Source organism: Hyla sarda, chromosome 2, assembly GCF_029499605.1.
Source record: "Hyla sarda isolate aHylSar1 chromosome 2, aHylSar1.hap1, whole genome shotgun sequence".
In the NCBI taxonomy this organism is placed as follows: Eukaryota; Metazoa; Chordata; class Amphibia; order Anura; family Hylidae; genus Hyla; species Hyla sarda.
Genome location: NC_079190.1, coordinates 143,339,511 through 143,916,226, shown reverse-complemented (window position 1 = coordinate 143,916,226; position 576,716 = coordinate 143,339,511). Strand labels below are relative to the sequence as shown.

General features: G+C 41.9%; 3 protein-coding genes across 14 annotated transcripts; 1 reads left to right on the top strand and 2 right to left on the bottom strand.

Annotated features, from left to right (window-relative positions):
- Positions 1–208,096: 208,096 nt before the first annotated feature.
- LMO7 (LIM domain 7) lies at positions 208,097–447,744 on the bottom strand. 11 transcript variants are annotated; one of them, XM_056555527.1, is made up of 32 exons: positions 447,668–447,744; positions 370,981–371,055; positions 348,131–348,201; positions 346,411–346,480; positions 310,626–310,732; positions 278,519–278,549; positions 276,395–276,508; positions 273,709–273,901; positions 269,964–270,216; positions 263,440–263,468; positions 260,785–260,903; positions 259,679–259,821; positions 258,140–258,797; positions 250,069–250,260; positions 247,472–247,586; positions 247,061–247,222; positions 244,638–244,819; positions 239,338–239,395; positions 230,658–230,714; positions 230,493–230,534; positions 227,946–227,971; positions 227,254–227,358; positions 226,002–226,088; positions 223,536–224,065; positions 222,947–223,006; positions 220,844–220,893; positions 220,322–220,423; positions 218,111–218,303; positions 217,485–217,733; positions 214,203–214,311; positions 211,476–211,578; positions 208,097–208,411 (listed from the first exon to the last, which is right to left on the bottom strand). In XM_056555527.1, exons 2-32 carry the CDS (start codon positions 371,047–371,049, stop codon positions 208,392–208,394), a joined length of 4,299 nt encoding a protein of 1,432 aa, XP_056411502.1. In that variant the 5' UTR covers positions 371,050–371,055; positions 447,668–447,744; the 3' UTR covers positions 208,097–208,391. The 11 variants fall into 11 exon arrangements, with proteins under 11 accessions (XP_056411502.1, XP_056411501.1, XP_056411497.1 ...); XM_056555526.1 differs by lacking the exon at positions 447,668–447,744 and adding an exon at positions 389,768–389,944; XM_056555522.1 differs by lacking the exon at positions 447,668–447,744 and adding an exon at positions 389,640–389,690.
- Positions 447,745–474,727: 26,983 nt separating this feature from the next.
- UCHL3 (ubiquitin C-terminal hydrolase L3) lies at positions 474,728–544,214 on the bottom strand. Of its 2 annotated transcripts, XM_056555534.1 has the most exons (10): positions 544,092–544,214; positions 543,797–543,965; positions 543,713–543,724; positions 523,393–523,521; positions 520,890–521,046; positions 518,127–518,212; positions 509,751–509,798; positions 483,218–483,293; positions 482,631–482,689; positions 474,728–475,061 (listed from the first exon to the last, which is right to left on the bottom strand). In XM_056555534.1, exons 2-10 carry the CDS (start codon positions 543,836–543,838, stop codon positions 474,978–474,980), a joined length of 693 nt encoding a protein of 230 aa, XP_056411509.1. In that variant the 5' UTR covers positions 543,839–543,965; positions 544,092–544,214; the 3' UTR covers positions 474,728–474,977. The 2 variants fall into 2 exon arrangements, with proteins under 2 accessions (XP_056411509.1, XP_056411510.1); XM_056555535.1 differs by lacking the exon at positions 543,713–543,724.
- An 85-nt stretch (positions 544,215–544,299) lies between these two features.
- On the top strand, positions 544,300–562,429 carry COMMD6 (COMM domain containing 6). Its single transcript, XM_056555536.1, has 7 exons — positions 544,300–544,483; positions 546,464–546,522; positions 549,094–549,159; positions 551,842–551,918; positions 555,857–556,022; positions 558,687–558,839; positions 561,906–562,429. The coding sequence occupies exons 1-7, from the start codon at positions 544,447–544,449 to the stop codon at positions 561,954–561,956; spliced, it is 609 nt and encodes a 202-aa protein (XP_056411511.1). The 5' UTR covers positions 544,300–544,446; the 3' UTR covers positions 561,957–562,429.
- The last annotated feature ends 14,287 nt before the right edge of the window (positions 562,430–576,716 follow it).

Below are 576,716 nucleotides of genomic sequence, written 5' to 3'. Positions count from 1 at the left end.
ATAAAATCAGAGACCTGACTGCAGTGTGTATAGAATTTTCACCCAGGACCGCAATTCTGGGAGATGTTACGAGAATAAAAACTAGTGGAGAAATGAAAAAAAAAAAGATGCTTGAGAATGTTGTTTTATGCCCGTTTGTTATTAGTCAAAAATTGGATATCCCCTACCTGTCCCAGTAGTATTGAATGGTTTGGTAGTATGCGGAGAATGGAAGAATATATTTTGTGGGGAATTTTGTGTCGTTGTATTAGGGTACAGGGTGTTAGGGGGTCGGATTACTAGAGGGGCATAGTAAGGGAAATCTTTGATAAAATACTGCTGGTTTCGACCCCCTGTCACCCTGCTACCTATGTTGATGGTAGATTGTGGGTGAGGGAGGGGGGGATTGGGGTTTTTAATGTAACAATGTAGATGTAGATGGATATAAGCTGACTCACTAAGAACTGTGACACTGTAAAGTTTGTATTATAAATGTTTTGTAATTTCAATAAATTCACAAAAAAAAATGTTGCTGAGAAGCCTTAGATCCCTGTGCATGTTGTAGATGTGCGACCATGTCTGTTTTTTTTCTCTATTTGAATAAATAATTTGTACTTTTTAGCCATTATGTCCACTTAGTAATAGCTTTATTCAAACTTTTTTCCTCTAGGGTAATATTGGGAAGCTTGTATTAGAGAGCTGCAAGACTTTTCACACTGTTTACCTATTTGCACATTGTGTTTCAGGGACACATACCACCTTCAACCTGCAGAAGTGTGACTTACCTGTGTCCAACACTTTTCAAGTATAGTATATAAATTATGAATTAAGTATATACTTTGTGTAAACCAATGTAAGTAAGCAATACTTAATGTATCAGAGCAAGCCTCTTGATGGGTTCCCAGGTATGAAGGAAATAATTTTGATATACTAGGTACTGCATATACTCTGCTGAATGACCACTCAGCTGTAGGAAGTTGTGAAGCAGGGTAATCACCCTTAATCATCAACCTTTGTGGTTAACTATGTATTAGACACATTTCTCTTGTGAATAACTTACATTAACTGTATATTGTACTGATCTGTCAATCACTTCAATATAAGCTTTAATTATATAGCACTTTCAATGCCTTGTTAGAACTGGAAGAAATTAAATATTTCTTGTATTCTCCTGTCCCAATAGAAAATAACTGCAAGAAAATTATGTTGTTATGAAGTAGTTCTGAGCACTCAAAAAATGATTCTCCAGCAAATGTGAATCAAAAGGTTTAATCAGTTTTATAAGACCATGAATGTAACTGGTAGAAACATTCCACAGATTTGAATTGAAATATTCAGTGTAGACAAACATACAGCAGCTATTCATAGATCAGCACTCAATTATCTCCAATCCACAATCAAACCCTCCTATCTTCTCTGTCATTTCCTTGCTCCTTGCACTTAGACACTTTTCAGCTCTTAAGGATGAGCCCTTTGTCGATTGGTTCCTTTGTGACATTTCTCAGCTTGTTTCAACCAGGCACAGAAAAAGCAAGCATTATTTATTGAAATATGTGTTTAAGTATTAAAGACCTTTAAATAATGAAAAGCTGTAAACTCACATAAAAATATAGGAAGGTTTATTAAATTCTCCATTGATCTTAAATCATGTTTACAATAAAAATATTAAATAGAATGAGAATTAAATCATATATTACAGATTCTTTGCACTCCAATATATTACTGTCAGGTTAATCTAGGACATAGAACACAGGAAAGAGAAAATAAGGATTAATCTTATCATTCATTTGGGTTCTATTACCCAACCATTATGACTAGAGATGAGCAAATTTTTGAAAAATTTGATTCGGCTGATTCGCCGAATTTTTGGAAAGAATTTGATTTGACCCGAATACATTTGCGGCAAATCAATATAATAAAGTGTGTGTGTGTGTGTGTGTGTGTGTGTGTTTAACTTTTTTCAAATTTTTTTTCTTTAGTTTTAAATTTTTTTTAGGTAATACTACTATGCCCAGCATGGAACAGACTGTTCCATTATGGGAGTAGTAGTACCTGTACTAATAGTCAGATCGCCCTGGGTGTCACTTTTGACACCCGTTGCGATCCTCTTGTATAATGTACGGAAGCAGGTGGCTGGCCACTCTTCTACGTGATAATTACAATGACATCATCTTTCCATCTGCCTCCACAAATTACAATTTGAAGTATCTTTCATTTGTGATAGAAGACCTCTGTACATTTATGGATTTTTGGTAAATTAAGGAAATTTACCAAAAATCCATAAATGTACAGAGGTCTTCTATCAGAAATGAAAGATACTTCAAATTGTAATTTGTGGAGGCAGATGGAAAGATGATGTCATTGTAATTATACAGTATGAACTGGTTTGAATTGACAAATTACTGAAAAACTCTTCTTGCAATTCCAATGTCTCTGCTCTGTATATGAAAAATCTTATCTTTTTTTAAGTAGGGGATGATGGGAGTTGCAATTCCTGAATTCCAGTACAGTGGTTGCAGTGGGACCGGCAGGGAGTCTATGGCCATCCTGTGGCCGTATGAATGGAAGAAATAAAGTTTTGAAATATACAGTAGCTGTTCTAATTAGAGCAAATGAAGGTTAATCTAATAATATATATTATTTATTTATTTTTGCTCACATAGCAGACAGATGAATGAAGAACAGGAAATAGGAGGGAAAGACCTTAATTGAATAATAAAACCACAGCCAATTAAGGTTAAACCACTTGACCTACATTCCTTTGATGCTCTACTACCTATTTGACCTTAATTGAATGTGGAATGTCCAGCGCTGGGTGTGTACTTAAAAGCTTGCTTTATTTCTTGACATGGAGTCACAAGTACAGGTAAAGGAACGTCTTTACCTGCACTTGTGACTCCATGTCAAGAAATAAAACGAGCTTTTAAAGAGGCACTGTCATTGTTAAAAACTTTTCATATATTGCAGGACTCATTATAATATGACATTTCACAATATACACCTGTTAAAAAAATAATTACATTTTCTCCTGAAATTCAAGCTCAAAATAGCCACCACTAGGGGTCACCTGTCTTTTAGCCAGACAGACTAGTCTAGATTTTACAGCATTCTGGATACCTGCCGTAAAGCATACCGGTATCCAGTATAAGAGATTTCTATTGAGTGTATGCAAAACTACAGATAAAGGATGTGTGGATATGCTGGGAGCTGTAGTTCCAAAACAGCTGGAAGTAACACTGCTCTAACACAGATATTTACAAACGTTGCAGCTTCAGTTGTTACTAAACTGCAACTCCCAGCATGCTGAAATAGTCAAAGCTTTCTTGGACTCCTGAATGACAAAGAAGTTGATCAGACTTTCAGGAGTCTGTGAAAGATGAATGACACACATAGTGACAGCTATGCTGATTAGCATCCAGCTTTACTAGGAGAAGATAAAACAGATAAAACATGTATTCAAAAAAATGCTGTACTTTTATCTAAAAAATCCTTGCACTAATTTTGTAAAGATCTTTTCTTATATTTATACATTTTATCCTGTTATGAATTCACCATAATGTCTTCTGATTACTGCAGGCAAGCTCCAAGTATCTTTCTCTGTGTAACATGACACAGCATAAAACCAGAGAGGAAAGGGTTACAGAGTAGAGAGTACTGATTGGCTAACTGCACAGGCTTGCTCTTGTGAGGGAGACAGACTGATACGTCTCCCCCCCCCCCCCCCCCCAGCCTGCACAATGAAAAAGTAACTCACCAGCAGATAAATTCTTATATCTCTGGATAGATATATACATAAAAGATACATAAAAATTATATGCACATGATCAGGATTGGGTCCTGAGTAACATATCACTTTTTTTTTTTTTTTTGCACTATGACAGGTACGCTTTAAGTGCACACTCAGCGCTGGACATTCTCTTCTTTTGGATCATTGCCGTGAAGCCGGGGCGGGACCGGCGGGTCCGATTGCGCAGGTGGATTGCATTGGTTGTTGGTCAGAAGCGTACAGCTTCCTTTGTTTGCATTAATTGAATGTGGTCTCATTATTCAATTAACCTTAATTGGCTCTAATTTGAGCAGCTAATGTATTAAACTTTATTTCTTCCATTCATGCGGCCCCAGGATGGCCATAGACTCCCTGCCAGTCCCACTGCAACCACTGTACTGGAATTCAGGAATTACAACTCCTTTCATCCCCTACATAAAAAATAAAAACATTTTCACATACAGAGCAGAGACATTGGAATTGCAAGATGAGTTTTCAGTAATTTGTCAATTAAAACCAGCTCAAACTGTATAATTACAATGACATTGTCTTTCCCAATTACATTAAATACATACATACATTATTGTCCCGGCCATCTGCCTTTGCAAATAACAATTTGAAGTATCTTTAATTTCAGATAATTTAAAATCAGAAGAAAAAATTATGGATTTTTGGTAAATTTAGAAAATTGTCACCCTTTTTTCCCCCTACTGTTTTATACATGTTACTGATGTCCCTGTCCTAAGCTTGTCTCTGACCCCTGAACAGGTGTAAGAAGTGACACCTGTTGCGTCGGTCTATTAATTCAGGTATTACAGCTCCCAGCACGAAGCAGAGTGTGCTTCATGTTAGGAGTAGTAGTACTTGCAGTAAAGGAAGGATCACAGCGAGTGTCACTCCAGACGCCTGCTGTGATCCTCCTGTATAGATGTGGGTGACCGGCCGCTCTTCTCTGGTGCCCTGCACTGCCATATATATACCTATTATTCATATTTCCCGCAGAGAGTTGTGATTGGCTGGAACTATCTGGCCAATCACAGCTCTCTACGGGAAATATTAATCTGTGATGTGAAGAACTTTACATCGTGGAACATAGTGCAGGATCGCGTAGAAGAGCGGCCGTGCCACTGCTTCTATACATTATATGGGAGGATCGAAATTGGTGTCAGAAGGGACACCCGGGGTGATCTGTCTATTAGTACAGGCACTACTACTCCCATAATGGAACAGTCTGTTCCATGCTGGAAGTAGTAGTACTGCCTAAAAAAATTTTTAAAATAAAGGAAAAAAAGTGAAAAAAGTAAAAAAATAAAATAAAACACACACACACTTTATTAAACACATTATTAAAAAAAACATTACTAATAAAAATTTTAACAAAATTAATTCTAAAAATATATTATTTTTACATTTAAATGGCCCCTTTTAACATTTTTATTATTGTCGGCTACATTTTTAGGTCCCTGTACGCCTAGATAAATTGGTCCCTGTTTTAAAATGAATAAAAATTTTGTTACAGAAAATAAAATGTTTTTAAATTCGTTTTTTTACTGCAAAAACTCAGGGGAATCCTAGCCTTAGAGTAATAACAAAATGGAGTGAATGAAGAAATTCATTATTTCAAAATGAGTGGAAATTCGGATTCGGTCCGAATCGAATTTTTCATGAAATTCGGAATGAATTCGGATTCGTCCGATTTGATTCGCTCATCTCTAATTGTGACACTTTAGCACTGTAGGGAAAGAAAAAGAGTAAGTAAAATGGAATTACTGGCAAGGTATGTCCCATCTAAAGACTATAACAATAATGTCTAAGGACTGGGGTAGGTAGTTGCATTGCAAATATAATCTAGAGATGCTAATGCTGTCTTTGCTACGTCTTTGCTACACATGAGGGCATAGTCCATAGGCTATGATCACAAGGTGGAATGTCGGCAGGAAAAATCTCAGAGCGTCGGTAGGACTGCTTGGAAATGTGCCATCTCATAGACAGCAATGTCTATTCTTTCTGCAGAAGCTGGAATCGGAATTTCCCAACCTTTTTTGGCTCAGGGCACCCCTCAAAAAAAACAAACTACAAAAAAAATTTGCGGGGCACCTCTACCAATGAATATTCGATGCACAACAAAAAAAAATGGCTAAAAAGAAGCAATACACATCACCTACATATTTGTTAGCTGTGTAGATTACAATGCTGCTATATGCAAGACTCACAGGTGATGTCTTCGCTGATCTGAGTCGTTCACTTTTCTTTTTCTTCTCCATCTTGCCCAGGCTGTCATGATGGTGTCTTCTAGTCACAACTCTTCACAACAGAACCTTAAAAAAAAAAAACATATTAGGCTCCGTACTTTTCCGGAATCATCCTATCTTTTTTCTCACAAATACCTTCAATCTCACACACACACTGCCTCCAGCAGCCTCACAAACACAAATACCTCCAGTGCCTCCAGCAGCCTCACACACACACAAATACCTCCAGTGCCTCCAGCAGCCTCACACAGACAGTGCTTCCAACAGCCTCACACACACACACAGTGCCTCAAGCAGCCTCACACATGCACATAATGCCCCTGGCAGCCTCACACACACCATGCCCCCAGAAGCCTCACACACACACACCGTGGCTCCAGCAGCCTCACACATGCACACACACAGTGCCCCCAGCAGCCTCACATACACAGTGCCTCCAGCAGCCTCACACACATAGTGCCTCCAGCAGCCTCACACATGCACACAGTGCCTCCAACAGCCTCACACACACACACATAGTGCCTTCAGCAGCGTCACACACAAAGCCCCCAGCAGCCTCACACACACAGTGCCTCAAGCAGCCTCACACACACAATGCCCCCAGTATCCTCAAACACACAAACAATGCCTCCAGCAGCCCCACACATTCACACAGTGCCTCCAGCAGCCTCACACACACACACACAATGCCCCCAGCAGCCTTAAACACACACACACACAATGCCCCCAGCAGCCTCACACACAGTGCCTCCAGCAGCCTCACACATGCACACAGTGCCTCCAGCAGCCTCACACACACACACACACACACAATGGCCCCAGCAGCCTCACACACACAGTGCCTCCAACAGCCTCACACACACAGTGCCTCCAACAGCCTCACACATGCACACAGTGCCTCCAGCAGCCTCACACACACAATGCCCCCAGAAGCCTCACACACAGTGCCTCCAGCAGCCTCACACACAATGCCCCCAGCAGCCTCACACACACAGTGCCTCCAACAGCCTCACACATGCACACAGTGCCTCCAGGAGCCTCAAACATGCACACAGTGCTTCCAGCAGCCTCACACACAATACCTCCAGCCTCCCCCAAATGCCTCCAATATCTCTCCCACACCTACACACACATAATACTTCCAGCCCCCTCTCTCCAGCCTCTCCCACACACAAATACCTCCAACCTCTCAAATGCCTCCAGCCTTTCCCCCACCCCATTGCCTCCAGCCTCTCACCCACCCCTATTGCCTACAGACACCCACCCACCACTATTTCTTCCAGACCCCCAGCCTCCCACACAAATGCCTCTAACCACCCACCCACATAGTTTCCAGCCTTCTGCCTCCCAGTGCCATTGCCTTCCTTCCCCACACCATTGCTTCCATTCACCCCCAATCCACCCTGTCACTGCTTTCATTCACCCCCCCAGGCACCCACTGCTTCCATGCACCCCACAGCCACCCATCCACCCCTGCCAGTGCTTCAATTCACCCCAACGCTCCCGCTTCCATTTACCCCCCTACTTACATTCAAACCCCTTCACCCCCTTCCCTTGTGCCTGTTTTCATAAAAAATCCTGCTTCCATTAAACCCCCTTGCCCCTGCTTCCATTCAACCCCCTTGCCCCTGCTTCAATTCAACCCCCATGCTTCCATTCAAACCCCCCGCTTTCATTCAAACCCCCCTGCTTTCATTCAAATCCCCCTGCTTCTGCCCCTGCTTTAATTTATCTCCCTGCTTCTGCCACTGCTTTCATTCAAACCCCCCTGCTTCTGCCCCTGCTTTCATTCAACCCCCCTGCTTCTGCCCCTGCTTTCATTCAAACCCCCTGCTTTTATTCAAAACCCCCCTGCTTCTGCCCCACTTTCATTCAACCCCATGCTTCTGCCCCTGCTTTCATTCAACTTCTGCCCCTGCTTTCATTCAACCCCGCCCCTGCTTCTCCCCTGCTTTCATTTAACACCCCCCCCCGCTTTCATTCAAACCCTCCTGCTTTCATTCAAACCCCCCTTTTGCCTCTGCTTTCATTCAAACCCTCCTTCCGCCCCTGCTTTCATTCAAACCCCCCTTCCACCCCTGCTTTCATTCAAACCCCCCTTCTGCCCCTGATTTCATTCAAACCCCCCCTTCTGCCCCTGCTTTTATTCAAACCCCCCTTCTGCCCCTGTTTTAATTTAAACCCACCTTCTGTCCCTGCTTTCATTCAAAACCCCCTTCTGCCCCTGTTTTCATTCAGACCCCTCCCCCAGTTCTGCCCCTGCTTTTTTATCAGCCCCTGCTTTCATTCAAACCCCCTCCCTGCTTCTGCCTCTGCTTTCAAACACCCCCTCCCCCCTGCTTCTGTCCCTGCCCCTGCTTACATTCAATCCCCTTCTCTTGTGCCGTTTCAGGAAAAATCTCTGCTCCCCAACCCATCACCTGTGAGCTGGACTGTGTGCTGTAAGGAACACGGGAAGCCGGGGAAGCGCGGTTGCTGCAGTGACGTGGATGCTTCACCGCCCGGCGTCCCGATGCAGAATCCACCAGGAGGGAAAATCAAATACATTTTTTTTAAAGTTTCTTCTCCGGAGCCCGCGGCACCCCAGGCACTTCCAAATGGCACCACAGTGTGCCAGGCACCCGGTTGGGAATCACTGGTGTAGCAGGATCTCATTGAAATCAATATGCATGCAGAATTCTTTTGTGTGGACATAGCCTAATACTTGACAATGGTGCATCCTAGAGCAGTTACCAGTGTATGAAGCAGACTGGGGACTCAAGCCAACTCCACACCCAGCAGCACTCGGCTGCTCTCATCAGGCAAGGGCCGCCACTATAAGCCTGCTCAAAGCGATCTCAGGTGCTGGCTATGTTAACAGTTAGATGCTCCCTTTGTGTTGTGCTATGATATGGAGAACATAGGCATCTCTTTGCTGTCCTATTGCATAGATAATTTTTTTGTGTAGGATCTGGCTTTGCCAGACATTGTGACTTGCATCTCTCTTGGCCTTTTTAAACAACACTTGGCACCTTTTTTTTTATCACTTTTTATGGGTAAAAATATGAGCCTCTCCCCCACTATATTGCACCATAATCAGTAGATCAATTCTGTTTTTCATGTTGGGAGTTTTTACCTATCTTGGTCTTCTGTTAGACAGTTTACCTGTATAGCAGATTATCTTTGCATTACAGTACAATTAGTTTCACAAAAATCAGGCCTTCTTATGGCTCTGTAGATAAAAGTTTAGGGCTCTTAGAAGACAAGGAGAGAAAAAAATATGCAAAAACAAAAATAGGCTCTGTCATTAAGGGGTTCATTCATTTTGGTATAATACTTTTTGAGGTTCTGTTCTTTTTTTTCTTTTTTGTAGATGAATAAAGGTATTACAATCTTCATGGATTTCTGAATCGTTCTCTTGACAAAAAGACAGTAGAGTTTGTGTTTCCTCTCAGTTTTGAAATTCACATAAAAACAACAGCAACATTTTTTTGTTCTCTCCTATGAAAATCTGAGACCACCCTGAGAAGATGGAGAAAAGTTTTAAAACAATAATTGTCATCCGTAATTCCTAAATATGGTTCTCATGGAGAGGCCCTAAAACTTCGCTTAGCAAATACAGGTGAACCTGAAAAAATTTGAATATCGTGCAAAAGTCCATTGCATTTCATTAATGCAATTTAAAAGAAAAGGAAGCATGAAGTGCTCCAAAATCTCCTGGCAGATGGATGCGCTAACCCTGGACCTAATGAAGCACAGTGGACCAACACCAGCATATGACATGGCTCCCCAAATCATAGTAATTGGGGGGGCGGGCTTTGGTGTTTTCATGAGCTGTAAGCCATATCATCACAATTATTACATTAACTTGAATTATCTTGCTTTGCATGTAATGAGTCTCTCTCATGTAGTAGTTTCACATTTTAAGTTGAATTACTGAAATAAATGAACTTTGCACGATATTCAAATTTTTCGAGTTTCACCTGTATAATAGTAATTAAATAAGACACTTTAACAGAAATGTATTTTAGCTTTTTATTTCTCAATAATTTATTTATTTATTTTTTATTATATTATTATGGGTACTGCCATCTTGCCTGAGCTGTTAGCTTTAATCCCTTAAGGATGCAGTGTTTTTCTGTTTTTGCATTTTCATTTTTTCCTGATCACCTTCTAAAAATCATAACGCTTAAAATTTTGCACCTAAAATTCCATATTTTGGCTTATTTTTTGTGCCACCAATTCTACTTTGTAAAGACATCAGTCATTTTACCCAAAAATCTATGACGAAGAGGAAAGAAAATTCATTGTGCGACAAAATTGACTGATTGGGCTTCCGTTTCTATGCAGTGCATTTTTGGGTAAAAACTTTTTTTGCAGTGTTATAGCCCCCCCCCCCCTAGAGGCTATTACACTGAACATACCGATCTCATACACAGATCATTGCCGTGCATTGACATGGCAAAGATCAGTGTTATCGGTGGTCGATTACTCAAGCCTGGACTTCAGGCTTGGAGCAATCAATCGCCGATCGGATGCGACAGAGGCAGGTAAGGGGATCTAAACTCGCATTCTAGCTGATCGGGACATCGCGATTTCACCACGATGCTCCCGATCAGCCAGACTGAGCTGCCGTGAAGCTTTTACTTTCATTTTAGACACAGCGATCAACTTTGAATGCCGCATCTAAAGGGTTAATAGCGTTTGGCACAATGATTGGTGCCCCATGCTATTAGCCCGGGGTCTCGGCTGTCATTAGCCACTGGGACCGACCCGGTATGTCATGGGGTCATGGCGTGACCCCGCGTTATATACCGGGATCAGGTGCAGGGCATACAGGTACGCCCTGTATCCTTAAGCGGTTAAAGGAGAAATGCAGCACAAAACTTTTACGTTTCCCCGTGTCCGGGCTGCAAAAAAAAAACTTTAACTCACCTTCCTACGTTCCCCCGTTGCGCAGGTATCGGCGTCCTGTTCCTCCAGTGCTGCTCGGCTCCCTACTTCTTAGGCTCGGAACATCACACTGTGGTTAGCATATCGCCGGCCACAGCAATGTCCCGCCTCAGGTGGTGACAGGCTGAGCGCACTGTCATGTAAGGAGCTGCTGGGGTTATCCAGGAATAGAAAAACACAGCTAATTTCTTTCCAGAACAGCTTCCTGGCTGTCTCCAGGTTGGGTGTGGTTTTATAACTTGGCTCCATTCACTTCAATGGAACTGAGTTGCAGAAACACACCCAACCTGGAGACAGACGGGGAGCTGTTTTTGAAAGAAAGCAGGTCAGTTTTTCTATTCGGGTGTTAGAAAAAGCAGGTCGTTTTTTCTAACACCCCTTTAACAGCATTAAAAGATATGCTTTACAGCAAGTCGCATAGACATAGGCATGATAGACTAAATTTGACCCTACTAATTCACAGTATGAAAGAATAGAATCTTTGCAAACAAGTAGAAATTACAAAATTTCAAATCACCCAAAGTGCACCTTCTTCGGACGTGCTCCACACTCTCCAGGCTATAGGTAAATTTCAGCCCATGTCCGGGCTTCCGTCAGCGCATAGACCTTCCTCTCACGAAGGGGAACAGGCTGGAGCTTGCGTCGATACCTTACAACGTTTCAGAGGACACGCCCCCTTTCTCAAGTATCCCTAGCATGCTCACCACCACCACGTTACATAGGTATGTCAATCTCGCGAGACTTTATCTCTACAAACGAGAGCCAAAGATTAAAATCATATATTAAAAAAATGACATCAGTAAAACATCAGACAGCATACAAGATGACTTCTCACAGGTAAACTCCATAATTACATAATTCATTAAGACCATTCGGATACAGTGAATTGAGTGTCTCGATCCAATAGACTTCGCGTTGTAGCAATCTTTTCTTTATTTCACTTTCACTTTTACCTTTTAGATGTTGCTAACCTCTGACAACTGTATTTGCATCCTTCTCCTTGGCCCACAAGCTTAAAGAAGGGAGGGATCAGGGACCTCTGGAAGTACCGATATTTGCATATTTTTCGCATAAAGTTCGCATTCACATATTTGCCTTCTTTGGACCACAAGCTGAAAGCAGGGAGGGATGATCATTGTGATGTGTACTGTGAAAAAAGAATATTCGTCATAGCGAATATAATTCGCGGTATTCAAAATATTTGCAAAATCTTGAAGAGCCGATATTCACGCAAAAAAATCGCTATTCAAATATTCGCGCTCAACACTACTTCTAACAGAAGGCTCAAATGTAGTGTGAACACAGCCTTAGTGAAACCCAGTGAGAGTTTTGTGGTTGTTTTGTCTAAAATTACAAATATGCATTAAATATGAAGTGTATGTTACAGAAGTATTCAGCAATGCTTGCATATACAGTATATTTATTTGTGCTGACTACCTTATTTATCACAAAATGTAATCTTCTTTATGGGCAATCTGCAAGACCTTGTCAGGGGGCTTCTATGTGTAAGCTGAGGAATTTGAAATAAACGTAATTGATTTTATTTCATGGACAAAGATTATGTTTTGCTGATCAAGGCTAAAGAATCCTTGTTTTATCTATTTTGTCCTGAAGACATTTTCACTTGAGAACCACAGCAATGAAATTTTAACCATCGTAAAAATGTACACTAAAGATAATAGAAAGAAGTAGTAGTGATAAAATACAGTCAGGCACTCAGTATGGGGACACAGACAATTGAGCGCACCTAGTTTTAAAGTGATCTTTTCATACGGTGTACAAAAAATGCTATTTTTTTAATTACTTTATTTGATTGTAGTCCCTACAGCAAAAGAAAATAAAAATGTAATTAAGTACTGTGCTCAACTGATAGGAAGGGTTAACGGGGATCACTATATTTTCTTGCTATATTTTCCCAAATACCTGTTGTATGTTGCTACCAGGTTTCAGAAAGCATAGATCTCATCCAGGGAAAGCTGGATGAAATATAGGAAATCCAGAAAGTGTTAAAATCTCTGTCTGAATATAGCAAGCTGGTAAGGACATTGGTAAGTCCTCTTATCAGGCCAGGATTTGTATGAAGGGCAGGTTTGGCAGTGGGGCCTTTCATCCCCTTCCTGCACCACTCCAGGGTTTCAGACTAATCCATGACATCACAGGTGTTGAAGACAGCTCATCATTAAGCCTAGGTGAAAGTAAGTCTGCAAGTGAAACTGTGAGGAACCTGCACCACTGATTAGAGTTTTAATCAGGAGGTTTGTAGCCTCAAAAGAGGACATTATAACCTATTTGAGTAACATATTTGTTGACTGTTGTTTTGAGTGGCTGGTAGTAAGCCATATGTATAGAGAGTAAAGTTTTATATCTTAAGTTAGTACTAGACAAGCATTTATGTGTGAGTCTGAAGGTTGTATTTATTATATTGCTGGACAAAAAAATACAGGAAAAACCCTGTTCAAACATTACTTCAGTGTCCCTGTCTCTGACTGCTATTTTGCTGCTATTTGACTGGTTCTACAGAGTTAATCTCCCACATAAAAATTAGTTGCCTGCTTTGGTTCTTCTTGTGTCTCTCTTTAATAGCTCATACATTGAGCTCACCAGTGTCCAAAATGTAAGTCAATAATAGAAGCAAATCCAGCAGACTTCTGAGACACTTGTGATGATGCACATCAAGCTTTTATACCCAGTAAACAATAGGGAATGTGGTCTAGTGCCCATGTGTACCAAGCACTAGATGTGATAATTAAAAGAAAATTAAAACTAAAAAGAGGAAATCATCAAACAGTCAGAATTAAAAGTGGTGACCCAAATATAACATTTACCCTTCCACACAAAATAGCTGCTTATGGAAACTCTCAATTTGTAGTCCAAAGAAATGTCAATTTGAGTGAAGGAGGCCACAAATGAAGGTTTATTAGTAGAGATGAGTAGAACTCGAATTCATTTAGAAATTTGCTAAAAGGTTTGGCTACAACTCGAACTTCGGGTGGTTTTCCTTTGGCAGAACCTGCTATAGTAACATGAGCCACTTAGCAGAAAGGAGAAGGAGGAATGGTATCCCATAATGCTTTTGAAACAGCTTTCCTAGCCAATCAGGAGGCAGTATGGGGGTGATGTCAAAGCCACTATAAAAGCCTAAGCTCATAGCTTCAGCGGCCATTTAGAGATATTAGGAGTTAGGTTTGTGAGGGACACTTAGCAGTGCACAATTTTAACAGCTTGTAAAAAGCCACTGATTTTTTCAATTCCCAGGCACAAAACCTATTGCTGTTCCCAAAAAAAGGATATTTGGACCACTAATTTTTATAGCGCCCTTGGTTCTAAGGCACTGTACATATGACACAGGCTAAATACATAGCACAAACACAAGTACAATAAATGTGAGACAGAGTAAATAGCAGACTGACAGGGAGAGGGTCCTACCTGCAAAGCCTTACAATCTACAAGGAGGGAGGGAAGTAAAACAGTAGCTGAGGGAGACAGTTGTTTGTGTATGAGAAGTTAGGAAAGTAGCCATTCATAGTGGGGTGGCAGCAGGTTTATTGTAGGTCAAAGGCTTGCTTGTAGAGATGAGTCTAGCGAGCTATATAGTTGGTTAGGGTAGCGAGTTCCAGTGTACGGGGGAAGATTGGTAGATGTCTTAGAGACAGTTGTATGAGATGCGAATGAGGAGACAGCACTAGTGGAGGTCTTGAGAGGATCGGAGATTATGTGAGGGGCTGTATAGGGAGATCAGTTTAAAAATGTACCAAGGGGATAGTTCGTGGAAGGCCTTGTATGTCATGGTAAACAGTTTAAACTGAATTCAGGGCAAATAGTAGTCAGTAAAGGGATTGGCAGAGGGAGAGGCAGATTACACAAATACAATCTGGTTGATTTTACAGTGTTATTCAGAGTTTTAGACCTATTAGTGTTATTGACACGTTTTATGGCTATTGGTGAAGTACAGGATCGAAGAGATCTAGTTGGGTCAGAACTGAAAACTTTTCAGCAAACCAACAAAAGTGACCTTTTAAAAAGTTCACCTATCTCTGATCACTAAAAGGTGATGGTATCATTGTACAAATCTACAATTAACAGGGACCTTCATAAACACATAAGAAACATCAAATCTTACTTTCTACAAAACATATAAAAATCCTTCCACCTCTGAAACAAGATTATTTATACAGATATCTGAACAAAGCATAAATGAGGATAAATCTGAATCAGACAACTCCACCTTGAATGGAACCAATTTTTACATATGTGAACTATACCTTTAAAGGGGTACTCTGCCCTTAGACATCTTATCTCCTATCCTAAGCATAGGAGATAAGATGTCTGACTGCAGGAGGTCTGGCCATAGACATGAATGGAGGGAGCGTGACATGGCATCACGAGCATGGCCGCCCGAAGCAGGCATTCTGAGTAAAAATGTTCAGAGCGCCGTGGTCCTGGCCCGGGGATCCCAGGGATCCCAGCAACCGAACTCCCTGTGATCCCCTTAGGATAGGGGATAAGATGTATCGGGGCAGAGCACGCCTTTAAGGGAGTTGTCATAGTTTGCAAATGGATTCATCTTGTTTAGATTATAACAATATAAAATTACTCATCTAATATATTAATACCAACCAGCAGCCATCATTATCTTTTTCTGCCATTACTGGAAAGGATTAAGAAGATTTAAAACAACATAAAAAAAGAGCCAACTACTATCTATTATGTGCTTATGGCTAGGTTCACACAATGGGGAAAAAAAACACAGTAACATTTTAATTAAAATTAGCTATAAAAACTGATGCATTGTTTATCTTATAATGTGTTCCCTTAAAAGCTATGAAAAGGCGACCATCTTTGCACACATTGTATAAAAACACAACAGTACTTGCAACATTGGCAACTTTCATCTAAAACATTATTCATTTAAAAAGAATATCATTTTTACCTATTTATGGAAGTTTTTTTTTTTTTTTACAGTGTGATAACCAAGCCTAAAACTAATAGATTCTCATTTAACACAGTTTTTTTTTCTTCTAAGAGCCGAGGAACATGCTTTCGAATCACCCAAAGTGCAAGAAAAAGTGCAAAACATGTTACACTAAAAAAAAGTGCACAAAGGATGTGGTCTATCGCAAGCCCTTCTCCTACAGGAGAACCTTACCCTTCGCCTCCAGACCAAAATTTACCTGCAAGGTTCCAGGTTCTATGTCCCTTTTCTCAGAAGCTACTAAGGGACTACAAATGCTCCCGGCATCCCCCTTGGTGTTAGCTAAGGTATCTGCCCGCAGAGCAGTAAACGGTAGGTGCCCTGCCCATGCAGGGGTACCCAGGGTTTTTGCAGGGAGGTGCGGAACCTGATGTCCACACACACACCTCCACCAGACCGCCAGGAGGGATACTCAGAAGGGCTACCGCATGCTGACAAATCCTGTGGACACACGACATGCAAGAAGTGACACAGTGAACAAAAATAAATAAATAAGTGAATGTGTGCAGGTTTATTGCCCGGACATTTTACACAGTTTGCATTAAAAAATTATCTTGAGAACTCTATATGGAACCATCCTTGTGTAAGACTATAATGATGTATACAGTAGCAGCCTTACTTAACCTCCTGAGCGGTATTCCCGAGCGTGACTCGGGGTTAATTCTCCCTGCCAGGATCGGTAACCCCGAGTCACGCTCGGGGTAGAATTGCAGAGTTCCCGGCCGGGCTGCACGATATATCGCAAAAGCAATGCGAAATAGCGATGCGGCCCCCGGGAAAACATGCAATTATCTGCTCGGGTCGGCTCCCGTTGCGGGGGCCGGCCAGAGCAGGTAAAAAAAAATACTAAAAGTCAGTGTTTCCCTACCAGGGGGCCTCCAGCTGTTGCAAAACTACAACTCTCAGCATGCCCGAACAGCCAAAGGCTGTCCGGGCATGCTGGGAGTGGTAGTTTCACAACAGCTGGAGGCACCCTGTGAGAAAAACACTGAGCTAAATGTAAAAGGAAAAAGTAGTAAAATAAAAAAAACTTTTGCTCACCTAGTCCCGGTCCCTGAAGATGTCGTTCCCCTCCGTGCGCTCTGGTCCCTGCTCTATTCATCTTACAGGACCTTTCACTTTTCAGCCAATCACAGGCCACAGTGGTGTAAAGCCTGTGATTGGCTGAAGGGGAAAGGGCTTGTTCTGCAGCAAATACACTAGGTTTGAAATCTGCAGGCAAACCCAGTGTATGCTGCTGCAGGACAAGAATGTGACAAGGGGGGGGGGGGAGAATGTGACAAAGGGGGGAATGTGACAGAGGGGGGGATGTGACAAGGGGGGGGAATGTGACATGAAGGGGGGGGGAATGTGACAGGGGGGAATGTGACAAGGGGGGGGAATGTGACAAGGGGGGGGGAATGTGACATGAAGGGGGGGGGGAATGTGACATGAAGGGGGGGGAATTTGACAAGGGGGGGAATGTGACATGAAGGGGGGGATGTGACAGGGGGAGGGGAATGTAACATGAAGGGGGAGAATGTGACAAGGGGGGAATGTGACAAGGGGGGGAATGTGACAAGGGAGTGGGAATGTGACAAGGGAGGGGGAATGTGACAAGGGAGGGGGAATGTGACAAGGGGGGGGAATGTGACAAGGGAGGGGGAATGTGACAAGGGGGGGAATGTGACAAGGGGGGGAATGTGACAGGGGGATGTGACAAGGGAGAGGGGGAATGTGACAAGGGAGAGGGAATGTGACAAGGGAGGGGGAATGTGTCGGGGGAGATGTGAAATGGGCGGGGGGGGGGAGATGTGAAATTCAGTGCAAAAAATTGTACCGCTTTTGGTACAAATTTCCAGAAAGAATCATACCGCTAGGGAGGTTAAAAGAATTAGAGAGGGAGATAGAGAGAGAGAATAACAATGTTTTCTGTCTTCTAAAATAGTTCAATATTTGTGCATTGGTAGTATGTGGTATTGTAGCTTAGCTGCATGTCAAACTACAATAAAAGATTTCTAGACACTTTAAAGCCCAATATTTTAATATCACATATAACTAGCTACACCCTGTTCCAAATTCTTGTGCAAATGATATTGTTCTCATTTATCTAAATAATTGATGTAAATAACCGTCAGCATAATTCTCATGTTATCCACTATTAAGAGTACAATTCAAATTTTATTGAACAAACCTCCTAATGATAACAGTATTTTTTTAACCCCTTAACTTCTTAAGGATGCAGGGCGTACCTGTACGCCCAGCGCCCGGTATTTAAAACGGGGTCACGCCGGGACCCCACATCATACCGGGTCGGTCCTGGCTGCTAATGATAGCCAGGACCCTGGGCTAATAGCGCACAACACAGATCGTTGTGCCGCACGCTATTAACCCTTCAGACTTGGCGATCAAAGTTGATCGCCGCGTCCAAAACAAAAGTAAAAGCTTCCCAGCAGCTCAGTCAGGCTGATCGGGACTATAGCAATAAAACATTCTTTAAAAGTTAATAAAGGTCATTTAACCCCTTCTCTAATAAAAGTTTGAATCACCCCCCTTTTCCCATAAAAAAAAACTGTGTAAATAAAAGTAAACACATGTGGTATGCGTCAATGTCCGAACTATAAAAATATATAATTAATTAAACCGCATAGTCAATGGTGTACGCGCAAAAAAAATCCAAAGTCCAAAATAGCGTATTTTTGGTCACTTTTTATATCATGAAAAAATGAATAAAAAAGGATCAAAAAGTCCGATCAATACAAAAGTAGTACCGATAAAATCTTCAGAACACGACACAAAAAAAAGAGCCCTCATACTGGCCCGTATCCGGTAAAATAAAAAAGTCAGAAGAGGGGTTAGAAGAGGAGAATTTTTAGCGTATAAATTTTCCTGCATGTAGTTATGATTTTTTTCAGAAGTACGACAAAATCAAACCTATATAAGTAGGGTATCATTTTAACCATATGGACCTACAGAATAAAGATAAGGTGTAATTTTTACCAAAAAAATGCAATGTGGAAGCCCCAAAAGTTACAAAATTTAATTTTTTCCTCAATTTTGTCGCACAATTAATTTTTTTTTCCATTCCACCGTGGATTTTTTTGGTAAAATGACTAATGTCACTGCAAAGTAGAATTGGTGGTGCAAGAAATAAGCCATCATGTTGAATTTTATGTGCAAAATTGAAAGCGTCATGATTTTTAGAAGGTGATGAGGAAAAAATGAAAATGCAAAAACGGAAAAATGCTGAGTCCTTAAGGGTTTTTGCATTTTTGTTTTTTCCTCCTTACCTTTTAAAAATCATAACCCTTTCAATTTTCCACCTAAAAATCCATATAATGGCTTACATTTTGTGCCACCAATTCCACTTCACAGTGACATTATCGTCATTGTACCCAAAAATCCATGGCAAAGAGAAAAAAATTATTATTGTGCAACAAAATTGAAGAAAAAACTAAATTTTCGGGGCTTTAGTTTCTACGCAATGCATTTTTTCTGCAAAAATGACACCTTATCATTATTCTGTAGGTCCGTTCGGTTAAAATTATATTTGATTTTGTCGTACTTCTGGAAAAAATCATAACTACATGCAGGAAAATGAATTAGTCTAAAAATTTCCTTTTCTGACCCCTATAACTTTTTTATTGCACACACTGATTTCCTACACTGATCACTGCCATGCATTAACATGGCACTGATCAGTGTTATTGCCGCTCGAATGCTTGTGCCTGGATCTCAGGCACGGAGCAGTCATTCGGCGATCGTACATGCAGGAGGCAGGTAGGGATCCTCCTGGTGTCCTGCAAGCTGTTCAGGATGCCATGATTTCACAGCGTCGGTCCTGAACAGCCTGACTGAGCTGCCAGGGTGCATTCGGTTTCAATGAATTGGCACTCAACTTTGATAGCCGCATCTGAAAGGTTTATGCCAGGCATCACCGCGATGGCCGCCGGGACCGACCCAAAATGGCACGTGACCCCGCGTTATATCGCAAGAGCTGGCGCAGGACGTAAATATACATCCTGCGTCATTAAGAAGTTAAACATAAAAAACTTACAATGCACTGTTCCAAATTATTACGCACAGTAAGTTTCAAAACACTTTATAGGTTGTAAAGAACTGAAAATTATCATTTGTTGTGTTTGCAGAATATTTACTGATATCAAAAGCTATTTCAATCAAACTTTTAACAACATTTTAACTTTTTAAACATTTTAACAGGTCCAGTTCCATTTTATGGTATTTGATAGCAGCTTCACAAGTGTTGCATCCATTGAACTTTGAATTTTTGGACAGTTTCAGCTTTAATTTGTTTGCAAGATGTCAGAATAGCCTCCCAGAGCTGCTGTTTGGATGTAAACTGCCTTCCACCCTCATAGATCTGTTGCTTGAGGATGCTCCAAAGGGTCTCAATAGAATTGAGGTCAAGGGAGGATGGAGGCCACAACATGACTTTCTCTCATTTTATCCTACAGCAGCTATTGATGCAGAGGCATTCTTTGCAACATGATATGATTTTATTACGGAAAGCATAGTTCTTCCTTCTCTACCAGGGAAGAAAGTGGTCAGTTAGAAACTCCACATACTTTAAAGAGGTCATCTTTACACCTTCGAGGACCCTAAAGGGGCCGACCAGCTCTCTTCTCATGATTCTGGCCCAAAACATGACTCCACCACTGGAGTTCTGGAAGCAACTATATACAAGGCTTTAACCCCTTAAGGACATGTGCTGTAAATGTATGGCGCTGCATAGCACCTCTTAGCGCCCAGCGGCGTACATTTATTGCGCGGCTGTGATACAAGCACAGCCATGGACCTGCCGGTAAAGGTGGATATCAGCGATCACACTGATATCTGCCATTAACCCCTGAGGTGCCATGATCAATACAGATCACGGCACCTGCGGCAGTGCGGCACTTATAATGGCTGATCTGATCACCCTCGGCACTGCCACAGGGATTAGATCAGCCAAGATGGTGGATGGAGGTCCCCTCACCTGCCTCTGTCCGTCTCCCAGGGTCTTTTGCACTGATCTGCCTTAGCACTGAACAGTTTAGCAATCTAATGATTGCTATAAATAGTCCCCTATGGGGGACTAAAAAAATGTAAAATAAATGTAAAAAAAAAGTTTTAAAAAAAATTTGAAAAATCCCTCAGCCCAATAAAGTTTTTAATCACCCTTTTTCCCCATATTAACATAAAAGCGTTAAAAAAATTATAAATAAACATATTTGATATCCTTGCGTGCATAACTGTCCAAACTATAAAAATATAATGTTAATGATCTCCTACGGCGAACGGCGTAACCTTAAAAAAAAAAAGTTAAAAATTTCAGCTTTTTTGTCACATCAAACTGCAAATAAATTTAATAAAAAGGCGATCAAAAGTCACATATACGTAAATCTGGTACCAAAACAAACTACAGATCTTGATGCAAAAAAGCCCTCACAAATCCCTGAGTACAGTAAAATAAGAAAGTTAGAGGTGGTCAAAATAGGGCAATTTTAAACATACTGATTTTGTTAAAAAAAAGTTTGAGATTTTTTAAAAGCAGTACAATAATAGAAAAGTATGTAACCATGGGTATCATTTTAATCGTATTTAGAGAATAATGAAAACATGCATTTTTTTTACCGTAAGGTGTACAGCGAGAAAACGAAGCCCACCCAAATTAGCAAAATTATGATTTTCGGGTTTTTTGGGTTTACCATACATTTTAGGGTCAAATGAGTGATGTCATTACAAAGCATTTGATACTGTCCCTCATAGACGTCTGACAGGTAAGTTAAGGTCTTTGGGTTTGGAAATTTTAGTTTGTAACTGGATTGAACACTGGCTCATGGATCGTACCCAGAGAGTGGTGGTCAATGATTCGTACTCTGATTGGTCCCCGGTTATTAGTGGTGTACCCCAAGGTTCAGTACTGGGCCCGCTGTTGTTTAATTTATTTATCAATGATATAGAGGATGGTATTAACAGCTCTGTTTCTATCTTTGCAGATGACACCAAGCTTTGTAGCATGGTACAGTCTATAGAGGATGTGCATAAGTTACAAGATGACTTGGATAGACTAAGTGTCTGGGCATCCACTTGGCAAATGAGGTTCAATGTGGATAAATGTAAAGTTATGCATCTGGGTACTAATAACCTGCATGCATCGTATGTCTTAGGGGGGATTAAACTGTCAGAGTCAATGGTAGAGAAGGATCTGGGTGTACTTGTAGATCACAGACTACAGAATAGCATGCAATGTCAGGCTGCTGCTTCCAAAGCCGGCAGGATATTGTCATGTATCAAAAGAGGCATGGACTCAAGGGACAGGGACATAATACTCCCCCTTTATAAAGCATTGGTACGGCCTCACCTGGAATATGCTGTTCAGTTTTGGGCACCTGTCCATAAAAGGGACACTGCGGAGTTGGAAAGGGTGCAGAGACGCGCGACTAAACTAATATGGGGCATGGATCATCTTAGCTATGAGTAGCGATTAAAGGAGTTACAATTGTTTAGTCTTGAGAAGAGACGTTTAAGGGGGAATATGATAAACGTATATAAGTATATTAATGGCCCATACAAAAAATATGGAGAAAAAATGTTCCAGGTTAAACCCCCCCAAAGGACGAGGGGGCACTCCCTCCGTCTGGAGAAGAAAAAGTTTAGTCTAAAGGGGCGACACGCCTTCTTTACCGTGAGGACTGTGAATTTATGGAACGGTCTACCTCAGGAACTGGTCACAGCAGGAACAATTAACAGCTTTAAAACAGGATTAGATACATTCCTGGAACAAAATAACATTAATGCTTATGAAGAAATATAAAATCCCATCCCTTCCCCAATATCGCGCCACACCCCTACCCCTTAATTCCCTGGTTGAACTTGATGGACATATGTCTTTTTTCAACCGTACTAACTATGTAACTATGTAAAGTACAACTGGTCACGCAAAAACAAGCCCTCATATGGGTCTGGGATTGGACTCAGTTATGAATTTTAGAATGCGGAAGAGAAAAAAACAAAAAGGCAAAAAAAAATTGGCTGCATCCTTAAGGTGAAAATGGTTGTCTTTTATGAAATGTTTTCCGACCATAAAATATTATAGGCCAAAAGAGCATTGATAACGTGTTTTTTTCAAGTTACCATCCTTCAAATGAATACCTGATTTAAATATTCGGCACTGTATAAAGTTTTATTTTATTTTCCTGGCATTAGTTTTACAACATACTGACATTTTCAGGTTTTTGATGATGGAACATTTAAATTGGTTGCAAGACCCTGGAGGACTCTACACCTTGATGTCCATGGGGCTCCAGAGGCACCAGCAGCTTCATCAGATAATCCGATGCTTGATCCGATGCATGGATCTGGCAGACATCTTCCTCAATGTACCTTTATCTGCACGTAAACGTCTGTGCTCTGAATCAGCCACAGACCCCTAATAGTGCGATGATCATGCTTAAGTTTTCATGCAATTTCTAATGTTTTCAACCCTCTTACAAGGCATTGAACTATTTCACTCTTTTCAGCAGCAGCGAGATCCTTTTTCTTCCCCATATTGCTTGAAAATGGTGCTCTGCTTAATAATGTGGGACACCCACCTTAGGTAGTTTTTCCTTAAATTGGGCTTGCCTGGCAATCTAATTATCACAGGTGTCCGAGATTGTTTTCAGTGATGAAAAGAGCCCTAAGACACAATGCCATCAATGAGTTAAACTGAAAAAGAAAATATTTAATCTTTGTGACACAAATAGAATTTGCATAATTATTTGGAATGGGGTGAATAAACCAGTGAAAAGGAGTAGATATAAAAATCTCCGAATACATTAAAAGGTTAAATAGTATGATACCACAGTACATTTTATTAAAACATAAAAATAATCAACTATATACAAGGCTTTAAGGAGAAAATGTTGTCGTTTCTGAAATGTTTTCAGACCATAAAATATTATATGCCAAAAGAGCATTGATGAAGTGTTTTATTCAAGTGAACATCCTTCAGATGAATATTTTATTTAAATATTCGGCACTGTATAAAGTTTTATCTTATTTTCCTGGCATTAGTTTTACAACAAGCTGACATTTTCAGGCTTTTGATGATGGAACATTTAAATCCGCAATCAGATATCGTCACAATAGGCTGTAATGGCTCCAAGTGAAGGGGTTCTCTGTAGTCTTTTTTTTTTTTTTTGCTATGGCATCATAAATAACAAATGCAAAAATTGAGATTTATGCAGTAACCAGAAGTAATTCCAATCACTTGTGGTTTACATAGAAGACGATCACTGCAGCTTTTCGTGGTAGTGAATAAAGGGAATTTTTTTTATTCCATCAGACTGTATTTAGCAAAGTTTCAGCTGCTTCCCACAGCCATTTTCAAGCACTCTATAGTGATATGTCAAAGGCATTTATATTAATCATACATTTATTACCAATTCATATAATTAAGAATAATGTATTCCTAATTCACTTTTTTGCATAGACAGCAATTGCATGTTTAATGTATTCAAATAATTTATTCTTAATACAGTGTATTTGCATAAACAGCACACATGTTTAATGGCCTAAAAAAATATTTAGGAAAAAACTAATGAAACAGTAAAACATATACTGTCAGAAACAAAAACTTTTTATATGTTCTAAATCTTGGCAAAACATTAAAAAGCACCTGTCACTAAACAAAACTTTTAATATATTGTTCCTTATGCTGGAGAACTCTCACTTTATCCTGCTGGGAGCTCACACAATGGGGGAGATTTATCAAAACCTGTGCAAAGGAAAAGTTGCCCGGTTGCCCAAAGCAACCAATCAGATCGCTTCTTTCATTTTGCAGAGGCCTTGTTAAAAATGAAAGAAGTGATCTGATTGGTTGCTATGGGCAACTGGGCAACCTTTCCTCTAGACAGGTTTTGATAAATCTCCCCCAATGTGAGCAAGGGGAAAAATATGATAAAGAGCTTTTTAACCCCTTAACGACGCAGGACATATATTTACGTCCTGCGCCGGCTCCCGCAATATGTAGCGGGATCGCGCCGCGATCCCGCATCATATCGCGTCGGTCCCGGCGCTCATCAACGGCCGGGACCCGCGGCTAATACCACACATCGCCGATCGCGGCGATGTGCGGTATTAACCCTTTAGAAGCGGCGGCTTTGACCGCCGCTTCGAAAGTGAAAGTGACCCGGCTGCTCAGTCGGGCTGTTCGGTACCGTCGCGGTGAAATCGCAGCATCCCGAACAGCTTGCAGGACACGGGGAGGGCCCATACCTGCCTCCTCGGTGTCCGATCGGCGAATGACTGCTCCGTGCCTGAGATCCAGGCAGGAGCAGTCAAGCGCCGATAACACTGATCACAGGCGTGTTAATACACGCCTGTGATCTGTGTAAAAGATCGGTGTGTGCAGTGTTATAGGTCTCTATGGGACCTATAACACTGCAAAAAAAAAGTTAAAAAAAGTGTTAATAAAGGTCATTTAACCCCTTCCCTAATAAAAGTTTGAATCACCCCCCTTTTCCCATAAAAAAAATAAAAGTGTAAAAAAAAAATTTTTGGTCACTTTTTATACCATTAAAAAATGAATAAAAAGTGATCAAAAAGTCCGATCAAAACAAAAATCATACCGATAAAAACTTCAGATCACGGCGCAAAAAATTAGTCCTCATACCGCCCTGTACGTGGAAAAATAAAAAAGTTATAGGGGTCAGAAGATTACATTTTTAAACGTATAAATTTTCCTGCATGTAGTTATGATTTTTTCCAGAAGTACGACAATATCCAACCTATATAAGTAGGGTATTATTTTAATCGTATGAACCTAAAGAATAATGATAAGGTGTCATTTTTAACGAAATATGTTACATAAAGTTACAAAATGGCGTTTTTTCTTCGATTTTGTCGCACAATGATTTTTTTTTCCGTTTCGCCATGCATTTTTGGGTAAAATGACTAATGTCACTGCAAAGTAGAATTGGTGACGCAAAAAATAAGCCATAATATGGATTTTTAGGTGGAAAATTTAAAGGGTTATGATTTTTAAAAGGTAAGGAGGAAAAAATGAAAGTGCAAAAACTGAAAAACCCTGAGTCCTTAAGGGGTTAAAGCTCAATTTTTTTTAAGGGCAGGAGAGGTGTTAGGAGTAGTTAGGAAATATAAACTTAGTTAGTTTAGAAAATATGGTTTGATGACAGGTACTCTTTAACCTTTCTAATATACTACATAAGAAAATTTTAATTTATTTAAATAGATGGTCCTCATACCATCCAGAACATAATCCTGTCCCACTGCAGTACCATCTTTGTATCATCTTTGTCCAAGCTAAAGCACAGGCTGGGACAAAGTCCAGGAAGAGTGGGGGGGGGGGCTAGCACTTCTTTGTGATCACTCCTGTCCTATCAGACTACAGCATGAAAACAGAGATGATGGGTTACAGAGCAGATTGGATAAAGAGATCCAGCACGGGACAGCAGACTAAGGGAGGAAGTGAATGAGGGTGGACTTAGTGCTTGACTCAGACACACTCTTTCCTGAGCAGTGAATGTCAGAATGAGTAAGCAGCTAAACAGAGGGATTGTGAGCCAAGAATCTGCATGACCTGAACATATATAAGCATTATTTTTCCCTGTGACATGACAATGAATGTATTCATTAATGTCAGTAGTCCCATGCTCATATTTATGGGATTCATTGCAGAAATATCGTATTTATCGGGGTATACCACGCACCGGCCTATAACACGCACCCTCATTTTACCAAGGATATTTGGGTAAAAAAAGTTTTTTATCCAAATATCCATAGTAAAATGAGGGTGCGTGTGTGCGCATGTATACCCCGATACACCCCCAGGAAAGGCAGGGGGAGAGAGGCCGTCGCTGTCCGCTTCTCTCCCCCTGCCTTTCCTGGGGTCTAGAGCGCTGCTGCCGGCCCTTCTCTCCCCCTGGCTATCAGCGCCGCTGCCCGTTCTGTCCCCCTGACTATCGGCGCCGGCGTCGATAGCCAGGGGGAGAGAAGCGGCGCCGACAGCCAGGGGGAGAGAAGGGGCAGTGGCACCCATTGCCGGCGTCGCTGCCCCGTTGCCTCCCCCCATCCCTGGTGGCATAATTACCTGGGTCGGGTCCGCGCTGCTGCATAGCAACAACGCCGGGGACGCACGCCGGAGGCCTGCAGCAGCGCGGACCCAGGTAATTATGCCACCGGGGATGGGGGGAGGCAACGGGGCAGCGGCGCCGGCAATGGGTGCCGCTGCCTTTTCTCTCCCCCTGGCTGTCGGCGCCGCTTCTCTAGTCAGGGGGACAGAACGGGCAGCGGCGCCGATAGCCAGGGGGAGAGAAGGGCCGGCAGCAGCGCTCTAGACCCCAGGAAAGGCAGGGGGAGAGAAGCGGGCAGCGACGGCCTCTCTCCCCCTGCCTTTCCTGGGGATGTATCGGCGTATAACCCGCACATAGACTTTAGGCAAAAAATTTTAGCCTAAAAAGTGCGTGTTATACGCCGATAAATACGGTAGCTGGCATGGCTCAGGCTCACTGTTCACATCGGGTACTGCATGCGGGAAACAGGCGCTGCCTCCTATAATCCTATCACCCACCCAATATACCTGCATTAGTGTATTATGCTGCCATTGAGCAATTTAGAAAAATCTGACACATATGCATCTGTATTAATTATAATGTACCACAGCTTCTGGAAGGTAGGGAATGAGATGGAATAATAATATATTGGAAAACGCTCAGTTCTATGATCAGAACACTACAGCTGCTCCGTTGGTGGCTATAAAACGTAGTTTAAAACAAAGAGAACAAAATATTAGTTGGGTCATCAGTTTAGGCATACAGAAAATTGCTTACACCAGGTCAGAGGTTAAGTCAGGATAATTACCTAGTACTCATTTTTGCTGTTGTCTTAAATTCAGCATTGAGTCCATGGGGTCTCATGGTACCAAGTCTGAAAATCCACTTGCGTTCACATTTTTTCAATATTGTGATGCGGTCTCCACCCCTTTTAAGTGGCGGAATATGATCCAAGATCATAAACTTCAGATCTCTTTCCTTGTGGTTGGCTTCTGAAAAGTGCTTCAAAACTGGAAGGTCCAGTCTATTTTGCGTATTGTGTGGCGTTGCTGGTTGAGACGAGTCTTGAGGTCAAGGCTTGTCTCCCCAACATATAGCTTCATGCACGGACACCATAGTAAGTATACAACAAAATCTGAATTGCAGTTGAGGTATAACCTGTTCTCGTATTTTCCCTTGGTCTGCAGATGTGTAAATTTAGAGCCCTTTACCATGCAGTCACAGTTCACACAGTTATGACATGGAAAGCAGCCCTTGCTTTTAGTGGTTTAATACTTCTGTTGTACTTTAGGTAGGTCAGAGATATCAGTCTTTACTATTTTATCATTGAGATTGGGTGCCCTGCGGAATTACATCAGGGGAGGGTCCCTGAATTCCTCCACTTGGGCATGACAATCTCTTACTAAGTGCCAGTGTTTGCATATGACAGTAGAAATCTGGTTAGAAAACTCATGATATGTTGAGATGAAGGGAATGCATTTCCTCTTTGGTGTGTCATGTAAGGTTTGTGCGTCTTGACTGGCTGAAGATTGTTTTTGCAGTCTCTAGTTTCTAATACAAGTCTTGTGACCGTAAATTCCTTTCTCTAGGTAGCGTCTCTCGATGAAGTCCAAGGTCATTTTTGTAAGGGCCCTCAATAGTTTAGTATCACTGTCTGTGATATGCTCTGTCTTCAGCATCTTACTGTACAGAAGTGATCTTACCATGGCTCTTGGATGTCTAATGTCAAATCTCAGTAAAGTATTGCTGTCTGTGGGTTTATAGTATAGGTAGGTGGTAAGTCTTTCCCCACTTATTCCCACAGTCATGTCAAGAAATTTCACAGATGTAGTAGAAGATGTCAGAGTAAATTGTATGCCTGCCTCCATATTGTTGAGGAACTCGTGAAATTCTCTAAGCTCCTAATACGTTCCTGCCCATAGTAGGAAAATATCATCAATGTATCGCCACCACTTCAGCACATGGCGTAAGTGACACAATACATTAATGAATTCCTCCTCAAGGTGTGCCATGTAAATGTTAACGTATGTCAGCACCACATTGCTGCCCATCGCAGTCCCTCTCATTTGCATATAGTAAACTTCATTGAAGAGGAAGTAATTACATTCCAAAACAATTTTGAGCAGAGAGACAATTAAATACATTTTTTCTGGGGTAAAGCTAGACAAAATTAGAGCATTCTCCAGAGCTTGTATACCCCTCCTGTGGTTGAAGTATACAAACTGACTACATCTAGAAGCTGTAGGGTTCTGAACATAGAACTGAGCGTTATCCAATTTATTATTATTCCATCTCATTCCCTACCATCCAGAAGCTGTGGTTCATTATAATTAATGCAGATGCATATGTTTCAGATTTGTCTAAATTGCTCAGTGGGAGCAGAATACACTAATGCAGGCATAGTGGGTAGGTAATAGGATTATAGGAGGCAGCACTTGTCGATTTAACAGATGTCCGTCCACCTTGTTTGCCCGCATGCAGTACCTGATATTTATTTATTGGGTGCATGCATGTGAAAACCCGAAGCCCGCTTGACTGGGAACAGTGAGCCAGAGCCATGCTAGCTATTTCTGCAACAAATATGAGCACATGACTATTGACATCATGCATACATTCATCTCTTCAGATACGGTAATCTTGACATTCAAGTATGGGATGCCTTCCCACAATGAAGATGAAGCACATTCCACACTCCTTTACTACGCATGCACTATGAAGAATACTTTCCTCCCGAACACCAGTACTTTCAAATTGACTGAACAGCAGCGGCAAATCATGTGTCTGATAGGCGGATTTGGCGCAGCTGCGCACCTGCTGGTAATCCACGCTCAGTACAGTAACACACTTGTAAACAGCTTGCTTTGTTGGGTAAGTGCATCCTCTAATGTACAATATGTAAATATTCATGAAACAAAATGTTTTTAAGCATACCGGCACCTGTGAACACAGATACTGGGAAACACACCATTATGTGTAATAAAGCACAAGAATCACGAGACACGGATATGAAGTATCAATCACTATATGCAGTAATGCCTTAAGGAAAATATTGAACATGATTTTATTAGGTCTGTAATCTAACGTGATATTCACTGTATGTTAATGATGCAATTATGTAATTAACTGGTGGTCACATATAAAGCTGTACTGTGGGTCAGTCAGTTGAGCTTGAAAATGGCGACGAGAGAAACGTTGCTTCTTTGTAACACTGGAATGATGCAATAAATCTTCACCATTTTTTGCACTATTTTTGTGTGCTGCTGGTATCTTGGGTTTATACTTTTCAGACTATATACCTGCACCAAAGTCTTTTTGGTCTCTTTGCCTTGAGATTTAGTATGCAAATGTGTTTTTTTGAGCTGCTAAGAACACTAACTTTTTAGGGGGGATTTATGCCAATGCTATATGTGAGAACATAGCTATAGGTTAGGATTACACACAACTTTTGTTGTTGTTTTTTAGCCAGAAACATCATCACAAAAAATGCAGTTTTTGTGATATTTGTGCCTACAAATAGGTGTTTTTTTTTTCTTTGCCATTATAATCCACTGTGTTTTTCTCATTACATGCCATGGGGTTCTCTCATCAAAAAATTGCCAATATTAAAGACACATTGCATTTTTGCTGGTGTTCTACAAGTATAGTAAATAGCAGGAATGTTCTTTAAAGAAATAAAAATATTACATGTTTACATATTTTGTAACTCTTTCAGGGTGCTGTGGCATCTTTGTATACATCAATATTCAGTTACAAACCAGACAGAACGATAACCGTTATTAAAGAATTTGTGGAAATGTCTATATGGAGCAGCCCATGTAAAATGTGATGATTTATAGTGACTGCCAGCTTGGGCCTGCCCATGTGCAAGGGGTAAATGTAATTATTTTGCCTCCAAACTATATTATAAGGCTGTAGTATTTAACATTTAAAATATTTAACATGTTATCTCTATTAATTTAAACTTCAAAGTGTTCTATTCAGTTACTTATTCCACATTGGTACTGATTAAATATAGAAAATCAGTAGGGAAAAACATCTCGCATATCTACACCCACACTACAATTTAACATAGATTATATTCCAGCATCAACTTATTAGCACCAAGAGCAATATTTTCCTGGCATAAAATATCATATTGCAATTAATGGTTTGGGAAACAACAAAGCAATTTCTGTCTTCAAAACTGTAATATTAACACATTCTAAAACTTTGGGTATTTTCTAAATTTTATCAGTCTTTTACATACTAGGTTTTTAATTTGCATTTAATTAATTTACATAAAGGATTACTATACTTGATTGTAAGCCATTCAGAATGGAATCATAACAGTCTACAGGAATGACAGACACTACATTGCCTGTTATGATTCACTGACCCGAACATGAATGTTATCAAGAACTTATTATTCTATACTAAATACTATTACTATTTATTTTATAGAATTTTTTTACTAATTGCAAAACTCGTGCAACAACCGAGAACATAAGAGCATTTTGAATGTACTGAGTGCCTATACCAAGGGTAGGCAAACTTTTGGTAGTGCTGTAAAATTTTGACTTTGCAAAGATGGCTATATGAGTTTGGCTTATTATGGGTGTGGATTATTGTGTAGGTGTCACTTGTCACAGGGTAGGGTTTATTGTTTCCTGAATTATCGCTACATATTGTCCTCACTGTACGGATTTAACAGTTGCGACAATGCAGAGAGAGGGAAATGATCCGGACATCCATTAAAGTTTTTGTTAAGCATGAAAACCCAGTTCAGTTCAGACTAGACCTGCATGATGCACACCCCAAAATCAAGCCCCAGTATCACCATGCTGCATAATACAGACCCAAGTATAGCTCCCCTCCAAGCATAATACAGACATAATACAATTGCATCAAGTGATTCACCGGTTGAATCAATTACAAATGTCTTCTTTGAGTCGTTTACGTTTGCTTTTCTTCTCTATCTAGTCTAGACCTTCATGTAAACTTCTCCTGGGCCAAAACTCATCCCCACAAAATCTGATGGACACACATTTTAGGTTCTGTTCTTCAGTACCATCTCCACCTCTATACAAACTCACCTCAATACAGATACAGCCCGTATACAGCCCCCATATAGATATAGCCCCTAGATAGCAGTAGGCCCAATAGAGATACAGCCCCTATAGCATTTGAATCGAGCATTAGAAGTGCAAAACCAAAAGTCAGCATTATCTCAATAACATAATGAGCAAGCTGTGGAGTATAATATGAGTCAGATATGCCTGATTAATAACAATGATTTTGTTTACTCTGTTGTTTATGAATAGAATTACTTTAAAGGGGTCTGTTTTATTTTATTTTTTTTAAAGTGCTTAAGTTGGGCTGAAAATTAATAAAAAGCAGTACTCAGCTGCTGCCATCCTCCTTCACTGCAATGGTGGTCTCCACTGCTCAGCATTTTATTGGCTCCCCCCAACAAAAGGAGGTGCTTGCTCAGCCAATCACTGCTTGTGATAGGCCACCTTTAGGGCCAGTGATTGGCATATCCTTAGTCAGGCATAGGAAATAGGCATCATCAGAATGACAGCCAAATGCAACAAAATGAGTACTGTTTATTTTACTTTTTCAGCCCACCTTGGCCGATATTAAACATTAAAAAAACATTGCTGGGCAAAACCCTTCAAGAAGGTATTTTAATAAATCAGCAATTAAGTCATCAATGAACATTGAAATTTGTGTCTTTTATCTGTCTGCTATTATTCATGGATTATTAATCATTTTGTCACATATAGCACTGACCATTGGTAACTGATTAAAATCTTTGCAATCATTAAGATTAAAAGATGAATTTAGAAATTTAAACCAAAGATTTTGCATAGCGGGTGCTACCAATGATAAAATGTAAATTTCCCAGACCCAGGCCCAGCAGCGGCATCAGTAAACCATATATTGCGTGAATGACACAGCCTGTAGTTGGCTGATGCACGAGTACACAGCTTCACAATCCCCCCCAAAAAACACAACAATTGTAGAATTTTATGAAGAAGACTTTTGGATAGAGGGGGCTACCTATGAGAAAATTTGAAATTCCCAGACCCAGGCCCAGCAGCGCCATCAGTAAACCATATATTGCCTGAATGACACAGCCTGGAGTTGGCTGATGCATGAGTACACACAAGGGCTTCACAATCCCCCCCCCCCAAAAAAAAAGAAAAACAATTGTAGAAATTTATGAAGAAGACTTTTGGATAGAGGGGGCTACCTATGAGAAAATTTGAAATTCCCAGACCCAGGCCCAGCAGCATCATTAGTAAATCATATATTGCCTGAACGACACAGCCTGGAGTTGGCTGATGCACGAGTACACAGCAGGGCTTCACAATCCCCCCCCCCCCCCCCCCAAAAAAAAAACACAACAATTTTAGAAATTTTGGAAAAAGATTTTGGATAGCGGGTGCTACCTATGAGAAAATTTGAAATTCCCAGACCCAGGCCCAGCAGCGGCACCAGTAAACCATACATTGCCTGAATGACACAGCCTGGAGTTGGCTGATGCATGAGTACACACCAGGGCTTCACAATCCCCCCCCAAAAAACACAACAATTGTAGAAATTTATGAAGAAGACTTTTGGATAGCGGGTGCTACCTATGAGAAAATATGAAATTCCCAGACCCAGGCCCAGCAGCGCCATCAGTAAACCATATATTGCCTGAATGACACAGCCTGGAGTTGGCTGATGCATGAGTACACACCAGGGCTTCACAATCCCCCCCAAAAAACACAACAATTGTAGAAATTTATGAAGAAGACTTTTGGATAGCGGGTGCTACCTATGAGAAAATTTGAAATTCCCAGACCCAGGCCCAGAAGCGCCATCAGTAAACCATATATTGCCTGAATGAAAAAGCCTGGAGTTGGCTGATGCATGACTAGACTATTGAAATGTCTGATTTTTTACTTTGAAATTTAAATCAAAGTTTGAGTGTCCCGGACCCCAGTATGTGGGTACAAAGGACCAAATACAACAAGCCCCACAGGGCTCAGGTGGCCGTGAGATGTAGGCGCAACGTCTCCATTGCCCTGACTGGCCTTTTTTTTTTTAACCTTTGTTTAAGAACAAGCGCATATCCAAGAGTCCAGAACACTATATAATGCAGGACGGTGGGACACCAAAAGACAATTTTCTCTAAGGTAATGTTTTTTGAAATAAAGAAGTAGAGTTCATCCATCACCATATTATTCATGAAAATTTTAATTAAAAAATCACACACAACAAGCGTTCAATGGTGTAATGGTTATTATTCTGGAAAATTCAAGTTTATTACTGAGAAAATTATCAGAAAACTTCGAAAAAACAATACCCAAGAGGGTTTAATAACCCCATACATTGCCCCAAAAATGTTGAAATTTTAATTAAGCATGTATGTATCTATTTAAAAAATCATAAAATTAAGGCCCAAGCCCAGAAGCATCATGAAGGCAAGTAGATCCTGAAAGACACAGGATGAGTCAGGAGCAGGCATTGGCAGTACCCAAGAAGGTTTCATAACCCCTTACATTTAAAGATCAATGTTGAAATTTGCATTAAGCTTGTATTTAGCTACTGCTAAACATCCCAAAATTTAAGGCCCAAGGCCAGAAGCGTCAGTGAGGCAAGTAGTTCCTGAAAGACACAGGATGAGTCAGGAGCAGCCATTGGCAGTACCCAAGATGGTTTCAAAACCCCTTACATTTAAAGATCAATTTTGAAATTTGCATTAAGCTTGTATTTAGCTACTGCTAAACATCCAAAAATTAAAAGCCCAAGGCCAGAAGCGTCAGTGAGGCAAGTAGTTCCTGAAAGACACAGGATGAGTGAGGAGCAGGCATTCGCAGTACCCAAGACGGTTTCATAACCCTAATTGATAACCCAAGAGGGTTTCATAACCATAATTGGGAAGTGTTGGTGTAGCAGCATGGTCAATCTGCTCTGAGGCATCTGGCATTGGTGGCTGGAAATCCTGGTTGATCCATCCCTGATTCATCTTGACAAACGTCAGTCTCTCCACATTTTTTGTGGACAGACGAGTTCGCCTTGGGGTGACTATGGCCCTGGCCGCACTAAACACCTGCTCTGATGGCACACTACTGGCCAGACAGGACAGCTTTTCCAGGGCAAACTCTGCTAGTTGCGGCCATAAATCAAGTTTGGCTGCCCAGAAGTCCAACGGATCTTCAATGTTAGTTGGCATGGCCATGTCAAGGTATGCCAGCACCTGCTGGTTCAGGTCCTGCTCCATGTCTACCTGCTGCTGATGAGTTGCTTCACTATGCGGGTGAAGAAAGCTACTCTTCAGCGACTGTAGACTCAGGCTGCTGCTGATGGAGCTGATACTGCTCCTGCCACCCCTCCCCTCCCCAGCAGCCACGGCAGTGGAAGATGAGCGCAGAGGGCCCCCCAAGTCAGACCTGCGAGTGGATGGACCATGTCGCCGATAGGCATCGGCCAACCGACTACGTAGGATCTCTCTGTAGTAGGTCAGTTTGTCCTCCCTATCAGTGGTGTAAGAAAGGCCCCCATTCTGGGACGGTAGTGAGGGTCCAATAAGGTGGAGATCCAGAAGTCATCCCGCTGACCAATTTTGACAAGCAACTGAGCATGCATTGTGCCATTTGCGCCAGTGACTCGGAGGGACTACCTGCCTCCATCTCCGCTGCATAATGCCACGGTGTGTCTGGGTCCTCTGTCTTGCCTTCCTCATAACCCTCTAGCTCCTCTGGCTGCTCCTGCCCCTCATCCTCCTCCTCCAGTTCAGCCCCCACAGGGCTCATGAAGCCTTGAGATGTAGGCGCAACGTCTCCAGTGCCGTGACCAGCCATTGTTTCAATCATTTGTTGTAGGAAATGTAGGAGTGGAATTACGTCGTTCATGGCGTAATCCAGGCGACTTACAAATAATATGGCTTCCTCAAAGGGACTCAGCAAACGGCAGGTGTCACGTATGAGCTGCCACTGGTTCACATTGAAGTTACACAGGGGAGTACTCAAATCTGCTTGGATCATCAAGAAATCGGTGATGGCTTTTCTTTGTTCGTATAGTCTGTCCAACATATGGAGGGTGGAATTCCAACGTGTGGCAAGGTCACAAATAAGACTATGTTGTGGGATACCGTTCTGATGCTGCAATTCAAGAAGGGTGTGCTTTGCGGTGTACGAGTGGCTGAAGTGCTTGCACAGTTTCCTTGCCATTGTCATCGGGTGAAGAGTTGAGGAAGTGCTTGACAACCAGATTCAACATGTGTGCCATGCAGGGCCCATACTCGGATTTCTTTATGAATGAATTTTAGCAGTTCCTCCCCTGTGTGACTCCGTTCGCCAAGGCAAACCATCTGAAAAGCAGCGTGACACCACCGTGCCCTACACAAATGTTATGATGAAGGGCCACCGAGATTTCTACGTGCAGTGGAGGAGGAGCACATGGTGGAGGCTGAGGAGGCAGAGTCGCACACTGTCACAGGACCAACTGCCTGAGAGCGAGAGTGTGGAGGAGGAAGCAGTGTAACCTGTCCAAGTTGCTGTTGTGGCTGTGCAGGAACCACATTTACCCATTGGGCCGTAAAAGACAATTATTGTCCCTGCCTGTAATTACAGCTCCCCACGTCGGTGCTGCCGTGCACTTTTGAACACACCGACAGGCTCAAGGACTGGCCCACCTTCTCTTCTACAAACTTATGCAAGGCTGGTACAGCTTTCTTCGCAAAGAAATGACAGCTTGGGACTCTCCACCTCGGCTCGGCACAAGTCATCAATTCTCTGAAAAGGTGCAGAGTCCACCACTTGAAAAGGGAGGGACTGCAGCACCAGCACCTTGGACAGGAGCACATGCCACTTCTGCGCTGTTGGATGAGTGGGCGCATACTGTTGTCTCTTGGACATGGCTTCGCGGAAGGATTGTTGGCGGAATGGCTGACTAAAAGCGGGAGAAGGAGGGTTTGACACACAGCTCCCTTCGGCTGAGGTGGTGGAGCCTTGGCTGGATGAATGAGGGAGCGGATGGCCACTGGGTGATGCATCAGGCTGGACCACTACATCGGAGCCACGGTTCTCCCAGGCCGCTTTATGGTGGCAAAGCATCTGTTGACGCAGGGTAGTGGTGTCGACATTGGGACCCTGGCCACGCTTCAACTTCTGCCGACATATCTTGCATGTGGCTACGTGAAACTCCCACGGATGCCTAATGAAAAACTGCCCCACCGCCGAGTAGCTGATTTTCCCACCTACAGTCTGCACTAATTGACTGCTACTGGCGCAGTCTCCAGGAACCCCTTTCCACTACCTCCCGGAAAGGTAGGCTGCAGCGAAGCAGGTGGTCTCCCCCGGGCACGTTTGGTTCCTGAATTTCCACTTCTGCCACCACGCTGACTGTCAACCATGCTACCGCCTTGCTGCCTCAAGGGCAACCTGCAACTCTCTTCTCCTGATGATGATGGAACCCCTTCTGCACCCAGCTCCCAATTGCGATCGGCTTCATCATCATCAACAGGTGTGTGCACGTCACTGATGTCCTCCTCAGGTTCCCCAACAGTGTCTGCTTCAGGACCCTGAACCCTTGCGACACCGCCTCCCACGTCACTCTCCGCATCACTACTCGACCGCCTAGCGGAGCAAGCGGCGCATGCCTCCTCCCCTTCTTGGCTGGGCAGTAGCTGCTGACTGTCCTCTATTAGATCGTCCTCAGTGAATAGTGGAGCTGAACCCACAGCATAAGATACTTCTCTAAGAGAGGAAACAGCATAGGACAAAGGCAATGAGAGGACAGGGACTGCTCCTGGGCCATGCCAATGAAGCGTTGTGTCTAAGGAACCCACCAACTGTTGACTGGGGGTGTCAGATGTCACTGATGATGTGGATGAGTGTGTTAACCAATCAATGACGGCAGATGGGTTGCTGGTCGAGACACGACCACTGGCTGATAACGGGAGCTCAGGCCTCTCGCTGCGACTCCTGCTGCCACTCGCCCCTAGTCTACTGCCAACTCTGCCTGAAGTATTTAGTCCTCTGCCACTCCTCTGTGCATGTCCTGGCACTTCTCTGCCTGACTCTGCCTGACAAGTGCGTATATGAGGTTATTACAATACGCTACACTACTCTTTAAATAGTATTTGTCTAGAACAGCAGCAGCTGATTACTTATGGCTGTCCTTTCACAGTATGTAGGCCCTTGACAGATTAACAGGTACAAAATGGTACAATACTTGGATGCACGTATGCGATATGCACTGATGAGGGCAGAAATATGCGCAACTATACGCAGAAAAAAATCTGTATTTTTGTAAAACACCAGCCAGTGAATACTATTGTTTGGACTTTCACAGTATGTAGGCCCTTGACAGATTAACAGGTACAAAATGGTACAATACTTGGATGTGCGTATGCGGTATGCAATGATGAGGGCAGAAATATGCGCAACAATTTCGCAGAAAAAATCAGAATTTTTGTAAAACACCAGACGGTGAATACTATTGTTTGGACTTTCACAATATGTAGGCCCTTGACAGATTAGCAGGTACTAAATGGTACAATACTTGGATGTTCCTATGCTGTATGCACTGATGAGGGCAGAAATATGTGCAATATGCAGAAAAAATCTGTATTTTTGTAAAACACCAGCCGCTGAGTACTATTGTTTAGACTTTCACAGTATGTAGGCCCTTGACTGATTAAAAGGTACAAAATGGTACAATACTTGGATGTAAGTATGCAGTATGCACTGATGAGGGCAAAAATATGCGCAACTATACGCAGAAATAAATCTGTATTTTTGTAAAACACCAGCCGGCGAGTACTATTGTTTGGACTTTCACAGTATGTAGGCCCTTGACAGATTAACAGGAAGAAAATGGTACAATACTTGGATGTGCGTATGCGGTATGCACTGATGAGGGCAGAAATATGCGCAACAATGCACAGTACAAAATCTGCATTTTTGTAAAACACCAGCCGGTGAATACTATTGTTTGGCCTTTCACAGTATGTAGGCCCTTGACAGATTAACAGGTACAAAATGGTACAATACTTGGATGTTCCTATGCTGTATGCACTGATGAGGGCAGAAATATGTGCAACTATACACAGAAAAAAATATGTATTTTTGAAAAACACCAGTCGGTGAATACTATTGTTTGGACTTTCACAGTATGTAGGCCCTTGACATATTAACAGGTACAAAATGGTACACTACTTGGATGTACGAATGCGGTATGCACTGATGAGGGCAGAAATATGCGCTACAATACGCAGTAGAAATCTGTATTTTTGTAAAACACCAGCTGGTGAATACTATTGTTTGGACTTTCACAGTATGTAGGCCCTTGACAGATTAAAAGGTACAAAATGGTACACTACTTGGATGTATGTATGGGGTATGCACTGATGAGGGCAGAAATATGCGCAACAATACGCAGAAAAAATCTGTATTTTTGAAAAACACCAGCAGGTGATTACTTTTGCCAGGAGTCAGGACTTTCCCTGTATCTAGACTTGTTACAGATACAGAATAGTAGAATGCTTTGATGTAGGCATGTGTTATGCACATATGAGGGCAGACAAATGCACTACAGTCTGCTGGAAAATAACGTATTTGTGAACAGCAGCAGGACCCAACAATGCAGCACCACAAAAAAAAACAGGGATTAAATCCTAAATTGCACTCTGTCACACAATTCTGAGCAGCAGATGATTTGTGGAGCTGAAAAAAAAACACTGAATTGCGCTGAAACATGAGGAGATAAGATGGTTCAAAAAGTTCAGGCAGCTTGTTGATCTGTATGAGGCAGCAAACAGCTATCTGCCCCTCTCTGATGCAATGCTTAATAACTTGAATAGGAGGTTTAGATATCAAAGATCCTTCTCAGTGAGAACACCAAAGCACTGCACTCCTGTCTTTCCCCAATGGTGATGTGACTAGCAGTTGCAGTGGTATGCTGGGGTATAAGCAATTCACACACACGCAGTCCCGTCCTCTCTATCTCTGAGTGCATGGATTAAATGAAGAGAGGCAAGATGGCTGCCGATTATATAGGGCTGTGACATCCCAGGGGTCAATTAATGCTGATAGGCTGCATCTCACATGTGATTCAGGGTCATCCCTTCTACCTTCATTCCCGCCGCAGTTTCCCGCCCTCCCATAATCCCCTGCCACATGTATTGACAAGTGGATCCGCCATTTTAGGTCTCCAATAGCCTGGAACACTGTAAAATGGAGTTTAATGAAGCGATTTGAGCGATCGAATCGCGGCAATATTCGTATTCGTTGCAAATAGAATTTTTCATGAAATTCGTAATGAATTTGGGTTTGTCAGCTTCGATTCGCTCATCTCTAAATATATCTTCCAAATTGACCACGACAAAGATGTATAAGAGGTCACGAAAGATATCATTAACAAACTCCTGGAAGACTGCCAGAGCATTATATAGTCCGAATGGCATCACCAGATACTCAAAATGTCCTTCCCGAGTATTAAATGCAGTCTTCCATTTGTCACCTTCTCTTATGCGAATCAGGTTATAGGCACCTCGAAGGTCTAGTTTGGAGAAGATCCTCACCCCACGGAGACGGTCAAATAACTCCGAGATCAAGTGAAGAGGGTAGCAGTTCTTGACAGTGATTTTATTCAGTCTGCGATAGTCAATGCAGGGTCACAGAGAACCGTCTTTTTTCTCTACAAAGAAGAATCCAGCTCCGGCAGGGGAAGATGACTTCCTGATAAAGCCTTTTTGAAGATTTTCTTGAATATATTTAGACATGGCCTGAGATTCAGGAATAGACAGAGGGTAAATTCTTCCCAAGGAGGAGTGGTCCCGGGCAATAAGTTTATAGGACAATCATAGGGACGATGAGGTGGCAATACTTCAGCTTGTTTCTTACTTGAGACGTCAACATATTCTTGAAGAAACTAAGGCAAACCAGGCAGAGGAGTAGAAGGAGGCACCCACTTAGACGGACGAGTATGAATGCAGTGACTGTTCCAATAAGGTCCCAAATGTAGAACTTCTCCAGTTTTCCAATCCAGCTGTGGGGCATGGAGTTGTAACCAAGGAAGGCCATGCAGGAGAGGAGAGGTAGTGAGGAAGTACAAGGACAAGTTCTCCTTATGCAAGACTCTGACCTGCATTGATATCGGTTCTGTGCGGTATAGCACGGTACAGTCCAGATTTTCTCCGTTAACCGTAGAGATGTACAAGGGCTTCAAAACGCGAGACGCAGGCAGATGATACCTATGTACTATGGAGGCATCAATAAAATTTCCAGCGGAACCAGAATCCAGGAAGGCAAAAACGGAAATAATATATCTTTGGAGGGTAGAGAAAGCTGGACCGAAAAATTCAAGCGTGGAGAGGTGGTGTTCACACCTAGGGAGGCCTCTCCCACAAACCCTAGGTGGGAGCGTTTCCCTGTGACTGTGGATGTACAGGACAATCTTTGAGGAAATTATCTGCACTGGCGCAGTTGACATAGATTCTCAGCTTGTCGCCGAGTTCTTTCCTGCAGAGTCAGGCGAGACCGATCCACCTGCATAGCCTCCACTGTGGGAGGCAATGTAGAGGGTTGTGGTGGTTGCTGGAAGACTGGTGCCAGACGAGGAAAGCACCAAGTTCTTGCAGACTCCCTTTCTTGACGTTGTTCCTCACGTTGCTCAGAGAAATGGATATCAATCCGGCAATTCCCGGGCAGCTAGGACATCCTTAATATGGCTAGAGAGTCCTCTTTTGATAGAGGCGCAAAGAGCTTCATTATTCCAGGATAATTCTGAAGGCAGGGTACGGAATCGGATGGCATATTTGCCCATCGAGGAATTACCCTGAGAAAGGCTCAGCAAGGCCGTTTCAGCAGAAGAAGCTTGTGCAGGTTCTTCAAAAACACTTCCGAATTTCATCAGGAAAGCCTGAAGACTGGCTGTGGGTGGGTCACTGCGATCCAATAACGGAGTTGCCCAGGCCAGAGCCCTTCCAGTTAACAGACTGACAACAAAGGCCACCTTCGCTCGTTCCGTAGGGAACTGTTCTGCCATAAGCTCTATGTGCATGGATCATCCACGGCAGGACTTGTAATCCCCTTCATACTTCTCTGGAAGAGACAAACGGAGCTTGTATCCCGTGGTGACTGCTGGAGCGGGAGGCATTACCGTAGCAGGAGGAGGCTGTGGCTGCTGCGGTTGTTGCTTGGCAGTAAGCAGCTGCTGCATCATGGCGGATAACTGGTTTAACTACTGCACCTGCTGGGCCAACTGCTGCGACTGAAGAGCCACTATGGTGGCGAGATCCGGATTCTCGACATCTGCATGGACCCAAAAACAGGCTAGCCTGGCCACTACCTGGCTTATCAATTGTACAGTTGTATGTATCTTCTACCTTCCTTTCACCGTTCCCAATATGATGGCACAGTCTGATATATAAGTTGTGTATGTGAAATATAACTTATTAGTATTTCTGTCAAGGACTGTAGTTAGGTAGACAGTCTGACTCACTACAGTTCTCGCCAGAAATCCTCTGTGCTGCTGTGCTAATTCTGTAATAAATCTAAGAGGCCTCAGCCTCACCCAAGCAAGACGCAAAAAAGGTAAAGTGTGTGGCTTATAAATGGACTAGTTGCTATTTTGTACCTGCCTTACACCGCTCACTATATGATGTCACAGTCAGAGATATGAGTTATATACAGTATCTGAATGTGCCATCATGTAGTGAGCGGTGAAAGGCAGGTACTCAGGTGGAAAACTTTTTTTTTTTTTAAATCAACTGGTGCCAGAAAGTTAAACAGATATGTAAATTATTCAAACAGTGAGATAGGAAGGGGGGTAGAGCACACAAAAGGCAAACTACACCTGTCCTAGATGTCAGCACGGCCTCAGCAAACCAACTCTATGTCTCCTGCGGGGTGCACATACACAAAGTATGAAGTATCAATAGTAGCAAACAACAGAGCACATACGTGCATTCACCGCTCAGTGGAGATCGTTGCGTGTAGAAGTCCGGTAACGGGAAGCTGGATCACAGCATCAGCGCAGGTAGAATGGCACTCAGAGGCTACGCCGGCAGTTTCGCACGTAAGTGCGTGCTTCTTCCGGCCTCACACACTTGAGGCAGGAAGAAGCAGGCATGTACATGCAAAACTGCTGGCGTAGCCTCTGAGCGCCATTCTACCTGCTCTGATGCTGTGATCCAGCTTCCCGATACCGGACTTCTACACACAATGGTCTCCACTGAGCGGTGAGTGCACGTACGTGCTCTGTTGTTTGCTAGATATCTAAATTATTTCTATTAAAATTTTATAATCCTTCCAGTACTTATTAGCAGCTATTTACTACAGAACAAATTATTTTCTATTTGGGATTTCTTTTCTGTCAACACCACAGTGCTCTCTGCTGACACATCTGTCCATTTTAGGAACTGTCCAGAGCAGGAGAAAATCCCCATAGCAAACATATGCTGCTCTGGATATTTCCCAAAAGGAAAAGAGGTGTCAGCAGAGAGCACTTTGGTCGTGAAAGAAAAGAAATCCCAAACAGAAGAGACTTTCTTCTGTAGTATACAGCAGCTAATAGGTACTGGAAAGATGTACGTATGTGGTATGCACTGATGAGTGCAGAAATATGCGCAACAATATGCAGAAAAAAAATCTGTATTTTTCTAAAACACCAGCCAGTGAATACTATTGTTTGGACTTTGACAGTATGTAGCCCCTTGACAGATTAACAGGTGCAAAATGGTACAATACTTGGATGAACCTATGCGATATGCACTGATGAGGGCAGTAATATGCGCAACTATACGCAGAAAAAAACTCATTTTTTTTCTTGTTTTTTTTAAACACCAGCCGGTGAATACTATTGTCTGGACTTTGACAGTATGTAGCCCCTTCACAGATTAACAGGTACAAGATGGTACACTACTTGGATGTACGAATGCGGTATGCACTGATGAGGGCAAAAATATGCGCAACAATACACAGAAAAAAATCAGTATTTTTGTAAAACACCAGCCGGTGAGTACTATTGTTTGGACTTTCACAGTATGTAGGCCCTTGACAGATTAACAGGTACAAAATGGTACACTACTTGGATGTACATATGCGGTATGCACTGATGAGGGCAGTAATATGCGCAACTATACGCAGAAAAAAAAATTATTTTTTTTTAAACACCAGCCGTTCAATACTATTGTTTATACTTTGACAGTATGTAGTCCCTTGACAGATTAACAGTTGCAAAATGGTACAATACTTGGATGTACCTATGCGTTATGCACTGATGAGGGCAATAATATGCGCAACTATACGCAGAAAAAAATAAGTATTTTTTAAAAACACCAGCAGGTGATTACTTTTGCCAGGAGTCAGGACTTTCCCTGTATCTAGACTTGTTACAGATACAGAATAGTAGACTGCTTTGATGTAGGCATCTGTTATGCACATATGAGGGCAGACAAATGCACTACAGTCCGCTGAAAAATAACGTATTTGTGAAGAGCAGCAGGACCCAACAGTGCAGCACCACAAAAAAAATACAGGGATTAAACCCTAAATTGCACTCTGTCACACAATTCTGAGCAGCAGATGATTTGTCAAGCAAAAAAAACACTGAATTGCGCTGAAAAATGAGGAGATAAGGTTGATAAAGTTCAGGCAGCTTGGAGCTCTGTATGAGGCAGCTGACAGCTATCTGCCCCTCTCTGCTGCAATGCTCAATAACGTGAATTAGCTATCAATGATCCTTCTCAGAGTAACAGCACAGCACTCTGCACTCCTGCCTTTCCCTAATGCTGATGTGACTAGCAGTTGCAGTGTAACGCTGTGGTATGAGCTATTCACACACACGCAGTCCCGTCCTCTCCATCTGAGTGCATAGATTAAATGAAGAGAGGCAAGATGGCCGCCGATTATATAGGGGCTGTGACATCACAGGGGTCAGTGAACACTGATAGGCTGCATCTCACATGTGATTCAGGGTCATCCCGCCTACCTTCATTCCCGCCGCTGTTTCCCGCCCTCCCATAATCCCCTGCCCCATGTACTCACATGTGGATTCGCCATTTTAGGTCTCCAATATCCTGGAACGCTGTAAAATTACGTTTAATGAAGCGATTTACACGATCGAATCGCGGCGATATTCGCATTCGTTGCAAATCGAATATTTCATGAAATTCGTAACGAATTCGGGTTCGTCAGCTTCGATTCGCTTATCTCTAATCATTTTCATGCTGTCTGAACCACAAGTCATTTGGTCAGTCCCAGCTGTTTCCCCCCCCCCCCCCCCCCACCAGCATTGACTGATAGATCTCTTCCTGTTTAGGTATAGGGAGAGATCTCTTAACCTCTTCAGGACACACGGCGTATGGATACGCCCTGCATTTCGAGTCCTTAAGGACCGAGGGTCCGGTCCCACCGCTAGCCGGTTGGGGACCAGAGCCGGATGCCTGCTGAAATAATTCAGCAGGCACCCCGGCACATCGCCCAAGGGGGTCCCGAGACCCCCTATGTCGGCGATCGGAGAAAATCGCATGTCAATTCAGACATGCGATTTTCTCCAATTCCGGGCTGATCGGGTCTCTGGTGACCGGATCACCCGGAAAATAGGGCTGATCGGAGCTGTCAGCAACAGCCCCGATCAGCCTAAGGGATAGGAGTGAGGTCGCAAAGCTGCGATCTCCTCCTATCCCCTGTCATCAGTCAGAACGGAGTTTTGACCAATGGCAGCGCAGGACAGGGGGTTGCCATGGCAACCCCCGTTCTGCCCGCCCCTGGATGTCGAGGGGATCTGGGAAGAAGATGGAGGCCGTAACTGCAGGAGAAGATTATACCCAAACGGACAACTATGACCTGGGAGAGAAAATTTGTAGCTATGCAGTATATAAGTGACCAAGCACTATCGGTTGACCCAGGTACTAGTATTGGCTATAAGTGTGTGAACTCCAAACAGAGATAGCAAATAACAAGAAAGAGAAAATGGAGTCACTTATAAAACATATATCATTTTATTAATTCCATAGAATGTAAGTACATAAAAAATATTGATTAAAAGTGCTATTTTTCAAAGAGGAATGAGGCTAAAACGTGGTGTCACCGGCTCTGCAGTAAAAGCTGGGGTATATATAGTGTATATATTACTGGGTCCACCACAATGAGATAGAAATGGTAAAATAATCTTGCACACAAATTTGCACAAAGTGTTTAGCAGCATGTAAGAAACATGTATACAAATCTCACAGTGAGAGAAAAAATATTGCATGCCAAATAAAGTGCAGTGTGCATGTAAACAAACATAACATTGCAGGAATACAAATCAGTATAACAATATACCAGAGTACAGCAGCAATCAGCAGAGACCGGGACAGCACCACTCCAACGTACGTTTCGGTACGCAACCTTCGTCTGGGAGTGGCTCTATCCCAGTCCGACTGTCTATTTATATCCAAGAACACCAATCAGATTGTATTGTAAGACTGATAGTACAATCCTCACCTGTGGCTGTTACGATGCACGCGAACGCCGGCCCCGCCGCCGCCCGGAAACCGGAAGGAGCCGCGTCACATGACACGGCACTGCAAAAAATCACATGACCGTGCAATGACGTAGACGCGACTCACCCGGAACCCCGGCAGCGCAGAGACGGCGCACGCGCACCAGCGACAGGAGCGGTGTCTGTGATCAGCAGAACACTGATAGATTAAGCATATCCATACATATTTACAATAACATAACATAATATAAAATACGAGATTGCAATGAATGATAAAGAGTATACCAGGTGCCATATAATAAATTTAGATTTGAATTGAAATAGAAAGTGAATGCATAAATGGTATGTGGTTCAGTGTGTGTGTATAAGGAAGATAAGTATAGTGACCTATATGTAGGGAGTATATATAATTTATATAGGGCAATAAAGGAGATCTCCTAGGGTCAAGTGGGATTCTATATGGAATGAGGATATCTGAGTGTAATAAAAATTGTGTGCGAGCCAGGGGAAAGTGAAATGTAAAAAAGTGACAGGAAAAAAGTGTGGTGGAATAGGGAATAATATAAAAATGTAAAATTCTGTGAAGAATTGGGAAAAGAAAGATAATGAGTGAAGTAGAGTGATGAAAAGTATGAAAATATATGAAGATATAATATTGGAAGTAAAAAAAACATGAAAATAAATAACATGATAATATTTACTAAAAAGAGAAGCAGGAATGTGAAGCGTGAAAAAATGACAAATTAAAAATGCATACGTGAAAAAAGTGAAGAGGGAGGGGGGAGAAAAGATGGTGAAAAAAAACTAATTTGTGCCAGTGAAGTAACAGGTGTATATAGTACACATAATCCCCATATACCTCACCTGACCAAAGTATGTAAACCCGTATACTGTACCCAGCCCATACATTATAAAAAGATAAACTAATAGAAATAAATAAGCCAAAATTTATAAGACACCGACCCATATCCAAACATAAGGAGGAAAGAAATTAACATACTGGAATGGCATCTATGAATCCCAAGTCCAAAATCTTGAGTATGTAGACATCAATATAGAGAGCAATCTCCTATTTACATCTGTATCCTTTTAAATCGGAATTTTTGTAAAACACCAGCCGGTGAGTACTATTGTTTGGACTTTCACAGTATGTAGGCCCTTGACAGATTAACAGGTACAAAATGGTACACTACTTGGATGTACATATGAGGTATGCACTGATGAGGGCAGTAATATGCGCAACTATACGCAGAAAAAACTCAGTTGTTTTTAAAAACACCAGCCGGTTAATACTATTGTTTGGACTTTGACAGTATGTAGCCCCTTGACAGATTAACAGGTACAAAATGGTACAATACTTGGATGTACGTATGCGGTATGTACTGATGAGGGCAGTAATATGCGCAACTATATGCAGAAAAAATAAGTATTTTTTAAAAACACCAGCAGGTGATTACTTTTGCCAGGAGTCAGGACTTTCCCTGTATCTAGACTTGTTACCGATACAGAATAGTAGACTGCTTTGATGTAGGCATCTGTTATGCACATATGAGGGCAGACAAATGCACTACAGTCCGCTGAAAAATAATGTATTTGTGAACAGCAGCAGGACCCAACAGTGCAGCACCACAAAAAATATACAGGGATTAAACCCTAAATTGCACTCTGTCACACAATTCTGAGCAGCAGATGATTTGTCAAGCAAAAAAAACACTGAATTGCGCTGAAAAATGAGGAGATAAGATGGTTGATAAAGTTCAGGCAGCTTGGAGCTCTGTATGAGGCAGCTGACAGCTATCTGCCCCTCTCTGCTGCAATGCTCAATAATGTGAATAGGAGGTTTAGCAATCAATGATCCTTCTCAGTGTAACAGCACATCACTCTGCACTCCTGCCTTTCCCTAATGCTGATGTGAGTAGCAGTTGCAGTGTAACGCTGTGGTATAAGCTATTCACACACACGCAGTCCCGTCCTCTCCATCTGAGTGCATAGATGAAATGAAGAGAGGCAAGATGGCCACCGATTATATAGGGGCTGTGACATCACAGGGGTCAGTAAACACTGATAGGCTGCATCTCACATGTGATTCAGGGTCATCCCGCCTACCTTCATTCCCGCCGCCTTTTCCCGCCCTCCCATAATCCCCTGCCCCATGTACTCACATGTGGATTCGCCATTTTAGGTCTCCAATAGCCTGGAACGCTGTAAAATGAAGTTTAATGAAGGATTCACATGATCGAATCGCGGCGATATTCGCATTCGTTGCAAATCGAATATTTCATGAAATTGGTAACGAATACGGGTTCGTCAGCTTCGATTCGCTCATTTTCATGCTGTCTGAACCACAAGTCATTTGGTCAGTCCCAGCTGTCCCCCGCCCCCCCCCCCCCCCCCCCCACCAGCATTGACTGATAGATCTCTTCCTGTTTAGGTATAGGGAGAGATCTCTTAACCTCTTCAGGACACAGGGCGTTTGGATACGCCCTGCATTCCGAGTCCTTAAGGACCGAGGGCGTATCCATACACCCGTGGGAAATCCGGTCCCACCGCTAGCCGGTTGGTGACCGGAGCCGGATGCCCACCGCTAGCCGGTTGGGGACCGGAGCCGGATGCCTGCTGAAATAATTCAGCAGGCACCCCGACACATCGCCCAAGGGGGTCCTGAGACCCCCCATGTCGGCGATCAGAGAAAATCGCATGTCAATTCAGACATGCGATTTTCTCCAATTCCGGGCTGATCGGGTCTCTGGTGACCCGATCACCCGGAAAATAGGGCTGATCTGAGCTGTCAGCAACAGCCCCGATCAGCCTAAGGGATAGGAGTGAGGTCACAAAGCTGCGATCTCCTCCTATCCCCTGTCATCAGTCAGAACGGAATTCTGACCAATGGCAGCGCAGGACAGGGGGTTGACATGGCAACCCCCGTTCTGCCCGCCCCTGGATGTCGAGGGGATCTGGGAAGAAGATGGATGCCGTACCTGCAGGAGAAGATGCCTGGGGACCTGGGATCTTCACTGGAGCCTGCTGGATCAGGTAGGGAATCGACAGTGGGGGGGGGGGGGGGGGAATTGAAAGTGAAAGTAAAACGATCTTTACTGTGGCAAACACTAGGAAGGCCAAACTGCAACTCCCAGCATGCCCAGACAGCCAAAGGCTGTCTGGGCATGCTGGGAGTTGTAGTTTTGCAACATCTGGAGGGTCACAGTTTGGAGACAACTGTTAGAGTGGTGCCCAAACAGTAGCCCTCCAGATGTTGCCAAACTACAACTCTCAGCATGCCTCGACTGCCCAGGCATGCTGGGAGTTGTAGTTCTGTAACATCTGTCCCTTCAGATTTAGCAATTTTCATGAAATTTTTTAAAATTGCTGCTCTACTTTGAAGCCCTCTAATTTTTTCAAAAAGCAAAAATATGTCCATTTTATGATGCCAACATAAAGTGGACATATTGTATTTGTGAAGAAAAATAAAATTTATTTGGAATATCCATTTTCTTTACAAGTAGAGAGCTTTAAAGTTAGAAAAATGCAAAATGTTAAAAATTTTCACGAAATTTTGGGATTTTTCACCAAAAAAGGATGCAATTAACGCTGAAAATTTACCACCAAAATAAAGTAGAATATGTCACGAAAAAACGATCTCAGAATCAGAATATTCGGTAAAACCGTTTTTGCGTTATTAATTCGTAAAATGACGGTGGTCATAATTGCGAGAAAGGGCTCAGTCCTTAAGGTGAAAAAGGGCTGCATCCTTAAGGGGTTAAGCAAGGCCAGCATGGCAGGCAAAAGCCACAGGGACCGCCACAATGCCTCATGGTTCAGGCAGCATAAAAGTGATGACAGGTTTCCTTTAAAGAATATGTAATATTATAAATTGTTTTTAAATATCATAAACCATAAAGCCAGGTAATTGATATAGATTTTAAGTAAACATCTTGCTGAACACATGCAAGACAATACATTATCTTGTTGATTCCCTAAATAGAAAATGGTATATAATGTAATTACTTTAGAGTATGTATATGCAATAAGTGAGATATAATAGGCTCCAGGAAAGAAAAATAATCTTACAAGGCAAAAGTACAGTAAATGTTTACTCCCTATAACCAGCCAAGTTAAGTACAAGTCATTCTTCATCAAGCCAACTTATTTCCTTACTGTCCAGTGGTAATAATATTATGTGCTTGCTTATGTAGTTCCGGCAGTAATGGCTGTAGTTTAATTTATAAAACTGCATTTTGAAAATAAACAAAGTAAGAATGTGCAATAGTTGTATTCATTTCTGTTTCACCTTATGAAGACAATGGCCACATTTGCTAATATTGCATAATTTGTTTTATATTACTGCTTTAAATTAGTCTGTAAACATGGTTTGATTCAACCCACCGAGGCAATAATTCTAAAAACTCACTCATTAGTTCAAGAAAGAACAGAGTAAGGACTCATGCACAGTTATACTTGTGCATTGTGGAGGAAAAAGGAAACGGCCAAACTGTACTTTTCTTCAATTTCATCCCACAATTATTTTTTTTACGTTTTGCCGTAGATCTTTGGATAAAATAAATAAAAAAATATAGCCATCATATGGATTTTTAAGTGCAAAATTGAAAGGAGGAGGAAAAAAGGAAAGTGCAAAAACGGAAAAACCTGTGGTCCCTAAGTGGTTAATGAACACCTTGATATTAGGGGACAGTAAAATATCTGCCAACAAAGTGAAAGAAATCCAGTCCTCTTGCTTTGTGAGCAGTCATACAGCAGCTCAGAAACCAGCTCTTTATATAATCTCTAAGGTTAAAAGAAATCAAATAAACTGGATCTCAACTATAAATATTTTATATAAAAGAGTAGCAAAAGGCATTGTATATAGAACTCCACTTTAAATATCTAGTTTCATACAGTACATTGCATCAATTGTACTAAAATGAATACAATCCACTTTCTGCATAACCTTAAATAACTATCACTCTCATTTTCTTACACATATGAAAATAAGCTTTATCATATGCTCATAAAAACCCGATGGGTGAAGACAGAATTTACATAGTAATTGTCTACTGGAGGCAACTCAGAAGAGTAGTCAAATCACATTGTCAGGCTTGTGGCATTCTGGTCACAACTCTTCTCAGTTAGAAGAATAAGATTAACCTTGAATGGAAGAATACTTTAGGGCCAATATACAGTATAAGGGTACATTAATTATTCATTGTGCATTATCACTTCAATATTCGGCCACTTTACTATTGTATTGCATCATTTATATTACTATTTATCGGCAATTGAATAATAAAGGAGTATTGTGCATGACAGTAAAACTGTTAAATGTTTATTCTAAAGAGACTAAAAAGCTTTTTTTATTCTACATAGAATGTATTTATATTAGTTATACTGCACTCTGTAAAGAGATTTCCTTTGTGTGAGCCTAACCCTAAACATGATACATGCTTTTAGCTGGTGCTCAACAATTAAAGTGTTACTATCATTTGATAAAACTCCCCGGCTGTCAAACTAATCCGACCTTTTCACTATATAAGTCTATGCAGCAAAAAGGTCACATCTGGCAGCTGGACGGGGAGTCGAGCCCAATGCGCATCTTTTTCCCAGCTCATAATAAGTATCATAGCGGGTCTCAGGAGTGAGATCCGGTACAATCAAAACTTTTGCCTTGACATCGGGGCAACATGTCAAAAGTATTTTTTAAATGATAGAAATGCTTTACAGGAAACCTAACAAACCAACAAATATATTTAAAGTTCCCTTTAGTGAGCATTAAAAACATAAAAATTACCTGCATTATTGTTCTCTCTATACACACAAATGTAATGTAAAACTATTCAAGACAAGCAGAATGTACATATTGAAGTAAATGTTAATCATACATCCAAGCTTTTCATGACAAAAGTTCACCTGACAGAAAATCAGTCTCAAAGTAGAACAGCCCCAGGCTTTGGGACTGTAACTTTAGGCAATGATATCTCTAATCAGAAGATAGACAAAAAAGAAGGTGTAGAAGCACTCTTGGCAAAAAATATACTCTGCATATAGCCACGTGGTGGATGGAGGACACTAAGAACACTAAGAACCAAGCGTGCTGCTGCAACCTTTTTGTTTTTTGCATACTTTGCACTTTCTACAGCAGTGTGCACCCATGTATTATGTTGTTGTGCTGGCTATTTATTTTTTTTTTTGCTATGCAAGTTAGGGGGAGTGTCACCCTCTCTACCCGTGCACCTCTCTCTGTTCACAGAAGGTTTTTAAATTCATAGTGGATCCTGCATGTCACCCAGTCAAAGGCCATATGACCAGCAGAGGTGAGTGGAATGAGAGTGTTAGGCTCCCATCCGATATGAGGCTAGATCCGCGTGATGGATGAGGGACATGTTTTGATTAGAGATGAGTGAATTTCTGAAAAATACGATTTGGGTGATTATCCAAATTTTCGAAAAAATCTGTATTAAAATGGCTATTTCTGGCTTACAGAGAGCCTCAATAGGGGTGTAGAACACTTTGCCTTGCTGTAACACACATAGGGTGTTGCTGGGTTAGTGAAATAATACCGTTATTCAGTATGACATGCAGATTAGCAGAGCGGCACAATGACAGAGCCTGGAAGTGGAATCAGTATGAGGAGACCATATAGTGGCTAAATGACACAGCGTGGAGGTGGCGGCAGCATGAGGAGACCATATTGTGCCTGAATGACACAGGGTGGAGGTGGCGTCAGCGTGAGGAGACCATTTAGTGGCTGAATGACCCAGCCTGGAGGTGGCGGCAGCATGAGGAGACCATACAGTGGCTGAATGACCCAGCCTGGAGGTGGCAACAGCCTAACAAGACCATAGGGCCTCACAATTGAAAAGATTAAAGATATTTTTTAACATATAAATTGAAGATTTCAATTAGATGAACCTAAAAAGCTGGCAGTAAAGAGACACACCTGGCAGTAAAGAGACACAGCTTGGTGGTGGCAGAAGCATGAGGAGACCATGTAGTGGCTGAATGACCCAGCTTGGAGGTGGCGGCAGCAGGTACAGACCATATAGTGGCTGAATGACACAGCCTGGAGTTGGTGTCAGCATGAGGACACAATAAAGTGGCTGAATGACAAAGCCTGGAGTTGGCGGCAGCATGAGGAGACCATTTAGTGATTCAATGACACGGCGTGGAGGTGGCAGTAGCATGAAGAGATCATATAGTGGTGAATGACCCAGCCTGGAGGTGGTAACAGCCTGACAAGAACAAATTTTTTGTGGACAGACGAGTTCTCCTTGGGGTTACTTTGCCCCCCCCCCCCACCCCCCCCCCCCCCACACTAAACACCCACTCTGATGGCACACTACTGGCCAGACAGGACAGCTATTCCAGGGCAAAATCTGCTAGCTGCAGCCATAAATCAAATTTGGCTGCCCAGAAGTCCAGTGGATCTTCAAGGTGTGTTGGCATGGTCTTGTCAAGGTATGCCACCACCTGCTGGTTCAGGTCCTGCTCCAGGTCTACCTGCTGCTGATGAGTTGCTTCACTATGCAGGTGAGGAAAGCTACTCATCAGCGACTGTAGACTCAGGCTGCTGCTGATGGAGATGATACTGCTCCTGCCACCCCACCCCTCCCCAGCAGTGATGACAGTGGAAGGAGAGTGCAGAGGGCCCCCCAAGTCAGACCTGTGAGAGGATAGATGATGGCGCAGATAGGCATCGGCTAACTGACTACGTAGGATGTCTCTGTAGTAGGTCAGTTTGTCCTCCCTCTCAGTGGGTGTAAAAAAAGGCCCCCATTTTATACCGGTGGCAAGGGTCCAATAAGGTGGAGAGCCAGAAGTCATCCCACTGCCGAATGGTGACAATTCGGCAGTCACTACGCAAGCAAGTGAGCATACATTGTGCCATTTGTGCAAGTAACTCGGAAGGACTCCGTGCTTCCTTCTCCATGTCATACTGCCACGGTGTGTCTGGGTCCTCTGTCTCACCTTCCTCATAATGCTCTCTCTCTTCTGGTTGCTCCTGCTACTCCTCTCCTGTCAGATGACTAGCAAGACCGCCCATCTCGCAAAACCTAAACTGTGCTCCACTGTGCCCCTCCCCCTCCTCCTCCTCCAGTTCAGCCCCCACAAGGCTCATGTGGCGTGAAATGTAGGCACCACCTCTCCAGTGCCCTTACAAGCCATTGTTTCCAACACGTGTTGTAGGAAATGAGGCAGCTGCAGCTCAAGGAGGGTGTGCTTTGCGATGTACGAGTGGCTGAACTGCATGCAAAGTTTCCTTCCCATTATTATGATGTCTTACAGATAGGAGGAACACTTCAGGAACCGCTTGACAACAAGATTGAACACGTGTGCCATGCAGGGCGCATGCCTCAGGCTTCCTTGTCGCAGGGCAGGCAAGATGTTCTTCCCATTGTCGGTCACCATGGTTCCCATTGCCAGTTTTCATGGAGAAAGCCATGATATGATTTCTTCTTGAATTACTTTTAGCAGTTCCTCCCCTGTGTGACTCCGTTCACCAAGCACAAACCATGTGAAGCACAGCGTGACACTGCCGTGCCCTGCACACATGGTATGCTGGAGGGGCACTGAGACTTGTCCGTGCAGTGAAGGTCACAGTGGAGGATGAGGAGGTGGAGTCGCACACTGTCAGAGGACCAACGGCCTGAGAGCATGGAGGAGGAAGTGGCGTGACCTTTCCAAGTTGCTGTTGTGGCTGCCATAAAGGTCCCTGACCATAGTTACAGATCCACACGTCGACGCTGCCATGCACTTTGGTACACACCGACAGGCTAAAGGACTGGCCCATCTGCTGTTCAACAAAATTGTGCAGGGCTGGTTCTGCCTTCTCCACAAAGAAATTACGTTTGGGACTCGGCTCGGCACAAGCCATCTGTTGTCTCAAAGGTGCAGAGTTCACCACTTGAAAAGGTAGGGACTGCAGCACCAGCAACTTGATCATCATCATCATCTAGTTGTATCTGCACGTCACTGATTTCCTCCTCAGGTTACTCAACAGTGTCTGTTCAGGAGCCTGAATGCTCACCACACCACCTCCCATGGCACTCTCCTCATCACTACTTGCCCGCCTAGCAGAGGAAGCGGTGGATGTCTCCTCCATTTCTTGGCTGGGCAGTAGCTGCTGACTGTCCTCTAGTAGATTGTTCTCACTTAATAGTGGAGCTGAATCCACAGCATAAGATACTTCTGTGGGGGACGGAACAGCATAGGACAGAGGCAATGGGAGGACAGGGACTGCTCCCGGGCCATGCCAACTGAGGATTGTGTCGGAGGAACCCACCGACTGTTAACTGGGGGTGTCAGATGTACTTGTGATGAAGTGGATGACCGTGTTAACCAATCGATGACAGCAGATGGGTTGCTGGTCGAGACACGACCGCTCGCTGATAACGGGAGCACAGGCCTCTTGCTGCGACTCCTGCTGCCACTCGCCACTAGTCTTCTGCAACCTCTGCCTGATGAATTTAGGCCTCTGCCACTCCTCTGTGCATATCCTGGCACTTCTCTGCCTGACATACTTAGTGCGTATATGAGGGGAGTACAATACGCTCCACTACTATTAAAACAGTATTTGTCTACAACACCAGCAGGTGTGTACTTTTGGATGGCCTTTCATGGTATCTAGGCCCTTAAGACTTTAACAGGAACAAAATGGTACACCATTTAGATGTATGTATGCGGTATGCACTTATGAGGGGAGGACAATGCGATCGGGTATGCTTAAAACAGTATTTGTCTACAACAGCAGCAGGTGTGTACTTTTGGCTGGCCTTTCACAGTATCCAGACCCTTAAGACTTTAACAGGAACAAAATGGTACACCACTTAGATGTACGTAGGTGGTATGCATATATCAGGGGAGGATAATGCGCTCCAGTACGCTTAAAAACAGTATTTGTCTACAACACCAGCAGGTGTGTACTTTTGGCTGACCTTTCACAGTATCTAGGCCCTTAAGACTTTAACAGGAACAAAATGGTACGCCACTTAGATGTACATATGTGGTATGCATATATCAGGGGACAGGGGAGGACAGATCGACCCCCTCCCCCCCCCCCCCCACAGTGCGATCACAGGGGGACAATCCACTTCTGAGGAAGCCGGAGGGCTTACCTCTCTTTCTTTATAGGCTGCTGCACTGTGAATGATAAAACCTGGCAGGACCAGGCTTTATCAATCCAGCACAGAGCACACAGATCAATGTGGTTCTATGTAACCACATTGATCTGTATGAGGAATCAAATGATTCCTCCTAAAAGTCCCCTAAGGGAACAAAAAGTGTAAAAAAAAAAAGTTTAAAAACACCCACATTAACCCCTTCCTTATTAAAAGTTTAAGTCACCTCCCATTTCCCAAATTCCATATCAAAAATATATAAACATAATAAAAATAAATATGTGTGGTATCGCCACGTGCACAGATGTCTGAACTTTAAATATATATAGTTAATTAAACCACACGGCCAATGGCATACACATAAAAAAAATCAAAAATCAAATTTTTTTATTTTTGTTCACTTTGCATACCCTAAAAAAAGGTATAAAAAGTGATCAAAAAGTCCCATCAAAACAATCATGGTACCGATATAAACTTCAGATCATGCCACAAAAAATGAGTCCTCATACCACCCTGTATACATAAAAATAAAAAAAAGTAATAGGAGTCAGAAGAGGACAATTTTTAACTTTTGGTGCATGTAGTTATAATTTTTTTTAAAGTAGTAAAATAAAAAAAAAACTATATATATTGGGTATCACTGTAACCGTATGGACCTACAGAATAAATATATGATGTAATTTTTACTGAAAAGTGCACTGCGTAGAATTGGAAGCCCCCAACATTTAGAACATGGCCTTTTTTTTACGATTTTGCCCCACAAATGTTTTTTCTGGGTTCGCCGTAAATTTTGTGGTGAAATGATTGATGTCATTACAAAGTAAAATTGTTGGCGTAAAAAAATAAGCCCTCATATGAGTCTGTAGGTACAAAATTGAAAGCGTTATGATTTTTAGAAGGTGATGAGAAAAAAATCAAAGTGGAAAAACGTAAAAACCCGTGGTCCTTAAGGGGTTAATAGAGGACAATGCGCTTTTAGTGCTCTGCTCACCCTGACTGGCTGGCTACTATTAGCTTTTCAGTTGTTGTACACACCAGTGCTGCAGCACACAGTTGCTGTGTACTACACCCAATTTCTCAATCTCACTCCCTTCCCTATCAGTGCTTCTAGGCTGGATTTGGGCTTGAGGTGAATCGCTGCTGTAAAAAAGCTTTTCTGTGCAACCCACTGCTCTCTGTCCCTCTCTCTCTGCAATAGAACAATGATGTGACTGTCCGCAAGATGGCTGCCGATTATATAGGGCTGTTACATCACAGGGGTGGCTGGCAGCTGAAAGGCTGCATGCTGCATTTGATTCAGGGTCATCTCGACAACCCATGTTCCCACCTTCCCAGGATTTCTTGCCCCATGTCCTCACATGTGGATCTGCCATTTTAGATGCCCAGAATGCACTAAATGAAGTTTAATGAAGCGATCGAATCGCGGCGATATTCGCATTTGTTGCAAATCGAATTTCTCCCGAAATTCGTAAGGAATTCAGATTTGTCAGATTCGATTAGCTCATTCCTAGTTTTAATCAAAATGTGCGCTCTATTTTTTGACCAAGAGTGCTGCTGAAACCTTTTTCATTTTCTTCTTTTTTGAATACTGGTACTTTGTATTTGCCACAGCAGCAGTTGTGCTGGCTATTTTATTTATTTTTTTTCTAACCAGAAGATGCTACCATATTTCCAATTCATATTGTACACTAAAGAGTAAGGCCCAGATTTATCAAACTGTGTAAGAGAAAAAATTTTAGTGATTTTCCCTCAGCATCCAATCACAACTCAGCTAACAAGCTCTGGTAAAGTGAAAGCTAAGCTGCGATTGGTTCTTGTGGGAAAATTGCTAAATTTTTTCTCTCACATAGTTTTATAAATCTGGGCATAAGAGTTTTCCGTTAAGCCAATGTGAAAAAGAACATACCTGCTCAAAACACACAGGTGTTTGGATATTTTTGTTATTATGGATCACTTATTATTTAATAAATTAATAGATTTTTAAGGATTTGGTGCTTACCAACTTTTGTTTGTTTGTTTGAATGACCATTAAAGGGGTACTCCGGTGGGAGAAAAACATTTTCATATCAACTGGTGGCAGAAGGTTAAACAGATTTGTAAATTACTTCTATAAAAAAAATTTTTTAGCATTCCAGCACTTATCAGCTGCTGTATGCTGCAGAGGAAGTTGAGTTTTTTGTTGTTGTTCTTTTCAATCTGACCACAGTGCTCTCTGCTGACACCTTTGTCCTTGTCAGGAACTGTCCGGAGCAGGAGATTTGCTCCTACTCTGGACAGTTCCTGACATGGACAGAGGTGTCAGCAGAGAGTACTGTGATCAGACTGAAAAGAACAACTCAACTTCCTCTGAAGCATACAGCAACTAATAAGTACTGGAAGGATTAAGCTTTTTTTAATAGACGTAATTTGTAAATCTGTTTAACTTTCTAAAGCCAGTTGATATGAAAAAAAAAAAATGTTTTCCACCGGAGTACCCCTTCAAGTTGTGGTCAACAATGGATTCTGGGGGGGATTTATAAAACCTTATGCAAAGCAACAGTGGAGTAGTTGCCCGTAGCAACCAAGCAGATTTCCGCTTAGATTTTTAAAAAGGCCATTGAAACATGACAACTGGAATTTGATGTACTTTAAAAAGTACAGATACACACCAGAAACTGCCCACAGTGTCCTTTTCAATAGTGATTGCAAGAGGAAGTATACAATATGCAACTTACTAAGGCCGGGTTCACACTACGTTTTGTAACTACGGTTCCTGTATATGGCTGGGAGGAGGGGGGCGGGGCTTAATCGCGGCGCACGCGCTCAGCCGTATAGGGGAACCGTATTTAATGCATGTCTATGAGCCAACCGGAGTGAACCGCAGCCTCCGGACGGCTGCTTTTTCGGCTGTATGCGGTTTCCCGACCGCAGGCAAAAACGTGGTTGACCGTGTTTTTGCCTACGGTCAAAACCGCGTAAGGCCGAAAAAGCAGCCACGATTAAGCCCCGCCCCCCTCCTCCCAGCCGTATATGGGAACCGTAGTTACAAAACGTAGTGTGAACCCAGCCTAATAGACATTGTACAGTATGTACTGCTTACCAGCAGCCACTGAATGAATGCTAAATTCAATGCATTCAGAAAGTCTTCAGATCCTTTCAAGTTTTTGTTATATTGTAAACTGCAAAAATAAAAAATAAAAACATAATGTGAATATGAAAACAGAATGTTAGAAATTTTTGCTAATTTATTAACAAGGAAAAGCTAAAATTTTGCATAGACAAAAGTATTCATACTCTTCTCTATGACACTTGGAATTTTGCTCTGGTGACCTCCAATTTCTCTTTATCATCTTGTGAATGTTATTACATTTTGACTGGAGTCAACTTTGGTAAATTCAGTTGATTGGACAGGATTTTGAAAGACACAGCCTGTCTATATAAAGCATATCAGAGCTAAAGCCATGCCATGAGAGAAAAAGGACTGCCTGTAGAGCTCAGAGACAGGATTATGTAAATGCAATGAAAATTCCCAGTGGCCTGCTAAATTCTTAAATGGAAGAAATTTGGAACAAGTAGGATTCTCCCTAAGGGTGCGTTCCCACAGGGCGTATACGCAGCGTATTTGACGCTGCGCAAATTTTACGGCAGCAGCAGGAAATACGCTGCGTATCCCTTGCTCACTATACACACAGGGCTTTCAGACGGCAGCCCTATGTGTGTAGTGAGTTTTGGAGGCGGGGCCGTGTGCCGGCGTGTCTGTGACGCGCGGCCCCTCCTCCAAAACTCACTGCACACATAGAGCTGCCCCCGGAAAGCCTTGTGTGTATAGAGAGCGAGGAATACGCAGCGTATTTCCCGCTGCTGCCATAAATTTTGCGCTGTGTATACGCCCTGTGGGAACGCACCCTAAAGCTAATTATTCCACCAAACTAAATCTGGCTAAGCTCCAATTATTGTGCTTGCAGATGGAAGAAACTTACAGAAGGTCAACAATCAGTGCAGCACTCCGCCAATTTGGGATTTATGACAGAGTGGCCAGAAAGAAGCCTCTTCTAAGACACATGAAAGCCGCCTGGAGTTTGCAAAAAAAAGAACCTTCAGAGAGCCTCCAGCTGCCATGGCATCCGATATGCACCCTGCAGGGGCGCCGATTGGAGCTCTGACATGGTGGGCACCTGCCAGACAACCTTAAAATGCTGTGACCACTCTGCATTACTGCATTTAGGAGGAGTAAATCATCATCAACAGCATGATCGCTAATGTTGATCATGTCAAGTGGGAAGGTTTTTATTTATTTATTATTTTTTTAAGTTATTATCCAATCATACTGACTTAATAAAAAAAATAATATGTCAGTTTCACTTCAGGCTAAATTGCATAAAAACTAACCCTCTTAGAAGTTAGACATTTTTTGTCAATTTCACCCCACAAATTACTGACCTCCCATTTCCCTCAATATGACAAGAGCAGGGAGAATCACAACAATACATTCATAACATACTAATTAATATTTTAATAAAAATAAGCAAACCCACCCCAACCCTACAGCTAAATGGTAGGTAAGTGAGTGGATGCTCATTTTGCACCTGAGCAATCTCCACCCTATAACATTGTGGCTTGTCTGTATTCTGATGGGAATTGCCCTTGTTTTGGTAAAAAATTACCTTTTTTTATATTTCTATGTAGTATTGTTTATATTTGGAGACTTGGTGGCACCTATCATATAAGTAATGCATTGATGTTGTCCAACAGAAGATTTCGTGCATTGTGCCTGCGAAATCTCTCCTAGTCTAATTTTAGAGTAAAGAAGCAGCAGCCATGATATTAAATTAGTAATATTAATGCATTTACATAGCAGCAGATCTCTGTCTTGTTTCCATCACAATGCTGGTGCTCTGTAATTAGATCCCAGAAAATTACTCCGATACTGTACATTGATCAAACAGTGAACCAAAATAACTTCACCATGACTGGATGGGGTGAGGTGACTATGATGTTCTTAAAAAGCATTACTAGCATCCAGCCCAGAGAAATGCCCCCCCCCCCCCCAAGCATTGTCATGAACTTTTGAGATATGTCACAAATATCAGTAGAGCTATTCAATCATAAAGACAATAAAAAGAAAATGCAAATAAAATAAGAATACTGTATATACAGTTTTTACTTTGTAAACTAACATATGCATAATGCTAAAGCTACACAGTGATTTTAGCCAAAACAGGGCCAAAAAATCCCTCTGTGTGGACTACGATGCATTGCAGCTTAAGTAAATGAATGGGGTCTCGCTGTGGACTAACAAGTGGCTGCTACTGTGACCCAACAGTTTCAAGAAATCCACCAAAGAAGAAAGATTTCTTACAACTCCCAGGTCACAAAGCGGACTGTGCAGCATAATCCCATTTACAGCTCCCATTTAATATTCAGTTTGGAAACTCCGTAGTGTGAACCTAGTCTAATAATTAGAACATGTCTGTACAAATATGGAGATACAAAATAAATATCTTTTTTTTATTTTATTTTTTACATTTTAGTACTTTTATGCAATAATAGCCCGTTGTATGGGGGGGGGGTTATTTTTTTGTTGCTGATATCTACGGCAGGTAACTTTCCCATGTGGCTGTATTTTTGCAAGACAAGTTGTAGATTGTATTGATATAATACAATAAATTTTTATACATTTTCTTTAGGTGGGAAAGCATTCTTTACCTTTTATTAACTGGGCAGTAAAAATAACAAAATAACTTTATTTTACAGTTCATTGCAATTACAGAGGTACCAAATATCTTATGGTAAATACTTAAGGCAGTAAAGGAAAGACAGGATGGCACTGCTGAACATCACAAATCAGAGCAGAAAAATCTAGAGCAAACAAGGTGACTAATGGGGAGTAATAGTACCGGGGAATAGGGGTGCACGATGTAGGATTAAAGAAATCCACAATGAAATCCAATATACGAGAGATTCGCATCTGCACTCTAGGGACGAAAAGAATCTTTTATATACTGGATCTTATACCTGTCAGCAAATAAACTTTTCTAAACTAACTCAGGCCAACTACTCCTAACACCCCTCCCACCCTTAAAAAAAAAATTCAGACCTTTAAAAAGCTGTGAATCTTACCTTTCTTTTTGCTCACATAGTGCAATCTCCCATCAGAAGAAAGTGGGCGTTTCCCAGCAGGCATGACATCACTGAAGCCTGCTGGGGGACCACTTCTGCCCTCACATCATTGCAGCGCTGTGATGAATAGAAGACCTCAGGCTCGGTGCAGCTTTCAGTGAGGCTCTTTGCAGTTTTCAGTGAGGCTCTGTGCAGCTGTCAATCAAGCTCAGTGCACAAGCACTTCCTGAGTTTGGTCTCCTGCCAGGCCGGGAGGAGACCAAACTGTATTCATTGTGGCAGGAAACAGAACAGAGCCACCTAGTGTCCGTTTTTTTTAATTATATTTTAAACATATTTATGTTGATAGTCACATGAAGAAGGAAAATATGTCCGCACTCACCATGCAGTTCCAACGTGTTTGCTTTATTAAAATCTTCATAATTCCATATAAAAAAGCATATATCAAAAACACCCAAGTGCAGGGAGGGGGGGAGCTGCTCCAGGCAAGGAGACTGGGAGCGGCTGTCTGGAACATTTTTATGTTGATAATTTAAAAGTAAGTGAATGGGAAAGTGTCTGCAAATTACACAAGGAATGCTATATTAAAAGTTTTATTTGGTGACAGGTATTCTTTAAACAATAAGGTAATAAGGTCTTGTCCACACTGTGGACATTCAGCTGGTCGAATTCCACTGGGAAAATCAGCATTCAGCAGTCTTAGCCATGCCCCGTTCCCTCCATCACAACACCACCCCAATCCCCCCTCCCCCACCATTACACTTACTGCAGAGTCCGGCAGCGGGCGTGCAGGGACAGCAGCGGCGGCGGCGACGAGGCGGCGGTGTGAGGTGGTTTTTTGCGCCCCCGTAGATCCATGCGTCCGCTCCTCCCCCCGTGGCAGAGGACGTAAATCTCCACGGCAGGTCCAATCACAGCGGCGGAGGCGGCGGCGATGTGCGGGAGGAGTGGCCTCCCAGCCTGTGGCCGGGGAGCCAATGCGCTCACTCCCTGCCTGTCTGATTGACAGGCAGGGAGCGAGCGCAGGCTGAATGAAAAAGGACCGATGCCCAGCCGCATCGGTCCTTTTTCAGGCGTGACGTCAGGCCAGGCTGCAGCCGGCCACTAGGAAGGAGACCCCTAGTGGCCGGTTTTCAAATGTAAATTAAACTATTTTAATTAAAAAAAAAATAATAAAAGTATATTACAGATATGTTGTAGTACATAAGTTCTACAACATAGTGACCCCACTCAATATAGATGCCTTAGTGCTGCCACTCAGTGCTGATGCCCCCTTATACCTTCGGTGATAATGCCACCAGTGCATCCCACTCAGTAATAATGCCCAGTTTTTTCCTCCAAATTGGCACCCTTAGGCTATGTTCACATGGGGCAATGTCCGCACGGAAACTCTTTTTAGTGCCGACATTCCCCTGACAGCGGAGCTCCAGCAGACCATGCCAGCGCTAGGACCTCTCACAGGCACCAATGCCTTTCCATGCGTACTCTGCATGTGAGAAGCGCAGTAGAATCCCATTGATACCAATGGGACTTCAGTTCGGAAATTTACTCAGAGATTCCATTATGTGATCATAGCTTTAGTGTGCCCTACTCAGTACTAATGATGACAACCTTAGTGCCCCCACTTAGTACTAATAGTGCCCTTGATGCCCTCTATTTCATAATAATGCCCCCTTAGTAATGGTGCACCCTTATTGCCCCCACTGATGCCCCACATATTGCCCTCATTCAGTAACAATGCCTCTTCTTGTATTTCCTACTCATGTATTGTGCCCAAATGTAAAAAGGAAAAAACTGAATATACCTCATCTATCCCCATTCCCACAAGGGCCTGCAATCCGTCAGAAGCCACAGCAGCTAACACAGGGATCCTGTTACAGTGCTGTTACAGTACTTATAGGATACTAACCTTTGAGAGTGAATGGTGGAGCAAGTAAATGAAAGCTCTTAGATGTGCAATTGTATTTAAGTACATCTGCATCTGGCTGAAGTAGGTGGTTGAGTGGAAATCTGGGGCACAGGGTAGATCATTTGGGACTTGTGGCCAAGATGAGCAGTGCTTGTTACACTACTGACAAAAACAAATAAAAAATAAATAAACAAAGGTGCTCATATCCTTAACCTCTTGGGGACTCAGGGCGTACGTATACTTCCTGGTCCCGCTCCCGCGGGGTCACCCGCGTCATATCGGGTCAGTCTTGGCATCTAATGGTAGCCGAGACTCGAGGCTAATAGTGCACGTCACCAATCGCGGTGATGCGTCTAGTTGGTCACTTTTTATACCATAAAAAATGTATTCAAATCGATCAAAAAGTCTGATCAAAACAAAAATTACACTGATAAAAACTTCAGATCACGAAGCAAAAAATGAGCCCTCATACCGCCCCCTTGGCAGAAAACTAAAAAAGTTATAGGGGTCAGAAGATGACAATTTTAAACATATCAACTTTCCTGCATGTAGTTATGATTTTTTTTCAGAAGTAATACAAAACCTATATAAGTAGGGTATCATTTTAATCGCTTGGACCTTCAGAATAAGGATAAGGTGTCATTTTTACCCCAAAAATTACTGCGTAGAAACAGAATCCCCCAAAAGTTACAAAATGGCGTTTTTTCTTCAACTTCTTTACACAATGATTTTTTGTTGGTTGCGCTGTATATTTTTGGGTATAATGATTACAAAGAAGAATTGGTGGCACAAAAAATAAGCCACTATTTGGGTCTGTAGGGGCAAAATTGAAAGGGTTATGATTTTTAAAAGTCGATTTTTAAAAGTTGAGGAGTGCCCAGGGGGTTAAAATGTAACTATTTATTATGACTTTTAAAGTTTCATAAAGTATTAGCGTTTTCTACAAAGTTACTTTAGGCCAAGTAGAATTTTCATAACAAACTACAGTATATTTTCATATCTGAATACATTTTGATGGATGGATTAGTTCCTATCATTTTAGATTTGTCCATCAAGTATATTGCACTAAATGACATTTCTGTCATACTTTGAAGATGTTTACTTTGATGATTTATTGTTTAATAACGCAGTGTTCTTCTTATGATAATTTGTGATAGATTTTGATACCTGATGTGTTTTTTTTCCTATCTCTCTTGCAAGGTTACATCCATCTCTAATATTTTATGGACTAAAGTATTTCAAAGTGTAACTACATGATCCCATCAAAGGAAAGCAGGAAAACCTTTACCAAAACAACTCAGCAGTGTGAATAAAGCCAAACTGTAGAAAAAGGCAGATGTTAGTAAATGCAAAATAAAATAAATAAAGGGATCTATGATTTATTTTATCCACATGGACAGGAGTAGGGTAAACAGGTAAAGGGATAGTCCAGGATTAGAAAAAAAGGGTGTCACAGACATGGACAAGAGTTGTGTTGTTTGTGGGGAATTTACTTATTAGTCTATCTGGTTACTGTAGGAGACTATGCAGCATAAATAACATGGTACCCCTATGAGTTAATACACTTATGTTGATCCTAAATATCTATATTGTCTTTATATTTTACTAATTTTTGACAGTAAAAACACTTTTTACATTTAAAAACCTCATCATTTTTTATGAATGTAGCTATGACACTAGCACAAGTGTCCTCCTTTTCCCTTTATGATACAATCTGTTTTGGCGTTAAAGGGGTACTCCACTGCCCCAGCGTTCAGAACATTTAGTTCTGAAAGCTGGGTGCGGGCTGCGGAGTAGTGATGTCATGGACACGCCCCCTCAATGCAAGTCTATGGGAGGGGGCGTACGCCCCCTCCCATACACTTGCATTGAGGGGGCATGGCCGTGATGTCACAACCCTGCAGCCCGCACCCAGCTTTTGTAACTAAATGTTCTGGATGCTGGGGCAGTGGAGTACCCCTTTAATGACACCTTTTTACAAATCTGACGTGTCTATTTAAGTAGTAATAACTTTGAATTGTTTTTACGGTATAAAGCAATTCAGAGATTGTTTTTATGTGACATATTGTACTTTATATTAGTTGTATATTTTTGTTGATACATGTAGCAGTTTTAGTGAAATATTGTGATAAATTGGAAAATGAAATCTTTTTTAGATTTGAAATTCTTTACATGGCATTTTTTACATTCACTGTTTGGTAAAAATTATGTCATCATTCTTCTGTGGTTTGGTATGATTATGGTAATATGGTAATTTTTTTGTGTTGCCATGTTCTGACAACCATATTTTATTTTTTTTTGTTTTTTATCCAACCGCATTGAGCAAAGGCTTATTTTTTGAAGATTGAGCTGTACTTTTTATTGGTACCATTTTTGTGATACATGTTATCTTTTGATTCTTTTCATTCCACTTTTTGGAGACAAGAGGACCAAAATTACCAATTGTTTTTTCTGTTGTTTTTTTTTTACGTAGTTTACTGTATGGGATAAATAACATTTTTTTTATTATTATTATTATTTTTTTTACAGTTTTTATGAATGTGGCAATACCTATTATGTATAGGTTTCTTTTGTTTTTGTTTTTAATGATGATATAGGGCTTTATTGAGAAAGGGGCATTTACTTTTTTACTATTTTTATTGAAAAATTAATATTTTTATGCTTTTTACATCTGATTGCTGTTATACTATACTGTAGTACATATGTGTTGCAGCATAGTATATTTGCCAGTGTACACTGATAGTTTGCATATGAAAGCTAGACTGTGGCTGGACCTCACAGTAGAACCCTGCATTGGGATTGGGACCCAACCAAAAACCTGCGGACAGTCAGGAGGCTGCTGCGGGCAGGCGCAGGCGGTTAGGCACTATGCCTGCGGCTCCCCCAAATCCCGCAAAATCCCATAGCAACCTCAGGGACTGAGTGGCAGCCACACCCTCAGAGTACATTCACTAATCACTCACCAGGGTGGGGCTGCTGCTCCTCCTTACTGTCTCCTCCTCAGCCGCCAACGTAGTTGCCATTTCATCTGTCCCGGTGCCATTCCTTCCCACGCTCCGCATGCCTGCCCAGGAGGATTTTTAAATGAATGCGACCCACCACCATCCTCCACCTTCATTTTTTGCCACTGCCACCCCTGCTGCTGCTCGGGCCCCTATGGTATGTAAACATGCGATCTATACACAGCACACACTCGATCCGTGCAATGTAAAGTATAGGACAGTGGTCTACAACCTGCGGACCTCCAGATGTTGCAAAACTACAACACCCAGCATGCCCGGACAGCCGTTGACTGTCCGGGCATGCTGAATGTTGTAGTTTGGCAACCTCTGGAGGTCCGCAGGTTGTAGACCACTGTTAGAGGAAGTTGTACTCGCCTGTCCCCGCCGCTCCAAACCGTCACCGCTGCCTGGGATGTCATCGTCCATCGCTGTCGCCGCGTCCCCGAGGTGTCCCCGACGCTCCGGCAAGGCATCTGCTTCCCCGGCTCTCCGTCGCCGCCATCACGTCTCTATTGGACGGGACGGCGTGCGCAGCGACGTGATGACGATGATGAAGAGCGCCGACGATGCAGGGGATCCCGAAGAGGACGCGCCGGAGCCCCGAGGACAGATAAGGGACATCACCGGAGCTCACGGGGCACCGTAAACGGCTATCCGGTGGCAGCTGAAGCAGTCAGCGCTGCCGGATAGCCGTTTATGCGATGGCCCCGACATAAAAAAGCATCGTATGTTGATGCTGCCTTCAACATGCGATGGCCTCTGAGAGGCCATCGCATGTTGAAATTATCGTATGTCGGGGCCATTGTAGGTCGAGGGGTCACTGTACTTTTACTTCTCATATCTCTATTGCTGCTCAATCCACTTCTGGCTTTGGCTCAAAAACTGCAGTGTCAGTTTAAAAAATAAATAAATAAAACTGTAGCATGTGACAGTAGCCCTTATCAGTTTTAATGTACAACCCTGTGAATCATTTATGTTATAATTAAATAGTGTATTACGACATCTGCCAATATTACCATAGCAACACAGATTTGACTGTAATATGAATATCCCTATAACTGGAGCTGTAGAGCTTTCCTAAGACACAAACCGGCACATAGGAAGGTTTAATATAGATATAGAAATGAAAGGTTACTAAAATAGACAGCTACTTCTGTTGTTACAATGTGACTTTATTTTCTTGACAGTCATTTTCAGTGGAGCAGTTATTTTAGTAACATGGTTATTGCAGTCATTGCTGTAGACACTGGCCATCATTGTTTTAAAGGGTACTTCTTTTCAGGGGAAAGTTAATAAAACATGTTAATGTTATGCAAATGCATCTTTTAACATATAATACACTATAGATTGTGGACTTGAATGGACTACATTTTTGCATTAGGTCTAGAACAGATGGCATATTAAAGTATGTTTCTAGGACATGTTATCTCTTTTGGCAGACATATGGAATAGGTTTAAGAATAATAAAAAGATCCAAAAATTGATATAACAATTACATATAGACATTATAAAGAACAAATAAAACAATGTAAGTTCCTTAGACCATTCAAACTTTTAGCATATTCTACTTAACAGTTGTCACAGACACTCCATGGCCTCAGCGTCACACAGTCATATAGCATGAAATGTTTCTGCAACGGTCACAATGAGTTCCACGTAAGATACAAAGTTTTTTTTTAGTGAGGAGAAGCATCTCTTTGGACAGTCCGGAGTAAAGAATACAAAAAATGGAAACAGCACAAGCACCTGTATAGTACCCAATGAGTCTCTTGGCCGGAAAGACGCACTGTGCTCAACGTAAAAAAAAGACATAGATGCAAAAAGCAATGTGGCATTCACTGGGTTAATAATAAAAAAAACTTATGTATTTAATAAATGTCCATTAAAATGAATCCAAGGCCTGAAGATAGCAGCAGACAGAGCTCCAAAGGTGACAGCTGTTTCACAGCCTTGTTACTTGATCGATGTGTGATCAAGCAGCAAAGCTGCAAAACAGCTGTTACCGTTGGAGTTCTGAGTAGCTCTGTCTGCTGCTCTCTCCAGGCCTTGGATTCATTTTAATGGACATTTAATATAGACATACTTTTTCAATCAACCCGGTGAATACCACATTGCTTTTTTATATACAGTTTTTTTTTTATCTTCCAGAACAGTGTTTGCCTTCTGAAATGCTTGCCAAGTTTGACTGTATAGAGGTCAATGACTCTTGTGCTAACTGATAAGCAATGGCTGAAACTGATCTCCACCCAAAAACTGCTAACCAGTAAATCTACCTTCTGTTAGGCTAGGTTCAGACTACGGAATTTCTGCCTGCAATTCCGCTTTGAAATTGCAGGCGGAAATTCTGCTTGCTAAAATGCATAGTGTAGTGAATGGGTATCCATTCACAAATTCACACTTCGGAATTTGTGAAGCGGAATTTGTGAACGGAAAATCCGCTTGGAAATTTCCACCTGAAGAATGGCGTTGCTCTTTCTTCAGGCAGAAATCGGCGCGGAACACATTGCAGTCTATTGGAGACTGCAGTGTCCGCGCGGTCCTAGCGCCGACTGATTCAGTCAGTGCTGGCCACACTCGGAATCTCCGGGTGGAAATTTTCTGCTCGGAGATTCCGTAGTCTGAACCTAGCCTTATAGTAAGCTTTATATAATAATGTTACAAGTTTGTTACACGAACAACTTTCTAATCATAAATACTTTTAATTCTCAAACTTGCTGTCATAGTTTTTTTTTTGTTTGTTTTTTTTTGGCTGCAACTTGGGAATAAGTGAACTGATAAGTTAGCACTTTTTAATTTGATGGAAATTAATTTGATAAAAATAAAATCCGTCCAGTCTACAACATATAATTAGATCCTGCCAAATGCATTAATGATTTATCATTTCTTCTAAGTATAGCATTTAGTGTTAGTGATAATAAAACACAAAATATACAGTAAGGATATTAATGGAATGTTTAGCCTATTTCTAAAAAAAAAAGCTGTTAAGTCATAAACTAAAAAGAGGTATCTTTTTTGTAATGTAAACCTCGTTTCTATTTTGAATTTATTTATGGATCCATTTTATCTTTTCATAGTTTTCTTTTTTTTTCTCCCTATACTTTTTTCCTTTTCTCTGTGCTATATTTATTTTGTATAAAAAGCTCTATCTTGGTCTCATGTGCCCACAAGACATTTTTCCAGAAGGATTTTGGCTTACTCAAGTTCATTTTGGCAAAATGTAGTTTTGCTTTTTTATGTTTCTGTGTCAGCAGTGGGGTCCTCTTGGGTCTCCTGCCAGAGTGTTTCATTTAATTTAAATGTCGACGGGACGGATAGTTTGCGCTGACACTGATGCTCCCTGAGCCTGCAGGACAGCTTGAATATCTTTGGAACTTGTTTGAGGCTGCTTATCCACTATCCTGCGTTGACACCGTTCATCAATTTTTCTCTTCTGTCCACGCCCAGGGAGATTAGCTACAGTGCCATGGGTTGCAAACTTCTTGATAATGTTGTGCACTGTGGACGAAGGCAAATCTAAATCTCTGGAGATGGACTTGCAGCCTTGAGATTGTTGATATTTTTCCACAATTTTGGCTCTTAAGTCCTCAGACAGTTCTCTTCTCATCTTTCTGTTGTCCATGCTTAGTGTGGCACACACAGACACACAATGCAAAGACTAAGTGAACTTCTCTCCTTTTTATGTGCTTTCAGGTGTGATTTTTATATTGCCCACACCTGTTACTTGCCCCAGGTGAGTTTAACCCCTTAAGGACCAAGCCCATTTTCACCTTAAGGACTTGGGCATTTTTTGCGCATCTAACCACTGTCACTTTAAGCATTAATAACTCCGGGATGCTTTTACTTTTCATTCTGATTCCAAGATTTTTTTTTTTTCGTGACATATTCTACTTTATTATAGTGGTAAATTTTTGTCGATACATGCATCATTTTCTGTTGAAAAATTCAAAAATTTTATGAAAAACTTGAAAATGTAAAAATGAAAAATTTATTTTTTTACTTTGCTTATAAGGAAAATGGACATCCCAAATAAATTATATATTGATTCACATATAAAATATGTCTACTTTATGTTTGCATCATAAAGTTGACATGTTTTTATTTTTAGCTAAAACAAACAAAGAGAGATACAGCGCTCCATGGTGTATTAAAAGATAAACCTGTGGGGTATATAGAATACAAATTCACTGCTCACCTATGGAGGTTGTGCTTCCACATACACAACAATGGTGAGCGCATGTAGTGATGGTGTCCGCAGCCGACCAGTTAAGCGTGGAGATCGAGTGGATAGCTTCAAAGAGGAACACCGGTCTGTGCGTGGCACAAGTGATGCAAACAAATGGATAAAAGCAAGGTAGTTTATTCTCCCATCATGCAACGCATTTCACTGCCTGATGAAGCTGATGTTTTTACTTTTGGAAGACATCAGAGGGCTTAAAAGTTCAGCAGCAATTTTCCAATTTTTCACAAACATTTTCAAAATCAGAATTTTTCAGTGACCAGTTCAGTTTTGAAGTGGATTTGAAGCGTGATATCATAAATACCCCATAAAAGGCCCCATTATAAAAACTGCACCCCTCAAAGTATTCAAAATGAAATTCAGAAAGTGTGTTAACCATTTAGGTGTTTCACAGGAATAGCAGCAAAGTGAAGGAGAAAATTCAAAATCTTCATTTTTTACACTTGCCTGTTCTTGTAGACCCAGTTTTTTAATTTTCACAAGGGGTAAAATGAGAGAAATCTCCCAAAAATGTGTAACCCAATTTCTCTTAAGTGAGGAAATACCTCATATGTGTATGTAAAGTGCTCTGTTGGTGCACTAGAGGGCTCAGAAGGGAAGGAGTGACAATGGGATTTTGGAGAGTGAGTTTTGGTTATTGGTGAAATGATTTTGGGGGGGGGGGGCATGTCACATTTAGGAAGCCCCTAAAGCAAAAAAAAAAAAAAAAAAAACACTTGGCATACTATTTTGGAAACTGCACCCCTCAAGGAACGTAACAATGGGTACAGTGAGCCTTAACACCCCACAGGTGTTTGACGACTTTTTGTTAAAGTTGGATGTGTAAATGTTTTTTGTTTTTTTTTACTAAAATGCTGTTTTTTCTCTAAATGTTAAATTTTACAAGGGGTAATAGGAGAAAATACCCCCGAAAATTTGTAACCCCATCTCTTCTGAGTATGGAAATACCCCATGTGTGGACATAAAGTGCACTGGGGGCGATCTACAATGCTCAGAACAGAAGGAGTCACATTTGAATTTTGGAGAGTGAGTTTTGCTGAAATGGTTTTTGGGGGGCATGTCGCATTTAGGAAGCCCCTATGGTGCTAGAACAGCAAAAAAAAAAGCCCCACGTGGAATACTATTTTGGAAACTACACCCCTCAAGGAACGTAACAAGGGGTACAGTGAGCCTTAACACCTCATAGGTGTTTGACGACTTTTCATTAAAGTTGGATGTGTAAATTAATATATTTTTTTTTTACTAAAATGCTAGTTTTATCTAAAATGTTTACATTTTTACAAGGGGGTAATAGGAGATAATGCCCCCTAAAATTTGTGACCCCATCTCTTCTGAGTATTGAAATATCCCATGTGTGGACGTCAAGTGCACTGCGGGCGCACTACAATGCTTAGAAGAGAAGGAGCCATATTTGGCTTTTGGAAAGCAAATTTTGCTGAAATGGTTTTTGGGGGGCATGTCCCATTTAGGAAGCCCCTATGGTGCCAGAACAGCAAAAAAAAAACACATGGCATAGTATTTTGGAAACTACACCCCTCAAGGAATGTAACAAGGGGTACAGTGAGCCTTAACACCCCACAGGTGTTTGACGACTTTTCGTTAAAATAGGATGTGTAAAATAATTTTTTTTTTCACTAAAATGCAGTTTTTTTCCCAAATTTAAATTTTTTACAAGAGGTAATAGGAGAAAATACCCTGCAAAATTTTATATCCCATGTGTGGATGTAAAGTGCTCTGCGGGCGAACTACTGTGCTCAGAAGAGTAGGAGCGCCACTGGGCTTTTGGAGAGAGAATTTGGCTGGAATTCAAGTCGGGGGGCCATGTGCGTGTACAAAACTCCCATGTGACCTTATTTCTGAAACTACACCCCTCACATAATGTAACAATGGGTGCAGTGAGCATTTACACCCCACCGACATTTGACAGACTTTTGGAACAGTGGGCTGTGCAAAGGAAAAATTCAATTTTTCATTTTCATGGACCACTGTTCCAAAAATTTGTCAGAAACCAGTGGGGCGTAAATGCTCACTGCACCCCTTATTACATTCTGTGAGGGGTGTAGTTTCCAAAATGGGGTCACATGTGGGGGGCGTCCGCTGTTCTGGAAACATGGGGGCTTTGTAAACGCACATGGCCTTCAATTCCAGACAATTTCTCAAAAAGCCCAATGGCATATAAGTGTATATGGCATATAAGTGTATATGCAGTGGTTTTACTTTTTATTATGTGTTAGTGTAGTGTAGTGTTTTTAGGGTACATTCACACAGGCAGGGGTTCACAATGAGTTTTCCACTGAGAGTTTGTGCCGCAGTGGAAAATGTGTTGCATCTCAAACTTGCAGCGAGAAACTCACTGTAAACCTTTGTGCGTGTGAATGTATCCTGTACAAAAGCTGTTGCAAAATTTAAACTCCCAGCATGCCCTTGGCTGTCCATGCATGCTGGGGGATGTAGTTATGCAACAGCTGGAGGCACACTGGTTGCAAAACACTTAGAGTTTGTTATTTATCTCAAACTACAACTCCCAGCATGTACGGTCTGTCAATGCATGCTGGGAGTTGTAGTTTTGCAACAGCTGGAGGCACACTGGTTGCAAAACACTGAGTTAGGTAACAAACTCTGTGTTTCCCAACCAGTGTGCCTTCAGCTGTTGCAAAACTACAACTCTCAGCATGCACTGACAGCTGAAGGGCATGCTGAGCGTTGTAGTTTTGTAACAGCTGGAGGCACACTACTACAGCTCCCAGCATGCCTTTGGCTGTCCATGCATGCTGCAGGTTGTAGTTATGCAACAGCTGGAAGCACAATTTTTCATAACTACATAACTACAACTCCCAGCATGCCCAGACAGCCAAAGGGCATGCTGGGAGTTTCAGCTGTGCCTCCAGCTGTTGCAAAACTACATTTCCCAGCATGCCATTTGGCTGTGCATGCTGGGAGTTGTTGTTAGGCAACAGCAGGAAAATAGTGTTTTCCTCCTGCTGTAAGATCCCTCCCCCGAAGACCGCCAGGACCTCCACCGCTGGGGACTGCCACCAAACCGGACCCCGGGTAAGCCTCCCCACACCCCCCCGATTCCACCCAGCACACGGGTGATTGTTTGGCCGGTCCGGCGGACTAATCACGCCAATCGTGAGGTGGCACCGGTGCCACCTCACTCCTGCTGGTAAAGGTTGACCGGCGATTAGTGGCGATCGCCGACATAGGGGGGTATAAGGACCCCCAAGAGTTTGCATGGGGTGCCTGCTGAACAATTTCGGGAACTGGAATTTCCACAGGCGTACAGGTATGCCCTGGGTCCTTAAATACCAGGGAGCCAGGGCATCCCCTTATGCCCTAGGTCCTTAAGGGGTTAAATGAGCATCACATGCTTGAAACAATCTTATTTTTCCACACATTTTGAAAGGGTGCCATTAATTTTGTCCAGCCCATTTTTGGAGTTTGGTGTGACATTATGTTCAATTAGCTTTTTTGCTTTTACTGCAATCATTTTTGAGAGAAATACTTAATTTTCTTGAAAAGTTCCAGGGGTGCCAACAATTATGGTCATGACTGTATGATGGATGTGGTGTTCTATCCCAATATATAAACAGTTTTGCTCAAAATTTTGCATTCCATGTCAAAAATTGTGCAATTTAGGCTTTGATTTAGCAAAAAAAAAAAAACTTTTTTTTTCATTATTAGTGATCTGATTTATTATCATAGTTGTTTGGCTTCTTTTTATGTCAAAATGACAGTAGACTTACATGTCACAGACATACATGTTGACACACACAGGTAAAAATGGCAATTAAAGCTTTAAGGGGTTATCCGCCATTAGGTGTAGTGTTGCTCGCGAATATTCGCAATTCGAATATTATTCGCGAATATCGCATATTCGCGAATTCGCGAATTTCGCGAATATAGCGCTATATATTCGTAATTACGAATATTCGTTTTTGTTTTTTTTTCCTTCACAGTACACATCACAGTGATCATCCCTCTCTGCTTCCAGCTTGTGTGGTGTGAAGAAGGCTGTAATACTACTGTGTGAGACTGGCGTGCGAAAATTCGCATATGCGAATTTTCGTGTATGCTAATTTTGTATATGCAAATTTTCACATATGTTAATTTTCGCATACGCGAATGTTCGCATATGCGAAAATAAAACGAGTAGATAACGAATATGCGAATATTCGCGAATATATGACGAATATTCGTCCATATATTCGCGAATATTCGCGAATTCGAATATGGCCTATGCCGCTCAACACTAATTAGGTGATTTTAGTACGTACCTGGCAGACAGTAATGGACATGCTTAGGAAGGATCTGCACTTGTCTTGGAGCTAAATGGCTATGTTGTGAGATAACACTGTGGCTAGCTCTTTGTGAACTGGTATTTCCTGTTTGACTTTTTCTTTTTTTGCCTACAGATCCCATAATTCAATTTTCCTCCCTCCCACACATCAGCCACACCACCCAATGAAACATAAATGAGCTGCATCCATTGAAAAGACCTGTGGTTTTCAATCAGGGTGCCTACAGCTGTTGCATTAGTTGCAGATCCATTGAAACAGACAGGCTCCCTGTCATCAGTTGACTAGTGAGTCAGTTCTCGGCCGCATTGCAACCTGGGAAAAATCTGAGACAACAGTAATTTCTTATTCTGTTAAAAATAAATATTGGGGTGAAAATCACAGAAGAATTATGAGAAAACCGTCACACACAGGTACAGACACTATATTATGAACGACACTAACTTTACAGCCCTTGTAGCATAGTTAAAGGGGTACTCCGGTGGTTAAGATTTTTGGCTATATTGCATCTTCTTTTAATGTTCATGTTTTTTGCAATTGACATGTATTATATGTTTGTGTAGCATGTGTCTTTTTTTCTTACCTGTTTGTGGGCCTAGAAGTTCTGTGGTTCTGTGTTGGATCTCTTAATGTTGTCCACATGTTAGGATTAGGCTTTGGACAACATGTCATGGCTTTTTTTTTCTCTGTTCTTTCAGAACTGCATGAGAGATAAACCACGCCCCCTCATCTCCCCCTCCAGGTGGTCGCAGGTGTGCATGAGAGAAAGAAGCCAGAGCAGGGGGAGAGAGGACGTACACAGCTCCTCATCTCCCCTCCCCCTGCTCTGTCTTCTGAGGATGCAGGTCTGCACTGAAAGAAGACAGAGAAGATTAGAGTGTAATCTGAAGGGGAGGGTAACAAGGTGCACAGGCTGGGGATGAATAGATGGCAGTGGAATAAATTGCGGACTGGGGATGATTTCTATGTGTGAAGGAGGGGGGGTGACATCTGAATGACACATGCTGGGAGTTGTAGTCCCTGTTATGTGTGTGTATGCTAGTGTTTACAAACCAGTGTGCCTCCAGCTGTTGCAAAACTACAACTCCCAGCATGTCTGGACAGACTTTGGGCATGCTGGGAGTTGTAGTTTTGCAACAGCTGGAGGCACACTGATTGGGAAACACTGGCCTAGCCTATTCAGTATATTACAAACAAAGTGCATAGTTTCCCAACCAGGGTGTCTTCAGCTGTATCAAAACTACAACTACCAGCATGCCCGGACAGCTTTTGGCTGTCCGGGCATGCTGGTAGTAGTAGTTTTGCAACACCTTGAGGCACCCTGGTTGGGAAATACTGGTGTATGCCCTATAGAGGTGTGGTGAACTACAACCCCCAAGAGACTACAGAGGCAGCATGCTGGTGTTATAGCACAGACTGAAGACTCCTGAATGACACATGTTGGGAATTATAGTCCCTTTTGTGTGTGTATACCAGTGTATCCAAAGCAGGGTATTATATTAGTGTGCTGTGTATAAAGGGGCCGACCCAGGAAAATAGTAGTGTGGGTAAAGGGCGGAAAAAAAAAAAAGAGCCGGCCCAAACCAGCAAGGCACGTGGCATCCTGGGATTTGTAGTTTTCAGCACAGCAAGAAACAGGAAATAGAAGCAAAGATAGGAAAACAAAGTAGGGGGATAAAAAGACAACAAAAAATGGAAACAGAGTTGCCTAAACAACAAGAATAGAAATGAAACAAAACAAATAGAGTCAAAAACGGAAAAACGCGTTGACCACCGGAGTATCCCTTTAAATATTAAAAAAAATCCTGGAATACCCCTTTAATTTCCCACACCTGTGGGTTTTAAAATTGCAATTAGTTTTTGTGTATAAATAGTCAATGAGTTTGTTAGCTCTCACATGTATGCACTGAGCAGGCCCAGTGGGGAGCTAAAAACTGTTAAAAGACCCGAGTAACGCGGTGATTACATGTTATAAAGAATGTTCTAAAGATATAAAAAGATATTTTATCCAAAGCCTTGAAATGTCAGTCAGTATTGTTCAATCACTTATTAGAAGTGGAATATTCAGGGATCTTGATACCAAGCTAAGATCAGGTAGACCAAGAAAGATTTCAGCCACAATAGCCAGGAGAATTGTTCGGCATACAACCTCAGGAGAAATACGTAAATACGTAACCTCAGGAGAAATACGTAAATACGTAACCTCAGGAGAAATACAAGCTGCTCTGGAGAAATACAATGTAGTTGTTTCAAGAAGCACAATACCATGATACTTGAACAATAATGAGCTGTATGGATGAGATTCCAAAAAGTAGCCTTTACTGTACCAATGCCTCAAAAACACATTGGCTCTCATATACTATTGCAAACCCGACAAGTTTTTTCAGGTTTTGCGCCAGAACGGGTTGTGCGCCAGATTCTGGTGCACTGCGCCAGAAATTGCGCCAGAATAGAAAAAACCTGACTAACTCTCTATTTTACTGAGAACCCCAAAAAGGGTTGTGGTCTTCGGGGAAAGGGGCGTGGTCACCTAAAAGGGGCACATTTACTAAGGTTTTCAAAGAAAATGTGGTGGATTTGAGCTGAGGAAAACCCGACAGATCAGAGCATGTGTAAAAAAAAAAAAAAGCAGAATGTAGGGAAAAGTGCTAAATGTAGGAAAACCTTAGTAAATACCATGGAAAACAATTGTAACACCTTAAAGGGGTATTCCAGTGAAAAACTATTTTTTTTCTATCAACTGGCTCCAGAAAGTTAAACATGTTTGTAAATTACTTCTATTAACCCCTTAAGGACTCAGGGTTTTTCCGTTTTTGCACTTTCGTTTTTTCCCTCCTTACCTTTTAGAAATCATAACCCTTTCAATTGTGCACCTAAAAAAAAATTCCATATTATGGCTAATGTTTTGCGCCACCAATTCTACTTTGCAGTCATTAGTCATTTTACCAAACGGAAATGGAAAAAAATTAATTGTGCTACAAAATTTAAGAAAAATTTTTTTTTTTTAGCTTTTGGGGGCTTCTGTTTCAGCTTCTTTATTTTTTGGTAAAAATGACACCTTTTCTTTATTCTGTAGGTCCATACGATTAAAATGATACCCTACTTATATAGGTTTGATTTTGTCTTACTTCTGGAAAAAATCACAACTACATGCATGAAAATGAATGTTTAAAATTGTCATCTTTTGACCCCTATAACTTTTTTGTTTTTCTGCATACGGGCCGGTATGAGGGCCCATTTTTTGCGCCGTGATCTGAAGTTTTTAGAGGTACCATTTTTGTATTGATCGGACTTTTTGATAATTTTTAACAAATTTTTTTCATGATATAAAAAGTGGCCAGGCCATTTGGTGTGATTGCCAGGCTCCGCCCACCGCCCTGGACCTGGATATGATGATGGACGCCACTCTCATCTTGCACGTGCACTTGCAGCTTCTAGACGCCGTAACCGTGAGTCTCTTTCACAGGAATCTGCTCTTTTTAAAGCAGGAACCAGGCCCTGATGGGAGCTTCTGTGTTTTTTTCTTTTTTACAGGTCTTATCATGGTCGGAATGGTGATCTACTCTGTATTATGAAATTTCTATTCTAGGCTTTCTATTCTTTCTTTTCTAGGCTCCTAAATGGCAGGTTGGCCACATCATATAGCTGGGGGCTGGGTCTGTATCGGCAGCCCTCGACGTTTTAATTAAATTATCCGGGGAAAAAAATTTCTTCTTCAGGGTACAGCACAAACTCAGCAGCTACATCAAAATTATTTATAATTGCTTCCTCCCTTGACCCTTCTGTCCTCTTCAGCCCTTCAGGCTCTCAAGCGTCAAATAACAGATACAGACCCAATTTCTATATCTTGTGTTACATAGTTTGAACCAGAAGGGAACAAAAGGGAACTAACTCAACATTATAACTACAAAAGTAAGTCACTCTTTTTCAGAAAAAAAAACAAAAAACAAACATGCACTCACTTATTACTTACATCATTGCGATACATTTTCTCTCATATCCCCCACCGATTTCTCCAGTGGACTCTATATACATCTGTCCATGCCTCCTTCCCTCACCTATGTATTGTTCGCATGCACTGCTCACCATCATAAACCACCCAAAGTCACCTCATTCCATGGTACAGTACAGAAGTCACTTCATCACTTCACCCAGCCATCTGCTCTCCCTCTTCTTTCTTCTGCTTTTAGCTACTGGGGACATTGCTCCTAACCCTGGCCCAACTTTCACGAATATTTGCTCTACACTATCTGCCTCTTGCGGAACCACTACAAACTTTAACTGCGCTCTTCTAAACTCTCGATCTGTGTGCAATAAGCTCACCCAGATTCATGACTTATTTCTCACTAATTATCTTAATCTGCTGGCTCTCACAGAAACATGGATACAACCTTCTGATACTGCTTCTCTCGCTGCTTTATCTTATGGTGACCTTCACTTTTCCCATACCCCTAGATCTGACACCAGGCATGGTGGAGGAGTTGGGGTGCTTCTAGCCCCACAATAGACTTTTCAAGTCATCCCCACATTACCCTTACTCACATTTCCCTCTTTTGAGGTCCACACCCTCAGGCTCTTCCGCCCATTGTCTCTCAGAGTGGCGGTCATCTATCGTCCTCCTGGTTCTCCCCAAATGTTCCTGGATCATTTTGCCACCTGGCTCCCTCACTTTCTTTCCTCAGAAACACCTACACTCATCATGGGTGATTTGAATATCCCCATTGATACCCCAATCACCACTTCTGCCTCTCGGCTTCCGTCTCTAACCTCCTCCTTTGCCCTTTCACAGCTTACTGACTCTCCCACACACAAGGATGGGAATACACTGCACTTGACCTTCTCTAGACTTTGCTCTGTCTCTAAATTCACTAATTCTCCTTTTAAGCTCTCTGACCACAACCTTCTCTCTTTCTCTATCAGTAACTCCTATCCTCTTCCAGACACTCAAACCTTATACACTTACAGAAACCTGCGTGCCATAAACACTAGTCAATTTATAGACATTCTACAATTTTCCCTATCACCAATCTCTTCTCTCTCCTGCCCTAATCTAGCAGCCAAACATTACCATGACACCCTAAAGTCTACCCTGGATCAAATGGCACCCTCTAAAACACGAACCTCCCGACACAGACGGCAGCAACCCTGGCACACGCTAACAACCCACTTTCTCAGGCGATGCTCTAGGTGTGTTGAACGTCTGTGGAGGAAAACTAAGACTTCTTCAGACTATCTGCACTATAAATTCATGCTTAAATCCTATTACTCCGCTTTTCATCTCACCAAACAAACATATTTTGCCTCCCTCATCTCCTCTCTGTCTAACAACCCAAAACACCTTTTTGACACGTTCAACTCTCTCCTTCGACCTAAAATACAGACCCCAATCACTGATCTCTGTGCTGAAGACCTGGCCAAATACTTCAAAACTAAAACCGATGACATTCGTGATGAAATCCTCTCCCAGTCCCCTAAAAGTTCTGATCCAATTCCCAGCCATGTCTCCTCTTCATCACTCTCAGTTTTTGAGCCTGTAACGGAGGATGAGGTTTCCAGGCTTCTCTCCGCTGCCCGCCCCACCACCAGCTCTAGTGACCCCATGCCTTCACACCTCATCCAGTCTCTCTCTCCTGCTATCAGCTGTCACCTAACTAAAATCTTTAATCTCTCCCTCTCTTTCCCTCCTCCTTAAAACACTCTATCATAACCCCACTATTGAAAAAAACCATCTCTGGACCCGTCCTGTGCAGCCAACTATCGATCCGTCTCAAATCTCCCCTTGATCTCCAAACTCCTGGAATGCTTGGTCTACTCCCGCCTTATCCGCTATCTCTCCGAGAACTCTCTCCTTGACCCCTTACAGTCTGGTTTCTGCTCCCTTCACTCCACAGAAACGGCCCTAACCAAAGTCACTAACGATCTTCTGACGGCCAAATCAAATGGCAATTTCTCTTTACGATTCTCTTGGACCTGTCTGCCACTTTTGACACTGTGGATCACCAACTCCTCCTCAGTAGTCTCCGCTCCATTGGTCTCAAGGACTCTGCTCTCGCCTGGTTTTCCTCCTATCTCTCTGGCAGCTTCTTTAGAGTCTCGTTTTCTGGCTCTACTTCTTCTCCTCTTCCCCTTGCTGTCGGGGTTCCCCAGGGATCGGTCCTGGGTCCTCTACTCTTTTCACTCTACACATCCTCCATTGGAAAAACAATCAGTAGATTTGGTTTCCAGTACCACCTCTACGCTGATGACACCCAACTCTATACCTCCTCCGCCAACATCACTCCTACAGAATACCAGTGACTGTCTCTCTGCCGTCTCAGACATCATGTCCTCTTTATATCTGAAACTAAATCTTTCTAAAACAGAACTTCTTGTCTTTTCTCCATCAACTGATACTGTACCTAACCCTGACATTTCCATCTCGGTATGTGGCACTACCATAACTCTCAGGCAGCAGGCTCGCTGTCTTGGAGTTATACTGTCTTTCACTCCCCATATTCAGTCTCTTTCACGTTCTTGTCACCTGCATCTCAAAAACATTTCAAGAATCCGCCCGTTTCTCACTACTGAAACTGCTAAAACTCTCATTATTGCTTTGATTCACTCCCGCCTTGACTACTGTAACTCTTTACTAATAGGCCTTCCTTTCTCCAAACTCTCTCCTCTCCAGTCCATCCTTAATGCCGCAGCCAGACTCATCTTCCTCTCCAGCCGCTACACCGACGCCTCCTCCCTGTGCCAGTCACTACAGTGGTTACCAATTCAGTCCAGAATACAGTACAAAATCCTCAGTCTCACACACAAAGCTCTCCACAATGCTGCACCTCCCTACATCTCCTCTCTCATCTCTGTCTACCATCCTACACGTTCTCTCCGATCTGCTAATGACTTCACACTAACATCTTCTATAATCCGAACTTCTCACTCCTGTCTCCAAGACTTCACTCGTGCTGCACCGGTGCTATCCCTCAATCCCTCAGACTCAACAACAACATCCATAGTTTCAAATGTGGCCTAAAAACACATCTCTTCAGACAGGCCTATTACAGTCTCTAATTGGCCTCAACATATTCCCAACATATCCTCAACATATCCCCAACATATCCCCAACATATCTTCAACATATCCACAACATATCCCCAACATATCCTCAACATATCCTCAACATATCCTCAACATATCCCCAACATATCCCCAACATATCCCCAACATATCCTCAATATATCCCCACACCTCTTGTTTGAATAGTTATTGTGTAATTTTATGTCTGATACTTGTCTTTGTTTGTACCCCATAATTGTAAGCGCTGCGGAATCTGTAGGCGCTGTATAAATAAAAATAAATAATAATAGTACGTTCTTAAAAATGTTAATGTGTGTAGCTACATTTTACTTAATAGATAAACATGAATCCATTATATAGGAAGAGATAAAATCATTGGGGGAAATTTATCAAAACCTGTGTAGAGGAAGAGTGGTGCAGTGGCCCAAAGCCCCTACTCAAATTGCCGCTTTCATTTTTCAGAGGCATTTTTACGAATGAAAGAAGCAATCTGGTTGCTATGGGCCACTGCATTACTCTTCATCTATACAGCTTTTGAAAATCTCCCCCAATAATTTTACCGCTGAGTACAGCACCTTTTTTTTATCTCTTCCTGCATAATGGATTATTGTTTATTTACTATGTAATTTCTTAACATTTCTAAGAACTTTATTCTGTTCAAAAAGTCTGGGACATAAAAACAGCAGCTAAGAAGCAAAGGTCTTTTCTTGGTACACACACATCACTCCGTCTATACAGTGAATGTGCCTGTTACAGACCAGTGGTAGTTCCTATAAAATTTCTTGTTTGTTTAGATAAAGAATAATAAGTCATTTTCTAATCCTTCACATTTATGTCATTAAGTCACATTTTCTTCTTTTATGCATGCAATGAGAAATTGAAATAATAATTCTCTGATATTTAAGCTCTTGAAATTAGCACATTTATAATTTTAATAATTAACTCATAATTATCCCATTATTAAAGTTAGAATTTATTTTAGAATTTATTTAGAATGTGGCTCACGCTTGTATCATGGTTTCTGTTTTTGATTAAGAGATGTATTATTATTATCCTATGATTACGGTCTGTTATATTTTCACAATGTCTTAGGCATACTTCATATACATCTGAGAATCTTTTTTTGTTTTTTTATTTTTTTGGTTGGATCCAGAAATGGTAAAGGTAGACATATTCTAAAACTGATCCTCTGCTTTCCTAAAGGGAACAGTTTTGGCATCATTTGAAGTCACAACACCAAGTGTCTTCCTGCACCGGACAATAGAATACTACATGCAATATTTTTCTCTCTAGCTTTTAAGTCTGGACTGGTGTAAATAATGAACAAAATTGTCTTCAGTTCTGTCCAGCACAGGCAGTAAAGACAACTGACATACTAAAACCTAACCTTATAAGATTTTATTCCACTAGAATAGTGCAGTTTGCTATGTTATTCTAATTGTTTAAAGGGCCATGCGCTTCACTAGCTTTAAGGTTGCGTTCACACGCTAGTAACTAGTAGCGGGTTTCCCGTTGCGGGAACCCCACTGTGAGTTACGCTACCATTCATTTGAATGGGTCCACAGACAGTCCGCTAATCTGACACTATTGCGGACTGTCTGTGGACCCATTTAAATCAATGGTTGTGAACGCACCTTAAGACTTCCATTTATAACAAAAGCCATGACTGTACCAGGTCTGTTCTTTGAAAGACCCAACCTCTCACCAATGGGCCTTATTAACTTTTATTTAGTCCATCGTGATTCCATTTAGATTCTGGTATTTTGACAGCAAGAATAAAGTTACAGACTGCATTGTGAATGCCATTAGAGATATAGTAATGTGCAATGTTCACTACTAATGTAAACACAGTTTTTGATGACATTTAGAAACATGATCTAAAATTGCAACATTTAAATGAGCATCTTTGAATGATGGCATAATAAAGCATAAAACAGATTAATGTTTAGAAATATATTTTGTGTATGTGATCATAGGAGTTATCCATCAGTCAGTCTAGCAAAGGAATTCGCCCAAAATACAGACGTAACAGTCAGACTTGGTGCTTTAACACATCTAGTAATGTGCTATGACTGTAAACTATGTAACATGGATTGTATTTTAAAATTAAATGAACAAAATCACCCATGGTTTCTTGTTGTTTGCATTTATATTCTGCGCAGTAATAGAATACATTCTATTAGTTGAGGCCTTACTGTCTGTATAAAAGAATATATCTGTAGAATTGTGTTACTTTATATCATCTTTGCAGACTGAATCACTTTTAACAGGATGGATGACTGTAGAGGGCAGTTTTCCCCAGGCCATTCTACTGCACAGAAATTCTGAAAATATTTGTTACTGAAAATAACATCTGTGCGGCAGGTTACTGAATGTCACTAACCTTTAGAAACATAAGTCATATTCTTCATAGTTGATGCAAGAAGTAATCACAACTGTAAAGACCTGCAGCTGTATACAGCCTAGATATATGACCAGCTAGTACTACTGCCTTACTAATGATGTTTTCCTGTAAACATGTTCAATAAAAAATACTACAAGTTTCTGCTGCGGGGATCCGATCATCCATAATGGCGGACTGCGGTCCCCTTACCTGCCTTCATCCGCCTCCAGGGGTCTTCTGCTCTGGTCTTAGATCGAGCAGACCAGTGCAGAACATAGCCGATAATACTGATCGGTGCTATGCCCTATGTATAACACTGAACAGTATTAGCAATCAAATAATTGCTATAAATAGTCCCCTATGGGAACAAAAAAGTGTAAAAAATTTAAAGTACCCTTCCCCATTAAAAATGTAAATTGTCAATTTTTCCCATTTTCCCCCAAAAAAGTGTAAAACAAAATATTAATAAACATATTTGGAATTGCCGCATACGTAAATGTCTGAACTATCAAAATATCATGTTAATGATTCTGTATGGTGAACGCTGTCACATCATATTCCCAAAAAATTTTTATAAAAAATGTATTAAAAGTTTAATATATGCAAATGTGGTATCAATAAAAAGTAAAGATCACAGTGCAAAAAAATCCACTGTTTATACAGAAAAATGAAAAAATTATAGGTTGTCAAAGTAGAGGGATTTTAAATGTACTAATTTGGTAAAAAATTTGGAGATTTTTCTTAAGCGGTACAATAAGGCTAAGTTTTCACTTGTTTTCTTTTTTCTGGCAGTTTTTGGAATACTGCCACTGCAGTTTTTGAGCCAAAGCCAGAAGTGTATTCAAAAGGAATAGGACATATAAAGAAAGGACATACACTTCTCCTCCCTTATGGATCCACTTCTAACTTTGGCTTAAAAATTGCAGTGACAGTGGAAACTTAGCCTAACAGAAAAGTAAGTAATGATCATTTTAATTGTATTGAACCACAGAATAAAGAAAACATGTCATTTTACTGTAAATTGTACAGTGTGAAAACAAAACCTTCCAAAATTTGCTAAATTGCGGTTTTCTTTTCAATTTCCCCACGCAAATAGTATTTTTTTTTTTGTTGTGCCATACATTTTATGGTAAAATTAGTGATGTCATGACAAAGGACAACTGGTCGCTCAAAAAGCCCTCATACTCGTCTGTGGATGAAAATATAAAAGTAATGATTTTTAGAAGGCGAGGAGGAAAAAAAAGAAAAAAGAAAATTGTCTGTGTCCTTAAAGGGGTACTCCGGTGGAAAGCTTTTATTTTTTTTTAAATCAACTGGTGCCAAAAAGTTAAACAGATTTGTAAATTACAAACGAAGATGTGATATTCGGCACTGCTCCTACTGGCTAAGCTGGACTGTTAGACGGGCGTACGACTAGGACAAACCAATAGAGATGTGGTGGTGCTCTGACCTAATAGCAGAGTTCAAATCTTCAGTACAGTAGAGAATTAGAAAAACATTGTCACTCACCGGTCTTCTCTTTAAAAATCTTCTTTATTAATACATACTCACAACATGAAATGCAGTAAGGGAGAGGGATCCGTGCAGGGGGGGGTAAGTAGTAGGCAACAGACTCTGTTTCACTCGTTACACGAGCTTCATCCAGCCGGATCCCTCTCCCTTACTGCATTTCATGTTGTGAGTATGTATTAATAAAGAAGCTTTTTAAAGAGAAGACCAGTGAGTGCCGATGTTTTTCTAATTCTCTACTGTACTGAAGATTTGAACTTTGCTATTACGTCAGAGCACCACCACATCTCTATTGGTTTGTCCTAGTCGTACGCCCGTCTAACAGTCCAGCTTAGCCAGTAGGAGCAGTGCCGAATATCACATCTTCGTTCTGTAATTTAAAAATCTGTTTAACTTTCTGGCACCAGTTGATTTTAAAAAAAAGTTTTCCACCAGAGTACCCCTTTAAGGCCAAAATTGGTTGCTGTGTCCTTAAGGGGTTAACCTCTGCCAGCCTTCCTAATTCCATCTTAGCTAGATCCCCTGTACGGTATTCCCTCTCCAGTGTTTTTTTCCTGTCCCAACCGGTTTGCCTGGTCTTGGCTATCCTACTCTCCAACCGGCTTAAGACCTCAACTGGTACCTGGTGGAGCTTCTGCTTGACCCATTGGTGCTTCACACAAATGTCACTTGGTTTTCTGGGTCTGCTCTGAGAGCTGGTAGCTCTTAGCAGCAAAGACTAGAGAGTGACCCAAAACTAAACTGGTTGGATGGCAAAGCAAGCTAACACCTGTTGCACATTACACATCATTTTACCTTAACAGAACATAAACTTTTAGAACAGCCCTTTTAAGGTGTTTCAGAGCTGTTCTTCTTGCTATAACTGAGAACAGGACATTGCAAAATATAGTCTGCCATTTTGGAACCTATAGGCATCTGTCTATAAGCATACCCATATGTAAAAAAATCACATCTCATTCTGCTCTTGGTTTCTTGTTAATATTGTCTGTGTTACCATAGTCACACTCCGATGCCTACATAACTGCCGATTTAAATGCCTCCAATTTAAATGCCTACATAATTGCCCAAAAGCGCAAGCACCCCGGGGAGCTATTCATGCAAACTTTACCTCAGAAGTGTTTCATTCATGTTATTAGAAGGCATAAGATGGGTGATATGTTAAGTAAGACATGTAATTTTTAAATACAAAATGTAGTATTTTAATAGTGCTCCTGAGACACTTCTACTAAATCCATATTTCATGTTCCAGTTTCTCCGATTGTATTTAATTTTCCAGCTCTCGTCGGAAAAGATAAAGAGTCATGGCTCACTTCATTTTCGATTCCACACTCTACGTTTCTCCTCCAGTAACTTAATACTCATTTCTATTTTTACTTGTTTAGAGAGTACAGCTTAGCTATCGGGATAACTACAAGAAAATACCAGTGTTCCCCACAATGAGCATGTAATAAAAAACCTGAGTGAGGGAACTACAGATGTTCTGCTGTAACAACCAATGCGTAAAATCCTCTCTTCTAATTAAGTAAAAGCTAAACCTTCCGCGTGTTTGTTCTGTCTTTGGACAGGGCTTATATTTCATAGAACAGAATGAGAACAAGTTCTATTATCTGTGTTCTGTGTAAAATCATATTGTCCCACAATATGAATGTAAGGAAATTATACACAGCTGTTCCTAATATGGGAATAAATCAGTTTGTCATTTTAGAAAGCAGTGCAATTTACCCATAATACTTGCCACTTCATCTTCTAACTCAAGCATTGAGTATACATTAAATGTTTAGTTACTTCTTAGGTCTATTTACTATCATAGCTCAATGTGAAATTGGCCTAACACAATTTAGAAACACAAATTGTATTGTGAATTGCAATTATCTGTAATTGTAATACTTGCAATAACTTTTATGAAATGTTTATGATATCAAGTTTCCCCAGTGTTTGGCTCTAAAAAGTAAAAATACATTTAAAATAAAAAAATAAAAAAAAACATTTAACATTGAATTTAGGGATGAGCGAATCAAATCTGAGGAATGCAAATTCATCATGAATTCATTAAACTCCATTTATTGTGGTCCTGCCTCCAGGGCATCTAAAATGGTAAATCCACATGTGAGAACATGGGGCAAGGAATCCTAGGAAGGCGGAAACAAGGGTAGGCGGGATGACCCTGAATCACATGCAGCCTATCAGCAGCCAGTCACCCCTGTGATGTCACAGCCCTATATAATCGGCAGCCATCTTGCGGCCAGTCACTTCAGCCTTTTATTGCAGAGAAAGAGAGGGACAGACAGCGCTGTGTATGGCACAGAAAAGCATTTTTCTAGCAGTGGTTCACCTCACAGTCACATCAGCGTTCTCTTACAGAGAGGAACAGAGAGCACTGTGTTGCACAGAAAAGCTTTTTTTACAGCAGCGATTCACCTCAAGCCCAAATCAAGCCTAGAATCACTGATAGGGAAGGGAGTCAGATTGAGAGAGAAAGTGCAATTTTGGGTGTAGTACACAGCAACTGTGTGCTTCAGCACTGGTGTGTACTGCTGGTGTTGTACACAAATACTGTTTTGAGCGTACTGGAGCGCATTGTCCACCCCTCATAAGTGCTTACCACATATGTACATCTAAGTGGTTTACTGTTTTGTTCCTGTTAAAGTCTTAAGGGCCTAGATACTGTGAAAGGCCAGACAAAAGTACACACCTGCTGGTGTTGTACACAAATACTGTTTTGAGCGTACTGGAGCGCATTGTCCACCCCTCATAAGTGCATACCACATACTTACATCTCAGTGGTGTACTATTTTGTTCCTGTTAAAGTCTTAAGAGCCTATATACTGTGAAAGGCCAGGCATAAGTACACACCGGTTGGTGTTGTAGACAAATACTGTTTTAAGTGTACTGGAGCGCATTGTCCTCAGAGTTCCCCTCACTCAGGTTTATGGAATGGACGGTTGCAGAAATTTCTACGACTTAAACTGCCCCCCTTTTAAATCCACCCTTGATGACCTTGTCACATATAATACTACCACTTTTTTATAGCACTTTTATCACAGATTTTAGTGTTTTTTGAAGTTTCTGCTTTTTTGCACTTGTATGTTCTGTAATCAGGGCTGTAGCTCTGATGAAGTGAGTGAGGTGATCACCTCAGGTGCGCTGTTGCAAGGGGGCGCAAGGGGGGTCCAGCCCACATTACACTGAGGCATTGATTCCCAACCAGGGTGTCAGGACACTTAGGTGTGAAATATGGTGCTAACATTTTTTGATTTTTCTGCCCAGGCCTGTGCACCTGTGAGTTACAGGCGTGCAGGCAAGGCGGGAGGGAAGTCTATGTGCAGTGCCAGGATGGGTGATGCTGTAGCTCCAATCCTCGGGTTTCCTTCCTCTCCTGTGGAGCAGCTCTGGACTCTGGATTCTCCCTGGTCCCTCAGCAGAATTATGTGGATGGAGGGAAGGAGCAGGGGCAGCACTGAGAGAGGCCTACTTAGCTTCAGGTAGTGCACCCCCACCCTTCTTTCACTCCTCTGCACCTCTCTGTCACCCCTTGTAACCTCTCTGTTACCCCTGGACACCCCTCTGTTATCCCGTACACCCTTCTGTCACCCCTCTACAGCCTTCTGTCCCCCCTCTAAACCCTTCTGTCACCCCTGTACACTCCACGGTTACCCTGTACACCCCTCTCTCACCCCTCTACACCCCTCTATCACCCATGTACGCCCCTCTACACCCCTGTCTCCGATGTACACCCCTCTGTCACTGTGTGGGGTAATGCAGGAGGCATTGTGTGTGCTTGTTGGGGGGGGGGGCTGGAGGCATTTGAGTGAGGCTGGAAACATTGGGGGAGATTTATAAAAACCTGTGCAAAAGAAAAGTTGCCCATAGCAACCAATCAGATTTCTTATTTCATTTTGCAAAGGCCTTGTTAAAAATGAAAGAAGCAAGCTGATTGGTTCCTATGGGTAACTGGGCAACTTTTCCTCTGCACAGGTTTTGATAAATCTCTCCCCTTGTGCGTTGTGGGAAGACTTGTGGCATTGTGTTTGTAGGAGGCTGGTGGCATTTGTAGGGAAAAGGGGAGGATAATGCTGAAAAAGTGCAGAGCCTAACACTAATATGTTTGTGTTGCAGGTTCTGCCCAAGCATTTTTGCTGAAATAGATTATCATGATGTCCTGTGCCAGATGGGGAAGAAGAAAAAAGAAAATCACTCTGATCAGTGAATATGTCATTGTCAGGATCCGGACTGGCAGGAGCTAGCAGGAGCTGGAGGTGGATCCGCTGTGCCAGAGAGGAGATGACGTGGGCCGTACCAGGGAAATGGAGTCTAAGGAGTTACTGGTTTTCACCAGAGCCCTCCGCAAAGCGGCATGGTCTTGCCGCGGCAGGTAACCCCCAGGTCGTTCCACCTAGTAGCGACTCAACCTCTCTGGCTGCTGAGATGAGGCAAGGTACAAGAGGATCAGGCAGAGGCGAGGTCAGACGTAGCAAAAGGTCAGGGCAGGCGGCAACGGTTCTCAGGCGGTAGTCAATAGCAACAGGTTCAGCAACAGGCAGGGAATACACACAAACGCTTTCTCTAGGGCACTAAGGCAACAAAGATCCGTCAGGAAGCTGTGGGAGGAGATGGTACTTATAGGCAGTGCACAGGTGCAGGCCTAATTAAGTCAAAGCAGAACCTTTAACCCTAGATTAACCACTTTGGACCGGGCACCAATCACTGGAGCACTGGCCCTTTAAATTTAAGAGTCCCGGCACGCACGCGCCCTATAGAGCGGGGACGCGCACGCCGAGACCGGGTGACCGGAGCGCTGCCTGGGGACACACGCTGTGAGCGCACCGAGGTAAGCAGGGTGCCCGGAGCGCTCAGCGTAACAGTCATTAGTGAGTTACTGCAGAAAACCTGTACTGTAATCTACATAAGAAACATATTTAAAAAAATATTCAGTAAAGGTGTCCTGCTCCAAGGTGTGCCCCAAGCCAAAATGAGTCTGTTCTCGCCTCAGGAGCAAATAGAGCTAGCTACAGCTCTGTCTGTAATGCACATCATATAACAATGTTTAGCACTTATCTGATCGCTGTTATAAGAGACTTTGTTTAAAGATGTTTTATAATTTAGGAAAAGTGACTTGTAAATTTCACAATTAACCTTAAAGGGGTATTCCAGGCAAAAACTTTTTTTTAAATGTCAACTGGCTCCAGAAAGTTAAACAGATTTGTAAATTACTTCTATTAAAAAATCTTAATCCTTTCAGTACTTATGAGCTTCTGAAGTTAAGGTTGTTCTTTTCTGTCTAAGTCCTCTCTGATGACACCTGTCTCGGGAAACGCCCAGTTTACAAGCAAATCCCCATAGCAAACCTCATCTAAACTGGGCATTTCCCGAGACAGGTGTCATCAGAGAGGACATAGACAGATAGAACAACCTTAACTTCAGACGCTCATAAGTACTGAAAGGATTAAGATTTTTTAATAGAAGTAATTTACAAATCTGTTTAACTTTCTGGAGCCAGTTGATATATATAAAAAAGTTTTTGCCTGGAATACCCTTTTAATTTAACATTCTAATAGGCTATAGATAAATAAACACTTATTTAGATAAATAGAAAGCTACACAGCTGTTTGGATTGGAGTATGAATGTGGGAGATTTGTGGATAGCTTAGATAGAAAGAGTGCTGTAGAAGTGACACTAATGTGAAGAAATTCTTACAAAGACATCATAGGTGTCCATAGCCATTAAATCATTTAATTAAAGTGCTGATTTGACTTGTAAGTAAGGTTTGTGTTTATAATGTGAAAGTGTCCAAAACATTTGATCGTGTTTCATTCAGGCTTCAGACTACAGCCATAGCTATAATACCTGTAAAATTAAGTGAAGGGAACACAAATTTTTGCAGCTCAGAAAACAGCTGGGTTTGTTGCAGTATCTGGCGCTAGGACTTCTCGGAAATGTGACATGTCATAGATGCATTTCCGTGGGGACTCTGCAATAAAAAAAGACCTGGCTATTCTTTCTGCGGATGCCATCTGAATTTGTGTGCCAGGAACAGCTGGTGTGGAAATTCTGCCATGTGAAGAGTGCAGCAGAATACCAATAAAGTCAATGGGACTCTGCTGCTGCGGAATGTTTGTGCAGAATTATTTTGCGGAATTCTACACAGAGATTCCATCATGTAAACATAGCCCCAAATTGTCCATATGCAAGTCTGAAAATCAAAGAGTCAGTTTGGTTAAATGAGCAGTTTTTTGAGCCTCCAAATACTCTTTGTTACCATAGTCTTATTAATCAAAAACTGTGTAGAGGAAGACTGGTGCAGTTGCCCATAGGAACCAATCAGATTGCTTCTTCATTTTTTTTAACCCCTTGCCAGAAATGGACATTAATTAGCGTCCATTTGCAGCTCCTGAGGTATGACGCGCGCTCAGCAAGTGAGCGTTCATCATACCCGGTGGGTCCCGATTGCGATAAGCAACGAGGAGCCACGATTAATGCCGGGCATCGCCGATCGGGCTGCATCCGGCATTAACCCTTTAGATGCAATGATCAAACTTGATCGCCATGTCTAAAATGAGAGTAAACATTGCTGGTTAGCTCAGTGGTGCTGTTTGGGACCACCGCATTGATATCCCGAACAGCTTGCAGGATCCCTACCTGCCTCCTCGCTGTCCGATCACCGAATGACTGCTCTGTGCCTGAGATCTAAGCAGTAGCAGTCGAGCGGCAAGAACACTGAGCAATGCCCTGCTGTTGCATGGCAGTGATCAGTGTAGGAAATTAGTGTGTGCAATGTTATAGTCCCCTATGGGAAAATAATGTGTTAATGAATGGGATTTAACCTCTTCCCTAATAAAAGTTTGAATCACCCCCCCCCCCCTTTACCATAAAAAAAAAACTGTGTAAATAAAAATAAACATATATGGTATTGCCACGTGCTTAAATGTCCGAACTATACAAATATATCATGAATTAAACCACACGTTCAACGGCATACACCTAAAAAAAACATTCCAAAGTCCAAAATAGCAGCAGCAAAAAAGCAGGGATAAAAGTGGCTCTTCACCAGGCGCAATTACAGTGTTGAATGAAGGTGACTGCATTCTTGAATTCACATCACAAGGTTCATTAAAGCACAACAAACAATGCATTTCTTGCCTGAAAATGGCACTTCATCAGGCATTGTGCATGTACAAACAGCAAACAACTAGGTTTAAATAGATAGTCCTTACGTCCATTCAAAAGGTTACCTTAATCACGCAATTCAGGGTAGCTTGCTAAACTCCAAACAGCATATACTCAAAAATATAGCAATAGTCCCAGAACTGTTTGAGTTTATTATTAGATTCAGTACTACATTTTATATTTTACCATTGGTTATTCATTGCCAATTTTGTATTTATTATATAAATATATATATATATATATATATATATATATATATATATATTATATCATGTATATGTGATTAATCAACCTTACGTGTAATACCTTTAGGTGTTTTAACTTTTTAACCATTAGGCACATCTTATGGTCACTAATGTTTTATCTTCCAGTTTACACATAGTTTTAATTATGTCCTCTTATTATCTTAATAATTATCCCCAATATTCTAATATTTATCTCTTATACGTATATGTATTGCTACCACTAATATATACCTTATGGTTTTATTCACTCCTTTGAGACATCATAGGTTTTAATATGTTTTATTGCTGGGTACATTATTGCGGTATGTTTATACCTTAGCTCCCGGCATCTATTACTTGTTCATAATGAGCTACATTGTAGTTGTCAATGCAAAAGTATTAAACACACTGCCGATTCATTCACTTATTCATTTATTGTCTACAAAGTTGCTATGCAGAGCCAGCCTATGCCCCTACTCTATTTGGGGTGTAGCTCCGCCTTACACTAACTACGCCACTACTATGTAGCGATTCACCTATTATATAGTGCTTTGCTTAATCTGGACGTGCCCGACACTTGATACATATACTCTTGAAGTATAGGTACGGTAGCTCCTCCCTATACTAGCTACGCTACCAATATATACCGCCTTACCAATTTAATAGCGCATGATACCAACTATAGCGCTCTATTAAATCAACAGCGCTCTACTAAACAAACAGCGTAGGATACCAACTAAGGCTGTGGCAGGGTCCGTAACCATAATCCCTTCCCAGCTATTCTACCAATATATGGAACTCTGCTCCCTGCTGCCATGTTGGACTAATAATAAACTCAAACAGTCCTGGGACTATTGCTATATTTTTGAGTATATGTTGTTTGGAGTTTAGCAAGCTACCCTGAATAGCGTGATTAAGGTAACCATTTGAATGGTGTAAGGACTATCTATTTAAACCTAGTTGTTTGCTGTTTGTACATGCACAATGCCTGATGAAGTTCCTTTTTCAGGCAAGAAACACGTTGTTTGTTGTGCTTTAACCCCTTAACAACCAAGGACGTATATTTACGTCCTTGGTCGGCTCCCACGATATAACGCTGGGTCACGCGTTGACCCCGTGTCATATCGGGACGGTCCCAGCATGTAACTGAAGCTGGGACCCGGGGCTAATAGCTCGCGGCAGCGATTGCGGTGCCTCGTGCTATTAACCCTTTAGACGCGGTGTTCAAAGTTGAACGCCACGTCTAAAACGAAAGTGAAAGCTTCCCAGCTGCTCAGTGGGGCTGATGCGGAGCAGTGAAAATGCGGTGTCCCGATCAGCTGGGACACGAGCGGAGGTCCTCTTACCTTCCTCCGGCGTGTCCCTTCTGAGATGCAGGCTTGAGCAATCGACCGCCGATAACACTGATCAATGCAAAGCTATGGCTTTGCAGTGAACAGTATATAAGATCAGTGTGGGAGCTATAACACTGCAAAATAAAAGGTGTAACAAAAAGTTAATAAATGTCTTTTAACCCTTTCCCTAATAAAAGTCCAAATCACCCCCCTTTTCCCATAAAAAAAAAACATGTAAATAAAAATAAATATAAACATATGTGGTATTGCCGCGTGCTTAAATGTCCGAACTATAAAAATATATAATTAATTAAATCACAGGGTCAATGGCGTACGTGCAAAAAAATTCCAAAGTCCAACATAATGTATTTTTGGTCACTTTTTATATAATGAAAAAATGAATAAAAAGCGATCAAAACGTCCGATCAATACAAAAATGGTACCGCTAAAAACTTCAGATCATGGCGCAAAAAATTAGCCCTAATACCACCCCATACACAGTAAAATAAAAAAGTAATAGGGGTCAGAAGATGACAAAAGCTCAAGAGCACATTTTCCCCCATCTCATACAAAGACTTTGGACCGAAGCCCAAACACAGGAAGTGCAGCCTGGAGTGCTGTGGGGTGTCGAACCAACAGCATAAGGCAGTTAAGTGTGAGAAGAGCTATTATTGGATGAGGCTGGACACACCCCCTCAGCACTCCAGGCTGCACTTTCTTCGGTCCAAAGTCTTTGTATGAGATGGGGGAAAATGTGCTCTTGAGCTTTTTTAAGCACAAATAAAACATAGAAAACTTCATTTTTTTTAAAACAAAGTATATTAGAAATATTTTTTATTTACCATAAGAAGTGAAATAGCAAAAATTAGTTTTAATGAGAGTTACCGTTTAAGTGTTTTCAATGTGATTGATACAGATATACAGACATTCAAATCCTTTGAAATATATAAACATTTTTTATCAGTTTATTAAGGAAGGAAGGAATAAACAAAGCAAACAAAGTTTTTCAATGGCAGTTTCATCTATAAAGGGATTAAACACACTTCCCTTTAAAGTTATTAATTTTACTTTCTAAGAAGAAATTGTGAAATAGTTATCCTTAAAAGGGATGTTTACTTGGAAACAATCTAAAAGCTTAACTTCTCACGGTGGCTTGCTAATCCACATATCAGCCTGAAGTGACAAAACATTTCACTGGGTTTTGAAAGATTATTTTGTAGGATCAAATTCACTTTTCCACAAGGACCTTCTTTATCGGATATAAAAGGAAATATTGTTGCCAGGTAAGAAAAGAGCCATAAGTGACTTAAGAGTGAATATCACATTTACTGAAAACAGAATTGCAATGAATAAAAACCAGATGGACTAACAGCTGCTGCTTCCATTACAAAAAAAAAAAACCATAACAGACTAAAGTACATCCTATATTAAAATATAGACACATCTCACTAGCTGTTAGGATATAGTGGTTGTGCAGCGATCTGTGGTTTTGCAAAAAGCTCAGAGCAAACACATTAAAATCACCAATTTCTGGGGGGGGGGGAATCCTCAATACGGCAAGTACTGTGCCACAACCACAACATGTTCAGACCCAACTCATCATGAGAACGAGCCCGGAGAAGTACACGCTTAGTACGCTCTCTCCCAGTCCTGTGGATGGGTTTGGAATATAAGCCTATGGGGAGGTTCAGCTCTCATAGACACATAGGTCATTGCCGTCATCAGTCAGGTTCTGAACACTCAGACCAGACCGATAAATACTTTTGACATGTCCCTAGATGTGTCTCCACATGTCAAAAGTTTTTTTTGTAATTATTTTTTACAGGTATACTTTAATCTTAGGAAAAATACCTCATATATAGTATTTGCTGAAATACAGCAAGAGAAGCAGTGGTAAATTAGGGAGCAAATCAAGTATCTTAAGAATTGGTATAGGCAAAAGGGGGTTTTGTTCTTGGATAACTGGGCAGCTTCTGTTGGCTAAAGGTTGTACAGTACTCATGTGCTGTACCTGGACCACAATGTGGATATATTTGCGGGAGAAGATGGCTCGAAGGTTGGATGAGATTTGACACTTTGTATCAGGTGGATGGCAACCACACACGTAGAAGGCAAGATATAGAATGTAGAAAGAGAGAGCCAGGACTTATTAATAAATCTGAAGTAAATGTTACAACAGCTAAACAGGACATGTAAACAAAACTTTATATGCTGAACAATACTGGAAGTCTAATAACTAAAATAAACGAATGGAACTGAAATTAATAATGCCTAAGCAAAATTATGACAAAATGAAAATAACAGGGCCTACAGAAACATGTGGGAACTGATTTCCTGCACTTCTTCCACAGTAGGGACACCATTCCCATTAGCAGAATTCCTAAAGGACTAGCTATGGAGTGAAAATCTTGGATGAGTTCCCACACTATTTTTCCCCAGGATTTGACCCCTACTTAACTCCTTAAGGATGCAGGATGTACCTGTACGCCCTGCGCCTGCTCCCCTTCTATGAAGTGGGCTCAGGAGCTGACCCTGCGTCATAGCGAGTTGGTCCCGGCGGCTTTCAAACGCTAGGACTCATGTCTAATGCCTGACATTACTGATCGCAGTGATGCCCAGCATTAACCCCTTAGATGTCACAATCAAAGTTGATTGTGGCATCTAAAATGAAAGAAAAACAGTCCCGGCAGCTCAGAGGCCTGAGCTGATCAGGACCACCGCTGCAAAAAATGTGGTGTCCCAATCAGCTGAGAGGACGGCGGGAGGGCCCTTAACTGCCTCCTCACCATCCGATCGGTGATCTGATGCTCCCACCAGCCATGGCGGGCTGGAGCAGCAGAGCACCGATAACACTGACTAATGCTATGCTATGGTATAGCATTGAACAATGTATGCAATCCAAGGAGGACTAAAAAATTGTGTAAAATTTTTTTAAAAAGTTAATAAATGTGAATCAAACCCTTCCCTAGTAAAAGTTTGAATCACCCCCCCTTTCCCATTAAATTTTTTTTAAAGATATATATATATATATATATATATATATATATATATATATGCAAACATACAGAGGGGCAAAGTATTTAGTCAGCCACCAATTTTGCAAGTTCCCCCACTTAAAAAGATGAGAGAAGCCTGTAATTTTCATCATAGGTATACCTCAACTATGTGAGACATAATGAGAAAAAAAAACATAAAATCACATTGTCTGATTTTAAAGAATTTATTAACAAATTATGGTGGAAAATAAGTATTTGGTCACCTACAAACAAGCAAGATTTCTGGCTCTCACAGACCTGTAACTTCTGCCAGACGTGTCCCCCTGCTTAAGCCAGTACATGTCTGGCCCCGTCTGAAATTTGCTAGAGAGCATTTGGATGACCCAGAAGATTATTGGGAGAATGTCATATGATCAGATGTAACCAAAGTAGAACTTTTTGTTAAAAACTCAACTCGTCATGTTTGGAGGAGAAAGAATGCTGAGTTACATCCAAAGAACACCATATGCATGGGGGTGGAAACATCAAGCTTTGGGGCTCTTTTTCTGCTAAGTTACCAGGACGACTGATCCTTGTAAAGGAAAGAATGAATAGGGCCATGTATCGTGAGATTTTGAGTGAAAACCTCCTTCCATCAGCAAGGGCATTTAAGATGAAACGTGGCAGGGTCTTTCAGCATGACAATGATCACACCGCCTGGACAACGAAGTAGTGGCTTCGTAAGAAGCATTTCAAGGTCCTGGAGTGGCCTAGCCAGTCTTCAGATCTCAACCCCGTAGAAAACCTTTGGAGGGAGTTGAAAGTCTGTGTTGCCCAGCAACAGCCCCAAAACATCACTGCTCTAGAAGAGATCTGCATGGAGGAATGGGCCAAAATACCAGCAACAGTGTGTGAAAACCTTGTGATGACTTACAGGAAACATTTCAACTCTGTCATTGCCCACAAAGAGTATATAACAAATTATTGGGATGAACTTTTGTTATTGACCAATTACTCATTTTCCACCATAATTTGCAAATACATTCTTTAAAAATCAGACAATGTGATTTTATGGATTTTTTTTCTCATTATGTCACTCATAGCTGAGGTATACCTATGATGAAAATTACAGGCCGCTCTCATGTTTTTTAGTGGGAGAACTTGCACAATTGGTGGCTGACTAAATGCTTTTTTGCCCCCACTGTATATATGTAAACAAAAATAAACTTAAAAAATGTGGTATTGTTGAGTGCGTAAATGTCCAAACTATAAAAATTAAACATTAATGAAACCGCAAGGTCAAGGGCATATATATATATATATATATATATATATATATAAAGATAAAATCCTAAAAGTCCTAAATTGCATATTTTTGGTCACTTTGTATACCCTAAGAACAGTATACAAATTGTTCAAAAAGACTCATCAAAACAAAAATGGTACTGAAAAAAATATAAATCACAGCACAAAAAAAATGAGCCCTCACACATCCCCGTATACGGAAAATTAAAAAAAGTTATAGAGGTCAAAAGAGGCCAATTTTACACATACTAATTTTTGTGAAAAAGTTATAATTTTTTAACAAACGTAAAACAAAATTAAATCAATATAATGTGGTTATCATTTTAATCGTGTGGGCCTACAAAATAAAGATAAGGTGTCATTTTTACAAAACAGTGCACTGCGTAGAAACGGAAGCCACCAAAATTTACAAAATGGCATTTTTTTTTTTCAATTTTGTCCCACAAATAATATTTTTTTCTGTTTCACCATAGATTTTGTGGTCAAATCATTGATGCTATTACAAAGTACAATTGGTAGCGCATAAAACAAGCCCTCATATAGGTCTGTAAGTGGAAAGCTGAAAGTGTTATGATTTTTAGAACCCGATATAAACCAGCAGTCATGGAAATGCCTAGCATTAAACAGCAAGACAAGTTGTTCTGCCAAGAGAAGAGTTTGACTTTGACCATGACTTTGAGAATGAAGATAGTGAATTGGTTTAGTTTTTCTTTCCTCCTCACCTCCTGTATATGCCTTCACCTCAGGGGCCAGATTATGAGAGATGCAAGAGGGTTCAGAATATTAATTTCATGCTGCTTAATATCACCAGCCAGTCTGCCTTTTGCTGATTCTTACCTTTTTGGTATTTTTATTTTCACTTATAGTAGAGTGAGGTCAACTGTCCACTGTTCTGAATGATAAAAACTAAATCTGGATGTGCCAGAGAAAAATCACAGTATAACAGGTTTCCAATTTCTAGTAATAATTTTTAATATACAACAAACACAAAAATAACAAATATAAAAATGTCTATTATGAAACAAATTTCAGTATTCTATTTCACTCTGAAGTCTCAGGAATTCAAAAAGTGACTTGTTTGAAGTCATTTTTCAGTTCACCTGTTCCTTTTTCCCATGCACCAAATTTGGAAACGTGCTGTACAGACTTTTGAAAATATGGTGCATCAATGAAAAATGGATGACTGTTTACACTACTTCCATATAATTTGTGTCACCTTCATGGGCTGTCCCAAAAACAAGTGCAAATGGTTTAAAATTACAACAGAATAAAAACCCCAGTCACTTTATGACCTTGGCGAGACCAGTCCAAAATTTGCTTTTCTGTGCAAAATGGATTACATTTTAATATAAAGTGCATGCACCAAAGAAAAATAGACAAAGGCTATGATTTAAACAGTTTTTATTATGCCCCTCATTGTCCCACGTTTACTCCTGCAGCCATGTCAGTTTACTGTAATAACTGCATTAAAAAGAAAAATGTTCACAAAGTGCCACCTGCATCAAGGCTGCCATATCATGCCAGCACCAAAATACTTTTTGCAATACTTTTAGTGTGTTAAACTGCATTTGTGTGTTAAAAAGAAGCATGTCTTTTCAATAGAGGTAGATAGCAGAGAAAGCTGAAACCGTAAAACCCATTTTCGCTCAGAACTTTGCAAAAACAATGCTCGGTAAACATTAGAACTGTGCCAGGTTTGCTTTGCCCAAGCCTGGTGGCGGCACTATTACAGAAGAGATGAGGAACACATAACATTTCAGCGCATGAATACATAAGTGTTGGTTTAGAGGTAATTAGGCCATAGTGGACTGAAAAAGTCTAATGATACGACATTAAGCCGCAGTGCAAGTCTACTTTTTAAATAGTCTGTTTCATCATCTCTGCCTTTGCTGCCCCCCCACCCCCAATACTAAGCAAAAGAATAGCCACGAGGAGGCATTATATAAGGAGAATAATCAGCCTATGGAGTGTGTTGCAGGGGTGGAAACAGTGGCCAAGTATAGCATTAGTGAGACTGGAGGTGGTAGGTGTGGTGGTGATATTGTAAGGCATCATGGTGCATATGCTAACGGGGGAGCAAGGAGCCCAAGAACAGACATTAGAAGTTCATACTGAGAGGAGTGCTGGGGATGATAAGGAGTAGTTTGATCATGTTGTTTTGACAAGATGTGGGAACCAGGTTACTAAGTGGTGATATGCTCAGAGTTGGAGGATACTGGTACTGTCGGCCATGAAAAGGGGAGCAAAGGTAGGCCCATAACATCTGTCAAACATACCAGATGTAGGCCGGCTGATATGACCAGCTCAGGAGCAGTTGACTACAACTCTGCTAAATCTGTACGCTCGAGAAAAAAGACTTCCTATCCAGTACTCTGCCATGTGGAAATTCTTTTCTACCTTACCAGATTCAGAAAACAATACACAGGGCCATCTTTGCAGACAGAAGTAAGGCATAGCCTAGGTCTGCGTTTAGGAACTACGGTTCTACATACGCACATGGAGTGGCATAACAAGGCCTGGCTGCAACTATGACTAGTCCACCAATACCTGCTGTCTGCTGGTTACAACTACTACCAAACCACCACTGTCTGCTGTCCACTGCCTACAACTAGCACTAGTCCACCATTCTTGCTGTCTGCTGGCTACTACAACTACTACCATTCTACCACTGCCTGCTGTACACTGGCTAAAGCTGCCATTAGTTCACTACTGCCTGTTGTTTGCTGACTACAACTACCACTAGTTCACCATTGCCTGTTATCCGATGGCTACTACTAATTTTTTTTTTAAAGTTCTGCAAGCCGAACAAACCAAACTTTTTAAATGTTTGCTTGATAGATAGATACAAAACAGGAATTAAAAGGCAGCAGACTTTAAAGGTGAACGGGTGCTGTCCACGGTCAGGCTCTGGTCCTGAGCCCCCAACACGATATACCAAACAAATATGCGGTAGCACTCCAATTGGTGAATCAAATAAGTGGCTTTATTTCCATCAACAGGTGCGTGACATTTCGGTCACCTCAAGTAGGTCACGTGAAGTGACCAAAACGTTGCGCACCTGTTGATGAAAATAAAGCCACTTATTTGATTGACCAATTGGAGTGCTACTGCATATTTGTTTGGTAGATGATGTTCCTCTATTATCATTTCATCTGGTATCAAATCATTCTGTCTATGGGAGCTGTAATATTGTTTTTCATGTACTCAATACTTACCCCTAAAAATGATTTCCCATTGAACCAAAGAATACTATACTTCAAATGAACACAGGCATGATAACGCCTTGTGACATGAATTTAGAAACTAGAAACACTTTAGGAAATGTGATAGAAAATGTTATCCCTAGGCAGTAGAATTGAAATGGTAATACCTATTGAATCTCAAACAAAATAAGAGATGATCTAAAATTACTTGTGTGCATTGTGTACATGCAGATTTATTTTCTATGTGAATTTTACAGAAGGTGTATATCAAAATTTACTCTTTGCGTTGTATTTGAAAAAAGGAGAACACCATAATATCAGTGCAGATGTTTCCTGGCATAGGGGATTATGTAAAAATGAAATCATTGTACTGCACTTTATCATGCACACCATAAATCTGCACCAAATTAAGTTTAAACTTGGCTGAGAGTCTGCAGAGCATCAACATTGTACAAACAGCATAAAGTACTAAAATATATAAGAACATGGTGGGAGATTTATCAAAACCTGTGCAGAGGAAAAGTTGACCACTTTTCAGATCACTTTCATTTTTCAAAAGGCCTCTGAAACTTGAAAGAAATTATCTGATTGGTTGCTGTGGAAAACTGTTCAACGTTTCCTCTGCACTAGTTTTAATAAATCTCCCCCATAGTATATAGTGATAGAGTATTATTTAATCAAAGAAACAATAATCAATGCTGATCAGTAAGGGAGATATCATCTGGATTAGTGTAAAAAAAAAAAAGTGGCATTGTTAAAGTATCAATACTAATGATAATTTCACATTTCCTTACAGGGACTTTATCTGGGTTACCTTGGCAGCAGCATCTCCAGAACTGCAGGAACATTCTAATGAATGTCAAGATATCAATGATATTACGGTTAACATGACACGCTGTAATAGTTACCATGACAACCATAACATTTTAATGGATCTTGAGGCAGTAATGACATCACAAGGGTAACCATGGCAACAGCTAACGACATGGTTGCCACATGATTTGTGGCATCATAGTATTTATAAGAAATTATCACACAAATTATCTGAAGGTCAGTATGGAGGCTTTAATGATATCACATGACTAAGGTGTCTTGGACCATCCTTGGTGCAGGTTTCTCTCTTCACTTTATAGTACATATAATGCTTTTATTTCATATATAAATGTACACATATTTGAATACCAATACTTTAACCCCTTAAGAACTAAGCCCATTTTAACTTTAAGGACCAGAGCATTTTTGCACATCTGACCACTGTCACTTTAAGCATTAATAACTCTGGGAAGCTTTTACTTTTCATTCTGATTCCGAGATTGTTTTTTCATGACATATTCTACTTTATGTTACTGGTAAATTTTTGTCGATACTTGCATCTTTTCTTTTATTTTCTGAAAAATTCTGAAAAATTCCAAAATTTTAAGAAAAAATTTAAAATTTAGCATTTTTCTAACTTTGAAGCTCTCTGCCTGTAAGGAAAATAGACATACCAAATAAATGATATCTTGATTCACAAATACAATATGTCTACTTTATGTTTGCATCATAAAGTTGACATGTTTTTACTTTTGGAAGACATCAGAGGGCTTCAAAGTTCAGCATCAATTTTCCAATTTTTCACAAAAATTTCAAAATCGGAATTTTTCAGGGACCAATTCAGTTTTGAAGTGGATTTGAAGGGCCTTCATATTAGAAATAACCCACAAATGACCCCATTATAAAAACTGAACCCCTCAAAGTATTAAAAATGACATTCAGTAAGTGTGTTAACCATTTAGGTGTTTCACAGGAATAGCAGCAAAGTGAAGTAGAAAATTCAAAATCTTCATTTTTTACACTTGTATGTTCTTGTAGACTCAGTTTTTGAATTTTTACAAGGGGTAAAAGGAGAAAAAGCCCCCCAAAATTTGAAACCCAATTTCTCTCAAGTAAGGAAATATGTGTATGTCAAGGGTTTGGTGGGCACAGTAGAGGGATCAGACGGGAAGGAGCAACAATGGGATTCTGGAGAGTGAGTTTTTCTGGTTTTTGGGGGGCATGTCGCATTTAGGAAGCCCCTATGGTGCCAGGACAGCAGAACCCCCCCCCCCACATGGTATATCATTTTGGAAACTACACCCCTCAAGGCATATAACGAGGGTCCAGTGAGCCTTATCACCCCACAGTTGTTTGATGACTTTTCGGTAAAGTCGGATGTGTAAATGAAAAAAAAAATGTTTTCACTAAAGTGCAGTTTTCCCCAAATTTACAATTTTTACAAAGGGTAATGGGAGAAAATGCCCCCAAAAATTTGTAATCCCATTTCTTCTGAGTATGGAAATACCCGATGTGTGGACGTAAAATGCTCTGCAGGCGAACTACAATGCTCAGAAGAGAAGGTGTCACATTTGGCTTTTGGAAAGCAAATTTTGCTGAAATGGTTTTTGGGGGGCATGACGCATTGAGGAAGCCCCTATGGTGCCAGAACAGCAAAAAAACACATGGCATACTATTTTGGAAACTACACCCCTCAAGGAACGTAACAAGGGGTACAGTGAGCCTTAACACCTCACAGGTGTTTGATGAATTTTTGTTAAAGTTGGATGTATAAATGAAAAAAAAAAATTTTCACAAAACTGCTGGTTTTTCCCCAAATTTTACATTTTTACAAGGGGTAATAGGAGAAAATGACCCACAAAATTTGTAACTCCATTTCGTCTGAGTATGGAAATACCCCATGTATAGACGTCAAGGGCTCTGCTGGCACACTACAGTGCTCAGAAGAGGAGGACCGCCATTGAGCTTTTAGAGAGAGAATTTGTTTGGAATGGAAGTCAGGGGTCATGTGCGTTTGCAAAGCCCCCCGTGGTACCAGAACAGTTGTACCCCCGACATGTGACTGCATTTTGGAAACTACACCCCTCACAGAATTTAATAAGGGGTGCAGTGAGTATTTACACCCTACTGGCGTTTGACAGATCTTTGGAACAGTGGGCTGTGCAAATGAAAAGTTAAATTTTTCATTTTCACAGACCACTGTTCCAAAAATCTGTCAGACACCTGTGGGGCATATATGCTCACTGTACCCCTTATTACATTACATGAGGGGTGCAGTTTCCAAAATGGGGTCACATGTGGGGGGGAGATCCATTGATCTGGCACTATGGGGGCTTTGTAAACACATGTGGCCTCCAATTCCGGATAAATTTTCTCTCCAAAAGCCCAATGGCGCTCCTTCTCTTCTGAGCATTGTAGTGCTCCCGCAGAGAACTTTACATCCACATATGGGGTATGTTCTTACTCAGAAGAAATGGGGTTACAAATTTTGGGGGGCTTTTTTCCTATTTTCCTTTGTGAAAATGAAAAATTTTAGGTAACACCAGTATCTTAGTGAAAACATTTTTTTTTTCATTTTCCCATCCAACTTTAATGAAAATTCTTCAAACACCTGTGGGGTGCTAAGGCTCATTATACCCCTTGTTACATTCCATGAGAGGTGTAGTTTCCAAAATGGGGTCACATGTGGGTATTTATTTTTTTGCGTTTATGTCAGAACCGCTGTAAAATCAGCCACCCCTGTGCAAATCACCAATTTAGGCTTCAAATGTACATAATTTTCTCTCACTCCTGAGCCTTGTTCTATGCCCGCAGAGCATTTTACGCCCACATATGGGGTATTTCCGTACTCAGGAGAAATTGCGTTACAAATTTTGGGGATCTTTTTTTCCTTTAACCGCTTGTGAAAATAAAAAGTATGGGGCAACACCAGCATGTTAGTGTATTTTTTTCTTTCTTACACTAACAGGCTGGTGTAGCCCCCAACTTTCCCATTTCATACGGGGTAAAAGGAGAAAAAGACCCCCAAAATTTGTAGTGCAATTTCTCCCGAGTACGGAAATACCCCATATGTGGCCCTAAACTGTTTCCTTGAAATACGACAGGGCTGAGAGAGTGAGAGAGCGCCATGTGCATTTGAGGACTAAAATGGGGATTGCATAGGGGTGGACATAGGGGCATTATACGCCAGTGATTCCCAAACAGGGTGCCTCCAACTGTTGCTAAACTCCCAGCATGCCTGACAGTCAGTGGCTGTCCGGAAATGCTGGGAGTAGTTGTTTTGCAACAGTTGGAGGCTCAATTTTGGAAACACTGCCGTACAAAATGTTTTTCATTTTTATTGGGGGGAGGGACAGTGTAAGGGGGTGTATATGTAGTGTTTTACCCTTCATTATGTGTTAATGTAGTGTAGTGTGGTGTTTTTAGGGTACAATCGCACTGACGGGTTATGGTGAGTTTTCCGCTAGGAGTTTGCGCTGCGGTGAAAAATATGCCGCAGCTCAAGCATGAAGCAGCAAACTCACTGTAAACCCACTCATATGAATGTACCCTGTACATTCACATCGGGGGGGCAAACCTCCAGCTGTTTCAAAACTACAACTCCCAGCATATATTGACAGACCATGCATGCTGGGAGTTGTAGTTTTGCAACAGCTGGAAGCTCCGTTTTGGAAACACTGCCGTACGATACGTTTCTCATTTTTATTTTGGGGAGGACAGTTTAAGGGGGTGTATATGTAGTGTTTACCATTTATAATGTGTTAGTGTAATGTTTTTAGGGTACATTCGCACTGGCGGGTTACAGTGAGTTTCCCGCTAGGAGTTTGCGCTGCGGTGAAAAATTTGCCGCAGCTCAAATTTGAAGCAGGAAACTTACTGGATAACCACCTGTGTGAATGTACCCTGTACATTCACATGGGGGGGGGGCATACCACCAGCTGTTTCAAAACTACAATTCCCAGCACGTACTGACAGACCGTGCATGCTGGGAGTTGTCGTTTTGCAACAGCTGAAGGCACACTGGTTGGAAAACCTTCAGTTAGGTTCTGTTACCTAACTCAGTATTTTCTCAGTATTTTCCAACCAGCATGTACTGATCGCCAAAGGGCATGCTGGGAGATGTAGTTATGCAACAGCTGGAGGTACTCAACTATAGCTCCCAGCATGCTGATACAGCTGTTTGCTGTCTGGGCATGCTGGGATTTGCAGTTTTACAACATCTGGAGGGCTACAGTTTAGAGACCACTGCACAGTGATCTCCAAACTGTGGCCCTCCAGATGTTGCAAAACTACAAATCCCAGCATGCCCAGACAGCAAACAGCTGTCTGGGCATGCTGGGAGTTGTAGTCTTGAAACATCTGGAGGGCTACAGTTTAGAGACTACTGTATATTGGTCTCAAACTGTAGCCCTCCAGATGTTGCTAGGCTACTCACCGGCTTCCGTAGGATCCAGGGAGTCGCATCACCCTCTTCTTCTGCCGCCAATCACTGCCGCGTTGCTAGTAATGATTTTTAGACACTTGGGAGGGGATAATGAATCAAGACCGATATCTCACATGCCAATCTAAATTAATCTCACACAAGAGCACGGGCACACTCAATTTATGTAATGGTGTATGCCTCTACATAAATCCGAGTATATCTGTGCACCCTCACTGAAGTAAAAGGGGTACTCCGGTGCTGAAACATCTTATCCTCTATCCAAAGGATAGGGGATAAGATGCCTGATCGCGGGAGTCCCGCAGCTTGGGACCCCCGGGATCATGCACGCGGCACCCCATTTGGATTTAGATCCGGAGCGTATTCGCTACAGGTCTGTTTAAGGTCGACCGCAGGGCGGGCGGCGTGTGACGTCACGCCTCCGCCCCCGTGTGACGTCACGTTCCGCCCCTCAATGCAAGCCTACGGGAGGGGGCGTGATAGCTATCATGCCCCCTCCCGTAGGCTTGCATTGAGGGGCGGAGCGTGACGTCACACGGGGGCGGAGGCGTGACGTCACACACCGCCGGCCCTGCGGTCGCCTGTGATCAGTCCCGGAGTGAACACGCTCCAGGCACTGATTACAAATGGGGTGCCGCGTGCATGATCCCGGGGGTCCCCAGCGGCGGGACTCCCGCAATCAGGCATCTTATCCCCTATCCTTTGGATAGGGGATAAGATGTTTAAGCACCGGAGTACCCCTTTAATGCCAGCTCTTAACTGGCATAGATTTCAACTTCAAGTTCTGTCTGCTAGCAGATGTAAGTCATAGTAAATTTCCTAGTGACTACACCCCCTCCACTTAAAACCATGGCCTTCCACCACTAGCCACGTCCACTTGGTAAGTGTGGTAGAGAAGGGTAAAAAGTTGCAAACATTTTCAATAGGTGCACACTTGCTAAATGTTCCTGTTAATAATTTATAATAACAATATCATTTAATTTGATTAATGTTAAGGGTGTCCTGTCTTTTCCCTGGCAGCAGGGCAACAGGATTGCACAGTTGAATTGTAACATGTCCAATCATTTTGATCTCAGGGAGATAGACCGCCTCCAAAGGTGGCTGGCAGCAGTTTCCCTTTCTCCCCATTCAGAATACATGATCCCTCAGCTAAGCTCAGTATGTGTGCATATGGTGTGGAGCATGAGGAATAACTTTCAGGACAGCTATTTAAAGGGATACTCCAGTGAACAGTTTTTTTTTTTTTTTTCATCAACTGGTGCCAGACAGTTAAACAGATTTGTAAATCCTTTCAGTACTTATCAGCTGCTGTTAGCTGCAGAGGAAGTTCTTTTCTTTTTTTTATTTCTTTTCTGCCTGAACACAGTGCTCTCTGCTGACACCTCTGTGTCAAATGGGTCATACCAGAACACAGGTTTTATATGTCCTAGGGATTCATAGGGTTAATGAAATGGATAGTTTGGGGCAGGGGTCCCCCTTCTTAGGGCGAGTGCCCTGACGGTTCCTGTGCAAGTAGGGGAAGACTCACTACATCTCCCTGACAGAGACTTCTAGGGACAATAACCTGTGAGTTTGTAAGTCAATTATCACCATATCTACTGCCCATCACCCTTGGCTATTTATCCATTACCCAGGTAGCAGATTAGTTGTTTTAATCTGACTTCTGATCTGCTCTTGTTCCCTACTGGTGTAAAGACAGTGGATGCCTGGTTATATATACATTGTTTGTGTGTGTGGGGGGGGGGGTTCTTTTGGATTTTTATTGTCTCCATTAAAAGTTAATTGGATGCGGTAGAAATATAATTCCTTCCTTTATACTTCTCATTCCTTTAGAATGAGAAGTATAAAGGATATACTGCAATAAAAAAGACTGACACAAAAACTGTGTGTGAAGCTAACCCAAGGCTGTGTTGATACATTTCATCTTAAGCTGTAAACTGCAGAAAATACTGCATTTGGACAGAAAAATGGCTGAAAATAAGTTTCCAAAAATAATGTGTGACAGACTAAGGCTACTTCCACACTACCGTTACGCCATGTTAAGAAAGGCCGTCAAACTCTCTTTTTTTTTTTAGTTTGACAGCCGTCGGACAACAGCGGGTCCCGATAGACCCCATTATAGTCAATGGAGTCCGTTGGGCACTGCTGTTTTTCAGCGGGAGTAGCAGGAGAAAAAGACAGTGTAAGCAGTATTTCTTCTGCCACTATTCTCCCCGGCGGCCCCAACGGCCGTCACACTGCCGTGTCATAATGGTAGTATGAAAGGGGCCTAACATAGACTTTTTTTTCTGCCAATAAACTGTTTAGAAAACCATCATTTTGTTACTACACATACAGTAATATGAATAATTTAAATAGTTCCAAATAGTTCATATCTGATATTGTACAGATACTCTAAGTAAAGGAAGACCTGCTCATTAGGAATACACTTGAGTTCTCATTCTGCTTCTAGGGTTCATTTATTTCCAATAAAACAGTTCTAGCCTTGGCTCAGATATCGGAGTGCCTCTCATCACATGTTTCTCTATCAGCCTCTATCTACAGTATACTGTGCACAATCTCCTTCTAATTGGTCATTTTCTTTTGTGCTTCGATTGTGTAAAACTGTGACCCATGGGGTTAAGTTGTATTTATCTCCATGCTTTTTTATTTTTGTATTCCTTTATATATTTACTTTATACAGGTTATTTCACACACAGTATAAGATCTATTTATAAGAGGTCAAAGCAAGCAGATAGGTAGAAGCCGCAGGAAATGGTTTCGATGGCAGTAATTGCCACGCTTCATTTATGGTCAGTTAGTAACCCTGACAAATATAGATCGGAGTATAACTCATTCCCCCATGAAATTCATTAAATTGGTTTCTAGCATCGACCTCGCCAAATTACTGCAGCTAAACACAAAGTGAATCTCAAATCAAAGTGCATGTTCTTTTTCCTGAACATTTACTTCTTCATCTAACAAAATGATTAAACATTTATTTTGGTCAACTGCTAAATCCTGTTGAGAAGTTGTATAATTCATGGATATGTTAATGAGAAAGCACCTAGTACTATTGGCTGCCGTACAGTTCAATAAAAAATGATGGTACAGGTTGTTTTTGCTTCCCCTCTCATTCTGTACAATGCAAATGTAACCATTTTCTAATCTATTTCAATTTCTATAATCCTTCCTGTTATCAGCGTATGTTCACACATAGCATATGTGCTGCAGCTTTTATGCTGCAGATTTAATGCTGTATTCAATCATACGAAAAGAATTCATAGGATAAAATTCACAGTGTAAAAAATGCAGCAGAAAGTCCACAGCATTTAGGCTATGTGTGACTATACCTAAGTGGCAGGTGACCCTAAGGCTAGGTTCACACTTCGGAATTTCCTGCAATTCCGCTTTGAAATTGCAGGCAGAAATTCCGCTTACTAAAATGTATAGTATAGTTAATGGGTTTCCGTTCACAAATTCACACTTCGGAATTTGTGAAGTGGAATTTGTGAATGGAAAATCCGCTTGAAAATTTCTGCCTGAAGAATGGTGTTGCTAATTCTTCAGGGGGAAATACTCACGGAACACATTGCAGTCTATTGGAGACTGCAGTGTCCGCGCAGTCCTAGTGCTGAATGATTCAGTCGGCACTGGCCGCACTCGGAATCTCCGGGCGCAAATTTGCTGCCCAGAGATTCCGCAGTATAAACCTAGCCTAAGGGTACGTTCACACGGCAGAATTTCTGCTTGCGCAATTTCACCTCAAATTAAAGCCCATAGACTTCTATGGGACTCTGCACTCCCATACACATTTCTGAATCTCCGTTTGTGGAATTCTGCTAGCAGAATTCAGCAAGCGGAAATTCTGCCGTGTGAATAGACCCTTAGACCGGGTTCACACTTCGGATTTTGTCCAGCCGAAGATTCTGAGTGCAGCCAGCGCAGATTGAATCAGTCACCGCTAGAACTGCACATAAATTGCCACGCCGTCTACCGCGTAGATTACGTCAGAACTTTGAGCAGGTTCAGTGTTCTGGCGGAATTATTTGATGAAAATTTTCTGATGAAAATTCCACCCAGAATATTCTGCAGTGTGAATGGGTTAATGGAAAATCCATCCACCTGCATTTTATCTTCAGGCAGTGGAATTCTGGTAAGGCATAAACAGTATCTGTTTTCTTCAGATTACTTTCCAGTCACATAATAGGAGCAACTGTGACAAAAAGCATGTGTTATGTCTGGAAATAATTTGTGCAAAACCATAAGTGTATTAGAACTTTCCATAAGGGTTTATGCACATGACTATAATTTGTCTCAGTCTATATGTCTTATAGTTAGAGACAAGGTCTATGAAGAAAGCATTTTCCATAGAATAGTTTTGAGTAGCTTTCCTTGACCTCATAGGACAAGATCTGACCATATTCTGTAAATATTTATTTCATTAAAGGGGTTTTCCAGCTGTATAAAAAACCAATCTCCAGCTATATAGCAGATGCCTGGACCAATCTCCCCATGTATATTTTCATAATTTTTCTCTTTCTCCTGTGATTTTACAGCTATGCAAAGTTCTCCACTTTATGCACCTGGACGCATGATTGGATGACAGACCAATGATCTGATTGGTCCGTGAGGTTCTCCCAGGTAACTGAAAATCCAGTTGACAGCAGGAGCTGTGTCCTAAACCCTTGTATACAATACAGCTGTACATGCAAACACTCACTCGTTCAATTGCTTGTTCACACAAATAGATAATCAACCAATCACATGGCAGCAACTCAATGCATTTAGGCATGTAGAAGTGGCCAAGACAACTTGCTGAAGTTCAAACCGAGCATCAGAATGGGGAAGGGGATTTAGGTAACTTTGAACGTGGCATTTTTGTTCAAGCTGGGTATTTCAGAAACTGTCGATCTTCTGGATTTTTTTTTACACACAATCATCTCTAGAGAATTGTTCCAAAAAAGCTAAAGTATTCAGTGAGCGGCAGTTGTGTTGACATCAATGCCTTGTTGAAGTCAAATGTCAAAGGAGAATGGGCAGACTCAGAATTGGACAATGAAAGACTGGAAGAATGTTGCCTGGTCTGATGAGTCTCGATTTCGGCTGTGACTTTCAGCTGGCAAAGTCAGAATTTGGTGTAAACATTATAAAAGCTTATATCCATCCTGTCTTGTATCAATGGTTCAGGCTGCTGGTGGTGTAATGGTGACATGGACATTTTCTTGGCACACTGTGGACCCTGTAGTACCAATTGTGCATCGAATGTGACAGCCGAGTATTGTTGCTAACCATCTCCATCCCTTTATGACCACAGTTTACCTTTCCAGCAGGATAATGCACCTTCTCTAACTAGTTTCTAGAAAATAACAATGAGTTCCCTGTACTTTAACCTCTTCAGGACGCAGGGAGTATGCATATGCCCTGCATCCTTAGTCCTTTAGGATGCAGGGCGTACAGGTATGCCTGTGGGAATTTCGGTCCCTGCTGGTCCGAGATGCCTGCTGAAATAATTCAGACCGGCAATCTGTGGCGATTCCAAGTCATATTGGTCTCTGGTGACCTGGAAAATAAGAGGGATCGGGAGTGTCCAAGACACCCCCGATCCACCGGAAGGGATAGGAGTGAGGTGGCAGGGGTGCCATCCCTCCTATCCCTGCTATTGGTCAGTTAGAAGTGACCTACCAATAGCAGATCGGGGGCGGGGTCAATGTACGGTTCCCCCGCTCTGCCCACCCATGGTAGTCAAGGCAGAGCAGGAGAACAGTGATGTGAGCGGTGGCGGCAGTGGAGGTCCCTTACCTGGCGGCATCGGGTGGCGATCCTCCAGCTGCGTGGCATGTGGCAATCCGGCTGCAGAAGGTGAGTAGTTGCCTAGCAGCATCTGCAGGGTGACAGTTTGGAGACCACTATGCAGTGGTCTCTAAACTGTAGTGTAATGTCCCAGTACAGGACATGGTCCTGCACTGCAGTTAGGCCCTGCCAGGTTGAGTCCCTCGGTGACCTGGGGGCTCCCCTGCAGGGTCTCCCCTGCTGTTTCTATAATGTTATTTATCCTACCTCATGTGTAGTCAGTGTCCTAATGTATAGCTAGTTTAAAGGACCTGCGAGTTGTCGAAATGACCTGTGAAATGTCACGTTATGTAGTCACATGATGTTACCTAGAGTGCACCAGCTTAACCTATGACCCGCAGCTTGACCAATGGGCTTTAGTCCAGCCCCCCACTATATAAAGGGGCGGCCATTACAATTTCTCTCAGATTTCATCTGCTACTGAGTACAGCAAACACCAGAGATCTCAGTACTAGTGACCAGCATCTGGAAGGCCACAAAGCTACAGTCATTCCAGTAAGTCAAAAGCCTATGTCTGCTGTTACTACAAATAGTCAAGTCCTGCATATAGTCAAGCCTCAAGAAAATTGTCTGAAGTCTATTACAAGTATAACTGATCCCAGAAAGCTCTGAGGTCCTTCTGGGTTCCTGGCCACATTTCTGGGAATCTGGTCTAGCTGTGAAGATAATTCCCTCTGTCTTAACCCAGCTAAGCCTCCATTAAACCATAACTGGTTGTGGGCTCTCCTTTCCTTAACTAGCCATTGGAATAGAGGAGATACTGTTTGTGTGGTTCCGGTACCAAAAACCACTCTGGCATCACAAACACTAGGGGTTAATAACATCTTGCCCCAGGAGTTAATACCATCTGGCCCCACCACCTACAGCCCTACACCCGTGGTCCCGCCATTCATCGAGGGTCCACCACAGTAGCCCTCCAGATGTTGCAAAACTACAACTCCCAGCATGTCCAGACAGCTGTTTGCTGTTTGGGCATACTGGGATTTGTAGTTTTGCAAGATTTAGAGGGGTACAGTTTGCAGATCACTGTGCAGTGGTCTCTAAACTGTGGCCCTCTAGATCTTGCAAAACTAAAACTCTGAGCATGCCCACACAGCAGTTTGCTGTCTGGTCATGCTGGGATTTGTAGTTTTGCCACATCTGGGGGGCCACAGTTTGGAGATCACTGTGCGGTGGTCTCTAAACCTTGGCCCTCTAAATCTTGCAAAAATACAACTTCCAGCATGCACGAACAGCAAACGGCTGTCTCGGCATGCTGGGAGTGGTAGTTGCATACCTCCAGCTGTTGCATAACTACATCTCCCAGCATGCCCTTCGGCGATCAGTACATGCTGGGAGTTGTAGTTTTGCAACAGCTGGAGGCACACTGGTTGGAAAATACTGAGTTAGGTAACAGAATCTAACTGAAGGTTTTCCAACCAGTGTGCCTCCAGCTTTTGCAAAACTATAACTCCCAGCATGCACGGTCTGTCAGTGCATGCTGAGAGTGGTAGTTTTGCAACAGCTGGAGGTTTAACCACCCCCCGCCCCCCATGTGAATGTACAGGGTACATTGACCCGGGCAGGTTTACAGTTAGTTTCCTGTTTTAAGTTTGAGCTGCAGCAAATTTTCCACCGCAGCTCAAACTCCTAGCGGGAAACTCACCGTAAACCTGTCCATGTGAATGTACCCTAAAGACACTACACAAAATAAAGGGTAAAACGCTACATATACACCCCCTTACACTGTCCATCCCCTCCCCCAATAAAAATGAAAAACATATCGTACGGCAGTGTTTCCAAAACAGAGCCTCCAGCTGTTGCAAAACAACAACTCCCAGCATTTCCGGACAGCCATTGACTGTCCAGGCATGCTGGGAGTTTAGGCACCCTGTTTGGGAATCACTGGCATAGAATATTTTTGATAGCGAAGCCCATTGCAACGCTTGCATCCAAGTCCACCCCTATGCAAATCCCTAATTTAGGCCTCAAATGCCCATGGCGCTCTCTCACTTCGGAGCCCTGTCGTTTTTCAAGGAAACAGTTTAGGGCCACATATGGGGTATTTCCATACTCGGGAGCAATTGCTTTACAAATTTTGGGGGGCTTTTTCTCTTGTTACCCCATATGAAAAGGTGGGGTTTACACAATCATGCTGGTGTTGCCCCATACTTTTCATTTTCACAAGAGTTAAAAGGAAAAAAAGACCCCCAAAATTTGTAACACGATTTCTACCGAGTACGGAAATACCCCATATGTGGACGTTAAATGCTCTGCGGGCGCACAACATGGCTCAGGAGTGAGAGCGCACTGTGCACATTTGAGGCCTAAATTGGTGATTTGCACAGGGGTGGCTGATTTTACAGCGGTTCTGACATAAACGCAAAAAAATAAATACCCATGTGTTACCCCATTTTGAAAACTACACCTCACGGAACGTGACAAGGGATATAGTGAGCCTTAACACCCCACAGCTGTTTGACGAATTTTTGTTAAAGTTTTGTTAAAGTTTGTTAAAGAAATGTCACTAAAATGAAAATAGGAAAAAAGCCCCCCAGAATTTGTAACCCCACTTCTTTTGAGTAAGAACATACCCCATATGTTGATGTAAAGTGCTCTGCTTGCGCACTACAATGCTTAGAAGAGAAGGAACGCCATTGGACTTTTGGAGAGAAAATTTGTCCAGAATTGAAGGCCATGTGTCTTTGCAGAGCCCCATGGTGCCAGAACAATGCACCCCCCACACATGACCCCATTTTGGAAACAACGTCCCTCACGTAATGAAATAAGGGGTACAGTGAGCACTTACTCCCCACAGGTGTCTGACAGATTATTGGAATAGTGGTCCGTGAAAATGAAAAATGCTCACTGCACACTTAAATTCTGTGAGGGGTGTAGTTTCCAAAACGGTGTCACATGTGGGAGTTCTGCCACTGTTCTGGCACCATGGGGGCTTTGTAAGCTCACATGGCCCCCGACTTCCATTCCAAACAAATTCTCTCTCCGAAAGCCCGACGGCGCTTCTTCTCTTCTGAGCATTGTAGTTCACCAGCAAAGCACTTGACGTCCACACATGGGGTATTTCCATTACTCAGAAGAAATGGTGTTCCAAAGTTTGGGGGGGAATTTTCTCCTATTACCCCTTGTAAAAATGTGAAATTTTGGGAAAAAACAGCATTTCAGTGAGAATTTTTTTTTTTCATTTACACATCTGACTTTAATGAAAAGTCAGCAAACACCTGTGGGGTGTTTGGCTCACTGTACCTCTTGTTACGTTCCTTGAGGGGTGTAGTTTCCAAAATAGTATGCTATGTTTTTGTTTTTTTTTGCTGTTCTGGCACCATAGGGCCATTTCAGCAAAATTTCAGCAAAATTTCCTCACATTTTCGTGACAAATTGGAAAATTGCTGCTAAACTTTGAAGCCCTATAATGTCTTCCAAAAGTAAAAACATGTCAACTTTATGATGCCAACATAAAGTAGACATATTGTATATGTGAATCAATATATAATTTATTTGGAAAATCCATTTTCCTTACAAGCAGAGAGTTTCAAAGTGGAAAAAAATGCTACATTTTCCAAATTTTCATGAAATTTGGGGATTTTTCACTAAGAAAGTAATAACGAAAATGTACCACTATATTACTGTAGAATATGTCATGAAAAAAAACTAACCTCGGAATCAGAATGAATAGTAAAAGCATCCCAGAGTTATTAATATATAAAGTGACAGTGGTCAGATTTGCAAAAAAGGGCTGCGTCCTTAAGATGAAAATGAGCTGCGTCCTCAAGGAGTTAATGTACATAATTTTTTTGTACATTGTCAGAATCCTCCATAGGAGATTCTGTCATATTAAAGAGAAAGAATAACACAACATACATCACTATTTTACCATCAAACAATTAGAAATAACCTGATGGACACCCTTATAAGACAGAGAGGTCTGTCAGGTGCCTTTTCTGTTTGTAATTAAATGGATCGGGCATTCCATTATTTTAGTTTTTCTGCTCATATTATGAAGCACAATACATGGAAAGCTTAAACGTACCTGTCAAATCAAACAAAAATATTTTTTTAATATATCACTCAGTACCTAATCCTGACCATGTATATCTATTTTTATGTTTCTAGCACCTTTATTTATTTTTTATTACACTTTTAATCTAGCTCACTAGTCTGAATTCTTCTCAAAGGGAGGGGGCGTGGCCTCACTGTGCAGGTCCCACCCCCTCCCTCAGTATGCTGTCTGCTCACATCTCCCCTAGCATTAGCAAAACTACATCTCCCAGCTTGTCCTCACTGACAGTAGTGGGACACAAGCGGACAGTGGGAGGATTTTTCCTCCAGCTGTGAGCTCTGCGCTCACAGCTGTCAATCAAGGAAGTGTGTCCATGACATAGGTGATGATGCATGGACACAGCAGGACTAGCATGTGTCCAAGCAGGCGGGGCGGGGGGGGGGGGGGGAGCAGTTATTTGACTGGATTTTTCAGTATGAAATACTGAAAATTTTCTAATGAAAGCAATTGCAAAACCTATTGGTTTTGAATGCTTTACAACACATCAAAAGTTTTTGTATCTGACAGTGCCCATTTAAAGGGGTACTCCAGTGGAAAACATTTTTTTTTTCAAATCAACTGGTGGCAGAAAGTAAAACAGATTTGTAAATTACTTCTATTAAAAAATCTTAAGCCTTCCAGTACTGATCAGCTGCTGTATGCTCTACAGGAAGTTCTTTTCTTTTTTAATTTATTATCTGTCTGACCATTGTGCTCTCTGCTGACACCTCTGTCCATATCAGGAACTGTCCAGGGCAGGAACAAATCCCCATAGCAAACCTATCCTGCTCTGGACAGTTCCTGACATGGACAGAGGTGTCAGCAGAGAGCACTGTGGTCAGACAGAAAATAAATTCAATAAGAAAAAAACTTCCTCTGGACCATATAGCAGCTGAAGTACTGGAAAGATTAAGATTTTTAAATAGAAATCATTTACAAATCTGTTTAACTTTCTGGCACGAGTTGATTAAAAAATAGTTTCCATCAGAGTTTCCCTTCAACAGTAGTATGAACAGAGTCTTAGTCATGTCTATGTTCCTTAACAATTTAGATATTTGCTCCACATGTAGAAGACACCCGTTCATAATTTAGAATTACTCTTTGCCTCTCTTGCTCCTGGGTTCATCATTATAAAGGCAATGTTTATTGTTACAACATCACAAAAGAATTCTACATAGAAATAAAGACAATCCCAATGATGACATCATTTCAATAGAAAACTTCCAAGAAATGAGACATGCATCAGATTAATCTGTTTCTGTCAGGTTTTCGGGATTTTGCATTAACAAAACAGCCCAGAAACCCTAAAAGGGGGCATGTCCTTTGTTTTTTAATATATCCCGAGATATTTACTAAAGATTTTATTATAGATTTTGGAGCAAATTGTCTCATAGTGATGCAACGGACCGCATGGTGTTTGCACTTTTCTGACCAACTTTAAATTGATGTGATCCCATTAGTGACATGATTGGTGCAGCTTAGCACAAAGTGACAAACGTAGGTGAATGAGTCACGTGTACAAAAAAACACGAAATACACTAAGTGGAAATCAGAAGAAATAAATCTAGCGGTATAAGGAATTAAAACATTAATGTGTGAGGATTTTGAAAGCGGGCAATCTGAGTAGAACTGTAGGGCCTGTCTTTGACTCTCATTTTGCTGTTAAATCCCACATAAATTGTTGATATGTGCCTATGTCTTTATTTCAGCTGCTGGGATTATTATGAATTTCCAATTTCAACAACCAGACGGCTTTGAATTAGCTTTGCTACAATTATGGTCTGTTTTTCCGGCTGACCCCTCATTTAACTCTGCTTGTCAGTGAGATACATTGTAACATCCATTGCGAAATTCACTGAACTAAGCAGAAATCTCCTCTCTGGCAGATTAAAGAGGAAGGATGTTCCACTGGTTAAACCACAAAATAATTCTTTTCTGTACAGTAGATATGAATTGAGCAACACATATTCCTTTAGCTGCAAGCAATATGGAATTTCTGCCTTCCTTCCCCACACATATATAAACAATATCCTGACACCTAAATGGCACACCAGAAATATTTTGCAGTGCTGAACCGATAAAATATATTCAAATGGACACATAGGCCTAGATTTACTAAGATTGTCAAGTTTACAAAATACCTACTGTATTGTTCGCTGTATAAGACGCGCTTTTACTTCCCCAAAACTGGGGGGAAAGTTGGTGCGTCTCATATGGCGATTACACATTAAAACCCTGTCCTATCGCGGCGGTCCCTGCGGCCATCAACGGCCGGGACCCATGGCTAATACAGTACATCACCGATCGTGGTGATGCCCTGTATTAACCCTTTAGATGCGGCGATCAAAGCTGACCGCCGCGTCTGAAGCGAAAGTGACACTAACCCGGTCAGTCGGGCTGTTCAGGACCGCTGCGGTGAATTCATGGCATCCTGAAAAGCTTACAGGACACCGGGAGGGACCTTACCTGCCTCCTCGGTGTCTGCTCCGTGCCGGGATCCCCTGCATGGCCGGCGCTCTCCTTCGTTGTCATCACGTCGTCGCGCAAGCCGTCCCGTCATCCAATAGGAGCGGCGTGTGTAGCGACGTGACGGCGGCGACGGAGAGCGAGGATACCGGGCAGCAGAGACGTTCCGGAGCGATGGGGACACCCCGGGGACGCGGCGACAGCGATGGAGGGCAACATCCAGGGCAGCGGTGACGGGTCCAGAGCGGCGGGAACACGTGAGTATTACCTCCTATCCAGTGGTCTTCAATCTGTGGACCTCCAGATGTTGCAAAACTACAACTCCTGGCATGCCCGGAGTTGTAGTTTTGCAACATCTGGAGGTCCGCAGGGTTGAAGGTTCAGAATCTTTTTTTTTCAAAATTTTCAGTACTTAAAATTGGGTGCGTCTTATATGCCGGAGCGTCTTATATGGCAAAAATACGGTATGTATTTGAGTTTTACTTTCCCATTCCATCAAATTTACTAACAGTCTGCTTGTTGTTTTGTGTATTTGGATGGTTGATTAATCTCCCCCTATGTACCAAAATTTTACCAAAATATCTCCAAAATGTAATCTTATATTATTTATCTAAACACCCAGTAGAATCTAAGCAAGCCAAAGAAATTCCCTGTCTCTATGGAATGATTACTGAAACATGTGGAGTTTTTTTGTATGAGCTTTTTGAAGATTGGATTATCTTTATTATCATAGTCTGTTATTATCCTGACTGCTTCCCCTCATACTGTATGTAGATGTGATTGACTCACGACTCCATGTGTAGGTGCTCTGTATGATACATGAACATTTCATGTCAACACATGATGACTTGTCACAGAAGCACAAGCTATTTTAGAATAATACCCAGCAAGACTGCAGACAAGATGTGGGTGTTGTGTAACAATGATTTACTTCTTATTGAATCTGGTATGTTAAAATTCATACTAAAGGGCTTGCCATGTAAATATGGTTACAAGATTGAATTCATCATTAAACTTACAAGGGTATTCAAAACATCAAAAGTTCCGGGGGCAGTGTTTGTTTTTTATAAGACATTTCCATGTTGAGCATTACACACAACTGTTGAGCAATCTACCTATAGCTTGGAGAATATCTGTATTACCTTAAAGGGGTAATCCGGCCCCAAGACATCTTATCCCCTATCCAAAGGATAGGGAATAAGATGTCTGATCATGGGGGTCCCGCTGCTGGGGATCTCGCAATCTAGCATGCAGCACCCACCTTTAAATACTGCCAGAAGCGCTGGAGGTTCAAACTCTTTTGCCTCCCTACGGGGACGGATTATCCTAACGTCCCACTCCGCCCCCTTGTGACGTCACACCCAACCCCCTCAATGCAAGTCTATGGGAGTCATTGGCAATAGATAGTGTAAGGCTGCATTCACATCTCGGTTTTACACTATGGGTGCCGGATCCGGCTGTGGGAGGGGCAAACCGTGCGCTCCCGTATACTACGGTTTTAGGTCCGGTCACAAAACTGGATACGGGTCAAAAATGAGCCGACCAGAGTCACCGTTTGACTCCGGTCGGCTCATTAAAGGGAATGGAGTTTAGCGCTGGTCCGGCTGGGGTACGAGAGCACACGATTTGCCCCTCCCCCACCCGGATCCGGCACCCGTAGTGTAAAACTGAGATGTGAATGCAGCCTAAGTGAGGCATTTGTGTCACTCATCTGTTATGTCAAAGCTGGCCCATAAGCTACGTAAGTACCAGTCAGTATGTTTTGTCATAGCTGCAACAGCTATCATTAATGTATTATGTACAGATCATAAGAATAACGCACAGTATAAAGCAGATACTTGATATAAAAATTGAATATACATTTTTTTTTCTTTGGGTTTAGTATTTTTCCATATATATGTGAAAACATTTTTTTTTATCCTTTATAGTTCATTACAGCTAAACTAGTTCTTTTTCTGCTCTCCAACAGATATTGGGGGAAATTCTCAAAGAATTTTGTGCCCAAACAAATCTATTTTGCGCCAAAATTTTGGCACAAAAAGTATCGACCACATTTTCAAAGAGCTTTGTGCAGTGGTTTACACTGTTCACGTATATTGTCTGCTGTACATGATATTTTCAAAAGGGTAAGAGTCCAGTTTAGATCAAAAATTTCACACCAGCTTTTTGATAGTGTAGAAATCACAGAAATGGTTGTAGTTTTATTGTTTTTGGGTTTTATTCTTTGTATTTTTGGCGAAAAGGTCTTATTTAAGTAATTATAAATATATAAAAAGAAATTAGTATTATTGAAACATGTTATTTAAAAAAAATAATAATTTTTTTATTTTCATTTTTTTCTTGGTCACTGCACCTTGCACTCACATTTAAGCTCAGAAATGTTTTATTTATGCAGTTATCGCTTGTCTGGGCACTAGTCACCATGGAATATTTCATGAGATGTTTCCACCAGAATTTTCTGGGATGTATAATTTGGCGCAAAAATCATCAATTTTGTCACAAAAAAAATCCAGTATGGCTTCAACCCAAAAAATTTTTGGGTGCGAAAAAAAAACAAAAGTGGCGCAAAAATGAATTTTCATGTATTTTCAAAGCAGCAAAAGAGACCTTTGAAAATGTGAGGAGAAAAAAAAACGGTGTAAATAATATCGCTGGAACAGAAATTTCAATAGTTTTTGAGAATTTCCCCAATTGTGCCAAAAAAATTATTATTTTGACCTTCCATTTGACATGGGTATTTATGGTGTATTTATATCAACATCAAAAGTTGACTAACAGATCAGTGGGTGTTCAGCCGATGGGAGCCTCACTGATGCTGAGAATGAACAAAATCAGTGGCAAAATTCTCTCCCAAATGAGTGGAGTGCCATGCAAATGTGCAGCCAGTGCTCTATTCATTTGCTTTGGGACTTCCGAACATTGCAATGTATGTAGACCATTTTTGGGGGGTAATAGTTGCACCAGAATTCTGAGGAATTTGTAATAGTAAATCTGATCCAGTATGTGTGGATGGGCTTTAGGGACCGTGTGAAACATATTTTACTAATTCACAACAGATTTTCCATTTTGCCATATAGCAAGTTCATAGCCTTTGAAAATTTTGATTCACTGAGCTTGCAGAGTTTGGTTCTTGGTAAAGAAGTTCTATGCAAAAAAGCATTTAGATAGTTTTAAAGTCATTTTAAAGGAGAAGTCTCACACCTGAAATTACATAAGAATATGGGATAAGTTTTAGATCGCAGGAGGTCCGACCACTGCCCCCTTTCTGGGATCAGTACTTCTATGGCTCCAAAATGGTGGTCATAACACAGTGCATAGGGTTTTATCATTTCTTTTACACCAACCCCTATGCAGTCTCCTGATTGGCCTAGGCAGCTGTATGCAAGCAATGATTGACTAACCTGCAGTCATGTGATCTTACTGCTAACTGAAAAGTATGCTGGGCTACCCTGATGTCTTCTCAGTATTCCTACTTTCTCATCCTATGCTGAAATGGTGCCAAATGGTGATAAATCTCCCCCCATGTGTTTCTGATCCCTTCTCCATAATAGCGCCTTTGCATGACGTGTGAACGGAGCCTGGCAAAGTTCTAATGTTTGTCGAACAGCCTTTTAGTCTGTAAGACCGGATTCTACTGGCTTGGTTTGCTCATTTCTTTCTTTCTTATAGGACTTTAGTTTATTAAACCGAGGCAAAATCAGCCTAGGTATGTAGCACAAAATGAACTGTAAATGTTGCCTGGATCAGGTATTTATAGCATGTCCTGTGGAAAATGTGCATAATGGAAACTACTTTAACACACCTAACTGGCTTTTATTTATCACTTAAACTCAATTCAATAGGGACTTATTAGGGATATAGGTTGAACTTGATGGACTCTGGTCTTTTTTCAACCTTATGAACTATGTTACTATGTTATTATGTTACTTTTAGAAGTTCTCTTTTTTTTTTAGAAATGTATGCTTTATATAAAGGAAAGTACACAAAAACCTCAGAAAACCTCTGAACTGTCCTGGACTTCTTATAAGTCTGTTTTATTTATCTGTTCAGAACGCTGTAAATGATATGGTGACTATAAAACATGCTATTAATGCTTTCTTAAAATGTCTCAAGGCTTTAATAACATTCTCATTATGGTCATACAATCTCCTAAATAGAACAATATTAGTTAATGATATGTAAACTCAGCAATACTGTCTCATAACTCTTCTTACATATTCCACATCTGCCCACTGTTCTCCCATAATGACTTATTCCATACAGATCTCATGTACTTTGATGTGAGAGCTGTGGCAAATGGCTCTGTTCAAAGAGAACTCAAAATATGTTGAGAGTAAAATGCTACTGCACGACTGGTTGTCTGGGGATGTGTGAAAGATTTCCTACTTTTATAAATTCCGAATAATTATTCCTGCACAAACAAAATAGGTTTAGACAGATTAAGACAGCATGCTAGATGGTAGGCTTAGAAAAAGAATAAAGGTCAGAGTATAGCTGGGGGAGGCCATGCGCAGCAGTATTTCTCTGCAGTGATAATAGCACAAAGGCATTTCAAATAATTGTAACAACACTGGATGTGGCCCAGAGCTTGTAGTCACAGGAAGAACTTCAGCCGTTCAATTCAATTCCTCGCCATCTCTCTGCTGTCCTGGTGAAATGTATTCCATCAGCAGTTCACTGACGAAGGGCGCATGCGCCTGAAACGCGTCTGATCTGCTGGTTGCTTTTACTGCTTTTACTGTGAGTTCTAATAAAGTCTGGATTTCTATTGACCCACGCTGGATCATCTCCTCTTCTTATTTGATTCCATCAGCAGATACCTCTTGCTGGCTTTACTCTTTCTAAAAAAAACTAAACACAAACAAAACAAACAAAAAAAAATCACTTGTTCCCCAAACCTAAATTACAATGGAATAAATATATACATGAAACAGTGACCTTATCTTTTCTTTTCATACCTGTAATTTGTATAATAAGTGTTTTTACAGTTTTTACTTCTGTTTTCTTTATCTACTGTCATACATTTGGTTTCCTGCTGCTATCTTGATTAAGAGGCGTTTATAGATAAAAAAAAAAAAAAAAAAAAACAGCCAATGTTTCCCTGTATAAAATATATCACTAGATAATGGCTGAAGAGATGAAAGAGGGGGCCAGGGAATGATTATCCATTCGACAGCTGGTGATGAAGGTTATAGTTGGGAACTATTAATCTGTTCCTCTACAGAGATTAACCCCTTGACTTGGTTGTGCGGCAGGTCTAAGAAGCGAGCTCAGGAACTGAGCTCGCTTCATATCCTTTCGGCCCCGGCTGCTATCAGCAGCCAGGTCCCGTGGCTAATGCTGGACAAGATGATTGGGCCGATTAACCCTTTAGGCGTCTAAAATGCCAAAAATGCACTGCCGGCAGCTCAGCGGAGCTGATCGGAATCATGACGGGGAAATCACGATGTACCAATCACCTAAGAGCACGGCGGGAGGGCCCTTACTTGCCTCCTCTCTGTCTGATAGATTCTACAAGGCTCCAGTCAGCCTCAGCAGGCTGGAGCAATGGAGTACCGATAACACTGATCAATGCTATGCTGTGGCATAGCATTGATCAGCGTATACAATCTATTGATTGCATGTAATAGACCCCTGTGGGGACTAAAAAGTGTAAACAAAGTAAAAATAATAGTTAATAAATGTGATTTAATCCCTTCCCCAATAAAAGTTTGAATCACCTCCCTTTTCCCGTTTAAAAAAAATTATGTAAACAAAAATGAGCTACGTATACAGAAAAATGTATAGGGGCAAGAAGAGGACATTTTTAAACATGCTCATTTTCGAACTAAAAGTAATAATTCTTTAACCCCTTAAGGACGCAGGACGTAAATGTACGTCCTGGTGAGGTGGTACTTAACGCACCAGGACGTACATTTACGTCCTAAGCATAACCGCGGGCATCGGAGCGATGCCCGTGTCATGCGCGGCTGATCCCGGCTGCTGATCGCAGCCAGGGACCCGCCGGCAATGGCCGACGCCCGCGATCTCGCGGGCGTCCGCCATTAACCCCTCAGGTGCCGGGATCAATACAGATCCCGGCATCTGCGGGAGTTCGCGATTTAAATGAACGATCGGATCGACCGCAGCGCTGCTGCGGGGATCCGATCATTCATAACGCCGCACGGAGGTCCCCTCTCCTTCCTCCGTGCGGCTCCCGGCGTCTCCTGCTCTGGTCTGTGATCAGGATACATAGAACAGATCAGTATTAGCAATCATGGTATTGCTATGAATAGTCCCCTATGGGGACTATTCAAGTGTAAAAAAAAATGTAAAAAAATGTAAAAGTAAAAGTAAAAAAAAAGTGAAAAATCCCCTCCCCCAATAAAAAGGTAAAACGTCCGTTTTTTCCTATTTTACCCCCAAAAAGCGTAAAAAACATTTTTTATAGACATATTTGGTATCGCCGCATGCGTAAATGTCCGAACTATTAAAATAAAATGTTAATGATCCCGTACGGTGAACCGCGTGAACGAAAAAAAATTTAAAAAGTCCAAAATTCCTACTTTTTTAATACATTTTATTAAAAAAAAATTATAAAAAGTGTATTAAAAGTTTTTTATATGCAAATGTGGTATCAAAAAAAAGTACAGATCATGGCGCAAAAAATGAGCCCCCATACCGCCACTTATACGGAAAAATAAAAAAGTTAGAGGTCATCAAAATAAAGGGATTATAAACGTACTAATTTGGTTAAAAAGTTTGTGATTTTTTTTAAGCGCAACAATAATATAAAAGTATATAATAATGGGTATCATTTTAATCGTATTGACCCTAAGAATAAAGAACACATGTCATTTTTACCATAAATTGTACGGCGTGAAAACAAAACCTTCCAAAATTAGCAAAATTGCGTTTTTCGTTTTAATTTCCCCACAAAAATAGTGTTTTTTGGTTGCGCCATACATTTTATGATATAATGAGTGATGTCATTACAAAGGACAACTGGTCACGCAAAAAATAACCCCTCATACTAGTCTGTGGATGAAAATATAAAAGAGTTATGATTTTTAGAAGGCGAGGAGGAAAAAATTAAAACGTAAAAATTAAATTGTCTGAGTCCTTAAGGCCAAAATGGGCTGAGTCCTTAAGGGGTTAAAAGAAGTAAAACAAAACAAAACCTATATAAGTTTGGTATAATTTTAATCGTAAGGACCTACAGAATAAAGATAAGTGTCATTTTTACTGAAAAGTGCACTGTTTAGAATCGGAAGCCCCCAAATTTAACTAAATGGCGTGTTTTTTTTTGTTTGTTTTTTTTATAAATTTTGCCCCACAAATCATTTTATTTTGCCATAGATTTTGCGGTGAAATGATTGATGTCATTACAAATTACAATTGGCGGCACAAAAGCAAGCCCTCATATAGGTCTGTGGGAGGAAAATCCAAAGTGTTATGATTTTTAGAAGGTTAGGTGAAAAAACCCTGTGTCCTTAAGGGGTTAACATATCACTAAGGAGAATGAGTACAGTCTCCAATACTTAAATGTGTTTAGCCAGTATGTGTTATTTTAATGTGCTGACTGTGACAAGACCATGAGGAAAAGTGGTAGAGGGAGTTTGCATTTTACCCAGGTTCTTGTTTTACACCGTTGCGTTTTTTCTGGTGTGGAATTATGCAAACAGAATTTTTTGCAGCAGAAAATGTGCAAGGGGATTATGTTTCTGCCTATTCACTTCAATAGGCCTGCAGCAAATTCACTCGCGGATTTCCCGCTGTGGAAATTCTGCTTGCAGAATTGTGCAAATGGAATTTCCGCTGTTAAAAAGCTGGCAGCGGATTATGTATATGTAAGCATACCCTGAAGGTTTTTTGCCTACCATCTGATTGAAAGGGCATAGCTAATTGGAGTAGGAAGATCTGGGTCTTACTTATCCGCTCCAGGTGTTTGGAAGGGTTGTGATTAGTTTCCTGAACTGCTAACGTGTGTTATAGGACAACTGATGGCTCTCTGCTCCTGGAGAAAAGCTATACTGTGAGTAAAGAATGTGTTATGTTTATTAAGGGAGCTGTGCACTTGGCTCGGCTCTACATAGTGAACTGCCTTGTGTATAGTTAGTGGCCAAGGTTTTATTGTACTGTTTGTTTATTCACCTGTTTTCACCTGTTGTCTCCGATTTAAAAACCGTACTGCAACGTTTTTTTTTCTAACATAGACGTAAATGGGAAATGCACATGTATACGGTTCCATACAGGAAACCATATACGGTTATTAATTTGCACATGCGCATTTGCATCCTAAAGTCCCCACCCAACACCCCACCCATTAAAAATGGACAACATTTTCAAAAACGTATGTTGTTCTTTTTATAAAAATGGACGGAAAAACTGATTGAAAACAGTATGGCAAAAACATGATGTGAACCCAGCCAGGAGATCTCGCTCTTGTATGCTAATCCCTTAACATAATGCAGAGCTCAAGTCAGTGATGTTCAGCCTAGGGCCTGGCAGCAGGTTGTCCACTTGTCCACGCCAACACCTTCAGCTGAGCAGATGTAGTAAATCTAGCTAAAGCTCATCATCAGCTACAGTGTACTTCTAAAGAAACCTTTCCTAAAAGCTCATGAGGTTGCTAACAGGTTCTCTTAAACAGGGCTGGTGCAAGGATTTTTGCCACCATAGGCGAAAGCTAATTTTGACGCCCCTTGACCGACGCCCATTGGATCCACCCTTTGTCACACCCCACCTTACTACTGGGGTGACACACTGCAACAAACCTCCTGCTCATGTAATCACCTTACTACTGATTTAACACACTGTAACAAGACTTCTCATCAAGTAATTACGTTACTAGGGTGACAAATTAGTAACCCTCCTCCTCATGTATTCTTACTACTGGGGCAACACACTGTAACAAACCTGCTCCTCCTCATGTAATCTCCTTACTACTGGAGTGACACACTGTAACAAACCTCCTCTTTTGTAACCATCTTACTACTGGGATGACACACTGTAACAAACCTCCTCCCCATGTAATTACCTCACTACTGTGGTGACACAATGTAACAAACCTCCTCCTCATGTAATTACCTAACTACTAGGGTGGCACGGTTGTTTGGAGCGGGCGAAATTTGAAACACTCAGTACAGGGGGCGTTACTGCTGCATACCTGTGAGTGACAGTGTGAGTGCACATAGGGGGGGAGTGCTCCAGGCACATACCGAACAGAGCGGGGAGCAGCAGGAATTGCACCCCCATCAAAAGTGCACTTTAGGCAGGGGCCTACTTAGCCTAAAGGGAGAACCAGCCCTGCTCTTCAAGTATATACTTCCTGTGAATTTTCTAGTCTTTACTGAATGGATTACAAGCTACCTCACTGCCTCCAAGAAGAAGTTATTCAGTCTGCCATCTCCAAGTCAGATATCAAGTCAGAGAGCATAAGCTTCACAAGAACCTGTTTGTTTTCCCTTATATCTGCAAGATCCTCAGGTCAGGACCTGTGTTCGTGGCATCACATCTCCTTTCTTACCTGCATCCTGTGGTAGGAAACTTCAGCTCAAACTATCACGTATGGGAAGGGAAGGAGTACACTCTAATCTCGCCCGCTCCCCTATCCCTGCCTACTTACGTACCTGCCCTAACCGACAGGTCCGTAACCACGAAGACAGTCCCTTCCTGAATGCGTGAGGGGAGTAAATGTCAACACAATAAAATACAAAGAAACTGTCAATGACCGGGACCAGTGGGATACAGGCAACCTTACAAAATAAAACTAAACACACACACAAAAGTCAGAGTCAACAAACCACGTCAAAGCCAGGAGAGGACAGAAGTACCAAATCGCTAAAACCAGAGGGAAGTCGAGTAGGAAGCCAGAAGTCAAGGATGCCAGGTAATACAAAAGATACAGGGAACACACGCTAGCTACTGAAGTCAAAAGACTGTTTCACAGGCACTGACTGAGAGCCAACTGCTGGGTTAAATAGGTAGGCCACAGGTGCTCAGTCAGCTGACCAGCCAGACAGCAGGGTGTAATCCGGCAACCAAATAAACAAAGAACCTGTCAGAACTCATTAACCCTGCAGGTTCTGACACAAACTTTGTGAGTACCACATCCTTACACTATTCTTGTGTGACTTAGGGGCCAGAGACTATTAACATCAGCACACGCCTTCTTTATCACTGCTGTGGTGATTAAGAAAGAGCCTAGAACTAGAGGTTTTTCATGTCCTGGATATTGCATTGCTACTTTGTTGAATTTAAAAGGGCACTGTCATGAAATTTTTTTTTTGCTATTGCACTCCTTATGGTATATAAAAAAAATCTTTCTAATATTCTTTGTTGAAAAAAATGAAGTTTTCTATATTTTATTTGCGTTTAAAAAACCTGTCCACCTACTTGTCCAGAGCACATTTTCCCCTATCTCTTCACACAATCAGGAAAATCAGGAAATACGGTCTGGAATGCTGAGGGGGTGGCGCAGCCTTAGCCAATCAGAGCTCATCTCACACTGAATTGCTCTGGCCTGTGAGTAGCAGAGTGAGGGAGGAAGTTCTCCCTTGTGTGGCTTTAGATGATGTCATATCTGCTGGGTGATGCCCCTTCCCAGTCTGTGAATCCGATTGAGACTGACCAGAAAATTTTGAGCAATATCTAGAAAACTAAAAAATAATAAAAAAAAAATAAAGGCAGGGGGTGGTTTATCATGATAGGGGCTGTGAACTGGGAGGATTATAAAATTTAACAAGATCATGAGAGGTACGCTTTAAAGTTTTTTATTTTTTTTATTTTTATAAAAAAGCATTGGAAAACGCTCTTTTTACTACAAATCCCAGCTGGCCCCAGCATTACCATTTCCGCATTAATGATTTCTCATCCCATATCTAGGACCAAAAATATTATAAAGGAGACTTATCAAAACCTATGTAGAGGAAGAATGGTGCAAAATGGCTGCACAGCCTTGTGTTATCCATTGATCTATTGCTTCTCAGCACATCATGCAGTTGGTATACATTTTGATTAAACTGTACCCGCCTACTTGCCACTTGTTGTTGCGCCTGTGGGGTGGCATGGTCCAGAGCCAGGGGGCATTGATGGATGTTGTGACAATGGGAGTTGCTGCCAGGCACCACACCATTTAAGTTGGGGACCCACTTGATTCAGGTGGTAATGAGGTGGCAAGTAGGCTTATATAGTTTGATCAATATGTATACTAACCAGTTGTTGAGAAGCTATAGAACAAAGTATACCATCATTTTGTGCGTCATCTGCCCAGATTTACTAACCTAAACTACTTTTTCTTTATTTTGTTCTGAGACTGACAAAGCAGCTTAGATAATGTAACAGTAAATTTAAAGTCCAGTCTAGTTAATTATGTCTTTTGTGCAATGTGTCACAAATTACCCCATAATGGCTAAATTGAATGCACACCAGTAACAAGAGATGAGCAAATTTATGAAACATTTGATTCGGACGATTTGCCGAATTAAAAAAAAAAGTCGATTAAATCAGAATAAATTAAATTCTCAGCAAATTTTTATTAGTAATGTATTTTAATAATGTGTTTAACATTTTTCTTTTCTCTATTTTTTTTTTCTGTTCCATGATGGGAGTAGTAGTAAATGTGCTAATAGGCAGATCGCCCCAGGTGTCACTCCTGACACCCACTGTGATCGATTTGTATAATGTATAGATGCGGATGGCTTTCTCGCATCTAGATAGGACGATTGCATCGGGTGTCAGGAGTGACACCTGCTGTGATCTGTCCTCAACTGCAGGTACTACTGCTCCCAACATGAAGCACTCTCTGCTCCATGCTGGGAGCTGTAGCACCTGCATTAATTGACAGTTCGCAGTGGGTGTCACTTCTGACACCAGATAAGATCGTCCTGGATAATGTATAGATGCGGGCCGCCGGCCGCTCTTTTCTGGTCCAACTGTAGTATGAGTATATGCCATATGAATACCTATTATTCATATTTCCCTCAGAGAGCTGTCATTGGCTGGAACCATCTGGCCAATCACAGCTCTCTGCGGGAAATATGAATAAGTGATCAATCACTGGCCGGCCAGAGTATAGTGCAGAGATGCGAGCGCAGGAGAAAGCTGCTCCATCTCTGCAATAGAAAGGACAATCTCATCGGGTGTCAGGAATGACACCTGCTGTGATCTGTCTATTAGTACATGTACTACAGCTCTCATCATGGAACAATCTGTTCCATGCTAGGAGTAATAGTACTACCTAAAAAAAATTTAAAATAGAGAAAAAAAAGTAAAACTCACATACACACACACTTTATTAAACATAAAATTAAAATACATTACTAATAAAAAATCTAAAATTTTATTTTAAAAAATATATTATTTTTACATTTAAATGGCCCCTTTTAACATTTTCATTATTGTCAACTACATTTATAGGTCCCTGCCCGCCCACATAAATTGATTCCTGTTTAAATGTATTTATTTATTTATTTTGGAGGCTTTATAATTTTTTAAACACCCAAGAATGGAGTTTACATTTTATTCTATTCTGCCAGAGCAGAAAAAATAATTAACTGCAAAGGTCACAGGTTAAATATGTGGTTAACCACAATTAATTAACATAATAAGTAGGTCGATTGACTATGCTCTTGTGGTTTACCACATATTTAACCTGTGACCTTTGTAGATACTGTTTATTGATAATGGTTATTTCAGCACTGCACTAAAAAGAAAAAAAAAATTTTAAAAGTCTTCAATGTTTTAAAACAAAATAATTTTTTATTTAAAAGCAGTGAACAATTGTTGTGAGCAGGGCAGGGAACTGAGAGCCCCGGCCAGCCAATATTAACATGCAAAGCAGCCTGTTAAAATGAATAGAATACTGTAATATAGTATTACAGTAAAGGTTAGAATAGACAAATAATATTCTGAGACTGGGGGGTGGCGGAGGGGCGGCAACTAGTTTCACACTCTAAGGCGCTTCCTATGGCCCGTACACACACCTTAGAGCGTGAAACTTGTGGCCTCTCCGTCACACTCCCGTCTCACCTGTTCCATCCAAGCTCCCTGTGTACCTGTCCTGTCTAACGAAGCTATCATATTCTGTTAGAATAAAGCTTGAACTTTTGCATTGTGATCAGCGGTGAGTGCATTATCTTCGTCTCTTATTCATTGCTGTGGATTTCTGCAATATGTCCTAAACATAGAAACAAAACTGGAGATTTATCAATGTATTAACACCAGTTTTTGTATATCTAATTTAAAAAATCTAATGTTAAGCCTGCAGGCCACAATATGAAGCCAATGCTCCCCTTTTTGAGCATATTAATAAAACATCAATAAAACCCCACACAGGGGAAAAGTGCAAATTGGGGTGAGAAACATGATACAATATATATGTTCTGTATGCTTGAAAGACACACTGATAATAATGGCCACACAGCAAGGAAAAGCTGAATTAGTGAAGAATGTAATATATTAGCCACAGGTGTAGTCAAAACGTTCTTACAAGCTTGTGCAACTAATCCTTCAGGACCTGAGCAAGTATAAAGTGCCCAAGTGCATGAAAACATCAAAGATAAATGTGTGTGCATGGCCATTCAAAGAAGGTGCATATACAGACACAGGTGAAGCAGGTCTACACAGGAGGATTCTAAACAAGCAAAAAAAATTGTAGAGCAAATATATGTGCCAGGATTAAGGCAAATACATGGAAAATGTACTCTTCCGTTCAAGGTTTATTATTGAATTCAGTTACATGAATGGTGGGTATTTAGCTAAATTCTCTAGTAAACAGCCTTTACATAAGCCTTAATTAGGTAGATACTATTTTGTCATCCATGGAGACCTCTTATATGTAGCAGGTGTTACATGTAGCTATCTGTGCCACTGTGGTATTAAAAGAACCAAGACCAGTATGGTCTTTATACTGATCTGAATGGATCCTCAAAGATATATCGCTGTTTATTATAGAGCTCCAGTGCTTTTAACCGAAAAATTACACTGCAGGCTATGTTATTCCTGCTGTCAAAAATATCAGATCAGGGCTTTCACAACAATCTTTAGTACATATTTGACCCCTGCCACCCACAATCCCTATCATCCATACAAAGTAAATCAATTAAGCATACAATATAGACCTGGACTAGGCACCAATATCCCACAGGTTTAAATTATGAAGCACTTATAGAAGAGGGATCACCTTATATTCATATAAAAATGATTGTTTTAATTTTTTTACTACAGAGCCATATGAGAGCCTATGTTTTGTTGTATTAATTGCACTTTGTAATGGAATCTTTCATTTTACCATGTACTGCAAAGTAGAGAAAAATTATTCATGAGGTGAAAATGAAAAGAAAAATTGGTAGGGTTTCCTTTTTTATGCAACTCACTGTGCAGTAAAATGAAAATTTTATCTGTATTATTCAGATTGGTACAACGTAATGATACCCAATTTTTATAGTTTCCTTCATGTTTTGCTACTTCTTTTCTAAATTTTAAACTTAACATCTTAAGGACGAAGGGTGTACCTGTACACACCTCGTCCCACTCAAAGCGAAGTGGTCCCGACAGCCATCAGCCGCCGGGACCCGTGGCTAATACCGGACATCACTGATCCCAGTGATGCCCGGCATTCACCCCTTAGACGCCGCAATCAAAGTTGAAATAGAAATAAATCTATCCCAGCAGCTCAGCCGAGCTGATTGGGACCACCTGGTGTCCTGATCAGCTTAGAGGACAGCGGGAGGGTACCTACCTGCCTCCTCCTCGTCCGATCGTTAGCCTGAAGCTCCAGTCAGCCTCAACAGGCTGGAATAGCAGAGCACTGATAACACTGATCAATGCTATGCTATGAAATTGCATTGAACAGTGTATGTACTCCTAAGAATGCATGTAATAGACCCCTATGTGAACTATTAAATTGTGTTAAAAAAAGTAAAAATAAAAAAAAAGAACAAATTAAACAAAAATAAACCTAAACATATGTGGTACCGCCGCGTGCTTAAATGTCTGATCTATAAAAGTATAACATTAATTAAAACGCACGTTCTATGGCAGACGCGTAAAAAAAATCCACAATTGCATATTTTTTGCATACCCTAAAAAATTTTATAAAAAACAAATCAAATCAAAAAGTCCCATCACAACAAAAAATGATACCGATAAAAACTTCAGATCAGGGCGCAAAAAATTTGCCCTCATACCGCCCTGTATACGGAAAAATTTTAAAGTTAAAGGGGTCAGAAAATGACAATTTTAAACATACAAATTTTGGTGCATGTAGTTATAATTTTTTTAAGTAGTAAAATAAAATAAAACCTATAAAAATTGGGTATCTTTGTAACTGTATGGACCTACAGAATAAAGATAAGGTGTTATTTTTACCGAAAAGTGCACAGCGTGGAATCGAAAGCCCCCAAAAATTTGAAAATGGGATTTTGTTTTGTTTTTTATTTTGCCCCACAAATAGATTTTATTGTGGTTTCTCCATAGATGAAATCCGCAGTGGACTTGCTACGTGTGAACGTACCCTTATACACAAACAAATCCTTTCTGTTTGTCCTGCAGTACACACTCTTCCCAATGAATAAACATAAGACTATATGGCACTGCAAACAATTATTTTCCATCTGTCTAAACTAAAGTTATATCCCAGCGGTGATGAAGCTTATATGGGTCTTCAGATTAATTCAAATGATGCCCCCCAGGGCTGAGAGAACAGCATGAAGATTTGGTGCCAGTGGGTGACTAATCTTCTGAGATCCTGTTGTAGAGGTATCAAGCAGCTGGATCCTTGCTTGGTGTCAATTCCACAATGTGTGAGAGGCCCAAATACTTAGTGATATATTTAATGAAGAGATTCAACACACATACTCCAAATTCTACTCAGTAGGAATTAAATGGCAATAGCCAGCCTCCCAGCTAAATAATGGTACTGTATATGCCAACTCAGTGTGAGATGTGCTTTGGAAGTGAAATATACTTGCTACATAGAATTTCAAATGCTGTTATTTAACTAAAGATGTGTGAATAACCAAGAGTAACAATGTTCTAACAACATCCAGTCTAGTGGACAAGGGCCAGATAATTTGGCATGCTATGCTGAACACATGTCACACAGAGCACTAGTGAAAAATATGCTCAATGCATGCAGCTGCTACCTCTTCTCTGGATATTGATGGATTTAAGAGATGTGGCCATAACAAAATCACAGAAAAGATGTTGCATTTATGTAGCTATCAAGCAGAAATATTGCCTTTTTTGCTGTTACCACAATGTTATACACTGAATAGCCAAAACATTAAAACCACTGACAGGTGAACTGAATATCCTTGATTATCTTGTAACAATGGTACCTGACATATTAGGCAGCAAGGACCAGATTATGATGGCTACTGGTGACAACTGGGTCAATTGGTGGGTTTCGTGGACTGTTACTGGTATGCCGGGGCGGACTGACAACATTCGGGGCCCCCGGACCAAAAAAAGGCAAGGGCCCCTGCTAGGCTCTGCAGCTCGTCAATCTTCTGCCATGACCCTATTTCACCCAAATCCTAGAAAAATAAACTAAAATTTCTAAATGTAAGAAACACTTTAATGTAGATAAATTTCGATGACCAATAATACTAGTATACAAGGAGTAAAAATATACCGCCACACAATAACTGGATAATTCCGCTATACTGTACTGAATAAAACCACTATACACAGACCAGTATACTATAAAGGATCTGTATACATTATAAGTGATTATATACAGGACCATATTGTGGTAGATATCAGCTGCACACAGGATCTGTACACCATAGAAGTGATTACAGTTAATTTTGGGACTCACAATTACGTCTTTTCTGATCAGTGCTGTCCTCTTTCCCTGCCAGACTCTGCATTTTTCCAGTGCCCTCCCCTCCTCTACATAATCTTTCCATCTATAGGCCCACAAACTGTAATAATGTCCTCCTTAGTGTCCTGCACAGTAAAAGGGCAGGTAGGTAGGTAGCCAGGTAAACAGGTAACAAGGTAGGTAGATCAGGAAGCCAGATATGTAGGTAGGTGACAAGCCAGGTAGGTAGGGGGCTAGCTAGGAAGCCATGTATGAAGGCCAGGTATGTACATTGTTAGGTAGCTGGGTATGTAGGTAGTTAGATAGCCTGGTATGTAGGTAAGTAGTTAGGCATCCAGGTTTAAAGTTAGGTAGCACCCCCTTTCCCGTAGGTATAGGCAGCAGAGTTAACCCCCATTCCCTGTAGGTAAAGGCAACAGAGTTTACCCCTCCCCTTCTCTGTAGGTATAGGCAGCAGAGTTAACTCCCTTCCCCAAAGGTATAGGCAGCAGAGTTAGCCCCCCACCCTTTCCCATAGGTATAGGCAGCAGACTTAACCCCCCTTCCCCATAAGTATAGGAACAGAGTTAACCCCCTTTTCTCCTTAGGTATAGGCAGCAGAGTCCCCTACCCCCCATTCCCCGTAGGTATAGGCAGAGTTAAATCCCCCATTCCTCATAGGTATAGGCAGAGTTAAACCCCCTTTTCCCCATAAGTATAGGCACAGTTACCCCCCCCCCTTTCCCCATAGGTATAGGCAGAGTTACCCATTCCCCATAGGCAGAGTTGACCCCCTCCCCCTTTCCCCATAAGTATAGGCAGAGTTACCCCCCCTTCCTCATAGGTATAGGCAGAGTCCCCCCCCCTTTCCCCATAGGCAAAGTCAGTTACCCGCCCCCCCCCCTTTCCCCATAGGTATAGGCAGAGTTACCCATTCCCCATAGGCAGAGTTGACCCCCTCCCCCTTTCCCCATAAGTATAGGCAGAGTTACCCCCCCCCCTTTCCTCAGAGGTATAGGCAGAGTCCCCTCCTTTCCCCATAATTATAGGCAGAGTCCACCCCCCCTCTTTCCCATAAGTATAGGCAGAGTTCCGCCCCCTCTTCCCCATAGGTATAGGCAGGGTAAAAAAAAAAATTTGATGCTCACCTGATATCCCACGCAGCGATCTCCTCAGCAGCTGGGGCCCGCGTCTTCTCCGCTCCACAGTACAATCACTGATGAGTGATGTCATCGGCGCCTGTACTGCGTGCTGCATGGGGGCAGAGGTCACATTTCCTCTGTGTAAGCTGCAGATGCGTCTCCGACAGAAGGGACACCTTCTTCTGTACGTATGTGTATAGCGCATACAGGATAAGGCAGCGCTGTCTGCTGGGTATCTGGGATGAGTGTCCCAGATCCTTGTCATGCTGAGAGGCAGCGGGACCCGGAGCGCTCGCGGCGTGCCTCTGCATGCAGCGCTCCGGTCGGCACCGCTGACTGCGAGCGCTGCTCCCGTGTCTCCGGAGGGGACGCGATCCGAGGCATGGGACGTGCCTGCTCTCGGATCGCGCCCCATGTCACTCACCTTCCCTGTCCTCCTTCTCTCCTGTCCCAGCGCGCGCGGACCCACTCTCTAGGGCGCGCGCGCGCCGGCTCTCTGAAATTTAAAGAGCCAGTGCACCACTAATTGGTGCCTAGCCAAATCAGTGCAATCACCTCCTTACACTACAAAAACCCACTTCCCCTTCCTGTCCTTGCCGGATCTTGTTGCCTTGTGCCCTGAGAAAGCATTTTAGTGTGTTTCCAAACCAGTGTTTCCAGACCCCTTGCCGTTGCCCCTGACTACGAACCTTGCCGCCTGCCTTGACCTTCTGCTACGTCTGACCTTGCCTTGCCTACTCCTTGTGTACCGTGCCTGTCTCAGCTGTCAGTGAGGTTGAGTCGCTTTCGGGTGGAACGACCTGGGGGTTACCTGCCGCAGCAAGTCCATCCCGCTTCGCAGCGGGCTCTGGTGAAAACCAGTAACCCCTTAGATTCCGTTCCCCTGGTACGGCCCACGCCATCACCTCACTGACACAGAGGATCCACTACCTGTGTCATCCCTGTATACCAGTCCGGATCCTGACAATCCTCAGTAGCGCCCTTGGACGATGTCAGATCGGACCAGCCGGTCAGTCCGCCCCTGCTGGTATGTAGTATTAATAGCTATCCAAAACTCCCTGATGTGGATGACCGTGAAGACCAGATTATCTAGTCATATCCCACAGAAGAGCTACTGTAACACAAATTGTTGAAAAAGTTCATGTTGTCTGATAGAAAAATGTCAGAACACATGCATTATAGCTTGCTGTGCATATGGCTGACAACCAGTCATAGTGCCCATACTGACCTTTTCCATTACTACAGGTACCTACATTGGGTATGTGAGCATTATGTGGATAGCCAGCTGTGTGTGCATTGCATCCTGAGGAAGAGATGGCACTAGGGAAAATGGTAAGACAGAGGATGTAGAATGATGCTCTTGGCAATGTTCTGCTGAAAACTGTTGAGGAATGGATTAAGAACATGACAAGAATGACTTGGCCTTTACTTGTATTGCAAAGTTTATGCCTTGATTGGTTTCAAATCATGGTTGATCAGTGTATATTAAAAGAAAATCTTAGTCTAGGGAATATTTTAAGCTAAAATGTAAATAGATATCATACACTAGTTGTCATTCTGCTTTAAAAGTTACAAATGAAGATTTAAAATATGGTATAGCATAGAAATTTTTTTTATCTATGGCACCTTTGACTTGTTTACTTTGGTCTAAATTTGAGTTCCTATTTCCTCATCCCATTAATGGATTCACATTTTGCCATTTACATTTTGCATATTATGGTACTGTTTAGTCGTGCTGCAGTTGTTTTATTTTTTGTTTTTTCTTCACCTTCTGTTTCGTTGTGTTTCATGTTCATGAAATTCAGAATTTGGTTTTAAATAGTGATTTACTTTTGCTTGTAGAATTAGGGTATGCTTACATGGCAGAATGTTATTAGGTTGTAATACAGATCAATGCAGGACATATGTCCTGCTGTGATCTCTCAGATCTACACTCTATTGGTAGAGCCTAACAAAGGCAGTCTCTATCAATTGAAGAGTCATGGCAGACATAGAGGCCTAGCAGAGGCCTTGGGCTGCCAGGACAATGGATCTCCTCCCTGAAATCGCACTATGGGGAGGTGACCTGAACAACCAATATGTGCAGGTAAGGATGCAAAAACAGTTGCTGGATATTTTGTTTTACCTCCATCATTCGTTGGCTGCGTATCCCCTATTACATTAAGAGATGTGATTTTTTTGTTACCTGTTAAGACAATTCTAAATAATTATTTAAATTAGCTAAATAACAAGCATTTGCTCATGTGTCAGATGATCACTGGGCCAATTACACAAAGCAATATCATGGGACTACCTAACTTATAGAGAAGACTGCCTGTCTAATGGGAAGATATACCTGCCTACTGGGGGGGACATGCCTGCCTAACGGCGAAACTTCCTAGCTGTTGTGAGGGACCTACTTACCCACCCACTTTTATTGTGCAGGACAGCAATTTGCTTTATTACCATTTGAGGGCTGTGGTTACCATTTGAGGGATGTGTTTGTATAGAGGTGAAGAGTCTAAGATGTTTGTGTGGTAAATTCTGCACTATCGAGTCATGGATCATCAAGCCATTATGGTGATAAAGAGAAGACAGCTCCTGTAAGTCACTGGATGTAACTGCACTGTATCTTTACTACTAGTGTTTAGTTTGGACCTTAGTTTGGACCTTCGCCTAATAACAGACCTAGGTAGCTGAATACCCCTGCCCTAGACTGAAAGTACCAGACTTGGTGCCACAGGACTTGGCTGGACAATCAGCAGACATGTTCTGTTGCTGGCACTGTTTCATTGACCAGCCAAGTCTCTCTTACACAGTATGGACTGCACGTGATTGATCATAAGTTTCCACTTGTTTTTTTTTTCTGGCAGTTTTTGGAATACCGCCACTGCAGTTTTTGAGCCAAAGCCAGAAGTGTATTCAAAAGGAATAGGACATATAAAGGAAGGACTTATACTTATCCTCCCTTATGGATCCATTTCTGACTTTGGCTCAAAAACTGCAGTGGCAGTATTCCAAAAACTGCCGGAAAAAAAAACAAGTGGAAACTTAGCCTGATAGCTTAGGCTTCTTGCACTGCTACCTGCCCAGGTGGGGACCAATCCTGATTTTTGCTTCAACGTTTAGAATCATTCCTCAAGTTTTGTCTAATTAAAGGGGTATTTCCGGTGGAAATTTTTTTTCAAATCAACTAGTGTCAAAAAATTATACAGATTTGTAAATTACTTCTATTTAAAAATCTAAATGATTCCAGTACTTATCAGCTGCTGTATGCTCCAGGGAAAGTTTTGTTGTTCTTTCCAGTCTGATCACAGTGCTCTCTGCTGACACCTCTGTCTGTGTCAGGGACTGTCCAGTTCAGGAGAGGCTTGCTACGGGGGTGGTGGCAGCAGAGAGCATTATGGTCAGGCTGGAAAAAACGACACAACTTCCTCTGGAGCAGACAGCAACTGATAAGTACCGGAAGGCTAAAGTAAAAAAAAAAAAAAAAAAAAAGTAGAAGTAATTTACAAATCTGTATAACTTTCTGGCACCAGTTAATTATTTTTTTTTCCATTGGAGTACCCCTTTAACCCGATAACGACCATGGACGTCTATACTCGTCCAATGGCCATTACCGGGGTATGACGCGGGCTCCCGACTCGAGCCCGCGTCATACCGGCCAGCCCCCAGCTGATTCCTGTAGCTGGGGGGCGGCGTTAATAGCCGACATGCGGCGATCGCCGCTGCTGGCTATTAACCCTTTAGATCGCCGCTGTCAAAGTTGACAGCGGTGTCTAAAGGTGCCTGTATACAGTCCTTGGTGGTCCAGTGGGGTGGATCGCTCCCCTGCAGCGCGATTGCGGGGGAGCGATCCACTGCTGAGGTAGCCTGAGGGCTTACCTCTCCTCCTGTGTTGGCTCCGGCTCTCTGAATGATAAAGCCTGGCAGGACCAGGCTTTATCAATCGAGCGCAGAGCACACAGATGAATGGGATTGTATGCAATCCCATTCATCTGTATGAGGAATCAAATGATTCCTTCTAAAAGTCCCCTAAGGGGACTAAAAGTGTAAAAAAAAAAGTTTAAAAAAAGTTTAAAAACACACACATTAACCCCTTCTTTATTAAAAGTTTAAATCACCCCCCTTTTCCCAAATTCCATATTAAAAATATGTAACCATAATAAAAATAAACATATGTTGTATCGTCGCGTGTGTAAATGTCTGAACTATAAAAATATATCATTAATTAAACCGCACGGTCAATGGCGTACACGCAAAAAAATTCCAAAGTCCAAAATAGCGTATTTTTGGTCACTTTTCATACCATAAAAAAAGGAATAAAAAGCGATCAAGAAGTCCAATCAAAATAAAAATGGTATCGATTAAAACTTCAGATCATGGAGCAAAAAATGAGCCCTCAAACCGCCCTGTACGTGGAAAAATAAAAAAGTTATAGGGGTCAGAAAAGAAAAATTTTAAATGTATAAATTTTCCTGCATGTAGTTATGATTTTTTCCAGAAGTGCGACAAAATCAAACCTATATAAGTAGGGGATAATTTTAATTGTATGGACCTACAGAATAAAGATAAAGTGTAATTTTTACCGAAAAATGTACTGCCTAGAAACAGAAGCCCCCAAAATTTACAAAATGGTGTTTTTTCTTCAATTTTGTCGCACAATGATTTTTTTTTCCGTTTCGCCATAAATGTTTGTGTAAAATGACTCATGTAATTACAAAGTAGAATTGGTGGCGCAAAAAATAAGCCCTCATATGGATTTTTAGGTGCAAAATTGAAAGGGTTATGATTTTTAAAAGGTGAGGAGGAAAAAACGAGAGTGTAAAAACAGAAAAATGCTTGGTCCTTAAGGGGTTAAGCAGCAAAATAACTGCTTGCCAGGCCATGAAATAGTAACAGGTAAGATAACATAGGGCAATGACTGTAATGTTACTGGATAAGGAACAATGGTTTCTACTTGGAATTAAAGTTTGATACAAAGTGAATTTGACATAGTTGAAGAGGGATAAAGTTCCATGAGCGAGCAGCTGTCATTGAGAATGCTTTATGGAGTTATATTAGTAAAACATGGGACATTTCCTACCATCAGATAAACTCATTTGAACTGGAAAGCCTGTCAGTGGGAGAAGCTTAAGGAAAAAGGAGAACAGAAACAGACAAAAATGTTCAGTAGAATTTTAGCAGCTGTTTAAAGATAAATGTTAGCTGAACAGTTTGGCAAAGATCAGGATTTAACAGACTTACACATTTCTGACTTTTCAAAATAACATATGGCATAAAAGGTTGATAAAACAGCATTCAAAGTAAAGTGAACACGTCCATAGTACATACTCTTAGATTTTGACAATTCTTCAATATACCTCCATTGCCACTAGTGTTCTATAAGAAGAATATGTATGTATGTACAATACCGCAAAACACTTCAGCTAAATATTGGCTTAGGCTGGGTCCACACTACGTTTTGTCCCATACGGGAGCGCATACGGCAGGGGGGAGCTAAAAGCTCGCGCTCCCGTATGTGACCGTATGCGCTCCCGTATGTCATTCATTTCAATGAGCCGACCGGAGTGAAACGTTCGGTCCGGTCAGCTCATTTTTGCGCCGTATGCGCTTTTACAACCGGACCTAAAACCGTGGTTGACCACGGTTTTAGGTCCGGTTGTAAAAGCGCATACGGCGCAAAAATGAGCCGACCGGACCGAACGTTTCACTCCGGTCGGCTCATTGAAGTGAATGGCATACGGGAGCGCATACGGTCACATACGGGAGCGCGAGGTTTTAGCTCCCTCCTGCCGTATGCGCTCCCGTATGGGACAAAACGTAGTGTGGACCCAGCCTTACATGGGGAAGAATTAGGTAACAGGGGGTTGCCTGGGGTAAAAAAAAAAACATGGCCGTCTCCCCCCACAAACAACATCTCTGTTGTTCTCAGTTTGTGCTCTTGCAGCCAAGCTCTATTGAAGTGAATGGAGTAGAGTTGTAATACAACACACAACCTGAGAATGGAGGAAGCTGTTTTTAAAAGAAAGCATCTATGCTTTTCTAATCCAGAATAACTCCTTTAAATGGGTACTTTGGTGGAAAACTTTGGTGGATTTTTTTAAATCAACTGGTGCCAGAAATTTTAACAGATTTGTAAATTTCTTCTATTAAAAAAATCTTAATCCTTACAGTACTTATTAGCTGCTGAATACTACAGAGGAAATACTTTTCTTTTTGGAACACAGAGCTCTCTGGTGACATCACGAGCACAGTGCTCTCTGCTGACATCTCTGTCCATTTTAGGAACTGTCCAGAGCAGCATATGTTTGCTATGGGGATTTTCTCCTACTCTGAACAGTTCATAAAATGGACAGAGATGTCAGCAGAGAGCTCTGTGTTCCAAAAAGAAAAGAATGTCCTCTGTAGTATTCAGCAGCTAAAAAGTACTGGAAGGATTAAGATTTTTTTTTATAGAAGTAATTTACAAATATGTTTAAGGGGTACTCCTCCCCTAGACATCTTATCCCCTATCCAAAGGATAGGGGATAAGATGTCAGAGCACCGGGGTCCCGCTGCTGGGGTCCCCCCGGGATCACTGCTGCGGCACCCCGCTATCTTTACTGCACAAAAGGAGGTCGCTCTGTGCGTAATGACGGGCGATACAGGGGACGGAGCAGTGTGACATCACGGCTCCGCCCCTCGTGACATCACGGCCCGCCCCTTAATGCAAGTCTATGGCAGTGGCGCCCCCTCCCATAGACTTGTATTGAGGGGGCGGACCATGACGTCATGAGGGGTGGAGCCGTGACGTAACGATGCTCCGGCCCCTGTATTGCCCGTCATTACGCACAGAGCGAACTCGCTATGTGCAGTAATGGTAGCGCGGTGCCGCAGCGGCGATCCCGGGGTTCCCCAGCAGCGGGACCCCGGCGAACTGACATCTTATCCCCTATCCTTTGGATAGGGGATAAGATGTTTAGGGGTGGAGTACCCCTTTAACTTTCTGGCACCAATTTATCTCTAGCAGTGTTATATATATCCCTCAGATGGCACAACCTTAACACAACACTTAAATATTTGTAGAAACAAAAAGAACAAATGGGCGCTATCTGATACCGTTAACTCTACAAAAATGGTTTACATGGTGGTCTTGCATTACCTGATTACATGTCCTACTACTTGGCAGCTGTCCTCATAAGAGTTCTGGACTGTTGTACTCGTCCCGAGAGCAAGCAGTGGGTGGGACTTGAGAGACAGGTTATTGATTCTGCTCCTGCAGCCTTCCTCTGGAGGCCCCACACCCCTACCTCTGCCACCTCTACCTCCCTGTTGCCTCCGGTCCTGCACTCTGTCTGCCAAGCGAGACGACGCTACATGTCCCGTGCCCCACTGTTCCCTCCAGACGGCCCCTTAATACCCCACTTTGACAACCCTTCTTTCCCTCCGACTGCCTACGGGGGACCCTTCCTCCTACACACCAGGGATGACGGGATGACCTTCAGGGATTTCTTGGTCCCCACCTCCCTCAAACCTCTTTCGGATATATTACATGATGCTCCCCCATCCCACATACACCTGTTCCAATACCAACAACTGCGCCATTTCTACCACACTACAAGACATACATGAAATCTCCATCATCCGCTCACTAGGTTTGAGCAATTATGCATTGCCGAGCACCCTCCACCTTGCTCAATCAGTGCCCTGTATGCCCTCTTATTAGACAGAGTGACCATTAAACCCTTACCCTTCAAAGCCGGGTGGGAGAAGGACCTTGGACACCAGATCCCTGACGATGATTGGCAGAAGGCCCTTGTCAATTGTCATAGGTCATCAATCTCTAGTAAGGTGCAGAAAATTAATTATAAGATACTCACCAGATGGTACCAAGTCCCTGCCTTATTGGCGTCCTTCTACCCAGGACTGTCTGATGTTTGCTGGCGATGCCTCGCCTCCACAGGTACGATGTTACACATCAGGCTGACCTGCCCTTTGTTGTCTGGCTTCTGGTCCAATGTCTTTCATTTAATCTCTCACATTTCCTCCATACATCTCCCGTTTATCCCGGAGATTGCTCTTTTGTCCATCCTCCCTTGGGGTACACCGAAAAACACTTCTCCCCTGATCTCTTTCCTGCTCATTGCGGCAAGGACGGTGATCCCACGGCTTTGGAAATCCTCTACACCGCCCACTGTCTCCTCCTTGTTCCAAGAGGTAACTCGCATACACAGAATGGAGGAACTACTGGCTGATTCCCCCTTAAAGTTAGGGAATGACCATGAGGCCATCTGGTCTCCCTGGAGAGCGTTCCTATCCTCTCCAGAATTCGAGACATTGGGGATACTTCCCACCCACCAGGACCCCACAGCCTCAACTCCTCTCCTTCCTCCAGCTCTCCCTACATGAGACCCTACATTGCCCCTGCCCTCTGGAGTAACAACCTCACCAGCCCTGTTGTCATGACCGGTTGAGGGTCGTGAGGGGGCGGATCTCGCCATGTGGTACGGTATGTATGCGGATTCACTGCTATCCCACCTGCTTCTTCCCTTGTTATCTTTCCTTCTTTCCTCTCTTTTCCTCTGTGTTTTTCCTTCCTACGCCCTTCCTGGGACCACTCTACCTTGCTTGACCCACTCCTGCATTGACTCCCTCAGGTACACTGATTGTCTTTTCCAGACCATCCTGGAAGAGTAGGTTAATTGTATTCCCCATGCACTGTTACTTATTTGCATATTTGTTTAACAGGTGTATGACTGTTATTATACACTGACGTTCCGTGCCTTATTGAGATGTTATTTCGTTCCTACGATTTTCCTTACCATACTCCCTGTGCGGAGTTTCTTTTCTTGGTCTCTCCGGATTGTCCGGATTTTGCACTTGTTGTGTACTATACGCTTATTTGTGTTTGACATAACTCAATAAAAATGTCACTTTAAAAAAAAATGGTTTACAAAGATAGAAAGCTACTCCACTTATGATTGGGACACAACACCACTAATCACAAACAATGGTTGTTGTATCCAACAGGAGTATATCTATATAATAATTGTTCTTTTATTTCTATGTAATTTTGTTCTAATGAGTTATACAGTATGTATTGTATTATAATGACCTAAGTATAGCAGGTACAAGCAAATAACACAAGTATGGTAGTAAAGCAAGTACTGTGAATGTTAAAGGGGTTATCCAGGAAAACTACTTTTTTTATATATATCAACTGGCTCCAGAAAGTTAAACAGATTTGTAAATTACTTCTATAAATTTTTTTTTAATCCTTTCAGTACTTATGAGCTGCTGAAGTTAAGTTGTTCTTTCCTGTCTAAGTGCTCTCTGATGACACGTGTCTCGGGAACCACCCAGTTTAGAAGCAAATCCCCATAGCAAACCTCTTCTACTCTGTGCAGTTCTTGAGACAAGCAGAGATGTCAGCAGAGATGTCAGCAGAGAGCACAGTTGTCAGACAGAAAACAACAACTCAACTTCAGCAGCTGATAATTATTGAAAGGAATAAGATTTTTTAATAGAAGTAATTTACAAATCTGTTTAACTTTCTGGAGCCAGTTGATATAAAAAAAAAAGTTTTTTCCTGGAATACCCCTTTAACTATTGAGGAACATGATTACAGACCAGTAGGGGGGGGGGGGGGGACAGTGCTGTATCATCACTTTTCACATAATTTCTATACACTGAAATCACTATGTATTAGGTCTGCGCTGTGACATCACTGTTTGCACTGTCCCTATAATGCGTTTTCACTGTGATCATTATCCCTGTGCTGTGACTTTGCATTGTGCATCACTACTATGACATCACTGAGCTGTAACACTGCTACGTGGTCTATCTTGGTACTGTGACATCACTGGGCTTCATTGACAGTTCTTTTCCTATTCACAAATAGGTACCTTTAAACATTATTGCAAGCCTTAGGTTCAAACAGATAGTCATTATATGCCAAAAAAGTGCCCATTAGAATTTACTTATTTATTGAAAATTCACATTTCACTTTAATGCAGTAACAGATTGAAGTAATAATTTAACATATGGAGACTACACGGGTAGTATTTAAGGTAATGGAAATGAATGTACTAGTTTGCAAGTATATAAATAAATTCATTTTATAAATGTGGCACTCCTGTGGTAATTCTTTAACAAGACTCTATTTTTCCATGACACATGAGATTGTTTCTCCACTCATTTGTTAACAACAAAATAAAGCGTTGCTGCCATTCTCCATGCACTCGGTGGCACTGTACCCCTGCTAGGCTTCCATTGTGTGCCTGAGATTGCTGTATCTATATTTGGTTTGTTTTTCTATGTAGTTAATTGTCTTCCTTTTCTCTCTATGTTTTCTCCTCCCCACTCCCACACAGTCCTTTTGAGCAAGAGGCACACAAGGATTCTGATGGCTACAAGAAGTCTACGGAAAATACAATGAAAAACATCAAGCACAAAAATGACATTTCTATAATACGCTAAATATGGCAAAAATTCAGCATTTGTAGCAGAAACACAGACCTGTATGAACCTCTCATAAGTCGATCCTAATGCATTAGTATTCTAAAAAAATATATAGTGCTAGACACAAGTGCTATTTAATGAGCAATACAAAGTCTTCATTGGTGTGGGTACATTACTGTTAAGCTTAATACCCCATTAATGCAAATTACAAGTTACATTTCATGTATCTACGTCCTCCATATGGCATTGGATTTCCACACTAAGGTGTTCTTGTAAAGCACTATATTATCAATGTCTCCATAGGAGTCCATTAGTCCGATAGAAAGTCTTTTGGACTCTGTCTGGACAGTATTCCTCCATTCCCTAATTGCCTTACATTTTCCCTCTACTTTTAGCACACACATCAGAAAAGCTCCAGGCATACGCAATAAATGTAACCCTAGGGGTCCATTAATCCAACAGAAACCCTTTTGCCCTCCAATGTTAGAATAACTTAGAAAAACTATAAAATAACATAATATACTGTGCTATGCTACTCCATCCCACTCCGTTAAAATATTTTACCCCCAGTATACATTTTTTTTACATGATAGTAAATTTATAGCATTTTTGAAAGGCATCTAGTAAAAATATATATTATGAGCTTTTCATGATTAAGGGTACGTTCACACGCATGGGTTTTTTAGCGGGTTTTCTGCTGCGTATTTTAAAGTGGGCGGGCTCTTCTCGGCTGTCGGCAGCAGATTTTCTGCGGCGATATTTACGCTGCGGAAAATCCGCCACAGTCCCTACTGACGTCAATGGGGCTTGCGGCGGATTTTCCGCCGCAAGCCCCATTGACGTAAGTAGGGACTGTGGCGGATTTTCTGCAGCGTAAATATCGCCGCAGAAAATCTGCTGCGGACAGTCGAGAAGATCCCGCCCACTTTCAAATACGCAGCGGAAAACCCGCTAAAAAATCTGCGCGTGTGAACGCACCCATAGCCAGTAAACGTATGTTTATAGTTGCATATGTCACTTATGACAAGTTGATGAAGAAGTAAATGACATATACATTAAATGGGTTCAATCACATACTATGGGTGACCAATGTCGCTGTGAGGAAGCCATCAATACCAGTGCTTAACATATACATCAGGAACTTATCTTGGCACAAAGTGTACATGAAATGGAGTCCACATACACCATGTGAACATAGTAATATAGTTTGTAAGGCTTAAAAAAAAAGAAATGCATATATTCAGGTCAATCTATTGTCCTACGGTGATGATCCAGAGGAAGGCAGAAACAATATGGAGAAAATAATTTTCCTTATGGAAAAAATTCTGTGTAATGTTGATAGAAACTACCATATGGTCAACCATCACTGCAGCACTTCACCAATCTTAGCTTCATGCCAGAGTAGCCAGAAAAAAGCCACTTCTGCTTATCACCTGTCCAATACTATTCCTAAAGTCGGGTGGTGGCAACATCACGTTGGGGGGTGTTTTTTAGCAGCTGGGATGGAAGGTAAGGGATGAGGGAAAGCTTAATGATGCAAAGTACAGAGGCATTGTCAGAACCTATAGGGTTAAAAGGTTCTGACAGGTTCTTTGTTGTTTTTTGTTACTGGGTTACGCCCGGCTTTCTGGACTGGTCAGCTGATCTTGATTGGAGCACCTGTTCTGGCTCCATATAAGCTGGCAGTCTGCTCCCAGTCTTTGCCTGCTAAAGAGCTCAGATTGTACTCCTAGCTAGCTTTATACTGTTTTCTGTTATATCTGGCATTTTGAACCTTTGTCTCTGCTCTCTGACTCTTTCTCTAGTATTAGTGATTTTGTACTTTCACAACTCCTGGTTTTGACACGGATAGTGGACTTTGACTTATTTTGTGTGTGTTTGTTAGTTTCACTTCTGTTAGTCTGTCTGCTCCCTACTGTACCTTGACCTGTGTCTGTATTATTATATTTTATTTTGACAGTTGACTCCCCTTACTTTTCTAGGAAGGACTGTCACCGTGGTTACGGACCCATCATCTAGGGCGGGTACGTAAGTAGGCAGGGATTAGGGAGTGGGCGAGAATAGTGTGCACTCCTTCCCTGCCCAGACGTGATAGATATTCTTAATGAAAGCCTGATCCAGAGTGCTCTGAGCATCAGAGTGGGTCAAAGGTTTACCTTTCAATAAGAAACATAGCCTGAGCACACAGCCAAGTCAACACAGGAGGGGCTTTGGGACAATTATGTGAATGTCCTTGAGTGGCCCAGCCAGAATTCTGAATTAATCCCAGTCGAGCATCCCTGAAAACACTTTAAAATGGCTTTCCTTTTATCCAATGGATGTCCACATCCAACCTCACAGAGCTTGAAAGCATCTGCAGAAAAGAATGAGAGAACATCCCCCAAATCCAGGTGTGCAAACCTTGTGGCATCATAACCACAAAGAATTAAGGCTGGAATCGCTGCCAACTATGGACTGAGTAAAGAGTCAATGCAATATATTCATTTTCCTTGTCAATAAATAAGCAAAATTTTATAATACTCTTGTTCCCACTTAGTCATCATGGAATATCGAGTGCAGAATGATGGAGAAAACTTTTTTTTTTTTAAGACAAGGCCATAACATAACAAAATGTGAAAAAAGTAATAGGGTCTGAAAACTTTCCAAATGAAGGTGGTCCAAATAAATATTTGCCTCCTAAAATCTTCTGGAAGTAAAATTTATATAACTTCAAATAAGCATAATAACATATAAAACCTAATTTCTCTACTGATCTCTATAAGCAAAACATGCAAGTGGATCCTTATGTCTAGAGTTTGTAATATGGCTGTGCTCCAGAACCTAAGAAACAGAAACAAGGCTTTAAACGTGGATGGGAGATCAGAATTTAAGACAGCACGTTCTTAAGTTTTATCAATGCAAAAAAGAAAGAAAGAAAAGACTACATGTTCTTAAAGGGGTATTCTGGGAATTTTTTTTGATTATGCTACAGGCGCAGTAAAGTTGGTGTAGTTCATAATATAGTGTCTGTACCTGTCTCTAACAGCTGGTCTCATATTCTTATGTGATCGGTGCTCTGGATGTTCATTTTTAACAGCATACGAAATTACTCCTGTCTTGGGTATTTCCCAGGATGCAGTGTGGCAGAGACCTGACATCACTCGTCAGGCGATGACAGGGAGCCTGTTCTGCTTTAATGAGTGGAGCGATGACAGGGAATTAGCAACAGCTGGATGCACCCTGATTAGAAAGCACTGACCTTTTTCATTTAATCTAGCTTGTTTGTGGTTCAATGGGTGGGTGGCTGATGTGTGGGAGGTAAGAAAGTGGAATTTTGGGGTTTGTAGTAAAAAAAAAGAAAACTTCAACAGGAAATACTGAGGTTCACAAAAAGCTAGCCACAGTTTTATAGTAATCTCACAACATTGCCATTTAACCCCAAAACAAGTGCAGATCCTTCCTAAGCATGTCCATTTCTGTCTGGCAGGTAGGTGCTAAAATCACCTTATGGTGGATAACCCCTTTAAGTGTTAGCAATGCAAGATGAAGCTAGATCACACTACTCACATCAAGGAGACAGCCATATGTAGCACTGTTCACTACAAAATGGGAAAATAATTGCTGTGTTGTAATCTGTGCACAGGGATCCAGTTTGCCATGGAAGCGCAATAAACAAACCAATAACTACGGGTGCCAAGAAAGGCAAAAAAAAGACTGCACACATGGATATATAATTGTATGTAATTGTAATAACACCTATAAAACATAACTTCTCTAATTATATCTTCTTTCCAGTCTGACCACAGTTCTCTCTGCTGCCAGATAGTTCCTGACATGAACAGAGGTGGCAGCAGAGAGCACTGTGGACTGGAAAGAACTGCACAACTTTCTCTGTAGTATACAAGAGCTGACTTCTATTAAAAAATCTTTACCCTTCCAGTACTTTTTAGCAGCTGAAAGCTACAGAGGAAATTCTTTTCTTTTTGAATTTCTTTTTTGTCTTTTCCACAGTGCTCTCTGCTGAAACCTGATGCCCATATCAGGAACTGTCCAGAGCAGGAGAATATCCCCATCGCAAACCTATGTTGCTCTGGACAGTTCCTGACACAGACAGAGGTGTCAGCAGAGAGCATTGTGGGCAAGACAAAAAAGAAATTCAAAAAGAAAAGCATTTCCTCTGTAGCATACAGCTGCTAAAAAGTACTGGAAGGGTAAAGATGTTTTAATAGAAGTAATCTACAAATCTGTTTAACTTGCTGGCAGCACCGGAGCATCTGTTTAAGCAGATCCTTGCACTTCTTAATACACAATAAATACAGCAAAAGCTGCTAACAAGCAGTGGCTGTATCTTTCTCCTGGTGGGGGAGCTGTCTGTTCTGTAAAGGTTTCTCACTGGGTGTCTGTCATATAGTCCTACACCATATGTCACATTATGGGATCATGCAGTCATTCATTTAAAAGTGTAAGTGACCTGCATAGTTTTCTTTACAAATGTTTAATTAGAATAAGAATAAAACAGAAATCATCTTAAGACTAAGGAATTTAACAGAGTTATATTATGACCTTTCCCCCATTTTCATTAGATAATCCTGGAAATAAATTATATTAAGACTTGAGTCTGGAAAAATAGTAACAGATAAGATAACTGGTTACAAACAAGTGACTTATTTATTTCAGGTATTTTATTTCAGATATTTATTTCAGATACTTTAACCCCTTAAGGACTCAGGGTTTTTCCATTTTTGCACTTTTGTTTTTTTCTCCTTACCTTTTAAAAATCATAACCCTTTCAATTTTCCACCTAAAAATCCATATTATGGCTTATTTTTTGCGTCGCCAATTCTACTTTGCAGTGACATTAGTCATTTTACCCAAAAATGCACGGCGAAACGGAAAAAAATAATAATTGTGCGACAAAATCGGAAAAAAACGCCATTTTGCAACTTTTGGGGGCTTTCGTTTCTACGCAGTGCATATTTCGGTAAAAATTACACCTTATCATTATTCTGTAGGTCCATACGGTTAAAATAATACCCTACTTATATAGGTTTGATTTTGTCGCACTTCTGGAAAAAATCATAACTACATGCAGGAAAATTTATACGTTTAAAAATGTCATCTTCTGACCCCTCTAACTTTTTTATTTTTCCACGTACAGGGCGGTATGAGGACTAATTTTTTGCGGCGTGATCTGAAGTTTTTATCAGTATGATTTTTGTTTTGATCGAACTTTTTGATCACTTTGATTTCTTTTGCGCGTACGCCATTGACCGTGCGGTTTAATTAATGATATATTTTTATAGTTCGGACATTTACGCACGCGGCGATACCACATATGTTTATTTATTTATTTTTTTACACTGTTTAATTTTTTTTTATGGGAAAAGGGGGGTGATTCAAACTTTTATTAGGGAAGGGGTTAAATGACCTTTATTAACACTTTTTTTTTACTTTTTTTTTGCAGTGTTATAGGTCCCATAGGGACCTATAACACTGCACACACTGATCTCCTATGCTGATCACTGGCGTGTATTAACACGCCTGTGATCAGCATTATCGGCGCTTGACTGCTCCTGCCTGGATCTCAGGCACGGAGCAGTCATTCGTCGATCGGACACCGAGGAGGCAGGTAAGGGCCCTCCCGGTGTCCGATCAGCTGTTCGGGACGCCGCGATTTCACCGCGGCGGTCCCGAGCAGCCCGACTGAGCAGCCGGGTCACTTTCAGTTTCACTTTAGAAGCGGCGGTCAGCTTTGACCGCCGCTTCTAAACGGTTAATACCGCACATCGCCACGATCGGTGATGTGTGGTATTAGCCGCGGGTCCCGGCCGTTGATGAGCGCCGGGACCGACGCGATATGATGCAGGATCGCGGCGCGATCTCGCTTCATATCGCGGGAGCCGGCGCAGGACGTAAATATACGTCCTGCGTCATTAAGGGGTTAAAGAAAACCCCTTAAGGACCGGGGGTTTTTCCGTTTTTGCATTTTCGTTTTTTGCTCCTTGCCTTTAAAAAATCATAACTCTTTCAAATTTGCACCTAAAAATCCATATGATGGCTTATTTTTTGCGCCACCAATTCTACTTTGTAATGACGTCAGTCATTTTGCCCAAAAATCTACGGTGAAGCGGGAAAAAAAATCATTGTGCGACAAAATTGAAAAAAACCCGCTGTTTTGTAACTTTTGGGGGCTTCCTTTTCTACGTAGTACATTTTTCGGTAAAAATGACACCTTATCTTTATTCTGTAGGTCCATACGATTAAAATGATACCCTATTATATAGGTTTGATTTTGTCGGACTTCTGGAAAAAATCATAACTACATGCAGGAAAATTAATACGTTTAAAATTGTCATCTTCTGACCCCTATAACTTTTTTATTTTTCCGTGTATGGGGCGGTATGAGGGCTCATTTTTTGCGGCGTGATCTGAAGTTTTTAACGGTACCATTTTTGCATTGATGGGACTTATTGATCGCTTTTTATTCATTTTTAAATGATATAAAAAGTGACCAAAAATGCACTATTTTGGACTTTGGAATTTTTTTGCGCGCACGCCATTGACCGAGCGGTTTAATTAATTATATATTTTTATAATTCGGACATTTCCGCACGCGGTGATACCATATATGTTTATTTTTATTTTTATTTACACTGTGTTTTTTTTTTTTTTATTGGAAAAGGGGGGTGATTCAAACTTTTAATAGGGGAGGAGTTAAATGATCTTTAGTCACTTTTTTTTTTTCACTTTTTTTTTGCAGTGTTATAGGTCCCATAGGGACCTATAACACTGCACACACTGATCTTCTATGTTGATCACTGGTTTCTCATAAGAAACCAGTGATCAACGATTCTGCCGCATGACTGCTCAGGCCTGGATCTCAGGCACTGAGCAGTCATTCGGCGATCGGACAGCGAGGAGGCAGGAAGGGGCCCTCCCGCTGTCCTGTCAGCTGTTCGGGATGCCGCGATTAGCCGCGGCTATCCCGAACAGCCCGACTGAGCTAGCCGGGAACTTTCACTTTCACTTTTAGCCGCGCGGCTCAGCTCTGAGCGCGCGGCTAAAGGGTTAATAGCGCGCGGCGCCGCGATCGGCGCTGCGCGCTATTAGAGGCGGGTCCCGGCTTCACTATGACGCCGGGCCCGCCGTGATATGACGCGGGGTTACTGTGTAACCTCGCGTTATATCAGAAGAGCAGGACCAAGGACGTACCGGTACGTCCTTGGTCCTTAAGGGGTTAAAGGGGTATTCCAGGCAAAACCTTTTTATATATATATATATATATATATATATCAACTGGCTCCGGAAAGTTAAACAGATTTGTAAATTACTTCTATTAAAAAATCTTAATCCTTCTAATAGTTATAAGCTTCTGAAGTTTTCTGTCTAACTTCTCAATGATGATGGCACGTCCCGGGAGCTGTGCATGATGGAAGAATATCCCCATAGGAACTGCACAGCTCCCGGGACGTGAGTCATCAGAGAGCAGTTAGACAGAAAACAACAACTCAACTTCAGAAGCTAATAACTATTGGAAGGATTAAGATTTTTTAATAGAAGTAATTTACAAGCCAGTTGATATATAAAAAAAAAGTTTTGGCCTGGAATACCCCTTTAAGGGTACGTTCACACGTATGCAGATTTCATGCGCAGATTTGATGGACAGGATTTTTTGCTGCAGATTTCAATGTAAACTAAATGACTGAGCACAACTTCTAATCTGCAGTTACAAATCCTGAGCATCAAATCTCGCAGGATCCTGTATGTGTGAACGTACCCTAACTGTAGTGCAATGTAGACATAAAACAGAAGAATGCCTGTATTCTGATTAGAGCTCCAGACAGAGAATCAGAAAGGGTAAGAGGATTACCAGTTTAGCTTAATAAACCCAGAATCTGAATAATTTAGAAATGTATTAATTTTCACATTTATTCCTTTTATTAATGTAAAGTGATCTCTGCTCTGTATAATTTTTTACCATTAAAAAGCGGACGGAGATGGTTACGAAAGCCACAAGCAGCCGAAGTGAGGAAGTTTCACAATTTATGTAACTCTTATAGACTTTAATGGGAGTCTCGCAAGCGGCATAGCCCCAAGAGCTATGCTACTTATGTAATGTCAGCCCCAAGGCATGAGTGGGAAATCAATTAATCTATATGTATAAAACTCAATGGGGGAGATTTATCAAAACCTGTGCAGAGGAAGAGTGGTGCAGTTGCCCATAGCAACCAATCAGATTGCTTCTTTCATTTTCCACAGGCCTCTTTAGAGGCCTGTGGAAAATGAAAGAAGCAATCTGATTGGTTGCTATGGGCAACTGGACCACTGTTCCTCTGCACAGGTTTTGATAAATCTCCCCAAATGTGTGTATATATGTGTGTGTGTGTGTGTTCCAGCATCACGTCCAAACGGCTAAAGATATTAACATGAAACTTGGCACACGTCACTTATATGTCAACAACAAACATAGGATAGGTGATTTAACCCTTACTCACCCCCATTTGCCAGGGGCGGAGTTTATGTTTAAAGTCCCATACAAGTCAATGGGAAATATATGTTACTGCATAACTTTCAAATAGCTGGAGATATTTCGATAATACTTGGTCACATGTTACTTATATGTCCACTTAAAATATAGGATAGTTAATTTAACCCTTAACCCCTTAAGGACTCAGGGTTTTTCAGTTTTTGCACTTTCATTTTTTCCTCCTTACCTTTTAAAAATCATAACCCTTTCAATTTTCCACCTAAAAATCCATATTATGGCTTATTTTTTGCGACACCAATTCTACTTTGCAGTGACATTAGTCATTTTACCCAAAAATTCACGGCGAAATGGAAAAAAAATTAATTGTGCGACAAAATCGAAGAAAAAACGCCATTTTGTAACTTTTGGGGGCTTCCGTTTCTACGCAGTGCATATTTCGGTAAAAATGACACCTTATCATTATTCTGTAGGTCCATACGGTTAAAATGATACCCTACTTATATAGGTTTGATTTTGTTGTACATGCTGATCACTGGCGTGTATTAAGACGCCTGTGATCAGTGTTATCGGAGCTTGACTGCTCCTGCCTGGATCTCAGGCACGGAGCAGTCATTCATCGATCGGACACCGTGGAGGCAGGTAAGGGCCCTCCCGGTGTCCTGTAAGCTGTCCGGGATGCCGCGATTTCACCGTGGCGGTCCCAAACAGCCTGACTGACTAGCCGGGATAGTTTCACTTTCGCTTTAGAAGCGGCGGTCAGCTTTGACCGCCGCATCTAAAGGGTTAATACCGCATATTGCCGCGATCGGCGATGTGTGGTATTAGCCGCGGGTCCCGACCGTTGATGAGTGCCGGGACCAACGTGATGTGATGCGGGGTCGCAGCACGACCCCACTTCATATCGCGGGAGCCGGCGCAGGACGTAAATATACGTCCTGCATCATACCCCCATTTGTGAGGGTCGGGGTTTTTGTTTAAAGTCCCATGCAAATCAATGGGAAATGTATGTTCCCACATAACTTCCGTATGGCTGGAGATATTTCAATACCTGGTACACATATTACGGGTAGGGATAGGAGGACCGGGATAGGAGGTCGAGATAGGAGGTCGGGATAGGAGGTCGGGATAGGAGGTCGGGATAGGAGGTCGGGATAGGAGGTCGGGATAGGAGGACGGGATCGGAGGATGGGATAGGAGGACGGGATAGGAAGACAGGATAGGAGGACGGGATAGGAGGACAGGATAGGAGGTTGGGCTAGATGGACTTGATAGGAGGACGAGATAGGAGGTCGGGATAGGAGGTCAAGATAGGAGGTCGGGAAAGGAGGATGGGATAGGCGGTCGGGATCAGAGGATGGGATAGGAGGTCAGGATAAGTGGTCGTGATAGGATGTCAAAATAGGAGGTTGAGAATAGGAGGTTGAGATAGGAGGTCGAGATCGAGATAGGAGGACGGGATAGGAGGTCAGTATAGGAGGTCGGGATATGAGGTCGAGATATGATGACGGGATAGGAGGTCGGGATATGAGTACGGGATATGAGGATGAGATATGATGAAGGGATAGGAGGTCGGGGATATGAGGACAGGATATGGGGTTGGGATATTTCGATAATACTTGGTCACATGTTACTTATATGTCCACTTAAAATATAGGATAGTTAATTTAACCCTTAACTACCCCCATTTACCAGGGTCAGGATTTTTGTTTAAAGTCCCATGCAAATCAATGGGAAATGTATGTTCCCACATAACTTCCGTACGGCTGGAGATATTTCAATAATACCTGGTACACATGTTACTTATATGTCAAATAAAAATATATGGTGGTTAAATTAACCCTTAACAACACCCTTATATAAAAGAGGGGTTTTTGTTTCATGTCCCATGCAAGTATATGGGACTTCCAGTACCTTACTGCACAAGCTCCGCCCTGCATCTCCTGGTGAATGTGTCAATCCGGCTTGCAAGCCACACCCCATCTCACAAAGACACACCCACATTTTTAAGCCCCATCCCTTTTATTATCTAGCCTTTTTGGGCATTGCTCTGGCATGCAAATCACACCCAGTCCCACAAAGCCACATCCACTTCTATTTTCAGCTTACAAAATATCTTCACCACAAATCAGTCCCACCTGATTTCAGGATATGAGGATGGGACATAAGGATGGGATATGAGGTCGGGATATGAAGATGGGATGTGAGGACAGGATAGGAGGTCTGGATATGAGGACGGGAATATGAGGTCGAGATAGGAGGATGGGAAATGAGGTCGAGATAGGAGGTTGGGAAATGAGGACGGCATATGAGGATGGGATATGAGGATGGGATGTGAGGTTGAGAAATGAGGACGGAATATGAGGACGGGATAGGAGGTCATGATAGGAGGTCGGGATAGGAGGTCGAGATATGAGGATGGGATATGAGGTTGAGATAGGAGGACAGGATAGGAGGTCAGGATATGAGGACGGGATAGGAGTCAGGATCTGAGGTCAGGATAGGAGGTCGGGATAGGAGGTCGAGATATGAGGATGGGATAGAAGGATGGGATATGAGGTCAAGATATGAGGACGGGATAGGAGGTCGAGACATAATGACGGGATATGAGGACGGGATATGAGGTTGAGATATGAGGACGGGATATGAGGATGGGATAGGAGGTCAGGATATGAGGTCGGAATAGGAGGTTGAGATATGAGTACGGGATAGGAGGATTGGATATGAGGTCGAGATATGAGGACAGGATATGAGGGCGAGATATGAGGACGGGATGTGAGGACGGGATATGAGGTTGAGATATGAGGACGGGATAGGAGGTCGGAATATGAGGTCGAGATATGAGGTCGGCATATGAGGACAGGATATGAGGACAGGATATGAGGACAGGATATGAGGACAGGATATGAGGACGGGATAGGAGGTCGAGATATGAGGACGGGATATGAGGACAGGATATGAGGACGGGAAATGAGGTCGAGATATGAGGACGGGATAGGAGGTCGAGATATGATGACGGGATATGAGGACGGGGTTGAGGTTGAGGATATGAGGTTGAGATATGAGGACTGGATAGGAGGTTGGGATAGGAGATCGAGATAGGAGGTCGGGATAGGTGGTCAGGATATGAGGTGGAGATATGAGGATGAGATATGAGGATGGGATATGAGGATGGGATATGAGGATGGGATAGGAGGTCGGGATATGAGGACGGGATAGGAGGATGGGATATGAGGACGGGATAGGAGGTCGAGATATGAGGACAGGATATGAGGACAAGATATGAGGACAGGATATAAGGACGGTATACGAGGTCGGGACATGAGGTTGAGATATGATGACGGAATATGGGGTTGGGATATGAAGTCAAAAGCTTCCTCCTTTGTAGATTTTCCTCCCCAACAAGGATGAGGAAGGAAAAACTGGGCAACGCCGGGTACTCAGCTAGTATGTATTATAATTGTAATTGTGTATCATGTCTGGTAAAGTCCTGAGTGGGAATTCACTCAGATTGTGTGTCTTTGTTGTTTTGTGTATTCTAGAGTATTATTGGGGGCCTGTTCTATACCTTCAATCAGGACACAGGATACAAGATGCCTCTAGTCTAGCCATAAAACCAGGCTGAGAACTTTCTTGTGTTTATCCCTTGTTAGTTTACTGAATTGTGTTGTACACTCTGTATTTGTTTCTGTATTTTTGTACATAAAACTGTGAAACAATTTTTGTTTCAGGTTATATGTTTTATTTATTTAGCTCTGGTCTTTGATCCCTAAATATATAAGCTTACCTTTCTGAAGGAGGCTCTGGAGAAACACACCCATTAAAGGGTTACATGAGTGACTTACTGGGACTGGTAACGGGTACCCAGAGATTCTGATAGGACTGATAGGGTTTGATTGTAAAATGCAACTCCTGAAATTATGTAAACAGAGCATCCTACAGGGCTACCCAGTTTGAAGTCTATGGGAGTTACGTAAATTGTGCAACTTCACCTCTTTGGCTGCGTTTGGCTTTCCTGAACACTTCTGGCGCTGTAAAGATGTAAAGAGGCTGAAGGAGCGGAGACATCCGGAAGGAGCAATCTGGGACAATCCCTTTATTACCACTATACTAGCTCCTGTGGACAGAACATAGACTCTAACAGACTAGGATAAACTTGGAAGAAAATCTATTTAAACTTTAAAGAACCGGAGAAAAAATAGTGATTGCTAGTGTTCAGGAAAGGAAATCTGTTATCTGAGAAACCTTATCACTTCATACTCGTAACGGTGGCTTCATATCTACTGACAAAATCTAATAAGAGGATTAATCAAATATATTTTCCAATCAAGGTTTAATTTCATACCCCGACCTTCAAGGTTTAATTTCACACTCTCACCTTCAACATGTCACTTTTGTAGTATAAGCAATTTCTTTTCCAGCAACTTCAACACAACAAAATCAGCCAGTTTCTATTTTCTGTAGGCCAGAACACAAAATCCGATTTTTCATGTAAAGGTTAATTTCTTTGGTTGTGATCAAACATAAATAATACAAAATGTTCTACCTTAATGCATGAGAGTTCTTGGAAGCATTTATTTACATTACAGGTTAATTGCTTGGATCTTGCAACAGATCAATGGTGTAAGAACAAAAACCTAATTCAGACTGGCACAAGGGCGATGCTTAAACTAACATTGGCAGAATCAAAATGCATGACATTTATTCTTTAAAGGGTAAACTCATCATACAGATAATAACAGATGTGTCAAAAAGAAAGGGTAAAAGCCCAAATACAACAATTACTATGTCAAATTAGTAGCAGAAGAAACATATAGCATTTCTGAAATCCTTCCATAGACAATGTATACTGTGGTGTAAGTGTCTACTGTATACACTCACGTTCAGATTGTGTGTCATGTTTCATATAGCTAACTTTTGGAGGTAGAACAATGCTGATCTCGGCATCCACTGACAAGTAAAGATGTAGCAGTAGGGGTTATAGAGAACATTTAGACCTAGGCATCAAGGGTCAACAGACTTCAAAATAAGTGAACATTATACTGTAAGTGGGTAAGGAAAACATACAATGACATCGGATTGATATTTGCTAATGATGTGCTCTTCTGGCATAGAGAAATATCTCTATATAAAATAGATTTTTCAGTGCTTCTAATTCGATGAAAGGGCAAAAGTCACTGTATGACGGTATACATATTATAAACACTGCAGTGTATAGTACTGTATATTATAAACATAGCAATATAGTATATATAATAGACTCAAGGGAAGAGATTTATCAAAACTGGTCCAGAGGAAAAGTTGCTGAGTTGCCCTTAGCAACCAATTCATTTTTCAGAGGCCTTTTAAAAAATGAAAGAAGCGATCTGATTGGTTGCTATGGGAAACTCCGTTTCTTTTCCTCTGGACAGGTTTTGATAAATCTACCCCCATGATGTTTAACAAGGTGTTATTATTGTTATTATTTTTTTTAAATAAACAAATAATTTATTCTCAAGCTTATACTTTCCTAGAACTTTCTTCAGTGTCTTACCTTTCTTTTTCATGTTTTGTTTAGGTTGCTAGAGAAAAGACGCTATCTGTTGTACAGGCTTCTAGTGCAGGTGACACTGATGACAAAGATGGTTACCATTCCCTACTCCATACCTCTGTTTCACCACAATCCCAGTTCTTCTGTACATGCAAATGACCTGCTTGGTGCAAGGGGGGCCTTCCCGAGCTCCACGTGCTGCTGAGGGGAGGAGGCATTACCAGGAAGATGCCCTAGTAAACTAGTTGGCATCCGTCCATAGACCATTAACCTCAGGACAGGCAGAACTCTTTATGTACATTCTAGAATGTCTGTGCAGAGTGTTATAGTAGCAGCAGAGATTGTACTGCTGCTAGAGCGGAAAGCCAACCATCAGTGACAACCGGGCTCTAAAAAGACAAGGCAGGTATGACGAGACCTGGCTGCAGCAGTGTGGTTTCCTGAGCAGGTAGGTTCTGATCAGACCTCTCATCTCATAAGGAGGAAAAATAAGGAGGAGCAATGGGGGACCAAGGGGTGGGTAACTTTTTTTTTTCCACCAGCTCCAGGAATATAAAACAGTAGAATATCCCTTTAACTACTGAGCTACAGCTGCAGTTTAAAGCAGCACATTAACTTGCATGCAATCATGTGGTCTACAGCTGTCACTCAATAGTTAAAGTGTACCTGACAAAAAGTTAGCACTTGGGGTCTAAGAAGTGCACAGTCCAATAGACGTCCATCTTGATCACGTGATACAGAGCCATAACAGAACGCTCTAAGCGCGCACCTCTCCCGACTACTTCTATTTATTGGCCGGGGAATGAATGCTCAGAACAAAACTGATCAAAACATTTAATATATGTCTAAGACATATCACATGTTTGTTGTAATGACAATACCCTTTTAAAATAAATCTTGCAGTGATACAAAAAGTTGCAGTATAGTCCTTGCCTTACTAGAAAACCCCTTAGTAGAGAAAGTACAATACTCCGGTTTAACTTGTTGTCAAGGGTGTAACAATCAAAGTCGCAAGGTGTGCAACAGCAACTGGGCCCACAGGGGTAGGGGGGGCCCGACCGGGGATACATGAATATCTGGGCAAGCGCAGCTTTCTACTATATGTGCATCCTTACAGATACAGATAGAGTGGATCCCTGTTCTATCACAAAAGAGATGGTATTGTACTGTACTGTGCTGCTGGCACCAGGAGGCTACAGCACACAACGGACCAGCAGGGGAGCGAGGAGAGGTAAGTGGGTTTTTATTTCCATTTTATTTACAATGTGAGGGGTATATAGTTTTCCAGAGTGGCCTATACTGGTGCAAAGGGGCTTATGGGGGCACAGAGGGGCTTATTAGGACATAAGGATCCTATGGGGCAAAAAGGGGCCTGATGCTGGCACAAAAAGGACTTTATGTTGGCATAGAGTGGCACCAAGAGGCCTATGGTGACACAGCACTTTCCTCAGCTATTCGGGACACAGAACGCTTCAAGACACAGTTTTCTTCACTACTCCGGAGAGGAGAAGCGCAGTGCAGGACAGGTTGTCTCTGTGTGTGTGTCTGTCTATGTGTGTGTGCATGTGTGGGTGTCTGTCTGTCTGTCTGTGTGTATGCATGCATATGTGTGTGTGTGTGTGTGTGTGTGTGTGTCTGTCTGCGTGTGTGCATGTGTGGGTGTCTGTATGTGTGTGTGTGCATGTGTGGGTGTCTGTCTGTGTGCATGTGTGGGTGTCTGTCTGTCTGTCTGTGTGTATGCATGCATATGTGTGTGTGTGTGTGTGTGTCTGTCTGCGTGTGTGCATGTGTGGGTGTCTGTATGTGTGTGTGTGCATGTGTGGGTGTCTGTGTGCATGTGTGGGTGTCTGTCTGTGTGTGTGTGCGTGCATGTGTGTGTGTGTGTGTGAGCGTGTGTGTGTCTGTCTATTTGTGTGTGCATGTGTGGGTGTCTGTGTGTGTCTGTGTGTGGGTGTCTGTCTGTCTATGTGTGTGTGCATGTGTGTGTGTCTGTCTATGTGTGTGTGCATGTGTGTGTGTCTGTCTATGTGTGGGTGTCTGTGTGTGTGTGTGCATGTGTGGGTGTCTGCCTGTCTATATGTGTGTGCATGTGTGGGTGTCTGTGTGTGTGTGCATGTGTGGGTGTCTGTCTGTCTATGTGTGTATGCATGTGTGTGTGTGTGTGTGTGTGTCTGTCTCTCTATGTGTGTGTGCATGTGTGGGTGTCTGTCTGCTTGTGTGTGTGTCTGTCTGTCTGCTTGTGTGGGTGTCTGTCTGTCTATGTGTGTGCATGTGTGGGTGTCTGTCTGTCTATGTGTGTGTGCATGTGTGGGTGTCTGTCTGTCTATGTGTGTGTGCATGTGTGGGTGTCTGTCTGTGTGTGTGCACGTGTGTCTGTCTGTCTATGTGTGTGAATGTGTGTCTGTCTGTCTATGTGTGTGTGTGTGTGTGTCTGTCTGTCTATGTGTGTGTGTGTGTGTGTGTGTGTGTCTGTCTATGTGTTTCTGTCTGTCTATGTGTGTCTGTCTGTCTGTGTAAGTGTGTGTGTGTGTGTGTGTCTGTCTGTCTATGTGTGTGTGTGTGTGTGTGTGTGTGTGTGTGTGTGTCTGTCTGTCTATGTGTGTGGGTCTGTCTGTCTATGTGTGTGTGCATGTGTGTGTGTATGTCTGTCTATGTGTGGGTGTCTGTGTGTGTCTGTGTGTGAGTCTGGGGGGAGGGGGGTAATCGACTATGCTACCTAATGTGGGGAACCTGCTTCTACCTAATGTGTGGAACCTGCTACTACCTAATGTGGGGAACCAGCTGCCTACCTAATGTGAGGAACCTGCTACTACCTAATGTGGGGAACCCCCAGAAGTAGCACCCCCATCATCCGTCAGCTCATGCTATTACCACACGGGGTGCTACTGCTGGTGGAGGGTGTTGCTGGTGGATGATGAGGGGCGTATGATGAGGGCATTATATGTAATGGACGCATGCGGCCCAGCCTCACCCAGTTGCTACTGAGTTTGAGACCCCTGGTTTAGAGTATAAGAATCGCTGCTCTAGTGCAAATATATCTGACACTTAGTATAGAAATTGCTTCTTATCATCAAAATAAATATTGTAGCCCAAACATAAAAATGTCCACAAAGATGATCACAACCATTGTATTAAAATGCAGTGTTAAGCCTGCTCATTACCATCACCCAAAGCTGTTACAGGTTAAATCCATCTTTTGGCTGTAGATATTTCCAGCAGATAAATATGTAAATACATAATATGATGCATACGGTTAGACATTCAATGAGGAACTATTTTATTTTTGGCCATGAATTCATCTCGGTGAATATGCCTGCATAAAGTTTGCATCTCTTAAACAAAATAGGATATATATGGCCACTTTTGTAGAGTTGTGCTGTAACTCTGAGCTTGTGATGCAATTTTAAAATACATGTATTTGCATGAATGAGGAATTGTTCTTGCACCTCCAGTCCTCTTGTCTATGTTACATAAACACTGCCATCTAGTGGCATGCCTATGTATGGCGTTCATTATAATACATGTAATGACACATATCATTGCCTTTTGTTACATCCATAAAACAGTATATAGAATTATAATACTTTGTTAAAATACTTATTGAATTTATCTAAAATTAACAAACTGAGGATGAGAAAACAGATGTTTCTGTGGTCCCTTTCAATTTTATATAAAATCTGTTTATCAAGAGTATGAGTAAATATAAAGCATGAAATAATACAAGATCAATCCCAATGTAGGGGCAAAGCTCTAGAGCAGTGGTCTTCAACCTGCAGACCTCCAGATGTTGCAAAACTACAACTCCCAGCATGCCCGGACAGCCAACGGCTGTCCGGGCATGCTGGGAGTTGTAGTTTTGCAACATCTGGAGGTCCGCAGATTGAAAACCACTGCTCTAGAGGGTGCAGAGGTAGCAGTAGCACCTGAGCTCTGGTGCCTGAATTGGCCCAAAGTAGACACCCGTGTGCGGTGGTGTTGTTCACATGTTTAGCTTTTTCATTGCAATTATTGATTACAAAGCCATGAATTGATCTGAAAAGAGGATAGGTCTGTTCCTGGCTTTCTATTCAGAAATTTCAATTAAAAACCTGAATGTGTGAACATGCTCTTATACTTGGCACATGATAGCTGAAGGCCCTGTTGCAGATTTTACATACGCCTGTACAAAAACAAAGTAGTAAAGATGGTCCAGTGGGATAACTAATAAATTAAGCAATAAAACAAAAGTACAGAAAGAGAAGTACCGTATTTTTTGCCGTATAAGACGCACTTTTTCTTCCCCAAAACTGGGGGGAAAAAGTGGGTGCGTCTTATACGGCAAATACACCCCTATCGCGGCGGTCCCTGCGGCCATCAGCGGCCGGGACCCGTGGCTAATACAGGACATCACCGATCGCGGTGATGCCCTGTATTAACCCTTCAGACGCGGCGATCAAAGCTGACCGCCGCGTCTGAAGGGAAAGTGACACTCACCCGGCTGTTCAGTTGGGCTGTTCGGAACCGCCGCCATTTCACCGCGGCGGTCCCAAACAGCCCGACTGAATAGCCGGGTTAGTGCTTACAGGACACCGGGAGGGACCTTACCTGCCTCCTCGGTGTCTTCTCCGTTCAGGGATCCCCTGTATGGCCGACGCTCTTCTTCCTCGTCATCACGTGCGTCGGCGTGCTGACGACGTGATGACGGAGAGCGAGGATACCCGGCCGGCAGCAGAGACGTTCCGGAGCGACGGGGACACGGCGACAGCGATGGAACGACATCCAGGGCAGCGGTGACGGGTCCGGAGCGGCGGGGACACGTGAGTATTACCTCCTATGCAGTGGTCTTCAATCTGCGGACCTCCAGATGTTGCAAAACTACAACTCCCAGCATGCTGGGAGTTGTAGTTTTGCAACATCTGGAGGTCCGCAGGTTGAAGACCACTATTGGGTTCAAAATCTTTATTTTTTTTAGATTTTGCACCTATAAATTGGGTGCGTCTTATACGCCGGTGCGTCCTATAGGGCGAAAAATACGGTAAGTACTGGTGAGGAAAAATCTCTAAGGAATAATGGGTGGCATTTATCAATGATTTTACCCCTTTTGGATTTTTTTTTTTTGTGACGCATAATTTTGTGCAGTGTCACTCATTGGCCCTTATTTACTAAGAGTGTTGTGTAGGTTTCTTTGTGGGTTTTAATTCCCTACAATTTATTTTCCATGGTATTTACTAAGGTTTCCCTACATTTTCCACTTTCCCTACACTTTGCTTATTTTTTACACATGCTCTGATCTGTCGGGTTTTCCTCAGCTCCAATCCACCACATTTTATGTGGAAACCTTAGTAAATATGTTGGGTTTTTGGGAAAATGTCGGGAACACGCCCCTTTTGGGGGAACACGCCCCTTTCCCATAGCCATGCCCCTTTTTGGGGTTTTCTTGGCAAAATGGAGAGTTAGTCAGGGTTTTTTCAATTCTGGCACAAATTCTGGTGCAGACACAATTACTGATGCAATGCGACAGAATCTGGCGCACAACAAGACAAAACATGTCGGGTTTGCAATAGTAAATGAGGGCCATTGTGTCTTTTTTTGTGCATCTTTTTTGTTGGAACATTTTCAGATGTTGTCTATTGTTCGTGCACTGTGGAGCACAAAATGCAGTGGACACTAATTTATTACCTGTGCAAGGTTTATTTACGCTGTCAAACTTTGCGCATTGCCAACATTTTTAACACAAATATAGAACATCAAGGAGCACACGTACCAAAGTGTCAGAAAGCATTAACTGCTTCGTTGTACGGTCACCATAAGGCTGCGTTCACACGGCCGTTGAATCAGCCACCTGCAGACTCCTGCAGCCAGACTACTGCTGCTCTCATCATGGAACAGACTCCTTTTCCATGATGGGAGTAGTAGTTCCCTGGCTGAGGGAGTCTGCAGGCGGCTGGGGAGTTTACATTAGTGTTTGTACTACTACTACTCCCATTCTGGAACAGAGTCTGTTCCATGTCGGGGGTAGTAGTACAGGGGATAAGGGATGGATCTCATCAGGTCTCACTTCTATAACTGCTGATCACATCGGGTCTCAGAAGTGAGATCCGGTGCGATCAATCCCATATCCTCTGTACTACTACCCCCAACATGCCACAAGCAGCTGGGGGAACTACTACTCCCATCATGGAAACAAGTCTGTTCCATGATGGGAGTCAGGGCCGGATTAACGTAGGGGCGGATGGAGCTGCCGCTCCAGGCCCTTACATGAAAATAGGCCCAGTGGCCTGCACAGACGGCCCGCATAGGCCGCCCGGCACCCATGATAAATATGATAACAGAAAAAGAGGGCCGGCCCTGCACTGTCCCAGGCCGGCCCTGCTTCTTACTTACGGCCCTGGGTCACTGCAGGCCGCTGCAGCACTGTTTTCTTTTTATAAATAGTTATCCTTTGGCCCTTTATGGTGAGTGCAGGGGCCGTGGCCGCAATGCCTCTCTGGGAAGAGAGCCGAGGGATGCTCCTCCCCCTCCCCCCACACTCCTCTGTGTGCAGGCTGCAGCCCTATTGGAGCAGGCTGGTGCTTTGATTCCTGTTCCATTGCTGACTACATCACCCGCCCTCGCCGAAGGGGAACAGGATGACTTCCCCTGCCCACCGCTGTGGCCCCTCATACAACAGGTAATTGCTGTTTGGGGGGTCAGTAAGAGTTAAATGGGCAATTTCTTAATGTTTCCTGACCAGGGTGCCTCCAGCAGTTTTAAAACTACAACTCCCAGCATGCCTTTGGCTGTCCAGACATGCTGGGAGTTGTAGTTTTGCAACACTTTATCTATCTAATCTTATATCTATCTATCTATCTTCTATCTATCTCATATCTATCTATCTATCTATCTCATATCTATCTATCTATCTATCTATCTCATATCTATCTATCATCTATCTATCATCTATCTATCTCATGTATCTATCTCATATCTATCTATCTATCTATCTATCTGTCTATGTATCTATTTATCTCATGTATCTATCTATCTATCTTATATCTATCTATCTATCTATCTATCTATCTCATATCTATCTATCTATCTATCTCATATCTATCTTATTTCTATCTTATATCTCAGTGTTTCCTGACCATGGTGCCTCCAGCTGTTGCAAAACTATAACTCCCAGCATGCATTTGGCTGTCCAGGCATTCTGAAAGTTATAGTTTAGCAACAGCTGGAGGCACCTGGGTTAGGAAACACTGATCTATCTATGTATCTAATATCTATATTATATCTCAGTGTACCCAATATACCAGTGATCCAGTGTACCCAATAGACCAGTGTACCCAGTGATATAGTGTACCCAATATACCAGTGTACCCAGTGATACAGTGTACCCAATATACCAGTGTACCCAGTATACCACTGTACCCAATATACCAGTGTACCCAGTGATAGTGTACCCAATATACCAGTGTACCCAATAACCAGTGTACCCAATATACCAGTGTACCCAATATACAAGTGTACCCAATATACCAGTGTACCCAATATACCAGTGTACCCAATATACCAGTATACCCAATATACCAGTGTACCCAATATACCAGTGTACCCAATATACCAGTGTACTCTATATATACCAGTGTACCCAATATACCAGTGTACCCAGTGATACAGTGTACCCGGGGTCCGGGTATATACTGTCACTGGGATCCGGGTATATACTGTCACTGGGATCCGGGTATATACTGTCACTGGGGTCCGAGTATATACTGTCACTGGGGTCCGGGTATATACTGTCACTGGGGTCCGGGTATATACTGTCACTGGGGTCCGGGCATATACTGTCACTGGGGTCCGGGCATATACTGTCACTGGGGTCCGGGTATATACTGTCACTGGGGTCCGGGTATATACTGTCACTGGGGTCCGGGTATATACTGTCACTAGGGTCCGGGTATATACTGTCACTGGGGTCCGGGTATATACTGTCACTGGGGTCCGGGCATATACTGTCACTGGGGTCCGGGCATATACTGTCACTGGGGTCCGGGTATATACTGTCACTGGGGTCCGGGTATATACTGTCACTGGGGTCCGGGCATATACTGTCACTGGGGTCCGGGTATATACTGTCACTGGGGTCCGGGTATATACTGTCACTGGGGTCCGGGTATATTCCTCTTTCCTTCCTCATTAAACTAAAGGGCTCTTGTTTTTCTTGTCCTGTGTTTTCAAATATTTTTTTTTATAGATAATGTGGAAGTTAGTAGGCAGAAGGGGGCCTTGAGTTGTGTAAGGGGCCCCAACATTTGTGATGGCAGCCCTGGTCTTGTATATAATCACCTATATGGTATATAGACCCTGTGTACAGCTGGTAACTTTTGCTATTTGGGCACTGTGTGGGGGAATACTGGTCTGTGTATAGTGGTTTTATTCAGTACAGTATGGCAGTATTATCAATTTATATGATTTATATATTTCCTCCTTGTATACTGGTATTATTGTGTGGTGGTATATATTTCCTCCTTGTATACTGGTATTATTGTGTGATGGTATATATTTCCTCCTTGTATACTGGTATTCTTGTGTGGTGGTATATATTTCCTCCTTGTATACTGGTATTCTTGTGTGGTGGTATATATTTCCTCCTTGTATACTGGTATTCTTGGTCATGGAAAATTATCTTACCTACGGTAACTTGTTATATATTTTCTTGTCTTTTATTTTGTGTGTAGGTTGGGGCATTAGGAGGCATTTGGGTTGGATAGGGGCATTGCAGAGATGTGGCCATGGGTGGAGCCTCACAGGGGGCCCTTGCTTTATTTGGTCCGAGGGCCCTGAGTGTTGTCAGTCGGCCCCTGCCTGGGTGGTCACATGGGCTGGGTAACCCCCTGACCAGCGCGACTCATGTCACGGTATCGTAGGACTCTCCTCCCCCCTGTCAGAAAGAGGATCGTATGTGCTGCTTTCCTGCCTGGCCCATGCCAGTCAAAAAATGTTACTGTGTGACAGCGGCTGAGGTCCCGCCGTCGGTCATTGTTCTCTGCCTCTGAAGTCCCCCAAAAAGGTACCACCACCAGTCATGAACTGACTTGCCATTCAGGTACATAGAAAAGCTAGGTGACAATTTCTCACCTAGCTTTTCCATGCTCCTGAATGGCACGCCTGCTTATAAATGCTCAGTTATTATAGGCAGACATGCCATTCAGGAGCATGGAAAACTAGGTGAGAAATTGTCACCTAGCTTTTCTGTGTACCTGAATGGCAATGGTGCTTATCATAGCTCAGCTATTATAGATAGATTTACCTATAACCTTTCTGTCATATCTGTCTATTCTATGGTAAGCAGATATGCCATTCAGGAGCCCAGAAGCCCAGGACCTACAAAATAAAGCTAATGGGAGAGACTTATCAAAACCTGTGTAGAGTAGTGGTGCAGTTGCCCATAGCAACCAATCAGATCGCTTCTTTCATTTTTTTAAAAAGCCTCTGGCAAATGAAAGAAGCAATCTGATTGGTTGCTATGGGCAACTGCACCACTCTTCTTCACAGGTTTTGATAAATCTCCCCCAATGTGGAACTGTTTGCAAAAAGTGCACTGTGTAGAAAGCCCCCAAAATTTGATTTTTTTTCAAGTTTGTCCCACAAATATTTGTTTGTTTGTCATTGCAAAGTATAATTGGTGATGCAAAAAAACAAGCCCTTATATGAGTCTGTAGGTAGAAAAGTAAGAGTTATTTCTAAAGATGAGCGAATCAGAGCTGACAAACCCGAATTCATTACAAATTTCAGAAAATATATACGATTCGCAACAAATGCGAATATCGCTGCGATTCTATCGCACTAATCGCTTCATTAAACTCCATTTACTGTGGTGCAGGCTCCAGGGCATCTAAAATGGCGGATCCACATGTCAGTATATGGGGCAAGGAACGCTGAGACAAGGCGGGAAGAGAAGTAGGCGGGATGACCCTGAATCACATGCAGCATGCAGCCTATCAGCAGCCAGCCACCCCTGTGACGTCACAGCCCTATATAATCGGCAGCCATATTGCGGCCAGTCACTTCATTATATTACACTGCAGAAGGATCATAGGACGCAGAGCCTGTGTGTGTTACAGCAGAGAAAAGCGCAGTCCAGCAACGTTTAACATCCTCCTAGTAACATCAGATCTGATTGGTTGCTGTGGGCAACTCAGCAACTTTTGGACACTAACATATATTCATATATCCTGGTAATTTAATGTGCCTAATACGTGACGGATGCGCTTTATTTGTGTTAAACAAAATTGCTTTGGTTGCTTTTTCATTTTATATATTTCGAAAAAAAGGCCCATCAAAATCTTCAGCACCAGGCCCATGATCCTCTTAATCCGGCCCTGATGGGAGTAGTAGTAGTCCCTCAGTACAGTAGGAGTCCGCTGATGTCACCTCTTCTGAGCATGCTCAGAAATAATAACGGATATTATAAACCAGGTGCAAACGGATGACATTAACCCCTTAACGACAATGGAAGTAAATGTACGTTATGGTGACGTGGTACTTAGCGCACCATGATGTACATTTACGCGCCGACATGATTGCGAGCACTGGAGTGGTGCTCGCGTCATGCCCGGCAGGTCCCGGCTGCTATCAGCAGCCAGGGACCCGCCGGTAATGGCGGACATCCGCGATTGCGCGGATGTCTGCCATTAACCCCTCCGATACCGTGATCAATACAGATGACGGCATCTGTGGCAGTTCGTTACTTAGAATGGATGATCGGATCACCCGCATCGCTGCCGCGGCGATCCGATCATCCAGCATGGCGGCTGGAGGTCCCCTCACCTTGCACCGGACCTCCTCCGGGGTCTTCTGCTCTGGTCTGAGATCGAGCAGACCAGAGCAGAAGATCCCCGAGAACACTGAGAAGTGCTGTGTCCTATACATAGCACTGCACAGTATTAGCAATCAACTGATTGCAATGAATAGTCCCCTATGGGGACATAAAAGTGTAAAAAAAATATATAAATAAAAGGAAAAAAAATGTAAAATAAAAAAGTAAAAAAAAATTGAAAAATCCGCTTCCCCAATAAAAAAAGTAAAACGTCCGTTTTTCCCATTTTACCCCAAAAAAGCGTAAAAAAATATGAATACACATATTTGGTATCGCCGCATGCGTAAAAGTCTGAACTATTAAAATATATTGTAAACGTAAAAAATATAAAAAAAGTCCAAAATTGCTGCTTTTTTTGTCACATTTTATTCCAAAAATTTTTTATAAAAAATTCATAAAAAGTTAAACCTAAGCAAAAGTGGTACTGATAAAAACTAAAGATCATGGCGCAAAAAATGAGCTCTCATATCACTCCATATACAAAGCTTTCCAAAATTTGCTAAATTGCGGTGTTCTTTTCAATTTTCCCACATAAATAATAATAGTTTGGTTGTGCTGTACATTTTATGGTAAAATAAGTGATGTAATTACAAAGTACAATTAGTGACGCAAAAAACAAGCCCTTATATAGGTCTGTGGATGCAAATATAAGAGTTATGATTTTTAGAAGTGAGGAGGAAAAAATGAGGATACAAAAATAAAATTGGTCTGGTCCTTAAGGCCAAAATGGGCCTGGTCCTTAAGGGGTTAAAGGTTCATCCATTTGCCATGGACTTCAATGTTAAATTTATAATATCCTTTCTATTTCGGTATTTTTGATGGGAGAAAAAATACTGCATGCACCTTCTTTTTTCCTGTCAAAAAATAAAAAACGGAACAGGAAGCAAACATGTGCAAACGGTTGCTAGAGGATTGTAAAAAAAAATCCCATTGACATCAATGGGATTATTTTACAGCTGTTTGCAACCCGTTTAAAAATTATCAATCGGATTGCAGAATGGGCCATTGGTAATGGATGCAGACAGCCATGTGAACAAGCTCTAAGAATACAACTGTATGTGCAGGAGGGGGAAGGAGGTACGGCTGTTAGGTCTACGCCAGTGTCAGGTTAGGGACCCACTTTGACTAGGTGGCCTTGACGTGGTGAGTGGGTTTGTACTTTTTGATAAAAATGTATACTAACAACCTGTTAGTTTTTGAAATTATGCTGAGAAGCAAGTACATCAAAATACAAATGGTGGATGTGCGGCTGTGTTTCTCTTTGTGTTGTACGCTGTTAGGTCTATGTTTAATGTGTGATCATGTGTATGCACCAGAGCTGAGAGTGTGATTGTGTGTATGCAGCAGAGCTGAGTGTGTGATTGTGTATGCAGCAAAGCTAAGTGTGTAATTGTGTATGCAGCAAATCTGAGTGTTTGATTGTGTATGCAGCAGAGCTGAGTGTGCTTGTGTGTATGCAGCAGAGCTGAGTGTGTGACTATGTGTATGCAGCAGAGCTGAGTGTGTAATCATGTGTATGCAGCAGAGCTGAGTGTGTGATCAGGTGTATGTAGCAATGTTGAGTGTGTGCGTGGTCATGCTTACACATAATCACACATTCAGTTCTGCTCCATACACATGTCGCACACAAATTTCTACTACATGTATATGATCACAGCAGCAGAGCTGTGTGTGATTGTGTATGCAGCAAATCTGAGTGTGTGATTGTGTATGCAGCAGAGCTGAGTGTGATTGTGTATATGCAGCAGAGCTGAGTGTGTGACTATGTGTATGCAGCAGAGCTGAGTGTGTGATTATGTGTATGCAGCAGAGCTGAGTGTGTGATCAGGTGTATGTAGCAGAGTTGAGTATGTGCGTGGTCATGCTTACACATAATCACACATTCAGTTCTGCTCCATACACATGTAGCACACAAATTTCTACTACATGTATATGATCACACACTCAGCTACGCTAGCGGAAATTCCTCAGTGTGAACTGAGGAGCAGAATTTTCATTACATACTATGGGTTTTTCACTGCTGAATGATTTGGAGAGGAATAAGCGAGCAGAATTACTTGCGGAAATTCCTCTCCAAACCCTCAGTGGGAACATACCCTTTTACCCTACACACATGTGGCACTTATCACCACCAGGATTTGTTCAGAAGTGGTGGGTAACTCTGAAAGGACAGTATAAATTCATAGAACAATCAATGGAGCAATAAATACATAGAGCAATCAATGAAAGTATTCTGTGCAGGGTGCTGCCTCCGATACGGGGACGTGATGTCACGGTCATGCCCCTTAGTGATGTCACGCCCCTCTATTCATGTCAATGGGAGCAAGCGTGATGACCGTCATGCCCTCTCCCATAGACATGAATGGAGGGGCGTGATGTGACATCACTAGGGGGCATGGCCGTGATGTCACGTCCCTATCTCAGAGGCAGCGCCCGGCACAGAATGCCGGGGGCTGCACCGAGATCGTGGGGTCCCCAGGGGTGGAACCCTGCAATCATACATCTTATCCCCTATCCTTTGGATAGGGTATAAGATGTATAAAGCTGAAATACCCCTTTAAATCTTTCATTGTGTTCACCAAAGTAATTCCTTAGTATTAATGCTAATGAGGCTTAGATTCATGAGACAGAAACTGATTTAAGTAATGCTGAAAGCTTACAATATGACATAATTCAGACAATTGCTATCAGTTCAATTCCAATTTAACTCCCAGTATTATATTGGAGAACAGATGGTAATGAATATGTAACTGACTGACTTGACTGGAATGTTAATATTGTCCCAGAGATATATGTAAGAAAAGAAAAAACTACTTGTTACCAATAAATCTTGGCAGGAATGAGCCTTACATCAAGTTGGTGTTAAAGAAAAGTTAACTAGTAATGCTTTAAATATCACATTGTATGCCAGAGATAGGTAACCTGGTAGTCAGAGAGAACTAGTGAAAAAAAAACACAAAGTTCTGAAGATCTAAAGTAATAAAATTAAGAGTATTTTCAGGAAACTGGTAGATCCCAAACAGTATAACCACATTGTTTTAGTAATGCCACCATTTGCTCCAAATTAAAGTACAACCACAGTGCCCCTGATAATACAACAAGCAAAGTACCTTTACCATCAATGCCAGCAATATTCCCTGCTGTCCCCCAACCCACCAGTTACATGTATGACTGTGGTGGTAGCAGATCAGAGACTACTCCATTATCTTGCCTGACTTCAGTCGGAGTAGCAGCTTTGGGAAAGGGAAAAAAGTCTACAGTGTTGTTGAGGCTCAGATCACCACTGATGTTACATTGGGAAACTCCACCCCCTTTCCAGGCTCAGCATCAGTGTGATGCCATATAAGTGCATAGCACTAGTACTGACTGAACTAGCAACAATGAACTTGGCACCAGTAGCTAAATTGCCAGCCTGATGTTTGCGCACTTGTGCTATTCCAGAATATAAAGATTTGTTTGTAAAAGGATAGTTATAATATACTATTCTACTATCATTACATCACTGCTATATTATGTCATTAGGTAACCAAGGGTGTAGTTGGAAACCACAGGGCCTCGATGGAAAAAAGTTGCCCACAGATGCCCCCTAGACTGCTGTCTCTTACCTCTGCAAAGTTTGCTGCCCAGAAATTGTTGGCTACTCACTTTGTCAGTAGATCCTCATTATATATATGAAGACAATAATTATTAACACCATCACACTCTGCACCCCTGAATATAACCCTGCCACAAACTGTTCCCCTAAATATTATCCTGCCATACACTGTACCCTCTTAATGTAACCCTGCCACAAACTGTACCCTCTGAATATAACCCTGAAACATACTGTACCCCTAAATATTATTCTGCCACACACTGTACCCTCTGAATATATAACCCTAGGTAACACTATACTTACTGACTCTTAACTAATGTGCCATCCACTCACATGCCATGTGGAGCCAATGGATACAAGATTAAATGTAAATAGAAATTAGAACACGTCATGCATGTGATTGTATTTTTTCCTCCCTTCTCTTTAACAATTGAAGAATATGTAAGAAATATATAGAAACTATAGAGCTTTTATCCTACACACAAGAATTGTGACAATATCTAAATACTTTACAATACTTTAGGAATTACAAAACAATTCTTTACAATAGGAATTGAACAATGACGGCTTTTATCTTTCAGAGCTTTAATTCGGTTTTTTTATTTTTCTGTCTTTACTCTTTTATAACAAAGAAATAAGAAAAACAGCAAGTGAGGTAAATTGTTTTATTCATCAGATTGTCGTGACTTATTAACAATAGGGAGTTTTTTTCCTTTAAATTAGCTACACATATACATTATTGCGTCATGTGATGATTTCTCAACTTATCTTGGGAGTATGTCCTTCCATCCTATGTAATAAAAGAGCGTTTTCATGCTACATGCTATCTTCATTAGGTACTACTCCGGTGTGCTGCATACTTACATTGACAACATGGGTCTATTACATAAAAAGACAATATAGCCAAAACTACACAAATGCATTAAAGGGGACCTTTCATCAAAAAAAAACTTTTGATATATTATAGATTAATGCATGCAGAATAACTTTCCAGTAGCATGTTATTAAAAAATATGCTTCTTTCTATTTAATTTTCCACTTTGAAAAAATGACCACTAGAGGTCTCCCTACCAGTCCGTTTTTATAGATTTCAGACTCATGCTGGAGTCCTAAATCTCAGACTGCAGCCGGCACACAGACAAACTCCCTGACAGGGAGCAGTGCTGAGTTTGTCTATGTCCCGGCTGCAGTCTGAGATTTAGGACTTCAACATGAGCCTGAAAACTATTTTAAAAAAAAGGACTGGTAGGGAGACCTCTTGTGGTCTTTTTTCAAAGTGGAAAATTAAATAGAAAGAAGCATATTTTTTTAATAACATGCTATTGGAAAGTTATTCTGCATACATTAATCTATAATATATCTAAAGTTTTTTTGATGAAAGTTACCCTTTAATAAGTTAACCTGGTTTTCTGCTTATCAACTATTATAGTATTTGAGTTAGACAGGGTATAAAACTGTGATCAACATTTTGGAACTCACCAAACCTTGAAACAAGGGGAACAATTCCACACACATAAACACCCTCTTTGATGGGCATCCAGAACCAGTCAAGTGCTATTTCTGTTTTCAGTAAATAGTGCCACCAACATTGTATGAATGTAGGACTGCTCCCCATAGAGGAATAATTGCCTAATTTATTATGGGTTATTGAGGAAAATACTGTTATTATCAATGGTAGCTTTGTAGATAGGGGATATGGTAGCAGGGTACAGAGGCTTAAAAAATTACAAATTACATTTAATTAGTTTGAGTTGTATTCTGTGTCTTTATGCCAGGAAAATTGCAGACCTTTGCAATGGTGGAAACAATAAAGTATATTTAGTAGCATCTTACCAAGCATAGTGCCACCATACTGCTCTTCATAATAGATACAGGATTTCAGTGGTGAACTCTTTATCTGTACCACAAGAAAGATTATATCAATTTGAAGACAGTAAACAGGGTTTTAATGTATGGAATGAGTAAATATGCAACAAGAGGCCATAATAAGTGAGGAGAGACAGACACAGCTACAACAGTACCCATAAGATTCAGTGGAGGTAAAACTCATTTTTCACGTACTGCTTGGGTTTATCAGTTTTTGGTTGATTTTACAAATAATATGTTTACCAGTATTACACACAATTATGGACATTTATCAACGGGTTTAGTCAGGTTTTCTTTACTATAATTGTCGCAAAATTGTCGCAAACTGCGACTACGCGATTTTTCGTGCGACATTTTGACTGGAAAGCGAGAAAAGCAAGTTTTCCAGAAATTAACTATGTAGTAATAATTTTAAAATGGACTACGGGTAGTCAGGTATTTATTAACTGCGACAGTCGCAACTGCGCAAAAAAAAGTCGCAACAGCGTTAAAAATTGACTACATTTACTCCAGCTCAAACATGGAGCAGAAAAAGCTACTACCAAAGTAAAAAAGGAAAAATTGCTTACGTGAAAGAAAATTATCAACAGGCTGAAACCAGTTGATAAATAAGTCACACATAAGCAAAAAAAAAAGTAAGGAAAAAATTACTAAAAAAAAGAATACATAAGCAAACATTGATAAATGTCCCTCAATGTGATCTGTAGTGATAATAAAGTTAGTAATGCAAATATAGGTGGGCATGCCCTTGTTCTATACAGAGCAGATGCAGTGTACTTCAGTTTGACAGTGAATGGGAAACAGCAGCAAGTGACAAATTAGGGATAACCAAGAATAACTTGGCTACAGCATAATATTTTACCATACTTGATAATTATTAAGGGGGGCGTAAATGTATTATTACTATCAACCATTTTTTCACCCCAATCATTTAATTATGTAGATATCTGACTTACCGTATTTTTCGCCGTATAAGACGCACTTTTTCTTCCCCAAAACTGGGGGGAAAAAGTCGGTGCGTCTTATACGGCAAATACACCCCTATCGCGGCGGTCCCTGCGGCCCGCGGCTAATACAGGACATCACCGATCGCGGTGATGCCCTTTATTTACCCTTCAGACGCGGCGATCAAAGCTGACCGCCGCGTCTGAAGGGAAAGTGACACTAACCTGGCTGTTCAGTCGGGCTGTTCGGGACCGCCGCGATTTCACCGCGGCGGTCCCGAACAGCGCGACTGAATAGCCGGGTTAGTGCTTACAGGACACCGGGAGGGACCTTACCTGCCTCCTCGGTGTCTTCTCCTTTCAGGGATCCCCTGTATGGCCGGCGCTCTCCTTCCTCGTCATCACGTCGTCGCGTCGGCGTGCGTAACGATGTGATGGCGGCGACGGAGAGCGAGGATACCCGGCCAGCAGCAGAGACGTTCCGGAGCAACGGGGACACGGCGACAGCGATGGAGCGACATCCAGGGCAGCGGTAACGGGTTTGGAGCGGCGGGGACACGTGAGTATTACCTCCTATGCAGTGGTCTCCAATCTGCGGACCTCCAGATGTTGCAAAACTACAACTCCCAGCATGCCCGGACAGCCGTTGGCTGCCCGGGCATGCTGGGAGTTGTAGTTTTGCAACATCTGGAGGTCCGCAGGTTGAAGACCACTATTGGGTTCAAAATCTTTACTTTTTTAGATTTTGCACCTATAAATTGGGTGCGTCTTATACGCCGGTGCGTCCTATAGGGCGAAAAATACGGTACATGTCCAGTATGGAGGGTTTCTTCAGTAGAGGAGGGTGTGCAGGTAAAACTAACTTCTTCAATTTACATTTAGTCGTCGAACATTAGACAACAGGGATTGTATGGCAGCCATCCTAGACACCAGATTAAGCCTACTGGAAATTCTATAGTGTCTTATGGTTTGGGAGCATCTAAGGCTCTTCAAAATGGTGGTTTAGTGCTGTGGAATATTATGATTTTACATTACTTTACTGCATGGCTTGCCAAGCCTCCCGTCTAATTGTCTGCCCCCAGTTCTTGTTGCTATGTCTTCATGTACTGACTGGAAGGAATAAGTTCACAAGTACAAAGTAGAGAAAAAGCATAGATTTTTTTCCAAAGTGTCGGCAGTAGTGCCAGTTTAGGTTTATCCTTTGAAAGTGATTAATTTCCTAAAGCCTAATGCGCTATAAAACGTATCTGTCAGATACCACAAAAAAAGTTACTCAGTACTAGAGATGAGCGAGCCGAATCCAGCAAACCTGGATTCGACCCAAACTTTTGGATTTTTCCAGCTCGTCGAACACTCAAGCTTTTACTGATTCGGCTTGCGCAAGCTGGTAAATAGAGCGAAAAAACAGAAAGCATTTTTGGGGGGATGGAAAAAGGACCTGCAGGGGGTGGTGAGATTAGGTCAGTGACATCAGCATATCACATGATAACCCAAGGCTCATACCTTTTTTAAAGCTCATATCTGGAAATACCTGATCTGTATCCAGCCTGTAGTTCTGGTGCATTTCATATTGTTCCGCAAACACTTTCAGTACTTATTGTGCCGTCATCTCTGCCAGTCAAAAGGCGTGTTGAAGTTACATGTATCTAGCCTGTAGTGTTAATACAGGTCTATTGAATTTCATATTGTTCCACAAACACCATCAGTACTCATTGTGCTGTCATCTCTGCCAGTCAAAAAGTGTGTTGAAGTTACACGTATGTACCTGTAGTGTTAATACAGGTCTGTTGCATTTTATATTGTTCCGCAAACTCTGTCAGTACTCATTGTGCTGACATCTCTGCCAGTCAAAAGTGTGTTAAAGCTATATGTATGCAGCTTATAGTGTTAACAATGGTCTGCTGCACTTCATATTGTTCCTCTGACACGTTGTTGGCCTGTTAACACAGTTTTGTTGAATTTCATACTTTTCCACAAACACACCTTAAATCTTTCTAGTTGTGTACGCGCAAACACGCATCATACTAAAAAGCCTGTGCATTCCAAACACATCAGGCTTCTAAAGCGACTGTAGTTTTAAAATTTTGGTTTATTAAACTATACGTACCTTGTTGTATGATAACTATATGGAAAAAACTACCGTAGGGTAGTAAGGGGCCAAAATCAGACTCAATAACTAAACCCCAAGGCCGAAGCCCGGGGTGTAAACCCCTATTGCTTACCCCTTAAAAATTAACTTTTATTAATATTGGTTAAGATGTAGTTCCCACAACAAAACGATTAAAACTGACAACCATGTGATCCAAATATATCAGTGGATGCATCTATAGGATCAATGTCCTCTCAGGTACTAGGTAGCCCTGCAGTGGCTGCCTGTTCAAGGGATCACTCTGGTGTCGCTTAAAACATACACACAATTGCCGCCTCTACATGTTTCGCCGCCTCCGCGGCTTTCTCAAGAGGCAATGGTGGCAATGGCCATTGCCACCATTGCCTCTTGAGAAAGCCGCGGAGGCGGCGAAACATGTAGAGGCGGCAATTGTGTGTATGTTTTAAGCAACACCAGAGTGATCCCTTGAACAGGCAGCCACTGCAGGGCTACCTAGTACCTGAGAGGACATTGATCCTATAGATGCATCCACTGATATATTTGGATCACATGGTTGTCAGTTTTAATCGTTTTGTTGTGGGAACTACATCTTAACCAATATTAATAAAAGTTAATTTTTAAGGGGTAAGCAATAGGGGTTTACACCCCGGGCTTCGGCCTTGGGGTTTAGTTATTGAGTTTGTTGTATGATAAACACAGTTCAAGGCATTGAAACTTAAAGTTAACAAGTAGGTTGGTGAAAAATAACCCTAAAAAGATAAAACGATCCTTAAAAAGTATGTCTGGTCAAGGAATTGTCCATCCTAGAGGGTCTGTTTCCTCATCTCTGTCTTTGCTCCCCCCCCCACCTCCACTTCTATGTAGAAGGATAGCACTAGCCATGAGGAGTAATTGGGTCATGGTCAGCTTTTGGAGCATGTTGTGAAGGGGCTGCAGCATAGCCGAGCATAGCACTAAAGGGACTGGTGGTAGTCGTGGTAAAGATTCTGGAAGGCCTCATGGTGGATGTGGTGCAGGGGAACAAGGAGGCCACGATGACACATCAGAAGTCCGTTTAAAGAGGAGGATGTCAGCGGGCCTTTTGGTCCAAGCAGCTCAGGAGCAAGTGACAGTGATGTGCTGGATATGAGGGCTTGAGAAAAATACATTCTAGAACAGGGGCACAGTTGGGTGTTGATGTATGTAGCTATTTATGGTATCCTGTAGTGTGGAAATTCTCTGCTATGTTACCAGATGCAGGAAAGCAGGCACGGTGCCATATCTGCGAAGAGAAAGTGAGGCACAGGCCGGGTCCAAATATAGAAATTAGACCTCTACATCAGCACCTCGTATCACAAAGCCTGAGTAGAAGTATACCTAGTCCACCAATGCCTGCTCTTTGCTGGCTACAGATAACTCTACCTCACCATCGTCTGCTGTACACTGGCTACTACTAGAAACACCAATCCACCATCATCCTACTTCCATCTAGGCCTACACGTACACAACCAATCATCTATAATAAAAGGGATCATTTTTGGGATGCTTGGAGAAATCCATGCCAGCTTCTTCACTTGCTAAACCAAGAACCTGTTGCTACCCCCCAAAAAATCCATGTCGTCATCTTCACTTGCTAGACTAAGAAACTGTTGCTAATCTCAAAAAAGGAATAATTAGTGTGTGTGTGTATATTAACACTGGCAGCCATCTCCCGACAACCATGGATACTTTATGCCATCTATTTTTATGTGAATAAGCCTTAAAAATGGTTGAGCTGGAATTGTTACCATGGGTTACTGCAAGTCACCATAACTAAGCCTTAACCCCTTAAGGACCAAGCCCATTTTAACCAGGCCAATTTTACAGACCCATATAAGGGCTTGTTTTTTGCGTGACCAATTGTTTTTTGCAATGAAACCTCTCATTTTATGATAAAATGTACGACGAACCCAAAAAACTATTTTTTTTGGGAGGAAATTTAAATGAAAACTACAATTTTGCAAATTTTGGAGGGTTTCATTTTCAAACTTTACGGTAAAAATTACGTGTTCTTTATTCTGTGGGTCAATACGATTAAAATGATACCCATGGTTAGATACTTTTATATTTTTGTACCGCTTAAAAAATATCTAAAACTTTTTGTACAAAATCAGTAATCTAAAATCGCCTATTTTGACTACCTATAACTTTTTCTATTTTCCGTATATAGGACAGTAAAAAAAATTTGCACTGTCATCTGTACTTTTTATCGATAGCACATTTGCATATATAAAACCTTTAGATCATTTTTTATTAATTTTTTTTAATAAAATGGGACAAAAAAGCATTTTTTTATTTTTTTACGTTTACGCCAGTCACCGTACAGGATAATTAACATTATATTTTGATAGTTCGGACATTTACGCACGCAGCAATACTATATATGTTTAAAAAAAAAATTTACTCTTTTTGGGGGTAAAATTTGAAAAACTGCCAATTTTCAATTTTATTGGGGGAGGGGATTTTTTACTTTTTTTTTTATTAAACTTTTTTTTTTTTTTTATTAAACTTTTTTTTTTTACACTTTTTATGTCTCCATAGGGGACTATCTATAGCAATCATTTGATTGCTAATACTGTTCAGTGCTATGCATAGGACATAGCACTGATCAGTATTATCAGTGAACTGCTGCTCTGGTCTGCTCAATCTCAGACCAGAGCAGGAGACGCCGGGATACGGACGGAGGCAGGTGAGGGGACCTCTGTCCGCCATTACAGATGATCGGATCACCGCAGCAACGATGCTGTCGATCTAACCATCTATTTTAACATGTGCATTGCCGCAGATCTGAGGGGTTAATGGTGGACATCTGCGCGATCACAGATGTCGGCCATTACCAGCGCATGACCTGCTGATAGCAGCCGGAACCTGCCGTGTATGACGCGAGCACCGTTCCGATGCTCGCGGTCATACACAGAACATAAATGTACGTCCTGGTGCACGGAGTACCGCCAAACCAGGACGTACATTTACGTCCGTGGTCCTTAAGGGGTTAAAAACACTTTAAAATTACTTGAATACACTCCTAACAGTGTTAGACAAGGGTTTAAAACGGTTAGGCAGGGTTATAAATACGTTTAGGGGCTTATTTCATTGCCTGTTAGACTTGAACCGAGCCTAACCGATCACCAGTGCTGGAACCATATAGTTGAATTTTTATTTTAATAAAAAAAATTATATTCCTTTTGGAGTAGACGCTGACAACAATGATGGATGCAGGAGGGATGGAGGAGACGTCACATCTTGATGGCAGCAGTACGAATGTTCTCTATGTGGAGGAGGAGTTGGATGAGGAGGTAGTGGGACCTGAGGTGGAGGATTTGGAGATGGACTCTCTGGAAGAGAGAGGGGACAAGGACCTTACGCAAGCAGACACTGATGAGGAGGAGCATGACCAACCTTGGCAGTATGGGACAGAGGTGGAACAAACTGGGCCCTCAGAAAATCTGGCAAGGATGCCTAGGTGTATTCTTTGCTGCTTGCACAATAACAAGCATATTGTGAGCTTGAAGGGAAGAGAAGAGTACTGGATGGCCACACACTTAGACCACATCGACATAAACACAAAATGGGGGAATTTTTTGCATCTTCTGAGAAGGAGGTTAAATTGAATTCGTATAAGGAGAAGCTACACAGCCAGCTTGCCATGGCTTTCCAGCAACCGGGGGGTCCAGTCTCTGCTCTCTGCAGAGTGAATGCTCCTCTACCAGCACTACCCCAGCAAGAGGCAGGAGCAGCAGCAGCAGCAGTGGAAGCAATATCTTGATGTTTGAGCACATGATGGTGAAGTTTCAGCATGCTGTATGCTCCCCTGACATGAGTCATCAACATGTAAACCACCACATTAACAACCAGGTTGTCCACCCTCTAGTGTGGCTTTGGAGAGAGACTGTTCAGCGCAGTATGCGGCGTAGTCACCCCGAAGCGAACAAGATTGGCAGCCAGAAGTGTGGAAAAACTGACTTTTAAAACGAATCAGGCATGGATGAGTGAGGAATTTAAACCTCCTGTGCCAAATGCCACTGATTAGGCAGTACTACCACCACCCCTGCTGGATGCTAGTGACATCAGTCCACCATCTCATGCTGTAAGCTAGTGACATCTGTCCGCCATCTCATGCTGTACAAAAGTAGCATCAGTTAGCCACCAACCCACCACCTTCTTGTCACTACTTGTACGCCATCTTATGTTGTACGCTATTAACATCAAAAAAGAGAAACACAGGCGCTTCATGTGGAGTATCACCTGCAATCTAGAAAAGAAGGGGGAATGGAGTAGGCGGTCGCTTACCAACTCGGGTTGTGTACCTACATACACAACAATGGACAGCACTTTGTAAAGTTATCAGGTATCCCTTCTGCAGCCTTCCTGGTACAGCTTTGAACACAAAGCTAGACTTCAAGAGGGTTTAGGAATTTAGTGGTGCTCACCGGGACGGACACAACTCAGGTGCGACGACTTCAGGTAAAATAATTTTTATTTTAAGATGAAACGCATTTCACTGCGCAGGTACCGGTAAGCGCTGCTGAATTCTTAAACCCTCTTGAAGTCTGACTTTGTGTTCCACGCTATTAACATCAGTCAGCCACCACCTGCTGTATGTGGGATACTACTAGTAACACCAATCCATCATCACCCTACTTCCAGCCAGGCATACACGTACACTTCCAGTCATCCCCAGAAAAGGGATAATTTTCTCGGCTTTTCATACAAGAGCTATTTCTTTTTCAGTCTTCACTATTTTAGAATGCCAATTCTGTTATTACTCCCAAAAAAGGCAAATTAACACTGGCTGGCAACCAGGGATGATACTTTATGCCACTTTATTATGCTGTGAATGAGCCTAAAAAAATGGTTGAGCTGGAATAGTTACCATGGGTTATCACATGTCACCATAAATGAGCCTTAAAAACACTTTAAAGCTACACTAAAAACAGTGTTAGACAGGGGTTTAGAGCTCTTAGGCAGTATTATAAATACGTTAAGGGCTTTTTTCTTTGCCGGTTCAAGTTGAACTGAACCAAACTCACGTGTCCAGCGAACCGAACTTTCAAAAGTTCTCTCAACTCTACTCAGTACCTAACCCTGACCATGTACATCTAATTTTTATTCCTCTTACATCAGTATTTATTTTAAAAATGCCTCTTTTCATTAGCTCACAGTGCTAGAAATACTCTCAGGGAAAGGGGGGGTGTCCTTCGTGGTGGTGGTTGGAGGTGATTTGGTGTGTCTGCTCATGCAGCCTTGTCCATGAGTCATCTCCTGTGCATGAGTCATGGACAAGCCTGATGCTGCTGCAAGACTGGTTAGCATTCCAGTAAGTACGGGGACCCCTAGAAGTGGATTTTTCAGGAGCCATTTTCTTTATTAAATATTAAAAATGTTAAATTATTAAGTGACTATTAAGCTTTATAATTTCAAGTATGATAGCCTACAGTTCAAGTAATAATGTTATGCAATGTTTGTGCTATTAATTTGTATAGTTAATTTAGGAAATCTGATCTTGTTTTTATTCAACATGAACTTGTGTTAAAATAAACTGAAAAAAAAATGCGTAAATAAAACAATAGAGCGAAGATTCAATGCTACAAACTTTGAAACAATGTCTTCAGTTTTTTGCAATTGCAAATAAATCTGTACTGACAATGCCCCTTAATTGAGACTCAAGTGTAAAGCTTTTGCTTATGTTGCTCTGGTATTAAGTAGCTTTTTGTTTATCTGTATTGCAGTAGTCAGCTTATCTTGTGTTACCTTCCTAAGGTTCAACTGAAAGTGGATTTTCTTAAAGCTTTGGTTATAGAATGAATGAAACCCATTGGAACAATGCTTATAAAAGCTTGCCAGTCCTGACAGGGCCCTTATGCACTTTCTTCATTATATTGCCTTTAGAAGGACTATAGCTAACTAGATCTCACAATGCCCCCTAACAGACCATGGACTACAAATTATACACTTCTTGTGCAAGTAAAATAAGCTTAAAATCTTCATTTTTCAGTGTCTACTGTGTTGAAAAGTACCATTTATGCACATTTTTTTCAGTAAGTGGCCTATTTTAATAGTTACCTTGCAAGAAGGGTAATTATTGGGTTTCCCATAAAGTAGTAGAAGACATGTCAGGTGTAGAATTGTGGGTAAAGAAGTCAGTAATGTACTTCCTTCAAGACAAAGGCATATTGTAAAAGACTCTTATTAAGATGTAATTTCCAAGTCTATGGTTGGGAAGATTAAAGTGGAAAGAACACAGATATGAGGGCACGATCCAAGAAAGCAGTTGAACTAATACATATAGATTTAATATGAGCAAGAGGACAGTGGGAAAAGAAAAGATAAGTGATGAGATGAGGAGTGAAAAAAGATATCCTTTTCTGCAGGATAAAGAATAAAAAATGAATCACTGGATCAAAAGCAATGTTGAAGCGCTCTCCTGGAAACAGCTCTCAATCCATGAAATCCTCAACTTCCTTAAGCAAGCTTTCCATGAAGACAGTTAGGGGATATACAGTACCAAAATTGCAGAATGATTTTGTCATTATAACTTTTGTACAAGTATATAAATTAATCCATTTACTCCAAAGGATTATTATATGAGATCAGTGTAGTTTTAGATTCAGTTGAACTGCTGTGTTGGAAACCTATTTACAACCCCCAGCATCTGGTCTCATTGTAACTGTGTTTCCTGCAAGTTAGCTACTATTTTTTTTTTATATAGAAGATGAAGCTTTTCTTGTCTGGAAAAAAAAAAAAAGAGTTCCTGAATATTTAGAGATAACATCGAGATTGTGTCCATGAATCTACCAGGGTTAGAGATAGAAGAAAAAAAGGAAGTCATAGAGAAAGGAGTAGGGTAGAAGACACAGGGGAAAATGTACAGGAAAATGTGCCCTAGAAAAAAGAAAGTGGTGAAATACCAATGAGGCACAAAGCGTCCCATGTCACCACTAGGACAAGTTTGTGCAGTTGGCCTAGTAGAGCAGGAATAGGAGGCTGAAACAGCAGAGATCAGGATGAGTGGGTCAGAAAGAATACGCACTGTGGGAGGGCTTGAGGAGAGCCATAAAGACATAGAAGGAGATTAAGCATTCTTTTCAAACATATGGCTTTTATATGAAAAAAATTTTTGAACTTACTTTTGCTTACATGTGACCTATTTATCAAATAGTCGCATGACCTTGATAAATAAATCACACAAAAGCAAAACCCGGGAAACCCGCTTACAAAAGCACTTTTTTAAGCAGAAAGGTTTTCCCTTATGTTAATAGCCGAATTTCTTTATCTACCCTTTATTACAAGCAGCATTGCTAGAGAGTGACAGGGAGGGGGGCATACCGCATCAGGTGACACCCTGCCTAGCCTGCCTTGCACTGAATATCTGTACCCCGCAACAACCCATCCACCCTCCTCCGAAATTAAAAACATACTATGCCGCACCATGAATATCCGTACTCTGGAGGTTCTTTTGTTTAATTTTAAGCCCGCATTTTGTGATGTTGGGGGACGGAGTCTTGCGTCGCTACGCTGAGGCCAGAGTTTACGTCAGGAAGGAAGAAAGCGCAGCACCAACCAGCACATAAACAATAGTGAAGCCACAAAAAAGAAAAAAAAAAAAACGACTCGGTATGTTACCCACCCCAAAATGTGCATGAAGCTGTATTACTATGGATGTTTCTTTTTTTTTAAGTAAAAATTTTAATGCCACATATGGGTTATTCACGTAGTCTGTAAAAATTCTTACACCATAACTTTGTGCCTTATTCTATTTTAACACAACATTAATAAAATGTTGTGGGTACGCCAGCATGTATGTGTCCTAAAATTAACAAGGTGTGCAGTGTGTATTTTCAACCTTAAAATTTATAGAGTTATTAGTTATATAATTCTTTTTTTCTATAATTAACATTAATGTAGTAGCTTTGTTTCATGATGCAGAACAGTTGTTAAAGTGGGTGTTAATTTCCTTTTCTGCAGACGTATGCACTTTCTGTAAGCCAGGTTGGACCTGGAATACATATGCGACTTTTAAATGGAGAAGCAAGTTTTTTTCTTCATAAATAGCAACTATCACATTTGATAAATACATGACCACTGCAAAGTAAAAAAAAAAATGAAAAAAATACTACGTGAGCAGAATTCAGAAATGTGCTTTGGAATAAGCAGAAATCAAAAAGTTGCAGCACGTATGGAAAAGTCGCACGTGCGCAAGTACGTGCAACTTTTTTTACACAAAATAAATCTACTACGGAGCTTCATACTGATGTGTGGAGGGTCAAGGGGAGTAAATGATCAAAGGGTTAGTGGTAGCAAAAAAACAGCTGAGATTTCATGTGGGTAAATTTAACTGCTTAATGACACTGCAAATATTCATTTTCACGTTTATATTTTTTCCTTATCGCCTTCTTAATCTATCCTCTTATTTCCATCTAAAGGGCCATATGATGTCTTGTTTTATTTGGGACCAATTGTACTTTGTAATGACATCAGTCATTTTACTGCAGAATCTACAGTGAAGGAATAAAATTAGACTGTATGTGGGGTGAAGCAGAAAAAAAGACGTTATCTTTATTCTGTAGGTCACTGTGATTACAACGATACCCAATTTATATGTTTTCTTTTACTACTTTTGAAAAGCAAAAACTTTACGAAAATAAGTATGCTTGAAATTGGGTCTGTATGGGGCCCATTTTTGCACCATGATCTGTAGTTTTTATTGGTACCTTGTTTGTTTAGATGCGACTTTTTGATCTCTTTATTACATTTTTACTGAGCTATTTTTTATTTGGAAAATGGAAAAGGGGGATGATTTCGACTTGGAAAGGGTGAACTCGTGTGTAAAACCATTATTGTATTTTTTTTAAACACTTTATTAGTCCCCCTAAAGCACTTGTATGATCCATCATTGGATAGCTTATACAGATCAATGCAGGACATTTATCCTTCATTAATCCATCATATCTGGGCTCTATTGGAAGAGCCACAACAGTGACGGAAGGCCAGGTAAGGTCTCAGGCTGCCAGGGCATTGGATTGCCTCCCTCCACCACTATACCCCCAAGGACTATTTAACCCCTTAAATGGTCACTCATTAAAACAAATTTTTGCTATTGCACTCCTTATGTATAATATTTCTAATATACTTTATTTAAAAACATTTTTTTTTAGTTTTCTATGTTTTATTTGTGCTTAAAAAAGCTCAAGAACACATTTCCCCCCCATCTCATACACAGACTTTGGACCGAAGTCCAAACACAGAAAGTGCAAACTGGAGTGCTGAGGGGGTGTGTCCAACCAACAGCATATGGCAGTTAAGTGTGAGAGGAGCTATGATTGGATGAGGCTGGACACCCCCCTAAGCACTCCAGGCTGCAAATCTCCAAAAGGCATCAAATTACAGATTAGACATTCTTATAATATAACAAAAGTTAGATTTTATTTTCCATCATTTACACTTTCAAAATAACAGAAAACAGAAAAATGGTGTCTGCAAAAGTTTGGGCACCCTGCAGAGTTAATATCTTGTACTGCCGCCTTTGGCAAGTATCACAGCTTGTAAACGCTTTTTGTAGCCAGCCAAGAGTCTTTCGATTCTTGTTTGAGGTATCTTTGCCCATTTTTCCCTACAAAAGTCTTCCAGTTCTTTGAGATTTCTGGGCTGTCTGTCACGCACTGCTCTTTTAAGGTCTATTCATAGATTTTCAATTATGTTGAGGTCAGGAGATTGTGAAGGCCATGGCAAAAGCTTCAGTTTACGCCTCTTGATGTAATCCCCCTTTGGATTTCAAGGGGTGTTTAGGATAATTATCCATTTGTAGAAGCCATGTTCTCTTTAACTTCAGCTTTTTCACAGATGGCATCAAGTTAGCATCCAAAATTTATTTAAATTTATGAAATTATATTGAATCCATTTTTCCTTCTACTTGTGAGACGTTCCCTGTGCCACTGGCTGCAATACAACCCCAAAGCATGATTGATCCACCCCCATGCTTAACAGTTGGACAGAGGTTCTTTTTATTAAATGCTGTTCCCCTTCTTCTCCAAACGTACCTTTGCTCATTCTGGCCAAAAAGTTCAATTTTAACCTCATCGGTCCACAGAACTTGTTTTCAAAATTAATCAGGCTTGTCTATATGTTCATTTGCAAAGTTCAAACGCTGATTTTTTTTCCAAATAAAGTTTTATTGAAAATTTAACATGGTACAGAAATGAAGATGCTTATGACTTATGCATGAGTGGCACAAAAGAAAGCACATTGTTGCCAGTGTAAACAACAGGACAAGTAAAGACAGTGTATAGAGCAGAGAAATATAACAGTCAGCTTCTGAAGAGAGTCCAAAGCGACAATATACAGACTGCAGGACCTAGTATCGCACTGTAACCTAGGTAGTCTCGGTAATGCAGACTGGGTATCTCCAAGGGTAGCCACTCTACTTTATATGAACTTGTAAAACATAAACTGTATAAAACCTAAAAGGACGGGGGGAATAGAGGGGTGAGGGGAAAGAGGGAGGGGAATGGGGAGAGGTGAGGGGTGGGAAGGAGAGAAGAAAAAAAGAAGGAAAAGGAAAGAGAGAAAGGTAGGTAGAGGGAAGAGAGAAAGGCATCAGGATTAGGATAATCTGCTACCTCGAAAGCATCGTCGTCTCCATACTCCACAGCTCACCAGTATGTCCCAAGCACTGAGGAAGCAAGCCTGGATGACCGGGGTGGGGGAACAGACAGGTCAATGTCACAGGCAGGGGTCTTAGAAATATTAAGTGGCTAAGTGCATGTTGTCGTAGTCTCTGGACGCTAAGAAGGCCATCCAGGGGTTCCATATAGAGCAGTTTTTCTCCACTTGGTGTTTGCTTTCCGCCATCAACTCCTCCATTCTACACAAGTATGCCACTTCCCGTAACCAGGAGGAGACTGAGGGCAGGAGTTGGGATTTCCATAGTCGCAGTATAACGGTTCGAGCTGGCAGGAGTAGGAAGGATATCAGGTGACTGTATCCTTTGGGGACATTGTCAGGGAGAATTCAGAGCAGTAGAGTCTCTGGTGTGTTCGGGATATGCACATTAGTAATGAGTGTTATGATATCTAGGACCTGACGCCAGAAACCAGTGAGAGACAGGCATTGTGACCAAATGTGAAGCATTGTGCCCCCGTATCTCCCACATCTCCACCAATCACCCCTGAATACATTTTGGAAAGTAGCGCGGGCACTCTATACCATCTTGTCAGGATGTTGTAATTAGTCTCTTGTGCTTTGCAGGAGATTGAGGTGCGGTGACATCGGGATAGAGCTTGGCGCCAGTTGTTTGCAGGGATAGCGTGGCCCAATTCCTTCTCCCATCCCTCACAGAAGCACAGGGAGTCATTGTTCGACACCTCATATAGGAGAGAATAGAGCGTGCTGACCGCCCGGGGAGTGGGAGAGGCCGAGGAGCACAACCGTTCAAATGCCGTCAGAGGTTTGTGGAGCAAACGCTGATTTTTGTGTTGAGGAAGTAGAAGAGGTTTTCTTCTGATGACTCTTCCATGAAGACCATATTTGTACAAGTATCTCTTTATAGTGGAATAGTGTACCACAACTCCAGTGTCTGCCAGATCTTTCTGGATAAGAGCAGACAATCTCCAGACAGCAAGGCGGGATGGATAGGAGCGCTGAGACAAGGTAAAGATTTAAAATGGTTTATTTCCCATCATGCAACGCGTTTCACGGTCACCCCCTTCCTCAGGCATATGACTGTAAAAATTCTAATTCTAATTTTTTTTTTTTAAAGAAAGGCAATATGCATTTCCATCTCTGGGGGCACTGCAGAGAAAAAGGTTTCAGTTCCATCTTGGTATTACAGTAGTTGATTGTTCCTGTTTCTATCTGATTTCTATTAATGTTCTCCCCCATCACAGCTAATGTTTGCCTATTTTGGATGGCTGACTAGTACATTTGTTTTCATGGCTTCAAAATATCCGGAAATTTGACATTTCTAGGCTGGATGAATCTTTCATATCTCGGGAAGTAAAAAAGAAACAAGGAATAAAGATCACAGGAAAATGACCAAGCACTGCTGAATCTGTAAGAAACTAATCTACAACAACTACAAAATATTACTTACAGCGTCACTGTAGCATATGTATATTTCATGTAAATAGTGAAATGATTCCTTCCAAGAACAATAAGATAGCAAGTTATGTTTGTGTGAATTCATGCATTATTCATCAAGACAGTCTATACATATGAATTCCTCATCTATCAGGCTCCTTTGTAATTATTCTTTCTGTTAGACAAATAAATATGCAGTCTTTGGTGTAGACAGAAACATAACTCCAAGAATTATCTAGCCATTCTATAATCTACTGTATATCGACATTCAGAATTAATCTGCCATTTCGGCATTTGCAACTGCTGGATGCCCTTTGTTCGGTGACCGCGCGCAGTCAGCGCTCTGTTCAGACACGAGGACACAATCACAGATCACCACTCCTGCAACCAGCTCCGGAACACCCAGCGGCAAATCAGAGTCTTGGACATCTACTCGAATAGGCCGGACGCCAGCCGTGACAGCCCAGGACTCAACTGCCGAACAGGCACTTACCCATTTGTGCCAACTGCCCAGCCGTGCCAGCTTATCCTGTCCTGTTCCCTTAAGGAGCCGATGAGTGGTGCTGTGCACCGAACCTTGTCACAAGCAGCCGTTCAGACTGAGTACGATATTCTAGTGCAGCGCTATATTGCACTTATACAGTCACCTATAATAACTTTGTATCACCTACAGATGACTGAGCTGTGACAATATTGCTATACTGTACTGCCACACGAACTGTGTCAATATTGTTACACTGCAGTACTACAGCAACTCTGTATGCCGAATCTATGAATTAACTGTGATAACTTACCAGCTTACTATCACAGTATATTTTCATTTCAATGCTAACTATTCTAAACATTCTAAACATTTTTTGAACTGTGACAAATTGACTACGAAGTGCTTCCACTGTACCACTCATGAACTGTATCCACAATCAACTGAATGAATTTCATCTATATCAATTGTTTCGATATACAGCATACTCCTACATTTTCCCATTTTTTATAATTTTTGGACCCCTATACCCCATGCAAGGGCCCTGCTGGGGATTTTAGGTTGTCCTTTATTATTATATTTATTATATATATTTTAACCAATTGTTGTATTAAATAAATACCATATATTAACCTATACTGGACCAACCCTTATTTTTCTTACTTTCAAATTGTACCTTGAGGACTGGTTTTATATAAATTACATTTATATACCTCTATATATTTTAATTATAGGCCTATCTTAACCTTTAACCTCAGGTACAATCTACCACTAAGTGAGCTACACAACTCTATACATTTCTTTACAGAAGGGTTTTTATAAATGTCCCACTTTTTTTCTACTATAGTCAACATTGCTTTCCTCAAGGTTGTAATGCAATGGTTATGGCTCCATTTAACCAAGCAACACCCAAAAGGTAAAATGAGATGTAATCCAGGATTAGGCTGCATGCGTAACAAGGTCTTCTTCATCTGGCACAGGTCTTATTCTTCTAGCTCAAGCACACTTGACATCAAGCATTGGCCAGCACCAGGAAAAGACCCAGTAGGCATGGGGCAGAGAGGTGGTATGTAATACAAATTATTATTATTATTTTTTTACAGGAAAGGGGGGGGGGAGGGAGGAGCTAGTTCTACACAGAAAGGGCAACATGACAGTCTGAGCCAGATGGAAAGGAATGAGAACAACTTTATTCAGAGAAGATGTCACTTGTAAGGTCTACATGGATGGTACAGTACTATTCAGTCTTCACGTGGTGGTAATGGTGTAGCAATATTATTAGTCCCTTGTATACTGGTAATGTTGATCTTGGTATACTGAATTTGGTCAGTAACAGTATGTTGTTAATATGTATGGCAATTAAATTTTCTCCTTGTGTACTGGTGTTACTAGCAGCAGGACTATTATTTACAGGTATGCAGCATTATCACAAATAAAAAACGTTATATAAATATGGGAAGGAAAACAAGGTGAAAGCCAGCTCACCGAGCCCCAGACAGTAGAGCGCGGATCCAGGCGCTGGACAGCACCAGCCAATAGGAAAATGAAGAAGATCGGATCCAGCTCAATGCAGGTCAAATCGGGTTTAATCCATAGGACAAGGAAGGAACAAGTAACGCGTTTCAAGCACTGTAAGCGCTTTTAGTCATGACTAAGAGCGCTTACAGCGCTTGAAACGCGTTATATAAATATATCCCGTCTCTTTGTAACTATTTATGATGCCGCATACTTTACACCGCTCCCACTGAGAGGAAACCTAGAGATGAAAAGAAGACTCCATCTCAGTGGATTACTGAGACCTGCATAACAGCCTTCACCACAAAAGATTAGTATCATACAACTATCAGATTATACAAGGAAGCAAAAAAATATTGAGCCAATGGTAAGCAAACAGAAGGCCTTGTGTGTTTTTTACACAAATAATCGGCAAACACCAAATAAAAGAAAAAAGAGAGAAAGGGTGGTGGGAATGAAAGGGGTGCTTTTGGGACTTGAGTTTACTCTTAGCAGTTATGTTAATACTTATTTTCCCCTTATCAAGGCACCGGAATGGTGAGCCGTATCAGGGAACAAAGAATTTAGGGAAGAATAACAGACTGTGACACCTTAGGACAAAAGGATAGAATAGAGAGATTTATTAACACCCAACCAACCTAGAAACTCCACTAAACACATCCAGGCATCCAGGTCACTAGGAGGGATTTCTATGAAAGGAAGACCCTACTTTGGGCACAGACCCTCATGGGGACAGAGAGTAGATCTTCCTTGTTGACTGTACCTTGAAGTGAACAAAACTTTTTGATATAACTCCCCAAAGAACAGTGATCATCTGGAAGACATAAGGATTCAACAGTCATTCTCCCTAGTGAAGCTTTTGCTCACTTCACCATCTAGACATTCAGGAAGCCTTTTAGGTAAAACACTAAAAGAGGTTAGATCCTCTTCTCGCAAAGATATTGAATAAAAGGGGCATAAGGAAGGACTTTGCATGCTAGCCTGTCTATTGAATAGAGCATGCTGCCCAGTTTTCTGATGAGAGCACTTTCATGTTTACTCCTTTACTGTGAGACAGCTGGTAACAGACCCTGAAGGACTGCTAAGAGCTCTCTGTAATTTGAGGGCCTCTGACTCATATCCTGACCCCAGAAACCCTGGAAATGTAGGTTCTGAAAGTAAGCCCCACACCCACCCCTAGGGATCTAAAGGACCAAGAGGTTGTCCATTTTCCACTCAAGCCCTCAAGCTTTTACCTGCACTTCCACCAAACCATAGAATCAAACACCTAAGACAGATTTGTCTAAACCCCCTGAGAAATTGTCCTGCTCACTCAAGATGTATAACTGGAGAAGATGGGCATGGTGGCACTGCTGTAAAGGCTTCTGCGATCTGTCCAAAGAGAGGCCTGGATTTTTTTTTTTTTATTATTAAACAAGGATGGCAACAGACCCCTGTCACAAATCAGATTATCCTACCTTCTCTTCAGCTTTTGTATCTAGCAGGATTCACAAAAATACTTGCTGTGTTGGAACATTGGCAGGGGTTCTTCCCTAAGTACTTTATCCTGGATTTGGGCTTTAAGGTCACTAAACCACACTGCTTGGGAACTGTCCACAAAGGTATAAGCAATATTAGGTTTGAAGGCAGCTGAACTAGCTTCCCCACATTTTATTTTTTTAAGGGGGGAAAAAAAAAAAAACACCTTGAAACATTAATCCTTAGGGTACTCACAGGACCCACAGTTGGAATCTTTTTATCTCCAGGTTTCCTCTCCCTAGGAAAGTGTCCCTTTCTCCATGGTACCCAATTACCATGGGTAAATGAAGAAAACTTTTTTTTGCTGAAAATAATACACAGCTATAGATCACAGAAGCAGAACTCCAATTTGATCATGTAGAATGGCATTGGCTAAACCAGAAAACTCCTCAGAGTAAGTTGTATTTCTGTTCAACTGGGACTTTTAGAATGCAAATGATAACAACACAGTATCATTGTAATACTTACCAATTATACAATACAAGTTACTGACATATTTAGTGAATATATAATGAAATACTGATTTCCAATGTTTGTGTAGTGTACAGCTGTATAAACCTGTGTATACATAATCATTATTTATTACACTATTCTGAGAAGCATGTGGCACCTGTTTGTACTTACATGTAGCAATTCAATGCATATTAGGCAATCGTTTCCCTTTTAACAGCTAATCAAAAAAGGGAGTTGTCGGTAATGTATAATACATCAACTAAGCAAAAGCTGATTTCTTCTAAGATTAAAAAATTAGATAATCTAGGCATACGTCTATGAAAAGTCAAAACCATTATGTTTTGAATATTCTACTTACTGTCAAGTTTGTCAGTCATCAATAAAAATGCTAACAAATCTGCACTACATCCTTAATATAGGTCAAAACACATTTCTAAAGAGAATGATCTTAAAATGAATCCTCATAAATGAAATAGCCTGGAACATGATAGACTTAGCATGCTAAGAGATTAGTTTTGGAATACTGTTTTCTAAGCAGGTGTACTATGAAGTGTAAGCTGCCCACTCACTGTCAAAGCGCTATTTCCTTATCTAATGTTTTAGCTGCTGGTGCCAAGAAAATTCAACTGAATAGTTCTAGAACTAAGATGCATCAGACACTTATGTATAATAGTACATGTAGGTTGTATGTGTCTCTCAATGGCTGCAGTATGCAAAAATGCAGGCTAGTTTTAACAACATGGTTACATTTGAAGAGACATTAGAGAGAAGCTAGGCAGTTTACAAGGCCTTTATAGAAAGTCCAACATAAATGCTCCCTTACGCATAATTTATTACTGTAGTAATCTTTAAGGCTTGGGGGCACCTTTGAATGTACCGTAATTGTTGCTTTCTATGTTGATGCAGTGTTTTGTCAAGAGTATTATGTTTTAAAAATGCAACCGTAAAATCTCAGAAAATTTGCATAACTTTTTTTTTTTTAGATACTGTGTGTACAGACAACCACTTTCTCCTAGACCTACAAATTGTCATCAAAAATTAAAGGTCTTTATTAAAATGTTGCTTAGTTTCTCTTCTAAAGCTGCATTGTTTCACAAAGTATAGGCAGCTTGAACAGAGTGAAATCCATCAGAGGAGTGTTGGCTGCTTTCTCATCACAGGGTGTTTTCGAGCCTGTATCTCTTATCAATCTTCGCTGCTTTATGACCAAAGTAAAGTTGACTTTTGTTGTGATAAATCCGCTTAGAACATTCAAGAGACGAGGCCTGGAATCACACCCCAAAAAATTAGACTATATATGAAAACAAGAAGGCAGTAGAAGAAAAACCGAGCAATATTTTTAATAAACATCGGAGGGGGGGGGGGCAAAAAGGGATTTTTGTCTTACCGTAAAAATCCTTTTCTCAGAGGATACATTGGGGGGACACAGACCTTGGGTATATGCTGTTTTTGCTAGGAGACTTGACACTAAGGAAACCAAAAAAGTCGGCTCCTCCCAGCAGGATATACCCGCCTACAGAGCCTGAGGTAATCAGTTTAGTCCCCAAGCAGTAGGAGAGGACCGAGAGGAAGAAAACCAAGACCAGTCCAAGGTAACCAGAACAAAAAATTTACTGAACACACCCTCAGACAGGTAACCAAAACCGGAACACCAAAGAAAGGGCAGGAGCTGTGTCCCCCAATGGATCCTCCGAGAAAAGGATTTTACGGTAAGACAAAAATCCCTTTTTCTCTATCGGCTCCATTGGGGACACAGACCTGGGACGTACCAAAGCCGTCCCTAGGGTGGGCACAGAAATCAATCAAGGGGCAGGCTGAGCCACCGCCGCCTGCAACACTTTACGGCCTAGACTAGCATCCGCGGATGCAAAGGTATGAACCTGGTAGAATTTAGTAAAATTATGCAAGGACGAGCAGGTAGCTGCCCTACAGACTTGAGAGGCGGAAGCCCTGTTATGGAGAGCCCAGGAAGCTCCGAAAGAATGCATGCAGTGAGCTGAAACCCTGAAAGGAGGGGTCTTCCCCCTGCTTCCCCCTGATCCATGGTTGCCACGACCGACTCCATGCGGAATTGGGCAGGAGGAGATGCCGGTTGAGGTGCTTTAGATCCACGATGGGGCATACGGAACCCCCTTTCTTGGGGACTACAAAGAGGTTGGAATAAAAACCTTGCAAACGTTCCTTGGGAGGAACCGGGACAATGACCCCCTGAATGAGGAGAGACTGAGGCGCACCCGAAAGGCCTTTGCCAGAGAGGGAGACCATGGGGCTCAAGAAAGGAAAAAACGATCCTTTGGAAGAGAGGCAAATTCGATCCGGTAACCGTTGGATACCACATCTCTGACCCAGGAGTCCTGTACATGCGTGGTCCAGACGTCCCGGAAGAGCAACAGACGACCTCCCAGCCGAGAAAAATCTGCGGAGAGCCACTAGGTTACCCGTGGCAAAAGGCAGCAAAGCGGGCCAACTGCATGGAAGCAGAACATAGAATATCTCCAGCTTTAGAAAGCAGGAGAATTAAGTCGGTCAGTTCTTCTGAGGAAGCCCCAGAAGAAATGCCCTGACGGAGTCAGGAGACCCAGATCGTAAGGGCCTTTGAAACCCAGGCAGAGACAAAAGCAGGGAGAAGAGAAGAACCCGCAGCCTCAAAGGCAAATTTTGCCAAGGTCTCCACCCTTTTGTCTGCTGGATCCTTAAAAGAAGCCGCATCGGGCAAAGGCAGGGTAGTAGCCTTAGATAGGCGGGAGACTGTTGGGTCAACCGTAGAAGGTGAAGTCCACCGGGCAATGAGGTCCTTAGCGAAGGGATAACACGCTTGAACCTTCTTTGTTTCTTGAAACCTTTTATCAGGATGCCTCCAGGCAGACTCCAGCAAGGCTTCAAATTCAGCATGGGAGCTGAACATCTTGGGTGCTGGACGGGCACGATGAAAGGAAACTTCTGGGACAGCGTCCATAGTTCCTGGGTCCTGTAGGTGAAAGGTGTCTCTTATGGCCGAAACCAATGAGTCTACCGTGTCAGTCATGTCTGTGCGGTCCTCTGAATCAGAGGCAGAAGCAAAAAAGCCTCATCAACTAGTTCTCCAGGGGAGTGGGAACGGGTGGAGGCAGCCTTAGAAGAAGGAGGCGCACCAGATCACTGTCTCCTTCTAAGGCTGCCTCATTGGTTTCGGCCATAAGAGACATCCCTTTGAAGCCAGTCTCTCCCAGCAGTGAAACAGCAAGGAAGTCTCTGGTAACTATAAGAGGGAAGTATACAAGCGATTGTTTGAGCTGTGATTGTTTTGAGCTGTATACAAGAGTGTGAAGTATACAAGTGAGTGTGGGTATAAAAGTGAGAGGGACTTAAAATTAAGGGACTTTAAATTCAGGGAGTTTAATTGACATATTTGAGTGTTTTTTTTGTTGTTTTTATTTACTGATATTTTTGCAATCCCCAAACCTAGAATGGTCTCCGTGTTGGAAAATGCAGTCCGGTGTGCATCTTGTACAATGTATGCAATCCTGGAGCAGCAGTTCGAGGGTGAATATTGTTGTGTGAGATGTGAGCGAGATGTTGGTTTGGAAGCCCAGATCCTGGATCTAGAGGAACAACTGGCAAAATTGAGATGCATTGACAACTTGGAGATGAGTCTTCTGCTCACTGAGCAGGCACTCTCGGGGGTAGAGGTGGTGGAGGACAGTGGGACGGAGGTGCAGGACAGTCAGGCAGCTAGCTGGGTTACAGTTAGAAAGCGGGGTAGGGGAAAAAAGTGTCAGGGAGGCTAGTCCTGAACTGGCACACCCCAACAAGTTTTCCCGCTTGGCAGATGAGGGGGATGCAATTTCAGAGCTAGCAGTGCTGCAGCAGGATACTGCCTCTGACCATCAAGGGGGGTGTCTGCTCCAGTAAGGAGGGAGGGAGGAGTGCAGTGCAGGCCAGACAGGTACTAGTGATGGGGGGCTCAGTTATTAGGGGGACAGACAGGGCGATCTGTCACAAAGACCGGGATCGCCAAACAGTGTGTTGTCTACCTGGCGCTCGAGTTCGGCACATCGCGGATCGGGTTGAAAGGTTGCAGGGCGGGGCTGGAGAGGAGCCAGCAGTCATGGTACATATTGGCACCAATGACAATGTAAGAGGTAGGTGGATTGTCCCTAAAAATTATTTCAGGGACTTAGGCCGCAAGCTTAAGGCAAGGACCTCAAAGGTAGTATTTTCTGAAATACTACCAGTACCACGATCCACACCAGAGAGGCAGCAGGAGATTAGGGAGGTAAACAAGTGGCTCAGAAGCTGGTGTAAGAAGGAGGGGTTTGGGTTCATGGAGAACTGGGCCGACTTCGCTGTCGGTTCCCGGCTTTACCGTAGGGACGGGCTGCACCTCAATGGGGAGGGTGCAGCTGTGCTTGGGGAGAAGATGGCTAGAAGGGTGGAGGAGTGTTTAAACTAGGGACTTGGGGGGAAGGAACCTACAGCAAAGAGGGGGAAGATAGCGTAGATAGAGAGGTGGAAATTATTAATGTACCTGGGGGTGGAGCAGGGAGGGGTTAGAATAGTTAATAGGAATAGGCTTCATAGGAAAATAAAACATATACCCTTGAATTGGATGGAAATAAAAAGTGTATGTTCACAAATGCCAGAAGCCTAGCAAATAAAATGGGTGGGCTGAAGGCCTTGATACTGGAGGAACATATTGATATAGTTGGGGTCACTGAGACATGGCTGGACTCCTGGCATGACTGGGCTGTCAATCTACAGGGGTTTACATTGTTTCGCAAGGATAGAATGAACAGGAAAGGTGGTGGAGTCTGTCTGTATGTTAGAAGTGGTATGAAAGTCAGTGTGAACGATGCCATGGTGTGTGAAGATTCTGAGGATGTGGAATCACAGTGGGTAGAATTACAAAAGGAGGGAACTATTGAAAAAATTATATTTGGTGTAATCTACAGACCCCCTAATAGAAGGTCAGCTGTATAAACAAAGAGGGCGCTGCCCAGGCCGGTACAGTGGTAATAATGGGAGATTTTAACTATCCAGACAGAGATTGGGGTCAGGGGTTGGCTAAAACTTCAAAGGGGTGACAATTCCGAAATGTATTGCAGGATAATTTTATGGGCCAGTTTGTGGAGGACCCAACAAGAAGTGATGCCTTGTTGGATCTGATCATTTCCAACAACGCAGAGCTGGTTGGTAATGTAACTGTGCGGGAAAACCTTGGTAATAGCGACCACAATATAGTTACTTTTGATTTAAAATGTAGAAAACAAAGACAGACGGGGAAGGCAAAAAACATATAACTTTAAAAAGGCAAATTTCCCTGGGCTGAGAGCTGCACTACAGGACATATACTGGGGGGAGGTGTTCTCAAATACAGATACAGAAGGTAAATGGGAAATTTTTAAATCAACTCTAAATAACTATACAGCTAAATATAAATGATTAAAACTAAATCCTACATGGCTGACAAATGATGTTAAAAGAGCAATAAACAACAAAAAAATAGCCTTCAAAAAATACAAATCTGAGGGGTCAGCTATAACATTTAAACAGTACAAAGAGCTTAATAAAATCTGTAAAAATGTAATAAAAACTGAAAAAAATAAAAATGAGAGACAGGTGGCCAAAGAAAGCAAAACTAATCCTAAATATTTTTTTTTAGATATATATAAATGCAAAAAAACCAAGGACAGAGCATGTAGGACCCCTTAATAATAATAATGGGGAGGTCGTCACGGGCGATCAAGAGAAGGCGGAGCTACTGAATGGGTTCTTTAGTTCTGTATATACTAGGGAAGAAGGAGGAGCTGACATTGGCCAGGTCAGTGGTGGTAACACATCATGAAATGTACTGAACTGGCTTAATGTAGAGATGGTACAAGGTAAGTTAAGTAAAGTAAATGTAAGCAAATCTCCAGGACCAGATGGATTACACCCAAGAGTTCTTAGAGAGGCAAGTTCAGTAATATCTGTACCCCTGTTCATGATATTTAGAGATTCTCTGGTATTGTGCCAAGGGACTTCTTCAAGAAGGGCTCTAGGTCTTCCCCAGGAAATTATAGACTGGTAAGTTTAACGTGCATTGTGGGTAAATTGTTTGAAGGACTTATAAGGGATTACATACAGGAATGTATAGGGGATAATTGTATTATAAGTGATAGCCAGCATGGGTTTACTAAGGATAGAAGTTGTCAAACCAATCTAATTTGCTTTTAAGAAGAGGTGAGTAGAAGCCTTGACAGAGGAATGGCTGTGGATATAGTGTTTCTGGATTTTGCTAAAGCGTTTGATACTGTCCCTCATAGTCGTCTGACAGGTAATTTAAGGTCTTTGGGCTTGGAAACTTTAGTTTGTAACTGGATTGAACACTGGCTCATGGATCGTACCCAGAGAGTGGTGGTCAATGATTCGTACTCTGATTGGTCCCCGGTTATTAGTGGTGTGCCCCAAGGTTCAGTACTGGGACCTCTGTTGTTTAATTTATTTATCAATGATATAGAGGATGGCATTAACAGCTCTGTTTCTATCTTTGCAGATGACACCAAGCTTTGTAGCACGGTACAGTCTATAGAGGATGTGCATAAGTTACAAGATGACTTGGATAGACTAAGTGTCTGGGCATCCACTTGGCAAATGAGGTTCAATGCGGATAAATGTAAAGTTATGCATCTGGGTACTAATAACCTGCATGCATCTTATGTCTTAGGGGCTGTTAAACTGGCAGAGTCACTGGTAGAGAAGGATCTGGGTGTACTTGCAGATCATAGACTACAGAATAGCATGCAATGTCAGGCTGCTGCTTCAAAGGCCGGCAGGATATTGTCATGTAGAAAAAAAGGCATGGACTCGAGGGACAGGGACATAATACTCCCCCTTTATAAAGCATTGGTACAGCCTCACCTGGAATATGCTGTTCAGTTTTGGTCACCAGTCCATAAAAGGGACACTGTGTTGCTTGTGTTGCTGGAAAGGGTGCAGAGATGCGCGACTAAACTAATATGGGGCATGGAACGTCTTAGCTATGAGAAGCGATTGAGGGAGTTACAGTTGTTTAGTCTTGAGAAGAGACATTTAAGGGGGGATATGATAAACGTATATAAATATATTAATGGCCCATACAAAACATATGGAGAAAAACTGTTCAAGGTTAAGCCCCCTCAAAGGACAAGGGGGCACTCCCTCCATTTGGAGAAGAAAAGGTTTAGTCTCAAGGGGCGACACGCCTTCTTTACCATAAGAACTGTGAATTTATGGAACAGTCTACCTCAGGAACTAGTCATACCAGGAACGATTAATAAATTTAAAACAGGGTTAGATACATTCCTGGAACAAAATAACATTAATGCTTATGCAGAAATATAAAATCCCTTCCCCAATATCCCACCACACCCCTACCCTTCAATTCCCTGGTTGAACTTGATGGACGTATGTCTGTTTTCGACCATACTAACTATGTAACTATGTTCTGGGGACTCAGAATGGCGACTCGGGGAGCGTCTTCTAGAAGAGGGACGCTTGCAGGAAGACGTAGCAGAGGGACGATGCCCATGAGGGGAGCGCCTACATCTGTACAAAGACTCCGGAGAGGAGTCAGAGGAATGACCCCTATTACGCTTGTGAGAGCGTTTAAAATAGGGTGAGGGAGAGCGAGTCTCTCTTGAGGAACGGTGTAAGGAGGACCTCTCCAAGGCAGTCACCACGGAACGGGATACCTGCACCAAGTCAGATACAGACAGAGAGGGAAGACACCCATATTGGAAGGGCAGCTGAACCCACTGGGTCTGGGGGAGCATCCTGAATAGGAATACCAGGGGGGTCAGGAGGTGCAGTGGTGCAGGCAGAACAGGTGGGTTCAGCAAACCCAGGCATTTTAGAGTTGCAGCCCTTGCAAGAATAGTAGGCGACCAGTGCCCCAGGTACCTGCTTAGAGGGAGGAACAGTTCTTGGCTCGGACATGAGTAAAATAAAACAAACAGTCTTACCAGCGTCCGTGTCCCCCGCCAGGCAGCCGCTGTGAGGAGAAGTTCCTCAGAAGGAGAGAGAGAGAAGCAGGGGCAGCAGGACCAATGAGAAGAGAGGGGCAGTGTTAGACTGGGGCGCCTCCGATTGGTCCTAAGGCCCCTCTGCCTGCTCCCATATGCTGTAGTGGATCGCGCGTCTGAACTCACAGGGCGCGAACCCCGCCGAGAGACTAAAACGCTTACTGCTTACTGCCGAGAAAGTGAAAGTAAACTGTTCCCCGAACGCATCGTACGCGATGCGGCCGGAGCACAGAAGAATAGGCAGAGTGAGACGGCAGCTGTGGCTGCTGAAGAAAGGACAGAACTGCCAATGTTAAAACAGTGGCACCCAGAGAGGTGCCGAGACAGTCCTACACCACTGACCACTGACCACCGGCCCCCCAGTTCCCCAATAAAGTAATAGGGAGTCCCTGCCTAGATAGTAAGAGAGGGGGATGAGCAGATCCACCTCAGAAGTCCACACATTAGATGATAATAAAGAGGAGTGGGACTAAAACAGGGGGTCTCCAGAGGTTGCAAGTCCCCAAAACCTGTAAGAAAAAAGGGGGGGGGGGGGAGAGGAATACTCACCTTAGTCAGAAGAACTTACCTGATGAAGTCTTCAGACAGCTTTTAGTCACCTGCATCATGCCGGGCTGTAAAAAGCGAGACGAGCAGGGAAAAGTGGTGGACCCGGACCCATGAGGTACAACCCCAGGCGCTGACCGTTGGCGAGAGGGGATTGACAGTACATCCACGATGTCTGTGCCCCCTCAATCGCAAATGGGGAAACAGTGAACTCTATGTTCCCGAGTCCCCACCTGAAAAAATAAAAATAAAAGGGAATAAGAAACTAAACGTCCCTAATCTGGAAAAATACTAGTGTCCATCTCCTGCAGACACTAAGCTAAAACTGATTACCTCAGGCTCTGTAGGCGGGTATATCCTGCTGGGAGGAGACGACTTTTTTCGTTTCCTTAGTGTCAAGTCTCCTAGCAACAACAGCATATACCCGAGGTCTGTGTCCCCCAATGGAGCAGATAGAGAAATGTTTTCCCCCCCATAGAAATGAAAATAAAATATGTCCATAACTTTTAGTTTCAAGTCCCATCCACTAAGCTCAAGTTTATAAAAAGAACAAACAACTAAAATGTCTGATTTAAATGCAGCCACAATTTTATTTACAAAAGTAAATCAGAAAATATTTTAGCTACAGAAAACCTTCTGTCAGAAAATAAACGTCTTCTTAAATAATTTTAGGAAGAAAATTAGGTTAGAGAAAATGTGTGTTATGTATTCCTGCATAGATTTTAATATTTAGAAAATGGGTATCGGAAGCAATCCTGCACCTTCCCACAAAGCGGTGATACCTTATTTTGTGCTACATGTCCATATAAATACAGAATCATACATTCACATGCATTTCAATGTAATTTCACTTTGCTATTGAGAGTAAATATTGTTCAGAACAATGAAAGCAACTAAACACTTAATTTGAATGTTTGTTAAATAAACTTTCTATGGAAAATACCCTCTTTAGACACCAATGGAAAAAAGAACTCAAAAATATTTTGAAATTACATAAAAGCAGACTTTTTACATACATAATTCAGAACACTGAAAGTATAACATGCCCCTTAGCTGTGATTATCCTCTCATAAATATACCACAAAGAAATCTGGTTACGAGGTAATACAAGAATAAAAGGCAAATGCAATATTGTATCTTATATATAACATATATAAGCTGTATAAAGCACACATCCAGCTTGTGCTTCTAGATTTACATCCGTGTCAGCTCAGTCCTCCTCTGCTACTTCTAGGAGTGGTTCTTTGATGAGGAGGCCTTCACATGGTGGTGTGTCCAGCTGTGTAGCAAAAGGAAATCTAGTTAGTCCACATCTATTTGTTCACACAATATTAATGTGACCAATAACCTTTTTGTCTCTTTGGTAAAATACTACCCCAGAGTGATATGCTCTGCAGCTATTACTGCTCCACACAGGGGTCATCTCCAAGCTTTAATAAAGTTCTCAGTGTCACAGTTATCTTTTTTTATTCCCAATTTAACTGAACATAATGCTTTGAAGGACATCGATATCTAGGAGGAGTTGTCAGCAATTTTTTGTAGATTCTTGCAACCCTTTAAAACAATACTGGAGTAACTTTTCTAAGAACTCTACTTTGAGCGGTTCCTCATAAATTGACATCTGAACCTTACCATTCTCCTTGTCATGCATTTGCAGAAGGAATGTAACAATGTGGAAGTTTGAGATCGCGGGGGGTCCGATCGCTGGAGCCCCCTGCGATCTCTCTGTACGGGGGCCAGGCTCTCCGGCTAGATAGCGGGTGTCGACCCCCGCACGAAGCGGCGGCCGACACGCCCCCTCAATACATCTCTATGGCAGAGCCGGAGATTGCAGAAGGCAGCGCTTCGGCTCTGCCATAGAATTGTATTGAGGGGGCGTGTTGGCCGCCGCTTCATGCGGAGGTCGACACGCCCCCTTCCCGCGGGCTGTCGGGGCTCCATACAGGAGATCGCAGGGGGCCCCAGCGGTCGGACCCCCCGCGATCTCAAACTTATCCCCTATCCTTAGGATAGGGGATAAGTTGTTCACCACTGGACTACTCCTTTAAGGGAGAAAGGCTTCAAAATTACTAATTTTGCTTCAAGTATTTACTCAAACAGACCCATTTGGAGTGATGGCAAATCCTTTTTAAAGCAGTATTTCCATCAAAGACATTATGGGGCCAGAATTAGTGCTGTAGACATATGTGGAATAAATGGAGAAAGGTGGCTGCACATGTGTGAGGCTTCTTCCTTTCATTTCAAAGACATCCTAGACAGAGTCTATAAAGGAAAATAACCCTTTGATGTTTCATTTGATAACAAGCCCTCTCTTACAGCTCCTAAAGTTTTATCATTGCCTCAAAGGATATACTGCATATCAGAATTTGCCATGTCATAATTTTTCGCTCTACAGTGGTCCCTCAACTTACAATGGCCTCAACATACAATAGTTTCAACATACAATGGTCTTTTCCAGACCATTGTAACTTGAAACCAGACTCAAAATACAATGCTATGGATCAGCAATCCGTGTCAATACCATGAAGAACTGACCAATCAGAATGGACATTTCACTGGTAAAACCCCTGTATTCCTGAAGTGAATGAACTGACTGGTGTCGGGTAGTGCCCCCTACAGTACAGGGAGGCACTACATGTTCTGTACTACTCATTACCCGTGACAGGAATAGCTGCTCCAGGTGAGGGCGGCTCCATGTTACTTTTTTTGGGACACTGTGTATTTTGCAGCAGTACCATGTATTCATGATATGTATTTTCCACTGGTCTCATTGCAAGTATTTTTCCCCATGCACAGCAGCAAAAGGGAAGCCAGTATATCAACTGGCTCTTCCCGTAAAGCGCTTACAGCATGCTGCAGGGATTAAACTGTGAGTTTGACCATATAGCACCATAACCATACATTATGACGCCCCCCACCCCCCCATTCAAAGCAGCATGCCTGTCACCACTGCATACTGCTCTCACAGAGGACATGACACAATTGAAAGGTTCTCTCTAAGTAATTTACTTTTTGTTGTAAAAACCTTTCAGAAGTCAATGTAAATTATACTGTAATACAGAATTTAAACATTCCAATTCATACGGCTACATGGAATATAATTTTTCGCTTATATTCTAACATATTTGTAGAAATGTACTATCAATAGCTTCAGTGTGTCATGGTGCTACAATGTAATTAAACAGCACTGACAAACAGTACCTCTAGAACAATGTACCGTATTTATCGGCGTATAACACACATTTTTTAGGCTGAAATGTTTAGCCTAAAGTCTATCTGCGTGTTATACGCCGATAAGCCGCTCCAGTTCAATGATTTAAAGCGGGCGCTTTAAATCAATGAACTGCAGCGGCTTTTGCAGGTGCAGAGACCTGCCGGCTTCTCTGACCCTGCCTGTCCTGGGGTCTAGAGCCCTGCTGCTGCCGCTTCTCTCCACCTGGCTATCGTTAATGGGGCAGCGGCGCCGACAGACAGGGGGAGAGAAGGGGCATCGGCACCAATTGCCGGCGCCGCTGCCCCGTTGACTCCCCCATCCCCAGTTGTATAATTACCTGTTGCCGGGGTCGGGTCCGCGCTGCTTCAGGCCTCCAGTGTGCGTCCCCTGCATCGTTGCTATGCGCTGCGAGACACAATGACGAGTGATGTCACTCGTCATTGCGCCGCGCAGCACACAGCAACGACGCAGGGGACGCCACACCGGAGGCCTGAAGCAGCGCGGACCCCGGCAGCTTCGGCCTCTCTCCCCTGCCTTTCCTGGGGGCTTCTGCGGGGTCAGAAACAGTGTATCGGGGTATACACATGCACCCTCATTTTACCAGGAATATTTGGGTAAAAAAATTTTTTTTTACCCAAATATCCTTGGTAAAATGAGGGTGCGTGTTATAGGCTGGTGGTGGTATACCCTGATAAATACGGTATATAATCTGCACTCCTATTGTTAGATCTTACAAGAAAAAAAAGGGCCTGGATTGACGGGTCAAGGTGCTGACAAAATGGGAATGAGGAGATTAGGTGATCTGTGGTCCTTTGTGCATTTTAAGCAGTGTATGTAAAGCCTTTCCTCCAATCCAAAGTAAAAACTTGTATATTCGTATGCCAGTGATATCTTTCCTCAAATGTACACCCTCATACTTTTATATAAAGCCCTGTAATTGACTTCTGAGCAGGAATCCGCCTATCACGTATTAAAAGCAGTGGGTAGGCCGCACCACGTTCTAGGCTGCTATTAACATATTACTTTCCTGTTGTTGATTTAGCAAAAACTGAGCAATTTTAGAGCTACATGTCTTATATAGCACAAAAGTGCCTGGAGATGAAAATCAGTAAGACAATGTGACACCTACATTTAAATTTAATGTAGCAGCTGTTGCAGTACAAGTCGTTGTTGCGGATTCTGACTTCTGCTCCAGACTGGGAACCTCCAAGGTCTGTTTCACAGGCGACACACTGTTCAAAAAATACAGAGAAATAAGTAGTTTATAGAGCACAAAACATTGCTAAGCCTCTGGACGGTAAGCCAACTTACAGGATACATCCAGCAAAGCCTGAAATGATTCAATGAAGCAGCTAAGCAACCAAAATCATTAGCAGATAAGGCAGCAGAGAGGCACAGCCAACAGCTTCTCTTGTAATTTTATGTAAATGTGCTGCATGTTAGGCAGGGCACAGTATCCAGCACGATACATCAGCAGAGGAGCAGCATTTGGCACTAGGTAAGCAGATGTAGCACAGACATATTCCATGAAACTAAACCAAACACTGATAAATATTGTAAAATCGGCAGAATAAAATCATGTAAACCAGAAGCTGCACTGTTATTATTGGCTTGATTAAAATAAACTCAAAAGAGGAAGAAATATCCATATGTCTTACAGCTGCAGACTGAGATTTGCATTTAATCAGACTTGAATTCATTGCTGGCTTTGTCTATGCTAAGTGTAACACAGGGGAGACCATGTCTTCATGACAGCATTGCAAGATGATTTTTTTTGTATAATGCAGAGAAAATGAAGAATTGCTTCAGGGCAACTTTAGTCCCAATGGGGTAGAAATAAAACAAGTTTTGCATCATATTCATCTTAGCAAATGGCTGATACGTGTGACATATTGCTAAGATGCTAGTCTGGCAAGGTGTTTTGTATTCAGATATGAATGGACGTTTCTGTACTTTTCAAACACCAATATCTGTACGTTAGTTTATAGAGCAGACGGGGCCTGGTTTCTGCCTTGAGTAACAAGCCACAATACATGTCATGACAGAACTGTACATTGATGGTGATATAACTATGTCATGCAATGACCTTTTTACTTGGTCTAAAAGATAATGGATTAGGATTAATGGATTTCCAAGTTTTCATATACTCCCACTGATCCAACCAAATTACACATACTACTTATGATCCCTTGACCACACAGTGTTAATACATTTAGATGGGGAAGCCATAAAAATATCTGCAAGTTGGTATTGCTTATTTTTGTGTGACACACCTACACACTGCAGCTGGCACACTAACGTGCCAAGACACACTGTTTGGAAATCTCTGGATTAGGGTTATTATTTGAAGGCTGTAAAGGCAGCTGAAGGAAAAGTAACAACATAAAATGGTAGTACTCCACAAAGATATGCCATTGCAAATTCTTGTTTTGACATAGTAGTCATCCAATAAAGCTTTCATTTATGAAAGCTGGTAGCAGATTGGTTGCCATGATAAACTTCTCCAATTTTTGTATGCACCAGAATGAATAAACCTTACGATTGTATAAAAACAATAAGTCATTAAAAATAGTAAGGAAGAGTTATAATTGCAAATGTGCCAGAACTCTGGTGCAATATGTGCCAAAACATTGGCTTGCATGACTTGCACCATATTTATTACGTGTTTTACACACTTTTAACCTTGTTCGGCACGCAGAAAGAGGGGATGGGTTTACAGAAAAGTTGCTTTGTCTACCATGAGACTTCATGCACTAAAAATGTGCAGGAATAGTAGCAGAACATTATGAAGTTATGTACTTTTGCAGTGTAACAAGGTGTACCATCTTGCGGAAATAGGCTACTGCAATTAGGAAATTCTGCCGCCATGAAGGTGTGTATATGGTCTTCAACAATGTTTAGATCCATCCACTCCTAAATCCAAATGAGTGCCAGAACCCAAAGTCTCAAAGCAGAACCCTGCCTCCAAAGGTTATTCTTCTTCCAATAATGCTTTCTGGTGCCATCTCTTCCCCATACAAGAACAAATGTCCAGCACATCCACATGATTTAAAAGAAAATATGACTAGGCCACCTTTCATTGGTCCAGTTGTGACACTTTTATGGCCATTGTAGGCACTTCCTGGGACAGAAAGATCACCATAAGTGCTGACCAGTCTACAGCTGCATAGTCCGATAAACAGCAAGCTGCAATGCATTGTGTGCAGCACCCTTTGCTCAATGAACCTTAGTGGCCATGACCTTGTTACTGATTTTCTGCTTGTCCTTCCTTGGACTACTTTTTGTAAATCCTATCCACTTCTATATGTTGTCTTACATATATGAAACCTGTGGACAGGAGACATTGGGGGAGATTTATCAAAACCTGTGCAGAGGAAAAGTTGCTGAGTGGCCCATAGCAACCAATCAGATCATTTCTTTAATTTTTCAGAGGCCTTTTAAAAATTAAAGAAGCGATCTGATCTGGTTGTTCAGCAACTTTTCCTCTGGACAAGTTTTGATAAATCTCTCCCAATATCGTCACAAGATTACCAATGCCATTTACTTTACCCTGCAGTGGTTTTAATTTTATGGATAATCAGTGCATAGACACAAATACTCATGAACATCAAAGTTAGCATCAACTTTTCTCTTCCTAGAAGTCCTGTTATCCTAATAAATCTAAAACTGATCCGAGCTTGACAGCTATAATCTCTGAATCCAATATCCTTCATCTTGCTGGAAACGCTTATATTTATATTCAAGGCTGTTTCATGGAACAAAGTCTGACATAAAGAAATGATTAGTGTTAGTACCCGCAACCATGGCAGTTAGTAAGGTTTGTGGGGGATTTATTCAGATGTCCTCAGTGTCTCACCTTAAAACAATGTAAATGAAAACAAAGACCAAGAGACTCGATGATCATAGCCGCTCCTTTGCCCAAACTGTTATTACAGTAAGAGCACAATTTCTTCCCGCTCACTGACCTAGATACAGAATAAGAAAATAACTGAGCCCTTTTCTCAAGTCTGACAGACAGATGCTCTGGAAGGCAGAAATTCGTCAAATGGTAAATAAAATCACGCTTCCTTACAAACAACCAGCCATAAGGGCAACACACAGTACTGAAAATTTCATGAATGAAGAATTGTTCTGTTAATACATGTAAGCAGGAAAAACAAAGATTTAATTATACAATAAGAACTGACTGGATTATTAGCTTATTTCCTAAATTATATTATAAGAAAAAAAGGCAGCACAAACTCCGTGTATTAAGGGCACAATTGAGAAAACTGACAAGCAGGAATTCCTGGTATATTGCCATCCAGCGCCTCCCCAACAAAGACAAAGCTTAAAGGGGAACTCCGGTGGAAACAAGGGTAAAACAAGTGTTTTCAAATCAACTGGTGCCAGAAAGTAAAAAAGATTTGTAATTTACTTATATTTCAAAATCTTAATCCTTTCAGTAATTGTCAGCTGCTGTATACTACAGAGAAAATTGTGCAGTTCTTTCCAGTCTGACAACAGTGCTCTCTGCTAACACCTCTGACTGTGTCAGGAACTGTCCAAATTAGAAGCATATCCCCATAGAAAACCTCTCCTGCTCTGGACAGTTCCTGACACAGACAGAGGTGTCAGCAGAGAGCACTGTGGTCAGACTGAAAAGAACTTCACATATTTCTCTGTAGTATATCTGTAGTATACGGCATCTGATAAGTACTGGTAGGATTAAGCTTATTTAATAGAAGTAATTTACAAATCTGTTTAACTTTCTGGCACCAGTTGATTTGAAGAAAAAAAAAAAAATTTCCACCAGAGTTTCTCTTTAATGCAAAAACACATTAAAATTACTAGTTCAATTATAGAAATGTAAATAGTTGGCACTAACGCACCTCTGCAGTCCTGTGTGTATTGCAGCCAACACTCAACACATCACCAATCGCTCCTTATCGATGCTCATCCAATAGAATCCAATGATCCAAACATAAGTATTCTTTGTTTCTTATGTTTGGAACATTAAAATTACTGCCTTGCACTGTACTCTAATAAACTTTTAACAATCAATAAGCAAAAGCATACTTTTTAAAGGCTATGGGCACCTTTGAATGTTATTTTTTTACATAAAGGCTAGGGATGTCCCAATACCAATACTAGTATCGGTATCGGTGCCGATACCAGGTATTTGCATGGTATCGGGGACTCGTCTAATGTCCCCGATACCAAAGCCAATACCTGATGGAGTGCTCTGCTGCCCCATTCTCTGATCTGCATCACTGCCGCTGCCCCATTGTACCATCCACATCATGGAGTCTTATGGAGGAGTACGTGACACACTCCATCTCCTCCCCTGCGCCCAGCGTAACGCTACAGAGGAAGCAGAGTGATGTGTGTCACATGCTCCTCCATAAGACTCCGTGATGCGGACGGCAGAATGGGGCAGCGGCAGTGATAAGTACGGGAGAACGGTGCTGCGGAGCGGCAACAGGCACAAGTGAGCAGCTACAAGGGTGTGTCCTGCTGTCTCCAAAGGGGGTGGGGGCTGCTGTCTCCAAAGGGGGTGGGGGCTGCTGTCTCCAAAGGGGGTGGGGGCTGCTGTCTCCAAAGGGGGTGGGAGCTGCTGTCTCCAAGGGGGGGGGGGGGGGGGCTGCTGTCTCCAAAGGGGGTGGGAGCTGCTGTCTCCAAGGGGGGGGGGGGGGGGGCTGCTGTCTCCAAAGGGGGTGGGAGCTGCTGTCTCCAAGGGGGGGGGCTGCTGTCTCCAAGGGGGGGGGGGGGCCTGCTGTCTACAAGGGGGGGGGGCCTGCTGTCTCCAAGGGGGGGGGGGCCTGCTGTCTACAAGGGGGGGGGGGCCGCTGTCTACAAGGGGGGGGCTGCCGCTGTCTACAAGGGGGGGCTGCCGCTGTCTACAGGGGGGGGCCGCTGTCTACAAGGGGGGGCTGCCGCTGTCTACAGGGGGGGGCCGCTGTCTACAAGGGGGGGGCTGCTGCTGTCTACAGGGGGGGGGCTGCTGTCTACAAGGGGGGGGCTGCTGTCTACAAGGGGGGGGGCTGCTGTCTACAAGGGGGGGCTGCTGTCTACAAGGGGGGGGCTGCTGTCTACAAGGGGGGGGCTGCTGTCTACAAGGGGGGGGCTGCTGTCTACAAGGGGGGGCTGCTGTCTACAAGGGGGGGCTGCTGTCTACAAGGGGGGGCTGCTGTCTACAAGGGGGGGGCTGCTGTCTACAATGGGGGGGCTGCTGTCTACAAGGGGGGGGCTGCTGTCTACAAGGGGGGGGCTGCTGTCTACAAGGGGGGGGGCTGCTGTCTACAAGGGGGGGGGCTGCTGTCTACAAGGGGGGGGGGGCTGCAACTATCTATACTACCTACAAGGGAATACTACCTACTATTAAAAACAATCTTACAGCAAAGTCACCTGCGCTAACTTCAATTTATATGTAGATAGTGCAGGTTGCCCGATTTCTACCGCTGCTCACCATGTGAACGTCAGCGCAATTGCTCCAGAGACATTAGTCTCTCCGCCAATGCAAATTCCCTGTTCTGTCCAATGTAGAAGAGAGAAATCTTTGCTCGTACTACAGCAGCTGCCTCCATTGTACACAACAAGGAACCCACATATCAACACGGTAAGCAGCGCCAGAAACCTGGTGTCAGATTCCCTTTAAAATATAAGTACCAGTAATTGGTATAGGCGAGTACTAAAATTAAAGTATCGGTACTCTTATCCGTACTCTGTCTTAGAAAGATGGTATCGGGACATCCCTAATAAAGGCATGGTGTGCATTATATTGTAAAGTAAACTATTTTTATAATAGGTCTTTATTGCAAAATATTTCTCACTTTCTCTTCTGCAACCTGCAGAATCTCACATACAGAACAGTCTTCTCTATTTTGTGGGGGGGGGGGGGGGGGACATTTGATCTGGTCATAAGCCAGCATACAAAATGGTTCAGAAAAAAGGGGAGAGCTGAAGTAGTAATTTTGATTGATTTCAATCTGAAAGAGACTGAGCAGCCTGTGATGTTTTGTGACAACACAAAGTATGCAGTTAAAAAAAAAAAAAAAAAAAAATGTAAATTTGTAGTGAATACCTTTGGGATCATGTATATTCTGTCTAACTATAAAGTACCCAAATACTGAAATGTTTATTTGTCATTATTGCTTACTTGTTGCGCTGTTGAGCAGATGTCTGTGTTGAAGGTTGGTTCCGAGGCAAGCTAGATGAAACAACAGAAGTCTGTGAAAAGCTGGAAGATGGGTTGCGCAGGTAGGTACGGTTAGAGGTGGATACCACTTGAGAAGGTTGACTGAAGTCTTGACTAGATGATAAAGAATTATAAGATAATGACTGGTTTGCCCAGGATGTCTGTCTCCGTGAGCTTGAGCTAGAGTCTAGGTTGTCTAGCGATTCTCCTCTGTAAATAAAATGACAGTATATAGTTTAGATTTTGATGCCTTCAAGAACAAAATAAATATACTACTATCTAGGCACCTTTACATGGCTTTAAACTGCTGATATTGTTGATGGAATACATAGCCAGCCATATGCTGGCCCTTTAGTATGCTTGCAGCTAAAATGTAGTCTTATATGGTAGCCATTCAGATTTAAAACATTAGGGCTGTTGTGTCTCAAAGAGAATGATATCCATATACCCTAATATCCATATACCCCCAGAATGATATCCATATACCCTAATTAAGCATATGGATATGGTTTGTCTTCATTTGCCATGAAGACCAAACCATTCAAACAAGAAAAATATGTTAGCGCTAATTAACCAAGACAGTTTACCTTCTCATAACGTTTGGAAGAGATGAAGTGTCTTTTGTCACACTAGAGCTCCTCTGCCTAATCCAGCTGTTGTCATTATGCAGAGGTGCTTTTTTCCTCATCTCTCTGATGATCTGCTGTCTCTCCAATTCTGCAGGGCCCTCTTTCTGTGATTCACCCACTGACCATGTAGTTCCAGAATTGTTGCTGCTGTCTGTAAAAATGCAATTATTCTATTAACAAATGACAACATCAAAATAAAGCCAAATTACAGGACACAAACCAAGCTTAAATTACATTTGCCATAATAAACACCTTTCCAATCCAAAACCATGTCATTAGTGGTGTTTACGGAAGTGGCAGTTCCTTTCATCCCAATTAAAAGGCTTGGTAACAAATCATACAGGAGTTAGCAAGGCTTATTATGGACCACCCTTAGGTCATGCAGGCCTTACTCCATATTAGAAACAGCATGGCTATGGAGCAAATGCAAAAAATAATGAGCGTAATCCCAGTGCACTATAAAAAATCTGCATAAGTATCCTAGCATGATAGCAAAGGCCTGGAAAAAAAACCTGTATTTTTAAAAATTAACCCTTATACAGTTCAATGAATCATGTCTGGAAATACCACGATTGCAAGTTTACCAATTCAACACTCCCATAACTTTAGATGAAAGAGCTAGCTCCAGAAAAAGTCTGGCTACCTCTTGTTTTACATCAAGTTGTGGAAAACAAATACAACATGTGCACCAAATACAACTCGCTGACATCTTATCGGTGGCCAACTTCTCAGAATCACAGCACTACAAACTATACAATTCTTGCTTTCCCAAGTATTCAACCACCTCAATCATACTATGGCAGCAGCACAGCTTTGGCTAACATATAAAAGCTCGTCCTTTTACTGTCCCTCTTCAGATGTATCAAAACTATAAAATTCAGCGGTGCCTATAAAAAAACATTTATATGAGGAAGACACAAAATTGTGCCATCAATAAAAGCTTTGAGAACATCTCATTACAAAGTCATAGGCATAAATATGGATTGGTTCTCTGCATTATTACTGGAGAGAATCATTTGCACTATTGTTAAGAAGATGGATTTACATTCACTCAACCACAACATGATAAGTCAGATCAGACCCTAATATTAAACAATTAGGCTTTCTACACAGTTAGTAGTTCATGTTATCTTAAATGTTCTCACAATTTTGTAATGTAATACTTGACCACCGTGTTTTTACAAGTAAAGAAGTATAATCAATGCAATAAGCCAGACAGGGCAGCACTCTCAAAGCCAGCCAAAAAGTATGGGGATGCAAGCTCTGGGGGCAGAAACAGGTTTCAAAAAAAGACATGAACCAAAAAGAAAAAAGCTGCACTCCACTGGTAAAGCTTAGGGTGTATGCGTTTCACTGGGTTAATAAATAGGAAATATGTTTAACTACTGGAGTGCTGTTTTTACATTTGGATTCAAGTCAAATAATGTGTTTAACCTGTAAAATTGGCGCAGTAAATTACCACTGCAAATCGTGGTACCACCACATGGCTTTTTTAGATGCCATTTGAACCACACAATAACAGAGAACTAAGGCTTTGCAAGCGTAATGGGGGAGATTTATCAAAACCTGTTAAGAGGAAAAGTTGCTGAATTCCCCATAGCAACCAATCAGATCACTTCTTTCATTTTTCACAGGCCTTTTCAAAAATGAAAGAAGCGATCTGATTGCTTGCTATGGGGGAACTCAGCAACTTTTCCTCTGGACAGGTTTTTGATAAATCTCCCCCATTGAGAATAAGCATTTGTAATTCTAAGGTTTCCCTTTTTATAATGCATTTATAATGGTAGCTATACTTTAAAAGGGTCAAAAACTTTACAATAATTTCAGCACTCACCAGGCTGGAACAGGGATTACTGCATCATTATATACTATGTTAAGCTGTGCAACACATGTTAGAGCACATTCCTTTATTTTACATTCAGAAAACTGACCCCTATAAATGAGTAAGCACTCTTCTACGGGGACACTTCCTGAAAGGGGATGAAGTGTATATAAGAAAGCTGCATCAGTTCAATATTCCAGCCTCTGGAAAACTACTTGACAATTGTATACAACCCTTTTAAAGATCTGCATTTGGTAGGGATAAGCAGAGAGGTCAAGCAGTTGCCCACCCTGGCCTGGATAAATCTCTAAACTGAGAGACTCTTCGTTTTCCCATAACTTTCATACCTGATGGAAGTTTATTTGGTTGAGGCTTCAAAGGGTGTGTCTTGTTTTGTTCACCTTCAAACACCCAGTCAGCAAAACCATATGTCGCATTTCCAGGTCCGCCTATATATAATGTTTCATGTGAATCACTGATATTTTATGCTCATTTTTTGAAACTTTATAGCATATTAATAATACGGGGGTCACTTAACTATTCAGAATCCTAACATGTATCTTCTCTTATTAGTACAGTTCACAGGTGATGAGCATACAATTCAGTTTAGCATGTTTTCATTCGTATGCAAGAGTCAGGAGAATAATGGCAACTAGTGTAATGGGGTGACATTTCTTAGCAAATTAATTTGCCATACGCATTTGCATCAGTGTGATAGTGACGTTTGCCACAATCTACACTGAAAAACTTGACAGTACTATATAAACAACACAACATAAATACCATTTTAATACAAAGTGGTAATTAACATATAAAAATAGACATTCGATAAACTGTGGCAAAACTTTAACCAATAAGCCAACACTTACCATTTCCTTGAGCCTGATCACCAGTTAAATCTGAGGTATCCCTAATTTTGCTGTTGAGAAAAACATATGAGATAAGACCAATGCAAAACCTTACACTAAGCATTTATTTTAGGTTTGTGAATGTTCTGTGACAGTTTATGTATTTAAAAAAATTAAGCAGAATCCTTATTGTTTATTGGATAGTCCTTCAATAAAGTAAAAGAAAAAAAAGTCAGTGTCTTATCTTGACACAAATTGTTCTACTAGTTGTGAAGAGAAAGTGTTGAAATTATTGTAAATTTACAACTAATAATTGAGATGAGACAGGTTCTATTTGTGCAATTAATACAAAACCATACACATTTAAGCTATAAACTATATAATATATGGAAACTCTTCCTGCCCTGCGCAGTATGGCCCAGATTTATCAAACTGTGTGAGAGAAAAAATAGAGTGATGTTCTCCCAGCGGAGCTGGGATTGGCTGCTGGGAAAAAATCACAATTTTTTCTCTCACACAGTTTGATAAATCTGAGCCTATATGTACAGCATAGCTTGCAGACTGTTGTCACAAACTGGTGTACATCTTCAGGGATGGCAGTATCTTAGGAACTCAGAACTGTGATATCTTAAAAAAAAAAAAAAAAGTGCAAGTGCAAATAACCCCCCTCTGAAATGTGCAGAAAATGTTATGCTCTGCTGACACTACCATCAGAGCCTATGCTGACACTACCGTCAGAGCCTATGTTAGTAGTACCTAGAGATCTGACAGGAATAACATGAGCATAATGTTGCCCTTTTTTTCCCACAAGAACAACGGACACCACAAGGGGATCCATTGGTCCCCATTGCAAGTTGTTGCACAGTCGTTGTCTGCCACTACCAGCATGGTTTACTTTTTACAAAAGCCATGATGTGATGTGAACACAGAATTATTAACTTCTCAAGGATGCAGCCAATTTTGGCCTTGAGGACAAAAGCCCATTTTTCTAATCCAACTTGTCTAAATTTATGTGGTAATCATTTTGTAATGGTTTAACTTTCAAGTGTTTCTATTTTTTCCCAACACATTTATATTTTATGTTAGAATTCAAAACACTGGCAGCTACAAATTGAGACCAGAGACAATGGCAACCACTGAAGTCCTGCGACAGCATGGTAGAGCTGTCGATGGGCTATAGGTGAAGCCCCTTCCCTCTGTAAATCCTGTAGATACAACATCCTTTACAACCCGCAGCATCTGCAGGGCTGACTTCTAGGAACAGCACGTAGATTCCTCTCTAAAAATTGCAGAGGGAGACAGTTGTGTTTGACAGCTGCCTCCAGCGGCTGAGCCTGTGGGCTCAATTTCTAAGCCCATGAACGCTATGTGATGGATATATCCATCACAAAGCATTCATTATCTTTTGGCCATGATTTATATATCTGTCAGAGCAGGAAGAGGTTAAAAAAAATTCAGAAACCTGTGGCACTGATATAGCTCAACTATACATAGTCCTTTGTAAAATAAGAACAAAAAAGGTATGTCAGGAGTATTAGGAAGTTCAGGAACTTCCTCAAAAAGTTAACGGGAATGTGTCACCTAGATAGTCTTTTCTTGATAAAAGCCAGATACTTAAACATATTTTTTTGTAATCTGTTCCTATTTTTTTATTGTAATTATTTTATATAATTTTTTGTAAATTATTGTGGGGGCTGCCAACTTGCCCGCTGAGCTGATTTTTAACAGCATTTAGAGATATGCTTTACAGCCTAGGCCCCCTGAACCAGAGACAACAATAGACAACATTTGTCCCACTCACCTCTTTAGAGGTCATTCTACAGAAAGAGGGGATGCTAATTTCTGTTGTGAATGGTGGCAAATCCAGTGTTATGGTGTCACCTTTCACTGTACTACTGTATGGCAAATTATCCACACAGAGCAGGAAGTCTTAGCTTAGTTTCAGCTCTAGTGGCCAGAATGGAAACAGCAACTTTTCAGGATTATTTTAAAATATAGTAAAATGGAAAATTGGGAAAAAAGCAACACCAGAAATTCTTAACAGCTATGGTTGACATAAAAACATGATTTAAACAATAGGTCATTTTCTGAAGACATTTTTCCTGTAAGTGATCTAGAACCCACCTGCTGTATGAGCTATAATCCAATTCATCCAAAGTCCTCGATAATCTTGAATAAGATGAACTGCATAAACAAACCACGTAAAACATGTTGTATAAGAATGAATACATTAAAATGTGTATCACTGGACTTTACATTCATTTTTATCTCATGGTTATTAATGTATGGAATTTAGTTCAATAATCTATTAACCCTTAAATGAGCAGGCTATATTTGGCATACTTACCAGATCATTTTTTTAATGATTCATTAAAAAACTTGTGCTATCAAAGTAAGGTTTGCAATATTTTCCTCTGTACACAAAATTATACATAAAGAAAACGCTTCGTGTCACAGTCTTTGCTTATTTAAGTGTCCTTATCACTCCAAAAACTTACCACATGGATTTATTAATTTATTTTGATATAAAATTATGGTTACCGCTCACACATTGTATTATATATATATCTGAAAAATAAGTGTAATACAGGGTAATGAGGTCTCATTCTAAAGGTAGTTTATTATATACCCTTGTATTATAAATCTGGTTTTGTTTAAGAGAACTGATTTTCTAGTGCTTAAAAATCAGTTTCCAGGAGCTACCTATACTAACCTGATGTTAGTTCTTTGGGTTCGTTCATTTTGTAGTTTTAGCTTTTGTTCTTCCTCCTCTTGTTCTTTTTTCCTCTGCCATTCCTCTTCTCTAAGCCTCTTTTGTTCCTCCTCTTTCTGTCTTCTTTCTTCATCTTGCTTTTTTCTTTCTAATTGTTGCTGGAGTCTGTGACTCTCCTCCTCTGCCCGGCGCCTATGCTCTTCCTCCTCTGCCCGGCGCCTACGCTCTTCCTCCTCTGCCCGGCGCCTATGCTCTTCTTCCTCTGCCCGGCGCCTACGCTCTTCCTCCTCTGCCCGGCGCCTACGCTCTTCCTCCTCTGCCTGTCTACGCTGGGCTTCCAAATAATTTAATCTTTCTTCTTCTTTCTTTTTTCTTTCACGTTCTTCTTCCTGTCTCTTCTCATTCTCATGAAGACTGTCATCGCTGCTTAGTAAATCATCATACCGCTCTTTACTCAAGTATGAAGAAGGGCTGTGTGAAGTCAAGGACCTGCTAGTATGAAACTGTAGGAGTGCTGGTTCCTGTTGTAACTGTAAAATATGAATGAGTTATTTAGTGTAGAAAACCCATTTTAAAATATTCAAAGATTTCGGAGTTAAACGAGTACTCAACTGAATTTTTTTTATCTCTTCATTCTGCTCGGGCTGCAAAAATAAAAAACACTAACTCACCTTCCGTCGCTCCCCCAATGCACCGATATCGCTCTCCTGGGCCACCGGTCATATTACACAATGTAGGGCAGACACGTCAGACTGTGCTGATGTCCCGTCTCGACCAGTGATACACTGTGCACCAGTGTCACGTAACAGGCCCATGAGAGTGATATCCGTGCACTTTGGTAGCGTCGGAAGGTGTATAGTTTTTTCTGTTTTTTTTTTTTTTTTTTTTTGCAGTCCGGGCAAGATGAAGGGATATAAAAAATAAAAATCAGTGGAGAACCCCTTTAAGAATAGCTAAAGGGGATATTAAGTTTCCCTGTCAGTGTACACACTATAGAAGGGCAGATGTTACGTTCTAGTACAGCAGGGAGGTATGACCAAATATGTGTATCACAGTATTTTTGTAACTTCCATAGTATATAACAGTATTTCCCCCGCAAAATCATGTGACCCGCAAGCGCTGTTCTGCTTCTCTAAGGGCAGCATGCCCCTTACATGCCCCTTGAAGAAACAGTTGTTGATCTTTTATGATGCAGTCAGTTCATTTCTTTATTTGGATGTTGCTTGTTGGAGTGTAGGACCGCTGGTGTACTGACATGAATCAAATTTTTCTGTGATATAGGATGGGTACCCTTTCTAGTGCGGTTAGAATTTTTTCTTTTTATATGCCACACAGATATGTCAAAGGTTTTGCTCATTTAGGGTCTGGGTGTTCAGAACCCCACGATCATTAGAAAGAGATGGGAGAAGAGCGCAGCTGCGTGTTCACTCCCCGGCCCACTGTTATCTGTTTTTTGCAGGAGACAGGCCCCATAGACTTACAATTTAGCCCACCTCCTTCCGTGAAACAGATAACAGTGATACAGAACTAGGCATGGCTCGTTTTAAAGATCTATGGGGCTTTTAAAACCCAGACTTCGACCAATCAAAGCATTGGATATGCTTTCATGATACATCAAGTTTCTGTAAATCACAGAGATATTAACTGGGTCAGCAGATTTTTCTCACATGTGGTACTAAAATGCAGTTTCTATAGTATGTGTGGCTGTAGATTTTGCATTTTCTTATCAAACTATGTCTGAATTTTGCCTAATACTCTGCAGCTATTATATTTGGACAACTGAAAATAGGGAATGAATAGTCAATATTTACTTATGAGATGCCGAAAATCAGCGACAGGAAACCAGACTTTTTAAATCTAAAAAGCTTGCATATATATTTTGTTGGGGGAATATATAATTCCCTTTGCCCCACAGAAAAGCATAATTGCTCACACTTTTGCACAAATTGGGAATTTGTGCAACTTTTTGTAGAGTGACAGGGTTTGCACATAAAATATGTGCCATGTTTCCCTTTTGCACTGGTGCAAAGAATTATAAATTCCCCCTTCCCATACACACCCTTTTTATTAGTTAATTAAACTAGCCATGATCCACATATATTGCTTAATGGGGTTATCCAGCACTAAACAACCCTTGCAATCTCCAGAATGGGGCCCCCGGCTCTCCACGCTGCATGCAGTCGTAGATGACACTGGCTTCATAAGCACTGGAGATACACGAGTACAGCACTTACACCTGATTAGACACTTTTGTGCAAAAAGGACACATTGTAAAGTGCTACCTAACCCCTTTTAAGTATTTTTTTAGCTTCAATAATCCTTTCAACACAAATGTGGCAATAAATATGGGGCCAGCCAACTACAAATTCATAGACATTATTCAACCCTTTCCGTCTGTCAGCATTACAACTGGGAAACAGAAAACAAAAGAGCAAAACTAAATAGCACAGGATGCATGGGTCAAACCTGCTCAAGAGGTCTTCCCTTCTCGATTTCTTGCTGAGCTCGCTCCCACTCCTCTCTAAGTCTTTCTTGTTCCCGATTGTATTTTTCCTGGCAATACAAGACAAATACTGAAATTGAGTGAGAGCGAGAGATAGAAAGACACATACAATAATTTGTTTTCTAAGATGAAAAAATATATATTTTGAGTTGCATTAACCGATATCAGAAGAAGGATTTGTTCCATTTGAACTTAAAGGGGTACTCCGGTGGAAAACGTTTTTTTTCGTTTATCAACTGGTGCCAGAAAGTTAAATAGATTAGTAAATGACTTCTATTAAAAAATCTTAATCCTTCCAGTACTTATTAGCTGCTGAATAGCAAAGAGGAAATGATTTTCTTTTTGGAACACAGAGCTCTCTGCTGAAATCATGACCACAGTGCTCTCTGCTGACATCTCTGTCCATTTTAAGAACTGTCCAGAGCAGCATATGTTTGCTATGGGTATTTTCTCCTTCTCTGGACAGTTCTTACAATGGACAGAGATGTCAGCAGAGAGCACTGTGGTCATGATGTCAGCAGAGAGCTCTGTGTTCCAAAAAGAAAAAAATTTCCTCTGTTGTATTCAGCAGCTAATAAGGACTAGACGGATTAACATTTTTTTAATAGAAGTAATTTACAAATCTATTTAACTTTCTCGCACCAGTTGATTTAAAAAATAAAAAAACGTTTTCTACCGGAGTACCCCTTTAAAAAAAAAAAATAATACAAATAATAGTAAATAAACAGTAAAGCTTTCTGGTTGAGTATAGTACCTCTTATTTCCATATTTCCATGCAGTGGGACATTTAAATCAAATGGCATGTCTGGCAGAAACATGCAAGTTTCTATCACACACTTTTGCAAAAAGGCACAACTGATTACCTTAAAGGGATACTCCAGGGCAGTAAACTTAGCTCAGCCAATCACCGCTTCTGATGATTGCCGGAGCAGTCAGTCACTCCTGCTCGTCTCCAAGGGTGGGGGATAAGTTTACTTCCCTAGGAGTACCCCTTTAGGGGATCAGAGTGCTCCGAAGACAGGTAAGTTACCAGGCCCCAGCAGTCAGAGGACAACAGTTGAGGTCCCAGCTGTTTGGACCACCCGCAATCAGACAATTTTCCTCTATGATTTGGATAGGAGATACGTTTACTTCCCCTGAGTACCCCTTAACCATTTTTAATGTGACCATTAAACAGATTTTTTTTTTTACCAATATTCACATCTAAGTCCTTACCTGCAACATCTTTTCCTGTTCTTGATGCCATTTTTCTTGCCTCTTCCTCTCCTCTTCAGGGTCCCAAGACCATCTTGTCGAAAGACTAATGGGTGGAACTGGCATCTAGGATTAATTAAGAATACTTAACTAACAATTTCTATCAATATCAAAATATTTATCTAATTGAAGCAGTATATATGTGTATACATCCAATGTAAACTATGTAGCACAATGGGTGGGTCTTATGAAAGCTAGCACATACGAAAAGTGAACTTAGAACTTAAAGGGGTACTCTGACCCTAGATTTCTTATCCCCTATCCTAAGGATAGGGGATAAGATGTCTTATTGCGGGGGATATGGCGGAGTCACTCCGCTATCTCTGGACCAACACCCCGACTTTCTGAACGATTATGTTAAGAACACCGGCTTCGGGAGGCCATGGTCGTGGCATCATGTCCTCTCCCATTCACGTCTATGGGAGGGGGTATGAAGGCTGTGGTTACTCGCCCACAGCCTTCACGCTCCCTCCTATAGACATGAATTGAGGGGGGGGTGGCACAATGTCATGACCACTGCTGAACCCACCGTTCTGAAGTCTAACTCTCTCTAGGTACAAATTTTAATAAGCCACCCCATAGTCTCTATACTTAATGTTCATACAAGAAAATGTGCTAATATGTTTAAAGGTAATGAAAATAAGAATACTTACATCTGGTGCAGAAGAATCTGTGCTTCCTTGAAAAAAGCAAAAGAGAAGACAAGTAGGTCATAAACAAGGGTTGATTACTTAAACGGAGTACAAAAAAATCTGTGCATGAGACTCACAGTATGTTCAAGCAGTCAATACTTTTTTGTCTCCTAATCATGCAATACTCATCCCCATAAAAAAAAGTTTTAATCCTCAAAAACTTGCTATCTAAATTTATAAAAACAATTATTTTCTATGTTGTAAACTGAAGAGAGAAACCTGGTGAAAAATGTTTTTGACAAAACTAAGTCTTTATTATTAAAGAAATGGTGGTTTCTACATAATGAATCCTTGAATCTGAATGATACAACTTATACCCTGCTTCGAGGAGGTTACAACATAGCTACAGCATGGTGTTATCAAAAAATGTCCTTCTCTAAAGTTATTGCAAGTAAAAGCCTGTATCTTGCATGGATTATAAACCAGAGACCATTTTTGCTGTTAGTCTTTAGAGGACATTTGTCACAGAAGTTCCAGATCCTGTATTGATTGAGTTTGTGGGCTAATGTAAAAAAAGCAACTGTTGGCCAATAACTATTACTGCTCAGAATGATGGAAGAAGCCAATGAAGGCAGCGTTTAAAGGGGTATTTCCATCTCAACTCACTTAGTTAAACTTTAAGTGCACATCAAGTTACATAGTTTTTCAAATACACTCACTAAGCAACCTTGCCTTATTCTCCGAATATTTCTGCTTGTCTCCTCCCCTTTTTGACAGCTTGCTGTCTAGGTTACCGACCACCACTTCAATTTAGAAGCAGTGGTCAGTCTGATTATACATATCAGCCCAACCGCTGCTTCTAGAGTGAAGTGGTGATCGGAAACCAAGACAATGAGTTGTCAATAATGGTTGGAAAGAAACAAGAATATCAGGTGAAGGAGGGAAGTTTGCTAAATGAATGTTTTTGCACAATATTTAACTTGGCATGCCCTAAAAGTTTAAATATTTGAGCGGAGTTGGCAATACCACTTTATTTTACATTGTCCTCACACAAAACTGTCAACCACTGCCCTTTTGGATCTTTGTTTATCATAATCTGGTTTTTCCTCAGTTTATAGTAATAAGTAAACCATATTATTTGCAAATTTTTAGTTTTTGATTGCACTAGTCAAATCTTTCTAAACACAATTCAAAATAAGGTACTGCGGACAAAAAAAAAAAAAAAAAAAGATGACACACAAGAAAAGTAAACATGCTGGTTAGTGGAAGTGAAGGGAGGACCGACATACATTGCACAGAAAAAGCTATGGAACCTTCTTAATGGTTGTATGAGATGTGGCTTACATTTATGTGAGACATACATATGGCATCTACAAAACATTTGAAACGCACTTCTATCAGCACATGAGCAGCAGTAAAAGCATAGCTATAAAAATAGAATGTAGTACCTAAAAGGAACATGTCATGTTACAGCTATTTTTACATAGTTTTCTCTGATGCTTAAAAGGAACCAGTCATGTAGATGATGCAGTCATATTTGAGGATATCATGTTATAGAGCAGGGATAACTGAGCAGATTACTATAAATCGTTTTGTGGGAAATAAGTCAAGAGAACTTGTAATGTATTGATTTATACAAAGTGACTGTCAGCTGTCTACACACAGGCAAAAGTGTCAATCATTTAGTAGGACCACCCATTGGACCCCTTTCCTATATGAATAAGGCATAGAGATAGCTGTCAATGATTGAGTAGGACTGCTCACAGGCATCTTAAGCATAGACTAAACACAGGTTTAAGTCAATAGTTTACAGGTACTACTGAATATTTTCTCATAAAAGTATAAACGAATCAGCTCAGCTCCCCCAGGTTTAACATGCTGCATGCAGGTTGGATCACATTTTTACCATGTCTGGTTCCCTTTAAAAGTAATAGTGCTTGGTTATCCATCATCTACATCAATAAAATTGTTCTATGATTCAGAACATGGGAAAACAAATATAAAAAATATACGTAAGGCACAAAGGCTACAATACGGCTGCTCAAGCAGTTAAATATGCCAATGTTTGAGCAGAAAAAGTTTATCTTGAACTATTATTGATTTATGTCCCAATTTTCTGTGATTTTTTTTCTTTAACTATTAGGCCAGAATTCATACTAAGGTACTGGAGAGCTGTTCACTTATATTCCATTATTTACAGAGAACAGGAACAGATACCCGAACAGGAGAGACTGTATACTATCCCTTGTTATCCTCGCTAATCATGATAGGATCCATTCCTGCTCTTGACAAAACATAAGAGACAGAATCTTCTGAGTGGATCCAGCTTTTCTTTAAATATAAGTACTATTAGTTGCAGCTATAGAGTCCAGGTACTTATATGGTTCAAAAAAACATAGGCACTTGTTTAAGAATTTACAGCTTTTATAAAAAATTATATTAAAAAAAATAAAGGACATGTGTGCTGGTTCTGGGTTGTCATAAGCTTTTTCTTGTAACGTGGGTTATTCTATAGCTATTGGTGCAAACCAAATAGAGAAACTGCAACACAAAGATAACACCCATTACCACACAAGTAGACCCATGAGTTGTAAGGAAAACCAGAGGATCCTAAGGAAAAAGCAAATTGGTTATGTTGCTTTCAGCGTGTGGCAATAGAAACGTAGAACCCAACACCATGGTTAGTCCTAAAGTAACCTTTGGAAAGTCGGCAGTAGCAAAGCAGCTAGTTACCTTGCTCAAAAAACTGAGACCTCCTTTTATAGTTTCTCAAGGATATATGTTCATGTTCTAATTGAAAGATATAAAGTGAGAAACGGTTTCATAACCATTCAAAAAAAATTTTTATAAAAAGTTTTAGAACACAAAATTAAGTTTTACTGAAGATTTTGGACAAAAATGTATCAAACCTTTTGGAGAGGAACAGTGGAGTAGTTCCCCATAGCAAGCAATGAGATTACTTCTATCTTTTTGATAACAAGATCCTTTGTTCCTATGCACAAGGTTTGATAAAATCCTCATTTGAACTTATTCCTCTTTAAAAGATCTGCTGATTTACTTAAAGTTAATCCGACAGGCTGTTTATCCACAATAAACCCAATATACAGAGTTACAATGCGAGTGAACAACATTTAATGTCCTCTTGTCATTGCACTGCTATGGGCAGTGGAGGAGGGGAGACTGTGTGTCATACTCCCCTGCCTCCTCAATATTTTCCGCTCTGCCTGCCCGTCTTGAATATGCAAATGCCACTGCCAGTGCTTGAGCGTTCTGCTCTCGTAGCAGAGCAAAAACGCTTCAGTCTCGTTTTACCCAACATCCGGGTATAGCAAGGCAGTGGTGCCAGCAGGCTCTCATATCCTAGTGATGTGAGAGTAAATATGTTAGCATATTCATGACAGATGTGGGCAGAGGAATATTGAGGAGGCAAGGGAGTATAGTGAGCCAGTCCCCGCCTCCATTGTGTCATACTGTACCAATTAAAGTAAGTGGCCAGTCTCATTAGTGCTGTTCACCTGTACTTTAACCCAGCATATTGGGTTTGGTATGGGTGAACAGCTTGTCAGTTTATTTCTAATACTTGCATTACTGATTAAAAAGCACAGCATCTTTTCTTAGAAGGGCAGACAGGTCTTCCTAAAAGTTATTCCATACTAACTTTGCACTCTGGCTCTAAGATTTACAGAGGATAACATAATTTGTATAGCTATTGAGATGTACTACAGCTCCCAGTACTGTACAAACTTGTGAAAGATATAACATTACATTTGGTGCTATCTATAAAAAACTTTAGTGTTCCTACTAAAAGTGAGTACATTTGTTGACATACAGTAAATGTAAGCAATATACAAGTCACAAACTCCAGAATAATACAAGCTAAATGCATCAGCAATTTCACATTATACTGAAGCTTCAAAATGGAGATTATAAGTGTACTCAGTTTCAAACAATTCGAGTTAGCCCCATGTCATATTCATACTGCAATGAAATGTAAAATCTGAAAAATAACATGCAAAATGAGCTATCTATGCAAACTTCTTTAATAGTCAGTCGCGACATAAGTGGAGTAACCACAAAATGCCAAAATGCCAAAATGCAGGCAAGATAAAGAAAAAAAAAAAAAAAAGAAAACAAACAATACAATACTGTAACTTAGAAGCCACAATGGTATCTTTAGTCTAACACCATGGAACATGATCTGTCTGCTGATACATTATACTAATGAGATATTTAAACTAAGTAAAGGTATAAATAATTCTTAGTTTAAGACAGGTAAAGGGGTGTGCTTTTAGTTAGTTTTTATTTTTATTTTTTTCTGTGCTAGGGCATGTTTAGCTGAACTTTTACAGGAAAATGCGAACAAGGCATAGCATGTAAACATTAACATCGCCAAGAAGTGTGGCACAATGTTTAATAATGAACATTAGAAAAACTAAATAAAGTTTGCCAAAATCTATAAAAACAGTGACCTTTTCACAACAATTTTTCTGGGAAATTACAATAGAACTACAATCCAACTGTAGCTAAAAAAAAAATGTTGTTTGGACATCACAAGAGGAAGAAAATGCAATTAATGAATAAAGGGTCTAAAAATTCACTTACGTGCAGTAGAATAAGTACGGTAATGACAAAAGACCAAAAAAGAAAAAAAGATATACATTTGATTGTTATTTGTAGAGATTAACGAATTTTTGAAAAATTCGAATCAGCAAATAAAAAAATCGATTCAATACGAATAAATTCTCAGCAAATTTTTATTACTTACACATTTTAATGTGTGTGTCACACTTTTTCTCCAAATTTTTTTTTTAGGTAGTACTACTACTCCCAGCATGGAACAAACTGTTCCATGATGGGAGTAGTAGTACTTGTGCTAATAGACAGATCGCCCCGGGTGTCACTCCTGACACCCGCTGCGATTGTCTTGTATAATGTATAGATGCGGGTGGCTTTCTCGCATCTAGATAGGATGAGCTCATCGGGTGTCAGGAGTGATACGTGCTGTGATCTGTCCTTAAAGGGGTACTCCGGTGGAAAACTTTTTTTTTTTAATCAACTGCTGCCAGAAAGTTAAACAGATTTGTAAATGAATTCTATTAAAAAAATCTTAATTCTTCCAGTACTTATTAGCTGCTGTATACTACAGAGGAAATTATTTTCTTTTTGGAACACAGAGCTCTCTGCTGACATCTCTGACCATTTTAGGAACTGTCCAGAGCAGCATATGTTTGCTATGGGGATCTTCTCCTACTCTGGACAGTTCTTAAAATGGACAGGGGTGTCAGCAGAGAGCACTGTGGTCATGATGTCAGCAGAGAGCTCTGTGTTCCAAAAGAAAATAATTTCCTCTGTAGTATTCAGCAGCTAATATGTACTGGAAGGATTAAGATTTTTTAATAGAAGTAATTTACAAATCTGTTTAACTTTCTGGCACCAGTTGATTAAAAAAAAAAGTTTTCCACCGGAGTAGCCCTTTAACTGCAGGTACTACTGCTCCTGACATGGAGCACACTCTGCTCCATGCTGGGAGCTGTAGTACCTGCTTTAATAGACAGATCGCAGCGAGTGTCACTTCTGACACCCGATGCGATCGCCCTGTATAATGTACAAATGCCGGTGGCCGGCCACTCTTCTCTGGTCCCACTGTACTATGAGTATATGACGTATATATACCTAATTATATTTCCCACAGAGATCTGCGATTGGCTGGAAACATCTGGCCAATCAAATCTCTCTGCGGGAAATATGAAGTGATGTGAATTCTATGCACATCACTGGCTGGACGGAGTATAGTGCTGAGATGTGAGAGCAGGAGAAAGCCACTCCATCTCTGCAATAGATAGGACGATCGCATCAGGTGTCAGGAGTGATGCCTGCTGTGATCTGTCTATTAGTACAGGTACTACAGCTCCCATCATGGAACAGTCTGTTCCATGCTGGGAGTAGAAGTACTACCTAGAAAATGTAAAGAAAAAAGAAAAAAAAAAAAGAAAAATGACTTCTAAAAATATATATATTTTTACATTTAAATGGCCCCTTTTTACATTTTTATTATTGCCTACTACATTTTTAGGTCCCTGCCCGCCCACATAAATTGATCCCTGTTTAAAAATTAACTGACTTTTTTTTCCCGTCTTTCAATTTTCGGGAGCAGGCAGGGACCAGAAAATTCAGCACACAATATTAAAAATGGGACTAAAAAAGTAAAGTTAAAATAAACAAAATTATGATTTAGAATGAAAACTAGAAAAAAAAAAATTATGAAATGCACTCCTCATTCATTTTTTATATTGAGCACTACATTTTCTGGTCCCTGCCCGCTCCCAAAAATTGAAAAAAATAAAAAAAATTAAAAAGGTTAATGTTAATCTTTAAACAGGGATCAATTTATGTGGGCTGGCACAGACCTTAAAATGTAGCCGACAATAATAAAAATGTAGAGTGTGTGTTTTTTACTTTTTTCTTTTTTAAAAAAAATATTTTTTAGTTAGCACTACTATTCCCAGCATGGAACACACTGTTCCATGATGGGAGCAGTAGTTCCTGTACTAATAGACAGATTGCCCCGGGTGTCACTCCTGACACCCGATGCGAACGTTCATAATATAGCAGAGATTGATTGGCTCTTTACAGCGCTCGCATCTCTGCACTATACTCCAGGCCGGCCAGTGATGTGAATAGACATTCACCTCACTCATTCATATTTTCCATCCAGAGTGGGGATTGGCCAATCCCCTCTCTCAGTGGGAAATATGGATGGTGAGTGGCCGGCCGGAGTACAGAGCAGAGATGCGAGCGCAGTAGAAAGCCGCTCCGCATCTCAGGGATGAAGGACGATCACAGCGGGTGTCAGGAGTGACACCAGCTGTGATCTGTCCATAGCTGCAGGTACTACTGCTCCCAAAATGGAGCACACTCTGCTCCATGCTGGGAGCTGTAATACCTGCATTAATAGACAGATCACAGTGGGTATCACTCCTGACACCCACAGTGATCCTCCTGTATAATGTAAAGATGCGGCCGGACGCTCTTCTATTGTACCCTGCACTGACATATATACACTTATTTATATTTCCCACAGAGAGTTGTGATTGACTGGAACAGTGTATATACAGCAGTGCAGGTGACCATAGAAGAGTGCCCGGCCGCATCTATACATTATACGGGAGGATCGCAACGGGTGTCAGAAGTGACACGGGCGATCTGTCAATTAGTACAGGTACTACTACTCCCATCGTGGAACAGTGTGTTCCATGCTGGGAATAGTAGTACTACCTAAAAAATGAAAAAAAAATTAAAAACCCACACTACATTTTTATTAGGCTTCTTTCACACTATAGATTATTCATAGATCAAAACATCCATTTTCTGTATTTTATATTTAAAAAAAATGATGCATAATAACGAATGAAATAACGTGTGCTAACGGAAGAATAACGCCTGTCAAAATAACGGGCATTTTCATCTGTTAAGACCCGTTATAACATCCATCATGTACCGTTATTTTATGTCCGTTTTAACACCTCTGCCTACAGCTCTGCCTAAAGACTACTACTACTCCCATCATGGAAAAACTTGTTTCCATAATGGGAGTAATAATTCCCCGGCTGTGGGATTCTGCTGGTGGCTGGGGAGGCTACAGACTCTGTTCCATGATGGGGGTGGTAGTACAGGGGCTGAGCAATTGATCGCACCAGGTCTCACTTCTGAGACCCGATGCGATCAGAAGTTATGAAACAGGGGAGCAGGGTGCATTCTCCACTCCCCTGCGATGTATGATGCATTTTTACTTTCATTTTTAATTCCCAGCTAGGAGCCCTGAATGGCCGGTACGGAGGAGCCATTCAGGGCTCCCGGCGGGGTTTTTAAACTTACAGTGTGCCTAATTACTGTATAATCACATCATTCCCTCCATGTGTCTATATATAGATAGATATAGATATATATATATATATATATATCCCCCTGCCTGCTGCCTGGTCATCTTCTAGCGCTGTCACAGCACACAGCAGGGACAGGCCATTCCATTCCCTGCTGCTCATCTCCGTACTTGACAGATTAGCAGCGGAGAATGGAGGAACCTGTCTCCCCTGTGCGCTGCTTCATTCATTCACCGCCACCGGTTACTGACATGTCCCCGCTGCTGCCATGCTCTAAGCGCAATCAGAGCGCACAGCGGGGACATGTCAGTCTTTTCCCCACTGCTCATCTCCTTACCCGACGTGAAATGTTGGGCAGCCGTGGGGAATGAATGAATGAATGAAGCAGCGCACAGGGGGGACAGGTCAGGTACTGGCGGCGGCAGGGAATGGATAGCTATAACCGAGTACAGGGGAGACAGGTCCCTCCATTCTCCGCTGCTCCTCTGTCAGATACGGAGATGAGCAGCAGGAAATGGAATGGCATGTCCCTGTTGTGCGCTGTGACAGCGCTAGAAGATGAGAAGATATCCGGGCAGCAGGGGAGGGAGGAATCATACATATACACATGGGGGGAATAAAATGAATATACTTAAGTCCGGGGGAATGTGATTATCCAATAATTAGGCACACTAAGTTTAAAAACCCACGCTGGGAGCCCTGAATGGCTCCTCCATACCGGCCATTCAGGGCTGGCAGGGAATTTAAATGAAGGTAAAAATACATCGTACATCACAGGGGAGTAAAGCATGCCGCCCGCTCCCCTGTTTAATAACTTCTGATCGCATGGGGTTTCAGAAGTGAGACCAGGTGCGATCAATCCCTCAGCCCCTGTACTACAACTCCCATCATGGAACAGAGTCTTTTCCCTGATGGGGGGTAGTAGTACAAACACTAATGTTGCCTCCCCAGCTCCCGGCAGACTCCTGCAGCCAGGGAACTACTACTCCCATAATGGAAAGAAGTATGTTCCATGATGGGAGTAGTAGTAGTCTTGGCTGCGGGAGTCTGCAGACAGCTGAAACCAAGGGATAAAAAACTGATGCAAATGGGTGCCACTAAATGGCATCCCTTTGCATCAGTTTGCATCCGCTATTAGAATGGTCCGTTTAGGAGGCAATAACTGAGAAAATATGAACTTTAGCAATCCAAAAAAGTAATGGAGATACCCTTTAATAAAATTTCGTAGGGTACCATTAAAAAAATATATATTAAAAAAGATACAGTAGTGATGGAAAAAAATTGTATTTAACAAAAGTTATCTTTAATATAACAAAATTTTAATACATTTTTAAACATGGATCAATTTATGTGGGCAGAGCACTAAAAATGTAGCTGACAATAATAAAAATGTAGTGTGTGTGTGCTTTTCATTTATTTATTTATTTAAATTTTTTAGGTAGTATTACTACTCCCAGCATGGAACACACTGTTCCACGATGGGAGTAGTAGTACCTGTACTAATTGACAGATTGCTGTGTCACTTCTGACACCCATTGCGATCCTCCTGTATAATGTATAGATGCGGCCAGGTGCTCTTATATGGTCCCCTGCACTGCCGTACGTATACACTTATTAATTTTTCCTGCAAAGAGCTGTGATTGGCCAGATGGTTTCAGCCAATCACAACTCCCTGTGGGAAATATGAATAATTAGGTATATATACGGCATATACGCATACTACAGGGGGACCAGAGAAGAGCAGCCAGCCGCCCGCATCTATTATACATTATACAGGACAATTACAGCAGGTGTCAGAAGTGACACTCGCTGCGATCTATCTATTAATGCAGGTACTACAGCTCCCAGCATGGAGCAGTGTGCGCTCCATGTTGGGAGCAGTAGTACCTGCAGTTGATGACAGATCCCAGCAGGTGTCACTCCTGACACCTGCTGCGATCGTCCTATCTATTGCAGAGATGCGAGTGCAGGAGAAAGCCGCATCTATACATTATACAGGACGATCGCAGGGGTGTCACTAATGAAGAAATTCGGTCTGAATCAAATTTTTCATAAAATTTGGAATGAATTCGACTTAGTCAGATTCGATTCGCTCATCTCTGTTTGATGCGTGTCTCATATTGCAGAACTTAGCAGTAACTTTTATTTCCAAAAGATTTGTATTTTTTCACATAAATTGTATAGAAAGATTGTTGCTATGGTTGTGCTGGGCTGACAAATTCGTGAAACACGAGTTTACGTTATCTTATATAGGGTGAGGGGCATGAGCATTCACAGAAGTTTTTCAGGGGTAGGGCATCATTTTTATGTCGTCTGTGCTGCATCTCTTTTTGACAATGTCATGAAGTAGAGGGGCATAGTCAATATTGCATAAAGAGCAGGTATGTAAAGAGCCCTGCTATACAATTTAACATTTTTGAAGTAGACAGTTTAAAAAAAAAATGAAATTTAAACCTGCCAATTAAACCTTTTTTTCTCGTTTCTTTTATTTTTAGTGCTTTACTCAAGAGTCAGGGACTTTTATTTATTTTTTTATTTGAAATTTATTTCAAATAAAAATCAGATTTTAAATTAATCAGGATTCACTCAGAGACTGCAAGGTGGCTCAGCTGGCTGGAATGCCGATGGTGAGAGACTCAGGAAAGGGCTAGGCAGCCAATCTCACAGACATGCACATGAGGCATGACAGCAATGCTATTTTTCTTCTGACGCCATCACTCGCTAACATCACCTGTGTAGCGTGGGAGTTTGCACTGTAGGCTGTAGCCTATTCAGTTGTGTGGCAGCTCAATCATAGATAGGGACAGAAATAAAAAAAATTAACGAGCATCCGGGGTAAAAGGAGGAGGGATCAAAACCCCAAGGATGATACACAATGATGCGAGTGACCAGTGAGTTGACATGTTCATAATGAAATATGCCTGCAAAAAAGATTTATAACAAGGGAAATAGAGGGGGCATACCCCAGTGGATTTACAGGATGATGTGATGCCAGGTAAGACTAGAGCATAGTAGAACAAGAAAAAGGAAATGTAAACATGCATTTTTCTAAAGGGGGCAAGTCCCCCCCCCCCCCCCCTACCTTTACCCTCTCTGTGAAAGTCTAGGGGGATGGGAGTACACCTCCGTACTCATGGATTTAAAAAAAATAAAAATAAAAAAAAACAGCCTAGCATTTGATATCAGCCTCAACATGACCCTCTCGCAGGGATGAGAGACAAAGCACTCATGATGCTCAAGGCAAAGCTTTGAGAATGTGACCTCCCAACCAATCCTTGGTCAATCTATTACTGTAAATTGTACCTGGAGATTTACGTCATCAGCTCAGACACTGTTGTTCAAAGAGTTTTGAAGGCATAGTGTTATTTATGTATTGCATTTCTAAACGAAAACCTGGGCAGTGACTTTATACCCCCCTACACTCCATTCTTTGCCTGCCCTTCTGTCTTGATGTAGAGGTTATTTGTTATGTGAAGAATCAAATGTTGGTGCTACAGTAAGAAAACATGCAGGACTGAAAACCGTACTATTACCTTTTTGCTTAGTATCCACTTCATCTTTAATCCCATTAACTTGTTTATTCTCTGCAACCTATAAAACCAATAGAATCATTTATCTAGTTGTCAAATACACAGTACACAGAAACACATCAGACACGTCATGTTTAAATATCATCAAAACACCTAGGAATACAATGGCCAATGCAAAGTATTGCAGGAGTCCCAGATCATGAAAAACAACATTAAATGGGTGAATTAAAACATTACTGTTAGAAAAAACACACACACACTATTGAACAAAAAACTGCCACTTGGGGTTCTCCATCTCCTTCATTGTGTCATCAGACCCAGGTCTCATTGTCTGATCCGTCCTAACACCAAATATGGACAGATGTTCTGAAGGGAACAAGGGTGTTATCTCCCTGCTCTGCTCACTTCCAGCCTCACTGAACTCAGCAGTGACAGCAGAACCATGTGAGGGGGGAGGTTTGAAGTCAGACATCTGCAGCATCTACAGAGGAGGACAGCGATTGCCAGCCAAACTGAGCACCAATATAAAGGTACTACATCAATGTATTTATTTCTTTCAGCTATCGGCACAAAATGAATGGATTTCTCGTAGACTTGTACCCTATACTGTGGGCATGGTATGCTTCAGTGCAGCTTATGTGATAAGTAAGAGGGAGGTGGGATAAAAAGGAGCAAGTTGTGATGTTCAAAAAGAAAGGCCCCAAGCAAAACTGGAGGCAAAGTAATCAGTCCTATAGCGAAGATATGAATTTTTAATAAGTGACATTTCTTATTAATGTGCATAATCATTTTAGGGTTAGTAACTATACCAGCTGGAGCACTTTTGGAGATTTTACAAACAATGACAGTAACTAAGAAAAACAATGATCCACTTTGGAGTGCTGGCATTCCATGGATTGATATTTGTGGATGGGAATGGAGGACAGAGGTCTCTACGGCTTGTACCCTCTAGAAAAATGTCTGCACAGTGCCAATTTTACTCTACTTTGTAGAAATGGATAGGATACCAATACACATTTTAATAAGGTTGAAAAATTATTTATGAATGAAAGTTTAAAGGGTATACTTTGAAAATGTAAATAATTAAATCAAGTATGCTTAACAAACACAAGCATAACTTTATTTAGCCTCTATGTTTTGGACACAAGGCTTCTCAGGAGGAGACTATCTCTGTGAAGGAGATCCTTCTTCAGGGTAAATAGATGGCTGTAGATAAAAGGAACAGCCAAAGTCCATCTAAAAATCAATTACTTCCGTGTGAGCTACCATCTCTGGCCCATCTGCCAAGGAGATGGGAGGAGGCATGTAACCCAAAGCGTAGTTTGGCCACTTTTTATGGTCTTATTAGAAATTCTTCATCTTAAAGGTTGCATAATCTCATATCTAGCTCCACCTGTCTGTTCAGTGTTTAAGCCTATGGACTTCTGTAGTGCATTTAGGGGGTGTATCTAAAGACTGTGCAGAGTTAGTAGCTGTCCCAAGGGGAATGCATTGCAGTAACGAGAAGACACCATAAATGGCCTATTGTGGCTATGGAGAGGTTATTCAAAATTTTGCATTGAAGAGCTTAAAGGGGTACTCCAGGGAACTAAAACCATAGCCCATCCTTTCCCTCTCACCAACCTATTTGTCTAAACATCATTCATTAGCTATATAGAGCAGTTTCCTTCTTTCAGTTGTCACTTACATGCAGTGAGAGAAAGACATCATTATCAGATCCACCTTGTCTTTGTGAAAAGCCCTTACTAAGAGTAGCCCCCACCCTCCTGGAAGACAAACCCCACGTGATTCCTGTCTTGTCTGTCTTCACAGCCACACCTCAAACCCCCCCGCCCCCGTGTGAGGATCTTGCTGGCAGTGTCTCCTGTGAAGATTCTCAGTCACATCTCAGCACATAATGCTGCTCTTTGCCTGCTGTAGCGCTAATCTCTGACTGCTGCCGTTCAGAGCATTGCATGATTTATTGCTTGGGGGGATTAGGGGGGGGGGGGGAGGATAGTTTGAAAGAAAAAGACATACAGTGTGTGTGCTGCTGACTGTTTTACAACAACACAGCATGCACATAGATAGTAAAAGCAATTGGCTGGCAGCCATTACACAGAGCCACACTGACTGCTGGGAGTTTTAGTCTGGGCTGAAGATGAAGAATATTCACAACAAGGGCCACAGGAGCTGGCAAATTCACATGGATACAGGGGACACAGAACAGGTATTGTGGTAGCTTTGGGACATTTTTCCCCGGAGCACCCCTTTAAAGTTGTTTCTGGGTACATGAGGATGTATTGCACATCTCCCACACTGGGGACAGGGACTGGTGTGTGTGTGACGCAACAGTGCTGAAGCATCCGAAAAGAAGCCTACATTCAGGGAACACATCAGCATACAGGCAGAACGGTATAACAGTATAACATGGCTTACCTGAAACATAGAAACACAATTTACTGGTTTCTACTCCTTGTCCATTTTCCAGTGTACACTGTTATTTTGCAGAATTCAATAGTGTGACTACTTGTGCTTTGAGATTGCTCAAAACATAAAAAAATAAACAGTATACATGGATCAAACATAACAACTAGCAGACTGATTAAGTCCAATGAACTCAACAGAGCAGCCAGGTTCTTCTTATATGCAGACATAGGGGGAGATTTATCAAAACCTGTCCAGAGGAAAAGTTTCTGAGTTGCCCATAGCAACCAATCAGATCACTTTCTTTTTTTCAGAGGCCTTTTAAAAAATGAACCCCTTAAGGACCAAGCCTATTTTCACCTTAAGGACCAGGCCAATTTTATTTTTGAGTTTTCGTTTTTTCCTCCTCACCTTCAAAAATCCATAACTCTTTTATATTTCCATCTACAGACCCATATAAGGGCTTGTTTTTTGCGTGACCAATTGTAACTCTCATTTTACCATAAAATGTACGGTGAACCCAAAAAAATATTTTTTTAGGGAGGAAATTTTAATGAAAACTACAATTTTGCACATTTTGGAGGGTTTCGTTTTCACACTGTAAAATTTACGGTAAAAATGACATGTGTTCTTTATTCGGTGGGTCAATACGATTAAAATGATACCCATGGCTAGACTTTTTTTTTTTACTGCTTAAAAAAAAAAAAAAAAAAAAAATCGAACACTTTTTCTACAAAATCAGTAATCTAAAATCGCCTTATTTTGACCACCTATAACTTTTTCATTTTTCCGTATATAGGGCGGTATGAGGGCTAATTTTTTGTGCCATCATCTGTACTTTTTATCGATACCACATTTGCATATATAAAACTTTTCTATAATTTTTTATAAATTTGTTTTGGAATAAAATGTGACAAAAAAGCAGCATTTTTGGACTTTAAAAAAAAAATTAAGTTTACGCTGTTCACCGTACGGGATCATTAACATTATATTTTGATAGTTCGGACATTTACGCACGCGGTGATACCAAATATGTTTATAAAAAAAAGTTTTTTTAAGCTTTTTGGGGGGTAAAATGGAAAAAACGGACAATTCTAATTTTTATTGGGGGAGGGGATTATTCACATTTTTCAATTATTATTATTATTATTATTTTTTTTTTTTTACACTTTATGTCCCCATAGGAGACTGACTATAGCAATCATTTGATTGCTAATACTGTTCAGTGCTATGCATAGGACATAGCACTGATCAGTATTATCGGTCTCAGACCAGAGCAGGAGACGCAGGGAGAAGGATGGAGGCAGGTGAGGGGACCTCCGTCCGCCATTACAGATGATTGGATCACAGCGGCAGCACTGCGGGCGATCCGATCATCTATTTTATCATGCTCTTTGCCGCAGGCGCCATGATCTGTACTGATCATGGCATCTGAGGGGGTTAATGGCGGACATCCGCGAGATCACGGATGTTGGCCATTACCGGCCGGTCCCCGGCTGCTGATAGCAGCCAGAACCTGCCGTGTATGACACGAGCACCTCTTCGATGCTTGCAGTCACACACAGGACATAAATGTACATCCTTGTGCGGCCAAACCAGGATGTACATTTACGTCTGTGGTTGTTAAGGGGTTAAAGAAGCGATCTGACTGGTTGCTATGGGCAAATCAGCAACTTTTCCTCTGGACAGGTTTTGATTAATCTCCCCCCATATAGCCCAAACAGACTACTTTCTCACATGTGAAAGTATTCTAAGGCTTTTTTCACACTACTGTCATGTCCCTGCATTTTAACAGCCATTTATCTGCTGAAAGAGGTCATGAAAAATAGACAAAATAACTGAACATAACGGATGATAACGGATGACCAATGTCCGTTATTTTATAATTAACGGACATGTTCAACCCGTTATCAACCGTTATTTTATCCGTTATAGTCCGTTATTTTATGTCTGTTATTTTATTTCCATATTCTGAGCATGCGGAGTGCAAATAACGGATCATAATGGACGTAAAAAAAACGGGCACTAATGGATGTCAATTGTGAACATCCATCACCCATAGACTTTAATGTTAAAATTTTAACGGCAGTTATTCCACAGTTATTTTTGACAGGACAAAAATTAGTACAGGCACTGACTTTTGTGCCATCAAAAATAACATCCGTTAGTCATAACGGGACATAATTGGTGCTGCAGGATGGTCAAAAAATCCCATTGACATGAATGGGATTTTTGACGGCCGTATTAGGCACTTTTAGATGGGAGTTCATGACTGGAGTTTTTTTTAGGGTGGCAACGGTAGTGTGAAAGGGCCCTAAGTCTAACAAAATTACTACAATTAACGGGATTATATTAAAAGGGGTATTCGGGTGAATTAAACTTATAGTTGGCTTGAGGAGCTTCAATTTACCACCCAGCCAATCACTATCCACAGCAGTAACCTGCCTTAGTCCGTGATTGGCTGAACAGAGGTTCCTGTGGGCACTATGCCTTCCAGGACCAGGCAGTAAGAAAAAGCAGGGGCCAGGGTGGGTGAGAATGCTTGTTGTTGTCTTTTTTTGTTATTTGTTTAGTTTTTTTTTTTCCAGAGCACCCTGAACCCAACAATTGTACGGCTTGAATATCCCTTTAAAGAAATTGTTAAATCACTGTATGTAAACCACATGTAACTTCTACCATTTCTCCACTACAAGAAAAGTGGTGGTGGGGTTAAAAGAAAAGTGGTAGTGGGGTTAAGCGCAACTCAATAAAACTATTAATATACTCAAACTAAGCTCTACAATAAACTGCTATAAATGACAGTCTATGCGGTTTGATTTGTTACATACTGTTACATATGCTGTGTATACAAATAGTACTGGCCTTCAGGAGAAATTCTCTGTTAACATGTTACTTACATTTCTGGTGTCGGGTGGGCTGCTTCTCAGAGAAGTGTTATGAGATCTGGAGGAGCTATTGCTGATAGAGCTTGCATCAATCCATTTACTTTCAGGAGAACCTACAAGTTTGTTATCCATACTGGTCAGATTGAGGGTTTTATGGCTTTTGTACGGCAGGGAAGGTGGGTCTGTGCCCCAGTCTGATTGGTAAGTAATCAATGCAGCGATACAAAGTATGAAAGTTAATGAAAACACAAACATGGGACAAGTATACAAAGTGATGAAGCAAGCAGCAAAAGCGGTGTCACAGAGGGTTAGATCTCCGCAAAAATAAAAAAAAGACCACCTTCCCAGATATGCAGTTATACATGCAATAAGACAACATAGTGAATACTTTACTAAAACCTAAAGGCACTTTAACTATAGCTTCATTTCACATTAATAGTGATTTACCAAAACAGTAGGTTCAACCTTGGTAACAGAGTGGTTTCAGAATGTCCACCATCCCCTCCCCCCCTTCCTTCCACGAGTTAAGTAATGTGGATATTTTGCTAACAGAAGTACATACAGTGACTAAGCTTTACTGCACTGTTATTAGATTTACTATAAAAAATCATTTTCACTTTGCTATAGCCATAATTCAAAGCTGATTGCGTAATCTAATTTTCTATTACAAACTACAACCTATGTAGGTAGTAGAGAATAATGTAGTATAATGACATAGATATACCACTTAAAGGGGTAGTCCAGTGGTGAAAAACGTATCCCCTATGCTAAGGATAGGGGATAAGTTTGAGATCGCGGGGGTCCGACCGCTGGGGCCCCCTGCGATCTCTCTGTATGGGGCCCCGGCTACTCGCCCAGATAGCGGGTGTCGACCCCCGCACGAGGCGGCGGCTGACACGCCCCCTCAATACATCTCAATGGCAGAGCCGGAGATTGCCGAAGGCAGCGCTTCGGCTCTGCCATAGAGTTGTATTGAGGGGGCGTGTCGGCCGCCGCCTCGTGCGGAGGTCGACACGCCCCCTTCCCGCGGGCTGTCGGGGCTCCGTACAGGAGATCGCAGGGGGCCCCAGCGGTCGGACCCCCCGCGATCTGCAACTTATCCCCTATCCTTAGGATAGGGGATAAGTTGCTCACCACTGAGTCACCACTGGACTACTTCTTTAACATATTTTTCATATACAGTGATATATCTAGCATATAGATTCCATGTAATCTAGATACAGTTAAAGTGCCTTTAAATTACACAATACAGACAAAAACAAACAAAAAAACATCTAATTGACTGAAATTGACTATTTTACTTAATATAGGATGGACTAGGGTATGTTGACCCTAACTAAAATAAGACCATCTAAGTAGATTATGACCATTCTTACAGCTGCCCTATGTAGTAGTGGCATAGCTACAGATTCATGCTCCTGATGGCCACAATAAAGTTTGCACCATTTGACTAGTAAGAGTGCATATTCATACTCATGGATCTACTGTATGAGCACCCACCTCTGCAGTTACTGACATGCTGCTGTATATGCACACAAACACAACAGCCTGTCAGTCACTGAAGGTGGGCCGCTCCCTTATAAATACAGAGAACTCTGAGTCTGTGGTTTTCTTTTAAAATGGCATAAACGTATTTAGTCAATTCTGGCTACCAGGAGTAAGGACCAGTGATCATTGTATACATGTAGCAAAAATGTTATTTTTTTTTTATTAGCTGAACACAAGACTGAAAAATATATAAAAAGGGAATGAAGACACACCTGAAGGCGGTGTTCACATCTGCGTCAAATGCTCTATAATTAATCTCTGACAATGACTGCGCTATGACAGACAGCATAGCACAGCATCCATCAGTAACCCAATGAACCCCATTATAGTTACTGAGTCTGTAAGGTGCTGTTAGTGCGAGTCATGTAGTAGATCCAGCACTACAGTTTTTTTGGTTATTTAGCTCCTACGACACAGAAGCTTCACTAATGATCACCGTATAAATAGTGACTACTGCATACGATTATTTTCTATGGATGCTACACAGGATTCACAATCTTAAATGACTACAGATGCTCCTTAACCTAAGCTGTTTGTTTACCCTATTAAAACTCTAAAGAGACTTTTAGCATAATTCAGAGCATGCCAAGGCTTATGTGATATTACAGCCATAAAGATGTATGTTAAATCTCTATATTATTAGTTAATAGTATTAGGCTCTATTCCCACCCCAAGCATACAAACATATAGTTGTATGAATAAAGACACCCAGTACATCAATTCTGCCAGTTTTCAAAAGCCATGACAATATTTATTTATTTATTTATTTATTGCTAATACAGCTTGTAAAACACAAATGTTTGTGAATCAAAACTGGCAAAATTCTCCAGTTAGTATTGCCAAAAGCTGTTAAAGTAAAGAGGAATGATATTTTAAGTGAAACTTACCATTCTTGCCGTATCGTCTGACATCTATTGCAAGGTTTCCAGTTTCCAGAGCACTGTCCATGGCTTCTCTCCACTGACTATAGTCCATAGATGAAACCTTGATGCCGTTGACAGATAGAATTTCATCATCTACTTGCAGCTGGGAAAATTCAGCTGGGCTGCCTGCAAACAAGTATACATCATAGTGACAAAACTGCTACTCTTCTAAACTGTATGAAAAGGGGACTAAAGCCAAGGAGAAAAATAACCCTGTAAAATACATACTACTGGTAAGATAAAAAGTAACAATTTATGTAGCTTACAATACAAAAAGCCAAAAATAAAACCTACGTATGTTGTAATGTAAGTCAGAAAGTGGCACTGCTACAAATCAAAAATTAAGACAAAATATGAATAGGCCAGGTACGTTACCTGCATCAACAGACGTTACAAAAACCCCTGAGCTGTTCCAGTTTGTTTTAAACCCAAAGTCTTGGCTGCTTCCAGGCTTTTGGTTAATGCTGATTCTCATGTCGCTGTATTGGTCCTGGAAAAAAAATGCACAACCTGAGTATCTAATATCTCTGACCTCTGCCGAGAGGAAAGTCTATCCAGTCCAGCAGGTAGCTTGTACACAATACTCTCTAATTATCCTCTGTCATGCTGAATGCATCAGGGACTCTCTCAATGAGCACTGCTCAGCTAGTCATAGAATTTCTTCTACTCCCCGCAGCTTTGTTAAATACTCCCTCATCTGTACTATAGGGTCTAGCCATGTTTAAAGGGAAACTCCAGTAGAAAAAAAGTAGAAAACTAATGTTTTCAAATCAACTGGTGACTGGAAGTTAAACAGATTTGTAAATTACTTCCATTACAAAATCTTATTCCTTCCAGGACTTATCAGCTGCTGTATAAATCAGAAAATAAATTCACAGATGTCTCTATCTGACAACAGTGCTCTCTGCTGACACCCCTGTCTGTGTCAGGAACTGTCCAGATTAGAATCATATCCCCATAGAAAACATCTCCTGCTCTGGACAGTTCCTGATATGGACAGAGGTGTCAGCAGAGAGCACTGTTGTCAGAAAAGAATTTCATAAATTTCTCTGTAGTATATCTGTAGTATATCTGATAAGTACTGTAAGGATTAAGATTTTTAAATAGAAGTGATTTACAAATCTGTTAAACTTTCTTGCAACAGTTGATTTGTAAACATTTTTTCCCCTTTAATGTGTACAACAGTAAACACTGAATAACATTACTATATATCCAAGATAAACAGGAAAAATGGGGAATGGGCAGAGCACTGCTGCTTGAAATGAGGAAACTCAAAAGGCCACGGATGCACAGGAGGGTTTATTGAAATAAAATAACTGGACAACACGTTTCAGCGCTGGCTTGCGCCTTCCTCAGGTCCACAACAATTTGGGTGTTGCATGTCCTGAAGGGTTTTCCTGTGCGGTGGTAATGCCAAGATGCCACTACCGCACAGGAAAACACTTCAGGACATTCAACACCTAAATTGTTGTGGTCCTGAATAAGGCGCCAGCTAGCGCCAAAACACGTAGTCCAGTAATTTTATTTCAATAAACTGTCATGTGCACCCGTGATGGCGCTTTGAGTTTCCTCTTTTTAAGCAGTAGTGCTCTGCCTATTCCTCAATTTGCCTGTTTATCTTGGTTCTTTATTCCGTACCCGCGGGGACATGGACAGGGAATATTGAGCTGCAAACTGCGTTAACCCACTCCACCCTAAGCCTACCGTAGTGTTTTGCTTTTACCACTGCACAACCCCAACAGGTTAGTATGTCACCATAGGTGTGGTGGTGGTTATCTCTATTCGACCCTAAAATACTACACAAGAGAGTGCCCCGTTTTTTTGTTCTTTTTGATTCTGTCATTACTATATATGGGATCATTCAAACAGGAAAAATGAATATATTGTTATATAATTATACATTATATATTATACATTATATTCCATAATTATGTGCATAATTTACAAGCTAGGGAATAAAACTTGATGCTCAGGAATTATTTCACTCTAAAAGTAGGATATTTTGTGTTTAACTGGCTAAAAAAATATATACCGTAATCAAACCATGACCTATACTGCTGCAGTCTAGCAGATAAATGGACTATGGTGAAGATGTTTAAAGACAGGCATTTCATACACCAGGCTACAAGTAAGGTGAGTGAAATGTGACAAACTTATTAAAGTGCATGCCTCTTAATATATTTAATGCACCTTAGTTCGATAGAAAATGAAATAGACAATAGCCTGGGCCAGCATTGATTTGCAATACAGTTTAATATATTTTCTGCCTCCTCCCATTTAGCAACAAATATTGTATACGGTAAAGTCAACAACTGTCTCATGAAAAAATACTGGTGCAAAGCAGTTGATAAATTTCTATGTATTTAAGGTATTCACGCTAAAGTGAAAACCACTATAAGAAGTTAGTATTATTGAGAAAAGCTGCCCCCAGACATCCATTTGTATTGGGTGATCCGTTTTATTTTGATGGTGGCTGAGTGCAATCTAATGTCTTCCTGTCAAGAGAAACAAGAGTCCAGGGAGGTTGGACATTTACTTGTCTGAAACCTCCACTTTTCCAATGTTAGCATCACCAGAATTTCAGGAAATGTCATGTATATGGGAAACATTTTAGTGAATGCACTACTTGTGAGCATAAAATAAAGAAGATTCCAACTAGCCAAGATATGTTCCAATTGTAGCAAACCAAACACAGGCATGTATCTGATTCTAGCTAGGATTTTAGGTACAAGTTTAATGGAATTTAGCTGTAAAATACACAAGAGTTATAGCAAAGATCAAGAGTGATGTGGATTCTAAAATGCCTACAATCTGCTGCATTGCTCTGTAGACCTGTTGCAAGAATTTAAAACAAATCCACCATGTTAACATAGGCTTATAGACAGTTACGGAAAACACAGACATGACCGAACCTAGAGGATATCGAGGTTACAATTGTACAATACACAACTGATGCTCAATGAGCACATTACCATGGGGTTGGGAGGTGCAGCAGATTGAGCCACTGAACTCTTTTCCAATTGGACATCAAAGGTTTTAGGAGAAAAACTTCTTCCTGTGTTTATCTTCTCATCTTTTATGTTGTCAGCCTCATCCTCGCTATGAAAGGCGCTGCTTGGTTTTTCCTGGGTTGCTGAACCATTGTACTTTCGGGTATCATCCAACTAAAGAATATCACATTTTTAGAAAATCCTAAACAATCCTTTTTATCAAATCATAAAAACATAGCTGTAAAAGATGACACACACTAACTTCTAACCAAATGCCCCTCATGTTCTTGCTTGGAAAAGGTAAGCAAGATTCAAAATAATTTGTCACCAAAAAGCTGTAATGGTAACATGGTATTCCAGGCTTGCAAAAAACCTGCATGGGGCTGGGATGTCAGACAGGAACCTTTAGATAAAGTGGTTTTATATACTGTATTTTTCATTAGTTCTTAAAATGCATGTATGAAAAAAACACCTAGGCCCAGATTTATCAAACCGTGTGAGAGAAAAAAAAATAAAATAGAGAGTGATTTCCCCAGAGCAACCAATCACAAATCAGCCAACGAGCTCTGGTTAAGTGAAAGCTGAGCTGTGATTGGTTGCTGTAGGGAAATCTCTCCACTTTTTCGCTCACACAGTTTGATAAATCTGGCCCCTAGTGACTGAGAATTGGTATTAACCCCTTAAGGACTCAGGGTTTTTCCGTTTTTGCACTTTCGTTTTTTCCTCCTTACCTTTAAAAAATCATAACCCTTTCAATTTTCCACCTAAAAATCCATATTATGGCTTATTTTTTGCGTCCCCAATTCTACTTTGCAGTGACATTAGTCATTTTACCCAAAAATGCACGGCGAAACGGAAAAAAAAATCATTGTGCGACAAAATCGAAAAAAAAAACGCCATTTTGTAACTTTTGGGGGCTTCCGTTTCTACGCAGTGCATATTTCGGTAAAAATTACACCTTATTATTCTGTAGGTCCATACAGTTAAAATGATACCCTACTTATATAGGTTTGATTTTGTCGCACTTCTGGAAAAAATCATAACTACATGCAGGAAAATTTATACGTTTAAAAATGTCATCTTCTGACCCCTATAACTTTTTTATTTTTCCACGTACGGGGCGGTATGAGGACTCATTTTTTGCGCCGTGATCTGAAGTTTTTATTGGTATGATTTTTGTTTTGATCTGACTTTTTGATCACTTTTTATTCATTTTTTAATGTTCTAAAAAGTTACCAAAATACACTTTTTTGGACTTTGGAATTTTTTTGCGCGTACGCCATTGACCGTGCGGTTTAATTAATTATATATTTTTATAGTTCGGACATTTACGCACGCGGCGATACCACATATGTTTATTTTTATTTTTTTTTACACTGTTTTATTTTTCTTATGGGAAAAGGGGGGTGATTCAAACTTTTATTAGGGAAGGGGTTAAATGACCTTTATTAACACTTTTTTTTTACTTTTTTTTTGCAGTGTTATAGGTCCCATAGGGACCTATAACACTGCACACACTGATCTCTCATCCTGATCACAGGCGTGTATTAACACGCCTGTGATCAGCATTATCGATGCTTGACTGCTCCTGCCTGGATCTCAGGCACGGAGCAGTCATTCGTCGATCGGACACCGAGGAGGCAGGTAAGAGCCCTCCCGGTGTCCGATCAGCTGTTCGGGACGCCGCGATTTCACCGCGGCGGTCCCGAACAGCCCGACTGAGCAGCCGGGATACTTTCAGTTTCACTTTAGAAGCGGCGGTCAGCTTTGATCGCCGCTTCTAAAGGGTTAATACCGCACATCGCCGCGATCGGCGATGTGTGGTATTAGCCGCGGGTCCCGGCCGTTGATTAGCGCCGGGACCCACGCGATATGATGCGGGATCGCGGCGCGATCCCGCTTCATATCGCGGGAGCCGGCGCAGGACGTAAATATACGTCCTGCGTCGTTAAGGGGTTAAGGTATGTTCAAATTAAGTCAAATTCTGCAGCGAATCTGCAACAAATCCATGGAAGGTGAACATGCCTTTACATTATCTCACATTTAAAGCTTTGGTTTCAGCATTGAGAAACAACATTATTAGGACTACTACTATAACCAGCACCAAATTGCACTGTGTCCAAGTTAAATGGGACAACATGTAAGCACTCCTAAGGACAAGTGTAAGGTAACCTTCTTTGCCGTAGAAAAGCAACACACCACCAAAGGCTGGACAGTGTTAACTTGCATCTAGTACCTTACACACAAGAAAATCTCTACATGATGTTATTATGCAGTTTCTATGTGCAGGTTGCATACTGTAGTGTAAGTGCGCCCTAACACTGATTTTAAGTTTAACAAAAACACATCTACATTATTTTCGGACTGTTCTCGAAAACATTTTATTCTTTATTGCTCCCCTCCAATCTATCCTCAACTCTGGTACTCAAATAATCCACCTCTCCCCTTGCTTCTGCTCTGCCTCTCCCCTGTGCTTTTCACTGGCTACCAGGTGCCCAATGAATTAACCTGAAGACCCATCTATTCAAGCAAGCCTACGACCTTCAATAATCCTGCTGCCACTGCACAACTAGCACAACTAATGGCTACTTTACCACCTGCTCACAAGTGACCCCCCCCCCCCCCCACACACACACACACACACACACACCACCACCACCACCACCACCACCATTTCCTTCTTTTCTCCTTGTAGATCCCTCTTGGCCTCTATGCAGTCGGCAAGTTACTCTGTGTAATGCTCAATGGTCCCGTGTTAGCGTTATGTATTGTTACCTTGATCATATGTAAAGTGCCATTCTTATTAATAATGAAATGGGCACTGTCATTTGCAAAAACTTTTTTTTCTTAATTTAGATAACATTATATGTATATTTCTAATATTTCACCTGTGTGGCCTGCTATAAATGAACCAACCAGGGTGGGGCTTGTAGCTTGTTTCCTCCCTCCCATTGTACGAGTGCTTAGATTCACACTGGAGGTGACTGAGGAGCAATCTGCAAGTCGGACCTAAGGCTGTCGTAATTTGGTTCCTGGTTTTATTTATCTGGCCAGGTAGGTTAGTTAATAGGTCCCGTACCATTTGAGAAACCTTGGCGTGGTGTGTGGGCTCAAGTGTGTCCTTCATATAAGGATATACTGGCTAATGTCTCAATTTTACGTCAGTTTTGAGGGTTAGCTAATGTCATTGTTTACATTAACCACAGCAGTGAAACCACATTGTGATCCATAGGTGCAGGTCCTCCACTACAACGTAGGTGCACAACTGCACTTGGAGTTAAGCACCTTGTATCACCTTAGACCACGTCAATGTAATTGTATATTTCTAATATACATTGGTTAAAATATGTATATTTTTGAGTGAAAAAATGATCTAGTCCCTGCAACTATTGCCTATGTGTCTCTGTGCAGAGACAAAATATAGGTAGTGTGGGCGAGACAAGCAGGGCTCTGTGCACTGAGTCTAAGGGACATGTCATCCGTCTCACACAGCAGGCTGATTGACAAGCTAGGAGCCTGCACAGAGCCTTGCTTTTCCCACCAACAATTCTTGTATTTTTCTGCACAGAGATACACAGTCAATAGCTGCAGGGACAAGACAATTTTTTCATCCAAAAATATACCCATTTTTTTTAATCAATGTACAGTCATGGCCGTAAATGTTGGCACCCCTGAAATTTTTCAAGAACATGCAGTATTTCTCAAAGAAAGGGTTGCAGTAACACTTTTTGCTATACACAGGTTTATTCCCTTTATGTGTATTGGAACTAAACCAAAAAAGGGAGGAAAAAAGCAAATTGGACATAATGTCACACCAAACTTCAAAATAGGGCTGGACAAAATTATTGGCACCCTTTCAAAATTGTGGAAAAATAAGATTGTTTCAAGCATTTGATGGTCCTTTAAAAGGGTACTCCTTTGGAATTATTATTATTATTATTTTTTTTAATCTACTGGTGCCAGGAAGTTAAACAGATTTGTAAATTACATCCATTTAAAATCTTAATCCTTCCAGTACTTATTAGCTGCTGAATACTACAGAGGAAATTATTTTAGTTTTGGACAACAGTGCTCTCTGCTGAATCACGAGCACAGTGCTCTCTGCTGACATCTCTGTCCATTTTAGGAACTGTCCAGAGCAGCATATGTTTGTTATGGGGATTTTCTCCTACTCTGGACAGTTTTTAACCCCTTAAGGACTCAGGATTTTTCAGTTTTTGCACTTTCGTTTTTTCCTCCTTACCTTTTAAAAATCATAACCCTTTAAATTTTCCACCTAAAAATCCATATTATTGCTTATTTTTTGCGTTGGCAATTCTACTTTGCAGTGACATTAGTCATTTTACCCAAAAATGCACGGCGAAACGGAAAAAGAAATCATTGTGCGACAAAATCAAAGAAAAAATGCCATTTTGTAACTTTTGGGGGCTTCCGTTTCTACGCAGTGCATATTTCGGTAAAAATGACACCTTATTATTCTGTATGTCCATATGGTTAAAATGATACCCTACTTATATAGGTTTGATTTTGTCGCACTTCTGGAAAAAATCATAACTACATGCAGGAAAATGTATACGTTTAAAAAGGTCATCTTCTGACCCCTATAACTTTTTTATTTTTCCATGTACAGGGCGGTATGAAGACTCATTTTTTGCGCGGTGATCTGAAGTTTTTATCGGTATGATTTTTGTTTTGATCGGACTTTTTGATCACTTTTTATGAATTTTTTAATGGTATAAAAAATGCGCTTTTTTGACTTTGGAATTCTTTTGTGCGTACGCCATTGACCGTACGGTTTAATTAATTATATATTTTTATAGTTCGGACATTTACGCACGCGGCGATACACCACATACATTTATTTTCATTTTTTTTTTACACGGTTTTTTTTTTTTTATGGGAAAAGGGGGGTGATTCAAACTTTTATTAGGGAAGGGGTTAAATGACCTTTATTAACACTTTTTTTTGCAGTGTTATAGGTCCCATAGGGACCTATAACACTGCACACACTGATCTTTTACACAGATCACAGGCGTGTATTAACACGCCTGTGATCAGTGTTATCGGCGCTTGACTGCTCCTGCCTGGATCTCAGGCACGGAGCAGTCATTCGCCGATCGGACACCGAGGAGGCAGGCAAGGGCCCTCCCGGTGTCCTGCCAGCTGTTCAGGACGCCGCAATTTCACCGCGGCGGTCCCGAACAGCCCGACTTAGCAGCCGGGTCACTTTCACTTTCGCTTTAGAAGCGGCGGTCAGCTTTGACCGCCGCTTCTAAAGGGTTAATACCGCACATCGCCGCGATAGGCGATGTGCGGTATTAGCAGCGGGTCCCGGCCGTTGATGAGCGCCGGGACCAACGCGATATGATGCGGGATCGCGGCGCGATCCCGCTTCATATCGCGGGAGCCGGCGCAGGACGTAAATATACGTCCTGCGTCGTTAAGGGGTTAAAATGGAACAAGATGTCAGCAGAGAGCACTTTGCTCGTGATGTCTGCAGAGAGCTCTGTGTTCCAAAAAGAAAATAATTTCCTCTAGTATCCAGCAGCTAATAAGTAGTGGAAGGATTAAGATTTTTTAGACGTAATTTACAAATCTGTTCAACTTTCTGGCACCAGTAGATTAAAAAAAAAAAAAAAAAAGTTTCCCACCGGAGTACCCCTTAAGGACCCATGAAGTATGCGTATGTCCCCGCACCCTGGGCTTTAAGGACCCATGGCGTATGAGTACGTCATGGCGTTTTCCGGTCTCTGCCGCTCATCAGGCGGAGATCGGAACGGCAAGCCTGCTGAAATCCTTCCCCCCCAACCCCCCGCCCCCATGTTGGCAATCGCAGAAAATTTTCTCCTATTCCAGGCTGATCGGGTCTCTGGTGACCCGATCACCCGGAAAATTGTGATTATCGGAGCTGTCAGTGACAGCCCTAATCATCATGCAGGGTAGGTGTGAAGTCGCAATGCTGCGATCTCCTCCTATCCCCTGCCATTACTCAGAATTGATTCTGACCAATGGCAGAGTAGGACAGTGGGTTGCCATGGCAACCCCCGTTCTGGCCACCCCTGGATGTTGAGGGGATAGTGGGAAGAAGATGGAGGCCGGGTACCTTACCTGAAGATGCCTGGGAACAGCTGATCGTCGCTGGAGACTGCTGGATCCTTGCTCAGGTAGGGAAGCGACGGTGGGGGTGGGGGGAATTGAAAGTGAAAGTTAAGTGATCTTTACTGTGGCAACCACTAGGAAGGCCAAACTGCAACTCCCAGCATGCCCAGACAGCCTTCCCAGTCTGGGCATGCTGGGAGTTGTAGTTTTGCAACACCTGGAGGGTCACAGTTTGGAGACCACTGTTACAGTGGTGCCCAAACGGTAGCCCTCCAGATGTTGCCAAACTACAACTCTCAGCATGCCTAGACTTCCCAGGCATGCTGGGAGTTGTAGTTCTGTAACATCTGCCCCTTCAGATTTAGCAATTTTCATGACATTTCTGAAAATTGCTGCTCTACTTTGAAGTAATTTTTTCAAAAAGCAAAAATATGTCCATTTTATGATGCCATAAAGTGGACATATTGTATTTGTGAATAAAAATAGAGAGCTTCAAAGTTAGAAAAATACTAAGTTTTCAACATTTTCATAAAATTTTGGGATTTTTCACATAAAAGAATGCAAGTAATGCCGAAAATTTACCACCAAAATAAAGTAGAATATGTCACGAAAAAACATTCTCAGAATCAGAATGATAACTAAAAGCATCCCAGAGCTATTAATGTTTAAAGTGACAGTGGTCAGATGTTCAAAATATGGCCAAGTCCTAAGGTGTAAAATGGCTGGGTCCTTAAGGGGTTCAATTCACCTAAGGTAAGTAACAGATATGGGCAATATACAAGTCACACCTGAAAGCAGATAAAAAGGAGAGAAGTCTACTTAGTCTTTGCATGGTGTGTCTGTGTGTGCCACAATAAGCATCTAAGATCTAGATTTGCCTTTGTCCACAGTGCCCAACATCAAGAAGTTTGCAACCCATGGCACTGTAGCTAATCTCCCTGGGCGTGGACAGAAGAGAAAAAAAGATAAAACGTGTCAACACATGATAGTGCAGATGGTGGATAAGCAGCCCCAAACAAGTTCCAAAGATATTCAAGCTGTCCTGCAGGCTCAGGGAGCATCAGTGTCAGCGCGAACTATCCGTCGACATTTAAATGAAACAAAATGCTATAGAAGGAGACCCAGGAGGACCACACTGCTGACACAGAGACAGAAAAAAAGCAAGACTACATTTTGCCAAAAATTAACTTGAGTAAGCCAAAACCCTTCTGGAAAAACATCTTGTGGACAGATGAGACCAAGATAGAGCTTTTTGGTAAAGCACATCATTCTACTGAAAATGGAATGAGGCCTCCAAAGAAAACAACACAGTACCTACAGTGAAATATGGTGGAGGTTCAGTGATGTTTTTGGGTTGTTTTGCTGCCTCTGGCACTGGGTGCCTTGAATGTGAGCAAGGCATCATGAAATCTGAAGATTATCAACGGATTTTGGGTCGCATTATACAGCCCAGTGTCAGAAAGCTGGGTTTGCGTCCAAGATTTTGGGTCTTCCAGCAGGACAATGACCCCAAACATACATAAAAAAACATCCAGAAATGGATGGCAACAAAGCGCTGGAGAGTTGTGAAGAAGACAGCAATGAGTCCAGATCTAAATTCCATTGAACACCTGTGGAGAGATCCTAAAATTGCTGTTGTGAAAAGGCGCCCTTCCAATAAGAGACCTGGAGCAGATTGCAAAATTGCTTTTTTTTCCCCCTCACTTTTTTGGTTTAGTTCCAATACACACAAAGGGAATAAACATGTGCATAGTAAACATGTGTTACTGAAATCCTTTCTGTGAGAAATACTTTGTTTTCTTGAAAAATTTTAGGGGTGCCAACATTTAGGGCCATGACTGCATATTACAACTATACCTATAATTGTGTACTCTACATTCTACAAAAATGTATTGCAAATGACAGGTACACTTTAATTTATATAGACAAAGCATGCATATAAAATAGTTCTTACTGTGTATGATCTGGTAAATGAGGAGATTCCCTTTGACTGGGTACCAAATGGTCTGGGAGTAATCACTGATGACAGCCGAGAAGTATCGGTTTTTTGGAATCCTCGTGGTAATGAAGAAATCAGACCAGGTTTGCTTTCTATATTCAGTGAACTGGAGGAGAATGGTAGGTTCTGTGTACTGATGGAGTCAGTGGGCAAAGAATTCCCTTGCATGCTGTAACTCTTTACAGAATAGCTAGTAGTGCTCTTACTTTGATATGGTTTATCTAAATCAAGAGAGGGATGTTTTCCAATCGACACTTTCGTTACTGGTTCGGTCTCTGAGCTTTCAGCCTTTTGAGACTGTTGCACTGTGAAAGTAGTATCAACTTTTAGAATATTTGGCTGGGGAACAGATTCTGTTTTACCACTTGGAACGGATTCTTCCTCATCAAAATTTATCAAGTCACCATCGTCCTTTTTCTTGTAGGAAGAATTTTTTGGAGTATACGAAGAAATCTCTGTTCTTGTATATGGGACATCCACAGTGTAACTCTTTTCTAGAACTGGCTTGGATGGAATATTTGACTCCCCAAAGACATCATCATTTGATGAATGCATTCTTCTTAGGTCTGACCTTTGATGGCCATTGTTGAGGTTCTCATTTTCTCTATCCTCCCTTAAAAGCAAATAAAAAAAAGAAAAATCTTATTTCTTGTTATTACTTCCATTAAATAACTTTTGAGTTGATAAAAATCAAATGTGCAAATCCATCTCCTTAGAAAGCTGAGAAGCAGAATTAGGGGAAATGGAATTGCCATTTTAGAGCCTTTCCGCAGCTACACATTTTGGTTTTCTGTGCCTTTCTTTAACATGCATTGTGTTCCTCCACCTTAGAAATGAAAGATGTGACCTTTTAGTCACCCTTGAAAAATCTTATCAAAGGCCACACTTGAATTTTGCCATTTTGAAAATAGACCTGATTTTGTGCCAGAAGCTTATAGCCTTGGCCAAAGCTATTTATATAAAACAGCCTTGGACAAAGCACACTTAAATATGCTTATCTGTTTGGGAATGTACATTGCCCTGGAACAATATCATAAAAAAATGATGTAAATGAAGAAAAATAAATGGAGGGGGCAGTCACTTTATTCTAGACTTATTTAAAATGTATTATACGCAAAAGTATGGCTTTTTACCTCCTTCTCAACAATGGAAACATGTCATAATGGCAAGAAAAGAGAATGGAGTGGGCTCTGGAGCTAATCCTGCACCACAGATGGTGGGTGCAGTCTGTATACTATGGCTGACACATGCAGTGAGCAACTAGGATCACTCTGGAGAGAACACTGATCTCTAATGTTTTACCCCTAGGTATAGGTGCTCAGAAAGCAGGTGGCCCTAAAAAGTTATGCCTCTAAGAAGGAGAGTAAAGAAAAAAATTCTGCTTCCAAAACTCATTGCGGTGGGAATGAGTTAAAGAAAACCATTCTTTTATATTTCTTGGAAAGACAAAAAACAAACATTTAATTACCCTTGAAGAAAAAGTAACAGTCCCACCTTTCCTGACGCATTTCTCTGAATGTCTTATATGTTCTTTCAGGTCCTTCACTTGCAGTTTTTTCAAGTTCTTCTCGTTCTTCCTTTTTCTTTTGTAGATCTGATGTATAGCTTTTTCGTCGATTTTTCCACTTTGCTAAATCCTTATTAAAAATAAATAAGAGATAGACTAAGAAAAGCAAGAGAAGGGGATAACTTTTATACTATTTTTGTTCAAGCTATACAAAGTATCTGCTATAAAAGTGCCTCATCCTATGTTAAATATAAAGCTGCTATGCCTATTCCATTGTGTCTGATACAATACTTAAATAGCCCTTTCTTGGGATAGCATGGGACAAACAAACAAAGAGTAAATACTGAAGGTAATAACCAGATGGACATTAGCTATAACTATCTTTCTAGTAATACTTAGTTAAAATAGAATATAAAACAAGTGAAACTATTTTGTTAGCTATGCACAACTCAAATAAGATTGTAAGCTCTAAAAAATTCTAACCATTGATTAATACACAAAAACATACAAGGATTAGCCAAAAGGTCACACAAACAACTTTCTGTGAGAAAAGGGAAAGTTGATGTTCACTATTCATGTTCAGCTAGTACTATCTGTAGGATCTTGTCAGCAGAGCCTAGGGAATGCACATCATTATAAAGGAGACATGCCCCACTCTAAAGAGCCCTATGACTATATGTGAATTAATGCAAAACAGAAGAATGTCCAGCGAAGGTAGATGGATATGGATACTTTATTGCAAAACTTCAGCACATAGGTGACAGAGGAACAAGTGACATGTTTCGGCCCTAGCGTCGGGCCTTAGTCATACATGTATGACTAAGGCCCTATGCTAGGGCCGAAACGTGTCACTTGTTCCTCTGTCACCTATGTGCTGAAGTTTTGCAATAAAGTATCCGTATCCATCTACCTGTGCTGGACATTCTTCTGTTTTGCATCTCTTCATTGAAGGCGCTGCCCACGCCAGTCCAGGCACTGCGGGCTAGGGAGTGAGCTGGACATTCTACCTGTTTGCTTGCTATATGTAAATTAGTAACCTATCAAGCACAGATTTTCTTTAGTATACTTAACCAATAGCAATGGCTATACATACATCTTGCCACTTTTGATCTTGTTCCTGCAGCTGGCCTTTGATCTTCTGCAATTCTTCCAGACGAATTTGCCGCATATTCTGTAGTTCCTCTGCATTGCAATTTTCCAGAGATTTACTTCTGCGGAAATCAAATATGCATACACTTACACACATAAAAGTTTCAGAGAAGAACAAAAAAAAAAAAAAAAAAAAAACACCTGCTTTGCACAACCCTTAATGACATTCAAATACAACAAGGTCTTACAAAAGGTTAAACATGCATTTCAAAGCAACAGAAAAGCAAACTTAGACATGTTTTAATAGGTTTCTTAAAGAAACCATCAAAAGAAAGCAGGTATAGTAAGTAGCCTTTTTTTTAAGCTACTTTAACATATAATCTTGTATCACAAATGTGGTCTTTGGATTTAGCATAATGGAGTTAAAAACAAAATACATGCTTTAAAGAACCTCTTTGTGTTCAGCAATCTTGTTACCTACAAATGAGTACATCTGGAATGTTCTAAATAAAATTTAATATATATATTATATAATAAACACACATACACACTTACTGGACTTTTCAGGACACCAGTTTGTGACTATAGATTTGAATGAAAGATGTATCCAATATAGGATAGTGTGTTCTTACTGATCCCACTCACTCCCTACATAGCTATCACTGTAAAACAACATTACAAGGTACTTTGCAAGTTAAACATTGGAATATGTAAATTTATTGACCAGGTCAGACTGGAATGAAAGCATCCTTCAGAAAGGATGGGCCAAACTGCTACTAACCTGTATTGACCCTAAAATATCTGATTGGCGCACAGGATGTAAAGTAGATTACAGAACACATGGTTTCATACATAGCCCTATAATATCAATTCGGTGGGGGTGAGGGTATGGTTGTGCTGAAAATTTTGGAGGGTTGGGTACTTATCTGTCATTACAAAAGAATTAAAAAAATCTTAAGTCGACATTTGTGCAGTCACTCCATGTCTTAAGTTGGGTATAAGTGAGGGGAGCTGAGCACAAGATAAAACCTTAAGGGCTCTTCACTTTATTGCTAAACCAACGCTTGTGTTTACTGGAATCATGTCCTTAGGTGGGTTTCTGATTTGAGTCAATAGGAAAAAGCTAGGGTTTTTGTAAACATTTGTCACTAAGAACAGAAATTAAGTCATCTTATTAAAGGGGTACTCCAGTGGAAAACTTTTTTTTTTCTAAATTAATTGGTACCAGAAAGTTAAACAGATTTGTAAATTACTTCTATTAAAAAATATTAATTCTTACGGTACTTATTAGCTGAATACTACAGAGTAAATTATTTTCTTTTTGCAACACAGTGCTCTCTGCTGACATGACCACAGTGCTCTCTTTTAGGAACGGTCCAGAGCAGCATATGTTTGCTATGGGGATTTTCTCCTTCTCTGGACAGTTTTTAAAAAGGACAGATGTGTCAGCAGAGAGCACTGTGGTCATGATGTCAGCAGAGAGCTCTGTGTTCCAAAAAGTAAATAATTTCCTCTGTAGTATTCAAAAGCTAATAAGTACTGGAAGGAGTAAGATGTTTTAATAGAAGTAATTTACAAATCTGTTTAACTTTCTGGCACCAGTTGATTAAAAAAAAAAAAGTTTTCCACCGGAGTACCCCTTTAAGTATAAATTATTTTACTATAATATATCTGAGCATCTACATAAGGCAAGAGGGGGTGGTATATAAAAAAATGCCCATTTGATGACAATGCTCTGGAAAAAAAAAAAAAAAAAAGACTTCACAACAATCAACTGCTGCCAGGACCAATGCCAATCTACAGGGTGTTGTGTTATTTTAGCTGCTTCAGATCAATATAAATGATTGTGCTTGGATGAAACTAAGAAAACCATTCATTCACTATCTTCTCTTTCTGCCTAAAGTGCCACAGCAATGTTATTTTATTTATAGCCAACACTTTTGAAGAGGGCAAATCATTTGCTAGACATTCGAAGAATTATTAGAAAAATGCTATAAACTATACTTTATTATATGGACTGTTTATATAGAGTGCACATACAGTTGTCATTTAGTACACAGATCAGAGCAGCATTGTGTATTTACCATAAATCCACAGCTGTCCTATAAGAACATATATCAGCCGTATATACGTTATACAATTTTCTAGTTCGGTAAAAATGATAAGGAGCCAACATAGCTATACAAGAATTTTTATAGTGGGCCAAGAGCCCTGTTCCATAAGCTATCCATGTCCTATTTTTTTTTTCTTTTGTCGTCATAGGTTACAAAAGGATAATGGTTCTTACAGATGTACTCTACGTGCATTATTCATTATTACTACTTAGCTTAAGTTGAACTTCTTCAACCTGTAACACAGACACAAACTGAACACAGAGTACTTAGTCTTCCACTTCCTATTTATTTTAGCCCTCACAGCAACATTTCATTGTTACAGCCAAAACAAACAGCCAAGTAAGCTAAGCAAGGAAAACCTCTTCTGAGAAGGCATTCCATTAATATTGTCATGCACTGCACTCAAAAGCAGCATCATGCGTGTCACAAGCATTGCCCTGATAAGTTTTAACTGCTTGCTGCATATCTGAGAATTAGTAAATTACCAAAGATCTACACAAAAATGGCAACTAAGCAGATAGCAAAAGGCCTGTCATGAACTTATCCAGTTTCCATACATAGTTTTTCCCGCAGTCTGAGAAACCAGAAAGAAAGCGATTTGCATATTGTCCGTGTTACCAACACAAATCAGAACACTTTGTAGGTAGAAAACTAATTTACACAATACATAATGTTTATGTCATGAAAGTAGTTTTAGAACTACAATGAGGACACAGCAAAACAAGTCCTAATATCCACCTTTAAAAATGAAAAAAATTATAATTTTGCTCAAAAAGGTTAATACAATTTACTCCAACAAACACCATAAAAATTTAGATAGTGTCTGTCAACTAGAAAAGATGACTTGTTTGTGAAAACCTTCCTTCAAAGGCTGCCAACCAAAGTAATAAATAGAATGGGTGGACTACAATAACCAGAAATACCCAAAATAAGGGCTCTTTAGTATAGAAATAAAGATGGCAAAAGGGTGACCGAATAACTACCTATAAATATATTGACGAGCGATAAAGAAATCTTTCCCATGATTCACCACAAAACAGTCTTCTGCCAGTTTAACGGCTGCAGCTGTTTTTTCATCCTCGGCAGCTTGTTTAAATGGATTAATAAAGGCTACGTTTTATTTGAGTGGCAATGTATCTCTTCAATACATTTTTAGTTGAAGCTAGCTTGCTTTAGACTTTGTTCGCATTAGAGCCCCCCACCCCCCAATGCATTTTTTGCCCCTATGAGAGACAGTGTCCGTTTGTTCATGAATAAAATACAGTTGTTACGGTCTCTTTGGTTATTGCAGTTGTGTCCCCCACAAATTTCTCTATGCCAGTGTTATGATACTATGTCCTATGATGAAGTAGCAGTGATAAACATTTGCAGGTTATTTCTAATCATGGCTTGCATTCCAAATGCTCCATGTATGATCCTATAGTGAAGATATGAAAGCAAGATAATGCTTCCATTGTAATAATGGGTACTAAAAACCCCAGAAAATTATTTTCAGGGCTATACTGGAAATACCCCTAACAAACAAAATAATTTCTGAGCACTCTTACACACAGCACTAGTGGCCACGGCTAGTGCTTGCATTAATGATAATTGCAGGTAGGACCGGACCTTCCCCCTTTAAATAGTGGTAAGTCCAGATTCAGTGTGCAATTATCGGTGAATAGCAAGTGCTAGTGGTCGTGGCTAGCACTTGCAATTCACTATTGTCTATGGGATGCATCTGCACTTGCTACTACTTAAAGCAGCAATTTCAGCTCCTGCCTGCAATCATCGTTACCGCACACATTAGCTGTGGCCAGTAGTGCAGAATGTAAGGACGCCCTTAAAATAGGGGTCTTTAACCAGAGATTCTGCAGCTGTTACAGTTGTAGCTCAGCAAAAATCTGGATAGTCACAAGTTAAAGGAACAATGGTTTAAGCTAGTCCAATCAACATGCTTCTAATTGTGCATGCAACCAGCACACAGTCTAACCTTTCCACCATAAGCCGCTTTTTGTGCCTTATTTTGCTGGCCTCCCTTATAGACTCCCACTTTCGAAAATCTTCTTCACTGCATGGGCCAGATATGAAATGTTGTGGCTTTCCATCATGTAAACATTGAGATAAATTTACTTTTCTTGTCAGCATGTCATCTTTCTTTAATTTGTCTGAAGAATTGAGTACTCGTCCTTGTTTTGCTTGATTTAATTTGTTAGTCTCTGGTGGCTTTTTCACTAAACAAAGAAATTTTGACCTTCTATCTTCTGGAAGAGACCAAGGATCAGGGAAGGGAACTGCATTATAATTGTCTGGTGCCCCAGACACATGGACATCCTTTGGTTCAGAAAGAGCTCTTCGAACAATCATATCATCCTTCACCAAATCTGGGAGCTGGTCTGTATCTTCCTTAGACTGCAGGACAATATCTTTTTCGATTTCCAGTACCAGAGCCAATGGTGTACCAAGGTTGACCACTTGGTTGAGGTGAAAAGAGCCAGTCTTCCGTGTAAACAAGTCATCATTTTGAAGATCTGGCAATGTACATATGCCATGATCCAGAGATAAACTGTTTTGTTCACTTGAAGTCTCAAGAGAATGCATAAGTCTAGGACCGGATGTAGGGTCGATTTTTACTTTGTTTTCAGAAGAAAGCAATTCAGAAGTTATTTTCTGGAGGGCCTGGAGTATTAAAAATTGACTGAAATACCCGAAAAGTAAAAACAGAATAGTTTAGGAACGTAGACGTTTAGAGAGCTTTGACTTTTCTTCACTTCAAAACTACCTTAAAATATAATTAAAAGGAATCTCATCAGCATCATCTGCACTAACCTATTGGTATAAACTTATAATGCAGGTGATGCTGATGACAATGTTACCTACCTTGTGCTGATTTGTGCCTCCATTCCTCCTTTATCCCAAGAGCACAGTCACATCCAGCCAGAATCTTTAGAAAAAAATGCACCACATGCACCAAGCTACTTCAATTGTATAATCCGTATAAGAGGAAGGAATAACAAAGGAATGGAGACACAAATCAGCAAACCGTAAATACTATTGTCATCAGCGTCACCCACACTACAAGGCCATACCAATAGTTTAGTGCAGGTGATTTTAATTTCAGATTCCTTAAAATAAAAATTAAAAAAATTTAATAAAATTAAAACATCCATTGCATGCAAAGGTATTTAAAGAGAAAAGTATTCTTCTGTATTCTAGCAGAAAGCACTAAACACAACACAGCAGGGAATCACACAACCATGCCAATAACCTTGGCTTTTCCGATGTGTTCACTGTTTTTTCCCTCTCATCTTTGTTGCTCACACTTGTGCCCAAATCTGTAGTACTTTCCTTTCCCAGATTTAGATCATTCTTCACTTTAAGTACAAAGGCAAGATCAGATGTCCACGGACAGTCCCCTCCAGCTTGCTTACTGTACAGCCATTGTGGAAACATGAAAATAGATAATCAGCCCTCCCAATTTTTAGTGTCTACATGAAAAGAAATCTGCTTTATACTATTATATATTATATTCATGTTTATTCATGCAGAATCCTCATCAGAAAGAGTCAATGTATTCATTTTAATCTATGATTTTATTGTTTCCAGTAATAAGGGATCAGCCTATGTTTACCAACACACACAGTTTTACAACTACAACTTTAACCCCTTAAAGAAACAGCCCATTTTGGCCTTAAGGACACAGCCAATTTTATTTTTGCTTTTTCGTTTTTCCTCCTCGCCTTCTAAAATCCATAACTTTTTTATATTTCCATTCAAAGACCCATATGAGGGCTTCTTTTTTGCATGACCAGTGACATCCAATGAAATCACTTATTTTAGCCTAAAATGTATGGTAAATCCAAAATTATTTTGTGGTCCCCTGTCCTGGTGAGGTATCCCTGGATCATGTAATTATATGTGTGATCAGTGATTTTCTTTCTTTGCACGGTATTGGGCAATTGATTATTTATAGTTGACTCTTGACACACTGTAATTTTGTATTTGCCCATACAGTAGCAGGATCTGCATTCCCTTGTTTGTTGGGATACCTGCCAGGGACCATTGTTGGTCCTGCAGGGGGCCTTAGGTGTTTTGTAGGGCTATAGCCCTCCACCGGATTCATTTATATGTTTTTAAGTGGTTTTATATTTTGGTGTTGCTGCTTTGTGTATTATCAATAAAGATTTCATTATTTGTATGATTTAGTGGTGTGCGTCATCTATAGTGGTTACTTTCTTTCTTTTTGTGGTATAGTAGTTTAACCACTGGCTGCACCCGCATGTGTCTGTGGTGCCCATCTTGTCATTAGTGCATACAAACCTGAATCCCTGAAATTCATTGTACCAAGGTTTAGAACGAGTCCTGGTCCGCATAGCATTCTGTAAACGATCCTTTTGTGCAGAGGCATGTTTCAGCACTGGTGAAGGTGAGTTGACTTTTCTAGCAAAGAAATCATCCTTGATAATATTTGGAATGACTCTAGAAGACTCTTCATCTTCGTCTGAAGAAAATCTGGCATAATCTACTTGGTCTTTTAGTGCCTCTTGATATATTTTATTTGCTTCAAGTCCTTGGTTTTGGCTAATATACAAAAGGGCCAATAAATTAGCCATATCAAAACTGCAGAATTGTCAGCATGCCCTTAGTAAAACCAGTCACATAGCATTTTTTAGTTTGTCTTATCAAAAAACAAACCACTGCACACATTTCGATCAGCAGTGTTAATTTTCAAATAGGGAATGATAAAATCAGCTATGTACACATTAAAAAGCCTGCAGCACAGCACATCAGCCTCATGCCTCTGACCTGCTCTCTCCTTCTTGAGAAGTAACCGGAATAACCTCTGGGAAGGTTTTTAATTGTTTCCAAGAGTCCACTTGAGGTTGCACAGAAAGAGCAGGGGTCACAGAAACAGATTGCTTACTGTTCAGGTGAAATTTTCTTTCTGCTAAATCATCAAGCACCAAGTCTGGTAACTTCCCGTCATCCTCAGAATCTGAGCTGCTTGAAAGAATGTTTAGGAGATTAAAGCACACCGCTCAAATTGGAGACATGAACAGGCCTAAATCTGTGGAGGCTTTGTTTAAATGAAAAATATTGCAGTAAAATATGCAAAAATTCTCAGCAGACCAGAGAAGGAATTTTTAAAATTAGTTTCCCAAAGCTGGATGCAGGATGGGTCCTACTGGGTCCATTGGACCAAGGCAGCACTTTAACGGGGTGGCACTTTGCTGCCCAAGATTTTCATTTTATTTTTTTATGTGCCACTACAGAAGAAGGGGGGTCTGCCCTGGAATCCGGCTCACATGTCCTAAATCACCAAGGGAGTGAAGATTTAAACGGTTTGCGCGCGTCTTCAAGACGAACACAAAATTTAGGGTAGCATCTTTGTATGATGCTGTCTGCACTGAGAGCACCAACTGTAGGGAGCAAAGAGGTACTGATGGAGAGGAGAGTGACTTTTTCATGGAGCAGCATAGAGGGCCTAACTAATACATGGGGGCAATACACTGGGCCTAATACAATAAGAGCAGAGTATGGGGGTCTACTATATCGGGACAGTATGGAGGCCTACAAATATATGGGGGCACATAGGAGGCCAAACTACTGTATTTGGGCACAGAGGGGACCTAACTACTATACGGTGTCACAATTACCGTGTGGGGTAACACACATAGAAAGTTTGTATATAAATGGGACTTCTCGACAGGACGTACTGGAGTGAGGAGCCTAAAATGTTTGTCAGATTCTGCAGAAACACGTTTTGGCTGGAGAAGTCATGATTGTCTAGGCCAGATGGAGAAGAAAAGTTAAAGTGAACGCCTCCAATCAGAGAAGACTCCTCCTGTGAGACATTGGAAGTAACTGTAATCACTTACTGTATTTGTTCTGCAGATCCCTAGTGTACAGCTGGTATGTACCTCTATATGGTCACTGTATTTGGGAATACTGGTCTTTGTATAGTAGACTTTATTCAGTAACAATATAGCTGTATTATTCATTATTCAGTCATAATGGTAGTGGTGGTCATGGTGTGGCGGTATTTGTACCTTATTGGTAACGCACAAAACGAGCCGTATGCACCTGTGCACATATATATCATTTTTGTTTGAAAGTGCTGACCAGAATTTGTCCTTGAAACCACATGACTAGTTACATCCTTGATTGTTGCAATTTACCGTCCAGGATTTTTTTTTTTTTTGGGGGGGGGGGGGGGGGGTTAGGGGACGACGACGACATCAACTTCTATTTTTATTACCATGGTCCCTGGCTGTAAACTCCAAAAACACTTGAAGCTTGCTTCACCACCTGCTACAGATGAAATATGAAAGCAGGATGCTGAGTACCTTTCCTCTGTTTTTTGATTTGATCATGCGCAATGACATCAGATGTCAACACTTTTCTCATGGGGAGGCAGCTATTAATATTCGGCAAGCCTACTATTAATAGTTGTAATATTAATAATGTCGTGGGGCATCTGACCTGAATAGATTTCTCCTTTCTTCAGTATTCAACCTTGTTAGTGGGTTTAAAACAACCTTTTTATTACATTAAAAATATATAAACTTAATTCAGTATATTTTTTGGGAGCCCTCTCAACAAGTTGCTGTTGTACTGTTGTATACGTTTTCGGGGGGGGGGGGGGGGGGGGGTTGTGAATAACATTTAATTCTTGGAACAAGGCATCACAATGTCTTTGGTCGACCTTGGCTGGATGAAAGCATATTGCTGGCCATTATGGAAAAACGTAAGCATACTAGGCATAAATTTTAATGACACTAATAAGTTAAACATGCAGCCTTCATAAAATAAAGTGACCTACCAAAAGGTCTAAAAAGTGCACCAGGCCTCAAACTATTGCAGTTCTATAAACACCAATATGCCATGCCCATCACTAAGTACTGTTACTTAACAACCCTTCAGATGAAACCTCATGTACTGCAGAACTGCCTATATGTTACAGGGACTCGCTGTAGGGAAGTAGTAATGTTATTAAAGTTTTTAATGTAATACCAATGAATTGCTAAAAAAAAATAAAAAATAAAAATAAATTATCTTCTGGTTTTATCAACTACAAGTCAATTCCTACCTGGTAAATGTTCCATCAGATTCTGTGAAGACAGGGCTAGCCCAGCTCCTCCTGTTGTCCTCATTTCTATCCACACGCTTCTTCCTTAAAGGAGCAGGCATATAATTTACTTGTTTTGTTTTCGCTGGGAGGAACTGATTGAAGTTGGGGGTTGCCTTTGGTTCCACCACAGAAATCCTTCGGTAGGACATGTCATTCTTGTTTGAATCCTGCATCTTGTACGTATGTTCCGACTCGGTCTCACTTTCTCCACCTAAAAAATACCAGCAAAGACTAAGATAGAGTTTATATTTCTATAGCTTTTTCCACAGTACAGAATGGTGGCAGGATATATGTTTAAATTGCCCAGAAATTATTTCGTAGCAAGAGACTACAGTGATCAGGATACAGATTTGTTGGAAGTCCCATTGACATGCATGGGACTTCAGGTAATTCTAGATTCTGATCGCTGTAGTCTCGGGCTATGAAGTTGCAGAGAGATTTAAACAGGTATCTTGCTATGGGGTTTAGATTAGAGTAACACTAAGGGTAAGCAGCCAAGGGAGATCAAATTGATTACAGCTGTTTACCGCATTATTACCAGCAAAACTCTGGTATAACTTACACATACTGTGAATGGAGAGGACTGGGCAGCTTAAAGGTAAACCCTCATGCGACCCACAAGAACCCTACTTAAAATATATTTCAATTATTTCAGCCAATGATCTCACTAAGAAGGTAGGAGGCCAAGGGCTGCAGCAATTCAAGTCTCTTCCTAGTTAGACGGAAACTGAATGGTTTGTGCAGCTAAACTGCAAGTGAATGCAGCTAATAAACAGCATAGAGAATGTATATTTACATTCTAGACACAATATGCAGGCTGGTATGTGCACTAGCCAGTAAACAAATGCAACAATGTTGTCCAGGGTTTCTCTCATTGCTGTTTGCTATTCTAAATATTTGCTTTAAGACACATTTTTAGATTCATTATTTGCAAATTAAAGATGCTGAAATTTTTGAATTAAGGGAAAAAATACTAAATATAAATGTCAGAAGAACAGTATGCATATGCCAAATGCATAGCAATCTATTTTCAGTGCCTCAAAGAAACAAGGCTAGTTTGTAAAAACAACACTGCTATAGTACATATTGTTAAAGGACTAGAATACAAGATCATCTAGTTAAAAATGTTTTTGACAAATGTATATAGCACCAATGCAACGTAACAGAACCTCTACGGGCCAGTTATGTTCTATAATTCTAGTTTCATTATTTCTGCCTCATTCAGGTAAATGTCAATGCTAACCCATGGATGAGGGCCATCTTTGGACACACAGCGTCACAGCACTTTGAGAAGAAAGTCATTCTGAATCAAACGAGGAACGTCAAGAGTATACTATGTTTACGAAAACAAAACTGATCTGCACTACTGAAATTATTTCAGTAGCAACAAAGAAGTTGCACAAGTCAAAAACAACAGACTACACAACAATAGTCCGTTTCAGCCCACCCTATCCATAACTGTTGCCATAACATTGAAAGCACTGGTCTATTCATATCTTCACATACTTTTTGTCACAAAGAATATAAATTTCACAAGAAATAACATTAAGCAATGCTCTTTAACCCCTAAAAAGCGTACACCCCTGGAAAACTTTTTTTTTTTTTTAAATCAACTGGTGCCAGAAAGTTAAAGAGATTAGTAAATGACTTCTATTTAAAAATCTTAATCCTGCCAGTACTTAGCTGCTGTATGTTCCAGAGGAATTTCCTTTCTTTTTGAATTTTCTGTCTGTCTGACTGCTGACACCTCTGTCCATTTTAGGAACTGTCCGGAGCAGGATAGGTTTGCTATGGGGATTTGCTCCTACTCTGGACAGTTCCTAAAATGGACAGAGGTGTCAGCAGAGAGCACTGTGGTCAGACAGAAAGGAAATTCAAAAAGAAAAGAACTACCTCTGGAGCATACAACAGCTGATAAGTACAGGAAGGATTAAGATTTTTTTTTATTATTATTTTTTTTTTTACTAGAAGTCATTTACAAACCGGTTAACTTTCTGGCAGGAGTGGATTTAAAAAAAAAAGGTTTTCCAGGTGAGTACCCCTTTAAAAGAACACAGCCCATTTTGCCTTTGAAGAAACGATTACATTTTAATCTTTGCATTTAGTTTTTTCCTACTCGCCTTTTAAAAGCCATAACACTTATTTTTCCATCCATAGACCCATATGAGGGCTCACTTTGTGCTTGACCAATTGTACTTTTTAATGACACCTTTCTTTTTTACCATAAATGTACAGAGCAACGAAAAAATATATTATTATTGTTTTTATGCCGTGCACTCTATGGTTAACCTGACATGTTCGCATTATTTTGTGGGTCAATACAATTAAAATGATGTACATTTTTACATGCTTTATTATTGTAACTTTTTTAACAAACAAAAGTATGCCTAAAATATGCCTATTCTGATTCCTATTCCCGTTTTTGCAGCTCTAAGAGGGTTCATTTTTTTGATCCATGATTTTTTGTTTTATTGGTACCACCTTTGCTTATATGTAATTTTTTTAATCACTATTTTTTATTTTTTGAGTAAGTTATGTGATAAAAAAAAAATCTAATTTTTAAACATTTTACATAAATGTTGTTCGCTCTACGTGATCAGTAAAATTATATTTTAATAGTTTGGACAATTCTGCATGCGGCGATACTAAATATGTTTGTTTTTTTCTTTCATTTCTTTTTTTTGTAAAATGGAAACAGAAGGTGATTTAAATTTTATTGGGAGGGATGCTTATTCACAAAAAAAACAAAACTTGGCATATCACTGATCAGCGATACCAGCAATCCAATTGTACAGCCTGCCAGAAGACAGACCATACAAGTGGATCCAGGAATAGAGGTTTGGAGCAGGTTAGGGGGTCCACCATCTTAAAAAAAAATCATCATTTAAGCCCTGTGTCCTCTAGGGGTTATATTTATATATGACCACCCGATATAAATAGAATTAATCAATGTTTGACAACAGCATCTCCCCAAACTCACCACCTTTTAAAAAAAATATTTTTTACAATTAAAAAAGGAAATTCTGGCAACCAAAATGTTATACATTTGGCTAGGGGTGCTTTAAAAAATAAAAAGAAAGTGGCCACCTGCTGTTTTGATAACTTTCGAGGCCTGTTGCTTCATTTCAATAGCTTAACACGCAGTTCCTGTAGGGTCAACAGATCAGAGGAAGCAGGAGCAACAGAAAGCAGTGGGGACAAGAAGCTGTTGCAATGACGGTAAAGGAACATATAAGTACGGTTCCTTTTGTATTTTTAAAGCACAGCAAAATTTTGGATCACCAGAATAAACCATCCATAATGTTTACATGTAAAAGATTTATTGCAAACATTTTCTGTGACTTCCTCATTCATCCAAATGGGCTTTTCAAGAATCTATGGGAATAATGTGTAAATTCAGAATGTGATAGAAATCCATTTCTTTGAAAAATCTAAAATCACATTTTCTGAAACTATGTGGCCCTTTGAAATCAATTGCAAAATCCATACAGAGCCAAAAGGCAAAAAAAGGTGAAAGGATGGGTTTTTGATTAAGACAAAAAAATAAAAAAAAAATAAAAAAAAAAAGGAAAGGTGCAGTGTTCATATACAAGGTGTGAATGGAATTCTTTAAAAAGATGAAACCAAATGCCAGGAGTCAACTAGGCCTTACAACATGCTTTAAAAAAAACTAAGTCACAAAAGAGCAGAATAGGAATCTTACCCTCACTGCTTCCTTTTAGAGTTGTGTCTGAAGAAAAGCTTGTATATGACCTGGAGCCGAAGGAATCTAAGCTGTCCCAGGAATCGTCTCTTTTATGAGCAGGATACAGATTTTCTCCTTTCTCACTGTACCACAAGTCGCCACAGCCACTGTCCCTTCCACTTCTCTTCAGACTACTGGACTCTTCAAGTGCCTACAATTCAGCAATGAGAAATATGTTACCAATAAATAAGGACATACATTCACACAGAGCAACTGCCTCAATTATACTACTGACCATACATGTGCATACGGTGAACATGATACTTTCACACAACCCCCTTAATACTCAAGCTGTACTGAAAGGGAAACACCTAGAACCATTGTCTTCAGTAAAAAAAAAAAAAAAATAAAGCAGTACTAAAAGTGTAAAATAAGTATCTAACTTACATTGGTGAAGCATTTGGTATAGCTAGTGCATTGGACTTATAATCACCATAATCACCAGTGCAGTATTAATCACCATTATTAAGCACTATAATCACCATAATCACCAGTGCACCATAATCACCATGCACTATTATTTGGGCTGCACCTTAGAAGATCCAGAAAATGTGGTTAAACATAAAAGTTGATAAAGGATTTAGCAAGGAAAGCCAACTTTCTACAGGACTTTGTATGGTAATACACAATTACACAATATTAATTACAATTTTTTGCCATGATCAATATGAGCCTGAGGGAATTACATTTTGTCTCGCTCAGCCAAGGATGGTTCAGCATTACTTATAGTAATTTATAGTCTATCAAGAAGAAAACTGTACTGCACCCATAATTGACTAGCAATGCATCAGTCTTACTCAACCTATACACCTGATCATAGTAAAGATAAGCCAGGGTTTCATGATTCCAATATGCCACACGAAAAGTTCCATTGCTTAAATTCCTAAACATCTATAAAGCGCAGAAATACGGTAGTTTTTATTTTTAAGGCACCTTTAAAGGAGAGTGATTTTTCTTTCTCAAAGGGATGTGTCACCTAAAGTTATATTGACCAGAACTAGATACTAAAACATGTTTTTCTAATCAGTTCCTATTTTATGATTCTTTGTTTTCATTTTTGTACATTATGTGGCCAGTAATATTGCTGGATCTAGGGATCTATGCTCTGTTAACAGCATAATCGCACTTAGAGATGTTCTTTACAGTAGTTACATTTACCCTAGGAAACAAAAACATGGAGCTGATTTATATATGTCTGGGACAAAAACTGTCTGGTTTGCAATTGGCAACCAAACACAGCTCAGCTTCATTTTACCAGAGCTTGTTAACATATGAAAGCTGAGCACTGATTGGTTGTTTTGGGCAAAGCCAGACAAGTGTAGTCTCAGATAGATTGAAAAATCTACAAAAAAGTTTTCTGGGCATGTTCTATGACATAATTGTGCAGGAAGGGGAAGAAGGGGAGTTGAGCTTATTAAGTATTGTAAATGGCCTCTTATCTATTTACTGTCATCACATTTCATTGTAATCCTGCCTGCCATAAGGAGAACGCTTCTGAAAAGTAATCAGTACAGAACAGGAAGTGTCAGTCAATTGCTTAGTGGCCAGAATGAAAACTGGAAAATATCACGATTATTTTGTAATATAGATGGCAAAACTGAAAATTAGAAACAACATCATCAAAAGTCTTAAAATGTCAAACACTTGTCACAAGCAATTGTCAGTATACTGGAGAAAGTAAATTGGGAATATCTGAGGGGGAAAACAACAACAACCAACCAGTTATCTACTTTATCTACTTTTGATCCAATGTAATCAAAACAATTGCACAAGAACATGGGGTACTTAAATAATGAATACTTCATGTTTATTCAGTCTGATCCTCACAATTTGACTGTTTTCTCCTAATCGCCATATGTTTCAAAGTTTGTTGTTTTTTTTAAATTAAAATACCAAGCGATAATAAAATTAATACAAATATTACATTTTTTTAATTACACTTTTTTTTTTACTTGACAGGAAATGTGTTAAAATATAACCACTAAAAACATTCCCTGTGTTAAATTCTAGTCCTATGGAGTTTCTTATATGCAATAAAAATATGAACTATGGTTTAAGTAGAGTGTATGGGCAGCAGAGCACTCTAATTTCTGTTGGTGATATCAATAACTAACACATTACTGACATTTTCTTTTTTTTTTTCAAGTGTACAGCGGCCAATCAATCTCTGCTAAAAACCCTTAAATAAAGACAAGAGCTAAACTTGATAGTGTTCTCCTTCAGCAAAAACATAGGGGAAAAAAAAAACATGTCTACTTGTGAAGTATATTCCAAAGCTCCAGGCGCTGTCTACATTTAAGATGATGAAAAGAATGTAAAGTACGTCAAGAAGAATTGGACTTTGACATTGGTGAAGCAAATACAGCCGCTCCCTTCTCACCTAGCACCAGCAAGTAATAAATTCTCTGTTGTAACTTAATGATATACAGAAACTAAATGCGCTGCAAGCAAGCTCAGCCGGTTTACAAGGACATCTTTCCTTTTTATTACAGGACAAGTAAGCCATCTGAAGCATGTATTTCACTAATCATTTGGCAATTAGTAAAACCAATCATTTATCAGAGATATTGTAGGACTTTGTTTCTTACTAAAACACATAATCTGCTGTTATTTTAAGACTATTACTTTAATTGGTTATTCTCACCTTGGTCAGTGTTTGCCCTAGTAATCCTTCAAATGCCTTCAGGTTTAGTTGTGGACCATTATAATAATGCAGGCTCTGTGCTTTTCTCCCAAGCCAGTACAAAGTGATCAAAACCTAAAAAGATTAAAATAGTAGTTACTAATATTTGAGTCCATGCACAATGATCAATAAAACAGGTGAAGTAGGAGGAGGTATTGTTTTGCTTTTAAGCACTTCATGCATATTGGTGGCCTCTATGGACTAGATAACATGGAAGGAGACTACAGAAAGCAATGGAGACACATGGTCCTTATAAAACTGCCAATTAAGGGATGAGGCAGCAGAGCATACATATAAACCTGGGTGCACACCCTTTTTTGATCCATGCCCTTATTGTCAGGTTTTACTACTTCATGATGTTCTTGTAAAATTGTTGACATAACATATAACTATCTTTATATCACATGTTTAAGGCTGGGTTCAGGTATAGAAGTTGGTCAGTATTTTTAGCCAAAACCAGGAGAGGAACAAACAAAGAAAAACTCAAATGCAATTAAATTAAGTATTTTGGACCCACTTCTGGTTTTGGCTAAACTACTATTTGTAAACTTTGCCTAAAGCTACAGTTATGATAAGACTAGGGCAAGATAGTAGCACAGGATACAATGTCATCCCAAACCATAGCTATTTACATAAAATAGCACACGCTGTAATGAGTTTGCAGTAGTTTGCAGTATGGCTTCACTATGAAGCCTGGTTGGGAGTAGAGATGGAACAGTTTTTGCTTTTTCCAAAGCAGTTTTTTTTTCAGAAAAACAAAAAATGTAAGGAATATGTTATTTTATAATGATAAATAATCTGCTTAAAACATTGTACTCAAACTAAATACCATTAGACCTTCATGACAGACCTCTGAGAATCTTTTGCAAGTTCTCCAGTCTTATCTGAAGACAAGCAAATCCCGAAATACAGTTAAAAAAATGAGACTGCAATTATTAAGGAATGATTTGCATTTCTGCCTCTAGGGGCGCTGCAGGGAAAATGGTTTCAGTGTAGTTTGGTTGTGGCTGGGCTCTATCTTGTTGGTATTACAGTATTTGACTGTCTCTGTTGTTCTCTCACATCACCCATAATTGACCTTCATCTGTGATTGGGGAAAACATTAAAGGGTTACTCCGCTACCCAGCCACCGGAACATTGAGTTCCGAACGCTGTGTGCGGGCTTCTGTGTTCACGCCCATCCCCTCGTGACGTCATGCCCCGTCATGTGACGTCACATCCCGCCCCCTCTAAGCAAGTCTATGGGCCTTTCATTGAGGGGAAAGCCGGGATGTCAAGAGGGGGCGGGCGTGGAAATGAAAGCCCACACACAGTGTTTGGAACTCAATGTTCCGGACGCTGGGTAGCAGAGTAACCCTTTAATAGGGATCACATAGATAGTCTTTGCTCATTTTATGAGGCTGGCCAACTAGTAAATTGGTTTTATTTTTCTGATCCCTCAAAGAGACCAACATCAAAAAATTACTGAAAATTATTTAAAATTTATAAGACTACTTCACTCTGCATTTTTTTAAATGGGTGAAAAAAAGTTTTTTATTTTCAATGGCTTCTAAATTGGCAAAAAATTACATCTCTAGTTGGGAGACAAACTTACGATACACCTAACACAATTCAACTTTATAGAAGGAGGTTACTAAACATTATCGATATTTTGCATCAGGTCAGCAGTAACTTTCTGAATGTCATGTGGAGGAAAGAACAGACATAATACAACACTGTATGTCTGTCCTTTTGCCTACAGCAATAAAGAAAAACCCATGGGCTACTGCTTACTATGAACACCATAAGAAGTTAATGTCATCCCTTATGCCTCTTGTAGCAAAATACAAAGAGGTGAAAACATTTGGATTAGAGAAATCTGTATTTGATGTTACCTACACCCCCTTTGGGTTTTTTTTTATTTTTATATTAGAGTGGATTTGAAAGAATAAAGGTAGAGGTGTTAGAATAGTGTTCAATGATTAACTCTACAATTCAAGATAGACACTCCAACATTATGCACATCACACTGAAACTGATCATAGGTCAAGAATACTTCACCAGAGGTCAGAGAAAACAATGCATTTTTCAGACATTGATACTTACATTTTTTAATCTTCTCTCGGTTTCTTCTTGCCTAAAAACAATATATATATATAATGTTAGTCTATTACTTAAGCAATTGTACAGATGCAGCACTGATGACTTGTCACAAAAAGAACCAGCATTTGTGGATCCAGATCAGTCCAACTAAGTGCACACATTTCCATGTACAGCAATTTCCCATAAAACAACCAGAAAGGTGAACAGAGTGCGAGGAAGCAGAGGCTTTGCCACATGGGTTACATGGAGATTACTGTATAGTCATAGTGAAGCCAAATAAAGACCATTCTTGACAGGCTTCTTACCTGATCGCTCTAAACAAGTCAAACTGATTATTGTAGACCTTTTACAAGCAAACTATTAAATTGTTATGGTTCACAGATAAGGTTGGGTTAACATCGCTGTCAGAGAGGTTATAATAGGAGCCTCAGTCACAGATTTTGTCAAATATGGTGGGAAGAATAAAAATATAAAAAAAAACATGCTATGCTACTTTTTCCACCATGATGGAAAGATTATCAACTCCATTGCAGCCAATAAGTTCCCTCTGCAATGTATCTCTCATTTGACGGATCTGGTACAGTTATCATTTACGTTGCCCGGTTCCATTTTTGCCTGAAGTAAAAATGTAAAAACAAATGTAAACTTTGATTTAAGTTGGAACTCTTAAACCTAAAACGGGCAAGGTGAGATGTGGTAGGAATATATTCTGTGCTGTAGAGACTACTTGACATTATAATATGCACTGATTCTCTGCAGATTATACTAAATCTCAGCACACTATCAATATACTAGGAAACTGGTCAAATGACCAAAGAAAGGTTACAAACACAACTGTTGTATCAAGGTCCACTGGGGTCAGGTTTACTCACACAGTTTATACATTCATGTTCCAGGTTCTCTTTGTAATAGAAGCCAATAGACTGCATTTAACATGACTTTGTTTACCTCCATATAGATATTTGAAATGTGATCATTACAGCTCCTAATGTATACAATAAATTTCACAGACACCTTTGGGACTGATTGATGCCAAAACAGTGTCCATTTTGGTCATCTATTAGTATAGACTTTTTATTTATTTTTATTTTTTTAAACTTTATTGGAAAGAACATCCTGCACATATCACTACTTGCCATAGAACAATGTACAATGCACAGGAGACTTTTCTTGTTTCTAAACATGGCAGCCTGTACAGAATCCTATGGTATACAACTGCAAACATTCAATTCTACACTTAGGGCATAGGAGAGAAGATTTTCACATGTGCTGTTGGGCTCAGGTACAAACAGTAATACTACTGGTTTGAGATATACTGATTTCATTTGGTTTATCAGGCAAACATGGTAGGACATGGAGCAAATAATCATCCCAGTGGCATATAAATAAATAAAATTCTAAACTAACATTTTTTTTTGGCATTTAGATTTAGCATTAGAAGAGAGATGCAAGTGATGATAGCATCACCAATACATAAGAGAATTGTCTAGAGGCCATTTTATGAACCCTCATAATCATTCTGTCACTCATACTGGTAGCAGGTATTAAAACAACTGTGAAAATAAATGTCAGCATAAGAAAAATGTGCACCAGGCTTGAAAATGTTAGAGTAACAGCAAAAAGATCTCGTTATGCCACAAGCACTAATTATTTATTATATATATATATATTATATATATATATATATATATATATATATATATATATGTATATATATACACACACACACACACACACACACACAGTCATGGCCGTAAATGTTGGCACCCCTGAAGTTTTGAGAAAATGAAGTATTTCTCACAGAAAAGGATTGCAGTAACACATGTTTTGCTATACACATGTTTATTCCCTTTGTGTGTATTGGAACTAAACTAAAAAAGGGAGGAAAAAAATGAAAATTGGGCATAATGTCACACCAAACTCCAAAAATGGGCTGGACAAAATTATTGGCACCCTTAACTTAATATTTGATTGCACACTCTTAGGAAAAAATAACTGAAATCAGTCCCTTCCTATAACCATCAATAAGCTTCTTACACCTCTCAGCCCGAATGTTGGCCCACTCTTCCTTTGCAAACTGCTCCAGGTTTCTCTTATTGGAAGGCGCCTTTTCCCAACAGCAATTTTAAGATCTCTCCACAGGTGTCCAATGGGATTTAGATCTGGAATTATTGCTGGCCTCTTCAGAACACTCCAGAGCTTTGTTGCCATCCATTTCTGGGTGCTTTTTGACGTATGTTTGGGGTCATTGTCCTGCAGGAAAACCCAAGATCTCAGAGCAAACCCAGCTTTCTGACACTGGGCTGTACAGTGCGACCCAAAATCCGTTGGTAATCCTCAGATTTGATGATGCCTTGCACACATTCAAGGCACCCAGCTCCAGAGGCAGCAAAACAACCCCAAAACATCATTGAACCTCCACCATATTTCACTGTAGGTACAGTGTTCTTTTCTTTGTAGGCCTCATTCAGTTTTCCGTAAACAGTAGAATGATGTGCTTTACCAAGAAGCTCTACCTTGGTCTCATCTGTACAACAGACATTTTCCCAGAAGGATTTTGGCAAAATGAAGTCTTGCTTTTTAATGTTTCTGTGTTGGCAGTGGGGTCCTCCTGGGTCTCCTGCCATAACATTTCATTTCATTTAAATGTCGACGGATAGTTCGCACTGACACTGATGCTCCCTGAGCCTGCAGGACAGCTTGAATATCTTTGGAACTTGTTTGGGGCTGCTTATCCACCATCTGGACTATCCTGCATTGACATCTTTCATCAATTTTTCTCTTCCGTCCACACCCAGGGAGATTAGCTACAGTGCCATGGGTTGCAAACTTCTTGATAATGTTGCGCACTGTGGACAAAGGCAAATCTAGATCTCTGTCCTCAAGTCCTCAGACAGTTCTCCTCTTTCTGTTGTCCATGCTTAGTGTGGCCCACACTGACACAATGCAAAGACTACATGAACTTCTCTCATTTTTATCTGCTTTCAGGTGTGATTTTTATATTGCCCACACTTGTTACTTGCCCCAGGTTAGTTTAAAAGAGCATCACATGCTTGAAACAATCATATTGTTCCACAAATTTGAAAGGGTGGCAGTAATTTTGTCCAGACAATTTTTGGAGTTTAGTGAGACATTATGTCCAATTAGCTTTTTTTCTTCCTTTTTCGGTTTAGTTCAAATACACACAAAGGAAAAAGGGGGAAAAAAACATTTGTATGTGTATAGCAAAACATGTGTCACGGCAATCCTTTTTTGTGAGAAATACTTAATTTTCTTGAAAAATGTCAGGGGTGCCAACATTTACGGCATACACGTCACACACATTTACTTCTACCAAATTCATATATATACAAAATGCCAGCTTGCACCTACAAGCAAAAGTACTTGTAGGTATCAGGTGGCTTTGACTGAACTTTCACATGTAACCCTACTTTCGGTAGCTAGCAACTAGCATGCACACATGTACAGTCACTTCCATGACCTGTCATTAAATAGTGCAAATACCCATAAAAAAAAAAAAAAAAGAGACTGCCCAATAACCAGGTATGGGTACTAGTACATGTCATTTTACAAAAATAAAAAATAAAAAAAATTGAAAAGCAACCACTATTTATTCATTTATTTTTTTTACTCTTGACATGAGATCCACTGCAGACCTGAAGTTGCAGATCAGCGGATTTTACAAGGCAATTTTTATGTATTTGTGATCAGCATGTCAATAAAGTGTGCGAATACATCCTTAAATGGGATAGAAGATGGAAGCGCCTAATGGAGATATCAACATAACCTTCATATGGCTTTCAACACAAAAATAAATGGGTGCAATATGATAACATTATGAAGTCTATACAGAATCAATAAAAGGGGTTACTTGCTAAAAAGTTTCATATCCATAAGATAACAATAAACCGTAACAGTAAAAATGGTTAAGGATGGGAAAGGTTAAAGATATGAAAAAAAAATATTTTTTTTGATGGCAAACCTGGATTGTCCATTCATTGGCCATCAGTTACAGCATTGTAAGATACAGGTACATGTTTGTCCTCTGACTTGCCCTACAGAACAACTGAATATTTGCTCAAATTCATTCCCAGCAGTTATTGTCATTATTTCAGGAGTCTGCTAATGCTCAGCTTTGCTGCTACTTTGGGCGTAGCTGAGCTGTGCAGGTTGAAGAGAACTTGGTGAAGATAAGTGATTGCAATTTTATGCCCAAAGGCCAAATGAGCAAACAAGACACATGAGCTCAAGGGCTAAAGGATTATATGAGCTGGCAAAAGAAAGTGTGCTCATTTGCCCAGCTCTAGAAGAATTATTTATTGCAATTATAGGATAAGACAGGAACGCAGGTGATTCATAGAGGTTTTTCTTTTTGCGTATTGATCAATAGCTTGTTTCTGTTCTACCCTCCTCGATGCACAAGAAATGTTTGTCGACTTGAAATTAAGTCATTAGCAATTTTCATTTGAGGGAAGTAGCCGAGTGTAGTACAGTACGTATTAAAACAGCGGGGGAGGGCAAAGTGTTATGGCTTGTTCCTACTGTGTTACCATGCGACACATTCCAACCCAGGACAATGAACACAATGGCCATTATGGTGTTAGTCAATTTGAAAATGGCTATCTGTATGACACTCCCTGCATACTTCAGCACTGCATAATATGGGTCATATTGTTAACAGGAGACCAGGCCATACAGTAAAGCTTTCTTTATGAACTTGAATATTAAAAGACAAATGTATTAACAGTTTTATACATTCAAAACACTGCACAGGCTGCTTGTACAGTTCGGATTTTTGCTGGTTGCAATGTCAATAATAGTACACTACATGCAGCAGATCTCAGGCACATATTTCTAAGAGTGTCCCATTTATCTCTTGGTTGCTAAATCTTAAAATACCCAATAAGTGATATTAATGCCCATAAATGATAAATAGCTAATGAAGAATGCCCTGTATAAAATGCCGAGATCATCCAACAGATAAGCAAACACCTTTTTGCCAGCTTATCAGAATTTTTTTATGTACCCACAAATTATGGTTTGTCAGCAGCACTTCTAATTGTATAAGCAGGGATCACTGCCAACAATAATGGAATCGAACAGCTGCACAGACAATCCAGTAATGGTTCGTTCTGCTGTTTACTCAACTTTTGAGCTGCCTAATTTAATATAGTCAATGGGTGCTTGTAATGGGAAATAATCTGCCCATGTATGTTCTACAACGTACCCGAGTTTGCACCGACATGGTATTTCTGAATGGAATCAGTTGTATATCAGCGACATATCACTTACCAAATGCCGAAAATTTCCACTGCATGAAAACAGGACTGCAGAAACTATACTCTCTTGCATAGGAGGTTGCAGAAATCTGGGACAGATCTGACCTGGATAAACATAGCCTGTGGCGGGTTTCACATGGGCATTTTTAAGCATGCAGGTCCGCTTGACTACGCATTTGATGACCTGAATTGATAGATGTTTGAAGCACAAATGGTCACTTAATACACTTGTGTGAAACTTTTGACATGTCCCAGAGGCACAGGATCTTAGTGCAGAGATTGCTGCCGATCATTAGAACGAACAGCAAGATGCATGCAGTAGCTCATTTAACTTCCAGGGTTTACCTCAACTATGAGAAAAAAAAAAGTCCATACTATCACATTGTCTGATTTTGAAAGAATTTATTTGCAAATTATGGTAGAAAATAAGTATTTGGTCACCAACAAACAAGCAAGATTTTTGGTTCTAACAGACCTGTAACGATTTCTTTAACCCCTTGCTGCAGAACGCTGTTTATAAAGGGCGCTGAGGCCCGACAGGGTCATGAAGCGAGCTCAGGAGCTGAGCTCGCATCATACCCACATGGTTCTAGCTACTATCAGCAGCAAGGAGCCGTGGCTAATACCTGACATCACCATTCAGGCGTATATACGGATTTAACTCTTTAGACACGGCAATCAAAGTTGATTGCCGCATCTAAAATAAAAAAAATGCTTCCCAGCAGCTCAGTCGGGCTGATTTACCACGGTAAAACACACGAGGAAGGTCCCTACCTTCCTCCTCGGTGTCCGATCGTCGCTTGATTGCTCTGTGCCAGCGATCCAGGCTGGAGAAATGAAGAGCCGATAACAGTCATCAATGCAATGCTATGGCATAGCATTGATGAGTATATGCAACCAAAAGATTGCATGGTATAGTACCCTATAAGGGCTTTAAAAGCAGAAAAAAATTTTTTTAATAAATAGTGATAACCCCTTCCCTAATAAAAGTTTGAATCGCCCCCATTTTCCCATAAAAAAAAAATTAATAAAACGTAAACAAAAGTAAAACATATGTGGTATCGAAGCATGTGTAAACTGGTGCCAGAAAGTTAAACAGATTTGTAAATTACTTCTATTAAAAAATCTTAATCCTTCCAGTACTTTTTAGGGGCTATATACTACAGGGTGGGCAATTTATATGGCTACACCTTAATAAAATGGGAATGGTTGGTGATATTAACTTCCTGTTTATGGCACATGCTACACGATGTGCTTGGTTTTAACGTAACTATTTTTTCATGAGTTATTTACAAGTTTCTGACCACTTATAAAATGTGCTCAATGTGCTGCCCATTGTGTTTGATTGTCAATGCAACCCTCTTCTCCCACTCTTCACACACTGATAGCAACACCACAGGAGAAATGCTAGCACAGGCTTCCAGTATCCGTAGTTTCAGGTACTGCAGAATGGGCAAAACAAAAATTGGAACAGGACCCTCAGTTTACGCAGAAGATTTTGTTCAGTAATGAGGCAAACTTATGTGAATGGTGAAGTTAAACAAAACCACCGCTATTGGTCTGACACTAACCAACATTGGATAGATCCCTCCAAGACTGTTGGAACACAAAAATTGATGGCATGGTGTGGTATATGGGGTACAAAAATAGTGGAGCCATTCTTCATCAATGGAAACCTCAAGGCCACTGGATATGCGAAATTGCTACATGATGATGTGTTTCCCTCTTTATGCACTAAAGCTGGCACGTTCCTCGAGTTTTTCCAGCAAGATGGTGCACCACCACATTATGGGTGTCAGGTCCGAGCATTCCTAGATGAACAGTTTCCTGGAAAGTGGATTGGTTGTTGTGGGCCAGTTGAATGGCCCCCAAGGTCTCCCGATCTGACCCCCTTAGACTTTTATCTTTGGGGTCATCTGAAGGCAATTGTCTATGCTGTGAAGATACAAGATGTGCAGCATCTGAAACTACGGATACTGGAAGCCTGTGCTAGCATTTCTCCTGCGGTGTTGCTATCAGTGTGTGAAGAGTGGGAGAAGAGGGTTGCATTGACAAGCCAACACAATGGGCAGCACATTGAACACATTTTATAAGTGGTCAGAAACTTGTAAATAACTCATAAAAGAATAAAGTTACGTTAAAACCAAGCACATCATTGTTTTTCTTGTGAAATTCCCAATAAGTTTGCTGTGTCACATGACCCTCTTCCTATTTAAAAAACAAAAGTTTGATTAAAAAATGGCCGACTTCAAAATGGCCACCATGGTCACCACCCATCTTGAAAAGTTTCCCCCCCCTCACATATACTAATGTGCAACAAACTGGGAGTTAATATCACCAACCATTCCCATTTTATTAAAGGTGTATCCATATAAATGGCCCACCCTGTACAGAGGAAATGCTTTACTTTTTAGATTTCTCTGATGTCATGACCACAGTGCTCTCTGCTGACCTCTGCTGTCCATTTAAGGAACTGTCCAGGGCAGAATATGTTTGCACAATCTAAAGATAAAAAAGTAGTCGGCATTGCTGTGCACCTATATGGGCAGTGATGTCCCTTAGTCAGCGTGTAGCTCAGCCCAGCACAATATCTGCCTTGTGGTGCTCAATCATTAAGCAGTATCCAAATCAATGAGCAAGAAGAGGTTGATGACACTCACGATTATGCAGTAAAAAGTCTTTATTGTAGTCAGGTCATCTCACAGGTATGGCCGACGGGCGATTTCTTGCTAACAAAGCACTTTCTCAAGACCATCATGGGATGGTCTTGAGAAAGCGCTTTGTTACCGAGAAATGGCCCGTCTGCCATACCTGTGAGACGACCTGACTACAATAAAGATTTTTTACTGCATAATTGTGAGTGCCATCAACCTCTTCTTGCTCATGTTTGCTATGGGGATTTTCTCCTGCTCTGGACAGTTCCTAAAATGGACAGCAGAGGTCAGCAGAGAGCACTGTGGTCATTACATCAGAGAAATCTAAAAAGTAAAGCATTTCCTCTGTAGTATATAGCCCCTAAAATGTAGGGATCGACAGATTATAGGTTTGGCCGATAATCACGATTTTGGGCATTATCGGTAATTACCTTGCCGACATGCCGATAATGCCCCGCCCCACGACCCGCGTCGCATCCCCCCCGCACCGCACCGGCCCCATTGCCTCCCCTAGCCCCGGTTTTTTAATTACCTGTTCCCGGGGTCAACGCTACTTCTGGCTCCTGCTGCGTCCTGCGTTACGCAGTGCGCAGTGACGTCACCGCGCACAGTGACAGCTCAGGATGACGCCACCGGAGCCAGATGTAGAGTGGACCCCGGGAACAGGTAATTATAAAACCGGGGATGGGGGAGGCAATGGGGCCGGGGCGGTGGAGGGTGCAATGGGGCCGGGGCGGTGGGGGGGGGGGGGGGGGGGGGGGATGGCGCTCATAGGACTCAGGTGATAGGACTCAGGACCCCCGGACAGGCAGGGGGAGAGAAACTGGTGGTGGCGGCAGTCTATGGCACTGCAAAAGCAGCTGCAGTTTATTGATTTAAAGCGCCCGCTTTAAATCAATGATCTGCAGCGGTGTGTTGGGGGGGGGGGGGGGGGGGGGAAATAGCCGATAACTTATACCGGAATATCGGTATAACCTATTGGCTATCGGCCCTAACCTCCACAGATTATCGGTGTCGTCCCTTAAAAAACTAGATTGGTCGATCCATACTAAAATACTAAAAAGTACTGGAAGGATTAAGATTTTTTAATAGAAGTAATATACAAATCTAGAAGAAAGCAGGTAGATGCCAGCGGATAAGAAACTTCACCTTTATTTTCATCGCATTAAAAGCATGGACATGGAGAGACTTCAATAAGACAAACGAATAAAAACCTTGGAATAAGCGCCAAGCATGATGCGTTTCAGATCATGTGACCTTTCATCAGATGCATGGTGGAAAGCCGAAGGGAGAGGAATATGTCCAGTCACGCAAATGGAACAGGTGTGTGAAAACCACTATTCTGGGATTAACCCTTTGAGTTCCAAAACTTGCAAGTTCCCTTCAGCTGGGCAAAACAGGTACAAGCAAATACAGCATAAGACAAATTTCATTTTGTGATACAAATATTATATAAAACAATTTCTTTGCTCGTGTATGTGGGGAAACTAAACACAAACAAGGGAATGTAACTATAACAGCTATAAATTAACATTCAGCTTAATGGAAACTGTCATTTCTGATGAATATGTTAATTTATAGCTGTTATAGTTACATTCCCTTGTTTGTGTTTAGTTTCCCTACATACACAAGCAAAGAAATTGCTTTATATAATGATATTTGTATCACAAAATGAAATTTGTCTTATGCTGTATTTGCTTGTACTTGTGGTGCCCAGCTGAAGGGAGCTTGCAAGTTTTGGAACTCAAAGGGTTAATCCCAGAATAGTGGTTTTCACACACCTGTTCCATTTGCGTGACTGGATATATTCCTCTTCCTTCGGCTTCCCACCGTGCATCTGATGAAAGATCACATGATCTGAAACGCGTCATGCTTTGCGCTTATTCCAAGGTTTTTATTCGTTTGTCTTATTGAAGTCTCTCCATGTCCATGCTTTTAATGCGATGAAAATAAAGGTGAAGTTTCTTATCCGCTGGCATCTACCTGCTTTCTTCTAATCTTGGAGGATTATTCTGCCGTGCGGTGACCGGGTGATCTGACAATCTGTTACGTTGCTAATTTACAAATCTGTTTAACTTTCTGGCACCAGTTGATTTTAAAAAAAAAAAATTTTTAATTCCAAAGTATAAAATTGCGTATTTTTGGTCATTTTGTATGCCATTAAAAGAAAAAAAAAAAAGTATAGAAAGCTATCAAAAAGTCCCATCAAAACAAAAATGGTACCGACAAAAACTTCATACCACCCTGTATGCGGAAAAATAAAGTTATAGGGGTCAGAACACAACAATTTTACACATACCAATTTTGGTGCATGTAGTTATATATTTTTTTTTAAGTAGTAAAATAAAATACAACCTATAAATTAGGTATCCTCATAACCATATAGACATCCAGGATAAAGATCTAGTGCATTTTTCACCAAAAAGTTCACTGTATAGAATCGGAAGCCCCAAAGTGTTACAAAATGGTGTGTTTTTTTTCAATTTTGCCCCACAAATCTTATGTTTCTGGTTTCACAGTAAATTTTGTGGTAAAATTTTTGATGGCATTACAAAGTACAATTGGTGGCGCAAAAAAAAAAAAAAAAGCCCCCATATAGGTCTTTAGGTGCAAAATTGAAAGTGTTATGATATTTAGAATGTGGAGGAGGAAAAAACGAAAGTGCAGGGACTCAAATCATGCAGCGCCAGACGTGTCCCCCTGCTTAAGCCAGTACATGTCCAGGCCCATCTGAAATTTGCTAGAGAGCATTTGGATGATCCAGAAGAGTATTGGGAGAATGTCATATGGTCAGATGAACCAAAGTAGAACTTTTTGTTAAAAACTCAACTCCTCGTGCTTGGAGGAGAAAGAATGCTTAGTTGCATCCAAAGAACACCATACCTACTGTGAAGCATGGGGGTTGAAATATCATGCTTTGGGGCTGTTTTTCTGCTAAGGGACCAGGACGACTGATCTGTGTAAAGGAAAGAATGAATGGGGCCATTTATTGTGAGATTTTGAGTGAAAACCTCCTTCCATCAGCAAGTCCATTGAAGATGAAATACAGCTGAGTCTTTCAGCATGACAATGATCCAAAACACTCTGCCCGGGCAACGAAGGAGTGGCTTCATAAGAAGCATTTCAAGGTCCTGGAGTGGCCAAGCCAGTCAACAGATCTCAACCCCATAGAAAACCTTTTGAGGGAGTTGAAAGTGTGTTGCCCAGCGACAGCCCCAAAACATCACTGCTCTAGAGGAGATCTGCATGGAGGAATGGACCAAAATACCAGCAACAGTGTGCGAAAACCTTGTGAAGACTTCCAGAAAATGTTTGACCTCTGTAATTGCCAACAAAGGGTATATAACAAAGTATTGAGATGAACTTTTGTTATTGACCAAATACTTATTTCCCACCATAATTTGCAAATAAATTCTTCTTTGAAAATCAGACAAATGTGATTTTATGGATTTTTTTTCTCATTAAGTTTCTCATATTTGAGGTATACCTATGATGAAAATTACAGCCCTCTCATCTTTTTAAGAGGGAGAACTTGCACATTTGGTGGCTGACTAAATACTTTTTTGCCCAACTGTACATGTACGTTCAGGTCTGACCAATCTACTACAACTACATTATAATTTACCATCCATGGTCAATGCATCCATTGCCTTATAGTTTCTTGATCATGCTATTTTACCAGCAATATATGTCAAGATGGGCCTGATTTAATATTCTAAAAATATACTGTGTAGGTCTGCTGACTCCTCAAATATTAATATACATATATACATTATATATATATATATATATATATATATATATATATATATATATATATATATATATATATATATAGTCATGAGTAGGTGTGCGCCAACTCACTATACAGGGTCAGCGGCACCTTTTAGTAGTAGGATTTTAACATTGATTTGGAGGGATTTTTATTTTTCTGGCTGAATGAAAGTTTTTATTTTAGGAGAGGAGTTTGAGATTCTGGACTTCGAACCTGGTGTTTTGGGGTATTTTTGTTCTATGGAATGGCTTAGAGGTCTGCACAATAGGTTTACCCCTTATCAATATCGGACACACACACTGGTTTTATTTTAGTTTAGCCACATTTTTATGGTGATGTACATGGCATAAAAAGGGAGGGGGTATGGCCAAAACAATAAACTTCTTAAATGGTCTAAAGGAAACAAGAGGTCAGAGAATGTAAACATCCTAGCTTAAATCTTTCTTGGAGAAAAGAATACATTTTGCTAGGTGAGAAGAACAATGTATTTACTTTGACCTTTAGCCAAAAACACTTTCTTAGACTGTTGACTGTTATATACTCAGCATATGACAGTAATGGGAACAGATCTACAAACAGCACATACCACATACACAGTAATATTAAAACCAATGAAAGCATTCTGTATAAAAAAAAAAAAAAAAGGGAGGGTGTACACACTGTGAGATAATGTCAAAGTAAATCCAGGGATGAACAAGTCAACTTTTCTGTGTAATGCAACAAAATTTCAGTGTACTTTTTTACCATCAAAAAAAAGTTTTCCAAAGCCATTTAAGGGATTGTGCAAGATTTTGTGGGACCAGTGTATATTCTGTGATGCCCCCTAGCACAAGTTTTATATCGGGCCCTGCGGGATCCCAATCCCATTGCAGTCCCTTACCCCAGGGCACTTAAAGGGGTTCTCCGCTGCTCAGCGTTTAGAACAAACTGTTCCGAATGCTGGGGCTGGGAGCTCATGACGTCATAGCTCCACCCCCTAATGCCCCATGCCCTCAATGCATCATGCCCCTTCCCATAGACTTGCATTGAGGGGGCGGGGCATGACATGAGGGGGCGAGGCTATGATGTCACGAGTTCCCGTTGCCGACTCTAGCGTTGGGAACAGATTGTTCCAAACGCTGAGCAGCGGAGTACCCCTTTAAGCGTTTTTTTTTTTTTTCTGTTCATAATGAAAAGTCCAAAAGGACCTGAGATTTAAATGTAAGAAAAAAAAAAAACATAAAAAACAAACAAAATAAGGTGTGCCTGGAATCCTGATCAGAAGCACTATCTATCCATTTATCTTTATACTGTGGGAGTTGTTCAGATACATAGGGAAAGGAAACTTTGATTTTGACATTGTGTACTGGTTCAGACAAGCTGAGGAGATGCAATAGGATTTTCTGGATTCTTCACAGCCATGTATCCTAATTTTCCCATATATTGTTTATTTCACTTGTGATTATTGGGATAGTATATTGGCAATCCATAGTAAGCCTGTAATTTGCCCATGATTCATATCATTTCAGGTGTAGTCTTGGGTGTGACAAAACAATTTAAGGATTGTCGCGGTCTGAAACGACATGTTTGGTGATCATTCCTCACCTAATGTGTGCATGCTCTCATGTTATACACGCCACTTTACAAGGCATTACATTTTATCAGTTAATTTACTTAAACAAATCATCTACATGATCTAAAGTACACTGAATTAATGGGCCTGCTCAGCTCCATAAAGCTAATGTTTTACAAGCAATATCAGAATAAGCAGAAAAATCAGCAGACTGTATTCTCATACACAAGCCCTCAAAGACGTTCTGTTGTGAAACAAATGCACAACTCAAAGCAACCATCATTCCAGTCTGCAAAAAATATATATGGTTATCTAGCTAGTTATTCCAAGTTACATACAGGTGATAGTTCTAGCTTTATAACTTGCAAGACTACTAAAGTGTTTTGCAGCTCGTCTTCATATGCTGGAAAAAAAACAAAAAACAAGAAACAACGCAGATAGCATAGCAGTTCTAACTACCCGGTGACCTTCTAAGGGGTTTAAACCTAAGGGTCCCTTCTTATACATGCATGTGTAAACATAGGAATGTTGACTGTTCCAACTTCATGTGACTAATAAGGCTAGGTTCACATCACGTTTTTGCCATGCTGTTTTCAATCCGTTTTTCTAAAGAAAACCGTATGGCAAAAAACTGATGGAACCGTATGGGAAAAGGTAACCGTATGAGTTTTTAAACTGTATACCGTTTTTGAAAGTGGATACGGTTCCGTCCGTTTTTATAAAGAAAAAATAAGTTTTTGATAATTTTGTCCATTTTTAATGGGAGGGGTGTTGGGTGGGGACTTTAGGATGCAAATGCGCATGTGCAAAGTAAAAACCGTATACGGTTTCCCATATGGAACTGTATACATGTGCGTTTCCCATTGACGTCCATGTCAAAAAAGAACATATGCGGTTGCAGTGCGGTTTTTAAAACGGAGAAAAAAAACGTGGTAAAAAACGGATGGAACTGTATGCACTTTTAAAAACAGTATACAGTTTAGAAACGCATACAGTTTACTTTTTCCCATACTGTTCCATCCGTTTTTTTGCCATACGGTTTTCTTTAGAAAAGCTGATTGAAAACAGTATGGCAAAAACTTGATGTGAACCTAGCCTTAGATATGTCATATTATACATTAAAGGGGTACTCTGCTGGAAAAAATGTTTTTTAAATGAACTGTTGCCAAAAAGTTACAGATTTGTAAATTACTTCTGTTTAAAAATGTACTCACAGTAATTGCGGCTGCTCCCCCTGCTCCCTGAGCTAGTCAGAGAGCAGCCACAATGACTGTGAGTACACTGCTCGTGCGCGCAGCGACTCGCAGATCCAAGTTTGCCTGCTCATAGCGGCGGATTGCCGCTATGAGCAGACAGGCACAGCGGATCTGCAGCATAAAATACACTGCTAATCGTGTTAGGTGTGACCCTACCCTAAGGGTGGATTCACACATACAGTATCCTGCGCAGATTTGATGCTGTTCTCAGTATTGGTTTCCGTTCACAAATTCACACTTAGTAATTTGTGAAGCGGAATTTGTGAACGGAAAATCCGCTTAATTTCTTCAGGCCAAAATACTTGTGGAACACATTGCAGTCTATTGGAGACTGCAGTGTCCATGCGGTCCTAGCATCGACTGATTCAGTTGGCATTGGCCGCACTCGGAAACTCCGGACGGAAATTTTCTGCCCGGAGATTCCTCAGTGTGAACCTAGCCTAAATTTTTTTTTTTTTTTTTTTTTAAGACTATTGTAATATGGTTGTTTAAGAAATGTTGAATATTTATTTAAGAAAACTCTTCTACTACTTCCTACTAGGGGTCCCCATTCCTACTGGGACGTTAACCACTCCAGCAGAAGCATCAATTTTGTCCATGAGTCATAGACAAGAGAGGACTCATGGACAAAGCTGCATGAGCAGACACACCAATCACCTCCTCCTTCCCCTGAGAGGATTTTCAGCACTGTGAGCTAATGAAAAGGTATTTTTGTAACAAATAGAGGTGATAGAGGCAAAAAAAATTAGATTTACATGGTCACGACTGAGTAACATTATATATCCATCTATCTATCTAGATACACACACACACACACACACACACACACACACTACGTTAGTCAAGATGGTAATGTCCCCTTAAGTATGTCAGCTACTGCTTAATATACACACAGCTGTTTTCAGTTTCTAATACAATTTTCTAAATTGCAGCCATATAGTAAAGCAAATTTTGATTTTATATTGACATATCAAGTAACAAATACAGGATTAAAACTGAAACTAAGGATTACATCCACAGAAGTTATCAACATTGATTATTTTTCTATGAACTACACATAGAAAATGACAAGAGCTAGAGGACTAAGAACTGTAACGGTCTATACAAGTTATGTGATGTCTACCATTAATAAACACAGGACAAGTGTCCATTGGGTTGTAACAGTGGTGTCACTATATACAGAAGATGTGCTTGACGTATCTTTCCAGTAATGACAGGGTTAAAGTGTTGTGCAACACTAAACCAGTCTACCGCCCACAAGAGCAATGTAAGAGCTGGAAACAAATAGGAGTGCCACTTTAACAAAAAAATAAATAACATACCAAAGTGATGTGTGGCTATTAGGAATGCAGATCATTTCTAACCTACCTGATACTGAACCCATCAGGTTTTTTTATATGAAGTCTTCTGTTATAATGCAGGTGTTTTAGAGCCACACAACCTTTATCCCTAGATTTCATATTGTGACTAACATTTTGTTAGTTATAAAGGGAAGTTTTGTGGAATCTTTAGTCATGTGTATAATGATAAATGAACAATTATTTTATAAATGATATGTTTATGACATATAACACAAACAGGCCGGAGAGTTCCTACGCAAAGTACATGGGTCACATCGTAGCTGAACGCCACTTGTCATATAAGCTGGTATTTATAACTGCATTGATAACATATGGAATGTGTGCAGCATTGTATTCTGGAATGTCACAGGTTTGTCTTCCCCTCGGGATAGTACAGGAGGCAGCAAACATTTAACAGGCATAAAAAAAACCTGCATGGCCGGGTCTCATAATACACAGAACAGCAGAATGCTGCTATATAAAAACAACAGTATATGTACTGTGCCATGTATGACTGAACACAGACAATTTAATATACGAAGCGTCACATAGCGCTCAGCCCATCGCCGGCCGGTGACACTTCATTACACCCGGAAGTATGAAGAAGATGGACCGGAGGACCGATCAGCTGTAGTGACGCTCCGCGGGAACCCAGGAAGGTGAGAGATGGTTCATTTTCATTTATTTTGTAGCCCGGGCAGCACGGAGCAGGAATACTCTGTACTAGAGTACTCCTTTAACTGAATATTTGGTTGCACACTCTTTGGAAAAAAAAAAAAAACAACTGAAATCAGTCACTTTCTATAACCATCAATAAGCTTCTTGCACCTCTCACTTTTCCTTTGCAAACTGCTCCAGGTCTCTTATTGGAAGGCGCCTTTTCCCAAAAGAAATTTTAAGCCCTGTTCACAGGCGTTCAATGGGATTTAGACATGGACACATTGCTGGCCCCTTCAGAACTCTCCAGCGCTTTGTTGCCATCCCTTTCTGGGTGTTTTTTGACATATGTTTGGAGTCATTGGCCTGCTGGAAGACCCAAGAAGAAATTTTCCCAGAAGGATTTTGGCTTACTCAGGTTCGTTTTGGCAAAATGTAGTCTTGCTTTTTTATGTCTCTGTGTGAGCAGTGGGGTCCTCCTGGGTCTCCTGCCATAGAGTTGCATTTCATTTAAATGTTGATTGATAGTTTGCGCTGACACTGATGCTCCGAGCCTGCAGGACAGCTTGAATATCTTTAGAACTTGTTTGGGGCTGCTTATCCACCATCAGGACTATCCTGGGTTAACACCTTTCATCAATTTTTCTCTTTCATCCAAGCCCAGGAAGATTAGCTACAGTGCCATGGATTACAAACTTCTTGATAATGTTGCGCACTGTGGACAAAGGCAAATCTCGATCTCTGGAGATGGACTTGTAACCTTGAGTTGATATTTTCCACAATGATGGTTCTCAAGTCCTCAGACAGTTCTCTTCTCCTCTTTCTGTTGTCCATGCTTAGTGTGGCACACACAGACACACAATGCAAAGACTACGTGAACTTCTCTCCTGTTTATCTGCTTTCAGGTGTGATTTTTATATTGCCCACACCTGTTACTTGCCCCAGGTAAGTTTAAAGGACCATCACATGCTTGAAACAATCTTATTTATCCACAATTTTGAAAGGGTGGCAATCATTTTTAGGAGTTTTTTTTTTTTTTTGGAGTTTGGTGTGACATTATGTCCAATTAGCTTTTTTCCTCCTTTTTATGTTTAGTTCCAATACACACAAAGGGAATATACATGTATAGCAAAACATGTGTTACTGCAATCCTTTTCTTTGAGAAATACTTCAAATTTCAGGGGTGCCAAAATTTACGGCCATTACTGTATATAAATAAAACTTTTACTGTAAGAGTTTATACATAGGAAGGGTTGTCAATAACTAAGTGGGCAAAGAAATCCTGCCAACATTAGAATAGTTTTCTACTTGAAAATACCAAGTCAAATCCCCAAGCTCAGAATCTTCCTTTCAATCCTATTCAGAATCAAAGGACCAGACAGTGCTGCTATAAAAAGGAACTGTGGTCCCTTATCTGTCTATAGTATGGTTATCAGCTCCCACATTCTACAGATACAGGACTTGGTGCCCATCTGAATGTCATGCTACTCAGATGGGCGGGGATGGCATTACACACAGTGTGCAGCGTGTTTGCGCTGTACTAGGATGGGTGGGGGGTGGGGGGGTTGCATACCTGATAGCAGGGTGTATTCTGGTACGGCCAGCATGCACGAGTGGGAGGCAATCCCTCCTTCCCTATCTACAGATGCTGGTATCTCACTATTTTACAAAAAGACCGCAGGTCCTCTTTTAAAAGGGGAGTACCTAGAGGTTTACCACGTTCTGACTAAAATGCTGCAGGTTTGCTGTAGATTTGTTGCAGATTTTTCAGATGAACTGGAAACTATAGCAACTTCTATAGTTGATTTACTTTAAGAGTTAGGTAATATGTTATTGCATGTACCCTAATGCTCCATTTCAAGCTTAAGAGACTAATGAAAAATGCTGAGTACAGTACTCAGCCTCATTGACAATGAATGGAGCAGCAGAGCACATGCTCAATCCCTGCTTCAGTCAAACATCTCATTGTGGTCATGCAGTGAGGAGAAACAAGGGGCTTAGAAGCCCTCATCTAGTGATCACAGAAGTCATCCTGTAATAGATGATGAAGGTCTTTTGTGGAATACCCTCTATGAGGTAGCATTTGTGACATTTTTGGGTTGGAAAAAAAAAAAGCTACAATTGAATCTGTGTTCAATGTGGTACACATACATAAGGTTAAGAGTTTTAGAGGTTAAAATTATTTTGGAGATTATTTAGCATAAACCCTTCCACATTCAAACATACAAGTAACAAAAGCATATAGTAAATATTACATTACTGCTAAAACATACTGTTCTGAGTGATCAACTATTACCTAGGTGAGCAAATCAATAATCTGGTCATTTGATCCAGGCCTAATCCAATGTACACAATTCAGCGTATTTAGATCTCTCAGCTCACATACTTTTACTTCATATTCCCAGACAAGCGCTATTGGTATCAGTTTTCACCAATGGCCAAACAACTAACTCGAGTAGTTATTATACTTCCAGAAAACAAGAGCCAAGAGCTGCATGCGCTGCCGGGTTCCCACACCTCTTTAATGAACATTCACAGAGAGCAGGCAAAACTTCACAAGCAGTGGACGAAGATTCCTTCCTCACAAGAAAAAAAAAAAAAGAAGCGGATCCCCTGGAATCATGCCAAGCAATATTGTAGAAATCCAAATAATTAAAGTATAAAATAAACCTTGTGAATGTAATATCACCACTACCACCACAGCATAATCTTCCCGACTTTTACGAGTACATTACAAGCATATCCCACCAAAGTAATACTGGTGCCATTTTGACAGCTTGCCTTAAATTATTTTACAGGTAGTATCGATCAAGCAAATAAAAGGCTACAACTAAACCTTCACGAATATTTGTCCCAGAGCATTACAAGACCAACATTTCATCTTATCAGCAGTGAGAATACAAAGGAATCTCTAGGACTTTCTGGAGGACAATGGTATAAAGTATAAGTTGAGTCACAGCTAAGGAGTTAATTGTCAAACAGAAAAAAAGTGCATGTAATGGTATACAGTAGAGTGGTGCTACTTGACAGTCAGTCAGTCAGTGAGTCAGTCAATCTGTGCACTTTAGTAACAGGTGTTTTTTTTTCAGTGAAAAGTCTATGCTGATTGGTTGATTCTTCCAGCCAACCGCACATACCTTCAATCAGTACTGTCTGTGGCGATGTATATGGTTCAAGTTACAATGACCCAGAAAGAACCATTGTACACAATAACATTGTAACCAGAGGGATCACTGTATTCTAAAGTGCAGCAATGCTCTCTCTCTCTTGCATAACTGCTAGGCAGGGGTATGGTTATAGCTATAGAGTGCACAGAGAAAGCAGCTGCAGCCTTGGCACATAGTACAGTACTGTATATTTTTACTGTAGTAGGTGGGGGAGAAAATACTAATTCTGCCCAGGGGCATCAGGCTATATCCCTGCTGCTAAGTGTTAGGGACTGAAAACTGCCAATAAACAGAATAAATGTTGAAGAATAAAAATTAGGCAGAAACCGAATCATATTCTGAAAAATGTGCTTAAATATTTTTGGGAATCAACCTCAGAAAAGAAGCTATACTCTGCACTTTCTGAAACAATTTATTTTTGCAGTTTTAAAACAATAAACAAAGAAACCAAAAGATCCATAATAGGAGCAGCGATAGCGCTTACATAATATGTCCCCAATATGAAAACATCAGATTGAGAAACAACTAGCAGTCATTAGGAAAAAGGACAAGAGAGAGATGCCATGAATATTGCAGATGACCAGTCCAAAGGGGAGTAAATCCATATAAATGTCCTCGCCAGTTTTATTCCTGAAGACCAACCACAGTGTCATGAAGGCAGATCCCAGAGGCGCGCACCCCCCCCCCCCAAAAGTACGTTCCCTTCCCCAACGCTTGCAAAGTAGAAAAAAAAAAACCTTATGGGCTCGCAACCTCCTGTAGAGGAACACAAATGGTAGCATCTAAGAGGAGCCAGGAAAGCCACATTTTGTCCAACTTTTGGGGGCAGTGACTACAGGTAAAAAGCATCTGATAAATAGGAATATACTTATTCAACAGACTAAGTATCCTTTCAAGACATAATGACAACTTTCCTTGCACAAAATAGAAGGAAATTAGAAGCCATATTTTAAATCAAACCCAAAAGGAATACTTGTGGAAAGAGCAGGAATTCCAGCTGTTCATGCAGGAACTGAACCACCTCCTGCCAAAAGGAAGCCACCTTTGAACAGTCCTATACAACATGTAGGAATGTATCCACCTCCAATTGAAACCGAAAACATAAATTAGACAATGCAATCCCTATTATTTTAAGCCTCTCTGGGGTTTAGTATAACTGTAGTATGAACAGATACTGGATCAAGATATCCAGAGTGCTAACCACTGTTTGGTAAAACGTATGTATGTTCAACCTCCCACCAGCCTTCAGGGAAAAAAACTTCTTATGAACCCATAAATGCGCTTGCCAGAGCAGTGGCCATTTACTAATATCAATATCAAAGCCTCAAAAAGCATAAATTACCTGTGACACCAAGAAGTAATTATACCATGTTCGGGGCAGCTAAATACCCTTGGTGCTTTGAATCACAGCATACTATGGAGTTTCCAAAAAAAGAAAAAAAATTGAGATTCACAACTGTAGATAATATTGACTCTGCCCACTAGAGAAAGTGGAAGATGTACCCACGCGTTTCAGTTCTTCCCAACAGGGCATCCAGGTTAAGAGGAACATTGGCTGCTACTTTAGAAGTCACCTCCACAACTAAGTATCAGATTTGACAGACTACTTGTAGGAGGACTGCCACAGAGGTGGGAGACACAAACTGCGTGGTGAGAGGCAGCAAAGATGATTTATCCCACTTGACCCAAAGGCCAGATAAGGGAACAAAAAGGTGTCAATAAGGCTTAACAGAGACTGTAAAGTGGACCCAACATCTGACACATACACCAAGGTATCATCCACATAAAGGGGGAGACATTTTCAACCATTGGTCCCCAAGGTACACCCTAAATATTTGTTTATGCCCTTATAACCAATGTCAGGGGCTCTATAGCAACAGCACAGTCTAGTGCCTTTTACTAAAGGAAGGGAGTCAAAACGTCTACATTAGTACTTATATGAACACTAGCGGTATCAGAGTACTCAAACCCATTACTGAAACTGAGGCCCAACCCCATACTAAGAAAATTCCACATATATGTCCAATCTACCAGGCCAAATGTTTTATAAATGTATAAGAACAAAACCAGGGAGGATGTCCCTTCTGAAAGTGGCCACTCTCAGATGGAGAGTGTATAGAAATATCCTAGCTTGGCTCAGCATATAGCATGTTTGGTCAGGATAAATTATTGAACTAAACACCTGGCTTGTTAAGCGGCTAAAACCTTTACCAAGATCCTAATGTCAAAATTCAACAGGGGGATGGGCCTGTATAAATCCAACAATAGGAGGTCTTTACCCGGTTTCAATAAAACTACAATAGAGCGCCCCTAAGGGACCCCCTATATGTAGAAACCTGAAATAGGTTTAATAGTTTCAGCACTAACAAATCACAATTTGACTGGTACCACTTACCCACTAGCAGGTGCAAGTCCAAGGTAAAAGTTTGAAAAGGCAGGATTGATGACTACATAGTCAATAAAAAATTGACCATTTCTATCTCTTACACACAATAGATGAGAAGGACCTTTCTGCTCTTACCTGTATATGCTAATGATTTGCCGTTCTTATCCCTATCTTTAAGAATGGCTACTTTCCTGTTAAGCACATTTTTCCTAACCCTCTCTTTCCATAGTGAAAGGAGTTCCCTCTGTTTCTTAGCTCACTCGCTATTATGATCTGGGGAAGGATCAGTCAGTCAAAAACACCTCTTTAGCATATTGGATTGCATTTTTTAATGTGACAGCTTCCCTTTAATATAAAGGGCAAACATGAAGACAGAATTGCATGCTGTAGAAAAGTAAGCTACCATGCTGTAAATAGGTCAGGCATGTTCCTGATGGACACATACATCTGGACTATGTGCTGCAGAAACAATCCTGTGGAGTCATTTCTAAAAGTATCTCATGTCAAATCTATATTTATCCAGCTCTGCTGTTATTTGTAGCCATGCAAACATAAAGGGCATGTTCAGGATTCTGTCGGCACAGTGGCCCAAAGCATTAGCAATCTATAAATGACCCTTTTTTGATAAAAAGGTCTTTCTTGGTGCAGATCTACACCGGGAACACAATCCTTCCTCCTCCTGACAGCACTTCTGTGTGAACTATATCACTCACTGACAGAATTAACTACAAGGAAGCTCAGGAACTTGGCAGAGTTCTCACGCATGCTGAAACTTTATGTGGCTTCACTCAATGGGCTCTCTCAGAAGGTTTACTAGAAAAAGCCTATTACCATCATTATTACGAGGGGTCAGAAACAGGTTGGGATAAATTATTAAAGAGGAAAATAATTTTACTCCAATATCAACGTGTAGCAGTGAATAGCGCACACACAATCCCAACTAGAGTCTTTAAACAATGATGGGATCATAAAGGATTCAGTTGCATCTGACATGTTTATTACTTAGATGCTACAAAACTGACATGTGGTAGTGAAAACTTAACATGTAAATGACTATCTGCTCAATTACTGCAAAGCAGGTGTAAGATACCTTGTACAAAGCTTATAAAAAGTATAAGAAACATATGATAAATGTTGTTTTGGCTCTTTATTCCTCATACAACCTAATCATTTTTTGTGTTTACTTTCTGCAAGTTGGCTCTACCAGTTGTAGCTAAAAGTAGTCTTGTGTTACATGTCATACATTACCTGGTGGTAGGTCTACTTTGCAATGGCAGAAGAAGTGGATGTACTCCGTTTAGTGACCATTGTGCCACAAGGGCAGGGCACCACATAGCAGCTGTGGTTGGGAAGAAGTGTGGGCGATTATTGCACCAGCTTGCGGTTTCATCACAAATCAGTGCAGATTTAAAGAGCTCCTTCATGTCTGCACAGAGAGACCTGTAATCTTAAGGTGCACCTGTTCACCTAGAAAACTGAGCAGAAAGGAGAAAACATGCTGCAGCCGGTAATATATAATTACTGGAAATAAAGCAATTATCTAATTGCTCTTAATACGGGATGAAAAATGGTATTGTGCACTCCTAGTTTCAGAGGAAGCTTTAAGTAATGTTGGAGCATCGCTCCAGTTTGGCATAAGTATTAAAGGGAACCTCCCATCAAAAGAAACTACAGTGGTCCCTCAAGTTACAATATTAATTGGTTCCAGAACGACCATTGTATGTTGAGATCATAAAACTCTATGGAAACCTGGTAATTGGTTCTGAAGCCACCAAAATGTCATCCAAAAATAGGAAAAAGTGAGGATTAAAGAAAAATAAGTAGATAACTAATATAGATAAAGCAAATCCTTACATATAAAAGTAAGAAAGATCTGCTGGGAGCTGTAAATTACTGTCTTATTCAGTGTTTCCCAACGAGGGTGGCTTCAGCTGTTGCAAAACTACAACTCCCAGCATGCCCGGACAGCCAACGGCTGTCCGGGCATGCTGGGAGTTGTAGTTTTGCAACAGCTGGAGGCACCCTGGTTGGGAAACAATGGTTTATGTAGGGGACAGGAGCTTCTTCAGGGTCCTATACAGTACACACAATGTCCCAAATGGAGCCACCCTTACTTGGTGTCCAAAGGAGCAGCTAACCCTGGCACAGGTAAGGAGTAGTACAGAACTTGTAGTTCCTGCCTGTACTGTAGGGGGCGCTACCAGACAACCATTTAGTGCATGTACTTCAGTAATACAGGTGATTTACCAGTAAAATGTCAATTCTGATTGGTCAGTTCCTCCAGTTGTGACACGTTTCACAGATCTGAACTGTCTGTACATTGTATGTTGAGTCTGGTTTCAAGTTCCAATGGTCCAGAAAAGACCATTGTATGTTGAAACTATTGTATGTTGAGGCCATTGTAAGTTGAGGGATCACTGTATAATGTTCCAGCTGCTATCAGAAACAGGGAGATGAAGTTAAACTGCATGCTGTGACTTTTAGTCCTCGTCACAGCACTAGTGGCATTATTAATTTCCTTAAAGTTACATTTTCCTGTAAAGGCACCACACATAGCTGGAGGGTATAATACTGTAAATACTGATAAGAAAGCCCCTCTTGATGTCTCTAATAAAGGGTTACTTTATTCACAGAGAACCCCCTCTATTACAACATGCCATTACAGGATCTGTAGGAAGTGGTTGTTAGAACCAGACAAAGAAATTCTGGGAAAATACAACATTAAGTCACAAAAATATGAATAAATCTGCACCGCAATTGGTTATCACAGAGTCATGAGGAGTCTGTATGTTCTCCATGTGTCTGTGTGGGTTTAATTCAGGTGCGGTGTTTCCTCCTACACTCCAAAAACATGTTCATCGGCTTCCTATGTAGTTGGCCACAGGGTGTGTGTGTGTCTGGTTCATACAGAAGGAAATATTTTAAGCCCCAAGGGGGACAGGATTTGACACAAACATACACAAGTTGTACAATGCTAGGAAACATGTTAATACGTTATTAACAATAATGGACAATTAAGCACTGAGAAATTGTATAAGGATGAGGAACTTTTAATACAAAGCAATAGAATTCAGGCCATATCATGAGGTTACTCTATCATAAATATGTAGCCATTCCTGTAGAACATGGGGGAAAATGTACCAAACCTTCTGCAAAGGAAGAATGGAGTAGGTGCAAAAGGCAGCCTTTCAGATACCAGATTTTATTTTTCAGAGGCCTTTTTAAAAATGATAGAAGTAATCTGATTGGTTGTTATGGGGAACTACTCCACTGAACAAGGTATGTTAAATCTCCCCCTTTGGCTCCAGTGCAAAACTAAGCCTATCCTCATAACATTGCTGCTACATGAGAGCTACCTAGATATACTGAATATCCACACAGAATAAGTCCTAGTAAGCACAATAGTTGTAATAACGCAGAAGTCCATCTTATGCTCACAGGGGGACATTTATCATTGGCTTTACACCACTTTAATGTTCTAAATGTCCCTGAAAATTTGGCACAACTGCATATTTTTTTGCGCAATGTTTGGTAGAACATCTTTCAAAGTTGTTCACTGTTTGGTGCACCGTACACCCCTTTTTGTAGTGAAGCTGTATTTATTATATGCGCAAAATAAATGTAGAAGTGTTGTGCAAGTGTACGACAGCTAACAGGACATGTACAAATGTATCAGATGCCAGAGCACAAAGCTTCAACCTAGCTCTGCAGCTCACAGGTTTCTAGAATTGCGCAAGTCTGTTGACCATTTTGATAAATTTTGAGAAACTGTAAAAAATACACAAAGCGAACAGGGGTAAAATCTCTACTACCTCACACCAACATTAACAAATGTCCCCCATAGTCTTTAAAGGGTACGTTCACACAGGCAGATTTGTGGGTTTCCCGCTGCATATTTAAAAAAGGGTCGGGTTCCTTGCGGTTGTCCGCAGCAGATTTTCCGCTGCAGAATTTCCGCCGCAAGCCCCATTGAAGTCAGAAGGGTCTGCGGTGGATTTTCCGCACTGGACAATCTGCTGCAGACAGCTGAGAAGAGCCCGCCCCCTTTCAAATATGCAGCAGGAAACCCACAAATAAATCCGCCCGTGTAAACGTACCCTAAAGCAGACCTGTCTGCGGGTTTTGGTGTATAAACTAAGGCCAAGTGTTCTTGCACACTCTGCACTTTCCCTTTACATTAAGAGCCTAGACTATATAATTAGCAACACTTATCTTGCATAGTGAATGTACTATAAAGAACAGCATTGGTTTTGTGTTTTGTAAATCCAACTACAGAGAAAAAAAAAAAAAGAGAAAAAAGAAAAACCAGGACCTTATTCAGCCCTTTCCACAAATTTTTTTTTTACTAAAATAAAACTAGTACAGGGATGCAAAAAACAAAGTAAAGATTTTTCAAGTGATATTAAGCAAAAGTAAACAAAGAAAAAATGTAACCCCTTAAGGACCCAGCCCAAATATACCTTAAGGACCTGGCCATTTTTTGAACATCTGACCACTGTCACTTCAAGCATTAATAACTCTGGGATGCTTTTACCTTTCATTCTGATTCCGGTAAAATTTTGTCGATACTTGCATCATTTCTTGGTGAAAAATTCAAAAATTTGATGGAAAAAATTGAAAATTTTGCATTTTTTTTAACTTTGAAGCTCTCTGCTTATAAGGAAAATGGATATTCCAAATAAATTATACATTGATTCACATATACAATACGTCTACTTTATGTTTGCATCATAAAGTTGACATGTTTTTACTTTTGGAAGACATCAGAGGGCTTCAAAGTTCAGCAGAAATTTTCAAATTTTTCACAAAATTTTCAAAATTGGAATTTTTCAGCGACCAGTTCAGTTTTGAAGTGGATTTGAATGGCCTTCATATTGGAAATACCCCACAAATGACCCCATTATAAAAACTGCACCCTCCAAAGTATTCAAAATGACATTCAGTAAGTGTGTTAACCCTTTAGGTGTTTCACAGGAATAGCAGCAAAGGGAAGGAGAAAATTCTAAATCTTCATTTTTTACACTCTCATGTTTTTGTAGACCCAGTTTTTGCATTTTTACAAGTGGTAATAGGAGAAAAAGCCCCCAAAATTTGTAACCCAATTTCATTCGAGTAAGGAAATACCTCATATGTGTATGTCGGGCGCAGTAGAGGGCACAGAAGGGAAGGAGCGAAAACGGGATTTTGGAGAGTGAATTTTTCTGAAATGGTTTTTGGGGGCATGTCAAATTTAGAAAGCCCCTTTGGTGCCAGAACAGCAGAAAACACCACATGGCATACCATTTTGGAAACTACACCCCTCAAGGCATGTAACAAGGGGTCCAGTTAGCCTTAACACCCCACAGTTATTTGACAACTTTTCGTTAAAATCGGATGTGTAAATGGAAAAAAAAATTCACAATAAAGCGCAGTTTTACCCCGAAATTTTGCATTTTTACAAAGGGTAATAGGAGAAAATGCCATCTCTTCTGAGTATGGAAATACCGCATGTTAGGACGTAAAATGCTTTGCGGGCGAACTACAATGCTCAGAAGAGAAGGAGACACATTTGGCTTTTTGAAAGCAACTTTTGCTGAAATGGTTTTTTGGGGGCATGTCGCATTTAGGAAGCCCCTGTGGTTCCAGAACAGCAAAAAATACCCACATGGCATACTATTTTGGAAACTACACCCCTCAAGGAACGTAACAAGGGGTCCACTGAGCCTTAAGACCCCACTGGTGTTTGCCGACTTTTCGTTAAAGTTCGATGTGTAAATTAAAAAAAATTAATTTTTTTTACTAAAATACAGTTTTTCCATTCAATTTTACATTTTTACAAGGGGTAATAGGAGAAAATGACCCCCAAAATTTGTAACCCCATTTCTTCTGAGTATGGAAATACCCCATGTTAGGACGTAAAATGCTCTGCTGGCGAACTACAATGCTCAGAAGAGGAGGAGCGCCATTGAGCTTTTGGAAAGAGAATTCGTTTGGAATGGTAGTCAGGGGCCATGTGCGTTTACAAAGCCCCCCGTGGTGCCAGAACAGTGGACCCCCCCACATGTGACCCCATTTTGGAAACTACACCCCTCACAGAATTTAATAAGGGGTGCAGTGAGTATTTACACCCCACAAATCTTTGGAACAGTGGGCTGTGCAAATGAAAAATAAAATTTTTCATTTTTACGGACCACTGTTCCAAAAATCTGTCAGACACCTGTGGGGCGTAAATTCTCAATGTACCCTTTATTACATTACATGAGGGGTGTAGTTTCCAAAATGGTGTCACATGTGTTGTTGGTCTATTGTTCTGGCACTATGGGGGCTTTGTAAACACATGTGGACTTCAATTCCGGACAAATTTTCTCTACAAAATCCCAATGGCGCTCCTTCTCTTCTGAGCATTGTAGTTCGCCCACAGAGCACTTTAAATTCACATATGGGGTATGTTCTTACTCAGAAGAGATTGGGTTACAAATTTTGGGGGGGGGGCCTTTTTCCTATTTTCCCTTGTGAAAATGAAAAATTTAGGGTAACACCAGCATTTTAGTGAAAAAATAGTTTTTTAATTTTCCCATCCAACTTTAATGAAAATTCGTCAAACACCTGTGGGGTGTTCAGGCTCACTATATCCCTCGTCACGTTCCGTGAGGGGTGTAGTTTCCAAAATGGGGTCACATGTGGGTATTTTTTTTTTTGCGTTTGTCAGAACCGCTGTAAAATCAGCCACCCCTGTGCAAATCACCAATTTAGGCCTCAAATGTACATAGTGCGCTCTCACTCCAGAGCCTTGTTGTGCGTCCGCAGAGCATTTTACGCCCACATCTGGGGTATTTCCGTACTCAGGAGAAATTGCGTTCCAAATATTGGGGTCTTTTTTCCTTTTACCACTTGTGGAAATAAAAAGTATGGGGCAACACCAGCATGTTAGTGTAAAATTTTTTAATTTTTTTACACTAACAAGCTGGTGTAGCCCCCAACTTTTCCTTTTCACAGGCAGTAAAAGGAAAAAAAGACCCCAAAAATTTGTAGTGCAATTTCTCCCGAGTACGGCGATACCCCGTATGTGGCCCTAAACTGTTTCCCTGAAATAAGACAGGGCTCCGAAGTGAGAGAGCGCCATGCGCGTTTGAAATTAGGGATTGCATAGGGGTGGACATAGGGGTATTCTACACCAGTGATTCCCAAACAGGGTGCCTCCAGCTGTTGCTTAACTCCCAGCATGCCTGGACAGTCAGTGGCTGTCCAGAAATGCTGGGAGTTGTTGTTTTGCAACAGCTGGAGGCTCAGTTTTGGAAACCCTGCCGTACAAGACGTTTTTAATTTTTATTGGGGGGGGGGGGACAGTGTAACGGGTTGTATATGCAGTGTTTTACCCTTTATTATGTGTTAGTGTAGTGTAGTGTTTTTAGGGTACATTAGCACTGGCGTGTTACGGTGAATTTCCCGCTAGGAATTTGCGCTGTGGCGAAAAATTTGCCGCAGCCCAAACTTGAAGCAGGAAATTTACTGTAAATCTGTCCGTGTGAATGTACCCTGTACATTCACATGTGGGGGGGGGGGGGCAAACCTCCAGCTGTTTCAAAACTACAACTCCCAGCATGTACTGACAGACCGTGCATGCTGGGAGTTGTACTTTTGCAACAGCTGGAGGCACACTGGTTGGAAAACCTTCAGTTAGGTTCTGTTACCCAACTCAGTATTTTCCAGCCAGTGTGCCTCCAGCTGTTGCAAAACTACAACTCCCAGCATGTACTAATCACCGAAGGGCATGCCGGGAGATGTAGTTATGCAACAGCTGGAGGTACCCAACTACAACTCCCAGCATGCCGAGACAGCTGTTTGCTTTCTGGTCATGCTGGGATTTGCAGTTTTGCAACATCTGGAGAGCTACAGTTTTTAGACCAGTGCACAGTGATCTCCAAACTGTGGACCTCCAGATGTTGCAAAACTACAACTCCCAGCATGCCCAGACAACAAACAGCTATGTGGGCATACTAGGAGTTGTAGCTTTGCAAGATCTGGAGGGATATAGTTTAAAGACCCCTGTATAGTGGTCTCAAACTGCAGCCCTCCAGCTGTTGCAAAACTACATATTCCAGCATGCCCAAACAGCTGTCTGGGCATGCTGGGAGTTGTAGTTTTATATAACCAAAAAACAAAGCGACCCACAATACTAATAATATTTCAAAAAAGTATGACAATCTTTATTAGACAAAATAAGACAAACAATTAAAATGATTAAAAAGGCAGAGGATAACCTTAGGCAGGAGACAACAAGTGCCAGTGAATCTGGTATGGGTAATGTAGGTATTCAATAGAGAGCATATACAATAAAAAACTGACAAAACTGCAAACTCCTAGTATAGTACAATGTAGATATAACATCTAACATACATAAATATGAGATAGGGAGCAGCAATACAGTATTATAGACAAAATGGAAACCCAAAAATTGGAAACAAAAAATACCTAAAGAAACTACCTGTCATATACCCACAAGCCAGGAACACCAAGCACCAACACCCCAACGCACGTTTCGCGTATGGGCTTCGTCAGGGGTCGCCCTGGGTCCTTAAGTAGTTAAATTGGGATCTATGTAATCTTAATGATCCAGAGGAAAACACCATCATGTTATTTACACCACATAGTGATCACTACAAGAACAAAAACCAAAACACAATTGCAGAGTAGGAGATTTAAAAAATTTTTTTATAAAATAACTAAAGCACTTTATATGAAGTCATTAAAAGAATAAAACTAGTTCTGAATAAACTAATTGGGCCATCAAGGACATAAGAAAAAATACATTATGACTTTTTTAAATAAAACAATGAAAAATAAATAGTTTGGTCACTAAGGGGCTAAGGAAGCCGGGGTAAAGTGCTTTAAGAAACATGAGAGGTGAAAAGTTATTTTTTTAGGCATCATAACAAATGTGGAAAAGCAGCCCATGTAGTGATTTTACTAGCGAGATGCTTTTCAGCAGCCCCTTTAGTACATGGCGTATTCATTTCTGTACAGTATGTATGATCGTTTATAGTTATCGTATAACCTGCCAAAACATGCAGTTCTCATGAGAATTATAATTATAGTCTACTATACAAACAGGTAGGGCAGAAACTTTCTATTTCAAGCCCAGCGAAACATACACAGTTACAGCCTGAACACTGTTATGCTGTTTCTTGCTTTCTCAAACAACACTGAAGAATTATATAAGTACAGGTAGTCCTATGAAACCAATAAAAATCTGATGGATCTCAGAGGTAGGCGAATAGATAATATACACGTCTGTGTATCAACATAGGGCCTAGTAATTAAATGCCCTCTATTTTATAAAATATAATTATTATATATAAATATAGTACCAGCTAAACAAAACCAAAGCAAAAGAAAATAAAAATAAATAAAATGAATAAATAATAAATAGCTTTGTGTATTAGAACGTAATACAAATGTTCTATATCATATGACCCAGATTTGGTCTTAGTCATGAATTTCCTACACAAATACAATACCATACAGATATGTACCATATTAACATAGATAAAATACCTAGGAACTGACTTAATGTTGCCATCTAACATAATGTGCAAATCTATACGTATTAACATTCATTCCATGTTGTACATGCAGGGATTGAAAACTAAATTTCATTGCTTATCACTTCTTTTGTGCACCTACCTGGGGGCCTAAGAATATGGCACTAGCACACCTACTGCTTCCGATTGCTAGAGCTTTTCAAGTCACCTTCCTAAATAATTCTTAAGTACTTACATAAAGTAGTGTTGTATCCTAGGGTCTAATAAGTAAAAACCTATGCAGAGGGAACATGCAGTGCTCTTTCAAGGAAGCATGGTTATGCAAAAGCTGAGTACAGTACAGGTCAGACTAGCTCTCCTGCTTTACAACACAACAAAACAATTAGAGACAGCATTGGTAAAGCGTATTTGTTCTGCCGCTGTCAGTTTATAGCTCCCTCTCTGACAAGTTAGGCTTCAGTCAATACTCTGACACTTACACCTTACAGAAAAGACTGTGATCATTATATAGATCGGAACTTACTTGACAGTGACTCGATTTGATAAGTCCTGAAGATCCCCAGGGTGAAAAAGTTGAGCTTCCTTCAATCCAAGTTTCTCGCAGGCCCGCAAGAAGACATTAATATTATCCTGAAAAGGCAAGTAGAAAAATGATGGCTTAGCCGAGTGGTTACAAATCAAAACTGCTTTTCGAAGTTCAAAACTCCAAAGTCCACAAGAAGCAGCAGAGATAGAAAATCCAGCAAGCCTGGAAGATGTATTGGGATAATATTTCCTGAATAACCGTCTCTAATCTGTGTGGCTGAGTGACGCTGCAAAGATTACCTGCTGCAGTCAGTAATCAGAAAAGTACACTTTGATGTCAGATCTACAAACAAACGCCCTCTTTCTGTCTTTGCACGGCAAACCTCACCTCTCAGGACTTTAAAAATAACTGCAGCTAATGACATTGACCCACCCAGAAACTACAGCCAGTGCAGACATAGGAGGGTGAGGAAAAAGAGGAGGGACATGATGTTCTATAGAACACAGAATGACTGGGACACTGCACCTGGAATCTAGGTTTGGCCGCTTAACAAGATCTTGACAGAATGTGGACATACAAAGACAGAAGGTAGAAATGTCACAGCGATGATCTGGTACAGTAAAGATAAAAAATGTATGTAGAAATAAAAAGAATTCAGGAGTGGTACATTACTCATTTAGCTGCACCTGTTAGAGGCTACTTGCTTCTGCTAAGTGAAGCCAGTCCTATAAAAAGCTCAATAAGACAACAGCTGAACTACGATGTCGAGCCCTGTAAAAAAAAATCTTCAGGGTATGTTCACACAGGGAGGATACGCTGCAAACTTTCTGCACAATTTCATATGCGACAAATATGCAGCATATTACAGTATAATTGAAGTGATAAGATTTGTAGAAGACTTTTCCACACTACATTAAAAAAAAATATATATATATATATATCTATACATAAACTTCGCTGTAGTGTGGATTTTACACATGCTGAGGAAAACCGTAGATTTAGTGCAGATTTTTCCCCAGTCACTTGATTGGGAAATCCGCACCAGGTCTACAGTTGTTGCAGAAAATCCACTGTGCATCTGCCCTGTGTTAACATACCCTAAAAATGTATCTTTCTGCTTTAGTTTAATCATGGATAAATACACTCACCTTCACACTTTGTAGTCGCCAGTTATAAACACGGAAAATATTTAAGTAAATAAGAAAAATTAGAATTTTTTTTTTTTTTACTGTAGTTGTCGGGCGGCCTACACTTTATTTGATGCGTCAGTCAATATGCATGCCTCCCAACTGTCCCGGATCCGGTGGGACATTCCCACTTTTGGGGTGATGTCCCACCGATCCGGAACGGCCTCCACACATCCCAAATTTAACTGTAATTGCCTTATAATGAAGAGTCTACAGTTAAATGCGGTGCTCGTGGGAAGTTTGACAGGGTGAAGAGCCATTGGTGGTCTGAGCACGAGAAGAAAAATGAAATTGAAGGACGCTGATCACAGAAGACGTCACCTGATATAACTGTATGTAATCACTTATATGGTCTGTAGTGGTAATGATGGGGGTTATTGTCAGTCTGTCAGTATAAGAGGCCCTCCTAAACTTAGACAGACTGACAACTCTATTGCTTTTATAAGGTATTCCCATTCTGTAGGTGCAGGCGTTAAGGGCGTGGCCGTGAGTTGGGTCAGTAGCGTAGCTTGTCCCTCTTAGCAAAAGTTGGGAGGTATGCAATAGGGATCGGCCGATATTCACGATTTTGGGCGTTATCTGTATCGGCAATTACCTTGCCGATAATGCCCTGCCAACCCCCCCTCCCCCCCCCCCCTGCACCGCCCCGGCCAGAGACCAGCGCCACCCCATTGCCTCCCCCATCCCCGGTTTTATAATTACCTGTTCCCGGGGGCCGGGGGCCACGCTATTCCTGGCTCCTGCTGCGTCCTGTGTTACACTGTGCGCTGCGCAATGACGAGTGACGTCCTCAACGCGACGTCAACGTCAGTGCGCACAGTGACGGCTCAGGAGGATGCCACAGGAGCCAGATGTAGTGTGGACCCCAGGCCCTGGGATCAAGTAATTGTAAAACCGGGGATGGGGGAGGCAATGGGGCAGCGGCAGTCTCTGGCCTGGGCGGTGCGGCAGTGGGGGGGGAGGGGGTGTTCGGTGTCTGGTCTCAGGAGGACCCCCGGACAGGCAGGGGGAAGGAAGCGGGTGGCGGCGGCGGTCTCTGGCACCGCAAAAGCCGCTGCAGTTCTTTGATTTAAAGCGCCCATCAATGATCTGCAGCAGTGTCCGGGGGGGGGGGGATAATTAGCCGATAACTTATACCGGAATATCGGTATAAGTTATCGGCTATCGGCCCTAACCTCCACAGATTATAGGTATCGGTCCTAAAAAAAAAAAAAAAACGATATCGGTCGATCCCTAGTATGCAATATGGGCAACGTACAAGTTACATTTTCAAGTCAAGCATGTCACAAGTTGAAGTATCTATTACTGCAAGATCAAACAGAGCAAATCATTGCATAAAAAAAAATGTGTTTTTAAGGATATTCTAGGATACATAAACATTACATTTTAAAGTCTTGTTCTGCATAAACTTAAAATACACAGTGGAAAACCTCACACCTATATACACCATTTCCTAGAACAGTTCAAAGAATAGACTATTTAGAAGCAGCAGTGGTGCATGCAGCTTTACTAGACAAGATTCCCATGGTGTCAGGTCTCCAACATATTGATAGGTCTCCATTATATTGGTTCTGTATGAGTGTGTATGTGAGAGTGAGTGTACTTCAGATAAAATTACACTACATCTACCTGGGTAGAGGAATGTAAATACATGATGTATATAGCAATGAAGAATACTTCGTACATAACAGGCACAGTAAGTAGTCACATATGGAAAGCTGCAAACCTAACTTAAAAAGTTAACCTGACAATGGAGTTGATCCAAAAAATATAATGAAAAAACAGAAGTGGAGTATTTGCTTGACAAAACACAGACATACAGGTGCAGAAACATATGATTCAAAGATACTGCAAAGGAATGACTCCACTTATCTTTTCATAAGTGCTGACACCGAATGTAACCCATAGGCAAATAGCAGGAATACTACATGGAAGTGAGAAATGGCCCCAACCCAGCCCATTTGCTTTACAGGATGTTAAATATAGTCACTTGTCATGCTGCTTTGCCTATGCAGGGAAGCTTATCGGGATGTGACATAGGTGTTTAATACACAAGGGTCCAAAGGCTCTAGAAAGTAGCTAACTACTCTGTTACATAAAGTTTCAGGACCGTGAACCATGTTTTCAGGTAAATTCTGTAGCCAGGACAATTGAAACATGCTGTCAATATAAGTGTTCTCTCTCAGTTAAGGGTCATCATTTACCCTATAGAACTGTAGATAACTGTTGGCAACACATTATATAGGGTAAAATTAGCTTGTTCACGATATGTTAATGTCTTCAGGGCCCACATCGATACTGGAGAAATTGTGCTTGAAATCTTTTCAGTGCCGCATGCTAATGAGGTGTAAGTAGTCCCCCTGGGGTGTTCTGAATCCTCAGGTAAACACAGACCAAATCGTCCTAAGGCTAAGAAATGGGGTATAAATAACAATATTACCCAAACCCTGTATGTCCAATGAAGGATGACGGGGTATAAACCCACTAGAGGATAACATCTAGTGATTTAAATGTGTTTCTAACAGGTACTGTATTATAGGGTAAATTCTTGACAGATTTGCTTAACCCCTTAAGGACCAAGCATTTTTCTGTTTTTACACTTTCGTTTTTTCCTCCTTACCTTTTAAAAATCATAACCCTTTCAATTTTGCACCTAAAAATCCATATGAGGGCTTATTTTTTGCGCCACCAATTCTACTTTGGAATGACATGAGTCATTTTACACAAACATTTATGGCGAAACGGGAAAAAAAATCATTGTGCGACAAAATTGAAGAAAAAACACAATTTTGTAAATTTTGGGGGCTTCTGTTTCTAGGCAGTACATTTTTCGGTAAAAATTACACTTTATCTTTATTCTGTAGGTCCATACGATTAAAATGATACCCTACTTATATAGGTTTGATTTTGTCGCACTTCTGGAAAAAATCATAACTACATGCAGGAAAATTTATACATTTAAAATTTTTCTTTTCTGACCCCTATAACTTTTTTATTTTTCCACGTACAGGGCGGATTGAGGGCTCATTTTTTGCGCCATGATCTGAAGTTTTAATCGGTACCATTTTTATTTTGATTGGACTTCTTGATCGCTTTTTATTCCTTTTTTTATGGTATGAAAAGTGACCAAAAATACGCTATTTTGGACTTTAGAATTTTTTTGCGCGTACGCCATTGACCGTGCGGTTTAATTAATTATATATTTTTATAGTTCAAACATTTACGCACGCGACGATACTACATATGTTTATTTTTATTATGGTTACATATTTTTAATATGGAATTTGGGAAAAGGGGGGTGATTTAAACTTTTAATAAAGAAGGGGTTAATGTGTGTGTTTTTAAACTTTTTTTTTTTTTTTTTTTTTTTTACACTTTTAGTCCCCTTAGGGGACTTTTAGGAGGAATCATTTGATTCCTCATACAGATGAATGGGATTACATACAATTCCATTCATCTGTGTGCTCTGCGCTCGATTGATAAAGCCTGGTCCTGCCAGGCTTTATCATTCAGAGAGCCGGAGCCGACACAGGAGGAGAGGTAAACCCTCAGGCTACCTCAGCAGTGGATCGCTCCCCCGCGATCGCGCTGCGGGGGAGCGATCCACCCCACTGGACCACCAGGGACTGTATACAGGCACCTTTAGACGCCGCTGTCAACTTTGACAGCGGCGATCTAAAGGGTTAATAGCCGGCCGCGGCGATCGCCGCATGTCGGCTATTAACGCCGGCCCCCAGCTACAGGAATCAGCTGGGGGCTGGCCGGTATGACGCGGGCTCGAGTCGGGAGCCCGCGTCATACCCCGGTAACGGCCATTGGACGAGTATAGACGTCCATGGTCGTTATCGGGTTAAACTCTCTAAACTGAAAATGTCCAAGATGAGCAACCACTGACAAAAATAATTGTCTTTTCTGCCTGACTGTAGAGGAGCATCATTTGCCTGTGGAATAGGTAAGTAACTTATAGGCACTGTTGTAGCAAATACTGATCACAACTGTGAACAGATAAGTAGCATTCCTCTAGGATGTCTCTAAGCCCAGTACAGGTATCCCATTGGGTGGGACTGGGTTTGGTTAAGGTACATATGCACAGAGCAATTATGGTTTAAAAGAATGCCACACTCATGGTGCAAAACACATTTATGTACGTATGTTTTTTGCTGCCAGGGGTTTACTGTAATTGCATTTTTTGTTAAAGCCATAGCTGGTTTTGCCAGTTTTGTAACCGCACAGTATGTGCTAGAGATGAGTGAATCAAAGCTGACTAAACCCAACTTTTTAACGAATTTCATGAAATATTCGATTTGAAACGAATGCGAATATCGCCGCGAATCGCTTCATTAAACTAAATTTACTGCAGTCCAGGGCATCTAAAATGGTGTATCCACATGTCAGTACATGGTGCAAGGAACGCTGGGAAGGCAGGAAGGCAAGTAGGTGGGATGACCCTGAATCACATGCGGGATGCAGCCTATCAGCAGCCAGTCACCCCTGTGATGTCACAGCCCTATATATTTTGCGGCTCATCATATCATTCATTACACTGCATACAAAAAAGATGGACATCTGTGTGTGTGTGTGTGTGTGTGTGTGTGTGTGTGTGTGTGTGTGTGTGTGTGCGTGCGCTGGAAAAACTTTCCAGCAGTGCTTCACATCCTAGTCACATTAGCGTTCTGGTGGACAGAGAGCAGTGTTTTTTTTCACTGAAAAGGATTTTTACTGCAGCCATTAACCTCCCAGTCACTTTCCACAGCATTGTATTACAGAGAGGGGCAGAGAGCTGTCTGCTGCCTCATATTTCACCAAACTGCTGCAACTTCACAAACCTTAGCAGAGGAGGCAAGAATAATTTTTCAGTGCAATTCTGTGTCTTTGTTCCACAACAAATCATCTGCTGGTTATACTAGTCTGTAGACTGTATAATACCCAGCAGTCCATTCCTAACCGTCTTTGACAGAGCAAAATTTTGTGTTTCGTACACAGCTTTTTTGTGCTGCAGCACTGTTGTGTTCTGTTTTTTATTTTTAGCGCACTGTACTGCATTTTTCTGCCCTCATAAGTGCATACGTACATCTAAGTGGTGTACTTTTTTGTACCTGTTAATCTGTCAATCAGGCAGAGGTCGCAGCAGACTAGGGGCGAAAGGCAGCAGGAGTTGCAGCGAGAGGCCTGAGCTCCAGGTATCAGCTAGCGGTCGTGTCACGACCAGTAGCCCATCTGTCGTCATCGATTGGTTAACACTGTCATCCACTTCATCACAAGTGACATCTGATACCCCCAGTCAACAGTAGGTGGGTTCCTAAGACACAACCCTCAGTTGGCATTGCCCGGGAGCAGTCCCTGTCCTCCCATTGCTTCTGTCCTATGCTGTTCCCTCCCCTACAGAAATATCTTATGCTGTGGGTTCAGCTCCACTATTCACTGGAGGACGATATAATAGATGACAGTCAGCAGCTACTGCCCAGCCAAGAAGTGGAGGAGACATCCGCCGCTTCCTCCGCTAGGCAGGCCAATAGCGATTAGGAGAGTGACGTGGGAGGCAGTGTTGCCAGGGTTCAGGGTCCTGAAGCAGACACTGTTGAGGAACCCGAGTAGGACATCAGTGACGTGCAGACACTTGATGATGAAGTAGATCACAATTGGGAGCCGGGTCCAGAAGGGGCTTCATCATCATCAGAAGAGAGTTGCAGGTTGCCCGTGAGGCAGCAGCTGAGCCAGCAAGGTGGTAGCATGGTTGTCAGTCAGCATGGTGGCAGAAGTGGAAATTGCGGAACCAAATGTGCCTGTGGGAGACCACGTGCTTCGCGGCAGCCTACCTTCTCGGGAGGTAGAGGAACAGGCGGAGGCGACGGCAGTAGTAGTCAATTAAAGCGGACTGTTTGTGGGAAAATCAGTTACTCAGTAGCGTGGCAGTTTTTCATCAAGCATCTGGAGGAGGTTCACATAGCCACATGCAAGATGTGTCGGCAGAAGGTGAAGCATGGCCAGGGTCCCAATGTTGGCACCATGACCCTGCGTCAACTTATGCTTTACCACCATAAAGCGGCCTGGGTGACTTCGATGTAGTGGTCCAGTGGTTCTGCATCACCCAGTGATTGGTGCAGCCAGAGCTCCACCAATTCAGCGGAAGGGAGCTGTGTGTCATACCCTCCTTCTGTCGCTCCAGATGCTCCTGCTCCTCCTACTTTTAGTCAGCCATACAGCCAACAATCCATCTGCAAAGCCATGTCCAAAAGACAACAGTATGCGCCCACTCATCCAATGGTGCAGAAGCCGAATGTGCTCCTATCCAAGTTACTGGTGCTGCAGTCCCTCCTTTTTAAGCGGTGGACTCTGCACCTTTCAGAGAACGGATTGCTTGTGCCGAGCCGAGGTGGAGAGTGCCAATCCGTCATTTCTTTGTTGAAGAAGGCAGTACAAGCACTGCACAATTTTGTGGAAGAGAAGGTAGTCCAGTCCTTATGCCTGTCGGTGTGTACCAAAGTACACGGCAGCGCCAATGTCTGGAGCTGTAACTATGCTAAGGGACAATACATGTCCTTAACGGCTCACTGGGTGAATGTGGTTCCTGCACAGCTACAACACCAACTTGGACAGGTGACGCCGCTTCCTTCTCCAAGCTCTCAGGCCGTTGGTCCTGTGACAGTGTGAGACTCCGCCTCCTCATCCTCCGTGACCTCAGCCTCCACTGCCCAGACAAGTCTCAGTGGACCTTCAGCATACCATGTGTGCAAGGAATGGCAGTGTCACGCTGTTCTTCACATGGTTTGCCTTGGCGAACGGAGTCACAAAGGGGAGGAACTGCTAAAACTCCTTCGTAAAGAAATCTGTGCATGGCTTACTCCACAAAACTGGAAATTGGAATCATGGTGAATGACAACGGGAAGAACATCTTGTCTGCGCTGCGACGGGGAAAGCTGAGCCATGCGCCGTGCATGGCACACGTGTTCAATCTGGTTGTGAAGCAGTTCCTGAAGTGTTTCCCCCATTTGCAAGACATCCTAACAATGGGAAGGAAGCTTTGCACGCACTTCAGCCACTCGTACTCCACAAAGCAAACCCTCCTTGAGCTGCAGCGTCAGAACGGTATCCCCCAACAGTCTGATTTGTGACGTTGCGACACGTTGGAACTCCACCCTCCATATGTTGAACCGACTGTACGAACAGAGAAAAGCAAATCACTGATTTCTTGTTAATCCAAGCAGATAGGGGTACTCCCCTGTGTAACTTCATTGCAAACCGGTGGCAGCTCATACGTGACACCTGCCGTTTGCTCAGGCCCTTTGAGGAAGCCACATTATTAGTAAGTCACTAGGATTATGGGATGAACCAAGTCATTCCCCTGCTTCATTTCTTACAACACATGTTGGAAACGATGGCTGGTTAGGACACTGGAGACGTGGCACCTACATCTCATGGCCACATGAGCCCTGTGGTGGCTGAACTGGAGGAGGGGGAGGGGCACAGTGGAACAGAGTTTAGGTTTTGCCAAATGGGTGGTTTTTCTAGTAACCTGATAGGAGAGGAGGAGCAGGAGCACCCAGACGAGCTAGAGGGTTATGGGGAAGGCGAGACAGAAGACCCAGACACACCGTGGCAGTATTCAGTGGAGATAGAGGCAGGGAGTCCCTCCGAGTCACTTGTAGAAATGGCACAATGCATGCTTGCTTGCGTAGTGACAGCCGAATTATCCCATTCGGCCGCAGGATGACTTCTGGATCTCCACCTTATTGGACCCTCACTACCACCACAAAATAGGGGCCTTTTTTACACCCACTGAGAGGGAGGACAAAGTAACCTACTACAGAGGCATCCTATGTAGTCAGTTGGCCGATGCCTATCGGCGCCATCGTCCATCCTCTCGCAAGTCTGAATCGGGGGTGCCCCCTGCGCTCACCTTACACTGCCATGGCTGCTTGGGAGGGGTGGGGTGGCAGGAACAGTACCAGTTCCATCAGAAGAAGCCTGAGTCTACAGTCGCTGATGAATAGCTTTCTTCACCCGCATAATGACGCAACTCAGCAGCAGGTACACCTGGAGCAGGACCTGAACCAGAAAGTGGCATGCCTTGACAAGCCCACGCCAACACACCTTGAAGATCCGCTGGACTTCTGAGCAGCCAAACTTGATTTGTGGCCGCAACTAGCAGAGTTTGCCCTGGCAAAGCTGTCCAGCCCGGCCTGTAGTGTGCCATTAGAGCGGTTGTTTAGTGCAGCAGGGGCCATAGTAACCACAAGGAGAACTCGTCTGTCCACAAAAAATGTGGAGAGACTGACCTTTGTGAAGATGAATCAGGCATGGATCAGCCAGGATTTCCAACCACCAATGCCTGATGCATGAGAGTAGATTGACCATGGTGCCACACCAACACTTCACAAATATGGATAATGCCAAACAGATTTAAGGCGCTGCTCCCCAGTTACAAACATACCTCCGCATCAGACCTTTTTTCACCCACCTTCGTCACCGGGTACTGGAATTGCCACCAACAGCACCACTCTATCACTGGGTCACTTTCAGGACTCCTGATGCTGCTGCTGCCGCCAACTCCTGGATGTCTCATTCAGCCACTATATGGTCTCCTCATGCTTAAGCCACCTCCAGGCTGTGCCATTAAGCCGCTATATGTTCTCCTCATCATACTGATGCCACCTCCAGGCTCTGTCATTGTGCTGCCATGTGACATTTGACTTCTTGTTAGATTTGGTCCTGTGTACCCACACGCCGGGGCCCCGGACACTAGAACTTGGGAGTTAAAAGTTTAATTTCAAAATCCTTAATTTAAGTGTCAAATTCTTACATTTAAATAAAAAAAAAATCATAAATTTCAGTGGTCTCCTCATGCTTCAGTCAACTCCAGGCTGTGTCATTCAGCCAATATATGGTTTGCTGATGCTGCTTGGCTCTAAAAAAAAATTATGGTAGCACTAGCTGCCCTAAATCTTCAATTTAAATTTCAAAATTCATATTTTAATCTTCGGGATTGTGAAGCCCTTGTGTCTCCTCATGCTGCTTCCAGCCACTATATGGTCTCCATATATTGACTGTGTATTGTAGGAAACATGTGGGTATCCTTGAATTACTCTCCCAGCATTATTGCCATGTTGATACCAGTAATAAAAGGAATATTGCCAAGGACTAGCAGAAACCGGGAAATGTGGATACTGACCACCGGCTGTCGGAATTGATAGACTATCCCAGGTAGTAGATTTACCATTTTGAAGTTCCTCAGTTCCAGTAGGATAAGTCGTTCATTCTTTGTTGTAGTTCTTCAGTTGCAGAATTAAGTTGTATCATGTTTTCCTGTTCCTCTGATGAGCTAATGTCACTGGAACACACAATACTCATTGTCATCTAATGAAGAATCCTTTTCTTCAGAGAACGTATGTATCATTTTCTTATTTTGAATGTCAGGTGGTATTCTGACATTTTCTGATTATAAAGGAATTTTGGAATCTGGGACACAGGTAAAATAAGTATTTTTAAGCGTACTGTAGCACATTTTTCTGCACTCATAAGTGCATACCACATACCTACATCTAAGTAGTGTACTATTTTGCACCTGTTAAACTCTCTAGGGTCTATATACTGTGAAAGCACAGCCAATAGTACACACCAGCTTCTGTTCTAGACAAATACTGTTTTAAGCTAAGTGAAGCATATTGTACTCCCCTCATATACGCAATAAGTATGTCAGGCAGAGTAGTGAAATTTCAATTTCAAAATCTTAAATTTCAATTGTCTCCTGATACTTCAGCCACCTCCAGGCTGTGTCATTTAGACAATATATGGTTTACTGATGCTGCGGGGACTGGGCCTAAAAAATTTTTTGGTGGTAGCACTAGCTACCCTAAATCTTCAATTTAAATTTCTAAATTCGTCTTTTAATCTTGGGTATTGTGAAGCCCTATTGCCTCCTCATCCAGCTGCCAACTCCAGGCTGTGTCAGCCAGCCACTACATGGTCTCCTCATGCTTGCTTCAGCCACATACAAGCTTTTTCATTCAGCCACTATATGGTCTCCTCATGCTGCCAACACCTCCATGCGGTCTCCTCAGCCACTATATGGTCTCTTCATACTGATGCCACCTCCAGGCTCTGTCATTGTGCCGCTCTACGGCAGTGATTCTAAAAGCAATGCCTGTAATCTGCATGTCATACTGAATAACCGTATTAATTCACTACCCAGCATACTCCATATGAGTGTTAGCAAACAAAGCAAAGTGTTCTACACCCCTATTGAGGCTCTCTGTAGTCCAGAAATAGCGTTTTTAATATAGATTCGCTGCAAATAAATTTGGATCGAACTAAATTGTTTTGAAAAATTTGCTCATCTCTAGTATGTGCCACACATTACCATGAACAATTTAAAATGCCCAGTAGGGGCTTACTTTAACAGAGTTTAAAAGATTTAAAATTTAAATTTAACACTGAAGATTTGTTCCTTTCTGTCTTGATAATCCTGTCCCACAGTATGCCCTAGCCATGATCAAAACATTCTCAGAAAAGAACTGTTATTTGCCCATAGCAACCAAACCCAAACACAGCTCAGTTTTCGTTTTATAAAGCAACCTGAGCAATAAAAGCTAAGCTGTGATTGGTTGCTATGGGTAAATTTTTTTTATAAAAATTCCACATTATGCCCAAAAAACCTAGCTGGTATTACATAGGTCGTCCGTGCAGAGGTTTGCCCCTGCGCACATCTTGCTGTCATTCCAGTTCATTGGGACAACATTGTACAGTGCAGGTTACACTACACATGTAGCCATCTGCTGAAGTGATAAAGAGCTCTTAGTTGAAGGCTTCGGTCTCTCGACAAGTGGCGATAACTGGCATGTCAAAGAAAGAGAAGGCATCTCACAATCATAATTTGGTCAGATTTCTGAAGTTTCATGTGGATGAAAAGATTAGCTTTTTGGCATTTATACAATTAAAGCCATTCCCACATACCACAGATTGGAGCTTTGTGCTTATTTGCAGATCTTTGCGTATTCCGCAGAAAGAACAAGCAAGATTACTCTTTCGAAGGCGTAATTTCCCAATTAAAAAATTCTGTCACATGCACTGTGCAGTGGAATTCCATTGACAGCTGTACTCCATATTCTGAGCAGATTCATCCATTATTAAACATTTGTTTTCTGTATTGTATAATTAACCCCTTAAGGATTGATTGTTTTTCTGTTTTTTGCACTTTTGTTTTTTCCTCCTTACCTTTAAAAAAATCATAATTCTTTAAATTTTGCACCTAAATATCCACATGATGGCTTATTTTGTGCACCACCAATTCTACTTAGTAATGACATCATTTTTACCCAAAAATCTACGGGGAAACGTAAAAAAAAATAATTGTGCTATTAAATTGAAAAAAACGCCATTTTGTTAATTTTGGGGGCTTCCATTCCTACGCAGTACATTTTTCGGTAAAAATGACACCTCTTTATTCTGTAAGTCCATATGATTAAAATGATACCCTACTTATATAGGTTTGATTTTGTCGTACTTCTGGGAAAAATCATAAGTACATGCACGAAAATGTATACGTTCAAAATTGTCATCTTCTGACACCTATAACTTAATTTTTGCGTACGGGTACGGTACCATTTTTGTATTGATTGGACTTTTTAATCGCTTTTTATAAATTTTTTCATGATATAAAAAGTGACCAAAAATACACTTTTTTGGACTTTGGAATTTATTAATTTTTTTACACTACACGTACGCCATTGACCGTGAGGTTTATTTAGCGATATATTTTTATAATTCGGACATTTCTGCACCCGGCGATACCACATGTTTATTTTTATTTACACTTTTTTTTTTTTTTAAATGGGAAAAGGGGGTGATTCAAACTTATTAGGGGGGGGGGGGGGTATAAGGGGTTAAATGATCTTAACTTTTTTTTCCACTTTTTTGCAGCGTTATAGCCCTCTAATGGCAATAATACTGCACTAACTAATCTTTTACATCGATCTTTGTTATCACATAGGATAACATTTATCGATGATTCTGCTGCTTGACTGCTCATGCCTGGATCTCAGTCACTGAGCAATGATTCGGCGACGCAGGAGGAAGGTAAGGACCCTCCTTTTATCTGCCAGCTGTTAGGGATGCCGCCATTCCGCTGCGGCGGTTCCGAACATCCCGCTATTAGCCATGGGTCCCAGCCATTGTTAGAGGCCGGGCCCGCTATGACATGGGGCTACACCGTGACCCCATGTTATAGAAAGGGAGCGGACTCAGGGCATACAGGTATGCCCTGCGTCCATAAGGAGTTAACGGATGTATAATACCAGATGAAATAACAGGTGCCAACGGCTGAATAAAGTCCGTCAAAATAACGGCATATTCATCTGTTAAGACCCGTTCTAACATCCGTCATGTACCGTTATTTTATGGCCGTTTTAACACCTCTGCCTACCGGGACTACTACTACTCCCATCATGGAAAAGACTTGTTTCCATGATGGGGGTGGGTTGTAGTACATGAGGAATTGATCGCATCGGGTCTCACTTCTGAGACCCGATGCGATCAAAAGTTATAAAAACAGGGTAGTGGGTGGCTTGCTCCGCTCCCCTGCGATGTATGGTGTATTTTTACTTTCACTTTTAAATTCCCCGCCAGGAGTCCTGAATGGCCGCCACCGAGGAGCCATTCAGGGCTCCCAGCAGGGTTTAAAAACTACTAATTTGACCCCCAAATGTATGCCCACTGTGCATATTTATGATAATTAATTTCCCCCAGTGTACTTATCCTTATTCTCCCCCCCCCCCCCCAGTTTCCTTATTTCCCCTCCCGTTGCCTGCTCCTCATCTTCTCAGAGCAGGGAAGCAGCGGGACATGTCGGGAACCAGCAGCCCGCATGTAGGCTTCATTCATTCACCGCCGCCAGACATGTCCCCGCTGTTACCCATCTCCTAGCACAATCAGCGCTCTGCCGGGACAAGTCTTTTCTCTGCTGCTTATCTTCATTGGGTAAATTAGTAGTTTAAAAACCCTTCCGGAAGCCCTGAATGGCTCCTCGGTAGCAGCCATTCAGGACTCCTGGCAGGGAATTTAAAAGTGAAAGTAAAAATACACCATACATTGCAGGGGAGTGGAGCATGCCGCTTGCTCACCTGTTTAATAACTTCTGATCACATTGGGTCTCAGAAGAGAGACCCGGTGCGATCAATCCCTCAGCCCCTGTACATCCCCCATCGTGGAACCGAGCCTGTTCCATGATAGGGATAGTAGTACAAACCCTAACGTAGCCTCCCCAGCCACCGGCAGACTCCCACAGCTGGGGAACTACTACTCCCATCATGGAAACAAGTCTGTTCCATGATGGGAGTAGTAGTAGTCTCAGCACTGCAGGAGTCTGCTGATGTCACCTCTTCTGAGCATGTTCAGAAGTAAAAACGGATATTATAAACAGGGTGCAAACTGATGACATTAAAAGCTTATCCGTTTGCCATAGACTTCAATGTTAAAATTTTAACGGACATTATTTCACCGTTATTATTGACAGAAGAAAAATGTGCATGTGACGTTATTCATAACAGGTGATAACGGATAAGCAAAAAATCCAATAGACCTGAAAGGGATTTTGTAACGGCCTTTAATGACCGTTTTAAGTGTTTTCTAATGGAAGTTTATAGCGGAGCAAAAGTATAGTGTGAAAGCAGCCTTACAAAAAGGAAAGCAGTAAGATAGCAGGATAAGTAGGGGATTCAAGGTATCCATCTCTCACAAATTTATTAGGTCTGCAAGATTATTTTAGCCTCTCAGTATACGCACAATAGACCCCGGAAGTTGGGTCATAACGCTAGAGATTTAACACTGTTCATCATAGCCAACTGATGTTCTATTTGAGTGGCTACATTTTTTTGCGTACTAGCTTAGTATAGTTGCATTTTTGCATATAACTTTTAAGCCAACAAGGTGTATAAACACAAGAACTTACAGCTACATAGATGACTATTAGACCTACAGTCCTTTAATAGGCTTGCGTAAACCAGCCTTTAAAAAATAAAAAAAATTAAAAAAAATCTCTATTCTGCTCTTTCCTAAACATTACAGTTCACTTCCTTTAGGTGAAAGAAGCCTTAAGGGAACATCCAAACACACAATAGGAGCTTTTCTCAGCGTATTTCCAAACATAGGGGCTTGAAAGCAGTTTACAAAGAACCTTGGGTTATGTTTCCAAACTGTTTTTTGCAACACCTTTTAAAATAAACAAAAAAGTTCAAAATGTTCATCTTAAGGGTGGGGGTCACACGTACCGTTCTTTGCTGCTGCATATTTTTCTACTTATTGATTTAAATGGGTAGAAAAAATATGCAACAAAATATATGGCACATGTGACCGTATCCTTAGTATTAAAACTAGACTTGTTCACACTGAATTGCTCTGAACTCCATGGGAAAAAAAAACACGTCAGTTCACAAATAGTTAAACTTTACACCTGTATTTTTCATGGACGGCAAGGGATGACATTTTAGGCCATTTTTTGTACAAAAAAAAATGTTTTGGGGAACATATTTTGGACATAGCAACATTGTTGTGGCAGAATGCAAAAAAACTACAACTCCCTCAAAAAAAAAAAAATAAAATTCTGAAATGCAAACTACTGCTCAAAAAAATTTACTCCAAATTAAAGATAAAAAAAAACCCTGAAAAGTATGAGACTCATTTCACGTGTAACAACAGTTTTTAAGGGCTCAAAATAAAAGTATGTTCCCTCTCACCATCTTAGTAATTACAATATACCTTAACAGAAAAAAGGTGCTAAACATAAATATGCCCTGACCAAAAAAATGGGGGGGGGGGGGGGAGAGAGGGGGGCAAGGAATAATTTGAAGAATGTAAGTATGTGGCGAGATCAGAGTTCATTAAGTAACTGGCTCACTGCCACTTTAATAGCTGAGAAGTTTTCACATATTTTCTGAAACTCTTTCACAGCAAATGTCACTTTCAATGACAAGTTAAGAAAGCATTTTTGTGCGATATATGTGTTGAACCAAGGCACGGGATGACTAGCTCAAGCTGGACAGAAAAACATTCCACATAGCATTTACCTAGAAACGCTTAAAGTAGAGAAAGTGTAAACTAGCTAAAAAGGGCCTGTCAGTTCTCCTGACCTGTCTGTTTATGTAACAGTTTATATTCCCCATAAAATTATTATTTAGCATCTCTACATCTTAGAATAGTGTAATGTTATTTCTCATAGAAATGTATAATGTATAAGTTAATTGACAACTTCGAATTAACAATTCCTTATCAAAAGGGATGTGTCCCTTCACATTCTGGCACGGTCAGCAACTACTGGATTTTTATAGGGACATGCCTAGTTTCTAATTTACTCAAATTTCTAGGAGGATTAACAGAGGAACAGTACAACAAAGTGCTGAAAAAGCATGCTTCAGAATTCTTATATAAAAGTAAATACCAAAAAACTTACAAACAAGGACATGTTAGGAACAAGCAGAGCATCGTCTACTTTTACGCATTATGGGGGAGATTTATAATATTTTTTTCATACATTGCGTTTTTTGTGTATTTTAAATAAAGTTGCAAATGATATTAATGACCACTACATGTAAAGTGATTACCATTGTAAGCTAAAAAAAAAAAAAAAAAAAAAACACAAATCCTTTATATAACGTGACACTGTGGCAAGGAAAGGGTGTATTTTCCTGGCTCACCCTGTAGAAACCTAAACCTGTGGCCTAATTAATGAGGCAGCAGAGATGGGAGGTGTGCATATAAGGAAAAGAAACAGTGTAGTATGTGCTCTCCCTAGGAAACAGCAAGCTGGCTGTAGGGGAGAGACACAGGTCCTGCTGAGGAACACACAGCCTGAGCTGCGATTGGCCCAAAGAGTGGTGTGAACTGTGAGTAGAAGGTTGCAGGAGGCATTAGTTTAACTGCTTGGGGACAGAGGGCATATGGATACGCCCACACGTCCCGTCACTTAAGGACGGAGGGCGTACCTGTACGCCCTCCATATTTCCTGTCACCGCCGCTCGCCGGGCAATGATTAGACTGGGATGACTGCCGATATCTATGCATGCATCCCGAGGCATGCTGGGAGTCGTAGTTCTGCAACATCTGAAGGGCCAAATAATGCAGAACTACACGCCCAGCATCCCTGACTGTCGGGCCATGCTGGGAATTGTAGTTTTGCAACAGCTGTAGGCACACTGGTTGGGAAACACTGAGCTAGAGCCTGTTTCTTAACTCTGATTCCAACCCTTGTGCCTCCAGCTGTTGCAAAACTACAACTCCCATAATGCACTGACGTTGTAGTTTTGCAACAGCTGGAGGCACATGGGTAGGAATCACTGAGCTAGGGACTGTTTCTTAACTCAGTGATTCCCCACCAGTGTGCCTACAGCTGTTGCAAAACTACAACTCCTAGCATGTACGGTCTGTCAGTGCATTCTGGAAGTTGTAGTTTTGCCACAACTGAAGGTTTGATGTAAAAATTTACACTAACATGCTGGTGTTGCCTTCTACTTTCCATTTTCACAAGAGGTAAAAGGAGAAAAAGACCCCCAAATTCTCTAACGCAATTACTTCTGAGTACGGAAATACCCCATATGTGGACGTAAAATGCTCTGCTGACAAACTACATGGCTCAGGAGTGAGAGCGCCATGTAAATTTGAGGCCAAAATTGGCAATTTGCACAGGGGTGGCTGGTAGTAACAGCGGTTCTTACATGAACGCAAAAAAAAAAAAAAAAAACACATGTGACCCCATTTTGGAAACTACACCCCTCACGGAACGTAACAAGGTGTATAGTGAGCTTTAACACCCCACAGGTCTCTGACAAACTATCGTAACATTTTGACATGAAAATGAAAAATTAGTTTTTTCCCCTGAAATGCGGTGTTATCCCAAATTTTTCATTTTCTTTTTTTTTTCCTTTTTTTTTCAATTTTGCATGCTGGGAGTTGTAGTTTTGCAGCATCTGGAGGTCCACAGTTTATAGACAGCAGGCCCCCGCCCCCCTCCTCTTGTAAACAGCTCACCACCTGCGGTTGTCCTCGGGTGCTGCCGCTCCACTGCCCCGTTCTCCTGTCCTCATCATGGCGTCCTATGGAGGAGCATGTGACAAACACGTCACTCTGCTTCCTCCGCAGCGTTACGCTGGGCGCAGGGGAGGAGGAGTGACGTGCGTGTCACATGCTCCTCCATAGGACGCAATGATGCGATCGGGAGAACAGGAGAGCAGCACTGCAGGTGCTTATTTAAAGTTCTTCAGCCGGCCCGGTACCGTTTAATCCACGGACCGGTACCGGTCCGCGGCCTGGGGGAGGGGAACACTGCTCTAGTGCAACCACAGAGCACTTTACATCCACATACGAGTTATTTCCTTACTCGAGAGAAAATTAAAATATTTGGGGGGGCCTTTTTACCTTTTACCCCTTGTAAAAAATGGGAAAAAAAAATGAGACTACAACAACATTTTAGTGTAAAAAAAATAAAAATAAAATAAAAATGGAGATTTTGATTTTTCTCCTCCATTTTGCTGCTATTCCTGTGAAACACCTAAAGGGTTAAACTTTTTGAATGTCATTTTGAATACTTTGAGGGGTGCAGTTTTTCATAATTGGGTCCATTATAGGGAATGTCCAACATAAAGACCCTCAAATTCACTTCTAAACTTAACTGGTCCCTGAAAAATTTTGATTTAGAAATTTTCGGGTAAAATTGGAAAATTGCTGCTATACTTTGAAGCCCTCTGATGTCTTCAAAAAGTTAAAACATGTCAACTTTATGATGCAAACATAAAGTAGACATATTGTATATGTGAATCAATATTTAGTTTATTTAACATGTCCCTTTTCCTTACAAGCAGAGTGCTTCAAAGTTAGAAAAATTAAAAATTTTCAAATTTGTCCTGAAATTTTGAAAATTTTCACCAAGAAATTATGTAAGTATCGACGTAAATTTACCACTAACAAAGTAGAATACGTCACGAAAAAACAATCTCGGAAGCAAATTTATAAGTAAAAGTATCCCAGAGTTATTAATACATAAAGTGATAGTGGTCAGATTTGCAAAAAATGCTCCCGTCCTTAGGGCTATAATGGGCTCCATCCCCAAGGGGTTCACTGGCCAAGAGAAGCTCACCAGTTATTAGTCAGGGCATGCTGATCTGTTTAGTTAGTGAACAGATGGTCTAGGATTTTGTTTTGTTCCTGCTTTATGTAAATTTTTCCTGCAACCTGTCTAATAAAGCTGGCAAGGTGCCAGACTACATTAAGAACGGTTGTTTGCCAGTTTATTGAGAGGAAACGTGTCCCGCGGCGGTGTACAGGACGATCCGAGAGCTATTCCCAGTGAGGAATACTTACATTTGGTGGAAGATTCGGGCATCACGTTGCTAATGACAACGAGTTGCAGTAAAGCCATTGCTAGGAGCAACCCACCCTGCATGTTTCAAGTCGAATGAGCCCAGCTGTCGAGTACAAATGCAGGACTGAGCCTGTGGGGAAAACTTTACTAGGGGCTACGGATGGCGTCAAGCAAATGGGTCAACGTTGAAAGGTCGTTGCCAGGAGCAACCGACGTGGGCCACAACCAGTGGTTGCCAAGATGGATGTGAGGACCCGTGAGTTACTGGTGGGTGGAATCCCACTGCCTGTGGAACTGGACTGTAACCTGGCCGTTTCCATAATCCTACCAGACATCATTCCGTTTGTGAAGTCCCGACCAGAGCCTGGTAAGACTATGAAACCTGTTTTGGGACAGTGAGCCATATTATGGAGGTGTGTGCCGAGTTTACAGTAGAAATTATACTGGGCAGAGGCTTTCCATATTTTTGGCAGTTGTGGGATGACTAGAGTGCGCCAGAGAAACCACACACAAAAGGTTCCTGAGTGAAGACTGGTGTGTCTCTACTTGACCGTGTAAACTGTGCTGTAAATTGTGAACCCATGCAGTCTGATAATGTTTTTTGTGAAAAACTCATGCTTGTGTGCTCGGAAGTAAAGTGTACTGCTGCCAACTCTGACGGGACAAAAGAAAACCTGTGTGAGTTGGTAGTAGGAGGTAAAAAGATGATTGTTTTGTTAGATCCTAGGTGTATAATAAGTCTGGTAAAGGCCAGTTGCAGAAAGCCAGACCCGTTATAGTGTCTATGCAGGCCGGTACTTGGGGTTATAAAACTATTGGTCTGTATTTCCACTCCCTATGGTACTGTAGGTCACAAGGTTGCAATAGAGTCCTCCTTGGAGTATGATTTATTACTGGGGACGGATTTTCCGATTTGTGAACAGTTATGGCAAGACTGTCAGGTGACTAGAGCAGGAACACCTGATAGGCTCTCAACATTGGACATGCACCACACACCAGTTGAAAGTTACTTAGAGGCTGAGGATAGGGAGTGTCAGCAGACACTAAGTATATAACAGATAGGAGTCTGCCAGACCACTAGGGGAGCTAAAGAACAGTCCGCAAGTCAAGTCCAAGAGGTGACTGGAAAAGAAGCTACAGAGAGGTCTGTGGATAATCCAGAACTACTGAAGAGAGTACATGAGGAGCTGGGTGCTGCCCTTATTGTCACAGACAGAGTCCTGAGTTAAGGAGATGTGGTGTCTGGACCAGAGAGGGATCGTGACCAGGATGGTCAAACCACTGGGCCAGATGTTGCAGACCCAGGAGACCTAGTTGTTTCTGCCGGGCCATGGAGAGACTGTGTTGAGGTGAAAGAAAAGTATGCCAGTGAGCAGAAAGACAGTCCAGAGAAACTGTTGAGGAACTACACGTAGGCCCAAGTGGCCAAGACCCCTAAAAAGGGGGAGACTTCTCCTAAAGATGGAGAAGAGTTGGAGAAGGTTGGCTTGAAGGAAGAGACAGGCCAAGGACAGGTAACTGTCAGAGGACAAGAGAATGTCTCAAGGTCCAACAGGGAGAGTGAGGAGACCGCTGTAAGTAAGAGGTCTCGGAAAAAACGAGCTGGTCTCTGTAAGAAACGGAAGCCGATCCAGAATCTGTAAGAAACCTTAAAGATGGTTTCTGCTAAACTGGCACAAAAAAAAGAGGAAAAGGAAAAAAACGCTTGAAGACTAAGACAGAGCAGGAAGCGAAGCTTCAGCTGGAAAGAGATATGGAGCACTACAAAAGTGAGTTTGCGGCTCTGCAGGATGAACTTTCCCGCTCCCAGGGTCTTGTGACCAGCAAGGAGAGTGAATTGGAGAGTCTGGCCAAGCAGATCTCATTCCATGAAGAAGTAGTGAGTGTTCTGCATGGTGCCTATCAGGCTCTACGGAGTGATCACAAGGCTAGGCTGGTAGCCACGGAAGAGCTGGAGAAGGAGAAAGTGATAATGGCTCATAAAAGGTGCAGGGCCTGGAGGTGCAGAACGAAATGCACATTAAGTCTCACGCAGCTACCTTGGATTTGCTGGGAACGCAGCTCTCCGATTAAGAGGCTCTGCTAAAAGACAATGAGCAGTTGAGAGAACAACAGCTGTCCACGGAAGATACTGTCATAAACTTGACAGTTGCTGGACAGTGAGAAGATAAACTCGGCTAAGCTCAATGAGTAGCTGAAATATTTAAAGCTGGAAGGAGACATGAAGGTCCTAAAAGAGAGCAGAGACGAAGCTGTAGCGGAACTGGCTAAAGAGAGGCTAAAAGTGTCTCAAATGGAAACTGAGGCCAAAACCACAGCCGTCCGTGTAGAAGAAGAAAGATTGCTTGTGGGGCAAAAGCTACTGGAAACAGGGATGCTTTCTCTAAAAGTAGCGGAGTCTGAACTCCATGAGAAGAAGCTATATGAGAAGTCCTCTGAAACTGAGACTGAGGTGAAACCATGTGGGAGGTCCTCTGAAGCTGCAGAGATAAGGACATAGGTTAAGCTTCTGCCGCAGAGAACTTTTTCTGCTTCAGCATTTTCACTAACCAAACGTAACTGCAGAAGTCCTGCAAACCGGAGATACAGGCTTGATTGGCCACCAGCAAAGTTTGGGCGATGGCCATACCGGCAACAGAATAAGACAAAGGCCAGGAGCATCTGCCAGACCAAGATAAAGAACCTGGCGTTGGAGAGTGGTGACCTGAGTGGAACCTTTGGCAGGGAATATGTCAAAGGTGACCGGGAAGCCTGTGCTTGGTGGCTGGTGAGTGCGTATGAATGAGGGATGCGCCGTTGGAGTGGTACAGGTGAACGCTGCTGGAGAAGGAAGCCAAGGACCTCAGAACCTGTTGGACGGAGTTGTCCAGGAAAAAGGAAAGGCAGTTGGACTTTTCCTTTCGAATACAAGTGCTCCTTCCCGGGGGTCTGAGCAAGAGGGGGGGGGGATATGTAATACTGTGGCAAGGAAAGGGTGTATTTCCCTGGCTCACCCTGGAGAAACCTCCACCTGTGGCCTAATTAATGAGGCAGCAGAGACGGAAGGTATGCATATAAGGAAAAGAAACAGTGTAGTCTGTGCTCTCCCTAGGAAACACCAAGCTGGCTGTAGGGGAGAGACACGGGTCTTGCTGAGGAACACACAGCCCGGGCTGTGAGTGGCCCAAAGAGTGGTGTGAACTGTGAGTAGAAGGTTGCAGGAGGCATAAGTTTAACTGGTTGAGAGAAGCTCTCCAGTTATTAGTCAGGGCATGCTGATCTGCTTAGTTAGTGACCAGACGGTGTAGGATTTTGTTGTGTTCCTGCTTTATGTTTTTTTTCCTGCAACCTGTCTAATAAAGCTGGCAAGGTGCCAGACTTGCATTAAGAACTGTTTGCCGGTTTATTGAGAGGAAACGTGTCCCGTGGCGGTGTCCAGGACGATCCCAGAGCATATGCATATTATATATATATATATATATATATATATATATATATATATATATATATATATATATATATATATATATATATATATACATACACACACACACACCCACACACATATATACAGACACACACATATATACACACACACACACAAAAAATTCATAAATGTTTATGTACTTCAGCACTTGGCAACCCCACTCAATAATACTGCTCAAAGCTGATGGTGGAACATCTAGGAGGAAAGACATTTCAAAAATGGACATTGCAGCGATGTCATCTTCATGATTAAGAGGTGGGGGCCAATACTTTGGTCTATTTAGCTGTATAACAAAATAGTGAATATTTAATTATGGTCTACTAATCTCATTGTTAAGTAGCATAGACTCTAGTGTCAGTCAATTACTTAAGCTTAAGGAGCATAATCCCCTAATTAAAAACATATAAAGATTATAAAAAAAAAAAAAGGCTGATTTCAGACATCTTTAAGGCAGTGGTATTTTACTGTATGCATTTTGGCCATAATACCTAATTATTACACAGTTTTACTGTTGTAAACTTTGATCACCATGGAACTACAGATGTAGCTATGCTATGTGTGGATATCCTACTACACCAGGGATCAAGATGAATACAGTAATTGAGTAGTAATATTAAACATGGTAACTAGTTAGGATAACTTATTTCAATTTCAGGAGTATAGTTCAATATCTTAATGCACCAGGGGTCTACACCTATAAGGTTAGCAAAATGAAGCACCCATGGGAACCACTTTGAGTCCAATTTTTCCAGTGCTCATGCTTTAGTGTCTATAGATACTTTGGAAAAAGTACAGAAATGAGCTACTGAATTAGTACATGTAGACTGCAGGTTTAAAAAAAAAAAAAAAAAAAAAAAAAAAAAAATCATCACGAAAGGTTTAAGTATCTTACCATGTATAGCTTGGAAGAAAGATGAGACAAAAGGGGATGATAGAAACAAAACTTTTAACCCCTATAGGACAATGGATGCATACGTATGCCGTGGCTGCTTGGAGCTTGGACAAGCTGCGCTCGCTTGATAGACAGAGGGTCCCGGCTGCTATCAGCAGTCTGCCAGATATCAGCCATGAATCAATGAATACTGATCAATGCATCTGAAGCATTAGGAGGGCTAAGTCAGGCAGGCTCATCATACCATCCACAGCACAATTGCAGGAGGTCAAATGAGTCAAGATGGCAGCCAAAAGTCTTCTTACCTCCTCTATGCTACGCTTCCTGGATCCATTTGCATAGTCTGCCTTCTGACTGACAAATACCACTGTATAGAACTGAACAGTAATATCAATTTAATGCTTGCTATAAATAGTTGGAAAAATTGTGAAAAAAATTACTTAAAAAAAAATAAAGATCTTTAAATCACCCCCTTTTCCCATTTTACAAAAATAAATACATTTAAAACATTTGGTATGGCCGTGTGCATACATGTCCAAACTATTCGAATATAATGTTAAAGTGTACCTGTCATCAACAAAAAGGTTTTATATAATGTAGATAATACAAGTCCTATACATTATATGTATATTTGTAATATACATTGGGTAAAAAAAATTTTTTTTGTATATTTTTGTATATTTTATTTATGTATATTTTTGTCCCGGCTGTTATTGCCTTTGTGTGTCTATGAGAAGTCCAAACACAGGAAGAGATGGTGGACAAACAGGGCTCTACGCACTGAGGACAAATAGGGCTCTGTGACTTGCTACGGGCTCACACAAGAATGATTGACAAGCCAGCAGCCTGCACAGAGCCCTGCTTGTCCTACCCTCACTTCCTATATTTGGACTCCTCATAGAGACACACAGACAATAGCTGCAGGGATAGCACTTTTTTACCCAAAAATACACTTTTTTTTGCCCCTTAAGGCCCAAGGACGTACAGGTACGTCCTTGGTCCTGCTCCCGTGATCTAACACGGGGTTGCACGGTAACCCCGCATCATATCACGGCGGGCCCGGCGTCATAGTGAAGCCGGGACCTGCCGCTAATAGCGTGCAGCGCCACGCGCTATTAACCCTTTAGCCGCGCGCTCAGAGCTGAGCCGCGCGGCTAAAAGTGAAAGTAAAAGCTGCCGGTTAACTCAGTGGGCTGTTCGGGATAGCCGCGGCGAAATCGCGGCATCCCGAACAGCTTACAGGACAGCGGGAGGGCCCCTACCTGCCTCCTCGCTGTCCGATCGCCGAATGACTGTTCAGTGCCTGAGATCCAGGCATGAGCAGTCAAGCGGCAGAATCATCGATCACTGGTTTCCTATGAGAAACCAGTGATCAATGATAAAGATCAGTGTGTGCAGTGTTATAGGTCCCTATGGGAGCTATAACACTGCAAAAAAAAGTGAAAAAAAAAAAAAGTGAATAAAGATCATTTAACCCCTCCCCTATTAAAAGTTTGAATCACCCCCCCCCCTTTTCCCATAAAAAAAAAAAAAAACAGTGTAAATAAAAATAAAAACAAACATATGGTATCACCGCGTGCGGAAATGTCCGAATTATAAAAATATATCGTAAATTAAACCGCTCGGTCAATGGCGTACGCGCAAAAAAATTCCAAAGTCCAAAATAGTGCATTTTTGGTCATTTTTTATATAATTTAAAAATGAATAAAATAAGTCCTATCAATGCGGAAATGTCCGAATATATAGTTAATTAAACCTCACTGTCAATGGCGTACGCGTAAAAAAATTTCCAAAGTCCAAAATACCGTATTTTTGGTAACTTTTTACATCATGAAAAAATGAATAAAAAGCAATCAAAAAGTCCAATTAATACAAAAATGTTACCGCTAAAAACTTCAGATCCCGGCACAAAAAATTAGCCCTCATATCGCCCCATACGCAGAAAAATTAAAAAAAAAAAAGCTATAGGGGTCAGAAGATGACAATTTTAAAACGTATAAATTTTACTGCATGTAGTTATGATTTTTTCCAGAAGTACGACAAAATCAAACCTATATAAGTAGGGTATCAATTTAATGTATGGACATACGGAATAAAGAGAAGGTGTAATTTTTACCGAAAAATGGACTGTGTAGAAACGGAAGCCCCCAAAATTTACAAAATGGTGTTTTTCTTAAATTTTGTCACACACTGATTTTTTTTCTGTTTCACCGTAGATTTTTGGGTAAAATCATGTCATTACAAAGTAGAATTGGTGGCGCAAAAAAGAAGCCATCATATGGATTTTTAGGTGCAAAATTGAAAGAGTTATGATTTTTTTAAAGGCAAGAAAATGGAAAAAAAATGGTCCATAAAGGGGTTAAGCACCCCTTATCTCCCCCATCATTTCATCCCTCTTTACACCCTGTGCCACCTTATGCCAAATTATCCCCCCTTACTCCCCTGTGCCACATCATTTCCCCTTGATCCCCCCCTGAGCCATTTCATTTCTCAATTATTCCCATCTGTGTAAATGAATCACCCCCCTCTTTATGAAGTGGCACAGGGGGATAGAGGGGGAATGAAATAGCACGGGGGGGGGGGGGGGGGGTCAAGAGGAAATGATGTGGTGCAGGGAGGTAAAAAGGGGGGGGGGATGATTTGGCACAGGAAGAAAAAAGTGGCATGGGGGTGACCAGGGAAGGAAGGGGGGTGAATGAGGTGGCCGGCGGATGTACAGAAGCATGAGACCACTGTTTAAAAATTGGTCTTCTGCTTCTGTTCTGGGGCTGCTACAGGGGGGTGCAGTGGGGGTCTGGGCCCCTTGGGAGTCTGGGACCCTTACTGGGGTATTGGCTGTACCCCCTGACGGCGACCCTGTGTACAAGGTAGGGCCGGCACATGAGCCTGGTTGTCACTATTGGGAGTGTTTTGTCCCCTATTGGGTGTGTCCGCGTCCGCTATTGGGAATGTCCCCTATTCAGAGGGTGCAAATACTGTACATTAAAGCAAACTTTTTTTTTTTTATATCACTCAGTACCTAATCCTGACCATGTAAATCTATTTTTAAACCTATTGGTTTTGCATGCTTTACAACATATCAAAAGTTTTTGTATATAATATATTAGTAAATTTGAGTAGCCGTATTAGTCCAGTGATGCAGATGCAAATCAAAAAATGTTGCAGTATGTTGTAATACCTTTTTTTATTGTTAGTCCAATAGAAAAGGTATTACAAGATACTGCAACATTTTTTGATTTGCATCTGCATCACTGGACTAATACGGCTACTCAAATTTACTACATTATGGAAATACCGCATATAGCTGCCTAACAAAGAAAATCTTGAAGATCATAAGAAAGGAAGCTGCTTCACAGTGACATATACTTTTTGTTTAGTCCAATAAAAAAAAGGTATTACAAGATACTGTAACATTTTTTAATTTGCATCTACCGTATTTATCGGGGTATACCACGCACCGGCCTATAACACGCACCCTCATTTTACCAAGGATATTTGGGTAAAAAAAGTTTTTTACCCAAATATCCTTAGTAAAATGAGGGTGCGTGTGTGTGCATGTGTATACCCCAATACACCCCCAGGAAAGGCAGGGGGAGAGAGGCCGTCGCTGCCCGATTCTCTCCCCCTGCCTTTCCTGGGGTCTAGAGCCCTGCTGCCGCCGCTTCTCTCCCGCTGGCTATCGGTGCCGGCGCCCCATTGCCGGTGCCGATAGCCAGGGGGAGCGAAGCGGCGCCGGCAATGGGGCAGCGGCGCCGATAGACAGGGGGAGAGAAGGGGCAGCGGCACCCATTGCCGGCGCCGCTGCCCCGTTGCCTCCCCCATCCCCGGTTGTATAATTACCTGTTGCCGAGGTCAGGTCCGCGCAGAGTGAAGTCATTGCGCCGCGCCGTGCAGCGCATAGCAACGACGCAGGGGACGCACACCGGAGGCCTGAAGCAGCGCAGACCCGACCCCGGCAACAGGTAATTATACAACCGGGAATGGGGGAGGCAACGGGGCAGCGGCGTAGGCAATGGGTACCGCTGCCCCTTCTCTCCCCCTGTCTGTCGGCGCCGCTGCCCCATTGCCGGCACCACTTCTCTCCCCCTGGCTATTGGCGCCGGCACCGATAGTCAGGGGGAGAGAACGGGCAGCTGCACCGATAGCCAGGGGGAGAGAAGGGCCGGCAGCAGGGCTCTAGACCCCAGGACAGGCAGGGGCAGAGAAGCCGGCAGCGCTGGCGGTCTCTGCACCTGCAAAGCCGCTGCAGTTCATTGATTTAAAGCGCCCGCTTTAAACCATGGAACTGCAGCGGCTTATCGGCGTATAACACGCAGGTAGACTTTAGGCTAAAAAATTTAGCCTAAAAAGTGCGGGTTATACGCCGATAAATACGGTATCTATAAAAATTAGATTATAATAATATATACATATACACACACACACACACACACACATGTTGTATAGCATGCAAAACCAATAGGTTTTGCAATTGCTTTCATAAGAAAACTGAAACAACTGACGACAACCCCCCCCCCTCCCCTGCCTGCTTGGACACATACGAGTCCTGCTGTGTCCCGGCATCATCACCTATGTCATGGACACAGTTCCTTGATTGATAGCTGTGAGCGTCAGTGCAGAGCAGGGTTATCTGGCTTGGCTGAGCCACATCAGCCAAGCCAGATAACCCTGCTCTGCTACTGACGAGGGGCAAACACCCCGAAACAGCTGTCTGCAGATGGGTCCTCTTTTCTTCTGGAGAGAGTTCTGGCTTGGCATAAATCCCAATCAGTTCTGAAACTTCTTAACTGAAGCCTGAGCTGTTTGCAAGACACACTACCTGTGAAGGTGGTGTGATGAGCTGATTATACACATGTATATGTGTGTGTATACGTTTTCCACCGGAGTACACCTTTAAAGAGGTATTCCCATTCTGCATGTACAGTTAGTTATACACAGCAGTTGGTGAATATTGAAGGTGGCTGGGCCTGGCTGAGAGCGTGTTTAGGGACGTGGCTTCTCAATATTCATTAGGAGACATGAGGCAGCAGCATTACCAGAAGGTTAGGACAGGTGATGGTGCTGACAGATTGCCTATTTCACTACAGAAATTCCGCATAGATGTGGGAATTGTGTCGTTGCAATTACTAGACTGGAATTCCGCATCTTTCAAATCATATGCAGAATTTATGCCGAACTTCTGCATGAATACACAGAGCACGTAAAAAAAGTACCTGTATTCATTGCAAATGTAAATTTTCGCACAAACTCTGCATAAAATTGACACCAAATCCACATTTAGAAGAGAAAAAAAGCCCCAGTGAAAATTCTACTTTGTGAATGGAATGGAAATGTGACTATGGAATTCCACTAAAGTGAATAGGCTTGAAACACATGCAGAAATTCCATGCAGATTTCAATACGACAATCCATGTGGAAACTCTGCTGTGGGAACATAGCCTTATACAGACTAACATTGGACCAGGACAACATAATGCAATGTGCTTTTTTACATAGACTATCTATAAATATATAAGACTAAATCGTTTTGAAACTAAATTTTTCGCACTAGAAGCGAAAGCTTTTCATGCTAATGGTAAAGTCTATAGTCAACTACTGCTCTGTGCTAGGTGTACACTTTACAGTGTATTTCATAAGGTCAAAGAATATTGGAATTTATTACTGTAACAGCAATATCCAATCTCTTAGCAACACAAAGATAAATATGTAAAGTGTTACGCAATCTCCAGTTCTCACAGCAACCCTTATTAGGGAAAAGATACGACAGCTACGTTACATGGGTAGTACACACCCAGTACAGCTATGTTGAAGGTATCCTGCCTAGAAGTTCTCACCACACCAGTTAAATGTACCATTATATGACTAAGTTATTCAATTTCATCAAATTTAAAAAAACAAAGTGTAATGTCTTTAATAACTGGTGTTGTGGTAGCAATAGACACATTAAAAGGTTTGACAACAGAACAAGTTAGATTTCTTTTCTGATAAAGAGTAGCACTTTTGTTTTTGGTCAGTATCTGGTAGGTGCAGTCCACTGTCTGATACGAACACCTATGGAGTAAATCGGGAAGTGTTAATAGAAGCATTTACACAGCCCAATTATAAGTGAAGGGAAGCTCATTTATTGGCTCATTCATGCAGCTGTTCACTTCTATTATTGGTCAGCAGCACATCCCATGCTTACATATGAACATGTGCCGCCAAACAATCATTTTAAAGGGACATGTGATCCAAGCGATTAGATTGTAAACAAGCAATTGCTTGTTTGTTGGTTCTCTTACACAGGGCAATAATTGGCCGGCTTGGGCTATAAATCACTCCATGTAAAGGGGCCCTAAAGTCTTGGCTACTTATGATGTGTATACACTTTACAAGCGCAGGTTTCCTTTTACCATTTAAAAACCATTTGCTTTGCAGGACACTTCTTTAAAAATAATGGATTGTGTTTGTTGAAAGCACTTTTAACACTGTTGGTATAGTGTATTGCAGGCTTTAGGCTGCTTTCACACTATAGAAATGTCCGTTTTAATGGGGAACTCCGTTGGAAACATGCGATCCTCTATCCAAAGGATAGGGGATAAGATGTTAGATTGCAGGGGTCCCGCTGCCACAATCTAACATCTTATCCCCTATAAGGATAGGGGATAAAATGTTTTCAGCGAAGTACCCCTTTAAAGGCGTACTATGGTGATTTTTTTTTTTATATATCAATTGGTGCCAGAACGTTAAACAGATTTGTTAATTACTTCATTAAAAAATCTTAATCCTTCCAGTACTTATTAGCTGCTGAATACCACAGAGGAAATTCTTTTCTTTTTGGAACACAGAGCTCTCTGCTGACCTCTGTCCATTTTAGGAACTGTCCAGAGCAGCATATGTTTGCTATGGTGATTTTCTCCTATTATGGAAAGTTCTTAAAATAGACAGAGGTGTCAGCAGAGAGCACTGTGCTTGTGATTCCGCAGAGAGCTCTGTGTTCCAAATAGAAAATAACTTCTGTGATATTCAGCAGCTAATGAGTACTGGAAGGATTAAGATTTTTTTAATAGAAGTAATTTACAAATCTATTTAACTTTCTGGCACAGTTGATAAAAAAAAAAATTTTTATAAAGTTTTCCACCGGAGTACCCTTTTAAAGATCCGTTATAATGACCCGTTAATAAAACCATTAAAAACGCAGTTACAAAATCCCATTATAGTCCATGGGATTTTTACAGTACCTGTTTTAACCCGTCATAAGCAGTTATTAATAACAGAGGTTATTTTGTGAGGGGAGAAACAGTGCATGCACTCTTTCTTCCGTTCTTTCTGCCGTCACAAAATTACGTCCGTTGTTAATAACGGGCTATGACGGGTTAAAACGGATAATGTAAAAATTTCATAGACTATAATGGGATTTTGTAACGGCCGTATGAGATTTTGTAATGGCCGTTTAACGGCCAATTTTAAGGGTTTTCTTAACTGAACATTATAACGGGTTGTTAAAACGGAAGAATTTATAGTGGGACAGGGGCCTTAAGGTGTAGGCCTGGGTGAAAAGATCCAACTGAAGGACAAGTGGCTGAATAAACAGTAAGGTGAAAACATTTACCATATTAGAAAGCTGTGTGTGTACTATAAGACTGTATTTGTAGATTCCTTATAACGTTGTAAAGCTACAGTACATTTTGAAACAAGTTTAAACAAAGGCGGCTTTGGAGTATCAGTTTTCTGTCCTTTTGTGAAAAAGCCACTGATCATCAACTTTGCTTCCAACGTGAATCTAGAATAACACTTTGGCCACCTTACAAGATGAAGAGATAAAACGAACAATCTAAATTACTGATTCTTTAGAATGTTTGGCACAATCCAGAATCTACTCATGTTTTATTGCAAAATAAAGGAATAATCTTACACACAATGGGCATTAAACATGAATTATTCCTATTTAAAAAAAAAAGGGACCCACTTTTTTATATTGAGGCCAGGTTGGTATGGAAAATTAACAGTACTTACCAATCTAAACTTCTGCCACTGCTGTTATGATGGCGCTCCGGTCTTGCCACTTCCTGGTCTAGGTTTCAACATAAGGAAGTTGCTGCTTAGCAGCTGGTTTAAACAACAACAAAAAGACGTGGTCTCAAATGGCAGGAGGTGCTCAACCCCAAATGCAGTTGTGCATATATACTGGGGGGAGCAGATCCTGCCCTTGTAGTCTGTTGCTAAGGGCGATCCCCAGCATAAAATGCATACAATGGGGGATGCCTGCAACAGACTACAAGTGCCACAATAGCCTACTACACCAGATAAACGGTGTGGATATGTAACAATTCGAATACTACAATACAAGAATTTAGGCTCTGGTTTGTCCTTCATCTAAGGATATACTGGCAAATGTCTCAATTGTAACATCAGTGTTGAGGGATAGCCAATGTCATTGTATACATCTACCACAGTAGTGCACCTAAATTCTTGTATTATATTATTCTAATTGTTAAATATCCACACCGTTTATCTGGTGTAGGATGCCATTGTGGTACTTGTAGTCTGTTGCAGGCATCCTCCATTGTATGCATTTTATGCTGGGGATTGCCCTTAGCAACAGACCACAAGGGCAGGATTTGCTCCTCCCAGTATATATGCACAATTGCATTTGGGGTTGAGCACCTCCAGCCATTTGAGACCATGTCTTTGTTATTGTTTAAATCTTATACTTGGAGGTGTATAAACTCCACATTTAATGCGCTTTGATCACTATTAAGGCAGCATTAAGGTCCACCTGTGAGGCCGGCACACATATCAGCCAACCTGGGTGGGACTTGTAGTCTGTCTCCCTCCTCCCATTGTATGTGTGCTCAGCCACACTGGAGGTAATCTGGGAGAAGGCTGTAAGTTGGGCCTAATTCTGCTGTAATCGCCCACTGGCCCCTGGTTTTGCTTATCACGCACAGGTAGGTTTAGTGTGCAGGCTCAGGCGTTAGTGTGCAGGCTCAGGTATGTCATACATATAAGGATATACTGGCGAATGTCTCAATTTTAACATCAGTGTTGAGGTATAGCCAACGTCATTGTACACATTACCACAGTAGTGCACCTAAATTCTTTTATTGCTTAGCAGCTGGGCAAGGTAGGTAACTACAGAAAGTGATTGGCTAAGGGGCAGTGAAAGGGAGTGATGATTGCAGGAGGTGTGGGCAGGAAAGGAGTCTGATCAGTGGAGAAAGGTATTACATTACAAAGTTTATAATTTTATTAGGCACTGCCTTCTCCTTTGTGACATACTTTTTACAAAAGGTGCTGGAAACAATCCTCCGAGTTTTTGGTCTGTAAGGACATGAAGGCATCACTAAGGGGCCTTAAATGTGCAAAAAGATATGTCCGTCCCACACACACACCATAACAACAACAACACTATCCTGAACTGTTGATAAAAGGCCGGATGGATTCACGCTTTCATGTTGTTTACACCAAATTCTGACACTGCCACCTGAAATCAAGATTTATCAGACCAGGCCACATTCTTCCATTGCCTAATTTTGGCCAGTTTGTGCTAACTGTGTCCTCCGTTTCCTGTGCTTAGCTAACAGGAGTGGCATATGGCGTGGTCTTCAGCTGGTGTAGCCCGTCTGTTTTATGGTTCAATATGCTGTGCATTCAGAGATGGCATTCTGCATACCTTGGTTTTAATAAGTGGTTATTTGTGTTATTGTTGCTTTCTGTCATCTCGAACCAGTCTGCTTATTCTACTCTGACCTTAACACTGCATTTTCATCCACACAACTTGCAGCTCGCTGAATATTTTTTGGACCACTCTCTGTAAATCCTAAAGGTGGTTGTGTGTAAAAATCCCAGTAGATCAGCAGTTTCTGAAATACTTAGACCAGTCAGTCTGGCACCAACAACCATGCCACGTTCAAAGGCACTTGACTCCTTAAGGATGCCTCCTGTTTTTACCTTAAAGGGTAACTCCTTAAAATGAATTTTGCTATTGCACCCCTTATGGTAAATTTTAAATATTTATAATATACTTTGTTTAAAAAAAAAAAAATAAGTGTTCTACGTTTTATTTGTTTTTAAAAAAGCTCAACAGCACATTTTCCCCCATCTTATACACAGACTGGTCCAAACACAGAAAGTGCAGCCTGGAGTGCTGAGGGAAGTGTATCCTGCCTTATCCAATCATAGTTCCTCTCACACTTAAATGCAATATGCTGTTGGTTGGACACACACCCTCAGCACTACAGGCTGCACTTCCTGTGTTTGGGCTTCGGTCCATAGTCTGTGTATGAGATGGGGAAAAATGTGCTCTTGAGCTTTTTTAAGCACAAATAAAACATAGAAAACTTCATTTTTTTTTAAACAAAGTATGTTAGAAACTTTTTTTTTTACCATAAGGAGTGCAATAGCAAAAATTTGTTTTAATGAGAGTGCCAATTTAAATGTATATATATATATATATATATATATATATATATATATATATATATATATATATATATATATATATATATATATATCTATATCTATATATCTATATCTATATCTATCAACTGGCTCCAGAAAGTTAAACAGATTTGTAAATTACTTAGGCTGAGAAAGACAAGGCAGGCACCAAAGCTGGGATGTCAGGGGTTAAAGACACGGTGTGGAGCGTGAAACAGTGCAGAGGTGATGGATGCGTGTACTTCAGGGGGTGCTAATCAGAAGTTCAGACCTTGTAAATGCAATATGCAAGTGTAAAAAAGTAGATTGCACTCACCCACTAGTGAAGTTAAAACGTCTTCTTGATTGGAATATCGTTAAAACAAGCTGAAGGGAGGGGTAGAGAGATGCGGTCAGCGTGAGCCTCGGCCGGTCAGTCAGCTCACGCTGACCGCATCTCTCTACCCCTCCCTTCAGCTTGTTTTAACAATGTTCCAATAAAGAAGACGTTTTAACTTCACTAGTGGGTGAGTGCAATCTACTTTTTTTCCACTTGCAGATTTGTAAATTACTTCTATTAAAAAATCTTAATCCTTTCAGTACTTATGAGCTGCTGACGTTGAGTGCTCTCTGATGACACATGTCTCGGGAACCGACCAGTTTAGAAGCAAATCCCCATAGCAAACTTATTCTACTCTGTGCAGTTCCCGAGAAAAGCAGAGATGTCAGCAGAGAGCACTGTTGCCAGACAGAAAAACAACAACTCAATTTCAGCAGCTGATAAGTACTGAAAGGATTAAGATTTTTTTAATTGAAGTAATTTACAAATCTGTTTAACTTTCTGGAACCAGTTGATATAAGAACATTTTTTTTTCCTGGAATACCCCTTTAAGCTAGCCATACACAAGATAGCTGTCAGGCTTGATTTCCCCATGCAAGTACCATTGGCCAAGTATGCATGTATTCTGAATGAGGAGAAAAATGTCTGACAGCAGCTTATCTACCTTACATCAAAAGTAGTGGGCAGCGGGATCCAACAATGCCAGATACTTCTCTCTCAACATCTGTTTTAATCATGAGGCAATAACACAAATTACAATGTCAGCTGCTGACATCTCATATGAATCTATGAAACACACACTTTTTTGCTCCCCGGACAATTCTTTTAAAATAGTGATAATAAACTGTACAAGCATTTCTAGAGTCAGAGAATTACTGACGGATTTTTATTAGATTCTACCCAAATATTCTAAAAAAATATTTTGGTCTTATATATAGTCTGAACTTTCAGACATGTGAAAGCCCTGCTCCCGAACCCCAGGAGAAAAGTTTTCCCCCTTAAATACTTGTGTTATTTAGAGTAAACATGTCATCCTTACCTGTATGATTTTGCTATAACACTTGTAGTATTATTTTGGTAGTGTTTACTTAGCGTCAATAAACTTCAATGAATGCAATTTACATTTTTTGCATTGCAATTTTAGAATACTTACCAAGCCTGCAATAGGTGTGGACAGTCTGTTAATCTTTTTAATAATTCCAGGCTTGATCTTGTTGATTAGGCTGTATAAAATAAAAACAGAACACAAGTGAAAAAAATATATATATAAAAACACCATCCCATCAGAAATACTGTGGTTTATAGATTAAAGGGGTACTCCACAAGAAATCATTTTTCATTTAAATCTACTGGCGCCAGAAATTTAAACAGATTTGTAAATTACTTCTATAAAAAAATCTTAATCATTCTAGTATTTATAAGCTTCTGTATGCTCCACAAGAAGTTATTTTCTTTTTGAATTTCTTTTCTGTCTGACCACAGTGCTCTCTGCCGACACCTCTGTCCATGTCAGGAACTGTCCAGAGTAGGAGCAAATCCCCACAGCAAACCTGTCCTGCTCTGGACAGTTCCTGACATGGACAGAGGTGTCAGCAGAGAGCACTGTGGTCAGACAGAAAAGAAAGCCGCAAAAATTATCTAAATGAAGGCGCTACAGCGCTGGCAAGAGCTGCATCCTCTTCACTGTTTACTATACACTGCAATCTGTATAGACCTATCTGGTGTTGCACCTCAGTCTTCTATACCACAAAAAAAGGGGGAAAAAAAAGAAAATTATCTATAATAAAATCAGTTTTTACAGTTGCTGCGCAAAATTACGTGGCGCACGATAGACATTTGCGCAAATGTCAGGAAGTCCTGGATAGTGAAAGAGAATGGTGAAAATTGCACAAGTTTAGATATCAGCTGGTCACTGAAGGATATGTGCTCAAAAAAAACTTAAGCAAATAATAAATTTGACATACTAACCAGTGCATTTGTAAACCACCCAGCAACACAGATGAGGATGCCAGCTCAAACATGAAAATAGTGCAAAACTGGATGTTCACTTTGGCGCAAGTCAAAAATAAATACATTTAAAAAAACACCCCCATTATGTTTTAGGCATGTCTGAGGTACATGCTAGAAGTATTTCCCATATACAGTGATGTGTCCATGGGCCCGGATGCAACAAGTGTATGCCAAGTTCCCTTCTAGTTTACAATGAGCCAGAATTCTTTGGCATTCTTTTTTAATTTTACTGTATAGACAACTGTGCTCTACCAGGTGTCTCTATGCAGTATGATATAGTAAAACAAAAAAAAACTGATACCGAATCAATCTCTCTCAATCTCTCTCAATCTCTCTCAATCTCTCTCAATCTCTCTCAATCTCTCTCAATCTCTCTCAATCTCTCTCAATCTCTCTCAATCTCTCTCAATCTCTCTCAATCTCTCTCAATCTCTCTCAATCTCTCTCAATCTCTCTCAATCTCTCTCAATCTCTCTCAATCTCTCTCAATCTCTCTCAATCTCTCTCAATCTCTCTCAATCTCTCTCAATCTCTCTCAATCTCTCTCAATCTCTCTCAATCTCTCTCAATCTCTCTCTCAGAAGACATGCCTGAAAAAGTGAATATTCATGACATCAGTAATATCTATAGAATGCAAAAGAGTGCATTAATACTATTTTATTGGTGTGGCTCAAACATTACACTGCCATCACTCCTGCAGGGTGTGCTGGTCCAGGTACAAATTGTCTACATACTTCTTAAGGGTTTGGTGGGAAGCCTTCTTACATCTAAGTTTATTACTTGAGGTAGGAATTAAGAATATACACACCCTACTATTTTTCTTCAACAATTTTGTAACCGATGTTGAAAACTTTGATACTTACTCACTCAAGAGCACTCCATTTTCAAGAGCGGAGCGGAAATCTTGCTCCCCAAAACGTTTACCAGTTACCTCCTAAAACAAACAAACATATTAGGTATAAAGAGAAAACAAGAAAATGATATTACAGTATTTCATTTAAAAAAATCAAGTCTGGGAGGAACATATGTTTATACCCACACCGCAGACACTCGCAGCTCATTATTGTTTTGTACGACATTATTGACGCCCCTGAATATTAAAGCAGTACTCCTGTGGAAAACTTTTTTTTTTAAATGAACTGGTGCCAGAAAGTTTAACAGATTTGCAAATTACTTCTATTTAAAAATCTTAAAGAGTGCCTGTCATCAACAAAAACTTTTAATATGTTGTTCATAATCATTAATGAAGACATATTGTAATATATCTTCATTAAAAAATATTAATATTTATACCAGTTTTTTCATTCTATACTTTTGGCCACTTGGGGTCTCTCTTCTATGCCTGAAAGGGCACTGGTCCTTCCACAGGAAGTAGCACTGTGAGCTACAAGCCTGCACATGCCTCTCCTATAACAGAGGCCAGTCACCTCCCCCCTGCTCCGTGTTCTCCCTGCCCCTCACCACACGTTATCTTATACATTGTATTATCTCACTGCACTCCCTGCTCTGTGCCCCCCCCCCCTGACATTCATCTTAATTACTGCCTCTGTAAATGCTCCCACCGCCCCTGGTTCTCAGCATTGACTTTTTAGTGCAGAAAGACACAGGAGAGAGAGAGACAGAAGCTGCCGTCCCTCCCCTGTACTTAGTCTGTATGCACACTGCAGAGCAGTGTTTCCCAACCAGGGTGCCTCCAGCTGTTGCAAAACTACAACTCCCAGCAAGCCCGGACAGCTGTTTGCTGTCTGGGCATGATGGGAGTTGTAGTTTTGCAACAGCTGGAGGTGCCCTGGTTGGGAAACACTGCTGCAGAGGGAGAGCAGCATACTGGAAGACTGGCAGAAGCAGACTCCCGGCCAGGCTTCATGTGACATCATGCCTGCCGGGACCCACCTCCTTCCACCCCTCAGAAAGATAGTGCTCCTGAGCTTATGAAGAGGGATTAAAAAAAAAAAAAAAAAAAAAAAAAAAAGGTATTCCCACAGCATTTTAAACTTCAATAAACACAGGGATAGGCATAGTTAGAGTAAGGGACAGATGGGGATCAAGGAAAGTTTAGTTGATGACAGGTACTCTTTAAAGGGGCACTCCGGGCAAAAACATCTTATCCCCTATCCAAAGGATAGAGGGATAAGATGTCAATTCACGGGGGACCCGCTGCCGGGACCCCCCGCAATCTCCCTGCAGCACCCGCATTCTATGCAGAGCTGCCTCTCTAGTTTCGGAAACCTCCGGGTTTCCGGGACTGGAGACATGACGTAATGCCATGCCCCCTGCATTTATGTCTATGTGAGGGGGCATGATGGTGCAGGGAGATCGCGGGGGTCCCAGCCGCGGGTCCCCCGCGGTCAGACATCTTATTACCCCAGAATACCCTTTTAATCCTTTCAGTACTTATTAGAAGCTGTATGCTACAGAGGAAATTCTATTTATTTTTTTGTCTTGTCCACAGTGCTCTCTGCTGACACCTCAGTCCGTGTCAGGAACTTTCCAGAGCAGCATAGGTTTGCTATGGGGATTTTCTGCTGCTCTGAACAGTTCCTGATACGGGCATCAGGTTTCAGCATAGAGCACTGTGGACAACACACAAAAAAAAAATTCTAAAATAAAAGAATTTCCTCTGTAGCATAGAGCTACTAATAAGTACTGGAAGGGTTAAGGTTTTGTAATAAGTAATTTAGAAATCTGTTTAACTTTCTGGCACCAGTTGATTAAAAAAAATAAATAAATAAATAAAATGTTTTCCACCAGAGTACACCTTTAAGTCCACCATATAAAATATCTTCTGAAATAAAATATTTAGTGAAACTGCTTGGATATAAAACATGACTGATACAGAAAAGCACAAAAACACAATTTCTGCAGAATTCCACAAGCTTTGCTGAACTGAATTTCAGCGGAATTGCAGAAATTCTGTTGTGTGAACATGCCCTAAAGGGTACAAGACTCTCTTTAAAGACCTTGGAATCCCAGCCTCATCAGTTGAAAATGTTGTCAAGTTGTTTACTATTAAAAATTGCCTATCACCAAACCAAGCTTTTCATATATTGTTCCTTATGTAATTATAAGACACTTTGCTATTTACTTGCTTAAAATTCTCAACCTTTATATGGTTTTAATGTTATTGAAAAAATTACCACTAGGTGGCTCTGTTCCCTGCCGCAAGTCACATGGTTAGTTTAGTCTCTTCCCGGACTGGCAGGAGACCAAACTGAGGAAGTGAGTGCAGGGCATGGCGAGACACAGCTCTCGCAGGCTTTTGTAACATTGCACATGCTGGAGAACGCCCATTTTCTTCTGCTGGGAACTCACAATGTTACAATGATACAGAGCTTTTAAAAGCAAAAAAAAATATGTTGTTATCGGGCAGGAGGGGTGTTCGTAGTTAGGGGATACAAACAGTTAGTTTAAAAAATAAGGTTTGATGACAGGTACTCTTTAATGGAAAAAACCAAGAACCTTCAAGGACATGGCAGAAAGAGGAAAATTTATTTAAAAAAAAAAACCCTATGAAAGGTCTGCAATGTCGTATAGAAATCACGTACAAACAGGCAAAGAACTTCAAGCTGAGCTGGAGACATCTGAAATAATATTTTCATCTTGTGTAATACACTGGACAAAACAAGGATCTACAGGCAAAGTCAAAGGAGGGCCCCACTTAAAAGGTGGAGGGAGCTACTTATTGTTGCTAGAAGTTACATAGACAAACAATATTGCTTCTTGGAAAATGCTCTACGGACAGGGACACTGAGCTTTGACAATGAATACAGGTGTTTACAGATTATAGAATGAAAACTTTAAAGCACAGTTCTCCCAACACACAACAAAAAAAGGTGGAAGATTCATAATATTGTAGGGCTGCTGTGGACTGTACACATTAACCATTTTACAGAAACAATGGACTATACAGATAATTGAACAAAATGTGCTGGGAAGTATAAGGAAACTAGGTCTGAATTGCAGAAAAATGGGTCAGGATATAGACAAAGCATAGATCCAAATGTAGAAAGAAACAAATAAAAGTGAATAATATACTGTTTTTAACAGACCAGCAATGAGTCCTGATGCTAATCCAATAAAAAAAAAAAAAAAAATTGGAGAGATCTGAAATCTTGTGTTGGGGCTAGGAGCCTGCAAACATTCAAGAGCTTGAGAGAATTGCAGTGGAAGAAACAACCAGCAGACAAGTGCAAGGAACTCACAGATTGCTACATAAGTAGTTTTAAAGGGCTACTTAGGCATCTTATCCCCTATCTAAAGGATAGGGCATAAGATGTCTGATGGCGGGGGTCCCACTGCTGGTAACCCCCCGTGATCTCTCCTGCAGCACCCCTGTCATCTGGTGCATGGAGCAAAGCTTTGCTTCGTTCCTGGTCACTGGCGATGCAGGAGCCGGAGGAACGTGATGTCACAGCCACGCCCCCTCGTGATGCCCCCCCCCCCCCGCTTCACCAGTCATCAGGCACAGAGCGAAGCTTGCTCCATGCACCAGATGACAGGGGTGCTGCAGAAGAGATCGCGGGGGTTCCCAGCAGCAGAAACCCTGCGATCAGACATCTTATCCCCTATCCTTTTGTTCCCAAAAGATGTGCAATCAAGAAATAGGGAAAAGTGTCTTTAATTTTGTCCATGTCATATTATTATTATTATTATTATTATTATTTTCTTTTCAGAAATGGCTACATGTATTTTGACAAGTCAACTTGTTTGTTGAATGTATTTGGACAAGCTTGAAAAATATTCTAAAGGAAACAACGTTGGTGCACACCCACTGGCTTGGCAATAGCCAGAAGACAACTCTCACACAAAGGGTTTATAAACAGTACTCTAGGTGACTATGCAATATGTCATACTTTAAGCCTCCCGCCCACACATACAATGAAAAGCTCTCTTCAGTCTAATGACACCTCCTGATCCCTTTCTAGCCTCCAGTTCATCCACACACCACTGATGGAAAGGACCCAGCCATAAAAGGTTTCAGAGGGTAATTGCAGGTAAAATTTACACCATATGCACGTCACCCCACAGTGCCCTTTGGCAATCCCAGACAGTGTCCATGCAAAAAGAACACCATACTACTATAGCTTAGGCTAGCGTAGTCACGCCCATGCTGTACTAAGCAAATTCACCAAAGATTAATATGGGATACACTATGGACTTCTAAATGGGATCTATATAGTTCTGTCATTTGAACAGGGGAGAAAAAAAATGACAGTTCTATAAAGAGATGGATAAAGAAGAGTATCTTGATGCAATTTATTTTTAATTTTCACTCATTTTGAAGCATCTGCGAGTGCTGAACATCATAGGTGGTTTTAGGTGATTGCAAAGATTGTTGTGTATTATACAAAACTATAAACAAGTAGACATACTACAATGTTGGGTAGAACTATGCAGCCAGGCACATCACACAATTTTGCTTTTCTGTCGGATTCACAAGGAAAGAAAACTGTAAAACACATTGAATGCATATAGAGGTACAGTAGAGTCCACCAGAAGTCCTTGGGCTTTATTAGGTCCTGTTAGTGGGCTACATGGGTCACCAATATGAACTGTAATTGGCTGAGCAGAATTTCATGCATGTTGCAATTAAACCAGGATGTGCAGCTCAGCTGGGGTCGGGGACCATTGGGATGGAAGGTGAGGGATCTGGGCCGGGCAGGTGACGATAAGTTTATACAATATATGCATATATATTATATCACACACTCCTCTGTTCAAGTAAAAGGCCCTGTGATCAGCCAAAAACTAACAAATGTTCATTGACTGGTTTCTAGTATGTTTTATATAAAGTTTTTATGTGCACATTTCAAGACAAAATAAGGTGTAGATCACGATAGGATTTCATATAAAAGAACAGTAGCATCTATTCTTTAAAATCATCAAATTCATTATGCTCCAAATCTGATTTTGGCTTCAAAACTGGACAGCAAAATTGCAGCAAAACTGCGCTGTGTAGGAGCAACCTAAAGGCCCTATTGCATCGGCAAGGGAATGAGCTCCAATCTTGATGCTTAGCACTATGTGAAGGCACAAGCACCAATCATTGATATGGTAGGATGATGTACTGCCGATAATGGTAATCTAATGGTCAGCTGACTAGACCATTCATCGACTTGCACATAGTTGAATGGCACTCCTATCAGGCAGCAGTATACCCACGTAAAAGAACCATAACTTATGAACGACCACACATTAAAAAAGAAAAAAAAAGTGTAAGACAAATTTCAACTAATTTAGGTAAAAGTGAATGTAACAGGAAGAGAGTTGACTTCCTTTATTCTGTGCACATTATGTCAAAGACAAAGTGCAATTTGGTTATTAATATACTTCTTAAACACTCAGTGACAACAAATGGAGGTGGGGCACTGTGGAAGGACGGAAATGAATGTGAATTGTGAAACTATTTACATTGCCTTCTTATCTAATCCTGGAAGGCGTTGGGCTTCTTACCTTCACATGACTAAAAGCAGAAAAAGGAAAATATATTTAATCATGACATATATATTAACAGTGGAAGGTGTATGGGCATTAATATAGGTGGGAAAATATTAACTATGGCCTGTTCCATAAGACAAGGGTAGAGAATCACACCATCACCAATTCCTTACTAATAAAAACAAGCTTATGAGCTCCTTGTCCCAGGAAGAGCAAAACATAGTGAAAAGAATTGTGGAGGATCAGGCTCGGTACCATGGACACAAATAAGTCTGTAATTCACATTGTCCTGTAATCCAGTATATTAATGTCACAGATATGCTGTCTTGTTTGGTCACATTTCGCCTATGCCAACACATACTCAGTGGATCCCTTAGTGTAATACATCATTACTATTTAAATCAGGAAATTACAGTAATTTGGGGTAATTGTTAAGCATTTCTGACTATTTTCAGTCATTACTTGCAGTAAATACGTAACAAGACCAGTGAAGTTTAGTGTTCTTCATTAACACTGTCCTAAAAGGATTTCTTCAAATAAATGTCATGAAAAGTTGAAAAGAAAAAAAAAAAAGTGTACGGAACAACAGGCTTATGAATATTTAAATGTCTCATAATGTGACCTAGAACTTCTTACTGTAGATCCATTCAGACATAGGCTAACCTTTTATCTTTCCATGCTACTTTGATTGGTATAATTATTTCGCACTCAGTCTCATCACATGAATGTAGACCTTTAAAGGGGTACTCCGATGGAAAATGTATAAATTACTTCTTTAAAAAACCTTTACCCTTTCAGTACTTTTTAGCAGCTGTATGCTACAGATGAAATTATTTTCTTTTTGAATTTCTTTTTTGTCCTGTCCACAGTGCTCTCTGCTGACACCTAATGCCCGTATCAGGAACTGTCAAGAGCAGGAGAAAATCCCCATAGCAAACCTATGCTGGTAAAGATTTTTAAATAGAAGTAATTTACAAATCTGTTTAACTTTCTGGCACCAGTTGATTAAAAAAAAAAAGTTTTCCACCGGAGTACCCCTTTAAGGATCACCTGTAGCTCTTAAACCTATCTAGGTCCTACAGTTTTTATTTTATTTCCTTCTAGGAACCCCATAGAAACATTTTCTAGCTATCAGTAATATTAGATCAGGCACCAAATATAACAACGCATAGACTGTCAACTGGTTGGGTGACTAGCCCATTAACAGTCCATAGATTATAATAATGTTTATAGACACCACTGCTCTGAACGGGGTGTGAATATGAATGCTTGCCTCATTGAAAACTGAGCAGTGGTGACCGCTTAGCTGACCGTCTAAGCACACGTGGGTAAAGCCATGTGATCCTGTTAGGCTTTTCAAGTTCAATAAGCATGGAGGGCACATGCCTTTTAGAACCATTCTGCATGGAACCTGGAAGGAAACCAGGTATGTTCAAACTAAGGAAAAGGCAAGGAATATTTCCTTGCTGAAATTCTCTTTCTGCAAATTCAAAGTACTTGCAGATTCCAGTGGAATTCGGAGGTCACTGATGCAGAAGCCCCATTAAAGTCAAAGGGAGTCTGATTCAAGTCAGAATCCGCAAGGAATTTACCATGGAACCTGCTTCAAACTCCTCATGGATTTTGTTTGATTTTCTCAGTGTCAACTAGCTCTAAGAAGTTACAGAAGCACGCACCAACTTTTTTTGTCTATGCTAATAACACTCAGAGAGCCATTATGCAAAGCTAGTACACAGTTCAAAAAAATAATAAAATAAAACTGTGGTATAGCATCTGTATATATATCTATATATTAGTATTTGCTACACAATTTGAACATACAGGGGATGAAGGTATCTGTGTACAATCTTACAGACAATAACAGAATTCCACGCAAATAAGGTAGAAATAGCTCTTTACAGGAGACCTGGGGCACAACGCCTACATTTATAACAAATATATGAATGACCTTTCACATGGAGATTGATAAAGGTGAAAACAATTAGCTATAAACCCTACCAGAAACAAGAAAAAGACATTCCTGCCAACAGCAGACACCATAAAAATACCTCATGTCATAATGATGATAATAAAACAAAACTCACTGGAGAAAAAGTCAACGTCCTGCCTGAGTGTTATACAGCATTCCAGTGGCCATGACTAACTGGACTATAACAAGACAAAAGACACTTTCCTGTAAGGAGTTGTTTATTGAGGTGATGTGGAGGTTGTGCCACCTTCTGAAAGTCTATACTGAAAAGACACACATATAAATGCAGAAGAAACAACACAACAGAGGTACTACTCATCCGAAATGCCACCTCTCCTAAGGGATAATCTATTCTAAATGACTCTACATGTCGTGGACACATGAGAAGATAAGAAGTTTGATCTCATAAACCGCTCCCCTGTTATTTCTTCATGAAAGCAGATGACCTTACATTAGATGACCAGTTATCAGGCATTGATCACCCTCAGATATTAGTAGGTCACTTGCGGTCTACGTGTGAGCTGTCCATTTCTCTCATATGTAGAAAACTCTGATCATACTAGAGGTTTTGGGCCTAGCTGACCAACTAGTGACTCTACTAGACTAATAATGTGAATTAAATATAAGCAGCATGGGAAAGTGTAAAGCCTTGTCAGGTTACCATGCCCTGATAATACGACAGGATTAAGGCTCTTCAATAATCACACGGACAATTTAACAGGACTAATATTTGAAGCTGTAAAATTAAAAAGCATAATAAATGTAGACATTAAATCCTAGCTAAATCCCACATTACAGAAATCATATACCTACTTGTAACAGCATGTAACACTTGTTTGGGTGAGGTTCTGCATTAGGTTACGTCTTACTGAGAACTGTTTCCACATAAGGATAGTCCAGCAGCATTCTAGAACAGAGAACCAGTCAGCACTTTTATGTCATTGGGATGGCCCCTGGTGGCTTTCTCCTGACCCACCACAGCCTTGATGGATAGATATATATAGTATACAGGGAGGAATCTATCAATCAAGGGTTTGTGACAGTGATTCGGCAACATGAAAATGGGTTGGCCAGTGAAAAACAACTTGTTCCCTACACTCCACAGAATACATCCAGGGGTACTCTACTGGAAAACATTTTATTTATTTATTTTTTTAAATCAACTGGTGCCAGAAAGTTAAACAGATTTGTAAATTACTTCTATTAAAAAAACCTTAAACCTTCCAGTACTCATCAGCTGCTGTTCTGATCCACAGGAAGGGCTTTTTGAATTTCCTTTCTGCCTGACCACAGTGGCCTCTACTGACACCTCTGTCAATTTAAGGAACTGTCCTGAGCAGGATAGGTTTCTATGGGGATTTGCTCCTACTCTGGACAGTTCCTAAAATTTTCCAGTGGAGTACCTATATAACCCCTTAAGGACTCAGACAATTTTATTTTTACATTTGTTTTTTCCTCCTCGCCTTCTAAAAATCATAACTCTTATATTTTCAACCACAGACTAGTATGAGGGCTTGTTTTTTGCACGACCAGTTGTCTTTCGTAATTAAATCACTCACTTTACCATAAAATGTATGGCGCAACCAAAAAAATACTATTTGTGTGGGGAAATTGATAAGAATACCGCAATTTTACAAATTTTGCAAGGTTTCGTTTTCATGTTGTAAACTTTACGGTAAAATAGAACAGTTTTCTTTATTCTGTGGGTCAATACGATTAAAAAGATACCCATGATTACATACTTTTCTATTATATCGCTATAAAAAAAAAGCGCTAACTTTTTAACCAAATTTATGCGTTTAAAATCCCCCTATTTTGCTAACCTATAACTTTCATTTTTCCATATAAGTGGTGGTCTGAGGGCTCATTTTTTGCACTGTTTTTTTGATAACACATTTGCAAATTTTTTTGATACCACATTTGCATATATAAAACTTTTAATACATTTTTTATCAATTTTATTTGGAATAACAGGTTATAAAAAAGGAGCAATTTTGGACTTTTTTTTACGTTCACCGTACGGGATAATTAACATTATATTTTAATAGTTCGGATATTTACGCACGAGGCTATACCAAATATGTTTATTAAACATGTTTATGGGGGAGGGGATTTTTCAAATTTTTTTTACTTTTATTTTTACACTTTAATAGCCCCATAGGGGACTATTTATAGCAATCATTCGATTGCTAATACTGTTCGGTCATCATCTGCTCTGGTCTGCTTGATGTCAGACCAGAGTAGAAGACCCATGGAAGGCAGCGGAGGCAGGTGAGGGGACCTCAGTCTGCCGTTCTGGATAAAATACGGGTGCTGAAGGGAGATCGCGGGGGTCCCAGCGGCGGGACTCTCGCGATCAGACATCTTATCCCCTATCCTTTGGATAGGGGATAAAATGTTTTTGCCCGGAATACCCCTTTAAACTTTTGATTAGCAACATGTCTATGAGTGCAAACTTCACCCTGGCTTCTTCTCCTGATCTGCAGAGATCTGAACACACAAACCCCCACCGAACAAAACTTTGGACATGTCTTAACCACAATTCAACAGTTTTTCCAATTGACAGATCCCATTAAAGGTTCTGTAAGCTTTGAGGTGGGGCCTCTATAGACTGGGCATGTTTTTTCAGTACATCCATCACATAATTGAGATCTGGGAATTCTAAAATGTGGCTAACTCAACATTTTGTGGGAAAATCTGTAGCAAAATAAACACATTAATATACCTGCAGGAAAAGTTCACACTGATAAAAATAATAAAAAAGGAGGCTGTATAAAAGCACTGCTCTATGGCTAACACTGAGCCACCGGCAGTGAAGAGGTTGGACTAGCAAAGAAGCTCCAAATGACTTCAATGGAAGTGTTTTTTTTGGGCAAGAAGAGTAAGAATATGTGGTGTGTCTTTTTTGCCTTGGAAAGAAAATGCGACAAAATATTTCACTTTAGTCTTCCATGGTACAGTTTTTTTGTACCTTTTTTTCCTAAAATGTGCATTTTTTGTGATTTTGTGTTGCGTATTTTTAATACAAGTCATAATGCAGAATTTCTAATAAACCAACCAGCAAAAAACACATTTATGCATTTGGGAAAGTCTACCATTAATCCAAAACGGCAGAAACAAAAAAAGCATTGTTATATAGTGCTTTACATTTCCCTACCGACTCAAAGGTAACATTTAGCTGCATTTATTCTGGCATCTTTCTGGATAAACACCATGTGTGAAATCAGCCTTAAGGAAATAAGTGGAAAGTGGAAGCATAAGAGAATAATAAGTAGAATGTTAATAATGGCATGTAGTATTCTCCAGGAGCAATGTACAGCTCTGCTTGATCCTGATAAAGAACATATCATCTCCACTTATATTCCGCCTCCCTCACTAAGATGTCTGAGGCTTGACACCTTGACAGTTTCCATGATCACCTGCCTAATGGAATGCAGAAAAACTCAAGTAGGTTAGACATTTGCCTAGCAACTCCTAATAATACACCTACTACATGCATACTAAAACAAACAATGATCGGAATTAGGAACTGGTGATGATGTCATAATACAAACACTTGTCACTGTCAGGGTGGAGTGACATAACCATAGCAAGTAGACACTCCGAGCGAGTGATTGTATACTTAGTCACAGAAGAACCCTTTCAATCATGACACAGAATGTGCTGAACATTTTAAGAGAAGATAGAAAACATTGTGGTATGTCCCCATCACCTAAGGACACGATAAAAGGCTTAAAAATGTACTAATTATAGGGATGAAGACCTAATCATCTCCACAATCAAATGCAAATGTCTACACTGACAGGAGCAGCTTTACTGCCACCGCCAGCTCTGATAATATATGCTGTGCTTCCACTAAAGTGCTGGGTTCATTCCTTAACTATATAACCTCTGAACCATGAATAGATTTACCATATAGTCAACTAAACACATTCTACAACAAGATGTCACACACGTCTCAGCTGTTCAGCTTAAAGCCAGCTTGGCACCATGCTGCCAGTAGAGGGGGGGGGGGGGAGAGAATGTCAGATTTCGCTTCGTACGGTCGTCAAATTTGTACACTTAGCCTTTTAACGTAATATGATGGTAAAAAGACATTTTACAGACAGAAGCATGCAAGCTGCACAACTAAAGTACGGATAAACAAATACAAATATTCATTCACCCATTAGGAGAAATGAGTTGTCTGGCTAGAATACCAGTTTTTACATGCCCTATTAAGGAATTGTATGTTAATAGACATTAGTCCCCCCCCACCCCATTTCTACGCCCTCATCTATTGCCCAGCATAGAGAGACCATTATCCCACACATCACAACTAAATGAGAAGAAGGCCTGCATAAAGGCTCATGCTTCTGGGGAAAACCCTCTCTGCAATGAGACATGTGATGGACTATTTCACACCTGCTGTAATTCCAGAAGCGGAATAATAATGGAACTTTAGCTCCTGCATCCAGGGGGAACTCGCTGCCTATATCCCCACCGCAGTGTCAGACTAGCCTTAAGATCCTCCTTGGGTGCCAACATTTACACAGAGCTCTTTGTCACAGCGGCACCTAGACAGAGTTTGGTAGCACCAGTGCCCGTCATCTGCAGTCTGACAGGTTGTACTGTGTCAGTCCATCCAAGGGGTACTCTGGTCGAAAACTTTGTAGGTTGAAGACCGCAGGTTGAAGACCACTGGTATTGGAGGTTGTACCCATGTGTTCCCGCCGCTCAGGCCCTGGATGTCGCCGTCCATCGCTGTCTCCGCGTCCCCGTGGTGTCCCCGATGCTCCGGCAAGGCCTCTGCTTCCCCGGCATCCTCGCTCTCCGTCGCCGCCACTACGCATGCATCTCCTATAGGATGACGGGACGGCGTGCGCAACGACGTGATGACTACGATGGAGAGCACCGACGATGCAGGGGATCCCGAAGAGGACGCGCCGGAGCCCCGAGGACAGGTAAGTGATCGTCAGGGCACCGTAAACGGCTATCCGGTGGCAGCTGAAGCAGTCTGCGCTGCCGACGTGATGACTACGTGATGACTACGTGCGCTGCCGACGTGATGGACGGCGACATCCAGGGCCTGAGCGGCGGGAACACGTGGGTACAACCTCCAATACCAGTGGTCTTCAACCTGCGGTCTTCAACCTACAAAGTTTTCAACCAGAGTACCCCTTGGATGGACTGACAAAGTACAACCTGTCAGATAGCCGTTTATGCGATGGCCCCGACAAAAGCATTGTATGTTGATGCTGCCTTCAACATGCGATGGCCTCTGAGAAACTATCATATGTTGAAATGAGCGTATGTCGGGGCCATCGTAGGTCGGGGGGGGGGGGTCACTGTACTGCCATGCCAGTAATTTACAGCATTCTCTGGTATGACACGATTGTGTATGTATCAAAACACACTGTAGATAAATACATCTGATTACAAAAAGGGAAGGGATTATTGGGAATAATTTATATTAGGAAAAACCTACTAAACCCCAAAAGGCAACAGCTTCTGATCCTCAAGAACACCATGGACTAGCTACATTTTTTGCAGTGTTCACTATTCTCTTGGGACTTTGCCTCTCTGTGTACGCTGTGGAATTTCACTTGGCTTCTAAAAACTCTTCAAAACATTCCTTAACAAACAAAGACAAGTGACGTCTGGAGAGATCAGACATTTAGAACATTTAGTGACGTACAGTGCACCCTGCTGGCTTGGGTTGGAAATGATGTATATCCAAGAGCTATCAAACTTCACACATTTCCCTAAAAGAGAGGGTTGGAGTGGACTTCTCTTTGTAGTCCATCATCTCTTAACTGCACAATGTTTATATGAATTGTGTTAAGATTTCATGAAATAATAAAACCACAATTTTTCAGGCGTGCGCCTCCTAACAATAACCACACAGACAGGACAATAAAGAAGCGAGGACAAAGCAACACAATGTACAATTATCACTCCAGGGAGGTACAGTTTAGTGTTATTTCTCCTAAGCTTGAAAGGAGAAGAACGCTTTATTATTTGGTGATGAATTACACTGTAATTATTGCTTCATGTTGGTCTTGCTGCATTGTGAACCCGTGAGAAGTAAGAACTCTCATGCTTTATCGAGCAAAAAGAAAAAAGCACAAATTAGAATCTCACAATTGATCATCTAAAAATATTGTATAGAATAGAGCAGCAATGAAAGTGAACGCAATTTGAGGTTTTCACAAATGCATTTAGAGTCTTTATAGGGAAGATGCCATTCAGATACAAGAGCCTTTATACAAACATTATTATAGCTCCGTATAAAAACTACTTCAAGTTTTCTGCTTTAGAGAAGTCCTTATTATATGCTCTATGGCTTACAGTATATAGCTGTAACAATATACACTGCTCAAAAAAGGAACACTCAATGACACTTCTGTGAAATCACACTGTTCACTCAGGAAGGAACACTGATTGACAATCAATTTCACATGCTGTTGTGCAAATGGAACAGACAACCAGTGGAAGTTATAGGCAATTAGCAAGACACCCCAATAAAGGAGTGGTTCTGCAGGTGGTGACCACAGACCACTTCTCAGTTCATATGCTTCCTGGCTGATGTTTTGGTCACTTTTGAATGCTGGCGGTGCTTTCATTCTAGTGGTAGCATGAGACAGAATCTACAACCCACACAAGTGGATCAGGTAGTGCAGCTCATCCAGGATGGCACATTAATGTGAGCTGTGGCTAGAAGGTTTGCCATGTCTATCAGAGTAGTGTCCAGAGCATGGAGATGCTACCAGGAGAAAGGCCAGTAGATCAGGAGACGTGGAGGAGGCCGTAGGAGGGCAACAACCCAGCAGCAGGACCACTACCTCCACCTTTGTGCAAGTAGGAGCAGGAGGAGCACTGCCAGAGCCTTGCAAAATGACCTCCAGCAGGCCACAAATGTGCATGTGTCCACTCAAACGGTCAGAAAAAGACTCCATGAGGGTGGTAGGAGGGCCCGACGTCCACAGGTGGGGGTTGTGCTTACAGCCCAAAACCATGCAGGATGTTTGCCATTTGCCAGAGAACACCAAGATTGGCAAATTCACCACTGGCGCCCTGTGCTCTTCACAGATGAAAGCAAGTTCACACTGAGCACATGTGACAGACGTGACAGAGTCTGGGGACGCAGTGGAGAACGTTCTGCTGCCTGCAACATCCTCCAGCATGACCGGTTTGGCAATGGGTCAGTAATTGTGTGAGGTGGCATTTCTTTGTGGGGCCGCACAGCCCTCTATGTGCTTGTCAGAGGTAGCCTGACTGCCATTAGGTACTGAGATGAGATCCTCAGACCCCTTGTGAGACCATATGCTGGTGCGGCTGGCCCCGGGTTCCTCTTAATGCAAGACAATGCTAGACCTCATGTGGCTGGAGTGTGTCAGCAGTTCCTGCAAGAGGAAGGCATTGATGCTATAGACTGGCCCGCCTGTGACCCAGACCTGAATTGAGCACATCATGTCTCATTCCATCCACCAACACCACAGACTGTCCAGGAGTTGGCGGATGTTTTAGTCCAGGTCTGGGAGGACATTCCTCAGGAGACGGGCGCGCGCGCACACACACACACACACACACACACACAAAAGCCTCATTTTGACTTGTTTTAAAGGGGTACTCCCGTGAAAAAAAATGTTAATTCAACTGGTGCCAGAAAGTTAAACAGATTTGTAAATCACTTCTATTAAAAAATATTAATCCTTCCAGTACTTTTTATGGGCTGTATACTAAAAAGAAATCCAAAAGATAAATGAATTTCCTCTGCTGTCCATTTTATGAACTGTCCAGAGCAGGAGAAAATCCCCATAGCAAACATATGTTGCTCTGGACAGTTCCTAAAATGGACAGCAGAGAACACTGTGGTCATGACATCAGAGGAAATGCATTTCTCTTTTGGATTTCTCTTTAGTATACAGCCCCTAAAAAGTACTGGAAGAATTAAGATTTTTTTTATAGAAGGGATTTACAAATCTGTTTAACTTTCTGGCACCAGTTGATTTAAAAAAAAAATAATAATTTCCACGGAGTACCCCTTTAAGGACATTACAAATTTGGATAAGCCTGTAATGTGGTTTTCCACTTTGATTTTGAGTGTGACTTCATATCCAGACCTCCATGGGTTGATAAATTTGATTTCAATTGATAATTTGTGTGATTGTGTTGTCAGCACATTCAATATGTAAAAGACAAAAAGTATTTCATATGATTAGTTCATTCATTCAGATCTAGGATGTGTTATCTTAGTGCTCCTTTTTTTTTTTTTTTTTTTTTTTTTTTGAGCAGTGCATCAAGAACATATGCGCTTGGTCCAATTTGCAAAAAGCAGTTTACACCTCAGTGTAGTATGGGTCATCCTATTTTAACAAATCAAAATGAAGCAAAACAACTTATATTCACCTGCAGTACATTTTATCGCAGTACCGTATTTATCGGCATATAACACGCACTTTTTAGGCTAAAATTTTTAGCCTAAAAAGTCTGTGTGCGTGTTATACGCCGATACCCCCCCCCCAGGAAAGGCAGGGGGAGAGAGGCCGTCGCTGCCCGCTTCTCTCCCCCTGCCTTTCCTGGGGTCTAGAGCGCTGATGTCGGCCCTTTTCACCCCCTGGTTATCGGCGCCGCTGCCCGTTCTGTCCCCCTGACTATCGGTGCCGGCGCCGATAGCCAGGGGGAGAGAAGCGGCGCCGACAGCCAGGAGGAGAGAAGGGGCAGCGGCACCCATTGCCGGCGCCGCTGCCCGTTGCCTCCCCCCATCCCCGGTGGCATAATTACCTGAGTCGGGTCCGCGCTGCTCCGCTGCTCCAGACCTCCGTCGTTGCTATGCGCTGAACGGCGCGGCGCATGACGTCAGAGCGCCGCGCCGTGCATAGAAACAACGCCGGTCCCCAGCGTCGTTGCTATGCACGGCGCGGCGCTCTGACGTCATGCGCCGCGCCGTTCAGCGCATAGCAACGACGGAGGCCTGGAGCAGCGGTGCAGCGCGGACCCGACTCAGGCCTGGAGCAGCGCGGACCCGACTCAGGTAATTATGCCACCGGGGATGGGGGGAGGCAACGGGGCAGCGGCGCCGGCAATGGGTGCCGCTGCCCCTTCTCTCCCCCTGGCTGTCGGCGCCGCTTCTCTCCCCCTGGCTATCGGCGCCGGCACCGATAGTCAGGGGGACAGAACGGGCAGCGGCGCCGATAACCAGGGGGTGAAAAGGGCCGACAGCAGCGCTCTAGACCCCAGGAAAGGCAGGGGGAGAGAAGCGGGCAGCGACGGCCTCTCTCCCCCTGCCTTTCCTGGGGGTATATCGGGGTATACACGCGCACACACGCACCCTCATTTTTTCATGGATATTTGGGTAAAAAACTTTTTTTACCCAAATATCCTTGGTAAAATGAGGGTGCGTGTTATAGGCCGGTGCGTGGTATACCCCGATAAATACGGTAATTCCTGTCCCATTTATCTGAATAAGGCTACTTAAAATGTGCAGAACGTCTGCACGAAAAACACGAACAGACATTCCGCACAATTAATCCCATGGGCCCCAAGACCACTCGGATATGTACTGTCTCTTAGATGCTATGGGCAACCCCCCGGCCCCCACCCCAATGCGCTTGCTGATGGCATCTACGGTCAGAACAACGGGATAGTTTCACATAGAAAAGGATCAAGTTGGTGATATTCTGTGGGAAATCTGCAGCCTAACAGCATATAAATCTGCATCATATTGTGCAGAATTGGACCCGTTTATATAGTTGCGGATTTACAAATAAAAAAACACAATGCATGCGATTTAATAAAACAGACTAGGATAGGCAGGCTTGGACAGAAGAATATGCCATCAATAGAACTACTTGCAAATGCACTCTCTCCATAGACTGCAACGTATTTGAGACGATTCCGCAGAAGGAATGGACATGTAAATTCTTTCTGCAGGGCTGGAATCGGAAATTCTGCTGTGTCCACAGTGCAGCAGAAACCCATGAACAATAAGAATCTGCTGCAACAGAATTTCCAAGCAGAATTTTCCTGCCACATTCTGCTCAGAAATGTTGCCGTGTGAATGGGGCCTTAGAAGGACAGACTTCAAATGTGGCAGATTTATCACCGAGACTCAGGCTGATTGTTTAGTCTACAGTAACTAAGAGTTTGCTTACTTCAGGCGAAGGTAATGAAAGATTATGGTGCATTATTTTGGCACAGAGCACTAAATTTTCCAAATTTGACATGTCCCTTTAATAGTAAGCCAAGCCATCTTGTTAATGAGGCCATGACTAAGGATCATATCTGATCCGAAACGCATCAGCGGTTGTCCCACATGTGTTTTCCTGTACTATCCAATATAGAATATTCATCTTTTTCGCACCCCTGACACTGGACCCGTTTAATTTTCTGGGATTTCCGTATGGCCGGATTATGCTGATAGCTTGTCCGTGTGCAGCTGGCGGTGATCGTGAAGGAGAGAGCTGTTGGTTGCTTACTATTTGAAGCCCTCTTGTTAGACACATTTTCCTGTTTTTTTGGCGCACACACAGCATAATAAATGTGTCTAAGTCGCCGTGCACCCCAATTCTAGTGCATGTGAAGCTCAATTTCTGGAGTATTACACAAAGTAAATGTGGGCCTGTGTATTTTAAATCTACAGCAGATTTTCAGTGGATTTTGCCTGGACAAGTGTTTTGTATGGAATGCATATAAAAGGATGCCATACGCTGTGCGTCTGAAATGTGCATCCAGGAGCTCTGTGGGGGGCAGGTTTCAGATGTTGTAATGTCATTCCTGGAGGTTTTCAAGTGTGAGAACTGTAAATTATTAGCTTTCGTTCTCCAGCCATCCCACCAGACTAAAGGAAATGCAAAATATGACAACTAAACACCTGTTTCAATGATCCCAAAGGAAAACTCAGGGCTGACCTGTTTATGGATTTCTTTGCATGGAGGATCTGTTTTTCTGCTGTGATGTTACCAAAAAGGAGACATGCGAGTTAAGGGGACACACAGGCCACTTTATTAGGCACACCTTGCTAGTAGAGATGAGCGAAGTTACAGTGATTTGTCTCCTAGGACTGTATCCACCTTTTCCAGCCCAATGGAGCTCCTGAAAGCTGAACTCATTTATGCAGGACTAAAGTCAGCAACTGCCGAGCCGAGAAGTTTGTGACGAATCGAATAGCTGTAACTTCACTCATCTCTTCTTGCTAGTATCATATCGGACCCCCTATTGCTTTCATTTTTCGTGGTATACTTTTTACAAGGTGCTGGTCCATATAGACACGATGGCTTCACAGAGTTGCTGATTTGCCGACACATGATGAGAATCTCTTGTTCCACCACATCCTAAAGGCATTCTCTAGTGGATGGAGACCTGGTGACTGTGGAGGCCATTGGAGTACAGTGACCTTAATCATGTATGAGATGTGAGATTTGTGACATGGTGCATTAGCCTGTATGAAGTAGTTATATGAAGAGGTGTATACTGTGGTGGAAAGGGGCGGACATGGTCAGTAACAATAATCAGATAGGCTGTCATGTTTAAAGCATGCTCAATTGGTACTAAGGGAACTAAACTGTGCCAAGAAAATGTCCCTCACACCATTGCACCACCAACAGCCTGCCATCAGACCAGGCAATGTTCTTTCAGTCTCCCATTGTCCAATTTTTGTGAGCCTATAAAAATGTAAGCTTCAGTTTCCCGTTCTTAGCTGACATCTAATGGGCAGGGACAGAGGGCAAAGCTTTTTACACAGGGAGACCTTTTAAAAATAAGGGCTGGGAACTAAATGTGGTGCACTTAAAGCACAGACTATGAGAACGTTCACATGGGAGCACATCCGCAGTGTATTTGATGCTGCAGATGCGTTGCCGGAACACACAGGGTTACGGCACAATGAACTCTCTGCTGCTGCTGCCAAAGCTCTGTGTGTCAGTTTCTATATATACCCAAAATTGGTATTAATACAAATACAAAAGATTACGCCTCTCAATACTTTAAATTCAGGAGCACAAGGAAATTCTGTGACAAGTGGATAACCGTTAAGAGACAATTTTTTTGTCATAATTCTTGTTCTTTTGTGAATCACATAAAATAAATTTCCCAGGGTGGTGACACATGCTGGCATGTAAGGATAGGTCACCAGAAATGACCAGCACATAAATGAAGAAATGAATAATTGCACACAGAGTGTCTACCCTGCTGCCCAACCAATCTATTTAAGTGTGTCACTCAACACAATAAGGTCACATCCCATTGCTATCAAAGGTTAAAAAGTTCACTTCGAATAGGCCAGGTCTGTACTACAGGGAATTCCTATTTAGAGGTGTCTTGGCCTATTCTGCTCACATTTATACGGTGCATGACACAGCAACCAAAATAGGGTTTTGGAGTGTCAAGCTGTGCATAACTAGCTTGCTGCCTGACTGGTGAGCAGTTAAGGGGTTATAAAATAATACAGGCAAGGTTGTTAGCCCCCTCCCCCGCCTGGAAAACTTGTTGGTAACTATAGTGGTATGTCCCATGGGTGGGGGGGAGAAGGAGTGCACCAATCAGGGGTTTAATAGTTTCCCGGGCTTTCAGGGGCCCTCCCCTGGGTATTTATTGCTGTGGTGTCTCCCTTCCCCCCCCCCCCCCCCCCCCCCTCAATCTGCCCAGGACCCGGAGTTTTGCCCTCCCTCCCTCCTTTTTGTATCTCTGTTTATTGTAAGTCACAGCTTGGCGGTAAGAAGACGGTGAAAGCGGGGTCAACCCAGGGTAGACCTCCACACAGGACGGTGTGGCAGCACCTCTCGGGTTGGTAGGAAGCCAATCGGTGTCTTTGTTACAGTTAAATTGTTATTTATGTAAGTAATTTTATAAATAAAGCTGTGGCCGATCCCCACCCATAAAAAAGTTGAATTGTTGTTGTGTCAGTTATTTAATTATTTATTGTAGTAAGGGGGAGGGGTAGTCAACAGTCAAAATATTATAGCAGCTACAAAAGGACAAAGAAAATGGCCCCATGACTTAAACAATAAAATACTGTTACTACTACTAATAGCTTTATGTAAATGAGTGCCTAATCATAAAATAAGAATGAAAGTAACAAATGAAATTGCCACGATCATACTATACAGAAGTCAGGTTTCCATAACTCTTACTAAGAAATTGGGCAGTTACCTCTTCAGTCACCCTCAAGATACCTGGGATCTCAGCTGTAGGGTCCCATTTAAACAATGTTTGAGGCTTTCACAGAATAGTCAGGAAAACATTAAAGAAGTGAAGCACATTCCCTACAGATGTTATATACACAACACAAGCGGCTCCTCTTTCCCGAAAAAACTTAGACAATCTGTCGACCTTTACTAGTAGAAGAACCAGCTAGATTCCTAGTAAGCAATAAAAAAAATGATTTCTATAGGTCAAATATCAAACAGCTGCAATAAAAGTCTTTATACAGACCATTAATTACTCAGAGGTTACAGATCTGAGTTTTACAAGGCTAAAATACCGAGCAGTAGGGTAAGGTTCTTACTGGACGGTTCTTTGTTCTACTACAAAATATGCTGTCCAAGCAGCAACAAGAAACTGTTAGACATCAGAGCTTTCCAAACTTTTCATATTGGTGACACTTTTTAGAAATGCATAGTTTGAGGACACACCCCTCGCCGTACAACCAATTGTATGTATCACTTCACACATCCCATGAGGCATGACATGATACCAGTATCAGCATCACAAATGTGGCTGCTACCCCCTCTGTGCCATTTAATTACCCCCTACATCATCCCCTTTATTTCCCTGTGCCATCACTTTTCCTACATTCCCCCGTCTTTTATTACCCTCTGTGCCACTTTAATTACCCCCCATTCTTCTTGTGCCATTTCACCTACACCTCCACCTCATCCCCTGTGCCCCTTTATCACCCCTCCTTGATCACCCCCTCAGTCACTTCAGCCCTAGCCCTGCAACCTTAACCACCCCCCCAACCCCCATCGGTTACCCCATGGCCCATTTACTTCCCACCTGTTTTTCCTTACAGCTCCGGCAGGCCCAGTGGCCCCTGCTGTCATCTGACGAGTTATATCCCCCTGCTCCGCTCTTTGAGCGCAATGACAGAGGTGTTACTCGTTAGAAGTTCCAGCAGCCACTGCTGCAGGAGATGACAGTCCCTCGACACATTTGGGGACTGCTGTCACCACACTAATGTGTTGTGGCACCCAGTTTGGAAAGCCCTGGTTTAGGGAAACATGAGGTTCGCCTCTAAACATGTTTTCATTCAGGAACCCCCCCTCTATAGCCAGAATGGAGAGCTATAAACAAAGGACACTCTTTCGTTAAGATTCTGTACATCCATTACAATCATTGTGTCATAGGCTGTGTATTCAAAAAGGTTGGCCAAAAATGAACAACTCTATTAAGTATAATTATATTATTGTTGTGCATAGCCCAGATCGAAGACTAACACTTTAGAAAAGACAGTCCACATTTTCCTCCCATTGAGCACAGATGTAGGCAATCCAATTCAGTAAAATCCTACTGATAAGGGAAGCAACAATTGGAGGTTTTAAACAGCTCTTCATCCAACAAAAAACTCTAAATAGAAGAGGGTGGAAAATCATTTGCTGGTCTATCTTTTCAGTATAAGCAAAGAAAAACTAAAGAAGCAAGCCGAGTCATGTTTAAATACAATGTTTGCAGGGACTGCAGAAAACCTGGGTAAATGTTATTCACAAAACCAAATTGTATGGAAAGTCAAACAATGCAGCACCTCTGAATCCTGAATGTGTGAGATTTTAACTTTCCTATTTTTAAGTAACTGACTGAGGTCACCAAATGGGCCAGCAGGGACCTACAACAGGGATATTGAAAATAGAGAAAAGCCTCCCATAATCTCTTAGCACCCATAATAAAGCCCATCTATTGAGATGCTAGCGAATAAAACATGAAAAACAAGCTTCTGCTCAGTACATGAAACTCTCTTCTAAAAGCTGAATACCTGCTCAATGCCTTCGCTATTTAGCTGCAAATTGGATTTCCCATCTCAGCCCCATCCCACATTTCATTGTCTATAGATAAATTCTTCAGTAGCTGAGTAAACCCGCCAGACATGTAAACTTCACAGCTTTCTTTCCTTATTCAGTATAGGATCCTGGAAGTTGTTTACATTGTATGGCTGAGCCTAGAAAGCTAACAAATGCCTTCATTCCTGCGCTATGATATATGTATAGGTTAACAAGCTGTCATACAGTTGTGCTGCGTGTCTTGTTCCCTGATAGAGAGCAGCAGCATGTAACCATGCAATGTCGTGCCACGCTGGATTTAAAGCTAGTAGTTAGCATTGCTGAGTCTTACCTCAATCCATCTTTGTGCTTCAGAAAATGCTAAATCACAAGACACGTCTGTATTCTCATTCCACTCCATAGCAATCTAAGAAAAAAAAAATATTAATTTAGAAAAGAATACACACCAAGCTTTAGTTATAATGCTTGTATATTAAAGCTATGAAATATTCTTGCATACTTTGGGGTTCAATTCTCAGCATTTTTAAGCTATTGTTTACTGTAACATTATTTCTTATACAGTGCCTGAAAACATGAAATGTTACCTCTGACAGCTAGAGGATTGCTACATGTATTTAGCCCAAGCAATTCTCTCATCTAAATTTCCTGGCGTTCTAATACATTTTACCAACACTGATACTTGCAGCAAGCCTTTAGGCCCCAATACCTATTAGACAAAGTCAGTCAAACCTGTCTCCCCCTTCTCCCCATTGACAACACATCCATCCTCGGCTTGGGGCTAACAACTGTTTGTCAAACAAGCATTCAGCAGATAGCTATAGAAGGTGTATTGGCACCTCTAAGGGTTATTCCAACCAAAGACTGTCCGGGCATGCTGGGAGTTGTAGTTTTGCCACAGCTGGAGACACAATGTTTGGAAAACACTGGGAAAGGGTATGATGTGTCTGACCATTAGGGCCCCCTGCGATTTCAGGAACAGAGCCATGACTCTCCTCACTGCATGGGGCAGTGGGGTTGGCACGAGCTCCATGCACTATGGGAGCTTCAGACATTCCACAGTGCTGTATCCTATTCATTTAAATAACTCAGACATTTTAAAGTTTTGGGTTTGCGGCTGTGCGTTACATCACTGCAGAGGGGGATGAATATCCAGCCAGTGTTACAGAAGATCGGTGCACCTCGGAATAAAGAAACACCCCCCAGTGCACCCAATGCCGTGATTTACATATTTATGAGAGTAAATGTTACAGAATAATGGCACATCGGTGACAAATAATGTTATTTACAGTACTGTACCCTATTAGCCTACATCAGTATGTTAGGATGATCTAACAGGGTACTAGCATACTGCAAAGTGGTATGCCTGCAGATAAGTTTAGTATGGGGTGTATCATCCTCACCAGCATGGTGCAAACCATTTCATTTATATGGCAAAGTAAGTGAGAAAAATTGGAGGGAGGCTTACTAAATAGGTCACTCAGTCTGAATGGCAATTCTTTTCAATGCAATTTCACAATAAAGCTTATGTACATTACATTAGCAGCTATAGAATCAAAACAACTAAAAGGGTAACAAGAACGCCTTTAAAGGGTACAAACACACATTAGCCACACTGACAAGAAAGCAGTGACCCATGACCCCAATTCTCAGGACCCTAGCAACCTTCAGGCTGGCTTGTTCTGAACACTGTGGCCAAGAGCTCATAATCCTTACATTATCAGCCATTACATACATGTCATTCCTCTGGAGGGGGGGGGGGGGGGGGAGCTGTTTGACCTCCATATTACCGAATCCAAGTAATGCATGGTATACATACAAATCTATGCCAACATCGAATCCCCTTGACATACATTTTGACACATTTTGGATGTTTTCGGTATATTTTCTCTTTGTATTGCCATTTTATGCCTCTACAAGCATACTTTGTATGTCATTACTGTACTTCTAAATACTGTCAAGGTTGGAGACATTTCTCAATTTTGCAGTGTAATGCCAAGTGCCATACATCTCCTGAATACCCTGCTATACTATACTGCATGTTTTTTTATTTACCTTGTATAACTGGATGTTTAAACCACATAAGGGGTAGGCTCCAGGATATTCCTCCTGACATTCATGGAAAAATAGCCTAGAAAATGATTTACTAAGTTCACTGGTCCTGAACCAGCACGGTGTGTTAATGCAGAAGAGTCCCATACCTACAGGGCTATGCTGTAGTGCCTATACAATGGCGGGAAATGACAGTGTTGGAGAAAAGCTACAGTTCCTTTTTTTATTCTAGAAGTCTTCATCTTTGGGAGAATACCTTAGTGCTACAACATCAAATGTTCCATGCCATGGTTTAGGGGTTTTATTGTAAACGTAATCAGGGCTGGTGTTGCCACTAGGCAAACTAGGCAGCCTCCTAGGGCGCAGCCAGACAACTTCCCCATAATGTTACCGCCAGGACAGATTCTTGAAAAGGGGGTGTCAAGCGGGTGTCTCCTTCCTGGGCTCAGCTTTTAACTGTATGAGAATGTAAAATGCACACAATGAGGTAAACTACGCCATTGCTTGGCTTCTTCCAGTGTAGGCATTGTTGTATCCCGTGCTGCTGGCACCAGAAGATCAGAGAGAGAGAGAGGAGAGGAAAGGCGACCGAGGAGCTGCAGGTAGCAGTGTGACAGTTGAGAATAGTTTTTTTTTATTATTTTTTAATGTTGCCACATATGGGGACCTAACTACTATATAGGAGCATAGAGGGGCCTAACACTTGATAGACAAGTGTTTTTTTTTCAACTATACTATCCAACATTGCACACAATACCACAATGCAATTTATCATGTGTTCTAAACGTAGTAAATACCTGGTCTAATGTATTATTTAACACCAAGTGCATTTCATTGGCATATATACTTTTTATCCCCTTCAAACTTTTAGCCATGCATTTCAAATGGTGACAAGCATTGGCCTGATAGCTCTCTCCCCATATACTTGCATGTTGGGCCAAGTGTTTGCATGTTTGGAATCGGGAGAGTGGGGTAGCCGGCTTCTCCCTGAGAACAAAAATGATTGGGGAATTTTGAAATCAAACTACCTGACCCTCCACTTCCATGACATCTGCCATCATGGCAGAGTTCAGGGCTACCATATATATTAGATGGTTGGCTGACATTACTTAAGTCAGAGGGTTCAACCAACATTCATCCAAAGCATATGGCCAGCTAAATGCTTGTGTTATCAGAAAGTGGTTCTGAAGCTATATAAGGTTGTAGACCTCCAATATGGGGATACTGGTCCTTATAAAAGAGAGCTGAACTAGAAGACTGAAGAAGTTAGAAAAGTCCTCTGAAACCATACACCGCATGTCTAGCAGTTCACTAGGGGGCGCTGTATGAAGCCGTATGCCCTCCTTATTCTGCCATACAGACTCATAGCTGGGGGGAGAATGCCTCCACATGTGCCCTCTCCTAGAGAATTACCCCATTTTACTCTAGGATTCTTATGTCTGATAAGACACTAGTGATGCCTGGAAGTCAGCCCGAACCCTCCAAAGTCACCACTATGCACCTTTCAAATCTTGTGTTGCCAGAAAGGGTGCTTCATGGCTAGGGATAGCGCTGCTTCTGAACCTGCGCAGGATTTCAGGGTGCAGGGCGGTGATGTTGAAGGTGCTTAAAAGGTGTACTCCGGTGAAAAACTTTATTTTTTATTTTTTTTTTAAATCAACTGGTGCCAGAAAGTTAAACAGATTTGTAAATTACTTCTATTAAAAAATCTTAATCATTCCAGTACTTATTAGCTGCTGAATACTACAGAAGAAATTATTTTCTTTTTGGAACACAGAGCTCTCTGCTGACATGACCACAGTGCTCTCTGCTGACATCTCTGTCCATTGTAAGAACTGTCCAGTGTAGGAGAAAATCCCCATAGAAACCATATGAAGCTCTGGACAGTTCTTAAAATGGACAGAGATGTCAGCAGAGAGCACTGTGGTCGTGATGTCAGCAGAGAGTACTGTGTTCCAAAAAGAAAAGAATTTCATCCGTAGTATTCAGCAGCTAATAAGTACTGGAAGGATTAAGATTTTTTTTAAAGAAGTCCTTTACAAATCTGTTTAACTTTCTGGCACCAGTTGATTAAAAAAAAACGTTTTCCACCGGAGTACCCCTTTAATAATATACAGCTCAGGACATTTTGCAAAGCGATTATCAGCACATTGAAAGATTCAATGCAGGACATCAGAACATGGTAAGAACATTGGGGGCGATCTATCAAAACCTATACAAAGGAAAAGTTGCCCACAGCAACCAATCAGATCTCTTCTTTAATTTTGCAGAGGCCTTGTTGAAAATTAAAGAATCGAGCTGATTGGTTGCTATGGGCAACTTTTCCTTTGCACAGGTTTTGATAAATCTCCCCCATTGATATTACCTTATATATGACACGATGCCTTTAACCTCTTAAGGACCAATGACGTCCTGGGACGTCATGGCACCCTGGGCCTTAAGGACCAATGACGTCCCACGACGTCATGGCGTTTTCCGGTCCCTGCCGCTCGCCGGGCAGAGATCGGAACTGGATGCCTGCTGAAATCCTTCAGCAGGCATCCAGGGCAAACGCAGAGGGGGGCCATGTAGGCCCCCCATGTCGGCGATCGACGCAAATTGCAAGGGAAATCGCCCTTGCGATCTGCGGCGATACCGGGCTGATCGGGTCAGACAGCCAGGACCATGCTGGAGCCTAGGAGCGAGGTGGCAAGCCTGCCACCTCCTCCGATCCCCTGCGATTCTTCGGTTAGTTAACCGACCAATCGCAGGGGGCGGTTACTTCCTCCCGCCCTGCCCCTGAAATCCCGGAGAGGACGGGAGGAAGACCGGAGGACGCAGCGGGGGACGGGGGAGTGCTGGGGCCCGGCCCCGGTACTTACCTCGTCCCTGAAGACCCGGATCCCTGCGATGAAGACGGCGGCGACAGGTGAGTTGATCTTCAGCCGCGGTCGGGCCCTTTACAGCAATGCACGTCGCCGTAAAGCGACATGCATTGCTGTATTGGGACCCTGTATACTACAACTCCCAGCATGCCCAGACAGCCCTTGGCGTCTGGGCATGCTGGGAGTTGTAGTTTTGCAACATCTAGAGGTCCACAGTTTGGAGACCACTGTGCCCTTCCAGATGTTGCAAAACTACACATCCTCAGCATGCCCTTACTGTCCAGGCATGCTGGGAATTGTAGTTCTTTAACATCTGGCCCTTCAGATGTTGCAGAACTACAACTCCCAGCATGCCTGGACAGTTTTGGCATACTGGGAATTGTAGTTTTGCAACATCTGGAAGGGCACAGATTGGGAACCACTGTATTAGTGGTCTGCAAACTGTAGTCCTCCAGATGTTGCAAAACTACAACTCCAAGCATGCTGGGAGTTGTAGTTCGGCAACACCTGGCTCTAAAGATGTTGCCGAACTACTACTTCCAGCATGCCTGAGAATGCTGGGAGTTGTGGTTTTGCAACAACAGGAGGCACACTGGTTGGGAAACATTGTCTGTTTCCTAACTCAGTGTTTCCCAACCCGTGTGCCTCCAGCTGTTGCAAAACTATAACTACCAGCATGCACTGATAGACTGTGCATGCTGGGAGTTGTAGTTTTGCAACAGCTGGAGGTTCCCCCCCCCCCCCTGTGAATGTACAGGATACATTCACATGGGCAGGGGGCTTACAGCGAGTATCAGGCTGCAAGTTTGCAATGCAGCAAATTTTGCGCGGCAGGTCAAACTCGCAGCGGGAAACTCCCTGTTATCCCCCGCCCGTGTGACTGTACCCTAAAAACACTACACTACCACAAAATAAAATAAAAAGTAAAAAACCGCTACATATACACATACCCCTACACAGCCCCCCTCCCCTCCTCAATAAAAATGAAAAACGTCTGGTACGCCACTGTTTTCAAAATGGAGCCTCCAGCTGTTGCAAAACAACAACTCCCAGTATTGCCGGACAGCCGTTGACTGTCCAGGCATGCTGGGAGTTTTGCAACAGCTGGAGGCACCCTGTTTGGGAATCACTGGCGTAGAATACCCCTATGCAAATCCCTAATTCAGGCCTCAAATGCACATTGCGCTCTCACTTCGGAGCCCTGTCGTATTTCAAGGCAACAGTTTAGGGTCACATATGGGGTATCGCCGTACTCTGGAGAAATTGCCTAACAAATTTTGGGGGGATTTTTCTCCTTTCACCCCTTATGAAAAGGTGAAGTTGGGGTCTACACCAGCATGTTAGTGTAAAAAAATACATTTTTTACACTAACATGCTGGTGTTGCCCTATACTTTTCATTTTGACAAGAGGTAAAAGGGAAAAAAGCCCCCCAAAATTTGTAATGCAATTTCTCCCGACTACGGAGATACCCCATAAGTGCGACAACCAAACCCCAGGATGGGTTAGGGTGATAATTAAAAACCTTTGACCCTGGGAAGCCCAGGGTCACTGAAACCCTTATTAACTCCCCTAAACCCCTAAAATTTAACCTTTATTCATATAATGTTAAAAAGAATTTTTAAGGTGAGTGTATAACTTAAAACTACGGGCTTGTGTGTGCGCTTAATAGTATTATTTATATTCCATCCAGTTGACCACTGGTAAGTATGTTCAACCACATGTGGACTGCAGTTCCACAGTATATTGCACACACAAGCTACCGATGTTAAAACGCTGAAAAGTAGAGGGGACATTTTCAGCGTTTAAACATCGGTAGCTTGTGTGTGCAAAGGGTCAAAGGTTTTTGGTTACCCCATAAGTGGGCGCAAAGTGCTCTGGGGGCGCACAAGAAGGCCCAGAAGGGAGAGTGCGCCATTTACATTTGAGGTGATTTGCACAGGGGTGGCTGATTGTTACAGCGGTTTTGACAAACGCAAAAAAAAAAAAAAACACATGTGACCCCATTTCGGAAACTACACCCTTCACGGAATGTAATGAGGGGTGCAGTGAGAATTTACACCCCACTGGTGTCTGACAGATCTTTGGAACAGTGGGCTGTGCAAATAAAAAATTTTGTACAGCCCAACGTTCCAAAGATATGACAGACACCAGTGGGGGGTAAGTGCTCACTGCACCCCTTGTTACATTCCTCAAGGGGTCTAGTTTCCAAAATGGTATGCCATGTGGGTATTTTTTGCTGTCCTGGCACCATAGGGGCTTCCTAAATGCGACATGCCCCCGAGCAAAATTTGCTCTCAAAAAGCCAAATTATGACTCCTCTTCTGAGCATTGTAGTTCGCCCATAGTGCACTTCAGGTCAACTTATGGGGTACCTCCATACTCAGAAGAGATGGGGTTACAAATTTTGGGGGGTATTTTCTGCTATTAACCCTTGCATAAATGTGAAATTTGGGGGGAAACACATTTTAGTGAAATTTATTTTACATTTTTTTACATATGCAAAAGTCGTGAAACACCTGTCGGGTATTAAGGCTCACTTTATTTCTTGTTACGTTCCTCAAGGGGTCTATTTTCCAAAATGGTATGCCATGTGGGTTTTTTTTTTCCCTGTTCTGGCACCATAGGGGCTTCCTAAATGCAACATGCCCCCCAAAAACCATTTCAGAAAAACATACTCTCCAAAATCCCCTTGTCGCTCCTTCGCTTCTGAGCCCTCTACTGCGCCCGCCGAACCCTTTACATAGACATATGAGGTATGTGCTTACTCGAGAGAAATTGGGCTACAAATATAAGTATACATTTTCTCCTTTTACCCCTTGTAAAAATTCAAAAATTGGGTCTACAAGAACATGCGAGTGTAAAAAATGAAGATTGTGAATTTTCTCCTTCACTTTGCTGCTAATCCTGTGAAACACCTAAAGGGTTAAAACGCTGACTGAATGTCATTTTGAATACTTTGGGGGGTGCAGTTTTTATAATGGGGTCATTTATGGGGTATTTCTAAAATGAAGGCCCTTCAAATCCACTTCAAACCTGAACTGGTCCCTGAAAAATTGTGATTTTGGAAATTGTGAAAAATTGGAAAATTGCTGCTGAACTTTGAAGCCCTCTGGTGTCTTCCAAAAGTAAAAATACGTACATTTTATGATGCAAACATAAAGTGGACATATTGTATATGTAAATAAAAAATAAAAAATAAAAAATATGATTTGGAATATCCATTTTCCTTACAAGCAGAGAGCTTCAAAGTTAGAAAAATGCTAAATTTTCAATTTTTTCATCAAATTTTGGAATTTTTCACTAAGAAACGATGCAAGTATCGACAAAATTTTACCAATAACATAAAGTAGAATATGTCACGGAAAAACAATCTCGGAATCAGAATGATATATAAAAGCACTCCAGAGTTATTAATGTTTAAAGTGACAGTGGTCAGATGTTCAAAAAACGCTCTGGTCCTAAGGTGTAAAATGGCCTGGTCCTTAAGGGGTTAATGCTGTAGTTTTAGCCAAAGCCAAAAGCGGATCCAGCAGAAAGTCGAAGTTAAAAAGTTGAAGGGGGTACCCTGGATCAAAACAAACCCCCCCCCCCAAAAACATATACTTCGTTCCCCCAGGGATCCCTCTATGAAGTCTTCTGCTCCTCCGGGGAATGCTCTGGCTGCTACTCCTGAGACAGACTCATCTCAGCAGTCATGACAGCCCGCTCAACCAATCACCAGCTGCAGCAGTGTCCTGGCTTAGTTGGCTATCACTGTGTGAGTCGAATTCATCTCAGAAGTAGCAGGAGCATTCAGCAGCCGAACAGAAGACTTCACAGGGAAATCCCTGACAGATCAAGGCAATGTATGTGTTGCTGTTTTTTTTTTTTGTTTTGTCTATTTATTATTGTATAAAATCACGAAAGTAAAAAGAAATATATCTACACTCACCACTCGGCAAACTACTCGATGCTCCTCAGACTGGGACTGACAGGGTACTCCGGCTGCAGAGATGAGTGGCACTCAAACACCCGTAGCTTGCCTCTGAGTGCCACTCATCTCCCCGGTCAGTCCCAGTCTGAGGAGCATCTAGTCCTTAGCCGAGCAGTGAGTGCAGATAGATTTCTTTTTACTTTCATGATTTTGTACATTGATTCCACTTTTCACATCATATCCTAGCACCACTGTGTACTCAACATAGGATAGAGGACTTATCTACAGCTACTACCGCTCCATACCTGGTAACCAGTTAATTGCCGGATTGAGCAGTGCCGTCTCAGTATCTACTTTCTATATCTTTTTATTATTGTCATTGCGGCCAAAAATAAATAAAAATGCAGTTCCGGGCAGGTGAATTTTTCATTCATTTAGCCCTGTTCCGGACAAGCAGGGCTGGACCAACTTCCCACTTTAAAAGGGGTACTACCGTGCTGACAATTTATCCCCTGTCTAAAGGATAGGGGATAAGTTGCCTGATCATGCGGGGTCCCACCGCTGGGGACCCCCGCGATCTTCCATGCAGCACCCCGCTCTCATCAGGCCCCGGAGCGAACATCGCTCCGGGTCTGATGACTGCTGATCATGGGGTCGGAGTATCGTGATGTCACGGCTCCGCCCCCATGTGACGTCACGCTCCGCCCCCTCAATGCAGGGGGCAAGACAGCTGTCTCGCCCCTGCCATAGACTTGCATTGAGGGGGCAGAGCTGTGACGTCACGATCACCGGCCCCGTCATCAGCCCCGGAGCGGATGTTCACTCAGGGGCCTGATGAGAGCTGGGTGCAAGATCGTGGGGGTTCCCAGCGCGATCAGGCAACTTATCCCCTATCCTTTAGATAGGAGATAAGTTGTCAGCATGGTAGTACCCCTTTAATTTTATTATGCCGGAGCTGATTTCAGTAGCTGGGGCCCGCCTCTAATAGCCGGCATGTGGCCACGGCCGGCTATTAACCATTTAGATCACCGCTGTCTAAGCCGACAGCGGAGTCTAAATGGACCTTTCAACCATCCCTGGTTGTCTAGTGGGGTGGATCACGAATCCCCTATCCTCCCGCAGTGCAATTTCAGGGGGTGGTCCACTGTGAAGGTAGCTGGAGGGCTAACCTCTACCTCAATGGCTGCCGTGGATCTGTATTTCATTGAACCTGCCTGGAACAGGCTCAACCAAATGAGCACAGATCAAGGGAGTTCAATAGAACTACATTGATCTGTATGAAGAATCTAAAAAAATATATAATTAATAATAAATAATTAATAATAATAATTATATATATATATATATAATATATATATATATTAACATAATAAAAATTAACGTATTTGGTATTGGCACGTGTGCAATTGCACAAGCTTAAAACATAACATATATTCGGTACAATCAATAGCGATAACTTAAGAAAATAAAAAAAACACAGAATTGCGTGTTTTATAACATTATATCCCCAGTAAAAGTTCAAAGTGCGATCATTACAAAAATTGTACCAATACAAAGAAGATTACGGCGCAAAAAAGGAGCCCTCGTACAGCCAAGTATACGGAAAGATAAAAATGTTTTAGGGGTCAGAACATTTTTTAATTAGTAAAACATGACAAAAACTAAACAAATTTGGTATTGCTGAAATCAGGCTGACCTAAAGTATCAAAATAACATGTAAGTTTATCCAGCAGGTAATTTTTTTTTTTTTTTTTTTTGGAGCATAAATTATGGAAAAATGAAGTAGATTGTGCTCCTGTTTTAGTCTCTGGACAAGTAGTTTTTTGTTTGTTTGTTTTTTCACACCCCTGTTTTAAGTCTTCTTGTTGTATTTACTTTACCTTTTGAATCCACTTCTGGCTTTGGCTCAAAAAACTGGATGACAAAACTCCCACAAAAAGCTCTGAGTAAAACCCAGCTGAACAGATGTATTTATTGAACAATAACACCGCCTTTTTTGTCTTAACAAACATACAGTATCGCCCATAAGTGAGTCCACCCCTCACAATGTTGTAAATATTTTATATTTTTGCATGTGACAACACTGAAGAAATGAAATTCTGCTACAAAAGTAGTGAGTGCACAGCCTGTATAACTGTGTTTAAAGGGATACATCAGTGGAAATTCTTTTTAAGTTAATTGGTGCTAGAAAGTTAAAAAGATTTGTAAATTACTTCTACTTAAAAATATTAACCCTTTCAGTACTTACCAGCTGCTGTATGCTCCAGGGGAAATTGTACAGTTCTTTTCTGTCTGACCACAGTGCTCTCTTCTGACACCTCTGTCCATGTCAGGAACAATTCCCCATAGCAAACCTCTCCTGCTCTGGACCGTTCCTGGCATGGACAGAGGTGGCAGCAGAGAGCACTGTGGTCAGACAGAAAATAACTATACAATTTCATCTGCAGCATACAGCAGCTGATAAGTACTGGAAGGGTTATTTTTAAATAGAAGTAATTTACAAATCTGTTAACTCTTCTGGCACCAGTTGATTAGAAATTTTGTTTTCCACCAGAGTACCCCTTTAACCCCTTAAAGGGGTACTCCACCCTAGACATCCTATCCCCTATCCAAAGGATAGGGGATAGATGTCTGATCGCAGGAGTCCTACTGCTGGGGACCCCCGCAATCTCTCCTGCAGCCACAAACCCTAACATCACTGCACGGAGCTAAATTTGCCCCGTGCGTGATGACTCACAATACAGGGGCCAGAGTAGTCTGATGTCACAGCTCCGCCCCCTAAATGCAAGTCTATGGGAGGGGCAAGCAAACTTAGCTCCCTGAAGTGATGACTCAGGGGGCTACAAGAGAGATTCTGGGGGTCACCAGCAGTGGGACCATGCGATCAGACATCTTATCCCCTATCCTTTGAGGGGATAAGACGTCTAGGGCAGAGTAACCTTTTAAGGTAGTCCAGGGCTGAAAAACTTATCCACTATCCTAAGGATAGGGGATAAGTTTCAGATTGCGGTGGGGGTCCGATCGCTGGGGCCCCCTGGTTCTCCTGTACGGGGCCCCGGCTCGCTGGCCAGATTTGTAAATTACTTCTACTTAAAAATATTAACCCTTTCAGTACTTACCAGCTGCTGTATGCTCCAGGGGAAATTGTACAGTTCTTTTCTGTCTGACCACAGTGCTCTCTTCTGACACCTCTGTCCATGTCAGGAACAATTCCCCATAGCAAACCTCTCCTGCTCTGGACCGTTCCTGGCATGGACAGAGGTGGCAGCAGAGAGCACTGTGGTCAGACAGAAAATAACTATACAATTTCATCTGCAGCATACAGCAGCTGATAAGTACTGGAAGGGTTATTTTTAAATAGAAGTAATTTACAAATCTGTTAACTCTTCTGGCACCAGTTGATTAGAAATTTTGTTTTCCACCAGAGTACCCCTTTAACCCCTTAAAGGGGTACTCCACCCTAGACATCCTATCCCCTATCCAAAGGATAGGGGATAGATGTCTGATCGCAGGAGTCCTACTGCTGGGGACCCCCGCAATCTCTCCTGCAGCCACAAACCCTAACATCACTGCACGGAGCTAAATTTGCCCCGTGCGTGATGACTCACAATACAGGGGCCAGAGTAGTCTGATGTCACAGCTCCGCCCCCTAAATGCAAGTCTATGGGAGGGGCAAGCAAACTTAGCTCCCTGAAGTGATGACTCAGGGGGCTACAAGAGAGATTCTGGGGGTCACCAGCAGTGGGACCATGCGATCAGACATCTTATCCCCTATCCTTTGAGGGGATAAGACGTCTAGGGCAGAGTAACCTTTTAAGGTAGTCCAGGGCTGAAAAACTTATCCACTATCCTAAGGATAGGGGATAAGTTTCAGATTGCGGTGGGGGTCCGATCGCTGGGGCCCCCTGGTTCTCCTGTACGGGGCCCCGGCTCGCTGGCCAGATAGCGGATGTCGACCACCGCACGAAGGGTCGGCTGACACGCCCCCTCAATACATCGCTATGGCAGAGGTGGAGATTGCCAAAAGCAGCGCTCCGGCTCTGCCATAGAGTTGTATTGAGGGGGCATGTCAGCCGCCGCTTCAAGCGGTGGTCAACACGCCCCCTTTCTGCGGGCTGCCAGGGCCCCGTACAGGAGATCGCAGGGGGCACCCCTATAGCCTCTATCCTTAGGACAGGAGATAGGTTTTTCTGCACTGGATATCTCCTTTAAGGACAAGGACAATTTACGTTTTTGCACTTTAGTTTTTTCATCCTCACCTTCTAAAAAGTATGACACTTTCAATTGTGCACCTACAGACCTATATAAGGACTTGTTTTTTGTGTAACCAATTGTACTTTATAATGACATGACTTATTTTAGATCATAATCTGAAGAAAAAAATAATTTGTTGGGTGAAAAAAAAAATGCAGTGCACTTTTTGGTAAAAATGACACCTTATATTTATTTTGCAGGTAAATACAATTACAAGGATACCCAATTTATGTAGGTTTAATTTTATTTTACTACTTAAAGAAAAAAAAAAATTAACTACATGCACCAAAATTAGTATGTTTAAAATTGTCATCTTCTGACCCCTACAACTTTTATTTTTCTGAACACGGCGCGATCTGTAGTTTTTATTGGTCCCACTTTTGTTTTGATTGGACTTTTTGATCGCTTTCTATGGTATATGAAGTGACCAAAAATTTGCAATTTTGGACTTTTTATTTTTACGTATATGCCATCGACCATGCGGTTTAACTAACCTTATATGTTAATCATTCAGACATTTGGGGTTAATTCACTAATACTCTTTGTTAACTTTTTTTTAGTCCCCCTATCTTTCGTTTGCATACACTGTTCAATGCTATGTCATAGCATATCATTGAACAGTGTTATCGTTGTTCTGCTGCCCCAGCCTGCGAAAGCTTTCTGAAGCAGCAGAGGACCGATCGGACGCAAGGAGGCAGGTAAGGGCCCTCCCGCTGTCCATTAAGCTGATAGGGACATCGCAATTTTACCACTATTTTCTCAACTTTGATCGCGGCATCTAAAGGGTTAATGTCGGGCTTCAGCTCGATCTGCAATGCCCGTATTTACCGTGGGTCCTGACTGCTGATAGCAGTCGGGACCCACGGGGTTTGAAGCGTGCTTAGCTCGTGAGCACGCTTCAAACATCGGTAACAGGACCAGGGCGTATAGGTACACCCTCGGTCGTTAAGCACCAAAGACCAAGGGTGTATCGGTATGTTGTGTGACCACCATTATACTGCTTCAGATTTTCACAGTACATGTTTGGATATGAAAATATGATATCACAACCTTTGGATATGACAATGAGCACGTGCATTCAACTTCTTTGATTGACCATGGTGAGGCCTGTTCAAATGGAACCTGTCCTGTGAAACCGCTGTATGGTCTTTCCCACCATGCTGCCACTTAATTTCAGAGTCTTGGCAATCTTCTCATATGTTAGGCCATCTTTATGTAGAGCAAACATTCTTTTTTTTTCCAGATCCACAGAGAGTTCATGAGGTCCCATCTTAAAGTTCCAGTGACCAGTATTTGAGAGTGTGAGAGCAATAACATCAAATTTAAGACACCTGCTCCCCATTCACAACTGAGACTTTGTAATACTAAGAAGTCACATGACACCGGTAAGGGAGAATGGCTAATTGGGCTCAATTTGGACATTTCCACTCAGGGGTGTACTGACTTGTTACCAAGGTTTAGACATTAATGGCTGTGTGCTGAGTTATTTTGAGGGGACACAACATTAAACACTGTTATACAGGCTGTGCACTCACTACTTTCCATTGTAGAAGAGCGCATTTCTTCAGTGTTATCACATAAATAGATAAAATATAGGGGTATGTAAAATATAAAAAAATAAAAAAAGGAGGGGTGTACTTATGAGACACTGTATATAATGTCTCAGAGAAAAGTCGGTACATTATGACAAAGGTGACGAGCAGTAAAACTGCTTCCCCTCTGACGGACAGTGCAGTCATGGGACCTGATTAGGTCTCCAGCAATGGCTAAATAACATGTAACTTCTCAATTATAACTGGTAAATTCAATGTTCACATCAAGTTTTGGGGCTGTGTCGCCATACAACGAACATCAGAACACCTTCAGAAAGGTATACCATGACCATACCCCCAGTACACTCAGACATTAGCAGACTAAATGTGAGTCTACTAGTGACTATGGTTGTCCATTTCCAAAATCTTGTCTTCTACACCTTTGAGTCCTGCACACAACACATTTTTTCAAGAAACAGACCAAATGTAGTCACATGGGGGGAGATTTATCAAAACCTGTCCAGAGGAACGTTGCTGAGTTGCCCATAGCAACCAGATTGCTTTCATTTTGCAGAAGCGATCTGATTGGTTGCCATGGGCAACTTTTCCTCTGCACAGGTTTTGATAAATCTCCCCCTAGTAGAGTACATTTGGTATATTAAAGTCTATGGTGGTGCTGCTGGTAAGCTATGGTAAACCTTTTTGCTGATATGCCAAAGTGCTTGATTAGGACATACCCCAAAATGTGATGTAAAAGTGGTCTAAGGCTGGGTTCACACTGCAGAATTTGTGCCAGAGATCAATCCGGCGCTGCTAGGACCGAGCAGACTGCATTGCTGCCCCCATAGACTGCAAAGCTTTTGGGAGATCTGCTCAGAAATGCATTGCCATTTATGGGGACGGCAATGTAGTCCGTGCGGTCTTAGTGCCGCCGGCTCGATCTCCGGCAGAAACTCTGACCAGAAATTCCACAGTGTGAACCTAGCCTAACAAACATCAAGCAGATGTGAAAGGCCAGATACATAGAGAAGAGCTCTGTCAACCAGCAACCCCTTGAAGGGCACTGATCCATCAACAACATTCTATAGAGCAGATTGATATATACAGTGGTCCCTCAACATACGATGGTAATCCGTTCCAAATGGACCATCGTTTGTTGAAACCATCGTATGTTGAGCGATCCGTGCAATGTAAAGTATAGGACAGTGGTCTACAACCTGCGGACCTCCAGATGTTGCAAAACTACAACACCCAGCATGCCCGGACAGCCAATGGCTGTCCAGGCATACTGGGAGTTGTAGTTTTGCAACATCTAGAGGTCCGCTGGTTGAAGACCACTGGTATTGGAGGTTATACTCACGTGTCCCCGCCGCTCCGGACCGTCACCGCTGCCCTAAATGTCGCCCTTCATCGGTGTCGCCGCGTCCCCGACACTTCGACTAGGCCTCTGCTTCCCCGTCATCCTTGCTCTCCGTCGCTGCCATCACGTCGCTATGTATGCCGCTCCTATTGGATGACGGGATGGTGTACGCAGCGACGTGATGACGACGATGGAGAGCGCCGACGATGCAGGGGATCCCTAAGAGGATGCGCCGGAGCCCCGAGCACAGGTAAGTGATCGTCAGCGGACCACAAGGGGCACCGTAAATGACTGTCCAGTGGCAGCTGAAGCAGTCTGCGCTGCCGGATAGCCGTTTATGCGATGGCCCCGACATATAAAAGCATCGTATATTGATGCTGCCTTCAACATGCGATGGCCTCTGAGAGATGATCATATGTTTAAATGATCGTATGTCGGGGCCATCGTAGGTCGGGGGGGGGGGGGGTCCACTGTACTTTTGTGGGAATAGATTCTGCATAACATGTGATCTGTTCATATATTCATATAGATCTCTGCTTATGCTGGGCTTAGGAGTCAAGAGGGCAGTCCTTATCAGTGATTGACAGCTACATCAGCACGTATTGTGATAAGCCAGCCCACCTGACTCAAGCTAAAACAAACAAGTTATTTCGATAGATCATATGTTACATTTTTCCTATAAATCTGCCCGTCTCCTCGTGCTCTATATCTGTACACAGTGACAGGTCCATACAAGAGAGCAGCCAAGTACTGTATGGAAAATATAACCTAAGACTGCACAGGCAGGAAGGAGAAATACAAATATTTTGGATCACCTACTTTATACCAAAGTTCTCACAACCAACGCCAACATTTCATAGCGACCACAAAGCAAACTCCCATCTGGCAGAACACAAAGAAGCTCAAACAACGCGCTCCATACAGTACACAGCAATAGATACAGTATGTAAAACACTGGGATCCTCCAGATCCAGGGAAAAGTCCTGAATAACTGGAAGTGCCAGCTAGACGCCTGCCTCCCACCTGGAAAGATTTCCCTGCCAATGCTGGGGCTAAGCACTACAGCCAAACAGATGTAGCAGAGCTCAACCGTTCTGTTACTATTAGGATGATGTCCCCTTTTTTTTCCCCCGTTCAGGTTCCGTTGTTGCTGCTTATAAAATGATTACAAACTGTTGTTTTTTTATTTATAATCATTTCACATCCGTTTGTTCCCATCGGCGCTCATTTCCTCCCCTCCCCCACCACCCCCAGGAGAAAAGACAGTGCATGCAGTATTCTTTTTCTCCCATCAAAGAAAAAAAAATAGATACCGTAAATTTAACATTGAAGTCTATGAAAAACGGATGAGCCTTTAATGCCATTCGTTTGCATCCGTTTTTACTTCCGAGCATGCTCAGAACAAAAAAAAAAAATTTTTTTTTGGTTTATTAAAAGGGGTAGTCCAGTGGTGAACAACTTATCCCCTATCCTAAGGATAGGGGATAAGTTTGAGATCGCGGAGAGGTCCGACCGCTGGGGCCCCCTGCGATCTCTCTGTACAGGGGCCAGGCTCTCCGCCGAGATAGCGGGTGTCGACCTCCGCACAAAACGGCGGCCGACACGCCCCCTCAATACATCTCAATGGCAGAGCCGGAGATTGCCGAAGGCAGCGCTTCGGCTCTGCCATAGAGTTGTACTGAGGGGGCGTGTCGGCCGCCGCTTCGTGCGGAGGTCGACACGCCCCCTTCCCGCGGGCTGTAGGGGCTCCGTACAGGAGATCGAAGGGGGCCCCAGCGGTCGGACCCCCCGCGATCTCAAACTTATCCCCTATCCTTAGGATGGGGGATAAGTTGTTCACCACTGGACTACCCCTTTAACTGAACAATGATGGATCCAAACGGAAAACATCCATTATTGTCCGTTTTTTTTATTAAGTCCGTTTTTTTTTTTTGACGGGAGAAGAACGGGACGGGTCTAGACGGCTGTTTGAGCACAGCCTAAGGGTGCGTTCCCACCTGCCATATATACAGCAGCGGGAAATACGCTGCCTATTCCTCGCTCACTATACACACAGGGATTTCCCGCGGCAGCCCTGTGTGTGCAGTGAGTTTTGGAGGCGGAGCCGCGCGTCAGTCATGCCGGGACACGGCCCCGCCTCCAAAACTCACTACACGCGTAGGGCTGCCGCCGGAAAGCCCTTTGAGCGAGGAATACACAGTGTAATTTTGCCGCTAATTTTGTGCAGGGTCAAATACGTTGCGTATACCCCAGGTGGGAACGCACCCTTAGTATCTATATCAGTGTTTCCCAACCAGGGTGCCTCCAGCTGTAGCAAAACTACAACTACCAGCATGCCTGGACAGCCTTTGGCTGTCCGGGCATGCTGGGAGTTGTAGTTTTGCAACAGCTGGAGGCACCCTGGTTGGGAAACACTGATCTATATTAGTCCACTAACCATAAATACTACAAGAAGGAAATGTTCCACAAAACTGTAAATATCAGGCTCAGTTAGGTCTACAAGATTTCTAAACTGATCCTGAACACATGCAGTGGAGCTCACCCCAAATGGTGACACCCCCAAAGGGAATGGTCAGTAGTGCATTGGGATGGATATATGGCTTGAAGTTAACCTGCAGTCCTATGTAAAGACATACGTATAAGAAGCTTGATGATATCTTGCAGTCCTATGTAAACTCAACGTAACAGATGATGACTTATACCAGTGTTTCCCAACCATGGTGCCTCCAGCTGTTGCAAAGCTCCAACTCCCAGCATGTCCAGACAGCCTTTGGCTTTCCGGGCATGCTGGGAGTTGTAGTTTTGAAACAGCTGGAGGCACCCTGGTTGGGAAACAATTATACTAAAGTGACACTTAATCTAAACTTAGCTCTGCTAAAACTTTTCTATGTATACTTGTGTGGCATCAGACTATATTACGCCTGACAGACAGCACATTCCTAATCCTGACAGACATAACTCTGCTACATCAGTAAGAATTTGGTGAACGCTACAGACAGACGTGACACCCCACACACTCCGGGTCTGCACTCTCCATGTCCGGAGCTGGACATTATCACCCGGTACCGGGCAGCCCTCACTCCCACCGGTGCCCGGGCACCTTCTAGGCGTCTCGTGTCCGCATTGTGCCCCGGCCGCCCCTTACCTGTGCAGATGCCGTCACTCAGCGGATGCTCAGTCACACGGTGCAGTCCGAGCACAAGTAACGCGTTGTCTCCACACAAAGTTATTCTGTGTCCCAACTGCAGGTGAGCAAGGAAACCGCTCCCCTCCCCCCAGCGTCTCCCACCGGGCTCCGGCCACACCCTCCGTCCCGCTCGGCTCTAGCTCCGCCCTCTAGCGGGCTTTAACTCCAACGCCCGTTCTCAGAGAAGGAGCTGTCCTCCCCATACTTTATATGTACTATAGTAGTACAGTGACTTCTGCAGGGAAGTACTGATGAGGAGTTTGCCTTCCATTCTACTGAATTGTCTGTGTTAAGACTCTAATAGGACTCAAATATGATATCTATTTAAAAATCTTAATCCTTCCCGTACTTACCAGCTGGAGGAAGATCTTTTCTTTTTGAATTTCTTTTAAGTGTGTACAGTGCTCTCTGCTGACACCTCTGTCCATGTTGGGGCCCAGAAGCTACAAGTTATGACTTTTATTAGAGTCCTTACATATCAGAGTCCTGTCATATTAGAGACCTATCATATTAGAGACCTATCATATTAGAGACCTGTCATATTAGAGACCTATCATATTAGAGACCTATCATATTAGAGACCTATCATATTAGAGTCCTATCATATTAGAGTCCTGTCATATTAGAGACCTATCATATTAGAGACCTATCATATTAGAGTCCTGTCATATTAGAGACCTATCATATTAGAGACCTATCATATTAGAGTCCTTTCATATTAGAGTCCTGTCATATTAGAGTCCTGTCATATCAGAGACCTGTCATATTAGAGTGCTATCACATCAGAGTCCTGTCATATTAGAGACCTGTCATATTAGAGTCCTGTCATATTAGAGACCTATCATATTAGAGTCCTGTCATATTAGAGACCTATCATATTAGAGTCCTATCATATTAGAGACCTATCATATTAGAGACCTATCATATTAGAGTCCTATCATATTAGAGTCCTATCATATTAGAGACCTATCATATTAGAGTCCTATCATATTAGAGACCTATCATATTAGAGACCTGTCATATTAGAGTCCTATCATATTAGAGTCCTATCATATTAGAGACCTATCATATTAGAGACCTATCATATTAGAGTCCTATCATATTAGAGACCTATCATATTAGAGACCTATCATATTAGAGTCCTATCATATTAGAGACCTATCATATTAGAGACCTATCATATTAGAGACCTGTCATATTAGAGTCCTATCATATTAGAGTCCTATCATATTAGAGACCTATCATATTAGAGACCTATCATATTAGAGTCCTATCATATTAGAGTCCTATCATATTAGAGTCCTATCATATTAGAGACCTATCATATTAGAGTCCTGTCATATTAGAGACCTGTCATATTAGAGTCCTATCATATTAGAGACCTATCATATTAGAGACCTGTCATATTAGAGTCCTATCATATTAGAGTCCTATCATATTAGAGTCCTATCATATTAGAGACCTATCATATTAGAGTCCTATCATATTAGAGACCTATCATATTAGAGACCTATCATATTAGAGACCTATCATATTAGAGTCCTATCATGTTAGAGACCTATCATATTAGAGTCCTGTCATATTAGAGTCCTATCATATTAGAGTCCTATCATGTTAGAGACCTATCATATTAGAGTCCTGTCATATTAGAGTCCTATCATATTAGAGACCTATCATATTAGAGACCTATCATATTAGAGACCTATCATATTAGAGTCCTGTCATATTAGAGTCCTATCATATTAGAGACCTATCATATTAGAGACCTATCATATTAGAGTCCTATCATATTAGAGTCCTATCATATTAGAGTCCTGTCATATTAGAGACCTATCATATTAGAGTCCTGTCATATTAGAGACCTGTCATATTAGAGTCCTATCATATTAGAGACCTATCATATTAGAGACCTGTCATATTAGAGTCCTATCATATTAGAGTCCTATCATATTAGAGTCCTATCATATTAGAGTCCTATTATATTAGAGACCTATCATATTAGAGTCCTATCATATTAGAGACCTATCATATTAGAGTCCTATCATATTAGAGACCTGTCATATTAGAGTCCTATCATATTAGAGTCCTATCATATTAGAGACCTATCATATTAGAGTCCTATCATATTAGAGACCTATCATATTAGAGACCTATCATATTAGAGACCTATCATATTAGAGTCCTATCATGTTAGAGTCCTATCATATTAGAGACCTATCATATTAGAGACCTATCATATTAGAGACCTATCATATTAGAGTCCTGTCATATTAGAGTCCTATCATATTAGAGACCTATCATATTAGAGACCTATCATATTAGAGTCCTATCATATTAGAGTCCTATCATATTAGAGTCCTATCATATTAGAGTCCTATTATATTAGAGACCTATCATATTAGAGTCCTATCATATTAGAGACCTATCATATTAGAGTCCTATCATATTAGAGACCTGTCATATTAGAGTCCTATCATATTAGAGTCCTATCATATTAGAGACCTATCATATTAGAGTCCTATCATATTAGAGACCTATCATATTAGAGTCCTATCATATTAGAGTCCTGTCATATTAGAGACCTATCATATTAGAGTCCTATCATATTAGAGTCCTATCATATTAGAGACCTGTCATATTAGAGACCTGTCATATTAGAGAGCTATCATATTAGAGACCTGTCATATTAGAGACCTATCATATTAGAGTCCTATCATATTAGAGACCTATCATATTAGAGACCTATCATATTAGAGTCCTATCATATTAGAGTCCTATCATATTAGAGACCTATCATATTAGAGTCCTATCATATTAGAGACCTATCCTATTAGAAACCTATCATATTAGAGTCCTATCATATTAGAGACCTATCATATTAGAGACCTATCATATTAGAGACCTATCATATTAGAGTCCTATCATATTAGAGTCCTATCATATTAGAGACCTATCATATTAGAGACCTATCATATTAGAGTCCTATCATATTAGAGTCCTATCATATTAGAGTCCTATCATAATAGAGACCTATCATATTAGAGTCCTATCATATTAGAGACCTATCATATTAGAGTCCTATCATATTAGAGACCTATCATATTAGAGTCCTATCATATTAGAGTCCTGTCATATTAGAGACCTATCATATTAGAGTCCTATCATATTAGAGTCCTATCATATTAGAGACCTGTCATATTAGAGACCTGTCATATTAGAGAGCTATCATATTAGAGACCTGTCATATTAGACACCTATCATATTAGAGTCCTATCATATTAGAGACCTATCATATTAGAGACCTATCATATTAGAGTCCTATCATATTAGAGACCTATCATATTAAAGTCCTATCATATTAGAGTCCTTACATAGTTACATAGTTAGTACGGTCGAAAAAAGACATATGTCCATCAAGTTCAACCAGGGAATTAAGGGGTAGGGGTGTGGCGCGATATTGGGGAAGGGATGGGATTTTATATTTCTTCATAAGCATTAATGTTATTTTGTTCCATAAATGTATCTAATCCTGTTTTAAAGCTGTTAATTGTTCCTACTGTGACCAGTTCCTGAGGTAGACCGTTCCATAAATTCACAGTCCTCACGGTAAAGAAGGCGTGTCGCCCCTTGAGACTAAACTTTTTCTTCTCCAGACGGAGGTAGTGCCCCTTCGTCCTTTGGGGGGGGGGGGTTTAACCTGGAACAGTTTTTCTCCATATTTTTTGTATGGGCCATTAATATACTTATATACGTTTATCATATCCCCCCTTAAACGTCTCTTCTCAAGACTAAACAATTGTAACTCCTTTAATCGCTCCTCATAGCTAAGATGTTCCATGCCCCATATTAGTTTAGTCGCGCGTCTCTGCACCCTTTCCAACTCCGCAGTGTCCCTTTTATGGACAGGTGCCCAAAACTGAACAGCATATTCCAGGTGAGGCCGTACCAATGCTTTATAAAGGGGGAGTATTATGTCCCTGTCCCTTGAGTCCATGCCTCTTTTTATACATGACAATATCCTGCCGGCTTTGGAAGCAGCAGCCTGACATTGCATGCTATTCTGTAGTCTATGATCTGCAAGTACACCCAGATCCTTCTCTACCAGTGACTCTGCCAGTTTAATCCCCCCTAAGACATACGATGCATGCAGGTTATTAGTACCCAGATGCATAACTTTACATTTATCCACATTGAACCTCATTTGCCAAGTGGATGCCCAGACACTTAGTCTATCCAAGTCATCTTGTAACTTATGCACATCCTCTATAGACTGTACCGTGCTACAAAGCTTGGTGTCATCTGCAAAGATAGAAACAGAGCTGTTAATACCATCCTCTATATCATTGATAAATAAATTAAACAACAGCGGGCCCAGTACTGAACCTTGGGGTACACCACTAATTACCGGGGACCAATCAGAGTACGAATCATTGACCACCACTCTCTGGGTACGATCCATGAGCCAGTGTTCAATCCAGTTACAAACTAAAGTTTCCAAGCCCAAGGACCTTAACTTACCTGTCAGACGTCTATGAGGGACAGTATCAAACGCTTTGGCAAAATCCAGAAACACTATATCCACAGCCATTCCTCTGTCAAGGCTTCTACTCACCTCTTCATAAAAGCAAATTAGATTGGTTTTACAACTTCTATCCTTAGTAAACCCATGCTGGCTATCACTTATAATACAATTATCCCCTATGTATTCCTGTATGTAATCCCTTATAAGTCCTTCAAACAATTTACCCTATCATATTAGAGTCCTATCATATTAGAGTCCTATCATATTAGTGTCCTTACATATCAGAGTCCTATCATATTAGAGTCCTATCATATTAGAGACCTATCATATTAGAGTCCTATCATATTAGAGTCCCATCATATTAGAGACCTATCATATTAGAGTTGTTACGCCAAGCGCTCCGGGTCCCCGCTCCTCCCCGGAGCGCTCGCTACACTCTCCTCACTGCAGCGCTCCGGTCAGATCCACTGACCCGGGGCGCTGCGATACCGCCTCCAGCCGGGATGCGATTCGCGATGCGGGTAGCGCCCGCTCGCGATGCGCACCCCGGCTCCCGTACCTGACTCGCTCTCCGTCAGTCCTGTCCCGGCGCGCGCGGCCCCGCTCCCTAGGGCGCGCGCGCGCCGGGTCTTTGCGATTTAAAGGGCCACTGCGCCGCTGATTGGCGCAGTGGTTCCAATTAGTGTTATCACCTGTGCACTTCCCTATATCACCTCACTTCCCCTGCACTTCCTTGCCGGATCTTGTTGCCATCGTGCCAGTGAAAGCGTTTCCTTGTATGTTCCTAGCCTGTGTTCCAGACCTCCTGCCGTTGCCCCTGACTACGATCCTTGCTGCCTGCCCCGACCTTCTGCTACGTCCGACCTTGCTTCTGTCTACTCCCTTGTACCGCGCCTATCTTCAGCAGCCAGAGAGGTGAGCCGTTGCTAGTGGATACGACCTGGTCACTACCGCCGCAGCAAGACCATCCCGCTTTGCGGCGGGCTCTGGTGAAAACCAGTAGTGACTTAGAACCGGTCCACTAGCACGGTCCTCGCCATCCCTCTCTGGCACAGAGGATCCACCTCCTGCCAGCCGGCATCGTGACAGTAGATCCGGCCATGGATCCCGCTGAAGTTCCTCTGCCAGTTGTCGCTGACCTCACCACGGTGGTCGCCCAGCAGTCGCAACAGATAGCGCAACAAGGCCAACAGCTGTCTCAACTGACCGTTATGCTTCAGCAGTTACTACCACAGCTTCAGCAATCATCTCCTCCGCCAGCTCCTGCATCTCCTCCGCAGCGAGTGGCCGCTTCTGGTCTACGACTATCCTTGCCGGATAAATTTGATGGGGACTCTAAGTTTTGCCGTGGCTTTCTTTCCCAATGTTCCCTGCACCTGGAGATGATGTCGGACCAGTTTCCCACTGAAAGGTCTAAGGTGGCTTTCGTAGTCAGCCTTCTGTCTGGAAAAGCCCTGTCTTGGGCCACACCGCTCTGGGACCGCAATGACCCCGTCACTGCCTCTGTACACTCCTTCTTCTCGGAAATTCGAAGTGTCTTTGAGGAACCTGCCCGAGCCTCTTCTGCTGAGACTGCCCTGTTGAACCTGGTCCAGGGTAATTCTTCCGTTGGCGAGTATGCCGTACAATTCCGTACTCTTGCTTCAGAATTATCCTGGAATAATGAGGCCCTCTGCGCGACCTTTAAAAAAGGCCTATCCAGCAACATTAAAGATGTTCTGGCCGCACGAGAAATCCCTGCTAATCTACATGAACTCATTCACCTAGCCACTCGCATTGACATGCGTTTTTCCGAAAGGCGTCAGGAGCTCCGCCAGGATATGGACTCTGTTCGCACGAGGCGTTTCTTCTCCCCGGCTCCTCTCTCCTCTGGTCCCCTGCAATCTGTTCCTGTGCCTCCCGCCGTGGAGGCTATGCAGGTCGACCGGTCTCGCCTGACACCTCAAGAGAGGACACGACGCCGCATGGAGAATCTCTGCCTGTACTGTGCTAGTACCGAACACTTCCTGAAGGATTGTCCTATCCGTCCTCCCCGCCTGGAAAGACGTACGCTGACTCCGCACAAAGGTGAGACAGTCCTTGATGTCTACTCTGCTTCTCCACGTCTTACTGTGCCTGTGCGGATGTCTGCATCTGCCTTCTCCTTCTCTGCTGTGGCCTTCTTGGACTCCGGATCTGCAGGAAATTTTATTTTGGCCTCTCTCGTCAACAGGTTCAACATCCCGGTGACCAGTCTCGCCAGACCCCTCTACATCAATTGTGTAAACAATGAAAGATTGGACTGTACCATACGTTTCCGCACGGAGCCCCTTCTAATGCACGTCGGACCTCATCACGAGAGGATTGAACTTTTGGTCCTTCCCAATTGCACTTCTGAAATTCTCCTTGGACTTCCCTGGCTTCAACTTCACTCCCCAACCCTGGATTGGTCCACTGGGGAGATCAAGAGTTGGGGGCCCTCTTGTTCCAAGGACTGCCTAAAACCGGTTCCCAGTAACCCTTGCCGTGACTCTGTGGTTCCTCCCGTAACCGGTCTCCCTAAGGCCTATATGGACTTTGCGGATGTTTTTTGCAAAAAACAAGCTGAGACTCTACCTCCTCACAGGCCTTATGATTGTCCTATCGACCTCCTCCCGGGCACTACTCCACCCCGGGGCAGAATTTATCCTCTGTCCGCCCCAGAGACTCTTGCCATGTCTGAATACGTCCAGGAAAATTTAAAAAAGGGCTTTATCCGTAAATCCTCCTCTCCTGCCGGAGCCGGATTTTTCTTTGTGTCCAAAAAAGATGGCTCTCTACGCCCTTGCATTGACTACCGCGGTCTTAATAAAATCACGGTTAAGAACCGCTACCCCCTACCTCTCATCTCTGAACTCTTTGATCGCCTCCAAGGTGCCCACATCTTTACCAAACTGGACTTAAGAGGTGCTTATAATCTCATCCGCATCAGAGAGGGGGATGAATGGAAAACGGCATTTAACACCAGAGATGGACACTTTGAGTATCTGGTCATGCCCTTTGGCCTGTGCAACGCCCCTGCCGTCTTCCAAGACTTTGTTAATGAAATTTTTCGTGATCTTTTATACTCCTGTGTTGTTGTATATCTGGACGATATCCTGATTTTTTCTGCCAATCTAGAAGAACACCGCCAGCATGTCCGTATGGTTCTTCAGAGACTTCGTGACAATCAACTCTATGCCAAAATAGAGAAATGTCTGTTTGAATGCCAATCTCTTCCTTTCCTAGGATACTTGGTCTCTGGCCAGGGACTACAAATGGATCCAGACAAACTCTCTGCCGTCTTAGATTGGCCACGCCCCTCCGGACTCCGTGCTATCCAACGTTTTTTGGGGTTCGCCAATTATTACAGACAATTTATTCCACATTTTTCTACCGTTGTGGCTCCTATCGTGGCTTTAACCAAAAAAAATGCCGATCCCAAGTCTTGGCCTCCTCAAGCGGAAGACGCCTTTAAACGGCTCAAGTCTGCCTTTTCTTCGGCTCCCGTGCTCTCCAGACCTGACCCATCTAAACCCTTCCTATTGGAGGTTGATGCCTCCTCTGTGGGAGCTGGAGCTGTCCTTCTACAAAAAAATTCTTCCGGGCATGCTGTTACTTGTGGTTTTTTTTCTAGGACCTTCTCTCCGGCGGAGAGAAACTACTCCATCGGGGATCGAGAGCTTCTAGCCATTAAATTAGCACTTGAGGAATGGAGGCATCTGCTGGAGGGATCAAGATTTCCAGTTATTATTTACACCGATCACAAGAACCTCTCCTACCTCCAGTCTGCCCAACGGCTGAATCCTCGCCAGGCCAGGTGGTCTCTGTTCTTTGCCCGATTTAATTTTGAAATTCACTTTCGGCCTGCCGATAAGAACATTAGGGCCGATGCTCTCTCTCGTTCCTCGGATGCTTCTGAAGTTGAACTCTCTCCGCAACACATCATTCCTCCTGACTGCCTGATTTCCACTTCTCCAGCCTCCATCAGGCAAACTCCTCCAGGAAAGACCTTTGTTTCTCCACGCCAACGCCTCGGAATCCTCAAATGGGGCCACTCTTCCCATCTCGCAGGTCATGCGGGCATCAAGAAATCTGTGCAACTCATCTCTCGCTACTATTGGTGGCCGACTCTGGAGACGGATGTTGTGGACTTTGTGCGAGCCTGCACTATCTGTGCCCGGGATAAGACTCCTCGCCAGAAGCCCGCTGGTTTTCTTCATCCTCTGCCTGTCCCCGAACAGCCTTGGTCTCTGATTGGTATGGATTTTATTACTGACTTACCCCCATCCCATGGCAACACTGTTATTTGGGTGGTCGTTGATCGATTCTCCAAAATGGCACATTTCATCACTCTTCCTGGTCTTCCTTCAGCGCCTCAGTTGGCTAAACAATTTTTTGTACACATTTTTCGTCTTCACGGGTTGCCCACGCAGATCGTCTCGGATAGAGGCGTCCAATTCGTGTCTAAATTCTGGAGGGCTCTCTGTAAACAACTCAAGATTAAATTAAATTTTTCTTCTGCATATCATCCTCAATCCAATGGACAAGTAGAAAGAATTAACCAGGTCTTGGGTGATTATTTACGACATTTTGTATCCTCCCGCCAGGATGACTGGGCAGATCTTCTACCATGGGCCGAATTCTCGTATAACTTCAGAGTCTCTGAATCTTCCTCCAAATCCCCATTTTTCGTGGTGTACGGCCGTCACCCTCTTCCCCCCCTCCCTACCCCCTTGCCCTCTGGTCTGCCCGCTGTGGATGAAATTTCTCGTGATCTTTCCATCATATGGAGAGAGACCCAAAATTCTCTCTTACAGGCTTCATCACGCATGAAGAAGTTCGCGGATAAGAAAAGAAGAGCTCCTCCCATTTTTTCCCCTGGAGACAAGGTATGGCTCTCCGCTAAATATGTCCGCTTCCGTGTCCCTAGCTATAAGTTGGGACCACGCTATCTTGGTCCTTTCAAAATTTTGTGCCAGATTAATCCTGTCTCTTACAAACTTCTTCTTCCTCCTTCTCTTCGTATTCCTAATGCCTTTCACGTTTCTCTTCTTAAACCACTTATCATTAACCGTTTCTCTCCCAAATCTGTTCCTCCCACTCCTGTTTCCGGCTCCTCGGACATCTTCTCCGTCAAAGAGATTCTGGCATCTAAAAAGGTCAGAGGGAAAACCTTTTTTTTAGTGGATTGGGAGGGTTGTGGTCCAGAAGAGAGATCCTGGGAACCTGAGGACAACATCCTAGACAAAAGTCTGCTCCTCAGGTTCTCAGGCTCTAAGAAGAGGGGGAGACCCAAGGGGGGGGGTACTGTTACGCCAAGCGCTCCGGGTCCCCGCTCCTCCCCGGAGCGCTCGCTACACTCTCCTCACTGCAGCGCTCCGGTCAGATCCACTGACCCGGGGCGCTGCGATACCGCCTCCAGCCGGGATGCGATTCGCGATGCGGGTAGCGCCCGCTCGCGATGCGCACCCCGGCTCCCGTACCTGACTCGCTCTCCGTCAGTCCTGTCCCGGCGCGCGCGGCCCCGCTCCCTAGGGCGCGCGCGCGCCGGGTCTTTGCGATTTAAAGGGCCACTGCGCCGCTGATTGGCGCAGTGGTTCCAATTAGTGTTATCACCTGTGCACTTCCCTATATCACCTCACTTCCCCTGCACTTCCTTGCCGGATCTTGTTGCCATCGTGCCAGTGAAAGCGTTTCCTTGTATGTTCCTAGCCTGTGTTCCAGACCTCCTGCCGTTGCCCCTGACTACGATCCTTGCTGCCTGCCCCGACCTTCTGCTACGTCCGACCTTGCTTCTGTCTACTCCCTTGTACCGCGCCTATCTTCAGCAGCCAGAGAGGTGAGCCGTTGCTAGTGGATACGACCTGGTCACTACCGCCGCAGCAAGACCATCCCGCTTTGCGGCGGGCTCTGGTGAAAACCAGTAGTGACTTAGAACCGGTCCACTAGCACGGTCCTCGCCATCCCTCTCTGGCACAGAGGATCCACCTCCTGCCAGCCGGCATCGTGACAAGAGTCCTATCATATTAGAGACCTATCATATTAGAGTCCTGTCATATTAGAGACCTATCCTATTAGAGTCCTATCATATTAGAGACCTATCATATTAGAGTCCTATCATATTAGAGACCTATCATATTAGAGACCTATCATATTAGAGTCCTTACATATCAGAGTCCTATCATATTAGAGTCCTATCATATTAGAGACCTATCATATTAAAGTCCTATCATATTAGAGTCCTATCATATTAGAGACCTATCATATTAGAGTCCTATCATATTAGAGACCTATCATATAAGAGTCCTATCATATTAGAGTCCTATCATATTAGAGACCTATCATATTAGAGTCCTATCATATTAGAGTCCTATCATATTAGAGACCTATCATATTAGAGACCTATCATATTAGAGTCCTGTCATATTAGAGACCTATCATATTAGAGCCTATCATATTAGAGTCCTGTCATTGTTACGCCTAGCGCTCCGGGTCCCCGCTCCTCCCCGGAGCGCTCACGGCGTCTTTTTCCCTGCAGCGCCACGGTCTGTCCCGCTGACCGGGAGCGCTGCACTGTCATGGCCGTTGGGGATGCGATTCGCACAGCGGGACGCGCCCGCTCGCGAATCGCATCCCAGGTCACTTACCCGTCCCGGTCCCCTGCTGTCATGTGCTGGCGCGCGCGGCTCCGCTCTCTAGGGCGCGTGCGCGCCAGCTCTCTGAGACTTAAAGGGCCAGTGCACCATTGATTGGTGCCTGGCCCAATTAGCTTAATTGGTTTCCACCTGCTCCAGACTATATCTGACCTCTTCCCCTGCACTCCCTCGCCGGATCTTGTTGCCTTGTGCCAGTGAAAGCGTTTAGTGTGTCCAAAGCCTGTGTACCTGAACTTCTGCTATCCATCCTGACTACGAACCTTGCCGCCTGCCCCCGACCTTCTGCTACGTCTGACCTTGCCTCTGCCTAGTCCTTCTGTCCCACGCCTTCTCAGCAGTCAGTGAGGTTGAGCCGTTGCTAGTGGATACGACCTGGTTGCTACTGCCGCAGCAAGACCATCCCGCTTTGCGGCGGGCTCTGGTGAAAACCAGTAGCCTCTTAGAACCGGTCCACTAGCACGGTCCACGCCAATCCCTCGCTGACACAGCGGATCCACTACCCGTAAGCCGAATCGTGACAGTAGATCCGGCCATGGATCCCGCTGAGGTGCCGCTGCCAAGTCTCGCTGATCTTCCCACGGTGGTCGCTCAGCAATCGCAGCAGATTGCCCAACAAGGACAGCAGCTGTCGCAGTTGACCGCCATGTTACAGCAACTTCTGCCTCTGCTACAGCAGCAACCATCTCCTCCGCCAGCTCCTGCACCTCCTCCGCAGCGAGTGGCCGCTCCTAACCTCCGCTTGTCCCTGCCGGAAAAATTTGATGGGGACTCTAAACTCTGCCGTGGATTTTTGTCTCAGTGTTCCCTGCATATGGAGATGTTGTCGGACTTGTTTCCTTCAGAACGGTCTAAGGTGGCGTTCGTAGTAAGCCTTCTTTCAGGAAAGGCCTTGTCTTGGGCCACACCGCTCTGGGACCGCAATGATCCTGCCACAGCCACAGTCCAGGCCTTCTTCGCTGAACTCCGGAGTGTCTTCGAGGAGCCAGCCCGAGCTTCTTCTGCCGAGACTGCCCTGTTGAACCTGGTCCAGGGTAATTCTTCAGTGGGCGAGTACGCCATCCAATTTCGTACTCTTGCTTCCGAGTTATCATGGAATAACGAGGCTCTCTGCGCGACCTTTAAAAAAGGCCTATCCAGTCGCATCAAGGATGTGCTGGCCGCACGAGAGATTCCTGCCAACCTCCAAGAACTCATTCATTTGGCTACCCGCATTGACATGCGTTTTTCTGAGCGACACCAAGAGCTCCGCCAGGAAAAAGACTTAGATCTCTGGGCACCTCTCCCACAGCATCCTTTGCAGTCTTCGCCTGGGCCTCCCGCCGAGGAGGCCATGCAAGTGGATCGGTCTCGCCTGACCCAGGAAGAGAGGAATCGCCGTAGAGAAGAAAATCTCTGTCTGTACTGTGCCAGTACTGAGCATTTCTTGGTGGATTGCCCTATCCGTCCTCCACGCCTGGGAAACGCACGCACGCACCCAGCTCACGTGGGTGTGGCATCTTTTGGTTCTAAGTCTTCTTCTCCACGTCTCACGGTGCCCGTGCGGATTTCTCCTACAGCCAACTCCTCCCTCTCAGCCGTGGCCTGCTTGGACTCTGGTGCCTCCGGGAATTTTATTTTGGAGTCCTTTGTTAATAAATTCAGCATCCCGGTGACCCGTCTCGTCAAGCCGCTCTACATTTCCGCGGTCAACGGAGCCAGATTGGACTGCACCGTGCGTTACCGCACAGAACCCCTCCTGATGTCTATCGGACCCCACCATGAAAGGATTGAGTTCTTCATTCTCCCCAACTGTACCTCTGAGGTCCTCCTCGGTCTGCCATGGCTCCGGCTTCATTCCCCCACCCTTGATTGGACCACCGGGGAGATAAAGAACTGGGACTCTGCCTGCCACAGGAAGTGCCTCTCCCCCCCTCCCAGTCCCATCAGGCAAGCCTCTGTGTCCCCTCATGGCTCCCGTCCTTGTGTCTCCCTGCCCCGTGCCAAACTTCACCCTCTGCCCTCCCTCCCCATTCCAACTCCTGCTGTACTGCCTCCCGTTGAGGAAGCCCCCCATTATTTCCCGGTGTCCTCATTCCAGGGGAGGCAGTTACCGGACAAAAAAAAGGGGAGACCTAAGGGGGGGGGTACTGTTACGCCTAGCGCTCCGGGTCCCCGCTCCTCCCCGGAGCGCTCACGGCGTCTTTTTCCCTGCAGCGCCCCGGTCTGTCCCGCTGACCGGGAGCGCTGCACTGTCATGGCCGTTGGGGATGCGATTCGCACAGCGGGACGCGCCCGCTCGCGAATCGCATCCCAGGTCACTTACCCGTCCCGGTCCCCTGCTGTCATGTGCTGGCGCGCGCGGCTCCGCTCTCTAGGGCGCGCGCGCGCCAGCTCTCTGAGACTTAAAGGGCCAGTGCACCATTGATTGGTGCCTGGCCCAATTAGCTTAATTGGTTTCCACCTGCTCCAGACTATATCTGACCTCTTCCCCTGCACTCCCTCGCCGGATCTTGTTGCCTTGTGCCAGTGAAAGCGTTTAGTGTGTCCAAAGCCTGTGTACCTGAACTTCTGCTATCCATCCTGACTACGAACCTTGCCGCCTGCCCCCGACCTTCTGCTACGTCTGACCTTGCCTCTGCCTAGTCCTTCTGTCCCACGCCTTCTCAGCAGTCAGTGAGGTTGAGCCGTTGCTAGTGGATACGACCTGGTTGCTACTGCCGCAGCAAGACCATCCCGCTTTGCGGCGGGCTCTGGTGAAAACCAGTAGCCTCTTAGAACCGGTCCACTAGCACGGTCCACGCCAATCCCTCGCTGACACAGCGGATCCACTACCCGTAAGCCGAATCGTGACAGTCATATTAGAGACCTATCATATTAGAGTCCTATCATATTAGAGCCTATCATATTAGAGTCCTGTCATATTAGAGCCTATCATATCAGAGTCCTATCATATTAGAGTCCTATCATATTAGAGACCTATCATATCAGAGTCCTATCATATTAGAGTCCTATCATATTAGAGTCCTATCATATTAGAGTCCTGTCATATTAGAGTCCTGTCATATTAGAGTGCTATCACATCAGAGTCCTGTCATATTAGATTCCTTACATATTAGAGTCCTTACTTAGAGTCCTATCATATCAGAGACCTATCATATTAGAGTCCTATCATATTAGAGTCCTATCATATTAGAGTCCTATCATATTAGAGACCTATCATATTAGAGACCTATCATATTAGAGTCCTATCATATTAGAGACCTATCATATTAGAGACCTGTCATATTAGAGACCTATCATATTAGAGTCCTATCATATTAGAGTCCTATCATATTAGAGACCTATCATATTAGAGTCCTATCATATTAGAGACCTATCATATTAGAGACCTATCATATTAGAGTCCTATCATATTAGAGACCTATCATATTAGAGACCTATCATATTAGAGACCTATCATATTAGAGTCCTATCATATTAGAGTCCTATCATATTAGAGACCTATCATATTAGAGACCTATCATATTAGAGACCTATCATATTAGAGTCCTATCATATTAGAGTCCTATCATATTAGAGTCCTATCATATTAGAGTCCTATCATATTAGAGACCTATCATATTAGAGTCCTATCATATTAGAGACCTATCATATTAGAGTCCTATCATATTAGAGACCTGTCATATTAGAGTCCTATCATATTAGAGTCCTATCATATTAGAGACCTATCATATTAGAGTCCTATCATATTAGAGACCTATCATATTAGAGTCCTATCATATTAGAGTCCTGTCATATTAGAGACCTATCATATTAGAGTCCTATCATATTAGAGTCCTATCATATTAGAGACCTGTCATATTAGAGACCTGTCATATTAGAGAGCTATCATATTAGAGACCTGTCATATTAGACACCTATCATATTAGAGTCCTATCATATTAGAGACCTATCATATTAGAGACCTATCATATTAGAGTCCTATCATATTAGAGTCCTATCATATTAGAGTCCTATCATATTAGAGACCTATCATATTAGAGACCTATCATATTAGAGACCTGTCATATTAGAGTCCTATCATATTAGAGTCCTATCATATTAGAGACCTATCATATTAGAGACCTATCATATTAGAGTCCTATCATATTAGAGACCTATCATATTAGAGACCTATCATATTAGAGTCCTATCATATTAGAGTCCTATCATATTAGAGTCCTATCATATTAGAGACCTATCATATTAGAGTCCTGTCATATTAGAGACCTGTCATATTAGAGTCCTATCATATTAGAGACCTATCATATTAGAGACCTGTCATATTAGAGTCCTGTCTTATTAGAGACCTGTCATATTAGAGTCCTATCATATTAGAGTCCTATCATATTAGAGTCCTATCATATTAGAGACCTATCATATTAGAGTCCTATCATATTAGAGACCTATCATATTAGAGACCTATCATATTAGAGACCTATCATATTAGAGTCCTATCATATTAGAGTCCTATCATATTAGAGACCTATCATATTAGAGACCTATCATATTAGAGACCTATCATATTAGAGTCCTATCATATTAGAGTCCTATCATATTAGAGTCCTATTATATTAGAGACCTATCATATTAGAGTCCTATCATATTAGAGACCTATCATATTAGAGTCCTATCATATTAGAGACCTGTCATATTAGAGTCCTATCATATTAGAGTCCTAGCATATTAGAGACCTATCATATTAGAGTCCTATCATATTAGAGACCTATCATATTAGAGTCCTATCATATTAGAGTCCTGTCATATTAGAGACCTATCATATTAGAGTCCTATCATATTAGAGTCCTATCATATTAGAGACCTATCATATTAGAGACCTATCATATTAGAGTCCTTACATATCAGAGTCCTATCATATTAGAGTCCTATCATATTAGAGACCTATCATATTAAAGTCCTATCATATTAGAGTCCTTACATAGTTACATAGTTAGTACGGTCGAAAAAAGACATATGTCCATCAAGTTCAACCTGGGAATTAAGGGGTAGGGGTGTGGCGCGATATTGGGGAAGGGATGGGATTTTATATTTCTTCATAAGCATTAATGTTATTTTGTTCCATAAATGTATCTAATCCTGTTTTAAAGCTGTTAATTGTTCCTACTGTGACCAGTTCCTGAGGTAGACCGTTCCATAAATTCACAGTCCTCACGGTAAAGAAGGCGTGTCGCCCCTTGAGACTAAACTTTTTCTTCTCCAGACGGAGGGAGTGTCCCCTCGTCTTTTGGGGGGGTTTAACCTGGAACAGTTTTTCTCCATATTTTTTGTATGGGCCATTAATATACTTATATACGTTTATCATATCCCCCCTTAAACGTCTCTTCTCAAGACTAAACAATTGTAACTCCTTTAATCGCTCCTCATAGCTAAGATGTTCCATGCCCCATATTAGTTTAGTCGCGCGTCTCTGCACCCTTTCCAACTCCGCAGTGTCCCTTTTATGGACAGGTGCCCAAAACTGAACAGCATATTCCAGGTGAGGCCGTACCAATGCTTTATAAAGGGGGAGTATTATGTCCCTGTCCCTTGAGTCCATGCCTCTTTTTATACATGACAATATCCTGCCGGCTTTGGAAGCAGCAGCCTGACATTGCATGCTATTCTGTAGTCTGTGATCTACAAGTACACCCAGATCCTTCTCTACCAGTGACTCTGCCAGTTTAATCCCCCCTAAGACATACGATGCATGCAGGTTATTAGTACCCAGATGCATAACTTTACATTTATCCACATTGAACCTCATTTGCCAAGTGGATGCCCAGACACTTAGTCTATCCAAGTCATCTTGTAACCTATACACATCCTCTATAGACTGTACTGTGCTACAAAGCTTGGTGTCATCTGCAAAGATAGAAACAGAGCTGTTAATACCATCCTCTATATCATTGATAAATAAATTAAACAACAGCGGGCCCAGTACTGAACCTTGGGGTACACCACTAATTACCGGGGACCAATCAGAGTACGAATCATTGACCACCACTCTCTGGGTACGATCCATGAGCCAGTGTTCAATCCAGTTACAAACTAAAGTTTCCAAGCCCAAGGACCTTAACTTACCTGTCAGACGTCTGTGAGGGACAGTATCAAACGCTTTGGCAAAATCCAGAAACACTATATCCACAGCCATTCCTCTGTCAAGGCTTCTACTCACCTCTTCATAAAAGCAAATTAGATTGGTTTTACAACTTCTATCCTTAGTAAACCCATGCTGGCTATCACTTATAATACAATTATCCCCTATGTATTCCTGTATGTAATCCCTTATAAGTCCTTCAAACAATTTACCCACATATCAGAGTCCTATCATATTAGAGTCCTATCATATTAGAGTCCTATCATATTAGTGTCCTTACATATCAGAGTCCTATCATATTAGAGTCCTATCATATTAGAGACCTATCATATTAGAGTCCTATCATATTAGAGTCCTATCATATTAGAGACCTATCATATTAGAGTCCTATCATATTAGAGACCTATCATATTAGAGTCCTGTCATATTAGAGACCTATCATATTAGAGTCCTATCATATTAGAGACCTATCATATTAGAGTCCTATCATATTAGAGACCTATCATATTAGAGACCTATCATATTAGAGTCCTTACATATCAGAGTCCTATCATATTAGAGTCCTATCATATTAGAGACCTATCATATTAAAGTCCTATCATATTAGAGTCCTATCATATTAGAGACCTATCATATTAGAGTCCTATCATATTAGAGACCTATCATATAAGAGTCCTATCATATTAGAGTCCTATCATATTAGAGACCTATCATATTAGAGTCCTATCATATTAGAGTCCTATCATATTAGAGACCTATCATATTAGAGACCTATCATATTAGAGTCCTGTCATATTAGAGACCTATCATATTAGAGCCTATCATATTAGAGTCCTGTCATATTAGAGACCTATCATATTAGAGTCCTATCATATTAGAGCCTATCATATTAGAGTCCTGTCATATTAGAGCCTATCATATCAGAGTCCTATCATATTAGAGTCCTATCATATTAGAGACCTATCATATCAGAGTCCTATCATATTAGAGTCCTATCATATTAGAGTCCTATCATATTAGAGTCCTATCATATTAGAGTCCTGTCATATTAGAGTCCTGTCATATTAGAGTGCTATCACAACAGAGTCCTGTCATATTAGATTCCTTACATATTAGAGTCCTTACTTAGAGTCCTATCATATCAGAGACCTATCATATTAGAGTCCTATCATATTAGAGTCCTATCATATTAGAGTCCTATCATATTAGAGACCTATCATATTAGAGACCTATCATATTAGAGTCCTATCATATTAGAGACCTATCATATTAGAGACCTGTCATATTAGAGACCTATCATATTAGAGTCCTATCATATTAGAGTCCTATCATATCAGAGTCCTATCATATTAAAGTCCTATCATATTAAAGTGCTATCACATCAGAGTACTGTCATTTTAGAGTCCTTACTTATTAGAGTCCTATCATATTAGAGTCCTATCATATTAGAGTCCTATCATATTAGAGACCTATCATATTAGAGACCTATCATATTAGAGTCCTATCATATTAGAGACCTATCATATTAGAGACCTGTCATATTAGAGACCTATCATATTAGAGTCCTATCATATTAGAGTCCTATCATATCAGAGTCCTATCATATTAAAGTCCTATCATATTAAAGTGCTATCACATCAGAGTACTGTCATTTTAGAGTCCTTACTTATTAGAGTCCTATCATATTAGAGTCCTATCATATTAGAGTCCTATCATATTAGAGACCTATCATATTAGAGACCTATCATATTAGAGTCCTATCATATTAGAGACCTATCATATTAGAGACCTGTCATATTAGAGACCTATCATATTAGAGTCCTATCATATTAGAGTCCTATCATATCAGAGTCCTATCATATTAAAGTGCTATCACATCAGAGTACTGTCATTTTAGAGTCTTTACTTATTAGAGTCCTATCATATTAGAGTCCTATCATATTAGAGACCTATAATATTAAAGTCCTATCATATTAGAGTCCTGTCATATTAGAGACCTATCATATTAGAGTCCTATCATATTAGAGACCTATCATATTAGAGTCCTATCATATTAGAGTCCTATCATATTAGAGACCTGTCATATTAGAGTCCTATCATATTAGAGACCTATCATATTAGAGTCCTATCATATTAGAGACCTATCATATTAGAGACCTGTCATATTAGAGACCTATCATATTAGAGACCTATCATATTAGAGACCTATCATATTAGAGACCTATCATATTAGAGACCTATCATATTAGAGTCCTTACATATCAGAGTCCTATCATATTAGAGTCCTATCATATTAGATTCCTTACATATTAGAGTCCTATCATATCAGAGTCCTATCATATTAAAGTCCTATCATATTAAAGTGCTATCACATCAGAGTACTGTCATTTTAGAGTCCTTACTTATTAGAGTTCTATCATATTAGAGTCCTATCACATCAGAGTCCTATAATATTAAAGTCTTATCATATTAGAGTCCTTACATATCAGAGAAGTAATTTACAAATCTAAAAAAGGGAAATGGTTTCCCCCACCTCAAGGCTCGTGTTTAAATTATTACAAAAATAATGCAATAAGACCGTGCTTCAATTATTCTGTTAAGTGAAGCACGGTCTTATTGCATTATTTTTGTAATGATTTAAACACGAGCCTTGAGGTGGGGGAAACCATTTTCCTTTTATGTATTTCTAACACACCGTGGTATAGGTGTGTACCCCATTTCACCTTGGTAAGTGTATAGTTGTGAGCTGCACCTACAATTTCCTTTTTTTAATTTACAAATCTGTTTAACTTTCTGTCACCAGTTGATTTAAAAAAAAAAATTGTTTTCCACCGGAGTACCCCTTTAAGGCTCTAATATGATAGGTATGATATGACTCTAATATGATATGACTCTAATATAATAGGTCTCTAATATGATAGGACTCTAATATGATAGGACTCTAATATGATAGGACTCTAATATGATAGGACTCTAATATGATAGGTCTCTAATATGATAGGACTCTAATATGATAGGTCTCTAATATGATAGGACTCTAATATGATAGGTCTCTAATATGATAGGTCTCTAATATGATAGGACTCTAATATGATAGGACTCTAATATGATAGGACTCTAATATAATAGGACTCTAATATGATAGGACTCTAATATGATAGGACTCTGATATGTAAGGACTCTAATATGATAGGACTCTAATATGATAGGTCTCTAATATGATAGGACTCTAATATGATAGGTCTCTAATATGATAGGACTCTAATATGATAGGTCTCTAATATGATAGGTCTCTAATATGATAGGACTCTAATATGATAGGACTCTAATATGATAGGACTCTAATATAATAGGACTCTAATATGATAGGACTCTAATATGATAGGTCTCTAATATAATAGGACTCTAATATGATAGGACTCTAATATGATAGGACTCTAATATGATAGGACTCTAATATGATAGGACTTGTCACGATGCCGGCTGGCAGGTAGTGGACCCTCTGTGCCAGAGAGGGATTGGCGTGGACCGTGCTAGTGGACCGGTTCTAAGCCACTACTGGTTTTCACCAGAGCCCGCCGCAAAGCGGGATGGTCTTGCTGCGGCGGTAGTGACCAGGTCGTATCCACTAGCAACGGCTCACCTCTCTGGCTGCTGAAGATAGGCGCGGTACAAGGGAGTAGGCAGAAGCAAGGTCGGACGTAGCAGAAGGTCGGGGCAGGCAGCAAGGATCGTAGTCAGGGGCAACGGCAGAAGGTCTGGAAACACTGGCAAGGGACACACAAGGAACGCTTTCACTGGCACTAAGGCAACAAGATCCGGCAAGGGAGTGCAAGGGAAGTGAGGTAATATAGGGAGTGCACAGGTGATAACTCTAATTGGAACCACTGCGCCAATCAGCGGCGCAGTGGCCCTTTAAATCGCAGAGACCCGGCGCGCGCGCGCCCTAGGGAGCGGGGCCGCGCGCGCCGGGACAGAACAGACGGGGAGCGAGTCAGGTAGGAGAGCCGGGGTGCGCATCGCGAGCGGGCGCTACCCGCATCGCGAATCGCATCCCGGCTAGCAGCAGGATCGCAGCGCCCCGGGTCAGAGGACGTGACCGGGGCGCTGCAGCGGAGGAGGTGAAGCGAGCGCTCCGGGGAGGAGCGGGAACCCGGAGCGCTCGGCGTAACAGTACCCCCCCCCTTGGGTCTCCCCCTCTTCTTGGAGCCTGAGAACCTGAGGAGCAGACTTTTGTCAAGGATGTTGTCCTCAGGTTCCCAGGATCTCTCTTCAGGACCACAACCCTCCCAGTCTACTAAAAAAAAATTTTTTCCTCTGACCTTTTTGGCAGCCAAAATCTCCTTGACCGAGAAGACGTCCGAGGAGCCGGAAACAGGAGTGGGAGGAACAGATTTGGGAGAAAAACGGTTGAGGATGAGTGGTTTGAGAAGAGAGACGTGAAAGGCATTAGGGATACGAAGAGAAGGAGGAAGAAGAAGTTTATAAGAGACAGGATTAATTTGACACAGAATTTTGAAAGGACCAAGATAGCGTGGTCCCAACTTGTAGCTAGGGACACGGAAGCGGACATATTTAGCGGAGAGCCATACCTTGTCTCCAGGGGAAAAAACGGGGGGAGCTCTTCTTTTCTTATCCGCGAACCTTTTCATGCGTGAAGAAGCCTGTAAGAGAGAATTTTGGGTCTCTCTCCATATAATGGAAAGGTCACGAGAAATTTCATCCACAGCGGGCAGACCAGAGGGCAAGGGGGTAGGGAGGGGGGGAAGAGGGTGACGGCCGTACACCACGAAAAATGGGGATTTGGAGGAAGATTCAGAGACCCTGAAGTTATACGAGAATTCGGCCCATGGAAGGAGATCTGCCCAGTCATCCTGGCGGGAGGAAACAAAATGTCGCAAATAATCACCCAGGATCTGGTTAATTCTTTCTACTTGTCCATTGGACTGGGGATGATATGCAGAGGAAAAATTTAATTTAATCTTGAGTTGTTTACAGAGAGCTCTCCAGAATTTAGACACGAATTGGACCCCTCTATCCGAGACAATCTGCGTAGGCAACCCGTGAAGACGAAAAATGTGTACAAAAAATTGTTTAGCCAACTGAGGCGCAGAAGGAAGACCAGGAAGAGGAATGAAATGTGCCATTTTGGAGAATCGATCAACGACCACCCAAATAACGGTGTTGCCACGGGAAGGGGGTAAATCAGTAATAAAATCCATACCAATCAGAGACCAAGGCTGTTCGGGGACAGGCAGAGGATGAAGAAAACCAGCGGGCTTCTGGCGAGGAGTCTTATCCCGGGCACAGATAGTGCAGGCTCGCACAAAGTCCCCAACATCCGTCTCCAGAGTCGGCCACCAATAGAAGCGGGAGATGAGTTGCACAGATTTCTTGATGCCCGCATGACCTGCGAGATGGGAGGAGTGACCCCATTTGAGGATTCCGAGGCGTTGGCGTGGAGAAACAAAGGTCTTTCCTGGAGGAGTCTGTCTGATGGAGGCAGGAGAAGTGGAGATCAGGCAGTCAGGTGGAATGATGTGTTGCGGAGGGAGATCAACTTCTGAGGCATCCGAGGAACGAGAGAGAGCATCGGCTCTAATGTTCTTATCGGCAGGACGAAAGTGAATCTCAAAATTAAATCGGGCAAAGAACAGAGACCACCGGGCCTGGCGAGGATTCAGCCGTTGGGCCGACTGGAGGTAGGAGAGGTTCTTGTGGTCGGTGTAGATAATAACAGGAAATCTTGATCCCTCCAGCAGATGCCTCCATTCCTCAAGTGCTAATTTAATGGCTAGAAGCTCTCGATCCCCGATGGAGTAGTTCCTCTCCGCTGGAGAGAAGGTCCTAGAGAAAAAACCACAAGTGACAGCATGCCCGGAAGGATTTTTTTGTAGAAGAACAGCTCCAGCTCCTACTGAGGAGGCATCAACCTCCAATAGGAAGGGTTTGGAAGGGTCAGGTCTGGAGAGCACGGGAGCCGAAGAAAAGGCAGACTTGAGTTGTTTAAAGGAGTCTTCTGCTTGAGGAGGCCAGGACTTGGGATCAGCATTTTTCTTGGTTAAAGCCACGATAGGAGCCACAATGGTAGAAAAATGTGGAATAAATTGCCTGTAATAATTGGCGAACCCCAAAAAGCGTTGGATAGCACGGAGTCCGGAGGGGCGTGGCCAATTTAAGACGGCAGAGAGTTTGTCTGGATCCATCTGTAGTCCCTGGCCAGAGACCAAATATCCTAGAAAAGGAAGAGATTGGCATTCAAACAGACATTTCTCAATTTTGGCATAGAGTTGGTTGTCACGAAGTCTCTGAAGAACCATACGGACATGCCGGCGGTGTTCCTCTAGATTGGCAGAAAAAATTAGGATATCGTCCAGATATACCACAACACAGGAGTATAATAGATCACGAAAAATTTCATTGACAAAGTCTTGGAAGACGGCAGGGGCATTGCACAGTCCAAAGGGCATGACCAGATACTCAAAGTGTCCATCTCTGGTGTTAAATGCCGTTTTCCACTCGTCCCCCTCTCTGATGCGGATGAGGTTATAGGCGCCTCTTAAGTCCAATTTAGTGAAGATGTGGGCACCTTGGAGGCGATCAAAGAGTTCAGAGATGAGGGGTAAGGGGTAGCGGTTCTTAAGCGTGATTTTATTAAGACCGCGGTAGTCAATGCAAGGACGTAGGGAGCCATCTTTTTTGGAGACAAAGAAAAATCCGGCTCCGGCAGGAGAGGAGGATTTACGGATAAAGCCCCTTTTTAGATTCTCCTGGACGTATTCGGACATGGCAAGAGTCTCTGGGGCAGAGAGAGGATAAATTCTGCCCCGGGGTGGAGTAGTACCCGGGAGGAGGTCGATAGGGCAATCATAAGGCCTGTGAGGAGGTAGAGTCTCAGCTTGTTTTTTGCAGAAAACATCCGCGAAGTCCATATAGGCCTTAGGGAGACCGGTTACTGGAGGAACCACAGAGTTACGGCAAGGGTTACTGGGAACCGGTTTTAGACAGTTCTTGGAACAAGAGGACCCCCAACTCTTGATCTCCCCAGTGGACCAATCCAGGGTTGGGGAATGAAGTTGAAGCCAGGGAAGTCCAAGGAGAATCTCCGAGGTGCAATTGGGGAGGACCAAAAGTTCAATCCTCTCATGATGAGATCCGATGCTCATAAGAAGGGGCTCCGTGCGGAAACGTATGGTACAGTCCAATCTTTCATTATTTACACAATTGATGTAGAGGGGTCTGGCGAGACTGGTCACTGGGATGTTGAACCTGTTGACGAGAGAGGCCAAAATAAAATTTCCTGCAGAACCAGAGTCCAAGAAGGCCACTGTAGAGAAGGAGAAGGCAGAAGCAGACATCCGCACAGGCACAGTAAGACGTGGAGAAGCAGAGTAGACATCAAGGACTGTCTCACCTTTGTGCGGAGTCAGCGTACGTCTTTCCAGGCGGGGAGGACGGATAGGACAATCCCTCAGGAAGTGTTCGGTACTAGCACAGTACAGGCAGAGGTTCTCCATACGGCGTCGTGTCCTCTCTTGAGGTGTCAGGCGAGACCGGTCGACCTGCATAGCCTCCACGGCGGGAGGCACAGGAACAGATTGCAGGGGACCAGAGGAGAGAGGAGCCGAGGAGACGAAACGCCTCGTGCGAACAGAGTCCATATCTTGGCGGAGTTCCTGACGCCTTTCAGAAAAACGCATGTCAATGCGAGTGGCTAGGTGAATAAGTTCATGTAGATTAGCAGGAATTTCTCGTGCGGCCAGAACATCTTTAATGTTGCTGGATAGGCCTTTTTTGAAGGTCGCGCAGAGGGCCTCATTATTCCAGGACAATTCTGAAGCAAGTGTACGGAATTGTACGGCATACTCGCCAACGGAAGAATTACCCTGGACCAGGTTCAACAGGGCAGTCTCAGCAGAAGAGGCTCGGGCAGGTTCCTCAAAGACACTTCGGATTTCCGAGAAGAAGGAGTGTACTGAGGCAGTGACGGGGTCATTGCGGTCCCAGAGCGGTGTGGCCCATGACAGGGCTTTTCCGGACAGAAGACTGACTACGAAAGCCACCTTAGACCTTTCAGTGGGAAACAGGTCCGACATCATCTCCAGATGCAGGGAACATTGGGAAAGGAAGCCACGGCAAAACTTAGAGTCCCCATCAAACTTATCCGGCAAGGATAAGCGTATCCCAGGAGCGGCCACTCGCTGCGGAGGAGGTGCAGGAGCTGGCGGAGGAGATGACTGCTGAAGCTGTGGTAGCAACTGTTGTAGCATAACGGTCAGTTGAGACAGCTGTTGGCCTTGTTGCGCAATCTGTTGTGACTGCTGGGCGACCACCGTGGTGAGGTCAGCGACAACTGGCAGAGGAACTTCAGCGGGATCCATGGCCGGATCTACTGTCACGATGCCGGCTGGCAGGTAGTGGACCCTCTGTGCCAGAGAGGGATTGGCGTGGACCGTGCTAGTGGACCGGTTCTAAGCCACTACTGGTTTTCACCAGAGCCCGCCGCAAAGCGGGATGGTCTTGCTGCGGCGGTAGTGACCAGGTCGTATCCACTAGCAACGGCTCACCTCTCTGGCTGCTGAAGATAGGCGCGGTACAAGGGAGTAGGCAGAAGCAAGGTCGGACGTAGCAGAAGGTCGGGGCAGGCAGCAAGGATCGTAGTCAGGGGCAACGGCAGAAGGTCTGGAAACACTGGCAAGGGACACACAAGGAACGCTTTCACTGGCACTAAGGCAACAAGATCCGGCAAGGGAGTGCAAGGGAAGTGAGGTAATATAGGGAGTGCACAGGTGATAACTCTAATTGGAACCACTGCGCCAATCAGCGGCGCAGTGGCCCTTTAAATCGCAGAGACCCGGCGCGCGCGCGCCCTAGGGAGCGGGGCCGCGCGCGCCGGGACAGAACAGACGGGGAGCGAGTCAGGTAGGAGAGCCGGGGTGCGCATCGCGAGCGGGCGCTACCCGCATCGCGAATCGCATCCCGGCTAGCAGCAGGATCGCAGCGCCCCGGGTCAGAGGACGTGACCGGGGCGCTGCAGCGGAGGAGGTGAAGCGAGCGCTCCGGGGAGGAGCGGGAACCCGGAGCGCTCGGCGTAACAGGACTCTGATATAATAGGTCTCTAATATGATAGGACTCTAATATGATAGGACTCTAATATGATAGGACTCTAATATGATAGGTCTCTAATATGACAGGACTCTAATATGATAGGACTCTAATATGACAGGACTCTAATATGATAGGACTCTAATATGATAGGACTCTAATATGATAGGACTCTAATATGATAGGACTCTGATATGATAGGACTCTGATATGTAAGGACTCTAATATGATAGGTCTCTAATATGATAGGACTCTAATATGATAGGACTCTAATATGATAGGACTCTAATATGATAGGACTCTAATATGATATGACTCTAATATAATAGGTCTCTAATATGATAGGACTCTAATATGATAGGTCTCTAATATGATAGGACTCTAATATAATAGGACTCTGATATGATAGGTCTCTAATATGATAGGACTCTAATATGATAGGACTCTAATATGATAGGTCTCTAATATGATAGGACTCTGATATGATAGGACTCTGATATGTAAGGACTCTAATATGATAGGTCTCTAATATGATAGGACTCTAATATGATAGGACTCTAATATGATAGGACTCTAATATGATAGGACTCTGATATGTAAGGACTCTAATATGATAGGTCTCTAATATGATAGGACTCTAATATGATAGGACTCTAATATGATAGGACTCTAATATGATAGGACTCTAATATGATATGACTCTAATATGATAGGACTCTAATATAATAGGACTCTAATATGATAGGTCTCTAATATGATAGGACTCTAATATGATAGGTCTCTAATATGATAGGACTCTAATATGATAGGTCTCTAATATGACAGGACTCTAATATGACAGGACTCTAATATGACAGGACTCTAATATGATAGGACTCTAATATGATAGGACTCTAATATGTTATGACTCTAATATGATAGGACTCTAATATGATAGGTCTCTAATATGACAGGACCTATCATATTAGAGTCCTATCATATTAGAGACCTATCATATTAGAGACCTGTCATATTAGAGACCTATCATATTAGAGACCTATCATATTAGAGACCTATCATATTAGAGACCTATGATAGGACTCTAATATGATAGGTCTCTAATATGATAGGACTCTAATATGATAGGTCTCTAATATGACAGGACTCTAATATGACAGGACTCTAATATGATAGGACTCTAATATGATAGGACTCTAATATGATAGGACTCTAATATGTTATGACTCTAATATGATAGGACTCTAATATGATAGGACTCTAATATGACAGGACTCTAATATGACAGGACTCTAATATGATAGGACTCTAAAATGATAGGACTCTAATATGATAGGCTCTAATATGATAGGACTCTAATATGATAGGTCTCTAATATAATAGGACTCTAATATGATAGGACTCTAATATGATAGGACTCTAATATGATAGGCTCTAATATGATAGGACTCTAATATGATAGGACTCTAATATGATAGGACTCTAATATGATAGGCTCTAATATGATAGGTCTCTAATATAATAGGACTCTAATATGATAGGACTCTAATATGATAGGACTCTAATATGATAGGTCTCTAATATGATAGGTCTCTAAATTTGATATAATCTTTAACCCTTTAAGGACACAGGGCGTATCCATACGCCCATGTTTCAGAGTCCTTAAGGACTCAGGGTATATGGGTACGCCCTGCGTTCTTCCGGCCCCTGCCGCTCGCCGGGCGGGGACCGGACCGGGATGCCTGCTGATATCGTTCAGCAGACATTCCGGCATATCGCCTAGGGGGGTCCTGAGGTCCCCCCATATAGGCGATCACTGCAAATCGGCGATCAATTCAGAGCGGTGATTTGCAGCGATTCCCCTTTCTGTGGCCCCTTAGCATTAGATTAGGTAGGGACAGTTAGGGGTTAAAAAAAGTTTTTTTTTTTTTTTTTTTCCTGTACAGTCTGTAGGTGACCCCGGCCCTACAGGGTCGCCGCGGTCTGCCCCCAGCCTTTTTTAGTGCGCAGACCTTTTTTTTTTTCAGCGTACCAACTGTAGGTGTCCGCAGGTCCACAGCACCTTTAGCTGCCTGACCCTGGCCCTACAGGGTCGCTGCGGTCTGCCCCCAGCGTTTTGTTCTTTGGGGGGGCGCAGACCTTTTTTTTTTTTTTTTTTGCTAAACATGTGGCCGGGCCCCCTTAGCTATAAAAGAGTGGTCTGCCATCGTTAGCTAAAGCCCACCCACCACTGATCAGTCCCATAGTACTGATCAGCATTTTTTTTTTTGTGGGACAGGCGCTTTTTCGGTTTATAGTGGCATTTTTATTTTTTGCACCTACAGGCGGTCCGTGCCGCTAGTAGCAGGCCTGTGCTGTGCGGACAGACCGTACCTCTGTGTGCGGCCTGCCCCACCGCAGCCACTGTTTTGGGCTGAGTGGCCAGACGCCCTACTGACTTCTGCGCCCCCTGCCACCACCAAGCGCTAATCAGTGCACACACCACTGATTAGGTAAACGTTTATTTTTTTTGGGCACAGGGTTTTTTTTTGCGCTAGAAGTCTTTTTTTTTATTTTTTATAAAATTTCTTTTTCTTTTTTTAGTTTAGTTTTATTTTATATTTTTGTTCTTAGGGCGGGTTAGTTAGGTTAGGGCAGGTTAGGGAGGTAGTCTCGCACCACACCACACACATCACATACACAAATAAAGTTTTTCCCCCCACATATATACACTTCACCCCCCTTTAGAGTAGGGAAATGGCCCACATGGCATTTACAGCAGAGGAGGCATATGCCTTACTTGCCTCCAACACTCAAAGTGCCTCAGAGGATGAGGGAGACCCCACCTTCCTTATTTCCCGTCCTCCTCATCCTTTTCTGACGATGAGCCACCAAGGCGGCGGAGACGCCGCCAAGCGAGGCTGCTAACCTCTTCTCCTGATCCTGTGCCCCATGCTAGTATGAGTCCCCTTGGCGCTCAAACTATTCAAGACCCCCAGCCAAGGTGACTGGTGTCCCGTAGAGGCGAACTTGTCTGGACTTGCCAGCGGACCATGAGCCCGTGATTCCTGAGTTTGTTGGCGACTCAGGAATCAAGATTGACATCGTCGGGTTCACTGAAATTTACTTTTTTTTTTTTTCAGTGATGACTTTGTCAATCTGATGGTTGACCAGACAAACCTGTATGCACAACAGTTCGTCGCCGCAAACACGGGCTCATTTTTAGCTAGACCCAATGGATGGTATGCCGTCAATGTGGCCGAAATGAGGACCTTTTGGGGTCTCGTTCTGCATATGGGTCTAGTTAAAAAACCCAGTGTCAGTCAGGCAATACTGGAGTGGGGACGTCCTCTACCAGACACCGCTCTACGGTATGGCCATGAAACGTCCCCGTTTTGAGGCCATTCGGAAATGTTTGCACTATGCTGATAATGCGGAATGTCCCCCCCAAAGTGATCCCGCGTATGACCGCCTGTATAAAATCAGGCCGGTCATCAACCACATTGGGGCCAAATTTTGGGAGGCCTATTTCCCTGGGTGGAAGGTCGCGATTGATGAGTCTCTCATCAGCTTTAAGGGGAGACTCAGCTTCCTGCAATACATCCCAACCAAGCAGGCACGGTATGGAGTGAAGATGTATAAACTTTGCGAGAGTACCTCAGGGTACACTTGCAAGTTTATGGTGTATGAGGGAAGAGATCCCCGTATTGAACCCCCAGAATGTTCCCCCACTCTGGGTGTTAGTGGGAAAATCATTTGGGGCCTTTTGCACCCATTACTAGATGAAGGTTACTACCTTTACATGGATAGCTTTTATCTTAGTAACCCTCTCTTCACATCCCTCGCCGCCAGATCCACAGTCGCTTTTGGGACAGTCCTGAAGAACCAAAGAGGCCTTCCGCCTCATCCCCTACATGCTCCTATCCCCCAGGGTGAGTCCCGTGCCTTTTCCCATGAAAACCTGTTGCTGGTCAGGTATAAGGACAAGAGGGATGTCCTTATGCTCACCACAATTCATGGGAATGGCAGCACCCTTGTCCCTGTGCGAGGTACCGCGGGACCGATCCTCAAGCCTGATTGTATTCTGGACTACAATCAGTATATGTGGGGAGTTGATCTCTCTGATCAAGTCCTCAAGCCATATGATGCCATGCGCAAAACACGGTTTGGTTCAAAAAAGTTGCAGTGTACATGGTACAGGTTGCCATGTATAACTCTTTTGTACTGTCCCAGCACGCTGGCAACACAGGGACATTCCTGCAGTTTCAAGAGGTAGTTCTAAAGGCCCTCATCTTTGGTGACTGCCAAGGAGCGGGTCAGAGCACCTCTGGAACTGTGGGCCCCGGTTCGTCCCCGGCCAACACTTTCCAGGTGAGGTCCCCCACACTGGAAAGAAGGGACGATCCCAGAAAAAATGCAGTGTGTGTCACAGGAGGGGGATTCGGAAGGACACCAACACTCAGTGTGATACTTGCCCCTATCATCCGGGCCTCTGCATTAAAAACTGCTTCAGGGATTATCACACTTTCATGGAGCACTAAATTGTTAATACTTTTCCCTGATTATAATTCCCCAGAATTATACTCCAATGTACCAGTCCAGAGTACATTGTCTTCCAAATTTGAAAACCAAAATAAAAACCTCTTTCCCAATACCCCTGATATCTTTCCCCCCCCCCCCCCAAAAAAAAAAATAAAGCGTCATTGGACACAGAGTCAACAGCATTGGGGCTTTGCAGTTGCCTCAAATGCGCTCTCTCCCCACCTGAGTGGGGTGCTCATTTGAGGTAACAGGTTAGGGACGGCCACGCACATCACATTCCCAGAATGGTGATTCAGAGCATAGGGTTTGGGGCGGGCATCATTTTTACTTTCGGCTATACTCTGGGTCATCATTCTGGCAATTGGCATATCAGTATTAAAATAGCAATTTTCATCCCCCCCCCCCCCCCCATAGAAAACTTCATCCATTCCTGGAAAATAAATTTAGGGAACAACCGTCTCTTACAAATCTCCACTTCACCCTATACACCTTCCCTAGGAGATGTATTGTTTGTAATAGGTTCACATGTGGTTGTTCCTTTCTTGTATTTTCCTCTGAATGTATGTAACTGTTAGGTCCGTAAGAAACATCGGCCTCAAATGCGAAGAGTTCTCGCCCATGAGCTCTGTCGTATTTCCAGGCGACAATTCGGAGTCACATGTTAATTGTTCACAGAATGATGAAGCAGAGCATAGGTTGAAAATTGCAATTTTCAAAAGCTACCCTTCATCCATTCCTGGAAAATAAATTTAGGAAAAACCTGTGCGTTCAAAATGTCCTCTTTACCCCTATACCCATTCCTCAGGGTGGGTACTTTCTGTAATGGTGTCACATGTGGGTGTTTCATTTTTGTATTTTCCTCTGAATGTATGTAACCTTCAGCTACTGATATGCAATAAGCCTCAAATGCAAACTAACCTCTATGACTTCTGATCCTTGTTGTGCGCCCGCCCAGCACATTACCCCATATGTGGATGTTATTTCATAGTCAGGTGAAAAAGCCCTCCAAAATTTGTAACCCAATTTCTCTTATTACCCCTTGTGAATATGTAAAAAATTGGGTAACCCCAGCATTTTAGTGAAAAAAAATCAAATTTTTCAATTTACGGCCCACTGTTCAAAAAAACCTGTGAGGTATAAGTACTCACTGTACCCCTTGTTACCTTCCTTGGGGGGTGTAGTTTCAAAATTGTGGTCACTTGCCGGTTTGTTTTTTTTAGATTTTATGTCAGAACCTCAACCATTGCAGTGCAAATCACCACTTTAGACCTCAAATCTCATCGGTGCTGTCTCACTCCTAAGCCCTGTTTTGCACCCGCAGAGTGCTTTACCACCATATATGGGGTATATGCTTATTCTGGAGAAATTGGGCTACAAATTTTGTGGAGCTTTTTTTTCTCTTACTACTTGAGAAACTAAAAAATGCTTGATTAATACTATCATTTTAGTGTTAAAATCGAATTTTTCACTTTTATGGCCCACTGTTCAAAAAAGTACAAATTTTAACCCTTGTTACGTTCCTGGAGGAGTCTAGTTTCCAAAATGGTGTCACATGTGGGGGGTTTCTGCTGTTCTGGCATCATGGGAGGTTTGAAAATGCACATGACCCCCGACTACAATTTCAGCAAAATTCTGTCTCCAAAAGACCAATGGTGCTCCTTCTGTTCCGAGACCTGTAGTGTACCAGCAGAGCACTTAACATCCACATGTGGGGCATTTTCTTAATCAGGAGAAATTGGGCTTCAAATTTTGGGGTCCATTTTCACCTATTACCCCTTGTGAAAAAGAAAAATTTGTGGTAAAACCATCATTTTAGTGTTAAAAATAAAATTTTCCATTTTTACGTCTAACTTCAACGCAAACTCGTCAAACACATGTGAGGTGTTAAGGTTCACTATACCCCTTGTTACGTTCCTTCAGGGGTGTAGTTTCCAAAATAGTATTCCATGTGGGGGTTATTTTGCTGTTCTGGCACCATGGGGGCTTCCTAAATGCAACATGGCCCCCAAAAACCATGACAGCAAAATTTGATTTAAAAAATCCCACAGTTGCTCTTTCCCTCTTGAGCCATGTTGTGAGCCTGCAGAGCACTTTATGTCAACATATGAGGTATTTCCATACTCGAGAGAAATTGGACTACAAATTTTGGGGGGCTTTTTCACCTTATACCACTTTTAAAAATGAAAAAAATGGGGCTACAAGAACATGTTAGTGTAAAAAATGCAGATTTGGATTTTTCTCCTCCACTTTGCTGCTATTCTTGTGACACACCTTAAGGGTTAACAAACTTTCTGAATGTCATTTTTAATACTTTTAGGGGTGTAGTTTCTATAATGGGGGTCATTTATGGGGTATTTCTCACAAAAAGGCCCCTCAAATCCACTTCAAACTTAACTGGTCCCTGAAAAATTCAGATGTTCAAATTTTCGTGAAGATTTTGAAAATTGCTGCTATACTTTGAAGCCCTCTAATGTCTTCAAAAAGTAAAAACATGTCAACTTTCTGATGCCAACATAAAGTAGACATATTGTATTCGTGAATCAATATAACATTTATTTGGAATATCCATTTTCCTTACAAGCAGAGAGTTTCAAAGTTAGAAAAATGCTAAATTTTCATAAAATTTGGGGATTTTTCACCATGAAAGGATGCAAGTAACGCTGAATATTTATCACTATGTTAAAGTAGAATATGTCCTGAAAAAACAGTCTCGGAATCAGAATAAACGGTGTTATTAATGCATAAAGTGACAAAAAAAAGAGTCCTTAAGGGGTTAATATGATAGGTCTTTAATATGATAGGGCTAATATGATATGACTCTCTAATATATGATGGGTCTCTAATATAATAGGACTCTAATATCATAGGTCTTTAATATGACAGGACTCTAATATGTAAGGACTCTAATATTAAAGGTCTCTAATATGATAGGCCACCTCCGCGTGGTGGATGGGGGCATGTTTTGACCAAGAGTGCTGCTGCAACCTTCTTTTTTGTATGCACTGTATTTGCCACAGCAGCGTCCACCCATATATTAGGTAGTTGTGCTGGCTATGTTTCTTTTTGTTTTTGCTTTATAATATGATAGGACTCTAATATGATAGGACCCTGATGTGATAGGACTCTGTTCTCATGACGTCGTCTACATATTACCACCAACAGAACTTCATATTAGGGATGGACGGGACATAAGGCTTCCTACACACATGTGGGGTTTGTGGAAGTGTCTGTTGCATTATAATAAACCAAAGCCACAGCTGGATCCAGGGGGAAGAAGATGGAGAATTATATCCTCTGGCTTTTGGCCCAAAACACTGCACCAAAAACTGCATATTTGATTCCAACCTAAGGGTACATTCACACATTCAGGATCTGCTGCTTTTTCTGCTGGATATTTTCTGCAGCTGATTTCGCTACCCATTGAGGGCAAGGGCCGCAAAATTAGCAGCAGAAAATATGCAGCAGATCCTGTAAGTGGGAACATCTCCTCAGCGAGCATTCATATAGCCACAATCATGTGGAGATTTTTTGCAGTGACCTGGTTTCTCCGTCAAAAAACATCCAGGTTTTGCCATTCTGAACACATCCTATGGCCCTTTTCACACTACAGAGATTGGAAAATCCACGCCAAATCTGCTTGCAGCAGAATTCTATTTTTCTCAATGGGATTCTGCTGCTCTGTGCTCATGACAGGATTTCCGGATTCCAAGCACTGCCACATGAAAACACAGCCATGGGGAGTGAAGCACGAATGAGCACGCCTGAAGCAAACGTCCAATGTTGTTGAATGTCTGGTAAGCATGTCCGGTGTCATTACAGCACTTTCTTGCATAATGTTACTAGTTTGGCTTATTCCAGTGAATTTCACCTATAGACGCCCCACAAGAAAAAGTCCAGTTGGGTGAAACCAGGTGGCAAGCAAGACTACCAAGCTGTTCTGTCTTCCATTATGGTCACTGCCACTGTTGGACATTGGCAGTCATGTTAAAGGGGTACTCCGGGATTGAACTTAAAAAAAAAAAAATCCCACACCCAGAATGTCGGCATTAAAACAAAACAAAAAACTTACTACCCTTCCGCCACTTCCCCAACGCCTCCGGTATCTTTTTCGTGCTTCTTGTGGTCAACACTGCAATGATGTCCTGCCTCGGCAGGCAATAGGCTGAGGCAGGTCTGATGTATTGGGCCCCATCACCAGGAAGAAGAACCGGGCCCCAGGCCCAATACATCACACTGAGCCTATTGCCGACAGAGGCAGGACATCTCTGCAGCATGACAAGTTATCCACAAGAAGCAGAAACAGATCACTGTGGAGGATGAGGAGCAATACTAAACGCATTGGGGCAGCTGCAATATGTAAGTCTGGATTATTTTGTTTTATTAGGAGGTACCCTCCAAGGAAATGCTGTTTTCACCAAATTTCATTGACGTGTTCACTAGTCTTGGAGCTGATTTTTTTTCAGGCCTTCAGTGAGGGGGCACCCTATAGATAGTTAGCCCTCACAGGTAGGGTACTCTTTCCCTTTGCCCAAGTTTGTCATTCTCTTTATTCATGTTTATTGTAGTTGCTTTTTGTATTATGTATTTTAACCAGTTTATCATATGTACAGCACCCTGAAATTAATGAAACTCTACAATACATAATAATAAGAATAAGAATAATGTTCAGATGCATTGGAAAATTAACCACTCTCCTCCTGGACACCCTGTTTACAAATCAAATATTTTAGTGATATTTTATGACTAATTCTTGGAACGTTATTATCTGGGAATGATTCTGTTTGCTTTATGCTCAGACATCAGTAAACAGTTGCTATTATGCTGGACACTGGTTTGATTGGTTTCATTGTTAGCTTGGGGCTGACACAGAGAGGCTTCACCGTATACAAGGCTTTACCAATTGTCCAAGTCCTTTATCTTAACCCTGAAAAGGTGCAAATAATGTCATAGGCAAACTAAAAGTTAAAGTAAAACTGTACCTATTAGGTCCAGATTGGCCACTGATCTATTGATTTTACTGAGGTCTTGATAAATGCATTCATTGTCAATAAATATCAAGGTCTAGATAGCTGAAATAAAAATAAGACTACATGGCAATTTTGTCCACCATAGGGATCCCCCCCCCCCCCCACTAAGGATGACTGTGTTGGTCCTTGAGGCTCTTGCTGCATTGCATCTAAACAAAGTAAATGGAGTTGGGTAAGGCTACTGTCACACTGTCGCTACGAGACGGTAGTGTGACAGCTGTCAGGGGACCTGGGGAGAAAAAATACTGCTAGAGCCATCTTTTACTCCCGCTACTCCCACTATAAAACAACGGCCGCCCGATGGACCCTATTGACTATAATAGGATACATCAGGACCCGTTGTTGCCCATTGTGCCCTGTCCACATAACTGCCATTAAAGGAAAAAAGAGAGCTTAACGACCGTTCTGGACAGGGTGCAACGGCAGTGTGAAAGTAGCCTTAATTGTGAATGTTTGTGTAGAGGTCATGCCTTGATACTGCAGCTGAGCAACATGGCCACAACAAAATGCATGTTCTGTAGCTGTATAGCATTAAAATACATCTATGTATTTTGATCTTAGTAGTGTTTAGTATTTAATCCGTGACACCTGTTTTTTCTAAATCAGATTGTAAAATATTCCTTGGGAGGTGATAATATAGACCCAGTGGACAGGTTGTTGGGTGAAGTTCCTTAAAAACACAATTTGTTAGCTGGGTTGGAGAGGGTATCTATGGGCGTTAGTTTAATGTTAAAAGTATGGTCTAAAAGTAAACAAATGTGATTAATATATAAATTGTTATTAAAATACTTGGAAGGTGTTCCAGTCCTTAGGTTAAGTGAGAAAGAGATGCAGGGCTCATAACCAATAAACAATGGAAGGGGTCTTAATAATGGTCCCTAAACTTCTATCAATGAGTCTGGTAGATTATCACAAAAATTCTTGATGCACAGAGTCTACCAGACTTTGACTGAAAACTATAGGATATACGGTGGACGCTAGAAGTCCAAAATGTGGGAAGGAAACGGCCGACCTTCTACACATGTTTTGGAAATGTAATATACTAAGACGGTTATTGGAGATATCACAACACTAATTCATATATATTTTTAATTCAGTTAACTGCAAATCCAGTATGTCGTATATTGGACTGTGCAGATAGCATCCTTGCGGATAGATTTGCGGCAAAAGTGATAAAACAAACCTAGGAAATGTAATGTATTCTGTTTGGTGACAAAACAAAATTCCGAATGTACAGAAAGTTTGTGATAGAGTTCTATCAATGACTAGACTTGAGTATAGTATATACAAAAAAAGAAAACCCTTAGTTTTTGGGGGGTTTAGTTGGGCCATTTTAATATCTCAAAAGCTTGAAGTTTGAAGATAATACTCTGATTGAAATGTGAATGAGGAAATGAGTAGTTGGGCCGTCAACACTACGGACATTCCTCTGGCAGGATTCCGCTTGCAGCAAAGTTGCATTCATTTCAAGGGATTCAACTGCTTTGTGTATACTGCGGAATCCCCACAGCAGAATTCTGCTGTACTGCATTGCTGTCTGAGACAGCACACCTCCAATGTCCTACTGCCGATGATTTTGATGGCGTCTGTTGCAAGTGAACATTTATCCAGCGGAATCCTGCCTGCTAAATGTTAGCAGTGTAAACAAGACCATTTTAAATGAATTAAAAAGTCTTTCAATTTTAGGGGGAGGGTAGGAAAAATTTGATTTGTAAATATTTATAAAATGTTAGTGCTATTAAAAGGAAAAAAATCATCCTGTTCACCCACACTAAACCCAATACGCTGAGTTACAGTGTGGGTGAACAGGACACCGATGAGGGGTCAATGACTTAAATACGTACCTGTAGTCCGGAGCTGTGTCCCTCCGAAGATCCTCTTCTATCCTCGCTGAATTGCCCACAGGAGGCGGCCCCGCCGGTGTCGCACTTGCGCCTACTGAGCGCTCATGTGACCAGCGCCAATGAATATTCAAATTCACCCAGCAGGTCCGCATCCTGTGCGCGGGGATACAAGAGGATCTTCAGAGGGACACAGCTCTGGACTACAGGTACGTATTTAACTCATTGACCCCTCATCGGTCTCCTGTTCACCCACACTTTAACCCAGTCTATTGGGTTTAGTGTGGGTGCCCAGGATGACTATTTTCCTTTAACCCCTTAAGGACCGAGCCCTTTTTCACCTTAAGGACCGGAGCGTTTTTTGCAATTCTGACCACTGTCACTTTAAACATTTATAACTCTGGAATGCTTTTAGTTATCATTCTGATTCCGAGATTGTTTTTTCGTGACATATTCTACTTTAACTTAGTGGTAAAATTTTTTGGTAACTTGCATCCTTTCTTGGTGAAAAATCACCAAATTTGATGAAAAAAAATAAAATTTTGCATTTTTCTAACTTTGAAGCTCTCTGCTTGTAAGGAAAATTGATATTCAAAATATTTTTTTTTTTTGGGTTCACATATACAATATGTCTACTTTATGTTTGCATCATAAAATTTATGAGTTTTTACTTTTGGAAGACACCAGAGGGCTTCAAAGTTCAGCAGCAATTTTGAAATTTTTCACAAAATTTTCAAACTCGCTATTTTTCATGGACCAGTTCAGGTTTGAAGTGGATTTGAAGGGCCTTCATATTAGAAATACCCCATAAATGACCCCATTATAAAAACTACACCCCCCAAAGTATTCAAAATGACATTCAGTAAGTGTATTAACCCTTTAGGTGTTTCACAGGAATAGTAGCAAAGTGAAGGAGAAAATTCAAAATCTTCATTTTTTACACTCGGATGTTCTTGTAGACCCAATTTTAGAATTTTTGCAAGGGGTCAAAAGGAGAAAATTTTTACCTGTATTTGAAACCCAATTTCTCTCGAGTAAGCACATACCTCATATATCTATGCTAATTGTTCGGCGGGCGCAGTAGAGGGCTCAGAAGGGAAGGAGCGTCAAATGGTTTTTGGGGGGCATGTCACCTTTAGGAAGCCCCTATGGTGCCAGGACAGCAAAAAAAAACACATGGCATACCATTTTGGAAACTAGACCCCTCGGGGAACGTAACAAGGGGTAAAGTGAACCTTAATACCCCACAGGTGTTTCACGACTTTTGCATATGTAAAAAAAATAATTATTTTTTTACCTAAAATGCTTGGTTTCCCAAAAATTTTACATTTTTAAAAAGTGTAATAGCAGAAAATACCCCCCCCCCCAAAATTTGAAACCCAATTTCTCCCGATTCAGAAAACACCCCATATGGGGGTGAAAAGTGCTCTGCTGGAGCACTACAGGTCTCAGAAGAGAAGGAGTCACATTTGGCTTTTTGAAAGCAAATTTTGCTCTGGGGGCATGCCGTATTTAGGAAGCCCCTATGGTGTCAGAACAGCAAAAAAAAAACACATGGCATACCATTTTGGAAACTAGACCCCTCGGGGAACGTAACAAGGGGTAATGTGAAACTTAATACCCTATAGGTGTTTCATGACTTTTGCATATGTGAAAAAAAAATTTTTTTTACCTAAAATGCTTGGTTTGCCAAAATGTTTACATTTTTAAAAAGGGTAATAGCAGAAAACACCCCCCAAAATTTGAAGCCCAATTTCTCCCGATTCAGAAAACACCCCATATGGGGGTGAAAAGTGCTCTGCTGGCGCACTACAGGACTCAGAAAGAAGGAGTCACATTTGGCTTTTTGAAAGCAAATTTTGCTCTGGGGGCACGCTGCATTTAGGAAGCCCCTATGGTGCCAGAACAGCAAAAAAAAAACACATGGCATACCATTTTGGAAACTAGACCCCGCGGGGAACGTAACAAGGGGTTAAGTGGACCTTTATACCCCACAGGTGTTTCATGACTTTTGTATATGTAAAAAAAAAAATTTTTTTTTTACCTAAAATGCTTGTTTTCCCAAAAATTTTACATTTTTAAAAAGGGTAATAGCAGAAAATACCCCACAAAATTTGAAGCCCAATTTCTCCCCAGTACGGCGATACCCCATATGTGGCCCTAAACTGTTGCCTTGAAATACGACAGGGCTCCAAAGTGAGAGTGCCATGCGCATTTGAGGCCTAAATTAGGGATTGCATAGGGGTGGACATAGGGGTATTCTACGCCAGTGATTCCCAAACAGGGGGCCTCCAGCTGTTGTAAAACTCCCAGCATGCCTGGACAGTCAGTGGCTATCTGGCAATACTGGGAGTAGTTGTTTTGCAACAGCTGGAGGCTCCGTTCTGGAAACAGTGGCGTACCAGACGTTTTTCATTTTTATTGGGGAGGGGGGTTGTGTAGGGGTATGTGTATATGTAGTGGTTTTTACTTTTTATTTTGTGTTAGTGTAGTGTAGTGTTTTTAGGGTACAGTCGCACGGGCGGGGGTTCACAGTAGTTTCTCGCTGGCAGCTTGAGCTGCAGCAGAAAATTTGCCGCAGCTCAAACTTGCAGCCGGATAGTTACTGTAATCCTCCGCCCATGTGAGTGTACCCTGTACGTTCACATTGGGGGGGGGGGGGGGAACATCCAGCTGTTGCAAAACTACAACTCCCAGCATGTACGGTCTATCAGTGCATGCTGGGAGTTGTACTTTTGCAACCGCTGGAGGCTCCGTTTTGGAAACAGTGACGTACCAGACGTTTTTCATTTTTATTGGGGAGGGGAAGGGGGCTGTGTAGGGGTATGTGTATATGTAGTGTTTTTTACTTTTTATTTTATTGTGTGTTAGTGTAGTGTTTTTAGGGTACAGTCGCACGGGCGGGGGGGTTCACAGTAGTTTCTCGCTGGCAGTTTGAGCTGCGACAGAAAATTTGCCGCAGCTCAAACTTGCAGCCGGATACTTACTGTAATCCTCCGCCCATGTGAGTGTACCCTGTACGTTCACATTGGGGGGGAAACATCCAGCTGTTGCAAAGCTACAACTCCCAGCATGTACGGTCTATCAGTGCATGCTGGGAGTTGTAGTTTTGCAACAGCTGGAGACACACAGGTTGTGAAACACCGAGTTTGGTAACAAACTCAGCGTTTTGCAACCAGTGTGCCTTCAGCTGTTGCAAAAGCTACAACCCCCAGCATGTACGGACAGCGGAAGGGCATGCTGGGTCTTGTAGTTATGCAACAGCCGGAGGCATACTACATTGGCTGGGGATACTGGGGATTGTAGTTATGCAACAGCTGGAGACACACTGGTTTACTACTTAACTCAGTGTGCCTTCAGCTGTTGCAAAACTACAACTCTCAGAGGTCACCGACAGCCAACGGGCATGCTGGGAGTTGTAGTTATGCAACCACCAGATGCACCACTACAACTCCCAGCATGCACTTTAGCTGATTGTGCAAGCTGGGAGTTGTAGTTACACAACAGCTGAAGGTACACTTTTCCATAGAAAGAATGTGCCTCCAGCTGTTGCAAAACTACAAGTCCCAGCATGCCCATAAGGGCATGCTGGGAGTTGTGGTGGTCTGCCTCCTGCTGTTGCATAACTACAGCTCCCCACATGCCCTTGTTAAATGCTGGGAGCTGTTGCTAAGCAACAGCAGGAGGCTGTCACTCACCTCCAACGATCCACACTGCAGGACTGTCCCTCGCCGCCGCCGTCGCTCCTGGGGGCCCCGATCCCAACAAGGACGCCGGGGATCGGGGTCCCCAGCACCCGGGGTCTTCTGCCCGCACCCGCTCACGTCCTCCGGAAGAGGGGCGGAGCGGGTGCGGGAGTGACACCCGCAGCAGGCGCCCTGATTGGTCGGCCGGTCGACGAATCAGGGCGATCGTGAGGTGGCACCAGTGCCACCTCACTCCTGCAGGCTCTGGCTGTTCGGGGCCGTCTCTGACGGCCCCGATCAGCCAGTAATTCCGGGTCATCGGGTCACTGGAGACCCGATTGACCCGGAATCCGCCGCAGATCGCTGGACTGAATTGTCCAGCGATCTGCGGTAATCGCCGACATGGGGGGACATAATGACCCCCCTGGGCGATATGCCGGGATGCCTGCTGAACGATTTCAGCAGGCATCCGGCTCCCCTCCGGCTAGCGGTGGGGGCCGGAAATGCTCAGGGCATATCCATACGCCCTCGGTCCTTAAGGACTTGGAAACGGGGGCGTATGGATACGCCCTATGTCCTTAAGGGGTTAATGTCTTGCTGTACAACAACAAGCATGGTAACAAGTTTTGAGAGGATGTATCTCCTGTTTTGTAACTTGTACATCTGGGCATAGCAGCTCTTCCATACAGGTTTTGGGCAGGCTACTGGGTGTCTGCACCCCACCAATCAGAAAATAATGGGCAACCCAAAGGATAAGCCATCAATCACAAATTTTCATAAAGCCTACTTAAAGGGGTATTTCGTATTAAGTTATAGCATATTATTGGGGTATGGCGGTACTGGGAACCTACAGATACTAAGAATGTAAAGAACTGCACAGAACTGGGTGGCCAGGAGCACCACTGAAGAAAATAAAATGATGGCATATCCTGGCATTATGCCATGTCTTTATGAGATTGAAATACCCCTTTAAATAATATTATTACTTGAAACCCTCTTCTAAGCTGCAGCTGGGGAGAACTTACAGTGACAAAGCATTATTCAGTAAACATAAGAATGTGGTACCTAAAAACAACATGATATTAAAAGGTGGGCATTCCCTTTAAATAGCTGTATACCACCTGTGTAAAAATTGTGAGATTCTACAACATACAGGGTGGTGGTATTTTTTCTCTCGTTCACATTGTCGTTCCCACCATACTCTAGCATAGACTATACAGTAGATTCCAGGGAGGTGCTTGCCATAAAGAGGGTTATAAATAGCACTTCTGCCTGGTAGTTGTACATGTAGACACTTAGTTGACATCATGTCAGTACACATTCTCTGGTAGGGGAAATATGAGTCAAAACATCCGCTACTTGAAGACTTGGATATACGCCTTTGAAGTTATGAGAGTCCATGAGAGAAGAGAGTGTAAAGCTGTAGACAGAGCTGTTTCTGTGTGATGTTGTAGGCTATCTTCTGATTGTGTTATCTTCTGTTATGGATCATTTAGATATCTGCTGTATTATTCCAGTGAATGGTGTAATTGTTTAGTAGAAGTGCTGCTCCTTATAGATACTGCAGTCTGGAAGCATAAAGTATCCAATGACAGGAGATGGACAAACTCTTTTGAAAGAAGATCTAACAATGTTGAGAAGAATGAGGACAGGCTTCACAGTGCTTTCAGCTATGAATACAGTACAAATCACAGTCCATGTGCATTGCATGTATGCAGAGGTTGCTTTAAGGTTCACATTGATATACCAAGAAATTATGTATGTGTCACGCGCTGCGCTCCGGCCGCAAGCTTCGGCCATGAGCGCAGTGTCCCGGAGTGCCCGTCTGTCGGTGGGGCTGGGATTCGCATTGCGGGACGCGCCCGCATGCAAATCCCGGCCTGTCACTTACCTAGCTCTGCTGCCACTGTAACGCAGCTCCGCCACGCTCGACCCCGTCTACTAGGGAGTGCGGCGGAGCTCTGAAATTTAAAGGGCCAGTGCGCCCATAATTAGTCTTGCACCTGAACACCACATTATAAGTTCCTGCTCCTCCCACACCCCCCTGCCGGATCTTCACTGCCTATTGCCTGAGAGAAAGCATTCCTTATTGCCTGTTTGCCATATCCGGGTACCCAGACCTTTCTTGCTACGTTTTTGACTGCAAACCTTTGCCGCCTGCCTTGACCTTCTGTTACGTTGACTACGCCTCTGTCTCATCCTCCAGTACTTCGCCTTGCCCAATACCTGTGTGGTTGAGCCGTTTTGGGGGTAGCGACCTGGGTGCCACCTGCCGCAGCAAATCCATCCTGCCTTGAGGCGGGCTCTGGTGAAGACCAGCGGCACCTTAGACTCCGCTCCTCGATACGGTCCGAGTCATCAGCCACACAGGTAGAGGATCCACTACCTGCTCCGTGACATCCACATCCAGGTACGTGACAGCAAGATCCGGCCATGGATCCAACTGGGGTTCCTCTGCCTGATTCGGATCTTGCATCTGTCGTGGCGCTTCAGTCCCTGCAGTTGGCCCAGCAGGCACAGCAGCTAAACCAGCTATCCGCCATGATGCAGCAGCTGCTATCTGCCCAGCAGAACCCGCCACAGCCTCAGCCTCCTCCAGCTCCAGTACAGCCTCCCGCTGCTGCAGTCTCCTCCGGATCGAAACTCCATTTGTCGCTTCCTGAGAAGTTTGAGGGGGATCCCAAGTCCTGTCTGGGTTTCGTGACTCATGGCGGACCAGTTCTCCACAAAACGAGCAAAGGTAGCCTTCGTTACAGTCTCCTGTCTGGTAGGGCCTTGGCCTGGGCTACTCCATTATGGGATCATGGTGATGCCATCACTACTAACCTCCAGGCATTCCTGATGGAATTTCGCACAGTCTTTGAAGAACCTGCCCGAGCTTCCTCCGCTGAGACTGCTTTACTGAGTCTCTCCCAGGGCAACTGCTCTGTGGGCGAGTATGCCATCCGGACCCTGTCTTGGAATAATGAAGCTCTCTGCGCTACTTTCAAGAGGGGATTATCTAGCCAGATAAAGGATGTCCTCGCTGCCCGAGAATTGCCTTCTAATCTAAATGAACTGATACAACTGGCATCTCGGATTGATATCCGTTTCTCTGAGAGACGTGAGGAACAACGTCAGGAAGGAGAATCTGCACAACCTCGGCGCTTCCCTCGCTTGGCACCAGTCTTTCAGCAACCACCGCAACCTTCTACTTTGCCTCCCGCAGTGGAGGCTATGCAGGTAGATCGGTCTCGCCTGACTCCGCAGGAAAGAATTCGCTGACAAGCTGAGAATCTGTGTCTCTACTGCGCCAGTGCCGATCATTTCCTCAAAGATTGTCCTGTACGTCCACAGCCACAGGGACCTAGGGTTTGTGGGAGAGGCCTCCCTAGGTGTGAATTCCTCCTCTCCATGCTTAAATATGACGGTTCAGCTTCATCTTCCTTCTAAACTGAACTTCTCAGTTTTGGCCTTCCTGGACTCTGTCTCCGCTGGTAATTTCATTGATGCCTCTCTAGTGCACAAGTATCTCCTGCCAGTTCTACGCCTCCCCAAACCGTTGTTCATCTCCACAGTCAATGGAGAAAAACTGGACTATACCGTGCTATACCGCACAGAACCCCTGTTGATGTAGGTCGGAGTCTCACACAGAGAAAACTTGTCCTTCTACGTACTCCCACACTGTACTTCCCCTCTTTTGCTTGGTCTACCTTGGTTGCAGCTCCATGCCCCACACCTAGATTGGAAAACTGGAGAAATCCTACGCTGGGGTCCGCATTGCAACAATCATTGTATTCACGTACAGGTGACCAAGTTGGAACCATCTTCTCGTCCATTGCCCGGCTTGCCTTCCTTTCTTCTGGATTATGCAGATGTCTTCAGTGAAAAGCAAGCCGAAGTGTTACCTCCACATCGCCCCTACGTTTGTCCCATAGACCTGCTTTCCGGCACCACACCTCCCAGGGGCAGAATCTACCCATTATCTGTTCCTGAAACCCAGGCCATGTGTATTTATATCCAGGAAAATTTACAGAAGGGATTCATCAGGAAGTCCTCCTCCCCTGCCGGAGCTGGTTTCTTCTTCGTAGAAAAGAAAGACGGGTCTCTACGACCTTGCATCAACTACTGTGGCCTGAATAAAATCACTGTAAAGAACCGCTGTCCACTTCCTTTGATCACAGAGTTGTTTGACCGTCTGCGAGGGGCCAAAATCTTTTCTAAATTGGATATCCATGGGGCCTATAATTTAATCCGTATACAAGAAGGGGACGAATGGAAGACTGCATTTAATACTCGTGAAGGACATTTTGAGTATCTGGTGATGCCATTTGGACTCTGTAATTCTCCGGCGGTCTTCCAGGAGTTTGTCAATTAAATTTTTCATGATCTCCTGTACTCCTGCGTTGTTGTCTACCTAGATGGCATTCTCATCTACTTGCCCGACCCCCATACTCATCATTCTCACCTCCGCCAAGTCTTACAGCGCCTCCGAGACAATCATCTCTATGCAAAACTTGAAAAGTGTACGTTTGAGAAGACCAGCCTTCCGTTTCTGGGGTATATTGTCACCAGTCAAGGTCTGCAAATGGATCCTAACAAATTATGTGCAGTACTGGATTGGCCTCGACCATCTGGCCTGAAAGCAATTCAGCGCTTCCTCGGCTTTGCAAATTACTATTGGCAATTTATTCCGCATTATTCCACCTTGGTCGCCCCCATCGTCTCTCTAACAAAAAAAACTGCTAATCCGAAGGTCTGGACTCCAGAGGCCGAAGAGGCCTTTAAACAGTTAAAATCTACCTTTGTTTCTGCTCCTGTGTTGTCGAGACCAGATCCAGTCAAGCCATTTATTTTGGAAGTGGACGCTTCTTCTGTCGGTGCAGGTGCTATTTTGACACAAAAATCTTCCAAAGCAAAAACTGTAACCTGCGGCTTCTTCTCTAAAACCTTCTCACCTGCGGAGAGAAACTATACTATAGGAGATCGTGAGCATTTGGCTATTAAGTTGGCCTTGGAAGAATGGCGCCATCTCTTGGAGAGCTCTGTACATCCACTTACCATTTATACTGACCACAAGAACTTGCTATATCTACAGACTGCTCATTGTCTCAACCCTCGATAGGCCCGTTGATCTCTGTTTTTCTCCAGGTTTGACTTTTTTTATTCATTTCCGACCAGCAGAGAAGAATCGTCGTGCTGACGTGCTATCTAGATCCTCTGAGGTACTAGATCAAGACTCACATCCTCAGCATATTTTACCTCCCGATCGTCTCATTACTGCAGCTCCAGCAACTCTTCAGCACCTGCTTCCTGGGAAGACTTATGTTACTCCCCACCTAATACTTCGAATCTTGAAATGGGGTCATTCCTCTCTTTTGGCCGGCCATGCCGGTATACGCAAGTCCTTGCAACTAATTTCCCGTCACTATTGGTGGCCAACTCTGCGAAAAGATGTTGTTGACTTTGTCCGGTCTTGTTCGGTATGTGCCCGGGACAAGACCCCTCGTGCCAAGCCTGCTGGTCTACTACAACCTCTGCCAGTTCCTGAGTTGCCCTGGACCAACATAGCTATGGACTTCATCACCGACCTTCCATCTTCCAGCGGCAACACAGTCATCTGGGTTGTGGTTGACCGGTTTTCTAAAATGGCCCATTTTGTGCCCTTGCCAGGTTTGCCATCTGCACCGCAGCTTGCCAAGCTATTCTTCGCCCACATCTTCCTTCTCCATGGTTTACCAACCCATATTGTCTCCGACCGGGGGGTCCAATTCATCTCCAAGTTCTGGAGGGCCCTTTGTTCCAGTCTCCAAGTAAAATTGGACTTCTCCTCAGCTTACCACCCTCAATCCAATGGTCAAGTCGAAAGGGTGAATCAGATCCTGGGGGACTATCTTCGCCATTTTGTCTCCGCCCGTCAAGACGTCTGAACCGATTTACTACCCTGGGCCGAATTTTCTTATAACCACAGGAATTCTGAATCCACTGGAACGTCCACCTTCTTTGTGGTCTTCGGCCTTCATCCTCGTCCACGTCTTCCCTTATCTTCCTCTTCCTCCGGAGTACCTATGGCTGACGAACTGGTTCGGAATTTCGCCTCCATCTGGCAGAAGATTCGTCACTCCCTTCTTCTTGCTACGAATCGTATGAAGTCACAAGCGGACAGGAAAAGACGTCCTCCCGAGTTCTCTCATGGGGACAAGGTGTGGTTGTCCTCCAAGTACATCCGCTTTAAGGTACCCTCTTATAAACTAGGTCCACGTTTTCTGGGTCCTTATAAAGTCAAAATCTGACTTAATCCTGTGGCTTATTCCCTCCATCTGCCTGCCTCTCTCCGGATCCCAAATTCCTTCCATGTCTCCCTCTTAAAACTTGTCATTCACAACCGTTTTTCTCGAAAAGACATCACTCCTTCCTCCATCTCTGGTACCTCTGATGTCTTTGCTGTAAAGGAAATTCTTGACTCCAAGCTGGTCAGAGGGAAACGCTACTTCCTTGTGGATTGGGAAGGATTTGGTCCTGAGAAGAGGTCTTGGGAGCCTCAAGACAATATTCTGGACCAAGATCTTCTTAAAAGGTTTCTAAACCCTAAGAAGACGGAGAGACCAAAAGGGGGGGGGGGTACTGTCACGCGCTGCACTCTGGCCGCAAGCTTCACCTTTGCCGCCTGCCTTGACCTTCTGCTATGTTGACTATGCCTCTGTCTCATCCTCCAGTACCTCGCCTTGCCCAGTACCTGTGTGGTCGAGCCATATCGGGGGTAGCGACCTGGGTGCTGCCTGCCGCAGCAAATCCATCCTGCCTTGCGGCGGGCTCTGGTGAAGACCAGCGGCACCTTGGACTCCGCTCCTCGGTCCAAGTCATCAGCCACACAGGTAGAGGATCCACTACCTGCTCCATGACATCCGCATCCAGGTACGTGACAGTATGCTTACATTATTTATGTGTTAGGCGTGTTCACACTGATGTCACAACTTCATGATGCCGTGACAGTTCCAGCATCTGACAGCCCCATTGACTTATATTAGGATATTTAGGGTTCTATCAAGATTTATATTGTTTGATGGCAAGAATGAGAGGGCAAAATCCATTATTCATGCTATCAGGTGATGAAATGGAGGCTCATAACTGCAATGTGAAGAATCCTATTTAGAACATACAAAAGAAAAGTTGCAGTGGCACTCTGCATACACTAAGGTACATGAGCACTGTAAATAGTTTTATAGAATTACTGCTATAATAACTATAAATGTAAGTTTCATGCTCTTAGCGCACTTTTTAAACAAAATGTGTCCCCCCCACTCACCACATGGAGGTGGCCTCGTTTTGGATGGGACCCTAACATTCTATTCACTCACCTCTCCTGGGCTTATATATATTAGTACTCCAGTTGAAAACATTATTTTTTAACCCCTCAGTGTTTTTCAGTTTTTGTATTTTTTTTTCTCCTTACCTTTTAAAAATCATAACCCTTTTAATTTTCCACCTAAAAATCCAAATTATGGCTTATTTTTTGCGCCACCAATTCTACTTCGCAGTGATATTAGTCATTATACCCAAAAATCTAAGGTGAAACGGAAATAAAAATCATTGTGCGACAAAATTGTAGAAAAAACACCATTTTGTAACTTTTGGGGGCTTCCGTTTCTACGCAGTGCCTTTTTAAGTAAAAATGACACCTTATCATTATTCTGTAGGTCCATACAGTTAAAATGATATCCTACTTATATAGGTTTGATTTTGTCGTACTTCTGGAAAAAACTTATAACTACATGCAGGAAAATGTATATGTCTTCTGACCCCTCTTCTGACCCCTATAACTTTTTAAATTTTTCTGCATATGGGGATGTATGAGGGCTCATTTTTTGCACCGTGATCTGTACCATTTTTGTTTTGATGGGACTTTTTGATCGCTTTTTATAAAAAATTTTATGGTATAAAAAGTGACCAAAAATACGCTATTTTCGACTTTGGAATAATTTTTTTTTAAATGGGAAAAGGGGGGTGATTCTGACTTTTATTAGGGAAGAGGTAAAATCACATAGGGGGCTATAACATTACATACACTGATTTCTTACTCTGATCACTGCCATGCATTAACATGGCATTGATCAGTGTTATCGCTGCTCGACTGCTCCTGCCTGGATCTCAGGCATGGAGCAGTCATTCGGCGATCGGACACGCAGTAGGCAGGTAGGGATCCTCCTGGTGTCCTGCAAGCTGTTCAGGATGCTGCGATTTAACCGCGGCGGTCCCGAACAGCCCAACTGAGCTGCCGGGATGCTTTAGTTTTCACTACAGACACGGTGGTCAACTTTGATTGCCGCGTCTGAAGGGTTAATATCGGGCATTACCTCGATCGGTGATGTCCGGTATTAGCCGCGGGTCCCGGCCATTGATGGCCGCCGCGACAGACCGGATATGACACGGGGTCAACGCGTTATATCGCGGGAGCTGGCGCAGGACATAAATATATGTCCTGCATCATTAAGGAGCTTATCACCTAGTGCCAGAAAGTTAAACAGATTTTTAAATTACTTCTATTTAAAAACTTAATCCTTACAGTACTTATCAGCTGCTTATCAGCTTTGAATTTCTTTTCTGTCTGACCAGAGTACTCTCTGCTGACACATCTGTCCATGTTAGGAACTGTCCAGAGCAGGAGCAAATCCCCATAGCAAACCTAGCCTGCTCTGGACAGTTCCTGACATGGACAGAGGTGTCAGCAGAGAGCACTGTGGTCAGACAGAAAAGAAATTCAAAAAGAAAATAACTTCCTGGTAGTATACAGCAGCTGAAACGGAAATAAAAATCATTGTGCGACAAAATTGTAGAAAAAACACCATTTTGTAACTTTTGGGGGCTTCCGTTTCTACGCAGTGCCTTTTTAAGTAAAAATGACACCTTATCATTATTCTGTAGGTCCATACAGTTAAAATGATATCCTACTTATATAGGTTTGATTTTGTCGTACTTCTGGAAAAAACTTATAACTACATGCAGGAAAATGTATATGTCTTCTGACCCCTCTTCTGACCCCTATAACTTTTTAAATTTTTCTGCATATGGGGATGTATGAGGGCTCATTTTTTGCACCGTGATCTGTACCATTTTTGTTTTGATGGGACTTTTTGCTCTGGACAGTTCCTGACATGGACAGAGGTGTCAGCAGAGAGCACTGTGGTCAGACAGAAAAGAAATTCAAAAAGAAAATAACTTCCTGGTAGTATACAGCAGCTGATAAGTACTGGAAAGATTAAGATTTTTAAATAGAAGTAATTTACAAATCTGTTTAGCTTTCTGGCACTTGTTGATTAAAAAAGAATTATTCCACCGGAGTACCCCTTTAAAGCCTCTTATCTAGGTGTATGCTGGTCCAGCTACTGAATAAAATCACCATGTTAACACTAACATAGTTTGTAAGATTGAAAAAAGAAAAGAGTGCATCAAGTTCAACCTAAAACCCTATTGTGTTGATCGAGAGGAAGGCAAAAAAAAAAAAAACATGAGGCTGATGCCAATTGCACCATGATAGAGGAAAAATTCCTTCCCGATCCCAATATGACGATCGGAATAAATCCCTGGATCAACGTTCTATGCACATAAATCTATAGTAATATTCATAACCTGTAATATTATATTTTTCCATAAAAACATCCAGGCCCTACTTAAACAAGTTTATTGAGTCAGACATCACAACATTAGGTGGCAGAGAGTTCCATTGTCTCACTGCTCTTACAGTAAAGAATCCCCACCCTTTCTTTCCTCCAGACAAAGAGGATGCTCCTTGTCATGGTTACCGGCCTAGGTATAAAAATATCACTAGTAAGGTCATGTTCATTCATATATTTGTACATTGTGACCAAATTGCCCATAAAACGTATTTTCTTCAAACTAAATAATCCCTAACTTGATAACCTGTCTTGGTCCTGTAATCCTCCCATACCATTAATTATTTTTGTCGCCCTCCTCTGCACCCTCTCCAGTTCTGTAATGTTCTTCTTATACACAGGTGCCTGAAATTGGACACAATACTCCATATGTGGTCTGACTAATGACCAAAACTATGTCTTTGTCATGAGCCTCTGTGCCTCTCTTGATACATCCCATGACTTTGTTGGCCTTTGCAGCCGCTGCCTGGCACTGATCACTAAAGTTGAGTTTACTGTCCACCAGTACCCCCAAGTCCTTTTCGGTAGTAGTTTCATCTATGTCTTAAAATTCAGCAAATAATTGTACATTTTGTTTTTATGGCCTTACATTTATTGACATTAAACTTAATTTGCTGTGTCTTTGCCCAAGCCTCCAACGTACCCAGGTCCCTCTGTAATATTATGTTATCCTCCTCTGTGTGATCACCTTATCCAGTTTAGTGTCATCTGCAAATATAGAAATCCTACTCCATTAAAGGGGTATTCCAGGCCAAAAGTTTTATTTATATATCAACTGGCTCCGGAAAGTTAAACAGATTTGTAAATTACTTCTATTAAAAAATCTTAATCCTTTCAATAGTTATTAGCTTCTGAAGTTGAGTTGTTGTTTTCTGTCTAACTGCTCTCTGATGACTCACTTCCCGGGAGCTGTGCAGTTCCTATGGGCATATTCTCCCATCATGCACAGCTCCCGGGACATCATCATTGAGCAGTTAGACAGAAAACTTCAGAAGCTACTAACTATTGGAAGGATTAAGATTTTTTAATAGAAGTAATTTACAAATCTGTTTAACTTTCCGGAGCCAGTTGATATATATAAAAAAGGTTTTGCCTGGAATACCCCTTTAATACTTACTATATGCTTCCTGTCCTTGATCCAGTTGCTAACCTATTTATATATATCCTCCCCTAGTCCCGACATCCTCATTGTTACGCCGAGCGCTCCGGGTCCCCGCTCCTCCCCGGAGCGCTCGCTTCTCTCTCGCTACCGCAGCGCTCCGGGCAGCTCCACTGACCCGGTGCGCTGCGATACCGCCTCCAGCCGGGATGCGATTCGCGATGCGGGTAGCGCCCGCTCGCGATGCGCATCCCGGCTCCCGTACCTGACTCGCTCTCCGTCTGTCCTGTCCCGGCGCGCGCGGCCCCGCTCCCTAGGGCGCGCGCGCGCCGGGTCTCTGCGATTTAAAGGGCCACTGCGCCGCTGATTGGCGCAGTGGTTCCAATTAGTGTGTTCACCTGTGCACTCCCTATTTATACCTCACTTCCCCTTCACTCCCTCGCCGGATCTTGTTGCCATTGTGCCAGTGAAAGCGTTTCCTTGTGTGTTCCTAGCCTGTGTTCCAGACCTCCTGCCGTTGCCCCCGACTACGATCCTTGCTGCCTGCCCCGACCTTCTGCTACGTCCGACCTTGCTTCTGTCTACTCCCTTGTACCGCGCCTATCTTCAGCAGTCAGAGAGGTTGAGCCGTTGCTAGTGGATACGACCTGGTCACTACCGCCGCAGCAAGACCATCCCGCTTTGCGGCGGGCTCTGGTGAAAACCAGTAGTGACTTAGAACCGATCCACTAGCACGGTCCACGCCAATCCCTCTCTGGCACAGAGGATCCACTACCTGCCAGCCGGCATCGTGACACTCATTTTATGTACCTTCTATGCGGCACAGTATAAAACAGTTGTGACATCACTGATGTCACAACTTCTGGGGAGGCATGATCCAGTGACAGGTCCAAGCGGCAACTGACAGAACTCATTGACAAATATTAGGATCTTCAATGTTCTATCAAGGTTTATATTGTTTTGATGGCAAGGATGACAGTGCATGATACACTATTCTTTCTATTAAAGGTAATAGAGGCTCATAATTCCAATGTTAAGAGACTTATTCGGAGATCTGTTTTTAAAGGGGTACTCCGCTGCTCAGCGTTTGGAACAAACTGTAGCGAACGCTCGACCTGGCGCCAGGAGAGCTCGTGATGTCATAGCCATGGGAGGGGGCGTGACAACCGTCATGGCTATGACATCACCTGTATGCCCTGAGTATTTCCGGTCCCTGCTGCTTGCCGGGCAGGGACTGGAACGGGATGCCTGCTGAAATCATTCAGCAGGCACCCCGTGACATTTAGTGCCTCCAGCTGTTGCATAACTACAACACCCAGCATGTACGGACAGCCAAAGGGCATGATGGGAGTTGCAGTAGCGTGCATCCAGTTGTTGCATAACTAAAAGTCCCAGCATGCCCTTCGGCTGTAAGTGTATGCTGAGAGTTGTAGTTTTGCAACAGCTGAAGGCACACTGGTTGTGAAACACAGAGTTTGTTACCTAAATCAGTGTTTCACAACCAGTGTGCCTCCAGCTGTTGCAAACTACAACTCCCAGCATGCATTGATAGACTGCACATGCTGGGAGTTGTAGTTTTGCAACAGCTGGAGGCACACTGGTTGCGAAACACTGAGTTAAGTAACAAACTCTCAGTGTGCCTCTAGCTGTTGCATAACTACAACCCCCAGCATGAATGGGCAACCAAAGGGCATGCTGGGAGTTTTAGTAGTATGCCTCCAGCTGTTGCATAACTACAAGTCCCAGCATGCCCTTTGCCTGTCCGGGAATTCTGAGAGTTGTAGCTTTTTGCAACAGCTGAAGGCACACTGGTTGCAAAACACTGAGTTTGTTACCTAAATCAGTGTTTCGCAACCAGTGTCCCTCAAGCTGTTGCAAACTACAACTCCCAGCATGCACTGATAGACCGTTCATACCAGGAGTTGTAGTTTTGCAACAGCTGGAGGCACACTGGTTGCGAAACACTGAGTTAAGTAACAAACTCTTAGTGTTTTGCAAACAGTGTGACTCCAGCTGTTGCATAACTACAACCCCCAGCATGCACGACAGGCAAATGACATGCTGGAAGTTGTAGTTTCGCAACAGCTGGAGGTTTTCCCCCCATGGGATTGTACATTCACACGGGCGGGTTTACAGTGAGTTTCTAGTTGCAAGTTTGAGATGCAGCAAATTTTCCGCTGCAGCTCAAACTCCCAGTGGGAAACTTGCTGTAAACCCCCGCCTGTGTGAATGTACCCTAAAAACACTACACTACACCTGCACAACATAAGGGTAGAACACTACATATACCCCTGCACAGTTACCCCCCCCCCCCCCCCCCCAAATCAGAATGAAAAATGTCTGGTATGGCACTGTTTCCAAAATGGAGCCTCCAGCTGTTGCAAAACAACTCCCAGTATTGCCGGACAGCCATTTACTGTCCAGGCATGCTGGGAATTGTAATTCTTGCATCCGGGTCCGTCCCTATGCAAATTCCTAATTTAGGCCTCAAATGCGGATGGCGCTCACTCACTTCAGAGCCCTGTCGTATTTCAAGGCAAAAGTTTAGGGCCACATATGGGGTATTTCCGTACTCGGGAGAAATTGCCTAACAAATTTTGGGGGCTTTTTCTTCTGTTACCCCTTATGAAAAGGTAAAGTTGGGGTCTACACTTGCATGTTATTGTAACAAAAATTTATTTTTTACACTAACATGCTGGTGTTGCCCATACTTTTCATTTTCACAAGAGGTAAAAGGAAAAAAAGACTCCCAAAATTTGTAATGCAATTTCTTCTGAGTACGAAAATACCCCATATGTGGGCGTAAAATGCTCTGCGAGCGCACAACATGTAAATTTGATACCTAAATTAGTGATTTGCACAGGGGTGGCTGATTTTACAGCGGTTCTGACATAACCGCAAAAACAAATTAATACCCACATGTGACCCCATTTTGGAAACTACACCCCTCATGGAACGTAACAAGGGGTATAGTGAGCCTTAACACCCCACAGGTGTTTGAAGAATTTCATTATAGTTGGATGGAAAAATGAAAAAAAAAATGTCACTACATTTTTAATTTTCACAAGGGAAAATAGGAAAAAAAAGCCCCCAAAATGTGTAGACCCCACAGGTCTGACAGATTTTTGGAACAGTGGTCCGTGAAAATGAAAAATTTAATTTTTCATAAAATGGGGTCACATATGAGGGGGGGGGTCCACTGTTGTGGCACTATGGGGGCTTATAAACGCACATGGCCTTCAATTCCGGACAAATTTTCTCTCCAAAAGCCCAATGGCGCTCCTTCTCTTCTGAGCATTGTAGTTCGCCCGCAGAGCACTTTACATCCACATATGGGGTATTTCCATACTCAGAAGATGTAAAAATGTAAAATTTGGGGAAAACCAGCATTTTAGTTAAAAAATAAATTCCATCTACACATCCAACTTTTATTTTTTTTTGCTGTTCTGGCACCATGGGTGCTTCCTAAATGCGACCCCCCCCCCCCCCCCCCCCCCCAAAAATCCATTTCAGCAAAATTTGTTTTCCAAAAGCCGAATGTGACTCCTTCTCTTCTGCACATTGTAGTGTGCCAGCAGAGCACTGGATGTCCACACATTGGGTATTTCAAATGGGATTACAAATTTTTGGGGACATGTTCTTCTATTACCCCTTGTAAAAGTTAAAAATTTGGGGGAAAAAACGCAATTTAGTGAACATTTTTTTTTTTCATTTACACATCTGACTTTAACAAAAAGTTGTCAAACACCTGTGGGGTGTTAAGGCTCACTGTACCCCTTGTTACGTTCCTTGAGGGGTGTGGTTTCCAAAATAATATGGCAAGTGTTTTTTTTCTTGCTGTTCTGGCATCATGGGGGCTTCCTAAATGCGACATGCCCCCAAAAACCATTTCAGCAAAATTCACTCCAAAATCCCATTGTCGCACCTTCTCTTCTGAGCCCTCTAGTGCGCCCACAGAGCACTTTACATCTACATATGAGGTATTTCCTTCCTCATGAGAAATTGGGTTACAAATTCTTTGGGGGGGGGGAGATTTCTCTCCTTTTACCCCTTGTAAAAATTCTAAAACTGGATCTACAAGAACATGCGAGTGTAAAAAATGAAGATTTAGAATTTTCTCCTTTGCTGCTATTCCTGTGAAACACTTAAAGGGTTAACAAACTTTCTGAATGTCATTTTGAAAGCTTTGAGGGGTGCAGTTTCTATAATGGGGTCATTTATGGGGTATTTCTCACAGAAAAGCCCCTCAAATCCACTTCAAACATAACTGGCCCCTGAAAAATTCAGATTTAGAATTTTTCATGAAAATTGTAAAAATTGCTGCTATACTTTGAAGCCCTCTATTGTCTTCAAAAAGTAAAAACATGTCAACTTTATGATGCCAACATAAAGTTATACAGTAGTTATATTGTATATGTGAATCAATATATAATTTATTTGGAATGTCCATTTTCCTTAAAAGCAGAAAGTTTCAAAGTTAGAAAAATGCAAAATTTTCAAAAAATTTTCATGAAATTTTGGAATAGGGGATAAGATGCCTGATTGCGGGGGTCCCACTGCTGGGGACCGCCGTGATCTTCCACACCGCACCCCGTTAGAATCAGCCCCCTCCATAGGTTTGCATTGAGGGGGCGGAGCATGATGTCACATGGGGGCGAAGCCGTGACTTCACTATGCTCCGTCCCCGTGATCGCCAGTTATCAGACCCGGAGCGAGCACGCTCCGGGGGCTGATTCTAACAGGGTGCGGCGTGGAAGATCACGGGGGTCCCCAGCGGTGGGACCCCCGCGATCAAGCATCTTATCCCCTATCCTTTGGATAGGGGATAAGATGTCTTAGCGCCGGAGTACCCCTTTAAGGTGAAAATTGGCTGAGTCTCTAAGGGGTTAAGATAAATGCCTTTATGTAATAGACAACACCTGCTTACATTGAATTATTTTATCATTCTAGACTTTGTAGGAAAAATTAAACAAAGCTTTTTTTCTTCAAAGCAGTTGTTTTTTGTATCTTTTCTTTAAAAGTCCTGAGTAGGGCATCTGCCTGTTCATATAGAAATGCAGGGATATATTACTTTATAATTAGGCATTTACCATGACAGACCAAGCCAAATATGCATGTCAATGAGGGCAATTGGGCGAGGACGAATAATAGCTGTCAAACATCTATGGCCAGATTATCAGTCACATTAGGACACACGCACTTCTAACCATTTCTATACACTATACAACACATGTAGCCTCTCAGGGTCAAAGATATATTAATGCCAGAATCACAAATGCCCAAAAGGCAGAAGAAAACCCTCCTTATAGCCCCCAACTGAAACATAACTTTTAGTAGTGAATACAAATTAAAATATATGAAGTAAGGAAAATATATGAAGTGCACTGTTAAAAACACCTATATTGCCAGAGGGACATGAACAATGTAATGTATAAACAAATTTGATAGCTACCATAACCAGTGCGCTGAATGTAAATGTTTGTGCCACACTTGATACGAAAGCTGCAATATTTGGTACTGCAGTGCACCTGCCATCCTCTAGCAACAATGATTAAAGGAAAACTGTCACATATTTTCTCCCGCACTATCCACAGGTATTGGTGGATAGTGCGGGAAACGCTGATTAAAACGAGCCCTACCTTGGTCTGATCGGCGCCGCCGTTCGCCCGCAATTGTAGTTTTAATCTCTGTGTATATCCTGCTGTAACTGGCAAAGGCGGGGCTTCTGCGGACTAACGGACACTGACGTCAGCACCGCTCATGAATATTTATCCCTCCCTCTGGTTAGGAATGGCGAAGAGAGGGAGAACAGGAGGGATGAATATTCATGAGCGGCGCTGACGTCAGTGTCCGTTAGCCCGCAGAAGCCCCGCCTTTGCCAGTTACAGCAGGATATACACAGAGATTAAAACTACAATTGTGGGCGAACGGCGGCGCGGATCAGACCAAGGTAGGGCCCGTTTTAATCAGCGTTTCCCGCACTATCCACCAATACCTGTGGATAGTGCGGGAGAAAATATGTGACAGTTTTCCTCTAAAACACCAAATCAATCGCTTCCTGAAATGTTACGATCTGTAGAGCTTCTTCAGAGGTCTGAGCTAATGGCAACCTCTGACCAGACCTCTGAGGAAGATCTAGGGAGTGAAACATGTCAGGGTGGCGATTGATTTGGTGTCTTACCATTGCTATAGGGTGGCAGGTGCACTGCATGCACCACCTATTACAGCTTTCATATCAAGTGTGGCACCAACATTTAGATCCAGCGCACTGGTCATAGGTGCTATCACAATTTAAACATAACGGGGGAGATTTATCAAAATCTGTCCAGAGGAAAAGTTGCCTAGTTGCCCATAGCAACCAATCAGCTCGATTCTTTCATTTTTAACAAGGCCTCTGCAAAATGAAAGAAGGGATCTGATTGGTTGCTATGGGCAACTGAACAACTTTTTCTTTGCACAGGTTTTGATAAATCTCCCCCAACAGGTTTTAACATAACATTATTCATTTGCCTCTCGCATTATAGGTGTTTTTAACATTGCACTTCCTATATTTTTCTTTTATTTTAATGTGTATACACTAATAAAAGTTATGTTTTCGTTGAGGAAAGGTTTTTGTGCCCTTTGGACACTTGTGATTCTGGCTTTGTACAGCATTCACATGGATATAAAACGGGATCATCATATGCAACAAAATGTATTTAGAATATAGCTTTACTCCAGGGGTTATTCTGATCCTTTGCATATATGACAAGTTGTTACTTTGGTATTAAAGGAGAAGTCCAGTACATGCCCCCTTCATGCATCTCATGAGAGAACCGATGATGCATGAATGCTGCATTTCTGGCTATCCCATAGAGATGCATAGAGGGGGCTTGTCGGCCACAGCTTTGTGCCGTGGTTGACAGGCTTCATTCATGCAGAGAGCTGGGGCACCAGGTTGGAGATAACGGGGGGTCCTGTGGATAGGGGATGCATTTTTTTTATACTGGATAAATCCTTTTACAACATATTAACAAACATTTTTATAGAAAGACTATCCTTCAAGCAAAGATGAAAATATAGCAGATTTTATTAGACTCCTTAAAAACAGATAGAAAAAGTTGCTTAAAGCGTACTTGTCATAATGCAAAAAAAAAAAATCATGTACGTTTATGTGTCTAGGACCCACATATCCCTAACAAATATCATTTATATGTTGCTCACTTGCTTTGTCTTCTTGCCTTGAGGAGAGTGTGTCCATCTCTCTCCCTCACTGTGATGACTCATCTGCTCTGAGTCTGGGAGCAGCCTCACTGCACAGTAGTTTTTATGCATACATTTTCTATCTGCTCCTAGTAAAGCTGGATGCTAATCAACATAGCTGTGCCTATGTGTATCATTCAGCTTTCACAGACTCCTGAATGTCTGATCAGCTTCTTTGTCATTTGGAAGTCAGAGAAAACTTTGGCTGTTCAAGCATGCTGGGAGTTGTAGTTTTGCATTGTAACAGCTGGAGCTGCAGTGTTTGTAAAGCACTGTGTTAGAGCAGTGTTGCCTTTAGCTATTGCAAAACTACAAATCCCAGCATGCCCACACATCCTTTGTTTGCAGTTTTGCAAAAGCTGGAGGCATATGGCTGGAAAATACACAGCTCTAAAACACAGTTTTACAAAGATTATACCCTCAGCTGTTGCAAAACTACAACTCCCATCATGCGAGTTGTACTTTAGGAACAGATGAAGACTGTAGTGGTGCAATGGGGACCTCCTATACTGGATACCAACACACTTTACGGCCGGTATCCAGTATGCTGCAAAATACAGGGTATTCTGTCTGCATAAAGATAGATGACCCCTAGTGGTGGCTATTTTATTTTTTTGTCAATGAATTTTTAAAAAAGTAATCTTATCAGTAGTACTACAAAATATAAAGAGTTTTTCATAAAGACAGTGCCTCTTTAATAATTGAAATGCCACTTCTATGCTGGTCTGACCTGACACTGATTGGGCAACAGTTTGGAGAAGAAATCTTCCATGTGGTTCATAAATATGAAGCGTGCATTCACTAGATTAAACAACTGCTCAAGAACTGTGCCATATGGAACATATGTGAAAGATGGTGGCCAGATGCTATATAAATAGGCATTGTACAGAAGGCACCTCTGGAATCATTTATAAAAGAATGCTCTTGCTAGAATTGTTGTCAACTCAATGACTATCACTACTGTATATGTCATGTTGATGTTAATTAAATACTAATCACCAACATGTGTCCTAAAAGGGCCCATAACAAATATCCATAGAGGTTCATACCGCATTTAGCAGACATGAGCACCTAATTTGTACGGCTATATCTTTCATGAGTAAACGCTGCAGGTCATATATTATCGTTTCTTTCTCCAAAGTGCCACTTAACATAAACCCATATTCACAGAAAATAGACTCTTTATACTAAAGGTAAAATTAGAAATAAACTAAAAAAGTAATGATTCCTGGAAATAGCATACCTGGAAAGAATACAGCATTCAACACAGTGGATAGTGGCACATTTGTAAAGTAACATTCCTGTTGTAATGGCTTTAGTCTGAATTTTATCCCCATGAAAGAATTTCACTTACAGTGCACCCTTTAATTTTACATTTTCTTTTAGTTACGAGTAGTTTATTGATACAATTATAGCAATGTGCAAGACGGTTTTTCCCAAAAATGATTCCCTGCAGAACTTTGGCCTAAAGAAGACTTGTAAGGTCTTCTGAAAAATCCAACTGGAAGCTTTCCCTGTTAGTTACTTTTGATTTATCTGCTTTTTATTCTAGGCCACCCAGTTAAACACCTTTTATATTATGGCATTCCATGGGCTTATTCTATAGACCAGTGGTCTTCAACCTGCGGACCTCCAGATGTTGCAAAACTACAACTCCCAACATGCCCGGACAGCCAACGGCTGTCCGGGCATGTTGGGAGTTGTAGTTTTGCAACATCTTGAGGTCCGCAGGTTGAAGACCACTGCTATAGACTATCAAGAGGAGGGTCACCGAGTGCTCTCCCCACTGAGAATTGAGCAGTGGAGAGAGCTCAGATGACTAGGGACTCCTCAGTATACTGTGTATCAGTATTAACAGCACTGATAGCTACTGAATAAAAAGTGTATAGTGCAGGCTGGATTTTTCAGAGGACACCACAGTTCCTCTGTAAATAAAAAAAACCTTTGTTGAGGTATACTGGAGATAATACATGACCATACATGTTTGGTTGTCGACAGATCACAAGTACTCTATACATTCTAACACTTTGCCATGAGTTAACATTCTCAAGGCCTTTTCTGCAAGTATGCTTGGTATGTGAGTAAAGCCCCTCTTCTTTCACATTTTAAAGGAGTACTCCGGCGCGTGCTTTTTTCCTTTTATCCCTCCGAGCTGCAAAATAAAAGAAAACACACTTTCTCTTACCTGCCATGAGCCCCCGGAGCTCCGGTTCACTCCGGTACAGGTGTTCGGTCGCCGGGCTGTATTCTTCTTACTTCCTGTTAGCCCGGCACGTCACACGGAGCTTCAGCCTATCACCGGCCGAGGCGGGACATCGCTGCAGCCGGTGATAGGCTGAAGTTCCGTGTGACGTGCCGGGCAAACAGGAAGTAAGAAGAATACAGCCCGGCGACCGAACACCTTTACCGGAGTATACCGGAGCTCCGGGGGCTCGTTGGCAGGTAAGAGAAAGTGTGTTTTCTTTTATTTTGCAGCCCGGACGGGATAAAAGGAAAAAAGTGCGTGCCGGAGTACTCCTTTAAGGCTATATTGCCATGATATGTATACCAGCAAAAAGATGATGGATAACGTAAAGACTCCAGAGCAGGACTCCAAAGCATAGTAGACGCAAAAGCATACTCTAGTATACTAGAAGTCCCAGGAAGACAACATTCATGTAAGAAACAGACTAAATTTAGTTATTACTAGACTACATCTGATGTGTTAAAGTCTGAACACCTTTTTGTGGAAAAATCCCTCCACTTTTTCTCTCACACAGTTTGAAAATATGATATATATGATATAATGTTATATATAAAGAAGATATTTTGGTTGAGACAAGTTAGGATAGGTCAAGTCATTGAGACAACAGTAGCTCTGTGTAATGGGTTAATAAGACAAAATAGGATATCCCTGGTGACACCAGAAGCTGAATTATATAGACTTGGAACTATTTTGATGAAACAGATGGAGGCTTATAGTCCTATTATCTGAAGTTGTGCACACATTACATGTAAAAGTATGAATATATTTGTTGCATTAGTTATTTAAAAAAACATTTTAAAGTCTCAGTTGTTAATTCTCTCAGAGGTTTTCTGCTTCTCATTACTTCTGGTTAGGTGGGTTCCTTGAAAATAACCTGATCAGTGGATGAGCTGGTAGAACCCCCAACAATCAGCTATGATCAGCGACAAAACCTATTAGAAACAGGTGATACATTTCAATTGTATTGATACATCTTTGACTTTTTAATGATTATACTTAAAAATAACTTCTTTATATATAACATTATAGGCCCAGATTTTTCAAACTGTGTGAGAGAAAAAGTGGAGGGATTTTTCCACAGCAACCAATCACAGCTCAGCTAACAAGCCCTAGTAAAGTGAAAGCTAAGCTGTGATTGGTCGCTGTGGAAAGATCACTCCACTTTTTCTCTCACACATTTTGATAAATCTGGTGTATTGTCTGGCTCTGGCCGTACACGAAGAGTTAAATGACTCTAGTTGGGCTGAAGGTGCTGGGAGCTCACATGTGTCGTCTAGGTGTAGTTCTCAGTTCTGCTACCTATCAGGAAGGTGTATCCCTGATCACCTTCCTATATAAGCTAGGAGCAGTGATCAGTCCAGCGTCAGTGAAAGGCTTTATACCATAGCTGACAACTCCTCCATTCTGGTTATCTGGATGTATTTGATCTTGGTTATTCCCTTGACTAATCTCTTGCTTTGCATTCCAGTACTCTCCTATCTCCTGGTACTGACCTCGGCTAGACGACATTGATTTGACTGTGTGTGTCTTAGTGTATCTCTGTTAGTTTGTGTGCCTCCAGCTGTTCTCGACTGTTTCATACTTAATTATATTGACTAATGTTGCCCCAGCACTAAGCAGGGAGGGTTTGTCATTAGGGTTGTGGACCCGTCAAGTAGGGCAGGTACGCAGTAGGAAGGGACAGTGGCTGTGGGTGAGTTAGGGCTTTACTGTTCCCTGCCCATATGTGACACCCGGCCCATAGTGTTTATTACTATATGCACTTTATAGACTTTTAGAATGTCATTCTATTGTTCAGGTAAACATATATTGTTGGTTAGATGATGCCAGTATGGTGAAAATAGACTATAGGTACTCCCAGACATAGAAGAGTATTCTGGTTGAGAGAGGCCTGTAGTGTCCATGATAATTCATCTTCAGCAAACATTCACAAAGGAGGGCATAAGCAAGTGGTTGCTGTGGAGTGTTTAGTACACAAACAGAATCTCATAAAGTTACAGACACTGGACAAAAGCCTTGGCTACTCAGCATTCTTGTAGAGTTACTCAACCGTTTAATAGCTGAAACAAGAAATATAGGTCAACAGGTAGAGGAGCCATGAGTGCCTCTAGGGTAAACTAGATAGAGAGGATTATGTGACAATCATCAAACAAAGAGGGTTTAGTGCTAAATAAAATGAGCCACATTCTTTTTGTATGTGAAGGCTACAATAAACATATACAAGCAGAGGAGCTTGTTCAGTGAGGGCATACTTTCTCCTCATCATGGAAGATAATTATTATTGCTGAACCATAAGAACCGTCTTAAAGTGTACCTTGCCTTGGAGGCATTTTGCTTACAACAACTACAACTTTAGTAAATAATAATAATAAAAGTAACCACTTGTATAGGGCTGCAGGAAATGCTAGCAGAATGCTTGGGTGTATAAGGAGAGGTATTAGCAATAGAGAGGGAAAGGCTCATGCCGCTATCCTTTGAATAGGGCAGTGTTTCCCAACCAGGGTGCCTCCAGCTGTTGCAAAACTACAATTCCCAGGATGCCCGGACAGCCTTTGGCTGTCCGGGCATGCTGGGAGTTGTAGTTTTGCAACAGCTGGAGGCACCCTGGTTGGGAAACACTGGAATAGGGAATATGTTTTTCCCCATGATACTTCTCCTTTAACCCCTTAACGACGAGCGCCATAAATGTACGTCCTGGTGAGGTGGTACTTAAGCACCAGGACGTACATTTACGTCCTAAGCATAACCCCGAGCATCGGAGCGATGCCCGGATTATGCGCGGCAGGTCCCAGCTGCAGATCGCAGCCAGGGACCCGCCCGTAATGGCGGACATCCGCGATCCCGCGGATGTCTGCCATTAACCCCTCAGATACCGTGATCAATACAGATCATGGCATCTGTAGCATCGCGGTCACGTAAATGAATGATCGGATTGCCCGCAGCACTTCCACGGCAATCTGATCATCCAGCACGGCAGACGGAGGTCCCCTTACCTACCTCCGCTGCCTTCCCGGCGTCTTCTGCTCTGATCTGCCTTCCCGCAGACCAGAGCAGAAGATGACCGATAACCCTGATCAGTGCTGTGTCCTATACATAGCACTGAACAGCATTAGCAATCGAGTGATTTCTATAAATAGTCCCCTATGGGGACTATTAAAGTGTAAAAATAAAAGTAAAAAAAGTTAAAAAATAAAGTTAAAAAAATTTGAAAAACCCCCTCGCCCAATAAAAACATAAATTGTCCCATTTTCCCTATTTCACCCCCAAAAAGTGTTAATTTTTTTTTTAATATACATATTTGGTATCACCGCGTGCGTAAATATCTGAACTATTAAAGTAAAATGTTAATGATATAGTACGGTGAACGGCGTGAACGTAAAAATAAAAAAAAGTCCAAAATAGATGCTTTTTTATAACATTTTATTCCCCAAAAAATTTATAAAAAAATGATTAAAAATTCTATATAAGCAAATATGGTATCAATAAAAAGTAGAGATCACGGCACAAAAAATGAGCCCTCATACCGCTGCTTATACGGAAAAATTAAAAAGTTATGGGTCTTCAAAATAGCGGGATTTTAAACATACTAATTTGGTTAAAAAGTTTGCGATTTTTTTTAAGCGCAACAGTAATAGAAAAGTATGTTATCATGTGTATCATTTTAATCGTATTGACCCAAAGAATAAAGAACACACATCATTTTTACCATAAATTGTACGACGTGAAACCAAAACGTTCCAAAATTAGCAAAATTGCAATTTTCTTTTTAATTTCACCACACAAATAGTATTTTTTTGGTTGCGCCATACTTTTAATGGTAAAATGAGTGATGTCATTACAACGGACAACTGGTCACACAAAAAACAAGCCCTCATACTAGTCTGTGGATGAAAATATAAAAGAGTTATGATTTTTTTGAAGGCGAGGAGGAAAAAACTAAAACGTAAAAATGTAATTGTCTGCGTCCTTAAGGCCCAAATGGGCTGTGTCCTCAAGGGGTTAAAGGGGTACAACTGGTGCCAGAAAGTTAAACAGATTTGTAAATTAGAAAAAATATTGCCCGGACCTTCCAAGGTAGTGTCATCAAATATAGCACTGGCATATGAAATAGCTCTATATAGACATATTGATCTTATATCCTCGCAGTATTAGAATGATGCGATATATTTCTTAAGTGTCCTTTTATATAACAGTTATATATCAAGTTAGATGCTGTGTTACCGGTCCTGTGATGGAATAGATGGTTTGGCTCTGACAGCTCTCGCTGAGGCAATTAGAGTTGTTCCTGTGCCTAGGTACTGCAGTCGGCGGTCTCAGATGGTGCTGTGGCTTTAGCTCGCAGGGTCCAGATGTTTCGCGGTGGTGGTCGTCACAGGCTGGTGGCGCTGGCAGGCGCCGATGGTATATTTGCCGGGAGACCGAGCGCTGACATGCGCTTATGATGTCGGTTTCCTCACCGCTGGACTTGTAAGAAGCCGGAGACCGCACGCTGAGTAGATGGAACTCGCCTCGTGCGGCGATTAATTAATTATTAATTGTGAGCTGCACTTACACTTTTTTCTTTTCTTTAGATTTGTAAATTACTTCTATTAAAAAATATTAATCCTTCCAGTACTTATCAGCTGCTTAATACTGCAGAGGAATTCTTTTCTTTTTGGAGCACAGAGTTCTCTGCTGACATCACGAGCACAGTGCTCTCTGCTGACATCTCTGTCCATTTTAAGACCTGTCCAGAGTAGGAGAAAATCCCCATAGCAAACATATACTACTCTGGACAGTTCCTAAATTGGACAGAGATGTCAGCAGAGAGCACTGTGCTCGTGATGTCACTGTGTTCAAAAAAGCAAAGAATTTCCTCTGTAGTATTCAGCAGCTAATAAGTACTGGAAGGATTGAGATTTTCTAATAGAAGTAATTTACAAATCTGTTTAACATTTTGGCACCAGTAGATTTAAAAAAAAAAAAAAAAAGTTTTCCACCGGAGAACCCCTTATAAAATATATAGATATATATACATATACACATACACACAAAAAATATATACTAACAACCTGTTAGTTTTTGATATTGTGCTGAGAAGCAATCAGATCATCATACAAGATTGTAGATGTGCGCTATGTCTGTATTCTACTCGAATTCATATTGTGATTTCTATCCTTCTTTTTTTTTTTTTTTTTTAACATGTGCTGCACTCTTCCCCACCCCCTCGGCCCAAACCTATATAGGTGGTAATTAGCCACACTAGGGCCATTTCACTCCTAGCAGCCTCCCAGTCTGACTGGGAGAGCAAAGTAAGTGAGCCATTACACCTTGTTCACACTGGTGTGGTGCGGGGCGGCGTCCGTAGCTGCTGTGGCGCTGTGTCTGCGGGCGGGTGCGGCCCATGACTGGTTTGAGTGGCATTGGGGCCGCTCTGCCAGTGGGTCGCTCCCCCCCCCGTGGGCATCTGTGTCGCGGCGGTGGTGGTCGCCGCCCGGTGCTACGCCATTTTATGCTAGGGACGTTAGGGACCCACTCTGGATAGGTGGCCTTTTCGTGGCGAGTGGGCTTGTACTTTTTGATCAAAAATGTATACTAACAACCTGTTAGTTTTTGATATTGTGCTGAGAAGCAATCAGATCTTTATACAAGATTGTAGATGTGCGATATGTCTGTATTCTACTCGAATTAATTTACAAATCTGTTTAACATTTTGGCACCAGTTGATTTAAAAAAAAAAAAAAAAAAAAGTTTTCCACCGGAGTACCCCTTATAATTATATATATATATATATATATATATATATATATATATATATATATATAATATGTGTGTACATACACTCCAGGTAATATTGCTGGTCACTCCCCCCTAATATTACATGTATAAATAGTGGCCTTGTACCCTCCTACCAGTACCTGTAGAAGAAGGGTGGCAAAACGTGCATCAAGGTCTAAAGTAAAGGTTTCTTTCCATTAGGGTTTATTATTTGCTTAATTCTTTGTAATATAGTTTTTTTTCCTATTGTGTTTTTTGCACTTTCTAGCTTCCAGCAATAATACATTTGAATTATTCTCATAATCATATATGTAGAGATGGTCATGATGTTTTATTCAATTCAGAAAACCTTATAAGATCTGTTAAATATGCAACTTAGCTACTTGTCTCCTATTGTTCAGCAATATTTGAGATGCAACAGAGAACAAACCTTTATTTGCTAAAATATTCTGGAAGATGCCAATGACTGAAGCCAGGTTTCGCAATGTTTGAAAACAAAATGTTCTAAGTTCACATACATAAGAAGAAGCATGATGTGTGCAGTGCAGATCTCCATATGAAGGTTAAAGCAATCCTTGCCCTGTCTGTTTGGGCAGGCAGCATTCTTCACGTCTAGCTGTGTAATTCTCATCTTCTGCATACTGCCAAACCGGCAGAGATTATTTTACCAAACTGTTCTCAAAACCCTAAATCTGTAATATTTTCAACGGACATATTAAGAATTATAATAAAACTTTTATCCAACATACTGCTTATGCCCATATTGGGATTAGAAAGCAGACAAGGAATTTGCGCTCTAAAGGCATACAAGGCAAATAACTCCATGTTCAGAACATTTATTGGAAATTTGCTTAAAATAAACTAATTATCACTGCAAATAAACAGTTGTACTAAAGTTGTGATGATTCTTTTCATGCATTCATGTTTTTTTAGATATATAAAATATAACGGTACTGTGGCATACATAAATAATAGCGTCACATTATACTAAATAATACACTTTACAGCACGAAAAAATTGTGCCATATACACCCGCAACAGTTCTATAGGGGCCAAGTAATCTTACTTTACTGTGCTTGAATTAAACAGTGTTACATACAGGGGTTGGAAAAAATAATCAACACCAATTAGACATACATTTGATTAATTTAACAGACAAAAATTTTCCCCATTTTTTCTCACTTTGAGTATTGGAGAGATCATGTTGTGCTGGGAATTGAGGTGGTGTTATTTGAGTGAGCTTGTATTATTATTCTTAGTTTATACATTTTATTACCATGTACAAAAGAAAACAACTTTCTGAGGACTGCAACTAAACAAAACTAACACTTGCACATACTCACGGTTTCATGGAGCAGTTGGCAAGGAGACAGGTGTGTTTAAGGCTCAAGGATATCAAAATCCAGTGCACTCACATCCAAGAGATAGGCCGGCATTCATGATTGTAGGTGTAAGTGAAGCATTTATCATTGTAGGTGTAAGTGAAGCATTTATCATTGTAGGTGTAAGTGAAGCATTCATCATTGTAGGTGTAGGTGAAGCATTTATCATATAGGTGTAAGTGAAGCATTTATCATTGTAGGTGTAAGTGAAGCATTCATCATTGTAGGTGTAAGTGAAGCATTTATCATTGTAGGTGTAAGTGAAGCTTTTTTTCTACACCTTTTTGTGTGTGCTGGTAATGTGTAGGAGCAGCACATTTATGAAATGGTCACGGAACATGTGATACATTTTGTGCAGGTCACATTTTCTGAAATTTCTCTCTTCACATATACCAAAAAGCTAAGCTAGGTCTGGGCTGGTGTAGTTTTAGAGACTTTTCACTGGCTTTGCACCTTTTTTTGCGCCACTTCACAAAAAGGCACAGTTCATAAAACCCTTCTATATCATGTGTATTGCCAAAATCAGTTGCAACTCAAAATCAGCAGAAATGTGTAAACCGAAAGGAGCAAAAAAATAAAAAAAATAAAAGAAAAGCCGCAAATAAACCCTGTCTAAAGACAATGATAAATGTCAGTCATAGTCTTTATCCACAGTACAATAAAAGAGCAGCAGACTGGGCAACTTACAACATTGCACAGCAGGGGAGACAGAACGGTGAAGGTAGGGGGTGTGTGGAACTAACAGCCGCTTCGTACCTATCAGGTACCATATTTTTCGCCGTATAAGACGCACTTTTTCTTCCCCAAAACTGGGGGGGAAAAGTTGGTGCGTCTAATACGGCGAATACACACCTAGCGCCACGGTCCCTGCGGCCATCAACGGCCGGGACCCGCGGCTAAGACAGGACATCACCGATCACGGTGATGCCCTGTATTAACCCTTCAGACGCGGCAATCAAAGCTGACCGCCACGTCTGAAGCGAAAGTGACACTAACCCGGCTGCTCAGTCGGGCTGTTCGGGACTGCCGTGGTGAAATCGCGGCATCCCGAACAGCTTACAGGACACAGGGAGGGACCTTACCTGCCTCCTCGGTGTCTGCTCGGTGCCGGGATCCCCTGCATGGTGGCGCTCTCTTTCGACGTCATCACGTCGTCGTACACGCCATCCCGTCATCCAATAGAAGCGGGGTGTGTAACGACGTGATGACGGCGATGGAGAGCATGGATCCCGGGGAAGAAGACGTCCGGAGTGACGGGGACACCACGGGGACGCGGCCACAGCGATGGAGCGACATCCAGGGCAGCGGTGATGGGTCCGGAGCGGCGGGGACACGCGAGTATTATCTCCTAACCAGTGGTCTTCAACCTGCGGACCTCCAGATGTTGCATAACTGCAACTCCCAGCATGCCCGGACTGCCAACGGCTGTCCGAGCATGCTGGGAGTTGTAGTTTTGCAACATTTGGAGGTCCGCAGGTTGAAGATTACTGTTGGGTTCAGAATCATTTTTTCCTAGGTTTTGCACCTTTAAAATTGGGTGCATCTTATATGCCGGTGCGTCCTATAGGGCTAAAAATACGGCACTTTTTCTGACCAACACTAATAAGCTTACCTGACAGGTATGTAATGAACACATACCTTTTGCACATAATACAGATAAAATACATAGACAAATAAAAATGGCAAACAACATTTTTGTTTCTCTCTTCAACTAATACAGATTCCTCAATGAAAGCAGACAGCGGGGATTTACTCCTAAACTTGCTCTCAAGAGTGCCCCCAAAAGGCTCATTCATTTTCAAGTCTGGTGACTGGGTTACCCAGGATAGAAGCTTAAAGGGGTATTCCAGGAAAAAACTTTTTTTAATATATCAACTGGTTCCAGAAAGTTAAACAGATTTGTAAATTACTTCTATTAAAAAATCTTAATCCTTTCAGTACTTATGAGCTTCTGAAGTTAAGGTTGTTCTTTTCTGTCTAAGTAATCTCTGATGACACGTGTCTCGGGAAATGGCCAGTTTAGAAGCAAATTCCCATAGCAAACCTCTTCTAAACTGGGTGGTTCCCGAGACACGTGTCATCAGAGATTGCTTAGACAGAAAAGAACAACCTAAACTTCAGAAGCTCATAAGTACTGAAAGGATTAAAATTTTTAATAGAAGTAATTTCTGTTTAACTTTCTGGAGCCAGTTGATATATAAAAAAAAGTTTTTTCCTGGATAACCTCTTTAACTTATTTTCATGCTCCCAAACGAAGATCCAATGCACAGGGCAGTGTGGATTTGAGCGTTGTTATCCTGGAAGATTGCATCACCATCTTGAAATAAAGTATTCAGATACTTCTGAGCTGTAAGTTCACCTTCAGAATTCTGTGATATCAAACCCGAACTAGGGATGTCCCAATACACTCGGGTACTTGCCAATACTAATTACTGATACTTTATTTTTTTTTAAATGTCATGTGACAGAGTTTTTATAAGTTTCAGAAAGGGGAAAAGGAGGGTGTTTTCATTTTTCTTTTAGAGGAAGGGCTTATTTATATTTAAAAAAATATTATTTTATTTAAACTTTTTGAAAAGGGGATGATTCAAATTTTTATTAGGGAAGGGGTTAATTCACAATTATTATTATTATAATTTTTTTTTTTTTTTATATTTTTCCCCCATCATGGGAGTTGTAGTTTTGGAACAGGGTGCCTCCAGCTGTTGCTAAAATACAACTCCCATCAAAGGAGTAGAGGAGTAGTTTAGGAACAGCAAGACTCCAGCTAGTGCTTAACTGGAGGCTCGCTGTTGTTAAATTACAACCCCCATAATTTCCAGACAGCCAAAATGCTGTCTGGTAATGATGGGGGTGTAGTTTAGCAACAGCTGGAGGCTCCCTGTTTGGAAACTCTGATTTATAGACATACTCCCCAGGGGAGAGCGCCAAATGTACTAACCAATTTTTTTTCTCCTTTCAGATCCGTGTATCCTTTGGACTACTTTGGATTCAGTGGACTACGTCAATGATCTGCATTTATTTTCCTTACTATTAATAAAATGGTTAATGAGGGGAAAATATTGCACATTTTTAACACAGCTGCTACTTTAGAGCAGAAAGAACACACAGAAGAGGAGGTGGTGTTACAAAGTAGTGGTTTGAAGTCATTTATAGTTTTTTGTTTATGTGAGCCAAATTTATCAACCCCCCTGTGATAGTATGATAAATATGTCACACATAAGCAAAACCAAAGCAAAAAAAAAAAAAATGTGAATACAAGCAGAAAAAAACAGACACGGTTGCACATCCACAACATGCAAAGTGATCTAAGGCTTTTCAGCAAAATTTATTAAACTAACAGGTTAGTGTATTTAACCCCTTAAGGACATAGGGCGTACAGGTACACCAAGATGTCCTGGTAGTTAAGGACACAGGGCGTACCTGTACGCTCATGGGAATTCCGGTCCCAGCCACGTCCCGTGCGGGGACCGGACGGGGATGCCTGCTGAAATCATTTAGCAGGCATCCCGTGACATCGCCTGAGGGGCTCCTGAGACCCTCTCCCCCCATGTGGGCGATCACCACAGATCGCCGGTGAATTCAAGATGGCGATCTGTGGTGATTCCGGTCATAGAGGTCCTCTGTGACCCCATGACCAGGAATTAGAAGGTGATTGGCGGTGTACTATACACTGCCAATCAACTCCTGTTGCTGGGGGGAGGTGGCGATGACATCACCTCCCCAGATGAGCTGCTATTGGTCGGACGATCCCAATAGCAGCTGGCAGAGGAGGGGTTAATAAACCACCAAGTTCTGTCAGCGGGCAGAGCTGAGAGAAGGAGCCAGGGACCCCCCCCCCCCCCCACACCTTTGAACTCCTGCCACCTGTAGCTCAGGGTGAGTTTGTCTGTGAGGGAAAGGTAGGAGTTAAAAGTAAAAAAAAAAAAAAGGAAAACAAAAACCCCAATAGGTCCACCGCCCATTTTGCAGCGTGACCCGATCAAGGTGGTGCATTTGGCCACTTTTTTTTATAACGGTGTGTGATATTTTATCACACACAGTTAAATAAAGTTGTAAAGTTTGAACCAAACACATACACACACAGACCCCACTGTACAGTATGGCCATAGCACATCCCCAGTTCAACGTCATACGGAAATGCCTGCATTTTGATGATAATGCGGCATGTCTCCCCCGAAGTGATCCTGCCTATGACCAGCTTTACAAAGTGAGGCTGGTTATAGATCACTTTGGGGCCAAATTTAGGAGGCTTATATACCCCTTAGGGAGCTCTCTGTAGACGAGTCTCATCAGTTTTAAGGGGAGATTCATTTTCTGCCAATATATTCCCTTGAAGTGGGTGTGGTATGGCGTGAAACTCTACAAACTTTGCAAGAGTACCTCAGGGTACACTTGCAAGTTTAGAGTATATGAGGCATGGGATTCCCGTATTGAACCCCCAGAATGTCCCCCCCCCACTCTGGGTGTTGGCGGGAAATTCGTTTGGGACCTTGTGCACCCATTGCTGGATAATGGTTACCACGTGTACATGAACAACTTTTATACCAGCATCCCTTTGTTCACATCCCTCACCTCCAGATCCACGTCCGCTTGTGGGACCGTGCGGAAGAACAAGAGAGGCCTCCCTCTAAATTTTATCCAGACACCTATGCCCAAGGGTGGGTCCCGTGCCCTTACCACTGAAAACCTGTTGCTGGTCAGGTATAAGGATAAGAGGGATATCCTTATGCTGTCCACAATTCATGGTAACGGCAGCTCACCTGTCCCTTTGCGCGGTACCACAACAACGGTCCTCAAGCCTGATTGTATTCTTGGCTACAATCAGTATATGGGGGGAGTTGATCTCTCTGATCAAGTCCTCAAGCCATACATGGCCATGCGGAAAACCCGGGTATGGTACAAAAAAGTTGCGGTCTACTTGGTAAAGGTTGCCATGTACAACTCTTTTGTACTGTCCCAGTATGCTGGCAACACAGGGACATTCCTCCAGTTCCAAGAAGAAGTCCTAAGGGCCCTGATCTTTGGTGACCGGGAAAGAGCAGGCCAGACTTCACAAAAAACTGAAAATATTGGTGCCAGGATCGTCCCAGGCCAACACTTTCCAGGTAAGGTCCCCCACACTGGAAAGAAGGGACAATCCCAGGATTGCTTCAGGGAGTATCACACTTCCATGGAGTACTAAATTTTCCCTTTTCATTTTAATTTCCCATAATTTGAACCCAATGTACCAAGTCCAGAGTACATTCCAAATTTTAACACCATAAACAACTAAATTGCCCCAAAAAACTCTAAGGGGGTATTTCTTCATTTTTATGTTGCCTCAAAAGCACTCTCTCTCCACCTGAGCGGGGTGTGCATTTGAAGCAACAGGTATTGGACAGCCATACACATCACGTTCCCAGAATGAGGATTCAGAGCATAGGGTTTTGGCTATACTCTGGGATCTTTCTGGGAACATAATTGGCATATCAGTAGTAAAATTGTAATTTTCACTTCATCCATTCCTGGAAAACAAATCTAGGGGACACCCATCCGTTCCAAATGTCCAGTTCCCCCCTATACACCTTCCCCAGGGGATGTACTGTGTGGAATGGGGTCACATGTGGGTGTTCCTTTCTTTTATTTTCCGCTGAATATATATATAACCGTCAGCTACTGATATGCCATAGGTCTCAAATGCAAACATAGCTCTATGACTCTTGAGCCATGTAGTGCGCCCACACAGCAGGTTACGTCCACATATGGGATATTTCCATACTCAGAAGCAGTGGCGTTACAAAATTGTGGAATTTTCTCCTATTACCCCTTGTGCAAAAAAAAAATTTTGGATAACGCCGGCATTTTTATGAAAAAAAAAAACTATTTTGTCATTTGACAGCCCAATGTTCCAAACACTTGTGAGGTGTAAATACTCACTGTACCTTTTGTTACGTTGACTGAGGGGTGTAGTTTCCAAAATGATGGCACTGGAGGGGGGGGTCCCGCTTTTCTGGCTCCATGGTAGCTCTGTAAACGCTCAAGGCCCCTGAAAAAATTCTCCAAAAGTCGAATGGCGCTCCTGCTCTTCTGAGACCTGGGGGGAGATTTATCAAAGGATTTAGACTGTTATTTCCTGTCTAAATTTGTCGCACAGAAAGTCACAGTCTAAATATGTGCGACTTTTCTGCGACTTTTGCTGTAGAGGATTTTTAGAACATGATGCATGCAAGTCTATTTTGGATGGAAATGCATTGGAAAATGCATTGGTGCTGAATTTATCAAGTGCGACAAGTCGCATCTGCCCAAAATACGCTGAAATGTCAGACCAGCAGGTCTAAATGCAGTTTAAGCTGTAGACCCTGAAGTCTGAGCACAGAATTTATCAAGGGCTGTGAGACCTTTGATAAATTAGGAGCACAATAGACAGGAGACTACCACATACGCTGGTCTATAAGCATACCCAGAATAGACTAGATTAGTAAATGTCCCCCCTGGTGTCCACCGGCAGATCAGTTTATGTCCAAATTTGAGGTATCTCCTTACTCTGAAGAAATGTATTTACAAATTTACGGCGACATTTTCTCCTATTACCCCTTGTAAAAATGAAAAATGTGGGGTAACCCCAGCATTTTAGTGTAAAAAAAAATCAAGATTTTCCTTTTCACATCCCACTTTAATGAACATTTATCAAACACCTGTGGGGTACTAAGGCTCACTGTACCCCTTGTTATGTTCCTTGAGGGGTGTAGTATCCAAAATAGTATGCCATGTTTTTTTTTTTTTTTTTTTGCTGTTCTGGCACCATAGGGGGTTCCTAAAAGCGACATGCCCCCCAAAAACCATTTCAGCTAAATTTTGCTTTCCAAAAGCCAAATGTGACTCCTCCTCTCCTGAACATTGTAGTTCGCCCGCAGTGCACTTGACGTCCACACATAAGGTATTTCCATACTCAGAAGAGATGGGGTTACAAATTTTGGGGGGGCATTTTCTCCTACTACCCCTTGTAAAAATGTAAAATTTGGGGGAAAACCAGCATTTTAGTGGAAAAAAAATTCATTTACACATCCAACTTTAACAAAAAGTCGTCAAACACCTGTGGGGTGTTAAGGCTCACTGGACCCCTTGTTACGTTACTTGAGGGGCATAGTTTCCAAAATAGTATGCCATGTGTTTTTTTTTTTTTTGCTGTTCTGGCACCATAGGGGGTTCCTAAAAGCGACATGCCCCCCAAAAACCATTTCAGAAAAACTCACTCAAAATCCGCTTGTCACTCCTTCCCTTCTGAGCCCTCTACTGTGCCCGCCGAACACTTTACATACACATATGAGGTATTTCCTTACTCGAGAGAAATTGGGTTACAAATTTATGGTGATTTCTCTCCTTTTACCCCTTGTAAAAATTAAAAAACTGGGTATACAAGAACATGCGAGTGTAAAAAATTTAGATTTTGACTTTTCTCCTTCATTATGCGGCTATTCCTGTGAAACACCTAAAGGGTTAACACACTTTCTGATTGTCATTTTGTATACTTTGAGGGGTGCAATTTTTTATAATGGGGTAATTTATGGGGTATTTCTAATATGAAGGCCCTTCAAATCCACTTCAAAACAGAACTGGTCCCTGTAAAATTCCAATTTTGAAAATTTTGTGAAAAATTGGAAAATTGCTGCTGAACTTTGAAGCCCTCTGAAGTCTTCCAAAAGTAAAAAACATGTCAACTTTATGATGCAAACATAAAGTAGACATATTGTATATGTGAATCAATATATAATTTATTTGGGATGTCCATTTTCCTTATAAGCAGAGAGTTTCAAAGTAAAAAAAAAAGTGCAACATTTTCAAAATTTTCATCAAATTTTGGAATTTTTCACCAAGAAATTATGCAAGTATCGACAAATGTTTACCACTAACATAAAGTAGAATATGTTATGAAAAAACAATCACGGAATCAGAATGAAAAGTAAAAGCATCCCAGAGTTATTAATGATTAAAGCGAAAGTGGTCAGATTTGCAAAAACTGTTCTGTGTTTAAGGTGAAAAGGGGCTTGGTCCTAAACCCCTTAACAACGCAGGATGTAATTGTATGTCCTGGTGAAGTAGTACTTAACACACCAGGACGTACATTTACCTCCCATACATAACCTTGAGCATCGGAAAATCATGCGCGGAAGGTCCCGGATGCTGATAGCAGCCAGGGACCTGCCAGTAATGGCCGACATCCATGATCGCGTGGATGTCCGCCATTATCCCCTCAGATCACAGCATCGGCACGGGGATCCGATCATCCAAAACGGCAGATGGAGGTCCCCCCTACCTGCTCTGGTCTGAGATCGAGCAGAAGATGACTGATAACACTGATCAGTTCTATGCCCTATGCATAGCACTGAACAGTATTAGCAATCAAATGGTTGCTATAAATAGTCCCCTATGTCATGGTGCGGTGGTACTTAAAACACCATGATGTACATTTACAGTGCACTCGGTCATGTCCTATTATTAACAATTGACCGCTAAGCGGTCACTAAGACCCTATATTTCCCACCCAATATAAAACTTAACGTTTATTGAGCCAAGATTAAAATAACCTCACACAAATTGATCCATAATCCATTGATTGGCATAACACTGCATGCTATCTTAATTGAATTGAAAAGATAGATTGTGGCTGCAGTCCACAATCTATAGTGTGAGACAATTAAAAATCTAACACATTGCCAGCCCGCCCGACGTTTCGCCACAGGCTGTGGCTTTATCAAGGGCTAAGAGGCAAATGGCGTGCAAACAAGCCTTGCAGGGGTTTATATAACCTCCTGTCTCTGACATCATTGAGACATGTCACTTCCTGTATAATCATGACATCTAATTGGTCACAATCCCACGCAAACTATTGATTGATCGCTTCCTGGCCAATAGAATTTAGACCAGGATGCATCTTGCTATATCCACTTGATTGACAGCATTCTTGACCAACCAGCAGAGTCCATTCATACTTCTAAACTCCTTATTGGTGCCGGAAGTGTCCACGTATGTGCTCCATTACTCCTGCACTAACTGATAGACTCCCAAATATCCGGTACGGATTTACCCTCCACTCATAGGTCCCTCTTGTTGCACTCGGTCATGTCCATTCAATTTCGCTACACAAATAGTATTTTTTGGTTGCGCCATACATTTTAGGGTAAAATGAGTGATGTCATTACAAAGTACAACTGTTCGCTCAAAAGACAAGCCTTCATACTAGTCTGTGGATGAAAATATAAAAGAGTTATGATTTTTAGAAGACGAGGAGGAAAAAACAAAAATGCAAAAATAAAATTGGCCTGGTCCTTAAGGCCAGAATGGGCTTGGTCCTTAAGGGGTTAAAATTGCCCTATTGTGACCCCCTATAACTTTCAAATTTTTCCGTATACACGGGTTGTTGAGGGTTATTTTTGCACTGTGATCTATATTCTTTTTCGTACCACTTTTTGGTATATGTTACTTCTTAACTGCTATTTATACATTTTTTGGGGAACCTGATGTGACAAAAAGCAGCAATTCTGACTGAACTTACATTATTTTTTACATTTATCATTCACCATACGGGATAATTATTATATTTTGATAGTTCAGCATTTACGCACAGGCTGATATCAAATATGTCTATTCATATTTTTTTTTTGGAGTAAAAGAGGTAAGAGGGGAGATTTACATTTTTATTTCAAGAGGGGCTTTGACTTTTTTTTCTTTTACACTTTTTTTTTTATGTCCCCATAGGGGACTATTTATAGAAATCAATAAATTGCATATACTGAACAGTGCTATGCATAGGCATAGCACTGATCAGTATTATTTGCAATCTTCTGCTAAAAGGCAGGGGAAGAAGACCCCATGATGACGGCCAGAGGCAGGTCCCTCCGACATCTTGGATGATTGGATCCCTGTGGGATTTTCTCCCCAGATTACTTAGTTTAGTGAGGTGAACAGCTCTAGGAAGAGTCCCATTTTTTCAACTTCTTCCATTTATGAATTATGGAGGCCACTGTGCTTATTATTCTCCAATTCTGTGCCTCCATACAATATAACAAACTGTGAATAAGGGAAAGTCTAAATGAATGTAGATTTGGTGCATTGAACCCCTTGGGCAGGCTGTGCTACAAGTAAGAATACCTTTTAACACTATCATTACTTGGTGCGCATAGCTGATATGTGATGTGAACAGCTTCAAATCTCAGCCAGAATATTAGGGGTTATTTGATTTTAAGAGACTAAATAATAACATGTATGACATGGACACAAACAGTCATGTGTCTCCTGTGTCCTTTTGTGTTTAAAAAATAATGTATATGAGGAAAGTTTGTGCACACTATATATATATATATATATATAGTAAATTTGAGTAGCCGTATTAGTCCAGTGATGCAGATGCAAATCATAAAATGTTGAAATATCTTGTAATACCTTTTTTATTGGACTAACAGCATTTTGTAGAGACAAGCTTTCGGGATTCCTCCCTTTATTAAGTCCAAAGCAAATCCCTTTTTGCTTTGGACTTGATAAAGGGAGGAATCCCGAAAGCTTGTCTCTACAAAATGCTGTTAGTCCAATAAAAAAGGTATTACAAGATACTGCAACATTTTATGATTTGCATCTATATATATATATATATCTATATACACACACACACACATACATACACACACTTGTTCCATCCACGGAAATAAGTGACAACCTACAGCCCACATCACCATCTCACTGTCATATATATATTTATTTATTGAGATATTTAGGGAGAATGGTGTGTGCTGCTGTCTTGTGCTAAATGATGCCACATGCAGAGGAGCAGACTGAGAATAAATACAGCCGGAGCTGAAGCTTCACTGATTGTGTGATAGTCTGCTGTGAAATGAGAAGTTGTGCAATAGCTCTGGGTCGGGGAACTAGTTGGTGTGCTGTGGGAGGGAAGTAGGCAGGGTGGGAAGACTGTGATAAAGAGATAAAGGAAAGCAATGCTTTCTGGGAATAGTAGCAAGAGAACATAGTAGGTGAGAGGATTACATGCCCAAAAAAAAAAAAAGTTTTTTAGGGATTTAAGGCAGACAGGAAAGTCTTCCTATATACTAATGCAGATTAAAATTTTTGTTTACTTTTTTTTTTTTACCGGATGTCTAAGTACTCCTTTAATGGGTTACTCCGGCGCTAAGACATCTTATCCCCTATGCACGCTGCCACGCCCCCTCCCATAGGCTTGCATTTAGGGGGCGGAGCGTGACGTCACATAGGGCAGAGCCGTGATGTCACAATGCTCCGGCCCCGTGATCGACAGTAAACAGACCCGGAGCAAATATGCTCTGGGGATCGAGTTTAGCGGGGTGCTGCGTGCAAGATCACGGGGGTCCCCAGCGGCAGAACCACTGTGATCAGGCATCTTATTCCCTATCCTTTGGATAAGATGTCTTAGTGCCGGAGTACCCCTTTAATATCAAAAACATTTATTTTCTGGAAGCAACAGAGATTGAGGACGTTCTAAATAACCATCAGACAGCTGTATCAGAAGTGTTTTTACATGATAATTATTTCCTAGCAGTGACAAAGCATGTTCAAACAAATAAATAGATCCTCTTTAAGTGCCAAAGTCTTGTAGAGATTTTAGCCTTTGGAAGCCTAAGAAATAAGAATGTTAGCAAATTATTGCTAGATAATAGGTATAATTTTCAGCTGTTCTAATAAGGTGACAATTACTGTACTTATCCTTATTCACACAATTCAGTAATTTGGTGCACAATATTCCCTCCTTTATAATTACAATGATCAATTTTCATTCATTGGAATAAAGCCTGCCCCGATTATTTCCTTCTCAGCTTATAGTGTAACCATTATTCATAGTAGGTTGCTACAATTTTTGTGATCACATAAATTATATAATATTGACATTTAAAAAAATATGTAAAATACATATTTCACAACCCCTTGTACATTGGCACAAACTAACCCCAAGACAATGTGTCAACTCATTTGCTGCTATGAGATTTGGCAAATTGCAGGGACAAGGGTTAAAAATGTTGTGTCTTCCCCTTCACTTTAAAACACCCCTGACAAAGGTTCTGAATTTTGCAGAGGTCACAAGCCTAAATGCAGTTTCCAAAAGCAACCACTAATGACTTACAATTTTGTACACTACACATCAGAATATAATTTCTTAGAACTGTGGTCTGTCAAAACAGGTCAGGATAGGCAGGAATATATATCACACATACACACACACATACATACACACACACAGTGATCGTTGCAGCAAGGATATTAACCCCTTCGATCCCGTGATCAAAGCTGATCACGGGACCTAAAGCCGGCAACTCAATGTTGCCGGGCTGGTTGCTATGGGTAATCAGGACCATCGCGGGGCAATCGCACAGTTCATGACACCTTAATTGACGGTCGGAGAGTCCCTACCTTCCTCTGTGCCGTCGGATCTTCTTTGTGTTGCTCTAGCCTGCTTTGGCAGGCTAGAGTAACAGACAACAAATAACACTGATCAATGCTGTGTAATAGCACACCACTGATCGGTGTTAGGAATCAAAAGATTCCATGTTATAGTCCCCTATAGCGACTAAAAAAAATAAAAATAAAATTGCAAATGTGTATAACCCCCACCCCCTAGTAAAAGTTTGAATGACCCTCCTTTTACCATTTTATAAATAATGTAAAACATTAAAAATAAACATATGTGGTATCACCTGCGTAATTTTCTATATTATTAATATACGTTAATTAAACCGCATGGTAAATGGTGTAAACGTAAAAAATATATAAGTCCAGAATTGCGCATTTTTGGTCACTTCATTTAACAGAAAAAAATTCCATTAAAAGTGATCAAAAAGTCCACTAAAAGCAAAAATGGTACAGATCACGGCGCAAAAAAAATAAATTAGCCCTCATTCAGTCCTGTATGCGAAAAAAAAAAAAAAAAAAAAAAGAGGATATAGGGGTCAGAGGGGGACAATTTGAAGCCTACTAATTTTCTTACAAAAAGTTATATATATTTTTTTCACTAGCAAAATAAAACAAAACCTATATAGACGGGGTATCGCTTTAATCGTATGGACCTACAGAATAAAAAGATAAGGTGTCATGATTACAGAAAAGTGCACTACGTAGAAGTGTAACCCCCTAAAATTTGCATAATTTTCCCCAATTTTGCCCAAATATTTTTTTGTTGGCTTTACCATACATTTTGTGGTAAAATGAATTATGTCATTACAAAGTACAATAAATCCCGCAAACAAGAAGCCCTATAGATGAAAAATTGGAAGAGTTAACCTCAACAAAGCTGTATTTGACCTGACATTATCTTGCTTTGTGAATACAGCAAGGAAAAATGATGTTTTTTATATACTTTTTCTTCATCACCCTCTCTAATTTTTCCCTCAAGCATTTTTAGGGCCATTTAAAAGGCCAACACTTACAGTTTTAACCTTATTTTTTTTCCATATAAAGAAAATTTTTGGGGTTAGTTTTATTTATTATTATAATTTTTTTTTTTTTTTGCTGCTTTCATCATTTTTTTTTAACCTTAATTTGTTAAATGCATTTTTACTGCTTTTCTGTTTTAGTAGCTTGAATGCCTTCATTTTCTTATTTATTGCCCCCCTTTACATTTTTATTTAACCACATTGGGGTTTTCTCTGTTCCTGGCCCTTTTATTAACATAAAGGTATTTACCTCTGACAGTGAGAATTTAAGATAGTTTTAAAAATATACCATTAAGTGTCTGTACTCTAACCTTACCTTGCTAAAGTTTAGTGTTTTTGCTAGGTTTTTCCCAACCTGAACATTATTCATTGTCAGATGTGTTGGTTAATATTAAAGGAGTAGTCCAGTGCTGAAAAACTTATCCCCATCCTAAGGATAGGGCATAACTTTCAGATAGAAGGGGGTCCGACCGCTGAGGATCCCTTCAATCTCCTATACGGGGCCCCGGCTCTCCGGCCAGATAGCGAGTGTTGACCACTGCACGAAGCGGCAGCCGCCATGCCCCCTCAATACAGCGCTATGGCAGAGCTGGAGATTGCCGAAGGCAGCGCTTCGTCTCTACCTTAGAGTTGTATTGAGGGCCGTGTTAGCTGCCACTTCGTTCGGTGGTCAACACGCCCACTTCCCGCGGGCTGCTGGCGCCCCATACAGGAAATTGCGGGGGGCCCCAGCAGTCGGACCCCCCACGATCTGAAACTTACCCCCTATCCTTAGGATAGGAGATAAGTTTTGCAGCACTGGCTATCTCCTTTAAGTACAGTAGGGCACCTCCTGCTAATTTGGAAAACATAATTAAATCTCCCGCTGCCTCTCTGGTGTGGAACAAGTAGTATTTCAATAAATATTACCATGGATGTCCTTGCATTAAACTTACTGCCTAAGTCCCTGAAATCATTTTTAAAGGGGTATTCCGCCCCTATCCTTTGGATAGGGGATAACATGTCTGGCCCCTGGGAACCCCTGCTATTTGGGCTGTTGTGAGATGTTCCTGTATATGATAGGTGGAAGCATCAATCAAAATGTAATAAGGAATAGTATTGGACAATCTGAAAGGGAAATTTGATGATGCAATAGAGGTCACAATTATAAATCTCGGCACTTTCTGCCGAGGTGCATCACGGCCAATTCCCTCCTGATGATATTGCGGATGCAACTAAACATGTAGAGGCGGCCTGTGTGTTGTGTTTTTAAAATAAATAAATGCATGGAACATAATTGTGAACACTGCAGGTTCACTAAGATATATAACTAGCTAGTTCATGTGTCTAGTGAATGCATTCTCTATAAACCAGCATCTGATCTAGAGATTGTAAAGTGTGTGTATGCAGGTTCTTAACACATATAATAAAAGTAACATTTTTGAGGTGGGATTATAAGGAAGGGTCTTTTACACCGGCCTGAGGGTTTGGAATTTATTGTATTGGTCCATTGACCCATCTGGGGTTAATGTGTTCTAGTTTCTTAACCCCTTCCCTCTGGCGATTTTATTTTCCTCTTCGCCTTCTAAAAATCGTAACACTTAAACTACGCAGTGCAGTTTTCGGTAAAAATTGCACCTTATATTTCTTCTGTAGGTCCATACGGTCGCAAGGATACAGGTTTGATATAGGTTTGATTTTATTTTACTACTAAAAAAAAACAAAAAAAAAAACTACGTGCACCAAAATTTATACGTTGAAAAATGTCATATTCTGACCCCTATAACTTTTTTTATTTTCCCGTTTAAGGGGTGGCATGTGGACTCCGTGACCAAAAATACACTATTTTGGAATTTCTTTTATGTGTACGCCATTGACCGTGTGGTTTAATTAACAATATCATTTTTAAGATTTCACTGCGGCGGTCCCAAACAGCACCATTGAGCTAACCGGCAATGTTTACTTTCATTGTAGATGCAGCGATCAAGTTTGATCACTGAGTCGAAAGGGTTAATGCTGATCAGTAATGTCCGGCATTAGCTGTGGGTCCTGGTTACGTATAGCAACCGGGACCCACCAGGTATAATGCGCGCTCACCTGTTAATGAACGTCCATTTGCAAAAAAATAACAGGTCTGTGAGAACCAGAATTCTTACATAGTAACATAGTTCATAAGGTTGAAATAAGACCAGAGTCCATCAAGTTCAACCTATAACCCTAATGAGTCCCTACTGAGTTGATCCAGAGGAAGGCAAAAAAAATATATAAAAAATTCATAACAGAGGTAAAAATTCCTTCCCGACTTCAAATATGGCATCAGAATAAATCCCTGATTGTCAGTTACTAGTTGATCAAATACTTCTTTCATGCAATAAAAAGCAAATACATTTTTAGATAATCTTACAATGTGATTTTCTGGATATTTTTTTTTAGATTTCGTCGTCTCTTACAGTTGACGAGTACCTATGATAAATATTACAGACCTCTACATGCTTTGTAAGTAGGAAAACCTGCAAAATCGGCAGTGTATAAAATACTTGTTCCCCCCACTGTACATACACACACCCCCCTAAAAAAAAAAAAAGTATGAAAAATTATAGTATTTGTGACTCGGGTGTTGCAGTGCAGCCAGTCCTTTCCTATCTTTATTGTATTTATTTAACAGGCCTTGACTGTCTTCACTTTCGTCATGTTTATTGGTAACATCACAATGAACATGTCATGCTTTAAAAACTAGAAAGAACTGGAGACAAGCTGTAGGAGGCAGTCACCACAGTATGTCAGGATTGGTATACTTTGTCATTTTATTTATTAACATTTTCTCAGAAAGATATAAAATTTAGATTTCATCACGTGGCTTTCTTTCAAGTCTTCTCGGGCATTTTTGCATTCAAACCAGGTCCAGACTTTGTTATGCTTTAGAGAAAGCCACCACAGTAAACCTCAGTTCATCTGGATCCCGCTGCATAAACTTTCGGCAAACTTCAATGGCATCCTGAAAGGTGGGAGGAATATTTAATATCAGAGGAAATCAGTGATAAGTCATTTGACAATAACATGCATCTCACTAAAAGATCAAGAGGAATATTTTCTCTATACAAGGCAAAAATATGAAGGAAAAGGCCTATGATGGACAAATTGCTCCAGCCGGAAGGCTTTCCTTTCTTTCATGGTCTATCACTTGAGAAGGCTAGTTACATTGCTGGCAAGCGTTTATCTCTTCCCATTGTCTGAATAGATGGAATATGGATGAAGTAACTAACACAAGAAGAGCTTGCAGGAATCTAACCATCACATTTGTATTTGCTTATAATGACTAAGGGAAAGTGTTCTGTAACCACAACTGTAGAGATTGCACTACATGTGCGTGCCAGTGCTGCATTCATTCTCTATGGGGCTTCAGAACAGAGCTCAGTGCTTGGAAGCCCCATGAAGAATGAAAGGAGCGCTGGCTACACAAGCATGGGACACTTTTCATTTAGGGTTACTATTTAATGCATTCTTGTGATCAGTGGGGGTCCCAGCAGTCTGACCCCTATCGATCAGCTGGCTATCCCGGGAGCAGAGGGGGAAACTAACTTAAAGGGGTATTCCAGGATTTTTTTTTATTTGACTGTGCTACAGGTGATGTGAAGTTAGTGTTGTTCATAATATAGTGTCTGTACCTGTGTGTGACGGTTTTCTCACAATTCTTCTGTGATTTTCACCCCACTATTTCTTTTTACCAGCATACAAAATGACTTTTGTCTCAGATTTTTCCCAGGTTGCAATGTGGCCAAGACCTGACTCACTGGTCAGCTGATGACAGAGAGCCTGTCTGCTTCAATGGGTGAAGAGATTGCTTGGACGGAGAGGGATCAATCTGCAACTAATGCAACAGCTGTAGGCACCCTGATTTAAAACCATAGGTCTTTTTTTTCAATGGGTGGGGTGGCTGATGTGTGGGAGGGAGGAAAATGGCATTGTGGGATTTGTAGTCAAAAAAACATAAGTCAAACAGGAAATACAAGTTCACAAACAGCTAGCCACAGTGTTATGGTAATCTCATAACATAGCCACTTAGCCCCAAGACAAGTGCAGATCCTTCCTAAGCATGTCTATTACTGTCTGCCAGGTACATACTAAAATCACCTTATGCTGGATAACCCCTTTAAAAGGTAAAACTAACTAATATCTATTCTTCAGTTAAATGCAACATTTATATAGTTTTAAGTCCCCTTATTATGACCTTATATAGCTTTTTCATTTTTACATCTACAAAGCTTGGCAATATCTATTTTCAGTAATGGTAGCAACGGAGGCCTAGTACAGGCCAATCTGACCCCCTAAACCGATTCTAATTTTCACAGAGGAATCTAAAGGGTAAAAGGACATGTCTCATGCTCAAAAAGTCATCCCCTATCCAAAGGATAAGGGATAGGTTTTAGATCAAGTTTAGAGCCGTTCGACAATCTTCGGCTCTCCCATAGAGCTATATGTAGGAGGAGTGGTAGCCTCCACTTCGGGTGGGGGTCGTGAGGCGCTCCTGTGCTAGCCAAGCGCTCGGACCCCTTGCAAAGTAAAACTTATCCTCTATCCTTCAGATAGGGGATAAGTTTTTGAGCATGAGACTTGTCCTTTAATGCCTTAAGGACTTAGGACGTATGAGTATGTCCTAAGTCCGGTCCCTGTCTATAACGCGTCATAGCGGGATGGTCCCAGCGCCTATTCACAGCCGGGACCCGCGGCTAATAGCGCGGCAGCGATTGTTTGGCCACGCACTATTAACTCTTCCGATGTGGCGCTCAAAGCTGAGCGCCGCATCAAAAGTGAAAGTAAATGCTTCCCGGTTGCTCAGTCGGGCTGATTGGGGCCATCGCAATAAAATCGTGATGCCCCGATCAGCTACCTGGAGAGAAGAAGGTCCCTACCTTCTTCCGTCGGCGTCCCGGCTCTGATTGCTCCATGCCTGAGTTACAGGCTGGAGCAATCAACCACCGATTACACAGCATGTTGCCATGCAACGGCAAGGCAACAATCTGTGTATGCAATCAGCCATTGCAAGCTCATAAGTCCCTTTAGGAGCTATGAGCTCGCAAAAAAAAAAGTGTAAAAAAAAAAAATATTAACCCTTTCAGGTATTCCCTTCTGAATTAAAAGTTTAAATCACCCGGCATTTCCTAGTAATAAAATAAAACAGTGTAAATAAAAATAAACATATGTGGTATCACCGTGTGCTGAAATGTCCGAATTATGAAAATATACCGCTTTTAAAACCGCACGTTCAGTGTTGTATGCACAAAATAATTCCAAAGTCCAAAATAGCGCATTTTTGATAACTTTTTATACCACAAAAAAGTGAATAAAAAGTGATCAAAAAGTCTGATCAGAACAAAAATGGTACAGATAAAAACTTCAGATCACGGCGCAAAAAATGAGCCCTCATAGCGCCCTGAAAACAGAAAAATAAAAAAAAGTTATAGGGGTCAGAAAATGACAATTTTAAACATACATTTTCCTGCATGTATATATGATTTTTTTCTGAAGTAATACAAAATCAAACCTATATAAGTAGGGTATCATTTTAACCGTATGGACCTACAGAAGAAAGATAAGGTGTAATTTATACCGAAAAATGTACTGCGTAGAAACGGAAGCCCCCAAAATTTACAAAATGGCATTTCTTCTTCAAGTTTGTCGCACAATGAATTTTTTTCCCGTTTCGTCGTGGATATTTCGGTAAAATTACTAATGTCACTGTAAAGTAGAATTGGTGGCGCAAAAAATAAGCCATAATACAGATTTTTTGGTGCAAAATTGAAAGGGTTATGATTTTTTTAAAGGCAAGGAAGAAAAAACGAAAATGCAAAAACGTGACATCGCTCAGTCCTTAAGGGGTTAAACAGCCAGCAATGCCAGCTATTAATGGCAGCAGTCAGTGTGTATGCAGAGAGCTCCGCTTCCAAGCCTTCTTTATATACCCATAGCTGCATAATACCACCCATGTAAAGGATTTCGCATTAGGCAGCTAAAAAGGGCTTTATCAGCAATCTTGTCGTATCTGTTTTTGTAATAGTTGTAATCCTGGAACATTTTATTTTATTTTTTTACACTGTGTCTTGCCATTCCTCTGTTGGTCAACATACAAGTAAACTGACAACAGGACGTTACCCTTTTCCTTGGCACTGGGGTGTGTTCCATAGTGTCAGCCTGTTTAATGAATTCTAAGCATGTGCCAGAATTGTTATTTCATGTCGAATAGAAGTATTTACTAAAATGGTAATGTTATAGAACTGATGGATCATCTTTAAAAAGTAAAGCTCCTTTAGAAGTGATAGCAGTGAGATAATAAAGGCTGCATCAGAAAAGCAGAGGGCCCATGTACAGCAGCCTGCATTCAGTTAATGGACATGTCCCAGCAGCTGCAGATGACAGCTCCATTAGGGAGTAAATAGCGTCTATTTTTGGTAATCCTGCAGAACAGTGATGGGGAGTTTGTCATTTCCTGCAGAGTTTAAGATTGTTGCTGTTTGTTATTAGAACAATGATAATTATTATTATTATATCAAGGGATTAGCTTATTATGCAATTCCTTTATTCAGTCATTACACTAGAATATCTCTAGTGTGTGCCGTTTTTCTGCTCTGTGTCTTCTCTCAAGTGGGTGTGGCTTCTCAATGAGGGGCAGGGCTGTGACCTCCCCCACATGCTTAATTTACATGTGTTGGTTGCAGTTGGCCATACACAATTTTTGTTGGCAGAATGCAAGGGCCTACAAATGTCAATGGTACTGCTATGTGAGCCTGCTCTACTTGTCTACATAATTTGGATTATGTGTTCCTAAAATGAATTATTTCTGACTATTTTGTGAATGCGGAAGCACTTATGAGCTTGGCTGATCTATAATCTATGGCCCAAGCAACAAGGACCCCACCTGGTAAGACTTGGGGGTAACATCTACTGACAAAATAATATCTCCTATAGGAAGCAATATTATGATGTTCTCTCATTTATACAAGTGAGCAGCAACAATTAATTTTATACATCCTAACTCGGCATATACAGTAACTTTTTTTTCTTTATTGGAAAATGCACATAACTATATATTATCACAAATTTCCAATATAAATGTTACTTTCATAAAAGCTAACAGAAGCTGCTTTCACATGCAATTTTGAGTTGCTATGTAACCCTAGGATACAGGTGGCATCATCTAAAAGAGAACTGATCCTCCTGTAAAACACTAGCTAGAGAAATGCTGAACATTTGGAAGGGCGTACAGATCTTATCTTTCTAGTTTAGTACAACTTATTGTTATAGCTTTTCTATGAATCCCATGTGAGTTCTCGATTTTCTAGGCACACTGACAGTGCTTGTGAGTTAAAGAAACAACATCTTGTCTTCAGGGAGGAAACTGTAGCTGCTAAATAACCCAGTAGCTGATGAACGAACAGGAAACACATGAAAATGGAGGAACAGAAGTTTTTTCCTTCCTCTAAAAAACACGGTGAGCAGCAATTCTACATCACCAATATACTGGAAGTGCATTTATAGTCTGCGTGGCCGACAGTGAGAGAATTGTGCATTGAGTCATTGCTGCACAGCCCTCCCCCTTCTCCTGCACCGCACAGATTTGTGGGATCAGCGCCAGGCAAGGGGACATCATATCCAGCTTCCTATAACAAGTAAAGGTCCCATGTTCAAGCATAAAAGAAAAGGAGATTGGGGTCCTGTTCTGGTGCAGAGCAGCGTGTATATATAATGTGTGTGCAGCAGAGCAGCGTGTATATATAATGTGTGTGCAGCAGAGCAGCGTGTATATATAATGTGTGTGCAGCAGGGTTGTGTGTGTGTGTGTGTGTGTGTATATAATGGAGGGAGATATGAAAACCTGTCCAGTAGAAAAGTTGCTGAGTTGCCCATAGCAACCAATCAGATTGCTTCTTTTATTTTTCAGAGGTGTTTTCAAAAATGAAAGAAGCGATCTGATTGGTTGCGATGGGCAACTCACCAACTTTTCCTCTAGACAGGTTTTGATAAATCTCCCCCAATGTGCGGCCTGCAGTGCTACTCTCTTCTTGTTCTAGCTTTCAGTGGAGGTCTCAGCACCTAACTGATCAAAACATTTTCTCTATGACACATGAAATATGTTTTGAAATGACAGGGACACTTTAAGGCCAGCTACTCACAAGCGTAATAGACTCAGAAATGTGTGGGACCAGCCTAACTTGGATAGCTAAATTTAATACGGGTAACTAAATGCTCCACTGCAGTTTATTTTAGTGGTCAGAACATTATGACGCTAAGCTTACAGGTCCTGACTATTAACTCTCCCCACCACAAAAATTAGTGACTTTGGCCCCCACAACTTCCTTTTTTCCTGTTTTTAGTTGTCTAAACCAGGGGTGTGTCTTATAGTCTAAAAAACAAACAGTATACCTTATTTGAAACCTCTAAATTTTTATGGTCATCTGCACTGCACCAAAGCCAACAAAGACTATTCAAGGGAATGTGTTCACCAAAATCCTGAAAACATGACCTGTTGGGGGGACTTGACCGTGCTTTGGAAAGACTTAGAGACTTACTCACACCTCCAGATAGGATCTCTCTTTTTTCTCTACAGTTAATAACTTGTACCAGCTGTTCTACTTAGCCACTTTTGCCTACTCTGATCGAGTCTATCACTATATCTGACCATGCTCCTTTATTGGTAACTCCCTTCTCCCTGGCAAAAAGTAGCAGTGGATGTAAAACAAAAGGCTCTTTCATAGGTAAGACGTCTGCACGGATATTGGTATCATTTTAAAAAACTGTCAAAGCTATAATGGCTCCATCGTAACAGAAGCCATGATAATAGTGTGAACAGAGGTCTATATAAATTGCTCAAAAAAGGTAGTTATATGTGCTGACAACAAAATCACACAAACTTTTTTTGTGTTTTCATTGATGTAATGTCCTTAAAACAAGTCAAAATGAGGCTCAGTAGTGTGTGTGTGTGTGTGGCCTCCACGTGCCCGTATGACCTCCCTACAACACCTGGGCATGCTCTTGATGAGATGGCAACGTGGGCAGTCTGTGGTGCAACGTGGGCAGTCTGTGGTGCAACGTGGGCAGTCTGTGGTGCAACGTGGGCAGTCTGTGGTGCAACGTGGGCAGTCTGTGGTGCAACGTGGGCAGTCTGTGGTGCAACGTGGGCAGTCTGTGGTGCAACGTGGGCAGTCTGTGGTGCAACGTGGGCAGTCTGTGGTGCAACGTGGGCAGTCTGTGGTGCAACGTGGGCAGTCTGTGGTGCAACGTGGGCAGTCTGTGGTGCAACGTGGGCAGTCTGTGGTGCAACGTGGGCAGTCTGTGGTGCAACGTGGCGTTGGTGGATGGAGCGAGACATGATGTCCCAGATGCGCTCAATCAGATTCAGGTCTGGGGAACAGGCGTGCCAGTCCATAGCATCAATGCCTTCCTCTTGCAGAAACTGCTGACAGACTCCAGCCACATGAGGTCTAGCATAATCTTGCATTAGGAGGAACCCAGGGCCAACCGCACCAGCATATGGTCTCAAAAGGGGTTTAAGGATCTCATCTCAGTACCTAATGGCAAGCACATGGAGGGCTGTGCGACCCCCCAAAGAAATGCCACCCCACACCATTACTGACCCACCACCAAACTGGTCATGTTGGAGGAAGTTGCAGGCAGCAGAACGTTCTCCACAGTGTCTCCAGACTCTGTCACATGTGCTCAGTGTGAACCTGTTTTTATCTGTGAAGAGCACAGGGTGCCAGTGGCGAATTTGCCTATCTTGGTGTTCTTTGGCAAATGCCAAACATCCTGCACGGTGTTGGGCTGGAAGCACAACCCCACCTGTGGACGTAGGGCCCTCATGGAGTCTGTTTCTGACCGTTTTAGTGGACACATGCACATTTGTGGCCTGCTGGAGGTCATTTTGCAGGGCTCTGGCAGTGCTCCTCCTTGAACAAAGCCGGAGGTAGCGGTCCTGCTGCTAGGTTGTTGCACTCATACGGCCTCCTCCACATCTCCTGATGTACTGGCCTGTCTCCTGGTAGCGCCTCCATGCTCTGGACACTACGCTGACAGACACAGCAAACCCTCTTGCCACAGCTCGCATTGATGTGCCATCCTGGATGAGCTGCACTACCTGAGCAACTTGTCTGGGTTGTAGATTCCGTCTCATGCTACCACTAGAGTGAAAGCACTGCCCGCATTCAAAAGTGACCAAAACATCAACCAGGAAGCATAGGAACTGAGAAGTGGTCTGTGGTCACCACCTGCAGGATGACTCCTTTATTGGAGTTGTCTTGCTGATTGCCTATAATTTCCCCCTGTTGTCTGTTCCATTTGCACAACAGCATGTGAAATTGATTGTCAATCAGTGTTGCTTCCTGAGTGGACAGTGTGATTTCACAGAAGTGTGATGGATTTGGATTTACATTGTGTTAAGTGTTCCCTTTTTTATATATATATATATATATATATATATATATATATATATATATATATATATATACATACATACATATATACAAAAAAGAATTAAATAAAAAACACTTCATTTATAATATGATTCACTTACTTCTAACAACGTGTCCTCACTAGTTTTCCCATGGTTTATTGGAAAAGGCTTCCTTCCATCTGTTTGATAAATATAAAAAAAAAAAAAAAAACATCACCTAAAGCCATTTCCAGCAGTTTTTGTAGAGATTACCCTATATAGAAAGTGAGGAAATATTTCTAGGTTTTAGCATCCCAAAGCGCTCCCAGCCACCTGGAGTGGGTATCACTGCGCTGACGTTCTTGGCACCACAGATGGCTGGAAGCTCCACCTTTTAGGGAATAAGCCAGAGGGCCCTTTGTTCCTTCATTCCAAAGGCCACATCCCATAGATCATCTACTTATGGCAAGTCATTACAGGATAGGGACAAAAATGTAATGTTGCACATCAACACTCTATAGATGTAAGAATAATATCAGTAAAATGCCACCACCCCCAATATTGCATGAAAATGTTCTATATTTATAGAATTAATATGAGGAATGTTCCACCACCCCCAATGGACATGTTTATGGTGGGGCTGTAGGTATAGCTACCAATCACTCCCAAGATTACTTGAAAAGCATCCCCCCCCACTATACTGCACATTAAGGTATATAAATAATTACCAAGTTCATAGAGATGTCCTTGTAGATGGACAAAAGCAACAAAGTGTAAATCTACTTTATCATCTATACTCGGTGCCTGTGTAAAAAAAAAAAAGAAACACTTAGAGAAGGCAAACATACTGTTCACATGCATATAGGAGGACACTTCACATTTCTCATAGTACACTCCTGGAGTATATACAATAAGGCAATGACGTGGGAAGCAGGAATGCTATGACTTGTGGTTTAAGGGTGGTTCTATTTTATGATATGAATCTCGTCTCTGAAATAATATTGATTTCCTGTAGCAGAGATAACATAACTATACCATTCTCTGACCATTGTAGGATTGTTTTCCTGCTCAACTCTGTGATATTGGCCCCAGTATGGTGGTAGGGAATGGTTTAAAGGTTTTGCCAAAATTGACAAGTTACTTGTCAAACTGATGGCCTAGTAGGTTAGAAACCCATAATCCTCTTCATTGAAGTGAATGGGACACTTGAACGGCTCATCCGTTTTCAATCTGTTACCCATAGACTTCAATGTTAAATTTATAGTACCCGTTTCTATTCCATTATTTTTGACGGGAGAAAAAAATACGGCATACACTGCCTTTTCCCCTATAAAAAAAATTAAAAAAACAGGAAGCAAACGGGTGATGACATCAATGGGATTCTTTTACAGCCAATTGCCACAGGCATTGATAACAGGCATTTATTAACAGGGGCAGACGGTAATGTGAACAAGCCCTAAGAAAAGAATAGGATTTCAGATCCCCAGGCTGAATGGTAAAGTCCATTCACAATGATCTTTGTGACTACACTGGCATGACACGCTGCAGTAGCAGTGACATCTGCAGGCTAATATTAGAAGACAGTAAATGTGTTAACTGTAAGAGTAACATTTTTTAACAGCACAAAAATGTAACATTCTTTAAAGGATAACTCAGAACTGTTGAAGGGATTTCCAGATATAAAGAAAGAAAAACAACACTACACTCTACCCTTCACAGTCCTATGCACATTCTCTAGCAGGAGACTACTGGTTATTGGCTGCAGTGGTCTCCAGCTGAATGAATGGGACATGGACGGGGGCACTTCAGCCAGAGATCTTGGAGAGTGGGAGATACATGGCTAGACCAGAACAACAGTAACAGTACATACAAGTTAATTATTATTTTAATTCTCCTCGGCAATGATTTTTTGTAAGAGAAAAACCCCTTTAAAAAGGTGAAAGTTGACAACTGAACAACAAAGGAATAAACAACCATCTGATGAACAACAGTTTTGCAGACACAAAATTATACACATTTTTAGAGTATGTAACCAGGCAAAGAACGGACACTCTTTCTGAGAACATTTTAGCCCATGTGAACCATTACAGTTTTTTTTTTTTTTTAATTGGCCATGTATTGAATTACACCAGGCAAAGCACAGATGAGCTGTATGTCGCTCACACAGGGCCGAGATGCTAATGTTGTTCTAAAGACGTGTGGAGTTGCGGACTCTCGCCCCCCCCCCCCCCCCTCTCAGATTGTGCATAACTCTGGATAAAAGCAGTTATTATAATCATAAAGCCAACGATTAGACAATAAAAGGTATGCCTGCATTACATGCTGTGTATAGCTTTAGGGGGTAAATATGGATGACAGTTGCGTTTTAAGGGGTCCTAACAGGCAGCCGGTAGGTCTATTTCATACATCCCTTACACTTCAAAAGAGAAGTGTAAAGAGCTTTTCAGTTCTCATCTGGATGCAATTGCTGCTATCAGAATGGGGTTAGAAGATTCCCTTTATCCTAAATAGCAGGGATCCCATAAAATACCTCCCTATCATACATTCATTCATAAATATTTACGCTCGTACATGCAGCACAAAGTGCCACAGTTTGATGTGGCTTTTAGCTGGGTGACAAGTACAGGTGAAGCACCTATATATATACATTTTGGGTTGCACATGTTTAAATGCATGATCTGTTTGTTTCCAGACATACAGAGAAATATCTTACAAGTGACCCTGTGTATAGGCCAAAGCACATACTGTGGGAGTAAAATAGATTGCTGGAGGAGGAATTTCAAGTCAGTGGCATACAGTAATGAACAGCGTACTCCCACCATCTCTAAGGATTCTATGATACTGTTCCAAGGTCACGCTTTAGTCATTTATTTAAGATAAGAACTTGGGTTAAAAATATTAGACAACTACAGAACTGAATGGAGAAACTGCATAAGTGGAGTGCCAGTCACTCTCCCAGTGGAGCTTTTACCAAATAAATATAAGGCTCTGCCAGAGGTTGTTTGGTGTATGATATGAGTGATCAAGCAATCACATGGTCATGTCTTTTTATTCAAACATATATTATAGGGAAAAAAAAATATGAATGAATGCATACAAAGACACCGAGGACCCAACTGTAAAATTAAATTTTTTATCCACAGTCTCCTTGTTGCAGCCGCTGAAAAACCCCCTGATAACATGATGCTGCCACCACCATGATTCACAGTAGGAATGGTATTGGGAAGGTGATAAGCAGTGTCTGGTTTCCTCCAGACTTGGCACTTAGAAATGAGGCAAACAACTTCAATCTTGGATTCATAGGAGAATCTTGTTTCTTACAGTCTGAGTCTTCTTAAAGGGGAGCTCCAGCCACTCAAGGGAGTCAAAGTTGAGAGGACTGCAGGTTAGTTTAATGGGCACTGTCATTAAAATTATTTTAATTTTTTTCTTGCATATGATACAGCAGGTGAAATAAATAAGATTTGTTATTTGAAGGAGAGTGTGCACTGAGTGGAATAAAATACCATAGGAAAAGCGCTCTCCCATTGCCCTTCCATATCCAGGAGATCGGAAACCCCACGGGAGTAGATTTCCATCATCAAGGGACAAAAAGGTACCCCCTGTTATTAGGGACATTGTGTAAAATTTCCCCTACTTTCATTATAAGGGTATAATGGAATAAATTCTAACGTCAATTGTAGAGATGAGCGAACTTACAGTAAATTCGATTTGTCACGAACTTCTCGGCTCGGCAGTTGATGACTTATTCTGCATAAATTAGTTCAGCTTTCAGGTGCTCCGGTGGGCTGGAAAAGGTGGATACAGTCCTAGGAAAGAGTCTCCTAGGACTGTATCCACCTTTTCCAGCCCACGGGAGCACCTGAAAGCTGAACTAATTTATACAGGATAAGTCATCAACTGCCGAGCCGAGAAGTTCGTGACGAATCGAATTTACTGTAAGTTCGCTCATCTCTAGTCAATTGCAGCGCTGGAGTACCCCGCAATGGCCCACTAAGCAAGTGACTGAATGAAACTCTTTCTTTATAGTATAAATTTGTATATTGGTCCGGCAAAGAATAGTGTTATCTCACAATTAACCTGTCAGGTATTTTATATGTAATATAAAACTTGTGGCTCTTTTAACCACAACAGACCCCTTTTATACTCAATAATTTATTTTTTTCCCTTTTTCCCTTCTTTTCCCAGTTTGCGTCTATTCTATAAGCATTTCCTTGAGCATTTCTTCGCACCTTTTTCATAAGGTAGGTAGATATACTCATTTTTTACATCCAATTATCACTTTTTCCTATTGTATTTTGTTCTACTCAGCACGCACTCTCCTTGATTTTTATTGTGCACTTATTTTTAGTACGATGTACAGGGAAGCATACTAGAGTGCAGCAGCAGAGTAAAAACCATACTCCGCACCCTCCAGCGCTTGTGAAAAATGATTTAAGATTTGTAATTTACTTCCTGAAAAAAATAAAAAATAAAAAAAAGGATTTTAATATCACTTTCATGGCCTTATAAATCTGGCCACTAGGGGTCTCCAGACCATATTCCATCTGTTCAAAAGCACAGACTTTGGACCAAACTCTGGAAATGCGGTCTGGCCATAGGCAGTGCATAGCACTTGCTCTCCCTGTTTCATACACAGGCAGTGAGCGAGTGCTATTCACTGCCTATGGCCAGACCGCACCTCCTGAGTTTGGTCTCCTGCCAGGAGACCAAAGTCTGTGCTTTTGAGCAGATGTAATGTGGTCTGGACCAAAAGGTAGACCCCTAATGGCAATGATAAGGCCATGAAAAGTGACGAGACATTTTTTTTCCAGGGAGTAAATTGCAATTCTTATTTATTTTACCTGCTCTATCATATGCAAAAAAAAATAAAATAAATAAAAATAATTTTAATGACAGTGCCCATTTAAGGTTTAAAAATCTTAGTCCTTAAAGGACAACTGTAGTGGAACACTTATATATTACCGTGCCCGGGCCTCAAAAATAAACAAAATAAACTTATACATACCTTCCCTCCCACGAGCCCCCATTGGTCCGGCACTGGCCTCACGGTCCGGCGGCGCTGACCTCATTCCACTTCCTGGGGACGCCGCAGAACTGTCAGCCTATCACCGGCCGCAGCGATGTCCTGCCCCAGCCAGTGATAGGCTGAGCCCATTGTCATGTAAGGAGCTCTGGCTGGCTTCTTACATGACAGTGGGCTCAGCCTATCACCGGCCGGAGCAGGACATCGCTGCGGCTGGTGATACGCCGACGGCTCTGCGCCGTCCCCAGGAAGTGGAATGAGGTTAGCACCGCCAGACTGAGAGGCCTGTGCCGAACCAACGGGGGCTCGTAGGAAGGTATGTATAAGTTTATTTTTGAGGCTCGGGCACGGGAATATATGAAAAAGTGTTCCACTACAGTTGTCCTTTAAGGCCAAAAAAAAAACAAAAAAAATAAATAACACTATCCTTAGGCTATGTTCACACTACAGAAGTTCTGCAAGAATTTATAGCAAATACACTTCAATGGGATTCCACTGTCCCATTCATACACCAGAATTTCTGCCGAAGGAATTCCATTGAAGTAAATGGGCAATACATTTTTGCAGAATTTACTGCAGAATTTTCATGCAAATTCCATGCAGAAGGGAGATTTGGGTATTTTTAATGGTTGTGCAGGTGTACACGGGCTATAAAAGAGTATTTTCTTCCAAAACAGTCCCACAGTGGTCAATGGGCTGTGTGTACTATTTCAGCTTAGACCTACTTTAATGGAGATGAGCTGCAATAACAAACTCAATCCCTGGACAAGTGTATGTTTCTATAAGAAAACAGTCAAGTTCTTTAAATCCTGTACAGTACCTTTTCAAGCATTGAAGTGAGCAGATCGGGGAAATTTCTTGCTGTAAACCTCCACAATCAGCTGTTTTTGATGTTAAGAGGTTAAAGCAGACACAGAAAATGTGGTATTACAATGTCTGATCAAATGCAATGGCCATCTGGTTTGGACTTATAAAGTATGGGTTCTGAGTGGGGACCCACCCTGTATGGCATTCAAGTGCCTTCATGCTTTCTGAACACCTGTTCAGGTAATTTAGGGAGAAGCAGCATTTAGTGTGACTGCACTAAAACCTGAATGTTTAGCTTTGACTATAGATGTGCTTTAATTGCTTTAATATGTGAGAGAGACAAGAACATTTCTGAAAGACATCACTAGCAAACATAACAATTACACACAATTTTCCAGACAAAACAATCGGCGTATCAAGCATGCTAGGACTTGTGAGTGTGTGAAGTATGTGGAATAAAAGGCTTTCTTTTTATTTTGGTGAATAAAGCGAAGTTCTCATAAAATTTCTTAACATACTCAAACCAACTACAACTAACCCTGTAAATATGCAGCAAAAGTTTCAGATACTATATGAAAACACAATTTCCTTGACTAAGATTATATAAAAACAAACCTACATGGATGTGACAGCAGATCTTTCAACGACTCTTTAAAACCCTATGGCTAGCATTTATCATTGTAGGTGTAAAAGAAGAAGCATTTATCATTGTAGGTGTAAAAGAAGCATTTATCATTGTAGGTGTAAAAGAAGAAGCATTTATCATTGTAGGTGTAAAAGAAGCATTTATCATTGTAGGTGTAAGTGAAGCATTTATCATTGTAGGTGTAAGTGAAGCATCTATCATTTGTAGGTGTAAGTGAAGAATTTTTCTACACCTTTTTTTGTGTGCTGGTAATGTGTAGGAGCACCACATTTATTAAATGGTCGCAGAGTATTTGATACATTTTGTGCAGGTCACATTTTCTGAAATTTCTCTCTTCACATACACCATAAAGCTAAGCCAAGTCTTGGCTGGTGTAGTTTTAGAGACTTTTCAGGAGCAGTTCATAAAACCCTTCCATATCATGTGTATTGCCAAAATCTGTGGATTGCAACTCAAAATCAGCAGAAATGTGGAAACCAAAAGGCGCAAAAAAAAAGGCACAATAAACCCTGCCTGAGCCTTTTTTGTGCCTTTTCTAGATACAAAAAACAGTCTAAAGACAATGATAAATGTGGGCCTATGGACATTAACAATTACATGGCCCTCTTTCTGCTGCTGTAAGAGCCTTGATCAGTGAGTGTATAGACTTCAGGGTTTTCTCCTCTCTAGTGTTGTATGGTGGTATTCCTAACAATTCTCCAGTAGACATTTTTCATAGTGAAGTTAGATTTACATGTGGACATTTGACCATGGAAAACTAATCAATGACCCCGCAAATGTTTCAGCAGCTTGTTTCCCTCTGGGTCTAAAAAGACAAAAGCTATGTTCACTTACCTCAGTCCCCATGCCACCGTTACTCTCCCGATCAACATATCGCCCTGGTGACGTGTGATGTGAGGTGCTGACCCTACAGGAATTTCCCTGCTTAGCCAATCACTGACTGAGGTGGACACTATTGTGGCCACTCATTGACTGAGTGGGCAGTTCCTTTGGGGTAAGCACATCACAGGAACCAGATGTGGGGCATAGATAGTGGAGTATTGCTCGTTTATTATTTGTAAACCACCCTTAGCCTTTTAACCCCCATACCCCAGATTAACCCCTTTAAAGTGTACCTGTTTTAAGCCTTCGTGTGTACATGAAGATCAGCACAATTACTGGCCACTTTATAAAAGGTTATATTTTCATCACATTTTAAATCTGCAATTTTCAATTTTATTCTGAGCTAGTGATTGGAGCCTAACCTTTATGAAGTCTCCCATACACTGCACACACGAGATGGCTATGTACTTTTACTATACCCAAAGAAGCAGCATCAGCATGGAGGATATTTAAGTGGTACTTCAATTTAAAAACCTTAATCCTTCCAGTACTTATTAGCAGCTGAATGCCCCAGAGGAAGTAGTTCTTTCCAGTCTGACCACAGTGCTCTCTGCTGACACCTCTGTCCATGTCAGGAACTGCCCAAAGCAGAAGTGAATCGCAAATCTCTCCTGTTCCAGAAAGCCCTTGACACAGACATAGAAGGCCTCAGGAAGCACTGTGGTCAGATTGGAAATACCTATACAACTTCCTCTGGAGTATCCGGCAGCTGACAAGTACGGATAAGTACTCGAAGGCTTAAGCTTTTTAAATAGTAAAATTTAAAATCTGCTTAAATTTTCTAGCATCAGCTGATTAAAAAAAATTAAAAAATTCTTCCCTCCAGAGTACCCCTTTAAAGAGCAGTATTAAGAAGTCTAGTCATAGCCTAGAATGAGACCTAATACTTATAGTAAACTCTTGTGTATGTTTTTCAAAGTATCTGACCCCTTTTTCAAGGGGGGGATAATATAGTACTTGTTCTAGCTTTTAGGGTGAAAATTATGATAAATAAAATGAAAGAATATGTTAGACCCTTTTTTACGTCCATTACCATGTTGTATCAGTTCTGTTGTGATAGAAATGCATACTATGTTATATGTAACATGTGGTTACCAAGCCATATTTATTTTGGTTGACAATACAAACAGGGCCTTTCAATACCCAACGAATGTCAAAAAAAAAAAAAAAAAATGTACAAAGCATTAACTTTTCATTGTTACAAGGCGATTTGTCTCCCTAGTAAGGAATAAGATGTACAGTCATGGCCGTAATTGTTGGCACTCCTGAAATTCAAGATAATTAAAGGACAACTGTATCTGTAATAAACTTATACATACCTTCCTACGTGCCCCCGTTGGTACGGCACAGGCCTCAGGGTCCGGCAGTGCTGACGTCATTCCACTTCCTGGGGACAGGGACGCCGCAGAGCCGTCGGCATTTCACCGGCCGCAGCAATGTCCCGCCCCAGCCTGTGATGAGGGCTCCTTACATGACAGTGGGCTCAGCCTATCACCGGACGGGGCAGTACATCACTGCGGCCGGTAATACGCCGATGGCTCTGCAGCGTCCCCGTCCCCAGGAAGTGGAATGAGGTTAGCACTGCCAGACCGTGAGGCCTGTGCCAGACTAACGGGGGCACGTAGGAAGGTATGTATAAAGTTTATTTTGTTTATTTTTGAGGCCCGGGAATATATAAAAGTGTTCCACTACAGTTGTCCTTTAAGTATTTCTCACAAAAAATGATTGCAGTAACACATGTTTTGCTATACACATGTTTATTCGCTTTGTGTGTATTGGAACTAAACCAAAAAAGGGAGGAAAAAAGCAAATTGGACATAATGTCACACCAAACTCCAAAAATGGGCTGGACAAAATTATTGTCACCCTTAACTTAATATTTGGTTGCACACCCTCTGGAAAAAATTACTGAAATCAGTCGCGTCCTATAACCATCAGTAAGCTTCTTACACCTCTCAGCCGGGATGTTGGACCACTCTTTCGTTGCAAACTGTTCCAGGTCTCTCTTATTGGAAGGGCGCCTTTCTTGACAGCAATTTTAAGATCTCTCCACAGGTATTCAATGGGATTTAGATCTGGACTCATTGCTGGCCTCTTCAGAACTCTCCAGCACTTTGTTGCCATCCATTTCTGGGTGCTTTTTGATGTATGTTTGGGGTCATTGTCCTGCTGGAAGACCCAAGATCTCAGACGCAAACCCAGCTTTCTGACACTGGGCTGTACAGTGTAACCCAAAATCTATTGGTAATCCTCAGATTTCATGATGCCTTGCACACATTTAAGGCACCAGTGCCAGAGACAGCAAAACAACCCCAAAACATCATTGAACCTCCACCATATTTCACTGTAGGTACTGTGTTCTTTTCTTTGCAGGTCTCATTCCGTTTTCGGTAAATAGTAGAATGATGTGCTTTACCAAAAAGCTCTATCTTGGTCTCATCTGCCCACAAGACGTTTTCCCAGAAGGATTTTGGCTTATTCAAGTTCATTTTGGCAAAATGTAGTCTTGCCTTTTTATGTTCACACAGTAGAAATCGAAGGGACAGCTACTCACTTTAATCCATGGGTTCTTTTATTAAGCAAAGCAGGTGCAATTAACAAACAGGCGCAATCACAAACAGAGCGATGTTTCCCATTACACGCTTCCTCCGGCTCACTGGTTAGGACATGGTGCGGGCGCCTCTGAAATACATCAGCACAACGCCGTCACCACGGCAACCCATTTGTGATTGCACCCGTTTGTCAATTGCACCCGCTTTGCTTAATAAAAGAACCCGTGGATTCGAGTGAGTAGCTGTCTGTTCAATTTCTACCGTGTGGACATTTCGATCTACTCTTCTGTGGGACTCAGCACCACTTTCACGGACTGCTAGGTAGCAATGCAGCGTTGGGGGAATTTACATATTAGTAAGAAGTGTTAAAGTGGTAATGCCAGCTTTATTCTTCTGTGCCTTGCTTCTTTTTATGTCTCTGTGTCAGTAGTGGGGTCCTGCTGGGTCTCCTGCCATAGCATTTCATTTCATTTAAATGTCGACGGATAGTTTATGCTGACACTGATGCTCCCTGAGCCTGCAGGATAGCTTGAATATCTTAAGAACTTGTTTGGGGCTGCTTATCCACCATCCAGACTATCCTGCATTGACACCTTTCATCAAGTTTTCTCTTCCGTCCACACCCAGGGAGATTAGCTACAGTGCCATGGGTTGCAAACTTATTGATAATGTTGCGCACTGTGGACAAAGGCAAATCTAGATCTCTGGAGATGGACTTGTAACCTTGAGATTGCTGATATTTTTCCACAATGTTGGTTCTCAAGTCCTCAGACAGTTCTCTTCTCCTCTTTCTGTTGTCCATGCTTAGTGTGGTACACACATACAAACAATGCAAAGACTAAGTGAACTTCTCTCCTTTTTATCTGCTTTCAGGTGTGATTTTTATATTGCCCACACCTGTTACTTGCACCATGTGGGTTTAAAGCATCCTATGCTTGAAACAATCTTAATTTTTCCCCCAATTTTGAAAGGGAGCCAATAATTTTGTCCAGGTCCATTTTTGGAGTTTGGTGTGACATTATGTCCAATTTGCTTTTTTTCCCTCCCTTCTTTGGTTCCAATTCATACAAAGAGAATAAACATGTGTATAGCAAGACATGTGTTACTGCAATCCTTTACTGTGAGAAATACTTAATTTTCTTGAAAAATTTCAGGGGTGGTAACATTTACGGCCATGACTGTGTATTCTATGCAACTTGTTTTGGCCTGGCAATATAACCAGGGGAGCGGTGTCTATCAATGCATCAGTCTTTGCAGGCAGGATGTATTCGTTGTACTAGGTTTCTTCTAGTAATAAATCAAAGAGCACCGGAAAGCCAAGTAGTGACAAGAGCACAGCAGCTGGTATCTCAGTGTCCTCACTCTACTTGACATATACCAGCTGTACACTCACATCAGCAGAAGAAGAAAGCAGAATTCCTTTAGTTTATCTACTTGGCCCAAGGAATTGTCACTCTGGGTTCACAGACACGGATCTATTCTGGGCGCTTTCTGCGGTCGCTGCCTTTTGAAAACTAGATGCATTCTGAAACATTCAACAAAATACCAGAATAAGCACTGATGCTGCCAAGATTACAGTACAGCCAATTGGCATTCAGACCCTGAACCGGCTTCCAAACCAAAGACCCACAAGCAAACATTTAGGCATTTAAAAGGCCGTCTTTCTGCCTATGACACCTCATTATATGCTGTGTTGCAAGAAGCTGACTGCACATAATTTACTTTAATTTTGGAGCATGTCAGGGCTTTGATATACATGCAGTATACACATGTACACTTGGCAACCATCAAAGAGATGCTCCATTTGCTACTAGACTGTTCAGAAAAGAAGTTTCCTCAGGTGCGAGCGTAAGCCAACTCCATTAAAAGACACCTAAGTGAAAAGTCTGTTTAGCTTTCTGCCTTTATATATATATATAGCTCATTTAGAACACGATGGAGCAGATTTATTAAAACCTGCGTAGAAGAAGTGTGCACTTGTCCATAGCAAGGTTGCTTCTTTCATTTTAAAAGATTTCTGTGAAACATGAAAGAAGCTATCTGATTGGCTGCTATGGGTAACCTCACCACTTCCTCTACCCAGGTTTTGATAAATCTCCTCTGGACAAGTGTATTTATTAAGCCAAGAGCATTCAAACAATAGTGTCCCTGTCAAAACTGTTGACATGTCAAAAAAAATGAAAAAAAATGTATATATATATATATATATATATATATATATATATATATATATATATATATATTTTTTTTTTTTTTTTTTATGTCAGGGTTAAATTAAGGTAGGAATAGAGCACGGGTAAGCACTTCTCTTTAAGTCTTGCTTGCTGTTGCACCAGACCGACCTTATTGGAAGTCTATGGAGACAGTTTTTTGCAGAATGCTATACTTTTGTCATGTCTCTTTCACATGTCAAGAGTTTTTTTTTATTTTTTAAATAACTAACTCCTTTTGTCTCACTCCAATTCTGCAATGATGCAGACACTGACACGTGTGGAGGGCCCAAACCCTTAACTAGCAGCAAGACTGAACAATTTTTGCAGTGTGGCAGTGCGCTTTGTCCTGCTGAAAAAAGCAACTGCTATTTGTCAGCAGCAATGTTTGGGTAGGGGTATTTGCAGTGTGAATGCCAGCATCCAAGGTTTCCAAGCCAAACATTGCCTGTCTCTACCAACATGGTTTCTTCCACTGTGCAACCTGGGGCCATCTAATAAGAACACTGTACAACTGCATACAGGGCTCAGAAGCAAGTTACCAAGAGGAACACAGGGCCCAGATATGAGCTACCAAGCGAACACAGGGCCCAGCTATGAGCTACCAAGAGAACACAGGGCCCAGCTATGAGCTACCAAGAGAACACAGGGCCCAGCTATGAGCTACCAAGAGAACACAGGGCCCAGCTATGAGCTGCCAAGAGGAACACAGGGCCCAGCTATGAGCTACCAAGAGGAACACAGGGCCCAGCTATGAGCTACCAAGAGGAACACAGGGCCCAGCTATGAGCTACCAAGAGGAACACAGGGCCCAGCTATGAGCTACCAAGAGGAACACAGGGCCCAGCTATGAGCTACCAAGAGGAACACAGGGCCCAGCTATGAGCTACCAAGAGGAACACAGGGCCCAGCTATGAGCTACCAAGAGGAACACAGGGCCCAGCTATGAGCTACCAAGAGGAACACAGGGCCCAGCTATGAGCTACCAAGAGAACACAAGACCCAGCAGTGAACTACCAAGAGAACACAAGACCCAGCAGTGAACTACCAAGAGAACAAAAGACCCAGCAGTGAACTACCAAGAGAACAAAAGACCCAGCAGTGAACTACCAAGAGAACAAAAGACCCAGCAGTGAACTACCAAGTGAACAAAGCCCAGCAGTGAACTACCAAGAGAACAAAAGACCCAGCAGTGAACTACCAAGTGAACAAAGCCCAGCAGTGAACTACCAAGAGAACAAAAGACCCAGCAGTGAACTACCAAGAGAACAAAAGACCCAGCAGTGAACTACCAAGTGAACAAAGCCCAGCAGTGAACTACCAAGAGAACAAAAGACCCAGCAGTGAACTACCAAGAGACCACACAGCCCAACAGCGAGCTACCAAGAGAACAAAGGCCAGCAGCGAGCTACCAAGAGAACACAGGGCCCTCATTGTTAATTTGCTCAAATCTATGGCAAAGGATTTAGATCCCTTAAAGGGGTACTCTGCCCCTAGATATCTTATCCCCTATCCAAAAGGATAAGATGTCTGATCGCTGTGGACCCGCGTGTTCTAAGTAGCGGCACCCCGCCGTCATCACAGCACAGAGGAAAATCTGTTCTCAGGTCATGTAGGGTATTACAAATCAGCTCCATTCATTTTAATGGGACTAGGCAGCAATATCGCATACAAACTGAGGACAGGAATGGCACGGATTCTGGTAGAAACCGTTTTTTTCTTTTTTCTTCATATTGTAGGAAAACTCATAGGTAAGTTAAAGATGTTAAGCCAACTTATATCCATGAAAAACAAGAGTACTCTTGAGCTACATAGTATGTAAAGCAGCTTGATTGAAAGGGGAAATGTTTACTCTGCCAAGTATTAAAGACATGCATCAATATAGAGGGGATTACATACATTCCAACACATTATATTTTGTTCTTTAAAAACCTAAGCCTACTGCTCTAATGGAATGTACTGTGTGTGAAGTCTTTTCTGCTCTATATATCATCTGCCTCCTAACCTGACAGAGAAATAATAGTGTTTCCAAGAAAAGCAACTCCTACACATGTCCTGTTCTGTAGAAGTGTATATTCATAGCTGCACTATTTAGGATCTGCAAGTCCCCGAGTTCACAGGCTTCAAACCTCCCCCCTATGACATAAGACTCTGCAGGTGTGACAGTGCTCAAAGCATCAAGGTGGTACCTTGTTTTAATAAGAATTACGCATCATTTAACCCATACACTAGAGGAGAGAAATCCAAGCTTATTTTTCAGAGTTGACTATTATATCACTGCGACAGAGGAACAAAAGCTTCTACACACGTGAGGAGTGTGAAAAAATATTTATTTGGATAATACATCTAAATGAATGGTAGGAGTTCTGGGCATGGAAACCCCATGGTTCAAGACAAACTGTCACGCAGATACTTGTGCACCATCAAGTTAACCCATACCTTACTGCAGAGGTAATAAAAGCACAGAAGACTGATACACAGTATTATCCTATCTGGTTCCATCCTTCGATGGCCATAATCCGAGGCCTTACTTACTTGCAGCAGCTTTATGAAACCCAATTTACACATTGTGGTCGGGAGCTTGGCGGCACTGAAACGTTTTACTGTTCCTAGAACAGATCCTTTTACAAGCCCCATTACATCTACAATCAGACCCCAACAGACCACACTGTAAGGGCATGTTCACAAGACTTATACCAGTGTGTTTTTTGACACAGTAACTGCACCAATTTCTATGAGAAAAACCCTCTGCACAGTTATGGGCTGAATTTCCAATTGAATTGGCAACCCCAACCCCCCAATTGAGCGCCACGGCATATCACTGCACACAGGCTCAGACTATGTCCGTCTGCACATGCCCTAGGTAAATGGAATTTGTTGTGAGCCTGAAATTTGCCGTCAGGAGCTCTTGGACCCTGCATAGTAAGTAAAATGGTCCAACGGTGTGCAAATGCACTGATGCTACAGAATCCTGTGGGGGGCTACTTAATAGGATTTTCTGACCCGAGACCAGACCATGCCTTTATGTAGAAGACCAGGGAGAGACCATGGGAATTAATGAATTCTCAAAACTCTATTCCATGAACCAATTCCAATAGCTACACCTCTACCCCTGTAGCATTTGCATCAATACAACTGAAAATGCCCACTGTCAGCAATAATGGGGTAGACAGTTGGATTTTAAGTGTCTTGTCCTCTTGACCTGAGAACACTTATATCTGTGCCTTCATTTCCTTTAACAGACCAATGTGTGCCAAAAAGTCTTGTGACATCCCGCGGCTGGAAATGTCTCATGGTATTAATTCTCTCTTTAGTAGACATGTTTACTTTGTTACAAGTCTCCAGCTCTTTGCCACTGTGGGTCACTTGTTTTTAATTCCTTTAATAACTTGACATTTCTTGGTAAAACTCCCTCACTTCCTATAAATGCATCTTTTGTGGTGAGAGAAAATACAGAACACTTTAGAGAATAATAAGAGGCTTCAGGCAAAAGAATATCAGAAGAGTGTTCTATACAACAAGGTCTAGATTCATGATTAAAGGGGTACTCCATTGGAAAACTATTTTTTTAAATCATCTGATGACAGAAAGTTAAACAGATCTGTAAATGACTTCTATTAAAATTCTTAATCCTTCTAGTACTTCTAAGCTTTTGTATGCTCCATAGGAAGTTCTTTTCTTTTTGAATTTCCTTTCTGACTGACCACAGTGCTCTCTGCTGACATCTCTGTCCATTTTAGGAACTGTCCAGAGCAGGATAGGTTTGCTATGGGGATTTGCCCCTACTCTGGACAGTTCCTAAAATGGATAGAGGTGTCAGCAGAGAGCACTGTGGTCAGACAGAAAAGAAATTCAAAAAGAAAAGAACTTCCTGTGAAGCATACAGCAGCTTATAAGTACTAGAAGGATTAAGATTTTTAATAAAAGTCATTTACAAATCTGTTTAACTTACTGGCACCAGTTGATACATTTTCCAGGGGAGTACCCCTTTAAACTCACGAGTCAGCACAGCTTATATAGAATGCAGTTCCTGTAGTGTTGGCATCAGCTACTCCCTAAAATACAATTGAATCAGAACATCCATCTGAAAAGGGAGGAGCCAATGATAATAAAAAGGGCAAACCAAAATCTTCATGCAGCTTTCTGCAGGTCACTGTAGTGGGATATTTCCCCCCTTAAGGACATTCATTTTTACATTTTTGTTTTTTCCTCCTTGTCTTAAAAAAAGGCATAACTAATTTTTCCATCCAAAGACCCATATAACTCAAAAACTTGTTTTTTACGGGACCAATTATACTTTGTAATAACACCTTTTATTTTACCCTAAAATGTACAGCTGCATGGAAAGCTAGACTGCACATGCTCCATTAATTGTCTATGGGAGCACCGGAGATACCCAAGTGCTGTACTCCGGTATCTTTGGTGTTCCCCTTCAGCCTACTCATCCAAGCAGCAGGCAGACCTGGGGCCCTGTACTAAAGATTTTGGGAGATGCTTATCCCCTATCCTGTATCTAGGGGAGGAGTTTTTATTGGCTTTACATGAGACAATATCTACAGATAATGGTACTGTAATATATATATATGGCCACACATTCTATATATACAAGGGCAGTGGTCCTCAACCTGCTGACCTCCAGATGTTGCAAAACTACAACTCCCAGCCTGCCCGGACAGCCGATGGCTGTCCGGGCATGCTGGGAGTTGTAGTTTTGCAACATCTGGAGGTCGGCAGGTTGAAGACCACTGTACTAGGGCATTAATTTTAAGTAAAGAAACTTTTGAAAAAGAAGAGTATTCCATTTAAAAATACTTGAAATCAGTTTGTGAAAGATGTGAACAAATAACAGGACACGAGAGGTATAGAAGGAGTTCGATTTAGGTCAGAATTGGATCAAAACAATTCTACAGTTCTCAAGCCATAAGTCGTGCTCTTTATCATAAAAGATTTCCTACAAATAACTTTTGTGATGTATCTATCATACAGTGGGGATCAAAAGTTTGGGCATCCCAGGTAAAAAATTTTATTAATGTGCATAAAGAAGCCAAGGAAAGATGGAAAAATCTCCAAAAAGCATCAAATTACAGATTAGACGTTCTTATAATATGTCAACAAAAGTTGGATTTTATTTCCATCATTTACCCTTTCAAAATAACAGAAAACAAAAAAATGTCATCTGCAAAAGTTTGGGCACCCTGCAGAATTTATAGCATGCAATGCCCCCTTTGCAAAGCTGAGACCTGCCAGTGTCATGGATTGTTCTCAATCATCTGGGAAGACCAGGCGATGTCAATCTCAAAGGTTTTAAATGCCCAGACTCATCTGACCTTGCCCCAACAATCAGCACCATGGGTTCTAAGCAGTTGTCTAGAAATCTGAAACTGAAAATAGTCGACGCTCACAAAGCTGGAGAAGGCTATAAGAAGATAGCAAAACGTTTTCAGATGTCAATATCCTCTGTTCGGAATGTAAGAAATGGCAGTCATTAGGAACAGTGGAAGTTAAAGCAAGATCTGGAAGACCAAGAAAATTATCAGACAGAACAGCTTGCAGGATTGTGAGAAAAACTATTCAAAACCCACGTTTGACTGCACAATCCCTCCAGAAAGATCTGGCAGACACTGGAGTTGTGATACACTATTCCACTATAAAGAGATACTTGTACAAATATGGTCTTCATGGAAAAGTCTAAACCAACAGCAGTAACTACTGCAAGAAGCGCACACCAATATGAAAAAATATTATACTTTATTAATTATGTCATAACATATAGAAAAGAGCAAAGGCTAAAATCAGTTAAAAAACTCTATAAACTAGAGCACACAACATGGGAGAGGGACCATGAACTCCCCCTCCCTACTATCCCATCTGCAATATACAAATAATACATAAACAATTCTGACTGTGGAAACAATAGACATAAAACAATCGCTAAATAAATACTCAGTGGTCTTCCTTAATAACAATACACAATGTGCATAGGAAATGACAGGTATAAGCCACAAAAAACCAGACAGACAGACAGACAGACAGACAATCACTATGTTGATACCAGACGGGAAAAGCTCTTCTACGTCCTCACCACAAAAAAATCAGCGTTTGAACTTAGCAAATGAACATATAGACAAGCCTGATGCATTTTGGAAAAAAGTTCTGTGGCCCGATGAGGATAAAATTTAACTTTTTGGCCAGAATGAGCAAAGGTACATTTGGAGAAGAAGGGGAACAGAATTTAATGAAAAGAACCTCTGTCCAACTGTTCAGCATGGGGGTGGATCAATCATGCTTTGGGGTTGTATTGCAGCCAGTGGCACAGGGAACATCTCACGAGTAGAAGGAAAAATTGATTCAATAACATTTCAGCAAATTTTGGATGCTAACTTGATGCCATCTGTGAAAAAGCTGAAGTTAAAGAGAGAATGGCTTCTACAAATTGATAATGATCCTAAAACACACCTCGAAATCCACGGGGGATTACATCAAGAGGCGTAAACTGAAGGTTTTGCCACAGCCTTCACAATCTCCTGACCTCAACATAATTGATAATCTATGGATAAACCTTAAAAGAGCAGTGCGTGACAGACAGCCCAGAAATCTCAAAGAACTGGAAGACTTTTGTAAGGAAGAATGGGCAAAGATACCTCAAACAAGAATTGAAAGACTCTTAGCTGGCTACAAAAAGCGTTTACTGGCTGTGATACTTGCCAAAGGGGGCAGTGCATGCTATAAATTCAGCAGGGTGCCCAAATTTTGCAGACACCATTTTTTTGTTTTCTGTTATTTTGAAAGTGTAAATGATGGAAATAAAATCTAACTTTTGTTGACATATTATAAGAATGTCTAATCTGTAATTTGATGCCTTTGAGTTTTTTCCATCTTTCCTTGGCTTCTTTATGCACAATACAAATTTTTACCTGGGGTGCCCAAACTTTTGATCCCAACTGTAAAAGAATTATCTAGTCTCTAGGACCTGAGGCAGCCTAATAAATGGAGGAATGTGTTAACCTGCACCATGAGCAAAATGCATTATGTGGTTCAGTCTGAGGTTTTATTGGCTCAGCAACAACAGCATTCATAGACATAAATAGAACAAGACCCTAAATATCTCAGCTTTGTATTTTTAGTGCTAAATCAAGTGAGAATCAGTAATCCATTTGTTAATGCATTTAAAGAAAAATATGGAAAAAAATTATATATACAGTATATATATTTTTTCATACACCCCTATCTATGTGAGCGTATCTAAAGGTCTCTGTAATACTGGAAGTTGCTGAACTTTTCCTTCTACAGTAAAAAGTCCTAGCAGTAGGAATTGTAAGATTGTGCATTTACATATTACAGCTTCACAAAATACATTTCCTAAATTCCCATTCTGAAAACAGCAGGACTCCCTGCCCAGGCCATCAATGAGTGCCCCACCAGGTTATTTCTTGCCCACAGCTCAGGCATGTGAACTGTTTAGTAAAGCAGGCAGCAAACAGCATGAAGGAGACATGTGGCTTTCCATCTATGACCTGACCCTGGAATAACACTTGCATTTTTCTTCCTATGCTACGCTTGCAGACTGCTTCCTGACTGTGAGAAAGTCTAAGGAGTTCCTGCTCGTAGTTCTCAGACCAACAACAATGTGGTATTGGTTTTATGAGAAAAATCAGAGGACCTTTATCTGGACACATCCATATAGACTGCCCTGAAAAGTAAAGCTCTTGGGTGGAAGAATCACTTCCTAGTCAAGCAAGAGTAATTCCAGAGCTGAACTGTGAGAAAGCCACATTTCCTGCCTCTGACCTCCAGCTTAGAGGTTGCACATCATCCGCAGCGCCTAGCACACAAGGTCCTCATGCTGGCAGAACATTGAGGGGAATTTATCAAACAATTTAGACTGCTTTTTTCTTCTAAATTTGTCTCAGGAAGTGTCGCAGGCTGGCGACTTTTCTTGCAACATTTCATTTACACTGTTAATTTTTTTTCACCACAAAATGATTTCAGTTAGATCACTTTGTGCAGTGGTCACTAATTTATCATGTTCGAAAAGTTGCAGAAAAGTCGTACAATCCAGATATAGAAAAAAAAACAGGGCAATTCAACCCTGCCCTATATCACTCCATGAGGCAAATGTATTAAAGGGTATTCCGGCCAAAAACATCTTATCTCCTTTTCAAAGGATAGGGGATAAGATGTCTAATTGCGGGGGGCCCGCCGCTGTGACTCCCCGTGATCTCCCTGCAGCAGCCTGCATTCTATGCGTGACTGCGTCTGCTTTTTCTGAAAGCTCCGGGCTTCCGAGATGGGGACGTCACGCCACGCCACAACCCCTCCATTCATTTCTATGGGAGGGGGCGTAATGGCCACAACGCCCTCTCCCATAGGAATGAATGGAGGGGGAGTGGAGTGAAATCACGTCCCTGTCTCGGAAGCCCGGAGCTTTCAGAAAAAGCAGACGCAGCCACGCATAGAATGCAGGCTGCTGCAGTGTGATCGGGGGGGGGGACTGTAGGAAACAGCCACAAAGATATGGGGAGAACATACAAACTCCATGCAGATGTTGTTTGTTGTAGACAAGTCAGGTTTTTAGCACTACAAGACAACAGTGCTAACCACTGAGCTACAATGATGCAGTCTTCACAAACAAGAAAAATCACAAGTATTCAAAATAAAAGAAGACAAAAAAAAGAGAAGCAACATTTTAAGGCAACTATTAGGACAATTCATTTCCATATGTTATAGAGCAATATGTAACCCTGACATCTTTTTTTAATAATACATAAATACAACAACAAAAATCAGGACTCCTCTGCACTCCAAAAGTATACAGCAAAAGATTTATTGAAACCACATGTCTACCTAACATTAATGCGTTTCGGGATTCCACTTTGTCCAATTACTAGGGTGAAAAAAAGCTTCATAGTGTCCTGTAACATTCTCCTGTTATCTCTATGCAACAACAGGCAGGAAATAACTCACCTGTGCTCTGTCCTCTTTCTCTTCTGCTTCCCCCCCCTGGACACCCCGCACAACATCACGTGATTTGTCTCCTAGCTATGAGGCCTGGCTTGCAGCTCCATCTCCTTGCCATCCCGCCTCTTTGTGACGTCACGTTTGCAGGACAGGCCCCTGTAGTGATGTGTAACTCCAAAAAGAGCTAGGGAGCTGGGCTGGCTTATTACAGGGGGCTGGGTTTAGAGAGAGTGGGAGGGTTCTTGGCCGTCTCACAGGAAAAGCAATGAATGCAAAGAAATATAGTTTGAAAATGGTGTGCAGAAGAAAGATGAGCATTGGAAACCGAGCAGTGGCCAACGGCACACCGGCAGAGTACATTTTTTTTTTTTTTTTTTTTTTTTAAATACATATAACCCTTTAGAATGTTGGCTGAACCTGCCAAATAGCTTATAGGCATGGAGGCCACATGACTCTACCGACAGCAGCTATAGTGATAAAGGATCAGAATTTGGATTTAAACATTCTGGATCCTTTTATTTTAAAGGAGGCTATAAGAATAGCTATTAAAAGGTGTAAATCTCCCTTTAAGAGGTATTCCCATCTCCATTCAGTTTTTAAATTGTAGGGCATGTAAATACATACACATTAGTAAATATACACTGCTCAAAAAAATAAATAAAGGGAACACTGAAACAACACAACGCAACTCCAAGTCAATCACACTTCTGTGAAATCACACTGTCCACTCAGGAAGCAACACTGATTGACAATCAATTTCACATGCTGTTGTACAAATGGAACAGACAACAGGTGGAAATTATAGGCAATTAGAAAGACACCCCCAATAAAGGAGTGGTTCTACAGGTGGTGACCACAGACCGCTACCTCCCACTTTGTGCAAGGAGGAGCAGGAGGAGCACTGCCAGAGCCCTGCAAAATGACCTCTAACAGGCCACAAATCTGCATGTGTCCACTCAAACGGTCAGAAACAGACTTCTTGAGGGCCCGACATCCAGAGTGGAGGGTTGTGCTTACAGCCCAACACAGTGAAGGATGTTTGGCATTTGCCAGAGAACACCAAAATTGGCAAATTCGCCACTGGCGCCCTGTGCTCTTCACAGATGAAAGCAGGTTCACACTGAGCATGTGACAGACGTGACAGAGTCTGGAGACCCCGTGGAGAACGTTCTGCTGCCTGCAACATCCTCCAGCACTACCGGTTTGGTTGTGGGCCAGTAATGGTGTGGGGTGGTATTTCTTTGGGGGGGCCACACAGCCCTCAATGTGCCTGCCAGAGGTAGTCTGATACCGATATTAGATACCGAGAGGAGATCCTCAGACCCCTTGTGAGACCATATGCTGGTGCGGTTGGCCCTGGGTTCCTCCTAATGTAAGACAATGCTAGATCTCATGTGGCTGGAGTGTGTCAGCAGTTCCTGCAAGAGGAAGGCATTGATGCTATGGACTGGCTCGCCCATTCCCCAGACCTGAATCCGATTGAGCACATCTGCGACATTATGTCTCGCTTAATCCACCAATGCCGCATTGATGCTATGGACTGGCTCGCCCATTCCCCAGACCTGAATCCGATTGAGCACATCTGCGACATTATGTCTCGCTTAATCCACCAATGCCACATTGCACCACAGACTGTCCAGGAGTTGGCGAATGCTTTAGTCCAGGTCTGGGAGGACATCCCTCAGGAGACCATCCGCCACCTCCTCATGAGCATGCCCAGGCGTTGTAGGGATGTCATACGGGCACGTGGAGGTCACACACACTACTGAGCCTCATTTTGACTTGTTTTAAGGACATAACATCAAAGTTGGATCTGCCTGTAGTGTGGTTTTCCACTTTTATTTGGAGTGTGACTCCATATCCAGACCTCCATGGGTTGATAAATTTGATTTCCATTGATAATTTGTGCGATTTTGTTGTCAGCACATTCAACTATGCAAAGACTAAAGTATTTCATATGATTAGTTCAGATCTAGGATGGGTTATCTTAGTGTTCCCTTTATTTTTTTTTGAGCAGTGTATATACACATTTTCAAACTTGCCTCCTTTGCATGTTACAGCTGCTTTTCTCTGACTCTTGTTTACTGCTTGTTGCCCAAGCTATAGAGCACCTTTCCTTACTCAGAAGCAGTGGACAGGCGGCTGCTTACCTCACACTCTCTCTTTGCCGGGAACTTTGAGGGAGATTTATCAAAACCTGTGTAGAGAAGGGGTTCTCAACCGGTGGTACGTGTACCCATAGGGGTACGCCACCGATTGTGCGGGGTACGCAATGCACTGACAAATACCGGCCATGCATTGGAACGAGAGCTGCGTGGTTTCTTGGGGAGAGATGTGACGTCCCCTGACGTCGCGCGGAGATGCAGCACAGTGCAGGAGCGCCGAACGGGACTCTGGGAGCGGTACCCGAACAAGCCGGGTAATGTTAAAAAAAAAAGTAAAAACTAAGTGTATGGGAGAGAGGGAGGGATATCTATCTAGATATCTAGCTATCTATCTAGGTAAAGGCAAAAACACTGCAGCACTCCAAGGTGTAAAGAAATCTTGTAAGAATTTATTCCATCATGGGTGCAAACTCTTTGCACCTATGATGGAATAAATTCTTACAAGATTTCTTTACACCTTAGGAGTGCTGCAGTGTTTTTGCCTTTACCTTGAAGTTTGGAGATCCGTGACCGGGGTCCCCCACTGAGTTCCACCCACCTCAAGTTGACCTTTATTGGTGTGCTGCTTTTTCTTGCTTTTTTTTTTATCTATCTATATATCCATCTACAAAAAAAAAGAAGGTAGCAGCACTCTAATTTAAGGGTACAATGTCGCTGGGTGCAGCATCAGTGCAGAGATCCTTTGTTATAGGTCTCCAAATGGTAGATACACAGAAAGGAAAGATCACTGCAGCATTCCAATGTGATGAAAAAAAGTGGATAGTATTTACTCCATCAGACCACACATAGCAACGTTTCAGCTGCAACAATGCAGCCTCTCTCAAGCAAGGTACATAGTGCTAATGGTGCAAATTTATACAATACAGGAAGTGATGTCATACATTTGCATACATGATGTCATAAATTTACATACAAGTCATAACATAGAATCGTGTATGAATAATACAGTGCTCTTATAGTGCATTAAGCGGTCAGACTGACCGTAATCATTACATGACAGAAATATAGTCACATAAAAAGTGCGAGTGCAATAATAAATATTAACGTACAGTGATATTAAAATCAAATACCTTACAGGGGCGGGAGAGAAGGGCGGACTCTACACGTGATGGTAAACACAAGCGCCGGTATCAAAGTGGTGTAAAGCTTACACATGTGGTCTACATTCTATTTTGCCCCTGTAAACTTCTCTATGTTGGAGAAACAACCGGTGAATTCTGAGTTAGATTTAACCAGCATAGATATACTGTACAAAAAAACGGCTTGATCTTCCTGTCTCTAAGCACTGCACCGAAGTGAAAACGACCTAAGTTTCGTCCTGACTGATCATATTCCCCCCCCCCCCCCTAGAAAGAGGAGGTGACCGTACTACAGCCCTTAGACGACGCGAGCTGCAGTGGATCTTCAATCTAGACACTTTACGCCCTATGGGCCTTTATGCTGGCTTTACTATCCCATCTAACATCATAATCTAGCGCTGAGATCCCGTGCATACACTGTTTTCTGTAGATTGTCTATATCTGTATTGGTATGACTACATTTTTATTTTTAGTGCTTTCTCAAATAATTGTAAAATAATCATATAGCATCATTGTAACCTTAATATTTTTCCTTGCAGAATGGAAGAGATGGACTCTGCACGCAACTGTACCCCTCCTTTCCTCAACGGGATTGCCACTTCTCATTAAAGTTATTTTTGACGGCCGCCAGAGTTTTATGCTTTCTATTATTATCCTTTTTTTGTCACAGGTCCTGTTTATGTGTTATGCATGTTCCCTTGGACATATCTACTTTGGGGTTTGCCTTACCCCTGCCCCTATGAATTGGTCCGTATGGCAAGTGGACGAATTGTCCTCCAGTCCTGGAGAGACCTACCCATATACCACCCTCATTACTTTATTGGTAAGAAGGGGTTAAATTGGACCTGAGGGGTTAATACATAACTGCATATAACTTCTGTCCATTGTATAAATGTGCTGTATGAGTGAGGACCTTACAGAGTGGCATTGTCCACTATATGTGCTGCCCTTACTATCATAATGTACCGAGATGTACTTCCATACTATATACCTACTCTAATATGGCCGTCGCCACCTCAATCACTAAGTGCGCGTGCGCGTCCAGACTGACGCATGCACACTTTGTATTTGCCTTCTGCCCATCACAGCTATGGCCGCGCAGTACTCACCTTTAGTGTATGCGCCTGTGCCACCCTACTGCACGCATGCTCATGCGTCTACGGCATCCCATTGAGTTCCTGCGGAAGCGTGTAGCCTTTACACCACGTTGATACCGCCGCTTGTGTTTACCATCACGTGCAGAGTCCGCCCTTCTCTCCCGCCCCTGTAAGGTATTTGATTTTAATATCACTGTACATTAATATTTATTATTGCACTCGCACTTTTTATGTGACTATATTTCTGTCATGTAATGATTACGGTCAGTCTGACCGCTTAATACACTATATGATCACTGTATTATTCATACACGATTCTATGTTATGACTTGTATGTAAATTTATGACATCATGTATGCAAATGTGTGACATCACTTCCTGTATTGTATAAATTTGCACCATTAGCACTATGTACCTTGCTTGAGAAAGGCTGCATTGATAACACCAAAAAGAGAACCGTACCCCAACAACAAGAAAGTAATAAGGTTTAAAAGATAAAACTTTATTGATATAACACAACGAAGAAATAAAAACAAAGAAGTAGAAACAATAAACAAGCACCAGTAAACATACAAAGATATAGGACTATGGTGAGACCCAAGTACATCAGAATATGCAAATACAATAAGAAAATGCCAAAATAACAGGTAAGGTACATGAATGATACCTCCCAGAAGTACAAAATATCACATTAAGGGTGCCAGACCATAACTACACCTGAACCCCAACGATCGTTTCGCTGTTATGCTGCTTCTTCAGGGGACGTGACGCCCCCTAAGATGGAGGAGGAGAAAGGGATAATTGCAAAAGGGGATCAGAGGGAGGGGGGAATTATGGCACAAGGGGATTAAGATGGATTAGGGGGGGGGGGAATCATTATCCCCCCCTTCATCTTTATCCCCTTGTGCCATTATTCCCCCCTCCCTCTGATCCCCTTTTCCCATTATCACTACCCCCCTCTATCTTTATCACCTTTTGCCATTACTCAACCCTCCCTCTGATCCCGTTTTTCCATTATCGCTACCCCCCCCTCTATCTTAATCCCCTTATGCCATAATTCCCCCCTCCCTCTGATACCCTTGTGCCATCATTCCCCCCTCCCCCTGATTCCCTTTTGCCACATCGGATAATAATGGCACAAAAGGGATTAAGATGGGGGGGGGGGGGGGGAATAATGGCAAAAGGGAATCAGAGGAAGGGGAGAATAATGGCACAAGGGGATTAAGTATCGCATTAGTATAAAGGTAAGCACACGCCTTTTGTCTGCGGGTACCCCTTGCACGTAAGTTCCGCACGAGGGGTACCCACGGACCTACTTTCAGCGTTTGGAAGTACAGTGGCCAAAAAGGTTGAGAACCACTGGTGTAGAGGAAGAGCATTTTTCACAGGTCTCTTTAAAAATGAAAGGAGCAATCTGATTGGTTGCAACTGCACCTGCAACTGTGCTGCTTGTGTGCAAGCTGTACTGAGTCAGTGAGTCATATAAATGCTAGAAGGTTGAACAGAACCAGCAAATCCTCTGTCTGAAGTGTCAATTACAAAGCAAAGGCCGTTCCTGCTGAAAGCAGGAAGAGAGGGGAGGGTCTGCTCTGCTATTAGATAAAAAAAAAGGTAGATGAGAACATCCCTGTAAGCGCTTATATACTAGCATGTAAAATTAAAAAGGGATGTACTTTCTTTTTCATAACAAAAAAAAAAAAAAAAAGAGAATTTATACACCAATATATTTCCATACAAAGTTTTGTTTCCATGTAACAATCTCATCAGTGTCAAGTCTGTTCTCAGAAAATTGGCAAAGCAGAACTGGGCACAATATACGGAAGAAAGAGGAAACCTTACCTCGGTCTGTCCATCCTGAGCACTGCTCTCATGTGTAACCCGAATACTCTGGAAAAGGACAACAGTACAATATTCTTAATAGCTACAAAACGTGTCTAAAGCCACACTGCAATAAACTGGACCACAGAAATACTAAGTATGTACACAGCCAAAAATCAAGATTTTCCAGGACTCAAAAATCAACAAATCTATCCAACAACTATTGGAGAGATGAGGCATATATTACATTCTTGATCCCAGCAACATATTAAAGGCGTATGTTAATATATCAGAACAGAAGAAATATAGTGCCATAGATATTAGAAAATCAAATTACAACATTAAATTAGATTTCATACCAAAGATAAATCTCCCCCCCCCCCCCCACCCATAAATTAGCAAAACATGTGTAGAGGAAGAGTGGTGCAGTTGCCCAAGGCAACCAGAGTGCATTTTAAAAAAAAGGCCTATGAAAAAAAGGAAAGAAGAAATCTGATTGGTTGCTATGGGCAACTGCACCACTCTTCCTTTGCACAGGTTTTAATAAATCTTCCTCAAAGTGTCAGAACATTAACTCCTTAAGGACAAAGCCAATTTTGGCCTAAACTGATGCATTAAGTGAAATTAAATATATTTGCCAAAACAAGTAATTACCGGAATTCAACAGTTTTTGAAGGGCAGCCTTACCAATATAGGCTGTATGATCTCTTGTTTTTGCTTGTTGCTATGTGATACCTGCTGTAGGAAGTTTTTTTTTCTTCTGGTCAGGCATGCTCAGTTACTAAGTTCTCCTAACCGACAGTAACTTTACAGCCAAATAGACTGCAGCATACAGCTGCTACACATTATGTATAAGAGTCTTCTTTCCTGGCTGAATATTCACTAGCCAGGATGAGGTAAATATACATTATGTACTTCTATAGCTTCTATATTACAGTCTGTAACACTAAATTTACTTGGCAGGATGGGAGGGAGGAGAATAATGTTCTGTAAAATAACACTGTACTCTATGCGAGGAGTTTAAGAGAAGAGATAACTCAACTACCGTATATACTCGAGTATAAGCAGAGTTTTTCAGCACGATTTTTCGTGCTGAAAACACCCCCCTCGGCTTATACTCGAGTGAACTCTCCACCCGCAGTGGTCTTCAACCTGCGGACCTCCAGAGGTTTCAAAACTACAACTCGCAGAAAGCCCGGGCAGCCATCGGCTGTCCGGGCTTGCTGGGAGTTGTAGTTTTGAAACCTCCGGAGGTCCGCAGGTTGAAGACCACTGCGGCCTTCGACATCATACAGCCCCCTCTCACCCCCCTTTAGTTCTGTACAGTACTCACCTCCGCTCGGCGCTGGTCCGGTGCTGCAGGACTGTCCGGAGAGGAGGTGGTCCGGTGGGATAGTGGTTCCGGGCTGCTATCTTCACCGGGGAGGCCTCTTCTAAGCGCTTCGGGCCCGGCCTCAGAATAGTCACGTTGCCTTGACAACGACGCAGAGGTACGTTCATTGCCAACGTACTTCTGCGTCATTGTCAAGGCAACGCCTCTATTCCGGGCCGGAAGCGCTTAGAAGAGGCCTCCCCGGTGAAGATAGCAGCCCGGAACCACTATCCCACCGGACCACCTCCTCTCCGGACAGTCCTGCAGCACCGGACCAGCGCAGAGCGGAGGTGAGTACTGTACAGAACTAAAGGGGGGTGAGAGGGGGCTGGATGATGTCGAAGGCCGCAGTGGTCTTCAACCTGCGGACCTCCGGAGGTTTCAAAACTACAACTCCCAGCAAGCCCGGACAGCCGATGGCTGCCCGGGCTTGCTGGGAGTTGTAGTTTTGAAACCTCTGGAGGTCCGCAGGTTGAAGACCACTGATGGCGGATGATGAGAAGAGGATGATGAAGGGGGGGTGTGGGATGATGACAAGGGGATGATGAAGGGGGGGTGTGGGATGATGACAAGGGGATGATGAAGGGGGGGGGGGGATGACAAGGGGATGATGAAGGGGGGTGGGGATGATGACAAGGGGATGATGAAGGGGGGTGGGGATGATGACAAGGGGATGATGAAGGGGGGTGGGGATGATGACAAGGGGATGATGAAGGGGGGTGGGGATGATGACAAGGGGATGATGAAGGGGGGGATGTGTGGGATGATGACAAGGGGATGATGAAGGGGGGTGGGGATGATGACAAGGGGATGATGAAGGGGGGGTGTGGGATGATGACAAGGGGATGATGACAGGTGATGATGATGAGGGTCTGGATGATGACAGGCGGTGATGATGAAGTAGGATGTTAATGACGGGTCTGGATGATGACAGGGGGGGGATGATGTATTTCCCACCCTAGGCTTATACTCGAGTCAACTTTTCCTGGGATTTTGGGTTGAAATTAGGGGTCTCGGCTTATACTCGAGTATATACGGTATTATGAAGATAAGATTCTCAATGCAGCACAGAAACATGCATTGGCCCCAATGGCTGCTGGGAAATAAAGTTCAAAGCAAACCATGTGACAGAAGATCCACTCACCGCACAGATTTTTACAAGATAAGGCAAGACATTTATTTTCATTCATCCTAACAAAATACTAAGTTTGCTGTGGAAAGTTGATCATGGTAAAACCTCTTTTCATGACCAAGACCTGTTTTTCCCCGACATGTTTCTTTATGTGGTAAAAATTTACCACATAAAATTTTAGAATGCTTTTTACATATCCAAGTGATTCTTAGATAGTTTTTTCGTAACATATTGTACTTTATGCTAGAGGTACATTTTGATTGATACATTTAGTAGTTCAAGGGAAAAAGATATGAAATTTTCTGCTTGTAAGAGCATGCCACATAAATTAGTTATTGATTCACGTCTACAATATGCCTCCTTTATGTTGGCATATTAGTTTTTTTAGGATCTTTTCATAAATTTAGCAGCAATCTTTCTCATTTTAAAAGAAAGTTTCTAAATAAGATATTTATACCCCTCAAGGTATTTAGAATGACATCACGGGTACGTTCACAAATACAGGATCTGCTGAACAATTTTTATGCATATTTTCTGCAGCAGATTTTTCTACACATTGAAGTTAAAGGGATTATCCACTATAAGGAGATTTTAGTAAGTACCTGCCAGACAGTAATGGCACCTGTCTTGGGGCTAAATGGCTATGTTGTAGATTCAAACCAGAGTTGGGTGCAGCTCACGTAACCTATATATAAACAGAGGTTATTGGAAAGATAGACTCCAATACCCCAGGAGTATTTGATAAATGAAAATAAAAATAGTATTCCAGTCCTCTAGGTTATATATTTAAAATGTATAGGTTATATATTTAAAATGTATAGGTGCAAAATCTAAAAAAATAAAGATTTTTAACCCAATAGTGGTCTTCAACCTGCGGACCTCCAGATGTTGCAAAACTACAACTCCCAGCATGCCCGGACAGCCGTTGGCTGTCCGGGCATGCTGGGAGTTGTAGTTTTGCAACATCTGGAGGTCCACAGATTGAAGACCACTGCATAGGAGGTAATACTCACATGTCCCCGCCGCTCCGGACCCGTCACTGCTGCCCTGGATGTCGCTCAATCGCTGTCGCCGCGCCCCCGCCGCTCCGGAACGTCTCTGCTGCCGGCCGGGTATCCTCGCTCTCCGTTGCCGTCATCACGTCGTTACGCACGCCGACGCACGTACGCGACGACGAGGAAGGAGAGCGCCGGCCATACAGGGGATCCCTGAACGGAGAAGACACCGAGGAGGCAGGTAAGGTCCCTCCCGGTGTCCTGTAAGCACTAACCCGGCTATTCAGTCGGGCTGTTCGGGACCGCCGCGGTGAAATCGCGGCGTCCCGAACAGCCCGACTGAACAGCCGGGTTAGTGTCACTTTCCCTTCAGACGCGGCGGTCAGCTTTGATCACCGCGTCTGAAGGGTTAATACAGGGCATCACCGCGATCGGTGATGTCCTGTATTAGCCGCGGGTCCCGGCTGTTGATGGCCGCAGGGACCGCCGCGATAGGGGGTGTATTCGCCGTATAAGACGCACCGACTTTTTCCCCCCAGTTTTGTGGAAGAAAAAGTGCATCTTATACGGCGAAAAATACGGTAAATAGCATTTTGGCTTATGTGGAATCGCAAGGCCTTTGTGTCCTACAATAGCCTGAATGAATTACATAAAGATATTCATCTAATATACTATAGGATAAAAAAATATAAAATGATTTAATATAACTGTATAATATCACTTTCAATGACCTGTCAATAGACTTTATACAGTAGATTATATGCTTCCTGGTCTGCTGTGACCTGTAGTCCGCCAGGCTCTAGTACCAGATAAAAATAGTTTATATCAACAGGGTTGTGAAAAAAAGAGGTTAGGTTAGGTGTATGGAACATAAAGGGTGGCAAATAAGGAGGGCAATAGGGTAATATTTCCTCTTATTTTACGGAGGGCTCGGGTATAGGGTCCGTTGTCTAAGTCTTCGGTTTTGTCTGAATCCATCTATCCCCATTTGGGGCTCCCGTCTATGGCCCGTCATCTGGAGGCTGTATACCAGCGAGATGACGGACCCTATACCCGAGCCCTAATGGAAAACTCACTATTAGTAACAAGAAATCTTATATTGCTAATGTATATTGCTAATGTATGCTATTGTTTATTCTGATTATATTTTAGTATTTAATTCTGTGCAATTTGTGCTCTCTCTTGTAACTTTCATCATTTATTCCCATTTCTTTTTCATGTTTATTTTTTATTTATTATTTTTACTTATTTTGATTTATTTGTTATTTTAAAATTTCATTAAAATTTAATTTTTAGTTTATTTTTTCATTTTTTTTTCTTTCCATTTTTATTTTCGCATTTTTTTGTTAATTACCTTTATTCAATATTCACCTCCATTGCTATATATTCATTCTCAGATCCCTCCAAGACTGTTGGAACACAAAAATTGATGGTATGGTGTTGTATGTGGGGTACAAAGATAGTGGGGCCATTCTTCATCAATGGAAACCTCAAGGCCACTGGATATGTGAAATTGCTACATGATGATGTGTTTCCCTCTTTATGCACTAAAGCTGGCCCATTCCCTGAGTTTTTCCAGCAAGATGGTGCACCTCCACATTATGGGTGTCAGGTCCGAGCATTCCTAGATGAACAGTTTCCTGGAAAGTGGATTGGTCATCATGGGCCAGTTGAATGTCCCCCAAGGTCTCCCGATCTGACCCCGTTAGACTTTTATCTTTGGGGTCATCTGAAGGCAATTGTATATGCTGTGAAGATACGAGATGTGCAGCACCTGAAACTACGGATACTGGAAGCCTGTGCTAGCATTTCTCCTGCGGTGTTGCTATCAGTGTATGAAGAATGGGAGAAGAGGGTTGCATTGACAAGCCAACACAATGGGCAGCACATTGAACACATTTTATAAGTGATCAGAAACTTGTAAATAACTCATGAAAGAATAAAGTTATGTTAAAACCAAGCACATCATTGTTTTTCTTGTGAAATTCCCAATAAGTTTGATATGTCACATGACCCTCTTCCTATTGAAAAAACAAAAGTTGGATTCAAAATGGCCGACTTCAAAATGGCCGCCATGGTCACCACCCATCTTGAAAAGTTTCCCCCTCACATATACTAATGTGCCACAAACAGGAAGTTAATATCACCAACCATTCCCATTTTATTAAGGTGTATCCATATAAATGGCCCACCCTGTATATTGAAAGAAATCTTCTAAAAAACAAAAAAGTCCAGTAAGAAGTTTACATACCACCGGTACCAAAATGTTACCACCTATCAGAACCATTCCCTGATTATAAAAAGGTGTGGAACTATGGTAACGTCATTATTACTTTTAAATCCATTTGAAGCTGCTGAAGAAAGGATTCTTATCCTGAAACGTGTCCAGCTAAGGGTTAATTACAGTCTAATACTGTACTGATATCATCTAGCCAGTCGCCGCTGAACCATGAGAAGGTAACCCTCCTACACAGTGGAGAACACCGGGGAATAAGAAGGGAAAACTACTTGCCACTGCGCAGACCCCGTACTACACCAGAGACCGCAAGCCCCATTGACATTATTGTCTAGGCTAAAATCGCAAGCAGGAATTCGCCCCAGCACATATCGGCAGAACTCACAAGAAGAACTGCGCTGCCGACGTGCACCGGAACTCCACACATGGCATACAGCTCGCCATTGTTAATACTTGCTGGCTCATTTGCTCGGGCCGAGCGGAACCAATGAACTATCTAATACTGGTTAAATAGCCCGGACTACAAAAGGGTATGTCTCCTTTCACACTACCATTTTCGCCCAGTAGATCACGTCTGTTAGGAAGACAGTGTGAGAAAAATGTGTGCATGTGCCATCTTTTTCTCCCGCTATCTTCGGCCGCAATAACGGGAGTTATAACGGCTGTTAGAAGAATCCCATTCAAGTGAATGGGATCCTCTTTGCAAGTTATGACTCCCATTATGCTCCGTTACAATAACGGACATTGAGGGCGGTCAAAGAAGAAAGAGGGAAAAAAAAAAAAGAGCCCTTAACATCCATTTGTAACAGAGCAACTTTTACAGTGTGAAAGAAAAGAAGCCTAAGAGGAGTTTTACACTTAACCTCTTTTTTCACAAAACCCTGTTGATATAAACTATTTTTATCTGGTACTAGAGCCTGGCGGACTAAAGGTCACAGCAGACCAGGAAGCATATAATCTACTGTATAAAGTCTATTTACTGGCTATACATTGAAAGTGATATTATACAGTTATATTAAATCATTTTATTATATTTTGTTTTATCCTATAGTATATTAGATGAATATCTTTATGTAATTCATTCAGGCTATTGTAGGATGCAAAGGCCCTGCGATTCCACATAAGCCAAAAAGCTATTTATGTTATATTACATTTTATACATTTTAAATATATAACCTAGAGGACTGGAATACTATTTTTATGTTGTGAGATTACCATAACACTGTGTATAGCTTGTTGTGAACTGGTATTTCCTCTGAGTTTCCTCCTTTTCCTACAAATCCCATAATTCCACTTTCCTCCCTCTCACACATCAGCCACCCCAACCATTGAAACATAAATGAGCTGCATCCATTCAAAAGACCTGTGTTTTTCAATCAGGGTGCCTACAGCTGTTGCATTAGCAGATTGATCTCTCTACCACCAAGTGATCCCCCCACCCATTGAAGCAGACAGGCTCCCTGTCATCAGCTGACTAGTGAGTCAGGTCTCGGCCACATTGCAAGCTGGGAAAAATCCGAGACAACAGTCATTTTGTATGCTGATAAAAATTAATATAATAATAAGAGTGTGATGGTTTTCTCAAAATTCTTCTGTGATTTTCACACAGGTACAGACACTATATTATGAACTACACTAACTTTACAGCACCTGTAGCATAGTCTAATAAAAAAAATAAATCCTGAAATACCCCTTTAACGGGTACCAAAATCATCTGCACAAAATATGCAGCAAAAATATGCAACAGATTCTGTACTTGTGAACACACCCTAAGGTAGGGAATTAATCCTTTAGGTATTCTACAGAAAATAAAGCAAAAGGGAAAAAAAAATAAAAAATTATGTAACAACAGAAAAGCTCAATATGTATTCCTCCAATTCAGACATTTAGAAGCATCCCATATGGTTGCACTTGCATGGAACTATACTAAACCACATGGCTTATAAATGAGCGTTTAGGAGCCTCCTTTTATGTTGATGAAAGGCTACTATATGCACTCCGCAATAGCTTTACAGGAAGACGATTAACATAGATTCCCTTCCTTTTACCCTAGTAGATGCTCTGGTCACACTGACCATAGCATGTAATGGGTTAACTGTCAAGAAGGAAGCCAGTGTCTGTTTAGCAAATGCCATACATGTACGACAGTATGTGTTAACCCTTTAAGAACATGGCACATTTTGTCCTTAAGGACCAGGCCAATTTTTATTTTTTGCATTTTTATTTTTTTACTCCTCTCCTTTTAAAATCCTTAACTCTTATATTTAACCTAGAGGACCATGTGAGGACTTGTTTTTTTTTGCACGACCAATTGTACGTTTAACAATTTATATAGTTCTATTATTGCACTACTTTTAAGTTCCCATAGGGGACTTTGATATGCAATCATTAGATTGCATGTACTGTATAATGATGTGGAGTGTGATCGGCTATCCACTGATGTAGCCTGGCTAAGCCAGGCTACATCAGTGAATCAGCGATTGTCGGCACTCGACACTCAATGTTCTGAAGCAAGTGCAGCTCCTTCAAAGCCACTACAGGTACGTCCTTGATCCTCAACAGGTTAAGGCATTAAAAGTTCCCCTTCTTAGAATAAAGTAGTTTCAATGATCAGATGATATCCCCTAGTTAGACACAGCACAGCAGTTATAATTGTACCAACCTCATCTTTTTCTAGAAATTTGGCTCTTTCTTCAGGACTTAATGAAGTGGAGTCATGTAGAAACTTCTTCAAAGCAGAGTCACTTTCTAATGGAAAGAAAAAAGAACTGTCAAAAGATGAATAGTTCCCATCTGGGATATCTATTGCTATTGAGAGAAAGCGAGAATTTATGTTGGCCCACACCTTGTCAATCACACAGCAATCCCAGCACTGACATACAGGGGATAGGTGTTGCAGCCGCGGGGCATAACGAACCCCTGGCCACGCCTATCCGACTGTTGGTGACTGCACAGAAAAGCATTTTTGGGGTAATAAAAGCAGCAAAAAAAGGTAAAAGTAAAAGTAATGGTAAATACATGTGAAAACACACAATACACACACTGTTAGGTTATATGCCCCAAACTTCATGACAGTTGCGCTTAAAAGTTTTTACATTTTATTAAAGAAAACTGTCTTTGAAAATTCCACCACTAGGGGTCCCCATACCTCCTGTGACACTGATGAGTCCCCAGCAGCATCAGCTTGTCCAAGCGACACAAGATGGGTCATTGACAAGGCTGCAGGAGGAACACAGCCTGCAGCATCACAGCTGTAACAGAGTTTTACCAAACATGTTCCTCCATCTTTTGCAAAAATACTACTCCAAGCATGCCTAGAAAGTAAAAGGATGTCTGGGCGTGCTGGGAGTTGCAGTTTTGCATAAGCTATAGGCAACACTGCTGCAAAACAGAGTTATCCACACACTGTACCTCCAACTATTTCAAAACTACAAGTCCCAGCATTACAGGACTGCCAAAGGATGATACACATGAATGATATAGAAACACACAGAAAATGTATGCATAAAAAACCCACTGTACTTTTACCTTTGAAATAATTTAGGAAGATGTAAGTTATACACTCACCATATTGTCTTTGGTGGTAGAGTACAGGCAATCTCCAATAATTATTGTGTGTGTGTGTGTGTGTGTGTGTATACAGCATAAAACCAGAGAGGAAAGGGTTACAGAGTAGGGCTACCAGCCTCCAGAGCAGTGAGTCAGCAGAGTAAGGGAGGGGGAGGAGTCATCAGAATGCAGACAAGAGAGGGACACGCCCCCTCCCTTTGGGAAGATGGAAAAGACATTAAGCAGCTGTAATATGCTATTTTTTAGTGAAATATTGGTGATAGACATAAAAATTATATGTACATGATCAGAATTAGGTACTGAGTAACATAAGTTTTTTTCTTTTTGCAGGATCAGACTAGAGATGACCGAACTTACAGTAAATTTGATTCGTCACAAACTTCTCGGCTCAGCAGTTGATGTCTTATCCTGCATAAATTAGTTCAGCTTTCAGGTGCTCCCGTGGGCTGGAAAAGGTGGATACAGTCCTAGGAAAGAGTCTCCTAGGACTGTATTCACCTTTTCCAGCCCACGGGAGCACCTGAAAGCTGAACTAATTTATGCAGGATAAGTCATCAACTGCCGAACCGAGAAGTTCGTGACGAATCGAATTTACTGTAAGTTTGCTCATCTCTAGATCAGACAGGTACATTTTAAAATATTGCAGAATAGTGGGCTGAGTGCCATTAAAGGGGTTATCAACCATAAGGTGATTTTAGTACGTACCTGGCAGACAGTAATGGACATGCTTAGGAAGGATCTGTGCTTGACTTGGGGCTAAATGGCTATGTCATGAGATTACTATAATACTGTGGCTAGCTTTTTGTGAACTGGTATTTCCTGTTTGACTTTTTCTTCTTTTGCCTACAAATCCCATAATTCCACTTTCCTCCCTCCCACACATTAGCCACCCCACCCATTGTAACATAAATGAGCTGCATCCATTCAAAAGACCTGTGGTTTTCAATCAGGGTGCCTACAGCTGTTGCATTAGTTGCAGATTGATCTCTCTCCCACCAAGTGATCCCCCCCCCCACCCATTGAAGCAGACAGGCTCCCTGTCATCAGCTGACTAGTGAGTCAGGTCTCGGCCACATTGCAACCTGGGAAAAATCTGAGACAACAGTCATTTTGTATGCTGTTAAAAATAAATATTGGGATGTAAATCACAGAAGAATTGTGAGAAAAGTGTCACACACAGGTACAGACACTATATTATGAACTACACAACTTTACAGCCCCTGTAGCATAGTCAAATAATAAAAATTCCTGGAATACCCCTTTAAGCTCAATGGGGCTTTAATTTCAGCAGAATTCTGTGTTTAGACAAGACAGAAATTCTGCTACAATTCCGCTTAGCAAGCATTGCTAAACGGAATTTGTGCGGCATTGCGGATATTCCGCAGTGTGAACATAGCCTAAGGGAGAGTCTATTGTTTGGAATCTTTACCATCACATAATCTGTCAAATATCTGACATCGCCTGTCGTGGACATCCAGGTGTAAGGGTCATATATCAGAGAAAGTATTACCTGATTCATGGATATGTGAGTGAGCTGTAGACTCTCTCTGATGTAAAGGGATTTGTCACTTGACAGTAAGGAATCCTGTGGTTGCTTTGACTCGACTATATGAATAAAGAGAAGTTTGGTGCCCCCTTTAATTTAATGAATGTGACACCATGTGCTGAAGCACCACCCTCTACTAGCTTATCCTAAGGAAAGGCCTTCAGTGAAAAAAATGTGAACATGTATGTACAAAGGAATGAGGGAACTGAAGGATTGTTTTTTCTTTTTAGGTATTACAAGGTTCTCATGGAGTCTTACAGCACCACCTGATGGACACATTCTGGTATGGACAAAAATAAAGACATTTACCAAAGCTCAGCTTGTCCCTGTTGTTTGCCACTGCATGAATGAGGCCAATTGTTCCACAGGCATTGCTTATTGTCTGCTTCATGAAGTAAACAGAGGAATCCACATCTTGACCGTGGGATTTTATTTTTTCTTCCTCCGCTGCCCTGAAATGTTCATACTGATTGGAAGGAAAAATAAAGGATTCAATCGATGAATGTTATTTGTGACATTCACATGCACAGCTGTTATCATGTCTTGGCTGCAACATAACAGTGTTCTCTTACACAAGCACCGCGCCAAAGCAAGCCTCCTCCGTTATACAGGCCTTAGTAATCACACAGCTACATCCTTTCTGCATCTACAAATTCAAGACTATTACTAAAGGGGTTGTGCATTTTATATGCTGCCCTTACTGACTAGAGATATGGGGGTAGGGGTGAGTGCCAGTCGATCAGCTGTTATCAATAATGCTACAAAGGAAATGAAGGGATCTATTTGATTGGGGCTGGTTAAAACCAGACAGCCACTTAAAGGGGTACTCCACGGGCCAGTGTTCAGAACTAAATGTTCCAGATGCTGTTTTCACACTACTGGGAGTCGGTCACGCCCACTCGTGATGTCATGATTAATGGTCACGCCCCCTCCCATTGACTGGCATTGGGGCGTAGCGAACCCCCAGTAGTGCGAAAACAACATTTGGAACATTTAGTTCCTAACACTGGCTAGTCGAGTACCCCCCCGTGTCATACTAGGAGCCATTGATGATGTAAAAGCAGCTCCTGCTCTGGCAGACTCAAGCCATCAATGTATTACACAGATAGCCAGTCATATGCTACCACTAAAAAAATAAAAAAAAATAAACTGCCACAATATAAAGCTACACAATTTGTAATGGATGTTAGTAGAAATCCCTAAATAATGGTAATGGCAAATTGGTCACTGGGGATTACGAGAAGGTAGAGCTCCTGAAAAGGAGGGGTCAGTGCTAATAATACCTTATTTAATATTTAATATGGGGGGTCTGTGATTTTTGGAAGATTGTCTAAAAGCTGGAAATATAGTAAAATAAAAAATAACCTTCACTTACAGATTAAATACACTGCCGCGCCAGTGGTCCCGCCAGTCCTGCAGCAATGATGACACATACATCAATCAAATGACCACTGCAGGGGATGTCCTTTCTGCAAGACTGTCAGGGACGGCACCAATCTGCATCTTTCCCAAACTGGGGACAGTTCGGCTATAATCACACGGCAGAATTTCTGAGCAGAATTCAAAGGGGATTCTGCTGGCGCGGAAATATAAAGTCTGGTGTCCGCAGATAGAATAGCAATGTAGTCTAAGAGACGGATCATTCCTGTGCGGTCCTAGAGCCGGCACTCTGCATTCAGGGGCAATGTCCGCACTGAGATTTTCTGTGCGGACACATGAACACAGCCTTAGGCCCCGTTCACACTACGGAATTCTCGCGGCTGAATTCCGGGAGCGGAGATTCCGCCTGGTGGCCGCCACGAAGGCAGCTTCGGCGCTAGGGCCGCGGGGCACTGAGCCGTCACCACTGACGGCTATGCAGTACTCGCGGAATCCACGCAAATAATGAACATTTTCTTTCTTTGCGCGGAACAATTTCAGCGGCGGAAATTCCGCAGTGTGAACGGGTCTCGCAGAGACCCATTCACACTAATGTTAAGTTCACACCGCGGAATTCCGCTCGCGGAGTTCAGCAAGAATTCCCTAGTGTGAACATGGCCTTACAGTGTCTCTTTCCATAAAAAGTGCCACCTATTACTATGAGAGCAGAATTGCATGAGAGAATGCATATAATTGCACATTTTTTTTATTGACTTTGGAAAATCTTGCAATATTATTGACATTATTTCCACTATTGATATTGTTGCTGCTATTTAATCAGTAACATTGTTTTCGTTATGGTGTATGTATGGGGATTTGATTATTGTTTGCAGGTAACTGGTTTCAGATATGAACGTAACAGTCCAATTTTACACCTCCTGTACTTCCTTATGCTTCATTAGGGACTTTTATATTTATTTCATCAGTCAATAAAAAAATGTGCAATCATTTTAACCATTGAGAACTTATTCCTGTCCTAATAAGCCTAGAGAACTGAACCACACCGTTTACTTGTTATTTTCCTATGTGTGGAATTTATCAAACTGTTTAGACTTTTTTTTTGTCTAAATTTGTCGCATAAAAATTTTCCTGCGACAAATCATTTAGAATGTTAAAAATATATTACCATGAAATGTCGTCATTAAGAGCACTTTGTGCAGTGGCCAATGATTTATCACTTGCAACTTTTGTGCATATGTATGACAACGGCCGTGATTTACATGCTAACTTCGGCTAACTCCTGAGAGCACTAAAACAAGTTACATGTATGTATGGTTATCAAGGCATACAGCTGCATCTGTAAGCTGAATTCTTACTGTATTTTCAAACATGTCCACTCTTTCTCGTGTAGTCACAATAAGCATTCCTTTAGCACGGAGACAGGGAAACTTACTTTTTCTGTTACAGGGAAGAGAAGTAGCAAAGCACAGACAGGGCGAGGGACCAAACTGAGCAGCTCCGGGTCAAGTCCATAGACATCTACAAATTGCCAACTAGTGCCAACACCCAACTGCTTGAGAAACTGCAAAAGATATCAAACTGAAATAAACATAAAACAAGAAGAGACATACAAATAGAAAGTGCAATTGATTCTATTCTATTGCATCTATTGCATCTATTACTAGATCAAATATTATGGCAGTAATAGGACTATAGGTCCTTTATGTTAAATGGGCACAAAAACTTTTGATAGGTTTTGCAATTGCTTTCAGTAGAAAATTTTCAGTATTTCATACTGAAAGAGCCAGCCAAACAACTGCCCCCACCCCCATGCCTGCTTGGACACATACTAGTCCTGCTGTGTCCAGGCATCATCACCTATGTCATGGACACACTTCCTTGATTGACAGCTGGGAGCGCAGGGCTCACAGCTGGAGGAAAAATCCTCCCACTGTCAGCTTGTGTCCTGCTACAGTCAGTTGTAGTTTTGCTAATGCTAGGGGAGATGTGAGTAGACAGCATACTGAGGGAGGGGGCGGAGACCTGCACAGTGAGGCCACACCCCCTCCCTTTGAGATGAATTCAGTCTAGTGAGCCAAATTAAAAGTGTAATAAAAAAAAAGTAAAAGGTGCTAGACACAAAAATTAGATGTACATTTCAGGATTAGGTACTGAGTGATATATTAAAAAAAAAATAATAATTTTGTTGGATCTGACAGGTACACTTTAAATAAAAACAAAATATACAATAAACAATAAGCTCCTTTACTGCATTCCATAATATAAAAGACAACATTGGTTTTGATTTTTTTTCTTAGAGATTAAGGAGAATTATGAAATTCTAGCAAGTGACATACTCCTACATGACTGCTTAAAACTGCATAGGTTTTATGTATAATCTATAAATGCACAGCACCACACTGTGGTCAATCAATATATTGCAGATTGCTTTGGAAATTATCAGCAGTGGGTAGTTATATATAAATTGTAACTATTTGCATTTATTGCAAAAGAAAGTGGAATGTCCAGCGCAGTATAGGTCCAACGAATACTCTTTATTAATTAAAACCCAGGATACATGGATGCAGCAGGCACAGGTGACGCGTTTCGGCTCAAAAAAGAGCCTTAATCATACAAAGTGAGTACAGCAATACCTGTCTTTTATAGGGCAGACCATACCAGGTACCTCCTCCAGGAAATGGAGGGGGAGGAAACCAGGCACGATCAGCCGACTTCATTTGCACAGGTGAACACGTCAGAGTGATGCCGTGTTTAGGCCCAGCAAATAAAGGTAGCATTAGTAAAACTTACACGTACCAAGAAGATACGGGATACATATGAAATGATGTGATAAATAATAAAAGATAATGTATGCTACAATAAAACATGATACAAGTAAATTGCGATCAAAATGGAGGATAATAAATAAATAATCACATCTAGTACCAAATCTGCAACAAATATAATCATGGAAAAAGATTATGTTATGTCCTATTCTATCTCCACATATGAAAAGAGCTGAAAGTTTTTTTATTATAAATGTATAAAAAATAACTATAAATAAATGTTTATGCATGATCTGGTCCAAATGTAGACTGCCTAAACACATGTGGAGAAGACATAGGAGGAACAAAAAAAGATGATGTACAAAAAAGAAAGACTGGGAGTCGGGGTACAAATGAGAGACAAAGCTAAAAAAAAAAAAAAAAAGTTTACCAGAAAGGTAGGGGCAAAAAAAATGTTGTCAAAATAATAACGGCAGGGTAAGATACCACTCTCCAAATGATGTAATTAGCAGACTATATGTGTTCAGGTAATAAGCAGATTGGTGCCATCTAAACAAAAGAGATACCTAATATGCTAGTTCAATAATGTAAGATGGTCTCAAAATCCAGTACACTTCGCGATCCAGAAGTTTCTGCCTGGCATCACCCCCTCTCACTGGTGGTATAACCTGTTCGAGCCCCTGTAATATAAGGGAGGAGGTGTTGCCATGGTGCGCTTCCACACAATGTCGCGATACCATAGATATATGTCTAGTATTAAAATGCTTAATATCCCACAAGTGTTTCCAGACCCGTATCTTAAGTGGGGTCGTAGTACACCCCACATATTGTACCTAAAGACATACTAGGGGTGTGAATCGCCAAGAATTTGGCGATTCGAAACGCAATACCAGTGTGGCGATTCGATATATCCCGATACAGTCTAGGTGACGATACATCGCGATATATCCCGATTTTGTCTAAAAAACAATGGTTTTTACACTTTTATTAAAACTTTATTTTTACTTTATTTTTTTTTATACACTTTATTAGTCTTTTAGGAATCATTAGATTCCTCAGACAGATGAATAGAGTTCTATTGAACTCCATTGATCTGCGATCCATTGACAGAGCCTGGTCCAGCCAGGCTCTATCAATGACAGAGCCACGGAGAGCAGGGAAGCAGAGGTAAGCCCTCAGCTACCTCCACAGTGGGTCGCCCGCCTGCGATCGCGCTGCGGGGGGGGGGGGGGGGGCGATCCACCCCACTAGCCCACCAGGGAGCATTCACAGATCCCTTTAAACGCCGCTGTCAGCTTTGACAGCGGTGATCTAAAGGGTTAATAGCCAGCCGCGGCGATCGCCGAATGCTGGCTATTAGCGGCGGCCCCCGGCTACTGAGAACAGCCGGGGGCTGCAGAGTATGGAGCGGGCAGGAGTCCGGAGCCCGCTCCATACACACTGCAGAGCACCGCATGCTGGATATTAGCGGCGGTGATGCATTAGCGGCCCCCGGCTACTGAAATCAGCCGGTGGCCGCAGAGTATGGAGCGGGCACGAGTCAGAGCCCGCTCCATACACCCAGAGCGACGCCGCGTCAGATAAGGGTGACAAAATGTGGAGCTTGTATCTCCTGATGCCCGGGACATGCTGTTCCGGGCATCAGGAGATACAAATTCCACATCACTAAAAGAATCGATTCAAAAATATTTTGAATCGATTCAGTATCGGCAAGTGAAAAATCGCGATAATCGCGCAAATCGATTTTTTCTTACATCCCTAAGACATGCACAACATTAGAGGTATTACAGTTGATATACTGTCTAATGTCGTGGACCTCTCCCGTAGAGGTGGACACCACAGAGCGCGAATTATTCATGAACTTGCAGCATATGCACACTGTGTGTCCACATCTAAAGGAACCGGGATGATTGAGCTAGGTGGGTTGGTGAACAGAGGTACTCTCCACAAATAAACTAGGAGAAATGTTCTGGGAAATAGTGGGGTCTCTTTTGGATACGCACCTGTACCCTTGTGACAGGACTCCATGAAAGGCAGGGTCGCAGGTTATAATGGGCATGTACCTGTGTATGATGTCACAAATTTGTGAATATTCATTACTATATTTGGTGGAAAATACTACAGGTGAGACCCTACCTGATTTGACAGATGTATCTTTGCGGGTATGCACTGGATGGATAAGTGCTCTACGGTCTTTCTGTTGGGCAACTCTTATGCCCAGATTGATGTCTTGAATTCGGTAACCCCGACTCAAGAGGCGTGTCTGAATCTGCGAGGCTTCCTGCTCAAAATCGGAAACCGCAGAGCAGTTTCTGCGTGCTCTCACCATCTCCCCCACAGGCAGGTTTTTTACCACATGGGGGGGGATGGCAAGATTTTGCATGCAGAATTGAGTTTACTGCCGTATTTTTCCTGTACGTACAGGTGGTAATGCTGCCATCGTCACTACATCCCCTCAAACAAAGGTCCAAAAAATTCGCAGAGTCTTACCGATATGAGACCTTGAATTTCAGGTTGTGGACATTGTCTTCCAGACCTCCAGATGAGGAGCATGTTATCAATGTAGCGACCATACCAGACAATAGAGGACATAAAAGGTTTCGACGGAGAGAAGATTGTCCCCCTCTCCCACCAGCACATGTAAATGTTGGCGAGAGAGGGGGAGAACTTGGCCCCCATGGAAGCTCCAGTAATTTGGAGATAAAATTTCCTGTTAAACATAAAAAAATTATGGTGTAACAAAAAGTCCACAACCTGGAGAATATAATCTTGTAGATCCAATGTATAGGAGGAATAAGTTTTGAGGAACCAGGATAAGGCAGCAATAGCCAATGTGTGGGGGGGATCACTAAATAAAGTGAGACAACATCTGCCATAATCCAAGCCAGATTTCTGTCCCACTTCATGTGATCCAGCATCTGAAGGACATGTCCAGTGTCTTTGATGTAACCAGGTATTTGTATGATGAGCGGCTGCAAGGTATTGTCAACCCATGAGCAGACCCGCTCGTTGAGGGACGAGATCCCTCCAACAATGGGCCTGACAGTGGGGGGGGGGGGGGGGGGGGGAAGACACTCCTTGTGGACCTTGGGCAGCGAGTGGAACATGGGAATAACAGGTTTATCAATAATCATATATTCCGCTTGTTTGGCAGAAAAAATTCCACTCGCTGCTCCACGGTCCACAAGGAGTGACAAATCCTTCTTAAAGAGGGCTGTTGGGTCACCTGCAAGTGGCCTGTATGTGCTAGTAACCTGTAGTAAATTTAAATTCAATTTAGCATACAGGCCTTTATCTAAGATGACGACAGCGCCCCCTTTATCAGCCTGGCGGATCACCACATCCTCCATATCCGATAATGTTTTTAAGGCCTTCCTCTCCATGTTAGTTAAATTATATTTACTTTTAGGCAGATTTTATAGCCATCTCTGTGAGATCTCTCTCCACCGCATCCTGGAATATATCCAGTGCAGGGGAGCGAGAGCTCACAGGATAAAAATGAGGATTAGATGTAAGGAAAAGAGAAGGCCCAGCATTTTGGGGATTGATGTGGAGATCTTGTAACTCTGACACATGGATTAAATCATGAAAAGAAAAGGACGATGCATCAAGTTCAGGTACAACAGGTGAGGCAGGAATTTGTGAAATGCTTATATTATTAGAAGAAACATGCATCACATCATCATTGGCATCTTCAACATTATGATTATACTCTGAACCGTCCTGCATAGAGTCCTCCTGAACCATAACTGTCTCTGGATCTAATATATCACAGGCTTGAAAATGTTTCTTGACAGTGATGTTTCGGATGAATCTATTCACATCCAACAATGTTCGATACAAGTCAAAGTGAGTTGACGGAGAAAGAGACAGTCCCTTAGCCATAACCGACAATTGTGCAGAGGAAAAAACCTTAGCAGACAGGTTATAAATAAGAATTACCTCCTTTGTCTCCCTGATCTGCGGGCACCTTCGCCGGTGTTTCTTACCGACGGCCCTACAGCGTTTTTTGACCAGGTAACTTTGGCAGGGTTGTTGGTTGCCAAGGGTGATGGTCCCGCAGCCGAATCGGATAATGGAGTGCTGGACTGTGGAAGTAAGTCCTCCGTGTCAGACATGGCCAAGTCCAGATTGGTTTCACTGAAGCTAACTTTTTGGTCTTTCCTTGTGTACTGCTTGCGGCTCCTATTTTTCTTTTTCAGTATAGATCGCGAGGTTGTGGATGTAGTTTGAGTGCTCGGCCATTGGAAAACATTGTTGGTTTTGTAATCCTGTAGATCTCTGATGAATTTAGTGTGCTTGATCTCCATTATGGTTTCTTCCAGCTTGGAAAGATTATCTTTGAGTTTGGAATCCATTTCCAGGAACAACGGGTGTTGTTCATATGGTGCCAAATTACTTTGCAATGTTGCAATCCTCTCACTGACTTCTTTAAGTGCCGACTCCTCGTGTGTAATGATCAGCCGCATGAACCTGGCTGAGGAGTTGGCTAGCAGGAGATCCCATTCTTTCTGGAACTGTTCGGAAAACATTGTGGTGGGAAATTTTTTGAAGCGTAAGCCTCTCGGCACCATGTTCTGTTCATCGTATTTCTTAATTGTCGAGAGGTCCCACCAGATCTTGGCCTCTGCCGTTAATGCCTCTTCTAGTGCTCTCATGTGTAGCTGAGGTCCACATTATCACATGTACCTGGGTCTGTAGTGTTAAAGATAACTTGCATGCGTTGAGACCGAGACAGGCGTCCCTCCAGTGGATCGAGGCAGCTTCCTTGAGTCGTCATATCTGACTCAGCTGATACGCTCGGGAGGTGAGGCAGAGCACGGGCAAGCCCCAGAGAGTAACAGGTGTGTAGAATGCATTTTTTTATGTTTAACAGAAAATGTTATCTCCAAATTACTGGAGCTTCGATGGGGACGAAGTTCTCCCCTCTCTCGCCAACATTTAAAAGTGCTCGTGGGAGAGGGGGACAATCTTCTCCCTGTCGAACCCTTTTATGTCCTCTATTGTCTGGTATGGTCGCTACATTGATGACCTGCTCCTCATCTGGAGGTCTGGAGTGGCGACCATACCAGACTTTAAGACATATCTCCATGACAATGTCCACAACCTGAAATTCACGGTCTCATATCGGGAAGACTCTGTGAATTTTTTGGACCTTTGTTTGAGGGGATGTAGTGACGATGGCAGCATTACCACCTGTACGTACAGGAAAAATACCGCAGTAAACTCAATGCTGCATGCAAAATTTTGCCATCCCCCCCCATGTGGTAAAAACCTGCCTGTGGGGGAGATGGTGAGAGCACACAGAAACTGCTCTGCGGTTTCCGATTTTGAGCAGGAAGCCTCGCAGATTCAGACACGCCTCTTGAGTCGGGGTTACCGAATTCAAGACATCAATCGGGGCATAAGAGTTGCCCAACAGAAAGACCGTAGAGCACTTATCCATCCAGTGCATACCCGCAAAGATACATCTATCAAATCAGGTAGGGGCTCACCTGTAGTATTTTCCACCAAATATAGTAATGAATATTCACAAATTTGTGACATCATACACAGGTACATGCCCATTATAACATGCAACCCTGAATTTCATGGAGTCCTGTCACAACGGTACAGGTGCGTATCCAAAAGAGACCCCACTATTTCCCAGAACATTTCTCCTAGTTTATTTGTGGAGAGTACCTCTGTTCACCAACCCACCTAGCTCAATCATCCCGGCTCCTTTAGATGTGGACACACAGTGTGCATATGCTGCAAGTTCATGAATAATTCACTCTCTGTGGTGTCCACCTCTACGGGAGAGGTCCACAACATTAGACAGTATATCAACTGTAATACCTCTAATGTTGTGTATGTCTTTACGTGTGTGGATTGCCAGGTACAATATGTGGGGTGTACTACGACCCCACTTAAAGGTACGGGCCCGGAAACACTTGTCGGATATTAAGCATTTTAATACTAGACATATATCTATGGTATCGCGACATTGTGTGGAAGCGCACCATGGCAACACCTCCTCCCTTATATTACAGGGGCTCGAACGGGTTATACCACCCGTGAGAGGGGGTGATGCCAGGCAGAAACTTCTGGATCGCGAAGTGTACTGGATTTTGAGACTCGATAGCCGGGTCCCTAAGGGACTTAATAAAAGATACCATCTTACATTATTGAACTAGCATATTAGGTATCTCTTTTGTTTAGATGGCACCAATCTGCTTATCACCTGAACACACATAGTCTGCTAATTACATCACTTGGAGAGTGGTATCTTACCCTGCCGTTATTATTTTGACAACATTTTTTTTTTGCCCCTACCTTTCTGGTAAACTTTTTTTTTAGCTTTGTCTCTCATGTGTACCCCGACTCCCAGTCTTTCTTTTTTGTACATCATCTCTCTTTTTGTTCCTCCTATGTCTTCTCCACATGTGTTTAGGCAGTCTACATTTGGACCAGATCATGCATAAACATTTATAGTTATTTTTTTTATACATTTATAATAAAAAAAACTTTCAGCCCTTTTCATATGTGGAGATAAAATAGGACATTACATAGTCTTTTAACATGATTATATTTGTTGCAGATTTGGTACTATATGTGATTATTTATTTATTATCCTCCATTTTGATCGCAATTTACTTGTATCATGTTTTATTGTAGCATACATTATCTTTTATTATTTATCACATCATTTCATATGTATCCCGTATCTTCTTGGTATGTGTAAGTTTTACTAATGCTACCTTTATTTGCTGGGCCTAAACACGGCATCACTCTGACGTGTTCACCTGTGCAAATGAAGTCGGCTGATATTGCCTGGTTTCCTCCCCCCTCCATTTCCTGGGGGAGGTACCTGGGATGGTCTGCCCTATAAAAGACAGGTATTGCTGTACACACTTTGTATGATTAAGGCTCTTTTTTGAGCCGAAACGCGCCACCTGTGCCTGCTGCATCCATGTATCCTGGGTTTTAATTAATAAAGAGTATTCGTTGGACCTATACTGCTATGCCATGACATAGTGCTGATGAAAGTCTACTGACCTGAGCAGGCTGGAACTATGCTGGGGTATAATCTATACAGTACAATAAAATAGATAGCTAGATTTTGGGAGGGTGGTTACTGATATACTGGCTTTGCAAGATGTTATGCAAGTAGAAAGTAAACAGTGAATTTTGGAAAATGAAGTGACTTACAAATATCTTACAAATCATAGGCAATCGGATAAAGAAAAGGTTTAAAATGACAGAACATTTTATGAGCTGGATATTATATTAGATGACCAGTTTTATTTTAATCCAGTGTAAGCATTATACTATGAAAAGTTATGCAACTTTCTGATATTTGTTCTGTCTCTCTAAGAAGCTGAAACCCAATCTCAATGCCCAGTTAAAGGGGTACTCCGCTGCCCTGTGTCTGAAGCTCCGCTCCCCAGCGTCAAGAAGTTTATTGTTCCGGATGCTGTGTGCGGGCTTCCGTGTTCAGGGCTGCCCCTTCATGACGTCACGCCCGCCCCCTCAACGAAAGTCTATGGGAAGGGGGCGTGACGGCCATCGCGCCCCCTTCCCATAGACTTTCGCTGAGGGGGCGGGCGTGACACCACGAAGTTGCGGGCGTGACGAGGGGCAGCCCTGAACACGGAAGCCTGCACACAGCGTCCAGAACAATAAACTTCTGGACGCTGGGGAGCGGAGCCAGAACAGCAGAAACCCCCCCATGTGACACGCTTTTGGAAACTAGACTCCTCCAGGAACGTAACAAGGGTTACAATGAGTACTTACATATCACAGGTTTGTTGAACAGTGGGCCATAAAAGTAGATTTTTAACACTAAAATGATGGTATTACTTCAAATTTTTTTTGTTTCACAAGTAGTAAGAGAAAAAAATCTCCACAAAATTTGTAGCCCAATTTCTCCAGAATAAGGATATACCCCATATATGGTGGTAAAGCACTCTGCGGGTGCAAAACAGGGCTTAGGAGTGAGACAGCACCGATGAGATTTGAGGTCTAAAGTGGTGATTTGCACTGCAATGGTTGAGGTTCTGACATAAAAGAAAAAAAAAACCTGGAAAGTGACCACAATTTTGAAACTATACCCCTCAAGGAAGGTAACAAGGGGTACAGGGAGTACTTCTACCTCACAAATTTTTTAAACAGTGGGCCGTAAATTGAAAAACTAGATTTTTTTTATTGATTTTTTTACACTAAAATGCTGGGGTTACCCAATTTTTTACATTTTCACAAGGGGTAATAAGAGAAATTGGGTTACACATTTTGGAGGGCTTTTTCTCCTGACTATGGAAATACATCCACATATGGAATAACGTGCTGGGCGGGCGCACAACAAGGCTCAGAAGTCATAGAGGTCTGCCTGCATTTGTGGCCTATGGCATATCAGTAGCTGACTGTTGCATACATTCAGAGGAAAATACAAAAATAAAAAACCCACATGTGACACCATTACAGAAAGTACCCACCCTGAGGAATGGGTATAGGGGTAAAGAGGACATTTTGAACGCACGGGTGTTTCCTAAATTTTTTTTCCAGGAATTGATGAATTGTAGCTTTTGAAAATTGCAATTTTCAACCTATGCTCTGCTTCATTTTTCTGGGAACAACTAACATGTGACTCCGAACTGTCGCCTGGAAATACAACAGAGCTCAGCGAGAACTCTTCGCATTTGAGGCCGATGTTTGTTACGGACCTAACAGTTACATACATTCAGAGGAAAATACAAGAAAGGAACACCCACATGTAAGCCTATTACAAACAGTACACCCCCCTGGGGAAGGTGTATAGGGTGAAGTGGAGATGGAACAGGCGAGTGTTCCCTAAATTTATTTTCCAGGAATGGATGAAGTGTACTATGGGGGGGGGGGGATGAAAATTGCAATTTTAATACTGATATGCCAATTCCCAGAATGATGACCCAGAGTATAGCTGAAAGTAAAATTGATGCCCGCCCCACACCCTATGCTCTGAATCATCATTCTGGGAATGTGATGTGTGTGGCCGCCCCTAATCTGTTACCTCAAATGCGCACCTCGCTCAGGTGGGGAGAGAGCGCTGTGCATTTGAGGCAATGCTGTTGACTTTGTGTCCCATGACCCATTCAAAAAAAAAGATATCAGAGGTATTGGGAAAGAGTTTTTTTTTTGGGGGGGGGGGGGGGGTGTTTGGTTTTAAAATTTGGAAGACAATGTACTCTGGACTGGTACATTGGAGTCGAATTCTGGGGAATTAAAATCAGGGGAAAGGATAAAAAATGTAGTGCTCCATGGAAGTGTAATACTCCCTGAAGCAGTTTTTAATGCAGAGGCCCGGATGATTGGGGCAAGTGTCACATTGAGTGGTGGTGTCCTTCCGAATCCCCCTCCTGTGACACGCTCTGCATTTTTTTCTGGGATTGTCCCTTCTTTCCAGTGTGTGGGACTTCACCTGGAAAGTGTTGGCCGGGGATGATCCGGGGCACAGAAGTTCCAGAGGTGCTCTGACCCGCTCCTTGGTCCCACTACCTCTTGAAACTGGAGGAATGTCTCTGTGTTGCCAGCATACTGGGACAGTACAAAACAGTTATACATGGCAACCTGTACCATGTAGACCGCAACTTTTTTGTACCATGTCTGTGTTTTCCGCATGGCGTTATATGGCTTGAGGACTTGATCAGAAAGATCAACTCCCCCCATATACCGATTGTAGTCCAGAATACAATCAGGCTTGAGGACTGGTCCCGCGGTACCTTGCACAGGGACAGGGGTGCTGCCGTTCCTATGAATTGTGGTGAGCATAAGGACATCCCTCTTGTCCTTATACTTCACCAACAACAGGTTATCATGGGAAAAGGCATGGGACTCACCCCGGGGGATAGGAGGGATGTAGAGGATGGGGCCGAAGGCCTCTGATTCTTCCGGACTGTCCCACAAGCGACCGTGGATCTGGCGGCAAGTGATGTGAACAGAGGGATACTAGTATAAAAGTTTTCCACGTAAAGGTGGTAACTTTTATCTAGTAATGGGTGCAAAAGGCCCCAAACGATTTTCTCGCTAACACCCAGTCGGGGAACATTCTGGGGGTTCAATACGGGAATCTCGTCCCTCATACACCATAAACTTGCAAGTGTACCCTGAGGTACTCTCGCAAAGTTAATACATCTTCACACCATACCGTGTTCGCTTGGTTGGGATGTATTGCCGGAAGCTGAGTCTCCCCTTAAATGGGCACTGTCACCAACTTTATTTTTTGATATGTTGTAGTACTTATGTACTACAACATATCTCTAATATACTTTTTATCCCTGCACGCCCGCTGCCGGACTCTGCAGTAACTGCAAGTGTAATGAGGGAACGGGGTATGCGGGGAGGGGAGGGAACGGGCTAGTGCCGTAGAGGGGATTAATGATCGGCCTCATTTTATACAGGCGGTCATATGCGAGATCACTTCGGGGGGGACATGCCGCATTATCAGTACTCCAACATGGCCTCGAACCAGGGACAGGTCATGGCCATACCGTAGAGCGGGGTCTGGTAGAGGATCAGTGAACCAGACGACGTAAATCTTGATTCCTGAGGGGCCAACAAACTCAGGAATCACGGGCTCATGGTCCACTGGCTGAGTCCAGACAGGTTCACCCGTATGGGGCACCAGTGAACTTGGCTGGGGGCTTGACTAGTATGAGTGCCAGGGGGACTCATACTAGCATGGGGCACAGGGTCAGGAGCAGAGGAGGTTTGCGGCCTCGCTTGGCGGCGTCTCCGCCTCCTTGGTGGCTCATCATCAGAACTAGATGACAAGGAAATAAGGAAGGAGGGGTCTTCCTCATCCTCTGAGGAGCTTTCAGAGTCTGAGGCAAGTAAGGCATATGCCTCCTCCGCTGAAAATGCCCTGCGAGCCATTTCCCTACTCTAATGGGGGGGGGTGAAGTGTATATATATGTGGGGGGAAAAACTTTGTGTGTGGTGTGGTACGAGACTACCTCCCTAACCCGCCCTAATCTAACTAACTAACCCGCCCTAAGAACAAAAATATAAAAAAGAAGAAAAAAAAAAGACCTAGCGCAAAAAAACTTGCGCCAAAAAAAAATAAAAAATAAAAATAAAAAAAAAAGCATTTACCTAATCAGTGGTGTGAACACTGATTAGCACTTGGTGGCGGCAGGGGGGCACAGAAGTCAGTGAGGGGTACACGTACAGACCCCCACAAAGAAAGATAAAATAATAAAACGCTTAACCCCGAAAAAAATGCACCCACCTGAACTCCCCAAAAATACGCTGATCAGTGATAAATTACTGACAGCGGCAGGGCAGGCCGCACTCAGAGGTACAGTCCGTCCACACAGCACAGGCCTGCTACTGGTGGCACGGACCGCCTATAGGTGCAAAATATTTAATTAAAAAAGCCGCTATAACCCAAAAAAGACGAAAGAAAAAAAAAAACGCTGATCAGTACTACGGGACTGATCAGTGGCAGGTGGGCTTTAGCTAACGGTAGCAGACCGCTCTTTTATAGTTAAGAGGGCCCGGCCACATGATTAGCAGAAAAAAAAAAAAAGGTCTGCACACCCCCCCCCCCCCAAAAAAAAACGCTGGGGTAACACCACAGTGACCCTGTAGGGCCGAGGTCACGCAGCTAAAAGGTGCTGCAGACACATACAGACGGTATGCCAAATAAAAAATTATAATAATTTAACCCCTAACTGTCCCTACCTAATCTAATGCTTTCCCTGACTGCTTTCTGTGCCAAGGGGCCACAGAAAGGGGGCACTTTTTTTTAACTGAGGGGGGAGAGCAGTACGGGGCACCATCCTGCACACCAGATCTCTGTGAAATGGTGGGCAGAAAGGAGCAGCATGCAACTGATCCCACCTCCCCCCTCCCTATACTGCAGTGATTGGTACAGTCACTGCGGCCACCCAATCACTGCTGTACTGGGGGATGGTAGCAGTGCCGCCCCCCAGTACTGTATGGATGATGATTGGTGGTGTATATTACACCACGGATCATCATCATTATCGGGGTCATTGGGTCACACGTGACCCAGAACCGCCACAGACCGCACTCTGCCGGGATGCTTGCTGAATGATTTCAGCAGGCATCCGGCTCCGATCCCCGCCCGCCGGGCGGCAGGGGACGGAATCGCAGCAAATAGCCGGTCTGAATTAACCTCAGGACCCCCCTGGGCGATATGCCGGGATGCCTGCTGAACGATATCAGCAGGCATCCCGGTCCGGTCCCTGCCCGGCGAGCAGCAGGAGCCAGAAGAATGCAGGACGTACCCATAAGCGCTGAGCACTTAAGGACTCGGAAACGGACTCAGCCCATTTGGGCCTTAAGGACTCGGACAATTTTATTTTTACGTTTTCGTTTTTTCCTCCTCGCCTTCTAAAAATCATAACTTTTATATTTTCATCCACAGACGAGTATGAGGGCTTGTTTTGTGTGTGACCAGTTGTCCTTTGTAATGACTCATTTTACCATTAAATGTATGGCGCAACCAAAAGAAATACTATGTGTGTGGAGAAATTGATAAGAAAACCGCAATGTAGCAAGTTTTGGAAGGTTTCACTTTCATGCTGTACATGTTAAGGAAAAATAGACATGTTTTCTTTATTCTGTGGGTCAATACGATTAAAATGATACCCATAATTACATACTTTTCCATTATTATACTGCTTACAAAAAAAAATGCAAACTTTTTAACCAAATTAGTGCATTTAAAATCCCTCCATTTTGCTGACCTATAACTTTTTCATTTTTCCGTGTAAGCGGCGGTATGAGGGCTCATTTTTTGTGCCGTTATCTTTATTTTAATACCACATTTGCATATATAAAACTTTTATTACATTTTTTATCAATTTTTTGGGGGAATAAAATGTTATAAAAAAAAAGCAATTTTTTTTTTACGTTAACCGTACGGGATAATTAACATTATATTTTAATAGTTCGGAGATTTACGCACCCGGCGATACCAAATATGTTTAATTTGGGGGTAAAATGGGGAAAACCGGACAATTAAAATTTTTACTGGGGGAGGGGATTTTTCAAATGTTTTTAAATTTTATTTTTTACTTTTACTCTTTAAAAGTCCCCATAGGGGACTATTTATAGCAATCATTCGATTGCTTATACTGTTCAGCGCTATGCATAGGGCATATCACTGATCAGTATTATCGGTGATCTTCTGCTCTGGTCTGCTGGAAGGCAGATCGTTGCAGAAGACCCCGGGAGACAGATGGAGGCAGGTGAGGGGACCTCCGTCCGCCATTACAGATTATTGGATCGCATTTGTGACGCACTTCTGCAGATGCCGTGATCTGTATTGATCACGGCATCTGAGGGGTTAATGGCGGACACCCGCGCGATCGCGGATGTCGGCCATTGCTGGCGGGTCCCAGGCTGCTATCAGCAGCTGGGACCTGCTGCGCAAGGCCCGATGCTCGCGGTTATGTATAGGATGTAAATGTACGTTCTGGTGCCTTAAGTACCACCTCACCAGGATGTACATTTACGTCCTGCGCCGTTTAGGGGTTATCCACCATAAGGCGATTTTAGAAGTACTTACCTGCCAGAACTGGTATTTCCTGTTGAATTTTGCTCTCTAAACTACACTTTCCATAGTTTGTAAGTATGAGGTCACTTTCCTCCCACAAATCAGCTTCCCCACCCATTGAAACACACCTGATATCCCTTTAATGCAATACACCAGTGTTTTCTACTCAGGGTTCCTACAGCTGTTGCAAAATGATCTCTCGCCCACCCAGTGGTTGCTCCCCCCATTGAAGCAGGACAGATTCCCCCTGATCACCTGACTAGTGATGTCAGGTCTTGACACACTGCAACCTGGGAAATACCGAGACCTGAGTAGTTTTGTATGCTGGTAAAAATAAATATTGGGGCGATAATCACAGAAAAATTGTGAGAAAACCGTCACACACAGGTACAGACACTATATTATGACTAGAGATGAGCGAACTTACAGTAAATTCGATTAGTCACGAACTTCTTGGCTTGGCAGTTGATGACTTATCCTAAATAAATTAGTTCAGCTTTCAGGTGCTCCGGTGGGCTGGAAAAGGTGGATACAGTCCTAGGAGACTCTTTCCTAGGACTGTATCCACCTTTTCCAGCCCACGGGAGCACCTGAAAGCTGAACTAATTTATGCAGGATAAGTCATCAACTGCCAAGCCGAGAAGTTTGTGATGAATCGAATTTACTGTAAGTTTGCTCATGTCTAATTATGAACTGTACTTACTTTACAGCCCCTGTAGCATAGTCAAATAAAAATAAAAATATATCCTGGAATACCCCTTTAATACAGGGACTGCATCATATTGTCAGATGTATGAGAACACCTGAACAGTACTGGAATTCTTTAAAGCAGTGTCCCTCAATCTGTGCATTCGAGCTGTTACCAAACTACAACTTTCTGTAAGCTGGGAGATGTAGTTTTGCAACAGCTGGAACAGGTTGGAGAACACCTCTCTAAAGGCTTCTTAATGCAGCCATACTATGTATCTGTGCTAGATTTGTAATATGGTGTCCAGGGCCAGGACGTCTAGAGTGCCACAAGGGTGGGAAGGCGCAAGTTTTATTATTTAAAAAAAAAAAAAAAAAAGTCAACCATTGTGACACTGAACCTCCCATTTCTGGCACTGGCACCTATTCTTATCACCAGTCACCACTTACAGACCCAGCAGATGTGATCGCAGCTGTAAGTGACCTGGATTGCACCAGTGTTGCTAGAACTAGTCTGTGCACCATCACCTTCCAGACTGCCGCTGCAGACTTTTATTTAGGGGGAAAATTATCATACATAGAAAACTGTCTAATAGCCATGTTGTCTGGGGTGTGGGAGAAGGGCACTGCTTGTCTTAGGCTGCATTCACATCTTGTTTTTACGTTACGGGTGTCGGCTGGGGGAGGGGCAAACTGGGCTCTCCCGTACCCCAGCCGGACCAGCGCTAAAATCCATTTACTTTAACCCCTTAAAGGGGTACTCCGCCCCTAGACATCTTATCCCCTATCCAAAGGATAGGGGATAAGATGTCAGATCGCCGCGGTCCCGCTGCTGGGGATCCCTGGGATCCCCGCTGCGGCACCGGGCTCTCATTACAGCACAGAGCGAGTTTGCTCTGTGCGTAATGACGGGCGATACGGGGGACGGAGCAGCGTGATGTCATAGCTCCGCCCCTCGTGACATCACGGCCCGTCCCCTTAATGCAAGTCTATGGGAGGGGGCGTGACGACCACCACACCCCCTCCCATAGACTTGTATTGAAAGGGGTGGGCCGTGACATCACGAGGGGCGGAGCCGTGACGTAACGATGCTCTGGCCCCTGTACTGCCCATCATTACGTGCAGAGTAAACTCGCTCTGTGCTGTAATGAGAGCGCGGTGCCGCAGCGGGGATCCCAGGGCTCCCCAGCAGCGGGACTGCTGCGATCTGACATCTTATCCCCTATCCTTTGGATAGGGAATAAGATGTCTAAAGCCGGAGTACACCTTAAAGGACCAAGCCCATTTTAACCTTAAGGACCAGGCCAATTTTATTTTTGCATTTTCGTGTTTTCCTCCTCGCATTCTAAAATCCATAACTCTTATATTTCCATCTACAGACCCATATAAGGGCTTGTTTTTTGTGTGACCAATTGTACTTTGTAATGAAACCTCTCATTTTACCATAGAATGTACGGTAAACTTCAAAAATTATTTTTTTAGGGAGGGAATTTAAATGAAAACCACAATTTTGCACATTTTGGAGGGGTTTGTTTTCACACTGTACAATTTACAGTAAAAATAACACGTGTTCTTTATTATGTGGGTCAATAAAATTAAAATGATAACCATGACTAGATACTTTTATATATTTGTACTGCTTCAAAAAAAAAAAAAAATCTAAAACTTTTTGTACAAAATCAGTAATCTAAAATCGCCCTATTTTGACCACCTATAACTTTTTCATTTTTCCCGTATATTGGGCGGTATGGGGCTAATTTATGCGCCGTAATCTGTGCTTGATATCAATACCACATTTGCCTATATAAAACTTTCAGATAATTTTTTTATTAATTTTTTCTGGAATAAAATGGGACAAAAAAAGCAGCATTTTTGGACTTTAAAATTTTTACGTTTACGGCGTTCACCGTACGGGATCATTAGCATTATATTTTGCTAGTTCAGACATTTACACATGCGGCGATACCAAATTTGTTAATAAAAAACATTTTTTACGCTTTTTGAGGGTAAAATGGGAAAAACGGACAATTTTATTTTATTGGGGGAGGGGATTTTCCACTTTATTTTTTACATTTTTCAACTTTTTTTTTTTTTTTTTTTTTTTTTTTTTTTTTTTTTACACTTTTTATGTCATCATAGGGGACTATCTATAGCAATCATTTGATTTCTAATACTGTTCAGTGCTATGCATAGGACATAGCACTAATCAATATTATCGGTCATCTTCTGCTCTGGTCTGCTCGATCTCAGACCAGAGCAGAAGACCCCGGGAGACGGACGGAGGCAGGTGGGGGGGACCTCCATCCACCATTACAGAGGAGCGGATCGCCGCGGCAGCACTGCGGGCGATCCGATCATCCCTTTTAACTTGCCGCAGATGCCGTAATCTGTATTGATCATGGCATCTGAGAGGTTAATGGCGGACATCCGTGCGATCGTGGATGTCGGCCATTACCGGCGGGTCCCCGGCTGCTGATAGCAGCCGGAACCTGCCGTGTATAACGCGAGCACTGCTCCGATGCTCACGGTACTACACAGGACGTAAATGTACCGCCAAACCAGGATGTACATTTATGTCCGTGGTCGTTAAGAGGTTAATGAGCCAACCGGAGTCAAGCGGTGACTCCGTTCGGCTCATTTTTGACCGGATTTAAAACCATAGTATACTACAGTTTTAGGTCCAGTCAGGAAATCGCATACAGGTCAAAAATGAGCCGAACGGAGTCACCGCTTGACTCCGGTCGGCTCATTAAAGTAAATGGATTTCAGCGTTGGTCCGGCTGGGGTACGGGAGAGCCCAATTGGCTGCACCTGTATCGTAAACCACGAAGACAAACACAGAACAAAACACAGAGCCAAGGGGGGAGGAGGGAACACAGGTTTTGATAAATCTCCCTACTAGTCCTAGCCCTGATGGTGCCCAAAGAGTGCTGCTGTAGGCCAATATTGTGCTTCTTCTAGGAAAGAATATGTTGCTCTACAGATGGCAGGACATGGAACTCCTATGGGTCCATCATAGGGAACTGTAGGTTAGAGAAAGGGCTGGTGCAAGGATTTTTGCCACCCTAGGCGAAAGCCAATTTTGCCGCCCCTTTACCCGCCCATTGTCTCCGCCCTTTGACACACCCCACCTTACTACTGGGGTGACACACTGTAACAAATCTCCTCCTTATAGGGTGGATGTCAGGCTGCTAGAAGGACCTGACCTGCATGTCTGCCATAGAGGTGGCACTGCGCTCCTCCAGCAGGCTGAAGAATGCAGATTATTATGGCCCCGGATACGTTTTATCGGTGGTTCCGACTGGGCAGGTGCTTCAGATGAGCAGCGGCGGGGGCTTTAGATGCTGGCTGACTACTAGCTTTTATGCAGCGGGCAGAACGGCGCTCCCATCAAGAGGGCGCTCTCGGCGGCTGCCTATTTTGCCTATAGGCAGAACCGGCCCTGGTTAGAGTGTGGTGCCCACAGCAAGAGACTTCCATACAAGTGATACGAATCATCTATGAAGGTTTGTACTTCTGCTAGGATGAGTAATCTTATCTGCTCCACCCATAGCTGCTACACCCTTGGATTAGCAAGTCATGCCCCAATTAAAACAGTGTTCCCCAACTTGTGGCTCTCAAGCTGTTGAGAGACTACAACTCCCATCATCCCGAGAGCTGAAGGCTAGATAAACAACTTGCGCTGCAACAGCATTATCCAACCAGGGGCTTTCCAGCTGCTGCAAGACTACAACTCCCACCATATCCTGAGAGCTGAAGGCTTAAACAAGCAACATTACATTAAAGGGGTATTCCGGGCAAAAACATCTTATCCCCTATCGAAAGGATAGGGGAAAAGATGTCTGATCGCGGGGGGCCCGCCGCTGGGACCCCCCACAATCTCCCTGCAGCACCCGCTTTCTATGCGTAGCTGCGTCTGAAATTTCGGAAACCTCGGGGCTTCCGAGACGGGGACGTGACATCACGCCACGCCACGCCCCTTCCATTCATATCTATAGTGGGGGCATTGCGGACGTTACGCCCCCTCCCATAGAAATGAATGGAGGGGGCGTGGTGTGACATCCCCGTTTCAGAAGCCCGGAGGTTTCCGAAACTTCAGACGCAGCTACGCATAGAATGCGGGCAGCTGCAGGGAGATCGCGGGGGGTGGGGGGTCTCAGCGGCGGGCCCCCCGCGATCAGATATCTTTTCCCCTATCCTTTCGATAGGGGATAAGATGGTTTTTGCCCAGAATACCTCTTTAAATCAGTGCTGCCCCAACCTGAAACGGATGTGTCATGGCAGGATGGGAGTTGTAGTCTGACAACAGCTGTCAAAGCCGCAGGATGGGGGACATTACATTAAAGGGTAGCTCTGTTTCTGCTATAATTCGGTGTGTGAAGACATAGAAAAGTCTGACAGTTGCTCCTCAGCAACCAATCAGAGATCATTTTTCAAGTGAGCTGAATGGTTGCTATTGGCTAAACAAGTGTTTCCCAACAAGCGTGCCTCCAGCTGTTGCAAAACTACAACTCCCAGCATGGCCGGACAGCCTTCGGCTGTCCGGCCATGCTGGGAGTTGTAGTTTTGCAACAGCTGGAAGCACATTGGGCTATACAGACAGTTTTCCATTCTCTCCCCGATCCAGAGCAGTAATATGGCTGGATGCACAGGCCATCCCTTTATAGAAGAGGTGATCCAGGGGAGCACACATCACACCATACTTACCGTCACCCCTCACTTATCAGTATGGGAAGTAACGTGGACTCCTCACTCACCTGGTTCATTACCTGTAAGGAATCAGAGAGAGCAGTCACACACTACAGTCCGCGCACCAGCGCCCCCCACAGCCCGGCACTTACATCAGGATTGGCCTCCAGCGGCAGCCAGCGCATAGACTGCATGATGCCTCCGCCCGCTATTCCCTATGGACGCCGAGCTGACAGCACTCTCTAGCTACAGGCTTCCTTCTCCTAAACTTCACCCATGGACCACTTCATCTGTCCCACACACGGGGGGAGCAATTCTGTACTGTAATGACACACAAAAATAAACGTTTTATAGAAAAGCACTGAGGAGAACATTTATTTGTTCACGTCTAAACAAAATGTATCGGTATTTATTTATTTTTTACAGCTTTTTTTGACGGGAACTTACGGTACAGTAAAGACAGCGCTGCCTCCCCGTAGCCGGCTACAAATGAGCTCTTCCCCAATCAGGGAGCAGACTTTGTGCCCAATAGGATTGCGCGCTGTGACGTGAAGCGTCACGAGGGGCGTGGTCTGAAAGCGCTCGTGGACGCTTCTTATGTTCTTCGTTGCGGATCTCGTTACTCGCCCTGCGGTGTCCTGACCGGAGCGAGCCCTGGTATCCGGCGCGAGAAGGAAACGTTATTTTCGTTATTCACACAAATTGGGATCCGATGCCCGGTTTAAAAATGGAGGCTTAAGCGAGTCGCTGATCACATGACTTACTTGAACTCACGTGATTTTCGCGAGGTGTGACGGGTTATATGGCTACGGGAGCGATGTATGAGCTGTCAGGAGTTGGTATGTGCGTTACCTGCTTATCTAGCTTGTGCAGTACTGAGGGGTCTCCGTTGATAAAGGTCCCTTTAGGGTGTATTCACACGTACGGATTTGAAGCTGCAGATTTCAATGTATACTAAATGTTGTTTAAACACAGCTTGAAATCCTGCGCATCAGATACCTGTGAGTAGACCATTCGACAAATATGTGCTGGATACAGTACGTGTGAATTCACTCTAAGGGTAGGGTCACACGTAAAGGATCCGTAGCGTAGTTTATGCTGCAGACCCACCGAGGACCCGACCCATAGTGTGCCTCCAGCTGTTGCCACCCCCTGGCCTGCTCTCGGTGGCAATCCTAGTAACCACACAGGGGTCTGTGAGTCGCCGAGTGCACGCGCAGTATACTCTGAGTTTACTGCGTGTGGTTGCTCGGAGTGGTGGATTGCAGCTTTGATTAGGCAAGGGGTGGCAACAGCTGGAGCCACACTATGGGTCGGGTCACCGGCGGATCCTAAAAATATGATGCAGATCTGTTACGTGGGACCCTACCCTAAGGGTATATACACATGTAATAGATCTGCAGCGTATTTTATGCTGCGGATCCGCCGATGACCAACCATAGTGTGCCTGCGTTATCTGCTCATAGCAGCCATCCGCCTCTATGAGCAGACACACAGGGACCTACCAGTCGCCACGTGCATGCGCAGTGTACTCAGATATTGCAGCCGCTCAGGGAGCAGGGGAAGCGACCGCATTGCCTGTGAGTACACTGTGTGTCAACATTTGTAACAGGTTTGGTACTTGGGGTTTGGGTATTCATCATTAGCGGGGAGAGAACCGTGGGGCTGCCTCTCCAGGCTCTCTGTGCTCGGTCCTATAGGACCTGGGAGAGAACTTATTGAGCGCAGTCCAGGGATCAGTCTTGGTGACAGATTCACTTTAAAGCTCAGAACTATAAGTCCGAACTAACCTACATATTGGCAGTCACTGGTTCTCTAATACGAGGCAGAAATGTATTCCAGCATATACTATGGTATACTTGTAACTGATTTATTATTATTATTTTTTTATTTTTTTTCTATAGACTAAACATTGTAGACTGGTGACTGCATTTGGTCAGTTTTCCGATTGTCCCTTTCAATAGATGTTGGCTGACCATTGGTTTCTCCCCATAGACATAAACGTTTGGCCCGGCTGTGTGTGCTTGTGTTGTGAATGGGGAGAGCCGCTGCCAGAAAGCTCCATCAGCCGCCTATTTTATGAAAAGCAGAAGGGTCAAGTAGTTGCCTGGCGTGCCTTATCCTTTGGTGGAAAGTCGAGAGGTTTCCATATGCATTAGAGCAGTGTTTCCCAACCAGGGTGCCTCCAGCTGTTGTAAAACTACAACTCCCTGCATGCCCAGACAGCCGTTGGCTGTCTGGGCATGCTGGGAGTTGTAGTTTTACAACAGCTGGAAGCACCCTGGTTGGGAAACACTGCATTAGAGAATCAGCCAATCCCACCAAAATCAGCACAGTCGACTGTCTTTTTGCTAATTTATAGGGACTCAGAAGGGTAGCCTACTGCACGATTGAGTCTAGCAAATAAGTATGTATTCAGGAAATAGGCCAAATGTAATCAATATAAAAAAAAATTAATAATAATAAAAAATAAAAATTGTAGACTGTTTGGTATAAATAAGGACCTGCCTTGTTATATCTCCAATGCCTTTTCTGACATGTACCTCAGACCTAGCCCTGCAGTGTAATGAGAATAAGGCCTAGTCTGGGGAAGCAAATGTCCATCTATGTGTTCACAAAAAAACCTGCGTCTGCAATTTCACCATCACCCAAAAAAAAAATCAATGTTTTGTTGTCACCTGCTATGTATTATAATTTCATGTAACCTATCTGCTGCGAGGTTGTCCTGCGATCACATGGTGTGTTGAGCGACGTATCCTGGAGCCATGGACTGTGGCCATCACGGATAAACATATTCAATTGTTTCTTTTTGATTTCAGGATTTGAAAAGTCAAGAGACTTGATCATTTCCCTTCCTCCGGACTTGTTTGCTGAACTGGTAGGTTGCATTTATGTCTATTTTAATACACATTGTACACTGATTTGCATATGGAGAAGTTTTTGTATGGAATCTGACGGCTTCAATTCATGATCCAAACTGCTGACACTGTCAGATAAATGGAAGAGCAAGGAGACACGTGCTAACTTTTATACATCTGTATTACCAAGACGTAGAAAAAGGCTTTTATTCTGCTATAAAAAGAGTCAGAGGCGTTCCCGATCCCCTGAAGTGCTGAGGGCTGTAAGTACTCCTCACTCCCCTCCCAATCCTTTTCTGTCTCGGCTTCATTGACAGTCAGGGCTCAGTTTCCAGCACCGAGCCTTGTTTTCAAATCTCATTCCTGCACTGTGCATACACATTGACCCAGATTTATCAAACACTGTGAGAGGATAAGTGGAGTGATTTTCCCCCAGCAACCAATCACAGCTTAGCTTTCACTTTACCAGAGCTCGTTAGCTGAGCTGTGATTGGTTGCTGTAGAAAATCTCTCCACTTTTTCTCACACGGTTTGATAAATCTGGGCCATTGTGTGCAGGTGAAAGATGTGAAAACCAGGCTTGACTTCAAGTTGACTGTCAATCAACCTGAGGCAGGGGTAGGAGGGGAGGGAGGAAGAGCAACTCCTCTTACCCGAATATTATCCTGTTCTGACATGAAAATCTAGAGAAACACTTCTCTCCGTGTCCCTGTGATTTAACTGATGATCTGTTTATTGCAAATGCCATCAGTTGGCCTCAGTCCCCAGTTTGCAAAGTTTTTATTGCTTTTGGACGAATAATGTTTAGACTGCAATCCTGATGGCATCAGTTTGAGCTAGAGCTTTCAGCTATACTATGCCCCCCCCCCCCCCCCCCCCCCATTCACTTCATAGATTGAGTCACAGCAGCGATAGCCCCCATGTATTGAGTGTTATTTTATATACCAGAAGCCAAATCATCCAGTTATTTACATAGATTCAAGGCACAACTGTATAGTTTACTGGAAATAGCTTTTCATTTAACATTTAGTGAAACAAGTCACCTCAGTAGATCCAGTAGATATTACTATACTAAACCATTATGCAAAGACCAATTTCGCCTCCATTCAGGGATCATATAGCTGATGATACCACTTTTTTGGTCTGTAGAGCACCAGTGTACAAGTGTATTCTTAATTCGGCCCAGACCGCTGATGACCTCTTTCAGCCATTCAGAATTGGCTCAGCACTTTTCCAGCATCATTTTCTCCTTTTCCTCACCCAAATAAGCTTCCCATCCATAGTGCTACAAACTGACATAATGTCCCCCTTAAAGTACTACATGATAATAGTCCCCCCCCCCCCCCTTTTGTGCCCCACACAGTAAGAGTGGTTAGGTAGGTTAATCCTATAGGTAGGTTCTCAAAATTAGGCAGGAAAGTTTACCGTTAAAGGAGTACTCCGGACCTAACCTTTTTATGGGGGAATTGGAGCATGAGGCAAAGTTATATAACATTCTAATATGCTCACGTTTTCCATATGGTCTTCTCCTCGCTTTTCTCTCCGGCCGGAAGCTGGGTCTTTTGATGCCGCTCGACCTGTATTTCTTCTTGATCCGCCGCCATCTTCACCCGGTGACTCATCGCTCCCATGAGTCACTGCGGGCTGCGTCGGCCTCCCCGCCCGGAGTTGGCTACTCCCCCAAAGTTAATTTATTCTGCGCATGCGCAGTACTACACAAATAGCGTAGGGCTAACGCTAGGCTCCTATCGCTGCCTACTTTAGCCCTACGCTATTTGCGTAGTGCTGCGGCATTCTTGTGACACCGCTAGCGCAGTGTTTCCCTACCAGGGTGCCTCCAGCTGTTGCAAAACTACAACTCCCAGCATGCGAGGACAGCCAAAGGCTGACAGGAAGCTGGCGCAGGGAGTCATGGGAAATGTAGTCTTTATGACATGGCTGCTTACTGCTACAGGTGGCAATTACAAGAGAATGGCTGGGCCAAATTTGACAAATGAGGTATCGTTGGAAAGGTCTTTGAAAGAGCTATCAGATGGGGTTTTTTTTTTTTTTAAGTACCAGCGCTCCGGAGTACTCCTTTAAGTAGGCTGGTGGGTTGATCCTGTTAGATTTGTATTAAAAAGGTAGGTACAATATGTCTGCACCCCTATATGTAGGTCACCTTAAGTAAATAGGCAGTATGTAGGTAGGGCCACCAGTAAAGCCCCCCCCCCCCCCCAAATTAACTAGGCAGGACCCCGTGCCCAATAATACTGTCCTCCTTTGTGCTGACATTGAAAAAAAAAAACAAAAAAAATAACATGTTCCCTTTACTCCCGCACTAAAGAGTTTAGTTTAGGTGCAAGCGTGCTTATAGAGCTTTCTGATGCACATACAGTTAAAAGCAGCACTCCAGCGTACAGGGATTGGGGCCCTGGGCAATTGGCCTATTAGCCTACTCCTAATGCTGTCCCTGCTCCAGCAAGTACCAGCAGTCACACTCTTCCTATGGGGAGGAGAGAGCATATTTTATCATTATGTCATATAATCTTATAATGGGGAAAACCCCCTTAAAGAACATTTGGCCTAAATGTTTAATGTTCTACTTTTAGTGCCAGCAAAGTATTGAACATCTGCAATGTGAGAGCACTGGTGTAGACCAGATACTTCTCTGTCAGGTAAGAAAAATGAATGAGCAAAGAGATTTTAATATTAATGTTAACCTTTTAGTGTGATATTGAGATACACATGAAAACATCCACAATCTATATGTGTACCACAGGGACCCTTAAAGGTGTACTCCGGTGGAAAACAATAAAACCAACTGGTGCCAGAAAGTTATACAGATTTGTAAATCACTTCTATTAAAAAAATCTAATCCTTCCAGTACTGAACAGCTGCTGTATACTACAGAGGAAGTTTTCTTTTTGAATTTATTTTCTGTCTGTCCACAGTGCTCTCTGCTGACACCTCTGTCCATGTCAGGAACTGTCCAGAGCAGGAGCAAATCCCCACAGCAAACTTGCTCTTGTCAGTTCCTAAGATGGACAGAGGAGACAGCAGAGAGCACTGTGGACAGACGGAAAATAAATTAAAAAAGAAAACACTTTCTCTGTAGTAAACAGCAGCTAAGTACTGGAAGGATTTAGATTTTTTAATAGAAGTAATTTAAAATCTTTAACTTTCTGGCACCAGTTGATTAAAAAAAATAAATAAATAAATTCCACCGGAGTACCCCTTTATTAATACACTGATCATTTTCAACAGAGGGATGTATAAACCATCATATTGTATACAACCGTATCAAAACTGCCTAATGGACGTTCCGGCCTTGTTACCTGAAGCAGTCAAAGTGTGTATTTTCAGTACTACCTACGACTTGAAAGCTGAGCTCTGATTGGCTGCTTTTGCAATAAAGCCAGTTTTTCTGTACTTCGTTTGCCATATATGTTTACAGTACTTCAAGGAGGAATATGTTTAAAGTAGCTTTTTCTTTATTTTCATATTTTTCAATTACATAATGTAGCAGATTTATTGGTACTATTATGACTTGCCATATGTTCTTATTGGTGCAAATCAATAATAAATTGGAGCTGTGGAGCAGTATTAGAATACTAACATATCCCTTTAAAGTTAGCTTTTGGACCAGTTAAATGGCACATTTCATACCACCTCATACTTGGCCTAAAATTAAACATCAGTATGATGCATATTCCAGTGCACCAAATGTATATACTTCTGAGCACCACATAAATAAATCACGCTAAATGGAAACAATAAATCCAATTTAAGGGTAGGGGTCACGTGTGTCATATTTGCTGCTGCATATTTTCCTACCCATTAAAGTCAATGAGTAGCAAAATCAGCTGCGTATTTTGCTACAGATTGGGAAAGATTTATCAAAACCTGTGCAGACGAAAAGTTGCTGAGTTGCCCATAGCAACAAATCAGATCGCTTCTTTAATTTTTGAAAAGGCCTCTGAAAAATGATCTGATTGCTATGGGGCAACTCAGCAACTTTTCCTCTGGACAGGTTTTGATAAATGTCCCCCATTGACTTCAGTAGGTAGTAGGGATCGACCGATATCGTTTTTTTAGGGCCGATACCGATAATCGGTGGATAGCCCATAACTTATACCGATATTCCGGTATAAGTTATCAGCTATTTATCCCCCCGCGACACCGCTGCAGATCATTGATTTAAAGCGGGCACTTTAAATCGATGAACTGCAGCGGCTTTTGCGGTGCCATAGACTGCCGCCGCCACCCGCCTCTCTCCCCTGCCTGTCCGGGGGTCCTCCTGAGTCCTATCACCGCCAGCGCGTTGCGTCGCACCCCCCACCGCACCGGCCCCATTGCCTCCCCCATCCCCGGTTTTATAATTACCTGTTCCCGGGGTCCACTTTACATCTGGCTCCGGTGGCGTCCTCCTGAGCTGTCACTGTGCACACTGACGGTGACGTCACGTCACTCGTCATTGTGCACAGCGTAACGCAGGAGCCAGAAGTAGCGTGGGCCCCGGGAACAGGTAATTATAAAACAGGGGATGGGGGAGGCAATGGGGCCGGGGGGTGCGACGTGGTGCGGGGGGCGGGGCATTATTGGCAAGGTAATTACCGATAATGCCCAAAATCATGATTATCGGACAAACTGATAATCGGTCGATCTCTAATAGGTAGTAAAATATGTATCGGCAAATACGCAGCAAAATATGGCAAATGTGACCCTACCCTAATACTGTAATTCTAAGATCATGTCCTATAACTCCTTCATGACAGTTGGAGCTGGAAGATCTGCTTAAAAGGGTACTCCGCTGCTCAGCGTTTGGAACGAAATGTTCCGGATGGTGGAGCTCGTGACGTCATAGCCTTGCCCCCTCATGACGTCACACCCCGCCCCCTCAATGTAAGTCTATGGGAGGGGGATTGCCGGCTGTCACGCCCCCTCCCATAGACTTGCATTGAGGAGGTGGACCGTGACGTCATGAGGGGGTGGGGCTATGATGTCACGAGCTCCCGGCTCAAGCGTTCGGAACTGTTTGTTCCAAATGCTGAGCAGCGGAGTACCCCTTTAAAAGCTAATTATTCTGATTATGTCCTCTGACCCTGTCTTCAGGGAGACTTCTACGTCACTCTGGTGGAGGATGTTGGCAAAGTGTAAAACTATACAGCATAAGTATAAAATTGGCCACAATTATGAGTAAATTACTTATTTTTAATTATTATTTTTCATTATTAGTCTGTTTAATTAAAAATTCTAGTTTCCTGATGGCAGAAACCAATATATTATGGGAGCTTAGATTACAAGTTACATTGCTGAGGTAAATTTTTTATTTTAATTATTATTTATTTTTTTAATAGAGGTTTCAAGCAGCAGGAGTTGAAACAAATGTGGATGAAGTTATAAATGTTATAAATGCAGTGAACTATCTCTTCAGGTATATTTCTACTATACTACTTAATAAGTGTGTGTGTGTGTGTGTGTGTGTACATCAGAAGGACATTCTCTCAAGTGTTAAATATAGCAGCATGGAGGGGGAGGGGGAGTTAGTTACACACAAGCTCAGATTGTGGATATTAGAGAGAGATACTTTAAAGAGAAATCTCACGTATACTGTAGACGTGAAAATAAGCAAAATGTTTAATAAAGACCTATGGAGGGAAATGTGTTGTACAAAGCAAGAAGAAAAAATTGCTTTTCAGAGTTGTCCATTGCCTTTAACCCCTTAAGTACACAGCCATTTTACACCTTAGGACCCGGCCATTTTTTGCACATCTGACCACTGTCACTTTAGACATTAATAACTCTGGAATGCTTTTAGTTATCATTCTGATTCCGAGAATGTTTTTTCGTTACATATTCTACTTTAACATAGTGGTAAAATTTTATGGTAACTTGCATCCTTTCTTGGTGAAAAATCCCAAAATTTGATGAAAAATTTGAAAATGTAGCATTTTTCTAACTTTGAAGCTCTCTGCTTGTAAGGAAAATGGATATTCCAAATATATATTTTTTTTATTCACATATACAATATGTCTACTTTATGTTTGCATCATAAAATTGACGTGTTTTTACTTTTGGAAGACATCAGAGGGCTTCATAGTTGAGCAGCAATTTTCCAATTTTCGCAAAATTTCCGAAATCACAATTTTTCAGGGACCAGTTCAGGTTTGCAGTGGATTTGAAGGGCCTTCATCTTAGAAATACCCCACAAATGACCCCATTATAAAAACTGCACCCCCCAAAGTATTCAAAATTACATTCAGTCAGCATTTTAACCCTTTAGGTTTTTCACAGGAATAGCAGCAAAGTGAAGGAGAAAATTCACAATCTTCATTTTTTACACTCGCGTGTTCTTGTAGACCAAATTTTTGAATTTTTACAAGGGGTAAAAGGAGAAAATGGATTGTTAGTTTTGTAGCCCAATTTCTCTCGAGTAAGCGCATACCTCATATGTCTATGTAAAGTGTTCGGCGGGCGCAGTAGAGGGCTCAGAAGCGAAGGAGCGACAAGGGGATTTTGGAGAGTACGTTTTTCTGAAATGGTTTTTGGGGGGCATGTTGCATTTAGGAAGCCCCTATGGTGCCAGAACAGCAACCCCCCCCCCCCCCCCACATGGCATACCATTTTGGAAACTAGACCCCTTGAGGAACGTAACAAGGAATAAAGTGAGCCTTAATACCCCACAGGTGTTTCACGACTTTTACATATGTAAAAAAATGTATAATTTTTTTTTTCACTAAAATGTGTTTCCCCCCAAACTTCACATTTTTGCAAGGGTTAATAGCAGAAAATACCCCCCAAAATTTGTAACCCCATCTCTTCTGAGTATGGAGTTACCCCATAAGTTGACCTGAAGTGCACTACGGGCGAACTACAATGCTCAGAAGAGAAGGAGTCATATTTGGCTTTTTGAGAGCAAATTTTGCTCGGGGGCATGTCGCATTTAGGAAGCCCCTATGGTTCCAGGACAGCAAAATAACCCCCACATGGCATACCATTTTGGAAACTAGACTCCTTGAGGAACGTAACAAGGGGTACAGTGAGCATTTACAACCCACTGGTGTCTGTCAGATCTTTGAAACAGTGGGCTGTACAAAATTTCTAATTTGCACAGCCCACTGTTCCAAAGATCTGTCAGACACCAGTGGGGTGTAAATTCTCACTGCACCCCTCATTACATTCCGTGAGGGGTGTAGTTTCCGAAATGGGGTCACATGTGGGTTTTTTTTTTTTGCGTTTGTCAAAACCGCTGTAACAATCAGCCACCCCTGTGCAAATCACCTCAAATGTACATGGTGCACTCTCCCTTCTGGGCCTTGTTGTGCGCCCCCAAAGGACTTTACACCCACATATGGGGTATCTCCGTAGTCGGGAGAAATTGCATTACAAATTTTGGGGGTCTTTTTTCCCTTTTTACCTCTTGTCAAAATGAAAAGTATAGGGCAACACCAGCATGTTAGTGTAAAAAATTTATTTTTTTACACTAACATGCTGGTGTAGACCCCAACTTCACCTTTTCATAAGGGGTGAAAGGAGAAAAAGCCCCCCAAAATTTGTTAGGCAATTTCTCCCGAGTACGGCGATACCCCATATGTGGCCCTAAACTGTTGCCTTGAAATACGACAGGGCTCCGAAGTGAGAGAGCGCCATGCGCATTTGAGGCCTGAATTAGGGATTTGCATAGGGGTGGACATAGGGGTATTCTACGCCAGTGATTCCCAAACAGGGAGCCTCCAGCTGTTGCAAAACTCCCAGCATGCTTGGACAGTCAACGGCTGTCCGGCAATACTGGGAGTTGTTGTTTTGCAACAGCTGGAGTCTCCATTTTGGAAACAATGGCGTACCAGACGTTTTTCATTTTTATTGGGGAGGGGGCTGTGTAGGGGTATGTGTATATGTAGTGTTTTTTTTACTTATTCTATTTTGTGTTAGTGTAGTGTTTATAGGGTACAGTCACACGGGGGGGATTACAGCGAGTTTCCCGCTGCGAGTTTGAGCTGCCGCGCAAAATTTGCTGCATCACAAACTTGCAGCCTGATACTCACTGTAAGCTCCCTGCCCATGTAAATGTACCCTGTACATTCACGGGGGGGGGGGGGGGGGGGGGGTGTGTGTGTGTGTGTGTGTGTGTGTGTGTGTGTGTGTGTGTATCTCCAGCTGTTGCAAAACTACAACTCCCAGCATGCACAGTCTATCAATGCATACTGGTAGTTATAGTTTTGCAACAGCTGGAGGCACACGGGTTGGGAAACACTGAGTTAGGAAACAGACAATGTTTCCCAACCAGTGTGCCTCCAGTTGTTGCAAAACCACAACTCCCAGACATTCTCAGGCATGCTGGAAGTAGTAGTTCGGCAACATCTTTAGAGCCAGATGTTGCCGAACTACAACTCCCAGCATGCTTGGAGTTGTAGTTTTGCAACATCTGGAGGACTACAGTTTGCAGACCACTAATACAGTGGTTCCCAATCTGTGCCCTTCCAGATGTTGCAAAACTACACATCCTCAGCATGCCAAAACTGTCCAGCCATGCTGGGAGTTGTAGTTCTGCAACATCTGAAGGGCCAGATGTTACAGAACTACAACTCCCAGCATGCCTGGACAGTAAGGGCATGCTGAGGATGTGTAGTTTTGCAACATCTGGAAGGGCACAGTGGTCTCCAAGGGCTGTCTGGGCATGCTGGGAGTTGTAGTATACAGGGTCCCATTACAGCAATGCATGTCGCTTTACGGCGACGTGCATTGCTGTAAAGGGCCCGACCGCGGCTGAAGATCTACTCACCTGTCGCCGCCGCCGTCTTCATCGCCGGGATCCGGGTCTTCAGGGACGAGGTAAGTACCGAGGCTGGTCCCCAGCACTCCCCCGTCCCCCGCCGCGTCCTCCGGTCTTCCTCCCGTCCTCTCCGGACTTTCAGGGGCCGGGCAGGACGGGAGGAAGTAACCGCCCCCCACCCCCTGCGATTGGTCGGTTAACTAACCAACGGATCGCAGGGGATCGGAGGAGGTGGCCGGCTTGGCACCTCGCTCCTAGGCTCCAGCATGGTCCTGGCTGTCTGTGACAGCCGGGATTATGCAAAATTACTGGGCGGTCGGGTCCCAGAGACCCGATCAGCCCGGTATCGCTGCAGATCGCAAGGGCTATTTCCCTTGCGATTTGCGGCGATCGCCGACGTGGGGGGCCTACATGGCCCCCCTCGGCGTTTGCCCGGGATGCCTGCTGAAGGATTTCAGCAGGCATCTGCTTACGCCCTGGGTCCTGAAGAGGTTAATGCTATTAAATTGACCACTTTATGAGCAAACGGTTGGTGTGGGTGAGTTTTAGACTTTGCCTTTGCTATTTTCCAGTTCTGCTTTTCCTTTTTTTCTTTATAGCACTGCTGCAAAGCACAAGCTGTCCACAGATGTGTTAGTGAACACTGTTGCAAGTCATTACAAGCTACCAAAGCAGACTCTGCATGTCATTCGCCATGTATGGACTGAAGAGGGTCAAAAGCTGTTAGACACTGAATCTTCCAGAGACCTATTACCAGCTGCACAGGTAATATTATATTCTTATTTATAGCTTTAAGTAGTACAAAATGTTGCTCACTTAACCCCTTAATGACCACGGACGTAAATGTACGTCCTGGTGCGACGGTACTTAGCGCACCAGGACATACATTTACATCCTGTACATGACCAAGAGCATCAAAGCGATCGGGTCATGTGCGGCAGGTCCCGGTTGCTGTTAGCAGTCAGGGACCCGCCGGTAATGGCCGACATCCGTGATCGCGCGGATGTCTGCCATTAACCCCTCAGATGCCGTGATCAATACAGATCACGGCATCTGCGGCAGCGCGGCTACATTTAATGCTGATCTGATTGCCTGTGGCACGGCCGCGCAGATCAGGTCAGCTAACATGGCGGACAGAGGACCCCTCACCTGCCTGTGCCACCTTTAAGGCTTCTTCTGCTCTCGTCTGAGATCACTGATAAAACTGATCAGTGCTATGCCATATGATTGCTGATTGCTATAAATAGTCCCCTATGGGGACTATTAAAGTGTAAGAAAAATCCCTTCCCCCCAATAAAAATGTAAAATGTCCCTTTTTCCCATCTTACCACCAAAAAGTGGAGGAAAAAAAATCCCAAATTGCTGCTTTTTTGTCACATTTTATATAAATTTTTTTTTTTTAAATGTCTAAATAAAAAATTTCTAAAAGATCGCGGTGCAAAAAAAATGAGCCCTCATACCACCGCTTATACGGAGAAATGAAAGTTTTATAGGTCGTCAAAATAGAGGGATTTTTAACATACTAATTTGGTTAAAAAGTTTTATTTATTTATTTTATTTTTTTTTTTTTTAAAGCGCAACAATAATAGAAAAGTGTGTAATCATGGGTATCCTTTTAATCATATTGTCCCACAGAATAAAGAACACGTGTAATTTGTACCGTAAATTGTACGGCGTGAAAACGAAACCTTGCAAAATTACGGTTTCTTTTTAATTTCCTCACACAAAAATAGTTTTTTTTTGTTTGTTTTTTTTTGGTTGCGCAATACATTTTATGGTAAAATGAATGATGTCATTACAAAGGACAACTGGCCGTGCAAAAAACAAGCCCTCGTAATAGTCTGTGGATGAAAATATAACAGTTACGATTTTTAGAAGGCAAGGAGGAAAAAACAAAAATGCAAAAATAAAATTGGCATGGTCCTTAAGGGGTTAAAGTTACGGATTTTGGCTGGTTTCTTGACTGTTTTTGTAAAGAAGCCAAGGAGGTGGACAAATGCACACCAATAAGTGTGCATGTATATGAGACTATGGTAGCCATTTACTAAAACTGTCTCTAACTCTTAAACAGTCCATACTATGAGTTCATTCATACAGGCATACAACATCCTATTTTGGATGCAGAAAAAAGACATATTTTTGAACACTTTCATTTTTTTTCCCCATTTTTTTAGGGAGGTAGGATAAACAGTAATTTTGGCTTTTTTTTTTTTTTTTTTGTATGATATTTACTGTGTGGCATAAATGACATGTTAAATGGGCACTGTCACATTCAATAACATTTAATATGTTGTACATCTTGACAAAACAGTAATCTTTATTTCTTTTTTTTTAATAGAAACTATGCTTATAAAATCAATGGTTTGTCCAAGCTGAAGCACAGGCATGGACAAAGTCCAGTAAGTGAGGGTGGGCTAGCACTCCTCTGTCTGATAGTACTTCTGTGCTCTCTCCTGTCTGACGGTACTCCTCTGTGCTCTCTCCTGTCTGACGGCACTCCTCTGTGCTCTCTCCTGTCTGACGGCACTCCTCTGTGCTCTCTCCTGTCTGACGGCACTCCTCTGTGTTCTCCTGTCTGATAGGACAGGAGAGAGCACAGGGGAGTACTAGCCCACCCTCAATTACTGGACTTTGTCCATGCCTGTGCTTCAGCTTGGACAAAGCCATAATTTTATAAGCCATGATTTCTTTAAAAAAGAAAAAAAAATTACTTATGAAGTATATTAGAAAGGTTAATGTTTTTTGCCAAGATGTACAGCACATTAAAGGTTTTTGTATCTGACAGTGCCCATTTAAGTTCTGCTGTTCAGTACAACCACGCCACGCCTATCCAACTGTGCCAGACCACTGGATAAATGTATTTTAGAAGTTATAAAAGAATGAGGAAAACCCATAAAGGTTTGGGTACACTCATGTTATGGACATCTGTAACAACATTGTAGTTGCCTGGGGGGCTAAAATCTCGTGACGGTTGCGCTTGAATTTATATAATTACTTTTTAAACTGGATATTACATTTACACTATAAAAACTGTATTTTTGTGCATTGCCATAATTGTGTAGGGCATTTTTTTTTTTTTTTTTTTTTTGCACTGACCACAGTATCTAAAGGGTTAACTGCCAGGATCGGAGAGCAGCTCTGGTCCTGACAGATGCGGCGGGAGCTATGTGGCTGCTGTAAAGCACACCTGCTAAACACTAGTAAAACAGCTCAGGCAAAATGTCTGCCCCCCCTCCATTCCCAAATCATCTACAGAAATAAGAATTAAAAATACAAATAGAAAAGAAAAACAGATCATAACTTCATAATATCTTATATGCCATTACTATTATGACCCCTAATGTTTACAAGTAGTATTTATCTGTGTGCATAATCTGTAAAACTACACAAACTGTTGATTACTTTTATTAAAATTTTATTTTATTGCAGCTTCTTGATTTTCAGTGGAAAATCGGAATGGCTGTCAGTTCAGATAGCTGTAAATCCCTGAATCATCCTTGCGTCACTGTGGAATTAAAAGTAGCAGAACATTCTGGCCAGGTCCAAACGAAGGTCTTTGAAATGACTATTCAAGAATTTCAGGTTTGTGTGAATAACTTTCAGAATGACAGAATGAATGGGTTTCCCACTAAGAAGGTGTTTTATGAAGATCTGACGTCTTTAGAAATTCGATATGTTCCAGGTATACTGCACTGAGGACTTTTTTTGCAAAGCAGAGGCATCATGGGAAGTGTAGACACAATAGAATATATTCAACTTGTGTACGTTTCAGCATCTTTCAACCAGCTGGAAATATTTCTATGAAACTTGGTAGACATGTTACTTACATGTCAACCAAATATATAAAATAGTTTAATTAACCCTAACCCACCCACATTTGCGAGAGTTGGTGTTTTTGTCTTAAGTCCCATTCAAGTCTATGGAACTTCCGTTACCCTATTCTACAAGCTCCACTCTGCATTCTCTGATAAATGTGTCAGCCTAGATTGCAAGCCACCGCCCTTTCTTTTTTCAGACCTTTTTTTTGTTTCAGCTAAAGGCCGCAAACACCATTTTCACCGTATACACCCACATAATGGGCACAATCTCTTCATCACAGCTCAGCCCCACTTCACAAGCTCTGCGTTTCCGGATAAATGAGTCTGTCTTGCTTGCCAGCCACGCCCCTCCCAGAAGCTACACCCCCTTTTTTTCTGCGTCCAATATTTTATCACTGCTCAGCCCCACCAGAGGATTGGTTATGAGATTGGGATATGAGGACAAGATCATCATTGTTGCTTCTCCTCTCTCACAAGGTTTAGGTAGGAAGATTGGGCAACGCCGGATACTCAGCTAGTTAGTAATAAAATAGGAATCATGATGGCTGAAAACCCATGGCTGCCATATCTGCTTAGACAAGTAAACACAAGGCATTAACAAAGAATGTCAGAATTATCCTCTAACAATAGCCTATGCTGCACAATATAAGCAAAAACTATTTCCTGTAGTGCATTGTTAATGGGAACTGAAAATGGGAACAAAAACAATGCTGAGCAGAATACATACTTTTTTTGCTGCTTTATACACGACTCGCCCCAGATCTATAACATTTATCAACTATATTTACTTTAAGAATACATTTTGAGCCATAGGCAGCATGAAATGGTGAGAGGCTCTTTTTTTTTTTCCTTTCAGGGATGTATGATTGATACCTGGGTGTTTCAGGGGAATCCTAATTATAGCTATTCTAATATGCTAGGAAGAGGGCTCAAAGTCCCCGGTGGCTTTTCTCTGCCCAGCCTTGTCTCCCTATTTGGGTATAGGGAATTAAAAAAAATCAATGAAGACCAGAGGGGAGAGAAGAAACCACTAGAGCATACCCCAATGACTCCTGTTAATTAAATACAGCACAAAAAAAAGGTGTATTATCCTTCCAAAATGGGACATCAATCAGGGTGCTGAACTCTCATGTAATAGGAATATATAATCAAATTTATGTGGAGATAAAAATGCAACGCTGAACTGGAGAGCGTTTCCAGCCCGGACCGGGCTCTTTGTCAGGCAATAGTAAAATACAGGTAATACACCATTATAAGACCACAATTAGATTGCTTCCGGGTGTATGCATCGGGAAAGTTAACCGGAAGCGTTACGGTATAAACCGGACTTGAAAACAGTGTTGCATAATGACAATACATAAATAATTGGTAAAACTGTTGGATAAAAATAGTGAACATCAATGATAAAATCCATGATTATAAGACAAATACAAAAATGATAAAAACAAATCAGCTTGAATCTAGCATAAGTGCTGTATGCAATTAATTGTGGGGCATGCGCAGTCAAGCTGGTCAAAGTGAATTGACTTGTAGAATGATGCGTGAGGAAGTAAAGGGTTACAGCAAAAGCGCATGCACATTGGTATGTGTGAAAGAACAAGGTGATCAGAGTGACCATAAGAGATGTGAATAGAAGATATTCATGTGCAATGATGTATCATGGTTTCTGGCGATGGATAAGTGGGGTAGGTGTACTGTCAGAAAAAGTAGGTGGGACATTTAAGAATTGATTTCTCTCACTTCATTAAGGCCATGAGGGAATAAGGTATGCATCTTCCAAATCCCAGAACATCTCTAACCTTTTGAGTTGTTCGAATCTGTTGTTAGCCGTGGCTGGTACAAAGTCAATCAGTGATAGTAATGGATTGGTCGCTGTCAGGATGTACCAGAACGAGATGTTTCAAAACTCCATGTAGTAAATATTTCTTTTTTTACATGAATATCTTCCATTCACATCTCTTATGGTCACTGATCACCTTGTTCTTTCACGCATACCAATGCGCATGCGCTTTTCCTTTACTCGCGCATCATTCTACAAGTCAATTCACTTTGACCAGCTTGACTGCGCATGCTCCACAATTAATTGCATACAGCACTTATGCTAGATTCAAGCTGATTTGTTATCATTTTTGTATTTGTTGTATAATAATGGATTTTATCATTGGTGTTCACTATTTTTATCCAACAGTTTTACCAATTATTTATGTATTGTCATTATGCAACAATGTTTTAAAGTCTGGTTTATAACGGTAAAGCTTCCGGTTAACTTTCCCCGTGCATACACCCAGAAGCAATCTAACAGTGGTCTTATAATGGTGTATTACCTGTATTTTACTATTGCCTGACAAAGAGCCCGGTCCGGGCTGGAAACGCTCTCCAGTTCAGCGTTGCATTCTTATCTCCACATAAATTTGATTGTATATTCCTATTACATGAGAGTTCTGCACCCTGTTTGATGTCCCATTTTGGAAGTATCTTCCACCTTCCGTTTGTGCTGCATTGTTGCCGATCTATAACAATGGATCACCGGAGGGACCCAAAGGTTGCATTCTCCTTTTACGCTGATTTAGGTGTTATGATCTCAGCATAACTTCTAGCGGTAAGGGACAATCCATTCGGCTCTGCTTATTCCACTTATCCTACTGGTTAATCTGCACAAGGTGCGCACCATTTTCTGTTCCTTGTTTTTACTGTTAATTAAATATGCTTGTTATATTATGTTCCTGTTTCATGCTGCGTGTGATTCAGGCAGCATAAAACTGATGACCTTTTTAAAACAGATTTATCCTACTTGTGCTAAAGTATTATTGTCTTTTTTTTTTTCCCTTAGAATTTCTCCAAGCAATTTAAGGAGATGGCTGCAGCTCTTGAGACTGTTTGACACAACAATCACTAAGGTTTAGTGTGATGAAAGAAATAGCCATTTTGTACAAGGAAAACCAAGAAACGATGACTATAAAGTTTCAAACAGTGTATTCCATAATGTGGAAATGTAACCATTCCTTGAGTTTTTATAACTATACAATTTTTTTTTTTTAACATATAAATTTAAAAGAGCTTATTTAGCCTTAAATAAATTTGGGCTGCAGAGATTGTCATATTTTCATAAATGGCATGTACTATTCCACTCTCTGATCGAGCAGGCATCATGGAATCCCCCAGCATTGTAATAGCACCACTGAATGGCTCCACATGGCACTTGGATGCCAAATGGAGTCACTACAGCCAGTCAGGCTTGGAGGCGCTTTAAATAGGATACAGTTTGTGCTTTTAAATGGCACACCTGCTGAATCACATTATAAAGCAGCATGCAGATGTTCTTTAATAAAGAAGTCCAACTGGTGCTTTCTTCCATTTAAGTGCATGTTAACATCTTAGTATACAGTGCATTACTGAGCTCCGAGACTACTGCATGCAGGCAGTAGTTGTTTACCTCTATACATTACCTACATTGTCTGGTAGGATTGGTACAGAGAAGCCATAAGAATATGCAAGTGAATGTGTGTGTGTGTGTGTGTGTGTGTGTGTGTATGTGTATATATATATATATATATATATATATATATATATATATATATATATATATATATATATATATATATATATATATATATATATTTATTAAATTTGAGTAGCCGTATTAGTCCAGTGATGCAAATCATAAAATGTTGCAGTATCTTGTAATACCTTTTTTATTGGACTAACAGCATTTTGTAGAGACAAGCTTTCGGGATTCCTCCCTTGATAAAGGGAGGAATCCCGAAAGCTTGTCTCTACAAAATGCTGTTAGTCCAATAAAAAAGGTATTACAAGATAATGCAACATTTTATGATTTGTATATATGTATATGTGTGTATATATATATATATAATATATATATTATACACAAAGTCAAGTAGAAGCGGCGCACCAGAATTTCAGTGAAAGCGTGGGTTTATTCACACCTGTGCAGAAAAGCTACGTTTCGGCTCCACAATAGAGCCTTTCTCAAGCATAATGAACAATGTACAAGTGTGTGTGTGTGTGTGTGTGTGTGTGTGTGTGTGTGTATGTATGTATGTATGAGGGGGGTGTGCCCAAAACCACAATCAAAACAATGTCAAGAATACTCAAAAAGACCACAATCTGTCACAAATACAAGTGTTATAAATATGATCAAACAAAGTCATATATAGTGTACTCATGTTGTACATACAATACAGTGACAAAGTAGTGTACCGTGCATATAAATCATCATAGTTCATCTGTGGTCCGGTTTCAAAGGCGGCATTATATATACACACAAGCAAAAAGAAAGATGGCAGATACAGAGTATACAAAAAAAGAGGATTGCAGCAGTACACATTGGTCAAAAAATTGAGGCTCTTAGCGCACTTTTTAATCAAAAACGTGTCCCCCATCCACCACGGGGAGGTGGCCTCATTTAGGATGGGACCCTAGCACAAATTCTGAGCCTAACGCTCAACTATCCACTCACCTCTGCTGGGCATATAGCCTCTGACTGGGTGACATGCTGGATCCATAAACAATTTATGGAGTTTTAAATTGTTTATGGATCCAGCATGTCACCCAGTCAGAGGCTATATGCCCAGCAGAGGTGAGTGGATAGTTGAGCGTTAGGCTCAGAATTTGTGCTAGGGTCCCATCCTAAATGAGGCCACCTCCCCGTGGTGGATGGGGGACACGTTTTGATTAAAAAGTGCGCTAAGAGCCTCAATTTTGAGACCAATGTGTACTGCTGCAATCCTTTATTTTATTTTTTTTGTAATATATATATATATTATATTATATTTTCCCCCCTAAAAAACAGTTCAGGCACTGTTTCAAAACCCAATGGGTTAAGTCGTTTTTAACCACTTAACTGTATATGTGCATACCCTGTCCTACACGTTATCCTGCCACAAAGCAAGAGCAGTAGTTTGTCATTTACAGCGGAAGGCCTTGTTCCTTATTCGATTGTAAGGCCACATTCATAGGGTTTTTTTTTTTGTTTTTTTTTCCAGGCATATTTTTTAAGGGGAATACACATAGGGGGAAATTTATTAAAACCTATGCACAGGAACAGTAGTGCAATTGCCCATAGCAACCAATCTGATTGCTTTTATTTTGCAGAGGCCTTTTTAAAAATGAAAGAAGCAAACTGATCGGTTGCTGTTCGCAACTGCACCACTCTTGCCCTGCACATATCTTGATAAATCTTCTCCATACTCTGCACCTAAATACACCACCAAGTCATTTCCTATGGATTCCAATAAGGAATGCAGGCCATAATTTTTATTGATGTTAGTGTTTTTTTTTTGTTTGTTTTTTTGTTTAAGCATGCATTTAAAAAAAAAAAATACGTCTAACAAACAATAAGATTCGACATATGGCAACTTGTAATACATATTGTAATCATTTTATTAGTTCTTGGTTTATGTTATGGTTGCAGTACTTTTGAGGGCAAGGATTTTACTACAAACTATTCTATTCATCTGAGATGGAAAGGGCCAGCTTTAGCCTTTTAGTTCCCTCCTCAAAGGGAATCTGACAGCAGAGTCACCTGTACTAATCTGCTGGTACAGAGCAATAGTGTGGGTGATGCTAATCATAAAGGTGGTTTTCGTTCTCCCATATGTTGCACCATTTAGGAGATATGGACAAAATATAGTATATCTGTTTGTTATAGGTTAAAGGGGGTTATTCACCATAAGGTGATTTTTAGTATGTACCTCGCAGACAGTAATGGACATGCTTAGGAAGGATCTGTGCTTGTCTTGGGGCTAAATGGCTATGTTATGAGATTACCATAATACTGTGGCTAGCTTTTTGTGAACTGGTATTTCCTGTTTGACGTTTTCTTTTTTTGACTGCAAATCCCATAATTCCATTTTTCCTCCCTCCCCCACATCAGCCACACCACCCGTTGAAACATAAATAAGCTGCATCCATTCAAAAGACCTGTGGTTTTCAATAAGGTGCCTACAGCTGTTGCATTAGTTGCAGATTGATCTCTCTCCCACCAAGCGATCCCACCACCCATTGAAGCAGACAGGCTCCCTGTCATCAGCTGACTAGTGAGTCAGGTCTCGGCTGCATTGCAACCTGGGAAAAATCTGAGACAGTCACTTTGTATGCTGGGAAAAATAAATATTGGGGTGAAAATCACATAAGAATTGTGAGAAAACCGTCACACACAGGTAAAGACACTATATTATGAACTACACTAACTTTACAGCCCCTGTAGCATAGTCAAATAAAAATTCCTGGAATACCCCTTTAATATTACAGGCTTCAATGTTATCGTTTAGATATTCTGTCTCATTATTGTGCAAAGGTGTGTTGTGTATGTATATGTGTGTGTGTATATGTGTGTGTGTGTGTGTGTATATATATATATATATAATATACACACACACACACACACACACACACACATTTTGTTTGCATTCAGTTCTGAAAAATATATACATCTAGACATCCTGTGACTGTCATCCAGTGTTTATCAACATCCTTGTCTTGATACCCCTTTTTTTTTAATACATTATTAAAGGGGTACTCCGGTGGAAAACTTTTTTTTATTTTTATTTTTTATCAACTGGTGTCAGAACGATAAACAGATTTGTAAATGACTTCTACGAAAAAATCTTAATCCTTCCAGTACTTAGTAACTGCTGAATACTACAGAGGAAATTCTTTTCTTTATGGAACACAGAGCTCTCTGCTGACATCACAGGCACAGTGCTCTCAGCTGACATCTCTGTCCATTTTAAGAACTGTCCAGAGTAGGAGAAAATCCCCATAGCAAACATATGCTGCTCTGGTCAGTTCCTAAAATGGAGAGATGTCAGCAGAGAGCATTGTGCTCATGATTCAGCAGAGAGCTCTGTGTTCCAAAAAGAAAATAATTTCCACTGTAGTGTTCTGCAGCTAATAAGTACTGGAAGGACTAAGATTTTGTAATAGAAGTAATTTACATATCTGTATAACTTTCTGGCACGAGTTGATTTAAAAAAGAAGAAAAAAAAAAAAAAAAAAAAAAAAAAAGGTTTCCACCGGAGTACCCCTTTGAAAACCATTTAACAAAATTAATATATTTTTTATAACAAAATTTTTATTAATTTTTAAACGGACTAATTTATGTGGGCTGGCAGGGACCTAATAATGTAGCCGGCAATAATAAAAATGTAGAAAGGGGCCATTTAAATGTAAAAATTATATTTTTTATAATACATTTTGTTAAACTTTTTATTAGTAATTTAGTAGTAGTTTAATGATAATATTCAATAATAAAGACTGTAGTTTTTAACTTTATTTAATTATTATTATTATTTTTTTTTTTTAAGGTAGTACTATTACTCCCAGCATGGAACAACAGACTGTTCCATGCTGGGAGTAGTAGTACCTGTACTAATAGACCACCCCAGTGTCACTCCTGACACCTGATGCGATTGTCCTTTTATATTGCAGAGATGCGGAGCGGCTTTCTTCTGCGCTTGCATCTCTGCTCTGTACTCCGGGCCGCCCAGTGATGTGAATAGAAATTCACATCACTGATTCAGATTTTCCGCCCACAGTGGTGATTGGCCGGATGGTGACAGCCAATCACTGTTCTCAGCGGAAAATATGAATCCGTGATGTGAATTTCTATTCACATCACTGGCCGGTGGGAGTATAGCACAGGAGAAAGCCGCTCTGCATCTCAGAAGGATGATTGCAGTGGGTGTCGGGAGTGACACCCGCTGTGATCTGTCCTTAACTGTAGGTACTACTGCTCCCAACATGGAGCACACTCTGACACCTGTTGCGATCTGTCTATTAATGCAGGTACTACAGCTGCAGGAAATATGAATCTGTGATGTGAAAAGAACTTCACATCGCAAAATACAGTGCAGGGGAGCGGAGAAGAGCGGCCATGTCGCCCACTTCTTTAGATTATATAGGAGGATCGCAACGGGTGTCAGAAGTGACACCCTGGGCGATCTGTCTATTAGTACAGGTACTTCTACTCCCATCATAGAACAGTCTGTAGTAGTACTACCTAAAAAAGGAAAAAAAAAGTTAAAAACGCAGACACACTTTATTAAGCACACTTAAAATACATTACTAATAAAGTTTATAACAAAATAAATTATAATATTAACATTAAAATGGCCCCTTTCTACATTTTTTATATTGTCAGCTAAATTTTTAGTTCCCTGCCCGCCCACATAAATTAATCCCTGTTTTAAAAATGAATAAAAACTGTTGGAAAAATATTGTATTTAACGAAATTATATTTTTTATATCCCTACTGTATCTTTTGATTTTATTTATGGTACCTTACAAAATTTCCATCCCTTTTTTGGATCGCTAAAGTCCAAAAAAAAAGAATAAAAACTGCCTGCAAAGAGGCTAAAGTTAAAACCCACATGGCATTTTTCTTGGCGTTTTTTTTACTCCCATAGACTCCTATGGGAGAAAAATGCTACGATTTCAGTGAAAAAAACGTCATAGGCGATTCTGAAAAACTGCCAAGAAGCTTAACCACTTATGGACGGACCCATTTTTTACCTCTATGACCAGGCTCTTTTTTTTTTTTTTTTTTTTTATTTGTCATGTATCTCTTTAAATGGTAATAACTTTAGAATGCTTTTTCTGAGCAGAGCTATTCTGAGAGTTTTTGCGTGACATATTGTACTTTATATAACTGGTGCATTTTTGTTGACACATGAAGCATTTTTTGTGAAAAACTGGAAAATTTCTGGCGTTTAATAATTTAATTTTTTTTTATTTTTTTATAGTGTACACTGTGTGGTAAAAGTGATGTTATATTTATTCTGTGGGTCAGTACGATTATGGCGATACCCATTTTATATAGATTTCTATGTTCTTTTTCTTTTTCTGCCATTCATTTTCCAACAGCCGTAACTTTTTTATTTTTCGTCCGACGCCATTGAGTAAGGGCTTATTTTTTGCGGGATGAGCTGTACTTTTTATTGGTATAATTTTTGTTCTACTTTTTGATCTTTTTTTATTCCGCTATTTGTACCAAAATTGGCGAATTTTCTTTTTTTTTTTTTTTTTTTTTTTTACGGCATTCACCTTGCGGGATAATTTACATGATCGTTTTATAGTACACATCATTATGGACGTGGCAATACCTATTATGTATTTGACTTGTGTTTTTGGTCTTTTTTGGTGATAATGCAGGGCTTTTATTGGGAAAGGAGTATTTTTTTATTTTTTTTTACACTTCATACTTTAATTAAAGAACTTTTATAAAATTTTTTACAGGTTATACTATTCTGCAATACATTTGACATTTGTACTGCAGCACAGTATAACCTGATGAGCTGCAGACACTACAGCCTGTGCGATCCAGCCTCTTATCTGACCTCCTGCTGCCATAGCAACCAACAGCGACCCACGATTGTATTGCGGCGCCGCCGTTGAACAGGGGGGAGACCGCTCCCCCTGTCAACACCATAGATGCCGTGATCAGGATTGATTACGGCATCTATGGGGTTAATGCTGCCGGGACCGGTGCGATCGTGGCTCCGGCAGCTGCGCCGGGACTCCGGCTTTGATTGACAGCCAGGTCCTGTCGCCCATCTCCTGTGCTGCCCGCGGAAGTGCCGGAGATCGGTATGACGTATGCATACGTCCAATTGCGCGAACTTGTTGGATTATTGGATGTATGCATACGTCCTATAGCGGAAAGGGGTTAAAAACACCCCAAGGATAAAAAAAATTTAAAAAAATCCAAACTGAAAAATGCAAAGTGGAAAAGGCATTTTGTGTTTTTCTATTGACTTGCAGCTAACATCGCCATGGGGCTGTTTTGGCATTTTTATGGGCAAAATGCTGGGAAAAAAGTGGAAACTTAGCCTTAGCCTTAGTGAAGTTTCACAGTAAATACATCCTTAGGCTAGGTTCACACTACGGAATTTCCGCCTGCAATTCCGCTTTGAAATTGCAGGAAGAATTTCTGCTTACTAAAATGTATAATATAGTGAATGGGTTTCCGTTCACAAATTCACGCTTCGGAATTTTTGCTTTAAAATTTACATTGTTCATTCTTCAGGCGGAAATACTCAAGGGTGCAATGCTCTACACATACTCCCATGGGTAAAGCAGTGTGCACTGCACACTGTACTACAGACACAAGGGTGCAATGCTCTGCATATACTGCTATACACATAGGAGAGTGCAATGCTCTGCACATACCCCTAACTGGTAACACTGATCGGAGGGTGGAGCTGAGAGTCTCAGCCTGAGACTCTCCCCGATGCTGCTGCAGGATTTTTGGGACTCGCGCCTGACCGCCTGCCTGCCTGCAGCAGCCTCCTGACTGGAGGCAACGAATCTGGCAATTATTCGATAACGGGATTCATCGACAACAAATCCCTTTATCGAACTTAATCAATTTTATCGATGAATCGTTGCAGCTCTAAACAATTCCGCGTCCACATTAATTTTGCCTTCAATTCTGCATCTGTCCAGTATTTGTGGAATTAATGCAGAATTTCCGGAAGCTTTCTGCATTAATCGGCAGCACAGTTAAAAATGTAGCCTTTTTTTTTTTTATAAGTTTAAATTCTGCATGCATTTCGCATGATTTTCGCACCAATTCCGCATTTTGCCCAGAAATGTAATCCCCCATTGACTTTAATAGGATTCCACAGCTGAAGTGGAATAGAAGACCAGACTTTTATTTTTCCGGAGCACAGAAAGCGGGATTTCTGCATCAAACATTCCGCAGCAGAAATTCTGCGGTGTGAATGACCTTGCGGAATCACATTAAAGTGAATGGGCAATAAATTTAGGTGGAATTCTGTGTGGCATTTTTGCAGTGTGAGCGTGGCCTTACAGTGTCATTAGTTTTGAATGTAAATTTCAGCTGACAGATCCCCTTTAAAAAAAATAGTTCTCTATGTACACTGCTCGGCCCAAAGTCTGAACTTGGTAGTATCAAACACATGCTATAAAAACTGCAAGGCCATCATAGCCAGCATCAATATTTTATAAATAAACATCATTTTGGTATAGTTTGTGAAACATTGCGGAGAGGATTTTAAAATGTATAATGCTCTAGTTTACAAAAAGCACAAGTCTTTGGGTCTGTGCTATATCGTGGAGGCATAGAGAGATATAAAGAGGGCCCTTCTATAGCATCAAGTGCATGACCCACACCAGAAAGCGGAGCTGAAACAGGTGCTAGAAGAGCTGAGGTTCTGCATCAACTGTAAGGCTAGGGCTACATGGCGACTTTAGTCACGTAACATGAAGATTGCAATGTTGCGTTGACGCATAGGGGAAGACCTGTGCTGAGAAAAAGTCATTTAGTTGCCCATAGCAACCAATCAGATCGCTTCTTTCAAAAATAGAAAGAAACCATCTGATTGGTTGCTATGGGCAACTGGTCGAATTTTCTTCTGCACGTTTTGATGAATCTCCCCCATTGTATCTAATTGCAAATATTGTCGTGTTGTCTGTTGGTCATGTGACTGCAACCTGCTTACAACTTCTGTGCACTCTGGCTATTTTTTAAACAGGCAAATCACAACTGTAGTAATCCTGTGACAATACCTTTCAGGCAGGCCGCACAAAATATTTTGGTCATGCATTTTGATGTGATTTGCTGCCATATGACATGATGCTGTCTAAACACTTTTCGTGGTGGGACCTAGCTCAGCAGCAAGTATTGATGGTATTAGCACTGCATTAGTAACATGTCGTCCGGGTGTGGAGGTATTATTTCATATTTCTAAACCCCAACTCGCAACAAAATCACCTTTTGCCTGTGTAGACAAAAATCCGTGCACCAACCCTGGGTAGATGCATATTAGCGTGATCTATGGACTGAACAAACTACAACAGGCATACCTGTCCTTGCTTAGGATCCTCTATGCTGCTGTGGCATCTGTCTTCACCTGGTATGGACTTCTTTGGCATGGATCTCGCAGGTTGCTACTCTTCTCATGGTCCCCATTGGCAGCTGCTGACATTGATGTAATGTGGTACAGGGAGATGGAGCAAAGGTGTAATTGTTTAGGCAGAATGTTAGGGCTGGCAGAATAGAGGATAAAGACAATAAGTCATGTCAGACAAGTTTTACTCCACGTTGGGTCATGCAGTGTACAGAACAGAAGAATGGTCAAATAGAAAGCCATGTCAAACACCAGAAAAGCAGATTTGAAGCACCCCTCTGCAAATCACTATACAGTGGTCCCAGTTACAATATTAATTGGTTCCAGGATGACAATTGTATGTTGATACTATAACTCCATGGAAACCTGGTTACTGGTTCTGAAGCCCCAAAATATCATCCAAGAATAGGAAAAAGTTAGGATTAAAGAAGAATTAGTAGAGGATATACAGATAAAGCAGTTCTTTACATGTAAAAGTAAGAAAGTGCTGCTGGAAGCTTCTGCAGAATCCTGTACACAGTGTCCCAAAAAAGTAAAATGGAGCCGGCCTTACATGGTGTCCAAAGCAGCAGCAGCACAGGTAAAGAGTAGTACAGAACATGTAATACCTCCCTGTACTATAGGGAGGAGCAACAAGACAGCCAGTCAGTGCATGCACTTCAGTAATACAGGGGTTTTACCAGTGAAATTTTCATTCTGATTGGTCAGTACATTCATTTACACGTTTCACAAATAAGTTGAGGAACCACTGTAGTAATGAACCTTATTGCTCAGACACAGATTGCAGGAAGGATGCAACATGCAGGTGCTAGGATCCAGCAGCAGAATAGCAGCAACATGAAGTCCCTCACTCAGGAGAACAGACCAACAGGTCTATAGAATAAGGACTAGGTGAGTGTGCTGTGCAGTATTGGCTGAGACCCATGACAGTTTGCTGAAATGAGAGTGACCATTTATCTTTATAAGAATAAATGAATACTGCAATCACATGACCTTGCTTTCATGGGGTCAGTGTTCCAAAAGCTGGGTTTAGAAAGTGGACAAACCGTCATTTTTACCACATGATAAGCAGCATAAAAAACTGTAACAGAATTTCCGTAATCAATAAATGATATAACGTATAAATGATATTCATGAGAAAAAGAAAGTGCACCCTCTTTGAATTCTATGGTTTTACATATCAGGACATAAAAAAATAAAACTGATCCTTAGAAATTCTTAAAATTAGGTAAATACAACCTCAGATAAACCACACACAACAGAATATATTGTGCCATTATTTATTTAAAGAGTACCTGTCACCAAATAAAACTTTTAATATAGTATTCCTTGTGTAATTAGCAGACTCTTTCCCAATTGCTTTTAAAATTATCAACATAAATGTTTAAAATGTAATAGAAAAAATGGCCACTAGATGGCTCTGTTCTGTTCCCTGCCTCAATTAATACAGTGAGTTTGGACCAAAGCACTGAGCTTGATTGACAGTTGCACAGAGCCTCATTGAAGATGCACAGAGCCTTAGGTCTTATATTTATCACAGCGCTGCAACGATGAGAGGGCGGAAGTGGTCCCCTAGCAGGCTTCAGTGATGTTATGCCTGCTGGGAAACTCCCCCACTTTCTCCTGCAGGGAAATTGCACTATGTGAGCAAGAATAAAGGTAAGATACAGAGCTTTTTAAAGCTCTGAAATTTTTTTTAAGGGTGGGAGGAGTGTTAGGAGTAGTTAGGGTACCTAGCTTAAATTAGTTTAGAAAAGTTCATTTGGTGACAGGTACTTTTTAACATAAAGCCAACATGGAAAAGCTAAGTGCAATATAAGTACAACATGTGAATCAATATCTGTAGCAGCAATATTTAAAAGAGATCGTTTTCAGCCATTCCAGAATTATTATTTTTTTTTTCATCTGACAGTCTGCCAATCTGCCAAGATAGGTGGACACTTCATTCAAGTATGTGCCATGTATCATTGGGGGGGCGTGCATATAAAATTGCAGGGTCATGTTCAGCGCTGCCTGTACTAAGACCATATACATGTACACATAGCAGCTGCATCCACACTACCTTTCATTAAGCCTTACTGTTTGCATTACCCACTGGCATCCTGGGCACAGTTGTTCTCCACTGCCTTGTCGGTCTCCATTGCCAGCTCTGTGCGGTCCCTGGGTCTTTTCTTCACAGAGCTGTTCAGACCTTTTTCCTTTTCTGTTTCTGTACACACAGGAGTAGGGGGCACCACACACTGTGAGCTGTGGACCAGGTAGACCCAGGAACTGCATATCGCTGTGGACCAGGCAGGCTCAGGGACCACACATCACTGTGGATCAGGCAGGCCCAGGGACCGTACATCGATGTAGACCAGGCAGACCTGGGGACCGCAGATCGCTGTGGCCTAGGCGGGCACCGTACACCGATGTTGACCAGGCAAACTGTATAGCAGTGGCAGAAGAGACCGGCAAGGCAGCGGAGAAAAACTTTGCCCAGGATCCCATATGGTATTAGGGTTCATGGAGGTGTGGCAGCAGTTGCTATGTGCTATGTATATGGTCTGAGTACAGGCATTACTGAACTCCCCCCCCCAATTTTATATGCACCCCCCCCCCCTTGTTGCCTGCACTGTAACACACCACATATTGTAATGAAGTACCAACCCATTTGACGGATTCGCCGATGTCCACCGTTATCCATGGGGTCCCGGCTGATAACAGCAGCTGTCCAGTTCTGATCACTGTGTCAGGAGACACTGTAATTGCAGAGCCCAGCAACGTACATGTATGCGGGTGATTGATAAGTACCAGGGTACAGCGACGTACATGTATGTTGCGTGTCTTCTAAGGGTTAATTATTATGGAATAAGTAAGAGTATGCTTAATTTTTCACAAACTGCTTTTACATGCCTTTTTAACATGGGGCTCTATATATGATAAATGCCACTTTTTGTTTCCATTTAACCCGTATGTTTTGTTAACAGATGCTAAAAAGGGATTCTATTGTATACCATACTGCAGCATTCTTTCCCCTACAGAATGGATTGCAATAAATGTTTTTCTTTTTGTTATAAATAATAGCATAGCTGACTTTCCCTGTCATCCCCCGGCAGCACAATATGGGGTGTCTCTGCAACTGTGAGCCAATAGGACGAGGGAATTTTTCATAAATTAATTAGACACCTCCTCCAGTACCCATATCAGGACCTCATCTAGCTAAGGATAGTACATTTTTTTTCTGTCCTTGTGAGCCGGACCTGGGTTACCCTTCTGCAGCCGGATCCATCTGGATTGCGCATTCCGCTGTGTGCTCTACGGCAATTACAGTATCTTCCGGATGATTCCGATGATGCGAAGATCAACTTATTTTCACTGCACAAAGTAGCGTCGGCTAAGTATTTCAATTTATTTCTATTTTCCATCATTATATATATGTTTTGTTAAGCTAGTGCCTTTCAATGTATTTATGGGTTTCTTTCCCCGGAAGGGGCGGGGTTAATTTTCCTTTAGAAAGAATTAATAGGTTTATTAATGCAGGACAGGCTGAGAGTTTGCCCGCAGAAGAGCTCCCCTCCACTTCTAAAGGCCCTAGGACTTTTCCAGTGGATGACTTCATCTTAGATTTATTCAAATCTGAATGGGAAAATCCAGAAAAGAGCTCCAGTTTTGAACTGTCGGTTTAAAACCCTTTTCCCTATAGATAAGGAAAAATCTAAGCCTTGGATTTCTCCTCCCAAGATAGATTTAGCTATATCCAAACTTTCTAAAAGAACTATTCTACGGTCTGATGACGGGTCAAGCCTAAAAGTCCCCATGGATTGCCGTCTTGAGGTAACCCTTAAAAGGTCTTAAATTACGGCATCTAGTCAAGCTTCGGCTGGTATAGCCTCTTTTGAGGTTATAGGTGAACTAAAGAAGTGGCTTGCAAGAATTCAGGACAATATCATTTCTGGGGTCAATCGAAGCGACATTCCTTCACTCCTTTAAAAATTTTAATCTCTCCCTGGATTACCTTTTATGATGCCAACTATCAGCAACTTAAATTTGCTGCACGAGCTATGTCCCTCTCTTCTGCTGCTAGGAGGGCTCTAGGGATCAGACCTTGGCCTGCTGATTAATTTATCAAAGTATCAACTGTGTAATATAGAGTAGATTCCAGGAAAACTTTTTGGGGCCGAATTGGATACAATAATGGAAGAGTTGTCCGACAAGAAAGGGAAGAATCTTCCTCTCACACAGATCCTTTCGTGGCCGTAAATACCAATCCAGAAGGGAGAGATCACCACAAAGATCTAGACAGTCCTGCTACTCGGGATGTGGTGGAGGACCTGGTTCCTCTAGAAGGGGTGCCCCCAAGTCCAGAGGCTCAACAAAGAAGCCAGAATTCTGACTTGCAGGCTTCCAGTGGGCTGGCGGCTGAAATTTTTTTCCACAGTTTGGCAAGAATTAATAAAAGATTTTTGGGTCCTGAACATCATCCTCATTTCTTTCCCTTCGGAAAGATTTCTGATTTCTCAGAGAATCAATCCTACCAAACAAGCTATTCTAGAAAAATCCATTCTAGATCTGATTCAGTCTGCTGCCATAGAGCCTGTTCCCCCACTTGAAAAAGGCAAAGGGGTATATTCTCTGGTCTTCTTAGTCCCCAAACCAGGGGGCAAATGGAGATTAATCATAGACTTCCGCTATTCAAATCAATTCATTGTAAAAAAAAAAGCGTTTCTGTATGAAAACCATAAAATCAGTCAAGACCATTCTACTCAAAGATGACTTCATGGCGTCCCTAGACCTCAAGGACGCCCACTTTCATATTCCTATATTTCAAGACCATAGAATGTTTCTGCGCATAGCAGTATACATCGGAGGGATACTCCATCATCTTCAGTTCTGAGTTCTGCTCCATTCATCTTTACAAAGGTGGTCTCTGCAATGATGGTAAATCTAAGAGTTCAATGAATCAGAATAGTTCCCTATTTAGACGATTGGCTGATTCTAGCCAGATCTCCACATGAACTTCAGCTCCATGCTTCCTTAACCATAGATCTGTTATTAAGGTTAGGGTGGATAATAAATTGGGAGAAATCCCATCTGGCTCCAACCAAGGAGAAGACCTTTCTGGGTTTCTGTATAGATTCCCACAATATGAGACTCTCTCTCTCTGCAGCCAGGAAAGACAGGATGTCCAAGGGATGTCATTTTCTCCGAGCTCCTCGCAAGGTCTCCATCTGGACTCTCATGAGATTCCCAGGTCTTTTGTCCTCAGCAGCCGAAGCTTTGCCATGGGCTTTGCCATCTCAGACCTCTCCAAACAGAAGTCCTTTGGGTTTAGGATCGAAGGCTTTCTTCCCTGGACAATCTTCACAGCCCCCCTCTTTCAGTCCGCAAATCTCTAATCTGGTGGACTGTTCCTCGGGACGGAATGTCTCCCCTAGATCCACATTGGTTAATCCTAAATACAGATGCCTCAGGATCCAGATGGGGGGCTCAGGAAAGTAGCGGGGAAATGGAATCAGACAGAGCTACTTCTATCCTCCAATGCGAAGGAGTAAAGGGCCATATTTTATGCCCTCCTCCATTTTGCCCCCCTACTAGAAGAAGAAGCAGTGAAGATAAGAACAGATGATATATCTTCAGTTTATTATCTAAACAAGTAGGGAGGAACAAGGTCGTTAATACTTAACCACTGGGCAGAATCCAGGATTCTCAGACTATCTGCTGTACACATCAAAGGAGGAGTCCAGAATGTCATGGCCGATCGATTGAGC

Coding starts and splice junctions, on each gene's coding strand:
- LMO7 (XM_056555522.1), bottom strand. CDS start 389,675: ATGTCCAGCTCCGGACATGGAGAGTGCAGACCCGGA. Junction 260,904..263,439: donor AAAACTATGTATGGAAACTG/GATAAGTTCATG, acceptor TTGATTTCCGCA/GAAGTAAATCTCTGGAAAAT. Junction 220,894..222,946: donor GATTATAGCTCATACAGCAG/GTGGGTTCTAGA, acceptor TTTTCTCAACAG/CAAAATTAGGGATACCTCAG.
- UCHL3 (XM_056555534.1), bottom strand. CDS start 543,838: ATGCAGTCTATGCGCTGGCTGCCGCTGGAGGCCAATCCTGAT. Junction 521,047..523,392: donor TCTTCCCTGTAACAGAAAAA/GTAAGTTTCCCT, acceptor CCTTCCAATCAG/TATGAACATTTCAGGGCAGC. Junction 482,690..483,217: donor AGGACATCTCTATGAACTTG/GTAATTATTTAT, acceptor TTTATCAAACAG/ATGGAAGGAAGCCTTTTCCA.
- COMMD6 (XM_056555536.1), top strand. CDS start 544,447: ATGGCTACGGGAGCGATGTATGAGCTGTCAGGAGTTG. Junction 551,919..555,856: donor GCAGTGAACTATCTCTTCAG/GTATATTTCTAC, acceptor TTTTCTTTATAG/CACTGCTGCAAAGCACAAGC. Junction 558,840..561,905: donor TGACTATTCAAGAATTTCAG/GTTTGTGTGAAT, acceptor TTTTTCCCTTAG/AATTTCTCCAAGCAATTTAA.